The sequence below is a fragment of the Homo sapiens genome, chromosome 18, assembly GCF_000001405.40.
Source record: "Homo sapiens chromosome 18, GRCh38.p14 Primary Assembly".
NCBI classification, from domain to species: Eukaryota; Metazoa; Chordata; class Mammalia; order Primates; family Hominidae; genus Homo; species Homo sapiens.
The window spans coordinates 57421147-57994291 of NC_000018.10; the positions used below are offsets into that span (position 1 = coordinate 57421147).

General features: G+C 43.3%; 4 protein-coding genes, 5 long non-coding RNA genes and 5 pseudogenes across 30 annotated transcripts, besides 54 other annotated features; 8 read left to right on the forward strand and 6 right to left on the reverse strand.

Moving 5' to 3' along the window:
* Nucleotides 5259-5308: a silencer, noted in NCBI's record as "silent region_9477". NCBI's record gives its function as "represses an Ori minimal core promoter by ATAC-STARR-seq in GM12878 lymphoblastoid cells {active_cell/tissue: GM12878}" and the evidence as "EXISTENCE:reporter gene assay evidence [ECO:0000049][PMID:35858748]".
* Nucleotides 12954-13534: an enhancer, noted in NCBI's record as "H3K4me1 hESC enhancer chr18:55101332-55101912 (GRCh37/hg19 assembly coordinates)". NCBI's record gives its function as "activates a minimal SCP1, AML or CMV promoter by ChIP-STARR-seq in naive H9 embryonic stem cells {active_cell/tissue: H9 hESC(naive)}" and the evidence as "EXISTENCE:reporter gene assay evidence [ECO:0000049][PMID:30033119]".
* Nucleotides 13535-14114: an enhancer, noted in NCBI's record as "H3K4me1 hESC enhancer chr18:55101913-55102492 (GRCh37/hg19 assembly coordinates)". NCBI's record gives its function as "activates a minimal SCP1, AML or CMV promoter by ChIP-STARR-seq in naive H9 embryonic stem cells {active_cell/tissue: H9 hESC(naive)}" and the evidence as "EXISTENCE:reporter gene assay evidence [ECO:0000049][PMID:30033119]".
* Nucleotides 14108-14157: a silencer, noted in NCBI's record as "silent region_9478". NCBI's record gives its function as "represses an Ori minimal core promoter by ATAC-STARR-seq in GM12878 lymphoblastoid cells {active_cell/tissue: GM12878}" and the evidence as "EXISTENCE:reporter gene assay evidence [ECO:0000049][PMID:35858748]".
* Nucleotides 14228-70152, forward strand: ONECUT2 (one cut homeobox 2). 5 transcript variants are annotated; one of them, XM_047437947.1, is made up of 3 exons: nucleotides 14228-15798; nucleotides 46014-46074; nucleotides 55291-70152. In XM_047437947.1, the coding sequence occupies exons 1-3, from the start codon at nucleotides 14571-14573 to the stop codon at nucleotides 55364-55366; spliced, it is 1365 nt and encodes a 454-aa protein (XP_047293903.1). In that variant the 5' UTR covers nucleotides 14228-14570; the 3' UTR covers nucleotides 55367-70152. The 5 variants fall into 5 exon arrangements, with proteins under 5 accessions (XP_047293903.1, XP_047293902.1, NP_004843.2 ...); XM_047437946.1 differs by lacking the exon at nucleotides 55291-70152 and adding an exon at nucleotides 48613-51670; NM_004852.3 differs by lacking the exon at nucleotides 46014-46074.
* Nucleotides 16229-16984: an enhancer, noted in NCBI's record as "H3K4me1 hESC enhancer chr18:55104607-55105362 (GRCh37/hg19 assembly coordinates)". NCBI's record gives its function as "activates a minimal SCP1, AML or CMV promoter by ChIP-STARR-seq in naive H9 embryonic stem cells {active_cell/tissue: H9 hESC(naive)}" and the evidence as "EXISTENCE:reporter gene assay evidence [ECO:0000049][PMID:30033119]".
* Nucleotides 17741-18496: an enhancer, noted in NCBI's record as "H3K4me1 hESC enhancer chr18:55106119-55106874 (GRCh37/hg19 assembly coordinates)". NCBI's record gives its function as "activates a minimal SCP1, AML or CMV promoter by ChIP-STARR-seq in naive H9 embryonic stem cells {active_cell/tissue: H9 hESC(naive)}" and the evidence as "EXISTENCE:reporter gene assay evidence [ECO:0000049][PMID:30033119]".
* Nucleotides 24911-25205: an enhancer, noted in NCBI's record as "tiled region #10477; HepG2 Activating DNase matched - State 5:Enh". NCBI's record gives its function as "activates a minimal TATA promoter and a strong SV40 promoter by Sharpr-MPRA in HepG2 cells {active_cell/tissue: HepG2}" and the evidence as "EXISTENCE:reporter gene assay evidence [ECO:0000049][PMID:27701403]".
* Nucleotides 25004-25148: an enhancer, noted in NCBI's record as "145 bp enhancer 78 fragment used in the MPRA reporter construct; PK_construct_993". NCBI's record gives its function as "activates an SV40 promoter by MPRA in HepG2 cells {active_cell/tissue: HepG2}" and the evidence as "EXISTENCE:reporter gene assay evidence [ECO:0000049][PMID:23512712]".
* Nucleotides 25071-25082: a transcriptional cis regulatory region, noted in NCBI's record as "FOXA motif; MPRA enhancer 78 activity is reduced when this motif is scrambled". NCBI's record gives its function as "necessary for full MPRA enhancer 78 activity {active_cell/tissue: HepG2}" and the evidence as "EXISTENCE:site-directed mutagenesis evidence [ECO:0005528][PMID:23512712]".
* Nucleotides 46513-46682: an enhancer, noted in NCBI's record as "experimental_48194 CRE fragment used in MPRA reporter constructs". NCBI's record gives its function as "activates a minimal promoter by MPRAs in K562 erythroleukemia cells, with activity observed for the non-introgressed 18:55134976 variant allele {active_cell/tissue: K562}" and the evidence as "EXISTENCE:reporter gene assay evidence [ECO:0000049][PMID:34662402]".
* Nucleotides 46513-46785: a biological region, named in NCBI's record as "Neanderthal introgressed variant-containing enhancers experimental_48194 and experimental_48198".
* Nucleotides 46616-46785: an enhancer, noted in NCBI's record as "experimental_48198 CRE fragment used in MPRA reporter constructs". NCBI's record gives its function as "activates a minimal promoter by MPRAs in K562 erythroleukemia cells, with activity observed for both the introgressed and non-introgressed 18:55135079 variant alleles {active_cell/tissue: K562}" and the evidence as "EXISTENCE:reporter gene assay evidence [ECO:0000049][PMID:34662402]".
* Nucleotides 48096-48265: an enhancer, noted in NCBI's record as "experimental_48219 CRE fragment used in MPRA reporter constructs". NCBI's record gives its function as "activates a minimal promoter by MPRAs in K562 erythroleukemia cells, with activity observed for the non-introgressed 18:55136559 variant allele {active_cell/tissue: K562}" and the evidence as "EXISTENCE:reporter gene assay evidence [ECO:0000049][PMID:34662402]".
* Nucleotides 50371-50540: an enhancer, noted in NCBI's record as "experimental_48245 CRE fragment used in MPRA reporter constructs". NCBI's record gives its function as "activates a minimal promoter by MPRAs in K562 erythroleukemia cells, with activity observed for the non-introgressed 18:55138834 variant allele {active_cell/tissue: K562}" and the evidence as "EXISTENCE:reporter gene assay evidence [ECO:0000049][PMID:34662402]".
* Nucleotides 102313-102362: an enhancer, noted in NCBI's record as "active region_13369". NCBI's record gives its function as "activates an Ori minimal core promoter by ATAC-STARR-seq in GM12878 lymphoblastoid cells {active_cell/tissue: GM12878}" and the evidence as "EXISTENCE:reporter gene assay evidence [ECO:0000049][PMID:35858748]".
* On the reverse strand, nucleotides 123231-165556 carry FECH (ferrochelatase). Of its 6 annotated transcripts, NM_001371095.1 has the most exons (12): nucleotides 165408-165556; nucleotides 164718-164827; nucleotides 158927-159053; nucleotides 152100-152219; nucleotides 150246-150394; nucleotides 145301-145435; nucleotides 141728-141834; nucleotides 137999-138097; nucleotides 133699-133806; nucleotides 133114-133278; nucleotides 130169-130228; nucleotides 123231-129700 (listed from the first exon to the last, which is right to left on the reverse strand). In NM_001371095.1, the coding sequence occupies exons 4-12, from the start codon at nucleotides 152195-152197 to the stop codon at nucleotides 129566-129568; spliced, it is 1056 nt and encodes a 351-aa protein (NP_001358024.1). In that variant the 5' UTR covers nucleotides 152198-152219; nucleotides 158927-159053; nucleotides 164718-164827; nucleotides 165408-165556; the 3' UTR covers nucleotides 123231-129565. The 6 variants fall into 6 exon arrangements, with proteins under 6 accessions (NP_001358024.1, NP_000131.2, NP_001012533.1 ...); NM_000140.5 differs by lacking the exon at nucleotides 164718-164827; NM_001012515.4 differs by lacking the exon at nucleotides 164718-164827 and having other exon boundaries at nucleotides 158909-159053.
* Nucleotides 124381-124490: an enhancer, noted in NCBI's record as "active region_13370". NCBI's record gives its function as "activates an Ori minimal core promoter by ATAC-STARR-seq in GM12878 lymphoblastoid cells {active_cell/tissue: GM12878}" and the evidence as "EXISTENCE:reporter gene assay evidence [ECO:0000049][PMID:35858748]".
* Nucleotides 126238-126438: a silencer, noted in NCBI's record as "peak3163 fragment used in MPRA reporter construct". NCBI's record gives its function as "represses an SCP1 promoter by STARR-seq MPRAs in K562 erythroleukemia cells {active_cell/tissue: K562}" and the evidence as "EXISTENCE:reporter gene assay evidence [ECO:0000049][PMID:32103011]".
* Nucleotides 141704-141877: a silencer, noted in NCBI's record as "fragment chr18:55230082-55230255 (GRCh37/hg19 assembly coordinates)". NCBI's record gives its function as "represses an EF-1alpha promoter that drives an FKBP-Casp9 reporter gene in an ReSE screen in phorbol 12-myristate 13-acetate-treated (for megakaryocytic differentiation) K562 erythroleukemia cells {active_cell/tissue: K562(+PMA)}" and the evidence as "EXISTENCE:reporter gene assay evidence [ECO:0000049][PMID:32094911]".
* Nucleotides 159049-159098: an enhancer, noted in NCBI's record as "active region_13371". NCBI's record gives its function as "activates an Ori minimal core promoter by ATAC-STARR-seq in GM12878 lymphoblastoid cells {active_cell/tissue: GM12878}" and the evidence as "EXISTENCE:reporter gene assay evidence [ECO:0000049][PMID:35858748]".
* Nucleotides 160073-160132: an enhancer, noted in NCBI's record as "active region_13372". NCBI's record gives its function as "activates an Ori minimal core promoter by ATAC-STARR-seq in GM12878 lymphoblastoid cells {active_cell/tissue: GM12878}" and the evidence as "EXISTENCE:reporter gene assay evidence [ECO:0000049][PMID:35858748]".
* Nucleotides 160153-160332: an enhancer, noted in NCBI's record as "active region_13373". NCBI's record gives its function as "activates an Ori minimal core promoter by ATAC-STARR-seq in GM12878 lymphoblastoid cells {active_cell/tissue: GM12878}" and the evidence as "EXISTENCE:reporter gene assay evidence [ECO:0000049][PMID:35858748]".
* Nucleotides 165248-165297: a silencer, noted in NCBI's record as "silent region_9479". NCBI's record gives its function as "represses an Ori minimal core promoter by ATAC-STARR-seq in GM12878 lymphoblastoid cells {active_cell/tissue: GM12878}" and the evidence as "EXISTENCE:reporter gene assay evidence [ECO:0000049][PMID:35858748]".
* Nucleotides 165308-165367: a silencer, noted in NCBI's record as "silent region_9480". NCBI's record gives its function as "represses an Ori minimal core promoter by ATAC-STARR-seq in GM12878 lymphoblastoid cells {active_cell/tissue: GM12878}" and the evidence as "EXISTENCE:reporter gene assay evidence [ECO:0000049][PMID:35858748]".
* Nucleotides 165378-165737: a silencer, noted in NCBI's record as "silent region_9481". NCBI's record gives its function as "represses an Ori minimal core promoter by ATAC-STARR-seq in GM12878 lymphoblastoid cells {active_cell/tissue: GM12878}" and the evidence as "EXISTENCE:reporter gene assay evidence [ECO:0000049][PMID:35858748]".
* NARS1 (asparaginyl-tRNA synthetase 1) lies at nucleotides 179510-200690 on the reverse strand. Of its 2 annotated transcripts, none has more exons than XM_005266700.3 (14): nucleotides 200562-200690; nucleotides 199423-199502; nucleotides 194671-194829; nucleotides 194495-194584; nucleotides 192456-192534; nucleotides 190491-190561; nucleotides 188211-188297; nucleotides 186298-186519; nucleotides 185988-186187; nucleotides 185470-185605; nucleotides 184711-184824; nucleotides 181666-181797; nucleotides 181209-181340; nucleotides 179510-180637 (listed from the first exon to the last, which is right to left on the reverse strand). In XM_005266700.3, the coding sequence occupies exons 1-14, from the start codon at nucleotides 200569-200571 to the stop codon at nucleotides 180506-180508; spliced, it is 1644 nt and encodes a 547-aa protein (XP_005266757.1). In that variant the 5' UTR covers nucleotides 200572-200690; the 3' UTR covers nucleotides 179510-180505. The 2 variants fall into 2 exon arrangements, with proteins under 2 accessions (XP_005266757.1, NP_004530.1); NM_004539.4 differs by having other exon boundaries at nucleotides 199423-199505.
* Nucleotides 182731-183025: an enhancer, noted in NCBI's record as "tiled region #4588; K562 Activating DNase matched - State 5:Enh". NCBI's record gives its function as "activates a minimal TATA promoter and a strong SV40 promoter by Sharpr-MPRA in K562 cells {active_cell/tissue: K562}" and the evidence as "EXISTENCE:reporter gene assay evidence [ECO:0000049][PMID:27701403]".
* Nucleotides 200539-201243: an enhancer, noted in NCBI's record as "H3K27ac hESC enhancer chr18:55288917-55289621 (GRCh37/hg19 assembly coordinates)". NCBI's record gives its function as "activates a minimal SCP1, AML or CMV promoter by ChIP-STARR-seq in naive H9 embryonic stem cells {active_cell/tissue: H9 hESC(naive)}" and the evidence as "EXISTENCE:reporter gene assay evidence [ECO:0000049][PMID:30033119]".
* Nucleotides 200624-200963: an enhancer, noted in NCBI's record as "active region_13374". NCBI's record gives its function as "activates an Ori minimal core promoter by ATAC-STARR-seq in GM12878 lymphoblastoid cells {active_cell/tissue: GM12878}" and the evidence as "EXISTENCE:reporter gene assay evidence [ECO:0000049][PMID:35858748]".
* Nucleotides 208837-208886: an enhancer, noted in NCBI's record as "active region_13375". NCBI's record gives its function as "activates an Ori minimal core promoter by ATAC-STARR-seq in GM12878 lymphoblastoid cells {active_cell/tissue: GM12878}" and the evidence as "EXISTENCE:reporter gene assay evidence [ECO:0000049][PMID:35858748]".
* Nucleotides 208933-209433: an enhancer, noted in NCBI's record as "H3K27ac hESC enhancer chr18:55297311-55297811 (GRCh37/hg19 assembly coordinates)". NCBI's record gives its function as "activates a minimal SCP1, AML or CMV promoter by ChIP-STARR-seq in primed H9 embryonic stem cells {active_cell/tissue: H9 hESC(primed)}" and the evidence as "EXISTENCE:reporter gene assay evidence [ECO:0000049][PMID:30033119]".
* Nucleotides 208933-209446: a biological region, named in NCBI's record as "H3K27ac hESC enhancer GRCh37_chr18:55297311-55297811".
* Nucleotides 208957-209446: an enhancer, noted in NCBI's record as "active region_13376". NCBI's record gives its function as "activates an Ori minimal core promoter by ATAC-STARR-seq in GM12878 lymphoblastoid cells {active_cell/tissue: GM12878}" and the evidence as "EXISTENCE:reporter gene assay evidence [ECO:0000049][PMID:35858748]".
* ATP8B1-AS1 (ATP8B1 antisense RNA 1) lies at nucleotides 209185-248137 on the forward strand. The gene is made up of 3 exons (NR_164148.1): nucleotides 209185-209372; nucleotides 220413-220906; nucleotides 246860-248137. It is a non-coding gene; the product is annotated as an ATP8B1 antisense RNA 1 (long non-coding RNA).
* Nucleotides 211724-212572: an enhancer, noted in NCBI's record as "H3K27ac hESC enhancer chr18:55300102-55300950 (GRCh37/hg19 assembly coordinates)". NCBI's record gives its function as "activates a minimal SCP1, AML or CMV promoter by ChIP-STARR-seq in naive H9 embryonic stem cells {active_cell/tissue: H9 hESC(naive)}" and the evidence as "EXISTENCE:reporter gene assay evidence [ECO:0000049][PMID:30033119]".
* Nucleotides 222350-222861: an enhancer, noted in NCBI's record as "H3K27ac-H3K4me1 hESC enhancer chr18:55310728-55311239 (GRCh37/hg19 assembly coordinates)". NCBI's record gives its function as "activates a minimal SCP1, AML or CMV promoter by ChIP-STARR-seq in naive H9 embryonic stem cells {active_cell/tissue: H9 hESC(naive)}" and the evidence as "EXISTENCE:reporter gene assay evidence [ECO:0000049][PMID:30033119]".
* Nucleotides 222862-223372: an enhancer, noted in NCBI's record as "H3K27ac-H3K4me1 hESC enhancer chr18:55311240-55311750 (GRCh37/hg19 assembly coordinates)". NCBI's record gives its function as "activates a minimal SCP1, AML or CMV promoter by ChIP-STARR-seq in primed H9 embryonic stem cells {active_cell/tissue: H9 hESC(primed)}" and the evidence as "EXISTENCE:reporter gene assay evidence [ECO:0000049][PMID:30033119]".
* Nucleotides 225280-382169, reverse strand: ATP8B1 (ATPase phospholipid transporting 8B1). Of its 12 annotated transcripts, none has more exons than NM_005603.6 (28): nucleotides 381852-382169; nucleotides 310481-310683; nucleotides 285344-285441; nucleotides 283409-283522; nucleotides 280069-280167; nucleotides 279893-279954; nucleotides 276649-276721; nucleotides 276472-276542; nucleotides 274304-274386; nucleotides 274025-274183; nucleotides 273436-273524; nucleotides 270661-270851; nucleotides 267153-267361; nucleotides 263926-263969; nucleotides 262890-263046; nucleotides 253688-253876; nucleotides 250322-250434; nucleotides 248172-248336; nucleotides 247283-247394; nucleotides 245946-246021; nucleotides 241337-241469; nucleotides 240028-240316; nucleotides 234048-234271; nucleotides 232846-232929; nucleotides 231338-231583; nucleotides 230888-231026; nucleotides 229221-229351; nucleotides 225280-227566 (listed from the first exon to the last, which is right to left on the reverse strand). In NM_005603.6, the coding sequence occupies exons 2-28, from the start codon at nucleotides 310659-310661 to the stop codon at nucleotides 227342-227344; spliced, it is 3756 nt and encodes a 1251-aa protein (NP_005594.2). In that variant the 5' UTR covers nucleotides 310662-310683; nucleotides 381852-382169; the 3' UTR covers nucleotides 225280-227341. The 12 variants fall into 12 exon arrangements, with proteins under 12 accessions (NP_005594.2, NP_001361314.1, XP_047293499.1 ...); NM_001374385.1 differs by having other exon boundaries at nucleotides 310481-310686; XM_047437543.1 differs by lacking the exon at nucleotides 381852-382169 and adding an exon at nucleotides 380786-380878.
* Nucleotides 228638-228787: an enhancer, noted in NCBI's record as "active region_13377". NCBI's record gives its function as "activates an Ori minimal core promoter by ATAC-STARR-seq in GM12878 lymphoblastoid cells {active_cell/tissue: GM12878}" and the evidence as "EXISTENCE:reporter gene assay evidence [ECO:0000049][PMID:35858748]".
* Nucleotides 257476-257547, forward strand: TRG-TCC5-1 (tRNA-Gly (anticodon TCC) 5-1; annotated as a pseudogene).
* Nucleotides 257799-257870, forward strand: TRG-TCC6-1 (tRNA-Gly (anticodon TCC) 6-1; annotated as a pseudogene).
* Nucleotides 272541-273740: an enhancer, noted in NCBI's record as "CDK7 strongly-dependent group 2 enhancer chr18:55360919-55362118 (GRCh37/hg19 assembly coordinates)". NCBI's record gives its function as "activates an origin of replication core promoter dependent on BRD2, BRD4, P300/CBP, MED14 and CDK7 cofactors, with strong dependence on CDK7, by STARR-seq in HCT116 cells {active_cell/tissue: HCT116}" and the evidence as "EXISTENCE:reporter gene assay evidence [ECO:0000049][PMID:35650434]".
* Nucleotides 277698-277898: a silencer, noted in NCBI's record as "peak3164 fragment used in MPRA reporter construct". NCBI's record gives its function as "represses an SCP1 promoter by STARR-seq MPRAs in K562 erythroleukemia cells {active_cell/tissue: K562}" and the evidence as "EXISTENCE:reporter gene assay evidence [ECO:0000049][PMID:32103011]".
* Nucleotides 277875-278558: an enhancer, noted in NCBI's record as "H3K27ac hESC enhancer chr18:55366253-55366936 (GRCh37/hg19 assembly coordinates)". NCBI's record gives its function as "activates a minimal SCP1, AML or CMV promoter by ChIP-STARR-seq in primed H9 embryonic stem cells {active_cell/tissue: H9 hESC(primed)}" and the evidence as "EXISTENCE:reporter gene assay evidence [ECO:0000049][PMID:30033119]".
* Nucleotides 292009-292511: an enhancer, noted in NCBI's record as "H3K27ac-H3K4me1 hESC enhancer chr18:55380387-55380889 (GRCh37/hg19 assembly coordinates)". NCBI's record gives its function as "activates a minimal SCP1, AML or CMV promoter by ChIP-STARR-seq in naive H9 embryonic stem cells {active_cell/tissue: H9 hESC(naive)}" and the evidence as "EXISTENCE:reporter gene assay evidence [ECO:0000049][PMID:30033119]".
* Nucleotides 297814-298382: an enhancer, noted in NCBI's record as "H3K27ac-H3K4me1 hESC enhancer chr18:55386192-55386760 (GRCh37/hg19 assembly coordinates)". NCBI's record gives its function as "activates a minimal SCP1, AML or CMV promoter by ChIP-STARR-seq in primed H9 embryonic stem cells {active_cell/tissue: H9 hESC(primed)}" and the evidence as "EXISTENCE:reporter gene assay evidence [ECO:0000049][PMID:30033119]".
* Nucleotides 298383-298951: an enhancer, noted in NCBI's record as "H3K27ac-H3K4me1 hESC enhancer chr18:55386761-55387329 (GRCh37/hg19 assembly coordinates)". NCBI's record gives its function as "activates a minimal SCP1, AML or CMV promoter by ChIP-STARR-seq in naive H9 embryonic stem cells {active_cell/tissue: H9 hESC(naive)}" and the evidence as "EXISTENCE:reporter gene assay evidence [ECO:0000049][PMID:30033119]".
* Nucleotides 310686-317528, forward strand: LOC105372141 (uncharacterized). The gene is made up of 4 exons (XR_935524.3): nucleotides 310686-310877; nucleotides 312880-312950; nucleotides 314005-314446; nucleotides 316616-317528. It is a non-coding gene; the product is annotated as an uncharacterized LOC105372141 (long non-coding RNA).
* Nucleotides 316177-316678: an enhancer, noted in NCBI's record as "H3K27ac hESC enhancer chr18:55404555-55405056 (GRCh37/hg19 assembly coordinates)". NCBI's record gives its function as "activates a minimal SCP1, AML or CMV promoter by ChIP-STARR-seq in naive H9 embryonic stem cells {active_cell/tissue: H9 hESC(naive)}" and the evidence as "EXISTENCE:reporter gene assay evidence [ECO:0000049][PMID:30033119]".
* Nucleotides 316679-317178: an enhancer, noted in NCBI's record as "H3K27ac hESC enhancer chr18:55405057-55405556 (GRCh37/hg19 assembly coordinates)". NCBI's record gives its function as "activates a minimal SCP1, AML or CMV promoter by ChIP-STARR-seq in naive H9 embryonic stem cells {active_cell/tissue: H9 hESC(naive)}" and the evidence as "EXISTENCE:reporter gene assay evidence [ECO:0000049][PMID:30033119]".
* Nucleotides 334248-334348, forward strand: RNU6-742P (RNA, U6 small nuclear 742, pseudogene; annotated as a pseudogene).
* On the reverse strand, nucleotides 342574-343096 carry MRPS17P7 (mitochondrial ribosomal protein S17 pseudogene 7; annotated as a pseudogene).
* LOC124904310 (uncharacterized) lies at nucleotides 349946-366074 on the forward strand. Its single transcript, XR_007066388.1, has 2 exons — nucleotides 349946-350084; nucleotides 355278-366074. It is a non-coding gene; the product is annotated as an uncharacterized LOC124904310 (long non-coding RNA).
* Nucleotides 354679-355878: an enhancer, noted in NCBI's record as "P300/CBP strongly-dependent group 1 enhancer chr18:55443057-55444256 (GRCh37/hg19 assembly coordinates)". NCBI's record gives its function as "activates an origin of replication core promoter dependent on BRD2, BRD4, P300/CBP, MED14 and CDK7 cofactors, with strong dependence on P300/CBP, by STARR-seq in HCT116 cells {active_cell/tissue: HCT116}" and the evidence as "EXISTENCE:reporter gene assay evidence [ECO:0000049][PMID:35650434]".
* Nucleotides 381789-382426: an enhancer, noted in NCBI's record as "H3K27ac-H3K4me1 hESC enhancer chr18:55470167-55470804 (GRCh37/hg19 assembly coordinates)". NCBI's record gives its function as "activates a minimal SCP1, AML or CMV promoter by ChIP-STARR-seq in primed H9 embryonic stem cells {active_cell/tissue: H9 hESC(primed)}" and the evidence as "EXISTENCE:reporter gene assay evidence [ECO:0000049][PMID:30033119]".
* Nucleotides 395071-395365: an enhancer, noted in NCBI's record as "tiled region #4888; HepG2 Activating DNase unmatched - State 4:PromP, and K562 Activating DNase matched - State 8:EnhW". NCBI's record gives its function as "activates a minimal TATA promoter and a strong SV40 promoter by Sharpr-MPRA in HepG2 cells, with weaker activity in K562 cells {active_cell/tissue: HepG2 | K562}" and the evidence as "EXISTENCE:reporter gene assay evidence [ECO:0000049][PMID:27701403]".
* Nucleotides 401898-402098: a silencer, noted in NCBI's record as "peak3165 fragment used in MPRA reporter construct". NCBI's record gives its function as "represses an SCP1 promoter by STARR-seq MPRAs in K562 erythroleukemia cells {active_cell/tissue: K562}" and the evidence as "EXISTENCE:reporter gene assay evidence [ECO:0000049][PMID:32103011]".
* Nucleotides 411631-411925: a silencer, noted in NCBI's record as "tiled region #13131; HepG2 Repressive non-DNase unmatched - State 23:Low". NCBI's record gives its function as "represses a minimal TATA promoter and a strong SV40 promoter by Sharpr-MPRA in HepG2 cells {active_cell/tissue: HepG2}" and the evidence as "EXISTENCE:reporter gene assay evidence [ECO:0000049][PMID:27701403]".
* Nucleotides 412303-412502: an enhancer, noted in NCBI's record as "active region_13378". NCBI's record gives its function as "activates an Ori minimal core promoter by ATAC-STARR-seq in GM12878 lymphoblastoid cells {active_cell/tissue: GM12878}" and the evidence as "EXISTENCE:reporter gene assay evidence [ECO:0000049][PMID:35858748]".
* Nucleotides 412543-412632: an enhancer, noted in NCBI's record as "active region_13379". NCBI's record gives its function as "activates an Ori minimal core promoter by ATAC-STARR-seq in GM12878 lymphoblastoid cells {active_cell/tissue: GM12878}" and the evidence as "EXISTENCE:reporter gene assay evidence [ECO:0000049][PMID:35858748]".
* Nucleotides 412673-412722: an enhancer, noted in NCBI's record as "active region_13380". NCBI's record gives its function as "activates an Ori minimal core promoter by ATAC-STARR-seq in GM12878 lymphoblastoid cells {active_cell/tissue: GM12878}" and the evidence as "EXISTENCE:reporter gene assay evidence [ECO:0000049][PMID:35858748]".
* Nucleotides 417284-418091, forward strand: RSL24D1P11 (ribosomal L24 domain containing 1 pseudogene 11; annotated as a pseudogene).
* Nucleotides 435108-435665: an enhancer, noted in NCBI's record as "NANOG hESC enhancer chr18:55523486-55524043 (GRCh37/hg19 assembly coordinates)". NCBI's record gives its function as "activates a minimal SCP1, AML or CMV promoter by ChIP-STARR-seq in naive H9 embryonic stem cells {active_cell/tissue: H9 hESC(naive)}" and the evidence as "EXISTENCE:reporter gene assay evidence [ECO:0000049][PMID:30033119]".
* Nucleotides 473333-473834: an enhancer, noted in NCBI's record as "H3K27ac hESC enhancer chr18:55561711-55562212 (GRCh37/hg19 assembly coordinates)". NCBI's record gives its function as "activates a minimal SCP1, AML or CMV promoter by ChIP-STARR-seq in naive H9 embryonic stem cells {active_cell/tissue: H9 hESC(naive)}" and the evidence as "EXISTENCE:reporter gene assay evidence [ECO:0000049][PMID:30033119]".
* LOC105372140 (uncharacterized) lies at nucleotides 475087-480797 on the reverse strand. The gene is made up of 4 exons (XR_935521.2): nucleotides 480697-480797; nucleotides 478293-478702; nucleotides 475664-475815; nucleotides 475087-475226 (listed from the first exon to the last, which is right to left on the reverse strand). It is a non-coding gene; the product is annotated as an uncharacterized LOC105372140 (long non-coding RNA).
* Nucleotides 480678-480878: a silencer, noted in NCBI's record as "peak3167 fragment used in MPRA reporter construct". NCBI's record gives its function as "represses an SCP1 promoter by STARR-seq MPRAs in K562 erythroleukemia cells {active_cell/tissue: K562}" and the evidence as "EXISTENCE:reporter gene assay evidence [ECO:0000049][PMID:32103011]".
* LINC01897 (long intergenic non-protein coding RNA 1897) lies at nucleotides 540090-540481 on the reverse strand. The gene is made up of 2 exons (XR_007066389.1): nucleotides 540356-540481; nucleotides 540090-540260 (listed from the first exon to the last, which is right to left on the reverse strand). It is a non-coding gene; the product is annotated as a long intergenic non-protein coding RNA 1897 (long non-coding RNA).
* Between the last annotated feature and the right edge of the window lie 32664 nt (nucleotides 540482-573145).

Sequence of the window (573145 nt, forward strand, 5' to 3'; positions counted from 1 at the left end):
GGTAACAAGAGCACATAAAACTGATATCCACATGCAGATTAATGAAATTAGACTCTTATCTTTTACTACATACAAAAATCAACTCAGAGTGTATTAAAGATTTAAATTTAAGACCTGAAACTATGAAGCTTCTAGAAGAGAACACAGGGGAAAATCTCCATGACATAGGTCTGGGCAAGGGCTTTTTGGATAAGACCTCAAAGCACAATCAACAAAAGTAAAAACAGACAAGTGGGATTACGTGATACTAAAAAGCTTCTGCACAGCAAAGGAAACATCAATAGAGTGAAGAGACAACTAACAGAATGGAAGAAAGTATTTGTAAATCAGACATCTGATAAAGAGCTAATATCCAAAACATATAAGGAACTCAAACTACACAATAACAAGAAAATAAATAATCCTATTTAAAAATGGGCAAAAAACTTGAATAGACATTTCTCCAAAGAACACATACAAATGGCCAACAGATACATGAAAAAATGCTTGAAGCAAGCAAAAACTCTCTAAACATCAGAAAAATGCAAATTAAAACCACAATGATACATCACTTCACACCTGTTAGCTTGGCTATCAGCAAAAACATGGAAGAGAACAAGTGTTGCTGAGCATGTGGGGGGAAAGGGAACCCTTCTACACTCTTGGTAGTATTGTAAAGTAGTAAAGTAGTAGAGCCATTTTGAAAAAAATAGTACGGAGTTTCCTCAAAAAAACTAAATATAGAATTACCATGTGATCCAGCAATCTCACTACTGGTTATATACCCAAAGGAATTGAAATCAGTATGCTGTAGAGATGTCTGTACTCCCATGCTCACTGCAGCATTATTCACAATAGCTAAGATTTGGAAACAACCTTAGTGTTCATCAATGGGTGAATGGATTTTAAAATGTAGTATATATATGAAATGCAATACTATTCTCCTATTTCAAAAAAATAGAAAATCCTGTCATTTGAGGCAACACAGATGAACCTAGAGGATAATATGTTAAATGAAATAGGCCAGGCACAGAGGGACAAATACTATATAATCTCATTCATCTGTGGAAACTAAAAAAGTTGAACTCATAAGAGTAGAGAGCACAATATTATTCTTTTTAATGTCCAATTCAGCAAATCCTGGGATTCAACCAAAGAGATCATCTATTTCAACCTGCTGCCTAATTCAGCTGATTCCTACTAATAGCATCCTAGCCAGGTAGTCACTAAGCCTTTGCTAAACAGTCATATGAGTGAAGAATTCACTCCTTCATGGGGCAAGCTGCTGTCCTCTAGACAACTTTAATCACTGGAATCAAAATCAGCCCCTCTGTCACTTTTACCCTTTGGTCCTAACTCTGACTTAGAACAGGAAAAACTAACCTCTCTGCCGCGTGACAGCTATGCAAATATTTGAAGTGGCAGCCATGCACCACATTATTGGCCTCTTCTCTAGGCTAAACATTTGCTCTAACTCTTCCACATAAAGCATGATTTCCTCTTCCCTCACATCCTAATGACCCATGTAAGCTCTAATTTATTGATATCTATATTAAAATTAGGTACCTAGAGTTAGATTCATCTCCAGCCCAGAAGACAGGGAATTTGCTACCTTTCTTGTAAGTTGTATGCCATATTTCTTGTAATGCAGCCTAAAAATGCATTATCTTTTTTTCATGCCGCATAATACTGTTGAGCCATTTGCATTTATAGTAAATAAATGCTTCCTTCTTTCTCACATGCATTCTTGTCACAATCCAGGAACCTCCCTTGATTTCTATTTTTCAGCCTAAATAAAGGACTTTATATTGGTCCTTGTAAAATTACATGATGTTTATTGTAATTCTAACATGCATATTCCATTTTGAATCTTGATTTTGTCTTTCAATATGTTAGCTCGAGAATATTATATTAAGTGAAATAAGCACAGAAAGACAAATGCCGCATGCTCACTTACATGTGAAATCTAAAAAAGTCAAACTCATAGAAGCAGAAACTAGAATGATGGTTACCAGGGGCTGGGGAGTGGGAGTGGGGGAAGGGAGACACTGGTCAAAGGATACAAAATTTTAGTTAGACAGGAGAAATAAGCTATAGTGATCCACTATACAACATGGTGACTCCAGTTAATAACGTACATATTGTATACTTGAAAATCACTAAGAGAGTAGATTTTTTAATGTTCTTGACACAAAAAAAAAAATATGTTAGGTGGTACATATGATAATTAGCTCAATTTAGCCATTCTGCAATATAAACAAATTTCAAAACATCATGTTGTAAACCATAAACATATAAAATTTTTGTCAGTCAAAAATATAAATGAGAAAAAATTCTTTTCCTTCCTGAAATGTGTGTGTATATATATACACACATACATATATTGTGTATATATTACATATATAACATATATATATATACAAGATATATAACATATATATACAAGATATATAACATATATATACACACACAAAATCAATTTCCTACTATGGGTCTCACCCAGAAAGTTTACAAACACAGTATTAAAGTATGAGTGAGATTTGAAGTAGCACAGAGGAGAGGAGAAGACAAGGAAAAATCTTATCCCATTAAGGATGAATAAATTCCTATAAAACATAACTCCTTCACTGACCACCGTACTCACCCCACCCCAGCTACCCACCACTGTAAGCCATCCCAACATGCAGAAATCAATATTTTAAGTATATATATTTTTAAGTGATTGTTTGGTATTCCAAGGTATTACTCACTTTTAAAATTGGTCATATGAGGGCTCAGTTACAAGGCAAGTGACTCTGGTTTAATATGTGTTCATTTGATGGACACCCAGTTTTTTAAAAAACACCAGGAATACAAATACAAAATATCCAGGATTTCTGCTGTTTGCTTATATTGTGTAACAAAACTAATGTTAAACATGACCCTTGAAACTGTCCTGGCATCCTTCAGTCAGATACTATGATGAGTATGATGAGCCCATAGTAAATTTCACTATAGTTCCACTTGGAAGAAAATACTTTTTCCTAAGTTCTTAGATGGGAATAACTTAAAATCTCTTCAGAAGAAATACCCACTCAAAAATCTATAGTAAATTTTAAGAAGTCACGTAACTCTGAAGCGATTCTGGCTCAGTGATCACTTCAAATTGTGACTGTTTTTTTCCTCTCTCTCTGTTCTGTTTCTTTTGCCTTTCTTGGTCTGAAAATACAGAGAGGTACCAAAAACTCAGTACATAATTTGAAACTAAAAGCAACAAACCCATTCATTGAAGTATAATAGGTCATTTGGAAATAAAATTCATTTTTTAAAAAGAGAATCCTTTTTTGGAATCCATTTTTGGAATATGAAGTCAATCATTATAGCTTTATTCCATCAGAAATAGCTTTTTAAGGCTATAACTCCCAAACTATTTGGATTAAGAATTAAAATATCTAAAGAGCCCATAGGAAATTAACCCAATCATCATAAAGGTCCCATTTTAATAAAAGGGGATCCATATCAAATCAGACTTTACATGTGGAAGGGACCTTGAAGAGCATCTACAGAAGGAAATGCAGGCTGTCGGTCACACAGCTAGACAATAATAGGATTGGGACCAGAATGCAGGCCCTGCCTCTTGATCCAGGACTTGTTTTCACTGCACCCTTGACCTTAAGAGGGTGATGGAGTAGACCTAATTCCTCCTAAACCAGTCATTTATAACTTCCTCTGACCAACATCCAATCACGTCAAAAGAGAACAAGAAAAAACAAACAAACAAACAAACAAAAAACAGGTGGAAACTTAGTCCATTACTTTGAGATGGGATCTGACTGTTTTTTCTCTTTATACAGAAAATGGAGTTATCATCATCACCTCACTAAAATGTAAGGTCCATGAGAACAGGGACCACATCTAACTTATTCATGGTTCTCTTGCGAGCACTTATGTGGTGACATATTTTTGGGTGCTTTTTATTTATTTGTTTTTGTTTTTACTGACCACTATTCAAACACTCTATTTTGAGGTGACTCCCTAAAGTGTGCAGTACAGGTGAAATGCAGTGCTCCTTTCTCAGTCCCTGGCGGCCAGGACTCTAGTATATGCTCTAGGAGAGGTCACACCCTAATTGGCTCTTGTAGAAGTGACACGAAAACATAGGACAGTGTGGACGTTACTCTTGGCTGCGGCAGCAGCAGCAGAGACAAGTGGGTCAGCAGAGGCTTCCTAAACCAGTCTATTGCAGGGCATGATCTTGGCTTTGTTCCTATTCCTAGTCTCCCTTGGAACTAGGAATTGGTTCCTGCTTCACTCTCCTGCCTTCCTATCACTTCTTCCTCATTTATTCTTCCTGAATTATTTGGTTTCTTCCTCAGACGTTCTTTCCTACTTTTTTGTCTAAGGCAGCTTCTGTTGCTTGCAACCAAAAATTCTAATAGGCACATAGTAGGCACTCAAATAAGTCTTAAATGAAAATAAAATTAATGAATTATTATCATAATTTTTGTAGAACACTTCACAATTTCCAAGCACTCTCTCGTATCCTAATTACTGCACCTGGTCACTGTCTCATTTGTCTTCCAGTTAAGTTATAATATTTAACAAGGGCAAATCCTTCTTGATGCAAGAGTCAAGTTAAAGAAAATTTTAAAAATCTAAACCAGGCTTAGACGTGATTTTTTCCAAAGTATGCTACGCAATCTCATGGTATTAGGTACCACTATGAATGGTATCATTTAAGTAAAAAGGAAGCCCTAAAAAATGAAATTTAGAATACCAACTGGGGAGTAAAAGCTGGAAAGTATAGGGCATGAAATAAAGTTTAAAACTTTTTGAAGGAGGCTGGGTGTGGTGGCTCATGCCTGTAATCCCAGCACTTTGGGAGGCTGAGGTGGGTGGATCACCTGAGGTCAGGAGTTGGAGACCAGTCTGGCCAACATGGTGAAACCCCATCTCTACTAAAAATACAAAAATTAGCCAGGCATGGTGGCACGTGCCTGTAATCCCAGCTACTCAGGAGGCTAACGAACGGGAGGTGGAGGTTGCAGTGAGCCCAGATTGTACCACTGCACTCCAGTCTGGGCAACAGAGCGAGACACTGTCTCAAAAAAAAAAAAAAAAAACTTTTTTAAGGAAATTTGATATGCAAATAGTTGCACAGAAGAGATGTAGAAGTGATAACTGAAACTTCAAATATGAGCTGGCATTCGCCAGATGAAATAGCATCAAAGAGCTCTAGAAAAGAGCACTGAAACTTCAGATAGGAAGTTCACCCACCACTCTACCAGGTGCAGTGGGGTAGAAACGGTTCAGTGTAGAGGTCTAGAAATGAGCACTGAAACTTCAGATAGGAGCTGGCATTCACCAGGTACAGTGGAGGTAGAAGTGGTTCAGACGCTGAAGGAGCAACATCTACAAAGGCAAAAACTATGTCCCTTCAAAACACAAAGAATATTTGCTTTAATCATATGGCTCTAACCAAGGGGGGGAGGGTTGTGAATTCTTAAAAATATCTTCACCCACCCCATCTCACTTTACTAGAAATTGAAGTCAACCATAACCCACACCGTTCTCCAAGAATTAAATGGGAAATTTTATAATTACAAATGGTATTTCAAAACTTGATGTTTCAGAATTCCCTTAATAATTCCACTACCTTGTTATCAAATTATGTTGATAAGGTAAAGAATTTGACACAGGGCATCCTATTTGGTCTCTGTCAACACGAAGCCCCCAAACCAGGTTTCCTCAGTCTGATAGTTGGAAAACAGTTACAAAATCCATTAGTCCATCTCAGTAAGGGAGAGAGGAACAGCCATTTTGTGTGCAGTGACCTATCCTCAGCCCCATGGACTATGTAGCAGGAGATGTAGTGGCGAGGTTCCTTTTTTACTCTCTATATCTGATCTCCAAGGAGTCAGTGCTCAACTCTTTCCAGGATAAAGTCTGAAGAACACATTTCACCAATAAAAAAAGATAGTAAATACTTGAGTCGTTTCAGAGAGAGAAAAATATGAAACACTGAAGATGAAGCGCTTAAATCTTTAATGTTTTTGGACAACACAGTCTATATGTTTTCTGCATAATGTATCATTTCTTTAAACTATAGTATTAAAAATAATTTCAAATTGTAATGAAAAGTCATTTGGCTTTAAAACCACCCAGGAAGAGGATATAAAATGCGTATACCAAAAGACTATGATGCGGCTTCCAGTGTTTTTCTGATATAGATCATAATAATTTAAAAAGGCTTTTGTCAGGCTGTCTGAATACATCAAATACTTTCTCATTTCTGTGTCGGCTGTGAAGCTCTAACTATAGTGGCTTCTCTAGCAGGTATTCTCCGCACAACTGTGCCAAATCGTTCTGAGGACACCCAGATTCTCCTCCTTCTCAAAACAGACATTCCTGACTGGGTCCTAGGGCAGGGAGAGGGGCGTTGGACCCCTACTGCCCTCTGGGTTCTCCGAGCACCAGGACTTGTTGCTCCGGCGGGAACTCGCGCGGATCCACCGGCTCGGCACATCCTGCCTACAAGTAGGGCGGCGTGTGCTAGGAGCCGGGCCCCGGGCCGAGTCGTCCGTGCCGCAGCGGAGAGCTCCGACCGGCGCGGCCCCACCATCCGCTGACCTTCGCCCGGTCCGGCCTGGAGCCCGGCCGCGGCCTCCCTAGGCCTCTCTAGGCCGGGCGCCGGTTCAGCGAGGACCGGAAGCGCCCGCCGTCCGCCCTTCCGCCTCCAGGCCGCGGGCGCCAGGCCGGGGGCGGGCTGGGGACGCCCTGGGAGTGCCCCGGGGGCCGCCTTCTTCCCCGCAAGCCCGGAGCGGGCGTCGCTCCCGCCCCCGCCTCGTCTTCAGTTCCCCCGTCGCTTCCGCCGCCGTGGGTAGAACAGACCCGAGCTGGGAGCCAGGCCTGCGGCCCCTCGAACACTAGCCACATCTGGCCCGCCGGGCCTAGCACGGAGAGAGGCCCTGGGGCTTGGCGGCCGGGGCCGGGAGAGGTCGCGCGGCCAAGGACACCCGAGGGCCTGGGCTGCCTCCCCGCCCTTCCCCGCCCCTCCCCTCGGCCCTGGAATCAATAGTGGCCGCTGACTTTTCACGACAATTGCAGCTGTCTAATTCATCAGCGAATAATTAAATCAGAGGCCGCCGGGCCTGCCTGGAGTCGGAGACGAGGGGTCGCTCCTCTCAAATCCTGTCAAATTGGGGAGCCAGTGGGCAGCGCGGAGAGCGGACAGGCCTCGCCCTGCGCCGAGGCTGCGAGAGCCGCCTGGACCCGGCGCCATTCCGAGTGTAGGGGGAAGCAAGCCCCCAGGTGTGGGGAGCAAAAGGAAGGAGGAGGGCACAGGCGGGGGCCCCGCCGAGGCTGGACTCCCTCGTCAGCAGGGCCCTCCTGGCCGGTGCGTGGTCCGGGTGCCCGGCGTGGGGCAGCGGCCGTGGGGCCCACAGACACCATCCTCACGCAGACTTCGCGAATGTCGTGGAACTCCATCCTCGGGAGGCGCTTTGCCTTTGAGGAAGATGGAGAGGAGTCGGGAGAAGCGCCTAGAAACCGCATTGATTTAGACATCAATCCTGGCCGGCTCCCTCCGCCTGCCGAGCTGCGGGGCCGCGCCGCCCCGTCCCCGAGAAGCGGACCTAGGGTACGCCGGGCTCCGCCGAGCGGGCAAAGGGAGCGGCCTGCGCCGCCACCCCGCGCCCGCGGCCTCGACGCCGCAGCCGCCACGCCAACACCGATTCCTCGTGGCCAACAGGTTTCTCGCAGCCCTCCGAGTCGGCAGCGCCGCCCGCGTCCCTCTTCCAGCCGGGCCGGCGGGACGCCCTCAGAGCTTGTGCTCTCTCGAGGCCGCCGAGCCCACTGAGCCCGGCCGGGGCGCTGGTTCGCGTGGGCCGCGGGGAACAGGTCCCGCTTCTCCAACGACCACGGCCCCGGCGGCTGCGAAACGGCCACCTCCGACCCTTGAGTCCGCCAGAGTCGCTCTCCCTTTCACATTTGCAAGCAAAACAACATACGTAATAGTGACATCGAGGCACTTTTCCAAACTAAAATGATCCTAAAATAATCTGAATGTACTGTTACTTTTGATCGTGTTACCCCAAAAGATTAGCTCAGATTCACTTGGTTCTTTTATTTCTTTGGGAGATGATACTCGAGGAATCTGAAAAAATATACGATTTTTAAAAACGATATGATTCGCATACCTATTTCAACCCCTCGGTTGGTTTTGTTAGTTTCCAAATAGAAATATTGCCTTTTGAAATCGGAGATCATATTTCTCAAGTTTAAAATCTAGCCAAGTCTTTTTTTTTTTAATACTCCGTCTGAAATTTTTTTCCATGGTAGCTAGACAATTGAAATTATACACAAAGATTTTTTAACTCTCGGATTTTCATTGGAAGGGGACGTAAATAGTTTTTGTACTAATGCCTAAACAATATTGGATCTTCAATCAAAAAGTATTTTCAGGGCAAATAAATGATAGTTTTAAGAGGGTAATAAATAAAAGCAACACCCGTGCTTAGTGTCTCAGGGCAACTTGAAAACAGCTCCACTTTCAGGGAGTTAAATTTGTCCTTTTTACAATCAACTGCAACTTTTGCCTTCCTTTGGAAAGGACGACAAAAAGATTTCACGCACAACTTGACCGGAACAAAGGGACATCATGCCAGTTTTTCTTTTGTGGGGTGACAACTAGAAGAGAGGAAAAGTTTATTTTAACCATACTTGAGTTGTACTTTTGGAACCCTCCTTTAAAGAGAAAATGTGACGGCAGATCTTTCAACTTAAAAATCGAAGCTATGGGGCTTTGGGGCAGAAGGGACAGATAGCGCGAGCAAAACTGAAAGTCGGTGAGGGGAAATTTTGTCTTCGTTCTCAGACTAAGTTGCCTATTTAAAATGAAACTTTCTTCTAGAGCAAAATCTCCGTTCCCCTAAGAGCTGTGCTTCCCCCACCCCTTCCGCAAAAAGAAGCCCTTGGGTATTTGCAGGTTCGAATCCTCAACCTTCCCTCCTTTGAATTTCATTTTCCCAAAAGAGTAGAATTATTTCTCCCACCAGCTTCTGCAGCGTTAGCATCCGAAAAATCGGGTGGGTGGGGCGTTGCAGAAAGGGTCTGCAGTTGGCCCCGAATTCGGAGGAAGGAAAGTCCCTGGAAGGGACCGCAGTCCCAGCCCCCAGTCCTGGGGACCGGTCCGGATCAGAGGCCCGGCCACCCACTTCCACCCAAACTCCTCACGGGAGGGGGCTGTGGAAACCCTGAGAGGGCAGGGAGCTGGAGAAGCAAAGAAATGTACGTGTGTGTGTGTGTGTGTGTGTGTGTGTCAGGGAAGTAAGCGGTTCCCGAAGACACAAAACTTCAACAGTCCCCTATCTATATGGGTAGAGGAGGGCGATCAAGGTCGGCCGCCCTGGTGTTCTTTTAAACTAGACAGGTGGACGCGCTAGCAGCTTAGCTAGGCAGAGCTGGGATTCCGGTTTCCCCTGCAGACTGACACTCCCTGGAGCAGGTGCCAAAGCCCTTTGGGGTGGGGTCTCCTCCCCTTTCCCCTCTCTCAAGCCTGCCCACTCTCGGCGTCTGGACTTCGGAGGAAACTATAGTTTGCTTCCCGCAGCCCTACTCCCCCACCTTCTAATCCAGGTGCTGGGCTTGGGGCTCGGAGAGAACCTTCCCCCAGCACGCAGGGCTCCTGTCGCTTCTTTTTCCTTTCCCTAAGAGGCCGGACAAGGGTGAGAACAAGACTAACAACCCCATATCTCTCCCTGCCCTCACGCAAAGTATCTTTTGTCAACCAAAAAGTTAAGGGCAGTCCCCTGCCAGCTCTGCTAACCTGGCGTTTTGAATTTTAACAAGATTAACGAAGAAGAAGGAGACAAAAAAGGACGCGTTTGGCCTCACCACCCAGAAAAACAAACAAACAAAAACTTTCCAAGATCCAACTGGCAAATCTGAAAAGTGACGGTGAATTGTGACAGTGAATTTCTGAGCTGAGAGGCCAAAGAGAATTAGTGGGGCCCGGCTTCGGTTTTAGTTTTATTCTCCCTGGGCTCAGCCAGCCCGAGCTTTCAAACAGAAGAAACCTGAAGCTAATGAAGATCTCAAACAGAGCCACAATTCCGAGGGCCCCTTTTCCGCCACAAGCACCCACTGTCCATCTGCACGTGTAATCACAGAGACTTGCCCTGTCTTCATTACCAGGGGATCCGAGGAAAGGGGAGAAAATTCTCTGTCGTGAAAAGGAACCTTGTGTTATCACTACTATTATTTGTGTATAGCGACCTAAGAGTTTCCTTGTCCTCTTCAAATTCCCCTACAATATTGAAACAGCATTTGTTGCCCCATTCTTACAAACGTTTGAGGCCTTTCTGGAAAACCATTACCATTCAAAGGCTAGAAAATTGCTCTCCTTCCTTTTTTTTTTTTTTTTTTTTAAAAAAAAGGCAGGCGCAGCAGCAGCTATAACAGATAACAAAAACTTTCTACCGCATAATCCTCGCCCTCAGAATGACAAAGAAATGATATTGACTTACCCCCGAACGGATGATGTGTTTGATAAGGGAGGGAAATTTTTTTTTTTTTTTGAAGATTTCTGTTGAGGAGCTGCACAGACAGCTGCAATTCATGGGCGACGCTGATTGCCAGAAACGCTATGGATTGGCATGGGGTCTGCAGCTCACAGATCCCTGATCAATACCCCTACACTAACACGCCAGATGGTTTGGGGAAGGACAAAAATAAAATAGTCCAAATCAACCCACCATTATGTTTTTTTGTGTGTGTATTGCTCTGATAACCTAGTTGTAGCATAAATGTGTTCTACCCTGACACAAAACCTGACAAGATTTCGAGCATTGGGGTAGAAATTAGCAGCTCTCCTCTACCCTAGATTTGGGTCGTGGTTACTGTTGTATAGTAAAAACAAAGATATTGGGCCCCTTATGCAGATTGGGTTTACTTGTGGTCTGTTTATCTTTTTCCGTGAATAATTTATAAAGTATCTCTTTTAATTGAATGTTCACCTCTCTGTGTGTGTCTCTCTATACCTAAAAACAATTTTATTGTGGAAAACACATACGAAAAACTCCGATAGTAAATAGTTATTTTCCTGCAATTGCTAACTCAAGTTCAGAATGTTTTTCTTTTACAGTGCAATAGCCTATAATAGTCTTGTTGTCGAAGCTGCATTTTATTTTCATGCTTCTTTTGACCCATTTAAGTTTCTGATCTTCAAGAAAATTGGACCTGTGAATGTGGCATGCTAAGTGAATATCCAGGTCCTGATATAATGCTTGGTACAACTGTTTGTCCAGATTCTAATAGCCGTGAATTAGCACTTATCATACCACATTTCTATACAGTGTGTTTGTAAATCAAATGCTGGTGGGGAGGGGGGAGAAGAGGAGTGTAACTTCAAATTAAAAGAAAAAATTCCAAGTTGCAGAACTTCTTAAGGTTAAAGTATGGATGCTAAACAAGGGGCAGTTAGAAAGCCACTTTCCCTTATATTTTCTTAAAGAACTATAGAGAAAGAAACATCAAAAATATTTCAAAAAATACTTGAAAATCGTATTAGTATTGATACTCCAAAAATTGTCTTGAAGTAAAAAACAAATATTGTTCCTTTTTAGAAAGAAAGAGAAAAGGGCATCCAAACCTAATTCAGTAAAAATTAGGGTGCTCACTAAACAAGCACATCCATTTTCCTTTTAAATGGATTTTGGGTTGAAACATAAAACCTCAAACCACCATTATAAAAACAACGTGAAAAATCTGCTTTAATTCTAGTCCAATGAAATTATACACAAAGAAGCCAATACGATTTCATGATTTCCCTGAGATCGCCAATATTGATCGAGGGAAGGCGGAGGGATGGTGGGAGTGAGGGAGGAGGGAGGGAGGAAGGAAGGAAGCGAGGCAGCGAGAAAATGCAACTCACCTTTCTGCTCCCAGGCACACCGAAATATAATTCCCAAAAGCAGGTTTATCTCAGTGTCCTGGCAAATGAGTTTAACATTTTGAAAATTTATTTAAATGGCAATTTATATACCTAGGTTTCTGTATGGAGGAAGCATCAGCCTAGGGTAACTGGCCACTCCTTGAGACTGAAGCCAGCAGAGCAGCAGAGGCTACCTTAGCACTGGGGCATATCAGACCCACTACTTCCCAGTTCTGCTTCTCTCCTGCTGTATTTCAGTCCCTGTGCACTCATGGACCAAGAACAGGTTGCACTCTCGTGAACTTTTGCTCAACTCAGTATTATATTTCAAACATTAACTGACTCAAATCATCCCAAGTGTCCAGATGCCATATATAAGGTAGGGAGTGCGAAGAGAGACAGTAGGAGGGGGTGAGGAGGAGAGGAAAAACAGAGAAACCAAAATCTGAGTTATTTTACCTGGCTCCTGTTGTGACACTAGAGATGTGAGCAACCAGAAAAGTATGTCTGGCAAACCAGAGGATCTGCCGCTTTCTTACTCAGGCTTTGATAACACAGAGAAGACGCTATTTGAAAGAATAATTGGCAGCGTATTGGCCAGAGCTCAATGAAGTTGATCTATGAATAACGTCACTGTACATTCATGTGACAGGGTGGGGGTGGGGGTGTTGCTCTGAAGCAAGAAGAGAGAGGAGGGCGGCAGAAAAGGTCACTGAGACTAAGAACTGTTTTCCAAATGAATCAAACCTTTCTCTGGCACCAAGAAGGGACATACAGTATTCCGAGCTCTGCCCTTGTTTTCTTATCAAGTTTTCTCTAACAGCTGGAAGTGGTTGAAGGGGGCTGTCTTAAGGAGACCCCCTGCTCTTCTTTTGACAGCTGATCAAAAGAAAATAGGTCACGCTTCTCAAACTTATGTCCACCCTGTCCTTAATTACTGTCTCTTTAAACAAAGGCAACATCTGCGCAACCTCAGCTAGCTTGAATCTTCGGAGGCAAACAGAGCGCAACCTGCTTTGGAAGAATCTTGTTACGTTTAAGGCTTTATGCCGGGTGTTGGCCTCTCTGTCTTCAACTACCCCTCCACCCCGACTCGGACTGCAGAAATCTCCAACTCTCTGTCCCCCAGTTCCACTCCCACCTCCAGACCTGGGGTTGCCAAACAACGGAAATTCTAGGAAGACGTAGGTGCGGTTTTTAAAGCCTTGGCTTGTGAGCGTTCTCAGGCTGGCCGGGGCGCTGGTCTTTTCAGAAACAAGGTTTGAATATGCAGGTGTCAGCCAGGATTCCTTGTCGTCTGCCCACCGCCGTTTCTCTCCCGGGATTTGAGAGAAGCGGGAGTGTGTGTGTGTGTGTGTGTGTGTGTGTGTGCGCGTGTGTGTGTCTCGTGTTAGGAGAAAGGTCCGTGGTTGCCGTCTCAGCTGGTTTGCTTACTCTCTGCCCCCAGGAGAAGTTTGCTCACTTGGGACACCAGCGACCCTCCTCACCTCCACCTCACCGGTTCTACACTCTCCCCACTTCTTTCCAAGTCGCTGATGCAGAAAGCACTTGGTCACCTTGAAACGGCAGCTCCCGGAATTCTAGTTTTGTTTTGCAATCTAGCAGGGCTCTTCGGAAGCCTCATAACTGAGATTTATGGGCTCACCGGGTAATTAAATGATGTTATTGTGTTAACTTTGCATGCATTACTGCTGCCCGCGCCGCCCGTGGGCCGCCGGCCGGCCGCAGCTCGCTGGCGACGAGGGCACTACAGTTGCTCTGACCGCGTAGATTATGCATGTCCCGGCCTCGGGAATTTACCATGCATTAGAATACATTAGCGCCTGCATTTTAAAAGGCTAAACTATTGGCTCCCAGCTAGGGACTCTCGGTAAGTGGCTTGTTAGTGACGAGTGTTTGTCTATACTGGCACATAGCGGAGTCTTTTGCTCCCGGCTTACTCGCCTCCAGGAAAGCTTTGGGGTGAGGCGAAGGCGATTGAAGCAATGCCCCTTCCCCCAGATCGCAGCTGCTCAGGGGGGACACAGCACGGCATCTTTCACCGAATCTCTCTCGCTCGCTCGCACTCCAGCCTCCCTCTCCCCAGCGACCCCCCCACCTTCTCCTCCCTCCCTCTCCTTGACGTTTGATTCCAGTAGCAAAGGAGGTAAAAAAGGCACCGAGCCGTCAGCCAAACCTGAAAAGTGCGGCCCCGCCCCCTCCACAGCCACTGGTAGCTTCCCGTGGAAGGCCCGCCTCCCGGGGCAGCTGCGGCCTCGGAGTGGTTGCGCTTGGCGCCCGTCGGGCGTGGCCCCGCCCCAGGTCCGGGAGGGTAGGTTGGCTGCCCCGGCGAGCGGCAGAGCCCTTCTGGACAGCTCCCGCTCACCCAAACAGAAGACGTCGGCGCCGGAGCGGGCTCGGACATGGCGAGGCTGCGAGCCGGCCCGAGCGGCGGGGCCCGGTGATCCCTCCCTCCCTCCCCGTCCCCTCCCCTCTCCCGCACGCACGCCCCGTCCGCCCCCACCCCGCCCCCACCCCGGGCGAGCCCGCCCGCAGCCCGGGGCGCACACCCGCACGCGCACTCCTCTCCACTCACTCCCGCGCCCGCCCCCACTCCCGCAGCCGAGCCCCGCCACGCGCGCCTTGCCCGCCCGCCGGCCGCCCCCGCCGCCCCCGCCGCCCCCGGGCCCTGATGGACTGAATGAAGGCTGCCTACACCGCCTATCGATGCCTCACCAAAGACCTAGAAGGCTGCGCCATGAACCCGGAGCTGACAATGGAAAGTCTGGGCACTTTGCACGGGCCGGCCGGCGGCGGCAGTGGCGGGGGCGGCGGCGGGGGCGGCGGGGGCGGCGGCGGGGGCCCGGGCCATGAGCAGGAGCTGCTGGCCAGCCCCAGCCCCCACCACGCGGGCCGCGGCGCCGCTGGCTCGCTGCGGGGCCCTCCGCCGCCTCCAACCGCGCACCAGGAGCTGGGCACGGCGGCAGCGGCGGCAGCGGCGGCGTCGCGCTCGGCCATGGTCACCAGCATGGCCTCGATCCTGGACGGCGGCGACTACCGGCCCGAGCTCTCCATCCCGCTGCACCACGCCATGAGCATGTCCTGCGACTCGTCTCCGCCTGGCATGGGCATGAGCAACACCTACACCACGCTGACACCGCTCCAGCCGCTGCCACCCATCTCCACCGTGTCTGACAAGTTCCACCACCCTCACCCGCACCACCATCCGCACCACCACCACCACCACCACCACCAGCGCCTGTCCGGCAACGTCAGCGGCAGCTTCACCCTCATGCGCGACGAGCGCGGGCTCCCGGCCATGAACAACCTCTACAGTCCCTACAAGGAGATGCCCGGCATGAGCCAGAGCCTGTCCCCGCTGGCCGCCACGCCGCTGGGCAACGGGCTAGGCGGCCTCCACAACGCGCAGCAGAGTCTGCCCAACTACGGTCCGCCGGGCCACGACAAAATGCTCAGCCCCAACTTCGACGCGCACCACACTGCCATGCTGACCCGCGGTGAGCAACACCTGTCCCGCGGCCTGGGCACCCCACCTGCGGCCATGATGTCGCACCTGAACGGCCTGCACCACCCGGGCCACACTCAGTCTCACGGGCCGGTGCTGGCACCCAGTCGCGAGCGGCCACCCTCGTCCTCATCGGGCTCGCAGGTGGCCACGTCGGGCCAGCTGGAAGAAATCAACACCAAAGAGGTGGCCCAGCGCATCACAGCGGAGCTGAAGCGCTACAGTATCCCCCAGGCGATCTTTGCGCAGAGGGTGCTGTGCCGGTCTCAGGGGACTCTCTCCGACCTGCTCCGGAATCCAAAACCGTGGAGTAAACTCAAATCTGGCAGGGAGACCTTCCGCAGGATGTGGAAGTGGCTTCAGGAGCCCGAGTTCCAGCGCATGTCCGCCTTACGCCTGGCAGGTAAGGCCGGGGCTAGCCAGGGGCCAGGCTGCTGGGAAGAGGGCTCCGGGTCCGGTGCTTGTGGCCCAAGTCTGCGCGCCGAGTCACTTCTCTTGATTCTTTCCTTCTCTTTCCTATACACGTCCTCTTTCTTCTCGTTTTTATTTCTTCTTCCATTTTCTCTTTCTCTTCCGCTCTTCCCCTACTTTCCCTTCTCCCTTTTCTTTTTCTTTCTTACTCTCTCCTTGTCCCTGAGCTTTCATTGACCGACCCCCCCCCATTTCATTCGCCCTCCCCTCAATGTGCCAACCTTTGCCCTATTTCCGATCTTCCCAGGTACTGGGAGGCGGGATGGGGGTGTGCGTTTTCCTCTAGGAGCCCTGTCTTTCCAAGACCCACAGAAACCAGGACCTGCCCTTATTCAAAACCCCATGCACTTCAAGTCTCTTTTAGACAACACATTTCAATTTTCCGGGCTGACTAGTCTCCCTGTGCAGAGGCAGTTGAGAGGCTTTGCTCTGCAGAGGGAAAAGAGCTCTCTACTCTCCCACCCACCATATAGGCAAACTTATTTGGTCATTGGCTGAAGGCACAGCCTTGCCCCCGCGGGGAACCGGCGGCCAGGATACAACAGCGCTCCTGGAGCCCATCTCTGGCCTTGGCGTTGGCGCAGGGACTTTCTGACCGGGCTTGAGGGGCTCGGGCCAGCTCCAATGTCACTACCTACAGCGAGGGCAGGGTGTAAGGTTGAGAAGGTCACATTCACCGCTTTGGGAGGACGTGGGAGAAGAGACTGAGGTGGAAAGCGCTTTGCCTTGCTCACCGGCCGTCCTTGCCCCGGTCCCAGCGTTTGCTGGGATTTGCCAGGATTTGCCGGGGCTCCGGGAGACCCTGAGCACTCGCAGGAAGAGGTGCTGAGAAATTAAAAATTCAGGTTAGTTAATGCATCCCTGCCGCCGGCTGCAGGCTCCGCCTTTGCATTAAGCGGGCGCTGATTGTGCGCGCCTGGCGACCGCGGGGAGGACTGGCGGCCCGCGGGAGGGGACGGGTAGAGGCGCGGGTTACATTGTTCTGGAGCCGGCTCGGCTCTTTGTGCCTCCTCTAGCGGCCAAGCTGCGAGGTACAGCCCTCTATTGTTCTAGGAGCACAGAAACCTCCTGTGTGGGCGGCGGGTGCGCGAGCTAGAGGGAAAGATGCAGTAGTTACTGCGACTGGCACGCAGTTGCGCGCTTTTGTGCGCACGGACCCCGCGCGGTGTGCGTGGCGACTGCGCTGCCCCTAGGAGCAAGCCACGGGCCCAGAGGGGCAAAATGTCCAGGTCCCCCGCTGGGAAGGACACACTATACCCTATGGCAAGCCAGGGTGGGCGACTTCCCATGGATCGGGTGGAGGGGGGTATCTTTCAGGATCGGCGGGCGGTCTAGGGGAACAATTCGTGGTGGCGATGATTTGCATAGCGCGGGTCTTGGGATGCGCGCGGTTCCGAGCCAGCCTCGCACAGCTCGCTTCCGGAGCTGCGAGCTCAGGTTTCCACCCCCGATCCCCCGGGCTTTCCTCGCACCGCTGAGCCCAGCTTGTGGGGTGCACTCGACCAACGCCCGACAGGGCTGGGGAATGTGACAGGCAGCAGGTTCACCCGGGCTTGGGGAGGGGGAGTTTCCGCTTTGACAGCATTTTCCTTTGCCGTCTGCTGGTGGATTCCTATTCCCAGTCGGTAATCGCCCCGCAGTGTTGATCTAAGAAGGTAAAGAAAACTAGGTTTCCCTGCAAAGAGCCTCCCCCAAATCGGCGGACTCCGGATACTTTGAGTGGATTTAGAAATTTATGTAATCTTTCTCCTTTAGTTTATTTTTCATCCTCTCCTACAGTTTTCTCTGATTTGCTGTTGGTTCGGGGCAAGATAAAGCAGCCAGTAGAGAGCGATAATAATAGCGGCGGGAAATGAACTGGAGACTGGCTGACAGTTCTTAACATTTTGTCATAGATCCCCCCGAATGTCCCAGGCTGTCTCTGGTGGGTTTTAGTACCCGCCGGCTTCTTGGGCACCGGGGACCAGAAGGAACTTGGCAGCTGGTCTTAGGGGTACAGTTAAAGGCAGGATGACAGCTATTCTCCTGCTCATCTCAGAGCGCTGCCGCCCCCTCATGCCGGTCGCGCAAAGAACACAGCTTTTAAAAAACACGTGCCTTCTGCCCATATAGGTCTGAAAGTGATGAGGAAAGTAATGCTTCGCCTATTAGCGAGTTTCAGCTTTTAAAATGATCCCAAGCGTTGCTGAGATGAGAAAGCGTGGCATCCCGGGGGTCCTCAGCCCCACCCGCGCCCATGGTGCAAGTCTGCAGGGACAGGCCCGGGACAGCACTGCCCACGCTGCTAGATTTTCCGCAGAGGATCGCTGAAGCTGCCTTCGTGGGAGACAGAATGCCTCCTCCAGCGAGTGGAAAAGGCCTGCTGAGGACCCCGCTTTGCTCGAGCATTCAAATGTGTGTCTGTTTTATTACCCTGGGTTGAAAAGGGACAAGAGCTTTAGCCTTTTTATCTGGCCATTTTATCAGCAACTACAAGTGTGTTGAGTGGTTATTATTACATAGGAGGCTTTTCAGTTTGGGGTCAGTAGATCAGTCTCTTCAGACACTGATGCAGAAGCTGGGACTGGTAAGTAGGTATTATGTGCTCGGAGCGCTAGGGGACAGGAGCAAATGGAGAAGAAAAGCGGAGGCTTTCTCCGCCCGGAGTATCGATCGGAATCCCCGCCGGTACGCCGCAGAGGGCCCTCGCCGTTGGGCCCCGGGGGTTTAACAAGCCCAGCCGCTCCGCAGGCGGCTCGGCCGGACTCTCAGACCGGTGCCTGGAAGACACCGTCCCTGCCCCCCTCCCGCCAAACCTGCCTCTTCTCTTTCTCTCATAGGTTATAGGTTCCCTTTCTCTCTCATTTTGGCCCCGCCCCCGGGTCCTGCCAAACAGCCAAGCAGGCCGGGGTTTAGGGGGCTCAGAATGAAGAGGTCTGATTTGGCCAGCGCCGGCAAAGCTCACCCTTAGGCGAGGTCACAACAGAGGCAGGTCCTTCCTGCCCAGCCTGCCGGTGTAGTCACAGCCAAGGGTGGCACTTGAAAGGAAAAGGGAGAAAACTTCGGAGAAATTTAGATTGCCCCAACGTTAGATTTCAGAGAAATTGACTCCAAATGCACGGATTCGTTCGGAAAGGGCGGCTAAGTGGCAGGTGGTTGCAACCCCGCCCGGTCGGGCCTTCGCAGAGGTTCCCCAAGACCAGCCCTTGCAGGGCGGTTTTCAGCAACCTGACAAGAGGCGGCCAAGACAAATTTCTGCGGGTTCGAGCACACACTCTCGGGCGTTGGGCCCCAGAGACCTCTAAACCAAGCACAAACAAGAAGGGAGTGAGAGAACCCAGGCTAGAACTTGCACGGGCATCCCACTGAGGAAAAGCGAGGCCTCGGTGGCAGGCATGTTTTCTTCCGACGCCCGAAAATCGAGCCGAGCGCCCGACTACATTTACTGCAGAGGTTTCCGCCTCCAGTGAGCCCGGATCCCCCAGCGGCCTGCCCGGAGCTGGTCTCCAGTCCCCGCCGTAGTCCGACGCACGGCCCTCTCCTGGCAGCAAGCTCCCAGCGGCCAGTCTGAAGCCAATTCTGTTCAGGCGGCCGAGGGCCCTTAGCCAACCCACCATGATGTCGCCTGGGCCACCTGATGCCCGCAGCGGCGGGACACGGCCCGGGCAGTGCGCAGTGGCTCCTGCTAGGGGCACCGCGTGCGTGCTTGTCTCCCGCTGCGCCGGGGACGTCCTTGGGTGACACGGGCCGCTGGGCACCTCCCAAGCCGAGGAAACGGACCCCCTTCGCAGAGTCTCGCGCCCACCCCCCAACCTCCCACCTCGTTTCTCGCTGCTAGGGCTCCCGACTCAGCCCACCTCTCCTGGCGGTTTAGTTAGGGATCAGAGCTGGAGAGGCTGAACGCAACCCGTGCCAGTACGGAACAGACGATATGTTTGCCTGCTAGCTGCTTGGATGAATAATTGAAAAGTTCGCTGCAGTCTGTGCTTCGTCAAGTCCCGGGTGCCGGGAGAACACCTTCCCAACACGCATCAGGGTGGGCGGGAGCGGGCAGAGGAGGCGGGACCCGAGGGAGGAGAGTGAACCCGAGCAGGAGAAGCAGCCCAGGCAGCCAGGCGCCCTCGATGCGAGAGGCTGGGCATTTATTTTTATTCCAGGCTTTCCACTGTGTGGTTATGTCACTTTCTCAAACAAATGTGTATATGGAGGGAGATCGATGCTGATAATGTTTAGAAGATTAAAAGAGCATTAATGCTGGCAACAATAACGTAAACGTGTGGACCCAGATTTCATTGATCTGGAACTTGATCCGGCGCGTTTCCAGTAAGCCCGACGGCGCGCTCTTCCCAGCAGAGCGCTCACCAGCGCCACGGCCCCGCGGTTTTCCAGCGGTGCCGCTTCGCCAGCTCTGCGCGGGTTCTCCCGTCTGACCGCAGCTCCTCCCCCGCGAGGCCCCAGCCCGCCTTACTTCCCCGAGGTTTTCTCCTCCTCTCGCGGGGCTCTCTGCCCTCTGCACCCCCTCCCCCGACCTCTGCACCACCCGCCCCTGTGCGCACACACCGCTACTTGCGCTTCCGGCGATCCGCCTGGGCGGCTGGGTCCGCGAAGCCAATGCGCTGAACGGTGCCCGAGTCTTCCTAACTATCCTGTGCTTGGCCGTTGCCACTGGGCCCTGGTGACTAAGCCCAAGTTTGAAAATGACGTGGCTAAAGCTGCCTGCTAACGGCAGAGCTTAATCAGCCGCAGATCCCCTCCTATCCTCATCGGTTCTCGTACTAAAAAGGCTCACGCGCAGACTTTTTACGCAGGTGCATTCGTTGGACAATTAAACGTGGCCCTAGTAACAAAAGCCTGAGCTTCATCCCTCCGAGTAGCAGGCTCTGCGCTGGACTGGTCGGGTCTAACAGGGAGAATCTTGTGTCCTACCTTGGCTGGGACAGGAAGTAAGAGAAGCAAACTGGGGAACCCCTGCCCCACCCCTTCCCACCCCCTGGACGTCCTGGGCCGAGGCCCGGGTCACTGGCCCATCGCGGGTAAGGAGGTGTCCTGTGGAACACCTGCATTGACTGGAAAAGAAAGAACTTTAAAGCTCTTCCTTCCCGCTTGTGGGGGACACCACCACACCCTGCCAACCACTCCCCTGGCCAAATGGTGGCTTGTTTTTCCAGAAGGAGCACTAAGGTGAATTTTATGGAAAAAAAATAAAAGATCAGGGACCTAAGTGGGAGTAGGATGAGAACTAATTCTTCTGGGTTTTTTTTTTTTTTTTTTGAAATTATGAATCCCACCTGTTGAAGAAGGCTGAGCTTTTCCAACAGCGGGTATCAATCGGGAGGGAAAGCAGTGTTTTCCAGCCCTCTCCAAGAACAGTAATTAATAAGAGGAAGGAAAAGAGAGATGGGAAAGCAAATCGTGCATTGTTCTGCTTTGAGTTGAGGCAGAGGGTAGGCTGGTGTTTCTTCCTCATCTTCCCACTAGTGTTCTTCCTTAAAGAAGGGAGCTTTGGTACACCACCTTGGTTCCTAGTCAGAAAGTGCCCTACCGGACCCTTTTAAACTACAATGAGATAGCTGGGTAATCAGATATGTAACTAAGGAGGAGAGCAGGTGGTTTCCCTTTGGTCTGGCGGACAACTGGCTCCCTCCCCACAGCCCCCACTTGAAAGACTCCTAGGCCCTGGGAGGGGCGAGTGGGCCTTTAGAGGATAGAATCATAGACTCTCTCCTACTCCCATCTTAGAATTCCAAGATTGGGCAGGATTCCTGGTGAATGGTGAGGTCTGGGCAAAGGATAAACTGATTACCCCAGATTCTCTGTCCCTACAAGGCACCAGCAGCTGCTTCACTCTCCTTTTGAGCCAGGTCTGCCCTGAGGTAACAGTACCCTAGGCCAGTTTTACCATCCCAAGTGCCAGACTTCAGCCCTGAGGGAAGGAGAGCCAGCCTCTCCTGCTGTCTTCAAACCAAGGCTTCATTTTACAGTCACCCCCGATATGAGAGAGAGCCTCCCCACCAGGTTTTCTGGCCTTTAGACACTTCTCTTCAAAGAAGAGACCAGAGGAACAGGACTGAAAAACTCTCAGGAAGAAAGTCCTGGGCTCCACACTCCATGGCTAGTGGCTGGATTTGGCAGAAACTGTCTTCATGAAAAGTGGTATCATGGAGGGGGATCCCTGGAGCAAGGAAGACCTCAAGGGAGAAGCAGAGAGATTTAGTTTCTGGGTTCTTGCCAAAGGAAGGGAAATTAGGAGGGAATAAATAGAAATAATTGCCTGTATAAAGGGCCCTGGGGAGGAGGGTGAAGACAGAGGCACCCTAGGCCTTAAACTTCATCTAGACTCCCTGGGCTGTGCTGACTTCTGACCCTTTTAGGGACCTTTGTTTTTGCTGACTTGGGAAAAGTTGCTTCCTCCAGGGAGACAACTCTTCTTAGAGGGGAGAGTCCATAATGAGGAAGCCCTCTGGGGTGATTTATTTATGCTGTCAGGTATAGAGCTCCGTCAGGCTAACTCACCCTGTGGGGCCCTATCACCCCCTCTTATCACCCAGGCTTTTTCCCTAACCAACCTCTGTGCCTTTGGGGGAAAGGCTTTTTGATTTCCCAGTCTCATTCAAGGCAATGGCTGAAAAATGTGCATAGGTTTTTCTAGGGGCAGGTGGGGAAAAGGTAGGGACGTGGATTGTGTGACCCAGCCCATCTAATGCCTGACATGGTGCAGATGGGCAAGACTTGGAGGCAGGCTGTGGGCTGTGCAGATAGAGATAGCCTCACTTCGGGAGCAGGATTCCTAGAAGCTGTGGACGTTTATTATGAAAAACTGTCCCACACAAATTGTCCCAAAGGGCAGGGAGGCTCTGCATTCCACCTCGGCACCTCTTTCACCATTTGAGGACCCATTACTCTTCTGTAGAAAGCAGACTTTGTTTGGGTTGGAAGCACACCTCCAATGTAATTTAATCAGCATTGGACTTTGGCTCTTGTAATCAAATATACATATACTTTCTCCTGCAAGAAGAAAAATAATTTCTCTGTAACTGGTATTGACTTGAAGTCATGTAATCTCTGGAAAGCATCACATTTTTAAAGGGAAAGGTAAAATTAAGGGGAAAAGAACCCGCAGTGTTAGTGGTTTGCTTTGTCATACTAAGAAGAGCCAGTTACCACTTAAGAAAGGGCAGAAGAAGCATTCCTAGAGCATAAATACTTGTGCTGCTCCAATTGTAGATATTTCATTTACAGTTTTCTCTGTGCAATCAGCCTTGGAGATGGTTAAGGATAGGAAACTAGGTTGACTGGCTCACCAAATTCTAGAATGTGGGCTTTATTACTTATGTTGCATTGACATCCTTGAAGGAACCTGTTTGACGGCTCATTTTTCTGCCGTATTTGGAGAGGCCACAGGCAGCAGCAGCTCCTTGAGTTCCAGCAGGATCTGGGTGGGTAGCAAGCCTTTCCTTTTAAGGGTGATTGGCAGCCATTGGCAGCTTGCTTCCCACTCCACCCCAGTGCCCTTGAGCATGAAGCTGTGCCCTACTGCGTCCTCCTGGAGCAAGCTTGGAGTCCCCACCCCCCAGGGTGAGGTTCTGGGCTTTGCCCAAGTTGAGTCTGCTAGGGAATCTGTTGTAAACACAGATCCATTGATTTGCATTTGTCAGAGAGTAAAGTTAAACCAGTGAAAAGAGAAGCCCTTATCCTTTTATGCAGGGCCAGGGAAACCTTTCATATTGATCCTATTGATCCAACCTTTCCCTTTAAGGAAACCACATAGTTAAAGACCCTCGTTCAATAGATTTACCCTTCGTGCTTGTGATATTCCTTTAAGTGTTCTCATCTAGGATAGCTGGGCATTAAGCCCACACTCCAAACCAAACAAAAATGGGAAGGGGGGTGGGAAGAGAGGGGGTCAGGAGGCAGAATTGTGGGAAGTGAAATTAAATCAAACTGAAATGTGTAATGACCCAGTTGGGGATGTTTTTCTCATTCTTCTAAAATGACATGCAGGGATAAAGACAAAATAGATGCATTTGGCATCTTTTTTTTTATGAGAAAAGAAAATCTGTTTATATGCCTAGAGTAAAAATGTCTCAGGAACATCATTTTCTACTGTAAAATTATTTCAATTAAGCCACCAGTTTGCTTCATTAAGATTGGTTCACTTAAAAGCAGTGATGTTGCCACAATTATTTTGGTTCATTTGTAGCAAATCAGAAAAAGGATTCTCCCCAGAAATGCAATATTTTGGACTCTGTATATGAGCATAAACACTGAAGTCACTTGAAAAGAGAGAGGATTTGGAGTTTTTGTGTTCTGCTGGATGTGGGAAGCAACGGGTAGAACTTTTGTTGTGGAGCAGAGTAGACGCAATAGGAATTGCCAGATATTGCTCAGTATCCCTCTTGCTTGTAGATATGAAAATGTAAGTCTCATTTGCCTCCAGAACCATCGGCACAATCCATTTCATTTCTTCCCTGATCCTTTTTTCCTGTCTAAATAACATCCATTTGTGATTTTTTTCAACACGGTACATGACCTGTTTCTAATTGGCTATCTCTTGGGTTGTTTTTGTACATTCATGTTTGTTTTATGTGATTGAAAAATATTAATGATTTCGTAGGTGAGCTAATGTATTTATCTGCTGAGCGAGTTCAAAGGGCAGAGTTCAGCTATGGTTCAGGTTAATTGAACAGGAAGCAGTGAGCTCTCCAGGCTGTGTTGAACAAGGGATCAGTCCCTTAAAATATCACACTCAGCAAACACAATTTCACTGTCTTCATCCTAGAGTCTGATGTAAAAGGCTCAGATCAACTTGGATCACTTGTTTAAAAAACCAAAGCAAAGCACAGTAACTGCAGCAATACCCTGGAGTCCCCCTCGGGGAAGAAGAGTTTTCTCATTGGCTAATTGCTTTATTGGTAGCACTGACCTGCAGAGCAGCTGCAGGAGCCTGGATGAAGGCTTAGGCCTCAGAATAATGTGCTCCATTAGAACAGGGCAAGGCATTTTTTGTTTACTCAATTGGAGCTCCCTGCAAAGTGCCATTAACCCCGGCCCAACTGCTTGTGTGCTGCAAAAGCCAAAGGTCACGCCAGTCAGTCTGTAGGCATAGCAGCTCTGCCCTGGTAGGAAGGTTGGGGTCGCATCCTGCTGGCACTGCCCTCCCAGGGGCTCGGGCCAGCCCTCTGGGCCCTTTCCAGAGTTTTGACTAAAGCAAGCAATTGCACAACTTGTTTACATTTCCCAACTGCTGAATCATGTTTTGATGATTAAACAGTTTTGATCTGAGCACCATCAATCACACACATACAGAAAATCCCCCCACTGCCCCTCTATTTTCTATTTATGTTCTCTTCATTACTGTGCATTACAGTAAACAGAATTGTGCAAACGGTGCTTTTAGCAGGAATATAGTTCTGATAAGTGCTTGGATCAAGGGGAAGACAGACCTCCAAACATGGCTGGGGGGCTGTTTGGTGGAAGAAAGGTTTCAAGTGGAGTCGGGGAGCACAGTCAGGGCTTCCACCGCCAGCAGGTGAACTAGAGTGCCACCTGCCGGGAGTCTTCTAACTGCACTAAGCCCTGCACCTTCCACAAGGTCCAAGCCCCTTCCTTCACTTTGTTCCTAATATCCTTGTCCCCATTCCCCACCCTGCAGATCACTACCCATGCAAGCATTATCTTCCTAGAAGTAGCTTAAAGGGCTTTTTCCTGGTCCTTTGAAACTGTAACCTCTGCCTCTTCTAATTCATTGCCAAGGAGAAATCAACAGTTCTGCTGTCATAGGTGAGGTGATTTGCCCATCCTGCACATTGAGGTAATAGTCTCCTGCTTAGTTGGACTGTGCTTGGGGGAAGAGAAGCAAAGAAAGCAAAAAATAGCCGTGGGAGGGAAAACGAATGATTATGTGTGGAAGAAAAATGGCTCCGTTGATTGTGCCAGTGAGGGCTGTGCCAACTGTAAGGTGTTCTGCAAAGATAAAATATTGTACAAAGGAGAGAGGATGGGAGAGAATTAGCATCTACAGGGAGGACATCGAGAAAGAGATATGCCAAATCAGCAAACTCGAGTTTAGGCTTTGTGAAATCCCCTGGAAAGAGAAAAAGTGAACCAGCCGTTTTGCAATTGCAAAGAAGTGAGCCAGTGAGCTAGACTTCGAGCCAGACTGTGGAGCTGGCTGTAGCTCTGTGGGTGGCAGCTATTTCCACACTTGCTTCACATGGACCCCTGCCTGGAGCCCCTGGTAGCAGAGCGCCTGTGGGTGGGTTGCTGCCTCCACGCCCCGGCGCAGGCTTCAGCACCACGAACAGCGCCATGGAGGAACGCTGTTTGAGCGAATTGGAGATGGACCCTCTACTGCGGTTAAATCCAGGCAAGAGCCTGACCAGTATCTCCAGCTCTGTAGGTCTCAGCGCCCCAGTGCAGGGCCTCATATTTTCCTCTGGAGCCCTGTGGCTTTTCAGCTCTCTGTGTGAGATCAGCGATAATAAAGGGAAGAGGAGGCGGCATCTGGGTGAGAAGACAAAAGATGCTGAAAGACTTTCCCTCTGAAGAGGAAGAGCATTACCACCGCTGGGGGGCGGGGGATTGAACTATTTTTCTCCATGTTGCTGCCTTCTGCAGGCATGATTGCCACCCTCAACGGGATGTTTTAGATTTAGGATTTCCTTTCAAGTGTTACTGTCTGCCTGCCCCCACGCCCCACCCCCCAGGTATACACAAACGGATGCTTTTGTTTCCCCAGATGCATGCTCCTGATTTTTGAAAGCATGACTTTTATTATATTAAACAATATTCTCACATTATAGCAGCAGTAATGTCACAAGGAGAACCAACTGTGGAGCATCACCACCTTCGATAAATCTAGAAACTGGATTTGATTTCTTGAGAGTCTAGTGATGAGGCTCTTTTTAATGAAAACCTTGCCACTGCTTCTGTCCCTGACCCCCTACGAAGGGCCAGAGATGTTGAGTGACTTCCTCCAGGCCACACAGTGGAGTCATATGGCACTGGCCAGGGTGAGAACTGACAGTAGGCACTGACCCCTGACTCTGGCCTTTTTCAATCAGTTGCTTTGCTTTATTTCTGGTTTTATTCCAGAGAAAAGAGATAGGAGAGTCCTTTTGGTCAATGATTGAGCACAACTCACATCTCTTTGGGTTTCGAGTAAAATGGTCCTTGACTTCCCAAAGCTAATTAAAATGTAAAACTCTTGCTTTATTTCAAATAACTTTAGTTCAGACCTAATTTATTGCTAAGGTGGTTCTCAGGGAGGTAGAGCATTGGAATAGACAAGTGTGTCTCCTTTAAAAGTCAAGGGTATGATAAATGAGAATTTTTTTTCCCCTGTGACAATTTATCTTCAAGTTCCAGGTGGCCCTTTGTGTAAAAGGAGGGAAAATCCATCCCAAAACAAAACAAACCTGGTAGAGCATTCAAATTTGATGTTGAAAAAAATTGTTTCTGTGTGTCTAAATGCCCAAAATTTTGTTCTAAAAATGAGCAGGAACATATCTGAATCAGATATAAAAATGGGTGTTAAATGTATTTTGTAAGCTTTGACTAAAGAAGTTTCTTCCAGCTGTGTAGTCTTCGAATCTGTGGACGTGCCTTTCTCAGGAGTTGTTGGGTTCCACTGTCAAAACCTTTTCCAGTAAAACATGGATTTGGCAACAGTAAGTGTAGCCTTTTTGGCCTACTTTATATGCATCACTGCATCTTACTAAAATGAGGCATTACACTCTACAAGGACTTGTACTGAATGCATTTCCTTTGTAGTGAACTCAATATGCTTTTGAAAAGATATTTTACAGAACTGCCACATAAACAAGACCTTTTCTATTATCTGTTTTGACCCTAAATACTGAAAAGTGTGTGGAGTAAGATAATTTTATGCTTTTCTGAATCAGTGCCATAGATCCCCAAACCTAAAAGATGTAGGGGAAAAATTCGTCTTGGATGCAATTGCCTCCTAATGTATACCAGAGTTCATTTCTGTTCATGTTCAAGGGACAAGAGTGAATTCTGTATTCACTTTCAATGACTAACCCTTCTCATCCTTTCCTTCATTCTTCTGAAGAGGAAGAGGTGGACTTCCTGTTGAAGACCAAATCCTCTCCTGCCTTCTCAGGACCCCATGCTTCCTGTATATAGATGTCCCTGCTTTTGTGAAGTTTTCTCTGTCCTCCTAAATTGGGATCTCTTTGGACCATCCCTCCCTTTGCATTTAGAACATAGATAGGTATCGCCTGCTGACTTGTCAGTGTCAGCCCATTAGATTAAGATCCAGAAGAGGAGGTTAGATACAGCATACAGGAGGCAGCCAATAAATATCTGTGAATAAGTTAATAAATACTTTTCTTTTATATGACACTGTTTCTACCCATTGTATTTCCCCCATATTATTGTAGATGGCATCTGAGTAGGAATCATCAGCCCCAGCACATCATTTAGGAGAAGCATTTCACAATGTCAAGTTCTCATCAATGTCATTTTCCTCCCAAATTACGATATTATAACTATGTATTAATTTTAAGGGAATCTCAAAGTAGGATTGAGTCTTATCCAAATCTTCAGATTATCGCCAGTGGAGCAAGAGATGTGAAATGATCATCACTAGACTCTAGACTAAGGACCCATTTTGCCAATTGGCTCTAGTTACCCCAAAGTAACCCTCCCCAGTCAGTCAGTTCTCCTCGTTTTCCTGCTCAGGCATTGTCCTCACTGTCCTGTCCATGTCTTTGCACGTTCTGTTCCTTCTGCCTGGAATTCCTTATCTCATCAGTCCTTCTCCAGGTCCTATCATTCCTAGCCACCTCCGATCTGCCTCTGAAATCTTCCCAGCTAACTTTGGCCCATTCCTTTCTGTTTCTTTCTGAACTCGATTTGCAATCATTGCAAATGACAGAACAGCCTTGTTGGCTCTGGTCTTACACTGCTCTCTAGGTCTTTTCTGTGTCTCCCTTTCTTCCCCATGGCTCTGGAGGGGAGATAGCATATCTTTGAGCTCCCCATGGACTGCTGGTCCATGGCTGAACCCACACCAGGTATTCTTTTTTGAGTAAGTCATTTGGTGGCCTCCTGTCTATCTTTACAGAAGCCCCTATTCTCAACGAGAGAATAGGTTGGGTATGTTTACTTACATCTATCATTCTTTTCTAGCTTCTTCTCTCAAAAGGGGGTATTCTTTTCTTATTTTATTTTTTTGATCTGGAGCCGTACTTTGTCACCCAGGCTGGAGTGCAGTGGTGCGATCTCGGCTAACTGCAACATCCGTCTCCAGGGTTCAATTGATTATCCTGCCTCTGCCTCCTGAGTAGCTGGGATTACAGGCACCTGTCACTATGCCTGGCTAATTTGTGTATTTTTAGTAGAGATGGGGTTTCACCATGCTGGCCAGGCTGGTCTCAAACTCCTGACCTTAAGTGATCCACCTGCCTTGGCTTCCTAAAGTATTGGGATTACAGGCGTGAGCCACTGCACCCAACCTGAAAAAGGGGTATTGTTTTCTATAAATGCTTTGGTCATTGTTGGAAATATTGGCTACATAATTTAAAATGGATTTCTATGTTAATCTGAAATGAGACATAAGCTTAATATAGAGAAACAGGGCTTGTGATGTCTTCGTTAATAGCAAAGGTTGTTCTGCTTCATACAAGATGGAAAATTTTACCCACCTCAGGGCAATTGTGCCAGCAATTATATCAGCAAATCAGAGGGACTGCTTTCCTATTTTAAGTCATTTTAATTATCAGTAAACTAAACTTGCATCTAAACAGCCATTACTTGAGATACTGCAAGTGCTTAGGTTGTTAATAACGTAAAGTTACCTGTGAAGAAAAAAAACAGAGGTTAATATTTTTATCTTTTTATTTTATTTTAATTTTATATTTTATTATTTTCCTTTGATGAATCCATTGCTGCCTACACTGTACTGAACTAAGTAGTTGGGAGTGAAAATATATGAACTAGCCCTTGTCCCTTTTTGACTTTACTGTATATTTAAGATTTGAATGGATACATCCTCACTTACCTTTACATATCCATATGGAATTGAGTGAGAACAGAGTTTATTACTATGTCAACTTTAGTTGGAAACTGAAACTAAGATCATTTATTTGCTATACATCTTACGTGGAAATTATATATTAGCTCGTGATATTTCATCTTTTTTACAGTTATGTTTTGACGTTCATATTACATGAGTAACAAATTATGAAGACTAACCATTTATGAACAGAATTTAGTGTTAAATGAAAGCATTCCAGATTTTTATTTTCTGTTGCCTTGAATTGAATGCATTGCTGTGCTGCATGATAACTAGGTAAGCAATTGACCTGTGTGACTGTCATTTCTGTGCCTTGCATAACCAAACCAAGTTTCCTCTGACACTGAGGCAGAGACAGGCAGGGTTGCGCTGGGCAGGAAGCAGCTCTGAGGCCTCCCTGAAGGGCCTTAGACTCCCAATGGGGGAGTCAGAGGCCACCCTGTTCTCTGGCTACGGCACCATAGCCTAGACATGGGTGTCACCAAAGGCTATACACTTCTTTACCTCCTTTTCTGCCCTCTTCCTAAAGGAAGCATCTGGAACCAGAAGGAGTCCATATCGCTAGCCCCACTCCTCCCTAACCAGTTCTCCATCCCGAGCCTTAGATTCAGGCTTGCATAGGCAGATTCTGGAAAGTCCATTAAAAGGGCAGGATGTGGAGTAAATAGGTGATTGGATTGGAGGGTAAAGGGCGGAAAATTCACAGCAGAGACAGGTGGACTTTTCTAACTGGATAAGCTACACCAACTCATGAATCCAAGTATTCCACCCCTGGAAAGCAAGAGGTGAAAGCAAGTTGGTTCCATTGGTGAAAGCAAGTCACCTGCCTGAGCCCAGAGACAGGGTGGAAAGGCTCTACAAAGTTACATGGCAGGAAGCATGGGCACAGAAAAGGCAAGCATGAGGAATGGGGGGGGCGGTGTTGGTGTTTTTCTTTGTTTGTTTGTTTTGTTTTGTTTGCATTCTACCTCATGCCATGTATTTTAGCTCATTTATTCTTGGAAGCTGCCACTGCTATGGTGATACACAGACATCAAGGATGTCCAATAGTATAGGGCTAATTTTGGCAACACAGAAGATAAGTGTGGGGGTATTTCACATTCATAAGTAACAAACCTATGCCCACCTGGACAGGAACCACGCCTCTTTGTATTGAGACTGTTTGTGACATGCTTGATCTTCTCGACTAGATCATAGCAAGCAGGGACCCTGAGCTTTGTTCTCCTGCATCTTCCCTTTAGCCCCACCACAATGCCTAACACATAGTTTGCACTTAGTAAATATGCAAGGATAAATGATCCCCAGAATCCCACTGCTCTAGTGTCCCAATGGGAGATCCCCTCAAGACCCACCAGGTGATTGCTTGTAGCTCAACCTGTATTTTATTTTATTTTATTTTATTTTATTTTAGAGACAGAGTCTCACTCTGTAACACAGGCTGGAGTGCAGTAGTACAATCTTGGCTCACTGCAACCTCCACCTACTGGGTTCAAGCTACTCTCCTGCCTCAGCCTCCCAAGTAGGTGGGATTACAGGTGCCCACCACTATGCCCAGCTAATTTTCATATTTTTAGTAGAGATGGGGTTTTGCCATGTTGGCCAGGCTGGTCTCGAACTCCTGACCTCAGGTGATCCACTCACCTTGGCCTCCCAAAGTGCTGGGATTACAGGCGTGCGCCACCACGCCTGGCCTCAACCTGTATTGTAAAATAGGGTTTCACTTTAAACTTTTAAATTTTGTTCTACTACAATAATTACCAAATTCCAGGGGAGCAAAGGTCCAAGCCTGTTGCCTACAGAATTAAGGCATCCAATTCAGATCTCAATTATTTTGTGTTAAGAAAATCTAAACAAAGCAAACACTGCTTAGGGTTTACCAATGAATAAAGAAGCAAGTTGGAAGGGATATCAAAAAGATCAAAATGTTTGCGCATTTATAACTTTAACAATGTCTAAGTTTTTTTAAACTTAGGTTCTACATCTGGAGCATACTTTTTTAAAAATCATAAGCAGTGTTAAAAAATACTTGACAGTTTTGTCTTGATTCTTAATGTGGGTGTTAAGGGATGCCGTCCATTAGTGAGTACACCCCAGATCATGTGTTTATTGCATCCTCCTTCTTCCCTGCCTGTCCCCTAATGATCTGGTGCACAGAGGGCTACTTGAGCTGAGTTATATGGATCTCAGTTGCTGTCATTTGCACATACTTAATTCAGAGAGGTGATCACATTGATTTCCAAGACCCAATTTTTAAGACACTGTACTCACGTAGATATCTTAGCTGCTCTGACTATGTTGTCTGAAAAGGAAAACATTTTAAGCCTTTGGAAGCAATTTTGATGGACATTTCATTGTGTTCTATATTACTCACATAATTAAATTTCCTTCAAGTCAAAGTCTGTTTAAAATTAAATTGAGAAATATTTTTGAGTTCCATCAGGCAGATAACTTTGTTTAGCTAGATTTGTTCTGCATTCACATGAAATGGCGTCCTACGAATCAATACCCAGTGCTCACAGTTCCCCTGAATGTGAAGAAATGGCACCCTTAGTAGTTCTTGTGTTTTTATGCCTATGGTTTTGCAGGCTGGTTTATTCAGATTCTGAGCATTGTGAACTAAATTCATAACTTCTTTCATGCATTAGCCGGAGTCATAGGACTCTGATTTACAGACTCGCAGTCCAGCTCACAGCGGCTAGCTTTCTTTGGGTCATACCAGAGTTTCATCTGCATGGCCAAAGGGGTAGAATTCCAACTTGGGTTTGAAAGCAAATAGGATAAATTGTCAGAAGATGTATTCCTGTGTACATCTTTGGAAACAAGACATAGGAACAAACCCTTATTTTTCAACTCCACCCACCCTGCTACTGAGGACAGAAGAACAAGCCCTCCTCATCTTTTATCCTGCCTCTCCTTGAGACAGCCATTCCATTAAATTCTATGGCGAGGGAATCTATGGTGTTCGAGCTGTAATTGAAGAATTAGCATTCCATAAATGCTGCCTTAATTTTTTTAAAAAAATTGTTCCAAAGAACTGCTTTTTGTTGCATTGTTAATTAGCCTTTGAACATTTTTGAATTCATTATAACCTTCAAGGTCTGCCAAGGTCTTTAAGGTTTCTTCTTTATGGCTTTGCCTCTAAATAACAATAGGTACATTGTAAGGTTATTGTGAGCCTTAAGTAAGTTAATGCATACAGATGCTTAGAATAACTGGTAAATAGTAAATACTTGCTAAAATATCTGCCATTATTGATTGATTGATTAATTTTTTGTAACTTCTCCATATATCAGCAGGAAATTTGGCCTGAGTCACCAATGTTCCCATAGCTTTTATATATTAAGAATATTGCTTGGCATTGTCAATGACAGCATGAGCCAAACAGATCCAGTTTGTATCTGAGCCACCATTTACTAGCTCTGTGATGTCAGGCAGGGGACGACTCTTGAAGAGCCTCAGTTCCCTCCTCTGTAGGAGGAGGACAAGGTAGGTCCTGACGTTATCTAGTTGGTGTACAGATTAAATGAGACGCCATAAGGGTATATGGCACCTGGTACATTGCCTCCTATCTCCTCAGTTTTACAGCTAACATCCTATTACACATGGGCCACATCTGTACTTCAACATAAATTTTTTGTCATTTTCTCAGATGAGATTTAGGATGAGTGAGATTGCCAGACTCTACACTCATCACTGGGCATGCTGTTTGCAAACTGGCCAACCATGCAGCCGGACTATTTACTCCCCACCCCCAATGTCCTTTTAAGACTCCCTTAACAGTTATGGACATTTTGCTAAGCTCGTGCTTAGAACCCAGAAGTTGACTGTGCACACAGTAGGTTCTGACTGAATCCCTACAGGCTTAGATTGGAATACAGTCCATTTTGCAAGTGTGGTATGTATTGAGCAGACATTCTGTATTTGATGGAAGTTCACATATAAAAATGGCAACTGAGCCAACAAAACTCACATCATCTGTCTCTATAATGATCACAGGTTTGGGGGGCCTTATCAGAAAGTTATTTTTATAGACACCCCGGTGGTCATGAGATTTAAAATGCTAAGGAGAATGGCTTCCTCTTTAACCTCTTTTCTGTTTTTGATATGTCTGGGCCCTGCTTCTTTATCTTGTTCCCCAAATCCATTCACTTAGGTTCTGACTTGGCTCCCTGGAGAGCTCCTGTTTTGGTTCACACCATCATCTTTATTCCCAAATTAGGATCCTTAACAAGAAAAGAGAAAAGAAAGAAAACCTGTAGACATCCAGATGTTGCTTTTTCTGAAGTAACAACTTTATTTGATAATATTTTGAAGCCATGGGCCACCGAATTCTCAACATGCAAGTTTATTTAAACAGTCTCTAGTATCCTTTCCTGACCCCAAATTACTTTCAAGCATTAATTGTCCTAGTGGTTTCATGGCCATATTATTTCATATTCATTAGTGTTTTCATGAAAAATTATAACACTAATTAGAGTGGCTTCCAGTTAATTCACTTGGTGATTCATTACTCTCTCCTTCTTGGTGATCTGCATGTGGTCATCCTGGAGAAAGCATCCAAGGGTAATTGCAGCTCTATTCCCTGAGTGATTGCCTAATGCCATTAGTTCTGATCCACAGGAGCATCTCGGGAAGCTCTGATGGGGTCTGGTTACAGCTGCACCCTTGTCCTGCCCTTTGGATGCAGGGAGAAAGGGAAGCCTGCAGTGAGGACTGGTCCTCCGGAGGGGTCTAGGGAAACAGAGGGGAGGGACGTCTTAGGGAAAAGGAAGTAGGGGCAGGGGAGGGAGTTCAGGGATTTGAACATCACTTTAACATCTTCTAGAACTTGGGTAAGGACAGTATAGAGTAAAATCTGCCCTGAGAACTTGCACGTAGAGTAAGGAAGGTGGTTTCTCTTCAGTTTCAGCAGACTTGTGGCCAGGCACTGAGCTGGAGTTTGGAAACCCGGTTCCCTCTCAGAGCTCTGACATCCAGTTCTTCCAACTGAAAGTTTATTTGACCTCATTCCCATTAGGATGGCTGCTGTAAAGCAAAATGAAAACAAAAAATAACAAATGTTGGCAAGGATGTGGAAAAATTGGAACCTTGTGTGCTGTTGGTGGGACTGTAAGATGGTGTAGCCACTGTGGAAATAGTATGGCAGTTCCTCAGAAATTTAAAATGTGAGTTATCACATGACCCAGAAATACCACTTCTGAGTATACACTCCAAAAGAACTGAAAGCAGGGTCTGAAAGAGATATTTGTACACCCGTGTTCACTGCAGTGTTATTCACAACAGCCAAAAGGTGGAAGCAACCCAACAGTTCATCAAGAGGTGAATGGATAAACAAAATATGGAGTTTTCATACAGTGGAATATTATTTAGCCTTAAAAAGGAAGGAAAATCTGACATATACTATGGTCTGAATGAGTCTTGAGGATATTAAGCTAAGCTAAGTGAAATAAGCCAATCACCAAAAGACAAATACTATATGATTTCACTTATATGAAGTGTCTAGAATAGTCAAACTCATAGAAACGGAAAGTACAATGGTGCTTGCCAGGTGCCTGAGAGAGGGAAATGGAAACTTGTTTAATGAGTATAGAGTTTTAGTTCTGCAAGATATAAAAGTTCTGGAGATTGTACAAGAATGTGAATATACTTAACACTATGGAGCTATAACCTTAAAAGTAGTTAAGATGGTAAATTTTGTTGTGTATATTTTACCATAATTTCAAAGAAAGATTGTTTGTTATTTATATTGTATTGCTTGCTCAATTTTTAAAAAAAATTAAAAATAGAAAAACAAAAAGCCAGGTGCGGTGGCATGTACCTGCAGTCCCAGCTACTGGGGAAGCTGAGGTGGGAGGATTGCTTGAGCCTGAGTTCTGGACTGTAGTGCCCCAGGCCCATCAATGTCCTCACTAAGTTCACCATCAATACGGTGACTTCCTGGGAGTGGGGTATCACCAGGTTGGTGAGGGAAAAAACAACTACTGCCATGTTGCTTTCAGTTCTTTTGGAGTATATACTCATAAGTGGTATTTCTGGGTCATGTGATAATTCACACTTTAAATTTCCGAGGAACTGCCATACTATTTCCATAGTGGCTACATCATCTTACAGTCCCACCAACAGCACACAAGGTTCCAATTTTTCCACATCCTTGCCAACATTTGTTATTTTTTGTTTTCATTTTGTTTTGACAGCAGCCATCCTAATGGGAATGAGGTCAAATAAACTTTCAACTGGAAGAACTGGATGTCAGAGCTCTGAGGGGGAACCAGGTTTCCAAACTCCAGCTCAGTGCCTGGCCACAAGTCTGCTGAAACTGAAGAGAAACCACCTTCCCTACTCTATGTGCAAGTTCTCAAGGCAGATTTTACTCTATCCTGCCCTTACCCCAGGTTCTAGAAGATGTTAAAGTGATGTTCAAATTCCTGAACTCCCTCCCCTGCCCCTACTTCCTTTTCTCTAAGACGTCCCTCCCCTCTGCTTCCCTAGACCCCTCCGGAGGACCAGTGCTCACTGCAGGCTTCCCTTTCTCTCTGCATCCAAAGGTCAGTTGTGTTTGCTCAGTAGTGGGATACTGCCTGTGAATAGCCACTGTACTCCAGCAGCTTAAAACTCCATTTCTTAAAAACATTTTTTATCAAAAGTTCTGCCACTCCACTATTCACAATAGCAAAGACTTGGAACCAACCCAAATGTCCATCAGTGATAGACTGGATTAAGAAAATGTGACACATATACACCATGGAATACTATGCAGCCATAAAAAAGGATGAGTTCATGTCCTTTGCAGTGACATGGATGAAGCTGAAAACCATCATTCTCAGCCAACTATCGCAAGGACAGAAAAGCAAACGCTGCATGCTCTCACTCGTAGGTGGGAGTTGAACAATGAGAATACATGGACACAGGGCGGGGAACATCACACACTGGGGCCTGTTGTGGGGTAGGGGGCTGGGGGAGGGATAGCATTAGAAGAAATACCTAATGTAAAAGACGAGTTGATGGGTGCAGCAAACCAACATGGCACATGTATACGTATGCAACAAACCTGCACGTTGTGCACATGTACCCTAGAATTTAAAGTATAATAATAAAAAAAAGTTCTGCCACTCAAAGAGAACCACATTAATATTTTGCTTTTATTAAAATTATTTTTAATTATTTAAGCAATGCATTAAAACATTCTACTTATAAAAATCAAAACATTAATGATCAGAATAAAGTCCTCTTTGCCTATCTCCTTTAATACCAGTCTTCTTCATTACTTCCCAGCAGTAACCACTCTTCTGGCTACAAAGAGTGGGTCTGCCAATCCAGGCACTTCCAGTGCATTTATTTACCTACATATGTACTCATATAAATTGTATAAATAGGTAGAAAGACAGATAGATAGATCGATAGGTATCTTAGGTTTGCGTATTGTTTTCACATAAGTGGCATCACACTGCATGCATCATTCCAAAGCTCCTTCTTTCCTTTGATAGTATGCCTACCCAGCTTCTACATATAAATGAGGTTCTTGCAACCCACATTTATTGCATAGTGTCCTATGGCATGACTATTTTCATTTATTTAGCCATTTCTGTTTTGATGGGCAATTAGGCTGTTTACCATTTTTGGTTGTTTGCATTATTTGCTAAGCAGTGATGAGTGAACATCCTTGTACACACCTCCCTGTGTACCCATGGGAATGTTTCCTAGGGTGGACACCGAGAAGCAAAATGAGAGGTCATGGAGATGCACATACTGTAATTTTGATAGGCACTACCACACTGTCTTCGAAATTGGCTCCCCATCAGCAGTGGAGGAGAGAGCTCCTATTTCCCTGACACTTGCCAGAAGTTAATATATTAGCCATTTTACTTTTTTTTGCATAGTTGCTGGATTTAAAAATAACATTTTGTGGTTGCTTTATTTTGTTATATTTTTATGATTTCTAATGAACCTTGATATAATCATATACTTGCTGGTCATATATATTTCCTTTTCTGAGAATGTCCTGTTCATATCCTTGTTTGGCATTGTTTTTTATATATTCTGGATGCAAATTTTTGCTTTACAAATTACAAATGTGGTCTCAGTTCTCCAGTTAAAAGGCATAAAGTGATTGAATGGTTAAAGAAACAAGACCCATCTATATGTTGCCTTCAGGAAACCCACTTCACCCATAAAGACACACATCGACTGAAAGTGAAAGAGTAGAAAAAATATTTCATGCAATTGGAAACCAAAGAAGAGTGGGAGTAACTATACTTATATCAGATAAAATAGACTACAAATCAAAGACTGTGAACAAAGATGAGGAGGGTCACTACGTAATGAGAAAAGGGTCAATACAGCAAGGGGATATAACAATTATAAATATCTATGTGCCCAACACTAGAGCTCCCAGGTATATAAAGCAAACATTAATAGATCTAAAGGGAGGGATAGACTATAATATATTGAAAACATTTTATCCCATGGTATTATTTTGAAACTTAATAAGGCTTCTTTTAACTTTGATGTATCAAATTCATCTTTTTTATTATTTATTTTTTATGAGACAGAGTTTCACTCTTGTCGCCCAGGCTGAGTCCAATGGTGGTGCAATCTTGGCTCACTGCAACCTCTGCCTCTGGGTTCAAGCAATTCTCCTGCCTCAGCCTCCTGAGTAGCTGGGATTACAGGTGCTCTCCACCATGCCTGCCTAATTTTTGTATTTTTAGTAGAGATGGAGTTTCTCCATGTTGGTCAGGCTGGTCTCGAACTTCTGACCTCAGATGATCCACCCGCCTCAGCCTCCCAAAGTGCTGGGATTATAGGCGTGAGCCACCATGCCCGGCCCAAATAAATATTTTTGTTGCTCTTCCTTTACTTTATGTGTTTTGCTTCTTGGGTCATTTTTATTTATTTTATTTATTTTTTAGAGGCAGGATCTCACTCTGTTGCCTAGGCTGAGATGCAGAGCCCCAATCATAGCTCACTGCAACCTCGAACTCTTGGGCTCAAGCGATCCTCCTACAAAAGCTTCCCAAGCAGCTAGGACTACAGGTGCCTGCCACCTCATCCAGCTAATTTTATTTTATTTTTTTCATACAGATGGAGTCTTGCTATGTTACCCAGGCTAGTCTCAAACTCCTGAGCTCAAGCAATCCCCCCACCTCAGCCTGTGTGCTGGGGTTATAGGCGTGAGCCACCATGCCTGGCCTTGGGTCATTTTTAAACATTTGAATCTTTATTCTTTAATTTTTCTGAAGTTGCTTTTTATAAATTATGTGAAATTGGAATCTATTTTTTTAAAATCTCAAATGGATAGCCAACTAATCCAACAGTTTCTGAACAATTCATCTCTTCTCACTATTTGAAATGCAATACTTTCTTTATAATATATTATATTCCCTTATGTACTTGGGTCAGTTTCTGCACTCCATTCTGTTCCATGGATCTATTAAATTCTGTGTCAACGTCATACTATTTAAATTATTTTTGCTTTATGATATATCTTGAGCTCTAATAGGATATATATTTTCTCTCCTCATCTTCTGTTTCTACATCTTCTTAGCCTTCCTTGTATTTTCACTTTTCCATAGGAATTATAGAATCAGCTTGAATTTATATATTATTTTGATCTTCTCAATTATACATAGGGCACAGAGTTCTATTCATTCAAATCTTTTTTTTTTTTTTTTTTTTGAGATGGGGTCTCACTCTGTTGCTCAGGCCTGAGTGCAGTGGCACAATCACAGCTCACTGCAGCCTTGACCTCCCTAGCTCGGGTGATCCTCCTACCTCAGCCTCCTGAATAACTGGGACTACAGGCACACCCACCACACCTGGCTAATTTTTTTGTATTTTTTGTAGAGACAGGGTGTCACTCTCTTGCCCAGGCTGGTCTCAAATGCCTGAGTTCAAGTGATCCTCCCACCTCAGCCTCCCTGGCATTATGGCGTGAGCCACCACGCCTGGACCCCAAATCTTTATTTATGTCCTCAGCAAGTAAAAATAAGTTTTAGTTTTGGCCTTTTGATCTTTTGGTTAGAGTTATTTCTAGCTACTTGTTACTGTTGTGAAGGTTTTTTTCTGTTGCGTTTTGGTTTCATAGTTCTTTATACTCAAGTATCCTAACCACTATAGTTTAGTGTTGCTGTTTTTTTTTTAACTTCATATAAACAGACTCACTATATGTGTATTCCTTTGTGTCTGATTTCTTTTTTCCAACATTATCTTCATGCTGTTATGTGTTGCTGCATGTAGTAGCAGTCATTCCTTCTTTTTCATAACTCTATAATATTCCACTAAACTCATATGCCACAGTTAATCAATTCTCCTGTCAATGAGCATTTGGATTGTTTCCAGTTTTACTACAGAGCTGCTCTGAACATTCTTGTACATGTACATGCATCCTAATGTACTTAACCATACATTTCTGTGGGGTTTTCTTAATTTGAGTTTCTTCAGAAGCAAACCCTAAAACAAGAATTCAAGTATGGGTAGTTTATTTGAAAGGTGATTCCAGAAAACACTAGTAAAAGAGTGGAGAAGCAAGACAGGAAAGGGAAGAAGCCCAATAAGAGTCACTTCATGAAGCACATTAGTAGAGTGGGCAAATGGAGCTTAATCCTGCTGAGTAACTCTGTGAAACTCCAGAGAAAATATGCCTTAGAGTTGTTCCAGCTGAAGAACAAGGGTGCTGGGGTATTTATCTGGCAGCTCCAATTATTCCCTAATTGAGGAAATCTCCTGGACCCTTCCCCAGCCCTTCTGGCCTGCACTGCATGTGGGCAGGGCAGGCTCTGGCAGCCAGACAAAGCCCTCAGGCAAAGAGCTGAAGGTACTGGCAGTTAGAAGTTGGGCTGTCGTGCCCCGCAGTGGTGAAGGCCAGGAGAGTGTGGCAGCACATGACAGAGTCTGCTACAAGAGAGTCTTTCCATGAGCAGAATTTCTGGGTCATAGGGCACATATATATTCAACCATTGCAGATACTGCCAAACAGTCTTCCAATCTGTTGTCCCAGTTTGCCCTCCCACCAGCAGCCTAGGAGAACTCCCGCAAGGCTGTGTCCTTGCCAGCTCTTGGTATTGACTTTTACATTTAAGCCATTTTGATAGGTGTTTAATGTTGTCTAATTTGCAATTCCTGGATTACTGATAATTTTGAGCATCTTTTCATGTAATTTTTGAAAATTTGGATTTCTTCTGTGAAGTGCCTGTTCAAGTCTCTTGCCTGTTTTTCTATTGGAATGTTTGGCATTTCCTTATTGATTTCCAGAAGATTTTATATATTCTGGATTCAGGCCCTGTGGCAGACATATGTGTTTAAGATATCTGTGGCTCTCCTTTTTACTGTCATTCCTGTCTTTTGAAAAACAGAAGTTCTTAAATTTTTTTAAGAGACAGGGTCTCGCTCTGTTACCCAGGCTGGAGTATAGTGGTACGATCATAGCTCACTGCAGCTTTCACCTCCTGGGCTCAGGCAGTCCTCCTGCCTCAACCTTCCAAGTAGCTGGGACTACTATAGGCATGCACCACCACGCTGGCTAACTTCTTAAAATTGTTTTTTGTAGAGACAGGGTCTCACTTTGTTGCACAGGAGAAGTTCTTAATTTTAACGGGCCCCAATATATAACTATTTCTCTTTGGGCTAGTACTTTTTGAGTACTAAGAAATCTTTCCTGTGATTATGAAGAATTACCCTATGTTATTTTCTTTCTTTTTTTTTTTTTTTTTTTTTTTTTGAGACAGAGTTTTGCTCTTGTTGCCCAGGCTGGAGTGCAATGGCCCAATCTCGGCTCACTGGAACCTCTGCCTCCCAGGTTCAAGCGATTCTCCTGCCTCAGCCTTCCGAGTAGCTGGGACAACAGGCATCTGCCACCACGCCTGGCTAATTTTTGTATTTTTAGTAGACACGGAGTTTTACCATGTTGGCCAGGCTGGTCTCGAACTCCTGACCTCAAGTGATCTGCCCGCCTCGGCCTCCCAAAGTACTGGGATTACAGGCATAAGCCACTGTGCTCGGCCTACCCTATGTTATTTTCTAAAAACTTTATTGTTTTGCCATCCATACTAAGGTCTGTAATCCATGCAGAACTTATTTTTTGTGTATGACATGAGGTAGGGGTCAAGAATTACATTGTGACACAATGCCTATCCAGTTATTCCAACTCCATTACAGGAGAGAACACATGTTCCTCATGTTCTGCATATCCAACCTTGTCATTGAATCCAGTGTCCATATGTGTATGGATCTATTTCTGGGTTTCTGTCCTTTTCCACTGGTCTGGAGTTGTATGTCCTTGCTGCAGTATTACACCATCTATTGTAGCCTCATTAAAGATCTTGGTAGTTGAAACAGAAAGTTGTCCTACGTTGTTCTTCTTCATCTAGAATAGCTTAACTGTTCTTCGATTTTTTTGCATTCCCAGTTAAATTTCAGAGTCAGCTTGTCAAACTCAAACTTTCTTTCCTTTCCTCTTGAAAGGAAGGAAAGAAGGAAGGAAGAGAGGGAGAGAAATCTGCTGGGATTCTGATTAGAGATTGCATTGTACCTGTAGATCAATATGGAAAGAATTAAAACTCTTCACAATATTGAGTTTTCCAATCAATTTATTTAGGTATTCTTTAATTTCTCTAACAAAGTTTTGTAGTTTTCCCTGTCAATGTCTTGTATACCTATTGCTAGATCTATTCTATGTACACTCTTGATGTTTTGATCCTATTGTAAATGATATCATTTTCATTTACTGTTTGATGTGTTATGGAGAAATACAATTGATTTTGTCTACTGACTTGAGTCTTAGAATCTTACTAAATTCTCATACTAATTCTAACAGTTCATTGTGTATTCTCGTGGATTTTTAAGTACACACAATCAATATTGATTTTCTATGTTCATCTTGAAACTGGCCACCTTACTGAACTTTTTTATTAGTTCTAGTAATTTGCCTTTCAAAATCTTGAGTTTTCTAGGTTACAAAACCAAAAAAAAAAAAAAGTCCCTCATATTAACTTATAATTATGAGGATTCTGTTTCTGGCTGAAGACGCTGTTAAGTAAAAGAAGTATGGAGTCACACTACCTGAATTTGACTCCCAGCCTGTTATTTACTATGTAACTTTAAGTAATTTGCTTAATCCTCTGTACCTTGGTATCATTAATTATAAGCTGCCTCATAGGGTGGTTGTAATAATTAAATGAGTTTATACACGTAGAATTCTGCCTGTCAAATAATGAGCACTCAACTTATGTAAGCTTTTGCCATTTCATCAGTTTCCTAAATTCCTTTATAAATTTTCTTTCTAAATTTTCACTTCTTATTTATTTTTTCTTATTTTATTGTATTGGCTCCTTTTCCGATATAACATTGAATCATAGTGGTGCTTACACCCCTCATCTGAAATTTCAACACTTTGAAACATTTCTTTCTAGTATTTTTTTTGTTTTTTGTTTTTTTGTTTTTGTTTTTGTTTTTTTATATAGGCATGTTGTTTTGTTTTGCTTTTCATGTTTGACGTATCTGAAATTGTCTTTGACTGGACTTCCAAATCTGGTGGTAAACTATGCAAGACAGAGATACTTTTCCAAAGGAATGTCTTTTGTTCAAACTATATTATTCACATAAAGATGAAAAGTAATAACGAAACAATTTGTTTTTAAACATTGAGATTTGGTTGTGAATGGAGACACCGACCCTTTTTCCTTCCTGCAGATTCATTAGTGTAGTCTTAACAAAGAGGTGCTCTTCATTCATGTAATAAAACTTTTTAGGATGTTTGGAAGGAGCTCAGGGATATTCGTAGCCACATAGGGCTGTTGGCCAATTCTTTTTTAAGACAATATCACATTCTTGAGCTTTTAAGTTTGATTAAATTCTTAGTAAGCTAGAGTATGTCTTCAAGTTATTTTCATAGAAAATATTTTCATAGAAAATTTTCATAGAAGTTATTTTCATAGAAAGCCTATAGTTAGAATTTTTGAGTCATTAAATAACTAAGAATGCCTTTCTACGGGAAAGACCACCTGAACCACATAAAATTCTAGCATTACCGCCACAGTGTCAGTTTTGCTCTTAATTTCCTCCAATGCCACTACTGTATTTCTCATTTTCCTGCAAATTTTAAAAATCTTACTCCTCTTTTTTTGCGGGGGGCGGGGGTTGTTTGTTTGTTTTGAGACAGGGTTTCATTCTGTCACCCAGGCTGGAGTGCAGTGGCATGATTGTGGCTCACCACAGTCTCAACCCTCTGGGCTCAATTGTTCTCCCTGCTTCAGTCTCCTGAGTAGCTGGGACCACAGGTGCACACCACCCACGCCTGGCTAATTTTTGTAGTTTTTGTAGAGACAGGGTTTCGCCATGTTGCCCAGGCTGGTCGCAAATTCCTGGGCTTAAGCAATCCGCCCGCCTTGGCCTCCCAAAGTGCTGGGATTACAGGCATGAGCCACCTCATCCAGCCCATCTTTTGTCTTACTACTTTTTCATTACATATGGTTACTTACAAATTGCTATTTTCTTCTTAATAATTTTCTGTTCCTGTTTCATAAAAGCCACCTCTTTTTGCATCATATTGTTATATCAAATGATTCTCTAAAATGTTCTTTAAGTTTCTGGAAGATATTATCTGGTAAATTTTCTCTGGTTTTCAGATGAGGATCCCTTTTTGTCTTCTACTATTTTTTCAATTGTCTCTTTTTCCTGTTTATTCATTCTCAAATGAGAAGAGACCCATTCTGGCTTGCCATGGTCAATAGAAAGGGTGTATGTTTTGCTCATGACCTCTTTTCTGGATGTTAGTGCACTCATTCTCTAAGCCCTATACTAAATCGCCAGTTGATACACCTAACCAAGCTTCCATCTAATCAGCTTCCTTGTTGTGTGGCCCTGCTGAACTGATGTGCACTCATCTCCTGCATCCGATCCTGGGATGCTGAGAAGCTGATCAAATGGAATACACACGACAACCCCCGGTATACTGCACATCGAGGGCTCCTCTTGTACCTGTGCTCACCCTGAGTGCTCTGGAAACTACTTCTCCAAGGGAGTGATGTACCAGCCTTGGTGTCCCTCCTCCACCCTGCAGTTTTGTTTTGTTTTGTTTTGTTTTTTTGCCTAGTTGTTTTCTGAGAGTTGCAGTTCTTAATTGGCAGGTGGAAGGGAGTGGGGAGTACTCTGGCTCTTTCAAAAGGCAGCACCTACCAAGTAGATGGATGGCTGCTGAATTTAAATTTCTCAACAGTTGGAGGACTCAGATGTTATTTTTTCAATCCTGATGTCCCATTTCAACCCAGTTCCATTGGCCTTGGCCTTGTGTTTAGGTAAAAAATCTCCAGATCCCCCAAAACAGACTGACTGCAGTCCTGGTTTTTGGTGTGCTAAGTTTTGTGTTTCATTACAGGACTTCGAGATGATTTTAGCAGAAAGTTGAAGAAGCTGCCCCATGCTCTCCTAGCCATTTTAAGCCAGATGTTTGTATCTGGAATTAAATATTTGTTTTAGCAACTCACGACTTCCTGGATGGCTTACAGGAATGCAGCTTGGCAGCAGAGCTAAAGATCCCTCTTTGCCAGGCTTCTGCATAGGCAGAAGAGATGACTGGGAATTGTGATTTCAAAGGCTGAGTGCCCCAAACTATTTATTCTAATAGGAAGGTGGGAAATAAAAGCCCCACTGGACTAGACAGGAGGGAATATGGGTTCTCAGGGCTGTGTCACTGCATAGGTGACCCTAGCTGGGAGTTCTGATCTCTTATTTCTAAAAACAAGGTTAGACCAAGTGCTCTCTAAAATCCTGCCTTTCTAGGAGTCTGTGGTTTTAGCAGCTGACCTAGACCATCTGCTATTAGAAGCCTGTTCTTTGAGGCTACTCATGTTTGTTAGAGCCTCTGCTGGAGAGAAGCAGAAGTAAGAGGTACATCTCCACTCGGTGTACAGGCTCCAGTGTGCTTCCTACAGGCAGCACCTGCGGGCAGCTACAGGGGCCTGAACCTTCCCCTGGGAGATCTGCCCACCAGGGGCACTCTGGGCCTTTTTCAGGCCATGCCTCCATATAAGAAAGTCGTGAGACATCCAAGAGCCCTCATTTCCTGAGTCCCCTTCAGTGACTTTGTATTGAAAGTAAAAATAGAGACAGGAAATAAAACTTGTTTTTTTCAGAGAATGTCTTTGAAGCTTGGGAACACAGAATGGTCGCTGTGCGGTCTGCCTCCAGCCGACAGTAAGTGGACACTGGGGAGTTGCTCTAGCGCTTGTCAAGACCAGCTTCGACATCCAAGTGAAAGCAGAGGCGGCGGTGTGGAGAAAGAGCAGAGATTTGCCATTGATCATCCACATTTCCTTTGGTTTTTTTTTTGTTTGTTTGTTTGTTTGTTTTTTTTCCTAAGACAGAGCCTTGCTCTGTCACCCAGGCGGGAGCGCAATGGCGTGATCTTGGCTCACTGCAATCTCTGCCTCCCGGGTTGAAGTGATTCTCCTGCCTCGGCCTCCCGAGTATCTGGGATTACAGGCACACGCCACCACACTTGGCTAATTTTTTTTATTTTTAGTAGAGACAGGGTTTCACCATGTTATCCAGGATAGCCTCGATCTCCTGACCTCGTGATCCACCCGCCTCAGCCTCCCGAAGTGCTGGGATTACAGGCATGAGCCACCTCACCTGGCCTATCATCCACATTTTCTAGATGAGAGGAAGAATGTACTACAGGAAATCTCCCCAGGATCTGAGATTTGTCCTGTGTCAGAGGTGAAGCCCAAGACACGGCTCACACCGACATTCCAGGGCAGTGCCAAGCCTTCCCGGACTCCGGGCAGCTCGGAACTTGGGGACTTTGCCCCCACCCTCCAGCATCTCCAGAATGAGGGGAGTGTGTATGTGTGCATCGTGCATGGCCCCTCCTGCCTTCTTGTTCCTTCTCCCTCCTGTCTCCTTTTTCCTCTTGCTCCGCCATTCTCCCGCCCACAATATCTGCTCTAATAAGCCAGGCGGCAGTGCTCCAACTAGCCCATAGGTGGTTCACGCTGGAGTACCTTGTGCAGGATAATTTGCCAAATGGGTTAGAGGTCTGTCTTGCAAGGCCTGTGCATACATCCACAATTAGAAGGGAGTGAAAGGAGGAGGGGAACCTAACAACCAAGAATGGCTCCACATCCATTTGCACAGTGTCCACCCTGTCTCTGCCCTTGGCCTCCCAAATGGATGTTGGTCTGGACGTCACTGGCTCCGCTGCCTGTCTGTATTGGCATCTGGTACATGAAGACCAAGTTTCTGAGGAAAGCCAGCTCTCAACCTTGAAACAAAGCCATTAAGTTTCTCATCTGACTCAGATCAGGCACGTTTGGAGAAATGAGGGCCAAGTTAGAGTTTAGTTCTAGAGGTGGTTGGGGGCGGAGGGCAGGTTCATGGTACTGGCTCCATGGTCATCTGAACCTAAGTGGCCTTTGGTGATGCGTCAGAAATCACAATGAAGCAAGGAAACCTGCAAGGCATCTAACTGGGAACTATTTATAGTTTCCAAAATTTAGGGAGCACAAAATAATCCAATAATGATTTTAAGACAGACCCTCCCCATCCATCAAGGCCTGGCTCCTCCCAGGTGGGTGATCAGTGCTTCTGGCACCAGCTGGCCCTGAATGGCCAGTGGAGCTGCTTAGAGCCTGAGCCCCAAGTCTTGTGTGTTAGGCCCCCTGCTCCCAGGGTCTCTGTGGCAATGTGCTGGCACCTAATTATTTGCTGACCCTGAGAAGCATGCATTGCTGAGATTTACCAGCATTTATGGCTTACTGAATATCAAATATTTATTAGCAGAGTGTACAGTTATTCTATTTTCTTTCTTCCTTGTTTGAATTCAAGGAATCTTATTATTTTTACTTTAAAGGCTCTTGATCATGCAGATTAGTTCCAAAGGAAGGGTTCTCTACTGGACACCATCACCTCTCCCATAGTCTTGTCATTCTATCAGTACTGAAGGGCCACCAGTTCAGAGCAGGGAAGTGAAGGGGGGTTATTTCCATTCTTCTTACCTCAAACACCTGTAGGTTTCTCAGGGAACAAGCCCAGAGGTACAAATGTGAACCTACTTTTGTAATTGATTTTTCCAACATAACCCCAATTGACTGCCTTAGTTAATCTTTCCAACAGAACTGCAGGCCCTATGTCCTCCCGGGAGAGTGCCCTCCTTAGTGGAAAGGGTCACGCTCCCCACTTTGCACAAGCCTTCCTAGGAGGGAAGCTGCGAGCTCTTCAGCTGAAAAGCGAAAAGGCCTCTTCTGCAGGTGTACTTTTCAAACCTGTATCCTTGGAGGTTAAGTGTCTGCTGACAAATGCACACCCTGGATGGTCTCTCTCCCCACTCCCCACCCTTGCCCTGACAAGATCACATTGAACTATTCAGGGAAAGTATTTACTGAATGCAAGGAGAATAGAGCACTTCTGCATTATTTATTAGGGGCTAACAATACCCATCATATGTAGATGATATTGATACCCATCAATGTATTTGGACATAAATTAGTATGTTAGGAAACTCCAGTGGTCCAAAACCTTTTAGGATCTCTGACACGTATGTAAAAACACGTCGTAGTCTTACCTCTTATATGAGGCTGGGAATTGGCTATGAGACAACCTCACAAAGAAAACAAACATCTTTAACCTTTTATTTGCCATTAGCCCTCTGGGCAGTTCATCTACTATCGAGTAAGACTTGAAATCATGAACTCTTAACCTCTCCTTACACACCTTCTTTCTGCTTTCTCTAAGGAAGGAAGAATGTTCACATTTCCTGAGTGTCTACTCTGTGCCAAGTGTTACAGCAAGCCTTTTGATGTCCTGGAGTGCTGGACATTAGCATCCCCACTCTATAGGATCAGGAAACTAAGGCTCACAGTCCTGCAGCTGATAAGTGGCTGACAAGGAGTAGGAAACAGGGTCTTGGCTTCCATCTGAGCTTCTTACAGTACATTTGACTCACCCCTGGGCAGGAAGGCAAAGGTCATTCTTGGCTTCTGTATCAGTTACCTGTCACCACAATAATGCTGCAAAACACAGAACCACAGCATGGGTGATATAAAACAATAAACATCTATTTTTGCCCAGAAGCTTGTTTGTTGGCTGGGTGTGTCTGCTGATACAGGCCGTGCTTGGCTGATCTCAGCTGGACTCAAGTGTGCATCTTTAGTCAGCTGCTGGATCAGCTGGGGCTGTCCCGTCCAAGATGGCCTTGGCCAGGACAGCCCATCCAAGTTGAGTGGGGAGTTCCAGTTCTGGGGCAGCGAGGACTGGAAGATTCTGACCCGGTGTTGAGTTGCTCTTACTTCACAGGCTTCCCAGAAACTGTGGAGGCTGGGAAGGGGTTTTCCAAGATCAAATCCAGGATCCAGTGCTAATTGAGTCACCCTAAACAAACGTGTTTCCTTCTCCAAGAGTAAAATGGGAATCCATACCTCTGCCCCATCTTCCTTTCAGAGATGTTGTGAAAAGAAATTCCCAATGGGGGATCCAGACTTTGGCTTCCACTGGGACTCACCTCACTGTGCCTTCAGTTCCTTATGTGAAACTGACAACCCTGGACTGGACAAAACACTGAGGTTCTATGGCTCTGTGAGGAGGACCAAGCTAAGGGAGATAAAAGATGTTCAGGTGCCTTGAAGAGCTAACACCACTGCACCTGCGGAACTGGGTGTCAAGGTGACATGCGGTTCCAGGGTAATTCCCCAACCTGTATCTGCCTCCCTGAACCAACCAGATACTGTCCCCCTTACCTTACCCTCCACACCACACACACACAACCACACACACACACACACAACCGAGGTCAGTCTACCCTCTGTTCGGGAATGGGCCCTCCCCCATCTCTCTCCTTGCTTCCCCTCCCCACCAGCACAAAGGCCCTGGCTTCCAACACCCCATTACTGCTCAGCATCCAAATATCCAAAGACTTTTGTTACTAGAAGGAAAACGCACGATGCGTGACAAGCAGCCTTTCTGGCCGGGGAAGCTACTCTGTTACTGACCACGCAGTCGGTGGCAAGGTCCCTCCCCAAGCTGAGAGAGAAGGGAGAGCACAGGACACCACGGGGCCTTTTCTGTCCTCCATGATGTTCTCCAGTCTCACACAATCCCTCACCCTGTCCCGCCTCCCTTTGCATCCCCTCTGGATGGGAATCATCCCTGGCTTGATGAGCGTTGCTGCACGACTCTGACCACATACCTTTGTGCTGCCCATGGGTAGGCGATGGACAGGGCCAGGGCCGGTTAGTCTGGGTGTCAGAGGGCAGCTGAGCTCCTAGAACGCCCAGGAGCAGCCACTCTGGAGGCAAAGTAGACCTGGCCCACATGGAGTTGGGTTGGGATGGGGAAGGCATGGAGAAAGGGTCAGTTGTGGAGAGACATTCTCTCTCTCCAGGTTAGAGGTGGGGAAGATCAGCTATGGGGAGCAGCACATTCTTGGAAAGGCACTTTGTTTGTCCTGTGTCTGACCTCCTGAGGGGCAAAAATCCAGTGGCCACCAGGGAGAAGCAAGTTGGTGTCTGAAGATCTCAGAGAGGGCTTGTGCCCGAGGCCAGGGCTTCCCTTGTTTTACCCTGGGAACCCAGTGTTTTGAAAAATTTATCTACCAAGGAACCTATATTTTTAGGCAGTAGCTGTCTGCCATCCTTGTTAATCACAGATTATACACAGATGTGTACATGCCTGCCAGTACCAGGTCCTGGGCCACAGGACACAACCAGCATGACCAATCTGAGTCAATATTATTTCTTTCAAAAAGTGGGGAAAGGTAGCCTTATTGTAGGTAAACAAATGACTTCTCTTCGAGTCTTTGAAATGGAAGCGAGCGCTTGGCCTTCCATGTGGTCCTACATAGGACCTGCTTCCCTGTGAGAGGGAGGGAGCTCAAGAATGTCTGAGGGCTTTTGGGATCTACACCCACCTCCCCATCAGGCAGTGACACATCAGCTCCTGGCATGCCCTCCCTGCTTTCCTCCTAAAAGAGAGAGGAGAAGAATCAGATCCAAATGGTCTAGACAGGGCTGGGCTAACCTTGCACCTTCCGTGGCAGAACTGGCTTTGAGCAGTTGGAGTTCAGGAGACCCTGACCAGCATGTGACTGTGTCAAGACTGAATCCATCAATGCCACTGGAACACCTGCTGTTTCGTTGGGTTTCTATCGCATCCTTGGGTTGGAGGGAGCTATTGACACTTTCCTGGCTGTTCAAAAATGGGCACATGTGGACTATAGAGTGTAGTAATTGAACAGCACCAAAGCCGTTTGCACTCTGCTTGTGCCTGCAGGCACACCTGGCTCCACAGCCCGGGTCTGAGGATGCTGAGGTCACAGCCTCACACCAGCTCCCAGACGTCATTGGATCTGTCTCCTTTTTCTTAGGCTTTCAAGGCAGGTGTTCTCCCTCCTGTTTTTATTTTCCTTTAGCTCCTGACCAACTGCTTTTGTCAAAATCAACAGCTGGCAATTGCTAGCTATAAAAACCCTGGGCAACATATGGACATACTGCCTCATTATTTAGGGCATTTGGGCTTGCTGTACACTTCTAGACTGCAAGCTACAGCTTTGCATTTGTTGCTGTGGCATCTGGTGGCTTCCAAAGGCTGTTGGGAAGGCATAGGCAGGATGTATTGATCTGTTCTCTCTGTGCAGTTTGCTTCACGTTAAGTCTTTAATATTTTTATCTTAAATATGTGTGTGTATATATATATATAATTTTAAATATATGTATCTCACACAAAATATAATCCGACAAGCCAATGTGGACCTGTACCCAAACTGTCTAATCACCCTATTAAAAGCACAAATACAGCATTATCTGAAGAATAATCAATATTGGTATGAAAATTGAGAGCTATGTGGTTAATCCAAAGGAGCGTGAATTGACAGAGGACCTCAGCCAATGTTTGCAGAAGATATTTGCCTGGATTTTGTTATCAGGAGATTATCATGCATCACTATTTATTCAGAATCCTCCAGATGAAGGCTTGACACCAGTTGTCCCAGGGGTAGGGTCAGGGACGGTTGTCCAGGGACCTGAAGTGGCAGTAGGGGCAAGCATAGTGGTTTCTACATCTTAAAAGGGGCTGCAGAGGTTTATAGAAGCACAGATTCCAGAACCTTGCCCCACATGGTGAAAATCAGAATTTCTGGGGGTGGAGACCCAGAGGCTGCCCTGCAAAGAGGGCCCCTCTGATGTGCAGTTGGGTATGGGTGCCATTCCCTACAAGAGAAGTGTTTATTCTTTCTTTCCCTGGGTCTGCAGCAAACCTGGGATGCGGTGTCAGTGTCATCACATATACTCCAAGGTCTCCATGTATTTCCTTTTAAAATGAAAATCATTTTTCCTGATTTGCCTAGCTCAGAGTTACTGGGGTAATACAATGAGAAGGAGAGTATGAAGTGAAGAGGTACCTGTTATCTCACTTAAGCCTCTCTAGAATTGAACATTTTTATTTCCTTATTTAGATGAGGAAGACAGGCACAAAGAGGCTACGTAATTTGCAAGGCCCCAGGTCTTGGAGGTGTGGAAGCCCAGGTTTGAATCCAGAGCTTTCCATTGCATAACATGCTCCTCTGAGACTGTAGAAATCAGGCAGACCCTTGCAACTCAAACCGAGGCATGTGGACCAGCAGCATCAGCATCACCTGGGTGCTCATGAGAAATGCAGAATCCCAGGCCCTGTCCAGGCTGAACTGCATGAGAATCTGCGTTTTGATGAGCCCTCCAGGTGATTCCTATGCACCTTAAAGTTTAGCAGCACTGCTGTAGAGGACTTCAGATTGAGCAAGAGAGAGTAGACCTCAAAACAAGGTTCCCCTGCAAAGGCTATTTCTGTGTGTTACCACCACACAGGAATCATCAGAATCCAACAAAAATATGCAGTCTTCACAGGAATGAGCAAAGAAGAAATCATTACCGGTAAGCTGTTGGAAGGATGGCAGTGAGCAGTCTTAGCCCTTTCTGTCTGAGTTCCCACTGCAGGGGAAGCGCTCCTCATCCAAGAAAGCCAAAAGGCCCCAAAAGAATGAGTTTTAAGATGAAAACAAATTGTTTTTATGTGGATGTGTTGTGTGTGTTTAATTTTGAAGACAATATGAATACTTTTAGAAATGAGAGAAGGAAAAATCAGGAAGAAAGTTTAGCCAAGCTGATACAGCCTAGCAGCTTTCCCATTCAGGGGCTCTCCTCTTCCTGCCCTTTGAGAGTATCAGTGCATTTTGATTATTTCAGGAATGATTCATTTATATTACTTTATAGCACACAGCATCCAGCAGGGAGGGCAGCCAGTTAGGTAGAAGGAAATTCAGCTTCCAAGTATCTTTCCCGTAAGTGTTTGTCTTCAGGTTAAATCCTGTCTTAGTCTGTTAAGGCTCCAGTAACAACCACAACAACAAAATACCGTGACTTAGTGCTTATAAACAATAGAAGTTTATTTCTGACAGTTCTGGAGGCTGGGAAGTCTAAGATTAAGGTGCCAGCGGATTCAGCGTCAGGCGATAGTCTGTGTCCTGGTTCACAGAGAAGACTTTCTCACTGTGTCCTCCCGTGGTAGAAGGGGCAAGAGGTCTCTCTCAGGCTTATTTTATAAGGGCACTAACCCTATTCCTGAGGGCTCCAACTTTATGGCCCAATCACCTCCCAAAGGCCCCACCTCTTAGTACCATCACCTTGGATGTTAGGATTGTAACATATGAATTTTTGGGGGGACATAAACATTCAGACACCGTAGCAGACCGTCCACATAAGATGCTGCCTGCAGAACACATTGAACAGGAAATGCAGTGCCCGAAGGCCAGGAAACAAAATATACAAGCCAGTGCTTTGAGAAACATAGGAAAGCATCTGAGCAGCACCCTGGGTGCCAGTCTTGGGGGAATGTCAGTCCACTGCAAAGGGATTCTCAACCTCTGGCCAGAATATCCAGTAGGATGGATTCTGAGGGCGACTGCCCCATCTGGGCCTCTGCTCCTTCCTGGCCTTTCCCCAGTTTTTCCTGTTGAGGCCACACTGTCACCACACCCCTAGGGGAGCTGGGACTTATTTCAAGTGATTTTTTTTTTTTTTTTTTGAGATGGACTCTCACCCTGTCACCCAGGCTGGAGTGCAATGGCATGATCTCGACTCACTGCAACTTCCACCTCCTGGGTTCAAGCGATTCTCCTGCCTCAGCATCCCGAGTAGCTGGGATTACAGGTGCCCACCACCATGCCCAGCTATTTTTTTGTATCTTTAGTAAAGACAGGGTTTCACCATGTTGGCCAGGCTGGTCTCAAACTCCTGACCTCATGATACACCTGCCTTGGCCTCCCAAAGTGCTGGGATTACAGGTGTGAGCCACTGCACCTGGCCATTTCAAGTGATTATAACACACGTTCTCATGTTTTAGCATTATGATTTGTAATACTGTATTTAACCTTTACAGGTCACTTTTCTGAGACACCGAACCTGTCTGTGAAGTGTACAGATTCCCTGAAAGCGTCAAGAAGCCATTTGTCCTCATTGTCCCAAACATTCATTGTATCCATGGCTCCAAAAAGAATCAGTCAGGAATACTACAGAGGCCTGGTTGCTGCCTTCTAGGAACTTGTAGGCTAAGGGAGAGGTCGTGACACATAATGGCCTTGACTGCATATGTCAGCCCAGGCATGGATACTCACTTCTGCTAAATCAAAGAGACTCTGCATATACTAACATGTCTACAAGCCTGAAGTCCTATTGTAACATTGGGCTTCTTCCCCCACCCTCATCCCCTGTCTTGTACTAGCTTCCAATTTCAAACTAGCCAAATGAGAATTGGCTAAACCAATTTTTCTAGTCTTTCTCTCCCTTGGTCTTCTGTTTGTTTTGTTCTAATTTTTCAAAAGTCTGGACGAAAGGAATTTGGGTTGGGATGATACCATCATTCTGTCACTTCTAAATTCATTCTGTTAACAATTTTTAGAGTCACATGGGTAGAAGCTTTGATTCTGAAAAACTATGCACTTTTAAGTTTTGACTCCAGAAGGTAATTTCAACTCAGCTGTAAACAATTCGAGAGGGTGAATATGAAAGAGGAACTGCCTCACCAGGCTTCCCCCACCCTGGCGTCTGGAGTCCTCCCTGCCTTCGTGGCACCTGATTTCAGAGATAAAGAATTTCAAGGATATGCTAGAGCAGGGAGGATGTAAAAGGGAAAGACAACTGCAGTTAGCTCAAAACCAGACTGTGTGAAACAGCCCTGCTGCTTTGTCCTTTCTCCCATCCCCCACTCACTCACTGATGCCTTCCATCACCCGGAGATTACAGGGAAGGCTGGTTATTGACAGCTGGGCAGTTTGCACAATAAAGTTTAACGGTTTACATCTCTTTGTACAACTTTGTCAATGTTTTCCATGGATCACCTTCTCAGGTGAGCCCACTGACTCCTCTCCTTCTTCTCTTTCCCTTCAAGCGTGCAAACGCAAAGAGCAAGAACCAAACAAAGACAGGAACAATTCCCAGAAGAAGTCCCGCCTGGTGTTCACTGACCTCCAACGCCGAACACTCTTCGCCATCTTCAAGGAGAACAAACGCCCGTCAAAGGAGATGCAGATCACCATTTCCCAGCAGCTGGGCCTGGAGCTCACAACCGTCAGCAACTTCTTCATGAACGCCCGGCGCCGCAGCCTGGAGAAGTGGCAAGACGATCTGAGCACAGGGGGCTCCTCGTCCACCTCCAGCACGTGTACCAAAGCATGATGGAAGGACTCTCACTTGGGCACAAGTCACCTCCAAATGAGGACAACAGATACCAAAAGAAAACAAAGGAAAAAGACACCGGATTCCTAGCTGGGGCCCTTCACTGGTGATTTGAAAGCACAATTCTCTTGCAAAGAAACTTATATTCTAGCTGTAATCATAGGCCAGGTGTTCTTCTTTTGTTTTTAATGGCTATGGAGTCCAAGTGCAAGCTGAAAAATTAATCTCTTAGAACCAGACACTGTTCTCTGAGCATGCTAAGCATCCCAGAAACCCAAATGGGGCCTTCCTGGAGCGAGTTAATTCCAGTATGGTGTCAACCAAGCTCGGGATTGCTTAAAATATCATCCATCCCACTTCAGGTCCTGTCAGCTTCTTGCAGTCAGAGTTCCTATGAGTAACAATAGGAGTTTGGCCTATGTAAGGACTCTGAGTTTAGGCTTCCAAGATACAACAATAAGAGAAGAATCTAGCAACGAGAATGACCTCATTTGCTTTCCACATGCTTAGCCTCATTATACCATGTTATGTCCAAGTTCACAGCCACAACATCAGAATGGTAATTACTGAGCACAAGTTTTAAATATGGACGTTAAAAAAAAAAATCCAAGGACCTGTTTTTCCAACCCAGACATCTTTTCATTGAATGATTTAGAAAGCTTTAAGTTGATCCAGCTTACAATTTTTTTTTTCTTTACCTCCTGGAAATCTCATATGGTCTTGGATCCGTCAAAAAAACCAGTCAGTTCACTTGCGCTCAAAGTATCAAGCACAACAAAGATAAACAGAAGTGAGGAAGGTTCTGGGTTCACTACATCTGGATTTTCAAGACACCTATTGTGAAGTCATTAGGGAATTGATGAGAATATGGCTTCAAGCACATTTTGCAGTTTGCTACAAATTCTGTTGTACATAATGCAGACGCACACTCAGGAGGCCAATTTAACTGTTAACAGTGCATGGAGCGAATGCAGCATTTTAAAAGATCTAGGTTTTTTTAGGTCATTAATGTGTCCTTGGTTGATCAGTCATCTGGTCCCTCCTACTGTGTGTTATGACCACCACGTAATCCATTCTCGCTCTTTCTGATTTGGGGTTTTTCCTCATCCATCCCATTAGTAGGGATGTTTTCTGTGTTTTCTAGCAAGAAAAAAAAATCAATCAATCAAACCTGCATACATGTTACTCATGACTGTCATCTAGTCCTAAATCTCTTCTGTTGTTGAATCATCCTTGCAAAACAGCTGAATACATCTGGAGAAAACACAGCACACCAAAGAAGCAGAATACTGCAAACCAAAGACATTTATGACTTGTCATTTTCTAGCCTAAAAATACTGTGATTACTTTTAGAAATCAGAAAACCTCTGCAACTCCGAATGGCATTCAGCTCTTGCATTTGGCGCATCATCGGGCTGAGCGGACCAGCTACACCAAGGACATTAGCCAAGCCACCCAGAGGGGTGGCTTTGCCACACCAGTTGTCACCTTCCCATAGCAAGTGGAAGAGCGCCCACAGAACTCTGGGAGATTGCAAAGGTCACAATGTGCATATTTACCAGTGAATGGCCCCGGGTGGGGCCACGTGGGGGTGTTCAAAGCAAGCCAAACGCTGCAATCATTCTTTACAGACACTTGAGACTGACTTTTTTATGAATTACTTAGTCGAAACCAAAGAAACTTTTTCTGCACCTACTTCTGCAACAAACAAAACTGTCCCATTAAAATGAATAAATAAATCCGTAAATCAATGGAAATCACCACCAATAAGAAGGAAGCACGCCAGAAAATAAACGAAAACAAAAACAGGGAGACACACTGTGTTCAAACAGACCTCTTGGGACATTTTTTGGAAGCAGATTTTAAAGAAAGGGTTGAGACAAAGATAGAAATAAGGAAGAGCCTCAGTGGCTGCTGCTTCATTTGACAACTCACACGGTAATCTTAAAGCTGAAGATTGTCTTTAATTTGTGCCTATGCAGTTTTTCAAAAGAACACGGAACAGAGCAACAGAAACCTCAACAGCTACAATACCAAAGATGAGGATTTCTCACACCTTTTGTTTCAGTTCATTATCTCCTCTTGCCTGGCTAAAATACTAATAGCGCCATTGAACTGTATAAAGGTAATCAATTATGTTTCTCTGAGCAACAAAAGGAAAGGGCCATTTATTTGATTTTATTGTTTCATTTCAATTTTGTCTTATGGTTTTTTGCCCCAACATGGAATCTCTCAAAAGTTTCCATGGACTCCAAGTTTAAGATGTTGGGATATTGAACAGTTCTCTCTGCTCAGCAGAGGGTAGGGAATAACATTATCACTTGAATGTTCTTTGCTTAACCCTTAGACTTGGTTCCTTCTATGTTCAGAGTCTCATCATCAGGGGAAGGAAAGGGAGTGAGGGTCAGGGATAGGGGTCTTGGTGATGCATCCTCTCCCGAGCCACAGAACCAAAGAGTTTATAGAGGAATTTACAGCCTCGTTTTCATGTGATTGCTACATCCTAACAGGGCTTCATTTGGGGGTGGGGGGAAACATGTAAAAATAATTGCCAGTTTCTACTTTTCTATTAGCTTTTTAAAAATCAGCTGTAAAGTTGCATTTCTAAAGAAAGATATATATAATATATAAAATACATATATAGATCAACTTGACATTGGTGATAACCAAAATTATTGCTGTCCAAATTCATGTCTTGTTTTGGTCCAGTGCTTCATTTGCTAAGTATTCGGTTCAGAATTTTTCTCATTTCTCATGCCATTCCAGAGTTAATTTGCCACTGTGGATGATTTGAAGTATTCAGATCTCTATGGAAGTTTCTGGGACAGGTTTAAAGTCAAGATCAAGCATTTTAGCATTTAACCTGTTGATAAATGGATCCATGGTGTACATGAGTTTTATTTGTATTCGGAGTCATCTCTATTCTATCCCTCAGCCTCGATTAAGGTGGTGAGTGAAGTGCATCCAACAGACTCGGCCCAGAACTGGGTCCTGACAGTGGGGTGCTCATCTTCTGTAACTGTTGGGAAGGCTCGGTGGTCCATTTTCACCAGTTAAAGAATATGAGGCCAGCCCAGAAATCTGTTCTCCAGGAGCTGCCCTGTCCCATCTGGGTGTGCCAGACCCCCTCAGTGAGCAGGTCCACCAAAGGGACTTCTCACAGGGGAAGCCCAACTCCTGTTGCAATGGGTTGATAGATTTCCTCAGGGTGGTAATTACCAATTCGTATTTTGACAAGCCTATGTGCAACCACAGCTGGCACTGGGGTGGGCAGTGGTGTTGGGTGGGATGGGGGAGAGTGTCTCAATCCTGAAGAGAAAATATAAAGCAGGTTTTGGGGAGACTTCTGGAGTCCTGCCCCTAGAGAGCCCCATTGTTGTTCTTTGTGCCCCCTCCTCATTCCCCCTATGTGGGTCTCCCTATGCAGGAGCTGTGAGAGAATGTGACTCTCCACAATTTTTATAATTCATCCTTCCTAGGAGATTGTTCATTGGCTCTTCCCTTGTGTCCCTTTGTCCCTTGCTCATACTCCATGTTTCCTTTGTCAAAGGACTAAGAAAAGAGCATATTTCAGCAGAGGAGTGTTCCCATGTGGGTTGATTTCAACTTGGGTATTTCTAAAAGAGTCCTTGTGACATGTGTCCAGTGGAAATGGTTGCTCTTTTCCAGACTGGATTGAGGAATGGAGCCTGTTTGATTTGGTTAGTGATTCTTTGACATACTAATCTCAGCGTTTGGGTCTCCAGCATCCTCTGAAGATGTCTAGACTAGTAGAGGCTGCCTTTGTGACCTGACATTACAACATTGGTCAAACCAGTCCTCTGATAATCAGAAGAACATGTCATAATTGTTTAAAAAAAAAAAAAAGGCAAGAATTTCTCTCCAAGGAGCTTTAATAAATGTCTCATTCCAGATAATGTCATACCAGAGAAAAGTGCTTGCTTTTAGAAAATTATTTACATACATATATAAATATATATGTGTATCTATACAGTTATGTATCAAAATTTTAAGCCCTGCAGAATTTCAATTTGTTAGAAATCTAACAGAAAAAAATTTCTATATTGAAAGGTAATAGAATTTAACCCAGTGAGTTTACTCAAGGATTTTTAAATTTAAGTTAATAATTTCAGAGAAAATAACCATTTGGGTGTGGTTATAGTTTAGTATCCATTACCTCAATCCAAGGAAAATTCCAGGCATTCCTCAACCATCAGGAAAAGGTACAGTGTGAAGGAACAGTTCTCAGCCAAATTTCACATTCTTGAGGCAACAGAAATCAAAACACTCAGAGCCATTGAGTGGAAAAACAATTTACTTTATTCCTTTACACAAATAGGCTTGCATTGTTTTTGTTTTAATGTGATTTTGGTACTAGGGATATAATTATTTCATTCCAGGAAATAATAAAAAAAAACAGACAGAGCCAATACATTTCTTTTTTTAAAGGAAACAGCAACAACAATAAAAACTCAGCACCAATATTTAAAAGCTTTTCCAAAATGTAAAAGAAGTGTTTAGCTTGCACCATGCATAAAGGTGCAGGCTAGTTGAACCAGGAAGCATGGCACTTCCTCTGGAGAAATCCAGAAAGAGTTGCTTCTAAGCTCCCTTTTCCCCCTGCAGGCTCTTGGCAATTGTAGGCTTTAGCAAATCCAGAATAATTTTCAATTCAAGCTAAAATAAAATCAACATTTGGAATGTAAATCTGATACACACACACTTTTCTAAGTCAAACAACATATTTCAAAACCAAAAATAAATACCTTTTAGATAATCAGTTATTTTCTTTGTCTATACTGGGCACCCACCTACTAGTGCCAGTAAATTCAAGTTGAACAGATTTTTAAAATCACTATTATCTGGGTATGGGGGAAACTTCCCCACTTTTGAAAATGTTGGTAGAATTATAGGAATGTCTGTTTGATTATCATTACCAAAGTGTCATGACAGTATGCCTTTGTAGTGAACTCGGATTTTCAGGAGTTTGAATAGTTGGATATTTTAAAATCTAAGAAGAAAAGGCCTGTTTCCAATGTTGTTGAAGAATAATGAACTCTATTAAAAAGTGGAGAAAAAGATAATACATGTGGTCAAGGTTGACCACAAGGCCCAGGCACAACTACCTTGGCGATAATCTTCTAGATTCGTAACAGGTTAGAGCTGACTTTTTGTTTTTGTTGTTGCTGATGCTGTGTGATTCAGACTTCTCAGCCTAACCAGGAAGAGTAAGTGGAAATGGTAGATGAAGAAGGGGTAGAGCTGGTGTATCTATAACTTTCTGATATTTGTCTGCCAAACTTGATATATTAGTAATTTTTTTATCTTTAGCTAAGATCAAGTCACCCCTGAAACAACAGGAGATTCTAGTTTTAAAATAAGGCCACAAAAATCCTTACGGAATGAAGAATGGCACCCCAGTTGGTTGTATAAGTCTCATAAGATAATGATGTTGATTTTAAATATGGATGTCTCAATGCCTGTTTTCTATCAATGATTTGTTTGTTTCCAAGGTCGGGGAGGGAAAGAGGGGAGGGTTTATCTGTTTTAGAAAGTCTCAGAATACTTATAAAATACAGAAGTAGTTATTAAAATATATAGGACCTCACATAGGTAGATACAGAACTTACCATTGAGGCTGATGGGCTGTTGTGTGAATCACACAGGACCTTAAATGAGGCTCATTATTCTCACACACCAAAATGACTCTGACAGCCTGAAGCAGTTATTGCTAGAGCCCAAGCTTTCCTTGGAGGTTTTGGAGTTAGGTTGATTGGAAGTAACCAGCTAATACCTTTTCTAGTGGAGAAAAAGACATTGCTACCAGCTTGTTCATCCCATAGAAGTCTTCCACTCTGCTCCATTTTTAGCAGCAAGCATTTCATGTAGCATAAACCTTGGCAGATAAGTGTGCCTAAGGTTTATACAGTCTGTCCGCTTGGATGTATACAAATTTAGATACATATTTTAACATGTGTTCTCATAGATGACTTTATAACAACACACATTACCTATAGGTGTCTAGACTGTGTACATACAAGTGTGTACAGACAAGCTTCATACGTATATACTGTAATCCGTTACAACAAATAAATTTTAAATCATCGTTTAACATGTATGTGGTACTTCTACAGTGTACATTGTTTTCATTATTTATTGTAACATTGAAAACCACAGTGCAGGGAAAACAAAAGTATCCCAGCATCTTCATCCTGTACACTTGGAATTAATTTCATTTGGGCATATCCAAGATAAACTCAACTTTCAAGAAATCTTGTATATTATTTAATCATCTGTGTTAGGATGACACCTATGATTGATGACTTCGGTTGAATAGCTTTATTCTGGATTTTTCATAACTAAAGCTAAATCCAAAGACCTGAAAAAGGACAAAAAGAAAAAAAAAAAAAGAAAAAACAAAGAAAAAGAAGAAAAAATAATAAAGTCAAGCGCAAACTGATGGGGAGACAGTGGGCTCTGGTTTCCAGGATTGAGACAATGGTACTGCGGTCTTGGGGAGACTGCGTTAGCTAGTGGGGAGTGGTGATTTTTTTCATGCTTGTCACATCTAAATGGTCTTTAACATGAGAAAGTTTTAGAGGTTATAATTTCCTGCTTTGTTTTTATTTAGACTATCAAATGAAGTTATACATGTTGTCAGTCAAAAAATGAAGACACCCTCTGCCCCACCCCACAGAATGCTTTTTATCTTGTCTCTTTGGGTTATGACCCAACAAGCTAAGTACCATTAATGTAATTAACTTATTTAAATTAGTTCCTAGTACATAAATGTATAGGATTTGGGTAATTATTTAATCATCCTTCCTTAGTTTGATTCTACTCCTTGTACTTATTTATCAAAACCTAGACCAATGGTGCATCAGAGATGCAAAATTCTACTTGGAATACTCTTGAAGTTTAGTTTGCTTTATAAAGCAGTGAAATTCTGTTACAGACAGGGAAGAAATACAGGTTACAAAAAGAGAATTTGGGATATTCTTCCCTCTTAAATTAACTTTTAAAATAGTCTAAGTAACAATTTTTAAATTATTTAACTTAAGTTCGCAGCCCCACCTGGTACCAGGCGAACTTCACCTCTTAATTATTGTGGCCCTCGGAGCCTTCATATTGTAACTTATTTATTTAACTTATTCAGCATCTGTGAAAGGTGCACTGTATAGTTTATATTTTTAATTTAAAACAACAGAGAGCACTGCAGTTTGTTTGCTGTCAGAACAACAGAGCAAATTTTGTGGACAAGCAATGACTATTCAGCCTGAACCTGTGCATTCAGAAAACATAAGCTGAGACCCTGCTTCACCAGCCTGGATTTCGGGGCTTCTATACAGAAACTGGAAAAATAAATTTTAAAAAAATCGTAAACAAAAAGAGAGAAACCCTTACACTAGCTGCTTCCAAGAATGAACTCTGTGTGTATGTAAAGCAACAAAACAAAAAAGGAAAAAAACAAAAAGCAGAAAAAAGAAAAAAAAAATGAAAAACTTTCTATTTCTAGTGAGAACCAAAGAAGGCTACCTCACTGACTTTTTCCATTTGTAATTTTAATCGTGTTGATGACACCAAAGATACCAAAGATTTCTTTCTCTGTGCGGTCTGCATTTTGCTTGTGCTCTTTTATAATTTGAACGATTTTCTCTGACATATGGTATGTACAGCCACAGCTCAGATACCCCAAAGAAATAATTATCTATGCGACGGCGGCTGCTAATTTGGAAAGGGATATTTTCTGTGTTTCTCTTATATGTTTGCTGTCTGCTCGACATGTTCAAGATGCGAGTTCAGATGCTGCTGTAATTGGATTCCTTAAATTCTGATTACAAATTGAGGAAGGAAACTGGTTGGAAATGGCCTTCAGTCCTAGCCATGGCCTCTATCCCCGCTGGGACCTGTCACAGTAAAGACTGCCAATTACTGAACCACAGAAGCTCTGACCATTGAGTAGTTGAGCTGGAAGAGACCTTAGGAATCATTTAGTCCAAGCCCCGGTGGCCCAGAGGAATGAAATAGTTATCCAAATCAAATAACTCTTGAGAGTGAAAGCCCACACATGCCTCCTGGTTCCTGCCCCAGTGCTCCGCTTATTGTACAGTGCTACCTCTGCATGAGAGCGGTCCCACATTGACAAATAGGATGGTGGCAATCCTTTAGCAATGAGCAGGGACTGGGGTTTATCTCTTAACATTTTCAGCTGTAAAATTAGTCACAAGCATTTTCAGTGTCCCATTAGTACATAGTCACATATGGTCGGTTGCTTCGTGAAGGTGGCCTGTCTTGAAATACTAGGGCTCATACGGGATTTTTGCCCTAGGAAAAACATGTTGATCCCAATGATGTGATCACTTTTGAACCTTTCCATTACAAAGCATTGTATAGATAACTTTTTAATTCAGTAGGAGGAGAAAGTTCATTCTTGGCCTGTTGGCTTTGATTATTATGGGTACTTTAAAGTCAGTATTTATCAAGAAAGGGAACTTGACCACCATTGGCACATGTGACATTTAAGCTCTTCAGCCTTTTCCTTTTTAGTTGTAGGTGTTTACATTTCATTTCTAAGCCAACTCTGTATTTATGAGAGAAGTTTAAGCCTTACATCATTTGATACTAAAGGGTTATTTGTGGTAAATGAAAAATGACCCCAAAATTACAGAGGAATATGCCAGTTTAAGAAATGGCTACTTAAAGTTGCTTCTCTCTTTCCTTCTTACTCATGAAATTAATTGGTCTTCTTCAAGTTTCTTTAGATTCCATTAAATGATTAAATCACTATTAAGAGCCATTCATCAACGTGATTTGTGTGTTAGCCAATGAATCTGTCTCAGCTTTTGACCAAATGGGTTTTAGACAAATGCAAAGATCTGCCTCTAGTCCATATGGCTCTTTTTGAGTGCTAGTATTTTGCATTTCACATAATGTAGTTATTTTGAGCTTTTAAAGAGAGCATTTAGACAAAGAAGCAAAGAGAGGAAGGGACCAATCAACTCATCAGTTCCATGCATCAACAAAGCATAGCTAGTAGAGGAATATAAATGACAGATTGACAAACTGTAGGAAACACTGTTACTCTCTTTCTGAAGTTTTCAAGCACCATCCTATGTGAAAGTTCCCTCCTGTCCAAACAAGCTCAAGGCCCATCTTCTCCCTATACAAGGCAAACCTGTAAGGCCTTCCTTCCAAAGAGTACATTGCTTTGGTTTTCTTCCTAAATTCCTATTGGAATTAGAACTCTCAGAATCCCTGGGAGACAGAGCAAAGATGACTTAATTCATTGAGCAGCAGAGCTCCCTATAAGTGAACATCACCTTCCCCATCTTTCCTACTGCCACACCCATACGAGAGAGGATCTAGAAAGAGCGATGGCAGCCTGAACACAGAAAACATCCCCACTTGGCAGACCTCTCCTCAGCAATCCCCCCAGCCTCATGCTTCACTTGCAAAGTGTGACATAACCACGGGACGAGTGCCTTGCTTGAACCAAAGCAACGATTTAGCCAGTCTGGACCTCTCTGTGCTTTTTTTAATTCTTCCTGTGAATACCTCAGCTTCAACTGGGCCTCCATACAGTCAGTTGGTGGGCTTATTGTACTGTGGTGCTTTGCAATGCAACCCTGCAAAGAACAAGATTTGTACTAATACCAAAGGTTCTTTCTCTATGTCTCCTCCTCTGCCTCCCTCGTTCTTCCCTTTTTTCTAGTTCTTCACGGTTCCAAAGCTTTACTATGAACCTGGGCATGTTGGCAATGCAGACCGCGCAATTCCTTACCGAATTTTCTCAGATATACCTCATAGACAATAGTGTTTAGAGTAATGTTATTATAGCGTATGTAATAAATTATTCACTGTTTCTTTTGGTAACTGTGATTTAAAAAAAGAAAAAAGAAAAAAAAGCTTTATACGTTTTAGGTTGTGCTTTTGTAATAGATGAAAAAAGGTGCGCTTAAAAAGAAAATGTATGTTTTTTTCCCCCTTTGGATTTTATTTATGCTGGATTGGGGAAAGTTGCAGAATGAGCCCAAAGTTTACAGTTTCATATTTTGCTGAAGAAACAATCTGTGTTCATTTGCTCTGTTGAAAAGAATAATTATTTTCTACATTTGTGCCACTTGGTCTGAACAATTAATTGTTCCGTGTTAACAGTGTAGTATTATGATTAGCAACTGCCAATCAGTGCTATAATTTTATGCATGAGGCTAAAAATTTAGCAGTGTGATGCATTGTGGTCTTAATAGCAACATTTTTCATTTTGAACTAGATCTTCCCCTTTGGTTCAATGGACTTTATTTATGCATGGGCGCCTATTGTTTGTTAGCAGTTGTGGAACAGTTGTGTATACATTAAACTGTGAAAATGTACACAGTTCAGCCTCAGACGGTGGTAATATTGGTTTTATTGGGAGATGTGTCACCTCGAAAATACCCTTTACATCTGTTGGGATCTGAAAATGAGTCACATTGAATTGGGTTCCAGCTTTATAATGAGAAACGTTATTCCTAATTTTTGAGTTAGCCAATTTGCATTCCACAAATTGGGATCCTCATAACCCAAATATATCACCGTATGTGAGAGGGATTTGAAAGCGAGTATTGAAAAACTCACCTTTGCATATTTAATTTCCACCAAAAGGAGTTATTTTGGCTTTATGCTCATGAACTTAGACCTAACTGGCCATGTATATGTAGATGCAAATTCATCTAGCTGTGGCCCTCTTTGATCTCTGCTTGGGAATGGCTATTTTTGACTATGCGTGGTTTCTTCTCGTATTTTGTGATCAGGTCAGCTCCCAGTAGAAACTCAAATGGCATCAATATTACTAACTCTTCTCTGCCCACTTCTCTTTTGTCCACTCTCCTAGACATTCCCACCAACTGTTCCAGTGATTTGGGCAAAAATACGCAGCCATTTCCCAAAACTTCACATGTGCAGCTATCATGGCTGTCCCTCCCTAGACTTGGAGGTGACTCTCACTTAATTTTTACCTGCCCAACAATGTTCCATCTACCATCTAAAAGGTAATATAAGAAGAAGTTTTGAAACCCACTTTAGGAAAACCATCTTCTTTAAATCCTTCAATTATCTGAGGCCTCTATATGTCAAAACTATTTTTCAGTTGCAGGGGATTGGGCAAACTTGTTCTTTCTTATACTTGGGTTCAAAGACCCATTCTCCAGTTTCATATTTCCCAAACCAAAATGCTTGACATAAAGCCAAATCAACTGCCAAGCACACTTTATTTTGCATAGGAGTATGCAGCCTAGGGAACCTTGGTTGAAAAGCAGCAGTCTGCTATGCAAAATATTGGAAATCACTGACAGTGTAGCATTCATATTATCTGTCAATGAGGGTATATTGGGAACGTGCTCTCGTGAATAATAAAAAGCAACATATTTTTATTTGGCCTTATAAATTAGGTTGTGGTAATGTAAACTTTGATATATAGTCTTTTTATTTTTCTCTTATTAATCTGCCAAAGATGGGAACAGATACAAGAATTTTTCAAATTGGCTTTTGTAAGACAATTGATGATTGTAATAGTGTTTAATCTTCCAGAAAGCTTTATATGTTGTTCCACAATAAAATTGATATTTGTTTCAGCAAAGTTTTCCTGACACTCACAAACCCACAAACTGTTCCTCTTAATGCAGATATTGTAGAATCTACAAAGTTCAAATCCATTTTTGATCCAAAGAAAGTAGAGGAGTATTTGAGACATGAGTGTACCCAGCCCTTTTTTTAATCACAGGCAATGCATGGGTCTGGCTGGTTACACTTTGCCAAGAAGACTTGTCTTATGAAACCCAAGGTATATTTTGTTATGCCATTTTATGTCCTTTTCTTTTAACATTGTGGAAAGTGGTATGTTGAATCAAGTGTAAGCTGAGTTTTCCAGACAACTGAAGTAGCTACATCATGAATGTTATTTTGTTATTAAAGGGTTTTTACTCAGTGCTTTGTGCCAATGGATGTCCTTTTCCTTGGAGACACATAACTACAAAATTACCTCAGCTTGGCCTGGTTTTCTCTCCTGCCCTCTTGGGGAAACATGGGCCTGGCCTGGGAAAAGGCAGGTCATGGGCTGGAAGGTAGGTTTTGGTACTAGGAAGAAATCTCTGTATCTGTCAGCTTTAAAGAGAACTGGGCCAAAAATCTCTAACCTCACTCTCTCTGGACTCCAACACTTCCCTGCAATCCTTTGGTCTTGAGCATGTGCCAGCATGAAGGCAGACTCCAGTTCATACATGAAAGGCAAGAAAAAGAAAATAGTAACCTTGAATCTTCTGTGGGCCACCAGGCACTCACCTTTCCCCACCTTGCACACTATCCAGTCAAGGCTATTGCAGCCCATCTGGTGGCTTTACATGGGACATTACCAAAGGCTTCTTCCTCCATCCTGGGGTTGCAAAGGATCCAGGTCCCCTCCATCCAGTGGGGCTCTTCCACATCAGAAGTCCCCCTCCCACCATCCTCTGCATCCTGTTTAGCTATCCCATCTATACCTTTTGGAGATGATTATTTAGAAAACAAAGAAAGGTATGGAATGGGGTTTCCTATTGTTTGCTAGGTTATATTTTAGCAATTCTCAATTCTTTGATCTGGAAAAATACAAGAGGGAAAAGGAGACCCCACTATCTCCCTGTGCTTTGCTCCCATCTCAGGGGGCAGGGGCAGTGCACATTGCCTATGCTGTTGATCTGTCTTGGGCGACAGGCTGAATCACAGCTATTGCCCCAGCCAAAAACATGGCCCATCAATGCCTACTTTATCTCTGCTTGAAAATCCTATTCAAAAAGTTGTAGAGTTTGAGGTTTTTATCCCCCCATATCCTTTGCTTTGGTCCAGTTTGGCCTTTAGCATAAGAGTCAGCTTTATCTCTAGGAAAGTTTTTTCAGATTATGACAAGGAACCTGCCACCTGGGAAGAAAAGAGTCCGAAGACTAGCAATCGGATAGGTAGTCATACCATTAACAGATACTTCCTTGAAGGTAGAATATTATTTCCTTTCTTTACAGTTTTGTGTTACACAAGTCCAAGTGGTGCCAGCAAACTTCTTACCGTGAAATGTTGTAAAACACCTGGCATACTGAAATTTCTGAAACAAAAACACAAGCTCCACATTGATAACTTGATAAATAACCACTAAAGTTTAGATGCAGGGACTGAGATGATACAGGCAAAATCTTGGTGTTGGTTTCTCTTTTAATTCGTATCTTCGATCACCTAACCTTTCTCAATCCAAGAGCAGTTCAGTCTTTTCTCCCCAAGTCTAGGATGCCAAAGAGCATCATAGGAAAAGATAATTAGGGATTGACCAGCATTTCAATTAGTTCTCTTCTTCATCTTTGCATTTCTCAAAAGTGTTCTCCTGGACCAGAGGGAAAGAGCTGGTCCATTTTTTTTCATTCTTTCTATTCAAATTTTTCCACCCAGACAATACTTTATTAACACAGATACTGTAGATCCTTCCTTGGTCAGTGAATTATTACAAGAGGAGCTATCCTTCCACCAAAGTGAGTGAAAACAAGTTCCAGTATCTTTTCTTCCATCCAGTTTTGTTCTCAGAATCCAAGTCAGTCCTGGGTCTTTTCTCACTTTAGACCCTGGCCTCAGATGTGTTTATTCTTGCTATTTAAAAATACCTTTAAATTTCACATGCTGGCCTGCAGAACTTGCATCCTTTGTTCTATACTGTTGACTGCTTGATGGTATTGAAAGGTGACTATAATGAGGGAAGAAAGGAGGAGGTAAAGAGAGAAGAATTTGTCCCAGATCTGTTTAAAGTTTCAAAATTTAAAAAGGGACCCATTAAATTATGGGAAAATGGCTATAGAGTGTGAGCCTCCGTTGACCATATGCTCAAAGACCGTACTCTGCCACCTGCCTTCCAGGTAGCTATTCTAGAAACTCAGTCCTTTGTGGAAACCCAACTACCTTTTAAAAGTCTCTTTCCAGATTCCAAAAGGACAAGAGATCAGAGAGTCACATATACGCCTCTTGTTTTATTTTCTTGCTTTCACGGGTATTATTGCCAAGAAAATCGTAGGGAAAAACTTTAAACTTTTCTTTTCAGTTGATCCCTTTGACATCACCTCTCATGTTTAAAATCAGGAAAACACACCCCTAAAATTTGCACTCTCTTCCGTTTTGAAAAAGAAAACCCACACACAAATGCACACTATTACCGTCTTTCACCCTGCGCTATATTTCCAAAGTGTATTATAATCCAGATATTGCCCCATCTCAAACATGTTAAGTCAGACTGTGCTGAAAGACTTTCCAGGGACGGTCAACAGGGTATATGTTCAGTGGCTGCCCTGAAATCCTGGTGGGGATGAGGATCACGCTTCATCATCAAGGGGATGCCCATCCCCTGATAAGCTCCCAGTCCTTTTGGAAGATTTCTTTGAATGTTAATTGCATTTTCAGTTTTGCTCATTTCCCACCCCAATGTTTTGTCTGCAACATCGCTTACACTGGATTCTTTCTATTTTTATTCCTATCATTAAATGGTAGTGCTGTAAATTCTGCAATTAATGTTAAATAAACTGCTTTAATTCATTGACCATGGCTCAGTTGCCTTCTTTTTCTTTTCATGGAAGGAATTAAGCACTCTTCCCCCTACAGCACCCCATTGTGGTTTCATAAAAAAACAGTAAATTTGTTCTTAGTGAGACTACAATTTCTATCTCTGACAGTATGCAAGACACATCTTATAATCAACAAACCTGTTATCCTTGTTATAAATCACAAAAGATGAGAGATGCTCCATAAAAACTACCTTTTTTCTTAACCTGTTAACACTTTAGAGATAGCCTGTCCTAGACTTATCTTTGCACAGATTTTGTATGAGGTCACATATGGTGAGTCAAAAGAAGGATCATGTTATTGTCACCCTATGGAAGAATCAAGAAAAATAGACCAAAAAAAATAAGGCCTCATATGAAATCTAAACCCTGCAACAAATTAGTTGTATGGCTTTGAGCAAGTCATTTAAATCATCTGGGCTTCAGTTTCTCCACCTGTACAAGGTCAAGGTTAAACCTGGTTTTATCAAAAGTCCCTTCCATCTTTGCATTTGCCCCAGATTTTTGAAAATACTAACATTTTTATACAGATTTTATCTTGGCTTATTATTTTCTCTAAGTTAATGAGCTAATGAGTTTGTTTATTCGTTTTATTTTATTTTATTATTTTATTTTATTTTCTGAGATGGAGTCTCACTCTGTCACCCAGGCTGGAGTGCAGTGGCACAATGGCTCACTACAACCTCTGCCTCCTGGGTTCAAGCAATCCTCCCACCACCTCCGTCTCCAAGTAGCTAGAATTACAGGCATGCACCCAGCTTAATTTTTTTTTTTTTTAATTTTAGTACAAACGGAGTTTCACCATGTTGGCCAGGCTGGTCTCTAACTCCTGACCTCAAGTGATCTGCCCACCTCGGCCTCCTAAAGTGCTGGGATTACAGGCATGAGCCACCTCACCCAGCCCATCTATTCATTTTAAATTTAGATATCTGAGATTGGAGACTATTATTCTAAGTGATGTACCTCAGGAATGGAAAACCAAATATCGTATGTTCTCACTGATAGGTGGGAGCTAAGCTACGAGGATGCAAAGGCATAAGAATGATACAATAGACTTTGGGGACTTGGGGGGAAGAGTGGGAGGGGGGCAAGGGATAAAAGACTACGAATATGGTGCAGTGTATGCTCCTCAGGTGATGGGTGCACCAAAATCTCCCAAATCACCACTAAAGAACTTACTCATGTAACCAAATACCACCTGTACCCCAATAACTTATGGGAAAAAAATTTAGATATCCACAAGCTTCAAAGGAGTCCCATTGGGTTAACCCTTGGTCTAACTCACCTATAGCCCAGGCCATGAAGCACTGATTGCCTTCATCTAGACTGGTGGTTTTCAACCCTGGGTGCACATGAGAATCACCCAGAGAGCTTTTAAAATATACTGTACCTAAAGTCCATCCCAGACCAATTCATCCAATTCCACAAGTGTGGGCCTCAAACATTGGTGTAGCCATTAGCTTTTGCTAGAGTTAGTTTGTTAGTGGGAACAAACCACCCTAAAACATAGTGGCTTAAAAAGCAACTATTTTTAACTCATAATTCTGTTGGTTGTCAATTTGGGTTGGTCTCAGCTGGTTAGTTCTTCTGATTGGGCTGGGCTCACTCATGCATCTGTAGTCAGCTCCCCAGTTGGCTGGGGGCTGGCCAGTCTAGGATGGCCTTAGTTTAATCAACTGAGCTCTGCTCTCCTTTATCATCCAGCAGACTGGCCTGGGTAGGGTTCCAAGAGATCAAGTGAATCACACAAGGCCCCTTAAGACCAAAGCATGGAACTGGTATGATCACTTCTGCTGCATCCTCCTCACTGAAGGACACCATAGGTCCAGCCTCACAGGGGTAGGAGTGAAAAGAGATTCCACTTGTTGATGGGAAAAGCTGAAAAAGCACATTACCAACTGAGAAGTGAAAGACAGACTGTAGCCATTTTTTACAATCTACCACAATCTATATTTTTAAAAGCTCTCCCAGAGATTCTAATGTGCAGCCAAATTTGCAAAGCATTATTTCAAAGCCTAGTGTTTTTCTATTTTTTTCTCACAATTCAACACTTATCTGTGTTAACTCCCTCAAATGCCTTTATCGTGTTGCTTGAACTCATTGTATGAAAAAACAATTCACAACCTTCAAACTTGTAGAGTAGGTATCATTACAGGCTGAATTTATACAGATGAAAAAGTCTTCCACAAACCAGAGGGATTTAGACACTGGTTTTATTGGCAGGTGAACTCGCAGCCTCAGCTGCTGGTGGCTGCAACCACTCACTAAGCCATCCCATGTCCAGGGCTGGTGGGAAGCCCTGGGAAGGCAGGAGCCACACATGGAGTTCTTTCTGTTGGAGGAATCTTGGGCTGTCTCAGGCACATGCTGAGAATATTACTGGGCCTAGGCACCGCCTTGGGGTCCATCATGGAGATCTTGACTACAAAGCAGCATGGCCTCTGGTTCTAGGATGAAATCCCTGTTATCATAATGTGCTTTTGCACCATTCTTCCTCGAATGTCGTGTCCTTATTTATTCGCAGACCTTTGGACAGAAAGGAGCATCTTAAGAGAACAGTTGCATAAATAGTCTCAGCTTATGCCAATGCTAAACTAGATAATCACCAAAACCTCTTCCACCTCTGCTATTTCCTGTTTCTAATGATCCATCACTCTTACTCAGAGAAGGAAACAGTAGCTAAACCTGGCAAATTTCAATGCTAAGAATCTCTGGTCTCAGTTTAGCCACATCAGGATAGCCAAACTAAGAGAAATGTAAAAGTCTAGGTGGGGCCTTTGAATGAGAGATTAGGCTCATTGAAGGAAAATACTTCCACACTTTGGGAGCTCATTGGCATGAGCCCATTTTTTTAGCCTCTGGTTAAGGGCATTTGATGGTATGAAGTATCCTTTAGTCAAAATGCTTTAAGTTATTGGTAACTGCCCTTGCAAATCTATTCTCTCACTTTTGTCTTCTCCCTGGATTCTTCCCTCCTTAAGTGGGGCTAGAAGGGGGGAAATCACTTGCAAAAATAAAATTAAAAGGAAGAATAAATCCATGTGGACCCATTAAGCATGAGGAAGCATTGCTCAGTCCACAGTGGCTCACTGAGCACAATTATTTCTAGAATTAATGATGGTGGTTGCCAAACTTAGAGGCAGCCACTATGCTGTCACCTCCAGAATCCTCCTTCCTTGATCTGCACAACAATCATTTAGGGGACATAGGTAGGGCAGGGTGCAACAACCTCAGGACCAAGAGGCAGAATTAGCATTCAAACTCAGATGTCAGAGTTGACCCCGTGCAGCTGGTCACTCGGTGCTGCACCATGGAGACCTGGAAGTTAGTAGGGCATGCTTCCTCGGGTTGCAGTGATAGAGCATATATTACCAAGTCATTCCTGCTATGGAGCCATATCAGCTGTATTCCAAATAAGTCACACAGACAAAAAAAATGCCAGGAGTTCAGAAGAAATGGGGATCATGCCAAACGGGGCTAGTTCAAAAAGGGCTCTCTCATTTCATAAGATTTCCAAGTACTACAGTTTTATTACTAAATCTAATTGAGCATAACTCAATGCATGGCCAAGTGATCTCGGTTTGTGGGAGTAGATTACATTTCTGCCCCCACGTAGCTGCTCCCAGGTAACTAACCTAACTACCCCAGGTAGTATTTTCCTCAGATTATCAATATGTAAATGTCTGGCTCATGCCTCCAGTAGTACTTCTAGCTCTGATTTGAGAGAGAAACCAGCGGTTTGAGTCAGAAGATGTTAATTCATGTCCTAGGCCTACCTCTTACTGATATGTGGCTCTGGGAAAGTCATTTAAATTCCCATCTATAAATTGGGGATAAGAATATAAATTGTATCACTGTCCTGCCTGGTTCACAAAGTTGTGTGTATATATGAATATATCGCTATTAAAGACAACCAACATTTTATAAAAGAGAAATCTGAGGCTCAGGGAGGTTAGGATACTTGGCCGAGGTAACACAGTAGTGGAGCCAGAATTTGAGCCCAGGATCGTCAGCTTCAAAGCCCACCTGAAAGTGTCAACTAACATGAATTCCCCTAGTGACAGGAGAGAGCTGCATCATGGCACTGTAGCGAAGCATGCCACAAGACGTAAACTATTTCTTAACAATTAGCTTTGACAATGGAAGTGCAACTAGTAGAAGAATTTATAAACTTCCTCAGAAATAATGCCGCATATCTACAACTATCTGATCTGTGACAAACCTGAGAAAAACAAGCAATGGGGAAAGGATTCCCTGTTTAACAAAATGGTGCTGGGAAAACTGGCTAGCCATATGTAGAAAGCTGAAACTGGATCCCTTCCTTACACCTTATACAAAAATCAATTCAAGGTGGATTAAAGACTTAAACGTTAGACCTAAAACCATAAAAACCCTAGAAGAAAACCTAGGCATTACCATTTAGGACATAGGCATGGGCAAGGACTTCATGTCTAAAACACCAAAAGCAATGGCAACCAAAGCCAAAATTGACAAATGGGATCTAATTAAACTAAAGACCTTCTGCACAGCAAAAGAAACTACCATCAGAGTGAACAGGCAACCTACAAAATGGGAGAAAATTTTCGCAACCTACTCATCTGACAAAGGGCTAATATCCAGAATCTACAATGAACTCAAACAAATTTACAAGAAAAAAACAACCCCATCAAAAAGTGGGCAAAGGACATGAACAGACACTTCTCAAAAGAAGACATTTATGCAGCCAAAAAACACATGAAAAAATGCTCACCATCACTGGCCATCAGAGAAATGCAAATCAAAACCACAATGAGATACCATCTCACACCAGTTAGAATGGCAATCATTAAAAAGTCAGGAAACAACAGGTGCTGGAGAGGATGTGGAGAAATAGGAACACTTTTGCACTGTTGGTGGGACTGTAAACTAGTTCAACCATTGTGGAAGTCAATGTGGCGATTCCTCAGGGATCTAGAACTAGAAATACCATTTGACCCAGCCATCCCATTACTGGGTATATACCCAAAGGACTATAAATCATGCTGCTATAAAGACACATGCACACGTATGTTTATTGCGGCATTATTCACAATAGCAAAGACTTGGAACCAACCCAAATGTTCAACAATGATAGACTGGATTAAGAAAATGTGGCACATATACACCATGGAATACTATGCAGCCATAAAAAATGATGAGTTCACGTCCTTTGTAGGGACATGGATGAAATTGGAAATCATCATTCTCAGTAAACTATCGCAAGAACAAAAAACCAAACACCGCATATTCTTACTCATAGGTGGGAATTGAACAATGAGAACACATGGACACAGGAAGGGGAACATCACACTCTGGGGACTGTTGTGGGGTGGGGGGAGGGGGGAGGGATAGCACTGGGATATATACCTAATGCTAGATGATGAGTTAGTGGGTGCAGCGCACCAGCATGGCACATGTATACATATGTAACTAACCTGCACATTGTGCACATGTACCCTAAAACTTAAAGTATAATAATAATAAATTTTTTAAAAAAAGAATTTATAAACTTGCTTGTTTTGCCCTGAAATGACTATTCATAAAAATTGCCGTGAGCTGACTAAGCCAATTTGGTTATGCACAACATTTAGGTTCTTGTGGTAGCTAATGGTAGCCACCCAAAGGTTTTGAGATGGGCAAGAGTCAACTACTTCCCCACAACTTCTTGCCAGATTTTAAAGAAAGTGAGTCTGAAACCAAATGTTGCCACATATAGGTATTTACTTAACATGTTTTATTTAGAAAATCAGGCACAGAACCACACATACCACTCACGGTGGGAGTTCTGTGAAGTGTGAGATCTCTGTATTATTGGGAGTCCTAACCATACTCCAGATAGACCTAGGAACATTTTGGAGGCAGGCTTTCATTAGTCCTTGGGCAGCATCAGACGACAGGTAATATTCTAGACTGAGGACTGAACACAGGAACTTTTAGGGATCAAACCTCTCCTCTATTCCCTAAAGCAGGCTAAAGGTTTCACTGAAGTCTTATACTCTGTCCATGCAAGAGAACAGAGTTAGGGCTTCCCCAACCCACCTATCTCAAATACCTTTAATTTTACCAGTCACCAGAATCCATTTATAACATTTTCCATGATACAGTGATAGGCGACTGTCTTGTAGTAGACTGAGATGTGGATGGCTGAAGCACTGTTAGTGACCAGTCTGCAGTGAGAACACTCTGAAATAATGTTCACCAACTCCCTGTTCTTGGTTAGGATGATTTACTGCCTCCATATTGAACCTTGAACAAACAGACACATGAGTAACACCAAGCTGTCTGTGCCAAAGTTTATTAAAATAAGTCACAGTCATTGCAACAAAGAAGAAACATAGTCCCATCCTGTTGAAGACCATATGTTAATTTCAATATAATGACACTTTATGTGTGCATTTATTCATCTCATTTTTTCCTGCAGCCTATACTGCAGGTATTATTATTATTATTCCCATTGAATAATTAAATGGTAAAAGTTTAAATCATCTTCCACTGCCTCATGTAATAAGGACAGCTTACATGTGTAGATATTTACTCTGTGCTAGGTATTGTGCTAAACTTTTCACGATTTATCTCATCTTGTTCTATCTTGTGAGGCAAGTACTGTAATTATCCCCACAATACATATGAAGGAACTGCTCTTTAGAGAAATAAAGTAACTTGCTTCAGGTCACACACTAGACAGGCTGACTCCAAGCCTAAGCTATTATTAGCGTCGAGTTTTCCTTCAGCCAATGGCAGAGCTTATCCTCGTATTCACTGCTTAGGACTCTGACTCATGTGTTCTTTCAACAGAATTCTGATTGCTAAGCAGCTGAGATGGGTAGAAGTGAAGGTAACTAGTGCTAACGCCCTCCCAGCATCTCCAATATAAATGCATTCACAGCCGTGATGCTGTGGTTTATGGCTGCTCAGAACTTGCTCACATTTCCAAGTCTTCATTTCACCCTTGGAGAACTCCATTCAGGACATGTATGTAGAACTCCATGGAGCTTACAACCAATGATTTGGGATGTCCCAAACCACACAGAAGCATACAGAAGTGCAGGTGAGATATCACTGTGGGCTGTGCATATTCACAGGATTGCAAGAGCTGCCACATTGAAACCAGATAGAAAGAGCCTGGTATTGGCGTGAACTAGTGGCTACAAATACATCTCCTAACTGGGGCACTTTGGGTAACCTCACTTGAGCTTTAAATGGTCTCAAAAATCATCATTGCCATTGTTGTCATCATCATCTTCACCTTCACCACCCTGGCTGAATTTTTAGGAGACCAGTAAATAACACTCCTGCTTTCTCTTTCTGAGTTTAGATCGAATAGAAATAAGACACAAAAATGAGAGTCTTTTTAAAAATCAGCTTTATTGGTAAAGCTGATTCCCCCCAAGCTGAGCTTCCCCGCCTAAATCTGCAGTCCAATTCTTTCTTCACCCGTCACAGGGAGGCGGGAAGGAGTTACTCCAAAGAGCACTTCCAATAAACCTCCACATGTAAATTTTGGCTTCTCAGAGTCTGTTTCCCAGGGAACCTAACCTAAGACACCCATTTACATGCCTCCCTTTACTCCACCTCTTCCCAGAACTGGCCTATTCTACAATTAGAGACCTTCCTTTCCTAAGGAAAAATGTGCAAAATAAAATATCAACGTTCTCTAAGATCTGCTGTGAGAAGGTCAAATCAGAACAATGGACAGCCTCCAAAACCATCCTCCTTCCCATGCTTAATGACTGCCCACTGCTCCTCAGCTGCCTCCCTCTGGCTGGGCCTCTTCCTGCTCAGCATTCTAGAGCAGCCCCGCAGGCTCTCCTCTACCCACAGGGAAGAGCAGAACAGGAGACAGGAGGTCCTTGTTCCTTGATGGGCTGAAGAAGGATGTTCATGGTCCACTGTACCAATGAGGCAACTAGTATCCCTTCAGAGAAGCAGTTGCACCTTCCAAACCCAATCTGGCCATCTAGCTACTCAGGATTGAGCTATGCTCAGGCATTTCTTCCAGGGACAGCTTTCAAAAACCACAAGTCTAAGAACAAAGAATGAGTTTGTACCTCCTGCACGCACCATGGAAAACCTTACACACAGAGAGAATGGACAGTAGCCTTTATGGAATATGAGATAAAAGTGCTACCTGCTCTGACATTGTGTCTAAAACCCCACCAACACAGAGTACTGGGGGGAGGGGGCATTGTCCTCTTTGGGTATTCACTTTTGTTTATCTTTCCTTTAAAGTACATCTCTTACATTTATATATATATATATGCAACATTTTTTGTTGTCACAGCTGAAGAAGTGTTGCTGGCATCTAAAGGGTAGAGGCCAGGGATGCTACTAAATATCCTGTAATGCACAGGATGGCCACCCGCTACAAAGGTTCTCCACCCCCGAGTGTCAGTAGTCCAAGAATGAGACACTCTGCTCCATACCCATTTCCTTCTCTCATAGCAATGTTATCATTTCTTTTGTATGTGTTCACATAAAATCTGCATTGTAGGGTGCATGCATTTTCAATTTATGTAACTAGTATTATATTAGATTATCTCACGCTACCTTATGGTTTATACTGTTTTTGAGGTCTGTTTATATTACTGTGTGCACTCTAATGCATTGCTTCTGGGTTCTACATAGAAATCCACAGAATGCATCACCACATTGTTCCCATCCATCACCTCCAGAAAGGGATCCCCAGGTTGCCTCCTAGTCTCTACCATCATAAACTTTGCTACAGAGAACATCCTTGTGCATGTTCCAGTATGGCCCTGCATGAGAACATCTGTGGGGTAAATACCAGGAGTGGAATTGCTGGATATCAGGTAGATGTATTGTAAACTTGACCAGATATTGACAGACATCTCTCCAGAAAGACTCTCCCAGTCCATACTGAAACCAGCAGGCCATGACGCTTTGTAGGTCCCTCATTTAAAAGGTACTCTTCTTGAAAATGCACATAACCTATATTAAGATTAGCATATTAAATCATTATTACCTTCCAGATGAATCCATCAGACCATCTTCCTCACAGGAAGTAGCTTCAGTGGCCTGGGTGCCTAGGCTAGAAAGGCTTCAGGTAGGGGTTATAAGTAGAAAGAAAAGTGGGAGGACCCAAAGACAGACCCTCTTCTGCCCTCCGGGAAAATTTTCTTCCCTCCTGAATTCGCTGCCATCCGTTTTAATGGATTGTTTGTGTCTTCCATTATTAAACTTTCTTTTTAACTTTTATAACTTCAACTTGAAGGGTGTTTTCTTTTTCCATAAGCAGTCTCAGCCTAAATCAAGGGGAACAACCTAGAGAAACAGAAGCACGCAGGGTTCAGACTTCTGAGAGGCATTCATGCTCATCGCGGCACCGCTCCTGCTTCCTCAGTCATTCAGCTCGCCCACGGGATCAATAAAGCGATCAATAAAGCGATAGAACCACAAATAACACAGGCCTATCAGCAATATATTAGCAAAGAGTGTTTAAAAGCAACTTTTAAAGAAGATTCAATAACATTCGACTCCAAAGTTGGCCAACTCCAATGTCCTGAAGCTCAAGTTCATTCCTACCGAGTTAGCAAATGATGGACAACGAGCCTGACTGTCAGACAGATGGGCCTGGACTGCTGGGAAGGCCATCTGGGGATGCCAGAGGGGTTGGACCGACAACAGGGAGCCCCCTGGGAGGGTCTTATGCTCTTGATGGCAGTGCTTTTGAGGGCCAAATGTCCTCAGAGGTGGGTCAGGACAAAATCTTCTCTAGAATAAACAGCTCCTTCAGGTAACAAAAGGGATTTTGCAAAACCCCATTACTTTCTAATACTTTTTTTTTTGAGACATAGTGTCACTCTGTCGTCCAGGCTGCAGTGCAGTGGCACGATCTCAGCTCACTGCAACCTCCACCTTCTGGGTTCAAGTAGTTCCCCTGACTCAGCCTTCCAAATAGCTTGGACTATAGACATGTGCCAAGACGCCAGCTAATTTTTGTATTATTAGTAGAGATGGGGTTTCACCATGTTGGCCAGGATGGTCTCGAACTCCTGACCTCAAGTGATTCACCTGCTTCAGCCTCCCAAAGTGCTGGGATTTCAGGGTGTGAGCCATCGCGCCCAGCGTCTAATACATTTTTCACCTCAGAACAAGGAGTAGCTACTAGGAAATCCCTTTTTATCCACTCTCATGGGTCATTAGGCAACTGAGCTGAGCCCTGGGGTTCCCAATGAGCACCACCCCCCTGGGAGTTTCAGGCCAGAGACAGAACACCTGCTCTCTATGAGGTATTGGACTTGATGTTCAATCAGGCAAAAGGTAATATATATAAACTACTACAACTGGGCCTCACACACAGTGTGAGCTCTACAAGTGATTGCTATTCTTATTGTTGATCATCATAATTGTCATCATGATTATTAGATTCTGAGGATTCAAATGTACGTAAGACAAAGTCCTTTCTTTCAGGGAGTTTGTAGGTAAGTAGTGCAGAGACATATAAGAAACCATTAAAAAAATAAGCATGTAGAATAATAATTGAAAGTTACAATAAGGGCAGTGGAAGAAACAAAGGCCTGGAAGAGAGAATTGGGATGATTCAGGGAATTGTAAATGGGATTAAGCTGTAAAAAAGAGGAAATGCTGCTGGGCACAGTGGCTCATGCCTGTAATCCCAGCACTTTAAGCTGCCAAGGCAGGAGGATCGCTTGAACCCAGGAGTTCAAGGTTACAGAGTGAGATCCTGTAAGCAAAGCAAAGCAAAGAAAAGAAAAAAGAAAAGAAGCAAAGAAAAGGAAATGGAAAAGGAGAGGAGGAAAGGAGACGGGGAGGGAAGGGGAAAAGCTGGGTCCCGTGGCTTACACCTGTAATCTCAACACTTTGGGAGGCCAAGGCAAGCAGATCACTTAAGCCAAGGAACTCCAGACTAGCCTAGGCAGCATAGTGAGACCCCATCTCTATAAATAATATAAAAATTGTCTGGGCATGATGGCACATGCCTGTAGTCCAAGCTACTCGGGAGGGTGAGGTGGGAGGATTGCTTGAGTCCGGTAGGTCAAGACTTCAGTGAGCTGTGATCACACCACTGCACTCTAGCCTGGGTGACAGAGTGAGACCCTGTCTCGAAAAAAGTAAATAAATAAAAGAAGAAGAAATGAGGAAATGCTATGGCCTATGGTAGCTTTGGGCTCTGTCCACTTAGATCTTGAGTTCCCAGAATTTTCTTCCCTGATTAGTTGGGGGTTCATATGAACATAAGAGACATTTTGCACAAGAAACTGGAAATCAAAAGTAAATGAACTGGCTTTTTTTTTTTTTTTTTTTTTATCCTAGGAAGCACAGTGCAGGGCACCGGTGACTGGTGCTGTCACAGATTACACGTGCTGTCCCCGATCCCCTTGTTGGTGCAGGGCAGCAGTCCACCCCGCAGCTCCTGCCCTTGCTCCTCCTTTAGCTGCTCCAAATCCTGGGCTGGTGACAGCAGCTCCATGAAGGGTGCCAGCTTTTTCTGCAGCACCAGCATCGTGAAAGTTGACTGTCAGGAGGAGGCAGTGAGGGACGGATGTGGATTCCAGCTCATCCGCGGAGTTCCCACTCATTTTTCTTCCCCCCAGTTCACATTCTTAGATTGCTTGTGCTTTTGCTGCCACACCTAAGATCCCCTAATCCAAGATCATGAAGATTTACACCTATGTTTTCTTCGAAGAGTTTTATAGGTTTAGCCCTCACATGTACATGTTTGATCCACTTCAGTTTTTGTACATGTTATGAGGTAGAGGTCTAGCTGTTGCATATTTTCCCAGCACCATTTGTTGAAAAGACTGTTCTTTCCCCATGCATTGTCTTGGTAGCTGCACTATTTTACATTCCCACCAGTAACGCTGGAGGATTCCAATTTCTCCACATCTTTGCCAACATTTGATATTGTCTGTCTTTCTGATTATAGCCATCCTAAATGGGTGTGAAGCCATATCTCATTCTCATTTTCATTTGCACTTTCCTAGTGACTGATAATGTTGAGCATATTTTCATGTGGACATTGATTTTTAAAATAAACTTTATGTTTTAGAACAGTTTTAGGTTTGGCCAGGTGCGGTGGCTCACGCCTGTAATCCCAGCACTTTGGGAGGCCAAGGCAAGTGGATCACTTGAGGTCAGAAGTTCAAGACCAGCCTGGCCAGCATGGTGAAACCTCGTTTCTACCAAAAGTACGAAATAATTAGTTGGGCATGGTGGCACACACCTTTAATCCCAGCTACTCAGGAGGCTGAGGCAGGAGAATTGCTTGAACCTGGGAGGCAGAGGCTGCAGTGAGTCGAGATCCCACAATTGCACGCCAGCCTGGGCAACAGAGTGAGACTCTGTCAAAACAAACAAACAAACAAACAAACAAACAGTTTTAGGTTTACAGAAAAATTGCAAAGATAGTACTGAGAGTTCACACATACCCCATAACCACTTTCCACTATAATTAGCATCCCACATTAGGACAGTACATTTGTTACAATTAATGAACCAATAATGGCAGATTATTATTAATTAAAGTCCTTTTTTTTTCAGACAGATTTCCTTTGTTTTTACTTAATATCCTTTCCTGTTCATTCCATGTTATGTTTAGGCATCCTATCTCCTTAGGCCCCTCTAGGCTGAGACAGTTTTTCAGACTTGCCTTATTTGTGACACTCTGGGCAGTTTTGAGGAGTACCAGTCAGGTATTTCATAGACTGTACTCCTATTGGGATTTATCTGATGTTTTTCTCATGATTAGACTAAGGCTATGGGTCTGGGGGCAACCACGGAAGTAAAGTCCCATTCTTATCACATCATATCAGGGGCATACACTATTAACATGACTTACCATTGTTGATGTTGACCTAGTCACCTGGCTGAGGTAGTGCTTCTCTGTTTCCTCCACTGTGAAGTTACTCTTTCCCTACCCCCCTTCCATACTGTCCTTTTTGGAGGGAAGTCACTATGTGCAGCCCACATTTAAAGAGTGGGCTGTCTTTCTTCTTTTCCACTTTCTGTCCCACGTTTCCCATCTTTTCAAAATCTTCAGCTCAGCTCAATCCTAGACAGGGGCGAAGAGTTCATTTGCAGTGACACAGAGCTGCAAGCTGCTTCCCTTCCTCTCTTTGGCCTTGCCAAGCTTGGACTCAGGAGGAGCAGCCCCATCTTTGAGAAAAGTTACCTGTCTCTATATCTCCCGTTGCGATGGAGACAATAGTGTCAGAGTTCCTACAAAAGTCCCAATCTCAGCAGTTTGGTCCAGCATTCCCTAAATATGCTTCAATCCTCAACTCAGGAAGAAAAAGAAAAAGTTCATCAGATCATTAATGTGCATGCACACACACACACACACACACACACACACACACACACACACACACACACAAAGTGTGATGTAGAGCAGACCCTCCGCAAAATTCTGAAGCAGAAGGAATTTATCTTTGATGTCCTCTCTCTTGCCTTTTCAGGCTCTCCCTAGAGGTCCCCCATGAAAGCCCCCATCCTGGCCTGTTCTCCAGTAGCCCTGGATCTCTTTGCCTCTCCTCCTTCCTAAACTGGGAAACAATAACAAGCTAATTAGTAGCTGGGATTGCAAACTGTGTCCAGGACAGGCAGAGCGGGATGGAGACACCAAACTCTCTCTAGGGGAAGAAAGAGGCCAGGGAGTGTGGGTTGGCAAAAGCAATGATTTTTAATTCATTCACCTGTTATTTCTTGAGAACTTTGAAACTTTCCTACTTCTGTGCTTTCAACCTATAGAAAACGCAGTCATCATTGAACAGTGAAAAATTGATTCTGCTTCTAGGAGTTTCTATTTAGCCAGGGGATCTAGAGGCAGCTTTAGATTTACATTTCTATCACTCCCTTTCCAAGCCTGATTAAGGTAACCTGTGCTTCCCAATTGCCCCGTTATTTTTCATAGTGGTTACCTTTGGCTTCTCACATTCCCAATCCAACTCCATTTTGGAAATACTAGTCATTTCTCAAAAACTTAGGCAACTTTTTCCCTGTGTGAAGTTTTAGAAAAAGGTTTATTTTCCCCTCTAGGCTTATTTTACTTGGCTGAAGTCATTGGAGACAACATAGACTTTGCATTTTTATCAGGCCTCTTTCAAATGTGCTGGCACTGCAGTTGAATTCCAATGACTGCATTCAATGATTTGCAGTAGAGACTATCAAAAATGCCCACTTCCAAAGCTTTCCTGTTGAGAAAAGTCCAGACAGCACAGCATTTACTGTCTATTTATCCTCAAGATAAGTACTCTGTCGTCTTATTCTTTTCACAGATAATTATGAGCACTCTCATTTGGGCCCAACATTTATGTTAACAGCCAAAAACACACAAAAAGTTTAAGATAATCCACTTTCCTTCAGAAGCTCGTAATCCAATTGGGAGTCAAGGTACACACATAATATTGTTAAATAACATTCTAAAGTAGTGTGAATATGTCTGAAATAAGTACTCTAGGACTTACATATCTACAGTAGTCAACTTATGGGACAAGCCCTCATTCCAACAGTACTGCCATGGCTCAAAATGTGTACATTTGTTACAATTAATGAACCATCCAATTACAATTAATGAAAGATCCGATCAATGGACCTTTCATAGGGTTAACTCCAGTGCTCGTTTAACAATCACAAAAGAAAACCAGCTTGTCTATTTCAATGTTAGAGCTTGGTTTTGTGGTTGCTTTTAATATTATAGCTTCCTATTTGATCACCCACTTTCTAAAGCTTTGACTAGAAATGACTTTAAACTATAATCAAAATAATATCCATTCTCAAAGGAGTATTTTTCAACCTGTTTCATTCTCAATCCACCAGCCTCCTGCCATCTTGATTTCTATCCAGTCTAGAGCATGGAATTTAATCTCTAGTGACACTCTGCCCAAGCTCTTAACTCCTTTGCTTCTGTGGGCTTCCATTCCACACACATGGAAACACCCCAGCCTAGGATTCATTCCACTTTCTGCCTCCTTGGCTTTACACCCAGGTCCTCAGAAACTGGGAGTTCTCCTTGGCTTCTCTCTGTCCCTCATCCTTTACATGATTGGTGACAATTTCACTTGCTCAATATCTCTCAGATCTGCCTCTTTTTCTGTCCCTCTGCCACTGCCCCGTCTCAAGGACCCTCATCCATCATTTCAATATTGGATCTTTAAAAAGTGTCTTGACTGATCTTTTTGCCTACAGGATGGTCTCTCTCCAAATCAGTGTCGACACTGCAGTCAGATCACTTTTTCTAAATCATTAATCTGATTTTGTCACTTCCTAAAACAATTCCAATAGTTCTCCAATAAACATTTTAGGATAAAGTCCAAAGTCTTAGTGTGTCTCTCATGGCTTTTCTTGATCTGAAATCTGTCCATCAGCCTCACCTATTACCATCCAGCCTCCCACCCTAGAGCCACTGGCAGGTACCTACAGGCTCCATCCACTTGTTTGCCCCTAGCCCTTTATATACCCTCTTCCTTCTTTCTGGAATACTTTTCATTGGCTGATGAACTCCTACTCACCTTTTAAGGCCTATGTCTGGATTGAAGGTCTCTCCTATGCCCTTCCATGATCCTTCCAGTTGGGGATCTACCCCTTGACTTGCTATCGTCCTCATTGCACTGTGAGTTGCTCTGAAGTAAGTGCTGAATTTTACTCCTTTTCATATCCCCAGAATCTAGCATGATGTCTTCCACATAACTGTACTCAAAAGTGTTTGCTGCATAAGTAAAAGATTTGATGCCATGAGGACATTCAAAAGGAAAATAATAGCTAATACTTGTAGAGAACTCACTATGCACTAGGCACTGTCCCAGGCACTTTATGTGTAGTATATCTTCTTTTTTTTTTTTTCTGTTTGAGATGGAGTCTCGCTCTGTCACCCAGGCTGGAGTGCAATGGTGTAATTATAGCTCACTGCAACCTGTACCTCCCAAGTTCAAGCAATTCTCCTGTCTCAGCCTCCTGACTAACTGGGATAACAGGCATGTGCCGCCATGCCCGGCTAATTTTTGTATTTTTAGTAGAGACGAGATTTCACCATGTTGGCTAGGCTGGTCTCGAACTCCTGACCTCAAGTGATCTGCCCTTAGCCTCCCAAAGTGCTGGGATTACAGGTGTGAGCCACGGTGCCCAGCCGTATCTCATTTTAATTATTACAGGAAACTCTGAGAGAGGAACTATTGTTATCCTCCATTTCATAGATGGCTCACAAAGAGTTTAAGTAGCCTGTCCCAAGTCATAGTGGGCTGCAAGCTTTCAAAAGGCAATTCCAAGAGAAGAATTCCCAGGACCACCTTCTCTCCCTGGTAAGAGACTGCACCAATGACTGCATTATTGGTTACTGATGATGTCACGCTATTTGCAGCTCTTGCCATCAGGTACAAACAGCCCCTCAAGAGCACTGAAGTTATCATCTAAAATTACTTTTGCTGAATGATGCTTCCCAGGACCTCCATATGAGACAACAAAAGCAGCAAGGAAAGTTGAGAGTCGGGTAAAGATGATTCTTTCTAGAGTCAAGGTGACTAAGCCCCAGTTCATGACAGGCAATTTTCCGATTGATTCTTGCCTTTTGCTATATGAGCTGGATGATTGCCTCATCACAGAACCCTAAACTTACTTTGCTCAGGCTTCCTGAGCACAAGAATGGGGGGGTAGGAAAGGCTTTGTCACAGTAGGGAACTTTCCACACTTGCCAGAGAAGATCAACATGAGACAAAGGATGAGTATATATGTGCCACCTACCTTCTCACTCCCCTATGGTTATTTGATTTTCTGCAGATCTTAGAGCTCCAGAGAGCTGATTTTCTGACCATTCAAGATGCCAGGATGATTTACTTACAGGTAAGTTGATAAATTCATCCTCCTGCTCTATGTCTGTAACAGGACTCGACGGTGACTGTACGTCAATGTATAAAGTTCAACAAGGAATTTTATGAACGTCAACAGGTCTCACGGCTTCTGCCCCAAGATTTTTCCTGACTCTGTCTACTGCCTTCTGACCTCATTTCCCCTCCCTCCTCATCAAACTTTAGGACATTCATCTTCTAGCTGGTCTTGTTCCTTTCTCATCTTCCCTCCCTTCCCCTAAGACATTATCCATACTACAGCTAAAATTAAAATGACAAAGCACGGGTCTGATTATGGTGTTCCCTTGCTCTGAAAACCTGAAGTCTCTTCAGTTGGCTACAGAGTAGTGTAAACACCGTAAGTTGGCATCTTTCCTGCTTCCCAGCCTCCTATCCCACTTCCCTCTTTCTTGCTCCAGCCATGTGTCACCACTTACTTCTCCCCAAGAACTCCCATGCACTTTCCCAACTCCATGTTGGAAAATGCCTAGGAATATCCTTCTCTATCCCATCTGCCTGCTGAGGTACTCACTGTCAGTAAACGAAGACTAGGTAGTTCAGATAAATCCTTCCTCAGGAAATAATGAGGAAATCTGGATGAAATACAGAAATATTGTATTAAAAGCATCAACAACCTAATAAGATGGTGAAAAACTGCTAACCAAAGTGTGGGAGGGGCCAGGCACCTAGAGAGATAAACATCGCTTGGGGAAGCTTTCACCTGGGAGCCTGTACTGATGCAGAAGAGTTGAGATGCTGGGATGTGCTTTTGGCAGTCTCTCAAAAGTTAAGGGAACAAAAGATAGACTGGTGGCCTACCAATGGCTAGGATGCTTAAGGACTGCACCGCAGGCATTTAGATACCTGGAAGTAAATCAGTCCACATGCGGTCATCTGTTCAGCCAAGAAAGTGTCAAAACTTGAATGTGCATCAAGTTTGCTGCCCAAAACTGCTAGCATCCCCAAGGATTGTGGCAGAAACAAACAAACAAACATCTCTCCGGGGGAAGATAACATCATATGAGGTCATAAATATTTCTATAAACAGTCTTTCAAACACAATGCTCAGCACACAGTCAAAATAACCAAACTTCTCCAGGAGTGGGGCAAAACCAGAAACTAATATTAGTCTTTGATAACTCAAGGGTGCATATAGAGTAGCTTCTCATGAATAGAAAATAAGAATGGAATACTTCTTAACTAATAAGGAAAAAAAATGGAACAATAGTATTAATAAACCCAAAAGAAGGCAAGAAATTAAAAAAAAAAAGGGAACACAGAGCAGGGGGCACAAATTGAAGAGCTATTCATCATTCAAGGTGCAGCTCAGATATCCTCTTTTTCCCTAACAATCCCTTATCTCCTCCCACCAGTCCAGTGCTCTCTTCATACTTTATTTCAATTTCTACCATACCGTTTATCCCATTGTGCTGTAATTAATTGTTCAAGTGTTTACTTTCCCAGTTGTATTTTGCACACCTTGAAAGAAGGTGTTCTGCTTATTCATCTTTGTATCTTCAATGCATAGAACAGGGCTTGGCTCACAATACACATTCAACAAATACATATTGAAGTAAATTTAGTTGAAATGAACTAACTAAAAAAATACTGAGGTGTGATGCTGGTGGAGCTGTCAGTGATTGTTCCTGCCTGCAGAGAGGAGCACATGGCTCAAGGAGGCTATCACGTTACTTATTCCCCATATAGAGTATTAATACAAAGGCTTATGACCCAAGTGGTGCTAATCTTCCATAAAAATTAGGCTGGGCGCTGTGGCTTACGCCTGTAATCCCAGCACTTTGGGAGGCCGAGGCTGGCAGATCACCTGAGGTCAGAAGTTCGAGACCAGCCTGACCAACATGTAGAAACCCTGTCTCTACTAAATACAAAATTAGCCAGGCATGGTGGTGCATGCCTGTAATCCCAGCTACTTGGGAGGCTGAGGCAGGAGAATTGCTTGAACCCGGGAGGCAGAGGTTGCGGTGAGCTGAGATCGTGCCACTGCACTCCAGCCTGGGCAACAGGAGCGAGATTCCATCTCAAAAAAAAAAAAAAAAAAAAAAGAATTAATATACAGGCCAGGCACGGTGGCTCACACCTGTAATCCCAGCACTCTGGGAGGCCGAGGCAGGCGGATCACCTGAGATCAGGAGTTCGAGACCAGCCTGGCCAACATGGTGAAACCCCATCTCTGCTAAAAATACAAAATTAGCTGGGCATGGTAGCACACGCATGTAATCCCAGCTACTTGGGAGGCTGAGGCAGGAGAATCAGTTGAACCTGGGAGGTGGAGATTGCAGTGAGCTGAGATCATGCTATTGCACTCCAGCCTGGGCAACAGGAGCGAGATTCCATCTCAAAAAAAAAAAAAAAAAAGAATTAATATACAGGCCAGGCACGATGGCTCACACCTGTAATCCCAGCACTCTGGGAGGCCGAGGCAGGCGGATCACCTGAGATCAGGAGTTCCAGACCAGCCTGGCCAACATGGTGAAACCCCATCTCTGCTAAAAATACAAAATTAGCTGGGCATGGTAGCACACGCATGTAATCCCAGCTACTTGGGAGGCTGAGGCAGGAGAATCAGTTGAACCTGGGAGGTGGAGATTGCAGTGAGCTGAGATCATGCTATTGCACTCCAGCCTGGGCAACAAGAGCAAAACTCCATCTCAAAAAAAAAAAAAAAAAAAAGATTTAATATACAAAGAAAATAAGAGATAATTAGATTTCCTTTTGTATCACACACTATACAAGTATAAGCTTGGTGATTCCAGAAACCATCTTCCATCCCACATGGTGAAAGTCACGTGAAAGTGGGGCAGTGCACAAAGCAAAACAGAACCAGAGTTGGTGAGAGAGACAAATCCCTGAAAACATTGAACCCCTGGATTCAGCTATGACTGAACACATATCCACCTTGACTTCCTTGGCTAATAGCCGATAAACTCCTTCTGTTGCTTAAGCTAATTTGATTTGTGTTTCTGTGGCTTGGAACAAAAAAGAGTCCTGACAAATACAAGAGACTTCTATGAGAAATTCTACATATGAAGGCTCTTGCACTAGTTTGTATTGGGATCGGCAACAAGGTATAGATGGTCAGAAGACACTGGAACACTGATAGATCTGACTGTAAGGAACATAAAAACTCAGTAACTCTGATTTTTTAGCCAACAGATTAGAATTCATGCATCCATGTTCTCACTCATAGGTGGGAATTGAACAATGAGAACACATGGACACAGGAAGGGGAACATCACACTCTGGGGACAGTTGTGGGGTGGGGGGAGGGGGGAGGGATAGCATTAGGAGATATACCTAATGCTAAACAATGAGTTAATGGGTGCAGCACACCAGCATGGCACATGTATACATTTGTAACTAACCTACACATTGTGCACATGTACCCTAGAACTTAAAGTATAATAATAAAAAAAAAGAATTCATGCATCCAAATGTGTATTGATTCTTTCATAGTAGCTACCTTGGGAAACCAAATATTTATTCCAGCCATTTGACAAGAACTAAGTGAAAGGGCAAGAGTTTCTATGGAAAAGGCCCCCAAATTAGAAGGAGCATGAGGTTTAGAGGCAGGTGGAAACATGAGAATGGGAAGGGTCAATCCCAGGGAGAGGGGATCCAGGGACCATCCCACAAAGAGCAACGAGGTCTGGAACTAGCCAAGCGCTAGCAGCCAGCTCATTGTCCAAGGACTCTTGAGAAGTGGGGACCTGAGCCTCTGTTTTGAGTCTTGTAGACCTAGCTTTCTGGGGCCTACCATTCCCTGCAGAGGGCAAGGCCTGATGATGAGTGAGGTGGAGGAGCAAGGATGCCCCTTCTCATGGGAAAGCTCTGAGACATGCCCAGACACCGTGTCCCCTGAGTGCTCATGCTGCTGAGAATATGCAGAGCCCACGAACCAACACATTAAGGTGGATTTGCTTCGGACCAGAAGCATGAGTCCTGGACAGCCTAGAGAGCCCTTGAATTTCCTCCCTTCCCTGAAGAAATGAGTAAGGATGCTATAAATTTCCTTATTCCATTTTCAAAAGCCTCAGTGAAAATTTGCTTCCTCTCTGTGTCCATCTCTTTGACATGTATATACACAATGGCCCTGACAAGAAAAGTCCCTCTCTTGTATATAAGCTGCCATCTCTCTCCGCACCACCCCCCATGAATGATAATACAATATTTATTAAGGCTTAAATAGCACTGTTAAGTGCACATGTTGATTTAGAATGATGGAGTGTGTCAGCGTACAGAACAGGAACTCAGCCACAGACCAGGGACCCACAAAGGACAAGGAGATATATCATTAGCTAAAGACCCAAGCTAGCAAATGTCATCAGCAGAGACAAACAAGTCCTTAATTAGGGCTTCTTTATACCTACTGTTAACACCAATTTTTATAAGTGTATTTTCAAAAATAATATAACATTATATATGCAAAAGGTTAAAACATTTAAACTGTACACACTGGTATGAAATAAAAAGCAAACTCCCATCTGCTGTCTCCCACACAAGTCCTTTAGGAAACTCTTTTAAGCTTTTTTTTTAGTTCTTCTGATAAGTTACCACCATAATTCTAAACAATATGCATAGATTTCAATTTTTTGGCTTATCATGATTAGATAATATCAAGTCATTTGCACTATTTAATAGAGGAGGAATTTAGTTCACTTGCAATATTTTCAATCATCTCTCTCGATTTTGAGTTTCATTATATTATTGTATTTGGTTCTTCGAGTAGTGACCTTTTTATTTTTAAATAATATACATTATCCTTTATTTTTGTCCCATCTTCTTTCCACAATATCTCTTGTCTCATCCCAAAGTCAAATGAAGAAAGTTGCACCTACACTTGCCCTTCCCCTTCCTGCTCACAACTTGAATTCCCCTAGCTTGGGCATCACCTACACAGTGTCAATTGTTAGACGCACATTCTAGTCTATAACTGCCTTCTGTTTTGATTATAAAAATTGAAACTAGCAAGCATTTAGTTATAACTATGTAAATGTGATTATGTAATTATTGATCACTATAGAAAGAGTATGATCAGACCCACTGAAAAGGAAATATGATCATATATGTCGCTAGCTGACTCTCTCTCGAAGAATGTTCCCAGGAGAAGGTCAAATGGATTCTCTTTTCTTACATTCCATCAGTTGCTCAAAACCAGGCCACGTTTTTGGTGGTTTTATATTTGAACCAAAGCTTTCTTCTCTGGTTTTTCCATTATTTTTTTCTCTCTGGTTTTTCCATTTTTTTCCTTGGCATTTCAAATTGTGCTTCTTCTTTCTTGAATAGAGGGGGAAAAAAATACACCTGTTTCTTTCCCACTGGGATGAGATTTTCCAGCTTCTTCATTGTTCTGCCTGTTAACTGATCCCCATTCTATGCTTGAAGTTTCATTCAGAGTCTTCTGACTTCATATTCTGATTCGAGCCGTGTTTTTAGACCTGCTGTGGAAGTGTCCCCCGAGATTCCTTTCTGTTTCACACCTAGAAGCGTGGCACTGTTTCTTGGACCATGGCTGCTTCTTTCTCTCCTACATCTAGATGATTGGTAAATAAAGATCCTGAATTCATCCAGAATCCAGCATGGCTGGAAAAGTGTTTATTTCACCTTCATATTTGATTAACAGGTTGGCTGGATATTAAATTTTAGATTTAAGATCTTTTCTTCCTCCAATAAATTTAGACTATAATCTTTTGACCAGGCACTACGGCTCATGCCTGTAATCCCAGCGCTTTGGGAGGCTGAGGCAGGAGGATTGCTTGAGGCCAGGAGTTCCAGACTAGCCTGTGCAACATAGCCTGGGTCTCTATGTATTAGTTGGTTTTCATGCTGCAGATAAAGACATACCCAAGACTGGGCAATTTACCAAAGAAAGAGGTTTATTGGACTTACGGTTCCACGTGGCTGGGAAGGCCTCACAATCATGGTGGAAGGCGAGGAGGAGCAAGTCACATCTTATGTGGACAACAGCAGGAAAAGAGAGGGTTTGTGCAGAGAAACTCCCAGTTTTAAAACCATCAGATCTCGTGAGACCCATACACTGTCACAAGAAGAGCTTGGGAAAGACCCGCCAGGTCCCTCCCACAACATGTGGAAATTATAGGAACTACAAGATGAGATTTGGGTGGGGACACAGAGCCAAACAATATCACTCTACAATTTGAAAAAATTAATAAATAAATAAATACTATAATTTTCTGTCCTGTGTTTTGATGGGAAATCTGAAATCGATCATACCCTCATCCTTTTTTATGGATCATCTCTCTCTCTCTATCTCTCTCTCTCTTTTCCTGTCTTTCTCTCTCTCTGGATGCTGTTATAATGGCAATGTACAATAGAAACATAACGTGAGCAACATAAGTAATTTAAACTTTTCTAGTAGTCACATTAAAAAAGTAAAAAGAAACAAGTGAAATTAATTTTATAGTGTATTTTTATTTAACCCATTTCTGTATATCCAAAATAGTATTTCAACTTGTAATCACTATTTTTAAAGCTATTATTTAGATATTTCACATTACTTTTCTCATCCTAAGACTTTGAGATCCGTGGGTGTTTTACTCTTGCATCACATCTCAATGTGGACCAGCTGCATTCAAGCACTCGGTATCCACACATGACACCTGGCTACTCTGTTGGACAGGCCCAGTCCAGAATCGTCTCTTTATCTCTGTGGTGCGTTGCTTCACCTACAGATATGGGTCTGTTTTCATTTTCTTGCTCAGAAATCAGTGCACCTTTTGAATTTGTAATCTTGTGTTTTTCTTTAATTGTTAAGCTCACACTACTTCAATTTATGTGTTCATTTCCTCTTTCCTCCTGTTCTTTCTCTCATCACTTGAATGCTGAATCTCCTGGAATAATATTTTGTCTCTTAATTTTAACTTCATGCTTTTCATCTTTTCACCATTTTGCTCTGTGCTCTAAGAGATTTTATCAAATTCATCTTCAGTCATTTTATTATATTTTTTAATTTTGGCAATTATATCTTTAATTTCCAATTATTCTTTTTTGTCTTCTGGAGATTCTTTTTCATAGTAGCCTGCTCCTTTTTTTTCCTTCTACTTCTGGTTCCTTCTTAAACAAAAAATTTTTTGAGACAAGGTCTCCCTGTGTCACCCAGGCTGGAGTGCAGTGGCGTGATCACAGCTCACGGCAGTTTTGACCACCTAGGCTCAAGTAATCTTCCAATTTCAGCCTCCCTTGTAGCTGGGACTACAGGAATGCCCAAGAAATTTTTTTTTTTTTAGAGATAGGGTCTCACTGTGTTGCCCAGGCAGGTCTCAAACTCCTGGATTCAAGTGATTGTCCTGCCTCAGTCTCCCAAAGTTCTGGGATTACGTGTATGAGTCACTGCACCTGGCCAAAAAAATATTTTTCAATTTACACATAATAATTGTATGTATTTATGGGGTACATAGTGATGTTGCAATACAGTGATCAAATTAGAATAATTAGCATATCCATCATCTAAAACACTTAACATCTTTGTGTTGGGAATATTCAATATCATAGTAGCCTGTTCTTGTTTTATGGATGCAAGATCCTGGATCTCTCTGAGGAGTCTAGTAAGATTTTTAAAATTCTCTCCATTCCTGAAATACATTTTTTCATTGGGTTTTGTTGTTCATGTTAATGTTAGTCTTCTCTTGTGTGCAACTTGCTTCCTTCATTGTCTGTTGTCCTTGGGTTGGCAACATTGTCTACTATGCGTTCATCTGCATGAATGAAACACTAAGTTGACTAATATGGGAAGCCATGGTGGGCTTCCTCCAAGAAGGTATACATTTCCACACATGACCTCACCTCTTATCTGAATTGGGATGGTTGTGGTGGCTGACAGTCAACTCAGCTCTTGAGAGCTGGTACCTCCTTACACCCTTTTCCCCAACCCAGGGCCACAAATTTAAAAAGGCTTTATAGTAGGTGTATTAGTCAGTTTTCACACTGCTGTAAAGAAATACCCATGACTGGGTAATTTATAAAGGAAAAAGGTTTAATTGACTCACAGTTCCACATGGCTGAGGAGGCCTCACGAAACTTACAATCGTGGTAGAAGGCAAAGAGGAAGCAAGCGCCTTCTTCACAAGGTGGCAGGAGAGATATCGTTTGAAGGAGGAACTGTCAAACACTTATAAAAACATTAGATCTCATAAGAACTCACTCACTTCCATGAGAACAGCATGGAGGAGACTGCCCCCTTGATCCAGTCACCTCCCACCACGTCCCCCCATCGACACATGGGGATTACAGGGATTACAATTCAAGATGAGATTTGGATGGGGACACAGAGCCAAACCATATCAGTAGGGCACCAGCATCCACACAGGGAGCTCTAGCCTTCTCTAGGCAGCTCAGTTCATTCTTAGATACAGCTCCGTTGTGATTTATTAATTGAATCTCTTACAGAAACTAGAATCTCTGGGCTGTTGATGCTGTCCCTACTTTCATTCTTAGTGCCATTATGGATTTTTCATTTTTAGATGTCTTTACTGTCCTTTCACTGGGATTTTGTGTTCATCTGCCATCTTGCACTAACGGATCAATTACCTTTAAGGGAACTATTCTGCCTCCCCTAAAGCCATTGTTACCTATAAGATAATGAACAAGGTTTTGACTTTTGAATTTTATTTTCATGCTAGAATTTCTATTGCTACTTGTGTCCAAAGCACAGTGTTTTACACTGACAAATAGTGATCCATCTCAACAGAAATTTAAACAGAGCCCAGGTACATGGGTATGTTCCAATTTTCCTCTCCAGAGTTCTTTTTTTTTTTTTTTTTTTTTTTGAGACGGGGGTCTCACTTTGTCACCCATGCTGGAGTGCAGTGGTGTAACCTCGACTCACTATAACCTCCACCTTCCAGGTTCAAGCAATTCTCCTGCCTCAGCCTCCTGAGTAGCTGGAATTACAGGTGCTCACCACCACACCTGACTAATTTTTGTATTTTTAGTAGAGACGGGGTTTCACCATGTTGGCCAGGCTGGTCTCGAACTCCTGACCTCAAGTGATTCACCCACGTTGGCCTCCCAAAATGCTGGGATTACAGGCATGAGCCACCGTGCCCAGCCCAGAGTTCTTAAATTGAAACATTTTTTAATGAGATGTGTAGAGATATGGCCAACTCTTGTCTTCTCCCTTAATAATCAGTGGTTTCGTAGAATTGAGAAGTGAGGGTTGTTCTGTAATGTTCCATCTACAATAGAGTGGGAAAACGCTGGTCTAATGGTGAAGGGAAGTGGATTCCAGTATCTGCATAGTCACTCTCAGTTCTGGCGATGGCCCCCAACGCTGTGCCTCAGTCGCCTCATCTGTAAAGAGGGCATAAACACTCTTCTTGCATGTCTCATAGGGCTGATACGAAGAGGAAAAGAGCTGATGTGCTGACACATACTCAGTACTCACTGAGTATTCGTTCATCGATTAAACGAAGGGTTCAAGGCAGGGGTCTCTCATTAAGGCTGTGGCTGCTCTGTGGCTGAAGGCCATCAGAGATGATCAACCTCCTTGCCAGCAGCCAGCTTGGCATGCAGAGTGGATCAAGCTCTGCCATCTCTCCCAGAGGTCTTTCCAGGATGATTTTGGTGGTCACTGCAAAAGCAAAGATATACTAATCACCCTGATCTGACCACTGTACATTATATATATGACACCATCACTATGTATCCCATAAATATGTATAATTATTATGTGTCAATTAAAACTTTTTTTAGAGCAAAGATAGCCCTCTTCATGGCCTTCCCCAGCTTGCTGGCCACCGGCCTTGAGAAGCCAACGGTTTCTCATACGATGGAAGAGAAACAGGAACAGCTGCCTATGTTAATACACCAGGAAGGCCAGGGAGCCGATGGGAGGCTGGGGATTATGAAGGGCCTAATCTCATACTCTTCATGTAGACACGGGGGACCAAGTGGCTCTGAGAGGGAAAGGATGTGCTCAGTTAGTGACAGAGCCAAGACTAGAGTGTTTTGTACTTGTGTGTAATCATCACAGATGCCATCACCCAAGACCACACCTCACCCTAAAGCTCCATTTTGAAGCACTTCCTGGAGTGGGTATCTCTTCTTACCATTGCGAAGCTGGGTTTTGGGAAACCGCCCTAAACCCACCTCAAGCCCAAGAAGGCTTTGACCCCAAATCCATACAAACACCTGCTGGAACTCACAGTTGGAAGAGATCTCTTGGAGAGCATGTTCCACTTGCCCAGTCCCCAGGCCACTCTTTTTTACAGTGACCTCCAAAGCCTCTGGACCCAGCTGCCAGCTCCACTCCTGGCTCTGAGGTCCCCCCTGGCAGGAGCACACATGCCACAGCTTTGCACCAAATCCCCAAAGTGCCCAGCACATTCCAGGCTCCCACTGTCTCCAAGGGACCCTAGGGCCCTGGTAGAGGAGGGTAATGGCAGGAAGCCATAATATATTAAAACAGCAGATTAAAACAAACAAGAGCATTTTGGATCGTATTACACATCACTTTCCTCACATCTGACAACAGAAAAAAATCAAAGGCGGTAAAAGACAATCGTAGACCATAATGGTCCAATAACTTGGTGATAAAAGTGCTTGTGGGAGCAGCGTGGGCGTCGGCGGCTCCGGGTGCAGGAATCAAAGCCCTCTTCCAGATCCACAGTGGTGTATTCAGAGGCATTACTGCTTAAGTGCTCGTTTAAGACTTCCTCCAAAATGCAGCGCACTTGCTGGAGAATCATAATTAGGCCCCAACTGTGGGCCATATTCACACATTGTGCATCATTCTTAAAGATGACAGAAAAAAAATTACCCAGGGCTATGTGGCATGGATAGTAGATCTTTTACCATTGTCCTCCATGAAAGAAAAAAAAAAAACACTTAATAATCCCCTGCCTAGACTCATAGCTTTTTGAATACTGAGCAATATGACTTAGTTTTGTTTTCAAATGGAAAAAGGAAAGCTAAGAAAACAGAAGGCTGTGAGCAGTGGAACTCTGGGGTTTATTTTACAGCCTATAGATGTGGTCAAATCCATAGGAAAGTGGAGTGTAAAGGATCTTCCATTTATGAGGCACTGTCCAAACCAAAGTCAGACCAAAATTCCAGAAAAACCTCAGATTGCGTTAGGCAAGAGTATACCACCCCAGATCTGATTAAACATTTGGAACGTGTCAACTTCTGAAAAACACTTTCATTTATTTATTTATTTATTCATTTATTTTATTTTATTTTATTTATTTTTTCAGACAGGGTCTCACTCTGTTGCCCACCTGGAGTGCAGTGGCAGAATCTTGGCTCACTGCATCCTCTGCCTCCTGGGCTCAAGCAATCCTCCCACCTCAGCCTCCCAAGTAGCTGGGACTACAGGCGCAGAACATCACGCCCGGCTAATTGTTTTTTGTATTTTTTGTAGAGACAGGGTCTCACCATGTTGTCCAGACTGGTCTTGAACTCCTGGACTCAAGCAATCTACCCATTTACTTAGCATCCCAAAGTGCTGGAATTACAGAAGTGAGCCACCACACCCGGCTGTCATTTAATAGTCTGTATGCTGAAAAAAAATGCCACAAAAATGTGCAGCCATTTTTCCATATCTCCTCCCCATTTCCTTCCCTACCTTCTCAACCCAAGCCCATTTCCATCCCTATGTTTTGGCTCATGGGAAAGAGCTTTCTAGGAATTGAAAAACAAATCTGCCCATGACTCACATTCTCCATGCCAGCCTCAGTGCCTGGCTCACTGCTGCCTTTGCCCCCAGGGCAAAGGTTTCTTGGGAGAACTTCGTTCAGGTCAGGTCAGGTCAGCTCCCCAGGAAAACAGACCTAAACCTGAATTGAGGTCATCCTCCTCATTTTTAATCTGAACTTACCTACTGCTGTCATTTTTTCATCTGCTTTTTTCAACTGATCCCCTACCCCAAAAGTGGCATCTACTTATTGTTTTTTGTTGTTGTTTGGGGTTTTTCTTGTTTGTTTGTTTTCATTTTTGTTTTGAGAGGGAGTCTTACGGTGTCGCCCAGGCTGGAGTATAGTGGTGTAATCTTGACTCACTGCAACCTCCACCTTCCAGATTCAAGCAATCTTCCAACCTCAGCCTCCTGAGTAGCTGGGACTATAGGCGTGCACCATCACGCCCGGCTGATTTTTTGTGTTTTTGGTTGAGACAGGCTTTTGCCATGTTGCCTAGGCTGGTCTTGAACTTCTGAGCTCAAACTATCCACCCCCATCAGCCTCCCAAAATGCTAGGATTACAGGCATGAGCCACCATGCCCAACCTATTTATCTCATTCTATTCACATAGATTTATACATGTGATTTATAGATTTATCTAAAAATAAATAGTATATTTTCATGACAACGCTGGGTGGTCAGTGACAGATTGTTATTTTTCGCTTTACAGATTCTAAAATCTGCACTTTCATAAGAGCCTCATAGCTAATGAAGGAGGTATATTACAAGTCAGTGAGAAATGAATGAATTCTTTGAATGTGATTTGGAAGAAATTGGCTCTCTTGGTGGTGTAAACATCTAAATCCTTATCTCACATCATAAAATAAAATAAACTGACATATTAAAATTATAATACCTGAAAAACATGGAAAACCATAAGAAAATGTAGATAAGTATTTAATCCTTGCATTGAAAGAAGTTTCTAAGTATAAAATAATGAAGGAAGTCACAAGGGAAAGGACTAACAGACTACACAAATATTGTAAACATCTAGATGTCAAAAAATTAAAAGCAAACAATAAACTGAAAAAATATTAGCCACATACATGACAGGCAAAAGGTTAATATTCTTACTATACAAGGCATTCATACAAATCAATAAGAAAAAGAAACAGAAAAATGGGTAAAGATTATGAATAGATAATTTACAAAAGAGAAAATACAAATGTTTGGCTAATACACATAAGAAAGCTATTCAGCCACAAAAGGAATCCAAAAAATTAAAAATAAAGTCACCAGAGATAGCTTCCTGCTTATCAAATCAGAAAAAAATAGAAATATTAATAGTACTGGATGCTACAAAAGTGAAGTGAGAGAAGAATATAAATTATATGACCTTTCTGGAAGGCAGTTTGGGCAATGTCTATCAAGAACCTTGAAAACACTCGTGTTTTCTGACCTGGTAATTCCTTTTTAAGGACTTCATCCTAAAAAGTAATTAGAAATGTGGGCTAAGCTGTTTGTAAAAGATAATCCTTAGAGAGTGAGTTATACCAGCAAAATAGGTGAACAATGTCCCTCACCCAGAGAGTGGCTTAAATTATAGTGCATCTATATAATGAAATATCGCAAAGACATTAAAATTGAAAAATAATTTTAGTGGCAAGGAAAAATACCCATGCAATAGTGTTAAATGACAAATGCTGCCTGCAAAATAGTCTATAGTATCTCAAATATATAAATACATGCTTAGGAGAAAGAACTGTAAAGTAGTATCAACAGTGTTTACCAGTGAGTTGAAGAATAGTACATACTTTAAAAAATGCTTTTCTAATTTTTTACAATAACAGGTATTTATTTTATAATCAGAAAAATAGAACTGAGAAAACCCTCTTTTTATTTTTTAATACTGATATTCCATTTATGTTTTTAAATTTTTTATTTTAAAATATTTAACTAACAAAGATTGAATATATTCAAGGTGTACAATGTGATGATTTGATATACGTAGACATTGTATAATGATAACCACAATCGAATTAATTAATACATCAATTACCATCCATGCTGTCCATTAGATTTTCAGCACTTGGTCATCTTATAACTAAGGTTGAACCCTTTGACCCTGTCTCCCTGTTTTCTCCAGCCCCCACCCCCTGGCAACTGCTATTCTACTCTCTGCCTCAATGAGTTCAACTTTTTTAGGTTCCACAAATGCATGAGATCATACAGTATTTGTCCTTCCATATCTGGCTTATTTCACTTAGCACAGTGACCTCCGGGTTCATCCATGTTGCTGCAAACAAGCTTCTCTGTTTTCAATGAAAAAGTTTCAAAAAGGTAAACATCATAATGGAACTCCACATCTGGTCACATAAATCCATAACCACAGTTTTTTCTGCCCTGTGAATTTTTCATTTTACAGTAAGGACAAAACATACAAGTACGAAGCCCACAATACTTTAAAATCACTTCTGAGTTGGTCAATATACATAATTGTAAGTATATAGTTATTAGTAATCAATCCTAATTAGTGTTTCTGTGTTTTGCTTTGTCTATTTAATATGATTTAATATTTAAGTGCTCATGTGTCAGCATAGTCAACATGTGTAACTTGTTGACAGTGTGGCAATCACTGCTATGTGTTCACCAAACAATTCCCCTTCCACCCTGGGCTTATAGCAAGACTACATTTCCCAGCCTCCCTTGTAGTTAGATGTGGCCATGTGACTGGGTTCTGACTCCTAGAATGTGGGTAGAAGTAATGTTGCCTCCAGACCTCTGGATCTGGCTCATGAAACTTCCCTTGCAATCCTCTGTTCTCACTCTCTTCCCTCATGGATCTATCAGATACAGGGAGGAAATGGTGGAGCCACTAAACACAGAAGCCTAGGTCCCTGAGTGATGGCATACAGAAACCTCTCTCCCCAACAGACCCACATTGAGTTGCAATGTGTGTAAGAAATAAACTTTTATTGTGCTAAGCCACCAAGGTTTGTGGTTATTTGTTAAAGTAGTTGTCCTACCCTAAGCCCAAAGACTTAGCTACTATCCCATTGTCTTGACAGATCGTAGTGCTTAACCACTTTCCCTTCTTGGATATTTTCATTGTTTCTAAATGATGCCGTGATTATCTTTGAAAAAAATTATGGTTTTTCATTTGCTCCCTTTGGCTTATGCTTATGGAGTATATTTCCCAAAGTGGCATTACCAATGCATTATCTGAGGATAATGTTCATAGTTCTTGTTACACTACTACCAGACTGCTTTCAAGAAATATCGGAGCAAATGAGTGCAGCATCCCCAATACATGGTGTTTCCCACATCTCCAGCAACACTGGGTTTTATTATTTTTAGCTTTGTTTGCCAATGCTGTGGCACCAACTAGAAAGTGCTTCCAAGGTCATTTACACTTGCAATACTTAGTGAGAGTTCTTATACTATAGAGTATGTGGCAGATAACATTTTGATCTACGAACCTCACCCTACTTACTCACCCTTTGGTCTGCCCTCTGATATAGGCAGCCGCAGGGACGTTCACACGCCTCGCATTAGTGAAGTGATGACACTGCAAAATACAGTAAAAGGAATCAAGCTTTCACTTCTGCATTACAAAATAGGCTTCTGGAAACTCACAGCAGAGACCATAGTTTTAAGGGGGGAAGAAGCTTTCTGTATTTCAAAGCTTGGCTTTTGAGCATAAGAAGCCTCAGGCCTGAAAGACTCAAGGCATATGGTTCAGGCATAAATAATAGATTTGGAAGAATATGTGATCAGTCAGAGCCAGACAGCCCTGCCCCAGGCTGGATAAGGTTTCCCTGGACTGAGGCAGTGGAGAGGTAGAGAAGGAAGAAGAGGCTTAAATGGTGGGTCCTGAAGGCAGAAGGCTGCGACAGGAGCAGCAAGAGGCAGATGGACGCTGCATCCCCTACACTGCTCATGTCCACGTGGTACAGTGGAGAAGGCTGTATGCAAATGCCACTCATTCAGGAGGGGTTCCTGCACAGATGCTGTCTTGAGCACTGTGGATATGGCAGTGAATGAAAAAGACCAAGTCCTTGCTTCTGCAGAATGATGTTCTAATGGGGGAAATAGACGTCAACAAACAAATAAACAAATACGCAGGCAGACTTCGCTACAGTGCGCCTCACAGACATTGTGTATTTTACAAATTGAAGGTTTGTGGCAACCCTGCATGGATCACGTCTGTCTGGGACATCTTTCTGACAGCATGTGCTCACTTCATGATTCTGTGTCACCTTTTGGTAATTCTCGTAATACTTTGAGCTTTTTCATTATTATTATTGTGTCTGTTACAGTGATCTGTGATCAGTGATCTTTGCTGTTACTATTATAATTGTTTTTGGGTACCACCAACAGCACCCATACAAGATGGCAAACTTAACAGATGAATGTTATGTGTTCTGACTGTTTGGACTCCCTATGCCCTGAGACACACAAATATTGAAATTAGGCCAATGAATAGCCCTACAATGGGCTCTAAGTGTTCAAGTGAAAGTAAAAGTCACACAACTCTCACTTTAAATCAAAAGCTGTAAGTAATTAAACAGTGAGGAAGACACAGTGAAAGCCAAGACAGGCTGAAAGCAAAGCTTCTTGTGCCAGTTAGTCAAGTTGAAAATGCGAAGAAAAAGTTCTTGAAGAAAATTAAATGTGCCACTCCAGTGAACACACAGATGATAAGAAAGCGAAACAGCCTTATTACTGATGTAGAGAAAGTTGTAGTTGGTCTGGATAGAAGATCCAACCAGCCACAGCATTCCCTTAAACCAAAGCCTAATCCAGAACAAGGCCCTAAGTCTCTTCAATTCTATAAACACTGAGAGGAGAGGACAGGAGAGGAGAGGAGAGGAGTGGAGGAGGAGGAGGAGGAGGAGAAGAAGAAGAAGGAGAAGGAGGAAGAGGAGAGGAAGAGGAGAGGAAGAGGAAGGAGGAGGAGGAGTAAAGAAAGAAGAAAGAAGAAGGAAGAAGAAAAGAGGAAGAGAAGAGGAGTTGGAAGCTAGCAAAGTTTGGTTCAGGAGGTTTAAGGAAAGGAGCCATTTCCACAAACATCAGCACTTGAGGTAAAGCAGCAAGTGCTGATGGAGAAGCTGCGGCAAGTTATCCAGAAGATCTAAATAAGATTATTGATGAAGGCAGCCACACTAACAGATTTTCAATGTAGATGAAACATCCTTATGTTGGAAGAAGATGCCATCTAGGACTTTCATAGCTAGAGAGGATAAGTCAATGCCTGGCTTCAAGGCTTCAAAGGACAGACTGACTCTCGTTAGGGTCTAATGCAGTTGGTGACTTTAAGTTGAAGCCAATGCTCATTTTCCATTCTGAAAATCCTAGGCCCCTTAAGAATGATGCTAAATCTACTCTCCCTGTGCTCTGTAAATGAAGCAACAAAGCCTGGCTAATAGCACATCTGCTTATAGATGGTTTACTGAACATTTTAATCCCACTGTTGAGACCTACTGCTCAGAAACAAACAAACAAACAAAAACTCTTTCAAAATATTACTGCTCATTGACCATGCATCTAAGCACCCAAGAGCTCTGATGGAGATATACAAGAAGATTAATGTCATTTTCATGCCTGCTAACACAAAATCTATTCTGGGGCTCATGGATCAAGGAGTAATTTTGACCTTCAAGTTGTATTATTTAAGAAATACATTTTATAAGGCTATATAGGTGCCATAGTGATTCCTCTGATGGATCTGGGCAATGTGTGCAACTCACTTTATCATAATGTTTGCTTTATTGTGGAGGTCTAGAACTAAACCCACAATATCTCTGAGACATGCATATATATATATACACACACGCATATATATATACACACATATATATACACACATATATATATGTGTGTGTGTGTGTGTGCCTGTGTGTGATATATATATGTGTGTGTGTATGGTGTATGCATATATGTATATGATGTCAGTGGTGATAAGTGCTCTGAAGACAAATAAAACAGGACAGAGAGTGGTGGATGGTGGAATTATTTTAAATAAGGTGGTCAGAGAAGGCCTTTCTAAAAACATGATATGTGAGCAGTTGAAGTGGGAAGGGAGCCCTGAGCATATTTGGGCATAGAGCATTCCAAGAAGTAAGAACAGCGAGTGCAAAGGCCGAGACAGAAGTGTGTCTTGGCATCTGCCAGACCTATAAGAAGACCAGTGTGGCTGGAGCATGTGAGACAGAGGGAAGAAGACGGTGGAAGGGAGAAAGTCAGAGAGACAGCAGATAGACAGTGGATGGGCTGTCTGGACAGACAGGATGGAGGCAGTCTTGGTTAACACAGGGCCTCTCTCCTCCTTTCCCAGCATGGTGTCTAAGTCCCAGAAGGCACTGAGGGGTCAAGGCAATTAGAGTAGTGTGCCCAGGGGGACAGTGTTTGGATGTGGTTGATGGTCCTCAAGGCCTCCACCGCATCCTCCTGGCTCCGCACCACTAGCCTCTATGTTCACTTTCCACTCCCTACCTCTGGGCCTTTTCTAAGCCACAAGCAGACAGTTGGCTTTCCCCGTACCTTTGCTTGCAGGGTGCCGAGCAAAGTTCGGAGGAGAAGTTGGTTCCTGGATCCTGGCATCCCTTTTTCCCCTGCTTTGCATCTGTGATGGTTAATATTGTCAACTTGATTGGATTGAGAGATGCAAAGTACTGTTCCTGGGTATGTCTGTGAGGGTGTTGCCAAAGGAGATTAACATCTGAGTCAGTGGGATGGGAAAGGCAAACCCACCCTCAGTCTGGGTGGGCACCATCTAATCAGCTGCCAGCAAGGCTAGAATAAAACAGGCAGGAGAAGATGGAAGAGCAGATTTGCTGAGTCTTCCAGCCTTCATCTTTCTCCTGTGCCGGATGCTTCTTGCCCCCAAACATCAGACTCCAAGTTCTTCAGCTTTTGGATTATGGGACTTACACCAGTGGTTTGCCAGGGGCTCTCGGGCCTTTGGCCACAGACTGAAGGCTGCACCATCAGCCTGACTGAAGGCTGCACCATCAGCTTCCCTACCTTTGAGGTTTTGGGACTCAGACTGATCCACTGCTGGCTTCCTTGCTCCTCACCTTGCAGACAGCCTTTCATAGGACTTTACCATGTGATCTCATGAGTTGATTCTCCTTAATAAACTCCCTTTCAGATATATGCATATATCCTATTAGTTCTGTCCCTCAAAAGAACCCTGAGTAATGCAGCATCCTTGCTCCTACTTAAGGCCACACTACTGCTGGCTTGGCCCACCATCATGTATATGCACCAGTTTCAAAATCCCCACGCCTTCCTTGAGCTCAGGAATTCAGGCTGAAGTCAACTGATTATGTGAAGAAGTAACATGTACATTGAAATATGAGTTAAGGCCAGGCATGGTGGCTAATGCTTGTAATCCCAACACTTTAGGAGTTCGAGGCAGGAGGATCACTTGAAACCAGGAGTATGAGACTAGCCTGGGCAATATAGCAGGACCCCTTCTCAAAAAAAAAAAAAAATTGCCAGGTGTGGTAGCACATACCTGTGGTCTCAACTTCTGGGGAGGCTGAGGTGGGAGAATCACTCGAGTCCAGAAGGTTGAAGCTGCAGTGAGCCATGATTGTACCACTGCACTCCAGCCTGGGCAACAGAGTAAGATCCTGACTCTAAAAAAAATAAAAGAAAGAAAAGCAAGGAATGAAAGAAAACAAAAGAAAAGAAAAGAACCCTCCATGGAAGTTAGTTGCTAAGCAAGATAAATCTCTAGGTGAACATGGAAGAGGAGTTTTTCCTTTTAGCAGCTTCTTACCTATTTCTCCACTCTGGCAGGTGAGCGCGCGCGCGCACACACACACACACACACTCGCATGCACACCAACACACCCCTGCATGCTCCAGAAGCGCAAGGATCAGGAATCTGGTCCCAGCTATTGACAGATGGCCACTCCTGTTCTAAATGAACTGCCGGCCTCGGCCTCCCTTTCATCTCAAAGGCCATTTGCCATAACCTCATTCATCTGTGCAGACTGTCAAATTCTCTCTCCCAGACTTCTCCTGTGACCTTCATTTTATTCTCTGCTCATGCCTGAGTGTGGCAGCTGAACTGGATTGATTAAAGTTTTAGCACTGTCTTGTTTTAATTCAAGAGCTAAACTGAGCATTTAAATGAACTCGCAGCAGGACTGATTGGCAGGCTTCTGGAATCTGATTAACATTCCTCCTGAGGCACTCTTACCCTCCTTATCTCTGCTCTGTGTCCGGGTTGGTTTCTGGGTGAAATTCACTGTTGGTTTAAAATGACATCATTGGAGCAAGTGAGAGTAGACGAATGTTCACTTCCATCCATCCATCCATCACTGGAGACCCTGGGTTCATTAAGCGTGTGCCAGGCACAGTTTCCCTCTACATCCCATAATTCATCCATGGGTCTAATGAACCAAGATGGAGTTTGTCAGTTTGCCCCAGTTTGACTAGATGGGACAATTCTTTGGTGCTCAGAATCTTTTATCCTATAGAGAGAGACTGTGAGGGGAAGAGAGAGCAACTCTCAGCACAGTGACATAAATGTCAGTGCACATCCATTCATCATTTCTACCTACAAACACAGTGCCCACAAGAGCCGGGACACTGAACCCACACCCTTTCTTCTGCAGGTCTTGGTCTGATTGCTATTTTTCAGGGAATCACCTGGCCTCTCCATTCAGTTATCCCACTGTAATTGCCTGTGGTTGCTAAGACAGAGGAGGAAGCATGGGAGGACAGGCCTAGGCATCTATCACCCAGGGCTGGATCAGGCATATAACTTCATACCATGCCCCCTCTAAACTCTCAAGGGCCTTCTCATCCATCCATCCATCCATCCATCCATCCATCCACTCACCCATCTGTCCATCTGTCTGTCCATCCATCCATCCATCTATCCATTCATATATTTAATTCAGCAAGTATTTATCACTTGCCTTCTATGTAACAGGTACTGTGCCAGATGCTGGGATTTTTTAAAAACATACCCAGGAGGTTGTTCTTATTCAGGGATGGTGTGTTAGGCTGTTCTTGTATTACTATAAAAAAAATACCTGTGCTGGGTAAATTATAAAGAAAAGAGGTTTCATTGGCTCACGGTTCTGCAGACAGTACAGAAATCATGGCGCATACTGCCTGCTTCTGGTGATGGCCTCAGGAAGCTTCTACTCATGGCAGAAGGTGAAGAGAGAGCAGGCATCTCACAGGGTGAGAACACGAGCAAGAGAGCGAGTGGGGAGGTACCACACTATTTTAAACAACCAGATCTCACATGAATTCAGAGCCAGAACTCACTGGTCACCAAGGGGATGGCACTAAGCTGTTCATGAAGGACCCGCCCTCATGACCAAACACCTCCACCAGGCCCCACCTCCAACCCTGGGGATTACATTTCAGCAGGAGATTTGAAGGGGACAAATATTCAAACAATATCATACGGTAAGGCCAGCAGATTAGGAGATGACCACAACTGAAAAGATAGTTTGTTACTTACGGTTCCCAAGAGAAGGGGACACACCATGCCACACCATTCAGAGCCACACAGGGAGGCACCAGGTCGAGTCAGGAGGCAGGAGTGAGGGAAAAGCATGGGCAAAGTCTTTCCTTCATTTGTGGTTCTCAAGGGAAGGAACGGGCGAGGCAGGGTAAGCCACTGAGCAAGTTTAGGATTGGATAGGCTGAATAACGTCAGCAGGCTCTGGGCTATCAGGGTGGTCCCCAGTTGAATGGTATCTGGCCCTAGGGTGATTTTGGGCAGAAGGATAACGTCTAGGGTTTCCTAAGCCTGATGAAAGGAGCCAGTTTGGGGAATGGACTTGGGATGAGTTGGTTTGCATATCAAAGGCATCTTGCAGGCAAGTTGTTTGCTACCTGTAGGAAATAGCCAACCCTGGGAAGGGTAGTCCCTTCCTGGGTCCACAGGGCCCCAAGATGTCAAAGCATCCTAAAATACAGAAAACGAAAACGTGGTTAATACATGGGGTTTCAGAAAATGATGTCTGCCCTTAAAGACTTCACAGACTTCAAAACAAACAAGAGTTTCATAGCATATGGCACAAGCTGTGCCAGTCACCTTTGGGGATGTCTGCCCAGCCACAACCTTCCCATTCGTGGGAAATACACCCCAGATCTAAAGGGGTGGGCTCCTCAGTGGCCGGCCAGCTTTATAGTCCATGGCCCATGCCCCTGGCAGTGGCTAATTGGACCAAGATGGACACATGGTCCCAAGCTCAGCCAATCAGATTTCCTCTCCCACTAATTTGGGATTGCAATTCAGAGACCGGTACACCTGTGCTGGCGGGAACAGCAGCTGGTAAACACAGGAGCCAGGAGACAGTCTGACTTCACCGTATGTATATCTGTGATCTCCAACCCTGGGTGCACAGTGGAGTCACTGAGAGTTTTTAAGAAATACTGAGGCCAGAGTCCCAATTCAGACCACTTCAATCAGAATCTCTGAGGATGGGGCCCAGGTGTCCGAGCTCCTGTCCCAAGCCTGACTCACTCCTCACACCCACAAAAGTGAACTGTCCTGGGCCTGCGTCCCCCCTCCAGGAGCATCACCTCTGGCCCTGTCCCTTCATGCTGTGTAGAAGTGACAGGACTGTGCTATGATTGTTGTGGATATTCCACACACACATAGAGTCATGGAGCACAGCAACAGGGAGGGGGCATGCTTAAATTAACACATAACATTCGTGCATTTGCAGGGGGTGCATATGATCTTTTGTTGCATGTGCAGAATGTGTAATGATCAAGTCGGGATATTTAGAATCTCCATCACCTTGAGCACTTATCATTTCTACGTATTGGGAACATTTCAAGTCTGCTCCTTTAGCTATTTTGAAATATACAATTCATTGTTATTAATTACAATCACCCTACTCTGCTATTGCACATTAGAAATTATTCCTTCTGTCTAACTGCACATTTGTACCCATTAACCACTCTCTTCATCCCCTCCTCCCCCACATACACACAAACACTTCCCAGCCTCTGATAACTATAATTCTACTTCCTACCAGAGGGAGCATTTTTTTACCCAGACTGGAGTGCAGTGGCACTTTCTTAGCTCATTGCAGCCTCCAACTCCTGGGGCTAAGCAATGCTCCAGCCTCAGCCTCCTGAGTAGCTAGGACTACAGGCTCAAGCCACCATATCCAGCTAACTTTTTTTAAAAATGTTTTTGTAGAGACATGGTCTCAATATGTTGCCCAGGCTGGTCTCAAACTCCTGGCCTGAAAGCCATCTTCTGTATTTGTCCATTTTCACACTGCTGATAAAGACATCCCCAAGACTGGGAAGGAAAAGAGGTTTAATTGGCCTTACAGTTTCACATGGCTGGGGAGGCCTCAGAATCATGGCAGGAGGCAAAAGGTAATTCTTACATGGCAATGGCAAGAGAAAACGAGGAGGAAGCAAAAGTGGAAACCCCTGATAAACCCATCAGATCTCATGAGACGTATTCACTATCATGAGAATAGCATAGGAAAGACCAGCCCCATGATTCAGTTACCTCCCCCTGGGTCCCTCCCACAACATGTGGGAATTCTGGGAGATACAATTCAAGTTGAGATTTGGTGGGGACACAGCCAAACCATATCAGCCTCCCAAAGTGCTGGGATTACAAGTGTGAGCCACTGTGCCTGGTCCAGGGGGAGCGTGTTAAATCAGTCTCCCACTCAACTTCTGATAAAATGAATGTCCATCAAAAGAAGATGTGCAGTGCACCCAAGAAGTCAATACATCAATTAACCAAGAAATATTTTTAGGAAGAGAGATGAATAAGAGGAAAGACAAGGTTCCTGGCCTGGGGGAGCGTTTAGTTCAGCTGGAGAGGGCTTTAGATGTTGATGTAGATATGTACACATATAAATATGAATGCACGTGGCAGTCTACTTGATTAACATTAGTAAACCAAGCATGATACACACTGGAAGAACGGCACTCCATGCGATCAGAAAGGAAAGATTCCTCTGGGCTGGGCTAGTCCAGGAAGACTTCCTGAAGGTGGGGGCATTTAACCTGGTCTTGTGAAGAAAGGTGAGTTTCAAACAGGCCTATGGGCCAGGGTAACCAGCTCTGTAGGTGCTTGAAGGACAGCCATCCTCTGCACTTGGTGTGCAGAACAGGCCCCATCAGAAGGCGTTCTCAGCCACAGCCTCAGGCTGTGTCCTCCTCCTTCCCCACAGAGTTAATTTTTTATCACTCAAGCAAACCAGAGAAACTCAAAAGCTTGAACTAATAATGGTGGCCCAAGTCCAAGCATGGGTACGGACCCAGGTGAGGTCCTCTAACCTCTCAGAAAGCAGGTATCAGGAGACAAAGGGGGTGATTGGGTAACTAGGGGAGACAGGAGACCTGGACTCACCCCTGCACAGATGCTACCTTTCAAAGACACAGGTGCATCAAACACTGGAACCCAGATCCACTCACAGTCAAACTCTGCCCCTTCTTTAAAATAGCTGCTCTAGGGAGACAGAGATGGAGAAGAGCTTTGCACTCACTGCTCACTCTTCCCAGGAGCTAAGCCTAAATACTGAGGGCCTGGACTAAGAATAAAACTTAGTCATGGCTGGACGTGGTGACTCACACCTGTAATCGTAGCACTTTGGGAGACCAAAGTGAGGGGACCGCTTGAGGCCAGGAGTTCGAGACCAGCCTGGGCAGTATAGCGAAACGCTGTCTCTACAAAAAATAAAAATTCAAAAATTAGCCAGGTGTGGTAGTGCACTACTGGAGTCTCAGATATTTGGGAGGCTGAGGTGGGAGGATTGCTTGAGCCCAGGAGGTCAAGGTTGCAGCGAGTCATGGTAGCTCTGCTGTACTCCAGCCTGGGCAACAGAGTGAGACCCTGTCTCTTAAAAATAAAATAAAATAAAACCCAGTCATTCCAAAGCAAATGTCTTTCCTCTATTTCCATATTCACAAATCCCTCCCCAGCTCTAGAGGAACTAGCCACCCCGTGAGCCGTCTTCCCTCTGAGTCTCTTCTTCTTTCCCTCGGCTGATCCCTTCATCCTCCCATTCTGCCTCTCTCCATCTCCCTATCAGGACCCCTTATTCCTCAGCTGCAATCAACTCCCAAGTATTCGGCCTGCAATTCCTGAACTTCCACCTGGCACTGCTAAGCTTTCAAACCCACAACCTCGGGTCTGAGTTTCAGGCCAGGAGTGTCCCTTTCTCCTGCCCTTTGGGGGAGCTCGGATTTCTACCCATCCACTTTTAAAACATCCCTTCCCTCTACTCAGTTTGAGAATAACATCTGGGGACAGATGTGTCTGAATCATCCCGACTTGGGGCTTGGTTTCCCCCTCTGTGCAATAGAGAGTGGACTGTGCCCTCTCTCTAAGGATGACCGTCCGCACACACCCCATCCTGAGTATGAGCTTTTTCCAGGACGGCAGTTTATTTTCAGCTGTAGGCTTTCAGCGACACTGGCTTTGCTTCTTTCTGCTGCCGTGAAAGATTTTCCATGCCACTAGGGAGTATAAATGCTCCTCACATGCATTTTTGAAAGACCTCGGAAACCTCTGCATAAATCAGTAGAAGTTCATTTATGGTTTCAGAATATTCTGGCTAATTTATCTGGTGTCAAAGATCCTGAGCCTGAGCCTTCAGTTTCCAAACTGGGCCCTGTAGGGCTCTGCTGCATTTCCCTTGCATGTTTGTTTTGGCTGGCCCTGAAATTCGACCCGGCCACAAGGAGACCTTTATCATTATCCAAAGAGATCTTCCCCTTCCCAATGACACACTGTTCGGAGGTTTAACTCCGAGCCAGTGCTTCTTCCCCTTTTAAAAAACCAACAGCAAAGATAGAGCTCTTCCTTCCAAGCCACCAGGTCGCAGGTCTCAGATTTCAGCCTTGCCCTGATGTCCTTCCTGTGAGTTTGAACTCCGCTGTGCCAGCATGTAGGCCCTCCCAACACCCTCCTGCTGGCCTTACGCGGGCCAGGGCAGGCAGTGTACAGAAACAGGGACCCACTGATGGTGATGCAATGAAAAAAAATAACCTGGCAGTCAGCATGTTTGAGCTTTCTGGGGCTGTCTTACCAGAAATCGCTGTAGAAACATGTGGCTGACATTGTTAGCAATTAGCCCAGTGTCCAGCCCCAGAGGCGATTTTACATCCTTCCTGGCTATGGTTTGAGATTTCATTGTTTGATGCTCCCTGCATTTTGCTCTCTCAGTATTTCCTCTACCCTGAATCATGTGGCCAAGCCTTAAACTCCTGTCCTTTGAGGACAATCAGAATGACACCTTTAGTGTTTGTGCCTTATTTTATGGCCTCATGATCTTGTGCCCTTTGGAGTTCAAAGGTCACATCAGGCAGCAGGCCGGGAGGTTTTTGATGTGACCTTTGAACCCCAGAAAACAAAAGAATGGAGGCCCACAGAGACCATCCATCTAAAAAATGATCCTATAAAGAATGCAACTCAATCAGCCCAGAGCATGCAAATCACATAACATTTTTATGGAGCACCCTGCTAAATCCAAACTTACAGCCAGAAGAAGGGACACAAACCCCATGATCCCAATACATAAATCAAAGCTTGAGAAAAGCAAAGACATGAGTTTACAGCTGGCTAAGAATGGAAGGATTTGCAAAATGTGATTTATACATTTGTTTCCTCCCCTCCTCCCACCCAGTCTACACACAAACACACACTCACACACACGCTGGTCAATACCACAGCACCACAGGGAAATCCAGCATTTTCCTTTCCAAAGGTTTGCCCTGTGCTAAGTCTACCATGGACAGACATGGGAGAGCAACTGAAGGCCAAGAGCTTCCTCCCTGGCCACCAGAACCATCCTCAGAGACAGGCAGAAAGTCCATAGGGCAGGCAGCCAGATAAGGAAGATGAGGACTTGCCATACAGGTAAAAGGCTGGCCCCACAAAGAAGGCCACATTCTGTAGAACAGATGTCACCTCCCCTATGACACAGATTGTCCCTCAACAGTCCTTAATACCTGGCACACATGTCCCCAGGGCAAAGGTCAGACTAATTTCTGAATTGATGAGAAATACTGTTCAAATAGTTAGAGACTGAGCAGGAGGTGCTCCTGTTTCTCATGACTATTGAAGTTTTGGTTTTTTAAAAAAGAAATATTTAAGTGTGTTTCTAGATGTCTAGATAACATGCTGATGCTGGGTAATAGATCTTGAGAAGTCTGCCAAGTATGTCTGTAGTAGCAAATGTTCAGAGACCAGAACCGTGGAGTATGAAAAAGAGATCCCCTTTTAAATGAAGATTGGATTTGCAATTAAAATGCGTGTCTTCTTTCTTTTCTTTTCCATTTTTTTTTTTGTTTGTTTTTTGTTTGTTTGTTTGTTTTTTAAGACGAGATCTCACTGTGTCACTTAGGCTGGAGTATAGTGGCACAATCACGGCTCACTGCAGCCCCGACCTCCTGGGCTCATGTAGTCCTCCTGCCTCAGCCTCCCAAGTAGCTGGGACCACAGGTGCATGCCACCACATCCAGCTATTCTTTTTAATTTTTTTGTAGCAATGAGGTCTTACTTTGTTGCCCAGGCTAGTCCCGAACTCCTGGCCTGAAGTGACCCTCTTGCCTCAGCCTCCCAAAGTGCTGGGATTACAGGTGTGAGCCACTGTGCCCGGCCTTTGTGTCTTCTACAGTGAAACTGAAAAATTGTGTAGGTGCATCTAGATCTTCATCATGGATGTTGCATCTGGAAGAATCTCTGCTCTATCTCATCCAGGTTCCTCCTTTCTTTTTAACTTTGCACCAGATTCTAATGTCTCTGGGAGCTATGAATATATTTTTAACTCTGTCTGAACAGTACCACAGCTGTGTCTAATAAAACTATGCCTTCAACAGTGGCACCCCAAAGCAATTTCAGATGAAATAAGAATCCTAGAAAGGACCCTAGAAAGAAAAAATCCTGGCCTTAGAATTGGAAGACTAACTCTGTATGACCATGGTCAAGTCGCTTCACCTCTTTGAGCCCCCATTTCTGAAAGTTGAATGGTCCTGGTGCTTTCTGAGGGCCTGCTCTGCACAGGTCCTGCCCAGGTGTCGGGATAACCTCTATCCTGTCAGATTTAACACTGCATGACTTCTCTGTTTCCAGGACGTCTTACTTAGACACAAAAGAATGAACTAAACAGCTCCTCCTCTACCCCCGTTCTTTAACTCGGGGATTTCACCACCTGTTTCCTACTTAGGAGAGGCAAAATGTAACCCAGTGGACGAAGCCCCATTTTCCAAATGATTCCTAAGCAGCAAACATGATGTTGAAGTGTTCTGCAAAATTCTCCATGCAATTTTGGAAGCCCAGTCTAAGGAATATATATGACTGCTGCTTAAGCTGCTCAAAAATAAGTTTAACCAGGGTCTCAGAGTCTTTCTGGCCCAAGACTATTGTGGCTGGAAAGACTAGGAAATCATCCTGGCTAATCTCGACCTCTTTACACATTCCACACGTGCTCTGGACAGGGGCTAGGGGACACTCACCAGAGGTCACAGGGCTAATTAGGCACAGTCAGGACCAAAGCTCAAGCTCCTCCAGCGCCGGCGCACACTAACAGCTACCCCAGTGCACACTGGGCCGTGGCACTGGCTTCTTACCCATCTCTACAACAAAACTGTGGGTAGATGTTACTATTGCATGTCAGAGATGAGGTGCTAGAGTCCTGGGAGGTTCAGTTACTTGCTTAAATCTCACAGCTGATACATGAGGAGCCGGGATTGGGCTCAGGCTTTGTCTGATTCCGGGCCTGTACTTGTAAGCACCCACCTCAGCCCTGAGACCCCATCTCTATGCCACAGCGTGAAGCCTCACACACAGGAGATGATGAGTCCACAGAACCTGAGTGGGAACAGTCTCAGAGGAAGGGAAGAAGGGGGCATGCAGTGAGTTTAATGGTGCCCCCCTAAGAGATCCTAACACATCCTAACCCCCACAACCTCTGAATGGGACCTGTTTTGGAGAAGGCAACTTTGCAGATGTAATTAGTTTAAGTATATCTTGAAGAGATCATCGGGATTATCCAGGTGAGTCCTAACCCAAATGACAAGCATCCTTACAAAAAACAGAGGAGGAGCCGGGCACAGTGGTTCACACCTGTAATCCCAGCTACTTGAGAGGCCAAGGTGGGAAGATCGCTTGAGCCCAGGAGTGCAAGGCTGCAGTCAGCTATGATAAAAATTTAAAAATAAAATAAAAATAAAATCAGAAGAGAAGACACAGACACAGGAGAGAAGGCCATGTGAAGATGGAGGCAGAGATGGAGCCATGCAGCCACAAGCCAAAGTATGCCTGGAGCCACAAGAAGCTGGAAGACCCAAGGAAGATTCTTTCCTGGCCCTGCTGATGCCTTGACTTTAGGCTTTCTGGGCTCCAGCATTGTGAGAGAATAAATATCTCTTGTTCAAGCTTTGTAGGCCCGCATAGCATGAGAGTCGTTGGGTACTTAGGCTTCTGAGGCCAAGGCATTAGGTTCTGCAGAACTGAAATCTCCACACTTTGGTAAGAATGGGCGCTGAATAGCCCCCTGGCAAGTCAGCCCCAGCCCCAGCTGTGCTCTTTACCATTACAGAGCTCCTAAGAACAGAAGGCCTTTTGCCCATTGGAACCCAGTTCCTTACTCTTAGTAAGATTTGGCAATTGAGCCAAGACATATTCTAGCCTGAGTCAAATATCTAGATTGATAAATTGTCCAAGTCAGGTGTGTGTTGGGGAAAGATTCTTCAATGAAGGTTTCTTGTAGATCCTAACCCTCCCAAATACATGTTCAATGCAATTAGATTTTTAAAACTTCCATGATATGGTTAGGCTTTGGTCCCCTCCCAAATCTCATCTTGAATTGTAATCCCCATAATCCCCACAGTCCCCATGTGTCAAGGGACAGACCAGGTGAAGGTAATTGAATCATGGGGGCAGTTTCCCCCATGCTGTTCTCATGATAGTGAATGAGCTGTCATTCACTATCACGTGAATGGCTGGAGATGACCTGCTTGGGAGCTCAGGCCACCTCAGGCCACACCTGGCTACACTCCAGGCTGAAGAAACTGATAAGTTCCAAGCAAACCGAGGAAACTCCCCAAGCACAAGAGTCAGGAGCTCTTCCCCCTTCACTTGGCACTTCTCCTTCCTGCCATCTTGTGAAGAAGGTGCCTTCCTTCCACTTCACCTTATGGCATGATTGTAAGTTTCCTGAGGTCTCCCCAGCCATGTCGAACTGTGAGTCAATTAAACCTCTTTCCTTTATAAATTACCCAGTCTCAAGCAGTTCTTTATAGCAGTATGAAAAGAGACTAATGCATTCCATTTCAATGGACATTTTCAGAAACACACTTCTATGTAAAGCAAGTTCCGTAGTGCAGACTTCCTGCTTGTTCCCAATGGGTCCTTGGGTTATAAGACTACAAAGACAGAGGTGGCTGGGCTTCTTTATTGAAACTTGCTGGCTCTGAGACAGAACATTCCAGCAGGCAGACAGGAGATGAGGATGCTTCATCACTTCAGCACTGATGGACTGAATGCTTCTTCTCTGGATCACTGTATCCTAGAAGCCCAGTCTGAGGATGTGAATAGCAACATCTACCCACAGCTTTATTGTAAAGATGAATAGAGTTGATGTGTAAAAAGCCAGTTCTCTGGACTGGCGTGCACACACATGGAAGTAGCCATTATTACAGGCTGGGAATGGAGGAACATGTGCTTCAGTCTTGACTGTTCCTAATTAGCCGTGTGTACCTACTTTTCTCATCTATAAACTAGAACGAGCATCTGCCCTAACTAAGGGGCAGATTTTGAGGGAATGGCACAGACTACTTCTCAGGCTGTAAAATGGGGACATGAATGTTTTTAATTGTCATCCTTGACACATGATTCCAGTGTTTTCAAATATTTTCCTGGTAAAACAGAGGTCAGATCCTCCTTTGCTCATGCTGCTGTCAGAAGCCCAGACAGCACTGTTCTGGTGGCCAGAGATGACCTGCTTGGGAGCTCAGGCCACCTCAGGCCACACCTGGCTACACTCCAGGCTGAAGAAACTGGTAAGTTCCAAACACACCGAGGAACCTGCCCAAGCACGAGAGTCAGGAGCTCTGCGTTACATATGTCATATTTTTTCTATCTAGCCCATATTTAATAAACCCAATTTTTTAAAAAAGTAATTGAGTCTCAATCCTCAGAAGCAAATCTTGGAAATATGGAAATATTTGAAGACGCCTCCAAAGTAGATAAAAGAAAAATGGAGGGTTTCAAAAATAGCAGCTTATGCAAGATTTTTGATAAAATGAAATCCCCATAATATAAAATTCCCCATAATATAAAATTCCAGAATACATAGTAAGACCTCTGACAAGGAATAGAGTCAGACACTGCTTCCACCTATGAATCATGCCAAGAAATAACTACCTCTCATTGGGTGTTGAAAAATCCTTGTAAATATATAGTTTGGAAGAAATATAAAAGCCGTACTTTCCTCTGATTTCAGAATAAAGACTCTTCCTCCATCCTCTGACTCCCACAAACTTCGGGTGCACACACATGCACGTGTGCTTACACACGCACACACAAACATACACACACACACACACACAAAATGAACCAAGAAAGGAAGGAAAAGAGATCAGGAATGAGAGAGCCCACTAATGGATTGGCTTAAGTATAGAACAACATCCCATCACTGTTCTAGAAAATAATCAATCGAGCACTTAATTTTAAACATAAAAGTAAGCTGCCAGGAGACTGTTAATAGATAACCAAATGAATTAACAGTTGTAGGTGGGATTTGAAACCAGGTCAGATTTTCCACCAAGCTCCAGGCCCTATGCATACAAAGGGCCTCACCAGCTCGGGCACTTGATCTCACACTGTTTCAAAGTGGGATATCTCCTTTTAGCCAATATCCCTCCTCAGCGGGCTTGTCACTTCAGGGGATTGTTCTTTGTGCATCTTCCATAAATTTTATAACACCACTACTTTAAAATATTGATGGGCAACTTGGCCTTGGCCCAGGCCCACAGTGGGTTAGCATGGACATGAAAACCTTCAGGAGGGCAGAAACAGGAAGAACACATTCCCCGCTGCCTTTTCGTAAGGGACAATTGTGTAAGTGCGGTGGTTACCTGAGCTGGAGACCTGCCCAGCTTTGATGGATGGCTCTGCCCTCTGGGAGGCTGCTGAGAGCTGTTTGGGGACAGGAGGGCACTCAGGACACACACAGGCAATACTGAGGTACCTATAGACCTGCAAAGGGTAAGTAAAATCCACACATAATCCCCCAAGTTGTTCTAACCTGAAACTCAACTTTCTTAACACTCAGACTTTTTGCAAAGTTATTGATAAATAAGAAAAAATGGCTTTGTCATGTGTCTCTTCTTCCTATGCCCATCAATCCCATTCTTCCTATAACCCTATCAAGGCAAGTGACCAAAAAGTAAATGGTAGCAAGGAACAGAAAGAGCAGGACAGGCCGGGTGTGGTGGCTTACACTTGTAATCCAAGCACTTTGGGAAGCTGAGGTGGGAGGATCTCCTGAGCCCAGGAGTTTGAGTCCAGTCTGGGCAACATAGGGAGACATCATCTCTACAGACTCACACACACAGAATTAGCTGGCCATGGTGGTGCATCTGTAGTCCCAGTGATGTGGTTTGGATTTATGTCCCTACCCAAATCTCGTGTAGAATTGGAGGAGGGGCATGGTGGAAGGTAATTGGATAATGGGGGCAGATTTAACCTTGGTGATCTCGTGATAGTGAGTCCTCATAAGATCTGATGGTTTAAAAGTATATGGCACTTCTCTCTCATTCTCTCTCTCCTGCCACCATGTGAAGAAGGTCTTTGCTTCTCCTTCGCCTTCTGCTGTGATTCTAAGTTTCCTGAGGCCTTCCAGTCATGCTTCCTGTTAAGCCCGCAGAAACTGCAAGTCAATTAGACTTCTTTTGACTTTGACTACCCAGTCTCAAGTAGTTCTTTATAGCAGTGTGAAAACCAACTTATACACCTAGCTACTTGGGAAGCTGAGGCAGGAGGATCACTTAAGCCCAGGAGGTCAAGGTTGCAGAGAGCCAGGATTGTGTCACTGCATTCCAGCCTGAGTGACAGAGCAAGACCTTGTCTCAAAAAACAAAAACAAAACAGGACAAGAGAACTGATCCCCTAGATTCCTGCCATCACACTCTCTTCATAATACTCCCAGAAAAAAACTATAACACCACTAAGAACAATACAGCAATAGTGTGCTAACCAAATTAATACAAGTTAATAATGACTACCATTTATTGGGCCTTCAACACACATACACACACTCATGCACACACATATATCTCAGACACTGCACTGTACTAAACACATTACATATGTGATCTCATTTCATCCTTTAAAAAAAAATCTGCAAGAATAGCCTTTGACTCAGACAACACACTTCCAAGAACTTTTCCTATGGAAATGATCAAGGATATGTCCAAAGATTTTGTCTATAAGGATATTTGTCAAAATCATTGTTTAGTAATATGTCATGACAAATAAGACATGTCCATGAGATGTTAAATGAGCAATACAGAGTATAGAAGAAACATATGAGTATTTTTATAATTTTAAAGTATGCATAAAATATGTGGGGTTAGTTTCATCAAAGTGTCATAAGTTCATGCGTAATTTCCCCTTTTTTATGTATCTTACTTTCCACATTTTAAAATAAATTTTAGTAAGAAAAATATATTTTAAAATTATGACCTAGGTGCTATGTCCAAATATTCATAGGTGTTAATGAATAATAGCCCACTACAGATACAAAGCCCTTTCTAGTCTACATTCTGGTTTTACATGTTGTCTCAGATGATTCTCACACCATCTTTTCAGGTGGGCAGAGCAGATGGCTTATAATGCTAAAGATTTTTAAGCATACAAAAAATAATTAAAAGGCTGGGTGCAGTGTCTCATGCCTGTAATCCCAGCACTTTGGGAGACAGAGACAGGAGGATCACTTGAGGCCAGGAGTTCGAGACCAGCCTGGGTAACATAGCGAGACCCCATCTCTACAAAAAGAAAATTTAAAAATTAGCCTGGTGTGGTGGCATGCACCTGTAGTCCCAGCAACTCAGGAAACTGAAGCAGGAGGAGCCCAAGAGTTCTAGGCTGCAGTGAGTTAAGTTATGATGGCACCACTGCACACCAGCCTGGGCAACAAAAGGAGACCCCATCTGTTAAAAAAAAAAAAAAAAAGAGAGAGAGTAACACATCAAACCAACAGCCTTTCCCTGTGACCCACAGGCAGGCACACTCAGGCCTCTCTGAAAAGAGGCTGCCCTTGGCTGTGGTCCACGGGGTGTCTGCTCCAGGCTCCCAATGTTCATTGTGGGGGTGCTCCAACTGCCGTGAAAATAATCTGACTTATCACTCCTTGGGCTCCCCATACTCCCATTACTTCTTAGGTTCTGTAGGATTCTGCTCTGTTCACTGCAGGAAGGGAGCAAGGTGGGGGAACATTCCAGAATACATAGTAAGACCTCTGACAAGGGATAGAGTCAGCAATGTGCAGGAGCTGGCTCATGCTGGCTCAGGAAAGCCAATCTTTAACAACTCCTCCCAACTCTATGATCAGTAATGCCACGTTGGTAGCTTGGAGCCAGCAGCAGTGGTAGTATTTACACCATGAAAATCAGCAAATGCTACAAATCAGGGTTCCTTTTTCTCCCAGAGAGCCCGTTGTTAAACGTTTATCAGCACACCACTGGATGCAGTCTCAGAAAGAAAAATTCGTATATTCAAATGAAGGTTAATCCCTCCAGACCCCTGCTTTAATTAAGCAGGACTACAGCTCCACAGACTAAGCAGACTGTGAAGGTTGTTTTAAAATAACATATTATTCAGAAAACTGTTTATGTATTTACAAACCTTGCCAATTTGCCCACTCTCCATCCCTCCTTGAGGTCTCTTGTTTCCTTTTGCTGTGTTTCCCCCAGAGTCAAAGAAAGCCCACCTAATACAGTTCTTTTGTTTATAAACTTGATGGACCCAAACAATGTTTGAAACAGCCCAGCTCTGAGCAGGGACAGAAGAATGTCCTGCTCACCACGGCAGTGCCCAGTCTTGCCCCGAAGTCAGACTTCGCTGAGCCGAAAGCCTTGATAACGTGTTTGCCCCTGTCCTCCGGCTTCCCAGTCGTTGGGCCGTCTTCACTGGTGCTTCCTGAACAATCTCTACGCTGCACTTGAGGACGACTCAGCTGGGAGTGAAACATGATCAGGAGATAATTTGGCCCAGATGGCTCTAATGCAGGCAGGAGCATTTGGCTGTGCATATCCTTAGTCTAGGGGAACCCATTTAAATTTTTTTGAGAAGGGAATGTAACCAAGCAGCCACACAGCCTCAAAATGCTACCTCATGTTATACAGCTGCAATGAGATGTCTGATCACGCTCCTGGAGAGACATTCGGCTCTTAGGAAGGTAAAGCCAGGCTAGCCTTTGCTGCTGGATACCACCACGGCTCGGCTCGGTACTTGGCCTTTGGGGGATTCAGAAGGGATCAGGCATAAAACCTTGAATATATTCCTAGCTCCTGAGGATCAAGGGATTGCAGCAAAGGGTAATACCGCAACTGGAAACAGGAGAAAGCATCGCAGAAACACAGAGTGAACCAGGAGTTCGGAAGAGGCCCAGGGAGAGGCTTGCGGGACACAAAACGGTGAAGTGGCTGCACAGAGCAGCTGTCTTTATTTCTGTCGAGCTCTGAGGCATAGGAAGGGGTTAGAATTCACTATTTGACACAGTTTTCCTTTTCTGTCATGCAATTGACAGGAGAAAGATACAAATAAAAGAAGCTGCTTGTCTGCAGAGTGTAGCTTCGGGAAAAGATTAGTTTGCTTCAGGAAAAATAGGACCCATGCAACCCGAGGCTCTAGAGTATGACGGGGACACATTGGTGACAGAGTCTCACCAGTGTTAGTGAAAAGGTCGGCTGCCTTCAGGAGCCAGCTGGAGCTCTACAGCTGTGCACACAGGGTTCCATCTCATTCTCTCCAGCGTAGTCATGGACACTTTAACGTGGAGCCCTCCCAGAGGAACAGACGGGAAGAGACCACTTTGTTCCCCACTGCCTAATCTTGAGAATGAGCAATTCATGCTCCCCTAAAGTGGGTCCTTACCCACTGCTGCGTTGGTCTTCCCCTGTGACAAGTTTTCAGGGCCGGATGAGGTGACAAGTAAAACAAAATGTACTTTTCAGACAGACCTTTGTCATCGGAAAGCTTTTGTCCCTTTTAGCCCTCTGGCTGAAACTGTTGATTGGGAATCACTTTCCATGGATTCTGTTAGTACTACAGGCCCATGGGTTTTTGGTGGAGACAAATGGAATCTTACTAAAAAGACTTATACCCCTAGTCACTGTGGGGGTAACTTTTGCTCCAAATAGGCAGTGATTATAGAGAGAGCTGCCTCTCTATGTCGTGAATGTGGAGAATAATACAAGTATGCAATCCATAGATATCATTTCCACCATCCCAGAAAAGTTCCCTTTTAGGCAGCAGTGTGCTGGTAAATGGTGACTAACCAGCAATCTGAAAAACAGTCTATGCATATAATGTAGGTGTGAGAGTATGTTTACTATAAATTTTACTAATCTAAAAGATGTGGAATACACAATTTACAAATAATAATAAAATACACAATACACTTTCCTACAAATTCCATATAGTCAATTCATTCTCAGAGAATGCTTTTGTTGATGTTTACCAAGCTCTCGCATCTGCAGCCAACCTATGGTTGCAATTGATCAACAAGTATAGTTCACACATATCGACATTTTGTTTACATTCATGAGCAATGCAAATATGAAACAACTTCTTTGTATGCCAATACTTCACTTGGATAAGTTGAATAATAGTTTTCAAATAATGGAAGACTATTCAAGTGTTCAAGTGTTTGTGAAAATCACAGTGTAATGGCTACAGAAACAACTTATGTACTGTGTTATTAACGTTTTTCCCATCACTTTCTTAAGTCTAAATAATCAACGACAAAAAAAAGGGCGAAATAATTAGAAAGTAATGAATTTAGAATGTTACCTTTGTTTTTAATATAACTTAATTTGAAAGATATTATTTTAATGATTAACTTGAAATTTTAACAATTGGTTCACAAGCCAACATGCCATGTGCCTGTGCAATCAATTCCATGCCATATATACACTTTTTTTCAGATAAGGAAAAGGTAAAAATACAGAATACTACATGGATTATCAAGGTTAAATCTATTCTTTCTTAACATGACAGGAAAGTAAAGCTTTGACCCGCAGGGGAGACTGGAGAGGGGAAGTTGGCCTGTCTGTTCCCATTTCAGGAGCAGGCTAAGAGTGTGTTTCTGGAAACAAAACTGTCAGAGTGAAGGCTCACAAGAAATCAGAAACAGGACCCAGATCTCTACCCAAGGGCTTATAACAAAGGCTCAAAGCAGGCTTTTTTCCAAAAATGTTTTTAATTCCAACATCCATCTTAATGGCCTACTGTAGCCTAATTTAGCCAATAGCTGTTATTCTAAAAATGGAAGCTAATGATTCCAGCTAAAAACAACGAAGCCGGTACTATCACAGTATGTTGTAAGAAACTGATTATCATGGGGTGCATTTTTCACTTCCTTTTCTCTGAAGAAAGGCTTAGTAAGAGTCCCACATCAAAAGCAAAAGCATTTCTTTCTCTCACGGGACCCCAGAATAGGAGGAATGTGTTCTCTAGAGGCAACCACCTCCCAGAACTACTCTTTGGCAAGATGCATCAGACGCACGGAGCGATGGTCTGGCTGAAGGGCACCACCTGCTATTGCTCATCATATTCGTGCCATTCAACAAATATTAGCAGCATCAATTTACTTCTCTGAAGCACCTGCAGGTACCCACCACTTGGCTGAGTGCTATATAGCTCTACACACTTTATATTTTGCAAAATACGTGCATATGGAAAAGAAGCACAACATTTAAGGCAAAGATCAGATAATAGCCGTATTGCACAAGTGTCTAGCTGGAGAAAATTGACAAAAAAAATAGAAAGTTTGTAAAATGATCAAAATTTTAGATATGCAGGATAAATATGTTCTGGGGATCTAACATACAGCATGGCGAATGTAGTTAATAATACTTCAAGTACTGTAGACAGTTGTCCTTCTATATTGGCAGGGAATTGGTTCCAGGATCCCCCACAGATACTAAAAGTTATCCACACTCAGGTCTCCATTTTGCTATTAAAAATTGAGAAGCTGAATAATCTTAATTTAGGGCATTAGTTTCCGGGTGAGCTCAGAATTTTCTTATTCCAGCTTGTGACATCTCAATGAATTTCCCATTTCCACCTAACGTTAGGAGCCCTGTTCCTGGGCCACCTTCAGGATTCTGGCAGAAGGGGTTTCAGGTGAGGTGAGAAGGTTAAGAGGTGAATTGGAGGTTCTTGGCTGATGCACCTGTGCCTTCACGTGCCCCCGTGCGCACACATAGACGTTCGCTTACAGCTGCCAGCTTTAAATTCTGCCTTCCCGCTGTCGTTGGGCAAGGTGGTCCTTTGCCGCATCGACAGGAGCTCATACGGCAGAGCCCCTAGGAATGCAGGTGCCCCCAGTCATCTACACTCTGAGCAGGGGGCAGGTCTTGCTGCTCACTCCACTTGGGGTATGGCTGCAGCCTAATCTCTCACCCTTTGTGGGTAATAATAATATACTTTGGATAAGCACAATGGCATCACATTGAGCAAAGGATCTCTTTTACATGCCTTAAGTTATGGTTTCTTGAATTAAATATGGAATTTACTAGAAAGATTAGCCCACCTCTTGCATCAGCGTGACCTGGAGGTGAGACATGGAGTCAAAGGAGATTATTCCGGAACTTTAAGATTTATTGAGTAGGCCGGGGATGGTGGCTCACGCCTGTAATCCCAACACTTTCAGAGGCTGAGGCGGGTGGATCACGAGGTCAGGAATTAGAGACCAGCCTGACCAACATGGTCAGGCCCCATCTCTACTAAAAATACAAAAATTAGCCGGGCATGGTGGCACACGCCTGAGTAGCCCAGCTACTCCGGAGGCTGAGGCAGGATGATCCTTTGAACCCAAGAGGCGGAGGTTGCAGTGAGCCGAGATCGTGCCACTGTACTCCAGCTTGGGCAACAGAGCGAGACTCCATCTCAAAAAAAAAAAAAAAAAATTTAAGGAGTGCCCTGCCGGGTTTCAGACTTGCACAGTGGAGTGCAGTGGTGCATGGGGCCTGTAGCCCCTGTGTTTTGGCCAATTTCTCCCATTTGGAATGGGAACATTTACCAATGTCTGTACTCCCATTGTATCTTGGAAGTCACTAACTTGCTTTTAATGTTACAGGCTCACAGGCAGAAGGGACTTGCCTTGTCTTGGATGAGACTTTGAACTTGGACTTTTGGGTTAATGCTGGAATGAGTTAAGACTCTGGAGGACTGTTGTGAAGGCATGATTGGTTTTGAAATGTAAAAAGGACATGTGATTTGGGAGGGGCCAGGGTGGAATGATATGATTTGGCTCTGTTCCCCACCCAAATCTCATTTCAAATTGTAATCCCCATAATCCCCACGTGTTGAGGGAGGGACCTGGTGGAAGGAGATTGGAACATGGAGACAGTTCCCCCATGCTGTTCTTGTGACAGCCAGTTCTCACGAGATCTGATGGTTTTATAAGGGGGCTCTTCCCCTTTGCTTGCTCTCACTCACTGCCATGTAAGACATCTGCTTCCCCTTCTGCCATGATTGTCAATTTCCTAAGGCTTCCTCAGAAAGCCGAACCGAGTCAATTAAACCTCTTTCCTTTGTAAATGACCCAGTCTCTGTATTTCTTTTCTTTTTTTTGGTTTTGGGACAGGGTCTTCCTCTGTCACCCAGGCTGGAGTGCAGTGGTGCAATCACACCTCACTGCAACCTCAAACTGCTGGGCTCAAGCAATCCTACCACCTCAGCCTCCTAAGTAGCTGGAACTACAGGCATGTGACACTACACCCAGTTAATTTTTACTTTATTTTTTGTAGAGTCAGGGTCTCCCTATGTTGCCCAGGCTGGTCTTGAACTCTTGGGATCAAGCAATCCTCCAACCTTGGCCTTCCAAAGTATTGGAATTACACATGTAAGGCACGGCACCCAGCCTCACATTTAAAGGGCTTTTAATAATGAGTTCAGGGCCAGGTGCAGAGGCTCATCCTTGTAATCCCAGCACTTTGGGAGACTGAGGCAGGAGAATCCCTTGAGCCCAGGAGTTCAAGACCAGCCTGGACAACATGGCAAAACCCCATCTCTACAAAAAATATAAAAAAGTAGCCCAGCGTGGTGAAGCACTCCTGTAGTCCCAGCTACTTGGAGGCTGAGGTGGGAGGATCACTTGAGCCCAGGAGGTGGAAGTAGCAGTGAGCCGAGATCGCACCACTGCCCTCCAGCCTGGGTGACATAGCAAGACTCCATCTTAAAAAAAAAAAAAAACAAAACAAAACAATGAGTTCATTTCTCCTGATACGAAGCAAATTTTGAGTGCAAAAATTTATTGTGATTTTTAAAAAGTTAAGTAGTTCAAGAATGCATATTCTTTAGAAGAGCACTATACATGCAGGGACCTGGGCTTTATCATCACCCTGGCAAGCTAAACTGCCTCATCAACACTGTCCCTGCAAAAGTTTCTGTAGAAGTTGATTCATCAATTAAAAGCCAGATCCGTATATACACAGCTGAAGAAACTGCCAGCAGTTCATTGCTAATTACCAGGGCAAACATTTGTATTTCAAAGTTGACCAACAGGATGACAATTCTCAAAGCTCTAAAAAGATTTTGTCCTACCAAACACTAGCCTAATGTATGACCGTTACCCATCCGTGGTTAGTAACAATCAAAGGCAACACTTCTTACAGCAACAAATGCCATGAGCAGTGATCTCAATAAATTCCTCTTTGCCTGTCACTATAAAAGCCAGTCTGGTCCCAACTCAGTATCAAGGACATTATTCCAGACAGCACAGTACTGCTATCAATTCAGGTTTCCTTAGCAAATAAGTGCTTCAGATATACTCGCAAGGGCTCCTGAATTGGAGTTTTCTGCATCATCTCCATAAAAATATTTTTTCACCTCTAAAGTCATCAAAGAATTGAAGCAGGCCCTTGGGAAATATCCTTAAGGGGAGAGAGTGGCTCCAAAAATAACCTTCCTTCCAGCACCACACCACCAGCTCAGAGAATTCACTTCACGGTGGGACGGTCACTCAAAGTCTACTGTGAACCTCATCCCCAAAAAGGTAATGGCAAAGGCTAGAGGAAAATCCTAAACAATCACCTATGCCTTGTATCTTTCTCTAGAAACACAATCTACTAGTAGAAAAACCAATTTGAAATTTTAAAAATGTGGATGCTACTCATGAGGGCTGTCATCAACGTAGGAAAACTATTAACTCAAGTGGATGACATGTTTCTTTTCCTGTATTAAAAAAGCTCCTCACATTTAATAATTCTGATTTAGATCAGTTTTGATTTAACAGACAGCATGAATCAAACTTAGCTAAAACCTTAATGATGTTGTAATATTTATTAACATAGCCAATTCTCAATATAGAAGATTTATGAATCTCCTAATACTTCCACTTTATAAACTGGCTAAAAAAAAAAAAAAAAAGAAACGCTCTTTTGAAGAACAAAGTTTCAGGGCTTGGAGGAAAGAGAAAGTGATCTTTACAAATTCTTCATGGAACCACCGGGGATCTTTTAATCCATTTAAATACAAACATAGAAGATCAGACTCTGATCTGACATTATTTCTATATTTTTAGAAACACTTTTCACTCATAAATCCAAGGTGACAATGGCATTAAATGGCATTAAAAATATCTACAGGAAAGGACTACCACGAAATACAATATTATGATAACAGTTATTGCATTAAAGTGGTTACTTTTCTGTATTCTTCACATGTCCCATTGTATCACTATACATTTTTATAATAAAAAATCGTAAATTAAGAAAGAATTCAAGCAAAGTATTGTTGACTTTATAAAATAATTCTTAAAACAAATGTTCAGAAAGAAGGCATTCAACTAAGATAGAGAAGATGCTGGATGGAGAGGCTTGCAAGGTCCCGGGAGGAGCTCCAGGGTGAAGCTCATCACTAGCCTTTCCAGCAGCACTGTCCCTGGAGACCAGAAGCAGTGGGAGCCCCTTCCCTGTGGCACCACGGACTCCCACCAAGGCACGTATCATGAACACTGTACTTGTACACGTTTATTACCCTTGGGTGTATGGGGAATCTAAGAGCACCTCTGAAATCCATACTTGATTCCTTTTTACATTGAGGAAAGTGAGATTCACACACAAATACCAAGATGACCAATGAATGGTGGCCTCGCTGGCAAAAGCAGCCATTGCAGGTAACCAAATTGCCTCCCTAGCATTCTGTAACCCATGGGCTTAGGGAAAGATTAAGTAACATTTCTTTTTCAAATTCACTTCAAATACTCAACTGTGTTCATTTAAAAAACAGCAACTATATGCACGAGACTAAACAGATCTCATTCACACTGCCAGCCCACAGAGGGGACTCTCCGTACCCTTTCAGGAGGGTTTTGGGCAATAAAGCCAAAATCTGTACTTAAATAGGTGTGTCTCATAAGACAAATTTTTAACTCATTTATTAAAGGTCCTGATGGACATTCCAAACTAGTAACTTATACCTAGAGAGAGAAAATACAAATGCTTACTGTATAGTTATATAAAAATAGAAATCCATCAAGAGTCCAATCCTCAAGAAACCACACAATTTGTACCCAAAGGCTGTATATATATCAAGGAAGGATGACTTCCTTCCTTGATCTCTAAATAACACCCTCTCCACATCGGAGGTATCTGGAGGTTGGGCATTTGCCTAACGCCACGGGGTCCACCGGCGGGGGTCACAGCTGCTGGCTGGTGAAGAAGGATTTAGTCTCCCTGCAGACAGGATTGACACAGAGCGGACAGCTCAGGGTCAGCTGCTTGGAACACAGCTCGTTTGACTGGATGTGTGAATGCACCAAGTCGGCCAGGGCCTGGAAGATAGACAAGAGGCAAAGACGCATGAGAAGCACAGGGTCTGCTCGTCTGCCATGCCCCCTCCTCCAGCTGCCCAGGTCAGCGCTCTGGCTTGGGGTTTCTTTTCATCCGAGTGGTGAGCCCTTTGAACCAAATTCTACAGCATCTTCCTTTCCTGAGAATCCTCAGCTTACAGAAAGTTAAAACAGAGATTTCAGGAGATGAAAACCTCTTACCCTACCCACTAGGCCTTTTCTCTGGAAAGCAGGTTTTAAATCAGACATAGTTATAGGTGGGTAGAAATCAGAAAATTGGGGCTATCTGAAGGAAAAAAGACTGAGCAGATAAGGAATTCGATTTTATTTTTGTAATTAATTGGAACTCCAAATGTTCTAATATGTGAGAAAAACCAATATTCTGCAAGAGTTTCTCAGAGGATTACTCTCTGGTATGTTCTACTAAAACGATTGTAACACTGTAGATACCTTAGAGAACAATGGATTTCCATTAAGAGACTCAGCTCTTCTGATGTTTTCAACTCCACACTGAATCAAATGAGAAAAGGGAGGAAAAACACAGATATATTTTATTTTCCTTTTTTTTTCAAAGAAACTGCTACAAAAAAATAAATACACACAGATACACACACACAATTCAAAGTCTGACTTCAACTGTTCGCAGACTGCTCATTAATGAAAAATACTCATGGGGCAGGGCTGTATGTTGATTCTGTTATCATAAATTATTCCTCAATTCTTATGTCCTTCCCCTTCCCCATTACCTTCCTAAAGGTGGTTTGTTTGCAAATCCTTTTTGTGGTTACACTTGATGAAATTCTCAAGCAATTTAAATCTGTTTACCATTCTTTTTTTATTCTCTTTTGCTAGTGCATAATTTTACAGACTCTTCCTAAGTAGAATGTTACTGTAAATATAGTTTCATACTTGTTTTGATCCCAAGTGCCAAAATGAGGTAAATTAACTTATCGACTATAAAATATGTATTGGACCTACACTGGAACCAATTCAGAGTTGGGTTTTAAAATATATTCTTTTTTCTTTTTTTTTTTTTTGAGATGGAGTCTTGCTCTGTCACCCAGGCTGGAGTGCAGTGGCGCAATCTCGGCTCACTGCAACCTCTGCGTCCCGGGTTCAAGGGATCATCCTGCCTCAGCCTCTCAAGTAGCTGAGATTACAGGCATGCACCACCATGCCCAGCTAATTTTTGTATTTTTGGTAGTGGCAAGGTTTCACCATGTTGGCCAGGCTGGTCTCGAACTCCTGACCTCAAACGATCCACCCGCCTCAGCCTCCCGAAGTGCTGGGATTACAGGTGTGAGCCACCAAGTCTGGCCTGAAATATATTCTTATGGAGAAAAATCTAAAGGAAAACAATGGGAGGATTGTTTCTGTACCATCCCTGCTCCCGGCTCCAAAAATATCCACTGCCTAATAACTGAAAATGGTCTAATTATGATTTACTCAGGTAGTTAGGATTCTTCTCTTTCCCTTTTCTTTTGATAGCTTTTCAATTACTTGATCTTTTATTTTTTATTTATTTTATTTTATTTATTTATTTATTTATTTTTTGAGAGGCAGTCTCAGTCTGTTGCCCAGGCTGGAGTGCAGTAGTGCGATCTCAACTCATTGCAACCTCCACCTCCCAGATTCAAGTGATTTTCCTGCCTCAGGCTCCCAAGTAGCTGGGATTACAGGCACGTACCACCACGCTTAGCTAAGTTTTGTATTTTAGTAGAGATGGGGTTTCACCATGTTGGCCAGGCTGGACTCAAACTCCTGACCTCAGGTGATCCACCTGCCTCGGATTCCCAAAGTGCTGAGATTACAGGTGTGAACCACCACACCTGGCCTCAGCTACTTGATCTTTTAGATTAGCATTAACATCAGGAGACTGGCATGGGAAAAACGTTGAGATTCAGCAAACACATGGATCTCAACTGAAGAGGCTGTATTCTCAAACTTCATATAAAAGTCAGTTACAACAGAATAACCAGCGTTGGTAAAGGGCATTCTCCAACAATGTTGATGGGAGAGTCAGCGATACACTGACTAGAAAAATATATACCAACACTGAAATTCCATGTGCACCTGTAGTCCCAGCTACTCAGGTAGCTGAGGAGAGGATCACCTGAGCCTGGGATTTTGAGGCTAAAGGGAGCTATGATTGTGCCACTGCACCCCAGCCTGGTTGACAGAGCCAGATTTCATCTCTAAGCAAATTTATAAAATCATAATAAATTTAAAATAAAAAAATTGATTTCCAAACATATTGGTATAAACTATATTTTCACTGAAGTTTTAGCAAGTTCACAATTAGCCAAGCTCATAGTGAGATACAGAAGGCATCTTTAAACAAAATCCATAGACAATGCTGCAACCATTTCTTAGCCAATTACAACTTGCCTGCAAATCCTGTGTCAGAACCACTGACAAGAAACTTAGGTGCTCCCTAACTTCACCCATGTCTGATTGATGTCCAGCATGGAAATTCAAATTCCACGGGGATCAGGTGTTGGCTCAAGTTCTGCCCCCACCCACTCTCTACCCTGCCCTACACCTGCTGCCCAGTCCCAGAGAGGGTGAAGTCTCCTGCAGGATGGTCCTCCATCTATCATACTTGGGGTGACCAGGGCCAGAAACTCTGGCAGAGAGGGAGGAAAGGGTTTCTTGGGTCCCAACGCTTCCACACTTCCCATAAAAATAAAGCTATATATTGGAATAGGTTTTAGGCTGGCTCTCAAAAGCCAGGACATAGATGAACAATAGTTTTTCTCCTCCCTGAATGACAATTCACATCTATCTCATATTACAAGACACCAAAGATGGTATTTGTTATTTCAATAATCAGATTGATCACAACATAACAGCAAACAGCTAATTAAGTGAGTGCATAAAAGAGGTCAAGGAAATCACATCACACATTGCTTCCATGTTCATTTCACGCTCTTCTTTTAAATGACAATGACTCCTATATGCCTTGACACTCAACAAGAAGCCATGTAATAATAGCCCTGAGTAAAGGTCATGATTAGGCAAAGAAAAGAAATTATAAAACAATAAAATGTTTTCCTTTGGAATTAGTGAGAAGTACATTTCTTTTTTCTTAAAGAAATATAGTTGTTATTACTTTCGAGTAGCCCAGTAACTCAAACTAAACAAAATGATGTCAGCCACAGTGATCCCTGGGGCACCTGGTTTAAGGAAAGCACAGGTTTCCCCTCCCACTGCATGGAATTAACTCAATGTGTTGAGATTATTACTCAGATGAAGTATTATTCAGGAGAATGAGGACACCGTACATGCAAACAAATACAGTAAACAATATTTCTGAATGATACATTAGTTAGTTGCAGAAAAAATTTCCTTTTAAAACAAGTCATGATGGGAAAAAGGCAGATGGGTGCATTTACCTCCTTGGCTAAAACTTGAGAGTACTCGATGTCCAGCTCATACAGCGTTTCAATATGGTCACTGGTAAATGCTATCGGAACCAAGAGGATATTCTTCCTCCCCCTCTCACAAAGCCCTTTGATAGATTCGTCTGTTTGAGGACCCAACCAGGGCATTGGACCAACCTATGCGAAAGATAGACGAATGCGTAAGTGGACTATGCCTCCTGACGGTCTGTAGTACCCCTGTTTGCCCCCCTGGGCACACGCACTGCCCACTGCGGGCAAGAGCCACTCTTTACACCTGCTTGAATGGATTTTGATATTTTCACATGGAAACTTGAATCCTAGAAGTTGCCTCAATATAAATAAATAACAGTTTCTGTCATTGCAGCTAAAGGTAAAATATTAAACCAATGGAGCTCCACGAGTCACTTGATTTCCCCTTCTATCTTACTCGCTTGCAGAGTTCTTTCTGCCCATGGTGAGCAATCAGGTTATGGAAGAGCCTGACCATGTGTAAGAGCCAAATCTAACCATTTTATAACTCATAAAATAAATTTTACCAATAAGAGCTGGCCGCCCGCCAGTGTGGAAGCCACTTACCTTGGATTGCCACACCAGTCGGTAGGGGTTGCAGTACTCCAGCCTTTCCATGACTTTTTGGACAGTGGCGCTTACCTCCTGAGGATATGGGTCGCCTCTGTTGACCACCTGCAGCAGAGACACAATGGGTGTTCAGCCATTAACACTGGGAAGGCCCCGAGAGCCTCTGACTATGTGCTGACACAGTGTGAGCCCTGGAACAAAGCCCTCCCTTTCTGTCTCCTGCACCAATGATGATATGGTCTGAGTTCAATCACCAAACTTCCTTAGTTCCACTTCTTCATCAGCCAAAGAAAAACACCGCAGTCAATCATCTCTAAGGTCCCTAAGAGGGTGGAGAATTCCATGTTCCACGTTATTCATGGGGGACTCACAAGATCTAACTAAAGAGGATGGTTCTCTCTCCCTCATCCAATAGATGAAGAAGACACAGAAAAGCTGGGCAGGATGGGAACTTCTACCCTGGTGGTCATGTGTGTAGTTGATTTCACAACAGGAACTGAAACAGTGCTGCATGGACAATGTACAGAACTGCTGGATTTATGGTAAACCCTGGTGGAATTAGAGGAGGAAAGCAGCAGCACATCACTGCAGGTTACAGGCACCTCCAAGAGTGTGACCTGCACCTTCCACTTCCTCTCTCCCCACTCTTCCTGCAACAATGGACAACAGGCAAACACTTTGTGCACAGCAAATGTTTCATACATGATCCCTTGTTAATACCTTTGAAAATTTTCAATGCAAATTTTAATGCTTTAAATATTTACTGTGTACTGACTCCCTAGCCCTCACCTGGCTTTATTTTCTTCTATAACATATATTGCCTGCTAATCTACCATACCATTTTCATATGTATTATGTTTATTATCTTTTCTCCCTACTCTCTGCAAACAAAGATTTTTCTCTGTTTTCTTCATTCCCATATCCTATGATATGGCTGGAAACAGTGCCTGGAATATAGCAGGTGCTCAATAAATATTGGTGAAATGAAATATACTGATAGATGGGGCGCAGTGGCTCACGCCTGTAATCCCAGCACTTTGGGAGGCTGAGGTGGGCTGATCGCCTGAGGTCAGGAGTTCGAGACCAGCCTCACCAACATGGTGAAACCCTGTCTGTACTAAAAATACAAAAATGAGCCTGGTGTGGTGGCGCACACCTATAATTCCAGCTACTCAGGAGGCTGAGGCAGAAGAATCACTTGAACTCAGGAGGCGGAAGCTGCAGTGAGCCGAGATTGCACCAGTGCACTCCAGCCTGGGTGACAGAGCAAGACTCCATCTCGAAAACAAAAAATTATATATATATACTGACAAATTATTTTATGATTATTACTACTGGTCTGTTTAAAAGCCATGGGAGGCATAAATGTAGATGGAATGAAGGAAACACAAAGTTGCCATTAGGACAGCAATGTGGTAATTACTACAAACACGATCTACCCATGGATGCTAGGAAATAACAAAATCTCTGTATTGTCTTAAAGTATCTCCTCCAAGATATTTTTAATTACAAAGAGAAAAATAGTAATTTTAGGATGGATCAACACAGCAGACACACCCTTAAACAAGTGGCCAGGGATCACATCACCAGTAGAAAAGCACGCTGGCATCACAGACCCCCGGGTGTGAGGCACAGAGCAGGGCCCCGCACCCCTGTGGGTTCTTGCCAATGATGCATCACCGCAACCTAATCATGAGAAAACTTCAGACGAACCCAGATGGAGGGACGCACCAGAAAACAACTGACATCCTAAAAATGACTCCTCAGAAATATCAACGTGTGGTGGGGCGTGGCGCCTCACACCTACAATCTCAGCGCTTTGGGAGGCTGAGGTGGGTGGATCACCTGGGCCCAGGAGGTCGAGACCAGACTGGGCAACATGGTGAAACCCTGTCTCTTCAAAAAATACAAATATTAGCTGGGTGTGGTGGTGTGCACCTGTAGTCCCAGTCACTCGGGAGGCTGAGGTGAGAGGCTCACCCAAGTCTGGTAGGTCGAGGCTGCAGTGAGTCGTGACTGCACCACAGCACACCAGCCTGAGTGACAGAGTGAGACCCTGTCTCAAAAAAAAAAAAAAAAAAAAAAAAAAGTCAAGCTGATGAAAGACAAGCCAAGTATCAGGACTGTCACAGATTGGAGGATGCTGAGGAAACCCCACAGCCACACACAGTGTGGGACCCTGGACTGGGTCCTGGGAGAGAAAAAGGACATTTTTGGAAACACAAGTGGCATCCACATGAAGCCTGGAGTGCAGTTAATAGTATTGTACCAGCGCTGGTTTCTCAGCGTTGGTAACTGTACAGTGGTTGTGTAAGATGTTAACACTGGGAGAGGCTGAGTAGAGGGTATATGTACTCTTTTAACTCTGTACTCTTTTAATCAGTTTTCTGTAAGTCTAAAAATTTCTTCAAAATAAAGTTTAAAAAGTTGTCAGAAGGGAACGCAGGGGAAGAGAAGAGTGTGCTAGATCAGTGTTCTTTCTCAACTCTCCAATGTCCTCCCCATACCTGACTTATCCTTATGACACTGTGGCATTTCCCGGTCCCACAAGGACGCTCCAGCAGCCAAACCTGGAAGCAGCGTGCTCCGTCCCCAGGTGAAAGAATAAGGAAGTGAGGCCACGGTCAGAGGAGGCAAGGCAGCACCGGAATCCCCACATACAAAAATGGGTTTCAGCCAGGCACGGTGGCTCATGCCTGTGATCCCAGCACTTTGGGAGGCCAAGGTGAGTGGCTCACTTGAGGTTGAGACCAACCTGGGCAACATGGGGAAACCCCGTCTCTACTAAAAATACAAAAAATTAGCCAGGCGTGGTTGCGTGTGCCTGTGGTCCCAGGTACTCAAGAGGCTGTGGCAGGAGAATCGCTTGAACCCAGGAGGTGGAGGCTACGGTGAGCTGTGATCGCATCACTGCACTCCAGCCTGGGCAACAGAGCAAGACCCGTCTCAAAAAAAAAGCAAAGCAAATGTGTTTGCTCCAGGCTGGTTCAAGGGCTTCCCTTCTGGCATCTCAGGCGAGGTCTCACCTTACATAGGATGAAGTGGCAGGAGGATGGACATGTGAAAAGGATTGCATGACACCAGAAAAGGAAAAGCAAACCCATTAAAATAGGCAGGCTTCCAGAAGAGAGGAATTTATCTTCAGAGCCTCCTACCGTCCACACGAGGCCCAGCAGAGACGATGAGTGGAAAATCTGCAGAGGCTTGGCCCTAGTAGCCACCAGGGGGCGGTAAGGCCCAGTTACAAGAGTGGCCCAGACACTGAGGCTGACTCCATTCCCGACATTGTTAAAACCTCAATCACCCCTGTGAAGATGTAATTATCCACCTCTCTGGGTTGGAAAGCACTGGTTTTAGGATAGAATGCTAGTTCTGAGCAGATGAAACTGGTTGCTTATTCCAAGCGCTTCTATATATCATACAGTACACTAGCTTGATCATTCTTGTTTCCAACAATACAACAGCTATGGCACAGATTGTAGCATCTGGATGAATAGCCTAGTGTAATATGATGAACTAAGGAACAGCCAGATCCCAACTTGATCCTCTATATTCACTTGCAAAAATGTGGTCCTGAGTCTTAGCAAACTGCAATGGCTGCCTAACAAGTCCTGAGGACAAAAGCATGGGATTGAGAGCGCTTGTCTGAATGGAGACCCCCCCACTCAACACACAGAAACATCAAGCTGAGCTCTGCTGACAGGGCAGGCAAAAGCAGCCTTCTCTTAACTGTCCCACTTATTAGAAAGTCTTATATATATCTTCAAGTTATCATTTTAAAGAAAAGAGGAGCTGGGTGTGGTGGCTCACACCTGAAATCCCAGTACTTTGGGAGGCCTGGGCGGGTGGATCACCTAAGGTCAGGAGTTTGAGACCAGCCTGGCCAACATGGTGAAACCCAGTCTCTACTAAAAATACAAAAAATTAGCCAGGCATGGTGGTGGGTGCCTGTAATCCCAGCTACTTGGGAGGCTGAGGCAAGAGAACTGCTTGAGCCCATGAGGTGGAGGTTGCAGTGAGCCGAGACTGCACCATTGCACTCCAGCCTGGGTGACACAGCAAGACTCTGTTTCAAAAAAAAGAAAAGAGGAAAAGATCTATTTACAACATTATAATTTGAATTCATTGTTACGAGGTTTTAAGAAGTGAGGCTAGTTAGCACCAAGTCTGAGATTTGAGAATTCATTCTTGCACTGGGCTTAGGACATAATGGAAGCTGGACCCATTTTACACATTTAGAAAATGAAATCACCCAATCCTCTATCACTAGGTCATCCCAGAAAATGTTCTTACTTACAGACATGGGCAGTGAGTGAGCAGAAAACAGAATGACCACCTCGCTTCTCTTCTCAAGTGGAAAATGGTCCAGTTCCTTTAGAATATGATCTGCAAAGCACTGAGTGAGTAACAAGAAAGGAGGATAAAGAGGAAGGGAAGAAAGAAATGGAAGGAAAAAGAAAATAATTTTAAAATGAAGCCTACACCAAAAATCTCAGAGCAACCCTCAAAAATCCGAACTCTCTTTTTTAAAAAATTGCAAACAGTCCAGCCTCTCAGCATTGGTTTATCATCAAAATGGATCATAACAGTTTCAGGGGCCTAGGGAATTTGCTGGGAAACTTCTAAAGCTCGCTAATGGCTCACTGCAAATGCGCGCTGTGGATCTGCTTCCCCTCGGGAAGGACAGGGCACACTTCCAGATGGAAAGGAAACACAGATGGGAAGGAGTTGTTTTAAGACCTCTCATTTGCTCCGTTAGCAGGAAAACAGCTTACAGGGTCTTTCTAAAGCCTCCTTAGTTTGGCTTTCAGGCATACCACATTAAATACATTAGTCAGGAATAGTAGGGAAATAAGAAAATACTGCTCTATTTTTATAACAGTTTCTTCTGAGCCTCATATCCCCATCAAGTCAATTTTTATAAAAACCTTCACAACAACAGATGACAGGTGATACACACCCATTAAATTCACAGAGCCGGGAAAGATGTGGTAAACTTAGGGGCCCATTCAGTCACATCTGTGGAACTTGAGAAAGAACATGGTTCCTGCCTCCCCCTCCAAATCTCTGTCCACCAGACCAGGGAGCTCCCTTCGTCTAGCCGGCACTTTGATTCACGTCGATAGGTGCTGAAATACCAGAACTGAAGGGGCTTTCTTTCGTCTTATACTTTAATCATTCTCTGTCATTTAGCTTATAAAAAAATGCTACAAAAGACACAAATGGGTCAACTGACAAAATCAGAATATGAATGTAAATTAAGTAAAAGTTTAAATATTGACGTTAAATTTACTGAAGTTGAATGTTGTATTGTGGTTATGTAAGAGAATATTCCTGATTTTAGAAAACACACTTAAGTGTTTAGGTGTAGAGGATGGTGATATATGCATAACTTATTCTCAAATGGGTCAGAAAAAGAAATCATGTTTATACAAACACAGACACACACACATACATACACACACACGGGGCGTGTAAATGATAAAGCAAGTGGGATATACATGTTAATAACACATCAATAGGCCAGACGCAGTGGCTCACGCCAGTAATCCCAGCACTTTGGGAGGCCAAGGTTGGACGACTGCTGGAGCCCAGAAGTTCAAGACTAGCCTGAGCAACATGGAAAGACCTAATCTCCACAACATTTTTAAAAATTAGCAGGGTGTGATGGCACCTGCCTGTGGTCCCAGCTACTCAGCAGGCTGAGGCGGGAGGATCACCTGGGCCCAGAAGGTTAAGGTTGCAGTGAGCTATGATCGTTCCACTCAACTCCAGCCTGGGCAACAGAGTGAAACCCTGCCTCAAAATAATAATAATACAGTAATATAGGTAAAAGAGTAGATGAGAGTTCCTTATACTATTCTTAATCTTGTAACTTTTCTGCATATCTAAAATTATTTCTAAATGGTCCTTTGTAACTTTTTAAAAATTATAAAGGACAATTTATCAGAAACATGTAAATCTGCACTTGTTGGTATTTTGATACATCAGTGGTCAGTGAAAACTATGGGATAAGCAAACTATTCCCTAATAAATATTGAGATATTATTAATCTTTCCAGAACTCTCAAAATTTGGTAAATAAATATCCTAAGGCATAAAATGGTACCTAAAGTTAAGTTCCCTTTTCAGAATTTATAATGTAAATTCTCAGCAAATGTGACAGGATTAGATACAAACGAAACCAATATTTTCTGGTCTTTGCAGTGTTTGGAAACTAAAGATGCTCAGAAAGGATTATTTTTGGACCTCAGCCTAGATAAGGAGGCCCACTGCAAGGTTTATACAGGAGCCTAGAAGATAAATTTGCTCCAATTAACCCAACAGCTAAATAAATACCAATATTAGAGAAAACAGTAATAAAATGGCTATTTGGAGCAATTACTACCTATGCCAAGCAGAAATGTGGATTCAAAACAGAATTTGTAGTTTTAAACTATATTTTTCATTTTAGTTTAGGGTTTTGTTTTCTGGTTTCCAAAAATGTCATATCGTATCCAAAGCCTAGTGTTTTTCTTTTCTCGGCTTGCAAAGCTGCAAGTAAAAACACAAATCATATGGCTTGCAACAGCCTCTAAGCCATCTTCAAAACTGAGGCGCCATGGGCAAGGAGAAGTGCTATTTAAATCACCTAAAACCCATCTGCGGTATTTTCTACTCCCAACCTCTCTGCAGAATGAAAGAGGCACCGAGCCTCTCAGAGCCTTCAATCACACCATCTAGGAGGGCAGATAAATGCCTCTAAAATTCCCTTTCATTTTATGAACAGAGACTTCCTCAGTTAAGAGACCTTTCCATCGTTTTGCTTCCCTCCTTTTCAAAGGGCTGAATTTTAATGCAAATCTAATTACTCACTTGATCAGGGCAGGCAGATGCTGTGCAGATCCCTCCATTCCCTGCTACCACATGTCAATGCTGACCTGAAACCCCCCTCCTTTCCAATCGCAGGCCTCCCAAAGCAAAACCCAGGCTGCTGGTGCTTCAGGCAGTACTGGCTGGACCCAGCAACACAGCCATCAATGGTGCACACAGAGACCACAACTACACCCACCCCTAAGGGTAAGCTCCTTCTTTTCAGTTTTTACTTAAAATTGGATTTCAACCCAAGTGTTAACCCTTTACATGCCTAAGGAACACTGCTCTGGGGAGAGCTGGCCTGATTTCAATGATGTCTAGCACCATCTAGTGGTCACAGATTTAAATGACACCAGGCTTCTAAAGAAGTTGTTAGTAGGGTTTTTTGCCGGGAGTCAGAAAACGTTCAAGGAGTGAAAAATAAAATGGATCAAATCTAAATGACTTAATATTTCCCCTACCTAAAATAACTCAAAAGCAGAAACTTCTACTAGCAGAACAAAATTATATTTGCATAATTTAGGGCAATATTTTACCAATTGCCCTCCCATATTTGACAGGCAGAAAAGAATATGGTAACATCAGTTCAAAGCTATTAACTTTAGAACTGTAATTTTAACTTATTCTCCTAAAATCAAGCATCTGTTAATAAAAATATTATAAATATAAATTGCATAGAAGAAATATGAAATTTCTTTTAATATGTGAAACTTTCTCAATCGAAATGTTCAATTTATTTTCATGTCTCAGAACATGTAGATATATTACTTTTACATTATTAAAATCGTTTGACATTTTAAAGGATTTAGAAAGTAGAAAATTTAATTCGTTGGTCAGTCACTCAACCTACAAATGTAAGTTAGCTGAAACACCATGCACAATCTTTAATGCTCTTCTGGTCATAGGAAACACAAAACTCAAAATATCGTTTTGTTATGGTTTGGGACTAATAGCATTAATCTGAAGAAAGAAGAGTCTAGTCATTTTAATCTTTAAATGTATTTTCTCTTTTCATAATAAATCAAGAATATAATACTTTTATTTAATCCCAAACACACAATTTAAGCAAGGGAACAGTAAGGCTCAGAAGGACATCCACAAACCCAGAAGGGATGAGAAGCTGATTCACACTAGATGCTGGGGTGACAGGCAGCTGGCAAGCACTGGCTTACCTGGATGAGGAGGTGATGTGTGGGCCACCTGTCAATAGTGCTCCACTTCATCGTGGGCTTCCGTCCCACTTGATTATAGTATCTGTAAATGGCATTTAAGCTGCTGCCTGAAATATACAGAGACCACTTAGTAGATGCATTTTGATTATGGTGAAAATAAAAAACAGACTCGTAAAGGTAGTATATATAAGTTCAAAGCAGGTAACTGCTTCTTTACTGAATCAGTCTAATTACAATCATTTCAATACTCTAAAATGCATATAGATTTAACTACCCTGCAAATGAAGATCACTAAAAAGCAATCAATTTCAATGGACTTTCAAAGATTATTGATGTCAGTTCTAGTGAAAAACAAGATGGCCGTAAAGTTATGAAATATAAGCAGTCATATTTACAGGGACCAAGTCTTACAATTCAAAGTATGTCGGCCAGGCACGGTGGCTCACGCCTGTAATCCCAGCACTTTGGGAGGCCAAGGCTGGTGGATCACCTGAGGTTGGGAGTTTGACACCAGCCTGACCAACGTGGAGAAACCCTATCTCTACTAAAAAATACAAAATTAGCCAGGCATGGTGGTGCACCTGTAATCCCAGCTACTCAGGAGGCTGAGGTAGGAGAATCGCTTGAACCCAGGAGGTGGAGGTTATGGTGAGCTGAGATCGTGCCATTGCACTCCAGCCTGGGCAACAAGAGCGAAACTCCGTCCCAAAAAAAAAAAAAAAAAAAAAAAAGTATGTTATTTTTTTTCCAGTTACAAAGGTTATCAATCCCATTATAGGAAATGTATGCGATGGGGAAGAAAGGAAAAAAGAAACTGACCATTATCCCAGCATGCTAATTACAGTCATTGCTTTACTCTAATATGGTTCTTTTTTTCTTTATAGATGTTTTGTTTTACAAAGTTGTAATTTTTAATACATATGCAATTCTGCATGCTGAGTATTTTGAGCATCTTTACTTAATATTATGAAATAAATATTTTCCATGTTATGATAAAAGCTTTGTAACTATTGTTTGTTTGTGAGATGGAGTTTTGCTCTTGTTGCCCAGGCTGGAGTGCAGTGGCGCGATCTCAGCTTACCGCAACCTCCAACTCTTGGGTTCAAGTGATTCTCCTGCCTCAGCCTCCCAAGTAGCTGGGATTACAGGTATATGCCACTACGCCTGGCTAATTTTTTACTTTTAGTAGAGACGGGGTTTCTCCATGTTGGTCAGGCTGGTCTCAAACTCCCAACCTCAGGTGATCTGCCCGCCTGGGCCTCCCAAAGTGCTGGGATTACAGGGGTGAGCCACCGCGCCCAGCATAACTATTGTTATTAATGGCCTCATGATAAGGAGAGAAAATTATTGAAGTTTCTGTGAGTTCTCATTCCCTAGAATAAGCTAAATGGACACCAAATCCTTATAAGTAATCTAATAAACTTATATTTCTAAGAGAGAGATGGAAATCATGAAAACTCAAAGCCTAAAGGAAGGCAGATGGTGTCAACCCAATGTAACTTTTTCCTGTCTAGGGGAGTTAGCATTGGGGTCACACCTGAATCCTATGAAACCAAGTCTAACACACAGCCTCTTCCTCAGTCTTAACATAGGGCAAGTCCCAAAACATTTCCATGCTTTCCATCACCGATCCACTGGGCTCTCTAACTATAAGAACTATTAGTTAGGTTTCCAGTTGAAAATGGTAGTCAGGAGAGAGCATATCTTAAATCACATATACTCTCAGACTAAGACTCAACTTCCAAAAAGATAAACAGGTTCAATTTTGGTGAGTAGAATACAGTGAATCAGAAGAATTCAAAGGGACTCCATTCAAGGTTCAGAAACAATCTCTCCAGAAATCAAAAAGTTGTCACGACCATATTCACGTTACAGACCGCACTTCACAGGTGGATATCATTTTCATATGTGCAAGGGGGCATCTGGAAGCTACATTAGCTCTTTCAGGTTGTGTGGAAACATTCAACAAACAACCCAAAGAAGTCATTAAGGAGAAAATGTGACTGAGAAATGTGTTTGTGATAAAGACACACACTGGCTCTGCCACAATAGTGCCAGTCTAAAAGATACAACAGATAAACAGCATTTGAGTGGCCTCGAAGAATTAACGTACTTCGCAAAGCCTTCCACAACTTGGATAGACGGATGTACCTGTCCTTACATGAGATACATTCAAGAAAAACTAAGCATACAGTGAAGTTTTGCATACACTGTCACTTGGTAGAGCCAGCCCTGAAATAAAAACCATAGTCAATCTTCTGTCATGTAAATAACAATCTTCTTAATTTATCTAATTGTGAGAGCAGCCATTTACATATTGAGGTATATTTCTTAAAACAAGGCAAAAGTAGAGCTTAAAAATTCATAAAATCTGACTCCTTCTCCAGTAACATATGACCAGACATTTTGAAGTTGTAGTGGTGCATTTCCAAAAGAAAAATAATAATTCAGGCTGAGTGCGGTGGCTCACGCCTGTAATCCCAGTGCTTTAGGAGGCTGAGGTGGGTGGATCATTTGCGGCCAGGATTTTGAGACCAGCCTGGCCAACATGGTGAAACCCCATCTCTACCAAAAATACACAAATTAGCCGAGCGTGGTGGCACATGCCTGCAATCCCAGCTACTCAGGAGGCTGAGGCAGGAGAATCACTTGAACCCGGGAGATGGAGGTTGCAATGACAGAGCAAGATACCATCTCAGAAAAAAAAAAAAAAAGAAAGAAATGATAATTCAAACTCTTGAGGGTATCTTAGAACTCAGGCATTTTAATGGGTTCTCTGAACAAATATTTAAGGCACATAACAAGCTTTGACTTTTTCCAATAGCCTTTTGATTCTCCTTATGGTTATAGAAGTGATAAACATTAATATCCAAAAGCAATTTGGGACTAAGAATGTGCTGACTTCAATCCTTGCAATGGAATGCAAACAAATGTGTCTGTGGGTGACAGTAGCAGCTTTGCCTACAATGAATGATACAGAGATTGCCAAACACCAATTATTCCCCAGCTCCAGTTAAATATACAGAAAACGACAAGCAGTAACATTTTCCAAAATCAAGAAAACAGAAAATTCTGCAAAGGGAACCCCAAACTGGGCTTTAGTTTTACCAGCAACCAACTCATAACTGAAGCAAAACAACGACAACAGCAACAAAATATCAGTATTTCCCATGTTGTATGGGCATCTTTGCTTTCAAAATGAGAACAGTTACAATCTTTGCTACATCAGTAAGAAAATCTGGGTAGCCATAAAAAGGTTTATCACACAAACCCAGAAAGAGCCTTAAGGTTCATTACTGATCCATTACACAATGGCATTAAAGCACTGAACACTGACAGCCACTGCCTACCACCCACACCATTTGTAATTACCAGCCAAGTGGCCAATAATTCAAGGGACAGATGGACCATGAGATTTCAAATGGACTGACCTGAACTCTCGTGTTTAAAGAAGACAGGTTGAATTTGCCATTCAAATTGCAAATAATTCATCCTTCCCTTCAGTACTTAGACTCCTTGGTTATTTTTGCCAGCACCGTATCTACCTTTCCACTGTCAGAGAGATGCCCTTACCTGTGGTGGAGCAGCTGTACTGTGGATACTGTGTGAAAGCAATAGCCCTTTCTAGGCCATCTCTCTCCATCTCTTCAATTGCTTCTTCTGTTAAAGGATGGACGTACCGAAATCCAATATAGTATTTGTGAGGGGCTATTAGGAAGCACATGTGGAAAGGAGAAAGTGTTAATCCTTATATAGATTCCTCAGAGTCAACAAACATAATGCAATGCCCAGAACAAAGAACAGTTCATGTAATTTCCTATGGCACTGACGGTGAAGGCAAGTTTAGCATATTCCTTGGATCTTATCCACTCTTCAGCTGGTATGTGAACTTTTAATGATGACTTTCTAGGATCAGTACCCCACCCACACACCTTTACTGCACAGTGGTTTTTAAAACTCAAACTTCTCTTCCTAATTCTCTGTTCTTGGCTGGCATAAGAGAGCCTCAAGAGAAAGGAGGAAAAAACAACACTTATTCTAAAATATAACTTCCTCTTGCATACCAGATACTATGGTAGCCACTGGGCATTATTTTTTTAATCATTTAAACCTGATTTTCCAGATAAGGAAACAGAGACTCTGAAGGTTAACTGAACTACCCAAAGTCATACCTTGCAGGTGGTCGAGCTGGAATTAGAGCCTGGGTCTCCCAACCCATGCTTCTCACTCCTCCCAGGCCCCCCACCTCACCCTGCTCCTATTACCCAGTTCCCCGAACCCCCAGGCCACCTCGTTTATATAAAAAAATGCAAGAGCTCTTGCATACGTAAAAAAATTCATTGATAACAAATGATTAAAATGATTCTCCTCATTACACATATAAAACAGTGCTTACTTTGGAGGTGCCACATGGGATTGAAAGCCATTGTTCTTGGTACCTAAATGGCCCATGCCTGCTGTATATCCTCATGTTCTTTCCCTGTCCCTTCCCTGTCCTTTCACGAATACCCTCTTCTATCTTCTTTATCCTCCCGCATCTTCCTTTCTTGTAGTTCAAAAACATCCACACCACATAATTGTTTAAGCATGTATAAAGTCATAAAACTACAAGTTTCCTAAACTTACTTAGTCTTGTTTCCTTGCCTTTTCATAGGATTACACATAACTTACACTCAGGGATGATAGTGAGAATCACTACATGAGTGTCAGGTAATAAATAATAAGACCATGATAATGTTACTGTCCAAAGCATTAGCAGGGGCTGCAACTATGAATGTGACATAAATTGCCACAAGAAACATTTAGGTTAAAGTGAAGGAAAAGACGGGAGTTTATCTCATTTATACCTAGATATATACAAGGACGACATTCCTCCTAACTTGACCCAGAGAGCTAAGAGCCAGGGGAACACATTCCCAAGGGAGAAGCAGAATGCCATTAGGCGAGAGAAGCACATGTGTGCACAGAAAGGCTGGTCGGACTCAGTATTCTCTGGTTGGGTACTGCAAAAAAGAAGAAGGAAGTAAAACTAGATCATTTTTAGCGCTCTGTCCATTTTCCGGCCACCAATTTCGTGCTGCCTTGCATAAAATGGTCACTAGCAGTTAAAACATATCACAGGACATGATCCCATAAGCAAACTCCAAATGACTGATTGTTCAAAGATTATGTGCTTTGTGCTAAAAACCGCCAACTATTACAATACCATCAAATCCCTTGAAGCAACTCTTGGTGATTTGAGCTGAGGTTTAGCAAGCAAGTAGAAACTGCTTTCGATTCTACTTTGAAACAATACGATGATCAGAATGACATCCCCAGTGCTGCAGGTCAACCGGCTTCTCGCATTTTCTTTTCACCTGTCCAGTATCTGAAGGTTACGGTCTAAATGCCTAGGGTCTGGGAGTTCCTCAAATCATGCATACTAAGAGGTAGAAAGGCTGCCCTTGCAGATAAAGACAAGGGCAGGTGGCCACATTTTAAAGTGAGACAGAGTAAAATACCCTGGAAAGAACTGATAATGTTTTCTAAATGCTTTCTAAAGACAACCTGTAAACACATATTGGAGAAAAAGCAGCAAGGTACTCTCCAACTGGGCATATCCTGAGGAACCAACAAACAGTGTTCATGAAGGACCCGTGTCCATCAGGGTGGGTTTCACAATGCAGCTGGCTGTCCCTGGAAGGATGCAGGGATGAGAAGGAGCCTCTCCGATGTTAACCAGTGCCACATCTCGTGGGCAGATCTGGCCAGAGTGAGCCCAAAACACATCACTCACTGGCCTAGCTTACGTACCCTCAGAGCAGCTGTTCAATGAACAGTCTTCAGCAAGAACTACTAAAAGACAGAGAAACTAGATTTTTAAACAGCAAAAACTTCATTAATTTAGCATGTACAATAGTTCAAATGTCCGATTTGTACATGATTTTTTGAAAGAAAAGTTTGAAATATGTAGCAAATGCTTACTTTGTATCAGATCATGAACCCTGTGCCAATGATGAATTAAAAAGCTCACGTATATTGAACTTTTGTCATGTTAATGCCTCTCAGGATTATCGCATTTAATTTTCACAAGGATCTAAGAGTTGAGTTCTGTTACCATCCCCATTTTCTAGCTGAGGCTTAGTTAAGTAAGTAAACTGCCTGAACCAGAGCAGGGAAGCCAACACCATCAGAGAAAGGAACCCATACGCCTATCCACGCTGCATCCGGGAAAGAACAGAATTATTTCATGAGCATCCCTTACTTATAGCTTCACTAAAAGCAGTTACAAGCTAAACAGTTAAACTATAATTTGCAAAGCATATTTGAGATTTAGACTTTCCATCACATGATTACACTTCTCATCTATTTCTGTATCTATTCTCTACATTTCTGCAATGCAATGTAACTACATGAAACCATTTCCTGATATAACTCACTGTCTTAGTTAACTGGTCAATTCTATGAAACCAGTGCAAGTCTCAAAACGTCCACACTGGCTACCAAGCAACAACCACTTCCCTAAAAAACGACAGCATGAAACATGTTTATCTGTTTGCAATCATCACATTTTCTGGCCTAAAGAGAATTTTTCTTAATAGAAATAAATCAATAGACATAGTTCAAAAGTAAACTTTACAACTATATAGGAAAGAAAGGATCAGAAGGGAAGAGGAATGAGAAGGAGATGAAGAGGTACCCCAGCAGCCTCACCGGAGACAGGAGGTGGCGGGAAGGATGCCCTCCTGTCTGTATTGCTTTTTCAAGTCTGACAACTCTACCAGGGCTTTAACTCCTGGGCTCAAGCAATCCTTCTGCTTCAGCCTCCCAAACTGCTGGGGTGTGCCCCACCCCCATGCTCACTAGGGCTCTTTATAATGATGGGTACTACAGTAACATAAAAACAGGAAAAATGGGAACCTTTCTGCCTCCTCTTCCCACGAGAGACAGCATAGCAATTGCAAATCTGGTTCATAATAAAACCTTTTTTTTTTTTTTGAGACAGGGTCTCACTTTGTTTCCCAGGCTGGAATGCAATGGCATGATCATGGCTCACTGCAGCTTCAACCTCCCTGGCTCAAGCGATCCTTCCACCTCAGCCTCACAAATAGCTGGGCCTACAGGCGTGTGCCACCATGTCTGACTAGTTGTTGTTGCTGTTGTTGTTGTTGTTGTTGTCGTGTGTGTGTGTGTGTGTGTGTGTGTGTGTGTGTGTGTGTGTGTGTAGACAGAGTTTCACCATGTTGCTCAGGCTGGTCTCAAACTCCTGGGCTCAAGCGATCCACCTGCCTTGGCCTCCCAAAGTGCTGGGATTACAGGCGTGAGCCACCACACCAGGCCCACAAGAAACCTCTGATCATGATAAACTGTTAATGACTGGAGTTTGTTCTCTAGTAAGTAGGTGTGAATGGAGGGCTGACATTTTAAAGATGCACTGTGGCATGCACGGAGGAACTGCATAAGAAATGCCCTTGAGCCACAGCTTTAAGCAGGAAGCAAGCCGAATATGCAGAAGCACAGTTGAACAATTTTCGAAGTGAGGTGATCTGAGAAGGGGCCAGGGCCCTTTGTTACTTTGTGCCATGGGAACCAGTGGATTCTGAGAACAGCTGGAGTGGATGCTTGCTCAGTGATGTCAGAAAAGAGTGAAATGCTCCTTTTGGTCCTGCCTAGTGGAGCTGTTCTCCCTGAGGGTTCCCAGTGTCACACACCTATCCTGATCCCAAAGCTCTAAGATATATTTGCAATGAATGTAATTCATGTGTCCTAAGATGTACATTTTTTTGGTTTTAACATTTCTCATATCAGTTCAGTCTACAATAGATGTTGTCTTAAAATTAACCGGTAGTGCTTTTGTATCTTAGTATTATACAAAAACAGGGTGTCCTGCAATGAATTGTGTCTTCGATGTGTTTAATACAGCATTTTTACTTCATCCATGCATTTAGTGGTTCATTCTGCACACTATTATTCTGGATAGAGGTTCTCAGATGTGCACAATCCTCTTTTTGGTGCCACGTCCAACAAGGACCTTCAATACCTTACAATGGTGATATTCTGAGAGCTGAAAGCATCACTGCGAGTTGCTTACTGTCCTGTGGCTTCCATGATAGCTAGCTAATACTGCTCTAAATATTCTAATCAGCTATCCAACCAGAAAGAAAAGGCAATAATAGCAGCAGCCTCAATCCATTTCCCAAAGATTTCTTTCCAGTGTAATGATATATGCATCTTTCTTTCATGGTATGTTGCTTATGCCTTATACTCTAGCAATTTAACAAACATCTCGAACTTCCTTTTGAAACTCATGTCCCAAATCCTTAGCTTTTTTTTACTTGTAATGTAAGAAGTCATAGCAAAGGCTAAAGGTCAAGGGATAACGCCTGGAGACCTAAATTAAGTGACCATGTATTATGTAGAAACACCACAAATTGAGTTGCCAGTACATATGAAGCATTTAGCATCTACTACTCTTTTGAATTTCATAACTACTTCGAAAGAACTAATCTAGTTACATGTTAATGAAGAAACACCATACCTGTGTTGGGGGACAATTCATCCAGCAGCTTCACCATGCCCTCTCCCTGCTTGGAAGTCCATATCTTGATGGGGGATCCGCCTCCAATCCTGCGGTACTGCTCTTGAATCTTGGGGGTTCGGCGTTTGGCGATGAATGGTGCCAGCTTACTAAATCATTTAACATACAGGTAAGTGGATTTTATTCCAGCTTAGCAACCTGAGAAATGTTTTCTACTCAATAAAAAAGAAAAAAAGCAAAATTTTAGAGAGCCTAACAAGATTAAGCCTTTAAAACAGAAGCTTGAGGTCATTGACAATAGCCAGCTCTCTTGTTGTAGAATAAGGAGCTAAAGCTATACCCTCTCTGAGGAATACCCAGCTGTGCTCCACAAGCTGTTCCAGCAGCACACCTGAAGATTCAGGACACACAACACCCATGCAGAGAAACCTGGATGTGCGCTAGCTACTAGCGTAACACATTTTGATCCCACACCTAACGAGAACTAGGATATAAGACAAATGAAGTAGACATTTCTCTTAATTTAAAAAATAAAGTCTATTAATCTTATAGATACACTTGCATATAGGAGCAAAGATGTATGCACAAGAATGTTCACTGCAACACTGTAAACAAACTAATTGTCCACCATGAAGCATGGATTAAACAAATTAAGTTACAGCCATATGATGCAGTTCTAAATAGTAATCAAAAAATGAGCCAGACCTATATATCGATATAACGTTATGAAACAAGATACAGTGTTAAGTTTACACATTCACAACAGCAAAGACTTGGAACCAACCCAAATGTCCATCAATGATAGACTGGATTAAGAAAATGTGGAATACTAATGCAGCCATAAAAAGGGATGAGTTCATGTCCTTTGTAGGGACATGGATGAAGCTGGAAACCACCATTCTCAGCAAACTATCACAAGGACAAAAAACCAAACACCGCATGTTCTCACTCATAGGTGGGAATTGAACAATGAGAACACTTGGACACAGGAAGGGGAACATCACACACCAGGGCCTATCGTGGAGTGGGGGGAGAGGGGAGGGATAGCATTAGGAGATATACCTAATGTAAATGACGAGTTAATGGGTGCAGCACACCAACATGGCACATGTATACGTATGTAAAAAAAAAAAAAAAAAAAAAAAAGGAAAGTTTCAAATATAGTACATAAGTACCTTCACATTTGTGTAACGAAGTGGGGGGGGGGGTGTGCATGTGTGTATGTATGTATGTGCGCGTGTGTGTGTGTATGTATGTGTATGCTTGGATATGCACGGACTATTTCTGGATGTAACAGCGCTTTCCTCCAGGTGGATAACTGGGAGTGCAAGGTGAAAGGGACACTTGCCTTTTACTGTAATTACTTTTATACTATTTGTAGTTTTTATCCCATGCATGTACTAATTTTTCATAATAGAAATCTATTTTGAAAGAAAAAGGAGAGAAGGAAGAAGGGAAAGAAGGATGAAAGGAAAAGAAGGGCAGCAACAATCCATATTTATAGTACAAATGAATAATAATCATTGCTTCCCTGAGTGTTAATCAGCCGTTAAGTGACAAGTACAAATATATCTTTAAAAATCTTTAAAGGTACCTAGGCTATGTCAAGACAACTGCAATTTCCAGGGCTCTGGGGAGCAAAGGGCTCAAGGAGAATCCCCACTAACTTATTTGCTCTCTCCCCCTGCAATTTTCTGATATCATATCCTTCTGATATCCAACAGAAAACAATGCTGCTGTTTAACCATTACCAGATACGCATTAAAACTATTTACTGGTTTGAAACTACAGAATTGAGAGACACATGTCAATGTAGTGCCAAGGTTATAATTGAGGTGTTTATATATATCTCACTTCTGAATAGGAAGTGTCATGAGGTCTCGGTCCAAGAAGAGTCTCAGAAGGAAGTCGTGAACATCTCCAAGAGTTTCAGGGCCTCCCATGTTTAGCATTAATATTCCAGTTTTCGGCTTCCTATATAAAATAAAATACAACGGTTGATTTGTCACACTTCTTATTTTCTTCCAGGGTGGACTCTTGGTTCAGCCAGCAAACTCTAATCTGTTCCATACAAAGGTAAATACTATGGCTCTTTTCACTGCCGTCACACAGATACCTATTCGGGGACATCTGTGGCCTCCAGTTCCCCATGGTCCCAGCTCAGACTTGGACCTTTGTCTTTTGGCTTAATTCATGATATCAGTCTTCACTCCGCTAGAAATGTTTCCCTTTTAAAGTCTCGGCCTGAAGAGAGATCGAACCTTTAGGGACTGGGAGTCAAGGTAGAAATCTAAAATTGTCCTGCAGCTAAAGCACCTGTACATGTGAGTACCATATGAATACAGAGGTTACCTGACCTCTCCCAACTTCAAGTTTCCTCATCTGGAAAACATAGCACCCACCACCTACTCAAAATGCTGTTTTGAGAATTCAGTGGGTAACATCTTCAGTCACTTAGCACGTGCTGGCACATGGTAAGTTCTACTCTACACAGAGCAGGGTTCCCCCAAAATTTTAAACCTCCACAGTCTAATACCAGCCCATCCCCACTCTTGCATCTGCTCCTGTCTCTTTAGTCAATTATTAAATTAAATGACTACTGACTGAAATTAGTTTTTACATTTTATTTTTGAAATGGATTCTCACTCTGTCACCCAGGCTGGAGTGCAGTGGTGCAATCTCAGCTCGCTGCAACCTCCGCCTTCCAGGTTTAAGCAATTCTCCTGCCTCGGCCTCCCAAGTAGCTGGGATTACACGCACCCAGGCTAATTTTTGTATTTTTAGTAGAGATGGTGTTTCGCCATGTTGGCCAGGCTGGTCTCAAAATCCTGACGTCAGGAGCCTGCCTCGGCCTCCCAAAGTGCTGGGATTACAGGTGTGAGCCACCACACCAGGACTGACTTAAGTTATTGCTTGCTCCTCTGCTTCCTTCTCCAAGACCTCCCTCTATTCCTTCATCCATGGCTCCTGTTATGATAAACTTCTCCTCTCCATCCTGCATGTAAATTCACTGTGTAGATAATTCCTGCAAGAACCGGTGCTAACATTCAAATTAGTCCCAGGCTACAGAATCAACCCCTGAATAAGCAGGAAGAAGCAAAAAGAAAGCAGAGCTCCATAACAAGTTTTAGGTCAAGCAGCTTCTGGAAACTTAAAAAAACAAAGTGCTATGCAAAAATGTAAACCTAAAATCCAGATCAAGCTCCGGAGTCAACACAGCCCAAAGTGAGCCAGGCCAGGAGCTCCCCACTCCTAAGCCCCGCCAGAGGGCAAGGTGAAGTCGGAGCAGGACCAGGTGCCTCTGGCACGCTGGCAGGAGCCACCAGAAGACCTTGCGTGTCCCCATGAGCAGGTAGCCATGGGATGGCAATAACTGGGGAACTAAAGATCAAGGAGCATTTCTTCCATTCATTCATTCATCTTTTTTTCATATTTAAAAATTGAGATATAACTCACATACCACAAAATTCACCATAATCTGAACAATTCAGAGGTTTCTAATACATAAGGAAAGGCAGGAAACCATCACGACTATCTAACTCCAGGACATCTTTACCCCACAAAGAATCTTCGTATCCATTAAAGCCACTCCCTGTTCCCTCCCCTCTCACCCCTGGCAACCAGTAATCTACTTTCTGGGTCTATAGATTTGCCTATTCAGGACACTTCATAGAAATGGAATCACATGATTGTGTCTGGTTTTACTCAGCATAAAATGTTCATGATTGTGTCTGGTTTTACTCAGCATAAAATGTTCATGCTACGTGTCGTAGCATGAATCAGTACACTTCACTCCTCTTTATTGCTAAATAATATTTCATTATATGGTTATACCCTCTATTCACTTTCAATAAAGCAGCTGAAAAATAACCAGCCTGAAGTTTATCTAAACACCGTTATTATGAACGCTGAGGGGTCTACTTCCTGAATCTCCTACACCAGACTACCTCTGACCACTGCAGTGACTAAACCAATGCTGCTGAGACAGAGCCTGTATAGAGAAACATTCTTTATGTGCTCGAAAACTAAAGATACTATGATGACATCTTTTTTGTTTTTGTTTTTTTTTGAGACAGGGTCTCACTCTGTCACCCAGGCTGGAGTGCAGTTGCACAAACAAAGCTCACTGCATCCTCGACCTCCCGGGCTCAAGTGATCCTCCCGCTTCGGCCTCCTGAGTAGCTGGGACCACAGGCACATGCCTCCATGCCTGGCTACTTTTAAAATTTTTTATATAGACAGAGTCTCGCCATGTGGCCCCGACTGGTCTCAAACTCCTGGCTCAGGCTCCCAAAGTGCTGAGATTACAGGTGTGAGCCATTGCCCCAGGCTTATGGTGACATCTTAATGGGCAATTTTTAAACAATTATTAACAACATTTGGCAATAACGTAAGGCAGCAGGGTATGTCAAATGTAAACAGGTAGAAACTGTTTTCTTGATCAAACCTGTTGTATAAGTGGATGAGGTAAAAATCTGAATTCTCAACCTACTTTTTCAGAATACGAATCAATTCCTGGGGAAGGAGAAATATGGCATTACAATGAGATCAGGGATTTTCTCATTTAGACCCCATTATAAAGATTAACTAAGGTCCCTTTTCACATCAATGCCTTCAACCGGGGTTTTTCAACCTCAGCACTACTGACGTTTGGGGCTGGAGAGTCCTTTGTTGTAGAGGACGGCCCTGTGCAATGCAGGAGCCTTGGCAGCATACCTGGCCTCTACCTGTACACAATAATAGCACACACCCCACCCCAGTGTGACAACCAAAAATGTCTCCAGCCATTGCCAAATTTGTCCCAGGAGGCAAAAATGCCCCCTTCCCCCTATTGAGAATCACTGTCTTAGAGAAAGAGGGCTTAATCCCCTTCTAAAACAACCAAGCAACTGCACTGAAGATGTGGTTGTTATATAACTCTTCCATGCTCGAGTCCTACAACTGCATTAACGGGTGTGTTGAGTTTTCTTTCCTTGATATTTGAAAATTCCAGATGCATTATTTTGTGAAACTAATATTCGTTTAATCTTTCTACTTAGACCACTAGTCTTCTCCTGGGATCCTGTCTTTCACCTTCAAAATCTGTGACTCACAATAAATTAAGTGCATTTTCCCATGGATTGCTGCCAGTTAACAGATTACTGGTTAAAAAAACCTCAGGCTAAAAGACTTACCTAAGCCACAGACGGTATCAGTGTGCAAACGGGATTTAGAGCTGTTTTTCATCTATAACACCTGAGCTCAGAACAAGAGTGGCTTTAAAGGGGATGCTACTCTGCCCTGCTCATGGTTTTGCAAACGCATGTTGATCTTACACATGAAAGAGATGCACACGACTTGAAAATACCTAAATACACATGCACTTAATTCAAAACTGTGTTGTGCATGATGAATAGCGCATTAGTAAGCCCCAGTCTGACACCCCTCTATTCCAGAATGTGAAGTGAAAGCTTTAGTCAAGGGTCTCCATCTCCTCTCCCTCCAGACAGAACACACCTGAGACCAAGGTCTGAACGTTCATGTTCCGTTTGTTTGAATATAAAAGTGTATACAGCAAAATATATTTAAAACTTCTCACTTGGAAAGGTTTCAACATTTTGCCATTTTTATATCCCAGGACTCTCAAAATACAAGGTTTTTCCGTGAAATATTAAATGTACGTAACAGAAACTTAAGCTTGTCAATTAATAAACAATAATTCTATTCTACTCTATATGGTCAGCCTCAAGAAAAAGTAATACGATCCCAGCTCTTCATTAAACCTCTAAGACATGATTGGCCTGTGGGTCTATGATGCCTCTAGAACAGAATTTGGTGAACTATAGCCCATGCACTAAATCTGTATACACACATACACCCCTACTGCCTGTTTTTGTAAATAAAGTTTTACTGGAACACAGCTCCCCTCATTGTTTATGTAATATCTATGGCTGCTCTCACACTACAACAGCGGAGTTGAATAGCAGCAAAAGACAGAGTTTGGCCTACAAAGCCTGAAAAATTTACTACCTAACCCTTTACAGAACTAATGTCAACCCCTGGCCTAGTGTAGTGTCTACTCTAGTATTGCAGTCTAGTCCAGCCCAAGCATTAAGCAGCACAATGCCTTCATAATGACTGCCATCAGAAGAATCCACAAAGACACTCACTGCTTCACCATTTCTAATATTAAAAAACTAGAAATCACCTACGTGTCCCAGAATGTTGGTCAAGGTAGTTTATGACTTAATAAAATACTCTTCAGTTACTAAAATAATATAGACAAGTATTTATGATGATAAAGTAAATAAAAAGAGGGCATTATAAATATATGATGTACAGTACGGTCACATCTTGCTAAATACATACAGAGTGAATATTTAATAGTCATACAGACAAAATTGGCCTGGCTGGTCGCTCACACCTGTAATCCCAGCACTCTGGGAGGTTGAGGCAGGAGGACTGCTTGACCCCAAGAGTTCAAGACAAGCCTGAGCAACACAGTAAGACCTCGTCTCTATTTTTTTTTTAAGAAGACAGAGAGAGACAAAATATTGGGTGGTAAGATTATTCATAATGTTTTAAGGTTTTTTTTGTTGCCTATCCGTATTCTCTAAAATGATCCCATTTATTTTATATAAATATGATCTAAAGTTACTTAGTAGAATTTAAAGACTTTCATTTAATTTTAATAATATTAAGCCTACTTATATTAATGAGTTGCTGCTAGAAAAACACACAAATGAAATAATTTTTCTTCTAGGATTCCAAACTGAATCAGTTCTTCAGTTTCTATCAAATCCCAACCCTCAGTGCATATGGCTGAGGTGGGGAGAGGGGCTGGGAGGGGCAAGGAGAAATGGAATGGGCCCTGCTTGGCAGGCTGCCAGATGAAGAAGGTATCTAATGCCCATCCCCAACTAACCTCAGGTTACACAGCACTCAGTCATCATACCCATGATCATATAGCAAAAAACAATAAACACACAATAAGAAAATTTTGGTTCTGGCCAGGCACGGTGGCTCGTGGCTCATGGCTCATGCCTGTAATACCAGCACTTTGGGAAGCCATGGCAGAACTGCTGGAAGCCAAGAGTTCAAAACCAGCCTCGGCAGCAAAATGAGACCCCCATCTTTACAAGAAAAAAAATTTGTTTTAATTAGCTGGGTGTGGTGGTGTGCACCTGTAGTCCTAGCTACTTGGGAGGCTGAGACAGGAGGATCACTTAAGCCCAGGAGTTCAAGGATGCAGTGAGCCATGATCACACCACCGCACTCCAGCCTGGGTGACAGAGCTACACTCCTCAAAATAAAAACGGTGGCTCACGCCTGTAATCTCAGCACTTTGGGAGGCCAAGGTGGGTGGATCACTTGAAGTCAGGAGTTCGAGACCAGCCTGGCCAACATGGTGAAACCCCATCTCTACTAAAAATGCAAAATCAGCTGGGTGTGGTGGCATGCACCTGTAATCCCAGTTACTTGGGAGGCTGAGGCAGGAGAATGGCTTGAACTTGGGAGGTGTAGGTTGCAGTGAGCCAAGATCAAGTCACTGCACTCCAGCCTGGGTGAAAGAGCAAGACTCCCTCTCAAAAAAAAAATAAAATTACAGGCTCATGCCTGTAATCCCAGCACTTTGGAAGGCCAAGGCGGGCGGATCACTTGAAGTCAGGAGTTTGAGACCAGCCTGGCTAACATAGTGAATTCCCGTCTCTACTAAAAATACAAAAATTAGCCAGGCGTGGTGGTATGTGCCTGTAATCCCAGCTACTCGGGAGGCTGAGACATGAGAATTGCTTGAACCCGGGAGGTGGAGGCTGCAGTGAGCTGAGATTGTGCCACCACACTCCAGCCTGAGAGACAGAGTGAGACTCTCTCAAAAAAAAAAAAAAGATATATATATATATGTGTGTGTGTATATATGTGTGTGTGTGTGTGTGTGTGTGTATATATTCATACCTGTATAATTTTCATCAAACAATGTGTGATCTAGCAGAAAGGTCATGGAGTTAAATAGGTCCCAGCTACTTTCTCTCACTCTGCCTGATGTTAAAGGGTGCTGTTTCTATGTACTCATCTCGATAACTTCCCTTTATAGAGTCTTCTGTTGCCTCTGTACAGAGGAAGACTTGGGAGCGGTTGTGACTCCTGTTACTAAAGAGGACCCTTGCAACAATGCCATGCCTGCTGCCAGCCACCAGCAACAGAAGAGGTGAGGTATGAAACGTGTACTTCACTTCTTTAATAGATGATAAATCCTGTTACTTCTTTTATAATTACGTTCACTGTGTTAAGGGATGAAAAACAATACTCTAGCTTCCTATAGAAATTCTTGGTAGACCAGTTATTCGTTATCCTGTACAGAACATACATTTCATAGGCATAATTATGTTAGGTTCGTAAATACATTTCCAGCATATATAATTTGTGTTATGTGACATATTCCAGAACCAAATTCTTAACACAATTTGCAGACTGTTTGTACTCAACTCTGTGTCTTTTAACAATAGCCCTGTTGCAGGGAAGGATCCAGTGGGGAAGGAGGGTGTAAAATCTATGGTTTAACAGCTATTGAAAGGAAGCCAAGAAAATAGCTCCTTCCACACTGGCTTTTCCCAGCACCTTTCCTCCCAGGCAGCTTGTGTCTATTGGTGTCTGCATCGATAAAGAGAAATTCTTATTTGTACCTGATGTTAGACTCATACCTCTTCTGCGGTTGAACTTGAGGTTTTGCACCCTGGGCATGCTGGGCTGTTTCTGTGGTGACGGCCGCTGCAGCTGCACCTGACTTCCACCTCCATGGCTGACAGACCCTCCAGCTGCTGGATGCCACTGTGACAAAATTAAAGTGCTCGCATGAAATCTAGCTAGAAAGTAATTTCTTCTGAAGAGGTCCTCAGAGCATAATTCCTGACTTTAAAATTTAAAGAGATCCCATGGCAGAAATGATTTTCCTAGCATTTCTCTGCAGGCAGGTAAAGGAACTTAAGCCCTCTCCAAGGGGATGGGGTGGAGGATCGCTCCCCTAGGATGGCCGATGAGAGCCTGCAGAGAAGCATTTTAGAAACTACACACACCTCCTCTCCCCACCTCGGCTGCAGATTTTGATACAATCCCTCACAAGAACCCCTGCACGAGACCAACATGACTGACAGTAGCGTGCTGCTCCTGTGGAAGGAGAAGGGGCTGCAGAAAAGTGAAAAGCCGCCGATTTCGGGAGTGGCGAGTGGGCCAGTTTCCAAATAGCTGCAGTTCTCCTTTCTGCCTCCAAGCCTTCTTCGGAAAGCACTCGTGCTGAGAACCCAGTACTGCCCTTGAACCTTGACAAGGGGCCTCTGCTTCCCAGGGCCTGTTCTGGCCCTCCTCCCACTGCACCCCACCCCACGGGGTATGCAGTCTCTACCACCAAGGAGACATGCCACCCCAGGAGTCCACATCCCACGTGCCAGACCAGGCTCCCAGCGCCCCAGGATTCCCTGTCCCCCAAGCTCCACACCCACTCCCAGGGTCTGTGCAGGCATTTTTTCAGATCCATCCTCCTGAGGGAGGTTGTGCCATCAGTGGATCAAGTCTTGACCTGAATGGTGGCCAAGGGATAGATAGCTGTTTGCAGGGGCAAGAGTGGAACTGGGCATGAAGACCAGAGAGTCCATCCAGGCTGTCTGTGAGGCTCCCCACAAGGCCAGAAAGAGCCAGCGGCAAGAAGAGAAGCAGGAAAGCATGTCAGTCAGAGGCAACTCTCCAAAGGCCTCTACACTTCTGCAGGAACTCAGAGAGTTCAAGAGCTCATCCTTCCAGGTTGTGATCAAGGTCTATTTGTCAACATAGGAGGACAGAACATATTTCCCAGTTTGTTAGCTTGCTATATCCCACATACCATATATGTGCCTTCAAGTATACCCTTGTCCTGGGCCCCACAGGAGGTGGCAGTGGGTCTGAAGAACCCACCTGAATTGAGGAGATCATGTGCCATACTCAGCTGTCATATGAAGAGTACTGGTCCTTAAACAGCCAGTGAAATGAAACTGAAGCCATATAGGAAGTACTGAAGATGGCCATGTGAGACGGTGGTTACTGTGGTGCCTGGTGCTATGCACATGACCTCTTCCCCATTCTCAAACCAGCCGGTTAGAAACCAGCTTGCGATCAGTCTCCTTCTGCCCTCCTCCTCCTAAGAGGCAAAGGTGCCCTGAGGAGGAATTCAGGCTGTGGGTTAAGCAGCTCTGACTCTGAATTCAGCTCTGCCACTTACTAGCAATGTGACCTGGGGCCAGGTCTTCCTGAGCCTGAGTTTCCCCACCTGTAAAATGACACCTTGCTACAGGGATTCTTGAAAGGAGTAGAGCAGAGGAGTGAAGCGTTCTGCAGTGTCCACCATGTGATTAGTACTGGTGTTAGTTTCAATTGTCAGTTTCTAGAGGACGGGAACTATACCTGCTCTGATTTTATCACCTAGCATGTCTGTAAAATATAAGAGAATTATATCTCCAGGCCATTAGATTTCCAACCACCCAGATTGTACACATTCCTAGCACAGCCAATCATGTCAGCTTATGCTGAATAATCTTTACCAACTCAAAGTGGAAGTGCAAAGATTCCATAAAGAAGTTCAATTCCATCTGGTTTGAGTTGGTGTTTTAAAAAAAAAAAAATTCAATTCCAAGGCTCAAACCAACTCACATCTCCTTTTTTACTAAGTTTAATTCTGAACTTCATCGTGGGATTTAACCAGGTTCCTAATCATGCTGCAATGGCCCTAATTCCTTATGAGTGAGATTGTATCGGATTCCATGGGGCATGAGAATGAAACCTTGGCATTCCACAGTTTGACTGCTGGTACAAGTTTAGCATCCCAAATGTGAAAATCCAAAATCCAAAATGCTCCAAAACCTGAAACTTTTTGAGCACTGACATGACACTCAAAGAAAATGCTCATTGGAGCATTTTGAATTTTAGATTTTCAGATTTGGAATGCTCAATCTGTAAGTAAGTATATTCCAAAACCTAAAAAAAATCTGTCCAAAACACCTCTGGTCCCAAGCATTCAGGATAAGGGGTACTCAACCTGTAATAAAATGACATTTCCTCCTTCAAACCTAAAAAAAGGAAGGAGTGCCAGGTGTGGTGGCTCACACCTGTAATCCCAGCACTTTGGGAGGCAGAGGTGGGAGGATCGCTTGAGCCCAGACATTTGGGGGCAGCCTGGGCAACATAGCAAGACCCTCGTTTCTACACAAAATTTAAGGAGTTAAAAAAAAAAGAAAGGCCGGGCGCGGTGGTTCATGCCTGTAATCCCAGCACTTTGGGAGGCCGAGGCGGGTGGATCACGAGGTCAGGAGATCAAGACCATCCTGGCTAACACGGTGAAACCCCATCTCTACTAAAAATACAAAAAAAAAAAAAAAATTAGCCAGGCGTGGTGGCGGGTGCCTGTAGTTCCAGGCTGAGACAGGAGAATGACATGAACCCGGGAGGTGGAGCTTGCAGTGAGACGAGATCACACCACTGCACTCCAGCCTGGGTGACAGAGTGAGACTCCATCTCAAAAAAAAAAAAGAAGAAGGAAGCGGTGGGGAGGGACTAGATTTTCCAACTAGTAGATGAGGATTTCCTAATAAATTTGGGAGCTAGTAGCTTTTCAAGCTGCTTAACTATTACCATGTCTTACTTACAAAATTATTTTCTCCATGGTTCACCAGATTCTCAGAGAGGAGAATGATGTCGCTGCCAAGGGACCCTTTCCACTCAGGTTCGTTAATACACTCACCCTTCAAGGACTCATCCAAAACACTCCTCTCCCCTAATGATCTGAAGATTCTAGAAAAATGAAAAGCGTCTCCTACCAAACAATTAGCATTCGTCCAGGCTAAAGGAGTTTAAAGTAAACATTCAAAGGGCCAACTGAGACTCTGGAAAAGACTCAGCTCACAGCTGAAGAGAATCTGATGGCACGGGCAGCATTGCGTGGCGTAGAGAGTACGTGTTCGGAAACCAGAGAGATCTGAGCAGAAATCCCACACGGGACCAAGAGGCTGTATGGCTGGGCCTGGGCCACTCACTGAGATGCTGCGAGTCTCACTTTTCTCATCTGCAAAATAGTGATAAGGCTACTTCTGCAGGGCTGCTGTGAAGATAAGAGGGGAAAAATATGTCCAGCCCCAAGAGCAATGCCTTGCACACTGCATGTGGCTGAGCAAAGGGGTGAAGAATATCCAATAGTATAGACTTGCCCATTTATGAACTAAGACCAAGTAATTCTGCCCCTCCTCCTTACATGGATAACTGATCTACCTTTAGAAGGCCTACAAACAGGCCGGGCATGGGGGCTCACGCCTGTAATTCCAGCACTTTGGGAGGCCGAGGCGGGAGAACTGCTTGGGCCCAGGAGTTTGAGACTAGCCTAGGCCATGTGGAGAGACCCTATCTCTATTTTGTTTAATTAAAAAGAAAAAAAGAAGGCCTACAAACAATAAAAATGATCAAACCGACAGATAAGCAGCAAAACAGAAGATGACATAAGAAAACGAAACTTCACCGGGCACAGTGGCTCATGCCTGTAATCCTAGCACTTTGGGAGGCCGAGGCGGGCAGATCACAGGTCAGGAGATAGAGATCATCCTGGCTAACACAGTGAAACCCATCTCTACTAAAAACACAAAAAAATTAGCCGGGTGTGGTGGCACCTGCCTGTAGTCCCAGCTACTTGGGAGGCTGAGGCAGGATAATCCCTTGAACCTGGGAGGCGGAGGTTGCAGTGAGCCGAGATCATGCCACTGCACTCCAGCCTGTCGACAGAGCGAGACTCCGTCTCAAAAAAAAAAAAAAAAGAAAACAAAACTTCATAACTCCTGCAGTGGTGGACACCTGTAGTCCCAACTACTTGGAAGACTGAGGCAGGAGGCTCACTTGAGCTCAGGAGTTCAAGACCAGCCTAGGCAACAGAGTGAGACTCGGTCTCAAAAAAAAAAAAAAAAAAAACTCTCAAAAAACAAACTTCATAATTCCTGGACAAATCCAATAGGTGATCATTCAGAAGTATACCTATGACTTAAGAAGTTCCTAAGTTATGACTTCATGTTGTTGCAAAAAGAAATAAAGAAAAAGGAAAAACAGAAAAAAAAGTTCTTAAGTATCAACTGGTTCTTCAAAACCAAATTAATATTTTGGATCCTTGTGGGCGAGGCAGAAGAGGGTGGGGGGCGAGATACACAAGTATTGAAATCTATAATGGCACTTTTCTATCACATAGGAGATGAGGATTACTTCAAAAGTACTTATAAAATATGCACCGTTTTTAAAATTAACAAAAGAAATAAGGTTCTATATTATAACTATTAATAAACATAGTGGGTGCTTCAAAATATTGGTTAGTTGCTGATATGGAGCCAAAATGTTCTAATGTCTCTTATGTAAACCCTACAACTCTTTTATTATCCTAGAATTGTTTTTCTAATTACATAAGACAATATATGCTCAGTGAAAAAAAATGTTTGGGGGGCCAGGCACACTAGATCATGCCTGTAATCCCAGCTACCAGGGAGGCTGAGGCGGGAGGATCACTTGATCCCAGGATTTCAAGGCTGCAGTGAACTATGATGGCACCACCGTACACCAGCCTGAGCGACAGAGCAACACTCCATCTCTTAAAAAAACAAAAGAAACAAAACGTTTAAAGTTTGGAAAGAAAAAGGCACCAAGAAAAAAAATAATTCATATAGATAGCTAAACAGACAGATAATATATGGCCCACCCCCGGAAGCTTCTTATTAATTCTGTAATATGCTAAATACATAAAGTATAAAACTTTGCTTTTCCACTTTTACTTTCAGAACTCATTTTCGGAAATAATCCTCAGTGTTTTCTCACACAGAAGTTGATCTTTTCCTATCAACCAAAATGATGAAGTATTATAACTATGCCTTCAAATCAAAGTCTGTAACACAAATAAGACTCCAAATCTACTTCTGCTAGCGTTTCTGAATCTTTCCACTTTTAACCTAGACTACAAATAATTTAAAGTTTCACATATTGTTCCACGACCTCAAATCTAGGACCTGTCAGACTTTATTTGCCACAGGAAAGGTCAGTGAAAGAAAAGATTAGTTCAATACTTCTTTCAGCCCCACGACTGGCACTGTGCTGCCTCTTCTTAAAAAACAATGCCCTTTGTCCCCCAGCGCCCTTAGTGAGCTAGCCTCATTGTACACTGGGTCCTTAGTATTTTCCTAACAAAGGCACGTCTAATGAGATATGGAGGTTCAGAGGGGATTCCCTCCACTCCAAGTAGGTGTCAGACTGACGAACGTCTTAGAAAAATATGTCCGGTCTGTGTCCAGTCACCGTTCGGATGCATTGAATAAGCATCTTATTCGTGGCAGCCTTCTGCATGAATGGCTAGACATCTTGAGGATGCCTGTGTACTACTGTGTGCCAGGCAAGGTGCTCATGTTCAAGGCAAGCCTTAAAAAAAAAATTAGGATTTCAATGTACATTTACCAAAGCTCTGGCGAGGTTAGGTGCCTTGTTCAAGGTGTCACAGTTGGAAATGCTGTCCCAGCCAGGTGTGTGAGATCCACAGTCCCATCAGCTCATCCTGTGGTCACAACCTATTCACGGTTTGCATCAGAAACGTGGGAGGCTGTTCCTGGGTCTTACAAGTTCCCCAGATATCTCTAGAAAACGCTAGCCCAGGCTGCCCCACGGGGGGTCCCGCTGCTAAGGAGAAGTGGGCACAGAGGGACCAAGGACCATGGGCTTTCCTCAGCAGGGAGGGAACTGCAGGGCAGATGTCCATGGTGGTGATGATGAAGATGCCTTCCTTACTATCCTCTATGGCAGGCCCATAACATACCTTCCCTCGCGTAATCTTCTCAACAGCCTGGTTATTGCAGGTGACAATAACCAAGGCTCTGGGAAATTCCAGCCACTGCTCCAAGCCACCCAGCCGACCGATGGGACTTGAACCTGCGCCTCCTGGATCCGGGCGCCCTCCCCGCGGCCTCCCGAGCCCTGAGTGCTGCCCTCAGCCCTCCCTTCTCCGCGACGCCCCTCGCCCGGTTGCTCGCAGCACCCCCAAGGCCGCTCCCCGAATCCCCCGGGCGCGAGGGCCCGGGCGCCAGCTGCCCGCTCTGCCCACGCCTTCTCAGGGATCCTGGCCCTGGCGGCCGCCGCGACAGACCCACTTACGCGGATCGCGGAGCAGGACGCCCGCGGCGCGCAGGGCCGCAGCCATGTTTGCGCCGAGTGAACGCATTGCCTGGGCAGCCTCGGCCCGAGTCCGGGCTCCTCCCGCGGCGGCGCGCCCAGGTGTCCGCCCAGCAGTGGCCGAGCCGGGTAGCGATCCCCACGCGCGTCCCCAGCCCCCTGACCTCGCGCCCTCCCGGCGCGCCCGCTCATTCGCTGCCGGGCCGGGGCGGGCGAGGCCAGGCAGAGACACGCCCCTCGCGGAGAGCCCGCCCCAGCTGGGCGCCGCTCCCTGCGTGAAAATGGGCCCGGGGGCTGAGCTAGAAGCCCGCTCCCCACCACCATCGCAGGTCACTGCAAAACCTGCTGGACTCCTAGTTGCGTGCCCTGTTTGCATCTGCCAAACTAGCGAAGTCAGGATCCTCAGCCATGACTCAGCAAATAACTTTTTTCGACGTTTCCATTACTATTATTTAGATATAAGGATGCTTTTGCCTCAGTTCTCCAGTTTGCCTGCCTAGTCACAACACAAGTGTGCAGATCCTGTTTTGTTTTGCTTTATTTTCAGAATAGAAAAAGGGATTATTCAGTTTCTCTGCACCCTCTCTGTGTAGCAGAATTTGACAGGTGAAACTCACTGAAGAGCATTAGGAAAAGTGAAGGCCAGCCTGGCAAGTGCATTTCTTGGAGGGACGGTATGATGAGGTTTGTCTGTATCATATCCGCGCACCTTCCCAGTTTAGCCGCCCGTCCCGCCCCCAAGGTCGCACACTGAGATCACTGGGAGGAACAGGCGCCCATTTCATTCCTACACCTCCGTCAGCCCACCCTGCCTATATATGTTCAGTGCATTGTGGAGTAGGAAACCAGCCCTTGGTACAGAAAGGTCTCAGGCATCGGTATTCATTGAACAAATATTGAGCACCTACTATGTGCACTGGGAAAACAGTAGTGAAAAGAGTAGACGGGGGCTTACATGGGGTTAGGGGAGACACAGAAAATAATCACAACATGTAATACTTTGAATGATGGAGCCCTTCCACGGCCTCCCCTCTTCTTTTTCCCTCTCAGGACAAAAGAAGAATGAAGCAAGGTAAAAGAGATGGGGTAGGGTGGGGGAAGGGACTAATGCAATTTGAAGCAGGTGGGTCAGAGTCTCACACATTCGAGCAAAGGCCTTATACACATTTGAGCAAAGGGGGCAAGCCATATGGAACATTCAGGGAAGATGGAGTCTAGATTCAGCTGAAACCCAGTTTTCTGTAGCTTAAATATGTGCTACTGATGGAATTAGTTTATTTCTTATTAAAGTTGGTCCTCCTGATGGTTATAAGCCCAATGCAAAATGTCAAATTAAATGGATAGCCTTTCATATTACCTACATGATCTTCATATCCAAGCGGATGTCCTGAGAAAAGCACAGTAAAACCTGCTCCAGGTATCAACCCACCTTCCTTATATGTGTGGCTATTCTCTACCCTCATAAAAAAATTATAGTCTTCTTAAGTTGCCCTGTAAAGAGGTGATCTTCATGGATAACATACTTCTCTACCTACAGTCTGAACCCATTTTTGTTGTTGTTGTTGTTATTTGTTTGTTTTGTATTTCCAGTAGATACAGAGTTTTGCCATGTTGGCCAGACTGGTCTCGAACTTCTGACCTCAAGTGGTCCACCCACCTCGGCCTCCCAAAGTGCTGGGATTACAGGCGTGAGTCACCATGCGCGGCCTGAGCCCATTTCTTCTAAAGAAACTAAATTGAAAGGCTGCACACCTCGCAATGCTGTGCTGGCAGACATGTAGACAAGGCCAGAGAATAAAATGGCCGGGGGGGTTAGACGTCTGAGCTATGAAGGCTCTTCTTGTCCCCTCTGGGAGGCCCTGGAGAAAGTCATCCCCTCCATCCAGGGTGCTGGGCCCTCCTGCTGGGTAGAGATAAGGGGGCTTCTGGTCCCTCCCAGGCAAACGCTGATGATTAGTGACAAGGCATAAAGGTGCCAAGTCTCACCAGTACAAAATCAATGGCTGGCGTGGGTTAAATTTCTGTCCAGAAATGATTATGGAACTAGCAAGACATACTTTATTAAATATTTTAATGAATCAGCATCATTTCATTTCTTTTATTCGCATCTTGCACTTTCATTTTTACTGACTTCTTTTTTTATTTTTTATTTTTTCATTAATTAATTAATTTTTTTTGTTTTTTTTTTTTTTAGAGGGAGTCTCACCCTGTTGCCCAGGCTGGAGTGCAATGGCACGATCTCGGCTCACTGCAACCTCCGCCTACTGGGTTCAAGTGATTCTCCTGCCTCAGTCTCCCGAGTAGCTGGGATTACAGGTGCTTTACTGACTTTTAAAAACTCATTCAAAATTCCTCATGTATAAAACCTCCTGGTGCACATATTAAGAACTCATGGGTTATAACTGAAAACAGAACTTCATTCTTTTTCCCCAACAGAGAGTACCATAACAATTGTTATTCCTAATCTATGGCTTATTTCTTACAAACATTGAATATAACAGCTTTCCAATGAGTAAATTTTTATGTTCTTATGCAGTGAAAGCAGATAAAATGTGCTTTATGTTGGTCCTTTTCAAAACTGGTAGAAAACACAGTCCTTAATCCAGAAATTGTGAACTCTAAATACAGGCTTACCAGAAAAGCCCTTGAAAGGCTAAAGAAATTTGCGGAACCATATGATATACATAATATGAATTTTTTCTGACTTAACATATTTTTAACAAAATGACACACCAATTCCATTAGCAAACAGAAGGCTAAAAAGGCACAGTGTGTGGGCTAACGGAGATAAGGAGCACCCCAACCAGGAGGGAGAGGGTTTGTCTGGGGCCTGGTGAGTTCATTAGTGAATAAAGCACTCACCTGTCACAGACACCACTCTGAGTGCAGCCTGTGATCCTAAATAAAATGAATTTGTTGGTTTCAGCTCAGTGCTTCAGGGAAAGGGGTGGGAAATCTCTTCATTCATTATTTGCCATGATTGGCACCTCTGAGCTACACAAACTAAATTTAGATTATTCAACTCTGATTCCTTAATCAGAAAAATAACTGGGGAAGGGAGGAATCAGGAGGCATTCAGGGCAAGAGAAACAGTGGCTGCATGTAACAAATGGTAAGCTATAATGATTACTCAGAGAAATCTGATCAATTGTCCCTAGAATCATTTTACAACAAAGAGGCCACCAAATCCAGGCCAACATGCCATGCGTTTTGACTTGCCCCTCTTCACCACGCAGAGCCTTCAGCCCAATGGTGGTGACGGGTTTATTAATCCATCTGCCCATATTTCCTGACCATCTACCATGAGCAAAACATTAGGTCATGTAGAGGATAAAAGAGTGAAAAGGAAAACAAACAACATTCTCAAACAGCTCATTCGCTTATGAAACAAGCGTATGGGAGACTCCAGTCTATGTCAGGCACATGGCAGGCACTGGGTGTGCAGCAATGAACCGGACAGTCCCTAATTTCACGGAACGTACCTTCTAGAAGGCAAGGCAGACAATCGTTTTACAACAAAGATGAAAGACATACAACATATTGTCAGGTATGGCTAGGGACCAGAAGAAAGCTAAAGGAGGTGGAGGAAGGGAGAGAGGCCGCAACTGCCCAGGTCAGTAGTGCAGTCAGGACCAGCCTCTCTGCAAAGGTGGCATTTCAGCAGTGACCTGAAGGGAGTGAGGGCGTTGTCCGGGGAAGGGCTTGCAAGCAGAGAGGCCAGCAAGCGCTGGAACACATTTGAGGCTTGTATTCATTTCCTAGGGCTGCTGGAACAAAATACCACAAACCAGGCAGGCAAATGTGTTGTCGTCCAGTTTTGAAGGCTAGAAATGCAAAATCAGGGTGTCAGCAGGGCTGTGCTCCCTCTGAAACCTGTAAGGGAGAATCCTTCCTTGCCTTTTTTAGCTCATGGCGGTGGCAACAATCCTTGGCGTTCCTCAGCTTGTAGATGCAGCACTCCATCCTCTGCCTCCACAGTCACAGCCTGTCTTCTCCTCTTGGAAGGACGCCAGTCATTTTGGATTAAAGGCCTACTCTAATAACCTCATCTTAACCTGACTGCGTCTGCAAAGACCCTGTTTCCAAATAAGTTCATGTTTACAGGTACCTGGGGGCTAGGATGTCAACATGTCTGTTGGGGGAACACAACTCAGCCCCATAACAAGGCTGTCAAAGAACAGCAGGGAGGCCACATGGCTTGAGTAGGGGGGCGGCGAGAGGTAGGGGAACCAGGGCGGATTGATGTAGAACTTTGTAGGTAATGAAAAACTGTGTCTTCTGAGTGACCTCCATTCTTCACTTATACTGCATGACTAAATGTGCCCATTGTGGCTGGGTGCCGTGGCTCACGCCTGTAATCCCAGCACTTTGGGAGGCTGAGGCGGGCAGATCACCTGAGGTCGGGAGTTTGAGGCCAGCCTGAGCAACACAGAGAAACCCGTCTCTACTAAAAATACAAAATTAGCCGGGCATGGTGGCACATGCCTGTAAACCAGCTACTGAGGAGGCTGAGACAGGAGAATCGCTTGAACCTGGGAGGCGGAGGTTGTGGTAGGCCAAGATTGCACTGTTGCACTGCAGCCTGGGCGACATGAGCGAAACTCCATCTAAAAAAAAAAAAGTGCCCATTGTGATTTTTTTTTTTTTTTTTTTTAGCTCATTCATACTGGGTGTTTTTTCCAGGGTTCTCTGCTTCCTGGGTGGTGGAAGGGTCCCTAAGAGGCCTTTCTGATTTGCTTCTTCCAGGACCCAGGGGTCCCACCAGTCTTAGACCAAGTTTGTGTGAATATCTCAACTTGGTTGTCCTGTTCCCTGCAGTTGTATAAATTCACAGCCAGGGAGTAGGCATTCCCCAGAGCCCTGGGAAGATGGCAGGCTTCCTTGTGCTTCTCTGGGCTAGAGAGCCAATTTTCTGGATTACTTTTCACAGAAGTGCCGGGCCTCTGCGGCCCTGCTTCATGGAGGGGTCTGGTTCTAGCTCCACCTTCCTATGGCTGCATGGGCATTCTAGGAGCTGGGCACATGATGTGTTCACTGTGAAAACTCATGGAGTTGCATGCTTATGATGTATGCCTTTTTCTGTATAAATGTTATACTTTAATGAAACTTTTTTTTTTAAGGGGCCCCTTGGTGCCTTTATCTGGCTGGGCACTGGCTGGGCTCAATTCTCCCTGGAGCCCCCATTCCTAACCTAACAGCTCTGACTTTGAGATTCTCTCTAGCCCCTCCCCTCCAATTCTGATACCCAGAGATGTTCCTTTCTCACCTAGGATTTTGAGGGCAAATAGATGTATCTAGTAAATCTGTTTATAATGCGGTAACAAGAGGTGAGCAGAAGTTTCCCTGATAAAAGTGAGAGAGGGTTTCAGGCTAAGAAGATGAAGGAATGCTTTCCATCGAGGAGGTGTCTGAACTTACAATAAGAGGACTGAGATAGGCTGAATGTGCAGAGACAGCAAGAAGGTGGAAGAGCACATGAGAACCAGGAGCAAGACCTTCACTTGGCCATAGCACAGGGTATGGCGAGGACTAGGAGAAAAGGCTGGGGTCCCAGCCCGAATGCACTGAGGGCTTGGCCCTTCATAGGCCAGCAGAGGCATCAAGAGCCATGACAGTCAGGGAGGTGAGCAGCTGCTGTGGCAGAGAATACTGAGCAAACAGGGTGTGGGTCATAGGACGTAATAGGGGCCAGGCAAGGAGACCAAGCTGGACAGAGTGGCCACAGGTGAGGATTGAGGTGTGGAGCAGAGTGGCAATGGAAGTGAAGATGGCAGGGGAGCAAATGGTATGGAGAAGGCCAGGCCCAGTGGCTCACACCTGTAATCCTAGCACTTTGGAGGCTGAGGCGGGAGGATTACTTGAGCCCAGGAATTTAAGACCAGCTTGGGCAACATGGCAAAACCCCATCTCTACAAAAAATACAAAGATTAGCTGGGCATGGTGGTGTGCACCTGTAGTCCCAGCTACTCAGGAGGCTGAGGCAGGAGGATTGCTTAAGCCAGGGAGGCCAAGGCTGCAATGAGCAGTGATCACGCCACTTGCACTCCAGCCTGAGCAGCAGAGTGGGACCCTGTTTCAAAAAATATATTTAAAATTTTTTAATTAAAAATTTAATTTTTTTAAAAAAAGATATGGAGAAGTCGAGAGGACAGGCACAGGTTATGGCATCTTAAAGATAAGAAGCAGGCTGGAATCAAGTAACTCCAAGGTTTCTGGTCTTCATGAGGCCGAAAAAGAGAAGCACATTAGTTAGCAGCAGAGCTGGTCTGAGACAAAGCTGGGGGCTCTTTGTCATTGCTGTTCTCATTGTTTTGTTTCTAACCACATATATTTTATGCTGCAGGAAGTAGAAAAGACAAAGAGGTACAGCTAATTTTTTTTTTTTTTTTTAGACAGAGTTTCACTCTTGTTGCCCAGGCTGGAGGGCAATGGCACCATCTCGGCTCACTGCAACCTCCGCCTCCCAGGTTCAAGCAATTCTCCTACCTCAGCCTCCCGAGTAGCTGGGATTACAGGTGCCTCCCATCACACCCAGCTAATTTTTTGTATTTTTAATAGAGACAGGGTTTCACCACATTGGTCAGGCTGGTCTCAAACTCCTGACCTCAAGTGATCCACCCGCCTCAGCCTCCCAAAGTGCTGGGATTACAGACATGAACCACACTGTGCCTGGCCAAATTTTTTTAAAAAGTTTTAGTGGTCATTGATATAGCAATAGTGATTGAACCTAGCCATTCATTCATCATTTTTTCAGAGCCTGCTATGTGCCTTGCATAGCCCACCGCTGCCCACAAGCAGCTTATACACCAGCAGAGAAGCAGCTATCTAAACAAAGAGAAATAAAAGGTACAGAGGTCTGTTCTGGGTTCCATACAGCAGCGGGAGGCAAGGGGCAGGGCTGTCAGGACAGCCCCCAGGCAGAGGCTGCTGGTGCCCCGTATCATTTCCAGGAAGACGGGGCGGCTGCTGGGGGACAGGCCTTGCAGGTCAGGAGGGCAGCAAGCCCTGTGACAGCAAGATGGGTTCTGCAGCTGCTGGTTGGTCAGTGAGAAGGGACGATCTGAAGGATTTAGCGAGGTGAGTACTGAGTCCTGGAGGTGGGCAGGGGCCGGCTCACAGGGAGCCTGGTGAGCCAGGGTCAAGGTCTGGGCTGGGTCCTGTATGCCACAGACTAGAGTAGCTGCAACAAGGAAAGTTAAGACAGGCTTCTGGGTCACACTCACATTTAGCCCGCAGGAAAAGGAGTCACAATAACTGTAATGGCTTCCATTTATTAAGTGCCAGACATGGAATCGCTGCAACTGGCTTATAAAGAGGAGGTACCACCCTGTTTTACAGATGAGGAAAACAGAGTCACAGAGGTCCCCTGACTTGCCTGAATCCAGTTAGCAAGGGGCAGAGCCAGTATTTGGACCCAGGTATGTTTGGCTCCCAAGCCAGGGCTGGCTCCATACCTTCAGGGTGCATCTCACAAGAGAAAAAGGTGACAGAAAGCAGGGGTCAGGCCAGGCATGGTGGCTCACACCTGTAATCCCAGCACTTTGAGAGGCCGAGGCACACACCTGTAATCCCAGCCTTTGAGAGGCCGAGGCAGGCTTGAGGTCAGGAGTCCAAGACTAGCCTGGCCAATGTGGCAAAACCCCATTTCTACTAAAAATACAAAAATTAGCCTGGTGTGGTGGTGTATGCCTATAATCCCAGCTACTAGGGAGGCTGAGGCAGGAGAATCACTTGAACCCAGGAGGCAGAGGTTGTAGTGAGCCGAGATCACACCACTGCACTCCAGCCTGGGCAACAAAGCAAGACTCTGTCTCAAACAAAAAAAAGAAGGCAAGCAGGGGTCAGAGAGCGCCTATGGAGTTCTCACCACTCACCCAGGTGTTCCTGTCACCAATGTCACGGATTTGTTAGAGGCACTGAATTATGAATTCAAATTTGTGCGTGAACCTGAATGCACGAAGGAAATTCTTTTTTAACAGACATAGCCAGAGAATAATAGGTATCTACCCATTCCCATAACCCAGTTAAATTTCACTTATAACCTTTCAGAGTTACATACTGCTTTTTTCCCATTTACAGAGAATTCATCATTCTCCTTGCTATTTTTTCCTTCCTAATAGCTAATAACGGATCATTTCTTCCCTTTTGTTTATGCCCACTCCCTTTTGATTGGTCTTCAAATACAGAGTAATGACCTCTGGGTAAAGATGGGGCTTGAACACTAGGGTATAGTTTCACTCTCTCCCAAAAACCACACTGAAATGATGGTAGAGGTTTTGTTCATGACGGTGGTATTTTTTGTTTTTAAGCACAAACCTAAAAGAATGGGAAAAAAGAAAAAGGGAACCACCATGGAATTTTTAAAGTGGCAGCAGATGAATAAATACTTAATGTTTTAGCAGACCTGAGAAAACTGAATCCTAAGCTGGCCATCCGTATTAAACAAAAACCATCCAGATTACACTAGGGGGCTCAGGACTGGCAGTCGCAGGTACCACTGGAAGTAGGGATGAAAGGAGATGCTAGAATGAGATGGACGGAAAGTCTGTTAAAGCAGGCTGGGCACGATGGCTCACGCCTATAATCCTAGCACTTTGGGAGGCTGAGACAGGAGGATCCCTTGAGCCCAGGAGTTTGAGACCAGCCTGGGAAACACAGGGAGACCCTGTCTCAAAAAATAAATAAATAAATAAAATCAATAAAATAAAATTAAAAAAAGAGTCTGTTAAAGCAGCAGATTGCCTAGATTCCCACCCTGCAGTGGAGTGACTGCTCCCCCCAAACCCCTAAAGCTAACTAGATGTTTGGTTCCTGGAGAGGTAACAGAGGGCTATGGACTGCAGATCCCAAGCACAGCTGAGAGCAGGGCCACCACAGAAAACAGCTTAGTGAACTGTACTAACTGAAGGTGCAGAGACCCAGCCCTCTTCTTTTTCCCTCCACAGGAAACCCAACTAGCCTAAGAAGAAAGACCTAACAGACAATGGCATGGGCCTCCCCTGCTAATCCACCTAGGGCAGATAGCCTACAGTAAGGCTCACATCTATTCACATGCTTGGAGCATCCAATGGACATTTTAATCTCCTATCCTGAATTATCTCTGAATTTTCAGCAGATAACCAAGCAGCACCTGCCATCTCAAGAAAGCCTGTAACAGGAAAGCCAGAGACCAAACAAAGCAGGAAAAAAAAAAAAAAAAAAAAAAAAAAAAAAGCAACCCAACGTGGAGGAAACTGGAATGATACAGGAAGAAAACTAGAAAACTTAGATAAAAAACTAAAGACAGAACTTTCTGAAACCGGAATAAGAATTTTTTAAAATATATTTTTACTATGGTTAACAGAAATAAAATACTCAAAGGACTGGGGAAGAGTTGAGGAAAACGCCCCAAATTAGCAGCTTAATAAAAAAGATGGCCAGGCGCGGTGGCTCATGCCTGTATTCCCAGCACTTTGGGAGGCTGAGGCAGGTGGATCACTTGAGGTCAGGAGTTCAAGACCAGCCTGACGGACACGGTGAAACCCCATCTCTACTAAAAAATTATGAAAATTAGCTGGGCATGGTGCCATATGCCTGTAATCCCAGCTACTTGGGAGGCTGAGGCAGGAGAATTGCTTGAACCCGGAGGCAGAGGTTGCAGTGAGCTGAGATCACGCCATTGCACTGCACTCCAGCCTGGGCAACAACAGCAAAACTCTGTGTAAAAATAAAATAAAGTAAAATAAAATAAAATAAAAAGATAAGGGCCAGGTGTGGTGGCTCCACTATAATCCCAGCACTTTGGGAGGCCAAGCTGAGAGGATTGCTTCAAGCCTGGAATTCAAGACCTGCCTGGACAACATAGGGAGACCCCATCTCTACAGATAATTTTAAAAATTAGCTGAGTGAGCTGGCATGCACCTATAGTCCCAGCTACCCAGGAGGCTGAGGCAGGATCACTTGAGCCTGGGAGGTCGAGGCTGCAGTGAGCTATGATCATGCCACTACACTCCAGCTTCAGTGACAGAGTGATAACTTGTCTCAAAAAAAAAAAAAAAAAAAAAAAAGACAAGAAAATTGAAAAGAGGATTTCTAGTATCTAAATAGCAGTTGTAGAAAGAACAAAAAAACAGAGGGGAGACCTTCAATGAAACAATTTAAGAAATTTTTTCACAACTGAAGGGCATGACTTTCTGTATTGAAAGGGCCAATTAGAATGGATACTCTCAATAAATATCATCATGAAATATCAGACATTGAACTAAGCTTCCAGAATAGACAGGTCATATGTAAAGGACCATATATCAGAATGCTTAGGAATTCTCAATAACAACACCAGAAAACCAAACTTCAAAATTCTGAAGGAAAATGCTTTCTTTTTATTATTATTTTTAGAGACAGGGTCTCACACTGTCACCCAGGCTGGAGTGCAGTGACACAATCATGGCTCCCTACAGCCTCAAACTCCTCAGGGCAAAAGATCCTCCTGCCTCAGCCTCCCAAGTAGCTAGGATTACAGGTGTGTGCACCATCACACCCAACTAATATTTTAATTTTTTTGTAGCAACTGGGTCTCGCACCAGCCTTGCCAACATTGCAAAACCCCGTCTCTACTAAAAATACAAAAAATTAGCCAGGCGTGGTGGCTCCTGGCTGTAGTTCCAGCTACTTGGGAGGCTGAGACATGAGAATCACTTGAACCTGGGAGGCACAGGTTGCAGTGAGCCAAGATGGCGCCACTGCACTCCAGCCCGGGTGACAGAGTGAAACTCCATCTCAAAAAAAAAAAAAAAAGGCGGTCTCAAACACCTGGCCTCAAGCAATCCTCCCACCTTAGCCTCCCAAAGTGCTGGGATTATGGGCATGAGTCATCGCACCCAGCTGGAAAATGCTTTCTAACCCACAATTCTTTATGGAGAGTATGTGAAGATAGATTTAAAACATTTTTAGACAAGCAAGGTCTCAATGAATTTACCTTCCATGAACCCTTTCTCAAAAAACTACTGGACAGCCAGGTGCAGTGGCTCAGGCCTATAACCCCAGCACTTTGGGAGGCCGAGGCAGGCGGATCATCTGAGGTCAGGAGTTTGAGACCAGCCTGGGCAACATGGTGAAGCCCCGTCTCCACTAAAAACACAAATAATCTGGGCGTGGTGGCAGACGCCTGTAATCCCAGCTGCTTGGGAGGGTGAGGCAGAAGAATCGTTTGAACCCAGTTGGTGGAGGCTGCAGTGAGCCAAAATCATGCCACTGCACTCCAGCCTGGGCAACAGAGTGAGGCCTCAACTCAAAAAAAAAAAAAAAAAAAAAAAAAAAAACTGCTGGAGGATGTGCTCAACCAAAATGAGGATGTAAACTGAAAAAATCAGGAAACATAGAAAACAGGAAACAGGATGTCCAGTACAAAAAAAAAAGGTAAAGGGAACACACAGGATGGTAATGAAAGATCCCAAGATGACAACTATGTTCCTCGAGGGCAACTCGTTCAGATTAAAGCAGGCAAAGGCTCCAGAAGATGGGAAGAAGTAACTGATAGACAACCCAATATATCCAAACATCTTTTGTGATTGAATTATTAAAGAAAAAATAAGACAAATTTAGTATAGGGAAAATAAAAAGTTGGGCAGAAAGAGAAAACAACTATTGTGAACTATGCAGCCAACCAAAATTATAATTGAACTAAGTTGGAAATATGGCGACATGGTTTGAACGTTTGTCCCCTCCAGATCTCATGTTGAAATGCAATCTCCAGTGTTGGAGGGGGTGCCTGGTGGGAGGTGGTGGTCATGGGGAGGAATGGCTTGGTGCTCTTCATGAAGTGATACATGAGTTCTTGCACTGAGTTCACAGCAGATATGGTTGCTTAAAGGAGTGTGGCACCTCCCCCATCTCTTGCTCCCTCTCATCATGGGATATGCTGGCTTCCCCTTTGCCTTCTGTCATGATTGGAAGTTTCCTGAGGCCTCACCAGAAGCAGATAGCAACACCATGCTTCCTGTACAGTCTGCAGAACGGTAAGCCAAAATAAACCACTTTTCTTTGTAAATTACCCAGCTGCAGGTATTTTTTTATAGCAACCCCAAAACAGCTTAATACACTTGGGGAGATGAGAAGGGTGAACACGAATGGTGGGGATAGGAAAAGGAAGAAATGAAATCCTTATATGCCAGAGAAGGGCAATAAATAACGCCTAAAACTGAAAAATCAATAAAGTAATATAAGCATGTTATTTAGCAATTTGGAGGTAAATACTGAAAAAAAGCTAAAACTTTTGAACACCTTCATTTCTGTAAGTTGGGGTACTAAGACAAGTTTTATCCAATACAAACTTGATTTTGACTGTAGAAACTAGTCTTTGTCCCACAAACAAAGTTTATCAATATCTCTTCAAAGATGTTCTTCACCTGATCATCACATTGGTTATGATCCATAAGGCAGAAGGAAACTTTTCAGCATAAGAAACTGAGTCATTAACCAGCAATTTCCAAATACTAGAAATTGCAGTATTTGTATATCATGACATCCCTTTTTTCCCAGAAGGGCTGGATGAAATATACTTATTCTATGGCAATTCAAAATTCAAGCTTTGAAGTTTCTCAGCCCTCAGTGTTCCCATTTCAACTACAGAGATTAATACAAAATCAATAGAGAACCTACAGCAATAATAAGAGAGGCTTAAGGTTGAGTTTAGAAGTAGGAGGAAGCCACCTGGCGACTGTCAACCTCACTGTGCAACAACCTCCCCTGGGGAGCTTTTAAAAAATACCCTGGTCCCATTTCTGAAATTCAGATTCAACTGGCCTGGGGTAAGGCCCAAACACCATTATTTTTAAGGTCCCCAAATGATCCCACTGTGCTGCCAAGATTGCTTTTCACAGAGTTGAACTACTCTACGTATTAAGGACAACATTTTTAGGAACCATTACGAGGCAGCAAGGTGGCAGGGGCTGAACGGCAAGGTGGGAAACTGGGTCGCTTGAAATGGCTGAAGGACATTTAAGAGGGCAAGTTGATATTTAAGCAATTGAATTAGCCTCCTGTTTGTCTCCAAAACTGAGCAGGTCACACAAGTGCCAAAGGTGGAGGGGTTTTTGGTATGAAAAGCAGAGAGTTTCAGGGAGGAGAAAGTCACGTGATGGAAGTCCTGAGAGGGCAGGGGTGTTTGTGAGCTAGCCATGGGAATGCGGGATGGCATCTGTGACACCTGAATTAGGGTAGTAACTACACAGCGAAGGGAGTGAAGTCCACACGCGTGAGGTTTGCTGCTCACCGTGCTCAGTCTCTCGGCCTGAGGTCACCACCTTAACTCCCTTATCCATATCCTGGCTCTCCTTTAATATTTTAAAACTTTGACCTGTTTACACCATTAAAATTAAGGCTAACTGAGCCTAACCTCTTCACTTTAATTCTGATAAAATGAATTGCTTAGTTGAAGTCATCTACAGCTCATTCACACTCTTCCAAGTATTTTTTATTTAAAGATGCAGGCTGAATAGATTATAAATGCATCATTTCTTCCTTTGTTTTTTTTTTTTTTTTTGAGACAGTCTCGCTCTATAGCCCAGGCTGGAGTGCAATGGTGCAATCTTGGCTCACTGCAACCTCTGCCTCCGGGGTTCAAGCAATTCTCTTGCCTCAGCCTCCTGGGTAGCTGGGATTACAGGCACCTGCCATCATGCCTGGCTAACTTTTTTATTTTTGTAGAGATGGGGTTTTACCATGTTGCTCAGGCTGGTCTTGAACTCCTGACTTCAGATGATCTGCCCGCCTTGGTCTCCCAAAGTGGAGGGATTACAGGTGTGAGCCACTGCACCCAGCCTAAATGCCTCATTTTGACCTGTCATTTCACTTAATTGCAAAACAGGATAAAATCTAATGTGTCCAACAGTAACACAAAAAAGATTACAAAAAAGATTTAACCATGACCCACATATCTAACGTTAAAAAATCATTCGTTCTCATTACCATATAACGTTAGCAATATCTACTAAATTTAGTAGTACTTAATTTCACATATATACATCATAAAAAAGATAAAATAATTGCAAAAGCATGAACGAATGTGACAAAGAGATGTTTAGCTTTAAGAAAATTAAGCCAGCAAAGAGTTTTTACGGGTGTTCATTTATTGACTGCTGGGAATACAGCCTATTGAGAATACATGACATGCATTTGGTGGAGAAATCAACTAAATCTGAAATGAAGCCATTCAGTAAGCCTGCTGTGAGTTAATAAGGTAGCACAGATTAGATCTAAGGACATGGTGGGGGCAACTCAAACAGCCACTCACAATTGTTATTAAGATTCCAGCTACAATTTCTTTTGGAACTTATTTATTCTTAATTACTTAGGAATTACCAGGAAAGAGGGAAAATCAATCTGCCTCTTTACCTTAAATTAATGCTAAGAGGGATACTGTGAATCACTAAAAAACTCTCCCCAAAATTATGTTCTTACTTCAAATCCTTTAAGGCAATTCTATTTTTACAAATTCTTCAATTTCTATGCCTCAGGATTATTAGCAGCTAAGCAGAGTTAGAAAAGATTAATAACTGATACAAAAGGCTATTCATTTGATTCTAGTGTTTACTGCTGAATTATACTGTGTTCTAATATGAGCAGATTTTTATACGATATTGCCAATTTCTTCCCCCAAGATTTTTGTTTTAATTCATTGATGCAATAAAATAAATCAAAGAATTCAAGGTACACTTAAAAGGACAGAAAGATAAGTTACTGGAGTATCTTACACCATAATCTAAAATTGTTGAATTATACATACATATAACTTGAATAAAATGAATAACTTGGATAAAGTGAGTAAAATGCTGAAATGTATCCCTAACTACAGTTTCATGCCAGGTATTTTCCCCGAACTTTGTTTCCCGAACTTAAGAAAAAAATGGATATTTTTTCTTAAGATGACAACCTTAATATCACTTGATGTTCAGGTGATTTGAGATAGTTTTTATGGTAGTAGAAAGAAAAACAGAAAGAGAAACCCCAATGAAACAAAAAAAGGAAGATTCTGGCTTTTTGTTTTCTTTTTTAAAGAGCCTGTTCCTTTCATAATCTTTCCTCCACGCTTCTGGAGAAAATGGTTATGGCGTGCAACGCTGGACAAATCGAGGGTATAAGCACACGTCTCGGATGTGATACCTATTCAGAATCCACGTTAAGAATCGTTCCAAGCCCAAGCCATATCCTCCATGGGGACATGTACCGTATTTTCTCTGTTTAAAAAAAGAAAGAAAGAAAGAGGAGTAAATACTTAAGTTAAAACTTTCATCTAAGACAGTTAAAATTTTCCACCATGAAAGGAGTTAGCTCACTGTGGTTAAGAATTCAACTATGGCCAGATTCAGTGGCTCGTGCCTGTAATCCCAGCACTTAATCTCTATGCCTTCATGAACCATGCATAAAGAAATAATTTGGTATGAAAAAATCAACCAGGGAATAAGTACTACCCTGGAAAGAAGAGATTTTTAAAAACTTTTAAAATAAGTCAATGTCTATTTATAAGAGGAAAATGAAGAAGGGTACTAGATACTGGTAGGATCAATTTTTTAAAACTCAGTTGCAATCAACAAGCCGGCCGTTAAACAGGTTTTCAAATGAAATTAACATATAACTTGGCCAAAACAAAGCTGGCAATATTCACACACCACATTATAACCTGCAAACTGAATATAGCTCATTCAAATACCAAAGTACTACCCTGAATTCTCCCCTTTTAAAAATTTCAATATATACAGAACGATTACAGTGGAAAAAAATGTTGAGTACTTAAAAAATTGGTTTTACCTGATCCGTATACCAGTAATAGGGAGTGGGGTCAATCCCTTCCCTTTTATAACCTGCCAGTATTTCTTCACTATCAAAGATACGCATTGAGCCTCCCACAATCTCACCAACATTGGGCATCAACACGTCGACCTTTAAATATAAGTGAAAGAAGATACACAATTACTATCAAGCGATCAGACACAGCACTGCCCTAGAGTTTAAATGAAAATTACAATTAAGCTCCAAGGGCTAAAGGAGCCACTATGATCATGTAATATTCAAATGTTTACATTTCTCTAATTTAACAAAGCATGTCAACTTCAATCAGGGGAGGGTGAAAAAACCCAACGTCTTTAAATATTGTTATTCTAGATAGAGAATGAAATATTTGGCATGAGCTGTACCTGATTCCAGATGACAGTCCCCACCCCCTTAAAAAGCAAAATTATTAATACTCTTTGAAACAGAAACTGACAGATTCAGTAAGACGGGAATCCTCAGGACATCGCTGCATGTAGAAGGACTTGATCTCCACAGGAAATCGACACAGCAAGATTGGTTCATTAATGGTGTCTGTCATCAGTCTCTCAGGAGCTTCTGGGATATCCTGAGGTCAAACAAGACTTCATTAACATTTACAACTTGGATCGCAACAAGACAGAAGCAGCTCCTTCACCCTGTACCAGTCCTTCCTCCTATCAATTCAACAGAGTAGAGGATACACACCTACCCTTAACCCATACACATTTGTGTAAAGAATAATTTCTTTCAAAAAGAAATAAACATATTCTTAAAACTCAGTTATTTAATGAAGCATAAAAGATCTGTCTCCCTTTACAGCATATCTCAAGCACCATGCTGTTTGATGAAGGAAAATAAAAAAAAAAACAAAAACAAAAGCCAGCCCCAAGCTGTGACTAGACACAGCTCAGTATTTTTCTCAGTGGCCCGTTTTGTCTAGCTCTGAAGCAAATGAGGTCCACTTAGTCCCGTAAGGCATACGGTAATCATGAATGCTCCAGAACATCATTGATCTACACACAGAGTATATTACTAATGACACTTATCTTTAAACTCTCCTGTTATCTACCCTTCTTTCCTGTTGTAATCAATCAGTTATGCCTTCGATGACAGACACAATCATAAGACAAATAACCAATGTCAAACTGGTAAGTGTAAGCACACCTGGAATAGTTACCCAAACAATGTTAGATGATGACTTAAGCGCATCAGTTTCTCTCTCAAAACATCCTTCTATACCACACATAAATTAAAGTTAACACAGAAGTTAAAACTGACAACTCTCGTCCCAGTAAAAATGGATTGAGAGAACTGGAGAAGACTCATAGATTTGTTTAATGAAGAAGTGAAATGGAGGTAGCAATCACCTAGCACACCTGTTTTCAAGCTCCAGGCTCTGGAGCCCTTGCGTCCTCGGAGACGCCGAGAGGTAACAGGAGATGAGTGGGAGAGCTCTAGTCTCTCAGCTTGCATCTGCTTTACACAGCGGGGTTCTGCATAAGATTTAGTTAGGGGAAAACAGGTCTTATTTCATACCCCCCAAAGCCTGAGGGTCATGTATCCACTCTAGTGTCCTCATGTGTGTGGAACAGTAGCAATGTATAGTAAATGCTGACAGGCTCCCCCTGCCATTGTCCTGCCTAGGCATTTAGCTCCGGTAGTCCCCACAATCTTGCAAAACAGATGTTACTTCCAAGGTAGAGATAAGGAACCTGAGAGGGGGTCACTGGTCTTCAGTTACACAGCACAAAAGAAAAGAGGTGGGAGCTAAGCCCACCTGGGGGGCCTTCTGACTCCACAGCTTGTGTTCTTTCCACTCAACTACACTATTTTACTAAGTATTAGGAACACTAAAAGTATGCAAGTTCTCAATACAAAATTTTGTCATTATACATCATAAACTGAATTCATAGGCTGGGCACAGTGTGGCTCATGCCTATAATCTCAACACTCGGGAGGCCGAGGTGAGAGGACTGCTCGAGGCCAGGAGTTTGAGACCAGCCCAGTCAACACAGCAATACCTCCATCTCTTTAAAAAAAAAAAACCAAAAAACCAAACTGAATTCACAGAAACAAGAGTGCTTTACATAGACCCAGTATATTGTTTCACCTATTAATTCCTTCTAAAACCCAAAACTAGTTAGCAGCATCTACACACATTTCAACTGTAAAACAATTAGATGTGCAAATATTATGTAAGTAATGGTTAAATGCACAGGAAAGAGGGCCTAGCATAGTCTTGGAAACTTGAGCCAGATGCAGTGGCTCACGCCTGTAATCCCAATACTTTGGAAAGCTGGGGTGGGAGGACTGCTTGAGCCAAGGAGTTTGAGACCAGCCCGGGCAACATAGGGAGACGCCATCTCTACAAATAATAAAAAATTAGCTGGGCATGGTGGCTCACACCTGTAATCCCAGCACTTTTGGAGGCTGATGTAGGAGGAACACTTGAACTCTGGAGTTCAAGGTTGTAGCCAGCTATGATCGCACCAATGCATTCCAGCCTGGACGACAGATGGAGATGCTGTCCCAAATAAAGAAAATTTGCAACCCAAGTGCATGCTGGGAGAGTGGTTCTCAGGCAAAACCGAAATGCTAAGTTTACCTGGGGCACTAGGCTACCTTCTCCAAGACCTTCTCTCTTGGTTTTGCATTTTTAACCAATGGCTATCTTCTTTCTCGCCTTCCACATTAAGAAGTTTTAAATCACTGTTTTGGGGGAGGGGATGAACCTCTTTTTAAAAGCACAAGATACATTCTCCAGAAAAAAAAAAAAAATATATATATATATATATATCTATATACCAACATTTTGCATGTGATTTCAAAGGCTTCACAACCTTCTAAAGCACTCCTACCAGCCTAGAGAATGATAAAGAGAGCTTATAAGCTGTGGCCAAGGAAGAACAATGAAGGAAGAGGGAAGAGGCAAAGCATGAGACATGAAGGCAGCTTAGAAACTCACACTTGGCCAGAAGCGGTGGCTCACGCCTATAATCCCAGCACTTTGGGAGGCTGAGGTGGGCAGATCACGAGGTCAAGAGATCGAGACCATCCTGGCCAACATGGTGAAACCCTGTCTCTACTAAAAATAAAAAAATTAGCTGGGCATGGTGGTGTGCGCCTGTAGTCCCAGCTACTCGGGAGGCTGAGGCAGGAGAATCGCTTGAATCCAGGAGGCGGAGGTTGCAGTGAGCCGAGATCTGAGATCATGCCACTGCACTCCGTAGGCGACAGAGCGAGACTCCGTCTCAAAAAAAAAAAAAAAAAAGAAAAAAAAAGAAACTCACTTACGCTTACTGGGTGGTACAGAACAGGCACTGTCCTAAGGCTGACTCTGTTAACTCAGCGAATCTGCAGGCAACCCAAGAAGCAGGTCCTGCTGTTACCATTTATTTGAGGACAGGCAGATGCCACCCATGTTACTAGTTCATTAACCAGAAGAAGAGAATTGGAGCCCAATCCCACCTTGGAAACAATGAGAGAAAGGGATACATACTTCTCCAAATTCATAGAAAGTTCCATCTTCTTTCTTTACATCATGTTCTTTTAGCCAAACGATAGCATCTGAATAGTTCATCCGTTTGAAAGGCCGTTTGGGGGGCTGAAAGTTCTACAGAAGAAAGGAAAAATATAATGTGTATATATACATAAATATAAACATTAACACTAAAATTTCCATTAAAAAACTATTATAAAGTATTACTTCAGTGAGGTGTGGTGGCTCATGCCTGTAATCCCAGCATTTTGGGAGGCTGAGGTGGGCAGATCACTTGAGGTCAGGAGTTTGGGACCAGCCTGGCCAACACGGTAAAACCCCATCTCTACTAAAAATACAACAATTAGCTGGGGGTGGTGGTGGGCTCCTGTAGTCCCAGCTACTCAGGAGGCTGAGGCAGAATCGCTTGAAGCTGGGAGGCAGAGGTTGCAGTGAGCAGAGATCGCGCCACTGTACTTCAGCCTGGCGACAGAGTGAGACTCTGTCTCAAAAAAAAAATATATATATATATATATATATATATAACTTCAGACTAGAAAACTATGTAGACATTCCTAAAATGGAAAACATGAGCCTGTTATATAACTGAAAACATTATAAAATTATTGACAGTGACTAACATCAAATTCTAGTCTTCAAAATAATTAGTCACTTATTTCAGCTCACCAAGCCATCAAATCTACAAAAACTGAGGGTGAAGACTTCATTGTCTTCCAAAAAAGGACTGTGACTTTTTCTTTCCATAAACACTGCACCTACCGGGTTGAGCTCATGCACTATGCTCCCTGCAGGTGACTTCAATATTCGATCTACCACATCACAAACCAAGTCCTCCAACCGGTTCAGGAGGTCGTCAAAAGTCAGGAAAGGACACTCAGCTTCCACGTGAGTGTACCTGAAGAACGAGACAATAGCTCAGCACTGCTTTTCTCCTGCACTGGTTTTTTATCCAGCAAGGCTTTTAACATTGGGAAGCTGTCCATAAAATGCCAACAATGCTACCAATTCCCAACTTTGCAAATTAGCTGTGGACTCCCCTCTTCTCCACTGAGTAGCAATTTCTTGTTTGCTCCTTTATATATAAAAGATCAAGTCAAAGTGAAAAAAGAGAACTTAGCTACGATCTAAGGTGGCAAAACTTTGTTATATGTTCTTCCATTAACCACTTAATATATCAGTTGGTTTTTTTTAAAACATAAACATAATTTACCTACACTAAGATTTCTTCTCTAAAGATATTACCTAGAAAGAAATAAAACAAAAAGACAACTTCATACTCAGCCAGGTGCCTTCGTGTTCTGGACTGCTCTGCCCGGTATGACTGAGCAATACAAAAAACATCTCCCAGGGCTGGGAGGCAGGTCTCCAAGTACAACTGAGAGGATTGAGTCAAAAATGCCTCTTCCCCAAAATAGTCAAGCTTGAAGAGTGTGGCACCACCTTCTACTTGTGTTTGCACTAATGTTGGAGGAGTAACCTGTTCAAATGCAAAGAAGGAATAAATCAATGCTATCGTGAGCACCACTATTCAAGTTTCAAAACGGCAAAAAACATATTCTTTGCAAAAGCTGACGAATGCATACTTACTTCATAGTACCCCCTATCAAAGAAGTGATCTCTAAAGCACCTGGTGACCATGGATCGTGCTTTTAGGATTTTGGACATGTTTTCTCCTCGGATCATCATGTGTCTGTTGTTGAGCTGGACATCAACGTCAGACTCCTCATTGATCAGGTTGTCAGCTCCTCCAGCAGGGGCCAACCCAATTAGTTCCCAGAAGTCACAACTCAGCTCATGGCCACCTGGAGCCTGCATTTTTTAAAAGTGGGGTCCAGAGAAAGAGGGAAAAGGAAATAAAAAATTAACAGTATTGAGGATTTTAATTTATGTCAAAGTTTTGGTAAGCTGAGATTTTTAAGAACCTCCTAATTCTCAGCTTTAGTTTAGTTTTATATTGATATTTTTACCAATGTTCTTTCTGGATAAATACACACTCACATACACACAAATATCTTTTTTTTTTTTTTTTGAGACGGAGTCTCACTCTGTCGCCCAGGCTGGAGTGCAGTGACGCAATCTTGGCTCACAGCAACCTCCGCCTCCTGGGTTCAAGCGATTCTCCTACCTCAGCCTCCCGAGCAGCTGGGATTACAGGCGCCCACCACCACGTCTGGCTAATTTTTGTATATTTAGTAGAGACGGGGTTTCACCATGTTGGCAAAACTGGTCTCGATCTCCTGACCTCGTGATCCGCCCGCCTCGGCCTCCCAAAGTGCTGGGATTACAGGCATGAGCCACCATGCGCAGCCTGTGCGTTTCCATTTTTAAAAGATATTTGTGTCTGGGCACGGTGGCTCACTGAGGCGGGTGGATAACGAGGTCAGGAAATCAAGACCATCCTGGCCAACAAGGTGAAACCCCATCTCTACTAAAAATACAAAATATTAGCCAGGCATGGTGGCGCACGCCTATAGTCCCAGCTACTCAGGAGAATCGCTTGAACCTGGGAGGCAGAGGTTGTGGTGAGTGGAGATCGCACCACTGCATTCCAGCCTGCGCAACAAGAGCGAAACTCCGTCTCAAAAAAAAAAAAAAAAAAAAACAATAAAAACAGGCTCAAATTCTAATAAGAAATTCTCTGAACATATTTAGGTGGGTTGTTAAGTTTTTATTTCCATCTGGCTGAAAAGTAATTCATATATCTACAGCACAGTGGCTATATTATAGCCCATGAGGATGATTCAGGAATTCCGTAAGGCTGGAAATCATTGTATTCTTTTTATCACCTGAGTTGTACAATGTACATATTTCACTGGAAAAGGCATAGTGAATTTGACATGTACTTCACATTTATTGTATTTATATGCTGTGATGGTTAATATTAAGAGTCAACCTGATTGGAATGAAGGATACAAAGTATTTTCTGGGTGTATCTGGGTGTTGCCAGAGAAGATTAACATTTAAGTCAGTGGTCTGGGAGAGGCAGACCCACCCTCAATGTGGGTGGGCACCACCCAATCAGCTACCAGCCTGGCTAGAAAAAGCAAGAGGAAGAAGGTGGAAGAGCAGACTTGCTAGGTCTTCCAGCCTTCATCTTCCTCCGGTGCTGGATGCTTCCTGTCATTGAACATCAGACTCCAAGTTCCTCAGCTTTTGGACTCTTGGACTTACACCAGTTCTTTGACAGGGGCTCCTGGGCCTTTGGCCACAGACTGAAGGCTGCCCTGTCGGCTTCCCTACTTTTGAGGCTTTTGAACTTGGACTCAGCCACTACTGGCTTCCTTGCTCCACAGCTTGCAGATGGCCTATCGTGGGACTTCATCTTGTGATCTTGTGAGCCAATTCTCCTTAAAAACTCCCTTTCACATATACATCTATCCTACTAGTTCTGTCCCTCTGAAGAACCCTAATACATATGCCAAATGTACAAACAAAGACACTGGAAAACAAACCAATAAATAAACTATTCATTCACCCAGTGCGAAACTCAATCCACTCACCTGCTTGCCCTTTGGGGTAAGATTTAGCATTCCATACACTGCAACACTGCTCTCCGTGGACAAGAGAACTCCATTGTAGCACTGACACTATAAAAAGGTCAAAGCTCAAATTTAGTTATTCACATTGATTTAAAAATTCTACCATATAGAAAGTTAAAGGGATTGTTTACAAACAAGTTATCTGATCAAATACTAGTAAAATAAAGAGTGAGATGGCCACTGATTCTTAATATTAAAATAGATATTTTTGTGGAAGACAGAGGTTTATCTATATATAGACATATACATGTAAATATATACATATACATGTAAATACACATTTTACATACATGGATAAATGACACTGACCCACATCACTTAAAAATATCTGGACAGTTTATTTATTTATTTTTAAAAATCTAGACTATTAAAGTAACATACAGGTTAGGCACAGTGGTTCATGCCTGTAATCCCATGAAGGAGGCTAAGTTGAGAGGCTCACTGGAGCCCAGGAGTTCAAGACCAGCCTGGACAACAAAGGGAGAGATAAATAAAATAAAAATTGGCTGGGTGTGGTGGTTCTTGCCTATAGTCCTAACTACTCGGGAGGCTGAGGTGGGAGAATTGCTTGGGCCTGGGAAGTCGAGGCTGCAATGAGCTATGATGATGCCACTGTACTCTTTCTGAGAAACCCTGTGTCTCAAAACAACAAACAAACAAACAAAACCATACAGAGCCCATCTACACTATAATCACTTCTTACTAAAGTCATTAGGAAAAAACTGATGGGGAACTTTAAAAGGAAGAAGTCAGGCTGCCAACACCTGAACCCACTAGTCATAAAAAAGACAACTGGCCGGGCACGGCGGCTCACACCTGTAATCCCAGCACTTTCGGAGGCCGAGGCGGGTGGATCACCTGAGGTCAGGAGTTCAAGACCAGCCTGGCCAACATGGCAAAAACCTGTCTCTACTAAAAATACAAAAGTTAGCTGGGTATGGTGGCATGCACCTGTAGTCCCAGCTACTCGGGAGGCTGAAGCAAGAGAATCACTTGAATCTGGGAGGCAGAGGTTGCACTAAGCTGAGATCACGCCACTGCACTCCAGCATGGGTGACAGAGCGAGACTCTGTCTCAAATAAAAAAAAGAAAAAGACAACCACACCTTACATGCCTCTTGACGTGATGCAACTAAAAGAACACAGCTTTGCCCATGAAGTAGTTGTGCCAAAAAACTGAACCTAATCAGACCTAACCTCCAATTTATAAAAAATGCAGACACTAGAAGAACATGCTAAAGGACACCACAAGGATGCAAACAACCAAATCCATAATGTGAGAAGTTCCACAGGACAATCCACCAGGGTTTTCCCAAGAAATACATAGTAATGGGTGGGGAGAGGGGGCGGGTTGCAAAAGAAGAGAGAATGCAAAGAGAGCAGCAGAGTTATAAAGAAAATTTCAAAGTCATATCACTAAACGCAGCATGTTAGTCTTGTCAGAATCCTCGTTCAAATCAATCAACTATAAAAAGGCAGTACGAACTGATAACAAGAATCTGGATATTAGATGATATTTAGTAGTTGTATTAATTTGGTGGAGGGTGTGATAATAGTAGGTGACTATTATCTTTTTTTTTTTTTTTTTTTGAGACAAGGTTTCACTCTGTTGCCCAGGCTGGAAGGTGGTGGCATCATCTTGGCTCACTGCAACCTCTGCCTCCCTGGCTCAAGAGATCCTCCCACCTCAGCCTCCTGAGTAGCTGAGACTACAGATATGCACCACCACACCTGGCTAGTTTTTGTATTTTTTGTAGAGATAGGATTTCACCATGTTGCCAGGCTGGTCTCAAACTCCTGGGCTCAAGCAGTCTGCCCACTTCAGCCTCCCAAAGTGCCGAGATTACAGGCATGAGCCACCATGCCCAGCCACATTATTTTTCTTAGAGATGCATAAGCATGTGTAATTAAATAAAATGATATGATGTCTGAGGGGCAGTATCATACCAGGATTAGCCATATATAGGTGGTTACAGAAGCTGGGTGATGGGCATTTGATGATTTTTTATATGGTTCTATTTTGTAATGTGCTGGAAATTTTCCACAAAAGTTTTCTCCCTCTAGCCTTATTAAGGTATAATAAACAAATAAAAATTGCATGTTTATGGTATACAATGTGATGTTTTGATTCATTGACATTCACTGTCGACATAATAAATGTTTTAAATAAATGTATACAAAACAATAAAGGAATCTACTGAAAACATCTAATTTTCAGGCATAAATAAGAGAAAATATTTACCAACTCATCCGCCAAGACACACTGAAGATAACCTGTACCATCTCGCAACACCAGAAACATTAAATTCTTTCCTAAAAAATGAGAAATAATAATTTAGGCAGACTGTTCTCAAGGCATTAAATTTTATATATATATATAATTTTAAAGATAGGGTCTCACTTCGTCACCCAGGCTAGAGTGCAGTGGCACAATCACAGCTCGCTGCAGCCTCTACCTCCTGGGCTCAAGCAAACCTCTCACCTTACCCTCCCAGATAGCTGGGACTACAGGCACATGCCACCACACCTGGCTAATTATTTTGTAGTGACAAGGGTCTCACTGAGTTGCCCAGACTGGTCTCAAGCTCCTGGGCTCAAGCAATCCTCCTACCTCAGCCTCCCAAAGCGCTGATATTACAGGTGTGAGCCACTGCACCCAGCCATGACTTAATCTTATCTAAAGGAAACTCCAAGGTTAAACATTCAAGTTCAGACCTCCCACATGGCTCCCTGCCCCTGAAGTACCCACTGGTAATACCACTACTCAGTATTTGTAAAATATTTTATTTTCAATGTATTGGACTTTCAAATCCTACATGATCCCCAAGATCCACACAACCAGGGGAAAGCAGGACAGAAGGCAACATGAGTTAAGGGATTATGCCTTATCTACCCTTGAGTCCCCTGCAATGCCTGGGGTAGTACTGTGCACTCGGTGATACATAAATGTTCTTGAACAAAATCACTTTTTCTTATTTATGTCCTAAAGGTCCAATTACTGAAATCCGCTTAAAACATTTCATTTGTATTTTTGTCCCCTCCACCGTCGCTTTTTTTTCAGATGGAGTTTCACTTTTGTCGCCCAGGCTAGAGTGCAATGGCATGATCTCGGCTCACTGCAACCTCTGCCTCCCAGGTTCAAGTGCTTCTCCTGCCTCAGCCTCTAGAGTAGCTGGGATTACAGGTGCTCACAACCACACCCAGCTAATTTTTGTATTTTTATTAGAGAAGAGGTTTCACCATGTTGGCCAGGCTGGTCTTGAACTCCTGACCTCAGGCGATCCACCCGCCTTGGCCTCCCGAAGTACTGGGATTATAGGCGTGAGCCACCGCACCTGGCCTGTCCCACTTTTCAATGAAAGATTTGCTAATCCCTTACAATAAATAGTAAAAGTGACATGTTTATATATTATAAAATATATAATAAAAGGGGAAAGAGGAAACAAAATGTCAGAACCAAGGGAGAATGCAAATATACTGTTTATAAGAGTCAAAACTATGGCCAAGTTTCAGACTCAGATGTCAACCTCCTATAGTAACATCCCTTGATTTTCACTAAATAATTAAAACTCAACTTGACAAATATTTACTGGACGCATCTTCATCACTATAATTGCTAACCATTAAAAGAGCATTTAAAAATTTTTATACTTTCAATAGTCATTTTAAACAAGAACAAATTTAAGATATAAATCACTCTATCCTTTAAAGCCAGGTGAGGTGCTATGTGCCTGTAATCCCAGCTGCTCAGGAGGCTGAGGCAGGAGGATGGCTGGGGGGAGTTCAAGTCTAGCCAGCATACCAAAAAAAAAAAGAGGGCCGGGCGCAGCGGCTCATACCTGTAATCCCAGCACTTTGGGAGGCCAAGACAGTGGATCACCTGAGGCCAGGAGTTCCAGAGCAGACGGGCCAACATGGTGAAACACCGTCTCTACTAAAATTACAAAAATCAGCCAGGTGTGGTGGCAGGTACCTGTGATAACAGCTACTCAGGAGGCTGAGGCAGGAGAATTGCTTGAACCTGAGAGGCGGAGGTTGCAGTGAGCCGAGATAGCACCACTGCACTCCAGCCTGGGCAACAAAGTGAGACTGTGTCTAAGAAAAAAAGGGGGAGAGAAAAAAACCCCTGCAAATCTTTGTATGTTTTTCTTCATCTAAGAGCAGGGATATTTAAACATTAAAAAGAAGGAAAAGCTTTGCCATTTACCTTGCCTGCGCAGCCTGTGGACCCAGCCAAACACCTTTACTCTTTGGCCTCTATATCCTTCTAACGCACCAATCTTCACCTGTCAAATTGAAATAAACAACATTTGTTCAATAATGTCATTTATACACACCAACTTTTTCACTAATATTAGGCAGACGGTAGTAAGTGTTAAAAATCACAAATGGTGCAAAACTGGAGACAGCCCCTCTACTGCAGCTCAGAACCAAACGCATTTCACTGTATTGGCATGGTTTAAAACAAAACAAAAAAAAATCCAAGTCTTCTTTCTTAATGTAAAACTGATAATGAGAAACACCCAGAAGAATTTCAGATATTGCTAGATAAAATTAATTAATAAATGAATTCCTTTGTCATAAGTGGAGCACTTGCTTCCCACAACAGCAACAATCCCAGTCCACATGAAGCCTTTTCCATGACCCCACAGTTCTTCAATACCTTCCAGAACATGGTACTTAAAAGGCTAGCTTTTGTTTGGGGGATGAAGGAGAGAGGAGATGAGTAGAGGAAGGGGCTGTTGCATGTGGCCAAAAAACCCCAGCTCCATCACTAAGGAAATAATACAAAAATTCATCAGCAATAAGAACTACTGGAAATCTGGCTGGGCGTGGTGGCTCAAGCCTGTAATCCCAGCACTTTGGGAGGCTAAGGAGGGCAGATCACCTGAGGTCAGGAGTTTGAGACTAGTCTGGCCAACACGGTGAAACCCCATCTCTACTAAAAATACAAAAATTAGCCAGGCGTGGTGGCAGGCACCTGTAATCCCAGCTACTTGGGAGTCTGAGGCAGGAGGATCACTTGAACCCGGGAGGCGGAGGTTGCAATGAGCTGAGATCTCCCCACTGCACTCCAGCCTGGGTGACAAGAGTGAAACTCTGTCTCATAAATAAATAAATAATAAAATAAAATAAGAACTACTGGAAATCAAACCATTTTCATTCATAGTCCAGCAATCTATTTGGGTTCCAGAAAGAACAGAAGAAGAGTGAATCTAATTTCACAATTCACAAACTTTTACTCTATTTAAATAAAACATGAAAATCATAGATTTCAACCTCTTCATTTTATAAGCAAACTGACACTAGAGAGGGTTAAATCACTTGACCAACATCATGAAGCGTAGCCAGGCCTGGGTCCCCCATCTGCTGGCATTCAGTTGGGACAGAATTCATTCAACATGCATTTACTTAACTGTGTAATAAAATGAACCCCTAAAGAACTAGCCTCATAACTCTAAAACATTATTTCTCTATGTCCCTTCTGAAAGGAAAGTAGGCCAGGCATGGTGGCTCACGCCTGTATTCCCAGCACTTTGGGAGGCTGAGGTGGGAGGATCCCTTGAGCCCAGGAGTTTGAAACCAGCCCGGGCAATATGGGAGACTGTTTCTACAAAAATTAAAAATAAATAAAAGTTAGCCAGGTGTGGTGGTGCATGCCTGTGGTCCCCCCTACTTGGGAGGATCGTTAGAGCCCAGGAGGCAGAGGTTGCAGTGAGCAGAAACTGCACCACTGCACTCCAGCCTGAGCAACAGAGCAAGACCCTGTCTCAAAATAAATAAATTAAAATTTAAAATTAAGAAATAAAAAATAAAAGGAAAGTAGGCCGGGCGCAGTGGCTCACGCCTGTAATCCCAGCACTTTGGGAGGTCGAGGTGGGCAGATCACGAGATCGGGAGATCAAGACCATCCTGGCTAACACGGTGAAACCCCGTCTCTACCAAAAATACAAAACATTAGCCGGGCGTGGTGGCGGGCGCCTGTAGTCCCAGCTACTCGGGAGGCTGAGGCAGGAGAATGGCGTGAACCCGGGAGGCGGAGCTTGCAGTGAGCTGAGATTGAACCACTGCACTCCAGCCTGGGCGACAGAGCAAGACTCCGTCTCAAAAATAAATAAATAAATAAATAAATGGAAAGTAAAAACAAAATGTAAAGGAACAAACCATGTGACATGCCCCTCATACACAGAAATAATGATCTGATGTAGCCAAGTCCACGGTATTTGAAAAGATAAACAAACTTACACATTTTGGCTCTGGGAGACTTGGATCATTTTTAATGGTAATCTTCTTTGCTTCTTCCAGGTTCTTTTCTCTTCGTAAACTATCTTCTGCCTAATTTTAATGATGAAGCAGTTTGTTAACATGGTTGCCAGAGTTCTAACTTTAACAACGTTCACGATGGCAAGGTCAGGACTCACCTCTTTCTTTTCCCGGGATTCACTCTTCATTTGTTCCCTATGCCACATCTTTTTAATGTTCTTCAACTGTGATTTAGAAATAACATTCCACCTCTCATTTTCTTTTTGTGAATCTACGTAAATGGTAGGAAATGGTTCTTTCCCTACTGTCATCAAAGCCTTGGGTAGGGAGGAGAGAAAAGACAGTTCTTGAACATTGTACAATACTTAAAATCAAAATAACATCTCAAGTATAAGGCAACTGGAACAATCTAAGCATAAAGACCCCAACAGCCAAAAGCTGATATTGGCACAGTGACTGGTTGAACATTTAAGAAGCACACTGGTTGGCTGGGCGCGGTGGCTCACGCCTGTAATCCCAGCACTTTGGAAGGCCGAGGTGGGTGAGGTCAGGAGATCGAGACCATCCTGGCTAACATGGTGAAACCCCGTCTCTACTAAAAATACAAAAAAATTAGCCAGGTGTGGTGGCAGGCACCTGTAGTCCCAGCTACTCGGGAGGCTGAGGCAGGAGAATGGCGTGAACCTGGGAGGCGGAGCTTGCAGTGAGCCAAGATCGTGCCACTGCACTCCAGCCTGGGCAACAGAGCGAGACTCTGTCTCAAGAGAAAAAAAAAAAAAAAAAGAAGCACACTGGTTAAAGCTGAAGCTCTGAGGTCCTCTCACAAACAATTACAGCAAGTTCGGGTATACACGATACAGTTCCCCAGGAAAAGCAGACTATAAGCAACAGATCTTAAGTGGCTGTAGCAACCAGCACAGGTACAAGGACAACAGAAGAGACACCTGACAGCAAAACTCAACTGCAAGTGACATCTAAAAGGTTAGTTCTCTGTGAGAAATCAGAGAAGTGTCAGACATTTTTGAAACTTTCAACAAAACAATGGTTAAGAACACAAAAAGCGGCCGGGTGCAGTGGCTCAGGCCTGTAATCCCAGCATTCTGGGGGGCCGAGGAGGGAGGATCACCAGGTCAGGAGATCGAGACCATCCTGGCTAACACAGTGAAACCCTGTCTCTACTAAAAATACAAAAAATTAGCCGGGTGTGGTGGCGGGCGCCTGTAGAGCTTGCAGTGAGCTGAGATGGCACCACTGCACTCCAGCCTGGGCGACAGAGAGAGACTCTGTCTCAAAAAAAAAAAAAAAAAAAAAAAAAAAAGAGCACAAAAAGCTAAACTCATTTAATCTGAAAAACTCCCCCATGTAGAATACCTCTTTTCCCCAATGGGACATATCAAGCATTGCTGTGTTATATATCATTTGATAAAATGTATTGTTTGTAGTTTTTAAAAAATAGTTCAAAGTACATAAAAGATGAATATTTTAAAGCCTCAAATAATCTTTCAAAATCTCTTCCAAGTTATTGAATCAAACAAGAAATGCAGTGAATTATTCTCTGTTGCAAGATCTGCAGCCTGCAAAAACGGACTTTTTCTCAGTTCTACGACTGCTGCAGAGAAGGAGGGAATCTGAGGCCGGGCATGGTGGCTCACACCTGTAATCCCAGCACTTTGTGAGGCCGAGGTGGGCGGATCACGAGGTCAGGAGATCGAGACCATCCTGGCTAACATGGTGAAACCCCGTCTCCGCTAAAAATACAAAAAATTAGCCGGGTGTGGTGGCGGGCACCTGTAGTCCCAGCTACTCAGGAGGCTGAGGCAGGAGAATGGCGTGAACCTGGGAGGCGGAGCTTGCAGTGAGCCGAGATCGCACCACTGCACTCCAGCCTGGGTGACAAGAGCAAGACTCCGTCTCAAAAAAAAAAAAAAAAAAAAAATAGAGAAGGAAGGAATCTGGATCTTTTGAAAACATTCAAGGGCTGGGCGTGGTGGCTCACGCCTATAATCCTAGCACTTTGGGAGGCCGAGGTGGGCGGATCATGAGGTCAGGAGTTCGAGACCAGCCTGGCCAATATGATGAAACCCTGTCTCTACTAAAAATACAAAAATTGGCCAGGTGTGGTGGCACACGCCTGTGGTCCCAGCTACTCGGGAGGCTGAGGCAGAAGAATCTCTTGAATCCGGGAGGCAGAGGTTGCAGTGAGCTGAGATTGCACCACTGCACTCCAGCCTGGGTGACAGTGTGAGACTCCTTTTCAAAAAAAAAAAAAAGAAAAAAAAGAAAACATTCAATAGTTCATCCTTTTAACAACTAGACATTGTAAGAATACATGTAGGGGCCAGGCGCAGTGGCACACGCCTGTAATCCCAGCACTTTAGGAGGCCGAGGTGAGTGGATCACCTGAGCTCAAGAGTTCGAGACCAGCCTGGCCAACACGGTGAAACACCATCTCTACTAGAAATAAAAAAAAAAAAAAGAAATTAGCCAGGCATGGTGGCGAGTGCCTATAATCCCAGCTACTCAGGACGCTGAGGCAGGGAGAATTGCTTGAACCCAGAAGGCAGAGGTTGCAGTGAGCCGAGATCATGCCACTGCACTCCAGCCTGGGCAACAAGAACAAAACTCTGTCTCAAAAAAAAAAAAAAAAAGATAGCCATTGATGAAAATGCAAAACCAAGAGAGAAGGTCCCATGAATACATGTAGGTCGTTCGGAATTCACTTATTACCCGACAATCTGTACTGATCCCTCCTTTTGTATCATTGAAATTGAAAGAGCCAAACTATCAGTTCCCAAATCAGAATGCTACACTTTTGTTAACAGTGACATTCTGTTGTTAACAGTGACATTCTGCAAACGTTCATCTAAACGGTGTTGTCAGTTTTCAGGAGCTGCAAAACGAGGCACCCGATAATCCAGAAATGAAAGATTTCCCCTTAAGAGTGGTTAAAAAGTAAAACCCAGCCAGGAGTGGCGGCTCACACCTGTAGCCCCAGCACTTTGGGAGGCCAAGGCAGCAGGATTGCTTAAGCCCAGGAGTTTAAGACCAGCCTGGGAAACATAATGAGATCTCGTATCTACAAATAAGAAACAAATTAACCGCGTGTGGTGACATGCCCCTGTGGTCCGAGCTACTTGGAAGGCTGAGGTGGGAGGATCCCTTAAGCCCAGGAGGTTGAAGCTGCAGTGAGCCATGAATGCGCTACTGCACTCCAGCCTGGGCAACAAATTAAGATCCTGTCTCAGAAAAATAAATAAATAAGTTAAATTAAAAACAAGTACCCATGTATGACACACCAAAGTTTATAACCATATGGTATGACCTAAAAGAGAGGAGAATGCTCCCAGATTAGGACTTGATAGTAACTATAAATGTTGTAACACAGTTAACAAAAAAAGGGGATGCACAGAAAAAGGAGTGTCAAGGCACTGCTTTTCCTAATACAGTTCAAAGAAGGAACTTTTTTGTTGTTGTCGTCCAGGCTGCAGAGCAGTGATGCAATCACGGCTCACTGCAGCCTCAACCTCCTGGGCTCAAGTAATCCCCCTATCTCAGTCTCCCGAGTAGCTGGGGCCACAGGTGCATACCATACCACCATGCCTGGCTAATTTTTTTTTTTTTTTTTTTTTGGTAGTTGGCTGAGTGTGATGGCTCACTCCTATAAACCCAGCACTTTGGGAGGGTTAATATCCTGTCTCTATTTATTTTTTAAATTAAATTTATTAAAAAATTTTTAAGAAGTTAAATTTTTTGTAGAGATGAGGGTCTTATCATGTTGCCCAGGCTGTTCTCAAACTCCTGGGCTCAAGCAGTCCTCCAGCCTCAGCCTCCCAAAGTGCTGGGATTACAAACGTGAGGCACCAAAGCCCAGACCCAAGGAAGGAACTTTTAACCATCTTCCTTATGTGGCAGTTATAGCCAATGGATTCTAGCATATGAGTTCAACAGCTAAGTCCATGGTCTATTTTAAGAAGGTTGTCTTAGGCCACACTTTACTCTGATATAATCAACTACCTAACACCCATGTTGTGAGTCCAAGCCCTTTTTTTGTTTTTTCTTCTGAGACAGGGTCTCAGGCTAGAGTGCAGTGGCGCAATGGTGGCTCACTGCAACCTCCACCTTCCAGGCTAAAGAAATCCTCACCTCAGTCTCCGGAGTAGCTGGGACCACAGGCACGCACCACCATGCTGGGCTAATTTTTATGTTTTTTGTAGAGCCAGGATTTCACCAAGTTGCCCAAGCTGGTCTCAAACTCCTGCGCTGAAGCAATCCACCTGCCCCGGCCTCCCAAAGTGTTGAGATTATAGGCGTGAGCCACCACACCAGGCCTGAGTCCAAGCTCTTGACAAACCCCTTTGAGAATGAGCTAAACTCATTCAAGGATTCTAGATCCTGAGAAATAACAGCACTGTTAATTCATTAACAGAATGTTAATAAATTGGCATTCTAGCTTGAAGCTCCAGACTCATGAGTCAGCTCTGACAAATGAATCCATTCTTGGTGGTCTTGGAGTCAAATCTCAGGATCACACTCTGGATTGTGGTAAATTCACCAAAAGCCCTCTCAGGAGCCCCCTGGTCATGAGCTCACTGTAACTGAGGAAAGGTAACTTTTATCTTTACAAGAATTGAAAACCCAGCAATCTGACTCAATGGAGAGAAAAATTCCAAGAAGCAATGCCATGTGGTAAGAAAGAAGAGACCTTTTTTCAAAATGTTAAAAAGTAAGTTTAGACTTTGATCATCTAACAATCTTAAAGTCACATATCTGTATGCATTCCTTACTTTCCCTTTTCTGAAAATTCTCTTTGGAACCTAGTGTTTGAAATTAAGTTCTTGGCAAGTCACAAGAAAATTGACATAACTCATTAATAAATGCAGTCTCATTTTCCTAATGAGAAGAGACTCTACCTTTAGACCTGTTTTAAATGGTTTCTCCTTGGTTCCATCTCCCGTGGCATCGCTTCCCTCTCGGTCAGAGACGTACAGCTCTGCTGTTTGACAAAATGAGGGTAAGTTATGGTCTGGCCATTAACTATTAGTCACCTTACTACTTTATTCATTCCTTATCTTTGTAAACAGAACAAGCATCGATTAATAAAAATTGAGGTCCATAAGTAATTAATATCCTAGTTATTTCCCCACTCCATTTCAATAACATCCATCTCATAAAAACATTAGTTAATAATCCAGGTTTTCAAAATGAACTCTGATCATTTTAATTTGTGATATTTATTCTATCTAATTGGGCACCCAAAAATAAAATATGGGCTTTGAAGTTGATCAGACATACGCTGGAATGTTGGATTTTGTACCTTAAAAGGCAGGGTGACTCTGGAGAATTTACTTAACCTTTCTGAGCTTATTTCTTTACCTATAAAATAGGAAAAACAATCCCCATCTTGAAAGGCTGTGCTGAGGATGAAATAAAATAACACATACAAATCAGATATCCCAGTGCCAGTTTTTGTAGAGATGGCAAATAAACACCAGCTCCCTCTGGACTTTAAAGGAAACAGAAGCTCTGAGGTTAGAAAATTTCAGAAGGCCTCACAACTAGTAGGTCTGAACAGTTAACATCCATCCAGGTCTCTCTCTTTTTTTTTTTTTTTTTCCTACTGCACAGTATGGTCTCCCCGGAAACCTCAATAAAAAAATGAGGGTGGGAGAAAAACAACTAGAATCCTAAAGCCCCTTCCTGACGATCACTTTGAAGAACTGCAGGAGTAGGGGCTACCCTGTGTCTGAACCCGTCCCAGCGCCTGAGTCTCAGCGCAATCGGGAGGTTTCGCAGCGGGGCAGGGGAAGGGCCCGGAGCCACCGCCATCGCAGCCCGGGGGAACGACGGACTCGGGGAAGCCCGGCCTGGCCCTTCAAGTCCCGGGCCCAGCAAAGGCCAGCACCCTCCCTCCCTCCCTCCCTGCAATCGGTCCCCAAACATTCGCGGGGCGCCCACTCTGGTAGGCACTAAGGAAAGCGCCGAAACCCGACTGGAGCAGAGTTCCTGCCCCAGGCAGGGAACACCGCGCCATACACTGAGTCTCACCCACCTAGCACCATGCCTGCAGTGGCCCTGGTCACCTCCAAGGACACAGACTGCAACACCGACGCCGTCTTATGACTCCAACGTGCACCGGCGGTTTCCGCGATTCCGGCGTTGCATCAGAGAGCGTAGATCTGAGGGCGCCTGCGAGAATCGGCCGAGCGCCGCGGTTCCATTGGTTACGAGAGGTGGGCGAGCGGCGCCGGGGCCGCCATCTTTGGTGAGGGCAGAGGCAACTTCCGGATCCAGAGACGCCCCGCCCCACGCGTTTGTGCAGCTCGGAAGGCGCTGCCTGTCCCGGAGCTCCGCGGCCCTGGAGACCCTGGCACAGTGTCACTTTTGCACCCTTCCTTCCCCGCCTCCCCAACTTTCCTTTCTGAATCTTCCAATTCCGCCCCAGCTGGAGGCGTGCGGGTCCTCTTGCAAACCAGACCAAGGATGTCGCCCCGATCCCCAGATGGTGGAGGCTGGTTGAGTTCATGTCACCAGCAAACACCGCGCCAGCTGCGAGACGGGGTGCGCGGCGGTGGAGGGGACGCAGCGGGTTGCGTAAACTTCCTTTTTTTTTTTTTTTTTTTTGAGACGGAGTCTCGCTCTGTCACCCAGGCTGGAGTGCAGTGGCGCGATCTCGGCTCACCGCACCCTCCACCTCCCGGGTTCAAGCGATTCTTCTGCCTCAGCCTCCCGAGTAGCTGGGATTACAGGCCTGTGCCACCATGCCCAGCTAATTTTTGTATTTTTAGTAAAGACGGGGTTTCACCATCTTAGTCAAGCTGGTCTCGAACTCCTGACCTTGTGATCCGCCCACCTCGGCCTCCCAAAGTGCTGGGATTACAGGCGTGAGCCATCGCGCCCGGCCAGATGCGTTAACTTTCTAAACTCCGTGAGCCAGCGTCCCTCGGTGTTCAGGAGAGGAGCTATGGTATATGTTCATTTAAAATTGTAAGGATTACCGTTAGGAAGGCCATAATAATGTGGTGGAAAGAACGAGGGCTTCGGAATACAAACCTGGGTTCTGCCTTTTACTAACCGTGTGTCTTCAGATAAATTACCTAAACTGAATGAGCTTCATTCAGCGAGTTGGGACCGATTGCAGGGAGGGAGGGAGGGTCCTGGCCCTTGCTGGGCCCGGGACTTGAAGGGCCAGGCCGGGCTTCCCCGAGTCCGTTGTTCCCCGGGCTGCGATGGCGGTGGCTCCGGCCCCTGCCCCTGCCCCGCTGCGAAACATCCCGATTGCGCCGAGAGTCAGGCGCTGAGAGGGGTTTATCTGTGTCTTCAGATAAATTACCTAATCTGAATGAGCTTCAGTTTTTCTATTTGTGAAAGATGATATAAATTCACTGCCCGGGCATGTAAGAGGTGCTAATAAAGGGTCTGTCATCATTTTCAACTTTTTTTTACTTTTTTGGTGGGCTTTTTTTTTTTTTGGAGACTGGGTCTTCTCTGTTGCTCAGGCTGGAGTGCAGTGGTGCTATCATAGCTCACGGCAGCCTCGAACTCCTGGGCTCAAGTGAGCCTCCCACTTAAGCCTCCCAAGTAGCTGGGACTATAGGTGCACGCCACCACGCCTGGCTTATTTTATTTTTATTTTTGTGGAGATGGGGGAGGGGTCTCCCTGTGTCGCCCAGGCTGGTCTCCAACTTCTGGGATCAAGTGATCCTCCTGCCTCAGCCTCCCAAAGTGCTGGTCTTACAGGCGTGAGCTACCACGCCCAGCCCATTCTCAATTTAGTGGAATACCAGAGTTTGTCCCTGAAGCAAAAGAAAACCTTTTTTTTATGAGAGGTCCTCAAAAAAATAACTCTATATATAGGTTCAGGGCCCATCAAGAATATGAACCAAGTCCGGGCACAGTGGCTCATGATTGTTATCAATCCCAGCACCTTGGGAGGTTGAGGCGGGTGGATCACTTGAGGTCAGGAGTTGGAGACCAGTCTGGCCAACATGGTGAAACCCCGTGTCTACTCAAAATACAAAAATTAGCCGGGCGTGGTGGCACGCGCCAGTAATCCCGGTTACTCAGGAGGCTGAGGCAAGAAAATCACTTGAACCCAGGAGGCGGAGGTTGCAGTGAGCTGAGATCGTGCCACTGCACTCCAGTCTGGGTAACAGAGTGAGACTCCATCTCAAAAAAAAAAAAAAAAAAAAGTACCAAATACTATTCCTAAGGAATATTTCACCCAATTTTATGAACTTTCCCTTTTCCTCTTGGCTGAATGTTTTCTGTTGGCTCATGGATTAGTATCAATTGCTACAAAGCAAATTTTCCCAAACCTTAGCAGCTTAAAACCCCGAACATTTATTACCTTAGCAGTTTCTTTTGAGACAGTCTCAGTTCTGTCGCCCAGGCTGGAGTGCAGTGGCGCGATCTCAGCTCACTGCAACCTCCGCCTACCAGATTCAAGAGATTCTCCTGCCTCAGCCTCCCGAGGAGCTGGGATTACAGACGTGTGCCACTACGCCCAGCTAATTTTTGTATTTTGAGTAGACATGAGGTTTCACCATGTTGTCCAGGCTGGTCTTGAACTCCTGACCTCAAGTGATCTGCTTGCCTCGGCCTCCCAAAATGCTGGGATTACAGGCCTGAGCCACCATGCCAGGCCCTACCTTGCACAGTTTCTGATGGTCAGGAATAAGGTAGTGGGTTAGCTGGAGGTTCTGGCTCAGGTCTCTCATGAATCATGCTGAGGGCAGGGTCTGTAGTCATCCGAAGGCTTGGGTGGGTGGGGATCTGCCTCCAGGCTCACTCACAAGCTGTGGTCAGAAAACCTTTCCTTGCCAGGTGGGCTCCCGATAGAGCTGCTAATGACAGCCGCTGACTTCACCTAAAGCAAGTGATCAGAGAGAGAGAATATTAGTTACCTTTTATTTTATAATAAATTACCCCAAAACATCAAATGGCATTTGTTATCTCACATTTCTGTGGAATAGGTATCTGGGCACGGTTTAGCTGAGGACTCAGAGCTGAGTCCTTCCAGAGGCTGCAGTCAGCTTAAGTTGAGATTCTTAAGTCTCACCTGGAGTGGATCCCCTTCCACACACACTCAGGTGGGTGTTGGCCAGAGGTCTCCCTCAATTCTTTCCACACGGGCCTCTTGCTTGGCTAAAGCCAGCAACCAAGATGGAAGTTAGAACCTTTAGTTGCCTAATCTCACAAGGGATATATCCCAATACTTTTGCCATATTCGATTAATTAGGATCAAGTCACTTGGTCCAGCATACACTCAAAGGAAGGGTATTACACACTGGCATGGATGCCAGCAGCTGGGAATCATGGGCCATCTTAGAAAGCTCCCCACTGCAGTGACCAAAACTGAGGCTGCAGTGCCTTTTCTAACCTGACTTGTTAGGTGAAATGTCATTGTCTCTGCCATATTCTACTGGTCACACAGACCAGCCCTGGAGGTGAATGCCAGGAGGTGTTGCTCACTGGGTACCATCTTAGAGGCTGCCCACCATAGCCTGTCCAGATGAATTTCTCCACTTCATCCTGCTCCGCCCCAGAGGCTGACTCATGTGAACCACATCAATGGGCTCCCTCGTTCTCTGACTCCTGGTCAGCTGCAGCCAATGGGGAACACTTGTGGAAGAACAGAGGTGGGATGTGAGGTTGGGGTCCTTATTCCCGTAGCTCCTCATTGTAGGCTGGCTGCATCCTCACTTGAGGGCCACCGCTCCTGCCAGGTGGCACTGAGAGATTCATCTGAACTGCCCTTGGTGAATTTAGTTTCATCTGATCGTTAAAACTGAATTTACTGGCCAGGCACGGTGGCTCACCTTTGTAATCCCAGCACTTTGGGAGGCTGAGGCGGGCAGATCACTTGAGGCCAGGAGTTCGAGACCAGCCTAGGCAACATGGCAAAACCCCGTCTCTATTAAAAATACAAAAATTATCTGGGTGTGGTGGCATGCTCCTGTAATCTAGCTACTCAGGAAGCTGAGGCAGGAGAGTTGCTTGAACCTGGGAGGTGGAAGTTCCAGTGAGCCAAGATCAGGCCACTGCATTCCAGCCTTGGTGACAGAGTGAGATTCTGTCTCAAAGAAAAAAAAAAAAAAAGTGAATTTACAAAGCAACATTCTGTTGTGAAATAAAAAGTGTACATAGGACTGTGCAAGCAGGTTGTACAAGAGGGTCATTTAAATTCCTACCCCCGCCTCAGTCTACACCTATAGACTCATAGGATTTCTCTATGTCAAGTTAGTGCAGGATGGAAAAAATGGGCCTAGTGTTGACATCTGCATAATATGCTGGCACATGCCAGATATGAACAGCCATTCTACTCTAGCCTTACTTAGGAGAAACCCTAAAAAGACAGTGGGGAGGGTGGGCAAGGTGGCTCACACCTGTGATCCCAGCACTTTGGGAGGCCGAGGCGGGCTGATCACCTGAGGTCAGGAGTTTGAGACCAGCCTGGCCAACATGGCGAAACCCCATCTTTACTAAAAGTACAAAAATTAGCTGGGCATGGTGGCAGGCGCCTGTAATCCCAGCTACTCAGGGGGCTGAAGCAGGAGAATCGCTTGAACCCGGGAGGCGGAGGTTGTAGTGAGCCTAGATCACGCCAGTGCATTCCAGCCTGGGCGACAAGAAGGAGACTCCGTCACAAAAAAAAAAAAAGAAAGAAAGAAAAGAAAAAGAAAAAAAGAAAAAAAAGAAAAAAAAAGAAGTGGTGAAGGGAAGTCATCTCAGATGGTGGAACTCTGAGCACTGTGCCTGGTTTTCCACTTCTCAGCTAAGTAGGGATGGCCTGAAGGACCAGGCTGGCAATAGTGGCTCACGCCTGTAATCCCAGCACTTTGGGAGGCCTAGGCAAGTGGATCACCTGAGGTTGGAAGTTCAAGACCAGCCTGACCAACGAGGAGAAACTCCGTCTCTACTAATAATACAAAAATTAGCTGGGTGTGGTGGGGCATACCTGTAATCCCAGCTACTCAGGAGGCTGAGGCACAAGAATCGCTTGAACCTGGGAGGCAGAGGTTGCAGTGAGCCAAGATTGCACCATTGCACTCCGGCCTACACAACAAGAGCAAAACTCCATCTCAAAAAAAAAAACAAAAAACAAACAAAAAAAGGACTGATGGACACTGGCTCACGGGTTGGCCAGTTGATCAGGGACTAAGAAAGAACAAGATTAAAGATTAGGTACAGGAGGTCTGCTGGGGATGTGGATGGACCTTTTTGAATGGGCACTGAATGTGAAGACTTCTTGTCCTCTGCAAACATCTATCAGAAGGCATTTGGTATGGAGGAGGTCTCTGTCATCTCTGGATGTTGGACTTTTCCTCCCAAAACATCTCAGTTCTTGCTCAAAGAGCCCATATGTGAAGTGGCTATAGTAACAGGATAGAGGCTATGCATGTGTTCAACCTCATAAACTGCCCTTCATCCTGGCTGATCTTGCTGGCCACTGTCACTGTTAAGTACCCAACCTGCCAACAGCAGAAGCCAACTTTGAGAAACTGACAGGACACGATTCTTTTTTTTCCTTTTTTCTCTATTCTTCTCTTTTTTTTTTTTTTTTTTTTTTGAGACGGAGTCTTGCTCTGTTGCCCAGGGTGGAGTGCAGTGGCGTGATCTTGGCTCACTGCAACCTCTGCCTCCTGTGTTCAAGCAATTCTCCTGCCTCAGCCTCCTGAGTAGCTGGGACTATAGGCGCCCACCACCACACCCAGCTAATATTTGTACTTTTAGTAGAGACAGGATTTCACCATATTGGCCAGGCTGGTCTCTAATTCCTGACCTTGTGATCCCCCCACCTCGGCCTCCCAAAGTGCTGGGATTATAGACGTGAGCCACCGCACCTGGCCAGGACACGATTCTTTAGGGAGACCAGCTGGCCACTTGACGGCAAGTAAATTAGATCAGACTCCTGGAGGAGGCAGTAATATGCCTCCCAGGTATAGACTCAGTCCACACAGGGATGCGCCTTCTCTGCCTGCAGCACCCACATCTATGGACTTACAGAACGCTGCATGTGTCTTTATGGTATTCAGCATCTCTCACCCCAGGACACATTTTCAGTAAAGGAAGTGTGACAGTGAGCTCATACCTATGGAATTCAGTGGTCTAACCATGTTCTTTGTGTTAGATTATTATTTAAAATAATCAGACATGCTTCTGTGAACCCAGAAAATCAGAGACAGGTCTCAGTTAATTTAGAAAGTTTATTTTGCCAAGATTGAGGATGCATCCATGACACCGCCTCAGGAAGTCCTGACGACATGTGCCCAAGGTAGTCGGGCACAGCTTGCTTGTATACATTTTAGGGAGACACGAGACATCAATCAGTAGAAGAATTACATTGGTTAGGTCTGGGAAGGCAGGACAATTTGAAGCAAAGGCAGGAAGACTTGAAGCAGGGAGGGGGTTTCCAGGTCACAGATAAGTGAGACACAAATGGTTGCATTCTTTTGAGTTTCTGATTAGGCTTTCCAAAGGAGGCAAATAAGATGTGCATCTCTCTCAGTGAGCAGAGGGATAACTTTGAATAGAATGAGAGGCAGGTTTGTCTTAAGCAGTTTCCAGCTTGAGTTTTCCTTCGTAAAAAGGAAAATATTTTGGGGGTCCAAGATATTTTCCTTTCACACTCCCTTCTCCCATACAGAAGGAATATACTTCCCTGCTTCATTTCTGCTGGGCTTAGCCATGTGCATTTACTTTGGCCATAGGATATTGGCAGGTGTGATGCAAGCAAAGGTTTACAATGTGTTTGTGCAGTTGGACTTGTGTTCTTGCTTCTGCCATTGTTAGAGAAGCCGAGGCCTAGGAGGGCCAGAGTGACACCATTTTAAGTTGAGCTCCATCTTGAGACTCCTTGCCAGTCACAACCCATGGTCATAAGATGTTTACAGTTGAGAAAACAGCCTAAAGATACCTGCAAGGACACAATCCTGTAACAACAGAAAGACCAGATGTCCCAATACCCGTAATATATGCTTTCAAGATAATTATAGTTATGCTTTAATGTACTTATACACTAAAATGTCAAGGAGAGTTTTCTTTAAATCAATAAAATAATAAATTTTGTCATGCTGTCAGACCACATGCACAAAGACACAGCTTAGTTTAGCCTTTACATAGACAAAACCCCTATATATCAAATTTTTTTTTTTTTCAGACAGAGTCTCGCTCTGTCTCCCAGGCTGGAGTGCAGTGGCGCAATCTCGGCTCACTGCAAGCTCCACCTCCCGGGTTCACCCATTCTCCTGCCTCAGCCTCCCAAGTAGCTGGGACTACAGGCGCCCACCACCACAGCCGGCTAATTTTTTGTATTTTTAGTAAAGATGGGGGTTTCACCGTGTTAGCTAGGATGGTCTCGATCTCCTGACCTTGTGATCTGCCCACCTCGGCTTCCCAAAGTGCTGGGATTAGGCGTGAGCCACCGCGCCCGGCCTATATATGAAAAATTTAAAATGGCCAGGCGCAGTGGCCCAGCACTTTGGGAGGCGAGGCGGGTGGATCATCCTGAGGTCAGGAGTTTGAGACCAGCCTGGCCAACATGCGAAGCCCTGTCTCTACTAAAACTACAAAAATTCACCAGGCGTGGTGGCGGGCGCCTGTAATCCCAGCTACTCAGGAGGCTGAGGCAGGAGAATTGCTTGAACCCAGGAGGCAGAGGTTGCAGTGAACCGAGATTGTGCCATTGCACTCCAGCCTGGGCAATAGAGCAAGAGTCCATCTCAAAAAAAAAAAAAAAAGAAAAAGCTAAAACAAAGACGGGGCATTCCTTTGCTTGCTTCCTAAGGACGCCCTACTCTGTAATGGAGGCGCTTTCAATAAACTCTCACCGTACCCTGCAACTTGTCTTGAATTCCTTCCTGCGTGTAATTCAGGAGGCCTCTCTTGGGGTCTGGATCAAGACCGCTTTTTCTGTGAACAACCACCATGAGAAGAACACGCCCTGACTGACCCACTGGTCCAGGGAAGCTGAGACATGGAGAAGACAGGGACCCAATCTTCAGCTTGGAGACACGTCCAGCTGAACTCAGCCCACATCAGTGACCTGCAGATGCATAAGTGAGAATAAACGATTGTTGGGTTACGCCTCTGAGTTTGGGAGGCATTTTGTTACACCTCTTTAGTGTGGCAATAGTAGACTAATAATACATGCTCTATTATGCAGAAGTGTGTGGCTTAAAATAATAGTTGAATGACCAGGTGCGGTGGCTCAGGCCTGTAATCTCAACATTTTGGGAGGCCATGGTGGGAGGATCACATGAGGCCAGGAGTTCAAGACCAGCCCGGGCAACATAGTGGGACCCCCGTCTCCATAAAATTTTTAAAAAATTAGCCTGGCGTGGTGGGCGCACGCCTGTAGTCCCAGCTACTCGGGACGGCCAGAATGAACGGCATTATCGTCTGTCTCTTCATTCTGATTCTGGCCAGCAAGGGGTGGCCTCCCCCTGCGGTCCTTGCTGTTAGGTCCCTGCGCCCCCTCAGCTTTGCGCTGAAGGTCGCTTTACCGGACCCCACTTCGCCCTACCAGGCGCAGGATGAGCGTCTCTGTTCTTTTAATGTGGCGTCCCCCACAGGCCACCGTACCAGGCCGCCGGTCCGGGGTTAGGGCACTTGACGCCGGCGCCGCCATGTTGTCTCCGGGCCACTTCCGCGTTTCTGGCGCGTGGTCTTGCATTTCCTACTTGGTCCTGTTCGTGGCGCCGCGCCTCCGGGTGTTGGGGAGTCCGGGATGATGGGGAATCCGGGGCTCGCCCTAGTCGCGGGGACACCGCCTTCCAGGAGCTGTCCCCAGGCAAACTCACAGACATCTTCAAAGAGCCTTCTTGGACATTCTGCTTTTTGCTCCTCATAACAGGCTTCGGTAAGAGAACAGGCAAACATCACTGCGGGCGCCTCTAGGGCTCGTTTCCCTGTCCCAGTACCGGGAATCGGGGAGGGGTCCAAGCAGAGTTCACTTAGTTAACAAATCAGTGAAGCAGTTGGAAAATCTCAGTTATATTTTAAATGAGATCGAGGGCGGTGACTCACGCCTGTAATCTCAGCACTTTGGGAGGCCGAAGCGGAGGTGGAGGGTCGCTTGAGGCCAGGAGTTCGAGACCAGCCTGGGCAACGTGGTGAGCCACCCCCGCCCCCGCCCCTCTATAAAAAATACAAGAATTAGCCGGGCTTATTGGCATGGGATTGTGGTCCCAGCTACTTAGGAGGCTGAGGTGGGAGGTCGCTTGAGCCATGGAGGTCGAGGCTGCACTGAGCTGTGATCACGCCACTGCACTCCAGCCTGAGGCTACGGAGAGAGACCCTGTCTCTAATTAATAAATAAATTATAGATAGATGATAGATAGATGCAATAAAAAATAAAATTGGCTTGTAAACGGCAAACTAAAAGTGGAAATTATCATTACAATGAAAATATTAATTTGAGGAACCGAAAACTTAACTTTCCTTTTCCTGTAGTTAAGTTTAAGCACTTAGATTTGCTTCAGTGATTCCCAGGCTTCATGATTGCAAGCTGCTTGCTTGTAAGCACCTTGTCTCTCACTAAAAAAAATTACAGTTATTTTAAAGTCCCGCTGGATGCTCATTCTTTAAGGAGGGTGAACAATGGTAACTCCTGTACCGTTAGAGCTCTGAATGAAGCCAGATACGTTCCATAGATCACAGAACTCATTTTCTGGCTTGGTGAGCCTGGTCAAGTTTCTTAACCTTTCTGAGCCACAGATGTTTCAATTATAAAGTGATAATAACCCTTCACTGGGAAGGTTATTGTGAGGATAATATGAGATCAGCTATACCAAAATATGCCTAACATGTACTTGACATCCAGTAAGCTTTCTGAATTAGGATATAAATGGCATTAATGGTTAATCATTGTTATTCTTTTGTTCCATGATATGCATGAATAACAACTTGAAGCCTTCAAACTGCTGAGAGCTGCTTGGTGGACCTCGTCTCTCAATTTGCCCTTCCCACTAAACCTGTCTTCCCCCAACAGTGGGCTTTCTGGTCAGCATTTCAGAATGTCTCAAACCGTAGGTCCTTCCCACAGCCCCAAATCTCAGCAAATGACCAGTCTCTTGCTTCAAGCTATTAAATGGATGCTGTCTGACAGCCCTCCCTTGAAACCTGCAAACTCTCGTGCTTTGGCATCCATCCTTTCCCTCTAGTGCAATGCAAGTCACATCCTCCCTCTGGCTAACCTCTCCACCCATCTTCTGGATTCCCCACACCTCTCCAATCTAATCTTCACACTCCAGCCAGGGCGAACACTTACAAATATAAACACAGTCATTTCATTCTCTATCTAGCAACTTTCCATGGACTTCCTTTTGCTCTCAGGGTTCACCTCAACATCCTTACAGGCTTTCCAGGCTGTGTATGCTCTGGCTTACCACTGCTTCTTATTTTTTTTTTTATTATTTATTTATTTATTTATTTATTGATTGATCATTCTTGGGTGTTTCTCGCAGAGGGGGATTTGGCAGGGTCACAGGACAATAGTGGAGGGAAGGTCAGCAGATAAACAAGTGAACAAAGGTCTCTGGTTTTCCTAGGCAGAGGACCCTGCGGCCTTCCGCAGTGTTTGTGTCCCTGGGTACTTGAGATTAGGGAGTGGTGATGACTCTTAACGAGCATGCTGCCTTCAAGCGTCTGTTTAACAAAGCACATCTTGCACCGCCCTTAATCCATTTAACCCTGAGTGGACACAGCACATGTTTCAGGAGAGCACAGGGTTGGGGGTAAGGTCACAGATCAACAGGATCCCAAGGCAGAAGAATTTTTCTTAGTACAGAACAAAATGAAAAGTCTCCCATGTCTACCTCTTTCTACACAGACACGGCAACCATCCGATTTCTCAATCTTTTCCCCACCTTTCCCCCCTTTCTATTCCACAAAACCGCCATTGTCATCATGGCCCGTTCTCAATGAGCTGTTGGGTACACCTCCCAGACGGGGTGGTGGCCGGGCAGAGGGGCTCCTCACTTCCCATAGGGGCGGCCGGGCAGAGGCGCCCCTCACCTCCCAGACAGGGCGGCTGGCCGGGCGGAGGGCTGACCCCCCCACCTCCCTCCCGGACGGGGCGGCTGGCCGGGCAGAGGGGCTCCTCACTTCCCAGTAGGGGCGGCTGGGCAGAGGCGCCCCTCACCTCCCGGACGGGGTGGCTGGCCGGGCAGGGGGCTGACCCCCCCACCTCTCTCCCGGACGGGGCGGCTGGCCGGGCGGGGGGCTGACCCCCCCACCTCCCTCCCGGACGGGGCGGCTGGCCGGGCAGAGGAGCTCCTCACTTTCCAGTAGGGGCGGCCGGGCAGAGGCGCCCCTCACCTCCCGGATGGGGTGGCTGGCCGGGCAGGGGGCTGACCCCCCCACCTCCCTCCTGGACGGGGTGGCTGCCGGGCGGAGACGCTCCTCACTTCCCAGACGGGGTGGCTGCCGGGCGGAGGGGCTCCTCACTTCCCAGACGGGGTGGCTGCCCGGCGGAGGGGCTCCTCACTTCTCAGACGGGGCAGCTGCTGGGCAGAGGGGCTCCTCACTTCTCAGACAGGGCGGTTGCCAGGCAGAGGGTCTCCTCACTTCTCAGACGGGGCGGCCGGGCAGAGATGCTCCTCACATCCCGGACGGGGCGACAGGGCAGAGGCGCTCCCCACATCTCAGACGATGGGCGGCCGGGCAGAGACGCTCCTCACTTCCTAGATGGGATGGCAGCCGGGCAGAGACGCTCCTCACTTTCCAGACTGGGCAGCCAGGCAGAGGGGCTCCTCACATCCCAGACGATGGGCGGCCAGGCAGAGACGCTCCTCGCTTCCCAGACGGGGTGGCGGCCGGGCAGAGGCTGCAATCTCGGCACTTTGGGAGGCCAAGGCAGGCTGCTGGGAGGTGGAGGTTGTAGCGAGCCGAGATCACGCCACTGCACTCCAGCCTGGGCACCATTGAGCACTGAGTGAAGGAGACTCCGTCTGCAATCCCGGCACCTCGGGAGGCCGAGGCTGGCGGATCACTCGCGGTCAGGAGCTGGAGACCAGCCCGGCCAACACAGCGAAACCCCGTCTCCACCCAAAAAATACGAAAACCAGTCAGGCGTGGCGGCGCGCGCCTGCAATTGCAGGCACTCGGCAGGCTGAGGCAGGAGAATCAGGCAGGGAGGTTGCAGTGAGCCGAGATAGCAGCAGTACAGTCCAGCTTCGGCTCGGCATCAGAGGGAGACCGTGGAAAGAGGGGAGAGGGAGAGAGAGGGAGAGGGAGAGGGAGAGCTGCTTCTTATTTTTATTTATTTTATTTATTTATTATTATTATTTTTTTGAGACGGAGTTTTGCTCTTGTTGCCCAGGCTGGAGTGCAATGGAGCGATCTCAGCTCACCGCAACCTCCGCCTCCTAGCTTCAAGTGATTCTCCTGCCTCAGTCTCCCAAGTAGCTGGGACTACAGGCATGCGCCACCGTGCCCAGCTTATTTTGTATTTTTAGTAGAGACGGGGCTTCTCCATGTTGGTCAGGCTGGTCTTGAACTCTCGACCTCAGGTGATCTGCCTGCCTCGGCTTCCCAAAGTGCTGGGATTACAGGCGTGAACCACCACGCCCGACTATTTTTTATTTGTTCTTTTGAGACAGGGGTGATCCTCCCACCTCAGCCTCAAAAGTAGCTGGGACTTCAGGCACACACCATCACACCTGGCTAATTTTTTTTTTTTTTTTTTTTTGTAGAGACGGGGTTTGGGGGTTTTGCCTTGTTGCCCAGGTTGGTCTCGAACTCCTGGGCTCAAGGGATATGCCCACCTTAACCTCTCAAAGTGTTAGGATTACAGGTGTGAGCCACTGCGCCCAGCCCTATTGCTTTTTAAAGGTACAATTAACTTTAGCCCAGGCTAGCTTTTTCACTGAATTGATCTGGGTACGATGTGGGGTTTGGGATAGCTGTTCAGAAAGGTGAAGACAGAGTCAAAGAGAGAAAAACATTTTCTCTATAGAGGTGGGGAAACTTTCAGAGAGAATTAATTGTGTCCTCTAAAAGCAATGAAGTCCGCTTGGTTAGTTTGAAGAACGATCATGTATCAGTTTATAGGAATTGAGACTTTTTTTTTTTTTTTTGAGATGAAGTCTTTCTCTGTCCCCCAGGCTGGGGTGCAATGGCATGATCTCAGCTCACTGCACCCTCCACCTCCCAGGTTCAAGCAATTCTCCTGTCTCAGCCTCCCAAGTACCTGGGATTACAGGCGCCTGCCACCACGTCTGGCTAATTTTTGTATTTTTAGTAGAGATGGGGTTTCACCATGTTGGACAGGCTGGTCTTGAACTCCTGACCTCAAGTGATCCGCCTGCATTGGTCCCACAAAGTGCTGGGGTTACAGGCGTGAGCCACCATGCCCGGCCGGAGTTGAGGCTCCAAGGGGTCTCGGGGGGTCTCAGAAGCTCAGCTGATGATATCTTAATCAGGTTTGGGTTTTTTTTTTTTTCTGTTAGAACAGGTCATAAAAATACTTTCACCCCAAGCCACAAAATCCTATAAAATAGCTCAGTCTTTGACAAATACAGTGAATATAAAAGAGCTCTTTTGAGTTTCTATTTACTCAAGATGTTTGCAGTGATAAAATCTTGATATAAGTTTTCTAGAATCTTGAACTTTCAAAGCTCCTTTAGAAACAGTCCTTTGTGTTGTTTTTATTAAACTCTTCAATGAACACAAAGTTTTTATGTTGTTCACACAAAATTTAAATAAGGAAGCTGAAGGTAGGTGGGAACCCCCAAATGGATGGTAATAGAAAACCTCCTATAGCATTTCCATAGACTGGTTTATTCATTATGCAGCTTGGCTCAGCAGAACCATTTTATAATGAAACTGCAAGATGACTCCCAGTGGGCAAATCAACCTCTATTCTAAAGGTTGATTCTTGTCAACTGGGAGAATTGATTCCTGATGAGAAATGCTAGACTAAAAAACCCTCCCACATTCACTTCACAAGCCAGATCCAATATCTTTAATCCTCTTATGGAAAAGAAACAAGGAGACATTTCAGGGCTTACAACAGCCTTCCAGAATAATTGCAACAGTCTCACAGCATCAGGGGCCAAAGGAATATTGACATCTTTCCAACTGGAAATCCTAAACCGGTTATCTGGAGTGAGACAATCTATGTCTTAAACTTGGCCAGAGCACCTTGGATTTTTTTTTTTTTTTTTTTTTTTTTTTTTTTTTTGACGGAGTCTTGCTCTGTCCCCCAGGCTGGAGGGCAGTGATGTGATTTTGGCTCACTGCAACCTCCGCCTCCTGGGTTCAAGCGATTCTCCTGCCTCAGCCTCCCCGTAGCTGGGACTACAGGCATGCGCCACCATGCCTGGGTAATATTTTTGTACTTTTAGTAGAGACAGGGTTTCACCATGTTGATCAGGCTGGTCTCCAACTCCTGACCTCAAATGATCCACCCACCTCAGCCTCTCAGCGTGCTGGGATTACAGGCGTGAGCCACCGCGCCAGGCCAGCACCTTGGATTTTAACCACCATCCTAGATCAGGAAGTTTAAATTTCTCTCCATGTTAAAATTTTCCTTTCTCATATTGTTAATACATTACTATTTGATTAATACAAATTACTATTTGTTAATACAAATACATGCTATTTGATTCAGGTTTTGAAGCAAAATTCCTGATAATTTTAAAACTATGAGAGTTATTTCTTTCTATGCATCTTATTGCTGAGGTCATCTTAGCTGATCATTAATTGGACAATATAGTGGTAAATCCATACTGGTCTTTGACTCTGAAAACATTCTTTCAAATTCCATTGGTGCTTTCCACTGTTTTGACACGACTTTAAGATGTTATCCAGACTCTTCTGAGCGCAAAGAATATGTGTCTGCATATAAATGGCCTAACAAAACACACCACTCTGTCTATAGCCATGAACAGGAAGTCCCCATCTCTGGGCACTGCCAGTCACCCAAGAGGACAATGTGAAGAGCTGGGGTTGCTGCTCTAGGGAGAAGCTTGTGGGCTTGGGCGAGTTTCAGTTTGGGAGTCTTTGTGACTTAAGCAGGAAAAATATTAACTCAGATTACTCCCTTTGGCCTAAAAATCATTTCTATTTTTTATTGTTTAATTTTTGAAATAGAAAATGTATTCATATGGTTCAATATTTTTAAAGTATGAAAAGATAATTCAATATTTAAAAGTCTCACTCCTCATAACAACTGTAGTCTCTTTTTTTTTTTTTTTGAGACGGAGCCTCACTGTGTCACCCAGGCTGGAGTGCAGTGGCGTGATCTCGGCTCACTGCAACCTCTGCCTCCCGGGTTCAAGTGATTCTCTGCCTCAGCCTCCCGAGTAGCTGGGATTGCAGGCATCTGCCACCACGTCCGGCTAATTTTTATATTTTTAGTAGAGACGGGGTTTCACCATGTTGGCCAGGCTGGTCTCGAACTCCTGACCTCGTGATCCACCCGCCTCAGCCTCCCAAAGTACTGGGATTACAGGCGTGAGCCACCGCGCCTGCCCTACTAGTCTCTTTTATATCTAGAGATTCTTGTTGAAAATATGACTATATTCCTCTAAATCTACCTCCTTTATTCCTTCCCTTAAAACGGCCTTTTTTTTTTTTTTTAGGCATAAATAATATACAACAGCCTGGGCACTGTGGCTCATGCCTGTAATCCCAGCACTTTGGAAGGCTGAGGTGGGCAGATCGCCTAAGGTCAGGAGTTCAAGACCAGCCTGGCCAACACGGTAAAACCCCATCTCTACTGAAAATACGAAAATTAGCTGGGCATGGTGGCGCATGCCTGTAATCCTAGCTACTCAGGAGGCTGAGGCAGGAGAATCTCTTGAACCTGGGAGGCAGAGGTTGCAGTGAGCCAAGATTGTGCCCCTGCACTCCAGCCTGGGCAACAGAGACCGCATCTCAAAAGGAAAAAAATATATATGACAAAGTGTACACATTTAAAATGTGCAATTTGATATGTTTTAACATATGTGTATACCTGTGAAACCATCACCACAATTGGGGTTAGGGAAAAAATCCATCACCCCAAAAAGTTTTCTTTTTTTTTTTTGAGACAGAGTCTTGCTCTGTTGCCCAGGCTGGAGTGCAGTGGCCTGATCTTGGCTCACTGCAAGCTCCGCTTCCCAGGTTCATGCCATTCTCCTGCCTCAGCCTCCCGATTAGCTAGGACTACAGGCACCCACCACCATGCTCGGCTAATTTTTTGTATTTTTAGTAGAGACGGGGTTTCATCGTGTTAGCCAGATGGTCTCGATCTCCTGACCTCGTGATCCACCGGCCTCAGCCTCCCAAAGTGCTAGGATTACAGGCGTGAGCCACCGCGCCTGGCCTACCAAAAAGTTTTCTCATGTATTTCCCTAGTGACTAATGATGTTGAGCATCTTCTCATGTGCATTTTTGCTTTACCTGTATCTTCTCTGTTGAAGTATCTGTTCAGATCTTTTGTGAGGACAAGGTACGGGGTTCCAGGTAGGGATCCAAGTTCATTTTTTCGCATGTGGATATCAAATGTCCCGGCACCATTTATTGAGATGGCCATCCTTTCTCTACCTCATCGCTTTTGTAACCTTGTTCAATATCAGTTGTCCATTGATGTATGGATTTATTTATGGACTCTATTAGGTTCCATTGATCTATCTGCCCTCTTTAAGCCAATACTATGCTGTTTTGATTGCTATAGCTTTATAACAATTTTCTCTTTTTTGGCCCTAATTTCACATTTATTTTATTTTTAAAATTTTGACTTTTATTATAGACTAAAGGGTATATGTGCAGCTTTGTTGCATGGGTAAATCGCATGACTCTGAGGCTTGAGGTCCCAGCGATCCTGTCCCCCAGGCAGTCAGCATAGTACTTAACTAGTCGTTCTTCAGCCCATGCTGGTAACAACTTTCAAAATCAAGTAGTGTTCTTCCTCCAACTTTGTTTTTCTTCTGCAGAGTTATTTTGGCTATTTTAGGTCCTTTGCATTTCCAGATGAATTTTAGAATCAGCTTATCAATTTTTACCAAAAAAAGAATCTCATGGGATTTCAATTGGAATTGCATTGACTCTACACATCAATTTAATTGCCTCCTCTTGTTTCTTTTTTATATGAAAGGTTGTCCCCATACACACAGTTCTGCACCTGGCTCTTCACACTCCACAATGAATGGAGATCTTTCATTCTTCTCCCTTAGCTCCCATTATAGTTTCATTGTATCCTTTTGTTGGGATGGAACTTATTTCATTTAACTGTAGTGAAACTGATGGATTGCTAGCTTACTGCTGATATTTTGCTATTACAAACAGTGCTGCAGTATAATCACTGTACGTGTCATTTCCCTTGTGGGCAAATATATCTGCAGGATGAATTTGAGAAGTGTGATTGCCAGGTCAAAGGGAATATACATTTAACATTTTACTGGCAAGGGCCAGGTGCGGTGGCTCACGCCTGTAATCCCAGCATTTTGGGAGGCTGAGGCGAGCGGATCACAAGGTCAGGAGATTGAGACCATCCTGGCTAACACGGTGAAACCCCATCTCTACTAAAAAAATATACAAAAAATTAGCCGAGTGTGGTGGCACCCGCCTGTAGTCCCAGCTACTCGGGAGGCTGAGGCAGGAGAATAGCTTGAACCTGGGGGGCAGAGGTTGCAGTGAGCTGAGACTGCGCCACTGCACTCCAGCCTAGGTGACAGAGCTAAACTCCATCTCAAAAAAAAAAAATTAATGGTTATGGCTAAATCCTTTCCTAGAGTTTCATAATTTATATACTTTTCATTAATACATTAGAAGGCTTGTTTTGCCATAGCCTTAACAGTGCATTACCAAACTTTCTTGTTTTTGCCAAATTAATAGGTGAAGATGGCCTATCAAAATCATTTTGATTTTCACTTCTTTATTTCAGGTAAGTTTAAACATTGTTTCATGTGTTGAAGAGCCATTTGTATTTCTTTCTTTTTTTTTTTTTTTTTTTTGAGATGGAGTCTCGCTCTGTTGCCTGGGCTGGAGTGTAGTGGCGCAATCTCAGCTCACTGCAAGCTCCGCCTTCCGGGTTCACGCGATTCTCCTGCCTCAGCCTCCCGAGTAGCTGGGACTACAGGCACCCGCCACCACACCTTGACAGGGTTTCACCGTGTTAGCCAGGATGGTCTCGATTTCCTGACCTCGTGATCCGCCTGCCTCAGCCTCCCAAAGTGCTGGGATTACAGGCGTGAGCCACCGCGCCCAGCTGTATTTCTTTTTTTGAGACAGAGTCTGGCTCTGTTTCCCAGGCTGGAGTGCAGTGGTGCAATCTCAAATCACTGCAACCTCCGCCTCCTAGGTTCAAGTGATTCTCCTGCCTCAGCCTCCCTCGTAGCTGGCACTATAGTTATACACCCAGCTAATTTTTGTATTTTTAATGGAGACAGGGTTTCACCATGTTGGCCTGGCTGGTCTCAAACTCCTGGCCTCAAGTGATACGCCCACCCTGGCCTTCCAAAGTGCTGGGATTACAGGGATGAGCCACCGCACCCCGCCCCATTGTATTTCCTTTTTTCTGACTTTTTGTTTTCACAACCTTGGCTGCTATGGTCTGAAGGTTTGTGCCCCCTTAAAATTCATATGCTGAAATCCTAACCTCCAAGGTGATACTAGGAGGTGGAGACATTCAGAGGTGATTAAATCAGGAGGGATTATGTCTTTATAAAATAGTCCTGAAGGAGCTTGTTGGCCCCTTCCACCACGTAAAGACACAGTCAGAAGGCACCATTTGTGAACCAGAAAGCATTTCCTCAGTAGGCACCAAATCTGTCAGCCCCTTGACCTAAGAGTTCCTAGCTTCTGCCAGAACTGTGAGAAAAAATTTCTGTTGCTTATATAAACCACGCAGTTTGTGGTATTTTGTCATAGCAGCCTGAACTAAGACTCGCACACTTTTTCTCCATTTTGCCATCTTTGCTTATACCTTTTTTCTTTTTCTTTTTTTTTTTTTTGCCATAATGGAGGTTTTAAAAATATTTATGCATTTGAAATTACTAGCCTTTCCTTTGAGGCTTTAGATTTTTAGTCTTAATTAGAAAGTCTTTCCCCACTCCAGTATTTGAATTTCCTCGTGATTTTCTTCAAATACTTTGATGAGTTTTTTTTTCTTTTACATTGAAATCTCTTCATTATTTGGAGCCTATTCTACTACAGTGCATGATATCTAATTTGTTTCCCTGTTGTCTCAACACCAGTCCATCTTTCCCCCCACCCACCTTTGATGCCACTTTATATAGTAAATGTTCACGTGTTTGAGGCTATTTCTGGATTTTTCTGTTCTGTTCCATGGAATGTCTGTGTAATCATGCATCAGAACCACACTACTGAAACTGTTTTTCAAATTATAATATGGCGTAATATCTGGTAGGAGTGGTCTCACCTCATTGCTTAGTTTTCTGACATTAATTTTTCCATATGAACTTTAGAATCAGCCCATTACAGGAAACTGTTTGCATTTTTATGAGGATTATATGCCATTTTTAAGTTATTGTAGGAAGAATCAACCCTTTCTAGTGTGATTTTTTTTTCTTTTTTTCTTTGAGACAGAGTCTCACTTTGTCACCCAGGCTGGAGTGCAGTGATGCAATCTCAGTTTACCACAACCTCTGCCTCCTGGATTCAAATGATTCTCCTGCCTCAGCCTCCCGAGTAGCTGGGATGACAGGTGCATGCCACCACGCATGGCTAATTTTTGTATTTTTAGTAGAGATGGGGTTTCACCATGTTGGCCAGTCTAGTCTCCAACTCCTGACCTCCGGTGATCCGCCTGCCTCAGCCTCCCATAGTGCTGGGATTACAGGATTACACGGTGGTGCCCGGCCTCAGTTTTGACGACTTTCCCTGATGACTAATGATGTTGAGCATCTGTTCATATGCTTATTGACCATTTATATCTTTTTTTTTTTTTTAGATGGAGTTTCTCTCTTATTTTCCAGGCTGCAGTACAGTGGCGTGATCTCGGCTCACTGCAACCTCCACCTCCCAGGTTCAAGCGATTCTCCTGTCTTAGCCTCACGAGTAGCCGGGATTACAGGCACATGCCCCCATTCCCAGCTAATTTTTGTATTTTTAGTAGTGACGGGGTTTCATCATATTGGTCAGGCTGGTCTCAAACTCCTGACCTCAGGTGATCCGCCTCGGCCTCCCAAAGTGTTGGGATTACAGGCGTGAGCCACCCACTGTATCTCTTGTTCGGAGGAATATCTAATCAAGAAAATCATTTTTACTGTTTTTATTTTTTGGTTTGTTCGTTTTTTTCCTGTGAGATGGAGTTTCACTCTTGTTGCCCATCCTGGTGTACAATGGCGCGATCTCGGCTCACTTCAACCTCCGCCTCCCAGTGCGTCCGGAATTGGTGGGTTCTTGGTCTCACTGACTTCAAGAATGAAGCTGCGCACCCTCACGGTGAGTGTTACAGTTCTTAAAGGCGGCGTGTCCGGAGTTTGTTCCTTCTGATGTTCAGATGCGTTCGGAGTTTCTTCCTTCTGGTGGGTTCATGGTCTCGCTGGCTTCAGGAGTGAAGCTGCAGACCTTCGTGGTGAGTGTTACAGCTGTTAAGGTGGCGCGTCTGGAGTTGTTCGTTCCTTCCGGTGGGTTCGTGGTCTCGCTAGCTTCAGGAGTGAAGCTTCAGACCTTCACGGTGAGTGTTACAGCCGTTAAGGTGGCGCGTGTGGAGTTGTTCGTTCCTTCCGGTGGGTTCGTGGTCTCGCTAGCTTCAGGAGTGAAGCTTCAGACCTTCACGGTGAGTGTTACAGCCGTTAAGGTGGCGCGTGTGGAGTTGTTCGTTCCTTCCGGTGGGTTCGTGGTCTCGCTAGCTTCAGGAGTGAAGCTTCAGACCTTCACGGTGAGTGTTACAGCCGTTAAGGTGGCGCGTGTGGAGTTGTTCGTTCCTTCCGGTGGGTTCGTGGTCTCGCTAGCTTCAGGAGTGAAGCTTCAGACCTTCACGGTGAGTGTTACAGCCGTTAAGGTGGCGCGTCTGCAGTTGTTCGTTCCTTCCGGTGGGTTCGTGGTCTCGCTAGCTTCAGGAGTGAAGCTTCAGACCTTCACGGTGAGTGTTACAGCCGTGAAGGTGGCGCGTGTGGAGTTGTTCGTTCCTTCTGGTGGGTTCGTGGTCTCGCTAGCTTCAGGAGTGAAGCTTCAGACCTTCACGGTGAGTGTTACAGCCGTTAACGTGGCGCGTCTGGAGTTGTTCGTTCCTTCTGGTGGGTTTGTGGTCTCGCTAGCTTCAGGAGTGAAGCTTCAGACCTTCACGGTGAGTGTTACAGCTCATAGAGGCAGTGTGGACCCAAAGAGTGAGCAGTGACAAGATTTATTGCAAAGATGAAAGAACAAAGCTCCCACAGTGTGGAAGGGGACCCCAGTGGATTGCCTCCGCTGGCTCGGGCAGCCTGCTTTTATTCTCTTATCTGGCCCCACCCACATCCTGCTGATTGGTCCATTTTACAGAGAGCTGATTGGTCCATTTTACAGAGAGCTGATTGGTCTGTTTTGACAGGGTGCTGATTGGTGCGTTTACAATCCCTGAGCTAGACACAAAAGTTCTCCACATCCCCACTAGATTAGCTAGATACAGAGCGTCTACACAAAGGTTCTCCAAGTCCCCACCAGAGTAGCTAGATATAGAGTGTCGATTGGTGCATTCACAAACCCTGAGCTAGACACAGGGTGCTGATTGGTGTGTTTACAAACCTTAAGCTAGATACAGGGTGCCGATTGGTGTATTTACAATCCGTTAGCTAGACATAAAGGTTCTCCAAGTCCCCACCAGAGTAGCCAGATAGAGTGTGGATTGGTGCATTCACAAACCCTGAGCTAGACACAGGGTGCTGATTGGTGTGTTTACAAACCTTGAGCTAGATACAGAGCGCTGATTGGTGTATTTACAATCCCTTAGCTAGACATAAAGGTTCTCCAAGTCCCCACTAGACTCAGGAGCCCAGCTGGCTTCACCCAGTGGATCCTGCACCAGGGCCGCAGGTGGAGCTGCCTGCCAGTCCCGCACCCTGCACCTGCACTCCTCAGCCCTTGGGTGGTCGATGGGACTGGGCGCTGTGGAGCAGGGGGTGGTGCTGGTCAGGGAGGCTTGGGCCTCGCAGGAGCCCACCGTGTGGGGGAGGCTCAGGCATGGCAGGCTGCAGGTCCCGAGCCCTGCCCCGCGGGGAGGCAGCTAAGGCCCAGGGAGAAGTCAAGCATAGCAGCTGCTGGCCCAGGTGCTAAGCCCCTCACTGCCCGGGCTGGCGGGGCCCACTGGCTGCTGGAGCGTGGGGCCCGCGGACACCCACGCCTACCCAGAACTCACGCTGGCCCGCAAGCACCGCGTGCAGCCCGGGTTCCCGACCACGCCTCTCCCTCCACACCTTCCCGCAAGCTGAGGGAGCCGGCTCCGGCCTTGGCCAGCCCAGAAAGGGGCTCCCACAGTGCAGCGGTGGGCTGAAGGGCTCCTCAAGCACCGCCAGAGTAGGCGCCAAGGCCGAGGAGGCGCCGAGAGCGATCGAGGGCTGTGAGGGCTGCCAGCACGCTGTCACCTCTCACCGGGTTCAAGCGATTCTCCTGCCTCAGCCTCCCCAGTAGCTGGAATTACAGACGTGCGCCACCACACTCCGCTAATTTTTATTTTTAGTAGAGACGGATTTCTCCATGTTGGTCAGGCTGGTCTTGAACTCCCGGCCTCAGGTGATCTGCCCGCCTGGGCCTCCCAAAGTGCTGGGATTACAGGTATGAGCCACTGCACCCAGCCTTTACTGTATTTTTTAGCAGAAAGAAAATGATTGCATTACAGTGGTTATTTTTAAGGGCCCCAACCTCCACTTTGTCCTGAGATCTACGTTGTGTTGTTTTCAGTGTTTTAACAGGCCTTTTTATTTTTATAAATGCCCCAGAAGTTGTAGCGCAGCCCTAACTTTCTAGCAGGACTTTTAGAAGCTGACAATTTTCCTAAGTTTCATTCACATCACATGAAGGCAGCAATTGTTAAAATATATTTAGATTCCATTAGGGTACATTTTGCTATCACATTGAAGTCTCTCAAGAATCATTTTATTCCCATCAGATGTTGTTACTGAGCAGTTTCTAGTGCTGAACATGACTAAGAACCTTTAGGTGGTGCTCTTTGATTAAAAACATTTATCCCTCAAACAACTTAAATACAGTAGTATATTGCAGGAAAAAGTGACCTTTATTTTTTTAGGGATGATCTCCCAGGTCTGCTCAATTTTTCTGCCATTTCTATTGCAGAGGCTAATAATTTGCCCATCTCCTCCCAGCCCAAGCACCCCAAGACTGATACTTTTCTATCACCTGCTGCTAATTTTGCCTCCCAAAGAGTCTCCCATCTCGACGCAGAGAGAACCTTCTTAGTGGGGTCACAGCTTCCCTTGCGTCCAAGAGCTGTCTGTCCCACAGCCTGGTCAGACTCCCACAGCCTCGTCAGACTCCCACAGCCTCAAACCCCAGGTTTGCCACTCACTTCCTCACTCACTCCTCTTTGCTCATTTTTCTGCCAACGATTCGTCATGTATTTCTAGGACTATCTGCTCACTTCTCACCCCTTACTTTTTTTGTTTTGTTTTTTGAGACGGAGTCTCGCTGTCACCCAGGCTGGAGTGCAGTGTCACAATCTCAGCCCGCTGCAACCTCCACCTCCCAGGTTCAAGTGATTCTCCTGCCTCAGCTTCCCAAGTAGCTAGGATTACAGGTGTGCACCACCATGCCTGGCTGCTTTTTTTTATTCTTAGTAGAGATGGGGTTTCACCATGTTGGCCATGCTGGTCTCGAACTCCTAACCTCAGGTGACCCACCACCTTGGCCTCCCAAAGTGCTGGGATTACAGGTACAAGCCACCGTGCCCAGCCCCAGTCCTTACTTTTGGTTGAGGGTTACCTTTCCTTTCATTCTGGCTAAAGAGTTGAGGTCAGTTGGAAAAACCCAGACTCAATCTTCCTTTTTTTTTTTTTTTTTTTTGGAGAGAGTCTCACTCCATTGCCCAGGCTGGAGAACAGTAGCACAATCATGGCTCACTGCAACCTCTGCTTCCTGGGTTCCAGCAATTCTCCTGCCTCAGCTGCCAGAGTAGCTGGGATTACAGGTGTGCACCACCTCACCCGGCTAATTTTTGTATTTTTAGTAGAGACGGGGTTTCGCCATGTTGGCCAGACTGGTCTCAAACTCCTGGCCTCAAGTGACCCGCCCACCTCAGCCTCCTAAAGTGCTGGGATTATAGGCATGAGCCACCATGCCTGGCTGATCTCCCTAACTCTAAATCTTTACCCCTCTGTCTCTAAAGTCTGGCCACCTTTTTAATTCTTTTAGAGACAGAGTCTTGCTCTCACCCAGGCTTCAGTACAGTGGCATAATCGTAGCTCACTGCAGCCTCAAACTCCTGGGCTCAAGTGATCCTCCCACCTAAGCCTCCCAAGCAGCAGGGACTACAGGCACATGCCACTACACTGAGATGTTTTTTTTTGAAAAGACAGAGTCTTGCTATGTTGCCCAGGCTGGTCTCAAACTCCTGGCCTCAAGTGATTCTCCTGCCTCAGCCTTCCAAAGTACTGGGATTACAGGCGTGAGCCACAGTGCCCGGTCCTGATCACCTTTTCTCCATCACCTTTTCCCTAACACTTAGTTTCCCTTTCTCCATCACTTCTTCCCTAACACTTAGTTTCCCTGTCCCCGACTTTCTCACTACTAAAGGACCCCTACATTCCTCTAGAAACCTTGTGGGACTAGATTCTTCTGTCACATACCCTATTCTTAAAAATAACAACAACAACAAAAGCCAATTTAAATACTTTAGAAGATCATACTTTTCAAAGATTTTACTAAATCATTTTTTTAAACAAAATATACATTAAATCTCAGATTTACAGAATATAGAAATAATTTATCCAAAGAAATTTGCATTTAAAATTGTTAATATTGCACCCAACAGTATGTCTTTGACACATTTGCATTGTCAATCTTTCCCACAATTTGCAAAAACAGGAGAGAAATCTGAAACTAACAGAATTACACAAGCTAAGTTTTCTGTAAAAAAAGAAAAAACTTACAATTTTTTATTTACAAGTTAAGGAAAAGTTGTAAACGTTCAGGATTTTACTTCCACAGAATAAAAAGCCATACATTCTTTTATCATACCTAGAAAATGAACATATACACATTGTGATTACCTCATAGGAATTCAACAGGACTGATATTGTGAACATTCACAGCCCAATGGTAAAAAACAGAATTCTCGAACTATGGAAACTAGTGTGTGAAAGACACAGAATGAGAAAAATGTCTGGAAAAAAATTACTTTCTCCTCTTTGAGGAGTTTCCATAATTACCTAAAGTTATCTTCAAATTTAAAAGGACACACCATTCCCCAGTCTTAGGAATGTGGCTGCCAATAACCTTTTCTCTCGACATAAGACAAGTGAAAAAGAGTGAGGTCTTTGTTCAAGTCCCTGATAAAATACTTTGCATATAGGCAGGCACAAAAGTTTGCTTTCCAAAAGAAAGCTTTGCAAAATATTCTGCAATTTATTACTGATATCCTCAGTTTTTAAAAACCCCCTTTTTAAGCCCATAAATATTTATATGCTTTAAAAAATGAGAGTAGGGAATCAAATCATTTGGTACTATGGGAAGCTGCTAAAATAATATTTGATAGTAAAAGTATGTAATGTGCTATCTCACCTAGTAGTAAACTAAAAATAAACTGAAACTTTATGGAATCTGAAGTTATTTTCCTTGATTAAATAGAATTAATAAACCAATATGAGGAAACATGAAACCATGCAATCTACTATCAACTTTGAAAAAGTGATTGAACGAACCACTTAGCTTTCAGATGATGAACACTGATAAGTCATTTGTCATTACTATAAATTTTAAAATCTGTTAATAAGATGGCCTATAGGGAGGAAAAAGGGGCCTCTGGGAAATTATGCTGAAGATCACCGAAAGGAAAATGTAACTGTAATTTTATAATACAATACCATTTGAACTGAAATACAACATGCTTTGTAATTCTATTGCCCTGGATTGAGACTGGATTAAAACGTTCCCTTTCAACCATAATGTACATAACCAGTTGAATAATAGGACTTTTATTATTATTAAAAAATTTTTTTTGAGCTGGTGTCTCACTCTGTTGCTCAGGTTGGAGTGCAGTGCCACGATCTCGGCTCACTGGAACCTCCACCTCCCAGGTTCAAGCGATTTCCAGCTAATTTTTGTATTTTTAGTAGAGATGGGGTTTCACCATGTTGGCCGGGCTGGTCTCCTGACCTCAAGTGATCCACCTGCCTTGGCCTCCCAAAGTGCTAGGATGACAGGCATGAGCCACCATGCCCGGCCTATTTTTAAATTTTTCTTAAGACAGAGTCTTGCTCTGTCACCCAGGCTGGAGTGCAGTGGCGCAATCTCGGCTCACTGTAACCTCCATCTCCCAGGTTCAAGCGATTCTTCTGCTTCAGCTTCTCAAATAGGTGGGATTACGGGTGCCCACCACCAAGCCCGGCTAATTTTTAATTTATGGTAGAGACAGGGTTTCACCATGTTGGCTGGGCTGGTCTCGAACTCCTGGCCTCAGGTGATCTCCCCTCCTCAGCCTCCTAAAGTGCTGGGATTACAGACCTGAGCCACCACGCCCGGCCGAATAATAGGACTTTTAAAAGTCCTATTTCTTGGCTCTGCTATTGTTTAATAGTCCAACCCAAGGAGTTTGTTATAAAGATTATTTATTGTCTTCAATATCTTTGTGATGAATGCAATTCACACACACACACAAAGTCCTGAGAGTCTTTCATAAAAAAATAGACGTGCTTTGTGGCCGCATCCCAGCCTGGGGGTAAGGGATCAGCTGTCCCCGGTGCGCCTGTACTCCGCGGTGCCATCCGCCACGATGGCATCAAGCGGCGAGCGCTTCTTGCGGATGCTGCGCCCGGAGGAGATGAGGTCCGCGTAGCCCCGCTGGTGCGAGAAGGCGTAGGCCGAGCGCCGCGTTGACACGCCCCGGCGGAACACCTGCTGCCGTCGCTGCCACTGCTCCTCCGCCTTCAACCGCTTGCGATGCTTCTGGATCTGCAAGGGGGAGAGATGGGGAGGGATGAAAATAAGATCCACACCAGGGAGGAGGCCTGGCCAGACGGTTGACAGAAATGAACACTGATGAACTCCCCTGACACCTGCCCCATTTTGATGCAGGCAGTTCTGTCCCCACTTGTGTGTGTGTGTGTGTGTGTGTGTGTGTGTGTGTATGTGTGTCTATATCTTTTTTTTTGTTTTTGAGACAGTCTCGCTCTGTCACCCAGACTTGAGTGCAATGGCACGATCTTGGCTCACTGCAACCTCTGCCTCCCAGGTTCAAGCGATCCTCCTGCCTCAGCCTCCTGAGTAACTGGGGTTACAGGCACGCACTGCCACACCCGTCTAATTTTTGTATTTTTAGTGGAGACAGAATTTCACCATGTTGGCCAGGCTGGTCCTGACCTCAAGTGATCTGCCTGCCTCGGCCTCCAAAAGTTCTGGGATTACAGGCATGAACCACAGTGCTTGGCTATATCTATCTATCTATCTATCTATCTATCTATATCGACATATATATATGATGATATAAATCTATATCCATCTCTCTATATCTATACATAGATTGATTGATCAATCGATCTACCTACCTACCTACCTGGAGATATATATTGAAGCCAAGGGAAGGTTATTTAACTTTTCCAAGGTCACACAGCTAGAAAATGCAAAGCCAAGATTCCCACTCCTCTGAAGCTAGTGCCCTTTTCTAGTTCAGACCAGATGGGTACAGTCAAAGAGAAAATTCAGTAGGGCCTCTTTCCTGGGTTGTTACTGCATACTGTTGGCACTGCAAAAGGGAGACCCGAGGGATACTGAAGGTTGCCTCAGTAGCCTCTACTCTCTCCTTCTTTCTAATGGAAATTGATTGTATTCAGATTGCCCCCCCCAACCCCTCACAGCCACATTTCTCATGGGCGGTGGGCAGGTTGATTTCCCTTGCTAAACTAGTCCAGAATGGGCAAGTGACCTAATTTTGGCACGTGAGACCTGAGGGCACTGTACTGGGGCCCTTGGGTGAGAAGTTCCACGGCCCCTAAGGAGCTACAGAATAGGCTCTTATCTCCCCCCGACACTGATAGGTCAGGAAGTGATACCCAGAACTGCTCTGGCCATCTTCCAGCATCCATATGAAGCTAATAATGAAGGTTTCTGAGAGAAGAGATGGCAAGAACCAGCCCAATCCTTTCTTGACAACATTAAATTGCTCAATCAACTGGGCCTGAAGCCTACTAATGATTAATGATGACGCACTACTGTAGAGATGTTTTGAGTCACAGCTTTCTGTTCCTTGTAGCTCAAAGGATCCTGCTACAGAAGGTGACATTTTTCTTAAATAAAGAAAAAAAACCCAATCTGATTTGTATGACAAAATGTTAATACTGTAATTGTTAAACTGAGGAGATAGATATATGGGGCTCATTCTGTTCTCCCTTTTTTGTTTATGTTTGGTAATTTTTGTATTAAAAAGCAAGCACACTAAACTCCCAATTCCAAAAGACTTATTTGTGAGATAGAGTTAAAGAGAAGCAATCATGAAAAATCATTCTTACCAAACTTCCCATGAGCTTAGAATTTTGCAGGAAACGTGCTGTTGGGAAACGCTTTGGTTTCTGTGAGGGACAGAGTTGGGAAAGGACTATATTCTTTATACCTTATCACTTTCTGATGGCCAGATGGTCATTGACAGGAATCGAATGGCAACGACGGGTAGTAAGCACACAGCAACAGCCAGGATGATAGTTAACCAAATGTATGGCTGTCTCAGAGCGTTTGAAGCTGTGCCTGTAAAGAACATGGCAAATGCATCACTGTGGTTCTTTTTTCCTAAGAACATAGTTAATATTTCGCCAGGTGTGGTGGCTCATGCCTGTAATCCTAACACTTTGAGAGGCCAAGGTGGGTGGATTGCCAGAGCTCAGGAGTTCGAGACCAGCCTGGGCAACATGGTGAAACCCCGTCTCTACTAAAATACAAAAAATCAGCCGGGCATGGTGGTGTGCACCTGTAGTCCCAGCTACTCAGGAGACAGCAGAATTGCTTGAACCCGGAAGGCGGAAGTTGCAGTGAGCCGAAATTGTGCCACCGCACTCCAGCCTGGGTGATAAAGCAAAACTCTGTCTCAAAAATAAAAAATAAAATAAAAAAAAGAACATAGTTAATATTTCATAATCTATAAATAGATCATTTATGGTAAAGTTTTACAACTGGATTGGCCTCCCCAAAATATCCATTATGGCTCAAAGAACAGACATTTTAAAATCAGACTAAGCAAAGCAAAATTGGGAAGGTAAATTATTTGAAACAAGGCAAATTTACATAAGTGAGCAAATAAGGAAAAAAAGCACATTTGTTGACATTGCATTGATTAAAAATGCAAAGTTAGGTGATCAAGACTTCTGACTTTTTTTTGAGATAGGGTCTCACTCTGTTACCCACGTTGGAGTGCAGTGGCGTGATCATGGCTCACTGCAGCCTCAACCTCCTGGGCTCAGGTGTCCTCCTACCTTAGCCTCCTGAATAGCTGGGACTACAGGTGTGCGCCACCACGCTTGGCTAATTTTTGTATTTTTTGTAGAGATGGGGTTTCACCATGTTGCCCAGGCTGGTCTCAAACTCCTGAGCTCAAGTGATCCACCCATATTGGCCTCCCAAAGTGCTGGGATTACAGGCGTGAGCTACCACATCTAGCCCCAGTATTAGGTTTTATGGGAAAGAAAGAATAGGCTTTTATCCAGCCTTTTAAGTCTTAAGTTATCTAATTCAACACACGTACAGCGCTATTGTAAAGCTATTTTAATTTGTCTTCCTCCCATCATGTTATGCCCTTTCAACCCACCATCACCATTTAATTTCCAGACAAGACATTAATTTTCACTAGCAATAATAATTTGTATATATTTGTTTTGTTGTGCTTTGTTTTTTTTGTTTTTTTTTTGAGACAGGGTCCCGCTCTGTCACCTGGGCTAGAGTACAGCAGTGCCATCACGACTCACTGTAGCCTCAACGTCCCAGGTCAAGCAATCCTCCCACTTCAGCCTCTCCAGTAGCTAGAACTACAGGCATGTGCCACCATGCCTGGCTAATTTTTTTGTATTTTTTGTAGAGATGGGGTTTAGCCATGTTGTCCAGGCTGGTCTTGAACTGCTGGGCTCAAGCAATCCACTTGCCTCGGCCTCCCAAAATGCTGGGATTACAGGTGTGAGCCACTGTGCCCAGCCATTCCACCTTGTATATTTTATTACTTAACAGAAGTTATGTCAAAATCTAAACTAATGACATTTGTCTGTACATTTATTTTTGGAATTTGGAAATACCAACCTGTAAATTGAAATGCAGATGGAAAGAGAACATGTATTCCAGCACTATGAAAGTCAAACATGATGCCAAAATAAAGTGCAATGCTTCCAAAAATTGAAAAAGCATTCACAAAAGTCCAATAAGAAGTATCCAAGCCAATCTGTTGGGAAACCAGAGAAAAACAGAGCACTCATTTTGGGGAGTTAGCAAGAAATAAAGGATCTAACAATCCTGAAAACAGAATTCAGCAAGTTAGGCATGATGTGGCTTGAATACTGGACCAGAAACTAAACCATCCTTGACTCAGGCAAGAAATAGAAAATGTGCTTGGTATAAGAGATGAAAATAGCATTTATATTTTGTAAGTGGCACAGGTGCAGTGGGAGTCAGGTGGATGTGCATGCCACCCTATATACAGAAATATAAGTAGGTACCAATAGACACTGAATACGGCCAATGAAAGCCACGTACCTGGAAATTGACTGTTATTACAAGAGCAGAGGCAATGGTGACGGCAAAAGACTGGTAGTCGGAAGGTGCCTCTCCATCCTGCCCTACGGTTTGCAGATAAGCTCCAAGAGGTATGAAGAAGAGGATCATCGATGTTAGGACCCCATGCAACAAGCTTACAAAGAATCTCTTATAGTTGAATAGTAAGTCTCTTTGTCCCACTATGTATAACCCAGGGAATCGGAGGCTCAGTTTGTCACTCACATCCTTAAGGAGAAAACAAAATGATGGTATTTTATTCATCAGGTCAAAGCAGTCAGAGATATGTTATAATTAATATCTCACAAAAAGTTGCAGCCTGCTGTTAAATTTTAGGAAGGCAAAAACTGAACAAGATAATCGATCAATCCTGCAATATTTGTGGTGTGCAGAGCTCAACCTCATTGCTTAGACCACCATTACTTAATATTTAATTCAGAGAAGGGCTAGGTATAAGTTTATTACTTTGCTACTTATGGAAAGAAAACAAATTAGTAATGTCCAAAAATATGTAGGGAGGCTACTGTTTTTACCTCCTGAGTGAATATATATTGTTGCAAATCCTTTGGGAAAAAATTTTCTCATACAAGTTGATGAGTTAATTATAAATTATTACTTTTTAGTCTTTATAGTGCTTCTTTCTTTTTAAGAATTGGTATTAGATAAAAATATGCACTAGCTACATAAATTTTGGAAAGGATTTAAACTGACTTTAAAATGAGTAAATTATTATTGTGGAGACATATTGGACTCTCGGGTGCCTTTTTTTCCTTTTCTTTTCTTTTTTTTTTTTTTTTTTTGGAGACAGGGTCTCACTTTGTTGCCCAGCCCGGAGTGCAGTGGCACAAACACAACTCACTGCAGCTTCAACCTTCCAGGCTCAAGCGATCCTCCCACCTCATCCTGCCAAGTAGCTGGGACTTCACAGGTGTGCACTACCATGCCCACAATTTTTAAATTTTTCTGTAGAGATGGGGTCTCCCTATGTTGCCAGGGCTGGTCTCAAACTCCTGACCTGAAGCAATTTGCCTGCCTCAGCCTCCTAAAGTGCTGGGATTACAGGCATGATCCACCATGCCCTGCCTTCAGGTATCTTCATAGTAAGCTCTTACTGTCTAAAAGGAACATAACAAATATGTGTGCCAATGAATTCAACCCAGTCACAGAAATCCTCTTTTCTCTTTTTTTTTTTTTTTTTTTTTGTCTTAGAGATGGGGTCTCACTTTATTGCCCAGGCTAGACTTGAACACCTGGGCTCAAGTCATACTCCTGCATCAGCCTCCCGAGTAGCTGGGACTACAGAGAAATCCTCTTTCCTTATTACAAAACAAGAAGCACAGCCATGACCCTTGATGCCTGACAACAGAATTATAATAGGGTTTGATCAGAAAGAAGTAAACACCAGAAGAATGCATTGAAACGTTTGCTTGGGACTTCTCTAACGCATTCTCATCTGTCCAGAAGTGTCCCTGCTTGTGCGAGGCTCCTACCTGGTCGAGCAGCCCCATGAGGAGCACGGGCAGGCTGGTGTACAGCACGTTGTAGAGGGTGATGAACCAATCCTCGTATGCAGTCTGTGAGGGGATGACAGAGGCTCCATGTCACCAACAAAGACACATGCCAGCCTAGTTAGCACATACTCATCTGCTTCCTTTATTTAACATTTTGTTTGTTTGTTTGTTTTAATAGAGATGGGGGTCTTGCTATGTTGCCTAGGCTGGCCTCGAACTCCTGGCCTTAAGCGATCTCCCCATCTCAGCCTCCCAAAGTGTTGGGATTATAGGCAAAACTCTATGCACCTGGCCTGTTATCAATATTCTTTTTTTTTTTCTTCTGAGACAGAGTCTCACTCTGTCGCCCAGGCTGGAGTACAGTGGCGTGATCTTGGCTCACTGTACCTTCTGCCTCCCAGGTTCAAGTGATTCTTCTGCCTCAGCCTCCCAAGTAGCTGGGATTACAGGCACACGCCACCATGTCTGGCTAATTTTTGTGTATTTTGTTGAGACGGGGTTTCACCATGTTGGCCAGGTTGGTCTCCAACTCTTGACCTCAGGTGACCCGCCCACCTCGGCCTCCCAAAGTGCTGGGATTATAGGCGTGAGCCACTGCACCCAGCCCTGTTATCGCTACTCTTAATGTCAACATGAAAAAATAACCAAAGATAAAGATAAAAACATACAAGCAAATCCCCTCCTTTTTTTTTTTTTTTTTGAGACAAAGTCTTGCCCAGGTTGGAGTGCAATAGCGCAGTCTCGGCTCACCACAACCTCTGCCTCCCAGGTTCAAGCGATTCTCCTGCCTCAGCCTCCCGAGTAGCTGGGATTACAGGTGCCTGCCACCACACCCGGAAAATTTTTGTATTTTTAGTAGAGACCAGGTTTCACCATGTCGGCCAGACTGATCTCAAACTCCCGACTTCAGGCGATCCACCTGCCTCAGCCTCCCAAAGTGCTGGGATTACAGGCGTGAGCCACCATGCCTGGCCAAATCCCCTCCTTTCTAAGGTAAAATGTTTTTACAGCACCAGAAACATTTAGAGAAGTCATGATCATTCTTAATTATGCCCCAACTGTAAGGAGACACAGCCCCAAAACTACAAATATAGAAGAAATAAATTGTCTTTTCAGAACTAGATTTTTATTCATTTAAGAGCTCTACTTAGTAAATAACAATAATAACAACATTACATTACCTGCGCAGAGTAGCCATTGAAGAAGGAGTACCAGAAATGAACCAAAGTAAAGGCAAAGTTTTTGTAAAAGAAGTATCGTAGGAACTTGCACATCCTTATGTAAGACCATCGGCCATGCACCAGCAGTAGCCTCTGCAGATATCGGAACTGAGCAAAGGAATAGTCACTCGACATGACAGCTTGCATTCCTTCTTGTCCACTTATTCCAACGCCAATGTGGGCAGCTATGGGGCAGAGGGAGAAAACACTGTGGATCATAAACCGATTGTGAGGCAAAACATCAGTTGATAAAAATGGTTCCATAGCAAACAAAAAACAAAGACAGACATTGATGGAACAATAATACAGAAGCTCTTGCTCACCATCCCTCACCCCCAGCTCTTGAACTCAACTCAAAGTCTGAGTTACAAGTTGCTAAACAGAGCACACAGTAGGGCCTCCATAAATATCTGGGAAAGGATCTCATGTGGGTGACGAATTCCATTTGGATTATCTGCCAAGATCACAGCCATCCCTTCCATCCACAGGGTGAGCCCCAGGCACCCATGTGTACACTGTGTCCTTGCCTCTTTGGCAACAGCTGTGTCAGTCATGGGCAGATATGTAATTTGTGGTAGATACTACAAATCGGCTCCCCCAACTTCATTCCATCCTTGTTCTAATTAGAGAGGTGGGAAAGGAAATAAAAACCCTACATTTCCCAGACTCCCTTGCAGCTAGGCTCTTTGTGAATTAGGTTCCACTGTTTAGATCCACTTATGACTTGGAAGCAGAAGTGAATCAGAGCCCAGCATCGCTTCCTCTTTTGGGATTTCTGCAGCAGAGCTCATATCTACTTTCCAGCTACCTGGATGTTGACAGGCAACTATAAAGGCTTCTTAATTTGGAAGCTCTTTAGAGGAACCTCTTATCACTTACCAGAAGAGTAGAAGCTCTTCTGGTAAGTGACCCAGCCTAGACCCTGCTTCTGTAGACCATCCAGAGCTTTTGAAAGTACCTAGTCCCCTGTATGAATCTTTTCTTGCTTAAATACCAACTGGGGTCTGTTTCCTGTGCTAAACCCTGACTGACAGAAAACCCAAGCTGAGCCAGTCTCTCTCTTGATATTCTGGAATTAGAAGTCAGTTATTTTGTGTCTAGAATTTTAAGGTCTAAATTCTTGAGGTAAGAAATAGTTATATTTCTTTCTCTCTCTTTTTTTTTTTTTTTTGAGATGAAGTCTCACTCTGTCACCCAGGCTGCAGTGCAATGGCGCAGTCTTGGCTCACTGCAACCTCTGCCTCCTGGGTTCAAGCGATACTCTTGCCTCAGCCTCTCGAGTAGCTGGGATTACAGATGTGCGCCACCACACCCAGCTAATTTTTGTAGAGACGGGGTTTCACCATGTTGTCCAGGCAGGCCTTGAACTCCTGAACTCAGGTGATCCACCTGCCTTGGCCTCCCAAAGTGCTAGGATTACACACATGAACAACTGTGCCTGGCCGAAATAGATATATTTCTTCCTGAAGATTTCTAAGGGGCAGAGAAATAAAGTAGTGGGGAGAGAGGGGTGGGGAGGAGGGAGAGAATGGAGGGAGAGAATGGGGGGAGAGAAGAGTGGGGAGAGAAGAGTGGGGAGAGAAGGGAGGGAGGGGAGAGAGAGAAGGAGGGGAAGAAGGAGGAAAGGGAGAGAGAAGGGGAGAGAGACAGACAGACACGGGGTTCCTGGTGCAAATCTATGTCCTTGTTCCAGTATCTTCCTGAGGCCTGGCTTCTTCTTGGACAACAGGAGGTGTTTAAATAAATTTACTTTTTTCTTTTTTTTCTTTTAAGTTACAGGATACCTGTGCAGAACGTGCAGGTTTGTTACATGGGTATACGTGTGCCATGGTGGTTTGCTGCACCTATTGACCCATCCTCTAGGTTCCCTCCCCTCGTCTCCCACTCCTCAAATTTAATTTTTTCTTAAGCTAGCTTTGGTTGTTCTCCAATACTTGTAATCAAAAGAGTTTTAACCAAGAAACTATTAAACTTTCAAAGTCTTATTCATGGCCCTCTGGGACCTTAAGACATTTTTTTTTTCTTTACGGGGGAAGGTTTCCAGAATATATAAAATTAAAGTCACAATTTTATTTATGCTTCCAATAGTCATAAATAACACTTTCAAATTAGAGAATGATTAGTTTTGTCTGGGTCTTAAAAGTAACGAATGTGAAGATAGACAAGATCATTTAGAAAAGATATGTTGGAGAACACAACCTATCATTGCTCAGACCCTGAAAAGTGGCTGCAATGCTGCGGCGTTCCAACTAAAAAGAAGCTTCAAAAATCCTGCCCTAGTTACAGAACACAAGGTCTGGCAAATTCAAAACATAACTGTAGTGATGTATCCAAACCTACGTTTTCAGTAACACTTCTAAAAAAACAGAACAAACTGCATCTCATATAATATTTATGTTCTCTTTGAAAACACACAAATATTTCCTATGACCAGCATGGTTGCCAAACTTGCTCTTTCCTGCCAAACCATGGCCTTTTCTTTCCTGAACAAGCCACTGAGGAAAATGCTGAGATTCTCTTGGCTTATGTGGCTGAGGAAGAGGAAGCCCTGCCCCAGGCCCTGGTATCCAGTCCTCAACCTTCCCGCTGAGCAGACCAAGGACAAATGTGAAATGAACACTGTCATAGTTCCCAGGGCAACCAAAAGCACTGAACAGATACACTATAAGGTAACATTGGTCTTTTTTGTAAAATTTAAGTACAGGCATTTAGAGTTTCCTGAAATCTCAAATGCGGTGTTAGGTGCCTCACTGGTAGACATTCTTTTATCATTCCTTAACAAAAAGAATATTTCCTCGCTACAGCAATAATCCCTCTTGCCTTTTTTTTTTTGAGATGGAGTCTTTTTCTGTCGCCCAGGCTGGAGTGCAGTGGTGCGATCTTGGCTCAATGCAACCTCTGCCTCCTGGGTTCCAGTGACTCTCCTGCCTCAGGCTCCCGAGTGGCTGGGATTACAGGTGCCCGCCACCCCCATGCCCGGCTAATTTTTGTACTTTTAGTGGAGATGGGGTTTCATCATGTTGGCCAGGCTGGTCTCGAACTCCCAACCTCAGGTGATCTGCCTGCCTTGGCCTCCCAAAGTGCTGGGATTACAGGCATGAGCCACCATGCCCCACCTTGCCTTTATCTCTCTCCTGCTTCACGTACATTCTCAGGGTCTAAGACCAAGAAGAGACAACATCCACCCAGCTGGTATGAGATATCTTCAGGTAGGATAGAGGGAGAAGGCAGCCTATGATAGTCCTTGGATCCTTGCTAGGGGCAGAAACATGGTGGGTCATGATTCCTTCACTTCTTCCAGACTACACTGCTAAACGTGAATGTTAGCAAATGCTCAGATTATTTTTTGACACTTGAATAATTTCACTCGACTACTTTATGACCAACAATTTCTTTGTGTGTGTGTGTGTGTGTGTGTGTGTGTGTGTGTGTGTGTTCTTTTTTGTTGTTGGAGAAAGGGTCTTGCTCTGTCACCCAGGGTGGAGTGCAGTGGCACAAACATGGCTCACTGTAGTCTCAACTTCTCAGGCTCAAGTAATCCTTCCGTCTCAGCCTCCCACGTAGCTGGGACTACCGGTGTGTGCCCCATACTTGGCTAAACTTTCTGTATATTGTTATTGATGTGGTTGGAAGAAATGACAGCTTTTACAAAGTACATAAAGGCACTAATACTACTTGTATAACTTCTAAGGAGACCCCTAAAGTTTCCTATATTTTTATCCCAAAGGGATGCTCTATAACTTATATATAAAAGTACCTGGGGCCAGGTGAGGTGGCTCATGCCTGTAATCCTAGCACTTTGGGAGACTGAGGCAGGCAGACTGATTGAGCCCAGGAGTTCAAGACCAGCCTGAGCAACATGGCAAATTCCCAACTCTACAAAAAATACAAAAATTAGCTGGGCATGGTGGCTCATGCCTGTAGTCCCAGCTACTTGGGAGGCTGAGGTGGGAGGATTGTTTGAGGCCAGGAGGTGGAGGTTGCAGTAAGCCAAGGTCATGCCACTGCACCCCAGCCTGGGCCACAGAGGGAGACCTTGTTTTTTTTTTAAATGCACCTGGCATATAACAGTGCTTAATAAAAATTTTAAGACAACTTAAGAAAAACAAGCCCCTCTAAGATTATCTACATTGACTTTGTGCAATCCCTCTCATTATGTATTGGTGAACTCAGAGGAACAAAATGTTTCAAGTCTAAGTCACATAATCAGTTGATAAATCTCCAAAGCAAACCCGTCCCCTCCCATTATCTAGAAGGCTACTTTATAACTGAATAAAAATCATGTTTGACTTGTCCTTTTGGCACGGCTAGTTACGTTAAAGGTACGTAATGGAAAATAAACTAGAGCTGGCTGGCTATGGAGGAAAGAGATAGATCTAACTCCGAGCAAGCAATACCATTCGCATGGTAGGGCAAGCACATGCAAAAAAAAAAAAAAAAACAGTGTGGATGAATTAAACTGCTAGTGACCACAGACATACGCACTGATAAAGAAGGCAAGATGACATACGTCATACAGCTGACTCCTGTTGAGGAAGATAAAGTTGGAATATTCTTAGTATACATCAAGGAGGAGGAGGAGACTAAGAAAAGAAAGAGACAGACTCATGAGTCACAAAATAGACTGAAAAGTCTAGTTATATATAATGCATTTAAGCAACCCAGCATCACAGGAACATGCAATTACCTATGTACAGTCAGGTAATACTTCAGCTCAGTGATAATAATACGACAGAGCTGGAGGTGACATTAGGGATTATTTTCTTTTCCGATGAGAAAACTGAAACCTGAGCATAAGCCCAAGGTGACACCGGATTTTGGCAATAGGATGAGGATGAATATCCAGGTCATTAGTTTGAGTATTTTTAATACAAGATACTCCCTTATAGTGACAGAGGGAGGAAAAAGGAACAGAATTCAGACATAGAGATGAGGGCTGTGGGTGTGCTTCTGCAGGCTTTAATACCAGCACAACTGTATTTCTGCATGGCAGGACTCAATATTTTAATTGTGTGGACTTAAATTCTAGCATCCAGAAAAAGGCAGCCTTCTAGGGAGGTGAGGAGGATGATGAGAGCACGTGGAAGCTTTTCTTCAGTGCTAAACATGTTACTCTAAACTCACACCAGGTGACCCAATGATGAAGTTCCCACAGATTTACCAAAGGTAGGAAGAAAGTCCCAGAAAGAAATGCTTAGATGAAGGAGAATGATATTGTCAAAGCAAGCACCAGCCAGAGTTCAATAATTTATGTCTTACAAAACTTATTAAATATCAGGGTTTTTTGTTTTGTTTTGTTTTTTTGAGATGGAGTCTCACTCTGTCGTCCAGGCTGGAGTGCAGTGGCACGATCTCAGCTCACTGTAACCTCCGCCTCCTGGGTTCAAGTGATTTTCCTGCCTCAGCCTCCCGAGTAGCTGGGATTACAGGTGTGCACCACCACACCTGGCTAATTTTTGTATTTTTAATAGAGACGGGGTTTCAGCATCTTGATCAGGCTGGTCTCGAACTCCTGACCTTGTGATCCACCTGCCTCGGCTTCCCAAAATGCTGGGATTATAGGCGTGAGCCACTGTGCCCAGCCAATATCAGGGCTTTTAATAAACCCAAAATATGGGAAGAGAACCAGTAAGAGAGAAAAAAATACACAACATCTATATAAAAGAATAAAAATATAAGGATAAATTTCCCCCCATAGACCTTATTTTCCTCTTCGCATCCTTCAGAAGCCCTGTCAGTGATACTCTTTCCTCCTGATGGGCTGTGGGCTTTCTGGGGGTAGGGTCACAGGCGTTGTCATGGTTAAGTGACTTTATGAAACATCTGCTCTATGAAAACCTAAGCTGTAAAATCTAAAAAAAGAAAATCCACCCCCTACACATTCCAGCCATTTCTCCTCTCTAGCACGTTGGGCCTCACTGGCCGTGGGTGCATGACTCACTTTTGATCATGTTCACGTCATTGGCCCCATCTCCGATGGCCAGCGTGATGGCTTTCTTGTACCTCTTCACCAGGTCCACCACCATGGCCTTCTGCTTGGGGGTGACGCGGCAGCAGATGACTGCGCTGCACTCGCAGGCCAGGTCCACAAAGTTTTTCTGCCGCTGCTCTTTCTTAGCTTCTAGCCTCCTTTTACTTTGGGTCCGCATCCGTCTTTCTTCTTCTGTTCTTGGGAACTTCAGCTTCAGAATCTTATTTCTCTTGGTCTTTTTCTCGAGAAGAATTTCATTCTGTGAAATCAGAGAGGGAAAAGGTTACATTCACTTTAGTTTTACCCCAGGAGTACCATTCCCAAGATTTAAATTATGTGAAGGATAATTTTTGGATTATGTCACTGATTATATTTGACAAATAAATTTGATTTTATAACCAAAACATGTATATATATGTGTGCGTGTGTATGTATATACACACGCACACATATATGTATGTGTGTATGTATATACACACACACACACACACACATATATATATATATATATTTTTTTTTTTTTTTTTTTTGAGATGGAGTCTCACTCTGTTGCCAGGCTGGAATGCAGTGGCACGATCTCGGCTCACTGTAACCTCTGCCTTCCAGGTTCAAGCAATTTCCCTGCCTCAGCCTCCCGAGTAGCCGGGACTACAGGTGTGCACCACCACGCCTGGCTAATTATTTTTTTTGTATTTTAGTAGAGACGGGGTTTCACCATATTGGCCAGGATGGTCTCCATCTCCTGACCTTGTGATCTGCCCGCCTTGGCCTCCCAAAGTGCTGGGAGCACAGGCGTGAGCCACTGTGCTCAGCTATATATATATTTTTCAATGGAGATGGGGTCTTGCTGTATAGCCTGGGTTGAAGTGCAGTGGCTATTCATTCACAAGTGTGATCATTGCATGCTGCAGCCTCGAACACCTAAGCTCAAACCACCCTCCTGCTTCAACCTCCAGAGGAGCTGGGACTACAGGCGCATGCCACCACATCCAGCTTATAAAATATATATGCAACAAAAATTTAGAAAATCTAACAATCTATAAAGAAGAAAATGAAAAAACCCATTAATTAGTAAACCAAGATAACCACTTTTACCTCTTTGGTATACATCCTTTCATATATCATATATTATTAAGTCTCAAACTTGGAAAAACCACACTTTCATGTATAGGCTAAGAGACTTTTAGGTTGGCAGTTAACATGTGAAAGCATCTAAAAGTGGCTCCAAATGAACTTCTTTCTTTTGAGTTAAAGGCACAGATACACTAATGATACGTACCAACCAAGAACCAGTGATGATTAAGGCACGGTTTCCACCGGGTGGAAAAAAAGATTCCTGCACAGGAGGTGCAAACTTTGCGTAGACGCCACCTCTATTCCTCTGGTTTTCCATCCTTGCATGAAGAAGAGAACTAGGGGAAACCAAATTTCAGTGTTTAAAGTGTAAGACCCTAAATAGGCCCTTGACTCTGAGATAACTTTGACTTAAAAAAAATTGTGACAAAAAAACAAAGTTTACCATCTTACCTATTTTTGTTTCTTTATTTTATTTTCATTATAATTTTTTTGAGAGAGGGTCTCACTCTGTCACCCAGGCTGGAGAGCAGTGGCATGATCATGGATCACTGCAGCCTTGACCTCCCAGCCTCAAGTGATTCTCCTGCCTCAGCCTCCTGAGTTGCTGGGACTATAGGCACACGCTATCACGCCTGGCTAATTTTTGTATTTTTTGTAGCAATAGGGTTTTGCCATATCCCGGGCTTTGACCATTTTTAAGTGTACAACTTAGTAGTGTTAACTATAGTCACATTGTTATCCAACCAATCTCTAGAACTTTTTCATCTTGCAAAACGGAAACTCTATACCTATTAAACAATAACACCTCACCTCACTCGCCCTCCAGTCCCTGGTAACTTCCAGTTAACTTTCTGTTTGAATGAATTTGAGCACTCTAGATACCTCATATATGTGAAATCAAACAGTATTTGTCTTTCTGTGACTGGTTTATTTCACTTAGCTTAATGTCTTCAAGGTTCATCTATATAATATATGTCATAATTTCCTTCCTTTTTAAAGTTGAATATATTCCATTATGTGGAAGCACCACATTCTGTTTATCCATTCACTCACTGATGGGCACCTGGGTTGCGTCCATCTCTTGGCTGCTGTGAACAGTGTTGCTGTGAACATGGGTGTGCATGTATCTCTTTGAGATCCTGCTTTCAATTATTTTGTGGATATACCCAGAAGTGGGATTGTTGCATCATATGGTAATCCTTTTTGAAATTTTTTGAAACATCACCATACTGTTTTGCATAGTGGCTGCACCATTTTATATATTTCATCAACAACACACAAAGGTTCCTTCAACAATGATTGTTATTTTCTATTGTGTTTTGTTTTTGATAGTAGCCATCCTAAAGGGTGTGAGGTGTTATCTTGCTTTGGTTTTGATTTATCTTCCCCTAATGATTAGTGATGATGAGCCTCCTTTCACATGTTTATCAGCCATTTGCATGTCCTCTTTGGAAAAATGTCTACTCAAAGTGCTTTGCCCATTTTTTTTTTTTTTTTTTTTTTTTGAGGCAGAGTCTCGCTCTGTCACCAGGCTGGAGTGCAGTGGTGTTATCTCAGCTCACTGCAACATCCACCTCCTAGGTTCAAGCTATTCTTCCACCTCAGCCTCCCAAGTAGCTGGGACTACAGACGGGCACCACCATGCCCAGCTAATTTTTGTATTTTTAGTAGAGACAGGGTTTCACCATGTTGGCCAGGATGGTCTCAATCTCTTGACTTCATGATCCACCCGCCTCAGCCCCCCACAGTGCTGGGATTACAGGCATGAGCCACCACGCCTGGCCAGCCCTTTTTTTTTTTTTTTTTTAACTGAGCGACATGTAATTTTACTATGTCTCGATTCATCCACCATGGGGGTACCATGTAATTCATCATTTTTCAAAGACAGTCAAAGGAAGATACAGTTGAAAATGTATACACAGCAACAGAAGAAAGGCAATCTTAGGCCAGGCACTGTGGCTCACACCTGTAATCCCAGCACTTTGGGAGGCTGAGACGGGCAGATCAGTCGAGGTCAGGAGTTCGCAGCCAGACTGGCCAACATAGTGAAACTCTGTCTCTACTAAAAATACAAAAATTACCCAGGCGTGGTGGCGGTGCCTGTAATCCCAGTTACTTGGGAGGCTGAGGCATGAGGATCACTTGAACCCAGGAGGCGGAGGTTGCAATGAGCCAAGATTGCACCACTGCACTCCAGCCTGGGTGACAGAGTCTTTCTAAGAAAAAAAAAAAAAAAAAAAAGGAAAGGCAATCTTGATCTGAATTAGAATACTGGCTATTGTTTGTTAGGAATAAACTTATTTTCATATAAACAAAACTATATCTGTGTTTGAGAAATTCTCAGTGCTTTATATCAACAAATTAAATGTTTGTGTTAAAATGATATATGTGACAAGGCTACGTGTAACACTTTCATGTGATAGAAAAATGAGTCATGAAATTTTGGAGTGGAAGGGACCTTAAATATCTTGTCCAATCTCTTCATGTTACAAATAAGGAAATCAAGCCAGAGGAAGGTGATGTGATTTGCCTGCTGCAGGTTGATAGGAAAACTAGAATGAGGACTCAGTTATCTTGTAACTTCTGGCTCAGGACTCTTACTATTACATACAAAAAGCCATTGTTCTTCTCCTTCCAAAGAAGGCTTCTCAGCCTTTGCACTCTTGATGTCTTGGGCCTAATAATCCTTTATTTTGTGTGGCCATCCCTTGCACTGGAGGATGTTTAGCAACATCCCTGGCCTCTACCCACTAGAAGCCAGGAGCACTTCTCTGCAGCTGAAACAAGCAAGTGTCTCTGGACAGTGCCAAAGGGTCCCTGGAAGGCAAACTCACTCCCCACGGAGAATCACTGCACTAGAGGATTAAGTATCTAGTATCCCTTTTCCACATCAATTTAATTCTCATTTTCAAGTTAAAAGTGAGTGACTAAGACAAATCATTGAAAGGCCGTAAGAGAAAAAAAATGAAGATACCTTCTATTCAAATCATTTTATAGGAATCATCAATTTAAGAGCCACCTGGGAAGATGATTCCTCTCTCTATAAAGGTAAACTCAGCTAAGGGCATGGTCACAACATTTGCTACTTGCATACATTTTATCTTTTACTTTAGCTTCGGGACCAATTTTTAAGACTTTCAAAAGAGAGACCAGAAATTTTTTTACAGCCCCATCTACAAAAAATAAACAAAGCCATATAGTAATTAATCAGATTACTTGAAGCCCAAAACTACTAAAGTAAACTCATTAAGCATTAAGCATTTATTTGTCTGTTGCTACTTTTTTTTTTTGAGACGGAGTCTTGCTCTGTCACCCAGGCAGGAGTGTAGTGGCACTATCTTGGCTCACTGCAACCTCTGCCTCCCAGGTTCAAGCAATTCTCCTGCCTCAGTCTCCCGAGTAGCTGGGATTCCAGGCACATGCCACCATGCCTGGCTAATTTTTGTATTTTTAGTAGAGACGGGGTTTCATCATATCAGTCAGGCTGTTCTCAAAATCCTGACCTCGTGATCCACCCGCCTCGGCCTCCCAATGTGCTGGTATTACAAGCATGAGCCACCGTGCCCAGCCTGTTGCTACTTTTTTAAAACCTAAAAGCACAAAGGGGCATGGCTTATGTACCTCTATTTGGGCACATAAACTAAATCAGTTCTAAATGGAACTGATTTAGATCATAAGGCTACTGATTTTGTCTAATTTGACGGAATACCTAATATACTAGAACAACTAGAAAATGCTTTATCACCATCATTAGAAATAAGACTAATATTGACCATCAATTCCCTCATCACTTTATCACACCTGGCAAATGTGTATGTTAACAGTTTAATCTGACCTCATGCTGGCCTGAGAGAAGCTCTGTAGGGAAAAATCTTGAGGAACTGTCAGGCCATCAGTAAACACATCACAGTAACTGTGTGCAGCATATTTATAGCTTCAGAACAAGACAGGGCTTTTTCATCATACATTTCCAGGTCTGCTGCGACTCTGATTCAAAGCTAACAAACGTTTCAGCATATGCTAACATTTGAATTATCAGGCCTGCCCCACCTAGACTAGATTACAGGGGACCTACATGATGTAACCCACCCACACATTTCCTTCCCGCAAAAGTTTTGGGTTTTTTTTTTCCTTTCTTCTATTTCCCTTTCAAAAGTAAAAGTTCCTAGAAAAAGCAAAATAGGACTATAATTCATATTAATTTGCTAGCGATATTACAGGCTTTTTACGGAATTTTTAGTAGGTGAACCGAGTTTTTTTTTTTTTTTTAATGAGACAGAGTTTCACTCTTGTCACCTAGGCTGGAGTACAGTGGCGTGATCTTGGCTCACTGCAACCTCTGCCTCCTGGGTTCAAGTGATTCTCCTGCCTCAGCCTCCCGAGTAGCTGAGATAACAGGCACCGGGCACCACACCCAGCTAATTTTTGTAGTTTTAGTAGAGACGGGGTTTCACCATGTTGGCCAGGCTGCTCTAGAACTCCTGACTTCAGGTGATCCACCCGCCTCGGCCTCCCAAAGGGCTGGGATTACAGGCATGAGCCACTGCGCCTGGCCTGAGCTGAGAAGGAATGGAGAAAAATGGCCTCTGAAGGGCCCCAAGTTTCCCTAAAAGTAAAATCTGCTCAAATTTAGGCTGCACCTTGATTACTTGGAACTGCCTGTTGTTGTCTTGCCTCATTTAAACATGAGGAAACTGCCCCAAGTGACACATCGTAACCCCTATTTCTTCATATCTGCTATCTTCTACAGACAGTCTTGCATTTGCAAAGATGAGCTATTACGTAATTTCATACTGCAGGCTTTTACTCACTTAATATCCTCCCCATAGCAGATGGTGGTGTCTTCAGTCAGAAGTTCACAAGCAAATCCTATATTTTCAGCAGTTTCTACAATAGAATAAAATTAAGTCAAATGTCATTCCTGCTGTTTTTATTTTATTTTATTTTGTTTTTTGAGACAGCATCTCACTCCCACTGCCTAGGCTGGAGTGCAGTGGCACAATCTCTGCTCACTACAGCCTCAACCTCCAGGATTCAAGTGATCTGCCCATCTCAGCACCACCCGCAGCCCCCAAGTAGCTGGGACTACGCAACTCGCTGCCAAGCCACCAAACAATTTGTGTTTTTTCTAGAGATGGGGTTTTGTCATGTTTGCCAGGCTCATTCTTACTGTTGAACTGAATAATTGATTTTACCTAGTAATGATATTTTTTAGTTCATGAACATAACCAGATTCACACAAACACACTATTTTTCTATAGCAATCTGTAGGAATCACATGCAGAAGAAAAATCCTTTTCTCCATAATAAAACAAGTGAAAGTCAAAGTCTAATTTGAAATGTTTTCAATAATAAAATGTGCTATATTATCAAACATATAAACTGGTTATTTAGTAAACCAATGTTCATTAAATTACTAAACACTCTCAGTTCCTGGTTCAATTACTCTGTTATTGGCGGGGGGCGGGGGCAGAGGGAAGCATAATAATTTCCACCAACCCTTACGTGAAGATTTTTTTTCCTTTTAAATTACCACCCAATTTGGCATTTATTTAAGGTCAGGGCTGTGCTTCCCATAACTTTGCAGAGTGTGTAACCCGTTGACGATTTCAGCGCAAGAGACATTATTTGATTTCTTGTGGAAGGCTTACAAAGTAAAGTATCAATACCAAACAAGTGCTTGTTGAGTTCTAAAGTTAAAAAATTAAAATCGTTCTTTCCTTAGGTATACAATTTTATTGCCAAGCAATAAAATTGGCAAGAAAACCAAAGTTATTGTTCAGTACTTTGTATTGTTCTACTCTGTGCCCACCAAATGTCAAAGCACTGGAAGGACAGAGGGACAAGAGGGATGGCCCTTTCAGGACGGGAACCCACGTCTGGCTGGAGAGATAAGACCAATTATAATCAGCAAGACATGGCCAGGAGCTAAATTATAAGGAAGAAACTGCTACTGAGGGGGATCAGGAAAGGATGCAGAAGAATGTGCTGGAAAAACAGAGGAGGGTTTCTCAGAAAAAGCATCTTCCGTCCAAAGAAACAGTGTTTGTACAGGATGAAAAGTCTGAGGAGGTCATCTTGGGCAAAGGAAACGGCAGCTATAAATATTTGTGAATTAACAGATATGCTTCCCTGCACAATGAATTACCCTTTTTGTCTCCAGTAAGCACCCAGATCTTAATGTCAGCTTTTGCAAGTTTTGAAATGGTTTCTGGAACTCCATCCTGTAGCTTGTCTTCAATAGCTGTAGCTCCCAGGAGCTAGAATGTATATTAAAAAAAAAAAAAAAAGGAATTAGCAAACAAACCAAAAGTTTTCTGTAATTACAGGTTGCCAACCTGTAAAAAGAAGGGCTAATTATACATCCTGGTTGCTGCTCTCCTGGGGCCAATGGCCAGTGTTAACAGGGAAGGCTGCCATGTTTCACAATTACTGCAAACCAACACACCTAAAAACTTTTTCCCTAAAGGATGAACTATTTAATTTACCAAGACAAAAATGCAAGTACAAAATCAAGGATGTTAAAAATACACTTTTCTTGTGTATTTGTGGCTTTATACTGACATAAACCGTAAACCAGTTGCAATACTAGCTATTTGTTGAATATTTTCCACTTATCTAAACCCTACAAAAACTATGTATTAAATTTGGAAAACTTTTAGAAACAATATATTTTTCTTATTTCAAGATTTTGCAGAATATGAATTGTTTCGGTAATTCCCCCAATGTAATAAGTATTAGATGCAGGTTTGTTATTGTTTAAAAATTATAATAAATTTTAATAAGTGATATACAAATTATGGAATTAAATTAGAACTTCTCCTAATGTATTTTGTCTTTTGGTTTCTCATAATGGCAACTTCTGTTCTGCTCCTATTTTGGTGAATAAAAGAAATAACCTTCTTCCATTGTGCCAGTGTCAAATGCTGAAGTTACAATTATCTCTTAAGCATGAGATCAAATATTCAATAAAACTTAATAAAAATTTCAATTCTGCTTAGAATATCAAAGAAAAAGTTATTAAGGCTAAAACTCACAATTAAGTCTTTTTCAATCTCCTCATATACTTTATCCAGAGCTTCGTCCCGGTTGGTGGAGGCCACACTGGCAGCCATAAACTTTTTATTCCATTCTGTAAATTCTTTTTCTTCAATTTCCTTGTAGCAAAGGCATAGGGTTCTAAGAGTTTCATTTGCAAAGATCTGTTTTATTTAAAAAAATAAATCCACCAATGCAAAGAATAGTTAATTTATGTAATTCAGGATCAAGTCTGAAATTTTACTTTGAAGTAATATACTAACAGAATTTAAAAAGAGATCATTAAACATGACAGATTCTGTACAAATACACTTTAGAGAGGGGATTAAATGTCACTTTTTTTTTTTTTGAGACAAGGTCTGGCTTTATCATCCAGGCTGGGATGCAGTGATGCAATCCCGGCTCACTGCAACCTCTGCCTTCCAGGCTGAAGCCATCCTCTCACCTCAGCCTCCCAAGTAGCTGGGACTACAGGTGTGCACCACCACGCCTGGTAATTTTTGTACTTTTTTTTGTAGAGATGGGGTTTCATCATGCTGGTCTTGAACTCACGAGCTCATGTGATCTGCCCAACTCAGCCTCCCAGCGTGCTGGGATTACAGGCATGAGCCACTGCACCCAGCCTAAACATCACTTTATAATAGACTTTGCTTTTCTAAACTTCTATAGGGTCCAGGACTGCACTTCCAGTTTCCAAAGGGAAAAGCTTACCTTTCTTCTAAATCTTCTATTACCTTTCTCATTTTCTCATTTTCTCTTTTTCTCTTCATGACTAGGAAAATATCAGACCAAGGGAGCTGCCTTGGGGTGTAATGACATAAGCACGAACCTGACAACTTTATAACTTGTTCCAACAAACTGTGATACAAGTCCAATCACCTATGAACTCTCCACTAAGCATTATTCCCTCAAACCAATTCTAAAATACACAAGCCATTGTTAAAGCTGAGGTCAAAGCTTTTAATGGAAAAGAGTATCTGGCAATTTTCCCATGATGAACGATTCAAACATTTTCTTTTTTTTTCTTTTTCTTTTTCTTTTTTTTTTTTTTGAGATGAAGTCTCACTCTATCGCCCAGGCTTGAGTGCAGTGGTGCGATCTCGGTTCACTGCAACCTCTGCCTCCCTGGTTCACGCCATTCTCCTGCCTCAGCCTCCTGAGTAGCTGGGATTACAGGCGGGTGCCACTGCATCTGGCTAATCTTTGTATTTTTGGTAGAGACGGGGTTTCACCATGTTGGCCAGGATGGTCTCGATCTGTTAACCTCGTGATCTGCCACCTCACCCTCCCAAAGTACTGGGATTACAGGCGTGAGCTACTGCACCCAGCCTGATTTAAACATTTTAAACAGTTTCAACATGAACCAGTAAACATCTCATTACTTTATAGTCACATCTTTTTTATTTTGACCAAGTTTTGCTCTTGTCGCCCAGGCTGGAGTGCAATGGTACGATCTCGGCTCACTCTACCCCCTCCCTCTGGGGTTCAAGCGATTCTCCTGCCTCAGCTTCCCAAGTAGCTGGGATTACAGGTGCCCACCACCACACCCAGTTAATTTTTTTGTATTTTTAGTGGAGACGGGGTTTCACCACGTTGGCCAGGCTGGTCTTGAACTCCTGACCTCAGGTGATACACCCGCCTTGGCCTCCCAAAGTGCTGGGACTACAGGCATGAGACACCAAATACTCAATCAGTTGAACCGCTTCTGCCATCTTGGCTAGACAAGATGTGACCTATAGTCAGCTCTGTCATCCTGTCACATATGAATGCTTTCCTTCCTTTGCACTACAACTTGAAGTTAGTGGAGGTCTTGGGGACCACACACATAGTAAGACTACAACCTAGTATGGTTATGTAGCTTGCTCAAGGCCACTGGAAGAGAGCTAAGCCATTCCCCTGCCTCAGTCCTATAGACCTTGAAGACCCACATGCTGGGAGAGGGCACCATGGTGATATCCCAGGAAGTCAGTGGCAGGGGCAGAACTGGGACCCAGGTGGCTGTATTCCTACTTTACTGCTCTTTCCACCCCAACTATTGCAAAGCAAAGGGAGGGTCAGCAGTTAACATACAGCTTTCATGCAAACTTAACAGACAGCATCAGAGAGTAAGTTCAGAATCCCTTGCAGAAAGAATAAAAGTGAAACTTACATCCAGGGCATCCTGTGTTTCTTGCTTAGTAGGATTCATTCGATGTAACCGTTCATAAATAACAGTGTCAGCACCTTTACAGTAAAGCTTGATATTGCCTTCTGGGGTTCTTACTGGTAGTAAAAGAAGGAAATAAACACAACAAAGTTTGATTTTTTATATATATATTTTTTGAGACAGGGTCTTGCTCTGTTGTCCAGGCTGGAGTGCAGCAGTTCAGTATCGGCTCACTGTAGCCTCGACCCCCCAGGCTCAAGCAATCCTCCCATCTCAGCCTCCCGAGTAGCTGGGACTACAGGTGCATGCCACCATGCCTGGCTAATTTTTATTTTTATAGACATTGGAGGTCTCACTATGTTACCCAGGCTGGTCTTGAACTCCTGGGCTCAAGCAATCCTCCTGCCTCAGCCTCCCAAAATGCTGGGATTACAGATGTGAGTTACCACACCCAGCTAAGTTTGATTTTTTAATAGAAAACTACATTTATAAAGTTAATTTGAAATGTTACTATCTCATAATTCACTGTTAGCTTAAAACCATCAGTTCCTCTAGAAAAGTGTTGCCTTCAACAAAACTGGTAAGTCATTATCTACATTGAATGTAATAGTGAAATAAATATAAAAAGATTCCTTCACAGTCAGCTCTGTTTTTTATAACCTCAGTTATTCTTCCAACAAATATTTACTGACTCCCTACCATGTGCTATGCCATGTTCTAGTTACTTTCTTTTGTAGACTTTTTCTCCATCCAACCAACAGGTAGTTTCTCACCTATGAACTCACAACACTTACTGCTTTTAATACTTCGACCACAACACCACTCCTAATGACCATTTTTTTTGGGTTTTTTGATTAATGCAATAATTGTAATACATCCCTCACTGTTAACCAGATTTTAAATCAAGGTAGATGGCAAGCATGATAATCAGTCTAGATCTGTGTAAGGGACACAGAAAGCGTTCAGTAAGTGTGCCTAAGGAGGGTGTAATAGTTAAACCTGTATATTTTTATTGGTTAAAAATTCAATCATAGTGGAGAAGGCTTGTAGATACCACCTTAACCAAGTGATCAAAGTTAACATCCCCATTAATGAGACAAACCAATAATATATACCTTCTGGCTAGGCAGGGTGGCTCACGCCTGTAATCCCAGCACTCTGGGAGGCCAAGGCGGGCCAGTCACCTGAGGTCGGCAGTTGGAGACCAGCCTGACCAACATGGAGAAACCTTGTTTCTACTAAAAATACAAAATTAACCAGGCATGGTGGCACATGCCTGTAATCCCAGCTACTCAGAAGGCTGAGGCAGGAGAATCACTTGAACCAGGGAGGTAGAGGTTGCAGTGAGCCGAGATAGCACCATTGCACTTCAGCCTGGGCAGCAAGAGTGAAACTCTGTCTCAAAAAAAAAAAAAAAAAAAGTATATATATATATATATATATATATATATATATATATATATATATAACATGTATATACACATATATACATACATATATCTACATATATACACACATATATAAATACATGTATATATAAATATACATATATAAATATATGTATATATATATAAATATAAATGTGTGTGTGTGTATACACCTTCTGATGTGATACTTAAAGAAAAGCACAGCATCACTTACGGACTCTTCCTGCCAACAATGTGTAACCTAGCTCTAATCATGAGGGAACATCAGACAAACGCAAATGGAGGGATAGCCTATAAAATAACCAGCCTGTGCTTTTTAAAAATATCAATGGATGAAAGATCAAAAAGAGATTGAACCGTCCTTGACTCAGAGTCATGATCACCTAATATAACCTGTGATCTTAGATTGGATCCTGGACCAGAAAAACAAAGAATGAACCTCCCTGGTAAAATCTGATAAAGTCTATTGATTAGATAATATTGTACTGTGTTAAATTTTCTGGTTCTGAACATTGCACTGTATATATAAGTGAGTGCTTCTGTTCTTAGGAAATACCTACTATGGTATATAGTACAGTATTTAGGGGAAAGGGACATTAGGCCTGCAATTTATTCTCTTTTTTATATTTTTATTTTCTTTTTTTATCATGTAATCTTGCTCCTTCTAACGCAATTTACTCTCAAATGGTTCAGAAAACAATAACCTGTATGTATGTGTGTGTACATATATATGTGTGTATATATATAGGTATATATAATGAAATTACATATATATAATTAGATATATATTAGATCTATATATAGAGATATGTAAATGAAATTTCATTATGTTAACAATTGGTGGATATGGAAGAGTATGAGGGCTCTTTAAACCATTCTTGTAACTTTTCTATAAGTTTGAGATTATTTCAAATTACGAATTTAAAGCAGTTCAGTGGTAGGAAGTGATTTTCATCTTCACTTGGTGGTCTGTTATGTGCCTGCATTGCAGATATGATTTTGATTCATAAGCATAGCTTTGCTTTTCTCAGAAATCTTTTCCTGCTGAGTCCTCCCTTCCCTGCCATCAAGTACAGAAGAGAGCACTCAGAGGTGCTCAAAAAATAAAAGAGCATGTGTTGTTTAAAATAAAAGACTGCTACAAATGTCTACCTGCTGCTTCAGAAATGTTCCACCTGCTGCCCCAGATTCAGCATCTGGCAGCCCACGTGGTTAAAGAATGTCAGCAGCTGTAATCCCAGCTACTCAGGAGGCTGAGGCAGGAGACTCGCTTGAACCTGGGAGGCGGAGGTTGCAGTGACCTGAGATCGCACCACTGCACTCCTGGGTGACGGAGCAAGACTCCATCTCAAAAAAAAAAAAAAAAAGAAAAGAAAAGAAAAAAAAGAGAGGGATTAAAAAAGAACGTCAGCAGCATTTGCAAGATTCAGAGATACTGTGGCTACCCCTTTGAGTAGGGAACACAGTGAAGAATGAAGAAAACAATACCAGTTTCTTTTTTTTTTTTTTTTGAGACGGAGTCTTGCTTTATCGCCCAGGCTGGAATGCAGTGGCGCGATGTCGGCTCACTGCAAGCTCTGCCTCCCGGGTTCACGCCATTCTCCTGTCTCAGCCTCCCGAGTGGCTGGGACTACAGGTGCCAGCCACCACGCCCGGCTAATTTTTTTTGTATTTTTAGTAGAGACGGGGTTTCACCGTGTTAGCCAGGATGGTCTCGATCTCCTGACCTCGTGATCCACCCGCCTCGGCCTCCCAAAGTGCTGGGATTACAGGCGTGAGCCACCACGCCCAGCCAACAATACCAGTTTCAGTAAAGCTGCAGAAATCTCCCAGGAGCCAAGTAGCTCTTTCACTGGCTGCTTTATCCTGATGCCACTCAATACAATGGGCACAAGCAACATCTAAATGAGCGATTCATAGACAGACTCTGAGGGGGACTTACCAATGATAGACATTCGCTTCCGGTCACTGTTGAAGTCCAAAATGGCAAGAACATTGTAAGTCCTTTCAGTGCCCAGTTCACTGATGGTGATGGTGTTCTGGGTCCTGGCGAGGAAGGCAAAGCCAAAGTTCCTGGCAGCGTTTACCAGGGCACCTTCATCGGGAGAGGCTGCCTGGTAGTTGAGCTGACCTAACAAGGAAGCGAGAGAAATCCCAGAAAAGCTGTAAAAACAAATGCAGAGCTCATTGTTGAGGCCTCTGCTGAGGCTCCTGTGGGGGTCAGATGGGCTGCAAAGCCCAAAACATCCCCAGGAAAACGAGTCATTGACTTGGAAGGGTTATGCCAAGATTAAAACTTCTTTGTTTTATCTTGACTTATAAACAGTAATATAAACTAAAAAAGAAACATTGGTGGAGAATGAGGGAAAATTCCCATAATCCCACCATCCACAGGAGAAACAACAGGTGTTGACATTTTATCATTCCCTCCAGTGCCTTTTAAAATGTCTGTATCTGAAATTGTTTCTATCAAGCTGAATATACATTTACATCCTGATTATTTTAATGCTGTATCTGAGCATATTGCCATCCCTTTTTAAATTCTTTATAAACATTTGAACAAATGTAAATATGTTATCATTTTCCCATTACAGACACTTAATTTCCAAATTTTTTTACTCTCAAAAAGTCACACTTTAATAACCCTTTTGTATGTGTGTAAAGATTTTTCTGTTTCTTTTTTCTTTTTAGAGACAGAGGTCTCCCTATGTTGTCCAGGCTGCTCTTGATCTCCGGGGCCCAAGTGATCCTTCTGCCTCAGCCTAATGAGTCGCTAGGGCTACAGGCTCATGTCACCTCACCTGGCTTATTCTCTTTCTTTCTTGTTTTTCTGAAACAGGGTCTCACCGTGTTGCCCAGGTTGCAGTGCAGTGGCACGATCATGGCTCACTGAAGCCTCAATCTCCCCAGGCTCAGTGATCCTCCTACCTCATCTTCCCATGTAGCTGGGATTACTGGTACACGCCACCACACCTGGCTAATTTTTTGTATTTTTTGTAGAGACGGGGTTTCACCATGTTGCTCAGGCTGGTCTCAAACTCCTGGACTCAAGTGATTCGCCTGCCTCAGTCCCTAAAGTGTTCGGATTACAGGCATGAGCCACTGCCCCTGGGCCCCTGGCTTATTTTCTAAGAGCAGATTCCTATTAGGAAAATACTGAGCCAGAGAACACTGATAATTTTAAAACTCATTGGTATACAATACTAATTTGTTTTCCAAGAAGGTTGTACCAGTTTATCTTCCCTCTAAAAAAGTATGTTTTCTTTCTTTCTTTCTTTTTTGTTTTTTTGAGACAGTCTTACTCTGGCACCAAGGCTGGAGTGCAGTGGCACCATCTCAGCTCACTGCAGCCTTGATCGCTTCAGGCGCAAGTGATCCTCCCACCTCAGCTTCCTGAGTAGTTGGGACTATAGGCGCACATCACCACGCCCAGCTAATGTTTGTATTTTTTGTAGAGACAGGATCTCACCATGTTGCCCAGGCTATTTTTTCTTTACCATAGCTATATTCTCCTTATTAAAAAAAAAAAGAAAAAAAAACCACACAGGCTGGGTGCAGTGGCTCACGCCTGTAATCCCAGCAATTTGGGAGGCTGAGGCAGGTAGATCATGAGGTCAGGAGATGGAGACCATCCTGGCTAACACAGTGAAACTCTGTCTCTACTAAAAACACAGAAAATTAGCCAGGCATGGTGGCACGTGCCTATAGTTCCAGCTACTCGGGAGGCTGAGGCAGGAGAATCACTTGAACCCAGAAGGTGGAGGTTGCAGTGAGCCGAGATCTCGCCACTGCACTCCACCCTGGTGACAGACCGAGACTCCATTTCAAAAAAAAAAAAAAAAAAAAAGAAAGAAAGAAAAGTTGAAACAAACCAACCAACCTTAGTTTGATCACTATCCGATATCTTAATGTTTAAAAGTTAAATAATGGAAAATTGTCTTCTATTCACAACTACATTTCAACAATAAGAATAAGCTAGGTTCAGTGGCACGTGCCTATAATTGCAACTATTCAGGAGGCTGAGGCAGGAGGATCACTTGAGCCCAGGAGTGTGAGGTTACAGTGAGCTTTGATATTCCACTGCACTCCAGCCTGGCTGACAGAGCAAGATGCAGTCTCTTTTAGGAAAAAAGAAAAAACCAATAAGAAGAGGAATAAATCTCACAGCCAGATACACAAAAGAGTACATATGCTACATGATTCCACTGAAATAAGCCAAAAAACTGACAGAGCTAACCTGTGTTATTCGTAGTCAGGAAAGTACTTTTCTTGTAATCACTGGAAAGGAATGTAAAGGGAATTCTAGGGGGATTGATAATGTTCTTTTTTAAAAATCTGGGTGCTCATTACAAGAGTATTGGTTTGTGAAAATTCATTGAGTTATATACTTATGATACGTACATATCTCTGTATACACATGTTGTACTTCAATAAAAAGTTTAAAAAATACTCTGCCTACCCAAGATCTTCTATTTTTCTACTCTAGTTATTTTGTCTCAAAATAGAAGGAAAAGCATTTCCGTGGCCAGATGACTTTGGACAGAAAGAGCATTTAGTTTTCCAAAATACTTTGACCAGGATGAAGGCCACAGATGCATGAGCAGCCTCACTTGGAATGGTTGGTGCTCTGGGGTAACGGTGGCAGAGAGAGCTAAACACACCTTCCTTCCTTCCTTCACAATTGGCTCAGAGGATTCACTTTTTAAGTCAATATTAATCACTTCCTAATTAATAATTAAAGATGACACTTAGGGTCTCTCTGTATTTGTTCACTCAGAAAGTCATTCACTAGAAGCTATAAACGCACTTCCTAAATCCGGCCATCTAGCAATCATATACAAATGCTAGAGGGCAAACTATTTAACCAGAGACAAATCAGCAGCGGTGAGAACAAAGCCTTTCCCTTCGGCAACTTAAGTTGGCACAGCGATATATGGCATAATATTGACAGCAAACGCATTTCCAGCAGAGAAAAGGAACAAAATAATAAAAAGTGGTAAAGTTCCCACAAGTAAGACACTCATATCTAGAGCAAACACCTTGATATTTTTATCATTAAAGAAAAAAAAATGTTTTCCATTACCTTCTGATAATGGAATCACAGAATTGCAGACTAACAGAGATGGGAAGAACGTCAGTGACTTGGTCCAAATTCCAACCTTATGACTGCTGGAAGACACTTGGACTAAAAAACTATGCAGCCATAAAAAGGAACAAAATCATGTCCTTTGTCACAATAGAGATTAGGCCATTATCCTAAGCAAATTAACTCAGGAACAGAAGACCACATACCTACCACATGTTCTCACTTAACATTGGGTACTCATGGACATAAAGACTGCAAAAATAGATAGTGGGGACTTCAAGAGAAAGGAGGGAGGGAGGGCAACAAGTGTTGAAAAACTTACTATTAGGGCAGGGCACGGTGGCTCACACCTGTAATCCCAGCACTTTGGGAGGCTGAGGCGGGTGGATCACAAGGTCAGGAGTTTGAGACCGGCCTGGCCAACATAGTGAAACCCCGTCTCTACTAAAAATGTAAAAAATTAGCCACGTGTGGTGGTATGCACCTGTAATCCCAGCTACTTGGGAGGCTGAGGCAGGAGAATCGCATAAACCCGGGAGGCAGAGGTTGCAGTGAACCGAGATCACACCATTGCACTCCAGCCCAGGCGATAGTTCGAGATTCTATCTCAAAAAAAAAAAAAGAAGAGAAAAGAAAAGAGTGTGGTGTTGATGGTATAGTGGTGAGCATAGCTGCCTTCCAAGCAATTGACCCGACTTCGATTCCCAGCCAATGCAGCAGGCTGACCTTTTGTCCTGGCTAACATGGTGAAACCCTGTCTCTACTAAAAATACAAAAAAAATTAGCCAGGCATGGTGGCGGGTGCCTGTAGTCCCAGCTACTTGGGAGGCTGAGGCAGGAGAATCGCATAAACCCGGGAGGCAGAGGTTGCAGTGAACCGAGATCACACCATTGCACTCCAGCCCAGGCGATAGTTCGAGATTCTATCTCAAAAAAAAAAAAAAAGAAGAGAAAAGAAAAGAGTGTGGTGTTGATGGTATAGTGGTGAGCATAGCTGCCTTCCAAGCAATTGACCCGACTTCAATTCCCAGCCAACGCAGCAGGCTGACCTTTCGTCCTGGCTAACATGGTGAAACCCTGTCTCTACTAAAAATACAAAAAAAATTAGCCAGGCATGGTGGCGGGTGCCTGTAGTCCCAGCTACTTGGGAGGCTGAGGCAGGAGAATGCATGAACCCGGGAGGCAGAGCTTGCAGTGAGCCGAGATCGCGCCACTGCTCTCCAGCCTGGGCAACAGAGCAAGACTCTGTCTCAAAAAAAAAAAAGAATAAAAAAGAAAAGAAAAACTAACTATTAAGTTCTGTGTTCACTACCTGGATGATGGGATCAATTGTACCCCAAACTTCAGGATCATGCAATATACCCATGTAACAAACATGCACATGTATCCCCTGAACCTAAAATAAAAATTGAAGGTGTAAAAACAAACTAAAAAAACAAACAAAAACAAAGCAACCTTCCTAAGAAAACTCTTTATTTATGGCACATTTAGAGGCAACCAGAAAGACCTTCTTTTTCTTTCACACACTAATTTGTGGCTCATGAAATTGATGTAATCAAAGAAAGATGCTCAAACCACAAATCCCACCTCTCAGTTCTCATCAACCTGATTCCCTAGCTTCAGGGTAATGGTGGCAGAGAAAGCTAAATGCACCTTTCTTCTCTCCTTCACAACTGCCTCAGCTGATTCACTCTAATTTCTTTTTGAGATGGAGTCTCACTTTGTCGCCCAGGCTGGAGCGCAGTGGCAAAATCTCGGCTCACAGCAACCTCCGCCTCGCGGGTTCAAGCAATTCTCCTGTCTCAGCCTCCCAAGTAGCTGGGACTACAGGTGCCCGCCACCACGCCCAGCTAATTTTTGTATGTTTAGTAGAGGTGGGGTTTCACAATATTGGTCAGGCTGGTCTTGAACTCCTGACCTCAGGTGATCCGCCTACCTCAGACTCCCAAAGTGCTGGGATTACAGGCGTGAATCACTGCACCCGGCTCACTCTAATTAAGTGACAATAAACTACCTGGCCAGGCATGGTGGCTCACACCTGTAATCCCAGTGCTTTGGGAGGCTGAGGCGGGTGGATCACCTGAGGTTAGGAGTTCAAGACAAGCCTGGCCAACATGGCAAAACTCCATCTCTACTAAAAATACAAAAAGTTAGCCAGGGTTTGGTGTGGGCGCCTGTAATCCCAGCTACTCGGGAGGCTGAGGCAGGAGAATCACCTGAACCTGGGAGGCAGAGGTTGCAGTGAGCCAAGATTGCGGCACTGTACTCCAACCTGGGCAACAGGAGCGAGACTCAGTCTCAAAAAAAAAAAAAAAAAAAAAAAAAGACTGGGTGTGGTGGCTCACACCTGTAATCCCAGCACCTTTGGGAGGTCAAGGCTGGAGGATTACTTGAGGTCGGGAGTTTAAGACCAGCCTGACCAACATGGAGAAACCCCATCTCTATTAAAAATGCAAAATTAGCTGGGTGTGGTGGGGCATGCCTGTAATCCCAGCTACTCGGAGGCTGAGGCAGGAGAATTGATTAAACCCGGGAGACGGAGGTTGCAGTGAGCCGAGATCATGCCATTGCACTCCAGCCTGGGCAATAAGAGTGAAACTTGGTCTCAAAAACAAAACAAAACAAAACAAAACAAAACAAAAAAAAAACCACACACGCTCACAAAAACAAGCCCTAGCTCTCAGATGTCTTTTTCTCCTCAATCCTCTCACCCCCTTTAAATGATTTGCCAAGTGTCTCCCACATCCATGGCTTTGTTATCCTTCCCAAAGACCCCATACTAATGCAAACCTTCAGCCTCTGTGCCAATCTCCAGTGCCTACCTGCTCCAGACTCTCACACCCGTGATGCGCAAAACTCCTGAAACAAGCTCTCTGATCATTAACTCAGAACCTCCAGGTGAAGTGAAGGCTTCCAAGCCTTCCACATTCTGCTCTCACATGACCTCTGTGCAGGCGGGAGTCTGCAATGGCCTCAAGGTTCCCATCCCAGTGCTGTACATTCACTTTCTCCCATTTACTCAATCAAGCACTAATCTAGGTACTGCTGTGAAGGGAATTTGCAGATGTGCGATCCTAATCAGCTGACCTTAAAATAGATTATCCAGGTGTTCCTGACTGAATTAGATGAGCTTAGGACAGAACTCTTCTTGGGGAGAGACTTGGAGCAGCATGAAAAAGGTTCAATTTAAGGGAGATTCTCCACCGCTGGCTTTGAAGGTGAAGTGGACCAGCTGGCAGGGAATGAGGACAGTCTCTAGGAGTGGAGGGCAACCCAGTTGATAAAGAATAAAGAAATGGGGACTTCAGTTCTACAACCACAGAGAACTGAATCCTGCTGCAACCACACGTGAACGTGGAAAAAGACACTGAGCTCCAGATGAGAACATGGCCCAAACTTGATTTTAGTCAGATGCTGAGCGGTGAACCCAGTCATGCCATGCTCAGAATTCTGCCCTACAGAACCGTAAGCTAATGAACAGGTGTTTTCAGTAGCTGAGTTACACTAATTCACTACAGAGTAGCAGAAAACAAATGCATGTGGCAGGGTGTGGTGGCTCACGCGTGTAATCCCAGCACTTTGGGAGGTTGAGGTGGGCAGATCACCTGAAATCAGGAGTTGGAGACCAGCCTGGCCAACATGGTGAAGCCCCATCTCTACTAAAAATACAAAAATTAGCTGGGCGTGGTGGTGGGCCCCTGTAGTCCCAGCTACTCAGGAGGCTGAGGCACGAGAATTGCTTGAACCTGGGAGGTGGAGGTTGCAGTGAGCCGAGATCATGCCATTGCACTCCAGCCTGGGTGACAAGAGCAAGACTGTCTCAAAAACACAAAACAAAACTTGAAGGTGTAGTCCCCAAGGTCCCTTTCAAGGGATCCTTTCCTGGTACTTTATGGTTAAAAGCCGAAAGCAATTTCTTTCTCTAAGCTCCTGCACTAGAAGCCAACATGTCTCTATTCGTACAACCCTTGACCTCAGCTGACAGTGGACAAAGAGCTGCGGTATGTCAGGCTGGAGGGACTTTGTGTTATTTTTTTTTTTTTTTGAGATGGAGTCTTGCACTGTTGCCCAGGCTGTAGTGCAGTGGCGTGATCTTGGCTCACTGCAACCTCTGCCTGCCAGGTTCAAGCGATTCTCCTGTCTCAGCCTCCCAAGTAGCTGGGATTATAGGCACATGCCACCATGCTTGGCTAATGTTTTGTATTTTTAGTAGAGATGGGGTTTCACCATGTTGGCCAGGCTGGTTTTGAACTCCTGACCTCATGATCTGCCCGCCTCGGCCTCCCAAAGTGCTGGGATTACAGGTGTAAGCCACCGCGCCCAGCCCTGCTGGAAGGAACTTTGTACATCCAACCTTCTTACTACAACACCGAGGAAGGTGGTTCTCAGAGAGGGACCCAGACTGGGCTGACTCATCTCTAGCATGTAGTCCAGGGCTCTTCCCATAATATCCCACTGGGGAAAGATAGAATAGGGACCACAGGATGAATTTACATTTGCCTAAGTTGGCCAGTTAGCCCTTAAAATCCTATCACGTACCCAGAGAAGAGTACAATAATTGTGCTTATGAGTCAAAACCAAAGAGAACCAGGTGACTTTGTAATATCATACTTTATGCTTATTGCCTGGGTAAAATTGGCTTGGTGAGTCAAATAGACTTAGACCTCTGCTTCCATGATTCAGGACCTGGTATCGCCCCTTTCTATCCTTCCCCACATCATCTGCTGATAAACCCTTCCATGTATCCACCCTAATCTGAACTCTGTTACCTTGCTTCATTGCAATATTAGATTCATCCTTGGAAAATGGGTTTCTTTGAAACTTGCTGAAAGGTATCATGTACAGCTTCTATACATTTAGGTGTTTTTTGTTTTTTTTTGAGATAGGGTCTCACTCCATCACCGAAGCTGGAGGGTAATGGTGAGACTATGGCTCACTGCAGCCTTGACCTCCTGGGCTCAAGCGATCCCCACCTGAGTAGCTGGGACTACAGGCATGTCCCATCACACCTGGCTAATTTTTTGTATTTTTTGGTGAGATGGAGTTTTGCCATGTTGCTCAGGCTGGTCTTGAACTCTTGAGCTCAAGCAATCCATTCACCTCGACCTTCCAAATGCTGGGATTACAGGTGTGAGCCACCAAGCGTTGGCCTACACATTTAGTTTTTATGCATATTCCTTCTCTGGAAATTTCATACCTGCTACATATGAAACATTAAGGTTGAGAAAAGAGAGGGACTTATGTATGCCGCACTGACTGAAGTAAAAAGTGGAAGATGTAGTGAAGTGGATGAAGTGAGGGAATGAAGTGAAGGCAGACTACGCTTTATTACAGAAACACCAAAAGAACTCCTTTTGCTCTTTCTATAAAGTGCATGTGTGTCTATATAATTTATCATTATGTCCATTTGTGATAAAATGACTAGCTTTCCTTGATACAGGACAAACTTGCTGTGACAAAGCTGGCACAAACTGCATCGAAGGATTCTGCAAAGGAACCTACAAGCCATTCTGGCTTGTTCCCATGAAATTCACATTAATTATGCTCCTTTAAATGGAAAAAGGCACCTTAAAGAGATCCAGGCTGAGGCTCATATTATTTCAAACCCAAACTATAACAGAATCTAGTAAATAAGAGCATATATCTGAAATTATTTGGTAGAAAAGATTAGTCAAGTTCAAAGTCCATTTCTGATACAGATAAAGCTTGACTTTTCACTCTCAGTCAATGCTCAGTAATAAATGTGCTAAGAAAAGTTAGTTTCTTCTATCATAGTTCAAGTACCAATCATTTCTTTCAACAAGATTTCATTTGCAAAGTGAAAAAAATACACCTGGAGCTATAGCTATGAATAAGTGTAAATTTTCAGGGACAAGAAGCTTGTTTCCTACTTTGCTCTTCCATAAACCATCTAGTGGTAAGTGCTGAGAAATATTCACTGCATTCTAATATGAGACAGATTTGTGTACTACTTGACATGCATTTGAGCCATAAGCAGGAGTTACCTGGAAACAAAAAACCTGGTCTCTAATGCCTGAGATGCCAGAGAAACACTCACCATCAGTCCTATCCACCATGACTGTGTGGCAAACTGCGAGCAAGAAGAAGAACTGTCGTACTTCTGGCTCTTTCCCTGACTGGATTTGCTCAATAAGATAGTGGTCATAAAATGCAAGCTTCCCATCAGCATATGTATTCCAGCTAAAATCAACTTGCTGAAAGAAATGGAGAAAAACAAAATATGATTTTATAAAATATTTTTGACTTAACAAATGACATGAACTTTTCTTCAAAGGCAAGGTTTCAATTATGCAAAAACCACCTTAGGATTTTAGCACATTCTTAAATGTCAAGAGGCTCACAACTGTCTTAAATAAAAAGCTCCCCCCCTTTTTTTTTTTGGAAACATATATGACCATATATGGGTCTCACTCTGTCACCCGGGCTGGAGTGCAGTGGCTTGATCTCAGTTCTCTGCAACCTCCACCTCCTGGGCTCAAGCAATCCTTCTGAGTAGATGGGCCTACGGGCATGCACCACCATACCTGGCTAATTTTTGTATTTTTTTGTAGAGATGGGGTTTCTCTGGTCTCAAACTCCTTGACTCAATTGATCTGCCAAACTTAGCCTCCCAAAGTGCTGGGATTACAGGCATGAGCCACCATGCCTAGTCAAAAGGTACTTTGTGGTGGACTAAACTATGTTCCCCCAAAAGATATGTTGAAATTCTAACCTCTGGTACCTATGAATGTGACCTTATTTAGAAACAGGGTCTTTACAGATGTAATCAAGATAAAATGAGGTCATACTCAATTAGGGTAGGTCCTAATCCAATGATTGGTATCCTTATTAGAAGGGGAAATGTGGACAGAGACACACAGACACACGGGGGACACCACGTGACAACAAAGGCAGAGACACAGAGTTGTGTTTCCAAGTCTCCAAGCCAAGGAACACCAAGGACTGTGGGCAACCACCAGGAGCAGGGAAGAGGCAACGAAAGAGTCTTCCCTAGACCTTCAAAGGAAGCATGGCCCTGCTGGGACCCTGACATCCCCAGCATCCCAAACGATTCTTCGGCTTAAAGGTCTTACCTCTATTTTGTTGTGGTTGTGTTGAGAGGCATCCCGATGGTCCCCTGAGAAACAAACAGGACAAAACAAATTGATTCTACACCTATGTCCAGAGGCCCCTCCTTACCTGGCTTTGCTTATATAGTGATGGTGGTAAGACCATATACGGCCTGGACAGGCTAAAATATTTATTATCTGGCACTTTACAGAAAACGTTAGATGACCCCTGGTCTAGATATTCAAATACCAGTGGCTGTCCCTCTCCACTACCTTCTCCTAGGGGCCTGAATCATATCCTTTGAAATGCTTTACCTCTCCCAAGTCAGAAGGACTCACATATGTGAGCCACGTCCTCAGCCCCTCAGTGCCCTACCATCTTCACTGATACTTCTTATGAGAAAAGGCACTCACGGTGCCTACAAGTAGGAAGTATATATGCATGTCCCTATATCATTTTAAACAATTGTGCTATTAAGTATATTTAAAATAGCACTCTATTTGAATCTAGTATTAGCCTTAATATTATCTCTAAATTTACATAAAATTAAATTTCTAAATGTTTCAGAAAATTAGAACTGAAATCAACTTTTAAAACAATTGGCTGGGTGTGGTGGCTCACACCTGTAATCCCAGCACTTTGGGAGGCTGAGATGGGCTGATCACCTGAGGTCAGGAGTTCAAGACCAGCTTGGCTAGCATGGTGAAACTCCATCTCTATTAAAAATACAAAATTAGCTGGGAATGGTGGTTCATACCTGTAGTCCCAGCTACTCGGGAGGCTGAGGCAGAAGAATCACTTGAACCCGGAAGGTGGAGGTTTCAGTGAGCCAAGATCGTGCCACTGCACTCCAGCCTGGGCGACAGAGTGAGACTCTGTCTCAAAAAAACAAAAACAAAACCAAAAACACAATTGTAGGCCGGGTGTGGTGGCTCACGCCTGTAACCCCAGCACTTTGGGAGGCTGAGGCAGATGGATCACTTGAGGTCAGGGGTTCGATACCAGTCTGGTCAACATGGTGAAACCCCATCTCTACAAAAAAGCAACAACAACAACAACAAAAATTAGCCAGGCATGGTGGTGTGTGCCTGTAATCCCAGCTACCCAGGAAGCTGAGGGAGGAGAATCATGTGAACCTGGGAGGCGGAGGGGTTGCAGTGAGCTGAGATCGCACCACTGCACTCCAGCCTGGTGACAGAGTGAGACACTGTCTCAAAAACAAAAACAACAAAGAAAACAAACAATTGTAGTGAAATACACATAATAAAATTTACCATATTAACCGATTTTTTGTTTGATTTTTTTGAGTCAGGGTTTCACTCTGTCACCCAGGCTGGAGTGCAGTGGTGCAAACCCAGCCCACAACAGCCTCGACGTACCCAGGCTCAGGTGATCCTACCTCAGCCTCTCAAGTAACTGGAACTACAGGCACACACAATTTTGCTCACTGCAACCTCCACCTCCCGGGTTCAAGCGATTCTCCTGCCTCAGCCTCCTGAATAGCTGGGACTAGAGGCATCCACCACCACGCCCAGGTAATTTTTGTACTTTTAGTAGAGATGGGGTTTCATCATATTGGCCAGGCTGGTCTCGAACTCCTGAGCTTGTGATCCACCCACGTAGGCCTCCCAGAGTGCTGGGATTACAGGCATGAGCCACTGTGCCCGGCCAGAGATGGGGTTTTGTCATGTTGCCCAGGCTGGTCTCAAAGTCCTGGGCTCAAGGGATGTGCCTGACTCAGCCTCCCAAGGTGCTGGGATTGCAGGCGTGAGCCACTGCACACCAGTCAACCAATTTTTGTTGTTGCTATTTTGAGACAGGGTCTTGCTCTGTTAGCCATGCTGGAGTGCTGTGGTGTGATCTTGGCTCACTGTAGCCTTCAACTCCCAGGCTTAAGGGATCTTCCTGCCTCAGTCTCCCAAGTAGCTGGAACTATAGGCATGCAGCACCATACTCTGCTAATTTTTAAAAATTTTTGCTTTGTTACCCAAGCTGGTCTAGAATTCTGGGCCTCAAGCAATCCTCCCACCTTGACCTCCCAAAGTGTTGTTATTATAGGCATGAGACACTGCACCCAGCCCATTTTAACCACTTTTAAGCATACAGTTCAGTGGCATCAAGTATATTCACACTGTTGTGCAGCTGTTTCATCTTGCAAAATTGAAACTCTGTACCCATTAAACAGTAACTCCCAATTCCCCTGACTCCAGCCCCTGGTAACCATCATTCTGCTTTGTCTCTATAAATCTGATTATTCTAAGTACTTCATATAAGTAGAATTATACAACATTTGTCCTTTTGTGACTGGCTTACTTCACTTAGCATAATGTCCTTAACCCATTTATGCCTAGTGTTCCATTATTGGAACGCTAAGCATGTGGGAGTTATTTATATCCTACTGCTCAAGGTCATCACCAAGTTCTGATTGCAAAAATTCAAAAAATTGCAACCTCTGGCATAAACGAGTTCAGGTTCATCTGTGTTGTAGCATGTGTCAAATTTTCCTTCCTTTCTTAGACTGAATAATATTTCATTGTGCGTATCCACATTTTATTTATCCATTCATCCATTGATGAACGCTTGGGTTGCTTCTATCTTTTGGCTATTGTGAATAATGCTGCTATGAACATAGGTGTACAAATATCTCTTTGAGCCCCTGTTTCAGTTCTTTTGAGTATATAACCTGAAGTGGAATTGCTAGATCATATAGTAATGAGACTTCTAATTTTTTTTTTTTTTTTTTTTTTTTTTAGACAGAGTCTTGCTCTCTCACCAGGCTGGAGTGCAGTGGTGTGATCTCAGCTCACTGCAACCTCTGCCTCCCGGGTTCAAGCAATTCTCCTGCCTCAGTCTCCCGAGTAGCTGGGATTATAGCTGTGCGCCACCACCACACCTGGTTAATTTTTGTATTATTAGTAGAGACGGGGTTTTGCCATGTTGGCAAGGCTGGTCTCAAATCCCTGACCTCTTGGGATCTGCCCACTTCACCCTCCCAAAGTGCTGGGATTACAGGCCTGAGCCACCACGCCTGGCTGTGAGCCCACTTCTGGCCACTGTCCTCTCCCACGCATGTGTCCCCAGTGCTGTCCATGGTGCTCCTCTGGTGCTTAGCTGGAGAATGGCCCTAGCAGCAGGACTCTGCATCGAGAGGGCACCAGCAATGCCAGGAGACAGGCTATAGTCCAAGTAATGACCTGCACACGGCAGGCAGCCCCACTCACCCAGAAAATGAGTGACGGCTTCCACTTACCATATATCTGCCCGTTGATACAGCACTTTTTAAAGGTCATGATATTTTGTGTGAGTGTCCCCGTCTTATCAGAGAAGATATAATGGATCTGCCCGAGCTGTTCATTGAGTGTGGTGGTTCTAGCTTTTGCGGGTGTGTCCTTCTCAGCATAGTACATTTGCAGGTCCCAGTTGATGAAGTGACTCTGTCCAAGACGAATCACTTCCACGCTAGGAAGACAGAAGATTATTTTCCGTAGAGAGCTCGGATACGAGTGGCAAGTAGTAGAGATTTTATTCTCATTGTACAGACGAGAGCAAGCTGCTTATTTACTGCTATGGTCTGAATGTTAGAATCCCCCTCCAAATTCATATGTTGAAACCCAATCCCCAATTCAACAGTATTGAGGTGGGGCCTTTAGAAGGTCATTAGGTCATGAGGGCTCCACCCTTATGAATGGGATTAGTGCCCTTATTAAAGTGGCTCAAAGGAGCTTGCTTGCCCCTTCTGCCATGCGAGGACATAGCTAGAAGGCACCGGCTGTGCCTATAAAGCAGAAAGTGAGCCTTTGCCAGACCCTGAATCTGCCGATGCTTTGATTTGAGACTTCCCAGCCTCCAGAACTCTGAGCAATAAATTTCGAAGGTCTTTTGTTATATCAGCCCAAACTAAGCCCTCTACAAGGAGACAAGCCCATGCACTCAGCCTCTGGTTTCTCCTAACCACATGCATCATTCTCAGGCTTCAGGGTCAAGCTGATTTTAGACAAGTAATTTCCACTCAAAATTGCTCAGTGAGATTTCCCACTCACTCCTGGGCACATTTAGCCAAGGCACCCATGTTCAGAATACACAGCCCAGCAGAATGGAAGACACAGCAACACTGCAGACAGAGCAGTGGACACAGCAAGCTTGACTCTTCCCCCATTCCCCATAGCACCCAGGGGCACTGGAATGGCCATGTTCACCTTTGCCCTAAGTGGTAGGGCAGAGGGAGTGAGAGTACCCTAGGGTACAGACTCCACTGTGCTCTCAAACAGGGCAAAAGGCTTTTGGCAAATACCCCAAATCATGATCCCTAAATTATGATAAGGTTATAGAATATCCAAAATAAGATATTATAAAAGGATCATCTGAATTTTAAAACTATAAGGGACATTACCTATCTCAGTTATAAGGAAGCTGTTTACATAGCCAGCAATTGTTAGGTGGGCCAAGGAAGTCCTTAACAAGTTAAACAGATGGAAAAATGATGCTCTCCCCACTTCTCTCCCTTCCGTAAGTATTTCCTAAGTGCCTACTATGTACCAGATACCATTCTAGGTGCAGGGGACATGTCTGTAAACAAAACAAAGTCCTTTCTCTTAAGGAGGTTACTTTCTAGTAGAGACAGACAAATAAATTAATAAAGAGAGGCTCTATCAGAGGTGAAAGTTCTCTGCAGAAAATCAAAGCAGGGGGCCAGGTGTGGTGGCTCACGCCTGTAATTCCAACACTTTGGGAGGCCGAGGTGGGCGGATCATGAGGTCAGGAGTTCAAGACCAGCCTGACCAACATGGTGAAACCCCGTCTCTACTAAAAATACAAAAATTAGCCAGGCATAGTGGCATGTACTTGTAATTCCAGCCACTAAGGAGGCTGAGGCAGGGGACTCACTTGAACCCAGCAGGTGGAGGTTGCAGTGAGCTGAGATCGCGCGACTGCACTCCAGCCTGGGAAACAGAGCAAGACTCTGTCTCAAAACAAAACAAACAAACAACAAACAAACAAACAAAAATCAAAGCAAAGCAAGGTAAGGAGATATGAAGATCTCCAGGAAGGAGAAGTGGTCAGAAACAGAATGAGTCAGGAAAGGTCAGGGTAATAAGGTGTTGTCTGAGTAAAGGCCTTTGTAGTGAAAGGGGAGCAGATAGATACCTATGTAAGGAATGCCCCTGGCAGAGAAAAGAGCAGGGACAAAGGCCCTGTGCAGGAAGAATATCAAGGGGCCAGAGTGGCAGAAGCCCAGGGAGGTGGGCTGAGGTGCAGAAGGTACGGGCGGAGTGGAAGGCTGAGCACCAGATCACACTTGGGGCCCTGGGGTTGGGTTTATTCTGAATGAGGTTTGAAGTCAAAGCAGAGATACTATCTGGAAGAACTTGCTCCAGCATGTTTTCAAAGGACCTTTATCTCCAAGAAAAAAGAAATCGTATTTGTCACATGACATACCTTTATATAAAATTATGTATACAGTTTCTTTTATAATACACATTGATGGTTTTAGGCAAAATTATCTATGTAATAGTTCCCTTGACAAAGGTAACACTCAACTCGGTTTTTCTCAAAGTAGCTGTGGAACAGATGGCTGCCCCAGGGCTTTCCTTCATGTTAAAAGAACAACAGTAACTACATGTAATCAAATTAAAAATAAAGCAAATGCACATATAATGACACTAAAATAAAATAAATGCCTCTAATTATAGGTGTGTATGTGATTCCTATGTCTCTGGGCTATTCTTTATCAGAACTAAGAATGAACTCTGGCTGCTGGGTTTATTCCAAAGCACTATCCCTCCCAAAAAGGTCTCAAAGTCAGTTTGGCCAAGGGCAGTGAACTTTCATATTAAAAAGAGAAAAAGGCCGGGTGTGGTGGCTCATGCCTGTAATCCCAGCACTTTGGGAGGTGAGGTGGGCAGATCACCTGAGGTCAGGAGTTGAAGACCAGCCTGGCCAACTTGGTGAAACCTGTCTCTACTAAAAATACAAAAAAGTAGCCAGACATGGTGATGGGCACCCGTGATCCCAGCTACTCAGGAGGCTGAGGCAGGAGAACTGCTTGGATCCAGGAGGCAGAGGTTGCAGTGAGCCTAGATCATGCCATTGCATTCCTGCCTGGGCAACAAGAGTGAAACTCCATCTCAAAAAAAAAAAAAAAAAAAGTAAAAGTAAAAAATGAAGAAGTATCACCAAATCAGCTGCTTACCACTTATCGGAGATATGCCCCTGACTTTGTTGTTGTGGTTGAGATTTGAGATGAAAAAGAGAACATTTTGAGAGGTTGATGAAGGACAGGGAGTTTCTTTCCTACTAGGAGGTAGTGGCCGGAAAGCACAAGTTCTCCACCTTGGGTGTGGCAGATGATAATAAAGGCTCAGATAAGAGGTGAGGACCACTTCCAAAAGGGAAAACTAAGTTTTTCCATCACCTGCTAAATCTTCCCCTCCTCCCAGTCCCTTTCTGAAGTCTGGGCTTTGGAACCCGGTGAGAAGGGAACCTTACTAATAAGACAATGACTACAGGAGTAGCAATCGATCTTTGAAATTCCCTACCCTTATCTGCAAACAGGATGAGATAAAAGGTGCCTGGCACAGAGTGGATACTCAAATGTTAATTTCCTTTTCCTCTCTTACCCTCAATTCTGAAATGAACGTGATTTTCTTACCTGTTCTTTGTGACCTTTGAAACAGTGATCACTAGAAATGAAGGCACTATGTTGGGAGAAGGTACAACATTCTTCCATTAAAGCAAAATGCCAGAGAGGACAGCCTTACCTGACATAGAGAGAGATGGGTACCATGGTGTTGAGAACAATGATATAGCCCCAGAAAATGAGGAATCCACGGTAGGAGGGTGTATCGTCTTCTCCATCATAGAGGTACCAAGAGGAATTGCCCACCTGTGCTTCCCAATAAGCATGGCCGATGGCAAGACCAGCAGAAAGCAGAATAAGAACAACAAAGATCTAGAAGACAGAAAACATTTAAATGCATTCTGAAGATGGATTTCCAACCTCTTGCATTTCCTAGATGCTAATTAACCTTACTCAATACTTCATATGATTGAGAATTTAGTAGTCTGAAAAATAATATATGTCAAATAAAAACAGCACTATCATAACGCTTTGAAAGTCTATTTGATTGCTGCAATTGACTGATGTATCCTACATCTCCCATAGAAGGTAAGGTTTTGTTCCCAAAATTATCTCTCCAAAGAGAAGGTGGTGTCTTATATTCAAATCCTTGAAGAATCTTATATTACAGGGCATTCTCTCAATTACGTTTACTTTGAACAATAACATACTGTTTGGGGAAGATATCTTACTTAGCATGAAACAACTTCCAACAAGGCTGAACTGGAAAACTGGAATGCTTATAGAAGATATTCAACAGATTTTTTTTTTTTTTTTTTTTTTTTTTTTTAGACAGCGTCTCACTGTATCACCCAGGCTGGAGTGCAGTGGTGCCATTGTGGCTCACTACAACCTCCACCTCCCTGGTTCAAACAATTCTTATGCTTCAGCCTCCTGAGTAGCTGGGATTACAGGCACGCGCCACCAAGGCCGGCTAATTTTTGTCTTTTTAGTAGAGACGAGTTTCACCATGTTGGCCAGGCTGGTCTCGAACTCTTGTCCTCAAGTGATCTGCATGCCTCAGTCTCCCAAACTGCTGGGATTACAGGTGGCCCTCACCCAGCCAGAATTTTTTTTTCAGGGCAAGAAAATTTCACCTATATTTGGGCGATTATTCCTTAAGGTGTAATGTCATAAGTATTGCATGACATTGTAAAATAAGATCACTTAAGAAGCAATATGATAAGTATTATGTTGTAGAAGTTATGAGCATATATTTATGGAAGGAATAAAAAGTCAACCATCCTAGTGGTACTTGGAGATTCGCAAGTGGGAATAAAATTTCCAGAGACAAATTTAAATTTCTGGACATGGAGTCCAAAAGTGCTATATCTCACAACTTTGTCGTGGAAAGAGCAGAGTGCCAAACAGGCTCTTTGAGAGTGGATAACCACAACCATGACACCAAAGATGAATGTGAAAAGTTCAAATACAATTTTCATGAAATGAGAAAGCAGGGGAAAATGTTTCTTAAATTATTATTTTTATGTGATTTTAAACATGTATATGCAATCAAAGAATAAGTTTTAGAAGTATGCATTCAAATTGAATTAAATACTTGAAAAAATTTTTCATTGGGAAATAGAAGGAGTGCTTAATATTTGGGGTCACCACGTGGGCAGAAAAGAGCAAACATAGCAGGTCTGAGACTGCTTCCTCCGAAGGCCGGCTTGCAAGGTTCGCCCTGGGCTGGTATCTGGTAACTTAGATGTTTGGAGGATTTCCCAGTTATTTTTTATTCTCTGATAAGAATAGCTCATGGGCCGGGTGCAGTGGCTCATGCTTGTAATCCAAGCACTTTGGGAGGCCGAGGCAGGCAGATCACTTGAGGTCAGGGGTTCGAGACCAGCCTGGCCAACATGGTGAAACCCCGTCTCTACTAAAAATACAAAAATTAGCCAGGTGTGGTGGCAGGTGCCTGTAATCCCAGCTACTTGGGAGGCTGAGGCAGGAGAATCACTTGAACCTGGGAGACGGAGATTGCAGTGAGCCAAGATCATGCCATTGTACTCCAGCCTGGGCAACAAGAGTGAAACTCAATCTCAAAAAAAAACAAATAATAATAATAATAAAAAAACTCATGATGCCTAACTGTGCAAACAGCATGGTTTATGCTGACCATCTGCATTCTTTTGGGGAGTCTAGAGTTTTTTTGTTAAAAACCTTTGACACTGAGTCTCTCATGAGCTTCCCTGGTATAGACAACATTTCACATGTGGTGTCATTAATTGCTGCTGGGAGAATTAAGTGCCTATTGTGTGTGTGGTTTGGTGGGGAGTGGGGGCAGGACGGCCGACTTTTGGAAGCTTGTGCCTGGTTTCCTTTGCACTTTGCTCCATGAGTCTTTGGTGATCTTGCTCTGTGTCCTTTTGTTGTAATGACTCACAGCTGTGAATACGACTATGTGCTGAGGCCTATGAGTCCTTCCAGTGAATCATCAAACCTGGGAGTGGTCTTGAGTGTCCTCGACATACTTTATTTTTAGCCTTGCCTTGTATTTGGAGCTATACAGTATATGTTGGGGGTGCTGGGGGAGGCTTGCTTCTAAGAGAACTGCCTCTATGGGAAAGTAACAGCAATGAAATCAACCCTACATTGACTTCAGGAGTCCAGCTTCACTAATTTATCTAGGGCTTCCTGGTTTTCCAGTTCCCGTCATCAAAGCACTCAGGGCACCCTACAACCGAAATTTCCCTTCCCAAGGGAATTCTCCTGTTAAAAGTGTGGCATTTCTGAGAAAAAGTAAGGCATTTCTGGAAAAAAAAATCCCTTCTTCCTGCATTTGAAGCTTGGAGTGCCCAATAATTTTTCTATTCCACCTAAAGAGGTAAGATTTTGTATTAGAAAAACATACGATAATATTAGTGCAAAAGACAGCAATCTAGATGAGAGATCTACTGAGATGAAAAATAAATACCGTGTAAACCATGTAGTTCATCAAGTAATCAATTTTAGTTCTTTTAAATCTGGTTTTCCCACTATTCTTCATTATTTTAGTGTCAGCACCTGAAAATGGAAAATTCAATGTAGTCATCAGTTGGGAAAAATCAATTCACTAGCTCACCAATAAAATTACTCTTCTTGGCCAGGCATGGTGGCTTACGCCTGTAATCCCAGCAGTTTTGGAGGCTGAGTTGGGCGGATCACCTGAGGTCAGGGGTTCGAGGCCAGCCTGGCCAACATGGCAAAACCCTGTCTCTACTAAAAATACAAAAATTATCTGGGCATGGTGGCACATGCCTATAATCCCAACTACTCTGGAGCCTGAGACAGGAGAATCACTTGAACCCAGGAGACAGAGGTTGCAGTGAGCTGAGATTATGCCACTGCACTCCAGCCTGGGCTACAGAGTGAGACTCTGTCTCAAAAAAAAAAAAAAAAAAAAAAAAAAGCTCATGATGCTATTACTCTTCTTTTGGTTTTGATGGACAAAGGACAGAAAAGCAATCCCCTCTAAGTCTTTAAAGATCATAGCTGATTAATTTCCCAAGAAACTCTGAACGTACCTGCAAAAATGACTAAGCCGTGGCAGAAATCGGTGTTCCTAATTACACAGCCACGTAACAAAATTTTATCAGCATCCAAAGGAAAACTTGTGTTTCTCCAAAATAGTGTTCCTGTAAACTTATCTAGTCTGTTATTGGGTTCTTCACATTCAATAAAACCTTTTAAAAATATAAGATTCACATAATTAATCACATACAAAAGTCTTTCTGGTTTTAATCAATAGGAATTGAACCAAGCAACTAAAATTTAAAGCAAAGTAAGACATGTTTGGTACAAACCATCAAATGTAGCCAATGTATCTTCTCTTTGGAGGTACTGGTCTGTGATTTCAAGTGACATCTTAAATTTTAAATTGGTTTCTCTAAAGGAATGGGGAAAAAATGAATTAAATGAACAAATTTTTGAGTTCAAAGTGGAAGTTAATCATCCAAAGTTACATTAGCCATACCTGGACATGAAGCCTAAATAATTAGCTGTTTCTATTTTCAAACTCTGTTCACCTTGGAACTTCAGGTTTGGAAAAGGTTATCCCCTGAAGTCGAGAAAATTTCTGACCTTGGGAAATGTTGGTTCCCTTCACTGTTTGTTGTTGTGAAGGTTAGGACAGAGGTACCCACAAACATCCTTCTCATTAACTTTAACTTTACCATCAGCTAGGACTACCAAAGTGCTGTTTGAAAATGTAGTGTCTAATATTTAATCACATTAAAATGATTCTATAACACATATTTGTTACAGAAATTCTGTTTCGCCTCTGTCAAATTCTTTTCCAGAGTGAATAACTGGATCACATGTTTTTGAAAGACAATTTTATTTGGAAAAGGAAGTCTTAGCTTTACTCCCAACTGCCCCACCATAGTGCAAGGTAAGGTCGTGGGTGGGCACAAGGGCAGGCCGGGGCAGGTGCTCTCAAGGGTGAGGCTGCCGTCTCACGACTGAAGGCTTTATATAGGATTCACGAATACTCAGGAATTTTCCCTAGGGAAGTTCATTCTCAACCTCACCATTCTGTTCTGGCAGGGCATGTTAGGATCTTATGTCTTTGTAAAGCTTTAGAATCTCTCATGGAAATAATAGCAGTTTTATAGTTGAGAATAAACAGTCGGGCGCCGCGGCTCACGCATGTAATGGCAGCACTTTGGGAGGCAGAGGCAGGCAGATCACTTGAGGTCAGGAGTTTGAGACCAACCTGACAACAGAAAGCTCTATCAGGCAACTGCCCATAATCCAATTTGGGTATAGCCTCGGGGCCTTAAAGAGAATGCAGTGTCTTTGTCAGTTAAGCCTTTACAATTAAGAAGTGGTTAATTGGTTTTTAACCAATTAGCCTGTACAATTAAGAAGTGGTTAATTGGCTTTAAGTATTTTTTTCCGCCAAAAAAAAAAAAAAAGTGTGATAGATTTCCAACAGTCAATTGCCTGATCTATGAAGCAATGACAGCCCTAGTTTTCAGTCTCATGATTTCCGCTCTCTGTAAAGCAGTGTATGCACATCTGGAGCGTGAGGCGCGAGGAGCAGAGGGAGCAATGTCCCGACTCTACCACTTACTGTGTGACCTTGGGCGGGCTGCTGCACCTCCCTGGGCCTCCGATTCCTCATGGGTAATACAGACGAATAATATTCGTCTCACATGGTCGTTTAGAGGATTAAATGAGCTAATATGTAAAGTGCCGGCAACCTCGTGAGCACTCAATAAATGCCTTGAAAACTGGTCAGAAAACTGGTCAAAAACAGAACTTCATTCTCTTTTAAATGATAGCATAGTAACCAAAACCAACACAAGGAGAATTCAAAATTGCCTCCTGGGGCCAGCTGCTGTGGCTCACCCCTGTAATCCCAGCAATTTGGCAGGCCAAGGTGGGCAGATCACTTGAGATCAGGAGTTCGAGACCAGCCTGGCTAACATGGTGAAACCCCATCTCTACTAAAAATGCAAAAATTAGCTGGGTGTGGGGGCTGGAGCCTGTAATCTCAGTTACTCAAGAGGCTGAGGCAGGAGAATTGTTTGAACCCAGGGGGTGTGGAGGTTGCAGTGAGCTGAGATAGCACCACTACACTCCAGCCTGGGCGACAGAGTGAGACTCTGTCTCAAAAATAAATAAATAAATTGCCTATTGGTAAAGACTTTAAAAATCTGTTCCTTTCTCTGACACAGATAATAACCTCGATATTATTCATATCTGTCTGGACGCTGCTCAGCAGTTGATAAAGGGCTCAGACACATATGCTCCTGTCTGATCCTTTTACCTTCCCTGAGAGGTGGAGAAACGCAGGTAGTAAGAGCTCCACTTCACAGAGGCGCAAAGGTGAGATCAGTAGGGACAGCAGCAGGTGGCAGAGGCAAGGCCAGATATCAAGCCGTCTGGTCCACAATGCCCCGATTTCAGTGGAATGAATGTGCCTTCAAAGGCCAGCTTTAAATCAGGCCCATCGAGACACACTTACCCATCCAGTTCTGCTGTTTCCACATAGCAGAGGCTGTTAGGCTCAGAGCTAGACAGCAGGAGAATGTCAGCCTGTCCAAAACAAAACACACAAATAACACCGAGACCCTGAGGGAAAAGCCGAGCACAGGGGCTGGGGGAGAACAAGGAACAAGAGAAGCAGAATTTGTTCACTTACTGGAACAAAATCATTTTTTTTCAGACGAATGACGTCTCCAACTTGAATTTCTTTCCACTTAGCAACTTTGAACCTAAGGATTAAAAATAATGAGGATTTATTGACATTTTAAGTTACAGGCAAGGGAATTACTATTCTTTCTGGATGTTATAGATTCTGGAAAATATGCAAGTCACAGAGAAAATGCTAAAATTTTGCTCTTTAATGGATGTAAACATATTAAAGGGGGGCATGAAAATTGTATTGACCTCTGAAGGAAGCAATGATGAATGACTTTGATACATTCTTTTCATCTAGGTCATGTAAGGAAGAGTTTATGGGGGCCACTTATGTGCGTGGCAGGGAAATACTTGCCACCCCCTTTTGTTTTTGCTTATGTCCAACTTGCCTCCCTGCTGTGTTCCTTCTCAGTGACCCATCACTTGCTCCATGCTGGTCCCAGGACAGAAGCACCTACATTATGGCACCCACCTGGGCCTCCCAGAGTCTTCGTGGGGCTTCAGAGCTTGCCTACTCTCTGCTGTTTAAATTATCTTTATTATTTATTTATTAATTTTTTTTTTCATTGAGACAGAGTCTTGCTCTGTTGCCCAGGCTGGAGTGCAGTGGCACGATCTCAGCTCACTGCAACTTCTGCCTCCTGGGGTTCAAGAGATCCTCCTGCCTCAGCCTCCCGAGTAGCTGGGACTACAGGCACGTGCCTTCACGCCTGACTAATTTTTTAGAGATGAGTTTTTACCATATTGGCCAGGCTGGTCTCGAACTCCTGACCTCAGGTGATCCACCCACCTCGGCCTCCCAAAGTGCTGGGATTATAGGCATGAGCCACCTCACCTGGCCGGTTAACTTCTTAATTGTAAAGGCTTAACTGACAAAGACACTGTATTCCCTTTAAGGCCCTGAGGCTACACTCAAATTGGATTATGGTCAGTTGTCTGATGGAGCTTTGTGTTGTCACCACAACTTGTGTTTACACAGCCCCTTCAGCCTCCCTAGGGCATCATTTTCAGGGCTTTGCTCACGTCTTGACATCTTTCCCCACATTCCCTCGCTAAAGTGAATTTTCCCTTCCCTGTACTGTCAGAGCATTTTGTTTTTATCTTTTTTATTCTGATATGGATTTTATTAGAATGATGTGTGTAGGTGTCTCATCTTCTGTCTTGAACTATAAATTTCTCAAGGATACTGTCCTGCCTCCAACATGCAGAAAGTACTCCATAAGTGTTTGTTAAATTAACGTAGTCAACTGTGACGAAAGCACCAACTCAGGGATCAGTAATGAGTTGTTTTTTGAGCAGGAGGCTTCAGGCAGAACTGCAAATTCAAGTGCTAAAAATAGTAACTAAGGCCTCATTCCAAGACTTTTTATGTGTCAACACTGAGGAAAGTAACCTGACTTACAGCCGTACTTCCACTCTAATGCAAATATAGACTATACCAAGCTATAAATATGTTTAGATGGCTTTTTTTCCTTTGCAAATAAGAAAATTATGTTCCAAAGTTACCTTTCAAGTGTCAAAAGACAAAATCACAACAATTTAAAGATCTTAATTGGCTTTATTTACAATTCTAGGATTAGGAAACACTTCATTCAGTAAAATAGAATAAGTGTCCCAATGAGCCTAGCAGAGGAGGTTGTTGTTGTTAAGACAGGAGTCTCGGCCGGGCCCGGTGGCTCACGCCTGTAATCCCAGCACTTTGGGAGGCCGAGGTGAGTGGATCATGAGGTCAGGAGATTAAGACCACGGTGAAACCCCATCTCTACTAAAAATACAAAAAATTAGCCAGGTGCAGTGGCGGGCGCCTGTAGTCCCAGCTACTCGGGAAGCTGAGGCAGGATGCTGTGAACCCGGGAGGCGGAGCTTGCAGTGAGCGGAGATCGCGCCACTGCACTCCAGCCTGGGCGACAGAGCGAGACTCCGTCTCAAAAAAATAAAAAAAAAGACAGGAGTCTCACTAAGTTTTCCAGGCTGGCCTCGAACTCCTGGCCTCAAGTGATCCTCCTGCCTCGGCCTCCCAAAGTGCTGAGATTACAGGCGTGAGCCACCGTGCCTGGCCAACCCATATGTTTAGCCTGTACCATACCTACCTACACTGGTAAAGAGGAGCTCTGGGTTGCCTTGAATTTGGAAGTCTAGGGTGCATGTCTGGCAGGGCCATGGCCTGAGCAGCCCCTGCAGTGGGGTCACACCTATAGGAACTTGAGCATTAGCAGGGTAGAGCACAGGGGGCCTCCTCAGAGGAAACTGGAACATCGGATAGAAGAATCTAACAGAATTGCCTCCAATATTTCAGTATTCAGAATTGCCTTCCAGTAGCCCTGCTAAGAAGGTGCTGGCCTATCCATTTGTCATTTCGGACTTACATGCAAATTTCTATTTTAAAATTTCAGAAATACTGAAATGTAAAACATCTACAATTTCGTCAATTGAAAGATAAGCCAAATTTTTTTTTTAATGCTGGAGTTAAGAATTGTATACTAAATTCATTAGGGGAACTGGGGCATAAACATATATTTAAAAAGTATTTTAAATCTCCAAGTCATTTTTGGCCATAAATGAATGGCAGATAAACACATAGTGATTAGACGACTGCCTCCAGTGAAATTAAGTTTATTATTTATAGCAGGTTCATTACGTCCACTGGGTATATCATTTGTATATGTGAAAATCTTTAAAACAATATTATAGTTTAAAACTTTTAAAAGTGTTGATATGTTAAAAATTTTAATGAATATTTCCTATGGAATTTAGTACTCAAAATAGTCATCTTTTTATCTATTTTTATCACTATCCTTATTAGATTTATTACAACAGGGGTACATACTCATTAAAAAGATAATTTAAGGCCAGGCATGGTGGCTTACACCTGTAATCCCAACACTTTGGGAGATCAAGGAGGATAACTTGAGGTCAGGAGTTTGAGACCAGCCTGGCCAACATGGTGAAACCCCATCTCTACTAAAAGTACAAAATTAGCTGAGCATGGTGGTGCACGCCTGTAATCCCATCTACTCGGAGGCTGAGGCAGGAAAATTGCTTGAACCTGGGAGGTGGAAGTTGCAGTGAGCCGAGATAACGCTACTGCACTCCAGCCTGGGCGACAGAGCGAGACTCTATCTCGAAAAAAATAAACAGTTAATGTACTAATAGCCTTCTACATTGTAATAATTATCTCTGAATGTGTTTCTAGGCAGAGTTATGCATTACATCCTTGAAACTCAGTTACTAATTAGACACAGTACCTGCCATCCTTAATGACTTCACACGTCCTATTGTTGATTTCCTTATCCATTTTATGGCGAGCCTTGAGAAGGAAGATGGGGAAATGCTGTTTTAAACATCTCAATAGAGAAGGAAGGCACGAGAACTTAAAGTCAACTCAAAGCAATGAGTAGAACGTTGTATGAGAAATCCTCACCACATCGTCCACCAGGTCTTTGATTGCAGTGACGCCCAGCACCACAAGCAGGGGCACTAGTGTGGTGTACCAAGCCAGGGTAGAGATTTGAGGAACTGCCTAAAAGAATAAAAGGGCTTATGTGTGTGTCCATGAAGGCATATCAAGCTTACAGGTAACTTATTGCTAATTCTAAGCTTGCTAATTCCAAGTCTCATCACCGTCATCACATAAGTCTACATCCTGCAGAGTATATAGGAAAGGCTCTTCAAGCATTTGGACAACCTCCTTCTAGTGGTTCTCTCTAGCTTCTGGATACCTGGAACAGAGCCTAGAGGGCAGTGGCTCCTGAAATTATCTCATTGCAAACTTAACTGGACACCAAGGAAGTTTTGTATTATGATACCTAAAAAAGAGTTGCTCTAAATCTTTTGTGAAAATCATATTTAACTGGGGGTGAGGGGGTAGGAGTGGCAAGGGAGAAGTCTCGTCTTAACTTTTTTTTTCTTTTTTTTTTTTTGAGACAGAGTCTCCCTCTGTCACCCAGGCTGGAGTGCAGTGGCACAATTTTGGCTCAATGCAACCTCCGCCTCCCAGGCTCAAGCGATTCTCCTGCTTCAGCCTCCTGAGTAGCTGGGATTACAGGTGTGTGCCACCACCCCCGGCTAATTTTTTTGTATTTTTAGTAGAGATGGGTTTTCACCATGTTGGCCAGGCTGGTCTCGAACTCCTGACCTCAGGCAATCCTCCTGCCTCAGCCTCCCAAAGTGCCGGGATTACAGGTGTGAGCCACCGTGCCTGGCCAAAGTCATCTTAACTTTTAAGGAATGCATGCATAGTAGGTTCTATACTGCAGGTTTCTCAGTCAGTGGTTTCTGAGGATCCCATGCTGAAGGCAATGATGGCAAGAGGTACTAGCTGCCTCTGAAAGTGAGGGATTAGGGAGAGCATCTCTGAGGGCATTAGAAGAAAGTGCTTCCTTCATGATCATCACTATTGGCCTATCCAAGAAAGTGAGCTGGCCTTCCTCCATCAAGACAGCCTCTAAGTTTGAACAAAGATTGGGATGCAAGTTTAATAAAGTTATTTCATAACCATCCTCCTGATCACTGGGCTGTATAATGTAGTGGTTAAAATGACAGGCTTTGGAGTCAACTCCTAGATCCAAGTCTTGGTCAGCTCTATCATTTATGGCTTATGGGACTTTGAGCAAGTTACTTTAGCTTACTAGGCCTCAGCTTTTCTCTGCAAAATGGAGGTCATGCCAGGCCTGACCTTCTAGACTAGAAGAATTAAGTGTAGTGACAACACAAGTTAAGAAGCTGCCTACGGCTATTACTGTTACCCTAATTTGGATTGCTGACCTTAAGAGAAGATAACTGCGCCAGGCACGGTAGCTCATGCTTGTAATCCCAACACTTTGGGAGGCCGAGGTGGGCGGATCACCTGAGGTTGGAAGTTCGAGACCAGCCTGACCAACATAGAGAAACGCCGTCTCTACTAAAAATACAAAATTAGCCAGGTGTGGTGGCGCATGCCTGTAATCCCAGCTACTCAGGAGGCTGAGGCAGGAGAATAGCTTGAACCTGGGAGGCAGAGGTTTTGGTGAGCTGAGATCACGCCATTGCACTCCAGCCTTGATAACAGGAGCGAAACTCCATCTCAAAAAAAAAAAAAAAAGAGAGAGAGAAGATAACTGGGGTGCAGTTAGAAGACAAAAAGATCCTTCTTCCCACATCACAGTGAATATGTGAAACTCCTCTTCCCTGCTAGAAGGAAGTAAGGGAAAATGGTCTACTTCCTACAGAGCAGCACCTTGGAGTTTGCAGTGCTAACCTCTACACACACCTTTCTAAGCATCTCCTTTGATAACAGGGCCATCCTTTACTATCTGACTTGAAGGTCTTACAGTTTCCTAAATCATTGCCTATCCATTTCTCCTTACCATCGTCTCTTCTTTTTCTCTCCTCTCCACGCATCCTCCATCCCCACCTAGACACACATTCTACCCCATTTTCATAAAACCTTAAAGGGTCAATCCCAGCAGGTATAACTTTTCCAAATCCAATGCTTGCCGTAAAGAATCTGATAAAGTGCCGGGCGCAGTGGCTCATGCTTGTAATCCCAGCACTTGGGGAGGCTGAGGCGGGTGGATCACCTGAATTCAGGAGTTTGAGACCAGCCTGGTCAACATGGTGAAACCCTGTCTCTACTAAAAATACAAAAATTAGCTGGGCGTGGTGGCTGGCAACTGTGATCCCAGCTACTCAGGGGGCTGAGGCAGGAGAATCGCTTGAACCCAAGAGAAGGAGGAGGAGGTTGCAGTGAGCCAAGATGGTGCCACTGCACTCCAGCCTGGACGACAAGAGCGAAACACGGTCTCAAAAAAAAAAAAAAAAAGAATCTGAAAAAACCAGGTGGATATTCTGAGCTTAAGCTATGTAATCCGCACGGCAGACACTAAAGGTTGATTCTGGCGCTAACTAGTGTGTGTAGAGTTCCCTCGGTTACAGCAACAGTTCTTGCACAGCTAAACTCATGCTCTCTGGATAACTGGATGCTTTGCCACAATTAGGAAAAAAAATTTTTAAGTAGGCCTTTTAAAATGTAAAAACAGTTCACAAAAATAACTTACTGAAATTTATGACCAAAATTTTAATAAAAAATCAATGATCTTTTTGGGGGGGAAATTCAGCATCTAACTACAATGATAAAAGACAAGCACAAAATAGCTTTAATTTTAAGGTGCAAATAATTTTACAAAGTAAGGATTTTATTTTATTTTTTTTTAAGATGGAGTTTAGCTCTTGTTGTCCAAGCTGGAGTGCAATGGTGTGATCTCGGCTCACTGCAACCTCCGCCTCCTGGGTTCAAGCGATTCTCTTGCCTCAGTCTCCCGAGTAGCTGGGATTATAGGCATGCACCATCACGCCTGGCTAATTTTTTGTATTTTTAGTAGAAACGGGGTTTAACCATGTTAGCCAGGGTGGTCTGGAACTCCTCACCCGAGGTGATCCACCCGCCTCGGCCTCCCAAAGTGCTGGGATTATAGGCGTGGGCCACTGAGCCTGGCTGGATTTTAGTTTTATTCACTTCAGGGATACCAATTTTAACACCCATATCAGTATAACATGAAATTTTTTAAAATACAGAATTAGAATAATATTTCCATTTGCTCCCTTTCCCTGTTCATATAACACTGATTGAGCTGGTTCTGTGTATGAGGCACTGTTCCTTTATGTACAGAACCCTGATGCTAATATAAAACACTTTCAAGATTATTCACATTATATGTGTCTACAGCTTAAATGTTATCGAGTCACTATAATTCAAACAGATTTAAGATAGCAAAGGGCATTACCTGTAAGATAAGAAGAGCCAGGAAATATAAATTGGCTGCTCTCTTAAACTGCTCAAACAGATTCATTGGTATAAAGGTAAATGCGTTGTACTTGTATGTTTTAATTGCATTATTCTGTTGGAAAAAATAAGAGTCATTCTAAATGATGCTGTATTTATCACAATGTATACACATCTGCAAAAGTCACAAGTCCCACAGCTTACAGTGACAAAGGAACATCATCTGTCAGAAAGATATTGAGGATTTTGTCTGGGTGCGGTGGCTTATGCCTGCAATCCCAGCGCTTTGGGAGACCGAGGTGGGTGGATCACCTGAGCCTAGGAGTTTGAGACCAGCCTAGCCAACATGGTGAAACCCCACCTCTACTAAAAATACAAAAATTAGCCAGGCGTGGTGGCCTGCACCTGTAATCCCAGATACTTGGGAGGCTGAGGCAGGAGAATCGCTTGAACCAGGGAGGCAGAAGTTGCAGATCGCCCCACTGCACTCCAGCCTGAGTGACAGAGTGAGACTCTGCCTTAAAAAAGAAAAGAAGAAAGAAAGATACTGATATTTCTTTTAAGCTTTTAATTCTAGCCAAGCAGCCAAGCCTCAAAATGACTACTTGGAGTCTTATGACAGAGGCAGTAACAAGAAACAGACATCAGACTGTGACCAAATAAATCCTGCTGTCAGATTCCTTGACCCATTAGAGACTGTTAGAAAACAGGGTAAAGGTAGACAACAACATGGCCAAAGCCAGGAAAAGTGAGGCTTTTATTTAAGTGAGGAGACAGAGCCTACTATGTAAGAAAGAGCAAAAGGTACTGTAGTGGGTTGCATTGTGTCCTGCAAAAGATATGTTCAGGTCTTAACACTAATATCTATGAATGGGATCTTATTTGGAAATAGGATCTTCGCAGAGATAATCAAGATGAAGTCATACGTGATTAGGACAGGCTCTAATTTAATGAGGTGCTTATTCGGACTGGGGTCCCTATAAGAGGAAAGTTGCACACAGACACACACAGGAAGAGTGCCCCTTGAAGATGGAAGCAGAGATTGGGGTGACTTCATCTGTAAGCCAAGGAACTCCAAGGATTGCCAGTGGCCACCAGAAGCCAGGGGAGAGGCAGGGAACAGATTCTCCTGCAGAGGCTCCAGAAGGAGCCAACCCTGCCAACACCAAGATTTCAGACTTCTGATCCCTGCATCAGGAGAGAGTAAACTTCTGTTGTTTTAAGCCATCCAGTTGTGGTACTCTGCTATGGAAGCCCTTGGCATTAAAACACACATCTTACAACATTTAAGCCCACACTTAATATTTATTATTATTATTATTATTGAGACAGAGTCTCACTCCTGTCACCCAAGCTGGAGTGCAATGGCACAATTTCAGCTCACTGAAACCTCTGCCTCCTGGGCTCAAGCGATTCTCTTGGCTCAGCCTCCCAAGTAGCTGAGACTGTGGGCACATGCCACCACTCCAGGCTAATTTTTGTATTTCGCATTTAATCTTTAAGCATTCTTTATCACATTCCAAAGGTAATAAGCATTTTTGAGTCAAAAATATGTTTAAAATCTCTAAATCCATTCCAGGCAGAGAAGGGGAAGATAAGTTCTTAAGAGATTCCTTTCAAACTCATTACTTTCAAACAGGAGGCTTCTGTGCCATCATTGTATATTCTTTCATAAAACATTTCTAAGAGAGCTTAAAATTTAAAAAAGAGAGAGAAAATTTCAATCTACATAATTCTGTTTTGTTTCAAGTCACCCGCTACCCACCCCAAAGGTAAACATCAATAAAAATGACATTCTATAGAAACAATGATGATTATCAGTAGCCCCAGGCAGGTGGTTACGTGGAAGGCAGGTGTAGCATGAAGGTAGTAAGCATGCCAGCTACTGGAAAAAACTGCATTTTAATGAAAACAATTCAGAAAGTTAACAACTCACCGCATATTTACTCTCCTTAATACACAAGAATTTTGTGTTCATAAAGTGAGGTTGTTCGTGGTACTTGCGATCGTTTGCTTTGACTTGCCATGTACATTCTTTAAAAAAAAGGGAGAAAAGTTCGTAAGTAGCAAATTAACATGTTGTTATGAGTTGAATTGTGTCTTCCCCAGATTCAAATGTTGAAGTCCTAAACCTCCATCCCTCAGAATGTGACCTTATTTGGAAACTGCTCATTGCAGATGTAATCAAATTAAAGTGAAGTCATTAGAGAGGACCCTAATTCAACATGACTGATACCTTTACAAAAAGGGAAATTTGGACACAGAGATAGATGGAAGACGATGCGAAGTCACAGGGAGAAAATGGCCATCTGCAAGCCAAGGAGAGAAGCCTAGAACAGATCTCTCCCTTGTAGCTCTCAGAAGGAATCGATCCTGCTGACATCTTGATGCCTCGAGGAAGGCATAAGCATGCTGCTGCTATGAAAGCTGGAGGCAAGCATGCTATAAATCAGGAAGAAAATGAGGAAGCAGGCCGGGCGCGGTGGCTCACGCCTGTAATCCCAGCACTTTGGGAGGCCAAGGCGGGTGAATCACGAGGTCAGGAGTTCAAGACCAGCCTGGCCAAGGTGGTGAAACCCCGTCTCTACTAAAAATAGCCAGGTGCAGTGGCGGGCACCTGTAATCCCAGCTTCTCAGGAGGCTGAGGCAGGAAAATTGTTTGAACCCGGGAGGTGGAGGTTGCAGTGAGCTGAGATTGCGCCACTGCACTCTAGCCTGGGCGACAGAGCAAGACTCCATCTCAAAAAAACAAACAGAAAAGAAAAGAAAAGAGAATGAGGAAGCACCTCTTTGGCACCAAGTTCTCCATGAACATGCATGCTGGATGAAGCTCCCTTGAGTGACGCACATAATGGAGAGAACTAGGTGTTGATGAATCCCCACCAAATTGGCAGAGAAGAGAAATTAACAATGAGTGTGGCACAACTATTTTTGGAGATGGGAATATATTAAAAGACACTTGAAAGTAAAAAATTACAAAAATATCAGTCTTAACAACTATAATAATAAAGATTGTGTGATCTCGGCTCACTGCAACCTCTGCCTCCCGGGTTCAAGTGATTCTTCTGCCTCAGCCTCCTGAGTAGCTGGGATTACAGGTGCCTGCCACCACACCCGGCTAATTTTTGTATTTTTAGTAGAGACGGGGTTTCACCATATTGGCCAGTCTGGTCTTGAACTTCTGACCTGGTGATCCACCAGCCTTGGCCTCCCAAAGTCCTGGGATTACAGGCGTGAGCCACTGTGCCTGGCAAAATGATGTATTTTCTAGACTCCTACTCCAAAGGAAATATAGACAATATGGCAAGAGTAACAAGTGTAGGCCGAGCATGGTGGCTCATGCCTGTAATCCTAGCACTTTGGGAGGCCGAGGTGGATGGATCACTTGAGGTCAGGAGTTCAAAACCAGCCTGGCCAACATGGTGAAACCCCGTCTCTACTAAAAACACAAAAAAGTAATGGGGCATGGTGGTGCATGCCTGTAATCCCAGCTACTCAGGAGGCTGAGGCAGGAGAATCTCTTGAACCTGGGAGGCAGAGGTTGCAGTGAGCCGAGATAGTGCCACTGCACTCCAGCCTGGGCGACAGACGGAAACTCTGTCTCAAAAAAAAAAAAAAAAAAAAAAAGTAACAAGTGTAGACTATTGAGGAATGCAAATAATTAACCTGATTGCTTTTTTAAAGCCACAATATCACTATTGAACATTTTTCTCGCATCATTTTGGCTGCCTTTCATCGGGTAATCATAACAGTTGTGTTATTACAAATGAAAATGTTCCTGGTATCTTTGTAGCTCAAGTGCAATCTTATCAAAAGGGAAAATAAAAATGGAAATATAAAGCCACTCATAAGCACTGTAATCACATAGGCAATCAGAACAGCTCATTCCACTCAAAAAGGCGTTCTCAAAGTAGGTAGATAAGACCTTACATAAGGTACTCTTGAATCCATTCTATTTGGTGGTAATTTGCAAATGCATGTGCTTTTAATGGTTTACTTTAGCACACAGATGACTTGTGACACATCCCCACCACCAGGGTTCTAGAACACTGTTCAGAACCACTGTTACGCATTTCAGGAAGGCTGAGAAGAAAAACAGACAAGATTTCTCAAGAAGACAGAAAAGGCCAATAAGGGATTTTTAAAAAGTCAATTTTAGAAATAACTCAAGTGGAAAGAAGAAACTGCCCTGTTAAGGAGCTGGACATAATGATCTTTCCCAGTCCACTTCTGGTCCATCCCCCTTGTGGCTCTATAAATTTGCTTCATAATTAAGCCACCAGCTGGTGGTGGCTCTGTCTGGTCCCAGCACTATACCCTCATCCCTGGCCAATTTTGATTTGGATGATTCAGACAGAGAGGGTGGCATCAGACCTCGAGTAGGTGCAGTGAGGGGTTACCAGAAATGACCTTGATCTCTTAATTTTACACTTCTGCCAATACTGTGGGGAGCCTGGAGAAAGTAACCAGTATGTCTTTGTCTGCAATTGAACCGCAAACACGTTTTTACTCAATTTTAGAAATCTGACTGCAGTCAAGTAATCAATAACCCTATTTCCAGTTAAAGATCCTTGTTTGGCCTAATTCAGACAAATCAGGGGACAAACAAATTGATGTCTACTCTTTATTCATCTATGAGTTTAGGCTAATTGCTTGAGCTGTATTTCAATGAGATACCATGAAAATATGAAAACAGAGCTCCATGGACAGACACACTTGCAGAAGACAGCACCTTGCAACCCTCTCTTGGAAGTTCGGTGGATTTGCTTGTACATTAAAGGCTGTGAGAAGTCCTGTAGTAAATAAACTGATTTTATTTTATAAGTTAAATGTTTAAAATGCTTTAATATTTAAAATAGCTTTTCCAAAATTAATATAATCATAGGCACTTTTTAAAAAATCACAGAACACTTATTAACATCAGTTAAGAAGTGCTGCACTGATACACATGCCTTTAGGAAGGGCAGCAAAACAGCACGTGGAGGAATTGACCTTTTTGAGCAAATATTTATTTTAAGTGTCTGCTTGGAACAGAGAACTTTACTGGACACTTGAACTACAAAGATAATTTACAGAAAGAGTAAGCATCTTGCCCCATTTTCTTTTTTTGTCCTTTTTTCTTTCTTTTTTCATTTTTTTTTTGTTTGAGACAGTCTTGTTCTGTCATCCAGGGTGGAGTGCAGTGGTGCGATCTCAGCTCACTGCAGCCTCTGCCTCCCAGGTTCAAGCAGTTCTCCTATCTCAGCCTCCCGAGTAGCTGGGACTACAGGTGCACACCACCACGCCCGGCTAATTTTTGTATTTTTAGTAGAGACAGGGTTTCACCATATTGATCAGGCTGTTCTCAAACTCCTAACCTCAGGTGGTCCACCTGCCTCGACCTCCCAAAGTGCTGGGATTACAGGCTTGAGTCACCATGCCTGGCCACTTTTTCTTTTCTTTTCTTTTTTTTTTTTTTTAAGAGACGGAGTCTCACTATGTTGCCCAGTGCCTAGGCTGGCCTCAAATTCCTGGGCTCAAGTGATCCTCCTGCCTCAGCCTTCAGAGTAGCTGGGATTACAGGCATGCACCACACTGTGCCTGGCTCATCTCATTTTCTAGAATGGATATATTGACAAAGAAAAGAGAAGAAATAAGAAATGCAAAAAATGCACCTTCACCATATGGCCCTTTAGCTAAAAGCTACAAAGCTAACAAGGGTGTGCCATCAGAACTATCCATGTACATGTACAGAGATGATTTTAACAGCTGCCATGTGACATGTGGCTTAAAGTCACCCTGAGTCTACTAAATGGTTGTGTTGTCAATATATCTAAATATGGCTACGTGCTCTCCAGAGTGTTCCCATGATCACCACGTCCTTTGATCAGTGCCATCTGGAAGAGCAGATGAGTGCAGCCCTCCTCTCATCCTCTCTGTGCTGGCTCCGAACGCTTGCTTACAGACCCACCAACAACCAAGAAGCTGCACTGGTTGGTACACACTGCAGCAAACAAGGAAAACAAGTAGATAAAAAGTCCAACATCAAAAAGAAAAAAAAACCATAGAAACAATTGAAGAGAGAATGGCTAAAGGACATGAAAAGACAGTTCATACAAAGGGAAATTCAATGCTGTTCTCGCTGAGGCTGGAGTCCAATGATGCGATCTCAGCTCACTGCAACTTCCGTCTCCTGGGTTCAAGAGATTCTCCTGCCTCACTCTCCTGAGTAGCTGGGGTTACAGGCGCCCACCATCATGCCCGGCTAATTTTTGTATTTTTAGTAGAGACCGGGTTTCATCATGTTGGCCAGACTGGTCTTGAACTCCTGACCTCAGGTGATCTGCCCACCTCGGCCTCCCAAAGTGCCGGGATAATGGGCATGAGCCACTGTACCTGGCCTCAAATGGCTCTTAAACCTGTGAGAAGATATTTGGGTTCCTAAAAGAGAAATGCAATTCTTCACTGAGATAGTAGTTTTTATCCTATAATAGCAAAACATTGGCACATGGTAATGCTTGGGATGACATTCTAGGTTCAAAAGAGAGCAGAGAAACAGACACTCTGAGGTAGCCTTTATGGAGAGTAATTTGGCCAGATCTCAAAATTTAACACACACATGCACTGACCAAATAATCACACTTCTAGGAAATATCCCCCATGTACCTACTGCAGGGATTTTCAATGCAGCCCTATTTATCAGAACGACTAGAAACAACCCAAATGCCTACTGGGAACAGCCAGTTAAACACGATTACAATGATAGCCTATGCAGTCAGCAAAAAAAGAATGAGGTGACCCCATAAATATGGTAGGAATTACCTCCAAATTACACTGTTAAGAGACAAAAGCAGAAGGGTATCTACCATCTTGTGCTTTCAGCTGTGTGATGCATAGAATTCATACACAATATGAATGCATATATGTACACACACGTGCACATCTGTTTCTGCATATGTGTATGGGTATATGAGGAAGCAAGTTTGCAAGCATTCTTTGCGCATACAAACGTGTATCTCTCTGGAAGGACATATTTTGAGAAACTGGTAACCGTAATTTCTTTTTGTCATTTTTTTAAAAGACAAAGTCTCACTGTGGCACCTGGGCTGGAGTGCAGTGGCATGCTCATAGCTCACTGCAGCCTCTGAACTCCTGGGCTCAAGTGATCCTCCCACCTCAACTTCTGGAGTAGCTGAGACTAAAGTGCACGCCATCGTACCTAATTTTTAAATTTTTTTGTAAAGATGAGGTCTTGCTTTGCAGACCAGGCTGGTCTTGAACTGCTGCCCACAAGCTATCCTCCTGCCTTGGCCTCCCAGAGTGCCGGGATTACAGGTGTGAGCCACCGTGCCCAGACCAGCAGTATTTTTTTTGGAAAGGAAACTGCATGACTGAGGGACAGGAGAGGCAGGAAGGAAAACTTCATTTTCATTCTGGACCCTTTTCTAATTGGATCATTTACATGTATTACTGTTTTAAAGCAATGTTTGTGATTCCTCTCCTTCCCTCTATTGGCATATATATATATATATATATGGCGAATATGGAGAGGAGCAAGGTGGCCAAATAGAAGCTCGCACGAATTGTAATTCCCATAGGAACATCAAATTTAACAACTATCTACAAACAAAAAAGCACCTTTATAAAAACCAAAAAATCAGGCACTCACAGTACCTGGTTTTAACTTTATATTGCTGAAAAAGGACTGAAGAGGGTAGGAAAAATAGTCTTGAATTGCCAATGCCACCCCTCCCCCAGCCCCAGCACCAGATGTGTGGCATGGAGAGAAAATCTGTACGCTTGGGAGAGGGACAGTGCAGCGATTGTGAGGCTTTGCACTGAACTCAGTGCTGCCCTGTTACAGACAGTAGAAAGCAAAAGCAGGCTGAACTCAGCTGATGCCAGACCATAGAGGGAGCATTTAGACCAGCCCTAGCCAGAGGGGAATCTCCTGTACCTTGGTCAGAACTTGAATTCTGGCAAACCTCGTCACCGAGGGCCAAAGTGCCCTGGGGCTCTAAATAAAATTGAAAGGCAGTGTAGGCCCCATGAACTACAACTCTTAGGCAAGTCCTAGTGCTGAGCTGGACTTGGAGCCAGTTGACTTAGCAGGCACATGACCTACTGAGACACCAGCCAGAGCAGCTAGTGGAATGCTTGCTCGGCCCCTCCCCGCCAACCTCACTGCTCCAAAAGAGACCTCTTCCTTCTGCTTGAGGAGATGAGAGGGAGGAGTAAAGAGAACTTTGTCTTGCATCTTGGATACCAGCTCAGCCACAGTAGGATAGGGCACCAGGCAGGGTCATGAGGCTGTTTCAGGCCCTAGTTCCCAGACAACATTTCTAGACAATCCTGGATCAGAAGGGAGCCTGCTGCCTTGCAGGGCAAGGACCCAGCTCTGGCAGGATCCATCACCTGCTGATGAAAGAGCCCTTGAGCCCTGAATAAACAGTAGTGATACCCAGTTAATATCCAAGGCTGTGGGCCTTAATTGAGGCTAAGATATTCTGGCTTTAGTTGTGACCCAGCACATTCCCAGCTGTGGTGGCCATGGTGAGAGATTCCTTCCGCTTGAGAAAAGCAGAAGGAAAATTAAAGGGTGCTTTGTCTTGCTCTTGATCTTTCTCTTTCTTTCTTTCTTTCTTTCTTTCTTTCTTTCTTTCTTTCCTTCCTTCCTTCCTTCCTTCCTTCCTTCCTTCCTTCCTTCCTTCTTTCTTTCTTTCTTTCTTTCTCTTTCTTTCTTTCTTTTTTCTTTCTCTCTCTCTCTCTTTCTTTCTTTTCAGAGATAGAGTCTTGCTATTTTGCCCAGGCTGGAGTGCAATGGTGTCATCTCAGCTCACTGCAACCTGTGCCTCCTGGGTTCAAGCAATTCTCATGCCTCAGCCTCCTGAGTAGCTGGGATTACAGGCATGTACCACCATGCCCAGCTAATTTTTAAAAATTTTTTATTTTATTTTATTTTATTTTATTTTATTTGAGATGGTTTCTCACTCTGTCACCCAGGATGGAGTGCAGTGGTGCGATCTCAGCTCACTGCAACCTCCACCTACCGGGTTCAAGCAATTCTCCTGCCTCAGCCTCCCGAGTAGCTGGGATTAGAGGTGTGTGCCACCATGCTTGGCTAATTTTGTATTTTTAGTAGAGATGGGGTTGCACCATGTTGGTCAGGCCAGTCTTGAACTCCTGACCTCAAGTGTTCCACCCACCTTGACCTCCCAACATGCTGGGATTACAGGAGTGAGCCACCGCGCCCGGCCTAATTTTTTTTATTTTTAGTAGAGACAGGGTTTCGCCATGTTGGCCAGGCTGGTCTCTAACTCCTGGCCTCAAGTGATCTGCCCGCCTCAGCCTCCCAAAGTGCTGGGATTACAGGCATGAGACACTGCGCCCAGCCTGCCTTGCACTTGCTACCACCTTGGCCACAGTGGGGTAAAGCAACAAATAGAGACCCCTCTTGGGGTCCCTGAGTCTAGGCCTTAGGTTCTTGGATGACATCTCTGGACTTGCTTTTTGCCAGAGGGGAGCTCACTGCCCTGAAGGGTGACTGAAAGGATTTACCACAAGCTGACTGAAGAGGCCATAGGCCTTTACCGAACATCAGCAGTAACCTGGCAGCACTCCTCATAGGCCTGTGGTGGTGGTGGACATGGGGAGAGGCCCCTGAGCCTGTGGAAAGGGCAGAATAGTGGAAAGGACTGGCTAATGGTTTGAGTGCCAGCTCAGCCACAGTAGAATAGATAGGACACCAAGCAGATTTCTAAGGTTTTGGACTCCAGTCCATGGCTCCCAGATGGCATCTCTGGATCTGGCTGCAGCCTGGGGGAACTCACTGGCTTGAAGCTAGCCTGGCTGGCTTCACAACAGGGCATTGAGGGAACATAGGCAGCCAGATCATGGTTACAGTGGGCCATGGCGAGACCCAGTGTGGTGCCAGCTTCATGTCTGACCCAGTACATTCTCAGTGGTGATGGCCATATTGGTGCTTGTATCTCCACCCCCCTAGCTCTGGGTGGCCCAGAACAGAGGGAGAGAGAGAAGGAGAAAGGGAGAGGAGGGAGGGGGGAAGGGGGAGAGAGAAAGAGCAAAAAAAGAGAGAGAGAGAGATTGATTCTGTTTGGGAGAAAGTAAGCAACAAGAACAAGAGTGTGGGCTTGATAATCCAGATAATTCTTCCAGATAGTCTGCAAGAAATGCAGCGTTATTGAGCTTGGGATGCCCCCTAATGCAGATATGGGTTCAATCATAATATCCAAGTTCTTTTGAATACCTGGAAATCCTTCCCAAGAAGGATGGGTATAAACAAGCCCAGACTGTGAGAGCTACAATAAATATCTAACTCTTCAATGCCCAGACATTGATGAACATCCACAAGCATCAAGAACATCCAGGAAAACATGACTTCACCAAACAAACTAAATAAGACACCAGGGGCCAAACCTGCAGAAACAAAACTATATGACCTTTCAGACAGAAAATTCAAAATTGCCATTTTGAGGAAACTCAAAGAAATTCAAGATAGCACAGAGAAGACATTCAGAACTCTATCAGATAAACTTAACAAAGAGGAAACTCAAAGAAATTCAAGACAACACAGAAAAAGTTTAGAATTCTATCAGATAAATGTAACAGAGATTGAAATAATTAAAAAGAGTCAAGCTGAAATTCCGGAGTTGAAAAATGCAACCGACATACTGAAGAATGCATCAGAGACTTTTAATACCAGGATTGAATAAGTGGAACAAAGAATTAGTGAGCTGGAAGGTAAGCTATTGGAAAATATGGTCAGAGGAGACAGAAGAAAAAAGAATAAAAAAGAAAGAAGTACACCTACAAGATCTAGAAAATAGACTTAAAAAAGCAAATCTAAGAGTTATTGGCATTAAAGTGGAGGTAGAGAAAGAGACAGGGGTAGAAAGTTTATTCAAAGGATAATAACAGAGAACTTCCCAAACCTAGAGGAAGATATCAATATCCAAGAACAAGAAGGTTGTAGAACACCAAGCAGATTAACCCAAAGAAGACTACCTCAGGCATTTAGTAATCAAATTCCTAAAAGTCAAGGATAAAAGGAAGGATCCTAAAAGCAGCAAAAGAAAAGAAACAAATAAAATACAATGGCACTCCAATACGTCTGGCAGCAGACTTTTCAGTGGAAACCTTATAGGCCAGGAGAGAGTGGCATGACATATTTAAAGTGCTGAAGGAAAATATATTCAAGCATAAAGGAGAAATGAAGACCTTCCCAGACAAACAAAAGCTGAGGGATTTCATCAACACTAGACCTGTCCTACAGGAAATGCTAAACAGAGTACATTAATCAGAAAGTAAACGATGTTAGTGAGCAATAAGAAATCACCTGAAGGCACAAAACTCACTGGTAACAGTTAAGTATACAGAAAAACCCAGAATAGTATAACACTGTGACTGTGACATGTAAACTACTCTTCAGTAAAATGACTAAAAGATTAACTGATAAAAAATAGTGACTAGAACAACTTTTCAAGACATAGTACAATAAGATATAAATAGAAACAATAAAAAGTTAAAAAGCAGAGGGAGGAAGTTAAAGTGTAGAGTTTATTAGTTTTCTTTTAGCTTAAAATAATGAGTTATTAGACAGTACTTACAAGCCTCATGGTAACCTCAAATCAAAAAACATACAATGGATATATACAAAATAAAAAGCAGGAAATTAAAGCACACCACAAGAGAAAACCACCTTCACTAAAAGGCAGAAGGGAAGGGAGGAAAGAAGGAAGAGAAGACCACAAAGCCACCGGAAAACATAACAAAATGGCAAGAGTAAGTCCTTACTTATCAATATAACATCGAATGTAAATGGGCTAAACTGTCAATCAAAAGATATAGAGTGGCTGAATAGATTTAAAAAAAAAAAAGACCCAGTGATCTGTTGCCTACAACAGACACTCCACCTGGACTGAAAATGAAGGGATTGAAGAAGATATTCCATGCCAATGGAAAGCAAAAAAGAACAGGATACCTATATTTATATCAGACAAAATAGATTTCAAGACAAAACTATAAGAAGAGACAAAGTCACTATATAATGATAAAGAGGTCAGTTCAGCAAGAGGATATAATAGTTTTAAATATTTATCCACCTTACACTGGAGCACCCAGATATATAAAGCAAATATTACTAGAGCTAAAGAGAGTGATAGACCCCAGTAAAATAATAGCTGGAGACATCAACACTACACTTTCAGCACTGGACAGATCTTCCAGACAGAAAATCAACAAAGAAACATGGGACTTAATCTGCACTATAGACCAAATAGATATTTATAAAATATTTCATACAACAGCTGTAGAATACACATTCTTTTCCTCAGCACGTGGATCATTCTCAAAGACAGAACGTATATTAAGTCACAGAACGAGTCTTAAAACATTCAAATAAATTGAAATAATATCAAACATCTGACTGACCACAATGAGTAAAACTAGAAATCAATAATAAGAGGAATTTTGGAAACTATACAAAAACATGGAAATTAAACAATATGTTCCTAAATGACCAGTGGGTCAATGAAGAAATTAAACAGGAAACTGAAAAATTTCTTCAAACAAATGATAATGGAAACATGATAAACCAAAACCTGTGGGACACAGTGAAAGCAGTACTAGGAGGGAAGTTTATAGCTATACGTGCCTACATCAAAAAATAAGAAAAACTTCAAACAACCTGATGATGCATCTAAAAGAACTAGAGCCAGGTGCAGTGGCTCACGCCTGTAATCCCAACACTTTGGGAGGCCGAGGTGGGCAGATCATGAGGTCAGGAGATCGAGACCATCCTGGCTAACACACTGAAACCCCATTGCTACTAAAAAAATACAAAAAACTTAGGTGGGCACAGTGGCGGGCACCTGTAGTCCCAGCTGCTGGGGAGGCTGAGGCAGGAGAATGGCATGAACCCGGGAGGCGGAGCTTGCAGTAAGCCGAGATCACACCACTGCACTCCAACCTGGGTAACAGAGCAAGACTCTGTCTCAAAAAAAAAAAAAAAAAAAAAAAAAAAAAAAAAAAAAAAAAGAACTAGAAAAGCAAGAGCAAACCAAACCCAAAGTTACTAGAAGAAAAGAAATAATAAAGATCAAAGCAGAGATAAATGACATTGAAACAAAGAAAACAATACAAAAGATCAATGAAACAAAAACGGTTTTTTGTTTTGGTTTGGTTTGGTTTGGTTTTTTTTTGGAGACAGAGTCTCACTCTGTTGCCCAGGCTGGAGTGCAGTGGTGCGATCTTGGCTCACTGCAACCTCCGCCTCCCAGGTTCAAGCAATTCTTGTGCCTCAGTCTCCTGAGTAGCTAGGAGTAGCCAGGACTATAGGCATGTGCCACCACACCTGGCTAATTTTTGTAGTTTTAGTAGAGACAGGGTTCCACTGTGTTGGCCAGGCTGGTCTCAAACTCCTGCCCTCAAGTGATCCACCTACCTCAGCCTCCCAAAGTGCTGGGATTACAGGTGTGAGCCACTGTGCCTGGCCAAGAAGTTAGTTTCTTGAAAAGATAAACAAAATTGACAAACCTTTAGCTGGACTAACTAAAAAAAAAAAAAAAAAAAAAAAGCAAAAAAAGAGAGACCCAAATAAATAAAATCAGAGCTGAAAAAGAAGACATTACAACTGTTACCACAGAAATTCAAAGATCATTAGTGGCTACTATGAGCAACTATTTGCCAATAAATTGGAAAATGTAGAAAAAAATGGATAAATTCCTAGATACATAAAACCTACCAAGATTGAATCATAAAGAAATCCAAAACCCAAACAGATGAATAACAAGTAATGAGATCAAAGCCATAATAAAAAGTCTCTCAGCAAAGAAAATCCCAGGACCCAATGGCTTCACTACTGAATACTACCAAGCATTTAAAGAAGAACTAATACCAATCCTACTCAATCTATTCTAAAATAAACAGGAGGAAATACTTCCAAACTCATTCTACAAGGCCAGTATTACCCTGATGCCAAAACCAGACAAAGACACATCAAAAAACAAAAACAAAAACAAAAAGACCTATAGGCCAATATCATTGATGAATGTTGATGCAAAAATCCTCAACAAAATACTAGAAAATTGAATTCAACAACACATTAAAAAGATCATTCATCATGATCAAGTGGGATTTATCCCAGAAATGCAAAGATTGTTCAACATACACAAATCAATTAATGTGATATGTCATGTCAACAGAATGAAGGGCAAAAACCATATGATCATTTCAATTGATGCTGAAAAAGAATTTGATACAATTCAACATCACTTCATGATAAAAAAAATCCTCAAAAAACTGGGTACAGAACAACATACCTCAGTATAATAAAAGCCATATATGACAGACCCATAGCTAGTATCAAACTGAATGGGGAAAAACTAAAAGCCTTTCCTCTTAGATCTGGAACATGTCAAGGATGCCTACTTTCACCAGAAGTCCTAGCTAGAGCAATCGGACAAGAGAAAGAAATAAACGGCATCCAAATTGGAAAGGAATAAGTCAAATTATCCTTGTTTGCGGATGATATGATCTCATATTTGGAAAAACCTAAAGACTCCACCAAAAAACTATCAGAACTGGTAAACAAATTCTGTAAGGTTGCAAGATACAAAATCAACATACAGAAATCAGTAGCCTTTCTGTATGCCAACAGCAAACAATCTGAAAAAGAAATCAAGAAAATAATCCCATTGGGAGGAGCCAAGATGGCCGAATAGGAACAGCTCCGGTCTACAGCTCCCAGCGTGAGAGACACAGAAGACCGGTGATTTCTCCATTTCCATCTGAGGTACCGGGTTCATCTCACTAGGGAGTGCCAGACAGTGGGCGCAGGCCAGTGGGTGCGCGCACTGTGCGCGAGCCGAAGCAAGGCGAGGCATTGCCTCACCTGGGAAGCGCAAGGGGTCAGGGAGTTCCCTTTCCGAGTCAAAGAAAGGGGTGACGGACGCACCTGGAAAATCGGGTCACTCCCACCCGAATATTGCGCTTTTCAGACCGGCTTGAAAAACGGCGCACCTAGAGACTATATCCCACACCTGGCTCGGAGGGTCCTACGCCCACGGAATCTCACTGATTGCTAGCACAGCAGTCTGAGATCAAACTGCAAGGCGGCAGCGAGGCTGGGGGAGAGGTGCCCGCCATTGCCCAGGCTTGCTTAGGTAAACAAAGCAGCCGGGAAGCTCGAACTGGGTGGAGCCCACCACAGCTCAGAGGCCTGCCTGCCACTGTAGGCTCCACCTCTGGGGGCAGGGTACAGACAGCAGTAACCTCTGCAGACTTAAATGTCCCTGTCTGACAGCTTTGAAGAGAGCAGTGGTTCTCCCAGCACGCAGCTGGAGATCTGAGAACCAACAGACTGCCTCTTCAAGTGGGTCCCTGACCCCTGACCCCCGAGCAGCCTAACTGGGAGGCACCCCCCAGCAGGGGCACACTGACACCTCACACGGCAGGGTATTCCAACAGACCTGCAGCTGAGGGTCCTGTCTGTTAGAAGGAAAACTAACAAACAGAAAGGACATCCACACAGAAAACCCATCTGTACATCACCATCATCAAAGACCAAAAGTAGATAAAACCACAAAGATGGGGAAAAAACAGAACAGAAAAACTGGAAACTCTAAAACGCAGAGCGTCTCTCCTCCTCCAAAGGAACGCAGTTCCTCACCAGCAACAGAACAAAGCTGGATGGAGAATGACTTTGACGAGCTGAGAGAAGAAGGCTTCAGACGATCAAATTACTCTGAGCTACGGGAGGACATTCAAACCAAAGGCAAAGAAGTTGAAAACTTTGAAAAAAATTTAGAAGAATGTATAACTAGAATAACCAATACAGAGAAGTGCTTAAAGGAGCTGATGGAGCTGAAAACCAAGGCTCGAGAACTACGTGAAGAATGCAGAAGCCTCAGGAGCCGATGCGATCAACTGGAAGAAAGGGTATCAGCAATGGAAGATGAAATGAATGAAATGAAGCGAGAAGGGAACTTTAGAGAAAAAAGAATAAAAAGAAATGAGCAAAGCCTCCAAGAAATATGGGACTATGTGAAAAGACCAAATCTACGTCTGATTGGTGTACCTGAAAGTGATGGGGAGAATGGAACCAAGTTGGAAAACACTCTGCAGGATATTATCCAGGAGAACTTCCCCAATCTAGCAAGGCAGGCCAACGTTCAGATTCAGGAAATACAGAGAACGCCACAAAGATACTCCTCGAGAAGAGCAACTCCAAGACACATAATTGTCAGATTCACCAAAGTTGAAATGAAAGAAAAAATGTTAAGGGCACCCAGAGAGAAAGGTTGGGTTACCCTCAAAGGGAAGCCCATCAGACTAACAGCGGATCTCTCGGCAGAAACCCTACAAGCCAGAAGAGAGTGGGGGCCAGTATTCAACATTCTTAAAGAAAAGAATTTTCAACCCAGAATTTCATATCCAGCCAAACTAAGCTTCATAAGTGAAGGAGAAATCAAATACTTTACAGACAAGCAAATGCTGAGAGATTTTGTCACCACCAGGCCTGCCCTAAAAGAGCTCCTGAAGGAAGCACTAAACATGGAAAGGAACAACCGGTACCAGCCGCTGCAAAATCATGCCAAAATGTAAAGACCATTGAGACTAGGAAGAAACTGCATCAACTAACGAGCAAAATCACCAGCTAACATCATAATGACAGGATCAAATTCACACATAACAATATTCACTTTAAATGTAAATGGACTAAATTCTCCAATTAAAAGACACAGACTGGCAAATTGGATAAAGAGTCAAGACCCATCAGTGTGCTGTATTCAGGAAACCCATCTCACGTGCAGAGACACACACAGGCTCAAAATAAAAGGATGGAGGAAGATCTACCAAGCAAATGGAAAACAAAAAAAGGCAGGGGTTGCAATCCTAGTCTCTGATAAAACAGACTTTAAACCAACAAAGATCAAAAGAGACAAAGAAGGCCATTACATAATGGTAAAGGGATCAATTCGACAAGAAGAGCTAACTCTCCTAAATATATATGCACCCAATACAGGAGCACCCAGATTCATAAAGCAAATCCTGAGTGACCTACAAAGAGACTTAGACTCCCACACATTAATAATGGGAGACTTTAACACCCCACTGTCAACATTAGACAGATCAACGAGACAGAAAGTCAACAAGGATACCCAGGAATTGAACTCAGCTCTGCACCAAGCGGACCTAATAGACATCTACAGAACTCTCCACCCCAAATCAACAGAATATACATTTTTTTCAGCACCACACCACACCTATTCCAAAATTGACCACATAGTTGGAAGTAAAGCTCTCCTCAGCAAATGTAAAAGAACAGAAATTATAACAAACTATCTCTCAGACCACAGTGCAATCAAACTAGAACTCAGGATTAAGAATCTCACTCAAAGCCGCTCAACTACGTGGAAACTGAACAACCTGCTCCTGAATGACTACTGGGTACATAACGAAATGAAGGCAGAAATAAAGATGTTCTTTGAAACCAACGAGAACAAAGACACAACATACCAGAATCTCTGGGACGCATTCAAAGCAGTGTGTAGAGGGAAATTTATAGCACTAAATGCCCACAAGAGAAAGCAGGAAAGATCCAAAATTGACACCCTAACATCACAATTAAAAGAAGTAGAAAAGCAAGAGCAAACACATTCAAAAGTTAGCAGAAGGCAAGAAATAACTAAAATCAGAGCAGAACTGAAGGAAATAGAGACACAAAAAACCCTTCAAAAAATCAGTGAATCCAGGAGCTGGTTTTTTGAAAGGATCAACAAAATTGATAGACCGCTAGCAAGATTAATAAAGAAAAAAAGAGAGAAGAATCAAATAGACACAATAAAAAATGATAAAGGGGATATCACCACCGATCCCACAGAAATACAAACTACCATCAGAGAATACTACAAACACCTCTACGCAAATAAACTAGAAAATCTAGAAGAAATGGATAAATTCCTGGACACATACACTCTCCCAAGACTAAACCAGGAAGAAGTTGAATCTCTGAATAGACCAATAACAGGATCTGAAATTGTGGCAATAATCAATAGTTTACCAACCAAAAAGAGTCCAGGACCAGATGGATTCACAGCCGAATTCTACCAGAGGTACAAGGAGGAACTGGTACCATTCCTTCTGAAACTATTCCAATCAATAGAAAAAGAGGGAATCCTCCCTAACTCATTTTATGAGGCCAGCATCATTCTGATACCAAAGCCGGGCAGAGACACAACCAAAAAAGAGAATTTTAGACCAATATCCTTGATGAACATTGATGCAAAAATCCTCAATAAAATACTGGCAAACCGAATCCAGCAACACATCAAAAAGCTTATCCACCATGATCAAGTGGGCTTCATCCCTGGGATGCAAGGCTGGTTCAATATACGCAAATCGATAAATGTAATCCAGCATATAAACAGAGCCAAAGACAAAAACCACATGATTATCTCAATAGATGCAGAAAAAGCCTTTGACAAAATTCAACAACCCTTCATGCTAAAAACTCTCAGTAAATTAGGTATTGATGGGACGTATTTCAAAATAATAAGAGCTATCTATGACAAACCCACAGCCAATATCATACTGAATGGGGAAAAACTGGAAGCATTCCCTTTGAAAACTGGCACAAGTCAGGGATGCCCTCTCTCACCACTCCTATTCAACATAGTGTTGGAAGTTCTGGCCCGGGCAATTAGGCAGGAGAAGGAAATAAAGGGTATTCAGTTAGGAAAAGAGGAAGTCAAATTGTCTCTGTTTGCAGATGACATGATTGTATATCTAGAAAACCCCATTGTCTCAGCCCAAAATCTCCTTAAGCTGATAAGCAACTTCAGCAAAGTCTCAGGATACAAAATCAATGTACAAAAATCACAAGCATTCTTATACACCAACAACAGACAAACAGAGAGCCAAATCATGAGTGAACTCCCATTCACAATTGCTTCAAAGAGAATAAAATACCTAGGAATCCAACTTACAAGGGATGTGAAGGACCTCTTCAAGGAGAACTACAAACCACTGCTCAAGGAAATAAAAGAGGATACAAACAAATGGAAGAACATTCCATGCTCATGGGTAGGAAGAATCAATATCGTGAAAATGGCCATACTGCCCAAGGTAATTTACAGATTCAATGCCATCCCCATCAAGCTACCAATGACTTTCTTCACAGAATTGGAAAAAACTACTTTAAAGTTCATATGGAACCAAAAAAGAGCCCGGATTGCCAAGTCAATCCTAAGCCAAAAGAACAAAGCTGGAGGCATCACACTACCTGACTTCAAACTATACTACAAGGCTACAGTAACCAAAACAGCATGGTACTGGTACCAAAACAGAAATATAGATCAATGGAACAGAACAGAGCCCTCAGAAATAATGCCGCATACCTAGAACTATCTGACCTTTGACAAACCTGAGAAAAACAAGCAATGGGGAAAGGATTCCCTATTTAATAAATGGTGCTGGGAAAACTGGCTAGCCATATGTAGGAAACTGAAACTGGATCCCTTCCCTACACCTTATACAAAAATCAATTCAAGATGGATTAAAGATTTAAACGTTAGACCTAAAACCATAAAAACCCTAGAAGAAAACCTAGGCATTACCATTCAGGACATAGGCATGGGCAAGGACTTCATGTCCAAAACACCAAAAGCAATGGCAACAAAAGACAAAATTGACAAATGGGATCTAATTAAACTAAAGAGCTTCTGCACAGCAAAAGAAACTACCATCAGAGTGAACAGGCAACCTACAAAATGGGAGAAAATTTTCGCAACCTACTCATCTGACAAAGGGCTAATATCCAGAATCTACAATGAACTCAAACAAATTTACAAGAAAAAAACAAACAACCCCATCAAAAAGTGGGCGAAGGACATGAACAGACACTAATCAAAAGAAGACATTTATGCAGCCAAAAAACACATGAAAAAATGCTCATCATCACTGGCCATCAGAGAAATGCAAATCAAAACCACTGTGAGATACCATCTCACACCAGTTAGAATGGCAATCATTAAAAAGCCAGGAAACAACAGGTGCTGGAGAGGATGTGGAGAAATAGGAACACTTTTACACTGTTGGTGGGACTGTAAACTAGTTCAACCATTGTGGAAGTCAGTGTGGCGATTCCTCAGGGATCTAGAACTAGAAATACCATTTGACCCAGCCATCCCATTACTGGGTATACACCCAAATGACTATAAATCATGCTGCTATAAAGACACATGCACACGTATGTTTATTGCGGCATTATTCACAATAGCAAAGACTTGGAACCAACCCAAATGTCCAACAATGATAGACTGGATTAAGAAAATGTGGCACATATACACCATGGAATACTATGCAGCCATAAAAAAGGATGAGTTCATGTCCTTTGTAGGGACATGGATGAAATTGGAAATCATCATTCTCAGTAAACTATCGCAAGAACAAAAAACCAAACACCGCATATTCTCACTCATAGGTGGGAATTGAACAATGAGATCACATGGACACAGGAAGGGGAATATCACACTCTGGGGACTGTGGTGGGGTGGGGGGAGGGGGGAGGGATAGCATTGGGAGATATACCTAATGCTAGATGATGAGTTAGTGGGTGCAGCGCACCAGCATGGCACATGTATACATATGTAACTAACCTGCACAATGTGCACATGTACCCTAAAACTTAAAGTATAATAAAAAAAAAAGAAAAAAAATAATCCCATTTATAATAGCTATGAATAAAATAGCTAAGAATTAAGTTTACCAAAGAAGTAAAAGATCTCTGCAATCAAAACTATAAATTGATTGCAATGATGCAAGAAACTAAAGAGGACACCAGAAAAATGGAATGATATTCCATGCTCATGGATTGGAATATTGTTAAAATGTCCACACTGCCCAAAGCAATCTACAGATTCAATGCAATCTCTATGAAAATACCAATGACTGTCTTCACAGAAATAGAAAAAAAATCCTAAAATTTGTATGGGAACCACAGAAGACCCAGAAAAGCCACAGCTAATCTAAGCCAAAAGAACAGAACTGTAGGAATCACACTACCTGACTTCAAATTATATGACAGAGCTATAATAACCAAAACAACGTGGTATTGGCATAAAAACAGACACACAGATCAATGGAACAGAAAAGAGAACTCAGAGATAAATTCATACATCCTTAGTAAACTTGTTTTCAACAAAGGTGCCAAGAACATACATTGGGGAAAGGCAGTCTCTTCAATAAATGATGCAAGGAAAAACTGCATATTTATATGTAGATGAATGAAAGTAGACCCCATCTCTTGTCATATGCAAAAATTGAATCAAAATGGATTACAGACTTAAATCTAAGACCTCAAACTATGAAACTACTCCAAGAAAACCCTGGGGAAGTCTGAGCATGGTGGCTCACGCCTGTAATTCCAGCACTTTGGGAAGCCAAGGTGGGTGGATCACAAGGTCAAGAGATGGAGACCATCCTGGCCAACATGGTGAAACCCTGTCTCTACTAAAATACAAAAAGTTAGCCGAGCATGGTGGTACATACCTGTAGTCCCAGCTACTCGGGAGGCTGAGGCAAGGGAATTGCTTGAACTCAAGAAGTTGAGGTTGCAGTGAGCCAAGATTGTGCCACTGCACTTCAGCCTGGTGACAGAGCAAGACTCTGCCTCAAACAAAAACAAACAACAACAACAAAAAAACCACTTGGGAAACTCTCCAGGACACTAAACTGGGCAAAGATTTCTTGAGTAATACTTCACAAGCACAGGCAACCAAAGCAAAAACGGACAAATGAGATCACAAGTTAAAAAGCTTCTGTAAAGCAAAGGAAACAATCAACAAAGTAAAGAGACAACAGAATGGGAGAAAATATTCAGGCCACTGAATTCATTTTAAATGATAGATTCTTCCCCTTGCCTCATCCCAGAACCACTCTGTATCTTCAGGGGCTGGGTCCAGGCACCTAGAGAGTTTGTAAAAATTCCACAAGAGGTTCTGATGTACAGGCAGGACTGAGAACCCCCAGTTAGTGCAAAGGAGAGTGTCTTCCTATGGTGACTTCTATCATTAAAAATCTACTTCTGAACTTGGGCTGCAAAGTAGCAGGAAGAAAACCACCAGCTGAGTTAGGTTTCCATGAGCAAGAGATTCTTACCCAAGGTTCAATCATAAATTACATGACTTGAAAGCAAATTCTCTAAAATGAGCATGTTGCCCAAGATCTTAAAAATAAATAGAATAGGCCGGGCACAGTGGTTCATGCCTGTAATCCCAGCACTTTGGGAGGCCAGGGTGGGCGAATCACCTTAGGTCAGGAGTTCAAGACAAGCCTGGCCAACATGGCAAAATTCCGTCCTTACTAAAAATACAAAAATTAGCTGGGCGTGATGGCGGGCGCCGGTAATCCCAGCTACTCGGGAGGCTGAGGCAGGAGAATCACTTGAACCCGGGAGGCGGAGGTTGCAGTGAGCTGAGATCACGCCACTTCACTCCAGCCTGGGCAACAAGAGCGAGATTCTGTCAAATAAATAAATAAACAAATAAATAAAAAGAATAAAATAAAATGAGATGGCACAGTATCACCACCCTTCCCCATCAGTAATCACTCAGTGCAGGAATACCCCTCACCCTGCGGCTTTACAAGCATCAATTACTCTGGTGTTTTTAGGCTGTGGAGGTGGATGGTAATTTACAACCGATCAGAGAAAGAAAGAAAATAAGTAGCCAGAGTAGACTCCCATATGTGGTATGTGCCGAAAATGGAAAATTCATCTTATTAAGTGGAACAGCTCCCTCAGCACTTTTCACAGATTCCCTAGGATATCCTACGATTGATACGTTTCAATGAGCCATCTTTATCTGTGTTTTGGTTCCAACTAAATATTAATTCATAGATGCGCTAAAGACCCCACATTCTTAATTCCAGATTATTTTATGAAGATATCACTTTAAGGCCGGGTGTGGTAGCTCACGCCTATAATCCCAGCACTTTGGGAGGCTGAGGCTGGTGGATCACAAGTTCAGGAGATCGAGACCATCCTGGCCAACATGGTGAAACTCTGTCTCTACTAAAAATACAAAAATTAGCCAGGCGTGGTAGCATACGCCTGTAATCCCAGCTACTTGGGAGGCTGAGGCAGGAGAATCGCTTGAACCCAGGAGCGGGGTTGCAGTGAGCCGATATCGCGCCTCTGCTCTCCAGTCTGGGCGACAGAGAGAGACTCCATCTCAAAACAAAAACAAACAAACAAACAACAAGAAAACTCCAAAAATACAAAAACTAGTGTTTCCCAGAACACATGCTGAGAAGTGTGTTCATCAGGAAACGACAGAGCTCATCCCATAGCACTGAAAACATTCCCGCTCATTTCTGAGAATCTTTGCTGAATCTTTACACAAAGGGTAAAGTTACTCCACTCGAACCTGTGGGCTTATCTTTCTCCATGGCACATTCTAACAGCATGTTTGTGCCTGTCCTTCCTTCTCACAAAACACAATAAAGGTCCTTCTAGTGAAAAGTACTCTGAATGGGTCTCTCAAAGCACTTGTTTAACAGGAAAGCTTAGTTGGGCTAGAGGATTTCCTTTCTTTAAAAAAAAAAGAAAGCAACTTTCTGTGCTACAACCCTCATTAAAGAAACTAGCGCAGTTCAGGCTGCTTAGGCAGTGTTTTGCTAGAATGGGTGCTGGTCCCTGGTGTTAGTCTGGTGGTACCTCGCAGGGTGACTCATGTTCTGATGTCTTAAAGAACTGATTCTCTGAAGGAAATTATTCAGGATGTGAAATGTCAAGAAAGACAGATGATGATTAAAAAAAGAAAGAGAAGTCAGGGTGACACTGACCTTAACTGGGAAATTGCACAAATGAGAATATAGTGGGAAAGGAAAGAGGGATGAAGAGGGCAAAGAGAGGAAGGGAGGAAAGAAGGAGAGCAGACTGGCTGTGAGGGAGGCAGGGCACATGGGAAATGGGAGGAAAGAGGTCTGGCATTTACTGAACATCATCTGTGTGCTTGGGAAGGGCGCAGAGAGGTATTAGAATAAGAATTTTTGTAAAAAGTCACAGGCAAAGTCATTTGATATGGGTTTTGAGAAGCGAGAACCACCCAAATCCCCTAGGAATATAAATCACCCTTGGAAAACATGACTAAGATTCAAGACTGAGCATTTTTTTTTTTTTTTTGAGATGGAGTCTCACTTTGTCACCCAGGATGGCGTGTAGTGGTGGGATCTTGGTTCACTGCAACCTCCATTTCCCAGGTTCAAGCGATTCTCCTGCCTCAGCCTCCCGAGTAGCTGGGATTATAGGTGTGCACCACCATGCCGGGCTAATTTTTGTATTTTTAATAGAGATGGGGTTTCACTATGTTGGCCAGGCTGGTCTCGAACTCCTGACCTCAGGCGATTCAACTTCCTTGGCCTCCCAAAGTGCTGGGATTACAGGCATGAGTCGCCGCACCCGGCCAAGACTGAGCTCTTTTAATGCCCATATACCGAGGGTAGAAATCTACAAAACATATGACCTGCAAACTGAATGATCAGGAAAGGATCCTAACCACCAGAATGGGCAGGCAGAGTTGTAAAAAAACAGGGGATGAGAGTTTCCACCCACTACATGCGTCTCTGACATTTCTGCAGGCACCCAATCCCGGTCCCTTTGCTGTGTCTCGGACTACACGTCTGATGGCGTGCCACCAAGCACCAAGAGCAAAGTTGACCCTGGACCCCATGGAGCCAATTCTCCTGCCACCCCATCAGATATCTACATTTGGTAGAGATTCCAAAATTGTGATAGGAGACTAAGCAGTGCAATTAGCGGGGAAAGGAATGAGGAAGAAGCATGTTTTATTCACTGTTTGGGCAATCAACTAGAACTTCCTTGTAACTTGTCTGGCTGCTTCAGCTTTAGCTAGTTCACCAATATCCAGTCTGGACCTGTTATGACAGAGGCCACCTTCCTGTTCAGATTGGTGGGAATTCCATTTTCTTTCTTTCTTTTTTTTTTTTTTTTTTGAGTTGGAGTTTCACTCTTGTTGCCCAGGCTGGAGTGCAATGGCACCATCTCAGCTCACTGCCACCTCTGCCTGCCGGGTTCTAGTGATTCTCCTGCCTCAGCCTCCCAAATAGCTGGGACTACAGGCACTTGCCACCACGCCTGGCTAATTTTTGTATTTTTAGTAGAGACGGGGTTTCACCATGTTGGTCTGGCTGGTCTTGAACTCCTGACCTCAGGTGATCCACTCACCTCAGTCTCCCAAAGTGCTGGGATTGCAGGCGTGAGCCACTGTGCCCGGCAGGGAATTTCACTTTAATTTTGGTCAAGTATCATGAGTTTAGTACCTTCTGATTCAAGGCAGAAGGCACTTAAGCTCAATCCTCAACAGCTTGAAATCAAAACCAGAAACCCACTCTAAGAGGTAATCCATCTAAATGTTTGCTATGGAAAGGTAGCGGACACACAACATACAGGAGTCAATGGCCTCCCCACATTTGGGTGAGATGGGGCTCGCGGGGTGCATGCACTCCCCACACTGAGAATCTCCCCACAGGCAGATTCTGTGACCAGAACAGGAAGAATCATTGCAGAAATGGGATTTCATGCATATCACATCTTCTACAGGTTAAAATTATTAGAAAAAAATAGCTCATCCAGATAGCAGAACCCAAGAAAGAGAAACTAGAGGGGGGGTTTGGCATGGGGGAAAAAGAGGCTTCTAGAAAGCCTTCAAGGGCAGAATGGCAGTAACAGAGACCTCGGGAAAACCAGCTAAAATCCGAGGCTTCTCTGACTAAGGCTGCAGGGAGGCGTGTCTGGAGCGCTGAAACCAGAACACTATGATAATGATTTCTGTGAATGTGATGCTAAGGTTGTTCGGCTAGAATTTTAGGGAACACCATGGAGGAAATATTTTCAGCCTGATATCAAATCTGGGGTCCAGAGAGAAAAGTCTCAGCTTGCTCATGGAGAAGAGCTACAAGAGAAGCCCACATCTGTTTGCCAGGGTGGGAGAACCAGCAGGAGATGAAATAGAAAAGCCACAAAAGAAAAGGCATCATGGTAAAAGCAAGCCATGTTCTACTGCCTTCAGTGATGTACTGTCTGCGGTCACTTACACTCAACATTGGCAGAGACCACGTGGTCCACAAAGCCTAAAATGTTTACTTGCTGGCCCTTTACAGAAAAAGTTTGCTGGCCTTGGTCTAGACCCTGCCTCTGATGCTGGCCTGACCCTGGGCAGACCATATACATATATATATATATATATATATATATATATATACACACACACACACACACACATACACAAGGATGGTTATTTATATAACTCATACCGCCAATTTAACAATACTAATAGTTAACATCTAAGACTGATTGATATGTATCCTTTAAAAATTTCTGGGTGCAGTAACATGCAGATTCTTGCCCGCATAACTCCATTTTAAGAATATATACACTGGCTACGCATCGTAGCTCATGCCTGTAATTCCAGGAGTTTGAGAGGTTGAGGTGGGCAGATCCCTTGAGCTCAGGAGTTTGAGACGAGCCTGGGCAACATAGTGAAATACCATCTACACACACAAACACACACACAAATACAAAAATTAGTTGGACATACTGGTGCATGCCTGTAGTCCAGCTACTCAGGAGGCTGAGGTAGGAGGATCACTTGAGTCCAGGAGGTCAAGGCTGCAGTGAGCCGAGTTCACACCACTGGACTCCAGCTGGGGAGACACAGTGAGACCCTGCCTCAAAATATATATATATATATATATATATATATATATATATATATATATATATATATATATATATATATATACACACACTAACAAAGACCTTAATGTATTTTCTCTGCAGAACTTGTCAGATATGCTCTCCCAGCCCTTCTTACTAAGGACAATGGGTACTTGTCCAAGCCCATCCACCATTCTGTCAGTCGCATCCTAAGAAGAGATCAGAGAAGATTCTCTCCTAGACCACGCAAAATAGACCGATCATCTTTGGCACGTGTGGCCATGACCCACATGAGGATTTATAAGCGACCTAGTCACCGGGACTTCATGTGGTTACCTTTTCTGAATGGCTCCCGGTTCTCCTCTGCTTCCCTGTTGACTCGGTTTTGTTCTGGTTCAACAGCAGACCCCTGGTCATCAAGTTCATCTTCTGTTTCATCATCACTGTAGGGAACCACTTCGTCATTAGGCTGAGAATCCTCGTCAAATGTCGTTTCTGAGTCTCTTTCTGTACTCATTCTGCTGGCAAATTGGAACTACCTGCTTAAAAGGAAAGAGAAACCAGAGTGAATTATGACTCTTGCCCAGTTTTTGGTTGAATACTGCCTGCATGCTGCTACAATGCCCCTTTTACAGAACATTGTCTAACATGTAAATATTCTGGAATAGTACCCCCAAATTCAACTTGACATGAAGACAAGAACAAAACCATTCAGTACTGATTAAATGCTTGGGTAAGATTTTTTTAAAAAATATGGAGCTGCAAACCTTTTATTTTTAAACAAGGGTATATATATATATGTATGTGTATATATATATGTATATATGTATATATATGTGTATATGTATATATGTGTATATATGTATATATATGTATATATGTATATATGTGTATATATGTATATATGTGTATATATGTATATATGTGTATATATGTATATATGTGTATATATATGTATATATGTATATATGTGTATATATGTATATATGTGTATATATGTATATATATGTGTATATATGTGTGTATATATGTGTATATATGTGTGTATATATATGTATATATGTGTATATATATGTATATATATATTCAAGGCAATATTTCAAATTAGGGGGTCTCAATGAAATAAATTTAGTGGGTAACAATCAACATTAAAATAAAATGAAACAGGCTATAAAATATCAGATTACAGCACATATAATAAGTACTGCTTGATAAAATAGTTGTACACATTCACACATTTATTTGCATTGTGGGTGTTAGTGGAGTTGAATTTCTTTTTTTTCTTTTTTTGAGATAGAGTCTCCCTCTGTCACCCAGGCTGGAGTGCAATGGCACGATCTCGGCTCACTGTCACCTCCGCCTCCTGTGTTCAAGTGATTCTCCTGCCTCAACCTCCCAAGTAGCTGGGATTACAGGCACACACCACCACGCCCGGCTAATTTTTGTATTTTTAGTAGAGACGGGGTTTCACTGTGTTAGCCAGGATGGTCTCGAACTCCTGACCTCAAGTCATCCACCCGCCTCGGCTTCCCAAAGTGCTGGGATTACAGGCCCGCGCCCGGCCGGAGTTGAATTTCTTACTGTGGATTGCTGGCAAAGTTGACAAACCACTGCTCTAAGATATCTGGTTTCTGCTAACACTAACGTCCTGAGCCTTTGTTCTGATACAACATTTTTAATATAACCTTAGATCTTCCAAGTTTACTGACTTCCCAGGAACACTCCCTAGCCTTTCTATCTTCCTAACTACCACTGCCCACTCTGTATCTGGAATTTGTGTTTGAGCATCTACCGCATAAGATGACCCCATACAAGTGAGAAGAACAACCTTAGTTAGATTTATTTTAGGAAAATATTTACACAAATACCTCAGGTTACAGACACACAGCCTGGCATTTACATAAGCATCACAGTGCCGTGTAGTCAGTATTGTTAATGACAGCAGCTCGCATTTATTTTGTGTTAACTGCATGCCAAGCCTTGCACTAAGCACTTTATAGACATGTGCTCTTTGAAACTTCCCACACCACCATGGTGAATAACAGTATTATTGTTATTCCTACCCAGCAGAGGAGAAAAATCAAAACACTGGAGTGCTAAATAATTTGCACAATGATTATTAAAAATTTAAGGCAGCCACGCACGGTGGCTCACACCTGTAATCCCAGCACTTTGGGAGGCCGAGGTGGGCGGATCACGAGGTCAGGAGATCGAGACCATCCTGGCTAACACAGTGAAACCCCGTTTCTACTAAAAATATAAAAAATTAGCCAGACGTGGTAGCGGGCACCTGTAGTCCCAGCTGCTCGGGAGGCTGAGGCAGGAGAATGGCGTGAACCCGGGAGGCGGAGCTTGCAGTGAGCTGAGATTGCGCCACTGCACTCCAGCCCGGGCGACAGAGCGAGACTCCATCTCAAAAAAAAAAAAAAAAAAAAAAAATGTAAGGCAAAAACAACTGCTTCACAAGGAGAGGTCTATGCTCTATTTTTGTACTATGGTTTATGATATATTTTGAGTGAAAATTGCCTCAAGTAGAACTATGTAGCTGATTGCAAGTTTTGCACCAAATCTTAGATCTCTAAAATAATTTTTACATTCACAAATGGACACTTAGGAAATTTTCAAATATTTATATGAGGATTTTTACCAAGTATTATGTAAAACAGTAAAAGCCAAAAGCAAGCTGGGTTACAATTGTCGACTGTGTAAATAAATTGTGGCATCTCATATTATAGGATAATGTGCAACAATCTAGATGATCCAAAGAGTATTTGATGACATTGCATTAATGACCTTAAGTTAATAGGTAAGTTATAAAGCCATATGTATAGAATACACCCAGTTATTCACACACACACTTGTTCATTTTCCAAAATTTCAACAATTGACATACATTATTTTATTATTATTATCTTTTGAGACAGAGTATCGCTCTGTCACCCAGGCTAGAGTGCAGTGGTGCAATCTCGGCTCACTGCAACCTCTGCCTCCCAGATTCAAGCAATTCTCCTGCCTCAGCCTCCTGAGTAGCTGGGATTACAGGCATGTACCACCATGTCTGGCTAATTTTTGTATTTTTAGTAGAGATGGGGTTTCACCATGTTGGCCAGGCTGGGACATACATTATTTTAAGTGAGATGATGCATGCAAAATGCTCAACTCAGTACCTAGCCTGCAATAAGTATTCAATGAACATTAACTGTTAATTTTTCATATACTTCTTGGCGATTTGTATGTTTCCTTTTGAAAAATGTCTATTCATGTCCTTTGCCCACTTTTTAATGGTATTATTATTATTTTAAAATATTGCTGGCATTCATTATTACAAAGAACAACTTAGATTCTACTGCATGATGCTGTACTGTGGCACAGTTCTAAAGAGCCCTATAGTCATGGATGCAAAGTTCCTAGCACTACTGGTCCTCAGCACCTCAGGCCATTATCTTATGGCTTCACAGAATATTCATTCCCCAAATCCATAGTCTTTACCTCTGGCCTTAGCTTTTCAGTAGCAAGCACAAGCATTCCTGGTGAGAGACAGGGCTAGCTGGATTTCCTAGGCCGACTATGAATCCCTAAGTCTAGCTGGGAAGGTGACTGCATCCACCTTTAAACAGGAGGCTTGCAACTGAGCTCACACCTGACCAATCAGAGAGCTCACTAAATGCTAATTAGGCAAAAACAGGAGGTAAAGAAATAGCCAATCATCTATTGCCTGATGAACTCATCTATTGCCTGATGAGGGACAAGGATCGGGATATAAACCCAGGCATTGGAGCCAGCAAGGGCAACCCCCTTTGGGTCCCCTCCTTGTATGGGAGCTCTGTTTTCACTCTATTTCACTCTATTAAATCTTGCAGCTGCACCCTTCTGGTTACCGCTAGAACTGAGCTTTCGCTCGCCGTCCACCACTGCTGTTTTGCTGCCGTCGCAGACCCGCCGCTGACTTCCATCCCTCCAATCCAGCAGGGCGCCCGCTGTGCTCCTGATCCAGGGAAGCACCCGTTGCCACTCCTGATCGCGCTAAAGGCTTGCCATTGTTCCTGCATGGCTAAGTGCCTGGTTTCGTCCTAATCAAGCTGAACACTAGTCACTGGGTTCCACGGTTCTCTTCCGTGACCCACGACTTCTAATAGAGCTATAACACTCACCGCACGGCCCAAGATTCCATTCCTTGGAATCCGTGAGGCCAAGAACCCCAGGTCAGAGAACACGAGGCTTGCCACCATCTTGGAAGTGGCCTGCCGCCATTTTGGAAGTGGCCCACCACCATCTTGGGAGCTCTGGGAGCAAGGACCCCTGGTAACACTGGCAGTACTTATACTTTCATTGGTTATACTTATAATTCCCTGGTTATATTTATACTTTCCTGGCAGTACGTATACTTTCATGGTTTATACTATTTTAAAATTATTTTTTATTAAATGGAGCCAAATTTTTTAAAAGTCATCTTTTCCACTAAATTGGCATCACCATGTTAAATCTAAATTTCCCTACTAAGTCTTTATTTTACTTTATTTTATTTTACTTTAAGTTCTAGGATACATGTGCAGAACATGCAGGTTTGTTACATAGGTATACATGTGCCATGGTGGTTTGCTGCACCCATCAACCTGTCATCTAGGTTTTAAGCCCTGCATGCATTAGGTATTTGTCCTAATACTCTCCCATTCCTTGCCCCCCCCACCCCCACCCCCAACAGGCCCCAGTGTGTGATGTTCCCCTCCCTGTGTTCATGTGTTCTCATTGTTCAGCTCCTGCTTATGAGTGAGAACATGTGGTGTTTAGTTTTCTGTTCCTGTGTTAGTTTGCTGAGAAAGATGGCTTCCAGCTTCATCCATGTCCATGGAAAGACCACGATCTCATTCTTTTTTATGGCTGCAGGGATTATTTGTTTTTGAGTTGTTTGAGTTCCTTGTATATTTCTGGATACTAGTCCTTAGTTAGATGAATGGTTTGCAAATATTTTCTCCTATTCAGCAGGAAACACTGTTGATTGCTTCCCTTGCTGAGTAGAAGCTTTTTAGTTTAATATAGTCCTATTTGTCTATTTTTGTTGTTGTTGTTGCCTGTGCTTTTGAGGTCTTAGCCATAAAATCTTTGCCTAGACCAATGTCCTAAAACATTTTCCCTATGTTTTCTTCTAGTATAAAGTTTTACTAGTTTTTTTTTTTTTTTTTTTTTTTTGAGAGAAGGGTTTCACTCTGTCACTCAGGCTAGAGTGTAGTAGGACAATCATAGCTCATTGCAGCATTGAACTCTTGGGCTCAAGGAATCTTCCTACCTCAGCATCCCAAGTAACTGGGACTACCAGTGCATGCCACCATGCCTATTTTTTTTTTTTTTTTTTTGTAGCGATGGGATCTCACTGCATTGTCCAAACTGGTCTTGAATTCCTGGGTCAAGTGATCCTCCAGGCTTGGGCTCCCAAAGTGCTAGGATTATAGGTGTGGTCCCATTTAAGTCTTTAATCCATCTTGAGTTGACTTTTGTGTATGGTGAGAGACAGGGGCCCAGTTTCATTCTTTAGCATGTGGGGATTTATTTCTGGGTTCCCTATTCTGTTCCATTGGTTTATGTGTCTGTTTTTAGCCCATATTATGTTTTGGTTACTACAGCCTTGTTATATATATATGTATCAAGGTGACTGTGAAGGTACTATATGGAAACATTTTTTATTGTTGTAAAATATATGTACATAAAATTTACCATTTTAGCCATTTTGTTTTGTTTTTCTCATTGCAGCCTCCTGGGCTCAAGCAATTCTCCCACCTCAGCCTCCTGAGTAGTTGAGACTATAGGTATAAGCCACTACATCTGACTAATTTTTGTGTTTTTAGAAGAGACAGGGTTTTGCCATATTGCCTAGGCTGGTCTCAAACTTCTGGGCTCAAGTAATCTACCTGCCTCAGCCTCCCAAAGTGCTGGGATTACAAGCATGAGCCACCACGCCAGGCTTTGTTTCTCCCTACTTTTATTTTTTTTTTAATTTCTTAAAGCTGTACCATTGGAGAATTTTAACTTTTTGTTTGTTGGTTGGTTTTCTTTCTCTTATTATTGTTATTTTTTTTTTGCATCTCAGATGACACAAACCACTGTTTGTTTCCTGAGACATGGTTTCACTCTGCCACCGAGGCTGCAGTGCAGTGGCATGATCCTAGCTCACTACACTCTCAAATCTGAGGGCTCCAGCAATCCTCCTACCCTGCTCCCCAGCCTCCCTAGTAACTAGGACTAGAAGCATGAGCCACCATGCCTGGCTTTTTTTTTCTTTCTTTTCTTTCTTTCTTTTTTTTAAAGAGATAGGCTCTCCCTATGTTCCTCAGGCTGGTCTCAAACTCCGGGCCCCAAGCAATCCTCCCACCTCAGCTTCCTTTTAGCCCTTTTCAAGTGTAGGGTTCTGTGGCATTAAGTGCATTTATACAAACATTTTGTAAGTTATCCTTTTCATCATTGCTTCCAAACTGCCAGGCATCTGGATATTAAGACTGTCTCCAGCCCTTTGAGGTTGAGAGAGGAAGCAAGCACGGAGGAATGGATTTGACAACCCACATGTCCGTGACTCAAAGCAAGCAAGGCCTTGCACAACCAACTCGCCACCCACACAATCTGCACAGTCTCAGTGAGAAAGCAGGAGCAGGGAGCTCTCCGCTGAGAGTGAAGAAATGTCCTCAACTCGACTTCTCTGCAGTGTGCATGTGTGTGAAACACAGACACACACGGGAGGAATTTGGCTCTGTCATTTTAGTGTACCAAAGAAAAAAAAACAGGGAGAAATCACTTGTTTGAAGCCCTAAATGACATAAGGAAGATTTTCCCAGATCTAAATAATGATCCCTAAGGTCAGGTGCTGTGTATGGTATGGATTTGGAAACTTCATAATGTCTCTGACCACCACTCCAGGACACTGCAGACAGGTGTGCATTTACTCAGCATCCAGTAAACACCTGCAAGGTGCAGAGTACTACACTAGGCACAGGGAACAGAGCTACTGACTGACTGCCAGAGTTTCGAAGAATACAGATAAGTCAACTATTAAAGCTAGGAAACAGACCGGATGCGGTGGCTCACGCCTGTAATCCCAGCACTTTGGAAGACCGAGGCGGGTGGATCAACTGAGGTCAAGAGTTCAAGACCAGCCTGCCAACATGGTGAAACTCCGTCCCTATTAATAATACAAAAAAATTAGCTGGGCATGGTGGCACATGCCTGTAATCCCAGCTATTCGGGAGGCTGAGGCAGGAGAATTGCTTGAACCCAGGAGGCTGCAGTGAGCTGAGATCGCGCCATTGCACTCCAGCCTGGGCAACAAGAGCGAAACTCTGCCTCCAATAAATAAATAAATAAAATAAAATAAAATAAAATAAAGCCATAAAACAGTAAAGCCAGTCGTTTTTGCCTCAAATACTCCTCCAATTCATCACCTCCTCTCTATCTCCATGGCCACCATCATCTCTCCCTGGAAATGCTGCGAGATCCCTCTAACTAGACTTTCCACAATTAACTTCCACATGACCACCAAAGGCATGCCATTCTCCTGCTTACACCCTTCCTGGGTGTTATGGATTGAATTATGGCCCCCGAAGTCATATGTTGAAGCCATAACACCCCTCAATGTGACTACATGGAGAGAGGTCCTTTAAGGAGGTAGTTAAGGTTAAATAAGGTCATCAGATGGGGCCCTAATCCAATAGGACTTGTGTATTTTATTTTTATTATTTTTTAGACTCAGTTTCGCTCTGTTGCCCAGGCTAGAGTGCAGTGGCATGATCTCAGCTCACTGCAACCTCCACCTCCCTGCTTCAAGCGATTCTCCTGCCTCAGCCTCTCAAGTAGCTGGGATTACAGGTGCCCGCCATGACACTCAGCTAATTTTTTTGTATTTTCAGTAGAGACAGGGTTTCTCCTTGTTGGTCAGGCTGGTCTCGAACTTCTGACCTCAGGTGATCCGCTCACCTTGGCCTCCCAAAGTGCTAGGATTACAGGCATGAGCCACCATGCCTGGCCAATTTCTTATTCGTTAGGTCTCAACTTCAGTGTCCTCTTCCACTCATGGTATTGAGCAGGATTCTGCCCTCCTCTTCCTGCTACCACTGGCCCCCTTGAGCACCTACATTTCTGTTTCCTTCCTAACACTTATCATGATTTGTAAACATGCATTTGCTTTCATTTATCTGCCTTTCCCACCAGACCATAAACTCTACAAGAACAGATTGGTCTGTGAATACTCAGTGCCTACTACACAGTTGACACTGAAAGATCTGGGGAAAGAGCAAATCAACTTTCAATAAAGTCTTCAAGGGCTCAGAGAGTTGTCTTACACCAAAGTTCTTTACCACCTTTACACAGGTCACACCTACCACATGGTAACAGATTCACAAAGTCATTGGACTAGGGATGAAAGATTGAGGGCAATGATGGGAGAAAACAGCAACAGTTAAGGTCAGAAGTCATACAAGATGAAACTTTTTAGGAGTCTGAGTCATTTGAGGCCATCCAAAAACCATTGTCCAAGATTTTACCATGTACGCAAAACCAAACCAGCCCTCTAGTAGGGTACTGAAGATATCAAAGGTGAGGACCAATCTTTCTTGTCCATCACTAGCACCTACCAGAGTCTGGCATATAGGAGGCTCGTTTGTTTCTGTACTTAGGAGGCTTATAGTCTAGACAAGAATTGGCAAATTGCAGCCCATGGGCCAAATTCGGCCCACTACCTATTTTTTTAGATAAAGTTTTATTAGAATGCACCCTTACTCATTACTGACATACCGGCTATGGTAGTTTTGTTTTTTGTTTTGTTTGTTTGTTTGTTTTGAGATGGAGTTTTGCTCTTGTTGCCCAGACTGGAGTTCAATGGCGCGATCTCAGCTCACTGCAACCTTCGTCTCCTGGGTTAAAGCAATTATCCTGTCTCAGCCTCCTAAGATGCTGAGATTACAGGTGTAAGCCACCACGCCTGGTCCTTCATCATTTTTTTTTAATGGCTTTTAAAGTTCACAAGAAGAAAGACTATTTCCGAAATCTGTTTTTCCTCATTTTGTTTATTATTATTATTAAAGACAATGCTGTAAAATATTTAACATATCGTAATATATAATAAGTATGAATTATATTTCTATATGTTCTATGCTATACGTGTTTCTTATTATATGTTCCATACTAAATATAAATTACTACTCTAAGATGGCCCCCAGTGATCCCACCTTTTGGTGTTCACATCTTTAATTTCCTGTGAGTGTGGCATACACATGAGGTGGTTTGCTTCTTTTTTCTTCCTTTTTTTTTTTTTTTTTGGTTGTTGATTCAAGTTCTTGCTCTGTCACCTAGGCTGGAGTACACTGGGGTGATCAAGCTCACTGCAGCCTCAATCTCCCAGGCTCAAGTGATCCTCCTGCCTCAGCCTCCTAAGTAGCTGAGACTAAAGGTGTGCACCATCACACCCAGCTAATTTTTTTGGTTTTTAGTAGAGATGAGGTCTTGCTAGTTTGCTCAGGATGCTCTTGAACTCCTGAGGTCAAGCAATCCTCCCTCCTTGGCCTCACAAAATACTGGGATTACAGGCATGAGCTACCATATCCAGCCCCTTTTCCTTCTTTCTTCTTCTTCATTTTCTTTTTTTTAAAATAAGCCTGAGTTCCTGAACCTTGCTGCTTTATTTTTTGAGATGGAGTCTTGCTCTGTTGCCCAGGCTGGAGTACAGTGGCGCGATCTTGGCTCACTGCAACCTCCACTTCCCTGGTTCAAGCAATTCTCCTGCCTCAGCCTCCCAAGTCACGGGGATTACAGGCGTGCACCACCATGCCAGGCTAATTTTTTGTATTTTTAGTAGAGACAGGGTTTCACCATGCTGGCCAGGCTGGTCTTGAACTTCTGATCTTGGGATCCACCCACCTTGGCCTCCCCAAGTGCTGGGATTACAGGCATGAGCCACTGTGCCCAGCTTGAACCTTGCTTCTAACCAATAGAATATGGCGCAGGTAATGGGATGTCACTTCCATGATTAGGTTATAAAAAACCATGACTTCTTGTTGCCAGCCAACTCTTTCCCCTTCCTTGCTTTGGTGAAGCAGCTGCCCTATGGAGAGGCTCACATGGCAAGATGTGAAGTTAGCATTGACCAACAGCCAGCAGGGACTGGAGCCCTCAGTCCAATAGTCCTTAAGGAATGCAGTGAATTTTGCAATCACTACATGAACTTGAAAGCAGATCCTTCCTCAGTCCTGCCTTCAGATGAGACATCAGCTGGGCTGGCACCTTAATTGTAGCCTTGTGAGAAATCCTAATACGGAGAACCCAGTTAAGCTGTGCTCAGACACTTGATTCATGGAAACTGTGAGATAATAAATGCGTGTTGGTTTAAGCTGTTAAGTTTTGGAGTAGCTTGTTACACAGCAATCGACAACCAATACACATACCATTAGTCACAAGCAGTAATTCTAGGGTCAGGCACTCAATGTAGCCACTATTATTTCCAAGTTATTCCAAAGAGCCCCCATCTAAAAGGTAGCAGAAATCTTCTCTATTTTCCTAGTTAGTCCAGACACATGCCACACCCTGTTTGGAGTCTGCCCAGTATTCTTTTATTTACTTATTTGAGACAGAGTCTCACTCTGTCACCCAGGCTGGAGTCCAGTGGTGTGATCTCAGCTCACTGCAACCTCTGCCTCCCAGGTTCAAATGATTCTCCTGCCTCAGCCTTTCCAGTAGCTGGGACTACAAGTGCATGCCACCACACCTGGCTAATTTTTGTATTTTTAGTAGAGACAGGGTTTTACCTTGTTGGCCAGGCTGGTCTTGAACTCCTAACCTCAAGTGATCCACCCACCTCGGCCTCCCAAAGTGCTGGGATTATAGGCATGAGCCACCACGCCTGGCCAATGCTCAGTATTCTTGAAAGTAAAATGACAAACTTGATGACAGTTGTAATTAGATAAAGAATCTCATGAAGCAATAGTAATAAAATGTATCTAAGATCTGCATTAAATTTAAACTTTATACTGTTATAGAAACAGCGTAATTACAGTTCCCAGCAGGAACAGGATTACATTTTTTATTTCCTCCCAAGGCAGGACCTAAAAAATCTAGAAGCCTGGGATAAATAACATAAAACTAAGGTATCAACAGTATCACTGTGGTGGGGACAATTCAGCCAGGATCTTTACATATGATAGAAAAGGCTTCTCTGAGTCCACAGCTTCACCCCCTATTCCTCAGAAAATCCGCCCCAGAGCCCTTTCTCACAAAGGAAGATTGGCTGCCTGGGTGTGGTGGCTCACACCTGTAATCCCAGCACTTTGGGAAGCTGAGGCAGGAGGATCATTTGAGGCCAGGAGTTCAAGACGAGTCTGGGCAATATGGCAAGACCCCATCTCTACAAATAATAATTTAAAGAATTAGCTGGGCACCTGTAGTCCCAGCTACTTGGGAGGCTGAGGCAGAAGGATCGCTTGAGCCCAGGAGCTCAAGGCTGCAGTGAGTTAGGATCTTGCCACTTAACTTCAGGCTAGGTGACAGAGCAAGACCCCATCTCTATAAAAAAAAAAAAAACAAAACAGACTGGTTCTTGTTTCATTCTGTACAACTTCAATGCGGTCATTAGAAAAGGTACAGGGGAAATCTCAAAACCTTGACATTTCAGAGATGAGCAGCTTTTTCATTCCCCTGGCTAAGGTTCAAAGGATTTCTTAGTCCAGCATTGCCATGGGCTCACAGCATTTCCTAGTAATATTATATTTCTTCTTATCCATAAAAGGCAGCCCCTTCCAGGACAAAGGATTTTTCATACAGATTGTCTCATGCAATTGTCATGGAATTATGCTGAGGCATGTCGCCAGGCAATGTCATTACCTTCTTACTAATGAAAAAACTGAGGTGGTTTCAAAGCTTGCCCAGGGTGATTTAGCTCCTAGCTATTCAGGCCCTTTCCACACATATCCCAGCTCTGTGCTCTCTGTGGTACAGTGAACGCATCGTAGATTCAGATTGGAATTCAAGCTCTGCCCAGGAAGCATCAGAGCCTGCTCTCCACTCCCAACATCACCTACTTCCCTCCCTTCCCCACACCTACTAACAACATCATTAGTCACAAGAAAACCCTAAGCAAAGGAAGAATTTGACAAGCAAAAAATATCAAACTTTGAGGTCTACAGGCAGATCTATCCTACACCAGTGAATTCTAAAATGTAAAATGCTTCCCAATGTATGCCGCTGAAGAGTGAAGTGAGAGCAATCATTATTTCCTAGACGGTTTTTGAGCTGGGCAACCTGGGAGTCACAGAGGTGAGCAAGAACTTGGGGTGGGTGGGAGAGAGATATTAAGGAACTAAAAAAACCTCAGAGGCAGGAAAATGCAATGGAAAGGCCCAGCACCGGCGCAGGTGGGAGATCTGGGGGAAAGAGCAGAGCTGGGGAAAGGTAGTTTTGGAGTCACCTCCAAAAGTAAGGCAGCTCATGCAGCCTTGAGAAGGCTTTATTCCAGGGAGTTAGAGGGCCCATGGAAGGTGTCTGCAAAGGAAAGAAATCTGATCTGCACAGCACTCATCTGACAGGGGGAAGGGTGACTGGGAAGGTGAGAGCCTGGGAGGGAGACTGTTCAAAAGTCACCCTGGAAACAGCATCTCCTTGTCACAGTTTCTTCACCTGGAACACCAAGTGGTTCTACCTTATTACCTCCACCATCACACTCAGCAACAACACTCAGTGCATGAATCTAGCCACAGCAAGAAGAAATACAGGCCTGGGCCGAACGCGGTGGCTCACACCTGTAATCCTAACATTTTGAGAGGCCAAGGTGGGCTGACTGCCTGAGGTCCGGAGTTTGAGACCAGCCTGGCCAAGACAGTGAAACCCCATCTCTACTAAAAATACAAAAATTAGCCAGGCATGGTGGTGTGTGCCTGTAGTCCCAGCTACTTGGGAGGCTGAGGCAGGAGAATCGCTTGAACCCGGGAGGTAGAGGTTGCAGTGAGCCAAGATGGCACCACTCCAGCCTGGGTGACAGAGTGAGACTGTCTCAAAAAAAAAAAAAAAAAAGAAAGAAATACAGGCCTGAACTAGGGTGGTGGCAGCCAGAAAAATGTGCTTAAAATGAAGGCAGGGTGGGGCTGCCATTCTTTTGTCTAGAAAATGAAGGAAAAAAAAAGTAAATAAAAGACTGGGGCTGGTTCCCATAGGATAAGAATGCTGTCATTTCCCCAGATGTTTATTTTGGAGACTCGGCCTCAATCCACAATGTACTTTTATAGTAAATAATGAAAGTTACCAGGAGAAAACCCTGGTTATTTTTACGTTCAAGCGTCATCCTTAGTTGTTAGGGACAATGGCCTCATTTTTACCCCATTACTATTGACTCTATAATTAGGCTTTAAAGTTATATTCATGTTTAAATAATACAAAGTCATAGGAGCTTTATAATTGACAGCTACCTGGAAGCAAACCCTTCAGGGTAAAATAAGTCTGTCAAGCTGAATTAATTTTAATGTTAGAAGAGTCACCAAGCTATTAATACAAAGACTGCACTCCCGAAAGACATACAAAACATCATAGCTTTCTGGAACAAAATATAAACTTTGAAACTTTTGATCTACAGAGAGACAACTTATATTCCCCATCCAGACTCACTAGGAATGGCTTATTTGAATGAAAAGGCAGTAGAAGAGGCAGATAAGTAAATAGAAATAATAAACACATAAAATGATACAATAAAAGATTACTCTTACTAGCAATCAAAGAATGACAAGTTGATGAAAACATAGACACCATTTTATGCCTATTCAGTTGACACTATTCAATGTTTTCAATGTCAGCAGTGGAGATGAATGAATCCTCACCCACCTTGCTGCTGGCCTTGAAATTAGTATATGTATTACTGATGGCCACGCTTTATGTACCCAAAACACTAAAGATATATTTGAAGCAATCACCTCATTTACAGAGCCTTTTCCAACAGGAATACTTCAATGAAAGGACTCTTACTGAAACAAATTTTTTTTTTTTTGAGACAGTGTCTTGCTCTGTCACCCAGGCTGTAGTGCAGTGGGGAGATCTCGGCTCACTGCAACCTCCGCCTCCCGGGCTCAAGCAATTCTCCTGCCTCAGCTTCCCAAGTAGCTGGGATTATAGGCATGCACCACCATGCTCGAGTAATTTTTGTATTTATAGTAAAGACAGGGTTTCACCATGTTGGCAAGGCTGGTCTTGAACTCCTGACCTCAGGCGATCTGCCTGCCTCAGCCTCCCAAAGTGCTGGGATTACAAGAGTGAGCCACTGCACCTGGCCACAAAATTTTTGATTGGCGTCATTAGTTATAAAAAGCAGGAATGGAAACCACATGAGTGTCCAACAAGATCTCATGGTTTTACAATTTTTTTTTTTTTTTTCTGACGCAGGGCCTTGCACTGTCATCCAGGCTGGAGTTAAGTGGCATGATCATGACTCACTGCAGCCTCAACCTCCTGGGCTTCAGTGATCCTCCCACCTCAGCCTCCCAAGTAGCTGGGACCACAGGCAAATGACACCACAACTGGCTAATATTTTGAGAAAATTTTTGTAAAGACGAGGTTTCACTACATTGCCCAGGCTGATCCCAAACTCCTGGCCTCAAGCAATCCTCCCACCTCAACCTCCCAAGGTGTTGGGATGATATGCATGAGCCACCACGCCTGACCTAAACATTTTTATGTTTTAGTATAGCTATTAAAAATAACAGCTATTTTTAATAACACTATCAGATGAAACGTAGGAAATGTTTTACAGTATTAACCGTGGGGGTGAGGCAGAAATCAGAATTGTGTTCTATAACTGCAGCTTTGTAAATAATATGATTGTTTTTAGAACTAACATTTGCACTGAAAGATACATAATTCTCTGTGTGTTTTTCCTTCCAAAATAATCTGCAATTAATAATAGCTATCCACTCCCTATATCCAAACACTGCTGAGCAATTGCTCATATACTGGGTACATTTCATGCAATTTTTACAGCACACACAAAAGGAAGGGCTTATCCTCATTTTGTGGGCTTGAAGAGGTTAGGTGGCATACTTCTCCAGGGTCACATATTGAGGTTTCAACCAGGTCTGTTTGTCCCCAAATCTCTTACGATTTGTCCTGGTGCTGTTCAAAGGGGGAGAAAAGTTGGATCAGGCCATTAGGATTATGCCCACTGATGCTTACTTTTTTTTTTTTTTTTTTTTTTTTGAGACAGAGTCTCACTCTGTCTCCCAGGCTGGAGTGCAGTGGTGTGATCTCTGCTCACTACAACCTCCGCCTCCCTGGTTCAGGCAATTCTCTCCTGCCTCAGCCTCCTGAGTAGCTGGAATTACAGGTCTATGTCACCAAGCCCAGCTAATTTTTGTATTTTTAGTAGAGACAGGGTTTTACCATATTGGCCAGCCTGGTCTCAAACTCCTGACCTCAAGTGTTGCACCTGCCTTGACCTCCCAAAGTGCTAGGATTGTAGGTGTGAGCCACCACTGTGCCCAGCCACTGATACTTTCTTAATATCATTCTGTCTCTTTGCAAATGATTACAAAAACAAAAATGGTAGCATGGAAGTGGGTTCATGGAATCCACTGTGCATGGTGCATGGAAGTGAGCTCAGAAGGGATGGTTTGCATGTCAAGGCAGAAGAGTTGAAACTTGCCACATTTTGTCCCTTGTATTATACCTTTCTGGTGTGTTAGTAAACAGAAGATTCCATCTCCCTCCTAAGGATGGTGAGCTGCATGAAATGTAGTCTGGGTCCACCATTTCCTCCAAGAGCCCTTGCTGATCCTCAGCAAAGATCCCCAACCATTACTTAGCACTAAGGACAATGGACCTTGAGTGCCTTGGAGAGGGGCCAGAGACAAAGATAGCTTGAAAAGTCAGTGGCCCAGGCCGGGCGTGGTGGCTCATACCTGTAATCCCAGCACTTTGGGAAGCCGAGGTGGGTGGATCACCTAAGGTCAGGAGTTCAAGACCAGCCTGGCCAACATGGTGAAACCCCATCTCTACTAAAAATACAAAAATTAGCCAGGCGTGGTGGCAGGCACCTGCAATCCCAGCTACTTGGGAGGCTAAGGCAGGAGAATTGCTTGAACCCGGGAGGTGGAGGTTGCAGTGAGCTGAGACCCCACCACTGCACTCCAGTCTGGGTGACAAGAGCAAAACTCTATCTCAAAAAAAAAAAAAAAAGAGAAAGAAAGAAAAGTCAGTGGCTCTCCTTAGTGATCTGTATCCAAAGCTGTGGCTTCAGCTGCAAATACAAACAGATGCTCTTAAAATTCCCACATGGCTCCTTTTCATTTGTAAATCTGTCTCAAATTTCCAAATATTTATATGTAAACATGTTCCAAAGCTTAAACAGACACTAAGGTGATTGGCACATTAAGTATGATTAGGGCACTTACTTGGTATCTTTTCTAGATACTATCATGGTTTCCTGAACATCTAAGACTGGTCGACAGAGCCTTACCTCTCATTCCATCTGAAGGTTAACACCTTTACAAATTCTGGGTCTGAGATATTTAATCACTGTCTCTTATGCTGTATTTCAAGTCAGCTTAGAGTACTCAACTTAGATTACAAACTCTTCCAAGGCAGCAGAGTTCATATCCTAAGTTTTGGACCAAGATTCTACTGCAAACATATGGTTAATATTTTATAGGTCCCTTGGAAATACTTGCATTTGGCTTGAAATATCTACAGAGCTTCCTACCAACAGTCAGCAATTCTATCTGTTCTGGCTTTCAGAGTTTGAACAGGTCAAATATAAGGAGTGTGTCCAAGCTTCTCCTACAAATCTGATCAGTTTAAGCACCCATGGTAAGACTTCTGATGTAAGGCTTCTGAAACTCCCCATGTTTTCCTAGGATGATGGTGGCGTGCGTTTACAGAGAGCTAACTATGTGTTCTATGCATCAGGCTCTCCACTATGTATTCGCATTAGCTTACTTTGTTTGAGGATCAAATTATTATCCCCATTCTACAAATAAAGAAACTGTAACTGAGAGGTTAAGTTCTTTGCCCAAGGACATATAAGGGGTAACCAGAATAAAATCCCTTGGAGACATGCTGCCACAAGCCAAGGAACTTCCAGAAACTAGGAGAGAATCCTGAAACAGATCCTTCCCCAGCACCCTCACAGGGAAGATGGCCGTGCAAAACCTTGATCTTGAACTTCTGGCTTCCAGATTTGTGAGACAATAAGCTTCTGTTCTTTAAGCTGCTCTGTGTGTGGTACCTTGTTACAGCAGCCCCAGCTAACTAATATATGGCTTGAATGTGTAGCTTTAACATCGGAGAGGGCCTTTCAAATTCCTTAATTCCAACAAACAGAGGACTCCACAGTCAGGTACTGCAAATTTGTTACTTAATGTCTTTAAATTCTGAATCCACCTTTGCCAAGACTATGTGCACAAAAGGAAAAACTGTGGTTACCTTTTGTAACAAGTTATATAAATAAGAACTAAATGACCATGTTTTCTTTTCTCTCTTCTAATTACCCAAAGGTTAACATGCTATTTTAAAGTTTAATTTAATTTAATTTTGCAGCTTACCCAGGTTTAACAGTTATTTGCAGAGAATAATCAGAAGGAACTGCAACTGGTGTTTAATGCAAATAAGGCCAGGCTGCTGAACTAGGGATGACTCATGCAGGCCTTGTGCAAACATCTAGTCTGATTTGCATTTAAGAGAAAAGGTACACCTATAGAAGTATCCAACATGTATTAAAACATCTTCAAAATGTTTTGGAGTTTTAAAGAAGTGCCCATTAAAGATGCTTTCTGCTCCACCTCTTAAAAAAAGCATGGCCCCAGGAAAAATGATAATGTATTCTAGAACTTTTTTCTGCTGTGATATTTTCTCCTCCCAATCAATGTTTGCTTCCCCTTTAAAATCTCTGTGTACTTTCATGGGTGCAGTAGCACATGGTGATGAGGGCTTGGGTTTGATTGAGCAATGCTCACCCCATCTCCAGCCCCTACCCCACAAAGGCAAGTAGTACAGAGAATATATATACTTATGATTCTGACATAAAATAAAATGTAAAGCCAATCAAAATGTTTGCATATTTTTTGCTTTTCCACATTCCCCTTCTCCATAGACCTAGACTTCAATCAACCTGCATCTCCTATAAAGAGAAAATGACTCTCTTGAATGCAACTGGACTCCAATGAAAACAATCCTCTTTAACTCTCTTGTTATCATAATACTATTTATAACTTTTACTCAATTAATGTTATTATAAGCTCTTATATATTCAACATGTTACCAACCTGAAAACTTACCCCCGAATTAACCTGATTTAGGTGAAGACACCCTATAGAACTCTGAGTTGAGTCAGGAAGATTGATCCATTATTTAGGAAACAGAGCTCACTGTCATTGTCCCCTGTAGGTCTAGGGAGGAAGCAGGCTCTGGCTGAATTGTCTAGAGGATTCTCTCCCTTCCAGCAACCAATCTCCTTCCCACCCCATCTCCACTCTTGTGAGCAAACCTTCAGCTGTCCATCAATAAATCATGCCAGGGATAAATTCCCAACAATAGCAAATCTAACTGGCCTCAACTTGCTATTTTAACACTTTGATCCTAACTTCCGAGAGCTCTTTTTAAAAAGAAAGGAAAAAAATGGAATTAGTGTAAGAATAGAGAGAAGAGCATTAAGGATAAACTAGGGGTTTAGTGCCGGGTGCAGTGGCTCACACCTGTAATCCCAGCACTTTGGGAGGCCAAGTTTGGTGGATCACTTGAGGTCAGGAATTTGAGACCAGCCTGGCCAACATCATGAATCCCCGTCTCTACCAAGAATATGAAAATTATCCAGGCATGGTGGCGTGAGCCTGTAATCCCAGCTACTCAGAAGGCTGAAGTACAAAAATCGCTTGAACCTGGGAGGTGGAGGTTGCAGTGAGCCGAGACTGTGCCACTGCACTTTAGCCTGGGCAACAGAGTGAGATTCCATCTCAAAAAAAGAAAAAGAATAAACTAGGGGTTTAAATAGTCCCTAAATCAGCAATCAGAAATAAATCAAGAGTACCTGCACACTGCACAACTCAAAGAAAATTACTGAAAAGCCTTTAAATGTCACATGGATTTGAACTTTACTATTAGATATCTGGAGCTAATTAAAATATTTTCAAAGCATGTTTTAAAAGTGCTCTGAATAGACTGTGCTCTGGATTTACATGATGCCATCCTTTCAAATATTTCGGAGTTGTGACATAGGCTCTTCTACAATATTCATCAATGAAAAACTGAGCTACACTCAAGAGCAAAAGCTGGTGTTTGGGCCACAAAACGGTCACCTCCAAGTGCTCCGCAGCTAGGCCTGCCTTATATATCAGTTCCTAGGCTCATTCTGGCTATTGCCCTACCCATCCTCAGAGTCCAACCTACTCTTTTCCTCCTTCATCTTAACAGACGTGTCTACAGTGAATTTGTGTCTTAGTTTTCCAAAGCTTAAACCTCAGGTACAGAAAACAATGTTGCACTAACCATGACAGCTAACTTTGTGCATGTTTGCATGTGTCACATGAGTATTTAAATATTATCAATGTTTGGCTGGGCACGGTGGCTCATGCCTGTAATCTGAACACTTTGGGAGGCCAAGGCGGGTGGATCGCTTGAGACCAGGACTTCGAGACCAGCCTGGCCAACATGGTGAAACTCTGTCTCTAGTAAAAATACAGAAAATTAGCCGGGCGTGGTGGCGCACACCTGCTATAATCCCAGCCACTTGGGATTCCGAGGCACAAGAATTGCTTGAGCCCAGGAGGCAGAGGTTGCAGTGAGGAGAGACTGTGCCACTGGACCCCAGCCTGGGTAACAGAGCAAGACTATCTCAAAAAATAAAATAGAATAAGAAAATAAATCTTATCAATGCTTGTTATGGCTTAAACATTAGTAATTTAGGCTATCAATAAGGAATGTTGGGCTAGGCTTGTGGCTCACACCTGTAACCCAGTACTTTGGGAGGCTGAGGCAGGAGGATCACATGAGCTCAGGAGACCAGGCTGGGCAGTATGGTGAAACCACAGCTGTACAAAATATATATATATATACTAAATTTAGCAGGGCATGGTGGTGTAGCTGTAGTCCCAGTTACTTGGGCAGCTGAGGGAGGAGTATCACTTGATCCTGAGAGGCAGAGGTTGCAGTAAGCCAAGATGCTGTCTTGAAAAAAAAAAAAAGGGAATTTATTTTGCTGTCTGGACCAAACACAAAATACAATTACACTCACCATACTCTGAAATCAGAATCAATGACTCTCAAGAAACAGCTTCCATAGGTCAAATGGGGATCTACAAGGCTTCCAGATTATCTTCAAAATCTGTTGATAGACATTTCTGTTGTGCTTCATTATAGAAATTACTAGATTTTCACATATGCGTTAGAACTTGGAGAGGCTCTATCTGCTCTGACTGTGCCCATTGCAGGCCCCACCCTAGCTCCAGCCACCTTCTGCTCCCTCACAAGTACACTCACAAGGGCAGCTAGGCAGCTTCATTCCTTTTCCAGGTCCTCAAATCCCGATGTAATGTCTTTATCATTTGTACTTTAACAACTTACTGCCTGAACCATTCTTTGCATTATGGCTTGTATTGTGGTTGTTTTTGTTTCTAACAGAGTAAAAATCCAAAGGTGCAGGCAAGGCATGGTGGCTCATGCCTATAATCCCAGCACTTTGGAGGGCCGAGGTGGGCAGATTGCTTGAGCTCAGGAGTTCAAGACCAGCCTGGGCAACATGGCGAAACCCTATCTCTACAAAAAAATACAAAAATTAGCTGGGAATTATGGTGCGTGCCTGTGGTCCCAGCTACTTGAGAGGCTGAGGTGGGAGGATCGTTTGAGCCCAGGAAGCAGAGGTTGCAGTGAGCCATGACTGCACCACGGCACTCCAGCCTGGGCAATAGAGTGAGACCCTGTCTCAAATAATAATAATAATAATGATAATAATAATAATAATAAATGATAATCTAAAGGTGCAAGATCATGGCCTATTCCTCTTATTTCTCAAGTGGGGCAGAATCAAGAAATGGTTAAGGGCTCCTGTCTGAGGTTAGACAGATAGGGGATGAAATCCCAGCTCTAAGGCCTGCTACCTGCAGAAGCTTGGGAAAAATATTCTTAGTAAGCTCCTACTTCTCCATTTATAACATGAAGATAATGGTTACCTTACAGGGTCCTTGTGAAGCTTAATCTTGATCCCATGTAAAGCCCTTAGTAGCATGCACAGTATGTGGCCCCAGATATCCACTGAGTGAGGCATTCCAGTGATTCATTTCATCAGAAATTCAGTAACACACACAGATATAATTCTTATATTTCCCCCTTCGATAAAGCTTAGTTTAGTTTATTATTAACCATCGTAAACCTGAAACATCAGGGAACTGAAGTTTTCAAGTGAAAAACAGAGTAGGAAAACAATAAAAACTTTTATAATTGCACTTCACAGCTTGCAAAAGCTTTTCAGATACCATTAACATACTTATCTCTAAAACATCATTGAAAAGTAGATTATTTTCATTTTATTCTCTGCAATAGCTCCATTGCCCAGAACAGCATGTAACACACAGTAGAACTTTCATAAAGAACTACCAAATGTAGAATCAAGCTCAGAGTTCAAGGCTGTATCCAGGTTCTCAGAAATGACAAGATGTAGAGGAACCAGAACCAGATCTTAGCATTTGAATCCAAATCCTGCATCCTTTCTCCTCAATCACACTGTCTCCGGCCCCCAGGGTAAGGTTCCACAGAACTGTAATTATTTAAGACATTCTATATTTTCTAGATGACAATAACTTCAAGATAAGAGAGTAGAGTGCTTAAAAAACCCCGATTAAAGAAAAAAAAGATCTCTCTTGTGTCAACAAGGGAAGAGAGAACCAGTAATATAACTACTTGGATACAGATTTTTGCTTTCCTCAAAGTATACTCAGCAAACCACCTTGATCATGGTATGAACAAGTGAAACAAACCACATTTCAAAACCAGGTTGAATGAAAAGATGCATTGGCTGAGCTTACTTGGAAATAATATGGAAAGAGAGGAAGTGGACAGATCTATAGATAAAAACAACATTGGCCTTGGCCATGAACAAGGGGGTTCATTTTACTATTTCTACATGTGTTTGAAATCTTTCTAAATTAAAACAAGGCAACAACAACACAACAAAAACTCTCCTTCACATAAACCAATGTATTAACATGAGGTCACCACTGTGTAAAGCACATGTGTACTAATCACCAACACAGGCTCTGAAGGGAACACATGCTTTATGCAGCCATTGGCTCCATCTTGAAAACTCAGATATTAAATAATCTTTTCATAGACAGTTAAGAGGAGATTATTTTAAAAAATGAAATACAGGCCGGGCACAGTGGCTCACGCCTGTAATCCCAGCGCTTTGGGAGGCTGAGGCGGGCAGATCACCTAAGGTCAGGAGTTCATGACCAGCCTGGTCAACATGGTGAAACCCCATCTCTACTAAAAATACAAAAATTAGCTGGGCTTGGTGGTGCACTTCTGTAGTCCCAGCTACTTGGGAGGCTGAGGCAGGAGAATTGCTTGAACCTGGGAGGCGGAGGTTGCAGTGAGCTGAGATCATGCCACTACATACCACCCTGGGCTACAGACAGAACAAGACTCTGTCTCAAAAAAAAAAAAAAAAAGAAAGAAAGAAAAGAAAAAAAAAAAGATACATCTGAATATTTAATAAAGTGAAAATGTTATAGAAAACTATAATGTTTTATGAGTCAGGGCCACTCCATTTGCATTGGACTTGAGGAGGCATATTTCTTCTTTGGTTAAACAGGAATATTTAGCATTTACTTGTTCTTTTTGTGCATTACAATTTTTTTCTTTTAAGAATCAGTTTCAGCCTGGCACAGGGGCTCATGCCTGTAATCCTAGCACTTTGGGAGCCTGAGGCAGGTGGATCATTTGAAGTCAAGAGTTCGAGACCAGTCTGGTCAACGTGGTAAAACCCCGTCTCTACTAAAAATACAAAACTTAGCCAGGCATGGTGGCACATGCCTGTAATCCCAGCTACTCAGGAGGCTGAGGCAGGAGAATTGCTTGAACCTGGGAGGCGGAGGTTGCAGTATGCCAAGATCACACCACTGCACTCCAGCTTGGGTGACAGAGTGAGACTCTGTCTAACAAAAAAATATATATATATATATATTATGAAGTAATATTGCTGTTCCTCAGTTTATCATCTGTAAAATGAGTAAAAACAATAGCAGCTGCCTTTTACAGCTGCTGTGAGGATAAAATGATTCAATATATGGAAAGCTCTGGAATAGGGCTTGACCCAAAGGAAGGCTCAGTAAATATTAGCTGTTGTTTTTCTTATGTGAGATAATTAAATACTAGGAGAAGAAACACATCACCAAATTGACACTTCAGGGACAGCTGAGAAGTTACTACAGCCCACGCCGGGGCTCAAATTTACTTTCGTGTGTTGAATCATTAATAGCAAGGGAAATACCTAACTCGTAACCTACTGTCTCAGGCCACAGGAAAATGTCACCCTAGTAGTGAGAGAGATATTAAATATTTTACTCTACCAGCTGCTCAGAGCAAAGCAGCCTGGGGTGTATCCATTACTGCCTTTTTCAGATCTCCTGAAAGATGTCACAAACCCCAAACTCTGGAATTTAGAATATAATATGAACAAGGCAACTTAGAGTTGGTATCTTTGCATAGTGAGTAAATGTGGAATTTTTCAGAATGATAAAGTGGTTTTGTTTATGGTGTTTGTTTTTTTAAGAAATAGAAATTGTCTTTACATCTGACACCTCTGCCACAATATCCAGTGTATATCTTGCCAATAAGAGACACATTACACCAGCCAGCCTAAAATAGTCTCAGGTTGTTTACCAACAATGTGTAATTGTGCATTGGAGAACCCGGGGCTGAAAGTATTCATATATTCATGTTACACTCCCATCAGATTTGCCTTATTAAATGGTTCTAATGCTAGCATCCTACATAAATGGCAAAATTCATGCATTATATAATAACATCAACATTTGGGAAGGGAAAGATTATAACAGACACTGAATCTCTTAATTTTTTCTCTACCAAGATAAAAAAAAAAAATCCTGGACATGTGCTTGCTTCGGCAGCACATATACTAAAATTGGAATGATATAGAGAAGATTAGCATGGCCTTTGCACAAGGATGACACACAAATTCATGAAGCATTCCATTTGTAAAAATTAAAAAAAAAATTAAAAGCCTTGATAAAATGTCCTGCGGATTTGACAGTTTCACATTGACGCTTAATCAAGTTAATTCTTGATTATTTGTGTGTTTACTGACTGATGTAGTTATTATCCATGAATCCCAGGCTCTGGTCAGCTGCCTGGCTTCACATAAGTTTACACAGGCAAACTCCCAAAGGGAGCTTTTAACTTTTAACTGTTTAAAAAGCGGTTAGAGGTGATCAATATTCTAATTGTTTCCAGGCCTTGAAAACAGAGAATCCTATATTCTCTCCTGTTCTCTACAGAGTCACAGCAGTGCAATTCCAATTCAATCCAATCCCCAGCCATAACATAATTAACGGCGCAGCACTGCCAGGGACAGACAGATGAAGAGGGCTTGCACGCGCCCAGACACCAGGCTCACTGCTGAACCATTTGAGCTTAAGTTACATATAGTTCATTATCCCCCTTTACCCCTAAATACTTCAGGGGTAGTCTCTCACATTCTCTTACATAACCATAGTAGAATTATCAACTTCAGACAATTTAACATTAACATTCACAGTTATCTAATAGTCTGATTTCGTCATTGACCCAATGATGTCAGTTATAGTATTATTTTTCCTCTAGCACAGGATCCAGTCTAGAATCAGGTGTTACTTTAGGTAGCCATGTCCTTTAATCTGAAACATTTCCACAACATATATATATATATATATACACACACACACACACACACACACACATATATACACACACACATATATATATATGAAATATTTACACAACATATATATGTGTGTGTGTATGTATATATATATATATTTGAGACTGAGTTTATCTCTGTCACCCAGGCTGGAGTGCAGTGGCATGGTCTTGGCTTACTGCAACCTCCGCCTCCCGGGTTCAAGCGATTCTTGTGCTTCAGCCTCCCAAGTAGCTGGGATTACAGGCGCCTGCCACCATGCCCAGCTAATTTTTATATTTTTAGTAGAGACACGGTTTTACCATGTTGGCCAGGCTGGTCTCGAACTCCTGACCTCAGGTGATCTGCCCACCTTGGCCTCCCAAAGTGAGATTACAGGCGTGAGCCACTGTGCCCGGCCTCCACAACCTGTATTTGTCATTTACAACACTGACATTAAAAGAATATGGTATTCCTTCTCTCTCTCTCTCTCTCTTTTTAAAACTGAACCTCCCACTTTTGGGCTTTCTCTGTCATTTCCTCGTGATTTAATTCAAGGTCTCTGTTCTTGCTGGAACATCACATAGGTGATGCTGCGTCCTTTCAGATGTGACATCTGGAGGCACGTGAGGTCTCTGCCCCTTGTCGGTGATTGCATTTTGATTTTATACTTTGGTCATGTGGTCAACGTGTTGTTTGATTTCTCCACTGTATGTATTTTTTGAACTTGTAATTTGTGGGGAGACACTTTTAAGACATCGCAAATGTCCCGTTCCTTATCACAATTTCCTCCTAAACGTGACACTCATGGATGATTCTCCCCTGATCCAGTCTCTACTACAATGGCCATGAAAGGATGATTTCACAGCACCCATCCCCTCCACGCATATTGGTGAGCCTGAGCATGCCGCTGTAAGCATAGCCTCCCTACTTTCCACTTATTAGTTAGTAATCAATATGGATGTGTAAATTCCTATTTTTTCTCCAATGGCATATAATTCCTTACTGTCCATAATTATTTTGGTGTCCACATGGTCCCTGGTTTGGCCAATCAAAGCACTTTCAAGCTAGCACTGTGTCCTTGTGACAGGCTCCCATCATTCTTTCAGCATGTCCATACCTTGTGACAATAACAAGATGTTCCAGGCTCAAGTTGTACCTCTCCTGCCCCAGCCTGTAATCAGCCATTTCTCCCAGTACCCCTGGTTCCTTTGAATGGGAAATGATAATAGAGACCAAGATCTTGGCACTTGATGTGCTTGTTACTAGCGGGGTGACTTTGCTTCTTGGTCCTGGTCCTTTGATGGATAGAGCTAAGTAAAAAATGTATACACACACACACATACATATACACTTATGCACACACGCATGTACATGGGAATACTTATACATGCATGTATTTCAGAAATCAGTTCATACCTATTCTTCTGATTCCAATTGATTCCCACAATGTTCTTTTCCCCCATCTCCCATTTCCTTTCTATATGTTCCTTCTTTCTCAGTGAGAACCCTGGCTCTCCAAAACAATAACTCATTTGCTCAATGCTAAAATACATCTAAAACTGTTTCAGAGTTGCTTTGCCAGTATCACTACATAAAGTATATCGTAAGAGTTTAAAATTTCTTTGCGAGTTTCCCTCACCACCCAACTTTAGACAAGATGGAGCATATCTCATAGAATACTGTGTTCGTAGCTCCCTGGATTATTTCTTTTTCTCCCCTCTTCACTGTGGTTATGGAATTCATTTGAAATACAACTGGGTTTCTTCATTTCATGTTGCTCTCAGTTTTAGGATTTCCCCTATCCCTATTATATATATACTTATATTTAAATATAACTTAAAAAAATAGGGATGGGGGTCTCACCGTGTAGCTCAGACTGGTCTTAGGCGGGAGGATCATTTGGTCCTCAGCTCAAACGATCCTCCCACCTCAGTCTCCCGAAGTGCTGAGATTATAAGCATGAGCCACCAAGTCTGGCCCCATCCTTGATTTAAATTTATTTTTGAATATGTAGGACATTAACAGGCTCCCCAAAGCCAAAACTATGCAAAAGGGTGTCTTAGACAAGTAACCCTCCTCACATATCCCCTTCTCCTTGTTCCCACCCACCCTTTGTTGGTAATCGACTTTACTGTTTTCTGTTTATCCGTCCTGTGTGTTTTACAAAGATAAGAAGATAGGCCAGGCGCGGTGCCTCACGCCTGTAATCCTAGCACTTTGGGAGGCTGAGGCGGGTGGATCACCTGAGGTCAGGAGTTCGAGACCAGCCTGACCAACATGGAGAAACCCCGTCTCTACTAAAAAAAAAAAAATACAAAATTAGCCAGGCACAGTGGTGCATGCCTGTAATCCCAGCTACTTGGGAGGCTGAGGCAGGAGAATTGCTTGAACTCGGGAGGCAGAGGTTGTGGTGAGCCAAGATCGTGCTATTGCACTCCAGCCTGGGCAACAAGAGCAAAACTCTGTCTCAAAAAAAAAAAAAAAAAAAAAGATAGTTGTATTTTTCCTTATGTTTCCTTTTTTCTTTTACAAAAGTAGAAAATATATGTTCTTTTGCACTTAGCTTTTTTCACTTAGCAATATCTCCTATAATCACTAGAAGTCACTTCTCAGGCAACTGTTTGCAAGTAGAGAAATATTTATGTCTTATGTCTATGTATAAATCATTTTCCTGGAAAACTTAAAAGAAATCCATAGGCCGGGCATGGTAGCTCACGCCTGTAATCCCAGCACTTTGGGAGGTTGAGGCGGGAGGATCACAAGGTCAAGAGATCAAGACTATCCTGGCCAACATGGTGAAACCCCATCTCTACTAAAAATACAAAAATTATCCGGGCGTGGTGGCACGCCCCTGTAGTCCCAGCTACTTGGGAGGCTGAGGCAGGAGAATCGCTTGAACCCGGGAGGTGGAGGTTGCAATGAGCTGAGATTGTGCCACTGCACTCCAGCCTGGGCGACAGAACGAGATTCCATCTCAAAAAAAAAAAAAAAAAAAAAAAAAAAGAAATCCATAGATCCCACGATGGCTTGCTTCCCTTTCTTTCTCTGTTTTCCAAGACAGAAGTCCTCATCTACCACCCTAGGTCCTTAAAGTCTAGCTTTCCTTTAAAGACTCAACTTTAACCTAAGGGTAGCATATTACTGCAGTGAATTTATCAACCTCTAGGCGAGATATTTACAACTCCAGGGACCTTCCCTAAGCAAAATTTCAATCTAAGGTGATAGCTCCAATAGCAGCAACCAAGTAAATATTCATTGAGAATTTTTAAAAAATCACCTTGTGAACCTTTAATCCCTAACAGATAATCTGGTAACTCATGGCAAGTGGTCATCAAAGAAACCAGGAAGGGCCGGGCACGGTGGCTCACGCCTGTAATCCCAGCACTTCGGGAGGCTGAGGCGGGCGGATCACGAGGTCAGGAGATGGAGATCATCCTGGCTAACACAATGAAACCCCATCTCTACTAAAAATAAAAAAAAAAGAATTAGCCGGGCTTGGTGGCGGGCGCCTGTAGTCCCAGCTACTCTACTCGGGAGGCTGAGGCAGGAGAACGGCATGAACCCGGGAGGCGGAGCTTTCGGTGAGCAAAAATTGCGCCACTGCACTCCAGCCTGGGAGACAGAGCGAGACTCCGTCTCGGGAAAGAAAAAAAAAAAAAAAGGTATTTGGATGACTCAGAATAGGCCACCATCGCTGTTGGGAAACTCCTAGTCCTGCCCTGTGCAAACCAACTGCAGCTTAATTGTCTCTGACTGGCAATTGCTACCACCCTCCTACCATTCCCATCATGTAGGAGAGCTGCTAGGAGGTCCACTCACTTTGTCACTAGCACCCAAATTCAAAGGCACTAGAAAGAAGCTATCACTCCAAACCCTCTACATACCAGCAAGAAGGAGGTTGGTGCTGCAGTACCTGGATATTCCAAATTGGCCAATCTCTCCCAATCTCTCCAATATACAAAGATCGGGGGGAAAAAATGACTAAAAATTATCCTCCCACATAGTGATTTTAATTCCCGGTAGAAATGTAAGTGGAAGGAAGCCAAAGATGAATTCAGTACAATAATATCATGATTAACAAAGTCTTGGGATGAACATTTCATCAACACAATCACTCTGGGATAATGCCTGGGTGGATGAGATACTTGAGTAGCTTCTGCTTCTACATGTCCTAGAACCAGCAGAGGGAAAGGGCCTGTCCCTAAGACCCCTCCAGCTGGGAACAGAGCCTGCAGCCCCAGAGATGCCTGAGGAACCCCCTCTGTGGCCAGCCTATCTCCACCTTCGTCTTTGCTCTTCCACCTTCCCCAAACTGAACATGGTTTGTTTTAAGGGAAAGAGCAGCTAGTGGCTTCCACAAGATCCAGCCCAAAAGTAATGCACATTCTGGCACTTAACCCGAATCTCCTGCAACCTCTTCTCATCTTCATGAAGCTTCTGACAAGGAAATGTGGCTATACTATATCCTCCTCTTTGTTCACCAAGGTAATAAGGAAGATACTTTTTATTTTTTTATTTAAGATGGAGTTGGCCGGGCGCAGTGGCTCACGCCCATAATCCCAGCACCTTGGGAGGCCGAGGTGGGTGGATCATGAGGTCAGGAGCTGGAGACCAGCCTGACTACCATGGTGAAACCCCGTCTCTACTAAAAATACAAAAATTAGCCAGGCATGATGGCGCGCACCTGTAGTCCCAGCTACTCCAGAGGCTGAGGCAGGAGAATCGCTTGAACCCAGGAGGCAGAGGTTGCAGTGAGCCGAGATCGCACCACCGCCCTCCAGCCTGGGCAACAGAGCGAGACTCTGTCTCAAATAAAATAAAATAAAATAAAATAACATAAAATAACATAAAATAAAATAAATAAAATAAAATAACATAAAATAACATAAAATAAAATAAATAAAATAAAATAAAATAAAAAATAAAATAAAATATAAAATAAAATAAAATAAAATAAAATAAAATAAAATAAAGAAGCCCTGAACTCATAGCCTCAAGCAATCCTTCCACCTTGGCCTCCCAAAGTGCTGGGATTATAGGCGTGAGCCATTGCACCCAGACTGTGTTGTTGTTGCTATCAGGGCAACTGTGATATTTATCTTAAGAAAGTTTTAGATTCAAATGCAGTGGCCTCTCTGAAGATTCTTGAGATAAGACAAAGAGTGGGAGAGAACTATTCTCTACTCTAGCATGGCACCACGAGCAGTACGGCCTTAGCAAGTCACATCCTCACCTGGGCTCAGGTTATCATCTGTCAGTGAGGGTTCTTGACCAGATCAATGATTCTAAGATGTGGCCACACATCAGAATCCCACAGTGTGCTTTTAACAGCAATAGTTTGTTGAACCTGAACCCAATCTACTGAACCTGGAATGGGGAACAGGTAAAGTCTGTCCCTGCATTTCTCCAGAAGATGGCTGAGGTCCTTTCTGGCACTAAATCTCCTAATTCTATAGGTTTTTTTCTTTTCCTATTTTTTTTTTTAATGGACTAGGCCAGGTACAGTGGCTCACGTCTGTAATCCCAGCACTTTGGGAGGCTGAGGCGGGCGGATCACAAGGTCAAAAGATTGAGACCTTTCTGGCCAACATGGTGAAACCCCATCTCTAAAAATACAAAAATTAGCTGGGCATGGTGGTACACACCTGTAGTCCAAGCTGCTCGGGAGGCTGAGGCAGGAAAATCACTTGAACCTGGGAGGTGGAGGTTGCAGTGAGCCGAGATTGCGCCACTGCACTCCAGCCTGGTGACAGAGCAAGACTGTTAAAAAAAAAAAAAAAAAAAAAAAGGATTATTACTGAATAGTTTTAGGTTTACGGAAAAATGGAGTGGCAATCCCCACATATCCTTTCAGCCCCGTGCCTTAGTGTACGCTGTTCACATCTTGCATTAGAGTGGCACATTTGTTACAACTGATGAGCCAATAATGAGATACACACACACACACATATATATATATATATTTTTTTTTTCTTTTGAGACAGGGTCTCACTCTGTTACCCAGGCTGTAGTGCAGTAATGTGATCTCGGCTCACTGCAACCCCCATTTCCCAGGTTCAAGCGATTCTCCTGCCTCAGCCTCCTGAGTAACTGGGACTACAGGTGCCCGCCAACACGCCTGGCTAATTTTTGTATTTTCAGTAGAGACAGGGTTTCACCATGTTGGCCAGGCTGGTCTTGAACTCCTGACCTCAAGTGATCTGCCCGCGTCAGCCCCCCGAAGTGCTGAGATTACAGGTGTGAGCCAATGTGCCCGGCCCCAGTAATGACATATTGTAACTAAAGTCCCTAGTTTACATGAAGTCCACAGTTCACTAGGGTTCACTCTTTGTTGTGTGGGGTTTGGCAAATGTATAGTGACACACATGGTACCTAGTTGAAAGAATGCCCTCTTGCATTAAGTCTTACTCTCAAGAGTGGAACACACAGTAAAGGCAGAAGAGGAGAGCAATAGGCTGCTTATATCCCGTGATCCTCAAGTGATGACAAATCGAAGATATTTACAGTGAACAGTGGTGCATGTGCCCAGCACCATAAACATGAACCTACTTACTTTTTTGCTTTTTCATTGTTCCTTTTTAACACTTGGAATATCTTTCCTACAGCAATACTCTCTGTTACTTAAACTACCAAACCCATTATCTCCTGATGAAGCAATGTGCTTCCCAAACGTAGTAATTCAAGGCTGTGTCTTTACAGCCTTGAACAATCTTTTAAAAATCTGAGACATAGCAACCAGATGTTGATAGAGATTACTTCTCTTGATCCAAAGATAACTGGCACTTGGAGTTCTAAGAAAGTCAGGAGTTCAAAGAATGAGAATCTAAGTGAGGGAAAATGAACTCCTTGAACACACGTTTTTTGCACTGTTATCAAGTCATTTCTTAGGATTGATTGTCAGAATGAAATGGTTGTTAAAAAATTGTACTCTAGGCCGGGCGCGGTGGCTCATGCCTGTAATCCCAGCACTTTGGGAAGCCGAAGCGGGCAGATCACCTGAGGTCAAGGTTCGAGACCAGCCTGACCAACATGGAGAGGCCCTGTCTCTACTAAAAATACAAAATCAGCCGGGCTTGGTGGCACGTGCCTATAATCCCAGCTACTAGGGAGGCTAAGGCAGGAGATTCGCTTGAACCTGGGAGGCGGAGATTGCGGTGAGCCGAGATCGTGCCACAGCACTCCAGCCTGGGCAAGAAGAGCGAAACCCCATCTCAAAAGAAAAAAAAAAAATTGTACTCTAAAGATAGAGCTCTGTTTCCACAAATTGTATCAGAAACGAGAGGTAACATTTCAACATTTAAGCTTTCATATGCATTTATTTTTCAAATTCCAACAAACATTTTCAAGTTTGTTAGAACTAAACAGAACCTACTAGAATCAATTCTATTGATGTCATTTCTTTTAACATAGCAACTTATCACACAATAAGTACTCAATGTCTGGGTTTTAATTGACCAAGTAAGTAAATTGAAGAAAGTTTGGAAAACTTTCTCTTCCTCTGACACAATTCTTCACTGTTCTTTTTTTTGGGGGGCGGGGGGATGAAGCTTTGAAAAATTTATTTTTGCATAACATAAACATGTCAATCTTTCCCTTTAGCTCCTTCCACTCCTCCTTCAGTGTGCCGAAGAGATACTGAGTTCTTCCAGATTTTTGCTTAGCTGGGTAGTTTCTAAACTCAACAGACTCTCCAGGTAGGTAGTTCCTGCACGGGGCTTTCCTGTCACTGGATCTATGACTTTTCCAACTTTGAAAATGATCTTGGCCTGTTCATGTTTCACATGCTTCGTTCATGGGACAGGTAAAGCTCTGAGAAGCACGATATCCCCAGCTGTGCACTGCCGAAGGCCATCGTGAACAAAGGAGGTTTTCCACTTATTATAATACTTTAATAAATAGGGATCCAGAACAAGCCCGGTCACTCTCGCTTTAGCAGTCTTTTGTATTTTTGTCCCAATCACCTTCCCCACGATCCATCTGGCATGGACAGATGAACGAACGACGGACATGATGTGGCTTTGGTCACCTCCGCCATGACTGTGCAGCCACCTGCCCCAGGGAGCCTGCCTTCCTTCCTTCCTTCTTTCCTTCCTTCCTTCCTTCTTTCTTTCTTCTTTTCTTCCTTCCTTCTTTCTTTCTTTCTTTTTCTTTCTTTCTTTCTTTTTCTTTCTTTCTCTCCCTCTTTCTTTCTTTCTTTCTCTTTTTCTCTCTTTCTCTCTTTCTTTCTTTCTCTCTTTCTCTCTTTCTTTCTTTCTTTCATACCGAGTCTTGCTCTGTAGCCCAGGCTGGAGTGCAGTGGTGTGATCTCGGCTCACTGCAACCTCTGCCTCCTGGGTTCAAGTGTTTCTCCTGCCTCAGCCTCCTCAGTAGCTGTGATTACAAGCTCCTGCCACCACACCCGGCTAATTTTTGTATTTTTAGTAGAGATGGGGTTTTACCATGTTAGGCAGGCTGGTCTCAAACTCCTGGCCTCAAGTGATCCACCTGCCTCAGCCTCCCAAAATGCTAGGATTACAGGTGTGAGACACTGTGCCCAGCCTGACACTATTCTTGAATTAACTTTTCACTTTCAGTTGTCAAAAAAAAAAAAAAAAAAAAAAACAGAAAATAAGTGTTGGTGAGGCTGCAGAGGAGTTGAAACACTTTTGCACTGCCAGTGGGAATATAAAACGGTGTAGCCACTGTGGAAAACAGCATAATGGTTCCTCAAAAAATAAACATAGAATTACCATAGGATCTAGCAATCTCACTTCTGGGTATATACCCAAAAGAATTGAAGGCAGGAATCCGAGCAGATATTTATACAGTAGACCCATGTTCACAACAGTGATATTCACAAAAGCAAAGAGGTAGAAACAATCCAAATGCTATCTGATAACTGGATACACAAAATGTGGTATAGAGACAAGGAACTATCATTTGGCCTTAAAAAGGAAATCCTGGCACATGCATAAAGACATGCTAAGTAAAATAAACCAGTCACAGAAGGACACATGATGTATGATTTCACTTACATTAGGAATGCAGAGTAGGCAAATTCAGAGACAGAAAGCAGGATGATGGTTGCCAAAGGTTGGGAGGAAGGGGAGTTGTTTAATGAGTGCAGAGCTTCAGTTGGAGAAGAACTTCTGGAGGTGGATGGCGGTGATGGCTGCACAACCATGTGAATGCCCTTAAAGACACTGAAGTGTATAATTAAAAATGGTTGGGTCGGGTGCAGTGGCTCATGCCTTTAATCCCAGCACTTTGGGAGGTCAAGGCAGGCGGATCACAAGGTCAGGAGTTCGAGACCAGCCTGGTCAATATGGTGAAACCGCGTCTCTACTAAAAATACAAAAAATTAGCCAGACATAGTGGCGGGCACCTGTAGTCCCAGCTACTTAGGAGGTTAAGGCAGGAAAATTGCTTGAACCCAGGAGGTGGAGGTTGCAGTAAGCCAAGATCGCGCCACTGCACTCTAGCCTGGGTGACAGAGTGAGACTCTGTCTCAAAAGAAAAAAAAAAAAAAAGGTTAAGGTCAAGCGCATTGGCTCACACCTGTAATCCGAGCACTTTGGGAAGCTGACTGGATCATCTGAGGGCAGGAGTTAGAGACCAGTCTGGCCAACATGGTGAAACCCCGTCTTTACTAAAAATACAAAAATTAGCCGGGCATGGTGGCAGGTGCCTGTAATCTCAGCTACTCAGGAGGCTGAGGCAGGAGAATCGCTCGAACCCCGGAGGCAGAGGTTGCAGTGAGCTGAGATCATGCTATTGCACTCCAGCTGGGGCAACAAAGCAAGACTCTGTCTCAAAAAGAAAAAAAAAAATGTTAAGATGGTAGATTGTATGTTGTGTATATTTTATCACAATAATTTTTTTTTCTTTTCTTTTCTTTTTTTGAGACAGAGTTTTGCTCTTGTTGCCCAGGCTGGAGTGCAATGGTGCCATCTTGGCTCACTGCAACCTCTGCCTCCCAGATTCAAGTGATTCTCCTGCCTCAGCCTCCCAAGTAGCTGGGATTACAGGTGCCTGCCACCACGCCTGGCTGATTTTTTGTATTTTTAGTAAAGACACGGTTTCACCATATTGGCCAGGCTGGTCTCGAACTCCTGACCTCAGGTGATCCACAGGCAGGAGCCACCGAGCCCAGATAACAATAAATTTTTTTTAAGTACTCAGTTGTTCTTTATCTCCTTTGGAGAAAGGAGAAGAGATTTAAACTGATTTCAACTAAAAAATTTCCTGATCAGACAAGTTGCCAAAAGAATAACTGGAATTTCTTCTCTGACTGTGTTTCTCAAGTATCTAGCCAGGCAGTGTGCTAAAAGCTAGGGACAGTGGGAAACCAAAAATCACACATCCTACCTTAATGGGGCTAAGAGTTCAGCCCAATGGCTCTGAAACTTTAGCACATATGAAAATCCTCTGGTGGGCTTGTTGAGCACAAATTGCTAGCACCTACACTCAGGATTTCTGACTCAGGGGGACTGGGCTGGGGTCCAAGACTCTTCATTTCCATCAAGCTCCCGGGTGATGCCAGTGCTGCCGGTACAGGGACCACCCTTTAAGAAGCTCTAGGGCAGGAGGAGGGACTTGTAGGTAAAGAAGCAGTTTCAATCAAGTGTGCTGTGATGGGAATCCACCCAGTATACATACTAGGTAATGCATCCACCTGTCCTAGGAGAGGTCAAGAAAGCCTTTCCTAGAGGAGGTGTTGCAGAAATTGAGGTCTAACCTGAGACCTACAGGACATGTAGGAGTCAGACAGGTGCATGAAAGGGACAGAGCATTTCAGGTGGAGAGTGTCCGATTTGCACAGGTCTAGAGGTAAGAACAGCCTGTTCTTGAAATTGCAAATCTTTCCATGTCATGGGCAGTCAGAGAGTGATGGGGAAAGTAATGAATAAGGAAGAGAGAGGTGAGGTCTATCAAAAAGGACGTTGGAATCCTACAGTTTATCCACAGGATAAAAGGAAGCCAACCTCAGGCAGGCTTGCAGCATTCAAGAATTGAAGCTCTAAGAACTAAGGTGAGCTCATCAGCTCCGGGAGAAGGCATAGGTCCAGTAGAGTCGCAGACTAAGCAGGTGGGGAAGGGGGCAGTTGTACATGCCCCTCTAATTCTCGCATCATCTCACACAACCCAAGCTCCATTTCCTCAGAAAGCCTTCTGCTGCTCAGGTAAGAAAAACCCAAGGCCATTGTGCCATCCAGTACAGTGGCCACGAGCCATGTGTGGCTATTAAATTAGCTAAAATTAGAAGCCAGATCAGCAGTTGCACTAGCCTCATTTCAAGTGTTCAACAGCCACCTGTGACTAGGGGCTAGAAACAGGAACGCTTTTGGGCCAGGCTCGGTGGCTCATGCCTGTAATGCCAGCACTTGGGGAGGGCGAGGTGGGTGGATCACCTAAGGTCAGGAGTTCGAGACCAGCCTCGCTAACATGGTGAAACCTTGTTTCTACTAAAATAACAAAAAATTAACCAGGCTTGGTGGTGCGCGCCTGTAATCTCAGCTACTCAGGAGGCTGAGGCAGGAGAATCGCTTGAACCCAGGAGGCAGAGGTTGCAGTGAGCCAAGATCGTGCCATTGCACTCCAGCTTGGGCAACGAGAGCAAAACTCCATCTAAAAAAAAAAAAAGCAGAACACTTTCATCATCCCAGAAAGTTCCCTAAGCCAGCACTGGTCCAGGAAATGAAGTATAAGCAGGATTAGATCTAAGACTTGCCAGGCATTTTGGTTTTACTGCCTGAAGCCAGCAAGCAACTGGTTTGGGTCTTCACTCATGAAAACACACACACATACAAATATATACACAGAGAGCTCTAAATTGATTTTTAAAAAATCTATAGGGTATAAAGCAAGACAATTAACAATTATACATTATATACAGTCTACAAATATCCTAGATATCACTTTTATAATGAGATATAAGGAATTCTGGCTGGGAGCAGTGGCTCACGCCTGTAATCCCAGCATTTTGGGAGGCTGAGGCAGGCAGATCACCTGCAGTCAGGAGTTCGAGACCAGCCTTGCCAACATAGTGAAACCCCATCTCTACTAAGAGATACAAAAATTAGCCAGGTGTGGTGGGGGGCACCTGTAGTCCCAGCTACTGGGGAGGCTGAGGCAGGAAAATTGCTTGAACCCAGGAGGCGGAGGTTGCAGTGAGCAAAGATCATGCCACTGTACTCCAGCCTGGGCAACAGAGTGAGACCCTGTCTCAAAAAAAAAAAAAAAAAAAAAAAAGAAAAGAAAAGAAAAGAAAAAAAAGAATTTTCTTAAGCTACTAAGAAGAATCCTAGAATCATACCTATTCTCCAAAGCCATCTGTAAATCCTAAAAATAACCAGTCAAGGGAATTGAGGGAGGAAAACATAGTCCAGATTAGAATTCTAAAAGGCCATTTTTACTGTTTACATGCCAAAAAAAAAAAAAAAAAGCTAAGCTTTTAAAGCTTTCTCTATTGTGTATTTTACCAAAGTCAGTATGAAGGATTCAAAATATTACATAGCTAATCCTTACTCCAAGTTCTAAAAATAAAATGCAAGAGACGGTTGCATGCCAAGTTGGTAACAAATCCCTATGCCAAGGATAGAAGTGGAAATTGATGCAAGGAGGAAATGAGTTATGCTGTAAAATGAAACACACACCCAAGAGAAAGGCTTAACCCTTGGGCTGACCATAGCAGCAAACACTGTAACCAGTTAAAAAGTCCAAGAAGCCAGAGGTAGATGATAATTCTACAAATTCAGAGATGTTCTTGTTTTCCCAGCTGCTCCACAAGGACTTTACCAGCCTAGATAAACAGAGCCCGCCTTCCACTTTCCATGAAGGATCAGGTGGGCAGCTTCCCAGTGAGTAAGGTGGGTGGCTGAGTATCCTTATCTTGATGGTGAGTGACAGGTGGCTTTGGGAAGTGTACTCAGACAGGACAGCTTCCTTGCTCAACCGTGGTCTGACCCAGGCATATTAAGGGGAGGACCAGCTCAGAAAGAAAGCAGAGCCAAGTGTATGCATTGCGCAAAACCTCTGATGGCCAGGAAGGCCTGGCCGCCATTCCCTAGAGCCACGCATTCTGCCTGCCCCACGACTCTTCCATCCTCAGAGCCGTATTTCCTCCTGGGCCTGCCCTGCCAGATCTGATTGGCTCCCTTCTCCCTGCTCTGCTATTAAATGCCTTCCTTGGGTTCAAATAAAGCTAGTTTCTCTAGAGCCTTTCTAGGTATGCCCGTGCGCCTTCCCACTCCAAACCCACTGTGAATGGAAGACCATTCATTCACCAATTCCTCATTTAGTTAAAAATCAAGACCCACCAGCAAGAAACTCAGTGCAAGGCTCCTTGGAGGTGCTGGGGTAAAGCAAGAAACTGCTAGTACTTCATTAAGCCAGTAGGCAACTGGTTTGAGCCTTAATTCATGAAAACACACACACTTCACTCTAAATTGATTTTTAAAATATCATAAATGCCATCGGACTATCTCAAATGGCAAGAAACGGCCAAAGATGACTCCAGAGTAGATAATTGAAATGGATGTGGGGAAAGTAAGCTCATTCAGGAGCACTGAGCCTGGGGCATCCCAAATGCACAGCAAATAGTAGATCTGATCGAAGAACTTTTATTTGTAATTCTGATTTCATAATGTATTAATGATAGCACCAGCTAGCATTTATTGAGCCAATGCTATGTGTCAAGTACCATACCAAACATTTAACACACACAAATGCATTTAAATATACAAGGATCCAATAAGGTAGGTCCTGTTATTCCCCTTGTATAAATGAAGACACTGAGGTCAAGAAACTTGTCCATGGTCTCACAAGTGTGCGGTAGAGTCCAGATTAAAACCCAGCCAGCCCAGCATCCTGCTCATAAAACCCTCATGCTGAGAACTGCTGAACTGCATTTTTTTTTTTTTTTTTTTGAGACAGAGTCTCACTCTCTCACTCAGGCTGAAGTGCAGTGGTGCGATCTCAGCTCACTGCAACCTCTGCCTCCCAGGTTCAAGCGATTCTCCTGCCTCAGCCTCCTGAGTAGCTGGGACTACAGGTGCATGCCACCATGCCCAGCTAATGAGAACTGCTTTTTCTTGCACTCAGGCAGAAGTGCCTCAGCCTAGCAAGCTTCCCTAGGTGCCCACCCACCCCAGCTGCCAATGGGAACCGCAGTCCAATATTTCACATTTCGGTTAGATGTCTCAAAATTTGTTTAGCACTTTCCAGAGCAGTCCACAAAATGCCACTTGCCTTGACAGGCCTGTGTTCTATATGCAATGGCACCACAGAATTTAGTTACCATCCACTTTGCCTCCATCCAGTTTGGGATCTTCCTCACTCCGTGAGACACAAGGCTCCTTTCTCCTGCCTCCAGCCGGCCCACCCTCAGAACAGGGTACCCCTGGAGCCAAATTGTTGAGGCAGGAGCTCCAGATGGGTAGAAATGGGATAGAGGAGAAGGAGAGGCTGAGACAGGGACTTTGAGATGCACTGCAAGCCAGCCAGTGGGGAGGCTACCCCTTGGGGGCAAACCACACGCAGGGGACAGGTATACTGGGGCTTGCCTACTGCGGCAGATCGCAAGTTCATGGCAATATACCTGTAGGTGAAAACATGTCAACATGCCCCAATGTTAAGGACAGAACAGCAAAGGGACAGTCAGATACGAGTTAAAGTCACCGTTCTTCTAGAAACATGGATGTGAATTTTGTTTGTTTTGTTCTGTAACAGAGTCTCGCTCTGTCGCCCAGGCTGGAGTGCAGTGGCACGATCTCGGCTCACTGCAACTTCTGCCTCCTAGGTTCAAGCGATTCTCCTGCCTCAGCTTCCTGATAGCTGGGATTACAGGCACGTGCCACCACACCTAGCTAATTTTTGTATTTTTAGTAGAGACAGGGTTTCACCATGTTGGTCAGGCTGGTTTTGAACTCCTTTTCAAGTGATCTGCCCACCTCAGCCTCCCAAAGTGCTGGAATTACAGGCGTGAGCCATTGCACCCTGCCTGGACTTGAATTTTTGTCAGAAAGAGATTTGCAATTAATGCTGATTGCAACTGATGGCAGAATTAAGATGGTAAGTCTTATATCACAACCACCTCCTAAAATCAAAATGGAGCTGTTTCTGTAGGAGTCAGACTACCTCCTTTAGAGGATATGGGAGTAGTCCATCACTCATTCAGACAGTTTTATTAAGCGTGATATAGTCTACCTCTCTCAGCACTGGGCGTGGTGCATCTCCTATTGTTAGGCAATTCCCTTACTTCCTGATCCTTCAATTCACTTACTTCCTGATCCTTCAATTCACTTTCTTTATAATTACGAAATGGTCTGAGATAACCAGGTTCCCCTTGCTCAAGCTTCCAAAAATCAGGCTGACAAGTTACATTTGGACATCTGCTCTTCAAAAGCCAAAGGCAGAGTTTTCTGTTAAATAATGAGCTGTCCAAGCATATTTTGATTCATTCAGGCCACATACAGCAGCAGGAGTTTCTGGGTGGTGCCTCAGGTCTAAATTTTACTGTAATCCTACAGGTTAGAAATCAATGAGCTGATCAGAACATATCCAGTTTCCAAAGATATGAGTGGCACCATCAATATAAATTAGTTCTCCAGTAATGTCAAAGGGCACACTTAGCAGTGCTGTCAGAACAACCAGAAAAACCACATTCAAAAGGGAACACAGCCTAAGGCACACAACTCATGATAAATACCTGGGAAAAAACCAGTTAGCTCTGCCTTTAGCTGTTCCCACCCCAATTTTCACGATTAAAACTACAATCGACATACTAATTAGTCGGCAGACATCTCTATAATGTTTATACTCCTAAAAAACATGTTATGTTGGTTAACTGAACCTATACAATACTTAGAAATCTCCCTAAAGTTATCCTAAAAACAAAACAAAAACAAAAACTTTGCAAGCTTTCTGAGTTCAAACCTGTAATTTTGTTACCTATCAGTGCTTTATAAAAGAGCTAAGATAATTATAAGGAACAAGCCTCCTAAAATGTAAAATTCCATTGTTCCTCTACTACCCGCCCATCAGTGGCAAATAAACACCTTACCATGACATTCACTGTGAGTATTGCTAGCGGGAGAAGTGGAGGAGAAAGCAGTCAATTATACCTGATGATCAGGGATGGAGAGAGACAGGAGGGATGCTGAGTTGGCCTTGAAGGTCAAGTCCCAAGCTGGGCCACTATCTGATTGGGAGATAGAAAGTGAGAGGAGAAAGGCATTTCTGGAAAGAAATCCCTGGGGGCAAATATTCTGCAGCACTGAAGGCACACAGGATTAGTTCAGTTACTAAAGTGCGGGTAGACAGGGGAGGAAGAAGAAGAGAGTTGGAAGAGGAGACTGGAAAGCAGACTGAGGCAAGGCTGGGAAGGCCTTGGGTGCTAGCGGCATTTGGAATTTGTGTGCTAAGCAGGGAGAGGCCATCTGAGTTCTCCCATGCATTGAGTAAACAACACGTCCCGACCTCGTGGCAGGTATTCAGTCAGCTGCTGGTGAGCAACGTGGCTCCTGTCCCTATGAAGCTTAAAGTCTAAGGTAAGGCAGACCCTAGGAATTCGGCGCACAGAAGCCTCTCTGCTGTGATGGAGAAGTAACAGGGACGATGAGGACATAGAGCAGGGAAGGGGGCCTAGGAAGCTATTCTGGAAGAAGTGAGTTGGTTCCTGAAGTTGAAGCACCTGCAGAGGTGAGGAGGTGGGGAGCAGAAGTGCAGGATCCATCTGTGCAAAGAGGCTGGGGCCTCAACAACATGAACTGTTTTAATCAGATTTGCATTTTAGAAATGATAACCCTAGGCCTGGAGCGGTGGCTCATGCCTGTAATTCCAACACTACGGGAGGCAGAGGCTCTACTAACAAATCTCTACTAAAAATACAAAAATTAGCTGGGTGTGGTGGTGCATGCCTGTAATTCCAGCTACTCAGGAGGCTGAAGCAGGAAAATCTCTTAACACAGGAGGCAGAGGACGCAGTGAGCCAAGATCACACCATTGCACTCCAGCCTGGGTGACAGAGCGAGACTCTGTCTTAAAAAAAAAAAAAAAAAGAAAAGAAAGAAATGATAACCCTGACCAAGGACTCCAGGAAAAGATGGTGTTAATCTGTGGCCAAGACAAGAGTGCAGAAAGTCCTTACTGTCCTCTGGCAACAGGGGCCAAAGGCGGAGGCTAATAAGGTGGTGCAGACAGAAAGGGTGGGATTTCTGGCAGAACTTTCAGAGGCAGAGGCAGCATTTTACAACTCACTTCATCCGGGCAGGGGGTCTGGGAGGAAAAACATTGAAAAAGGTGCCCAGTTTCTAGCCTTAGCAACTGCTGCAGGCAGCTGAACTCTGCAAGGGTTCTTATTTGGCCCTGACATTCTATACGCACTTATTAGCATTTTATTCAAGAAGAGGGTGGTTCCCCCAAATGTTTCCATATTTAGCCAAAGGAAGCTAAATTTCAAACTTCAAGTGTCTACTCAAACCTAAGACTGAACCCCTCAATTTCCCTCATAACTCCATTATCCCCCAGGCTTCCTCACGTCAGTAAAAGGCAACCCCATCTCCCAGGTGCTCATGCCAAACACCTAGAGTCATGCTGGAGTCTCATCTTCCCTCCTACCCTGCTCCCTATTCATCCGTAAGCCCTAGGCTCTGCCTTCCAAATGTTTCCAGAACCTAAAACCTCTCCTCACCTCCCTGCAAGCTGCTTGGCTGAAGCTCTGTTCTCCCTCACCCGGATTAGAGGTAGCCCCAGACAGCATGCCCTTCAGTCTAGCTCCAACATGGAGGGCAGGCTGATTCTTTCCAAAGGTAATCAGATGGAGTTACTCCTCGGCTCGAAACTCTGCAGTGGGTTCTCACTTCTCTCAGAGTAAAACCCAAAATCTACCTGCTCTCTTTCCCTCTCATCTACAGCCACCCTGCTGTCTCCCTGGTCCTGGAGCTTGGGGCCACACAGTGTCTGTTCCTGTACCTGGAATGCTCTTCCCCCGTAGCCACAAGGCTTAGCCCCTCACCTTACTGTCCTAGCTCTAATGTCACCTTTTTAGGAGCCCAATCAATCACCACCATATTTAAACCCCAGCCTTGCCAGTCCCCCTTCTTTACATTGTTGTCCATAGCACTTCTCATCTGCTATCAGACTTTAAAATTTATTAGGCTGGGCACAGTGGCTCATGCCTATAATCCCAGCACTTTGGGAGGCCAAGGCAGGTGGAACACCTGAGGTCAGGAGTCTGAGACCAGCCTGGCCAACATGGCGAAGCCCCGTCTCTACAAAAATACAAAAATTAGCTGGACATGATGGTGTGTGCCTGTAATCCCAGCTACATGGTAGGCTGGGGCAGGAGAACTGCTTGAACCTGGAGGCGGAGGTTGCAGTGAGCTGAGATTGTGCCATTGCACTCCAGCCTGGGCGACAGAGTGTGAGACTCCATCTCAAAAATAAATAAAATTTATTTATTAATAATCTCTTCTAACCGGAATGTACACTCCCAGAGCAAAGGGATTTTTGCTTATTTTGTTTAGCTACATCCCCAGCACCCAGAATACAGTACAATGTACGGTAACTATCTTACAGATGTTTGTTGACTGAATGAAAAGTCACCTATTAATAAGGCTCCCTGAGTCACCTGGACAAAATAGTAAGCCCTCACCTCTTTTGCCCTTCATGCTTATTTATTTTTCCTTGCATATATCATCAACGTGTGATAAATGTTAATACCACATATTAGTGTGTTTATTCTCTTCTCCACACAAGAATGCCAACTCCATAGGGGCAGGAATCTTGTCTCTTTTCTCTTTGTTGTATGATGAACACCCAGGACAGAGCCTGGCACAGAGGAGATGAGAAAGAGAAGGAAGGAGAGACAGAGGTCAGGTGTGGTGGCTCATGCCTGTAATCCCAACACTTTGGGAGGCCAAGAGGGGTGCACTGCTTGAGCCTGGAGAGTTCGAGACCAGCTTGGGCAACATGGTGAAACCCCGTCTCTACAAAAAGTACAAAAATAGTAGTTGGGCGTGGTGGCATGTGCCTGTAGTCCCAGCTACTTGAAAAGCTGAGTCGGGAGGATTGCTTGAGCCCAGGGGTCAAGGCTGCAGTGAGCAATGATCATGTCATTGCAGTCCAGCCTGGGTGACAGATGGAGACCCTGTCTCAAAAAAAGAAAAGAGAAAGAGAAGGAAGGAGGGGGAGAGAGACGAAAGAAAGAAAAAGAAAGGAGGAGGGAAGGAGGAAGGAGAGGGGCGGAATGGAGGGAAAAGGAGAAGGAAAGACAGAAGAAGGAAGAGAGGGAGGAAGGGAGAAGGGAGGAAAGAGAAAGAAGGAGACAGGGAGTGCGGAAAGAAATAGAAAGGAGGAAGGAATTCTAACTCCATATTATCAAGGTCACAGATGAGTAGCCTAAAATAAAAAATTGGTTGTTCTACCTAGAGCAAGAGATTCTGTCAGGATTCTGTCAGAGAGCAGTGAAACAACTGGCCATGTTTTTTTTTTTTTTTTTTTGAAATGGAGTTTCGCTCTTGTTGCCCAGGCTGGAGTGCAATGGTGCATTCTCAGCTCACTGCAACCTCCACCTCCTGGGTTCAAGCAATTCTCCTGCCTCAGCCTCCCAAGTAGCTGAGATTACAGACATGTGCCACCACACCCGGCTAATTTTGCATTTTTAGTAGAGACGGCGTTTCTCCATATTGATCAGGCTGGTCTCAAACTCCCGACCTCAGGTGATCCGCCTGCCTTGGCCTCCCAAAGTGCTGGGATTACAGGCGTGAGCTGCTGCGCCCAGCCTAGGCATTTCTTTAAAATCTATCCATTCATGTGCTCCATTAGTCAAAATAAAAGGCAATATCTAGTAATGATGCCAGGATAAGGAGTAGGCTACATTGGATTCTAATCAAAGGAGGCATGAGTCACTGAAAAACCATCATCATTTGTTGGCTGCTTTCTTCTATAGTTTCTGAACAATAAATAAGAAGGATTGGCCAATCTTGTTACTTGGCATAATAAACCAGGTAAGCATACTTGATGATTCAATTCCATTTGGAACCGATACTACACGTTAAGGAAACAAAACTAACATTGGCATTCAGCTGAGTTCTGTCCAACGACCCTTTGCCTCCACTGTGTCTTGTTGGGCATGCTGCTATAATTTTAAAGGTAATGACTGTAATAGTACCACCTCGCATTCATGTGAGTTCACGTGAATTAGGCTTCTACCACTCTTGAAAGTAATTTTAATTATCTCGTTTAATGACCTTCACCTTGCAGGAAAGAAACAGAGACATGAAGAGGTTAAGACAAGTGACGGAGGTCTCAGGGCCAGGCAGGGAAAGAGTGACTTGTTTTGGAGGGTGGGAGCCCACCCACACAATCAACCACAGTCACCCAGATCTGCCCACTGAGGTGAGAGAAAGGAGGGGAAATAAAACAGCAAGCCCTTTTCTTTCCTCCTCATATCTGTTCTCAGGACTCATTTCCTGTCTAACTCAGAGTCACCTTAGATCCTTAAAAGTGACTGGAACCAAGTCACTAAAAAAAAAAAAAAAGAAAGAAAAAAGCAATTATTTTTCACAATGTGAAGCCTTCTTTGGGAGAAGTTGGCTAGAAAATAATAGGAGAAAAGGCTGGAACAACTGTCTAGGACATTTCCTAATATGTTATTTTCACCCCCCTTCCCTCAAAGGTCAACAAGATACTCCACTGTGGAAGCTTCTTCAAAAGCAGTTCATCTGGATGTCTTCAATACTCCAGATGGCTTCTCTAAGTCCTACTCCAGGCCGATCGTTATGCAATCTGTTATCTTCCTTTCCAACTGTTTTCTCAGGCTTTTTTTTTTTTTTTTAAATAGGGTATCACTGTCGCCCAGGCTGGAGTACGGTGGTGTGATCACAGCTCACTGCAGCCTTGACCTCTTGGGCTCAAGTGATTCCTCCCACCTCAGCCTCCCATGTAGCTGGGACTATAGGCATGTGCCACCACACCCAGCTGATTTTTACATTTTTTGTAGAGATGGGATTTCGCTATGTTTCCCAGGCTAGTCTTGAACTTTTGGGTTCAAGCAATCTGCCCGGCTCAGCATCTGAAAGTGCTGGAATTACAGGTGTGAGCCACAGTGCCTAGCCAGGCTAATTTCTTATCTATTGAAAGCTGGAATCCAATGCAGGAATCCAATGCAGAAACTATGTAAGATTTCAATCTGTTATATATCTACCATCTTCCTGAGACAGGCCATTGAAAGTCAAATTCCACTGTCATTTGTTCCAGGGGAAAAAAGAAACATGAATATATATGTTTGTAAACACAAAGATGATTTCTAAAAAGATAACCAATAAACTGGTGATGGCCCGTGCCTTTGGGTAGGAGAGTTGGGTAACTGGGTTAAAAGGAGGCAGGAAAACTGACACTTTATTTTTTATTTATTTATTTATTTTGAGACAGGGTCTCACTCTGTTGCCCAAGCTGGAGTGCACCGGTGGGATCTCGGCTCACTGCAACCTCCGCCTCCCAGGCTGAAGTGATCCTCCCACCTCGGCTTCTCAAGTAGCTGGGATTACAGGCATGTGCCACCATGCCCAGCTAATTTTTTGTAGTTTTTGTACAGACAGGGTTTTGCCGTGTTGGCCAAGCTGGTTTCGAACTTCTGGGCTCAAGCGATCCTCCTACCTTGGCTTCCCAAAGTTCTGGGATTACAGGCGTGAGCCACCTTATCTGGCCAAGGCTGACACTTAATACCCTTTTGTACCTTTCGAAGGTTGTACCATTTGCATGTATTACTTATTCCAAAAATTAAATGAAAAAACAAATAATAGGTGGAACAAAACTGAAGCTTGGAAACTGTGGGAGCCCTTTATCAGGAAATAACAAACATGATGGTATCACATCTTGACTTTCCAGTGATGGTCAACAACAGAAGCATTTACCAGATAGTGAGCTCCCCACATGCAAGCGGCAACTTTAATTGTACCTTAAATCTTTGCCCTTGTATTAGTTATCTGTTGCTGCCTAACAAAATACCCCCAAATTTAGCAGTTTGAACCACAAGTATTTATAATCTCAGTTTCTTTTTCTTTTTCTTTTTTTTTTTTTTTGAGACGGAGTCTCGCTCTGTCGCCCAGGCTGGAGTGCAGTGGTGCGATCTCGGCTCACTGCAAGCTCCGCCTTCCAGGTTCACGCCATTCTCCTGCCTCAGTCTCGGGAGCAGCTGGGACTACAGGCGCCCGCCGCTACGCCCGGCTAATTTTTTGTATTTTTTTTTTAATAGAGACGGGGTTTCACCATGTTAGCCAGGATGGTCTTGAGCTCCTGACCTCGTGATCCGCCCGCCTCGCCCTCCCAAAGTGCTGGGATTACAGGCATGAGCCACCGCGCCCGGCCTATAATCTCAGTTTCAATGGATCAAGAATCTGGGTATGGCTCAGGGTCTCCTCCCAAGGCTGCAGTCAAGGTGTGAGCCAGAGCTGCAGTCACCTAAAGGTCGGCCTGGGGATGATCCACCTCCAAGCTCACTCACAGGGCTGTTGGCAGGATTCCATCCTCTTGGGCTGTTGGCCAGAGGCCAGCTCCAGTTCTTTGCCATGAATGTCTCTCCATGGGGCAGCTGGCTTCTCTTACAGTAAGTGAGAGCATGAGAGAGCATCAGCAAGAGGGAAGTGGGGTGTTTCTGTGCCCCAGCCTCAGAAGTGACATCCCATCACTGTGGCCATATTTTATTCACTAGAAGGGCATCACCAGGTCTAACCCCTGCTCAAGGGAGAGGATTTCCCAGAAACAGAAGAAATCACAAATTACACTTCACAAGAATCCTGAGATATTTTAGAAAGGTTCCAAATTTGGCCAAAAGTAGCTTAAGAAGGCTTTTATGGACCAAGCATAAGAAGTTTAGCAGGGCTGGGTGTAATGGCTCACACTTGTAATTCCAGAACTTTGGGAGGCTGAGGTGGGCAGATTGTTTGAGCCCAGGAGTTCGAGACCAGCCCAGGCAACATAGCAAAACCCCATCTCTACAAAAAATGCAAAAATTAGCTGGGCATGTGCTTGTGGTCCCAGCTACTCGGGAGGCTGAAGTGAGAGGATTGCTTGAGCCTGGGAGGTCGAGGCTACAGTGAGCTGTTACTGCACCACTGCACTCCAGCCTGGGCGACAGAGTGATACCCTCCCTCAGAAAAAAAAAAGGAAGAAGAAGAAGGAGAAGGAGAAGAAGAAAGAAGTGTAGCAGCAGAGAGAAATTACTTCACTCAAACCAGCATTGAGAGAGGCAGAGAATTAGGAGCACTCACAGGCAGAGCTGAAAGGCTCCCAGAAGGGGCAAAAATAAAATGTAAAATTAACCTTTGAAATCCAAAGTTGGTATCAGGTATAGCCTAATGTTCACTTTTTAATTTTAGCAACACCGAACATGGTATTTCTACCTTATTTTTAGTATAATTATCCATTCTTAACTTGTGTAATGAAAGAAAAAATAGGGGCGGGCATGGCGGCTCACGCCTGTAATCCCAGCACTTTGGGAGGCCGAGGCGGGTAGGTCACGAGGTCAGCACTTCGAGACCAGCCCAACCAACATGGTGAAACCCCGTCTCTACTAAAAACACAAAAAAATTAGCTGGGCGTGGTGGCGGGTGCCTGTAATCCCAGTGACTTGGGAGGCTGAGGCAGAATTGCTTGAAAACTGGAAGACAGAGGTTGCAGTGAGCCGAGATTTCCCACTGCACTCCAGCCTGGGAAATAAGAGCAAAACTCCGTCTCAAAAAAAAAAAAAAGAGAAAGAAAGAAAAAATAACAAAAATAACATAGGTAAATTAACAGTTATAATATTAAACAGTCTCTTTTGGCTAAACCTGTTATAAATCACCACGGCATATAAATGTTAGAGCTTAGATGCTGAATAAACCAACTGGCCTTGAAGCCCACATTTCTAATTCTCATAACAGATTTATTATGAATCTCAAATTTCACAAATTTGTCTGTCTGTGTAAAATTGTTTTGGAAGATGTCAATAAATGTAGAGGAATGTTTAAAATCTGAAGTTGGAAAAAGGTAAAGCAAACATTAGTTTTTAATCTTTTGCTCACTTGAGTAAATCCTTGAAAGGATTAAAAAATATCCAACTTGTGAAATTTGTTTAAAGTCCTTTTAAAATAAAAATGCATAAATGTATAATTACTCTAAACCTAACTGAAGACTTTATAGAATTCACCCAATTTGAAAACAGGTCTTCTGGCCTGTTTCCCAAGTCATTATGCACAGCTGTGGGAAACATCCTGTTGTATGTTTACATATATTAACAGCTTCAGGAATTTCACAATTAAAACTATGGTGGGCTGGTTTCCAATTCAGGCAGCTGGGTGAGGGGGTGTGGAGAGCAGGCAAACCAGAAATAAAAACAAGCTTCTTGAAAGATGGGGGAAAGGAAATCGTAACTACTTAGTAATCAGGAGTCCATATAGTTTGCCAGTTCTACTAAACGCTGGAGGGATTTCATTTAAACCCTAAGAAATACACTTGTTCAATCATTTTGCAGCCTTCAAAATCTCTCAGTTGGCTTCAACCAAGAGGTTGCCTGATGGAGGTAATATTGTACACGATATGTAAAAAACTTTTATTTTTTTCTGTGGACAGTTTCACCCCAACAGAAGGAAGCTGTGGTTTCACCTTTCTCTCTTTTGTTTTTCCAGCATGCCTGCCCCTCGTCCTGACATAACTGATTAGGAAATGATTTCTAAATGGTCAAGAGTCCAGCCTCGATAGCCACTTCTCTGATTCCAACAGAATTTCTACAGAAGACAATTTCCTTGTCTCAGCAAGGTATGTATGATATATGTGGCCTGGCCAGGCCGGCTGCTCAAACAGAGCTGTGTTTGGGTCAGCCCACTGTTTAAAATGTTAAAATCAGACATGAAGACCATTCACATAACCACTGCTGGTCAGATATGAGTCATCTCCAAGAACACCAAAAAAGGAAGCATTAAATGCTGATTGGTCTCCTTCAAAATCACTTGGGAAACTCCAGAAAGGGAAGGGATAAAACACAGGAACTTCTACTTCTTCAAAGTCTCCCGAGGTGATTTTTAATACTCAGAAGTTGGGACTGAGTTCCTGATCTAGGTTGAAGTGTAATGTGAATTCCATTCTTGCCAGTAGGTGCGTTATTTTAATCATTATCTTTATTCTTGAGACTGTTTCACTCCATCTGGAGACAGCTTTGTTGAGTTTTGGCAACACTGCAGAGTTGTTAAAATCATAAAACAGAACCACCTGTTTTTGAGCTATATGGGTTATTAGAAAAAATATCCAAAATTCTTTATTTTTACAAGAGGAATCCAGAGCTCAGAAAGATTAGGGGAGGTGTGAGTGCTGAACTTGTATTTAGTCTCCCTGGGCCTCAGTGTCCCCATCTGTAAAGTGAAAATTAATATATTCATTAATTGATCAGTTATTGAATGCCTACTAGGTTGTGGACTCCAGGGATGAAGAAGATACGTGATCTCTCACTATAACTTAAATCCTAACACAGACTGTTACAGTTCAATATGGGAAACATAGGTGGGTGCAGTGGCTCGCACCAGTAATTCCAGTACTTTGGGAGGCCGAGATGGGAGGATAGCTTGATGTTGATGCCAGGAGTTTGAGACCAGCCTGAACAACATAAGGATACCCCTGTCTCTACAAAAGAAGAAATTTTAATTAGCCAGGCATAGTGGCACACACCTGTAGTCCTAGCCACTCAGGAGGCTGAGGCTGGAGGATGGCCTGAGTCCAGAAGTTTAAAGCTGCAGTGAGCTGTGTATGATCAGGCCACTGCACTCCAACCTGGGCAACAGAGCGAGAACCCATCTCTAAAAACCAGTAATAATAATATTTAAAATACAGTAAATGCCAGGAGAAGACAATATGCTCAGGTTGCAGTGGGAGCTTGGCAAAACCATACCTAACCCAGCCTGGGAAGCACATGGGAGGCCTCTGCCATAGGGCAGAAAGCTGCTGCAGTGAAATCCATTTAATTGGAGAATGGAGCAGAAAGGGCAGAAGATGCAAAGAAGCCCTGCTGTCTATAGAATTTGCGAAAATAAGATGAAGCAATAGTTTGCCAGCAGCAAATAACTACACAGATATGAGCTATGAAATTAAGTAAGACTCATCAAGGCCACCCACAGCTGCTGCGTTGCAGACGCCAATCCAGCATCCTTACGTTACACCATTCATTTATTTCAATCATTTTCCCCATAGGTTTATATCTAGACATTTCCATAAACCCAAGTAAATTTTTTATTATGCGTGTAGGCATCCTATAAAGAGTAGACTCTTACATTGTCTACTTTCCAAGCCATTCTCTGTCTTGACTACGCATGAGAGAATCAGCCAGGTTTATCCCAGACTGGCTAATAAGACTCTGGCAAGGAGAACTCAGGCATCAATGTTTTTGATGCTTCCCAGGTGAACTTGAGAATCTCATTTATCAAAAAGTCAAGAATGAATGGTGCGCACACACACAGACAAAAAATTCTTCAGTCACCTCTGGTTTATGCATTTTTAGAAAGGCTCCAGATAATATGAAATCTATTTGTTTGAGCCTTGACTATAATATGATTCTTTTAGGAAAACAGATTTACTGTCTAAATGATACCTGGCTCAGATTAATTCTAGTTTGTCTCTTTTTTTTTTTTTTTTTTTTTTTTTTTGAGACAGAGTCTCACTCTTGTTGCCTAGGCTAAAGTGCAATGGTGCAATCCTGGCTCACTGCAAACTCGCCTCCTGGGTTCAAGCAATTCTCGTGGCTCAACCTCCCGAGTAGCTGGGATTACAGGCACCCACCACCATGCCCAGCTAATTTTTTTATTTTTAGTAGCGACAGGGTTTCACCATGTTGGTCTGGCTGGTCTCAAACTCCTGAGCTCAAGTGATCTGCCTGCCTCAGCCTCCCAAAGTGCTGGGATTACAGGCGTGAGCCACGGTGCCCGGCCTAGTTTGTCTTTTCTAAAGATGCACTGGCTGAAGGGAGGCGGGGACGTTCCTAGAAGTATGATGGGTGACAGAGAACACACTATTCAGGTTAAGAATGCTCTACAGAGAGACTATAAAGTAGAAACTGTAAAGATTACAGGGGAAAGAGGGCATCTGATGGAACGCAGGCATGGATAAGATAATATTTATATATCTTTATGTTTAACAAAAGTTCTAACATGCTTACTGTGGTCCTTTGAAACTGATGACAGGCACACAACAGGGTGGACACATATGGTTTAACAAACAAGTCTTTTTTATGTATTTATTTCCTTTAATAATATAGAAAGACTGTGGGGAATAAGAACTTTAAAAATATCGAATATGCCTGGTAGATGCTGCCTTAAGTGAAGCAAGACTCCTGATATTCACAAGAAGAGACAATATAAAAGGAAATTGAAGACCGGGCATAGTGGCTCATACCTGCAATCCCAGCAATTTGGGAGGCCAAGGCAGGTGGATCACTTGAGGTCAGGAGTTCAAAACCAGCCTGGCCAACATAGTGAAACCCTATCTCCACTAAAAATACAAAAATTAGCCAGGCATGGTGGCACGCGCTTGTAATCCCAGCTACTCAGGTGGCTGAGGCAGGAAAATTGCTTGAACTGGGAGGCAGAGGTTGCAGTGAGCTGAGATCGCGCCACTGAACTCCAGCCTGGGTGGCAGAGTGAGACCCCGTCTTAAAAAAAAAATAAAAATAATAAAGGAAATTAAGCATTGAAGAAAACACAGAAGCCGTCTCCTCTACCATACATCGAAGGGCGCATGGTGACAGAGCTGTTGTCATTTCAACAGTATTTCTGGGCTTCCCCTGTTCTCTACATCCTTGCTACTTGAAAAAGAAAGAGTGAGCAGAGGACATAACTCAGGAGGGACTCCTACTTTAATTTTTACTGGGGTGGGCAGAGACTACGCTGAAGAAATGACATTTGGGCCAAAAGGCAAAAGATAAGGAGCCTTTCAGAGGAAGAGCTTTTCAAGCGAGAAAGCAGCAAATCTGAAGTTCCTGGGACAGGAAGGGACTCGTCATGCTTCAGAAACTGAAGGAGAAAAAGAATGGAATTTGCAGGGGGAAGCCGGGGTCAGGGCGGGCTGGGCATAGAGAGCTGTGGAGAGAAGGTAGCTGTTGTTAAAACCACAGCATGAGCTACTGCAAGGGTTGGCAGGATCTGAGTGGGTGCTCTGGTTTGGAAGGGGCAGGGTAGAAGTGTAGCCCTCATGTAAGAAGGCTACTGGAATGGTCCAGGAGAGGGAGGATGACAGCTTGAACCTCGCGGATGGCAGCGGAGATAGAGGTTATCAGGTGGAGTCAAGGTCTTCCAGAGGTAGAAGCAACAGGCCTTGGAGACGGATTGGAAATGAAAGCAGGGTGCAGTCTGGAAGAGAAAGGGGTCAGAGATCAAGTCCAGGCTTAAGCCAGAAGGCTTAAGCACCAGCTAGAGGGGTATCATCTTCTCAACTGATGTCAGAGTTCAATGCTCGAGGTGCTGTGTTTAGGGGCATGCAGGAGAGTATTATGAAACGTGCAGGAGAGTATTATGAAACGTGCCTATGACTAAGTCCTGCGAAACCGTAGCATTTTAAGAGGACTCCTACCCGTGGTTTAGGGTAGAATTCCTCAGCCTCAACCCTAGTGACGTTTTGGGTAAGATACTTCTTTGTTGTAGAGGCTGAGCTGCATATTGTAGGATATTTAGAAGTATCCCTGGCCTTGACCACTGGACGCTTGTAGCATCCTGAATTGTGACAACTTAAAATGTTCCCCAGGGAGCAAAAGTCACATCTGGTTGACTAAGTTAAGTATACTTTTACAAAGTCTTTAATAAACTGGTGCCGGTCTTCTGTCTCAAAAAGTTCACGGGCAGGCCAGAGTAAGAGCTTCACAAATCATTTCAATTTTCTCATGTTCCGGCTTTGTTGACAAGCACCTAAAATTGACTTTAAAAAACCAGACCTAGTATTAAGGTGGATGCTGCCTCATCGAATTAGAAAACAATTGGAGTTATACTAACCCCAAAATACACAAGATCTTGAAAAATCTTTATCCTTTGTCTTTTGACAACAACATAAACCCAAAATAGAGCAGTGAGTGGATATAGGTGTTAGCTGGATTTTCCCCTGTATGTAAATATTTCATAGCTCAGAGTTATGGGATGGTGTTTATTTCAAATAACATTTGTAAAAATATCTCTAACCCAAACCAAAATGCCATAAGAGTCCTTTTTTTCCTAAGTAGATGCTTAAAACAAATTCCCGATATTTTTGTTGCATTTCCAAAGTATGGCAGTAAGTATCAAAAGTTAGTGCAAAAATCTTTAAATATCTATTTTTGTTGTTGTTGTTGTTTTGTCTCGTTCTGTTTTGTTTTTTTGAGACGGAGTCTCGCTCTGTTGCCCAGGCTGGAGTGCAGTGGTGCAATCTCAGCTCTCTGCAAGCTCCACCTCCAGGGTTCAAGTGACTCTCCTGCCTCAGCCTCCTGAGTAGCTGGGATTACAGGCGCGTGCCACCATGCCCAGCTAATTTTTGTATTTTTAGTAGAGATGGGGTTTCACCATGTTGGCCAGTCTGGTCTCAAACTCCTCACCTCAAGTGATCCACATGCCTCAGCCTCCCAAAGTGTTGGGATTACAGGCATGAGCCACCGTACCTGGCCGTAAGTATCTATTTGTGTTTGTGACTATTATACTAAGTTATGAAGTCCAAGAAAGAACTTGGTTATTCTCCTCTGGCAGCTTAGTGAAGGAGTAAAAGCCATAAAATTCACTTAATTAGGCCACGGTGGATTCTTTTCATTGTAGAGTCACTATAAAAACAGCCAACAATTATTGGTTCGATGTTGTTCAATGGCCTTCTCTCTCATAAAACATGTGTCTAATAACGGCAGCTAATGCTAGTACCTATCAGTGTGGAAAGGCATGTTTCTGACTTTACTATTTAATGTGTAATTATAGAACAGGTGCTACAATTTAAGAACTGCGCTGGGGGCTGAGCTACAACATGAGTCTTGCCAAGGTGCTATTCTCACCAAGGTGGCCACTAGTGTAAACACAGACAAATAGACCAGCAATGACAATATAGCTCAGGGATGCCACACCCCTAGGCCCACATCTGTCCTGCTTCTCACCTGCTCAAGGTGACAGGACTAAGGAATCCTAACACACCTTTGCTGCCGTGGCTGGACATCACTTCAGAATCCAGCTCGTCAAAAGCCTCTCAGCCAGGGATTCTCAATCTGGAGCAGGCATCAGAATCACCTGGAAGTTTTATTAGGACACTGATTGCTGGGTCTTAACCCCAGAGCTTCTGAGTCAGTGACTCTAGAGTGCAGCCCCCAGTCATGCTGATGTTGCTGGTCCAGGGACCATACTTTGAAAACCAGTGTCTAGGCAACCACCACTGATCAAGCCACATCTGATATAAAAGCTAGCTACCATCTCCGAGATGGTACCACCTATGCTAAGATGAGAATGTACAGGGAACCACTAGAACAAAGGAAGAGTCCCTCACTTTGGTCTGGGAAAGACAAGGAATCAGGAAATCTTCCAGGAGGAGGTAGCACCTCAAGTGATCCACCCATCTCGGCCTCCCAAAGTGCTGGGATTACAGGCGTGAGCCACTGTGCCCAGCCAAGCCCCTTTATTTCAAAAACACAATGTGTTCTTCCAATGGTTCATGAAAACTAGAAACACAAAAAAATGTTAAAGGGTGTTTTTAAAAATTAAGGTTTGCTTGAAAGAGATACTCTTATCTTTTTTACGTCTAGTAAGGGGTATTGAAATACAGCAGATATGGAGAACAACATCGACTTGGAACAGAAGAATGACCCCTAACAACTTAGAGCTTAGACAAATTTGAGAGTTTACAAAGACTGCCAGACAGGATGTTATGTTAGAAATACATTTAAGCGATATTAAAATAAGTATTCAAATACAAAATTTTGAAGACAGGAAACTTCATAATATTCATGTTAAATTCTCAGGATCCTCTGGACCGGAAATCATTGTATAATGCCTAAGATATCGTGGCAAACAAAATTTTACAAGCAAATAAAATGTACTTTAGTTCTCACAACGGTCACCAATCTTTATATACCCTTAGTCCTCTGCCAAGTGCAATTAAAGCCACTTTATGCTTACTGATTTCCTTATGACACACACACAAGAACCTAAAAGACAACATAAATTCGTCTGATAAAAAGTGAGCCTAAAAGCTCCATCTAGAGCACTGCGAGAGGAGCTCCATCTAGAGCACTGCGGGAGGAGCTCCATCTAGAACACTGCGGGAGGAGCTCCATCTAGAACACTGCGGGAGGAGCTCCATCTAGAACACTGCGGGAGGAGCTCCATCTAGAACAATGCGGGTGGAGCTCCATCTAGGACACTGTGGGTGGAGCTCCATCTAGAACACTGTGGGTGGGGAGTGTTGGCTCCGCTATACCATTTCCTCTTGTAATTTTGGCTTCTTTGTCATGAGCTTCTTTTTCAAAGTTGGCTTTTAGAGCCCATTGGTTACTGATATTTACTGATTTTCAGTTTTTAAAAAGTCTATTCCTTTAAAAATGCTCTAAAGTTTGTCAAACCTCAGGGGTTAGATACCTTTTTGAATGTCAGTAGTTTTTCTGAAGGTTTAACATCTATCAAAATAGAGAAAAAACACCTTTAAAATAAATAGGCCTCATTTAAAATTTTATACATCTTCTAAAGGGACCTATATAGTATCCATTGTGTAGACATGACAGTACTGGATAAAAGTGAATATTAGTCCCAGCCACTTGGGAGGCTGAGGCGGGAGGATCCCTTGAGCCCAGGAGTTTGAGGCTGCAGTGAGCCATAATTTGACACTGCACTCCAGCCTGGGCAACAGAGCGAGATCCATCTATAAAACAAGACAAACTGAATACGGAATGAACAAAATAAAACCTATTGTCTATCCCTGCTACTGAAACACATATATTTTATTGTCATCTGGACCTACAAAGCTTGAAATGATTTACAACCTGTACATTTTAAAAATTGGAAGCTTATGACAAATGAGATCACAGAGAGGCATGGAATTACAATGAGAGGGTATCCTATAAAACATCAGGTCCATCATTTGAAGCACGAAAAAATCGGAGCTTAGAAAATTAACTGGCCGTGCATGGTGGCTCCCAGCACTTTGGGAGGCCAAGGCGGGAGGATCACATGAGGCCAGGAGTTTGAGATCAGCTTGGCCAACATGGTGAAACCCCATCTCTACTAAAAATACAAACAATTAGTCGGGCGTGGTGGTGCCCATCTGTAATCCCAGCTACTTGGGAGGCTGGGGCATGAGAATCGCTTGAACCCAGGAGGCAGAGGTCCTGGTGAGCCGTGATTGTGCCACTGCACTCCAGCCTGGGTGACAGAGTGAGACTCTTATCTCAAAAAAAAAAAAGAAAGAAAGGAAAAGAAAAGAAAATTAACTGCTCATCACTGAACTGAAAGTTAGGAAAAGAGTACCCTAACCCAGTTCCTGGCACCACCCACTCCCCCAAACCCTGCTTCCCTTGTGTTTCTCATCTGTCCCATGGGGATAATTCCTGTCTTGCCAACTCCCAAATGAGGAGATTTTAAAACTATAAAGTGCTTTAAAAATGTAAAGAATTGCTATTATTAGCTGAGGTCAGCCAGCCCATTCAGTGACTCACCAGAGCTGACATCTCCTGGGCTTGTTTCCCAAAACCAGGCTGCTGTTTATTACAAATCATAGATATTAAAGATGGAAAAAATATCACAACACAGCCCTTTTAGGAGAATAGGAAAATAAATCCTCCTTCCACTCCCACCCCCAAATAAAACAAAATGCTTGGCAGATCCAGGAGTTTCTATAAGGAGCTTGAATATACAGGAAGTCCACAAATTACAAATGATTTTGTGTTCCAAGAGTTCATTTCTGGGTGGGTTACCAGATGAAATATAGGACACAGAGTTATATCTGACATTAACATAAAGAACACATCATTTTTAGTGTAAGTCAGTCCCAAACATTGCATAGGACACACTTATACTAAAAAAAATTACTCATCATTTATCTGAGATTCAAACTGAACTGTGTCCTGTATTTTTATTTGTTAAATTTGGCAACCCTATCTCTGAGTCATTTGGATCGATTTTCCAACCTTCGGCTGTGAGGTCTCGGAAAGAACCCTCGCCTTGTGAGTCTGGAAACACGACTGCAATTTCTGGTTTTGTCAATTACTAGTTCTGAGACTTCAGGCAAGTTATAATTCCTTTGCTTGCAAAAAGAGACCAGGAAATTAATACACCACGGGACTAAGTGGGTCAATATAACATGTGGAAATACAGTACATTGAGCACAAAAGCAGCACCACTTTGTTATACTACCCTACACACATGAAAAGAGTGATTTGGTTTTTAAGTCAGGCCACACAAGCCAATTTTAAAAGTCGGTTTTCCACAAGAAATTCCCTGGCTTTAGCAAGTTCCTATACCATACAAAGCGCCCCTTTCCCACATCTGAGAACGTTTTGAGCCATGTATGGTGGTCTTGTCCACTAGGCAACCCTGTATCAGCCCTCCACCCTGTCATCTTTGTCCATAAAGCACGGCTTGTGACTTTGCACAAATGCTTTTTTTTGCTCACATGTACATACTTTGTTGCCAAAAAATAGTGGATTATTTTACATAAATTAGTGCAAACTAAAAGGCTGATACCAATGATAGGAAGCACTGGCTTCCGAAGCGTTTCCAGCATCCCCAAACAGCTCCTTAAACCCAATCCTATGTTGCAATTCCCAAAACTGTGTCTCCAACCTAGACTTCTGAATCACCAATGCTTGACCCCCGACCACACCTAGGTGTCCCAGCAACTCAAACTAAACATGATCAAAGCTACATTCATCTTCTAAAACTACTCCTTGGTCTCAGTGATGCCATCACCTTTAGTCGCTTATGTTAGAAATTTGAGAATTGTCAACAATTCTCTTCTTTTACATCTTCAAATCCAACCCATCACCAAGACCAGGATTCCCCTTGTGAAGTGCGGCTCCTACCTTCCAGTTCTCATCCCCACTCCCATCATCGGGCCCAAACCCCCATCCTCTCTCTCTCATGGACACTGCAGCAGCCTCCCAGATTTCCTCTCCTTGCTTCTGGCCTCATTCCCTGCCCCCACCCCCATCCCCCACCAACAACCAACCCATTCCCCATATCGCAGTCTCTGGATTATCAAACAAAACCAGGAATCAAATCACATCACGCCGCTGCTTAAAAATGTTAGTGACTTCCTATCAGGTTCTCTGCAGTTTGGTGCCTGCCTCCCTTATCCCATGGTAGCCCCAGCATCATGTCACACCCAGTATTCTGGCCTCTCACAATTCCTAGAGCACAGCACTAAGCTCTCACCCACCCCAGGGCCTTTGCACATGCGGTTCCCATTGACTGGACCACTCTTCCCCTGACTGGTACTTTCTTATCCTCTAGGTCTCAACTTAAGTATAACCTCCTTCAAGAGACCCCACTCCCTGGGCCATTTTTTAAATTATGGTAAAATGGACAAAGCATAAAATTTACCATTTTAACTACTTTTATTTTATTTATTTTTTTGAGACAGAGTCTTGCTCTGTTGCCTAGGCTGAAGTGCAGTGGTGCGATCTCCACTCACTGCAACCTTTGCCTCCTTGGTTCAAGCAATTCTCCTGCCTCAGTCTCCCGAGTAGCTGGGATTACAGGCACGCACCACCACACCTGGCTAATTTTTGTATTTTTTAGTAGAGATGGGGTTTCACCATGTTGGCCAGGCTGGTGTCGAGCTCCTGACCTTAGGCAATTTGTCCATCTTGGCCTCCCAAAGTGCTGGGATTACAGGCATGAGCCACCGCGTCCGGCCTTATTGCCTTCTAAGTGATATTAAGTGCATCCACATGATTCTGCAATTGCTACCACCACCCATCCCTAGAAATTTTTCATCTTCCCAAACTGAAACTCAGGGTCCATTAAAAACTAACTCTCCATTCCCCACTGGCTCCAGCCCCTGGCAACCACTGCTCAGTTTTCTGTCTCTGAACTTGACTATTCTGGGCACTTCATATAAGTGGAATCACAAAATATTTGTTTGTCCTTTTGCATCTCATTTATTTCATTTAGCATAATGTCTTCAAAGTTCATCCATGTAGCATGTATTAAAATTTCCTTCCTTTTTTCTTTTTCTTTTCTTTTCTTTTTTTTTTTTTTTTTGAGGCAGAGTTTCACTCTGCTGTCCATGGTGGAGTGCAGTGGTACAATTTTGGCTCACTGTAAACTCCGCCTCCTGAGTTCAAGCGATTCTTGTGTCATAGCCTCCCGAGTAGCTAGGATTACAGGTGCCCACCACTGCACCTTTTTGTATTTTTAGTAGAGACGGGGGTTCACCATGTTGGCCAGGCTGGTCTTGAACTTCCGGCCTCAAGTTATCCCCCAGCCTCGGCCTCCCAAAATGCTGGGATTACAGGCATAAGCCACCGTGCTCAGCGAAAATTTCCTTCCTTCGTAAGGCTGAGAAACATCCTAATCATATGGGTACACCAATTTTGTTTATTCATTCATTCGTCGGTGGATGCCTGGGTTACTCCTAGGCCATTTTAAAGTAGGTCTTCATTATTCTCTTAGAAATATCTTATTTTTCTTTAAGGCCTTTATCACAGATTATAATTCTAATATCAAGTTGTTTCATATCTCTTTTGTTCAATATTTTGTTTAGTCTCTATCTCTCATCACACTCTCAACAACCCCATAAGCTCCCTGAGGGGAAGGGCATGTCTGCTTTGCTCCTCACTGTGTTTACTGCCAGCACCTGGCAACGTAGTGGGTATTTAATAAGTAATTGTTGAATCACTGAATGAAAGAAAATCACTAGGCCACCTGAAGGCCCCTTGTCTTTAGAGTCACTGTGGACCATGTAATCAATTGTGAAGGTGAGCCAATGCATACTTACATCCACACACACATATTTGTAGCTCTCTGGGCACAAAACATTCCTTTTATAACATGTCAGTCTATTTGCAACTAGCACACATTTCCATGGCCTGTGCTTTTTTTGAAGGATGTATTACGTGCACCAGTAGCTAGTGTGTTTGGCAATATAAAGAAATTAAGTATTGACAAATAATACAATAAGGATGAAATTTTATTAATTTTTTTTTTTTACAATTAAAAAGAATTGAGACAGGGTCTTGCCACGTTGCCCAGGCTGTTCTCGAACTCCTGAGCTCAAGTAATCTGCCCACCTCAGCCTCCCAAAGCGCTGGGATTACAGGTGTGAGCCACCACACCCGACCGTAATATACATGAAAAACATCATGCTAAGTGTAAAAAGATGATCACAAAAGACCACATATCATACGATTCCATTTACATAAAATGCCCGGAATCGGCAAACCCACAGAAGCAGAGGGTAGATGAGAGGCTGCCAGGGGCTGCGGGGACAAGGCGATAAACCAGGCAGAGCTAAAAGGTACAGGATTTCTGTTAGGGGTGATGAAAAGGTTCTGACGTAGATTGTGGCAACAGTTGCACAGCTATGTAAATATACTAAGAACCATTGAATTGTATATTTTAAAAGGCTGAACTGTATGGTACATGACTTAGATCTCAATATAGTTGTTTAAAACAAAAAAATCCATGTGTATGGAGATGGGGAGTGGCTGGAAAAAGCTTAACCTCCCAATTAGGCAAAAGACAAACAGGATAGGGAGGGGGACTAGGGGCTTGTGAGTGGCAATAGCTGCAGCAGCAGCCCTGGCAGGACAGCCTGTGGGTTACAGACCGCCCTCCTGTCAATGAAGTCAAGTCCTCTGCTTCCTGAAAACCGCCTCTTTTTTCTAACAATGTTCTTTCCCCCAAACTAGGAAGACAGGCTGATGGTAAACACAAAGTTCTCTGAACCAAAGCCTTATATGTATGTTTCTGAGGAGGCTCTTTATAACCTAGTTGCAAGCAATCTGAACACAGCCCAGCGAATTTCCAGCTTTTGAAACTCAGATTTCCTTTTGCGACCCAGGTTCTGCTGAGAAAGTTATCTTTGGCTCCTCTCTCTCTCACACCCCACATCCCATCTGTTCGGAAGTCCTGTTGGCATTTCGATCTATCAAAATAAAAGTTGCACGTATGCCTGTGTCCGATCCCATTCTCTCTGTGTCCTTTCTCCTCTGTCTTTCTCAAGAATCTGACATCTCAGCCCCACAGCTACCATCCTGGCGGACACTACCACCCTGGGAAAAGCTTCCACCCTCACTTGCCTGGCTTTGCCTCCTGCTTGAACTCCCGGATTGGGAGCCTTCTGCCTGGACTGGTCTTCACACAGATCACACCACTCCAAGGAGCAATGTCCTGCACTGAGCCATCTTCCAAGAAATCAAAGCCAAAGTCTTTACATAGCCTGGCAAGCCCTGCAAGACCTGGCTCCCCTTCCTCTCTGCCCTTACCTCCTTCTTCTCCTTCCCTCCCCCACTTACTCTTTGGAGGAACAGCTAGATAAGCCAAGCACTCTTACCCTAGGGCTTCTGCAGCAAGTTATCTGTCCCCTCTGCCTGGGACACTCTTTCCCCAAAACTTCCTGTGCCACCCTCTCTCCTCCTGAGTGTTTGCTCAAATATGACCTTCTCAAGGAGGTTCCACTGGCCACTCTATTTACAATGGCAGCTTGCACCCTTGCCCTCCCATTCTCTCGGTCCCAGTGACCTCAAAGATTCAGGGCATGTTAGCTGCTACTTACATCACCATTCACAGCCTAAGGTTCTCAAATTGACTTTTAAGAATTTTCATGTTGTTCTACAGAAGGAGAGAAAGCCTAAGACTGATAACAAAAGTCTAAATGCTCTTAATGCAGCTGAACTAGACAAATAAAGTATCAGATCGCCAAGAGATTAACCATGTTAACCCCAGTATTCTTTTTGTGGCTGTGGTTGGCATTAAATAGGAAAGTGGGTGGACACGTAGGGATAGTAGTATTTTTGGTTGGCTTCAAGCTTTGATGAGTTTTTGTGTGTTTTGTTTTGTTTTACTTTAAAAACCTGCTTTTTAAACACGTAAATCCTTATTTGGCTAATTTTCAGGGCACAGTGTGAGTATAAACTCATATGAGAGTCTATTGTTCTCTAGAAACTACAGATTAAGGTGTCTTTAACAGACTGATGTCTAATTATTACATAAAGGCATCTGATTTTTATACCAGGACACCTATAAGCACATTATTATAGAGGTGGAACATTTGATAACTCTGCCATGCTACAGTCTGTAACTGACCTTTTGCCTTGCCATGGATTCTACCCTAAGGGGAAAAACAACCTGACATTAAAAAAAAAAAAAAAAAAAAAAGTCAATTCTATGGAATGTCATCTCTGGAAGGTGGCTGTGGTTAGCAGAGATGGCCAGATAGTAGGGCCACAACCCTGGGGCTTTTACACCCACCCTGACACAGAGGAAAGAGTCACCCATAGCACAGACCAGTTGGATGATAGAATGGCATATGACGGTCATGGTGGTGCGTGCCTGTAATCCCAGCTACTTGGGAGGCTGAGGCAGGAGAATCACTTGAACCTGGGAGGCGGAGGTTGAGGTTGCAGTGAGCTGAGATTGCACCATTGCACTCCAGCCTGGGCGACAGAGCGAAACTCCGCCTCAAAAAGAAAGAAAGAAAGAAAGAAAGAAAGAAAGAATGGCATATGACTGCCAGCTCAGTGAGAGCAGCTGCAGGTGAAAAGGAGAGGCACGTGCTGCCTTCAGGTGTCTTCAACAACACCCTCCTCCCACATTCCCTGCATTCTTATTTCCATGCTACTCTGGAGGAAAGCATGGTAATAAATACTATAATACGTGGCCCTGCCCATCTTATTTATGAAGGATACATTTTACCAAACTGAATAAGGGGGGCTCAAAAACTGACATGAACAAACAGATATGTGTATGCCCAGGTCCATGGCAGCATTAGTCACAATAGCCAGAGGTGGGCCAGGCATGGTGACTCACACCTGTCATCTCAACACTAGGAGGCCAAGGCAGGAGGCTAGCTTGAGCCCTGGAGTTCAGCCTGGGCGACATATCGAGACACACAGACACACACACACACATTTTTTTTTTCTTTTATTAGCTGGGTGTGGTGGTGAGTGTCTGTAGTCCCAGACATTTGGGAGGCTGAAGCGGGAGGATGGCTTGAGCCCAGGAGTTCAAAGCTGCAGTAAGCTATGATCACACCACTGCACTCCAGCCTGGGCAACAGAGTGAGACCTTGTCTTAAAAAAAATTTTTTTAATTGAAAAAATTACAGTAGCCAGAGGTGAAAACTACCCAAATATCTATCACAGATGAATGGGTAAACAAAATGTGGTATGTGCATACAATGGAATATTATTCAGCCCTAAAAAAGGAAGGAAATTCTGACTTGTGCTACAACATAGATGAACCTTAAGGACATTACACTAGTGAAATAAGCTAGTCATAAAAGGGCAAATATTGCATGATTCCACTTAACCTGAGGTACTGTAGAATAGTCAAATTCATGGAGAAAGCAGAATAGAGGTTACAGGGACCAGGAAATAGGAAGAAGGGGGTAGTTACTCTTTCATGGGCATAGTTTCTATTTGAGATGATAAAAAGTTCTGAAGGTGGATGGTGGTGATGGTTGCACAACAATGTGAATGTACCTAATGCCACTGAACTGTGCACTGAAAAAGGATCAAGATGGTCAATGTTATGTATATTTTACATTTAAAAAAAAAAAGTCAGGCGCAGTGGCTCACACCTGTAATCCCAACACTTTGGGAGGCTAAGGTGGGCAGATCACTTGAGGTCAGGAGTTCAAGATCAGCCTGGCCAACATGGTGAAACCCTGTCTCTACTAAAAATACAAAAATTAGCCAAGCCTGGTGGCCATGCCTGTAATCCCAGCTACTCAGGAGGCTGAGGCAGGAGAATCACTTGAACCCAGGAGGCAGAGGTTGCAGAGAGCTGAGATCGCACCACTGCATTCCAGCCTGCATGACAGAGCGAGACCCCATCTCAAAAAATAAAAAAATTTAAAAACTCCCATGAAATAAACTTCTACACCAAGAAGACAAGATCATAAGGAACCTCTCCTCCTCTCAAAGTTGTACTGGTACAAATCAGAGCACAGATTTTCTTTTAATTCTTACAATCTTTGTAGCCTGATGAACTTCACACACTTGGAGTCCTTACTGTAACAAAAGTTCTGGAGGTTGCTGGGTGCAGTGGCACATGCCTGTATTCCCAACTACTCGGGAGACTAAGGCGAGAATCACTTGAGCTTAGGAGTTCGAGACCAGCCTGGGTAATATCTTGAGACCCTGCCTCTAAATGAAAAAAACAAAAACAACAACAAAAAACTGGAGGTTGATACAGCAGCTACTAGTGCCTGACTTAGAGGACTCACACTTTAATTTTTCAATATAAAGATAGGGGCATTATTTCCCAGCATGAAATGTACAAAACCTACCCATCTCCCCAAGTGAGTAAATATTTAAACCACCCAAGCCAAAGGGTTACCTATGCTGTTGTTTGTTTGTTTGTTTGTTTGTTTTTGAGACAGAGTCTCGCTCTGTCACCAGGCTAGAGTGCAGTGGTGCAATCTCAGCTCACTGCAACCTCCGCCTCCCGGATTCAAGCGATTCTCCTGCCTCAGCCTCTGGAGTAGCTGAGACTACAGGCGTGTGCCACCAGGGTTTCACCATGTTGGCCAGGATGGTCTCGATCTCTTGACCTCATGATCTGCCTGCCTTGTCTTCCCAAAGTGCTGGGATTACAGGTGTTAGCTATGTTCTTATAGAAAATGTTAAGTGTTCCTTCTGGATCTACAGATCATGCACAGAAATCTCAGAGGATCATGTCAGTAACTCACTAAGTTCCAGGAAGAGAAAATAAGGATGTGTACATGAATCACACCACACTCTATAAAATAAATAGTGCATCCAATCCATGGAAGCTTCCCTGAACAGCAAGAATATACATTCTGATACTAAGTGAAGGACAGTATTTGGTGCCTGAGGGTTTCCAAAGAGGATTTTCTAGTGCAACTCAATTTCAATAAAGGTTAGAAAACTGTTTTCAAAAGCCACCTGCACTAAATCAAACAAACCGCAACTCCAGTAGAACAAAAGCCACTCAGCAACAAAGTAACAAAGCCATAAATGACAGCCCTGTCAATAAAGACCAAGCTACTAGCCAAAGGTCAGGCTCCACAGTACTCATTGCAGAAGTGCCAGGCTTCTCAATCACGCTGTGGGGGATGGTGGCCTTCGCCACTGAAAGGCTGCCCAGGAACAGAGGTGACCCTCCCCTCCAGGAGTCAATGTCAGACTGAGAGCTGGTTTCCCACTCCATCCCCACCACAGCTTCCAGGCCCATTTGTCACCTATTAAATGCAAATATACTAGATTGAAAGACTGATAAAGAACACAGATCTTCAGAGTGGAAGTGGCCTGGGCTATCCCCCAGGACCTAAAGAAACCATCCCTCCATGCAAAGAGGGACAAGGTCCCAAGCAGGAAGAGAGCAGACACCTGATCTGCTTTCTTTCTTTCTTTTTTTTTTTTTTTTTTTTTTGAGATGGAGTCTCACTCTGTCGCCCAGGCTGGAGTACAATGGCAAGGTCTCAGCTCACTACAACCTCACCTCCCAGGCTCAAGCAATTCTCCTGCCTCAGCCTCCTGAGTAGCTGGGACTACGGGCGCATGCCACCACACCTGGCTAATTTTTGTATTTTTAATAAAGATGAGGTTTCACTATGTGGGCAGGCTGGTCTTGAACTCCTGATCTCGTGATCCACCCGCCTTGGTTTCCCAAAGTGTTGGGATTACAGGCATGAGCCACCACGCCAGGCCTCTGATCTGCTTTCTCACCAAAGAAGAAACCCAACTCAGGCCCTCTGTGAACCCCACAGACTTCCATGAAGCAGAGAGGTAATTCCCCCAGCATAGTCTAAAGATGAATGAATGAAAGGAGCTATACCAAGGTTCTCTGTCATTAGCAACGCCTACCCAGGATCCACAACTAAGAAAACCACACAGGGAGCAATGAGCCTTTCAAGAAGCCACAGGGTTCAGAAACTGTTGAGTTTTAAACAGGTAGTAATTAAAAAACAAAACAAACAAACAAAAAAACCAGGAGTGTGGGTCAGAAATGGTGGTTCACACCTATAATCCCAGCATATTGGGAGGCCCAGGCAGGAGAACTGCTTGAGCCTAAGCGTTCAGGAGAAGCCTGGGCAACATAGTGAGACCCTGTCTCTACAAAAAAAAAAATAGAAAAAAGAAAAAAAGAAAAAAAATAGCTGGGTACTATGGCACACCTGTGGTCCCAGCCACTTGAGAGCCTGAGGTGGGAGAATCACCTGAGCCCAAGAGGTCAAGGTTGCAGCAAGCCATGTTCATGCCTCTCCCCTCCAGCCTGGGTGACAGAGCAAGACCCTGTCTAAAATAAATAAATAAATAAAGTTAAAAATAGAAAAACAGGAGCGTGGAGGATGAGGGAGAGAAAAGACCAACTGATGTGATGGGTAAAGGGGGCTCAGGAGCATTCCACGGGCTTCTACTGTGCAGGAAGAGGTAGCAGGTGAGACAGCAACCAGGCCCCCTCACGAGTTCTCCTGCAAGGTTAAGAGGCAAATGAGCACTCTGGTCCTCTGAGCCACCAGGGCTTAAGAACAACAGTGTAGATCGGAGACTTAGAACCTTGCCCCTGCTCTGGGGAACTCTATCTTTCCAGTGCCTGGTGCAAATGGGCACTGATGTTTGCTAAATAAATACTAACTTGTAGAATGATTCCTGTTTCCTACATAGCCCAGGAGAAAGGCAATGGCTGGGTGAGTGATATTTACAAAGTCATAGCAACAACACAACAATGTATTAACGACTACCTTTTACTGAACTGTGTGCTAAGTCCTCTACCTAAGCTATCTCATTTGGAACTCATCACACAGCCTTGTGAGGCCATACTATTATTATCCCATTTACAGATGAGGAAACTGAAGCCTAGAGAGGCAAGGTAACTTGCCCTAGGTTATGCACCTAGGAAGCTATGAGGCCTGCGTTCCAACCCAGGTCAAAAGACTCCAAGGCTGGCAACCTCTGTTTCACTGCTGCCTCTGGACTGCTTGCAGGGACCAGTTATGAAACATATTTCTCATTGTGGAAGGGTTGGGCAACAATTTATTTAAAAGTGCAGTGCATTTATAAGTATCAAAGAAAGTACCAATATGGCCTTAAAGATTCAGATGATAAAAAGTTATCTGTTTTTTAAGAAAATGAGGCCGGGTGCGGTGGCTCACGCCTATAATCCCAGCACTTTGGGAGGCCACTTTGGTGGATTGCTTGAGGCCAGGAGTTTGAGACTAGCCTGGCCAACATGGTGAAACCCGTCTCTACTAAAAATACAAAAATTAGCTGAGCATGGTGGCACACGCCTGTGATCTCAGTTACTCGGGAGGCTGAGACACGAGAATTGCTTGAACCAGCGAAGAGGAGGTTGCAGTGAGATTACACCACTTGCACTCCAGTCTGGGCGACAGAGCAAGACTCTGTCTCAAAAAAAAAAAAAAAAAGAAAATGAGAAACAAGACTAATATATACATATACACACGTATATAGACATGCTCATATCTATATACATACATGCACATATATATGCTTTCAGAATCTTCCTAAACAATACCAGGTCTTCAGTGATAGAGGACCTCAAAAGATCTTAGATTAGGTATTACTTTTAGCTGGGCATGGGAATGGGGATTCAGGAGTAACTTGGTTAACAAAATGAAAAATATAACCTGTCTTCTTTTTATGGTATTAACACTCTTCTGGCAGCAAATTAATTTTTTACTTAATAAGAAACAAAAAACCTACAGGCATGAATACAATTAATCTAACTGAATGTCAACAGACCTGAAAACTCACAAGATACCTAAAGACACCACTAAGAAAAACTTTCCAGGAGACTAAACTAGAACCAAGTGTACAAATAAACTCTAAAATTAAGTGCTTAAGCAATTTAAAAGGCATCTCTTTTTAGAGAGATTTGGGACATAAATTGTTCTGGGGCCAGGCACAGTGGCTCACACCTGTAATCCCAGCACTTTGGGAGGCCAAGGCAGGAGGATTGCTTGAGGCCAGGAGTTTTAGATCAGCCTGGGCAACATAACAAGGCCCTGTCTCTATGTATTTTATTTATAAAAAATTTTAAAAAACAACTTGTTCTGGTACCTAAAAAGCAAGTTCCTCTGCATTCATGAGTGCATCGGTTTCTTTTTCAGTAACCGACACTAAAGAGCAAAGGTAACTAGGAAAAATCTCTCTGGAGTTGTTAGAATTACCTGCATTCTGTGAATGTTGCTTATAAAAAACTAAAATGGAATTTTAATTCATAAGGCAATAAAATCTTAAAAATATACCAGATACCTGCAATAATAGTATTTTTAGATATCAATCTAATAAAGAAAGTAAGAAACCAACATTCAAACACTGACTATATATAAAGAACATTCATATGTTCTCTGATTTAATTCTTTCAACAATCCAAAGAGATTGATAATATCTTTTCCCCTCAACAGAGCAGCAAACAGAGGTTCAGAAAACAAGAATTCATTTAAGGTTATACAATTAATAAGGAAAAGAACTGAAATCTGTGGGCATTTTTATATTTTCCACTACTCCTTGCTTCAAAAGGATGGAAAAGAAAGAGGAAAGAGGAATGGACGGAAGGAAAGGAAAAGAACATTCTACAGCCAGATCTGGTAGTGACTCCATTAGCACTAAGATCCCCTAGACTGAAAATCAGATTAAACATAAAATCAGTCCTGAACTTGCCTTACCACCGAAGACTTCTTTTTGCGAAGCCATTTGCTGTACCACATTATTATTTTTAAACTTCTATTGAACAAAAAACAAAACAAAACCTCTCCCAGTTCTATCACTAGGATGTAATAACATGTGCACACAGGTGTGTGTGTTCCTTAAAATCCATAAGGAAAACTTGAAAGCAGCCAGAGCTGACCTCACACAGGTGGCATCTGTGTTGGACAGTAATAACCAAAAGAGTCTTGCTCGGCCCTTAATAACCCACGCAAAGAATCACTAAAAGTTACTAAAATACAGCCACTGGAAAACGACGAATGAACAAAGTGGTTAATGTTCCTTCCCAAAATTATAGCAAGGAAAACTCCACCACCTAATGAAAATCATTAAGAGAATTCAGAGGAGTTAACTGCAGGCAGGCGTGACTTCTCCCCCAGAAAGTAATCAGCTAATAAGCATTAATCATCTTGTGCACAGTCTGCGCATTTATAATAGGGTTTAATAAAGCCTTCAACAACAGGCCCAGAATTAATGAACGGCATCTTAGGTCTAACACAAAAGTATTCCTTAGCGGACGAAAATTAGCGCTTCTACTTCACATTTGCTGTCGTGTCCCCCATATATACGGGCTCGTATTCACTATCCCTGGAGGCTTTATCACGCGTGGTTTTTTTTAGCTTTTGTTCCTGAAAGCAGTTAACCTTCATCGATAACCTACCGTGTGCCGGGTGATCTCCAAACATCCCACTAGTTTTTTCTTTTTTTAGTTTCCCATGGGTAGTGGCAAAATTTTGAAGGCAATGCAACCAGGAAGATGGGAGCGAATATTTTCTCACGCCAACAGGGAGGCCAGTTTCCGGGAGAGGAACTCGGCGGCGTCTGGAGCTACCCAGGAAGAGCTTGCAGCCCCCAAGGGCAGCGCGTGCAGGCCAAGGGGGTCGGGTAGGGTTGAGCGGGTACTCACCGGGCAGAAGCGCGGCCCAAGTCCTCCTTACTTCTGCGTGTCAATCCCCCTTCCCCAATTTGCATCCTTACTGCAATCCAGTCTCCCCCGTACAACCGTCACGGATCTGCGCTCCGAGCACCGCCCCCCCCCGCAACCAGCCACCAACCCCCGGCAGGGACCACAGGCACACGCCTCCGTCGGAAAAGTTGGGCAGACACTTCAGAACTTTTCTTTCACTTTGGGGAGAAGGAGGGAGTTGGAGAAGTGGGGGCGAGGGGTGTTAAAGCACTGGGCCATTCTCTGCAACATCTCCCCGCGCCCCCCAACAAGTTGCCCCTCCTCGTGCACACAGCGAGGTGACAGCGCAGGGCACCAAACTGCTGAGGGAAGGAGATGCCTGCAGCCATCTCAGCGGGGCTGGCGGACGCGACCCGACAGTCACCGGAAAAACAGTGGTGTCGGTCTTCCCCATCACCTCCCCTCCCCATCCCACAATAAAGCGCACGGAAGATGTCTGGGAGTACCTGGCCCTGCCACAGGAGCTGGGGAGGAGAGCGATCTCACCCCCTCCATCCCTCCCGGCAGGTGGGCCGCGGTCAGATACGTTTGGCCCGCAAGTCCTTTTCGGACACGTTGGCATCTGCTCCCAAAGAGCGCCCCAGCAGGACCCGGTCACCGGGGTCTTCCAGAGGGGCGGTAGCCACCGCACAGGAGCCAGCGGCATCCCCCAAGGAGCCGCAAGCCCTACCTGGCTTAACCCCCGGACATGTGTGTCGCTACCGATCGAAGAACCCAAACACCCCGAGATTTCCCTCCTCTAGGCAGGTGAAAACCCCACGGAACTCTCCGCAGCGCTGCCTGCCCAGCCGGCCGTGTCTCGCCGTCCCCGAGGCCTCGGGGGCTCCCAGCACCTCCACCCAAATCCCACCTGTGCGGGCTCGGGAGTCCGAGGGCGCTGACAGCTGCTGCCGCCGCATCCCGGATCTCCAAAGTGCGGCGGGAGCGGCCAGGGAACCTGCAGGACACCGCCGGGCCAAGGGGCTTGGGAAGGTCTGGGGGCCCCCGGCGCCGCACCCCTGCTTACCTGGCGTTCGCTGGGCCCCGGCTGGGGCATCCGCCTGGTGCGCGCCGCTCGGAGCGCTCGCTGCGCACCTGGCCGCTGCCGCCGCCCGCCCGGCCCCAGCCCTGGCCGCCGCGCTAGCGCTGCATGGCGCACGGGGGCTGGCCGGGGGCCCGGGGAAGCGTGTCTAGTTGGCGGCGGCACCTCCGGCTCTCGCGGCTCGCTAGTGGCTCCCCCGCCTTTCCCCGCCCCGCGTCCGTGCACCCTTCCTCTGCAGCCGCCCTTTTGCCTCCGCTCCGCCGGACCGGCCAAACTGGTTTCTCCGCTCGGGGAGGTGCCTCTGGTTTCCCTCCAGCAGCCGCGGCCGCCGAGCCTCGCTGGGGCTGGGGCTGGGGCTGGAGGCGGGCTCGGCCTTCTCCCCTCCCTTTTTCCCTCCCTAGGGCGGAGAGGGGCTGGACTGCAAGCCCCGGGGCGGCCCGAGGCGGCCCAGGTCCAGCTCCTGCCCCACGCCCTCCGTGCGTCCTGGAGTCAGGTGGGCACCCCTTTCAGTCTTCCGAGCCCAGCCTACGAGCCCTTGCCTCGCCCAGCCTGAGACCCAGTTGCTGCGGCTGCTCTTAGCTCCCCGGGGGCCGCACTCGCCACCACACCTCTCCAGCCCAGCGTCACTTTCCCGCTGCCCTTGGCTGGCTTGGCCGTCACCCCGGGTCGAGGACTGAGCCAGCCTGGAAAGCTGGCGGGGCCGCGGCGCGCCCGGGACCTGAGCTCCCTCGGTAAGGGGAGCTGTGTCCTCTTGATGCCAAGTCATGTTTGGGGACCGGTCACCGAATGCGCGTCAAAGTTCGCCGCGTGGAGGGTGAAGAAAGAGGCTGCGCCTCAAGACTTCCAGAAACGTATCCTGTGATTGCAGCCAGCAGGCTTTCTGCCGAGTCCAAACGCTATCGAGTTTTTTTGGGTTTGGAGTCAAAAGGAGTTAAGGTGCGGCCCGTGAACCACGCGGTGTAGGTGGAAATTTTGGACTCAGCGCCTCGTTGCTGGCTGGTGTCTGAGCGGGTGAATCGTGCCTCCCTGGCAGTATAGACATTACCCTCCTTCTTGAGTAGACTTTTGCCGCTCCCCGACTATGGACCGAGTCGTTGGGATAAGAATGGAGGAAAATCAAAGATCAGAGTTTGCTTAAAATGCAGTAGGGGAGCCAGGACTCCCACACGATTCCCAGTCACCTAGAGGCTCACATCTATGCCCAAGAGTCCAGACTCCCAACTGGGTCATCACAGAGGCTTCCTACAGGAGGCCGTGCTTGATGGGACTCAAAGATCCACAGCTTTAAGGATCAGAGTTGTGTAGAGAGGGTATTCAACGGGTGGCCAACTGGTAGAATCTTGTCTGATACCAACCCCGAGGCTGCTCTAGGCTTCTTTTTCATGAGTCAAACTTGATCTCTGACTAGGTGCTGGTCAGTCACTCAATCTATCCAGGCCTCAGTTTCCTCATTTGTAAAATGAGATTGGACCAGATGGTCTCTTCCAGCACTTATATTCTGAAGCTAACGACAGAACAAAGGTACCGATGCAAGAGAACATAGGGCCTGTTGGTGACACTGGTTGATCTAAGACATTTAGACTTGTTTTTGGTAGCACCTGCAAACCGTTGACAATTTAGGACCGAGCATGAGCATGATCAAGGTTGTGTTTTAGGGAAAATAATAGGGAGATAGTCTAGAGAGGATAAAACTGAAGATGGGAGAATCACTTGAGAGGCTGGGACAGCGACATACGGAGGAGTTGCCAGGGGAAGTAAAAAGGAGGAAATTCAAGGGACACCACAGAAGAGAGATAGGGCACGAAGTGGCCACAACCTGCAACTGACTGGGAGAGGGGAGCAATGGAAGGTGAGCCAGGTTCTCAAGACTGGGTTATGGCATGCAAGGAGCAGCAGACTCCAAAGGAGGGAAGCCGTTTAGGAAGACTCTGCCCCTATCTGGATAAATGCCAGCAAACCTAGGAATCAAGAGGGGATTCCAGACTAAAGGGGGCACCCCCTCCTTGCAGATCCACTACCAAGTGCTCAACCTGTCCAAGAAAATGTTACATAGAAGAGACTAAACAAGGACGCATCCAATCTACACCTGTACCTAGATCTGATCAATACCATTCTGATGTCTGCATTTATTTACTTGTTTATTTATTTATAGAGACAGGGTTGGGTTTCACTATGTTGCCCAGGCTTGTCTTGAACTCCCCAGTTCAAGCGGTCCACCTGCCTCAGCCCCCCAAGGTGCTGGGATTACAGTCATGAGCCACCACCTGTACTAAAAATACAAAAATTAGCCAAGCATGGTGGCGGGCGCCTGTGGTCCCAGCTACTCAAGAGGCTGAAGCAGGAGAATCAATTGAACCTGGGAGACTGAGGTGGCAGGCAGTGAGCCGAGACTGTGCCACTGCGCTTCAGCCTGGGCAACAGAGCGAGGCTCTGTCTCAAAATAAAATAATATTCTTTCATTCAACAAAGATTTGAGTGTGAGTGCCTACTGTGTGTCAGGCAGTTTTCTAGTTGCTTGGGTACATCTATGAGCCAATCAAATATCTTTTTTTTTTTTTTTTTTTAGACAGAGGCTCGCTCTGTTGCACAGGCTGGAGTGCAGTGGTGTGATCTCGGCTCACTGCAACCTCCACCTCCTGGGTTCCAGCAATTCTCCTGCCGCAGCCTCCCGAGTAGCTGGGGTTACAGGCACAGCCACCAGGCCAGGCTAATTTTTGTATTTTTAGTAGAGACAGGTTTCACCATGTTGGTCAGGCTGGTCGTGAACTCGTGACCTCATGATCCACCCACCTCAGCCTCCCAAAGTGCTGGGATTATAGGCGTGAGCCACTGCACTCGGCAAGTATCTTAAAAGGTGGCAAATGCTTTGAAAAAATAGAACAGGCTGGACTGGGAGAAGGCCCCTGAAGGAGCTGCCTTTTGGAGTGCTGTAAAAGTTATATTTCTTGATCTGAATGATAATTATACGAGTAGACGCATATGCAAGAATTCATTGACCTGTATGCTTAAGATTTATACATTAAAAAATAATAGACCAGGCACGATGGCTCACACCTGTAATCCCAGCACTTTGGGAGATCAAGGCAGGTGGATCATGAGGTCAGGAGTTCAAGATCAGCATGGCCAAGATGGTGAAACCCTGTCTCTACTAAAAATACAAAAAATTAGCCAGGCGTGATGGTGGGCATCTGTAATCCCAGCTACTGAGGAGGCTGAGGCAGATAATTGCTTGAACCCTGAAGGCAGAGGTTGCAGTGAGCTGAGATTGCCCCACTGCACTCCAGCCTGGGCAACAGAGCGAATAATAATACTACTACTAATAATAATTGAGCAGGATTAAGAGATTAGGATTTGGAGGATGAGTCACAATTTTAAATAATGTGGTCAGGGTAGGCTTCTTGAAAAGCTGCATTTGAAAAATGACTTGCAAGAAGGTAGAGTTTCATCTTTGATGAGACAAATCCTTTGAAAACCCATTTTGCATGGAACCCACCAGATGGAGGCATGTTAAAACCTTATCCTAGGCGCAGTGCCTCACGCCTATAATCCCAGCACTTTGCGAGGCTGAGGCCAGTGGATTGCTCGAGCCTAGGAGTTCGAGACCAGCCTGGGAAACATGGTGAAATCCCATCTCTACAAAAAATACAAAATAAAATTAGCTGGGTGTGGTGGCCCGCACCTGTAGTCCCAGCTACTCAGGAGGCTGGGGTGGGAGGATCCTTTGAGCCCAGGAAGTGAAGGCTGCAGTGAGCTGTGATTGCACCACTGCACTCAAGCCTGGGTGACAGGGCAAGACACTGTCTCCAAAAAAAAAATTAAAAAAAAAAACAAAACCAAAACAAAACACCCACACCCACACAACTCCACAACCTTATCCTAGAACACTTCCCCTATGTAAGTCTTCCTCATCTTAGGAAGGAGGTTCTCAGAGTGCATCAGCTGGTGTTGCTGATGAAGGAATTAGCTCACCTGGAAACCGACCTTGTCCTTTCTGAAAGAACCATGCCAAATTTTGGGGTGCCTTGTCAGGGCAATCACTGGAAGTGTCTCACATGCAACAATTTTAAAATGCATCTTACATGAGTCACTGAGAGATGACTTCTTTGTCCTGGCAGAGCCCTGATTCCACCAGCCTTGGCAGCCCTTTCTCAGCATTCTCAGATGGGATTGAATAAACACTCTGGTTTTATTTAGAAGTCACTCTCATTTAGTAACCAACGAGCTGCTGGGGGAAATCACGAAATGTAACAGAAATGGCCATTTCTTTTTATGTTTTATTTTTTATTATTTTTTTGAGACAGGGTCTCACTCTGGCACCCAGGCCAGAGTGCAGTGGTGACCATTGCTCACTGCAGCCATTGTGCCCAGAAATAGCCATTTCTAAAAGAGGGTAACAATGATTTTCAACTTTTGTAGTTCATAATTTCCTCTGTTTCTTTTTTCCCCCCTTTTCTTGGCAGCAGTCTTATGTACATTTGCATGATGTGGGTAGGAAAGCCAGGGAGGTTGCCAAGAGAGCTAGCTCAGTTTTACTGAAAATTTATTTCCTGGAATTTTTTTTTTTACAAGATAAGATAAGTGATAAAAGATATGTTTAAATGGAGGTGATACTGCTTGTATTCAGTTCTTTGCTAAGCCCAGTGGTCGTTTAAGCTAAAGCATTTAATGCCAATGGAAAGACTCATGCTGCACTAGGTGCTATTGTAACCCATGCTTGGCAGTCAAGATTAACTCAGTTGAAAGTTCTTCACAGTCATTATCCAGACCAGATCCAGAATTTTAAATCTGATAAGACACCTCTTATGTGAATCTGTCCTAGCAATAAGTGACATTAGAATTTTCAAATATCTGCCCCACATCCTTCGAAATGGCTTTTAAAACAACAAATACAGATGATATATTCTATTTTCTCTGGCACAATGAGTTTTCCAACATTCCTTCTAAGTTACAAGGCTTTCCACTTCCTTTACTACTTAATGACTTCTTTTTTTCTGACTAACATTTTAAAATAAGAAATTAGATTGCAAAAGAAATATTAAACATCAAGTAACTAAATGTGTCTCAATGATTTTGGCAATCACACAGACTTAACATGCATAAAATGTTACAGGAGGAATTATTCATGTTATTAAAATTCACTTCCCTTTCTTTTGTATTCATAAGCATGCAAATGTGTAGGATTGTCTACCATTCTTTTCTACAAGGAAGAGATTTTAATAAACCACTTACTGTATTTCTCTATGGAAATGTAATAAACATTACCTGATGTTGATAATGTAACACCAGTTAAACTTAATGAGTAAAATTAATACAGACAGTTCATGAATAATTTTCCAAAATAACTTGCGATTGTTGTTAGTATATGTCGCCATGTGTTCCTGTAGTTGTAGGAAGTTTGTATGTATTATCTTAGGCTCTGTTCTCATCATTTTCCATTGTGTCATGAAAACACATTTACCTTTTGGACTTTATCCCTCTTCCTTCCTGACCTGCACCCTAAATGTGGCTAATTCCAGGTTGCTGTGAATAGAAGTTTACTAGATTTTTTTTTTTTTTTTGAGACAGTCTCACTCTGTCGACAGGCTGGAGTGCAGTGGCGCGATCTCAGCTTGCTGCAATCTCCACCTCCCAGGCTCAAGTGATTCTCCTGCCTCAGCCTCCCAAGTAGCTGGGATTACAGGCACGCACAACTACGCCCAGCTAGTTTTTGTATTTTTTTGTAGAGATGGGGTTTCACCATGTTGGCCAGGCTGGTCTCGAACTCCTGACCTGAAGTGGTCTGCCCTCCTCAGCCTCCCAAAGTGTTGAGATTACAGGCATGAGCCACTGCTCCTGGCTGAAATTTACTAGATTCTGAAGAGCACGTGCTACTCCTCCTGTTTGAAATGCCCTACCTCATGTGCCTGATCTCATCATCCTTCACATCTCAGTTCCCAAGTGGCTTCCTCTGGGAAAGCTTTGCCCTAGTCTCCCTCAAACTAACTAAAGCTTCTAACATTTAGTTGGTTCTTGCTGTTTCCACAGCATTTTGCAGCTGACTTCTAGGGAAAGCTTCCCATTGTATTTTCACTGTTTACCTGTCTTGTTCCTCACTGCACTGTGAGCCCATTGAGACATAAAACTGAGTCTTATTCTTCTTGATCTCTTTTGGCATACAGCATTAAATAGAGCATTCCAGGTGCTTATTAATTCTTATAGAATGAATGAATGGTTGGCATGGTCATAATTCTCAATAGTTGCATAGTATTTTCTCCTGCTGATGATTTCTTTAATCACTTGCTATTCTTGGATGTTTATGCATTTACCAAATTGGTTTCCAGAAATATCTCATTTATCACAACCCACCACTATGTTAAGGGCTTCTGAAGGTCATATTTCTATCTGGTTCCTGTTATTTTGCAGGCTGTAATCTGTCCCTCTGTATTTCATTCTAGAAACAGTGTGCCTCAGTATACAAAAAATTTTTGTCTTGTTAGAACTAGGATATGAGTAAGCCTTTGTTGCTATCACTGGATGATAAAAAGAAGGTTATTCAAATTCTTCCATAAAATCACAGGAGTGTACCTTGTGTATGAACACAGCCTTCTGTGTTTTCCTAAATTTCCAGTGAGCGTGAGTGGTTGTCCCTCCCAGTTAAAGAAAAGCAAATTAAATGCAAAATAAAACAATGAGAAACAATTTTGTACTTATCACATTAGCAAAGTTTTTTTTTTTTAAGTCTGGTGTTGCAAACACTGGCAACATTTAGGAGGAAACAGGCACTCATACACTGTAGGTAGGGGTACAAATTGTGCAACTTCTTTGAAAGGAAATTCAGAACTATATCAAAATTTTAAGATACATGCCATGTGCCCCAAGAATTTATGTCTAGGAATTTATCTTAGAGATACACTTGAACATTTTATACAAGGGTAAATGTACACATATATTCATGGCTGCATGCCTTTTCTGCAAAAGACCAAAAGTGACCTCAGTGTCCATTCACAGAGGTTACTTCCATACAATAAAATACTAATCTGCCATTTTTAAAAAAATTAAGGAATTCTAGTTTATTTCTGTATACATAAATAAAATTCATGTGTATAATGTTTATAGGTTTCCATTTGTGTAACATATAATATAATGTAATAAATAATATAATGTATAATCTAAATTATAATGTATATTATGTATACAATATAATGTATACATAATCTAAATTATAATGTATATTATGTATACAATATAATGTATATTGTATGCATATAATATAATGTATATGTATATAATGTAATATGTAACTGTTATATATTCTCATATGTGTAATATATGCTAATATATGTCATATATTACACATACATATATGTATATATAGACTGAAAATATACACAAGAAGTTGGTAATGGTGCTCATCTCTATGATGGGAGACTAATTTTCACATATATGTTTGTATAGTTGAAACTATTTTATTGTATTTTTCCCTGCTTTTCTTGACTGTAGAAACTTTGTTTTTTTAACATATTTCTGGATGATTTTTTAATTTAATTTTTTTGGCAAAAAATACGCATACAAACACACATATATATATTTTAAACTCAAATAGTACTGCAAAGTTTCTAAGGGAAGACAACAGTCTTGTCATTCCCCTCTTTTCTCAGGCTCAAATGCTACTCTCCAGAAGCACTCATTTTAAATTTTAGTTGTTCTTACATTCACTTTCTTTTGTTTTCTTTTTTTTTGAGACGGAGTCTCGCTCTTTTGTCCAGGCTGGAGTGCAGTGGCGTGATCTTGGCTCACTGCAAGCTCCACCTCCCAGGTTCAAGCGATTCTCCTGCCTCAGCCTCTGGAGTAGCTTGGACTACAGGAGCCCGTCACCGCGCCTGGCTAATTTTTGTATTTTTAGTAGAGACGGGTTTTCACCATCTTAGTCAGGCTGGTCTCAAACTCCTGACCTGTGATCCACCTGCCTTGGCCTCCCAAAGTGCTGGGAATACAGGCGTGGGCCACCGCGCCGCGGCACATTTCATTTTCTTTCCCGGCCTCCCCCAGATGGAGTCTCGCTGTGTTACCCAAGCAGGAGTGTACAGTGGCGTGATCTCAGTCCACTGCAACTTCCGTCCACCAGGTTCAAGCAATTCTCCTGCCTCAGCCTCCTGAGCAGCTGGGATTACAGGCGACCACCACCATGCCCAGCTAATTTTTATATTTTTTAGTAGAGGCGGTGTTTCACCATGTTGGCCAGGCTCATTCACTTTCATATTACTAATAACAAGCTTGTTTGGCCATGTCTTGATGTTTTCCCCTTTTAGACATTATCTACTGAATTCCTATCAGAGAGGCAGATTTAACTGGCTTACACATCCCACTCCTGACACCCTCCCATACAAACTCTTGCTCTTACTCCAATCTCAAATCATAATTAGATTGCAACTTATAGCCAAATCAATTTTCAGTGGACACCTTATTATGACTATGGAAATACTGTTTGCAGTTAAGCCATGCAGTATAGTAACATTGCACTTCCTTTCTCATAAAGTTTTTTGGATTTGTGTTGAGTTAATAATTGCCTTTCCCCCTCATTTACTTTGTCTTCCATGTGCCTATCATTAATTCAGTTCCAAAATGTCTCACATAACCATAAAGCACCTCTCAGTATGGCCAGACACAAAATTCAACTGTTTGCATTTTTTTCCCATGAGACATTCCCGGCTGTGGACTCTGTCCTCTTGCTTTACGATGAAATGATCACTGTCATCATCCTGAGAATTCCTTTTTTGTTGTACTTGCTAGTTCTGGTGGAGCACATCTGAAAAAGAGAACACTAGAGAAAACTTTTTTGAGGCCTAAGGTATCACCTAGGATGCCTTCAATTATAAATAATAGCATTCTGGAATACAAATAGGATTTTTATTACTATTATTAGGTCATCTCTAACTCTCTGAATAGTTAGCAGCTCAATGATGTCATCAGGACCCAGGCACTTTTTGTACCCTTGCTGTGCCTTCATCACAACAATGATGATGTGTCCGCTTTATGTCACAGGTGGCTACAGCAGCTGGCTAATTTCATTTGTCAGAAACTGAGTCATACCTTAGCTGCACGGAAGTCTCAGAAAATGAATATATATCATTTACATCTTCTATTGTGAGAACAGGTCTCAAGTCAATAGGAAAGAAGGGATTGGGGGAATAGCTGTTGGATAGGCAACCCACAGGGTCTGCACATCATGTGTATTTAAAAATGTGTTTAGTCTGCATTCATAGTTTAGCTGGGTATAGCATTCTAGGTTGGAATGCATTTTTTTTCCTTAGAATTTTGAAGGCCTTGTTTCAATATATCCTAGATTCCAGTGTTGCTGTCAGATGCTTGATATTATTCTGATTCTCAATCCTTTGTATGTAACCAGCTTTCCACTTTCTGGAAGCTTTTCCTCTGATTCTAAAATATCACTGTAGTGTGCCTTAGTGTAGGCATGCATTCCTTTTTCTTTTTCTCTTTTTTTTTTTTTAAGATGGAGTTTCACCCTTGTCACCCAGGCTGGAGTGCAGTGGCACAATCTCAGCTTACTGCAACCTCTGCCTCCCAGGTTCAAGTGGTTCTCCTGCCTCAGCCTCCCGAGTAGCTGGGACTACATGCACACACCACCATGCCCGGCTATTTTTTGCATTTTTAGTAGAGATGGGGTTTCACCATATTGGCCAAGCTGGTCTTGAACTCCTGACCTCAGGTGATCTGCTCGCCTTGGCCTCCCAAAGTGATGGGATTATAGGCGTGAGCCACCGTGCCCGGCCTACTTTCTCAATCAAAAAGTAATGCAGTTTTTTAGGATGCATTTTTTTAAAAACAGCAACAAAAATATTTGAATTTGGATTATCTTTCTCAGTTACACTTACTTTTATCCAACTGCAATTGACCTGGGGTAAGCTTGGCAACAATGAAACATCTTTTCCAGGCTATTCCCTTTGGAGTCTTTCTTGTTCTCTGGATCCCTAGACTTCTCTTCCCACCACTTGATGCCTTGCCCAACCTATCCTCTTCACATTTTCTTTACAATTAAAACTGACCTAAAACCATTGCTTACCTTTTAGAGCTAACGTAGCTAATCTAATAAATTAATTCACAAAATACAATGATGAACCCTCCTTACACAAAACATATAGGCATTTAATCACAATCTTCAATATTTTTATCCCAAATGAAAGAGTAAAAGGTGGGAATTTCACAGCGGTTGATGATGATTAACTGATCCATATTTTCTGTCCTTCAAATCATATTCCCTAATCCAGTTCCTAACAGTTCTGAAACAATGCAGAAGAAAATCTTGGCTTTTTAAGGAATGCTTCATTGGATAGCAATTTAAAAATGCACTTGTATTCAAATCTAAACAATCCATGACATCTGTGGGGCACCTGATCAAGAATTGCTCACATTCCATCTTGTGAGTCAAAGCACAGGATTGCTGTGCTTCTCTGAGTCCCAGCACTGAAGACCTACACAGGCATCTTTCCTATGACTCACCTAAAATACTTAATTTCTCAAAGATGTAGACAATCAAATGCTGGCAGGTGATTCTGTAGGCTAAACTGTCTGGTCCTCAGCTGTGCTGAGTGACAGTGATATGCATAATGGTAGTTTTTAAACTTTTTTATACTGAACTTTCAGTTGTTGTTTTCTTTAACTCTAACACCTCAAAACAGGAGAGTCATGTGTAAAACAGGAGGGACTGGGGCAGCTGACATGATTGGCACAATGGATGGCCCCTGTGTCAGGTTTACCATAAAGCTAATGATACTTAAACTTCAGGGACTCTCCAAAGTCTTATGCCTCATTTTACATTATTAATTTGGTAAAAAAAAATTTTTTTTGAGACAGAATCTCACTCTGTTGCCCAGGGTGGAGTGCGGTAGTGTGATCTTGGCTCACTGCAACCTCCACCTCCTGGGTTGTAGTGATTCTCCTGCCTCAGTCTCCCAAGTATCTTGGACTACAGGCACAAGCCACCATGCCTGGCTAATTTATTTTAGTAGAGACAGGGTTTCACCATGTTGGCCAGGCTGGTCTCAAACTCCGGACCTCAGGTGATCCATCCACCTTGGCCTCCCAAAGTGCTGGGATTACAGGCATGAGCCACCACGCCTGGTCAAATTTTGTAATTTTTTTTTTCTTAAAGAACTCTCCTCTTCCTCAGTTGTATAAACTTCAGGCCCCATGAAACCTGGTTTCACACCTGATAGGACCCAGAGCTTCACCCCTCCTTCCTCTCCTCTTCAGCCCTCTCCAAGGAGCCCTAGTCCTCTGTGGAACAAAAATAAAAGACAACCTGTGACTGGGCACAGTGGCTCATGCCTACAGTCCCAGCACTTTTGGAGGCTCAGGCAGGAGGATCACTTGAGGTCAGGAGTTCAAGAGCAGCCTGGGCAACATAGTGATACCCTGTCTGTACAAAAAAAATTTAATTGGGCATGGTGGCATGTGCCTGTAGTAGTCCCAGCTATTTGGGAGGTTGAAGCAGGAGGATTGCTTGAGCCTAAAAGGTCAAGTCTGCAATGGGCTTTGATGGTGCCACTAGCCTGGGCAACAGAGTAAGACACTGTCAAAAGGAAAGGGAAGGAGAGGGGAGGGGAGGGGAGAGGAAAGGAAGGGAGGGAAGGGGGAAAGGAAAGAAAGGAGAAAGAAAGAAAACAACAACTTGTAACAATTCCTGGACTAGGAATCAGGAGAGAGGGTCTGACACCTGTGCTTGCTACTAGCCCTTTGTGGTCCTCAGTCAGGTCACTTGGCCTTTTTCAGACTCCGTTTCATCATCTGTAAAATGGGTGTGTTTGACCTGATGATCGCCAAGCTCCCTTTGAAAACTAAGTCTTTGATTCTAAGTCTACTGGGGACACTTTCTACATTCCCTTACAATAGCCTCTATTCATGGGTTTGTCTTTCCCCACTGAGGTGCTGGAAAAACTCACCCTCTGATTTTCTGGGTCCTGCCAAGACTTAGCCCAGCCCCTCCCTCTTCAAGCAATGACGTCCGTGATGGTGATAGGACTGCTGTCTCTCCTCTCCCCACAATTCACTGTCTCCACTCCTGCTAGATGAAAGAGGAATGACAGGGTGCAGTTCTATGTGTTAACCCTTCTCAGAATACCTTCATTTAAAATAGAAATTAATATTTCATCTCAATGGCATAACTCTTTAGTGGTGAAATTTTAGGCAGCAGTTGCAGTCAAGTCTGAGGAAGAGAGATCGTCTTGAGCTCTTGCAGCAGGCAGTGTTTAGACCCCCTCAAGCCACAAGGGGACACTGCCCATTATTCTAGAACCAAAAGACTGACCCAGTTAAAAGGCACAGGAGCCCTGTCAACGTGGGTGCAAGGAGACTTTCACTTGGAATATCATTTACACTCACACAGCAGTGGAAGTTAATTGCATGGTGGAGGATGGGGACTTCACCTGCTTCACCATCCATACTCCACTTTCCCCCAGTCACAGATCCTGATATTATTTGGGGGCAGCAGCATGCCCAGCTAAAGGACCATGTGTCCCAGTCTCCCTTCAGCGTCATGTGGTCATGTGATAAGGTTCTGACCCATGAGGTGTAGGCAGAATGTTACATGAGACTTCCAAAAACTCCCTGAAAGTCCAGAAACACACCCTTTTCTTTAGTCTTCAAGTCAGAGATGTGATGATGATGGCTGCTAAGTGGTTGCCATCTTGGATCTGAGGGGACTTTGCAGATGGAAGTCATTTACTGAGGAGGGTGGACCAGAAACATAAAAAGAGCGTGGCTCCCTGATGACATCGTGGTGCCACTTCCTCAGCCCAGACCACCCCCACTCTGGACTTATTTTTAGTAAGAAAATAAAATCTTTATGTGTTTAAGCCACTAGCTCTCAGTTCACTGTCACTCATAGCTGAATATATTCCTGGCTGAAATAAATGAGAAGACTAAACTTTCCACCTTTTAAAGAAAGAATATAGTGAGTAAAAAACAGGGTAAGATCTAGGAGAGATGCAAATAACCTTAAAACTCAACCTTCCTCAGCAGAAGGATATAATATATATATAATATATATAACATAAAACATAACATATATGTTACACATATAACATATATGTTACACATATAACATATATGTTACATATATCATATATTTATATATATAACAAGGATACATTCATTTAAAGCCCGAATCTCAAAAGTTCAGACAATGTATTGAAAGGGAAAATAAAACAAAAGCACTTTAGTATGAGCATTGGCGATTCCTGTTGGTCCCCCACAGGGTAGAAGATGAGAGGTTGGTCAGTCAGGAAGTGTCACCTCTGTGCACAACCTGGAGTTGTTTTGGAAGGAGGAGAGACGCCCAGAGCTTGAGCAATGCAAGCGTGATCCCTGCTCTAGGGAAGCGTGAGGTCATCTGCACATGCTCATTCATGCTCGCTTTGCTCCCCGCAGTAGGGACTCCTAGCACCTCCCTCAGACCCATCTTTGTTTTGGCTGCTGTGGCCATAAGATCTGCACAAGCCTCTGTCACAGTGCTGAGGATAGAACTGGTGAGCAAGCCCCAGTGCTGGCCCTGGAGGAGATGAGAGCTCAGTGAGCCGAGAGCAAGGAAACAAGCCATCAATCCCTGGTAGGACAAGTGTTCACAAGGGGGAAGGCCCGTGAGAAGACTGAGGAGGGGCCCTGACTCATTTTTGGAAGTCCCAGGAGGCTTCTTGGAGAAGGTGACCTTCTCCAAGAATAGAGACCTGGAGGATGAGCAGGAGTTTCTGTCCTCCCCTTAGTCACTGTTCAGTGGCAGCTGCTGTCACATGACAGTTCTTTGCCCCAGATCCATAGAGTGAAGTAGGTAGCAATGAGGTAGTTAGAAGAATACACTGCTGGGCTGGGCATGTTGGTGCACGCCTATAATCTCAGCACTTTGGGAGGCCAAGGCAGGCAGATCACCTGAGGTTGGGAGTTCGAGACCAGCCTGGCCAATATGGCGAAACCCCATCTCTACTAAAAAATACAAAAACAGTCAGCCAGGCATGGTGGCACATGCCTATAATCCCAGCTACTCGGGAGGCTGAGGCAGGAGAATCACTTGAAGCTGGGAGGTGGGGGTCAGAGTGAGCCAAGATCACGCCATTGCCCTCCAGCCTGGGTGACAGAGCGAGACTCTGTCTCAAAAAAAAGAATTAGTTAATTAATTAATTAATTAATTTAAAAAAAAAGAATACACTGTCCTCTCTTTTCCTTTCCTGGAAGTCTGAAGACAGAACCATCTCATTTGCTCTGGAAGGAGTCAGGGCCAACATCAGGGAGTGGGATTAAGGGCCAGGGAGGATGCTGAGTTAGGAAATACCCACCTCACCACCCTGGGGGTCAGGCCCACTGGACTATTCAGGCAGTGAGCAGCAGTACCCATGACCATGAGCCTTCTTCTCACACTCTTCTCCCCATGTGACTTATTTTGGTAACAGTTTCATTGAGATATAATTTATTCCTTCCCGTAGGACATAGCTAAAAAAAGAGAGAAAGAGGTAATTTATATACCACACAATTCACCTATCTAAAATGTGCAATTCAATGGATTTTAGTATATTCGTAGGGTTGCTCAATGATCACCACAATCAATTTTAAAACATTTTCATCGCTTCAGGAGGAAACCCCATACCCTTTGGCTGTCACCCCTCAATTTCCCCAACCCTGGCAACCACTGATTTCCTTTATCTCAATAGTTTTTGCCTATTCTTAACATCTCATAGAAATGGAATCACTTACATGGTCCTTTGTCACTGTCACTGATGTCTTCCACGCAGCAGAATGTTTTTGGGGCTCATTCAAGCTGTGCACACTCCTTCATTCCTGGTTATAGCCAAATTATACACACACCACTTTTCCTGTGTCTCAGACTGATGTCTGGGTCAGTCATCAATCCTATTCGTCAATTTATTCTCCAAATGCGTCTAGAGCAAATACCATGTGAAACCCATGGTTTTATGGCCCCCAAAGCTCCCAATCCATCTTCTTGTCTCCATCTCTATCATCACCATCCCGGTCTGCCACCGTCTGTCTCTGGGACCAAGGAGCTTTCCAAAAGTGAAATGTTAGCCTTCAACAGTGACTGCCCGCCCCCAAGGACTTCCCGTGATCTTAGAATAAAGACAAAGCTACCTGGCATGGCTATCAACACTCTGCCCAGTCTGGCACTTCCCTCCACTCTGTTTCAACTTCTCTCTTTTGGCTTCAGCTATCCTGTCTTCTCTCAAACACTGTCACTTGCCACCTTGAGGCCTTGGCCTGGAACAGGCCTTATCGCTCACCTGGTTAAGGCCAGTTTACCTTCCAGGCTGCAGGTCAGTGGTCTCTTCCAGGAGAAACCTTTGCCAAAGGAGCCTCATCATAGCTCTCATAATTCTCATATCACTCTGTTCCTTTCCCACTCTGTCTCCCTTCTACACTGGAAGCTCTTTGAGGGTGGGCATTGTCTACTTATGCTCATCATTGGTTTCCCTCTACCTAACAGTGCCTGGATTAGAAATACAGAAAGGACATCCATACCAACATTTATAGTGTGCCCTGTAACCAGACACTTTTATTGATTAATTTTTTTAGTTTTTTAAAATTTTATTTTAAATTCCAGGATACATGTGCAGGACGTGCAGGTTTGTTACATAGGTAAATGTGTGCCATGGTGGTTTGCTGCACCTGTTAACGCATCACTTAGGTATTAAGCCCAGCATGCATTCGCTATTTACCATGATGATCTCCTTCCTCCTGCCCCCCCACCCCAAGCCCCAGCACTGCTGCCCCACCACCAGGCCCTGGTGTGTGTTGTTCCCCTCTGTGTCCATGTGTTCTCTTTATTCAGCTCCCACTTATAAGTGAGAACACCCAGTGTTTGGTTTTCTGTTCCTGCGTTAGTTTGCTGAGGATAATGGCTTCCAGCTCCATCCATGTCCCTGCAAAGGACATGATCTCGTTCCTTTTTATGGCTGCATAGTATTCCATGGTGTATATGTACCACATTTTCTTTATCCAGTCTATCATTGATGGGCATTTGGGTTGATTCCATGTCTTTGCTATTGTGAATAGTGCTGCAGTGAACATATGCACACATGTATCTTTATAATAGAATGATTTATATTCCTTTTGGTATATACCCAGTAATGGGATTGCTGGGTCAAATGGTATTTCTAGTTCTAAGTCTTTGAGGACTCACCACACTGTCTTCCACAATGGTTGAACTAATTTACTTCCCCACCAAGAATACAAAAGTGTTCCTATCTCTCCACAGCCTCGCCAGCATCTGTTGTTTCTTGATTTGTTAACAATTACCATTCTGACTGGTGTGAGATGGTATCTCATTGTGGTTTTCTTTTGCGTTTCTCTAATGGTCAGTGATGTTGAGCTGTTTTTCATGTGTTTGTTGGTTGCATAAATGTCTTTTTTTGAAAATTGACCAGACACTTTTATAAAGACTATCTTGTGTCATCGTTATGATAATCCTATGTGGAAGTTATCTTCAGCTTCATTTTACCAATGAGATAAATGAAACTGTGGTAGTATAAATAAATAACTTGTCTAAAGATACTGAGTAGCAGAGGAAGCATTCCATCCCAGACCCATTGAATTCTCAGATCTAAGATCCTGCCAGGCTGTTTCTGGAATACAGAGCAGAAAATTCCCTCCTGTTCAAGCGCTAACTAGATAAGTCCTTCTTCACAAATGCCAAGTAAGCACAGAAAAAGAGCAACAGGGAAAAAGTTTATGCTCCAAGGAAGAAGTCAACCCCAGACTGCAGGGATCGTGGTGAGATTGTATCAGGATTGGACCTTGGGGAAAGCTTCCTTATATTTGAGACTCATAAAAAAAAAAAAAAAACTCCCCACAGGTGGTCAGTTTGGTTCTTACTGGCTTGCTGGAAGTAAGTTCTCATGTTTCTAAATGCAGACCGGGTATTTCCTTTGGAATGTTCTCACATTGTTTTATTTTTGGGTGTCAACCTTTTCATTTTAGTCCAGCAAAGAACTCCTTGTTCGTTTCCTTTGGGGGATTTATTTTTCCTCCTTTTTCTGAGGCGGCAGTACCTCTACCAGGAAAAACTGATTACCAGTGCTGTCCCCAGAGTTGTCACTGAGGTGTTTCCACCGAAAGCTTCTCTGTCACTTTGAGGTCACCTGAGAGCATGAGAGCCAGGCTCACTGGTGACCTCATCCCTCTGGCCCTATTCCAGCAGCTTAGCTTTGAGCTTCATCATCACAGTGCAGCAGCTGACTACTTGCTAACTAACGTGTTATGCCATTGATAACCAGGAACTTCCTGACTGACGTTGAACGGGAAAAGGATGGCGGATCAGAACCCCTAGAAGGAGGTCATCTTCATATTACAAAGGACAGCCCATTTAGGGAAGTGACTTTGGTGTTGTTTAATAGATTCCCTTTGCTCTGAAGCACCCTGGGTATGTTCTTTTATAATCAAAACAGCTGATCACTTTTCTTACAGAGATAAATTTGCTCAAAAATAATGCATCTATGTATACAATGAAATATTATTCAGCCTTAAACAGGTAGGAAATTCTGACATGTGAATGAACCTTGAGAACATGATGCTAAGTAAAACAAGCCAGTCGCAAAAGGATAAATACTGTACAATTCCACTTTTGTGAGGTCCCTAGAATAGTTAAATTCATAGAGACAGAATGTAGAATGGTGTTTGCCAGAGGCTAGAGCAGAGGCCCCCAGCCCCCAGGCCACAGACCAGTACCAGTCTCACTCACATTACTGCCTGAGCTCCGCCTCCTGTCAGATCAGCTGCAGCATTAGATTCTCACAGGACCACAAACCCTACTGTGAACTGCACAGGCAAGGGATCTAGGTTGTTCACTCCTTATGAGAGTGATGATCTGTCACTGTCTCCCATCACCCCCAGATGGGACCATCTAGTTGCAGGAAAACAAGCTCAGGGCTCCCACTGATTCTACATTATGGTGAGCTGTATAATTATTTCATTATATATTACAATGTAATAATAATAGAAACAAAGTGCACAATAAATGTAATGCACTTGAATCATCCCAAAACCATCCCCCACCCTGGTTTGTGGAAAAATTGTCCTCCACAAAACCAGTCCTTGGTGCCAAAAAGACTGGGGACTGCTGGGCTAGAGAGAGGGGTTAGAGGGAGTTCGTGTTTAATGGGGACAGAGTTGTTGTTTGGGAAGATGAAAAATTTCTGGAGGTGGATGGTGGTGATGGTTGCACAATCATGATTGTACTTAATGTCATTGAACTGTATACTTAAAAATGGTTAAGATGAGGCCCAGTGCAGTGGCTCACACCTGTAATCCCAGCACTTTGGGAGGCCAAGGCGAATGGATCACCTGAGGTCAGGAGTTCGAGACCAGCCTGGCCAACATGATGAAACCTCGTCTCTACTAAAAATATAAAAATTAGCTGGGTGTAGTGGTGGGCGCCTGTAATCCCAGCTACTTGGGAGACTGAGGCAGGAGCTTGAACCTGGGAAGTGGAGATTGCAGTGAGCCAAGACTGCACCATTGCACTCCACCCTGGGCAACAAGAGCAAAACTCCATCTCAAATTAAAAAATAATAATAATAATGGTTGTGATGGTAAATTTTGTGTTGTGTATATTTTCCCACAATAAAAAAATAATGTGCTGAAGATGCTTCTCAAAGTCTTGCCTGCTATCCTGCTACTTGTTCATCAATTGCAATTTGGCCTGCCACCTACCTTCTTGAGGCTTGTTCCTCAAAGTATGGTCCCTGGACCAGGAGCAGCAGCAGTTGGAAGCTTGTTAGACATGCGGCATCTTGGCCAGATGCGGGGGCTCATGGCTGCAATCCCAGCACTTTGGGAGGTCGAGGCTGGCAGACTGCTTGAGCTCAGGAGTTCAAGACTAGCCTGGGCAACACAGCGAAACCCCATCTCTACAACAAATATATATATATATATAAAAATTAGCCAGATGTGGTGGCATGTGCCTGTAATCCCAGCTACTTAGGAGGCTGAGGTGGGAAGATGGCTTGAGAGCAGGAGGCAGAGATTGCAGTGAGCTGAGATCAAGCCACTGCACTCCAACCTGGGAGACAGAGCCAGACGCTGTCTCAAAAGAAGGAAGGAAGGAAGGAAAGAAAGAAAGAAATGCAAATGACTTAGGCCAGGTGTGGTGGCTCATGCCACTAATTCCAGCACTTTGGGAGGCCAAGGTGGGAAGAGCATTTGAGGCCAGGAGTTTGAGACCAGCATGGTCAACATGGTGAAATGTTGTCTCTACTAAAAATATCAAAATTAGCTAGATGCGGTGATGCACACCTATAATCCCAGCTACTCAGGAGGCTGAGGCATGAGAATCACTTAAACCCTGGAGGCAGAAGTTGCAGTGAGTCAAGATTGTGCCACGGCCCTCCAGCCTGGGTGATAGAGCAATACTCTGCCTCAAAAAAAAAAAAAATGAAAATGATTTATATGCAGGTTAAGGTTTGTGGAGGGCTGTTCTGGATCAGTGGTGGGCAAGTCTGCAGGCACACTGGAATCACCTGTGGAGTTTTAAAATTACTGATTTGATTGGTTTAGTGTGGCCAGGCATCAGGATTTACAACTGCTCACATTAGAATTCAAGTAATTCTAGTGTGCAGCCAAGGTTGGGATCAACAGATCTGGATTATCTTTTCTTCTAACCCTTCAGTGTTTTCACACTTTTCTCATCTCAGTGAACACTTATTTCCTGGGGCATCATTTCTGCTTGATTCTTTTTAATCATTTCAATTCCTTTGTTAAATTTATCTGATAAGATTCTGAATTCATTCTCTGTGTGATCTTGAATTTCTTTGAGTTTCTTCAAAACAGCTATTTTCAATTATCCGTCTGAAAGGTCACATATTTCTGTCTCTCCAAGATTAGCCCCGGTGCCTTATTTAGTTTGTTTGGTGAGGTCACTTTTTCCTGGATGGTCTTGATGCTTGTGTATGTTTGTTGGTGTCTAGGCATAGAAGAGTTAGATATTTATTGTAGTCTTTGCAGTTTGGGTTTCTTTATATTCATCATTCTTAGGAAGGCTTTACAGGTATTCTAAAGGACTTGGGTGTTGTGATCTACATTTGTGGTCACTGCAGCTGTATCTGCATTAGGTGCTACCCCAAGCCCAGTAACACTACGGTTCTTGCAGAGTTATAGAAGCCTTGGTGTCTTGGATAAGATCCAGAAGAATTCTCTAGATTACCAGACAAAGACTCTTGTTCTCTGCCCTTATTTTCTCCCAAACAAACAGTCTGTCTCTCTGTGCTGAGCTGCTTGGAGCTAGGGGAGGGGTGACACAAGCACCCCTGTGGCCACCACCACTGGGACGGTACTGGGTCAGATCAAAAGCCAGCACAGAACTGGGTCTTGCCCAAGGCTTGCTGTAACCACGACCTACGTTCGCTCAAGGCCCTAGAGTTCTCTAATCAGCTGATGGTGAAGCCAGCCAGCCTTGTATCATTCCCTTCGGGGTGGCAAATCCCCTGAGTGGGTCCAGAGATGCTATCCAGGAGCTAGGGCCTGGAGTTGGAAACCTTAGGAATCTATCTGGTGCTCTATTCTACTGCAGCTAAGCTAGCACTGAAACCACAAAAAAAATAAAAATAAAAAAAAAATAAAAAAGCTCTTCCCACTCTTCCCTCCCCTTTCCCCAGGCAGAGGAGTCTCTCCCCGTGTCCACCACTCACCACTCCCACAGGTGCATAGGGAAGGTGACTGACTGCCAGGACACCACCAATGTGCCCTTAAGGCCCAAGGGCTCTTCAGTCAGCTTGTGGTGAATGCTGCCAGGCCTGGGACTCACCCTTCAGGGCAGTGGGCTTCTCTCTGGGCCAGGTTAGGTCCAGAAGTGCAGTCCAAGAGCCACGGCCTGGAATTGAGGACCCCCAGAGGCTGCCTGGTGCTCTTCTCCACTGTGGCAGGCCTGATACCTAAGCTGCAGGACCAAGTCCCCTTTATTCTTCTTTTCTCAAGCAGAAGGAGTCTCTCCTCAGAGCCACTACAGCTGGGAATATGCTGCGTCACATCTGAAGCCAGCACATCTCAGAGTTTCTCACCCGGGGCCCACAGCATATCCTACCTGGCTACCACTGCTGATTATTCAGGGCTCAAGGGCTCTTTAGTCAGCAGGTGATGGATCCTGCCAGGACTGGGTCCTCCCCTTCAAGGCAGCGGATTCCCTTCTGGCCCAGGTGTGTCTAGAAATGTCATCCAGGAGCTAGTGCCTGGAATAGGGGCCTCCCGACTCTGCCCAGTGCCCTATCCTGCAGCTGAGCTCGTATCCAAGGTGCAAAACAAAGTCATCTTTACTCTTCCCTCTCCTCTATTCAAGCAGAAGGAAGGAGTCACTTTCATTGCTGCAAGCTGTGCTGCCTGGGATTGGGGGAGTACTCCCTTAGCACCCGTGACTAGTGTCTCACTAGGTTGTGTGCCCCCACAGTACCCTGGCTCCAAGCCCAGCGCAGCACTAGGACTTGCCTGGGATTTGCAGCCTTTGTGGCCTAGACAGCCTTTTAAGTTTATTTAGGACCCCAGGGCCATTTAGCCCATGGTGGCAAGGCTTACCAAAACTCAAATTCCAGCCACTGGTATGGGCAATGTCCCTCTGGCTAAGGCTGGTTTAAATGCTCCCTCCATAGGCACCAGCTGAGTTCTGCCCTGTGCTGGCAGCACTGAGTTCTAATGCAAAGCCCCAGCCTCTGCACTCCTCTTCCCACAAGCACACAGTTTCTCTCTCTGCACTAAGTAGCCACTACTAGAGGATGGGAGAGGGGTGGCATCAGAGATTCAAGACTTTCCTTTCTACCCTCTTCAGTGCCTCTGTCAGTGATATGAATTTAAAACTACGTATTGTGATTGCTAACCTGATTTTTGGTTCTTATGAAGGTGCTCTTTAGTGTAGATAGTTGGCAAATGTGGCGTTCCTATGAACAGAACAATTGCTGGAGGCTTCTCTTCGGCCATCTTGCTCTGCATCCCTCCTTGGGGCTTGCTTGCTTCCTTCCTTCCTTCCTTCCTTCCTTCCTTCCTTCCTTCCTTCCTTCCTTCTTTCTTTCTTTTGATGGAGTCTCACTCTGTTGCCAGGCTGAAATGCAGTGGCGCAATCTCAGATCACCACAACCTCCGACTCCCTGGTTCAAGCGATTCTCCTGCCTCAGCCTCCCAAGTAGCTGGGATTACAGGCACGTGCCATCATGCCCAGCTAATTTTTGTATTTTTAGTAGAGACAGGGTTTCACCATGTTGGCCAGGCTGGTCTCGAACTCCTGACTTCAAGGGATCCGCCCGTCTCGGCCTCCCAGAGTGTTGCGATTACAAGCGTGAGCCACCACACCTTGCCATTAGCCACCGCGCCTGGCCAGTTCTGTTTGAAAAGTCTGAAGTTTTGTTTGAAAAGTCTCAGCTAGGAGTGGTGGCTCATGCCTATAATCCCAGAAATTTGGGAGACCAAAGCGAGAGGATCGCTTGAATCCGAGAGTTCCAGACCAGCCTGGGCAACATGGTGAGATCCCATCTCTTAAAATAAAATAAAATAAAATAAATAGCCAGGTGTGGTAGCAAGTGCCTGTAGTCCCAGCTATTTGGGAGGCTGAAGTGGAAGAATCACTTGAGCCCAGGTGATCAAGGCTGCAGTGAGCTGTGATCATGCTACTGCACTCCAGCCTGGGTGTCAGAGAGAGACTGTGTCTCAAAAAAGAAAAGTCTCATCCTCTTGGTTTTTTTCATAATCTAAATGCATGCAAGAGAGAGACTTCTTGTGACCTCATTAATTGAGCCCCTCATCAGGGCATGAAAACATTTATATTGATTCGTTTTCTAGATAACTAAAACTTACCACTTTTGTGACAAAAAAAAAAGTTCAAAATTGTGATCATTTGGATGAAAATATCTAAAATGGGCCTGGCGTGGTGGCTCACGCCTGTAATCCCAGCACTTTGGGAGGCCCAGGTGGGTGGGTCACCTGAGATCAGGAGTTTGAGACAAGCCTGGCCAACAGGATGAAACCCCATCTCTACTAAAAATACAAAAATTAGCTGGACGTGGTGGTGGGTGCCTGTAATCCCAGCTACTTGGAAGTCTGAGGCAGGAGAATCGCTTGAACCCAGGAAGTGGAGGTTGCAGTGAGCCAAAATAATGCCACTGCACTCCAGCCTGGGAGACAGTGAGACTCTATCTCAAAAAAAAAAAAAAAGGAAAATATCTAAAATTTATTTGTGTGTCCCCAATTCTCAATAGCAGGTCCATGGCTCATTCAATGGCTCATTCAATTATTAGTGAGTATGCTTAGGTGTCAGGATTCCTGGGACTCAGAAAATCAGGACAAGTGCTGTGATCACAGAGCTGTATCAACAGTGCTAATTAATAGAGAATATTTGGTAACAGACATGTTTAATATTAGATAAGGAGACTGCATCTGGACACTGAGGAAATCCTGGGCAACTTTAGCCAAGTGAACTCATTCACCTCACTTGTTATGCCTGAGAACTGAGTCCTTTCTCCATGAAAACAAATACAGACCATCTACCATGCGACAGCAACTGCTGAGGATCTAGAAGTATAATGGTGAATGAGGAGGCTCCTATTCCCACTGAGCTGCACCCTAGTCTAAGAGATGGGCAAGAAACAAATGACCAAACAGGCAGAGGTTTATAATCTGAGGTGTTAGTAAAAGCCATGAAGAGAAATAAAGCAGGATCGAGAGCTACTATTTTAAATCAGTGCTTCTCAAATTACCCGAGGTGAGGACCAGTTTTTCTTTTTTCAATCTGTTTTGGACTTTTTTTTTTTTTTTTTTTTTGAGAGATGAAGTCTCACTCTGTCGCCCAGGCTTGAGTGCGATGGTGCAATCTTGGCTCACTGCATCCTCCGCCTCCCTGGTCCAAGCAATTCTCTTGTCTCAGCTTCCCAAGTAGCTGGGACGACAGGTATGCACAGCCATGCCCAGCTAATTTTTGTATTTTTTAGTAGAGATGGGGTTTCACCATGTTGGCCAGGCTGGTTTTGAACTCCTGACCTCTGGGTACAGAGCATAATATGGTTCTAAACTATTTCTGTTTGGCTTTAAAATCATTTATAACAGAGAAACCAAAATCGCAAGGTGATAGAAATAGAAGAAGAAATTTTGAAGCATTGGATTAAGCCCAGGATATTAATTTTTTCACTTTTCTGCAAAAGGAAGCAAGTGATGCTGTATTTTCAAAATGTATCTTTAATCATTCGTCAGTAGGCAGTCCCAACAATTTCTCCTGTAAAATTACAGGTCAATTTAAGCTATTTTGTGATGGAAAAAATAGATTCCAGATCTAAGAATTTCCTATTTGTGTATCTTCTTTTGATGGAAAACAAAATTCAAAACATTTTGTCAAATTCATAAGACATGTGGTGGTAAGTTTTGACAGATGTGCAATATCAAGATTATCACCTATTTTATTGATAATTATGGAACATGTATGACAATCTATAATCATAGCATCTGAAGGAACAGTACTGGCAAGTTTCTAACTTCTACTTTTTCCTTTTAATCTTTTGAAAAATATATTGTACTCCTTCCTTGCATGGAAATATTAAGATTACTCAAAATACTGATGATATCAAACAAATCAGCAAGATTGTTTTTACATTATTTACATCTTTAAAAAGGTGGAACCAAGGCTGGGTGCAGTGGCTCACATCTGTAATCCAAGCACTTTGGGGGGCCGAGGCGAGAGGATCACTTGAGGTCAGGAGTTCGATACCAGCCTGGCCGACATGGTGAAACCCCATCTCTACCAAAAATACAAATTAGCTGGGCATGGTGCTGTGCGCCTGTAATCCCAGCCACTGGGGAAGTGAGTCAGGAGAATTGCCGGAACCTGGGAGTTGGAGGTTGTAGTGATCCGAGATCGCACCACTGCACTCCAGCCTGGAGACAGAGTGAGACTCCGTCTCAAAAAAAAGGTGGAATCAACCTATTTTTTAATCTTTCAGAGGCGCAGAGTTTGTTTCACAGTTCAAACATTCTTGATGGATGGCCTCCTTTTGACAAACATCGTACCTCAACATGCAGTGTTACATATAATCAGCTTTCATATTGTTACATAAATATAATTATCTTAATTTTAACACATTAGCTTTTATTTAATTCACAATTCTTACTATAATGCTCATCACATTGACTTTTTTTTTGTAGTAAGATGTTATGGAGGAAGCAGTATGTTGGTTTATATTCCAGTGTAAAATCCTTAATCTGTGTATCTATTCTAGAAAGCTTTCCTGTCATTGCGGCTACACCATCAGAACTCACCCAGACAGGAAGCTTAAAGTGCAAACTACACTTAAACCAATATAATCCTTCAGAGTTTTAAACAGCTCAGAGCTACTTGTGTCCATAGGCAATTAAGTTGAAAGAAATAATTATTTATTTGATAGCATCATCTTCAAATCACACATATACTTTAAAAACTGCCATTGGCAGCCATATGTGGTGGCTCACTCCTGTAATCCCCTCATTTTGGGAGGCCAAGGCAGGTAGATTGCTTGCGCCCAGGAGTTTGAGACCAGCCTGGACCACATGGCGAAACCCTGTTTCTACAAGAAAAAACAAAAAATACAAAAAATTAGCCAGGTGTGGTGGCACACACCTTAGCCCTGGTTACTCAGGAGGCTGAGGTGGGAGAAGTTGAGGCTGCAGTGAGCCATGAGTGCATTGCTGCATTCCAGCCTGGGCAACAGAGCAAGACCCTGTCTCAAAAAAAAAAAAAAAAAAAAAAAGACTGCCATTGGCAATATGTGTACATTAGTCAAGTTGCAAAGAAAATACTAGCTTAATTTATTCAGTTGGTTGGTTTCTGTAGTTCCTGAATACACTGAGCTATAATATCATAGGAAAATGGTACCTGAGCTACCTTCTCTGTCAAAGATTTACCCATTTCCAAATAAAATTTTTTTTTTTTTTTTTTTTGAGACAGAGTCTTGCTGTCGCCCAGGCTGGAGTGCAGTGGCACGATATTGGCTCACTGCTATCTCTGCCTCCCAGGTTCAAGCAATTCTCCTGCCTCAGCCTCCCAAGTAGTTGGGATTACATGCGCCCACCACCACACCCAGCTAATTTTTGTATTTTTAGTAGACACGGGGTTTCACCATGTTAGCTGAGCTGGTCTCAAACTCCTGACCTCAAGTGATCCGCCCACCTCAGCCTCCCAAAGTGCTGAGATTACAGGCATGAGCCACCGAGCCCGGCCTCAAACATCCTTTCTTCAATCTTTTACTAATGTCTCAGCAACTGTACTTTTCAATCTTAGCAACCCAAAGTGCTGCTTCATAAGATACCTGCAAATTACTAATGTTTGTAAATGAAATATCAAGTGACTGCTTCCATCAGCTTTTTAATTTGTTAGTCTTTCCTTAAGAGGATTTTTTTTTCGTTTTAAAAAGAGATGAGGTCTCATTATGTTTCCCAGGCTGCTCTCAAACTCCTGCGTTCAGGTGATCCTCCCGCTTCTGCCTCCCAAAGTGCTAGGATCACAGGAGTGAGCCACCGCACCCAGCAAAAGGATTATTTTGGTATTGAACTTTTCACGCTTTCTATGTAAATGCTGCTTAAGTTTTGATGGTTTCAAAGCATAATTAGCCAGTACAGCTCTATAAATAACACATCATAGTTTTTAGCAATTTGCCATCAATGATCGCTACAAACCCAACATTAATACATAAGTGAATATATATCTGAGTAAATTAGTATATATGATTTTGCTTTTATGCTATTGGAAATAACATCTGTTGTTACTATTTGGTTGACTATCACTGCTATTTTTGGAAAAAAACAAGTCTTTTCTTGACAAAAATAGTCCAGTAAATCTTGTGTCACCATCAGTAAATTAAGGTAAAAAATACAGAAAACCAGGCACAGTGGCTCACACCTGTAGTCCCAACACTTTGGGAGGCCGAGACGGGCGGATCACCTGATGCCAGGAGTTTGAGACCAGCCTGCTCAACATGGCGAAACCCCGTCTCTACTAAAAACACAAAAATTAGCCGGGCGTGGTGGCCTGTGCCCGTAATCCCAGCTACTCGGGAGGCTGAGGCAGGAGAATCACTTGAACCAGGGAGTCGGAGGTTGCAGTTAGCCAAGATTGTGCCACTGCACTCCAGCCTGGACGAGAGTGAGATTTCATCTCAAAAAAAAAAAAAAAAAGCAAAAACAAAATACAGAATACAAAATTGTCTTTACAACTAATAATGCTAAACTATAAATTGAAAGGCAAGCCTAATTAAGGGCTAAAATTACGATAATGTAATAAATTATGAAAATGTATGTGTGGTCCTAACATGCACGACTAGGATGTAGTGCACTCTACATGACTCAGCACCTGAATTCAAAGCCCCCCAAACTCATCTATACCCCGGTCAGTGAGACAAGTCACTGTCTTGGATATTGCAGCAAATTCTAGATGTGCACCTTCAAAATTTCTGGGCTCAACTCATGGCCAAATGGCAGCAAACTGTTCACAGACAAACTCCGGTCTGTTTGCCTCACTTGGAGTAGCACCGTTTTAAAATGGCAGGGATTGAATCTTGATAGAGGTGACATTTGAGCAGAAACTTGAAAGAAGGGAGGCTACCCGTCTTATTCATATTTGGGGGAAGGCAGTGTAGGTAGTAGGGCCAGCAGGTGTAAACTTCTTCCTCAGGCAGAAACATGCTTGTGTGCTTTAGAAGTAGCCACCGGGGCAGCGTGGTGGCCGCAGAGTGGAGAAGGGGCAGGGCCACGTGGGATGAGGTTGGAGACAGTGGGCAGGGGCTAGATGACACTGGCTTTGTAGTCAAGATAACAACTTTTGGGCCAGGCGCGGTGGCTCACGCCTGTAATCCCAGCACATTGGGAGGCCAAGGTGGGTGGATCACCTGAGGTCAGGAGTTCGAAACCAGCCTGCCCAACATGGTGAAACCCTGTCTCTACTAAAAATACAAAAATTAGCCGGGCATGGTGGCACATGCCTGTAATCCCAGCTACTTGGGAGGCCAAGCCACGAGAATCGCTTGAACCCAGGAGGCAGAGGTTGCAGTGAACCGAGATAGTGCCATTGCACTCTAGCCTGGGCAACAGAGTGAGACTCTCTCTCAAAAACAACAAAAAAACCCCTTTTGATTTTGCTCGGAGTGGGGGATTTGAGATGGGGAGTGACATGTTCAGGTAAGTAATTTACTCCCAAATTAAACTTCCCAGGATTACCCACAATTCCCCTGCATATGGCAAATCTTGCAGTAGATCAGGAGGGTCTAGGGTCAAGAGGATGAAGCAAACGCCACTGAAGCGGCTACGTTGTCTGGGGTATAAACCCGGGGTTCGGCCGGGCATGGTGGCTCACACCTGTAATCCCAGCACTTTGGGAGGCCAAAGCGAGTGGATCACCTAAGGTTGGGAGTTTGAGACCAGCCTGACCAACATGGAGAAACTCCGTCTCTACTAAAAATACAAAATTAGCCTGGTGTGGCGGCGCATGCCTGTATTCCCAGCTACTTGTGAGGCTGAGGCAAGAGAATCACTTGAACTTGGAAGGCTGAGGCTGCGGTGAGCCGAGATTGCACCATTGAACTCCAACCTGGGAAACAAGAGCGAAATTCCATCTCAAACAAAACAAAACAAAACAAAAAAACCCGGGGTTCATTGTCGGGTACCAGAGTAATTTAGGACACAGACACACAGGAGGAGTTTAGGGGTGGAGGTTTAACAGTTAGAAGAGAAGAGAAAGAAAAACAGCTTCCTCTTAAAGGAAGTGTGTCTGGAGTTGGTTCCTGCCAGTGGGTTTGTGGTCTCGCTGACTTCAAGAATGGAGCCATGGACCTTTGCAGTGTTAGAACTCTTGAAGATGGCACGGACCCAAAGAGTGAACAGCAGCAAGATTTATTGTGAAGAGCTAAAGAACAAAGCATCCACAGCGTTGATGGGGACCCGAGGCGGGTTACTGCTGCTGGCTGGGGGGTGGCCAGCTTTTATTCCCTTATTTGTCCCCTCCCATGTTCTGTTTCTGTCCTGTCAGAGTGCCCTTTTTTCAATCCTCCCCGCGATTGCCTACTTTTAGACTCCTGCCGATGGTTGCATTTTACAGAGCACTGATTGGTGCATTTTACAATCCTCTTGCTCACTACAGAGTGCTGATTGGTGCATTTTTACAGAGCACTGATTGGTGTATTTTACAATCCTCTTACTAGCTACAGAATGCTGATTGGTGCATTTTACAATCCTCTTCTAAGACAGAAAAGTTCTCCAAGTCCCCACTCGACCCAGGAAGTCCAGCTGGCTTCACCTCTCAGAAGGAGTCTCTGAGCAGAAAGGACCAGCTGGTGGAGAACGCACCGAGTTTTATAGTCCAGTTTGAGGAGGTGTTGTCTGATTTACTAGGCCTCACAGATTGGTTCCATCATGTATGACATTTACAAAGCTCTCTGGGAAGGCTTGTCGCCCTACCCTAATCTTCTTATGCAAATGGACTTTCCAGTTGATGGGGGCCATATTATCTGCTTCTTACCGTACACGTGGCTGGCAGAGAAGGCAAGATGGAGCCACCATCTTGAAAAGGTCTAGTCCTTAGTTCCTGCTGGCATTCATCTGTGCAGCAAGCTGCCAGCTTGCTTGTCTATGTCTGCAGCTCAACTTTTATCAGCTGCTCTTTGTTAGAAAATTATTTGGGGCTGCTTTTCATTAAAAGGAAAGCCCTACCAAGGACTCCCATGCCCTTGCTATCTCCCTAAGTAATTCCTTTTTACCTCCTATATCACCACAAGCCAGCTTTCCTGGGAGTCCCCTAGTTTCTCTCCAGGCCCTAGGTCACTTCCTATCACCACTGAATCTGTCAGCATCTTTTTGGTGCACTCAGGCCTCCTGGCTCTCCTCCTCAGTATAGCCTTGAATTAATCACCAACTTATCACATAGTGAACAGATGTAGCCTTTTCCAAATCACTCAGGGTCTTCATTCTGAACCCAAATCACCACTCTGTGCTTTAAAATATCTCTCCCTTGCAGTTTGGTGTGGGTGTAGGACTACATTCTGGCCAATGGAGCTTGAGCAGAAGTGATACATGCAACTTTCAAGTCATGCCCCGTGCCCGTTCTTTTCTTTCTGCAGGAGGGAATACAGATGAATTGGCAGGATCAGGAGCAGCCATGTTGCACCAAGAGAAGATGAAAAAAGCATATGTTGCAGATTGCAAAGTAACTAGGTAAGCATTTGAGTCCCTAAAACTATTCCTGGTATGACTGGTAGCGGCATACTAGCTTGGACTTTTTTGTGTCAGAGAAATAAACCTTCATCTCACTTAAATCAGTATTATTTGGGGCCACTCTCTCTGTAGTAGGAGTGAAACTAGTATCCTAACTAATTTAACTGTCAAAAGAAAAAAAAATATGAGGCGAGAAAATAAGGAATCAAGAAACAAAAGTCAAGTTTTACTCACTTCATAGCTTGGCTCAAAAGCAACTTTAAATATGTGAGAAATGCAACAAATGATAATCATGCATACAGAGAAATTCCTCAAGTGACAAATGCTTTTACTTTCATTTCCTTTCTTGAAAATTGACAGAGTAAGATTCAGATGCATGTACTGACACTCACGTCAGTAACATCGGCTCAGGTTAGACTTTGGTCGTCTTATCCTTCGACTACCTAAGGGACTCATGGCCAGTATATTTTACAACCCCCAGTGCCAGTTACTGAATTCTCACCTGAGAATGAATTCCCTAAGTCTGTAATGTTTCATCATCTTGCAACACAGATAAGCCTGTGTTTAGAGCAGGCTTTTCCATATGAGTCCCTCCTCTTTCACACTGGGGCTGAGTAGAAGGTGATTGACCTGCCTGAGACTTTATCAGTTTGGAGTTCATGTTCCATGTGGTGTTGGAGGGAGCAATGGAGGCTGTGAAATCAGACATCCTGCTTTTTGACAGGGTTGTTTGATGACTCACCCAAGCCATTTTTTATTCTCGGTGCATATTCTAGTTTCCCTTCTCCCGACAGTAGCCTGATGCACCTGTGCTTGCACTGTCCTTAAGCCTGTTGCTATTGTTATGTGGTGTCACTGAGCCCAACACTGCGTGCGTGTGTGTGTGTGTGTGTGTGTGTGTGTGTGTTGAAAGGGGTAGGAAAGTGAGGATGATTTTCAACCATTAAACCCTTAAGGGGCCATCTTCTGAAGCCTGGCATCATCATTTTTGTTCTCAAGAACATTTAAGTCAAAAATAACAAGGTTCCTTTTGCTCATCTTCAAATTATTTTACTTGTTTGATCCAACTGCTAACTAGAAGGTGAATTCTTTCTGCTGTCATTTCATAATTCTAGTGTATTAAAAAGAGATGGGGGCTGGGCACGGTGGCTCATGCCTGTAATCCCAGCACTTTGGGAGGTCAAGGTGGGAGGATCACTTGAGGCCAGGAGTTCAAGACCAGCCTGAGCAACATAGCAAGGCCTCCTACAAAAAATTTTAAAAATTAGCTGGGCATGGTGACACCCACCTGTAGTCCCAGCTGCTTGGGAGGCTGAGGCAGGAGGATTGCTTGAGCCCAGGAGTTTAAGGTTGCAATGAGCTTCAAGTTTTTATACCTTCAATCATACCATTTGTGGCTTAGGAACCCCTAATATATTACATGGAGGGTAATGTAGACACCAAGAAAATGATTGAAAACAATTTATGCCTAAATACATTTGTATTCTTCTTTAGAGAAACCTAGTAGACAAACTAAAAGCTACTAAGCAAATAAATCAAGGTACTGTATTTTACAAAATGACTCAATTTATGCATCATTTAAAGAGTGTGGATCCCTTGGGAACTTTAAACATGGTTGCATTAGTTAAACAGTTGCTTCATTCAGATCCCTCTAGGAACTTGGGCAGCACAAGGGAAGGGGGGCCTCTGTTCCTACTGTGTGGTCCTGGTGATCTGTGTAGGTATCTTCTTTTACCGGGTTAAGTGATAAAAACGGTGTCTTGTGCTCTTTTATCCAAGTCCAAGGAGCATCTTTGTGGGTGTGGGGTTGCAATTATACCTTTCCTCCCTGGGCTGAATCCACAAAGAAGAAGAGAAAAATAACATTTCTGGAGACCTGGCCAAGCCCTGGAATAAAATGGTTGCCTGAGAGAAACTGCAAGTTTGGGAGGCGGGGACTCTTTTCATTGTAACCAAGAGTGGAGTCCTCCATTTCTTTTTCTTTTTTCTTTTTCTTTTTTTTTTTTTTTTTTTTTTTTTGAGACGGAGTCTCACTCTGTCGCCTAGGCTGGAGTGCAATGGCTCAATCTCGGCTCTCTGCAACGTCTGCCTCCTGGGTTCAAGCTATTCTCCTGCCTCAGCCTCTCAAGTAGCTGGGATTACAGGCGCTTGCCACCAGGCCCAGCTAATTTTTTGTATTTTTAGTAGAGATAAGGTTTCACCATGTTGGCCAGGCTGGTCTCGAACTCTTGACATCAGGTGACCCACCCACCTTGGCCTCCCAAAGTGCTGGGATTACAGGTGTGAGCCACCGCGCCCGGCCTCCTCCATTTCTTTTACTTTCCTTTAGTCAATAATGGAGACAGTGAAGGCATAAAAGTGTTCATGCTAAAGACCATTTTGAAAATCCAGCCACTTCCTGTCTGTTACACTCCAGCTGCCTATGTCCTCATCGTGTAATGGGAGGGTCACTCTAGAAGAGGAATGGGCCACCGACTGTCTAATGTGACCATCCTCCTGCTGAACTTGGGGAAAATGTCACTTTTTGCTCTGAACCCAGACCTAACCTCTGGATCTTGCTCTATGCCATGCTCCAGAAAGCCACCACTATCAATGTGAGTTGCCACAAAAATTCAATTTTTTGTTTAATAGACTTAGGATCTTCAGTGAAACTTATGGCCATCCCCAGTGGTCACTTCCATCTCTAACATCTCACGACTTTATGAAAATAAAACAACCAGCTATCATCAGGGAGAGAACACAGAGTTAGGAGTTAGTGGATAAGGGTGAGGGTCATGGGTGAGTTACTTCCCTTCTCAAGCCCCCTACTCTCTCCTTCAGATCTACATGTTACTGTCTCAGGCCAGGTTCCCTGACCATCCTGTTTGCAGTGACAACTGTTGCCCCCCACCTCTAAGTACTCCCTACCCCACTTCCCGTTTTATATCTGATCATTAGCATTTGTGATGGTTAATTTTATGTTTCATCTTGACTGGGTCATGGGGTTCCCAGATACTTGGCAAAACGTCATTTCCAATTCTGTCTATGAGTGGATCACCCTCCTCAATGGGCTGTTGAGGGCTTTAAGGCAGAGGAAGGGAGAATTTGGCCTTTTTTTTTTGGAGACAGAGTCTCACTCTGTCACCCGGGCTGGAGTGCAGTGGTGCGATCTTAACTCACTGCAACCTCTGCCTCCCAGGTTCAAGCGATTCTCCCGCCTCAGCCTCCCAAATAGCTGGGATTACAGGCACATGCCACCATGCCCAGCTAATTTTTGTATTTTTAGTAGAGATGGGGTTTCACCATATTGGCCAGGCTGGTCTCAAACTCCTGAGCTCAAGTGATCCACTTGCCTCGGCCCCCTAAAGTGCTGGGATTACAGGCGTGAGCCACCTCGCCCAGCCCTGAATTTGGTCCTTCTTTTCTGCCAGATGACTTGAGCTGGAATATCACTCTCTCCTTCCCTCAGACTGCAGTTTACATCATCAGCTCCCCTGGTTCTCAGGCCTTTGGACTCAGATTGAATGATACCCCTGGCTTTCCCCAGCTGCCAGCTTGCAGATGGCAGATGGTGGGACTTCTCGGCCTCCACAATCACATAAGCCAATTCCTTATGATAACTCTCCTTCTCTTTCTCTCCTCTCCCCTCTCTATTTTGAGCTGATTATTTTGGGAAACTGCAACCACAGGAGAAGCTCTGAAAACAGAGTGGAAGTTACCTTATCATCCACATTACCCCAGGAGGACAGGATGACTCTAAGTCACTGGAGACAGTTATCCTTTATTGATGGAGAAGGCACTGACTTAAATCTCCATAACAAATCTTACTCTTATTTGCCAGTTTTTCCTGAGCATAATCAACTTTCCCTACACCCTTCTTTTTGTTTCAGCAGACATGGCATTTAAGTGTGAGTTCAAAGCCACCTCTTTGAAATTTACCAATTTCTCTGGGTATCTCCCTGTATACTACACGAGGTATACATGTTAATAATCTTCTGTTTATTTGTCTCTTTTTAATCTGTTTTTTGTTACAGTGGCCCATCCCAACTAAGAATTATGAAAGATTGAGAGAAAATTATCTATTTCCCTACATTTATAGTAATGTAAATAGCATAGCCACTCTGGAAAATATCAGTTTCTTAAAAAGCTAAACACTTGGCCAGGCACAGTGGCTCACATCTGTAATCCTAACACCTTGGGAGGCCAAGGCGGGCAGATCACCTGAGGTCAGGGGTTTGAGACCAGGCTGGCCAACATGTCAAAACCCCGTCACTACTAAAAAATACAAAAATTAGCTGGGAGTGATGGCAGGCGCCAATAATCCCAGCCATTCAGGAGGCTGAGGCAGGAGAATGGCTTGAACCTCGGAGGCGGAGGTTGCAGGGGGCAAAGATCGCGTCACTGCACTTCAGCCTGGGCGGCAGAGCAAGACTCTGTCTCAAAAAAAAAAAAAAAAAAAATAGGCCAGGCACAGTGGCTCAAGCCTGTAATCCCAGCACTTTGGGAGGCCGAGGTGGGCAGATCACGAGGTCAGGAGATCGAGACCATCCTGGCTAACACGGTGAAACCCCCTCTCTACTAAAAATACAAAAAATCAGCCGGGCGCAGTGGCAGGCGCCTATAGTCCCAGCTACTTGGGAGGCTGAGGCAGGAGAATGGCATGAACCCGGGAGGCGGAGCTTGCAGTGAGCCGAGATTGCGCCACTGCACTCCAGCCTAGGCGACAGAGCGAGACTCCGTCTCAAAAGAAAAAAAAAAATTCTGATCCCCGAATGCTCAGGGAGACTGATTTGAGTAATAATGAAACTCTGGTCTCCCACACAGACAGCTCTGCATGAATGACTCTTTCTCTGTAGAAATTCCCCTATCTTGATAAAACAGCTCTGTCTAGGCAGTGAGCAGGGTGAACCCGCTGGGCAGTTACAGCATGAGGCAGCCTTGTAGTGATGGCACAGTTGTGTATCTCGATTGTGTTGGTGGTTACAGGAAGCTACACTCGTAATAAGATTGTATAGAAGTACACACGTGTGTGCTTATAAAAACAATGAAATCTGAATCAGCTCTGTGGAGCATTTCAATGTCAATTTCCTGATTTTGATTTTGTACTGTAATTATTCAAGATGTTACCACCACTGAAGGAGGCTAGGTATAGGGTACACTGGGCCTCCCTGTACACTTTCTTTGAACCTTCTGGTGACTCTATCATTATTTCAAAATGAAAAGTCAAAAAAGAAATTGTAGTTGGGCTCTCAAGCTTAGCGTGTGGTCAGTGGGGAACCACACGGGTTCAACATGCGCATCGAGAAGTGTTATTTCTGTTCGGGGCCCATCTACCCTGGCTATGACATGTTGTTCATCCACAACGATTGCAAAGTGTTCGGATTTTGTAAATCTAAATGTCATAAACACTTTAAAAAGAAGTGCAATCCTCGCAAAGTTAGGCGGACCAAACCATTCCAGAAAGCAGCTGGTAAAGAGCTTACAGTAGATAATTCATTTGAATTTGACAAACATAGAAATGAACTTATCAAATACCAGCGAGAGCTATGGAATAAAACTATTGATGCAATGAAGAGAGTTGAAGAGATCAAACAGAAACACCAAGCTAAATTTATAATGAACAGATTGAAGAAAAATAAAGAGCTACAGAAAGTTCAGGATATCAAAGAAGTCAAGCAAAGCATCCATCTTACCCAAGCCCGTCTTGCAGGCAAAGGGAAGGAGTTGGAAGAGAAAATGGTACAGCAGTTACAACAGGATGTGGACATGAAGATGCTTCTTAAACATTTCTGTAACCATTTATTTTATGGACATTTGAAAATGCCCTTTGGAGACTTGGAACTGCTAAATTATTAGTTTATTTTTTACATAAGTTCATTTAAATGAAAAGTGATTAAAATATATCTCTCCTACACTGCCATCTACAAAACACAAGATATTACGGATGTTAGATTGCATCTCAGTATTAAATCTTCACTGATATGTGTACTTATGTAAATCACGAAAATTCTACTTATAACTGTAGAAGTGAATTGTGGACGTAAAATGGTTATGTCATCTGGATAATGGACTAGACAGCATTTGTATAATCACTAATGGCAAAAAATCATGGCTAGTGATGTATAAAATAAAATATTCTTTGCAGTAAAATATTCACTTTATTAATGTTATAGAAGGGGGGAGACAACAAGGAACTAACAATTTGTATGACGGTGTCAAATATTTTGATTTTAGTATTTCCTGTTTTGGTTTATTTGCATCTTAGAAGAGCATAATGACATTGTTTGATGAAGCCTAATTATGCTGGACTGTTTCAACTTGGTTTAACCTTTCTGATAGGTAGTTGTGGATGTTTGGGATGAGAACTGAATAATCTTTGCCTGGAGTGACACTACACTCTAGAATTTCCACTTTGGAGAATACTCAGTTCTAACTTCTGATTCCTGGTAGAAAAAACTTTATTTTTCTAGCCTAGCAATGATCTAGAAGCAGAGGAATCCTAGTGCCTTTTAAAAGTTATTATGTGGTTTTCTGTTAAAAAGCTCCTGTTTTTGGAAAGTAGAATTTATGGATACAACATCTGCTCATTATTTGCACATAAAATAAAACCATTTAAAAAGAAAAAAATTATAGTTGGACATAAAACAATGTTTAAATTTAAAATTACCTCAGGATATAGACATGCATGGAACTAATATTTTATACATAATCTTAACTTGCTTTTGTCAGTGTATCTACTTGTAAATGTGTCTCACCATTCGGTTCCCTGTGTTCTGTTGCTGAATATGGTGTTATAGCACTTCTGGTATGATAGCCGTGGACTGTTCTCTGATTTTCTCCATTTTTTGCTAATGATGTGTAACTATGACATGTGGACAGTACCCGGATTGCCTGGTTTGATCACTATGGCTACTTATGTAAGCATCTCATGGCAAATCTTGTCAGAGCACATATAGATTCTGTGAATCTGCATGGTCAGAGTAAGCTTGCTCTCTTTGGGTGGCTGGAGGGTTATGAATATTTTTCACAACTGTCACTTCCTGAACTTGACCTTTGGTATACTTTCCAGATTTGCTAATGCATCTGCTATGCTTGAGGCATGGCTTTAAAATAATATAACTTTTTCGGCCAGGTGCGGTGGCTCATGCCTCTAATCCCAGCACTTTGGGAGGCTGAGACAGGCGGATCACTTGAGGTCAGGACTTCAACACCAGCCTGGCCAACATGGCGAAACCCTGTCTCTACAAAAAATACAAAAATTAGCCTGGCATGGTGGTGCATGCCTGTAATCCCAGCTACTCGGGAGGCTGAGGCACGAGAATTACTTGAACCCGGGAGATCATGCCACTTCACTCCAGCCTGGGCAACAGAGCAAGACTGTCTCAAAAAAAAAAAAAAAAAATTGGGCCAGGTGCAGTGGCTCACGCCTATAATCTCAACAGTTTGGTGGACTGAGGCAGCTGGTTCATTTGAGCTCAGGAGTTGGAGATCAGCCTGACCAACATGGGTGAAACCCCGTCTCTACTAAAAATACAAAAATTAGCCAGGCGTGGTGGTGCATGCCTATAATCCCAACTACTTGGGAGGCTGAGGCACGAGAATCTCTTGAACCCAGGAGGCGAAGGTTGCAGTGAGCTGAGATCGCACCACTAAACTTCAGCCTGGGTGACAGAGTGAGACTCCATCTCAAAAAAAATTTATATATATATATATAAAGATTATATATATAAAATATTATGTATATAATATATATATAACTTTCTCAAAGCAAACGATACCATTTTGATCTCCTATTATGTACTAGTTGTTACATATGTTATCTTATTTAGAACTTATACTAATCTAGTGAAATATGTGTTTCTTTCCTTGTAGAACATAAACAAGAGAAATTATTTATCTGAATAAATGTTGTTCCTAAGCACCGTTATTCCAGCAATGCTGTTGTGCTTCACAGCCCTGTTAAACGTGTCTTTTAGGCTTGTTTTCTGACTCTGTAGCACATCCTTTTGACTGCACTCAGTTGTGGAAAATTTTGATCTTTTTAAGTGTAGGCATCTGTAGTCCCAGCTATTTGGGAAGCTCTGCTGGGAGGATCCCTTGAGCCCAGGAGGTAGAGGGTACAGTGAGCTATGATCGTGCCATTGCACTCCAGCCTGGGTGACAGAGCATGACCCTGTCTCAACAGCGTCTCAACAAAACAACAACAACAACGAAACCAAACCAGCCAACCAAACAAAAATAATAAAGTTTAGAATTTGTCTACCTACTTACCTACCTACCTGTATCTATCATCAAAAGTAATTCAGCACAAATTAAAATAAGGAAGTATTTTTAACTTACAGGTTATAGAATGCATTTCCAATGCCACCAAAGATGCAGAGAACCCTCTGTATTGCTGGAGAAAGTGTGAATTGCTACTACTTTTTGGAAAGCATGTTGACAATATATTATGTCCACAGCCTTTAAAAATGTTCACACCTTTTAATGAGTCATTCTACTTTTAGGCATGTATGATATATTTTGAAAACTTTGTAACAATTGACATCCACTGCAGCCACAGTCTAATGGAGGGAAACGGAAACCCAGTCCACCACCTACACAATCTATTCCAACCCCAATTTACCATAAGGTTTTACTTCTGTTATGACTTTTTGCATGCATTTTTTTTAACACGTTGGCTTTCTTGGGAGGGTAAAGTTTTTTCAAGAACTAAGTGTATTTTCAAGAACCCAGCACATAATAGATGCTCTGAATAAATTTTATTCACCAATTTTATTCACTGGCTTACCACGAGCCAGTCCTGTACAGACATTAATTTATTTCAAGACAACCCTATAAAGTAGGCTTTTCTTTCATATTTTATAGGTGAGGAAACTTGAGGCAGAGAGAGAATAAGTAATTAGCCCAAGGTCATACAGCTAGTAAGAAGTGGGGTAAGGTGGGAAGCCAGGCAACCTCTCCTGAGCTCTAGGCTCTTAACTGCCTCTCCAGTGTGAGCAGACAGTCACAAAATGTGCCAGGACTGCACCAGTTGATATACATGTTAATTAAATAAACATGAACCCAGGACGACACTGATAAATAATCATGAGAAAATTAGAGCATTCTCTTAGTGAAACATTATATAATCATTGACATCATGCTTTCAAAACTTACACATTAGTCTGGATAAATGTTTTTAACACTAAGCAAAAATCAGGAGACAGAAGTGTATGTGCAGCATGGTTATACCTAACACAAAATGACTGGAAAGAAACACATCAAAAGTGTCAAGAAGCTGCAAATCAGATGGGCATTCATTCATCTCTCCTTTTCACTGTTAATTTCCATTTTCCTTTAATCAGCCTATTAGTTTGCTACTGCTGCTGTAACAAAGTTCCACAAACTGGGTGACTTAAAACAACAGAAATTTATTCTCTCACAGGAGCCCAGAAATCTGAAATTGAAGTTTGGATAGGATTGGTTCCTTCTGGAGGCTGTTGGGGAGAATCTGTTCTTGCCTCTCTTAGCTTCTGGTGGTGGCTGTCATCCTTGGGGTTTCCTGGCTTGTAGTTGTGTTCCTGCAATCTCTGCTGCTGTCTTCACACGCCCTTCTTCCCTGAGCATCTTCATATGGCCTTCTTGTAAGGAGTAAGTCATTGGATTTGGGTTCAAATCTAACCCAGTATAACCTCATCTTAACTCATTATTCTGCAAAGATCCTTTCACCAAATAAGGTCACATTCCGAGGTTCTGGGTACACATAAATTTTGAGGGGATACTACTTACCCCAGTATAATGAGCAATTTTTTTCTATTATTTTATATTGGAAAAATGTAAACATTAAGAAAATAGAAGCTTGAGCCTAACTTCTATGAAGTTAGGTGGATGATTAAACAGAATCAGAATAGTTGTAACTAAGTGATGGTACAGCTAAAACACTTTTTCCAACATGGTCACAGACATAAAGCAGCATGGCAGCTTAGTACAAATACTAGATCTAGAAACTTCAGCCTGGGTTAGATTCCTGCCTCCCCACCTGCCTTGTGTGCCTTTGGGTGAAGGGCTCAAACATTCTGAAACTTGTCTTCCACTCCTGTACAGAAAGAAAGCTATGGGTATTTTAGACTTCAACTGTTTCTAGCCAGACAACTGGACCTTCCAAGAGGTCCAGCATAAATCATTTCCATGGGGAAGTAAACTTTTTCCTGTCTTTTTCCTCTCACTGGGGCTGGAGAGATGGGAGAAAGGAGTAAAAAATATTTTAAAGCCTTGCATGTTCCCCTGGGAGGCCAGGGTGCAAGAAGAGCTCATGAATGGATATTTGGCTGAGGTGTGACCTGGAGTGTTTTGCATAATGAAGCAAGGCTGGTTGAGCTGGCAGAGATCCAAGGAAGGGGGCTGGAGGGATGAGGGAGTCTGTAATGGGAGTGAGGAGCAGGAGGTCACAGCCACGTGGCAGAAGCCTTGCAGCCTGTGGAGGAAAGCCCACCTAGGGGTGAAGGTTTGCCAAGAAATTCTCAGGACTGAAGGAGAAGGTGCGCACTGTTCAGCATTAGGCTGTTTGCCCAGGAGTGCCATCGCATTCCCCAGTGTGAGAACGGCCACCTCTTGGTCGTTTTCTCAACCTTTGGTGAACACTTATGACATCGTGGGGAGAGATGGAGAAAAGGACTTTGTGTTCTCATCTGGGGCGTCATGCTGGGGCACCCGAACACAGAACCCATGAGTGAGCCTTGAAGGGGCCAACTGAGCCAGAGGAGGTTGGAAGAGCTGCGCCACTCCTGTCCCACTGCAGGTGGGATAGAGTTCCCGCTAATTTCATTTACATTTGTACCTCAAAGCACGAAGTGGTTTAGCTGACTTCTGCTCTTCATGAAGGGCCCAGCTCACATCCTTTAGTAATAATTCAAACATTCTGACTTGCACTGGGCAGCATGTTTATCATAAATGCAAGGACTGCTACTTTGGTGTAGGAAATTATTTAAACGTGTAAACTCTCATATACCAATTTGCAAATCAAACTCTTTTCAAGGCTTTATTTCAATGTCGTTGTTAGCTTTTTTGACTTTTCTCATTTTCCCACTAGTTTGCTTGATTGCACATTATAGAAAATTCACCATTCTCATTCATTCTGATCCCACATTTAGACTTCTCTTTCAAGGACTTGAAAGAATTTATAAATATTTGCAATACAGGATGCAAATTAATCCTTATACACACTTGGAAGGTACCCTGCAATATCTTTCCCCATCTATCACTCACCCACTGTTTATTGCCCTCTGAACAATGTCCAGCCTAGTTCCTTTCTTATTTCGTTACATACATAAAATTGCTTCCCATCCACAATCTCTCCTTAGAAATGCTGCCCTTTGGCCGGGCACGATGGCTCATGCCTGTAATCCCTGTGCTTTGGGAGGCCAAGTAGGGCCGATCACCTGAGTTCAGGAGTTCGAGACCAGCCTGACCAACATAGAGAAACCCCATCTCTACAAAAAATACAAAATTACCCAGGCATGGTGGCGCATGCCTGTAATCCCAGCTACTCGGGAGGCTGAGGCAGGGGAATCACTTGAAACCAGGAGGCAGAGGTTGTGGTGAGCCGAGATCGTGCCATTGTACTCCAGCCTGGGAAACAAGAGTGAAACTCCATCTCAAAAAAAAAAAAGAAAAAGAAAAAGAAAAAAAAAGAAATGCCGCCCTTCCCACAGCTACCCTACTTACCACGTTACTGCAGACTGCACCACCAGTGAATGTGACCCAAGTTGCAGTAAATGAAATATCTCCCAGAAATTTGGAGTTGGGACATAGGGACTGAGCAACTTATCATCTCTGAAGGACCAGACTGGAGAGAAAGGGGAGAGAGACAGAGAGAGAGAGAGAGAGAGAGAGAGAGAGAGAGAGAGAAACTGCCTGGAGTTGCTACTCCCAGTTCTCAAGTTCAGTTGGGTTTCTTAAGATTTATCTCTTTATAATAAATCTCCCTTTACATGAATTAGCATGAGTGGGTTTTAGTTAATTAATTATACTAATTTTTTTTTTTTTTGAGACGGAGTTTCACTCTTGTTGCCCAGACTGGAGTGCAATGGCACGATCTCGCCTCACTGCAACCTCCACCTCCCGGGTTCAAGCAAATTCTCCTACCTCAGCCTCCCAAGTAGCTGGGATTATAGGCATGCGCCACCATGCCCAGCTAATTTTTGTATTTTTAGTAGAGATGGGGTTCCATCATGTTGGCCAGGCTGGTCTCAAACTCCTGACATCATGTGATCCACCCGCTTTGGCCTCCCAAAGCGCTGGGATTATAGGCGTGAGCCACTGCGTCCGGCCAACCAAATAATTCTTCAGTCAGATTTTCAGAGTGAGTCTTCAAAACAAAGTTTATAAAATCAGTGAGTACATATTAACCATATTAGGAGCTAATCTCATTCATTTTTCTTTCCTTTTCTATTTCCTCTTTTAAAAATGTGAAATGTATCATCCATACAGAAGAGTGAGCAAAATTTACATATATGGTTTAAAGCAGCCCCTGGTTGAAACCATACGTATGTGTTTTATGCACTCTTCTAGGCCTGATGGTAAATATTTTTAGCTTTGCAGGATATATAGTCTCTGCCAAAACTGCTCTAGACTGCTATTACAGCATGGAAGCAGCTATACGAAATACGTAATGGATGAACATGGCTGTGTTCCAACAGAACTTTATTTATAAAAACAGATACTGGGCTGATTTGGCCCACAGGTCATAATTTGCTGATCCCTGGCTTGAGGAAAAATTTTAAAGCAAAGGTCTGTATAACCACCACTCAAGTTAAGACATAGACACAGACACATCCCTGTGTGTCCCTCCTAGATGAGAACACTTCAGTCCTCTCTAGACTGGGCCCCTATCCTGACACTTGGGATGAACATTTTCTTGAGTCTTTTTATAACTTTGCCGTGTATGTATGCATTTCTAAACAGTATAGCTTATTTTGCCTTATTTTTTGAAAAGAGAACCGTATTTAATGCATGCATCCTTTTTTCTCCTCCTCTTCCTTCTTGGCTTGCTTTTTTATGTTTGTGAAATTCACACACAAGTAGCTGTAATTTGCCTTATTACTGTACAGTTTTTCATTGTATATAAGACACCAGAATGTTTGTTTGTTTCTTAAATATATTCCACTGCTGATTAAAATTTGGGCTGTTTTCAGTTGGGGAGCAATAATGAACAATGTAGCCATGAATGTTTCAAATGTCCTCTGAAACCTAAAACCTATTAGTCACCACCTTGTTATTTGGCAGAATATAGAAGCTAACAGATAAGGGAGCCTTGGTGACACAGTGAATAAAGATTAGCCCCCAGCCATTCAGAGCAGAGAGGAGAGGGTGGAGAGTAACTCTCAAGGGCAGTCCAAGAATATGCAGCACTCATGTCTCAACGACTTTCAAAGGATTGAAAGAAGTCACAGCATCTTCTCTCACCAAATGCAATTTAATAGAAATCAACAATAAATTTATATAGAAAATTCTCAGGCTGGGCGCGATGGCTTATGCCTGTAATCCCAGCACTTTGGGAGGCCAAGGCAGGCAGATCACTTGAGGTCAGGAGTTCGAGACCAGCCTGGCCAACATGGTGAAACCCTGTCTCTACTAAAAATACAAAATTAGCTGGGTGTGGTGGTGCTCACCTGTAGTCCCAGCTACCCAGGAGACCGAGGCAGGAGAACTGCTTGAACCTGGGAGGCAGAGGTTGCAGTGAGCCAAAATTGTGCCATTTTACTCCAGCCTGGGCAACAGAGCGAGACTACATCTCAAAAAAGAAAAAAAAGAGAGAGAAAATTCTCATGGCTGGGCATGGTGGCTCACATCTGTAATCCCAGCACTTTGGGAGGCCGAGGCAGGTGGATCACTTGAGCCCAGGAGTTCAAGACCAGCCTAGGCAACATGGTGAAAACCCATCTCTATTTAAAATTTTTAAAAAAGAAGGAGAAAATTCTCATATGTTCAAAAATCAAGAAATTGTTTTAAGAACCCCACAGATTAAAGAATAAGTCCTACTGAAAATTTAAAAAAAATTTTTGAATGGTAATGAAATACCACATATTTAAATTTGGGGGTACAACTGAAGTAGAAAATAGATGAAAATTTGTAGCTTCATATTTGCATGTAATACACAGTTTAAAATAGACTAAGATAGTGTATTAGTTTGTTTTCATGCTGCTGATAAAGACATACCTGAGACTGGGCAATTTACGAAAGAAAGAGGTTGATTGGACTTACAGTTCCACATGGCTGGGGAGGCCTCAAGATCATGGCAGAAGGCAAGGAGGAGCAAGTCACATCTTATGTGGATGGCAGCAGGCAAAGAGAGAGCTTATGCAGGGAAACTCTCATTTTTAAAACCATCAGATCTTGTGAGACCCATTCACTATCATGAGAACAGCACGAGAAAGTCCCGTCCTCATAATTCAATCATCTCTCACTGGGTCCCTCCCACAACAAGTGGGAATTATGGGAGCTACAAGATGAGATTTGGATGGGGTCACAGAGCCAAACCATATCAGACAGAAATGATGAAAGGCTGAAAATTAATGAGCTGAGTATCTATCTAAAGAACTTAAAGAGCCACAAAATAAGCCCAAAGAATATAAAATAAGTAAATATATAGTAGTAATAAGAAAGTAAGTAGAAAGTAAGTAGTAGAAAGATAAGAATAGAAAACAATGAAATAGAAAACAAATATACTGCTGGGTGCGGTGGCTCACGCCTGTAATCCCAACACTTTGGGAGGCTGAAGGCCAGGAGTTCAAGACCAGCCTGGACAACATAGAGAGACCTCACCTCTATTTAAAAAAAAAAAAAAAAAAATTAGCCTGGTGTGGTGGCATGTGCCTGTAGTCCCAGCTATTTGGGAGGCTGAGGCGAGAGGATTGCTTGAGCCCAGGAGGTGGAGGCTGCAGTGAGCCATGATTGTGCCACTGCACTCCAGCCGAAGTGACAGAGGGAGATCCTCTCTCGAAAAGAAAAGAAAACAAGCATGCAATAGAGAGGAATGACACAATCATAAGGTGATTCCTTCATGAGAATAATAAGATGGCAAAACTCTGGAAAGAGAGTGAGAACACATATAATGTTATGAACGAAGAAAGAACATTACAAGCCAGGCACAGTGGCTCACGCCTGCAATCCCAGTACGTTGGGAAGCCAAAGTGGGCAGATTGCTTGAGGCCAGGAGTTTGAGACAAGCCTGAGCAACATAGCAAGACTCCATCTCTACAAAAAAAATACAAAAATTAGGTGGGTATTGTGGCATGCACCTGTGGTCCTAGCTACTTGGGAGGCTGAGGTGGAAGGATTGCTTAAGCCCAGGAGGTTAAGGCTGCAGTGAGCCATGATCACACCACTGCATTCCAGCCTGGGTGACTGAGCAAGATTCTATCTCAAAAAAAAAAAAAAAAAGAAAAAGGAAAAGGAACATTACTTAAGCGCCACAGACATTAAAAAGATATGAGTAAGTTGTGAACAACTTTTTGCCAGTTCATTTGAAAAATTAAGTTAAATGGACAATTTCATATAGACATATATTATATAGGAATCTCTATCATAATAAGTGAGTACAAAGTGAGTAATTGTAATGCTCAGATCTGGGGAGGATGGAATCTCAGGGAGGGGAGCTGCATTTCCACTGATATTTGGTGATCTAGGAGCGGGTGCCTGAGAGGCTGATCAATGCTTTTGGACAACCTTGCAGGGATTGCAGGGAGAGGTGCACTGGCATCCTGGAGTCCAGGGCTGCCAAGAAGGTAAGGCCCCGATGAGCAACTTTTGCTTTGTGTTAGAACCCTGAAGGGCTACACGCTATGAATAGGGGTGAACTAGAATATAACACACTATTGTTGGGACTGCAGCTCAACCTCAAATCTTCCCAGTCTCTCAAATTGGATTGCTAGTGTTCCAGGCTCCTGGCAGGGGCAAATTTCTCTAGAGAAAGATGGCATCAACCTAGGCATCAAATTATTTCTAAAAATAATTTTGCAAATATAAAGTCCAGCACAGAATAAAAAACAACAAGGCAGCCAGGCACAGTGGCTCATGCCTGTAATCCCAGCGCTTTGGGGGGCCGAGGCAGGTGATCACTTGATGTCAGGAGTTCGAGACCAGCCTGGCCAACATGGTGAAACCCTGCCTCTATTAAAAATACAAAAAATAGGCGTGCTGGCGCAGGCTTATAATCCCAGTTACTCGAGAGACTGAGGCAGGCGAATTGCTTAAACCTGGGAGGTGGAGATTGCAGTGAGCCAAGATCCCACCACTGCACTCCAGCCTGGGCTACAGAGTGAGACTCCATCTAAAAAAAGAAAATAAAAGAGAAGAAAAAAGACAGCCAGGCCACATGTGGAGACAAAATACTATATGAGCAAAAAAGAGCAGAACTAGCAAAAATTGAAACAGACCTAAAGGAACTCCAGATACTGGAGTTAGCAGACAAGACTTGCTTATGATATTCAAGATTAAAAGCAAGACATAATTTCAGCAGAGATCTGAAAACTACAAAAAAGACCCACTACAAGAAAGGATTATTTCAGGCTAATCTCACTCATGAAAATAGTTGTAAAAATCCTATGCAAAATATTTACAAATAGAATCCAACAATATGCAAATAGGCAATAAGTAATGATCAAGTTGGGTGTTTTTTTTTCCCCAGGAAAAGAAGATTTATTTAGCACTCAAAAATCAACCATTGTAATTATCTACATTACCAGAACAGAGGAGAAAAAAATGTAAAATCACGTCAAAAGATGTAGAAAAAAATTTGATTACATTCGGTATCCATTCGGTATCCATTTGTCATCAATGGAAAAAATAAAAAGAAACTTCCTTATCTGATAATGAGCATCTACAAAAAGCCTATTGTGAACACCATAATTAATAGTTAAATGTTGAAAATTTTCTTTTGATTTGGGGAATAGGGCAAGTATGTTGGCTAAGTCCTCTTGGAAGCAGACGTCAAGATGGATTTAGAAGTGCAATGGATTTATTGGAGGCAATTCCCATGAAAGCTCAAGAGGGGAGGCAGCAAGAGAGGGCAGAGAAAGCTTCAGACCTAAATGCTGATCTGACCCCTGTGCAAGGAGAAGGGAAGGAAGAGGATAAGGTAGGAAGAACAGCAAATTACACTGCAGCTCTGAGAATATCTTGACTAGCCGAATGGGGAGCTGTGGCTCAAAGATTTCCCATGGAGGAGTCCCACACCGGCCAAAAAGATGAGTCCTTGCATCACTGCCAAGCCCATTAATTGATTGAAGGCTGCTCTGGAAATCTATGGCCCAGCTCAAAAGCTGAAGAAGATGCTGAAGGTGCCTGCAGCCAGAAGCTGTGAGCCAACTGCACTCTCCAAGGCAGGTTTTTTTTTTTTTTTTTTTTTTTTGAGATGGAGTCTCACTCTCACCCAGGCTGGAGTGCAGTGGCATGATCTCGACTCACTGCAACCTGCACCTCCCAGGTTCAAGCAATTCTTCTGCCTCAGCCTCTCTAGTAGCTGGGACTACAGGCGTGTGCTACCACGCATGGCTAATTTTTGTATTTTTTGTAGAAATGGGGTTTCACCATGTTGGCCAGGCTGGTCTCAAACTCCTGAGCTCAGGTGATCCAACTGCCCCAGCTTCCCAAAATGCTGGAATTACAGGCATGAGCCACCGCACCTGGCTTCTGTTTTGAAGGAAGATATGAGAGACTCACCTCCACATCTGCCACAAGAATATTCAATATCACCACTTCTATTCAATATTGTACTAGAGGTCCCAGTCAGGGAATAAAGAATAGAAAAATACAGAGAATAAATTTAGAAATTTAGAAAGAAACACTACTGATGTTATTTGAAGATTTAGAAAGAAATGTATACATTTAGAAACTCTACTGACGTTATTTGAAAGTTATATGGCTGTGTATATACAATATTCTAAAGGAATATATAAATAAGCATTTAGAATAAGTGAGTTAAGCAATTTTGTTGCATATAATGTCTACGTAAAAAGGCAACTGTGGCCTAGTGCAGTGGCTCACGCCTGTAATCCCAGCACTTTGGGAGGCCAACGTGGGAGGATCACAAGGTCAGGAGTTCGAGACGAGCCTGACCAACATGGTGAAACCCTGTCTCTACTAAAAATAAAAAAATTAACCGGGCATGGTGCCACACACCTGTAATCCCAGCTACTCAGGAGGCTGAGGCAGGAGAATCGCTTGAACCTGGGAGGCGGAGGTTGCAGTGAGCCAAGATGGCACCACTGCACTCCAGCCTGGGCAACAGAGTGAGACTCCGTCAAAAAAAAAAGTCACTTGCATCCTTAAATAGCAGTAGCATAGAAAAATAAGGTATCAGGCCAAGTGCACTGGTTCATGCCTATAATTCCAGCACTTTGGGAGGTTGAGGCAGGAGGATGGCTTGACCCCAGGAGATCAAGACCAACCTAAGCTAGGCAACATAGGTAAGACCCTGTCTCAACAAAAAATAAAAATATCGACCAGGCATGGTGGCACATGCCTGTAGTCCCAGCTACTTAGAAGGCTGAGGTGGAAGGATTGCTTGAGCCCAGGAGGTCGAGGTTGAAATAAGCCATGCTGGTACCACTTCACTCCAGCCTTGGTGACAGAGAGAGACCCTGTCTAAAACAAACAAACAAAAATCAGGTTTCAAGAAATACAATTTAAAAATGATGCGCAAGAGCTTTACACAGAGAACTGTAATGCATTATTAAGAGAAATACACACACCCACTCCCGCAAATAAAAGAAGAAACAAACCATGTTCACAAATTGTTAGAATAAATATTGCAAAAATGTCACTTCTCTGTATTGATCTATGGATTCTATTTACATTTTACAATTTTTTTTTTAGAGACAAGGTGATTTAAAATTAAACAGGTTGTACACATTTTCATGTTTCTTAGCTACTGGATATCACCTTTTATAAAGCGCATGTTCCAATTGCTTGCCTATTTTTCCCTTTATTGTCTGTCTTTTTCTTATTGAATTACAGAAGTTCTATGTATCTTCCAAGTACAAGTCCAAGTCCTTCTCACTATGTGTATTACAAATATCTTTTTCCAGTTTGTGGCTTGTTTTTCACTCTCTTAAGGAAAGATTTTAACTTTTTTCTTTATGTTAAATGCATTGTGTGTCTTGTTGAAGTAATCCTTCCCTATTCCAAGAACATGAGGGTATTATCTTTTATTATCCTCTACAAACTTTATTGTTTCACCTTGCACATTTAAGTCTATGATCAACCTGTTATTAATTTTAGCATACGGTGTGAGGTAAGGTCAAGTTTTATTTTCTTTATATGAGGGTTCAATGTAAACTGGGTATTCTGGGTCAGGTGTGGTGGCTCACACCTGTAATCCCAGCACTTTGGGAGGCTGAGGCGAGTGGATTACTTGAGGTCAGGAGTTCAAGACCAGCCTCGCCAACAGGGTGAAACCCCGTGTCTACAATAATACAAAAATTAGCCTGGCGTGGTGGCACGTGCCTATAATCCCAGCTGCTTGGGAGGCTGAGGCAGGAGAATTGCTTGAACCCAGGAGTTGGAGGTTGCAGTGAGCTGAGATAGCGCCATTGCACTCTGGCCTGGGCAACAGAGTGAGATCTATATCTATGTCTATATCTATATCTATGGCATTCTGTATATGAATGTTGTAATAAGTTCTCTTATCTAGTAAAGTGTGTCTGTCCACTTTATTCCTCAAGAATACCTTGGCTATTCTTGGTCCTTCACATTTCCATATAAAATTTTAGAACCAGTTTATTAAATTCCACTAAGTAAGAGAAAGAAAAAAAAACCTGTTGGAGTTTTTATGAGAATTATATTGGGTGTGGTAGCCTGTGCCTATACTCCTAGCTATTTGGGAGGCTGAGGCAGGAGGATTGCTTGAGCCCAGGAGGTTGAGGCTGCAGTGAGCCATGATCATGCCACTGCACTCCAACCTGGGTGATAGGGAGGTCAAGGCTACAGTGAGCTGTGATTGCCCCACTGCACTCCAGCCTAGAGTGAGTGCCAGAGTGAGAACCGGTCTCAAAAAACAAATTAAAAAAAGTAAAACAACTAAAAAGAATACAACATCACTTGCATAGTAGTCCTTCCATTTTTGCACTACCTGAGCTTAGTCATGAGGAAACATCAGACAAACAGGAATTGGGAGATATTTACAAAGGAACTGTATTTTTCTCAAACGCCCGTATGATGAAAGATAAATAAAAGCTGAGGAATTGTGCCATTATAAAGAAGACTAAAGACACATTAGAATAAAATGCATTGAGTGATCCTGGATTGGATTTCATACCAGAAAACATAAAAATTGCTATAGAGGACATTTTTGAGACAATTGGTAAAATTCAAATACGATCTATACATTGGATAATAGTGTTGTTTCAATGTTAAATTTCCTGATTTTGGTAACTGTACTGTGGTTATATAAATAAATGTCCTTGTTCTTGGGAAATAAACATACCTAATCATTTAGGATTAAGGAACCTGATGTCTGAAATTTAGCCTTAAATGTTCAGAAATATAGAATACGTAATATGAATTACATAAAATAAATATAGATTTATAGATAGATAAAACAAATGAGGCAAATGTTTTTCATAGAGTAGATTGTTTAAAGACACTGTACTAGGCTTTAATGTAACGTATAAATTAACATTGATTTATGCAAAACAAGGCTGTGAAAGCCCACACAGCTTAGCTGTTCAATATACCTGATCTCAGGTATATGAAAGAAAGAAGGCAGACCTCCCTCACTTCCTTTGCAAATTTCCATAGGCCCTTTCTATGGCAGGATACCAACTGCCTTCTTAGACATTCTAGAGGTCCAGAGGTCTCTCCCAATTCATTAGTCTCACTGTGAATTGTAGAAAGCATATTACAGAGGGTCAATAAACTTTGGCCAATGGTAGTGATATTTGTAAGCAATAAAAGAAGGTTGGGTTGATCAGTCCGTTATAGAAATCATATTTGATAACAGTAATCTTGCTTTGTAAATCTGGCTTAATAGTTTCGAGCCACAATTTAAGGCTGTTCATTTATATCATCACCTGAAGTTTAGAAGATACCATGGCCCACATAAAGGTAATCATTAATATCATCTTTCTGTACATGTTCTTGTCAGAGCCTGCCACGTCCATGTCCCATTTAGCCTTCAAACTCACAGATGCAGATTCTCTTTCTCAGCTGAAGCACAAGGAAAAACAGTTCAGAGTTATATTTTAAACTAATGGTCTATTGACTCCTAGTACCAGTTAATAGGCTGGGCTATCTCTACTTTTGCTGGAGAATAAAATAGTATGAAGTTAACTATAATATTTTCTTCTTACAGCAACAACAAAATTCTGTAAGAAAGATCATTCCCACCCAATATGGTGCTCTTTAAATGGTCCACAGCTTAAAATGTATATGAGGTCATATACGCTTATATTTGCCTAAAGAAATTCTGGAGAATAGACCCAAAACTAATAAATAAAAGTAATTAATTACCTGTGAGGGCTGGAGAGATGAAAATTCTAGAGATAAAGGATTTTAAAAAGTATTCCCTGGAAGACATTTTCTATTTTTAAATTCATGAGCTATGTGAATATGTTAACGATTGAGAAAGAAAAATCCCCAGCTATCTAGGCAGACTTCCCAAAGAGGCACCTTTGACTTTGGAATCATTTAGCTGTAGTTTTCTGCCCTGAAAGCCTCTTTTGTTATCCCCGGTCCATCCTGCAGGTGTGGTTGATAACAGATGTCAAAGAATAGGTGAAATTTTATGAGGTTAAGTGCAAATAATGAATATGACCCTCTTTGCGGTTCTTCCTCAATCTTCTATTCAAACATAAACTCAGTTCATGAAGAATGAAGTTTGTGGCATTGCTCAAGAAAGGCAGGATTCAATAAAATCTTTTTAGGGCCAAATGGAATTTTTTCAACTTTAATGATTTTTTCTTTAATTATGTTAAAGGAAGCTCCAGAATCTCTTTTAAAAAAGTATTTGTAGCCTGGGCAACATGGCAAAACCCCATCTCTACAAAGAATATAAAATATTATCCAGCAGTGGTAGCATGCACCTGTAGTCCCAGTTACCCAGGAGGCTGAGGTGGGAGGATCATCTGAGCCCAGGAGGTCAAGGCTGCAGTGAGCCACTGCACTCCAGTCTGGGCGAGAGCGTGAGACCTATCTCAAAAAAGAAATCAAACTATTTTTTGTATCGTTTTGCTGATTACAATGGTAAAATATGTTTGTTGTAGAAACTTTGGAATACATAAAAATTAAAGAGGACTAGTTCGTTAATACATAAGTCATAGTTTAACAGGGTCTAAGTTAGCCTTCCATACTTTGCCCATTTACAAAGTAAGGCATAAATTTCAATTCTTTTGTAATGTGATGGTTTATGTTTTCTTTAGATAGGATGTGATGTACCAAGCTGAGTGTTGGGAGGAACTACAGCCTCTCTTTTGAAATGGAAGATCCTCGGCCCAAGCTATAAACATGTTAGTCCAAAATTCATCTGGAATTTTGTTGTTTGGGATGCAAAACACAATATTCCCATAGAAACAATATAAAAATTATGGCTAGATTCTAAGGCAAGGCAACAGATGTCCATGGAATCCAGCGACTCAGAGCACCAACTGTCCAACTGTGCTTCATTTTCACAGAAAAAGGGAGGCTAGAACATGTCTTTACCTCAAAAAAAGCAAAAACAAAGTTTATGCAAAAAGTATTTTGTTATACTGATATGATAAATATTTAATGAGACAAATTTTTATCAATTATTTACCTAAAGTGACTTTATTTCTTATTTACTCCATTACTAGCAGGTTTATAAGCTTTTCCTCTCGCCTTTATTCACAATTTCTATTCTGCCTTTACTATTTTTAATGGTTTCCCCATTCCCCAGTTAACTCCTTGGCAAAGACAGAGGATGAGTGAAAAGCTTGTGGCCTGTAGACTAGATATCAGAATTGATCCACAGGAAAGAACCTCTTTTCAGAAGCCATCTTTACCTTGGGGTTTGATAAAGAACATAAAAGCCTCAATTGGTGCTATTTAATATTTGTTCCGAGACCGGTATTTGCATTTAGGGTGAAATGACTTGATGCACATTGTTTACAGCTAACTCTGAAGTTCAGGGGAAGGGGAATAATCCACTGAGTCAGAAGGCAAATATACCAGACTGATCATGAGTAAAACAAAGCCCTGGTGATCAGCTCTTCCTCTTATTCACTATCTGTATCTAGTGAAAATGGTCGCATATTTTCAAGTGGATTTTTAAAAGCTATTCTCAATGCTTTTAAAGGTTTTACAACCTCAGGGGAACAATGCATGCAATTGAACCACACAATAAACAGTAAACACCAATTGCCCCCCACAATGAAAAGCTAATGGTCTTTGAGAATACTCTACAACAGAATCCACTTAGCAGCTACTAGTCTCCTGCTAATGGTCAATTCACTTTCGGCAATAAGAACCCAGGCAAACGGCCTCATAAATTTTAAAGAACAAAGGGTACAATAAATGGACTGCAAATCGCCGCATTCTCTGTAAGCAGCACTCTAAGGAGTGAAATTTCCAATTGCTAATGGCCAGTATATTGGACAAGTGGAGATTTTCCTACTGAGGGACCAGAGAAGATGACAAAATATAATGGTTTTCACAAAGAGGACTAGAAGCTGGGGAAATTAAGTCCTTGGGTCTGTAGCACAGTTTGAGCTGTGAAAGTCGTTATGACCAGAAGATTGTCTAGCCTTCTCTGCGGTAGCCTGGGAAGCTGCTATCAGATTGCTTGCTGTTTGCTTTAATAGTGTATCGAGACCAGAAGCACACACACTGCTAGAACCAAAAATCCTGGATAGATTTAACAAAATCCACCAACCTTTCAGGGAGGATACATAAAAACATCCTTTTTTGCATTTTGATCTTGTGGGTACTTCAGAAATGCCATTTGATTCATGATGGTAAGTAGCCTAAACGAATGCAATGATATGTGAATTGATTAAATTCTGTATCAAAAGGGATCTCTAAGAAAGGAATAATAAGAACAGGAAAGTGGAAATATTGTGGAAACATTTTTGCAATAGACTGAATACGTTTTCCCAAAATTCTTTCCTGCCTGCCTGCCTGCCTGCCTGCCTGCCTTCCTTCCTTCCTTCCTTCCTTCCTTCCTTCCTTCCTTCCTTCCTTCCTTCCTTCCTTCCTGTCAGGCCTCTGAGCCCAAGCTAAGCCATCATATCCCCTGTGACCTGCACATACACATCCAGATAGCCGGTTCCTGCCTTAACTGATGACATTCCACCACAAAAGAAGTGAAAATGGCCTGTTCCTGCCTTAACTGATGACATTATCTTGTGAAAGTCCTTCTCCTGGCTCATCCTGGCTCAAAAGCTCCCCTACTGAGCACCTTGTGACCCCCACCCCTGCCCGCCAGAGAACAACCCCCTTTGACTGTAATTTTCCTTTACCTACCCAAATCCTATAAAATGGCCCCACCCCTATCTCCCTTCGCGGACTCAGCCCACCTGCACCCAGGTGAAATAAACAGCCTTGTTGCTCACACGAAGCCTGTTTGGTGGTCTCTTCACACGGACGTGCATGAAACTTCCTTCCTTCCTTCTTTCTTTCTTTCTTTTTTTGACAGTGTCTCACTCTATTGCCCAGGCCGGAGTGCAGTGGCATGACCTTGGCTCACTGCAACCTCTGCCTCCTGAGTTCAAGCAATTCTCATGCCTCAGCCTTCCTAGTAGCTGGGATTACAGGCACCTGCCACCGTGCCCAGCTAATTTTGTATTTTTAGTAGAGATGGGGTTTTACCATGTTGGCCAGGCTGCTCTCAAACTCCTGATCTCAGGCGATCCGCTTGCCTCAGCCTCCCAAAGTGCTGGGATTACAGACCACCATGGCCAGCCTGCCCCCAAATTCATATGTTGAAATCCTTCCCCCTAAGGTGATAAGATTAGGAGATGGGGCCTTTGGGAGGTGATTAGTTCATGAGGGTAGACCCCTCATGAATAGTATTAGTGCCCTTATTATAAAAGGGATCCCAGAGAACTCTCTTGCTTTCTCTCTACCATATGAAGATATAATGAAAAGACTGCAGTCTGTTACCCAGAAGAGCACTCATCAGAACCCAGTCACGCTGGCACCTTGATGTTGAACTTCCAGACTCCAAAACTATGAGAAATAAATGTCTGCTGTTTATCAACCACCCTGTTTATAGTACTTTGTTATAGTAGCCTGAATTGACTAAGACAATTATGGAGCTTGAAAGAACTGTGAGCTCCTCTTATGGTCAAAGGAGCTGAAACTTAGGCTTTGTCCTGAAATTTCCCTCTTTTTTTCCCCCTGAATCATTAATTATTAATTTTCCCTTTCTTTGATCCTCGGTTAAAAAAAAATCCTCTCTTAACCCTATATTCTGCTCCAGCTGTGTCTCATTTTTCTGTTGTCCTTTATATCAAAACTCTCCCCAAAGACTTGTTATGCTTTGTCTTGACTTCCTCTCCTTTTATCTCTCTTGAACCTGCTTCACTCAGACATCTGACCCAAAACTCCACCAAAATCGCCCTTGTCAAATCCACTAGGCAATCTTCAGTCTTCATTTTATTGGCAAGTCAAGAGCATTTCAACCATTGGATCACTGCCTGTTTCCTGAACTGCTTTCTTCACTTGGCTTTCATGATAGCTAATACAGAGTCCAGGTAGATGGCAAGTGCTTTGGTTTGAAAGTATCCCCTGGAAGATGGAGTGTTGCAAACTTCATTGCCACTGTGGTAATGTTAAAAGGTGGGGCTTTCTCGAGGTGATTGGGTCATGAGGGTGGAGCCCTCATGGTGGATTAATGCCATTATTGTGGGTGTTTGGCCCCCTTTTCCTTTCTGTCTCTCTCACACTCTTCCTCTCTCACTCTCACCCTTTCTCACCCTTCCATCTTCTGCCCTGCCAAGGGACGACTCTTCAGATGCCAGTACCACAGTCTTGGACTTACCAGCTTCCAAAACTGTGAGACACAAATTTCTTTTAAAAGTAAATTACCCAGTCTTGAGTATTCTAAGACAACCACTAATGACTCCTGCTTCCTTTTCCATTAAGAAGAGCTCTTTTTGGGGTATAGCAGCAATAGGTCTTGCATTTCCCAAACCTGTTTCTCCCTAGGTAGGGGTAACAGAATTTGAAGTGAGGTGGTTAAGAAGTGTCTTCTTTACTCTTCCCCATCTGGCTCCAAGTGGATGCCCAGGGTGACTTTGGAAGCCTCTGTTAGCCTGGGTACCTGAATAACTGTGTGGAGCAGAGCCCCTTGTGGTGTGTCAGATGAACTTCAGATGTACAGCACAGCATCAGTTTCTCCTGCTCATTGATGAGCATCTGCTTCAGTCTTCCTTATTGGCAAACCAGCTGTCTTTGCTTCTCAGTCCACATAGTAGGCAGCCTACAAGGTAGCTAACTGTAGCACCTGGGGTCACATGTTTCAGCCCCAAAACATTTAATGACTGACTGAATTCCTAATTCTCAGAAAAGAATCTGCTTGGTCCACATAAGTTCAGGTGTCTACCTCTGGTCCAACCAGCTATGACCAGGGAGATGTCCCTGAAATATCATCTTGGTGGTTGGAGATCTGCTCTGTGACCTTGTGCATCAGAACATGGGGAGAGGTTTCAGGAGAGTTTCTGTGTGAGTGGGAAAACTATTAAGTGCCTACTCTACATCCCAATATTTCACTGTTTTTCCCTTTCTCTAGCCCCATCTCCCATCCCTCCACGCTCCACCCCATCCACTCTAAATACTCTTTTACTTTCTTGAATCCTCTTGGTATGTCCTGCAACTCCAGTAGTCTTCTCTGGTCAAGTTTGCATATTTTCCTATATTCAGTGCCTCAGAGTCAGATCTTGGAATCCTCTGACATCTCCAGACCACTTGTTTTCTGTCCTTGTATAAAGTCATCAGCTCCTTTGAGGTCTACATCATTTGGCTATGCCTTTCTCTCTCTTCTCTTTCTGCTATCTAACCACCTCCCAGGTATCCATTTTCATGCATCAAATATTTTACCACCTGTCTCAAAGTTTCCTCTTCAATTTCAGCTCCTGTTCTCTTCCGGGTGACTTCAGCTTTCACATGGCAGGTACATCCCACACCTTGCATTCTCCATGTTTTGAACGCCTCTACTTTATGACCTTCTTGTCCTCTCCATTTTAGTCTACCACATCCATGGCCACACTTAAACTTTATTCTCATCTGAAATTGTACCTTGGAAATCTTGAACATCCCAGTCTCTAATGACAGGTTTCTGATTTTGAAATTCTTGCCCTTGGTTCCTCTCGACAGAACTGTTTTCGGTTTTGCTCTGCTCCACTCTTGATTTCTTTCCTTACCCACTTTAGACTCCATGAACTATCATTTCAACCACTCTCTTTTTCAATACCCTCAGCTCCCTTTCCCCTTCTTCCATTTTACCAGCTTTGAAAATCCCCAAATCTGGATGAATACAAGAAGCTGTCCTCTTCCCACCAACCCAAATATATGACTTTATAGCAGATTTTTTGCCTACTTAATACCCCACAGAGGCTCTCTAATGCCTCAGGATAATGTTCCAATTTAACATGGCAGCAAAGCTCCTGAAGACCTGGCCTCTATTTATGGCTCCAACTTCGTCCCTCACTTCGTTTTCTCCACTCCAACTGTACTGAGCTCTCTCCTGTATCTTCCACACCCAAATCTCTGCACTGGCTTTCATACCTACCTGGAAATCTTTTCTCCCAGCTAATGCTAAGTCTTCCTTCAGTTCTTAACATACACATAATTTTCTCCTTAGTCTTTCTCCTGAGGTTTCTATAACTCTTTCTCAAAAATCTGCCTTTAGTCGCAGTCTCTGCATCATAGAGCTTGTCACTTTTATGCAATGGTTTGGTTTTTTCATAGACTCTTGAGGAACAAAGAGGCACGGTACCTTGTCTGTTCATCATATTCACATTTCCAGCACAGATTCTGGATCAAAGTAATTTTTTTTTTCAGGGTCTCACTCTATCACCCAGGCTGGAGTGCAGTGGCGTGATCTCAGCTCCCTCTGCCCCCCAGGCTCCACCCCCTGGGCTCAAGCGATTCTCTCTCCTCAGCCTCCTGAGTAGCTGGGATTACAGGCATGCACCACAACACCCAGCTAATTTTTGTATTTGTAGTAGAGATGGGGTTTTGCCATGCTGGCCAGATTGTTCTCGAACTCCTGACTTCAAGTGATCCACTCACCTTGGCCTCCCAAAGTGCTGGGATTACAGGTGTGAACCACTGCACCCAGCCCAAAGTGAGTCTTTTTTTTTTTTTTTTTGAGATGGAATCTCGCTCTATTGCCCAGGCTGGAGTGCAATGGCATGATCTTGGCTCACTGCAACCTCTGCCTCCCAGGTTCAAGCAATTCTCCTGCCTCAGCCTCCCGAGTAGCTGGGATTACAGGCATGCACCACCATGCCTGGCTAATTTTGTATTTTTTGTAGAGGTGGGGTTTCTCCATGTTAGCCAGGATGGTCTTGATCTCCTGACCTCGTGATCCACCCACCTTGGCCTCCCAGAGTGCTGGGATTACAGGTGTGAGCCACTGCGCCTGGCCTCCAAAGTAAGTCTTAATGAATATTACATAGTATTCAAATGAATGAATGGGTGTAGAAGGTAGGAAGATAAGGTTCCCTCAATGTTTTTTAAAGCAATATCTGACATTGAAAAAATTGTACATTATTATTTTTTATTTTCTCTTTCCTTTTTTTTTTTTTTTTTTTTTTAATGCAGTCTTACTCTATCACCCAGCCTGGAGTGCAGTGGTGTGATCTCAGCTCACTGCATTCTCAACCTTCCAGGTTCAAGTGATCCTCCCACCTCAGCCTCCCAAGTAGCTGGGTCTACTGGTGTGCACCATCATGCCTGGCTAATTTTTTTTCTTTTTGTCTTTTTAGAAACAGGGGTTTCACCATGTGGTCCAGGCTGGTCTGAAACTCCAGAGCTCAAGTGATCTGCCTGCCTCAGCCTCCCAAAGTGCTGGGATTACAGGCATGAGCCACTGCACCCGGCCATTATTTTCTTCTTCTTTTTTTTTTTTTGAGACAGAGGTTCGCTTTTGTCACCCAGGCTGGAGTGCAATGGTGCGATCTTGGCTCACTGCAACTTCTGCCTCCCAGGTTTAAGCGAATCTCCTGCCTCAGCCTCCCAAGTAGCTGGGATTACAGGTGCTTGTCACCATGCCCAGCTAATTTTTGTATTTTTAGTAGAGACGGGGTTTCACCATGTTGGTCAGGCTGTTGTTGAACTCCTGATCTCCAGTGATCCGCCTGCCTCAGCCTCCCAAAGTGCTGGGATTACAGGCATGGGCCACTGCACCTGGCCCATTATTTTCTTAATATTTATGTTTTGCTTCCTTTCAGTAGAACAGACACACAAGAAGTAATTCTTAGAAAAATGCTGATGAGCACCTGGAGGCTCTGATGTCCACACTAGATGCCTTAGAAAAAAGAACTATAGCCATTGCTATTCCCATCATTGTGCTGCACAGAGGAATGTAGGTATCCCTGGGCTTTACATGTAAGGGCAAACAGGACGTGATAACCCTCCAGGATGTGTTTGAGAAGGGACATGTGCCTTGTGGAGCCAAGCACTCCTTCCTATGCTCCCTCCAACAAGTTTAAGAAATATTTATTTATTTATTTATTTTTTGAGACGGAGTCTTGCTCTGTCACCCAGGCTGGAGTGCAATCGTACAATCTCGGCTCAGTGCAAGCTCTGCCTCCCAGGTTAAATTCTCCTGCCTCAGCCTCCCGAGTAGCTGGGATTACAGGTGCCCACCACCACGCCTGGCTAATTTTTTGTATTTTTTTTAGTAGAGATGGGGGTTTCACTATGTTGGCCAGGTTGGTCTCGAACTCCTGACCTCATGATCCACCCGCCTCAGCCTCCCAAAGTGCTGGGATTACAGGCGTGAGCCACCGCACCTGGCCTTATTGATTTATTAATTTGTTGAGCACAGGCGAGTTGGACGCTAAGAATATCAACATAGAAAAAGCACAGAACCTGCTTCATGGGACTTATTGACTAGAAACAGATGATCAGATGAGAAAATAGGCAATTACAACATGATGTCATGTGCTGTGATAGAGGTAAGCACAGGCTTCCATGGGTGCCAAGGAGGAATCTCTAACCCAGCCTGCAATGGTAAGGGAAAGTTCCCCAGACGTAATGGCACCAGAACTTAGTCTTGAAAGAACAGGAATTACAGAGGAGAAGTGGAGATGGTTGAGGGCATTCCCATCAAAAACCCAGAGAGGGCCGAATGTGGTGGCACCTATATTTTAGGGTATATCATATATGATAAGTTGTAAAGAAAAGCAAGAGAATGATTAGCATAAAATTTAGAGTAGCAGCCTCTTTTTTTTTTTTTTTTTTTTGTAGAGATAAGAGTCTTGCTATGTTATCCAGGCTGGTCTCAAACTCCTGGCTTCAAGTGATCCTCCTGCCTTGGCCTCCCAAAGTGCTGGGATCACAGGTATAAGCCATTGCACCTGGCCCAGTTACTATTTTTAAAGTAAGAAGTTGGTAGAAAACTGGTACAACTTAGGACTTCCATTTCCTGGTGACAATTGTCCTTATCACCTCATAGGTCTTTGAGGAAGGTTAGATGTGATCAACAATGATGTCCTGTTCTGACTAAACGTTAATTGTCTAGCTTCAGAGGCAGAGCCTGAGTTAGGTCCCTTTCTCTGTGGTCATGAGAACCTGACTCAGTGACGTTGACTCACAGAATGTGAGCTTCATCACTAGCTCTTATCACCTTGGGTCTAGAGGGTCAGAAATGGAAGCTCTCCTGCAAAGGGGGGCATTGAGAGTTCAAGTTTCTCACTAGTCCAGGCAGGAGTGGGTACATGTTTACTGCAGAACAGAGTAGGTGTGACCTGGCATAACAGCCTAGGGGTCTTCAAAGAAAGCTGGGTCTTATCTTATCTCGCTAGAGGAAAGCCAGTCTGAGTAAGGGGGTGGAAGAGCGGTGGACCATCTAGGGATCCAACAAAGTCGCATTTCAAAGCCGGATGTGATGCCAGGCACAGTGGCTCACGCCTGTTAATCCCAGCACTTTGGGAGGCCAGGATGAGCAGATCACTTGAGGTCAGGAGTTTGAGACCAGCCTGCCCAACATGGCAAAACCCCATCTCTACTAAAAATACAAAAATTAGCCAGGCATGGTGGCTGGTGCCTGTAACCCCAGCTACTTGGGAGGGTGAGGCAGAAGAATCATTTGAACCCCAGAAGAAGAGGTGGGGGTTGCAGTGAGCCAAGATCGCGCCACTGTTCTCCAGCCTAGGGGACAAAGTGAGACTTTGTCTCAAAAAATAAATAAATAAAAAATAAAAAAGCTGAATGTGTTTTGGCAGGGTCTAATCACTCATTCCTCTAAGAGGCATCAGAGGCCCATTATCAAGACAGGTGGAAAGTGCTTTGAAACATGTTTAATAAATTACTTATCCAGCACTTAGCTAGTCCCTGCTACATGCCAAGGCTCTTTACAAATATTAGCCCGTGTAATCCTCATAACAAACCTATGAGGTGGGTAATATTATTATCCTCATTTCAAGAGGAAGGTATTTGCCTGAGGGGATACAGTGAATATGGGAGATGGAACGTGGGCCCAGAAGCCCAGCTCCAGATCCAGGTTCATCACCACCATGCTGAGCTGCCTGGTTGGTCTCTAGAAGCTCTCACAATACCTGTGGCTGACCCACAGCTCCAGTTTGCATGGGCAGAGGGAAAGGATTAGCCCAGCTTCCTGGGCCAGTGTGTAGGTGCTGGCTTGTCTTTGTAGAATTTAACTATTGGCTAGGAGCCAATGGCAGGATTTGCATGACCCAAAGACCAGCCCAAAATGAATGACGCTGGTGGCCTTTGTGCTAGGAGGACTGTCTCGCCTTCTTAGTACAGACTTTCTACAACAGCGCTGGGGACAAAATCACAGGAAAGTACAAGAAGCAGGGTGGAAACGTGCATTCAAATGATAAACTGGCTGAAGGATCTAGTGAGTCTGCTAGAAGAGCAAGGGTCAAGAACAGCTTGCAGCCTTGACCATCGTGGGCAAGTCTTTCCATGTCCTCGCCTGTGAAATGAAAAGTTACACCAGGAGTTCCCAAGCATGGCTCTGCCTCTGAATTCCCTGGAGAGAGAGAGGAAAAAATATAGGCTTCTCATCCCAACCTGTGCAATTCTGACTTATATAGAAAACTAGACACAATTCTGGAGTAGTTTATTCCCCAATGATTCTAGATTATCAAGTTTTTAGCATGTAGGAGGCTCATAAGAAATATAGAGTTCTGCATTACTGTGAGGTTTGGCTTCATTTCAGAATTTAAAAGAGCAGGACACGGTGGCTCACAACTGTAATCCCAACACTTTGGGAGGCCAAGGCAGGCAGATCGCTAGAGTTCAGGAGTTTGAGGCCAACCTGGGCAATATATCATAACCTCGCCTCTACTAAAAAAAATTAAAAACTAGCTGATTTTGGTGGCTGACGCTTATGGTCCCAGCTACCCAAGAGACTGAGGTGGAAGGACGGCTTGAGCCTGGGAGGTTGAGGCTGCAATAAGCTGTGATCTCACCACTGCACTCTAACATGGGCAACAGAGCAAGGCCCTATCTAAAAAAAAAAAAGAAAAAAGAAAAAGAAAAAGAATTCCTACCAAAATGCCAAAAACTCCAATATGTATAGGAGTCGACGTGACAAAGTTGGTTAGGGACAAATAAAAACCTAGATCCCCCTTCTCTTATAAAAATAAATGATTTAAAATTTTATTTTTTATTTTTTGTATTTTTTTGAGACAGAGTCTTGCTCTGTCGCCCAGGCTGGAGTGCAGTGGTGGAATCTCGGCTCACTGCAACCTCTGCCTCCTGGGTTCCGGTGATTCCCCCGCCTCAGCCTCCCAAGTAGCTGGGATGCCCCTGCCATCCCATCTGGCTAATTTTTTTTGTATTTTTAGTAGAGACAGGATTTCACCATGTTGGCCAGGCTGGTCTTGAACTCCTGACCTCAGGTGATCCACCTGCCTTGGCTTCCCAAAGTGCTGGGATTACAGGCATGAGCCACTGTGCCTGGCCCTGATTTAAAATTTTCAATGTGAAGGAAAAGCCCTTAGAGCAGACAGGATGCCAGACACTGCATCCCCGTCTTTGAACTCTATAACAACTCTGTGTTATGTTCAGCCTCTTCCCATTGTATAGGTGAAAAGTGAAATTCGGAAAAAATGACTATTTGCTAATGATCGCAAAGCTCATAAAGTTCTGCCAGACACTGGATTTATACATTTCCATAAAAGCTATCCATGTGTTCATTCAGGTATTTGCTTATTTGCAAATAAATAAATATTCGTTTATTCAGCAAATATTTACTGAGTCCTATGCTTTTCTTAACACTGAGAACACAAAAATATACAGACTGCACTATATACAAGTATAAGGATATCACATGTACCCCCCAAATATAGACAACTATTATTTATCAATTTAAAAAATTTAGGCAGAATAAAATATTCATGCCAAATAATAAGTTTAGCCTCTTAATCCATCCTTCCTTCCCTTTCTTGCTTGCTTTCTTGCTTTCTTTTATTTCTTTTTATTTATTTATTTATTTTTGAGACAGTTTCGCTCTGTCACCCAGGCTGGAGTGCAGTGGCATGATCTCTGCTTATGTAACCTCTGCCTCCCGGGTTCAAGCAATTCTCCTGTCTCAGCCTCCCAAGTAGCTGGGACTACAGGTGCCCACCACCATGCTCAGCTAATTTTTGTATTTTTAATAGAGACGGGGTTTCATATATTGGCCAGGCTGGTGTTAAACTCCTGACCTTGTGATCCACCCACCTCGGCCTCCCAAAGTGCTGGGATTACAGGTGTGAGCCACAGTGCTCGGCCTATTTCTTTTTTTTTGAGACAGGGTCTCACTCCATTGCCCAGGCTGGAGTGTAGTGGCGCATACTCTGCTCACTGCAACCTCCGCCTCCTGGGCTCAAGCAATCCTCCCACCTCAGCCTCCTGAGTAGCTGGGACTACAGGCTTGTTCCACCATTCCCGGCTAATTTTTGCATTTTTTGTAGAGACAGGGTTTCTCCATGTTGGCCAGGCTGGTCTCAAACTATTGGCCTCAAGCGATCCACCTGCCTCAGCCTCCCAAAGTGCTCGGACTACAGGTGTGAGCCACCATGCCTGGCTAGCTCATTTCAAAATATTCCCAGTCTTTCCAAAATTAGGAAGCCCTGAGGGGTATAGAAAAGATCCAAACTCCCCACAAATTAACTTTGATAAATCCTTGACTGTCTACTACTAATAATCTTATTTTTGCTAAGAACATCTTTTCTCAGTCCACAACCAGAAAACATTCCTTTGACAACTTTTATGGCTATTAATATTGAAGGAAATATTGAAAAAGAGTCCTAGAATAAGTAAAATTCAGTTTTAAGAAAAAGAGAGAGGCAATTATAACGGACATTCATGCTTCATAAAACTTTTCTTTTATTATTATTATTATTATTATTATTATTACTATTATTATTATTTTTGCGACAGAGTCTTGCTCTGTCGCCCAGGCTGTAATGAAAGCATCACAATCTTGGCTCACTGCAAACTCTACCTGCAGGGTTCAAGTGATGATGGTGCTTCAGCCTCCTAAGTAGCTGGAATTTACAGGTGTGTGCCTCCACGCCAGGCTAATTTTTATGTTTTTAGTAGAGACAGGGTTTCACTGTGTTGGCCAGGCTGGTCTCGAACTCCTGACCTCAAGTGATCCCCCTGCCTCCGCCTCCCAAAGTGCTGGGATTACGGGCGTGAGCCACTGTGCCTGTCCCCAGCACAAAAAGTTCTGATAGCTCCATGTTCCTTTATAATCTTGAACGATAATACATAATTTTACAAAACTGTCATTAGTGTGCATACAATTTGGTGATATTTTAAATGAAACACATTTTCACCAGCAGTTTTCTAAGGTGTGGCAGAATACGCAAGTGTTTTGCTTTTGATACTATACAATGTTGTTGGGCACAATCACTTAAAAAACATACTGACCCATGAAGTTTAGCTCTTGGAGTTTCCTTAGAGAATATTCGGACCAAATGTACTATTGTGTGCTTGAGGAAGCTGAAGACTAGAACTTGCCCACACCTCTTGTGGGGCTCATTCCCTGCACACTGCTTCTGAAGAGAGCATGAGAGCCTGGTGAGTTTGACTTCCCTGAACTAGGCCTGAAGCTAAAGGTATGGTATGGAGACAAGGTAAGGAATTTCAGTGGTGAGAGTTCCAGGATCATCCATGCTGTGGCTCTGCAGCTCTTGCTGCAAATTCCCAGTTCATTTAGATAAGAAAACAGGAGTGGAACAGGTGAGATGTCCACACAGGGTCAGGATCCATGGCAGAAGCAGAATATCTTTGTGCACCTTTTCCTGGGTGCCCTTCAAGGTATGTAACAGTTGTTAGATGAAGGGAGAAGTTCTTCGTTGGTCAGGAACTTCATTCTCTCTAACCTCAACTGTATCTGAAGACTCTCAACATCATGGAATTGTAGTTAGAGGAGATGTTGGAATCATGGCGGGAGGAGCAGGTAGCTCTGTGGTTTCCAAAAGCCACTGTAGAGGATCAATCAGCAGGTTTGGGGTGGAGCCCCAGAATCTAGAGTCTAACTTTCAAAAGCTCTTTAAGTGATTCTGATGAGAAACTGGTTAGGAAAACAGTGAAGTAGACCACCCTCTCACCTAGGCAGGGAGTCACTTCCATTCAGTGGAAAGCCCATGAGGATGTGAGGAGGACTTAAATATTTCCAATGACAGAGAACTCAAGTTTCTGAAACTTACTCCCAGTGGGAATTCCCCCACCCCATATGAAAAAAAAAAAATTTCCTTTCATTCCAGTTTATCTATGGCCAGTAGTTGTTTGAAAGGAATTTATACCTCTGCAAAGAAGTCACTAAAAACTGTCTTACAAATACTAAAATCTACTCCTTGAATCAATTTAGCAAAATGCTTTGACCTGATAACTCCATTTTTGGGATATTATCCTAAGGAAATAATCAAAAATATTTTTAAAAAGAAATCCTTTATGAACAGTTTTGTTTATTGCACCATTATTCATACTAGAGCAAAGAACAACAATGACAGCTCAATTAGAGACCTGTTAGGTAATTGGAGAATGGTTAAATAATCTTTGGCATGTCAACTCAATGAAATATTGTGTGACCACTTAAAAGGATTTGACAGAGTTTGAAACTATGTGAAAAATTGCTTCTGTTACCCTAAGTGAGCCATGATTGCATCACTGCACTCCATCCTGAGTGGCAGAGCAAGACCCTGTTTCAAAAAATAAATAAATAAAATAAAATACAATAATTAAAAAGCAAGACATAAATTTGAGACCAGGTCCAGTGGCTCACACCTGCAATCCCAGCACTTTGGGAGCTGAGGTAGGAGGATCATTTGAGGCCAGGAGTTCAAGACCAGCCTGGGAAACATACTAAGACCCCCTCACCGTCTCTATTTAAAAAAAAAAAAAAAACAAAAAAAAAAACGGGTGTGGTGGTTTATGCCTATAGTCCCAGCTACTCAGGAGGCTGAGATGGGAGGATTGCTTGAGACCAAGAGTTACAGGTTACAGTGAGCTCTGGTTGCACCACTGCACTCCAGCCTGGGTGACAAAGTGAGACTCTGTCTCATAAAGAAACTTTAAAAATCACCAAGATGATGAGACTTTAATAGAACTTTAGAGTATTCCATTTAGAAATGATGTCCTAGCTGGGCACAGTGGCTCACGCCTATAATCCCAGCACTTTGGGAGGCAGAGGCGGGCAGATCCAGAGGTCAGGAGTTTGATACCAGCCTGGCCAACATGGTGAAACCCCATCTCTACTAAAAATACAAAAATTAGCAGGGCATGGTGGCACACGCCTATAATCCCAGCTACTCAAGAGGCTGAGGCAGGAGTATTGCTTGAACCTGGGAGGCAGAGGTTGCAGTGAGCCGAGATCGCGCCACTGCACTCCATCCTGGGCGACAGAGTGAGACTCTGTTTCAAAAAAAAAAAACAAAAAACCAGAAATGATGTCCTAGACAATACATGTACACTGAGATGAGAAAATCATGAAAATGCCAAAGTGTTAGAAGAGAAGATAATCTAGATCAGTGGATCCTGATTTGACTGCCCATTGGAATTACCTGGTGAGTGGTTATAAATCTTGATGCCTGGCCACACCTAAACAATCAAATCCATAGAAATTTTTAAATAAAAAAAAAATTTGAACAAAACATATGATAGAAATTTTGTAAAATAAATACAACTCCATAAAGGAAGGAAGTTCTTCCTTCCTTTCTTTCAATTTCTTTCCTTTGAAAAGAAATCAAAATATAAAAGTGGTTGATTTGAATGACAGGGATGTAGGCAATTAATTTTTATCTTCAAGGGCTTTTTTCCCAAGTTTATTTGCTAACCATTGCTCAGATAATAAAAATTATATAACAAGCAGTTAATAAAATGTTTCATTGGCTCAGTATTGCCATGTAGAAAAATTCCAACTTTAATAAAATATACCTTAATTTATTATTTAATTAAGGGTGTGGTATGAGCCCTTCCAGTGACCAGCTTCCGCTGAAACTCACATCCTACCCTCTCAACCTTGCTGATCTGCTCTCTGTGCTTTCTTGCTCCTCTCGTTTCTTTTGTTTTGTTTTGTGTGTTTTGTTGTTGTTGTTGTTGTTGTTTTGCTTGTTTTTTTTTTTTTTTTTTTGAGACAGAGTCTCGCTCTGTTGCCCAGGCTGGAGTGCAGTGGTGCCATCTCAGCTCACTGCAACCTCCGCCTCCCGGGTTAAGCAACTCTTGTGCCTCAGCCTCCCGAGTAGCTGAGACTATAGGCACCTGCCATGACACCCAGCTAATTTAAAAAATATCTTTAGTAAAGACAAGATTTTGCCATGTTGGCCAGGCTGGTCTCGAACTCCTGGCCTCAAGTGATCCACCTGCCTCGGCCTCTCAAAGTGCTGGGATTACAGGTGTGAGCCCCCATGCCTGGCCAGGAACATTGTTAAAAGCCCAGCTTACAGAGCCCAGGATCACAGAGCCAGCCTAAGATTGAAGCTAGACCAGGGCAACAGAGAACCCCTTCCTAACCCCCACCATGAGCCTAACAGCATGTACCAAGCAATAATAGTCTACAACTAGGGGAAGGACAAAGGCAAGCAGAAAGGTCCTCTCTGTGGCTCAGTTGGCAGAGATAGCTACAAGATGAAGGTGGGGCAAGAATATCCCCTCACCTCCCACCTGAATCACAACACAAGCGAGGAGAATTTGAAGCTGGTTTGTGCACTGAAGGAAACCATAGCAACAACAAACCCAAACCTACTCAACTCCTGACTAGACTGATTCAACCCTCCACATTAATGACCTGTCATAAAAGGTGTGCCCATTTCAGACATAAATACCACTTACTTCAGTGTCTACTGTCCTACAAATGATGCCAGGTATTCAATACAAAGTTATGACATATCAAGGAAACATTAAAAACAAAAAGCAACAAACAAAATCCCAAGAGATAAAGCAATCAATAGCAAGAGATTGATCTATGAGCAACATTTTGAAACTATCAAGCAAGGAATTAAAAATAATTAGGATTAATGGATTAAAATATCTGATAATTAAAAATGAACAACAAACATGAACCGATGGGTAATTTCAGCAAAGAGATGGAAATTATAAGAAAGTCAAGAAGGAACATCTTCAAAACAGCAAACAAGGAACTCCAAAAATTCACTACTCCATTAAAGCAATGAGAACATTGTCAAAATAAACTTTTACAACTGTGAAAATTAACTAAAGGCTTGCAACATGCTGAGAACTGAAAATATTGAGAAGCACTTATTTAAGAAAAATGGCTGAGGCTGGGTGCGATGGCTCACGCCTGTAATCCCAGCAGTTTGGGAGGCCAAGGTAGGTGGTTTACTTGAGGCCAGGAGTTTAAGACCAGCTTGGCCAACATGGTGAAACTCAGTCTCTACTAAAAATACAAAAAAGAAAGAGAAGGAAGGAAGGAAAGAAGGAAGGAAGGAAGGGAGGGAAGAGAGAGAGAAAGAAAGAAAGAGAGAAAGAGAGAGAGAAAGAAAGAAAAGAAAAGAAAGGAAAAGAAAAGAAAAGAAAAAAGAAAAGAAAAGAATAGTCGGGCATGGTGGTGCACTCCTATAATCCCAGCTACTTGGGTGGCTGAGGCAGGAGAATAGCTTGAACCTGGGAGGTGCAGGTTGCAGGGACTCGAGATCACATCACTGCACTCAGTGCAATGAGATGTCTGTTTTGGTACCAGTCTGTGCACTACACAAGGCAATGAGATGACATTCAAAATGTTAAAAGAAAGATTGTCAACCAAGAATTCTATATCAGCAAACCTTCAAAAAACAAAGGAGTAATTAAGACATTTACAGATGAACAAAAACTGAGAGAAGTCATCTTTAGCAGACTTGCCCTACAAGAAATTCTGAAAGGAATCCTTCAGCATAAAATGAGAGAACCCTACATGTTAAATCCACATGAAGAAATAAAAAGTATGGTAAAGGTAACTACATAGGTAAATGTAAAAGACAGCAGAAAAGTGTTTTTATTTGTAACCCCTTTCTTTTCCTCTCTTATTTAAAAGACAACTGCATACAGTAATAATTATAAAACTATGTTGATTTGTAATGATTATGAACCAACTATAAACCAACTATGTTGGTTTATAATGTATAGTTAGTATGACAAAAATCGCACAAAAGTGGTATGAGAGAATGAAGTTATATTGCAGCAAAATGTTTGTATACTGTTGAAATTAAGTTGGTATTAATCCAAACTATATTATTTTAAATTAATATATTAATTGTATTCCACAGGGAAACCACCAAAACAATAACTAAAAACATATAGTAAAAGAAACAAAGGGATTAAAATTGTATACTAGATAATAGCCATTAAACAAAAGAAAGCAGTAATGTAGGAATAGGAAATAAAAAATATATAAGACATAGAAAAAGAATAGCAAAATGGCACACAAATTTAAGAATGAAAGACTAAACGTTTTCCCCTTAAGACTAGGAATAACACCAGGATGTCCACTCTCAACACTTCTATTTAACATTGTACTGAAGTTTCTAGTCAGGGCATTTGGTCAAGAAAAATAAATAAAGGAACCTAGATTACAAAGGAAATAAAATGATCTCTATTTACAGATAATAAGATTTTGTATATAGAAAATCCTAAGAAACCTAAAAAAGAACTTATTAGAACTAATAAACAGTTAAGCAGGGTTACAAGATACAGGGTCAATACACAAAAAGAAAATATATTGCTATACATTAATAATAAATAACTCAAAAAAATAAAACTAAGGAAACAATTTAATTTACAATAGCATCAAAAAAGAATAATATACTTAGTGATAAATTTAACAAAAGAAGTGCATAACTTGGACATTGAAAACTGTAACACGTCATAGAAAGAAATTAAAGAAGGCCTAAATAAATGGAAAGAAACCCATATTTGTGGATTGAAAGACTCAATATTGTTAAGACGGCAATCCTCCCTAAATTGATCTACAGATTCAATGCAATGCCTTTCAAAATTCCAGTTGGCTGTTTTTTTCTTTTCCTTGCAGAAAATGACAAGCTGAGTCTAAGATTCATATGAAAATGTGATATGGTTAGGCTTTGTGTCCCCACCCAAATCTTATCTTGAATTGTAATCCCCATAATCCCCACGTGTCAAGGGAGAGACCAGGTGGCAGTAACTGAATCATGGGAGTGGCTTCTCCCCTGCTATTCTTGTGATAGTGAATGAGTTCTCACAAGATTTGATGGTTTTATAATGAGCTCTTCCCCCTTCACTCAGCACTTCTCCTTGCTGCTGCTTTGTGAAGATGTCTTGCTTCCCCTTTGCCTCATGCCATTATTATGAGTTTCTTGAGGCCTCCCCAGCCATGCAGAACTGTGAGTCAATGAAAACTCCTTCCTTTGTATGGGTTCATGTCCTTTGTAGGGAAATGGATGAAGCTGGAAACCATCATTCTCAGCAAACTATAGCAAGGACAAAAAACCAAACACCGCATGTTCTCACTCATAGGTGGGAATTGAACAATGAGAACTCTTGGACACAGGAAGGGGAACATCACACACCAGGGCCTGTCATGAGGTGGGGAGAGTGGGGAGGGATAGCATTAGGAGATATACCTAATGTAAATGACGAGTTAATGGGTGCAGCACACCAACATGGCACATGTATACATATGTAACAAACCTGCACGTTGTGCACATGTACCCTAGAACTTAAAGTATATAAAAAAAAACAAAAAACCTCTTTCCTTTGTAAATTACCCAGTCCCCAGTCTCAGGCAGTTCTTCGTAGCAGTGTGAAAATGGACTAATAAAAAATGCAAAGGATCCAGAATAGCCAAAGCAATCTTGAAAAAGAAACAAAGTTGGAAAACTCACACCTTCAGATTTCAAAGCTTACAAAGTTACAGTTATCAAGACAGTGTGGTACTAGCATAAGGATAGGCATATGGGTCAATGGAATAGAGTTGAGAATTCATAAGCAAATTCATATTTATTTATTTATTGAGATGGAGTTTCATTCTTGTCACCCAGGCTGGAGTGCAATGGTGTGATCTCAGCTCACTGCAACCTCTGCCTCCCAGGTTCAAGCTATTCTCCTGCCTCAGCCTCCCAGGTAGCTGGGATTACAGGGACCCACGACCAAGCCTGGCTAATTGTTGTATTTTTAGTAGAAACAGAGTTTCACCATGTTGGCCAGGCTGGTTTCAAACTCCTGACTTCAGGTGATCCACCTGCCTTGGCCTCCCAAAGTGCTGGGATTACAGGTGAGAGCCAGCATGCCTGGCCAAATTCATACATTTATGAATTTGATTTGTACCAAGACAATCCAGTGGGAAAAGAATAGGCTTTTAACAAATGGTGTTGGGACAACTGGCTATCCACATGCAAAAAGAATCAAGTTGGACTTCTTCCTTATGCCATTTTAAATAAACTCAAAATGAAGCATAGACCTAAATAAAAGAGCTGAAACTACAAAACCTTTTGAAGAAAACAGGTATGAATATTTGTAACCTTGAATTAGGTAATTGCTTCTTAGCTATGACACCTGAAGCATAAGCAACCATGGAAAAAGAAGGACTGCTAGTTTATTTTCTCATTGATTTGTGGGGGGGTCCATGTATCTAGGGAAACAATCCTTTTCTCAGTTTTAGGAATTGCAAATATCTTCGACCGTTCTGTTATCTCTCATTAATTTTGTCCATGATTATCCTTTTTTGATCTTAAATATTTATCTTTGCCTTGTGGCTTATGCTCTTAAAGTTTTGCTAAAAGTGTCTTTTTTCATCCTTAGGTGACAAATATATTTTTCTATATTTCCTTCTGTTAAGTTGGCGGTTTTATCTTTCATGTTCAAGCCAATAATCCATCTAAAATCCACCTTTTCATGTATTTTCATTTAGGGATCCAGATTCATTTTTCTCCATACAGTGAATTTGTTTCCCTCAAAGTGTATACCATATAATCATTTCCCCATTGTTGTATGGACCCCTCTTTATCATAAATTAAGTTTCAATATGTAAATAGGTCTATTCCTGAGTTCCTATACTGTTCCATAGATCTATGTTTGTTCTTACAACAATATTTTAAAAAAATTAATAAGGCTATTAGAAAAGTAGGACTAGAAGGACATTTTCTTTTTCTTTTTTTAATTTTATTTATTTATTTATTTATTTATTTTGAGATGGAGTCTCGCTCTGTCGCCCAGGCTGGAGTGAAGTGGAGTGATCTCGGCCTACTGCAACCTCCACCTCCCAGGGTCAAGCAATTATCTGCCTCAGCCTCCCGAGTAGCTGGACTTACAGGCATGCACCACCAAACCTGGCTAATTTTTTTGTACTATTAGTAGAGATGGGGTTTCACCATGTTTTCCAGGTTGGTCTCGAACTCCTGACTTCAGGTGATCCACCCGTCTCGGTCTTGCAAAGTGTTGGGATTACAGACGTGAGTCATTGTTCCCGGCCAGCTACACTTATTTCAAAACAAAAAAGGTAGCTTTTTTTAAGTCCATGAGCAGCAGAATCAATATCAAGTAGAATGGTGACAGCCTGCCCTTCAAGACATATTTATTTATTCTTGCTAGAAATGAGTATATAAGTTGCTATGGTGATGGTTGTCAACTGGACCACAGAGCTGGACTGGACCTTCAATGGGGTGAAAAGTAGGTAACCCCTGCTGCCTGTGAGAGGTAAGACATCCAGCATCTCATCAAACTGATGCTAAAGAAAGATTTTCTGCTCCCTGTAACATAAAAGGATTTTACTGCATGGGTATATCAGTAAGTGCATTTAGGTCAACAAACAGTTCTACTCAACAACCACACAATATGTAGAGCTTGCTCAAGCAAATTGTGTGATAACCATGTGCTTTTATAGACAATGTAAGTCATTGCTACATATTATTTGTAATGATTGTTGGCTTGTTTAGTGCGGTTCCAGGTCTTTTAATCCCTTCACATATGACCCCAAATTTGAGAAGTCTGTCAGATATCCAAGTGGTGATATCTGGTGGACAGTAGGATGTCAGTCTGGTGCTTGCCAGAGAGGAAACTATGAGTTTGACCGTGGTCAATTCTATATCTTCCTGGGACTGGAAGAGATCACTTAGAGGAGGAGTGTGGATATAGAGAAGGAGAAGGATGAAGACAAAAGTCCTCAAGAACATCAATATTTAGAGGTTGAGGAGCCAAAGAGGAATTAGTCAAGGAAAAAAGGCCAGTGTGGTGGGAGGAGAGTCACAGGGCCTGAAAGTGTTTTGAGAATGAAGGAGAACTCAAGTGTGTCTATCGCTGCTGGCAGATCTAGTTAGGTGAAGATGGAGAACTGTCTTTGACATGGGTCACCCTGTAGTATGATAATAACTCTAAGAAGTGCCATTTTGATTGAATGGTGGACACTGCAAAAGCTCAGTTGGAGAGGGTTCAAGAGCCCATGGGAGGTGGAAAGTGGGCAGGCAAAAGAGGGAGTGGCTGGAGTGAATCAAGAGAGAATACTTTTTAAAGACATATGAAATCAAATCATGTTTATTTGCCAATGGGAATAATTTGGTTGAGGGGACAATCAATATGGCATGAATGAAGGGGATATTTGCAAGGGCAGAGTTCTTGAGAGCAGAAGGAGATTGAAACTCAAAGCACAAGTGGAGGAGTGGCCTTCATCCCTACCAAGAGAGAAGGTGGATTTTGCAGGTACAAGCCCAGGTAAGGTGATAGATGCGATGGTAGGGATGGAATGGTTCTTTTTTGACTGTCCACCTTTCTATGATATATTGGGCAATGCTGTTGGCTGAGATGGGTGGTGGGGGGGGCAGGTGAGGGTGATAAACATGATTAGATTTCATATGTCTTTAAGGAAGTGTGGAATAAGCATCCCAGAAAGTAAGAGGGGAATGTTTTCAGGAATTGTAAGTGGAGTGACAGACATTCCTAGGTGTCATGTGAGAGTTGTGGTCATAATTTTGAAGTAAACCAAGTTGGATTGGTTTGTATGATTTTTTAAAAGTATTCATCTGTTTAGGTGTGGGTAGAGTCAAGAAACAGTAGAGCTAGATCAGGGTTTGGTGTTTCCTAGGTGTATCAATTAGGATGTTTTTCATTGTGAGTAACAGAAAACCTCTCTCAAGCCACCTTCAACAATAAGAAAATGAATTATTGAACTTAAAAGAAGGTTCAGACGTAGGTCAAGCTCCAGGGTTGTTGATTCAGTGGCCCCGTGAGTTCATCAAGGACTCAGGTTCTTTTTCCCTCTACTTGGCTGTCTATGGAATTGGCTGCTTCTCGTGGCTTGCACCCTGCTCTTGTGATGCAGTGGCTGGGGGCAGTCAGTCTACCTCTACCCGCTTCCTCATTCATGTGGAGCAAAAGAGAGGGAAACCCTCTCATGCTCTCACCAGCCAGGGAAGACAGGGCATTTCCTTCAGGCATTAACAGTTACCATGGGAATGCCATGTGCTGGTGGCTTCAGTCTGGTCCTCCTGAATCAGTCATTGGCAAGCACCAAGGGATTTCTAGGATGGATTTAGACCAGTGGTTCTCAAAGTGTGATTTTTGGACCGGCAGCATCCGCCTCACCTGGGAACTTGTTTGTTTAAAATTCAAATTCTTGGGCCTCACTCTAGATCTATTATATCAGAAATTCTGGGGGGTGGGGCCCTACAGTCAGTATTTTAACAAGCCCCCCAAGCAATTCTGATGCACGGCAAAGCTTGAGAACTAATGGCTTAGGATAAGACAGTGAATGCCATGAACAAAATGAGGGATCTTTGAGGAAGGAGGATATGGCAATAAACATCTACTAGTGGCTACTAGACCAGGTGGGCACCTGAGAGAAGGCTCACAGAGTTCAGGGTGCCTGCGATGCAGACATTCTAGGGAAGGGCTCCAAAACAAGGGTTAGAAGAAAAATGAAGACACAGAGGAACAATGGATCCGGTAAAAGTGGTGAAATTAGTAGACTGGTGATCACAATGAAGCTGGAGAATTGCAATGAGTTAGCAGGATAGAAGACGTGATGGCCACACAGATGAACTCACAGAACTCCAACTGCATGTCTGAACCAAGGTCACACTGACTATTCACTGCTCTCAGCCAACAAATGAGGGTGGCAAGAATGCTAAGGCCTAAGCTTCATTCAGGGCCACACGCTCTTCAGATGGTTGACTTTGGCTCAAGGACCACCACCAACTCCCCATCACCTGACTTTGGTGAGCCTTCTTTAGACTGCATGTTCTGTTTCTTTGTTTGTTTGTTTTTGGAAACAGAGTCTCACTCTGTCACCCAGACTGAAGTGCAGTGGCATGATCTCTGCTCACTACAACCTCTACCTCCCAGCTTCAAGCAATTCTTCTGCCTCAGCCTCCTGCTGGGATTACAGGCATCCTCCACCACACCAAGTTACATTTTGTATTTTTAGTAGAGATGGGGTTTCACCATGTTGGCCAGGCTGGTCTCAAACTCCTGACCTCAGGTGATCTGCCTCCCAAAGTGCTGGATTACAGGTGTGAGCCCCCATGCCCGGCCCTGCATGGTGTTCTAAGAATCTTCCATCCAACCTTCTCTCTCATTCTCCTTCACTCATGGTTAGACTTGTATCACAGTTCAGCAGCACTGCCATATTTACCCAACTCCGTCCCTAATTTTTTTCTCACAGAGGCACTTCCCCTTTTAATATTTTTGGCATCTGCTTCTTGGGAGAATGTAGACTAATATGGAAGTTTCCTGAGTAGAGTTTGAAAATGAGATTGTGTGTCAGGTACTGTGCTATGCATGGAGTATGGTAGGGTGGTCTCTGCCTTGCTAGAGCACCACTGAGGAATACAGATGTATAACCAGTCACTGCAGGACAGCATAGTAAGGCATCATGGGGCAGTCCCAGCTGCTGGAGTTGACGTGGGCATGCTTAGGGATGGTGGAAAGATGATGATACTGTTGGTAGGGTGGATATCCTGCCAACTGATAGCACACCCATTAGTTTAGGGAAAGACCTGGTGTTCAGTTGCTAGCCTCTCAAAGAGTTGTCCCCACAAACACGTGTGTAAGTATAGCTCAATGACTACACTGAAAGGATATAGTCTCAATGAATGTCATTGGTTCCTACAGGCATGATAAGACAATTTCTATCATTATTCCTGATATGGTTTGGCTGTGTCCCCACCCAAATCTCCAACTGTAGCTCCCATAATCCCCACGTGTCACAGGAGGGACCCAGTGGGAGGTAATTGAATCATGAGGGCAGTTTTTTCCCATGCTGTTCTCATGATAGTGAATAAGTCTCATGAGATCTGATGGTTTTATAAAGGGAAGTTTCCCTGCACATGCTCTCTCTTTTGCCTGCCACCATGTAAGATGTGACTTTGCTCCTTTCCCTTCCACCATGATTGTGAGGGCTCGTCAACCACATGGAACTGTGAGCCCATTAAACCTCTTTTTCTTTATAAATTACGCAGTCTCAGGTATATCTTTATTAGCAGCATGAGAACAGACTGATACAATTTCCTTTCCCATGGCCTTCAGAAAATAGATGGATGACTTCACGGATGTTGAGGAGAGAGGCAAATACTTTATAACGGTTTGCTTTTTGTGACAAAGTCTTTGTTTTCTGCCTGCCTTTCTCTAACATTTCCCCTAGTGACTGTCAACCCACAATGAGTGGTTCTTTCCCTACTGACTGCACTAGGTAGTTGTGAGGGACCATGAGATAAAGCCCCAAGCTCCCTTAACAACAGTAAGCTGCTCTCCCATGCAGAGTCCTTATTCCATCTCCAACTCAGGCCTGGCTACAGGCACCTGAGGAAAGGAGTGTGCTCCAGTCTCCTGGGCTCCACACACTTCCATTCTGAAGGGAATGTTGGGTCCCTTTTGGATTTTTATCCTGAAATTCAAGATCCATGAATGGATTCGAGGGAGGCTAAATCTCCTGGAATTATGTGTACATTTCTTCACACAATTTTTTTGTATACAATTTGCAACACAGTTTTTTTTTGTCATTTTTGTATGTTTATGACATGTTAGGGGCATAAAAAGGGATGGGGTCCATAGTTTTTTATTATTTCTCAAGTTTGTGACCTCAAAAAATATTGAGTCAGTCTTTTTTTTTTTTTTTCAGATGAGTCTTGCTCTGTTGCCCAGGCTGGAGTGCAGTGGCACAACCTTGGTTCACTGCAACCTCTGCCTGCTGGGTTCAAGCAATTCTCCTGCCTCAGCCTCCTGAGTACCTGGCATTACAGGCACCCACCACCATTCCCGGCTAATTTTTTTTGTATTTTTAGTAGAGACAGGGTTTCACTGTGTTGGTCAGACTGGTTTTGAACTCCTGACCTCAAGTGATCCACCCACCTCGGCCTCCCAAAGTGCTAGGATTACAGATGTGAGCCACCCCACCCGGCCCAGTCACTTTTTTTTTTTAAGAGAAAAATACTCAAGCCTTTATAGGGTGTCTAGATGAAAAACTGCCTTTAAAGGGTATCTGTTGTTGTAGTTATCCATTTTAATTTTAATATTATTATTCTACTTTATTTTATATTTTAGTTTAGACAGGGGCACACTCTGTCACCCAGGCTGGAGTGCAGTGGTGCCATCATGGCTCACTGCAGCCTCAACCTCCCAGGCAGAAGTGATCCTCCCATATCAGCCTCCCAAGTAGCTGGGACCACAGGTGTACACCATCATGCCCAGCTAATTTTTAAATTATTTTCTGTAGAGATGGAATCTCCCTATGTTTCCCAGGCTGGTACGCCTCCATTTTAGATTAAAAGAAAGGTCCCTTTTTCTTTGTGGTGATATAAGAAATACTGTATTATGGAATTTTGTGGGATAATAATAAAAGGGGGCTGGTATATGGAACAAAAGGAAATTAATTTTGTACCTTAATAAATCTATGTCATAAGAGAATTTTAACCTCCATAGAACACTGTCTTGGAAACCGAAAACTAAAAAGAAGAAAAACATCATAATTTTTCTTTTTTAAAAATTCTCTTTTCTTTCTTTGTTCTTTTTTTCCTTCCTTCCTCACTCCCTCCCTCTCTCTTTCTTTCTGGTTAATCTTAGGCCTAGTTATTTCCAGATTAACAGGCAAAAGTCTTCATTAGAGTTATAGTTACAACATGAAAATTACAGGACAAACTTAACTGTGTTACAAAAATGCCAAACGCAGATGGAAGTGTGCAATTCTTGTCTGTCTGAACTTTCCCTCATTCACCACGAGAGGGAGCGCCACACCACAGGGACAGCTCCCTTCACTGCCTGCATAGCTGTCTTAATGGTCTGCTATGTCGTGAACATTTTGCAACGTATGCACAGAGGTCAGCAAAATCATGGAAGAACAGGGCCTTGCTGATTGGTATACATGTCATGAGGGGCCCCAGCAGACCTCAGCTCTGTGTTCAGGTCAAGAAGCTGCAGGTGACCCGAGACACAGCAGCTCCTAACCACGCCCTGATGTGCAGCCTGCGTGCTGCTGCGGGGCAGGTCCTGAGGCCTCCATCAACTCATCTTTTCTAGAATGACAAAGTGAAACTCAGTTCCTTCCTCTACAGGTGACAAAGCAGGTAGAGTAATCGATGAGCTAATAAGTGAGTAGACATGCTAAAGCATTTATGAGATCTATTATGATCTCCTGTGAATGATAGGAAAGATGCTATAGATGAGAAGCTGACATCAGGTTCAGTTATTTTTATTCACAATTTTCTATCACCAGCTCTGTGCTGGTGATTGTATTTGAAGTGTATGGTCTCAGGTATTGATGACAGCTGGAGGGAGATCCTTGGAGGCTGGCCTTCAGGCTCTTTTGGTTTTTATTGTTTTTAATTGTGGTCAAATATACATAAAAATAACCCCTTTTAAACGTGCAGCTCTGTGGCACTGTGTACATTCACGTTATTGTGCAACCATCACTACAGTTTATCTACAAACCCTTTTCATCTTCTCAGATGGAAACACGGTACCCATAAACCAACAACTCCCCATTCTCCTCTCCTCCCAGTCCTTGGTAACTTCTGTTCTACTTTGTGTCTCTGACTCTATGAATTTACCTTTTCTATTCTAGGTACCCCTTATAAAGGGAATCATGCAATATTTGTCTTTTTAAATCTGGGGGATTTCACTCAGCATGTCTTCAAGATTCATCCATGTGGCATATATCAAAATGTCACTCCTAAATGTGGTATATATGTAAGGAGTTATTATTTATATTGTATATATTCCACACAATGGGATATTAGCCATAAAAAAAAGAAATCCTGTCCTTTGCAGCCACATTGAAGGAACTGGAGGTCATTATGTTCAGTGAAATAAGCCAAGCACAGAAAAGCAAGTGTGGCATGTTCTTACACATATATGGGAACTAAAAATCCTGGATGTCATAAAGACAGAGAGTAGATTGGTGGTTACCAAATGCTGGAAAGAGTAGGAGAAAGATGGGGATGAAGAGAAGTTGATTAATTGGTACGAATGTTTAGTTAAATAGAAGAAGTAAGGCTTAGTGTTCAATAGAGCAGTAGGGTGATGATACTTAACAATAATCTGTTGTATATTTCAAAATAGCTGTAAGAGAATAATTCAAGTGTTCCTAGCATAAAGAAAAGATAAGGCCTGTTGCAGTGGCTCACGCCTGTAATCCCAGCACTTTGGGAGGCCGAGGCAGGCAGATCACGAGGTCAAGAGATCGAGGCCATCCTGGCTAACACGGTGAAACCCCGTCTCTACTAAAAATACAAAAAAATTAGCTGGGCCTGGTGGCCGGTGCCTGTAGTCCCAGCTACTCGGGAGGCTGAGGTAGAAGAATGGCATGAACCCGGGAGGTGGAGCTTGCAGTGAGCCAAGATTGCCACTGCACTCCAGCCTAGGTGACAGAACGAGACTCCATCTCAAAAAAAAAAAAAAAAAAAAAGAAAAGATAAATATTTAAAGTGGTGAATGTGCCAATTACCCTGATTTGATCTTTACACATTATATGACTGCATATAATGTGTATATATAATATATAATGTATATAGACATGTACTCCAAAAATATGTACATCTATTATGTATCCATAAACTTAAAAAAAAGTCTCTGTTGTTTAAGCAAAAAAAAAAAATGGTTGTTCATTTTTAAGGCGAATAGTATTCCACTGTATGTATGTCTTAATGTGTTTAGTGTTATAACAGAATACCTGATTCTGGGTAATTTATTCTAAAAAGAGGTTTATTTAGCTCATAGTTCTACAGATCAGGAAGTTCAAGGGCATGGTGCTGATTTTTGGTGATGGCTTCCATGCTGTGTTATAACATGGCAGAAGGTCAAAGCGGGAGCAGGTGTGTTCAATATCACAAGAGCAGTGATATCACTTTATAAGAACTCCCAGGCCGGGCACAGTGGCTCACGCCTGTAATCTCAGCACTTTGCGAGGCTGAAGCATGAGGTCAGGAGTTCAAGAGCAGCCTGGCCAATATGGTGAAACCCTATCTCTACTAAAAATACAAAAAAACAAAAATTAGCCAGGCATGGTGGCACACACCTGTAGTCCCAGCTATTCAGGAGGCTAAGGCAGGAGGATCGCTTGGAGGTTGCAGTGAGCCGAGATCGCACCATTGCACTCCAGCCTAGGTGACAGAGCAAGACTCCATCTAAAAAAAAAAAAAAAAAAAAGAACTCCCACTTCCAGGAGCTAATCCATTCCTGAGCAGGTGAGAGCTCTCTCTCATACCTGTGAGTGAGACAACATTAATCTATTCGTGACGATGGGGACCCATGAACCAAACACCTCCCACTAGGCTCCACCTCCCAACACTGCCATGTTGGGAATCAAATTTCAACATGAGTTTTAGGTAGGGATAAATCACATCAAAATCATAGCAGTATACACCACATTTTGTTTATCCATTCATTCTTTGATGGACATTTGGGTTGCTTCTGGCTTTTGGCTATTGTGAGTAATGCTGCAAAGAATATTAATATACAAATATCTGTTCCAGTCCCTGCTTTCAATTCTTTTGGGTGTATACCCAGAAATATAGCACCTGATAATTCTGTGTTGAATTTTTTTGAGAAACTACCATACTGTTTTCCTCAGTGACTGCACCATTCTGCATTCCCACTAGCAATGCACAAGGGTTCTAATTTTTCCACATCCTTGCCAACACTTATTGTTTTCTTATTTTCTCTTTTTCAGAATAGCCATCCTACTGGGTGTGAAATAGCCATCCTAATGGGTGTGATTTGTCTTGTTCAACAGTTTTATCAGTGATTTAGATGGAAACAAAGAAAAGTTGCTTATCTGATTTGTTGAGCAAAGGAAGGTAGAAGCCGATGTGTTATATGACAGAACTGTGAACCAAAATAAAGTTGCTCACTTACACAGGGGTTGACAAACTATAGCCTATGGGAGAATCTGGCTCGCTGCCTGTTTTTATAAACGAAGTTTTATTGGAACATATCTACCTTCATTTGTTCATGGATGTCTATGGCTGCTTTGCGCTGTAATGGAAGAATTGGTTACTTGAGACAGAGACTGCATGACCTATAAAGCCTAAAACATTTATTATTTGGCCCTTTTCAGAAAAAGTTTGTTGACTTCTGGATTATATGTCTTTTAAAATTCTATTTATTTATTTTTTATTTTATTTTATTTTATTTATCTATTTGAGATGGAGTCTCGCTCTGTTACCCAGGCTGGAGTGCAGTGGCACGATCTCAGCTCACTGCCACCTCTGCCTCCCAGGTTCAAGCAATTCTCCTGCCTCAGCCTCCCAAGTAGATGAGACTACAGGTCACCACCACGCCTACCTAATTTTTGTATTTTTAGTAGAAACGGGGTTTCACCATGTTGGCCAGGCTGGTCTCTAACTCCTGACCTCAGGTGATCCACCCATCTCGGCCTCCCAAAGTGCTAGAATTACAGGCATGAGCCAACATGCTCAGTCTGGGTTATATGAAAGAGACAAATTTAACCAGAAAATATTTAATCTCTATAAGTATAAAATATTTGTATGTAAGTAATTAAAACAACAAAGAATTGGGAACTAGCTGGGCGCAGTGGCTCACGCCTATAATCGTAGCATTTTGGAAGGCTGAGGGAGGAGGATTGCTTGAGCTCAGAAGTTTGAGACCAGCCTGGGCAACGTATTGAGACCTCATCTCTAAAAAAAAAAAAGAGAGTCAATGGCTTTCTATCATGTAAAAAGAGACATGGTGTTTTGTTTTGTTTTTTAACAGTAGACTAAATATGACTCAATATTGACTTTAGTGTTGATTGTAATTTTATACCACATTAACAGGAATAAGCATCTATAACAGTGATTCTCAACTTTGGCTGCACATGGAAATCACCTAGAAGATTTAAAAATACTGATGTCAAATCCCTGGGGAATCTGATGTAAACGGGCTGGGTGTGGCCTGGGTATCAGAGATTTTAAAGCTTCTCAAGTGATTCAGTGTGCAGTTGTGACATTCCCCCTCTGCTGGACTCAGGCCCAGTCTCACCTACAGCTTCATTCCATATGTCCCATTTTATTTATTTTTTATTTTTATTTTTTGAGACAGGGTCTCACACTGTTGCCCAGGCTGGAGTGCAGTGGTGCAATCATAGCTCACTATAGCCTTGACTTCCAGGGCCCACACCTCAGCCTCCCGAGTAGCTGAGACCACAGGTGTGCGCCACCATGCCTGGCTAATTTTTTTGAATTTTTGTAGAGATGAGATCTCACTATGTTGCCCAAGCTGATCTTGAACTCCTGGTCTCGAGCAACCCTCTTGCCTTGGTTTCCCAAAGTGCTGGGATTATAGGCGTGAACCACCATGCATGGCTGTGTCCCATTTTAAAGGAAATAAAGACAAGCTGGTTCCTTTTCAAGGAGGAGGAGTCAGAATTGTTGGGGGGGAAAAAACAGGAATTCATTTTTATAAGAGGAACAATTGCAGAAAGTACAAGTGTGAGGATCCTGGAGTGAGATGTTTCTAGCTGGCATTCTGCGTTTGAGGGCTGCCTCATAGAAGAGGGGCCTGACTGCTTTTGTATGACATGACCCAAGGATACAAGCTGGGAGCGGGGAGTAGAACTGCCCCGCTATTATTATGACTTTTCTTTGAAAACAGTACGATCCAAAGAGGGATAGTGCCAGAGGGTCCACCCATCCCCCAGATCACCAACAGGGGTACCATGGAGCAGGTCCGGGAGTGGAACACCTGATAGTAATGGTCAAGATAGCCCAATCCCAATGGTGCGTATCTATTGGTGCTTTCTCATGCCAGGCACCATGCCCAGACACTGCGTTTTCTGACTTGTGAGTTCACACCATTTCCACGGGGAGGGGGCTATGATTTTTCCAGGTCATATTTGAGGAAGCAGAGGTTCTGAGGCTTGTCCTGGTTCATGTGTGGTGGCAGAGCTAGGACCCATTTGCAAGAATTAAATCTGTCCACAGAGAATGCATATTGCCAACACTGAGGGATTTATGAAGAAGGAACTTTTGCTTCCAAATTGTTTGATGAATGGTTTTCCAGCCTGGGCTCCTCTGATTCTAGAAAATACAATGTGTAAATAACTGAAAATATGAGGCTGAGTTTTCACAAAAATGAGGTTGTATTGAAACCAAATCCTCCAGCAGTGACCTATGCAGATGAGAGGTGGGATTCAAAGCAGTCTCCTTAGAAAACTTGATCCTTAGAATCTGGCATGTCAGGGCTCCAAGGAAGGCAAGGGATGATCTAGTCCACACCCATCTCCCAATTTACAGATGAAGAAACAAGTCCAGAAAGGGTCTGGAGACTTGTCCTGGACTACGTATTTAATATTTAGAAAATGGTGTTCTTCCTTTTGCTGCCTTAATCAAACAGTCCTACCCTTACTCAAAACAGTGCTGGGGCTCGGCTCATCTCAGAGTCCATGCGGCAGGAACCGGAGAGAATCAATCCCTTCACTTAGTGGTACATTTTGACTTTGATTCAAAACAACATTACTGAGCACTCCGCACTCGTTTCATGTTCCAGTCTTAACTCTGAATGACTTGTGACTATCTGCAACAATTAAATCAGCCCAGAAAGAATGCAGATTGTCACCACTGAGGGATTGACAAAGAAAGAACTTTTGCTTCCAAATTGCTTGAAAAGTAATTTCCAAAGAAGAGTTGCCAAGGAGCTGTTGTGCACATCAGTGTCACGGACAGGGCATTCCTGCCCACCAGCCCAGGGCAACTTCACTGGAGAGTCCAGCAGGCCCTGCTGGGTGCATTCTGGTATGCGTGCCACAAATCAGCCACTGAATAGCTTTCACAGAAGCTGCCCCCCAAGAGAGAAGCTCTCCTCTGGGAAGAAGCTGCCAGGCTGGGGTGACATTTCTCAGCACCCCACCCCCATCTACCCACTCAGATCTTGCATCTAGGTTTCCAGCAGTGTAACCAATGAGTAGAAGGGCTGCACGTGACTTCTGGGGCAAAGGTAAGTAGGAGAAAGGTGCACCTTCTCTTCTCCTGCTCATTTCCCATCAAGGAGCTGCATGCAAATACCTCCTATGCCCCAGGGAGCGAGTGCCACAAGAGGGAAAGAACCTGGGTCAGAACCAGTTTTATACTTTAGCTGAACAAGAAATAAACTTTTATCTCTTAAACCTTTGAACTATGGAGGTTTTACAGCAGGTAGCATAGCCCTAATGTGGCCGCCCAAGTCAGATTTTACCAAAACCTAAACAGAGACACAGGCTAACATGGTGCCTGCTACACTAACAGCATTCAATAAATGTGTTGGTGAGTAAATAAATGAATCTCAAGGATGTGATTAATGGTTTATTTAGTCAAAAGGAAGTTAAAGAATGCTAATAAATGACTTTTCGGTTGCAGAGTGTATTTTGCTACATGCTGACCCCTGGTTTTCCCAGCTGCACTCAGGAATAAATGAGGGGAAATTAATTGTAATTTCTATGAAGAGACAGCCACACCCAGGAATGGATTTCTGAATCAAATAAGGTCATTTTAATGCATGGAGAGCTCAGAAAACAGAGTAAGGAGCTCCTCTATTAGGTGAATTTAGGGTTCTTTGCTGGCTTGTGGGTGTGGACATAGAGCCATGTCCATATACTGTGTCATTGCCTTGAAATGCTGTCTCCTGTACATCAGAGCTGGAAGTGGTCATACAGCACCTGGCCTGTTCTTCATGTCACAGATGAGTATGCCAAAGCCTGGGAAATGGACAACTCGCCCAGGGTCCCTTGGTCATCAGCAGGCCCACACTCTAGGCAGGATGGTGTGGATTAAGGGTGGGGACAGTGGAACCCAGTTGCTAAGCTGGATTTTTTTCTAGGTCACTTTGCAAGCCAGGGGTCTTCAGCCAGTGACACACCACTTGGGCCTCACTCAACCACGCTACCTGCTACAGGAGATGGGACCATCTCCAGATGGGACCACCCATTTGGCCCACCTGGGCTGAGTGTGGCTTGCACACTGGTTCCCAAGTTCCTGTCCCATGCCCAAGAAGAATGAGGATGCACTGACAATTAAAAAGAGAGCAAAGTGGGGAGTTTTATTGAGTGATGAAACAGCTTTCAGCAGAAAGGGGATGTGGGAGTGGTCCCCCTACCCAAAGGCAGGAATGTCCCCCCTAATATGGCTAAGTCTGGGGCTTTTATGGGTTCAGAATAGGGGAAGGGCAGGCTGTAGGTAGTATTGAAAAAGGCAATATTCGATTGGTTAAAAGTCATCATTCAGAAAGAATAAATTGGGAAAGGGTGGGCAAACAGGAACAGAAGTTCTCACTCTGGGACGTGGGTTTCATCCAGTCTTTCAACCTTCAGGCTGTTTTTGGCTTGAAGGTGGGGTTTCACCGGGGACCCTCCCCTATCTGCCAAGGCATTTGGCTGCCTCCTGTCACTGTCAGTTGCCTGGAATCAAATCCTATCTCTGCTTCTTGCAAATTACTTAACTCCCCTACACTTGTTTCCTTACCTTTAAAATGGGGATAATTGGAATAGTTCCTACTTCATGGCCATGTCATGAAGATTAAATGAGTTAATATATTTAAGGTGCTCAGGATGGGACCTGGTGTGTAATAAGTACCATGTAAGTGTTAGTGGTTGTGGTTACATTATAGTGATTATTATTAATGAATTCAAATTGCCCCTTTCCTGTGTCACCGTTCTTAAGCTTCAGAATAAAGATATTAAACATCATAGAAAATGGAAAGCCACAGTGAATCAGAGGATGCCAGGAACTCTTATACCAAGTTGTCAGAACACACAGCCTAAGAAACCAGAATTTGTTATAAAATAAAGTGTGAATTGATATTTGGCACACATGGAGTTATTCATTAAGAGTAGAGAATTCAGGCCTTATTCATGTCTCAGGAATGGGCTAAGGACAGTATAAGTGCACCATTGTTCTTAACTGTAGAAAGGAAAAGAAAATATGAGTGTAAAATTAATCCTGGATGAGAGAGAATGGAATATGAGAAGCAGCCCAGAAAACAAACATGGTCAGATATTGCTTTTCTCTGGTAAGATTCCAAAGACATTGATTGTTGTGGATTTAATATTACAAAGAAGTTTATCAGGTTTGGGGAATCCTAGAATGTCAGGCTTTTAGAGAACTGCCTAGAACTCAAGAGGGCTTCATTGAACCAAGCACATATATCCTCTCAAGTTCTCCTGCCCCAACCTTCATTCGATGGCAGATCTCCTTAATATATCCACAGCAGATGGTTGGCTGACTTGTGCTTGGATGCTCTCCTAATGGGAGGCTCAGGGCACCACGGGCCACCCACTGGTTACCAGACAGCTCTAACTGTTAGAGAATTCTTTCCTAGACTGGGCCAGTAATCTGCTTTACTGAATATTGGCCGATTATCCCTACATTTATCTTTTGGTGTAAAAGAAAATAAATCTTGCTTTCTCCTTCTTGATGGTGGAGACTGGCATTAGAACTTCTGGTAGATTGCTGGTCCTGACATTAACTGAGCTATGAGACCTCAAACAAGTTGCTTAAGCTCTCAATGCCTTGCCTTGCTTTACTTTACCTTATTTTCATAAGAGGCTTGTGAAGGTTCAGGTGAATAAGCATGATGTAGATAAAACATGGAGGAGAAAGCCTGTTACTATTTATCCAATAGATGATGGTTAAAATTATCACTATGTGAATTCAGCTCTTGGGACTCCCAAAGCCTTCTCTAAGCTAAATATCCCATTTCCTCTATGATATGGTTTGGCTGTGTCCCCACCCAAATCTCACTTTGAACTGTAGTTCCCACAATTCCTACATCTCATGGGAGGGACCCAGTGGGAGGTAATTGAATCATGGGGGCAGGTCTTTCCCTTATTGTTCTCATGATAGTGAATAAGTCTCACGAGATCTGATGGTTTTATAAAGAGGAATTCCCCTGCACATGGTCTATTGCCTGCCACCATGTAAGACATGACTCTGCTCCTCATTCACCTTCCACCATGATTATGAGGACTCCCCAGCCACGTGGAACTGTGAGTCAATTAAACCTCTTTCCTTTATAGATTACCCAGTCTCGGGTATGTCTTTATTGTGAGAACAGACTAATGCACTCCAGCTGTTCCTACCTGGCCTGGTGGCCAACCCCCACCCCATTCTGGTTGCTCTCTTGGATTGCTTAATTGAAGGTTTCACTTCTCCCTCCACTTGTCCCATCATCATCAGTCCTTGTCCAATAAAAAGAGACCCTCAATGAAGGGGGACTCAAGTCAGAACAGGTGCAGCTGGCTCCTGAAGGAGTGAAAAGATTCTAACTTTAGGGGCTGAGACATTCTAGTGGGGAGGAGGCCTTTGGGGTGCCCCAGGAAGAAGTCAGGTCAAGGCATGAACCCACAGGTGGCTGCTCCAGGGTTGTGGTGTGTGGGCAGAGAGAAAGCTAAAGGGGAGATTTCAGCTTTTCTCCCAGAATGTTCAAGCCATCTCCAAGGAGCAAGAAACCAGTCAGGATTCAGTGAAGATCTGTCCACAAATAAGAAACTATGACATTGGAAGGTACTTGCTTTATCTTGTGACCCTCAAGTCCCTGAGCTCAGTTAACGGGGTGCAAGAGGTAGCCTCTTGCTAAATTAGGTTTATTTATCACCCTTGATCTGGGCACTGCAATATCACAAAAACTGCCTAAATTCATGCCCCATTAGTAACATGCTAATGATGTTATTACTCACTTACTGAGTTTGTGGTCGCTAAAACCTTTAGATTTTTTTTTCATGAGAACCACCTGCAAAGTTTTTTCCATGCTGCATGTGTATAGCTGACTTTGGAAATCAAATAGGGAAATTTATAAGCTGCCAGCACAGTGTCTAGCTTGTTGTAAGCACTAAAAGAATGGTAGCTATTTTATTAGCAGTAGTGGTATTAATATTATCCTTGTTAGGTTTCATTTCCCTGGTTTCAGCAGCTTTGCTCATTGAGGTTATTTTGAGTACCAATTCTGTTTCTCTCTCTCTCTCCCCACCCCCCTCTCTCCTCCCAGCCTCCAGCTAGGCTCCAGTTTGACCAGGGTGCTATCTGAGTCTATCTTGGGGCTTAACTTAATGATAGAATCTGATACAGCCTGAGACACAGAGCATGCACAATTAGAAGCAGTGCTACCACTTCACTCCTTCTTTTCATCCAGAAACAGATCCCTCATCAATGTCCAAAATTTTACAATGAGAAAATTTCTTCCCTGGCTTTAGCATTGTCCTTCTCTCTATTATTCAAATGTAAAATACAAATGTCTGTGGAGGAACTACTTATTAACCACCTAGGAACTTAGACGGAATTAGTTGATAAATATGAGGATCCTGGGTTATGGAGAGACAGTGGAAGTAGAAGGAGGTGTGACATCATAACAAAATTATATGTATATATATATTTTTTGGTCTCTGTCTCTGGTTCCTGGCATAGAGTTCCTAAAACCTGTAAATTCCTGAGCAATGGGGGTGCTAGGTATATCTTTTGTTCTACTATTTTTTTTTTTTTTTTGAGACAGAGTTTTGCTCTGTTGCCCAGGTTGGAGTGCAATGGCACGATCTCAACTCACTGCAACCTCCACCTCACAGGTTCAAGCGATTCTCCCGCCTCAGCCTCCCGAGTAGCTGGGATTACAGGCACCTGCCATCATGCCCAGCTGCTTTTTGTATTTTTGTAGAGACGGGGTTTCACCATGTTGGCCAGGCTGGTCTTGAACTCCTGACCTCAGGTGATCCTCTAGCCTTGGCCTCCGAAAGTGCTGGGATTACAGGTGTGAGCCACCATGCCCGGCCTACTATTTGGCTTTTAACCCTGTCTCCTGACACAGAGCTTCTAGTCCTTGAGGTTTCCTGGGTGATGAGAGCATCTTTTGTTCTAATGAGGTGACTCCTGGTGGCTCCTGGATGGCAGCTGGTCACTAGAAAGACGATACCATGATTAGAAGCATAGAACTTTCAGCCTCATGCCCCCATTTTCTGGGAAGGAGCAAGGGGCTGGAGATGGAGTTGAGTACATAATTGGTCATGTCTATGTGAGAAAGCCTCCCTAAAAATCCCTGAACAACACAGTTCAGAGAGCCTCCAGGTTGCTGAACAGGTGGAGGTGCTGGGAGATTGGTGCACCCCAGAAGGCATGGAAGCTGCATGCCCCTTCTCCCCTATACCTTGCTCTAGGTGTCTCTTCTATCTGGCTTTTCCTGAGTTGAGTTGTATACTTTTGTAATAAACTGGTAATCAAGTAACAAAGTGTTTCCCTGAAGTCTGTAAGACAATCTAGAAAATTATCAAACCCAAGGAGGTGGTTGGGGTCAGAAGCACAGGTGACAACTTGGACTTGCCATTGGCGTCTGAAGAGGGGCCTGTTTTGTGGGACTGAGCTCCTAACCTGTGGGGTCTGCACTGATTTCAGGCAGATAGTGTCAGAATTGAATTGTAGGACACCCAGTTGGTGTCTGCAGAGAACTGGAAAATTGCCTGGTGTGGGAAAAACCCATATACATCTGGTGCCAAACAGAGAGTGTTATGAGTGAGTGTAGAAGGAAAAGCAGTGGCTGGGTGCATGGCTCACGCCTGTAATCCCAGCACCTTGGGAGGCTGAGGCGGGTGGATCACGAGGTCAGGAGTTCAAGACCAGCCTGGCCAAGATGGTGAAACTCTGTCTCTACTAAAACAAAAATTGGCCAGGCGTCGTGATGGGCACCTGTAATCCCAGCTACTTGGGAGGTGGAGGCAGAGAATTGCTTGAACTCAGGAGGCAGAGGTTGCATTGAGCTGAGATCATGCCACTGCACTCCAGCCTAGGTGACAGAGCAAGACTCCATCTCAAAAAAAAAAAAAGAAGGAAAAGCAGTGAGTTTTCCCATACACAGTGTAAAAGGAGATAAACCTGTGAAGAAAGGGATGAACAGGCCAAGCACAGACTTTATTTACATCCCACACTTGTCTTGAGAAGTTTTCATGAAGCTACACACCAAGAGAATGGTAGCTATTTTATTATTGGTATTATTATCCTTGTTAGGTTTCATTTTCCTGGTTTCACCAATTTAGTTTGTTGAGGTTATTTTGCCCTTGCAGAGAAGGGCAAAATTTTACACACAGAGATTGTAGTGAGTTGAATGGTGGCACCCACCCCAAAATATATACCCACATCCTAATCCCTGGAAGCTGTGGATGGGACCTTACTTGGAAAAAGGATCTTTGTAGATGTAAGTAAATTAAGGATCCTGAAATGAGACCATCCTGGATCATCCAAGTGAGCATAAATCCAACAACAAGTGTCTTTTTTTTTTTTTTTTTTTTTTGAGACAAGTTCTTACTCTGTTGTCCAGGCTGAAGGGCAGTGGCACGATCACAGCTCACTCCAGCCTCGACCTCCTGGGCTCAGGTGATCCTCTACTTCAGCCTCCTGGGTAGCTGGGACTATAGGCCCACACCACCACGCCATGGCTAATTTTTGTATTTTTAGTAGAGGTGGGGTCTTGCCGTGTTGCCCGGGCTGGTCTTGAACTCCTGTGCTCAAGGGATCCTCCCGCCTTGGTCTCCCAAAGTGCTGGGATTATCAACGTGATCTGCCCGCCTGACCTTAACAAGTGTCTTTTTAAGAGAAAAGCAGAGGGAGGTTTGAGACGGAGAGGAGAAGCCAAGTGAAGGTGGAGACAGAGTTTAGGGCGATGCAGGGAGGAAAGCCAAGGACTGCCTGGAGCCGCCACCAGAAGCTGGGAGAGGCCAGGAAGGATTCTCCCCTAGCACTCCCAGAGGATGCAGGGCCTTGCTGACACCTTGATGTGGAACTTCTGGCCTCCAGGGAGAATAAACTTTTAAGTCACCAAATTGGTTTGTGATAATTTGTTACAGCAGCCACAGAAACTAACACAGAGGGTATTTTCCTCCTCACAGTCTGAAGGACCTGCCCAGGGGAAGAAGTAAACCACCTCTTACCTTTCCGACCATCTCAGAACCACGAGGAAATAGGAAGTGAGGCCTGGTATGCAGAGGGACGACTCAAACAGGTGATTAAGGAATTAACCAGTCACTTGTTGGAGGATAATGCCTCAGTGAGCAAGAGGCATCCCGAGTTCATAGCAGACAAGGACGCCTGACAGCTCTGGTGGTCCCTGACAAGTCTGACACCCACGGAGAAGCCTGAGGGGACGAAGCTGGCCTGGGTGATGGGCGCCATGTTGGATCCCAGGGAGGCAGGAAGGCACCAGGCAACGCCCCTGACTGGGAGTCATCCCAGGCCAGCGTCTTCCTGTTTGCTCAGGAAGAAACATTCATTTTCTCTGGCCTCAGCCTCCTAAACTGAAAAAAATAATGTTGTTCCACTCTAAGAATACTGCTGCGGGCTAATTTATTCATGGCTGTGACACACATAGCTTTCTTTAAAATAAAGTCCCTGGTGTCATTTTTAATAGGGTCATAAATGCAACTCGAAGAAACTGTCTTTTTGCATCTACCTGTGATTGTTTCTTTGTATCAGTCAGGGTAGTCTGGGTTATTCTGTGGTAACAGGCAGTGCCCAAATCTCACTGTTTTAAAACAATGAAGGTTGTTGTAGGCTGAACTGTGTCTTCAGATGTGGTCACATTCTGAGGTGCATATGGATTTTTGAGGGGACACAGTTTTTTAAGGGGACATTGGTCATTGAGGGAACACAGATCTTTAAGAGGTAATTAAATTCAAATGAGGTCATTAGGGTGGGCTTTTATCCAATATGACTGGTGTTCTTAGAGGAGAAAATGTGGACACAGACACAGAGGGAAGACGATATGAAGATAAAAGGAGACAGTGCCCATCTGTAAGTCAAGGAGAGAGGCCTGGAATGGATCCTTCCCTCATAGCCCTAAGAAGGAACCAATGCTATGGACACTTTGACCTCAGACTTCTAACTTCTACAACTGCCGAGACAAGCAATTTCTGTTGCTTAAGCCACCCAATCTGTGGTACTTAGTTACAGCAGCCCTAGCAAACCAGTTGGCTTAGAATGGGTGTATTAATCCATTCTCACACTGCTCTAAAGAAATACCTGAGACTGGGTAATTAATAAAGAAAAGAGGTTTAATTGGCTCATAGTTCTGCAAGCTGTACAGGAAGCATAGCGGCTTCTGCTTCTGTAGAGGCCTCAGGAAGCTTCCAATCATGGCAGAAGGCGAAGGGGAAGCAGGCACTTCACACGGCTGGAGCAAGAGAAAGAGATAGAGAAGGGGGAGGTGATACACACTTTCAAACGACCAGATCTCATGAGAACTCACTATGGCAAGAACAGCACCAAGGGGGAATCTGCCCTCATGATCCAATCACCTCCCACCAGGCCCCACCTCCAACACTGGGGATAGCAATTTGACATGAAATTTGGGCAGCAACACGGATCAAGCCATATCTATGAGGAATAGAGATTTTTGCACTTTTCAGTCATTGCTTTCTCCCTGGTTCCCAGAACAGGATTATGTTCTAGACACTTAAGAAATATTTGCTAAATTATGTTGAGTTAATCTTATAATAACATAATTAAGGTCAACTTTGGCTATCTGTGTGATGTTAGTTTCTTCAAAATAATGTCTTCAAATAATTTCTCTGAAATAATAATTGCCGATGTGGGAGAAGCTGTACTTACTTGTGTCACTGAGTCCTCAGTGCAATTGCCTGGAGCTGAAAGTGGTGTCCTGGCCCTGGCCCTGTCGTGTAGCAGAAGATCTATGCTCTTGGAGATGCTGTGATATAAATCAACTCAAGCTAGTTTAGAGAATGGAAGGATTTCTTTTTCCCCTAAGGAGTTAACAACAAAGTCATGGTAAGTGTAGGGGGTCCTTCTGGGCCACAGAAACAACTAGAAGCAGAGATATTTATTTTATTTTATTTTATTTTATTTTGAGACAGAGTCTTGATCTGCCACCCAGGCTGGAGTGCATTGGCGTGATCTCAGCTCACTGCAACCTCTGCCTCCTGGGCTCAAGTGATTCTCCTGCCTCAGCCCTCTGAGTAGCTGAGATTACAGGCATCTGCCATCATGCCCAGCTAATTTTTGTATCTTTAGTAGAGAAGGGGTTTCATCATGTTGTTCAGGCTGGTCTCAAACTCCTGACTTCAAGTGATCTGCCTGCCTCAGCCTCCCAAAGTGCTGGAATTACAGGCGTGAGCCACCGTGTCTGGCCTAGAATCAGGGATTAAAATAGCACCACAAATCTCTCTCTCTCTATCTATCTATCTATCTATCTATCTATCTATCTATCTATCTATCTATCTATCTATCTGTCTGTCTATATCTATCTATCTATATCTATCTGTCTGTCTATCTATCTATCTATCTATCTATCTATCTATCTATCTATCTCTGTCTGAATTCTATATGTGCTTCTTTCTTCATAGCAACTTCTTTCTTTCCTACTGTGTCGTGCTGCACAGTGGCGTCCTCTATATGGCTGGGACCTGGCTATTGGATTCTTTCCTTAGCTCCAACTTGGGTGCTACCTGGAGAAACATTTTGATTGGTCTCCCTTGGGATGGGTGCTCTCTCTGGTCCCATCAACTGTAGCCTGATGACCATGTACTCTTGCCCAGTGTAGTCGGGTGTTTACTCTGGCTTTATTAGCTGTGGTCAAGGGGACAGTCTATAGCATAGACATGGCCACCAGTCACCATTGTTTTAATATTCATTGAAAGAAAAGCTAGAAACCCATCACTATTTATGCAGACTCTTCCTTTTTCTTGGGTTCCTGTTCCTGCTTCATAGTTGATTCCTTTGTCACTCATCACAGCCTGCACTCAGGAATTAACCATGTTGTACTTTATACTGATCCCTGCTAAGGAATCTCTCAAACTCTCAGAAATGCCCAATTCTGTGACAAAGCCAGACCACCCTCTACAGGTCGGGGCTTGTGCCCACCACAGGCTAAACAGTCTAGGTTTGGCCAAGAGCAGGGTTTGAAGAAAGAGGCATATCACAGCTGGGCACTCAGTAGGTGTCAGTACATTGTGTTGAATGAAAGGTTCTGAGCCAGAGTCCTGAAGCAGGCACCTGGGCAGGCACGATCACAGGGCTCTCACCTCTCTAGCTGGGACCTGGGCCTGAGCTCAGTCCCCGTGATGGCCCTTGGTGAACTTTCTCAACATATCCCTTTCTTCTCCTTTGGTGACTTCCCATGGCTGAATTCTACCTTTACTGTGTACAGGGTTGCTGTCTATCTCAAGCCCCTCCCTGCCACCTATCATAAGCTCCATAAGGGCAGGCAGTCTTTTTCACACCGCATGCCTGTCATCTAGCTCACTGCCTGGCATATAGTAGGTAGTTGAATACATGAATAGGGTAATGGGTGATCAGGGCCTGGAGGAAGGTAGCAGGGGAATCTGTACTAGACCCAGAGTCAGGAAAGGCATCCCCAAGAAATGGCATTAAAGCTAGGGTGAGAATAGCCTGGGAGGAGGATAAGCACAGAGCTCCAGGGACTCTCCTCTCTCCTTCTCTGCCCAGGGACCTGCTGCAAGCTGGCAGCACAGACACAGCCAGTGGGGAACAGCTTGCAGCAGGCCCCTGGACAGGGAAGGAAATTAGTGGCAGAGCCAGGCCTAGACTTTGACTCTCCACACTCGCTGTCACAGCCAGAAGAGTCCCTGGTTTGGTTCCATTCCAGAAGGATTATAGTAGGTTGATGCTTTCTTGAACTCCAATGTGGTTAAAATCATCACCAAACACTTGGGCCCAGTCAGAGGACTCCAACTGTTTGATATTCCATAGACTCTCAAGAGGAAACCATAATTGCCTATTAGTCATTTTGCAGCTGGTACCAAATTACGAAAGACAGCACACTCGTGTGTGTGTGTGTGTGTGAGAGAGAGAGAGAGAGTCAAAAAGTGGATACTAAGATAATGCAGAATGGCTTAGAATAGTTGAGAAAATAAACACGTAAAAAGATTAGTAAATAAGAAAACCATTGAGTCATTTATTTGAATTATATAATTGATTCAGAATAGATTAAACACCACAAATGGATAGAGCTGATGCTCTTAAAACCCAAAAGAAAACACTTTATCCATAGTGTTGGCAGTGTTGGTTCAGTGTTAATCCAAATACGATATGAAGCTACCCAAATTCGAATTAAAGGGTTCTTAGTACAGCAAACGCCAGGACAGAATAACAAGAATCCACCATCCACCCAAAGCTAAAAAAATGCTGTGCATGCATGACTGAAACCCTTCTTTCCCAAGTGGAAACACCAACGCATTAACAAATATTTAATGGGACTTACCATGTGCGAGGTACTCAGAGAAGCTTCCAAACTTAGCAACCCCTTTTGTGGCTGTCCTGAGAGATCCTTTCACATTTACTAATTGCACCTCAGATCCATTTGTTGATGAAAAGCACCATGCAGCTGGAGATCTTTTATCAAGATTTTACATCCCCTCCCTCTTGCTATTTGGCTTTCTTTTCCAACGGCATCCAAAAATGGGGCATGAGCTCATGTTCCCCTGTGCTGCCCCTTGTTCACTTCTTCCCTCTTTCCTACCACCATTCAAGGGGCAGGTTTAGGTGATCTGGCTACAGATTGTTCAGCCCAGTTGGACCCCTTTAAGAGTTCTTCTCACCTTTTTACACCGTTGGTGGGAAAGTAAATTAGTTCAACCATTGTGGAAGACAGTGTGGTGATTCCTCAAAGACCTAGAACCGGAAAAATACAATTTGACCCAGCAATCCCATTACTGGGTATATACCAAAAGAAATATAAATCATTCTATTACAAAGATACATGCACACATGTGTTCATTACAGCACTATTCACAATAGCAAAGACATGGAATCAACCCAAATGCCCATCAGTGACAGACTGGATAAAGAAAATGTGGTACATATACACCATGGAATACTATGTGGCCATGAAAAGGAAAAAGATCATGTCCTTTGCAGGGACATGGATGGAGCTGGAAGCCATTATCCTCAGCAAACTAACGCAGGAACAGAAAACCAAACACTGCATATTCTCACTTATAAGTAGGAGCTGAACAGTGAGAACACATGGACACGGGGACGGAAACAACGCACACTGGGGCCTCTCAGTGGGTGGGAGAACATTAGGAAAAATGGCTGATGCACGCTGGACTTAATACCTAGGTAATGGGTTGATAGGTGCAGCAAACCACCATGGCACACGTTTGCCTATATAACAAGCTTGCCCGTGGACCCCAGAAATTAAAATAAAATAAAAATTTTTTAAAAAAGAGTTGTCCTCTGCCTGAGCAACATAGGAGACCCCATCTCTAAAACACATTTCAAAAATTAGCTGGGCATGGTGGCATGCACCTGTAGTCTCAGCAACTCAGGAATCTGAGGCAGGAGGATTGCTTAAGCCTGGGAGTTTGAGGTCACAGTGAGCTTTGATTGCACCACTGCACGCCATCCTGGGCAACAGAGTGAGACCCTGTCTCTAAAAAAAAAAAAAAAAAAAAAAAAAAAAAGTTGTCAAGCCGGGCATGTTGGCTTTCGCCTATAATCCTAGCACTTTAGGAGGCCAAGGTGAGTGGATCACCTGAGGTCAGGAGTTCGAGACCAGCCTGGCCAACACGGTGAAACCGCATCTCTACTAAAAATACAAAAATTAGCCGGGTGTGGTGGCACACGCCTGTAATCCCAGGCTACTCAGGAGGCTGAGGAAGGAGAATCGCTGGAACCTGGGAAACAGAGGTTACAGTGAGCCAAGATCGTGCCACTGTACTCCAGCCTGGGTGACAGAGCAAGACTCCGTCTCAAAAAAAAAAAGTTGTCTTGTGGCCTAGAAAGTTGTCCCTCCACTACACAGAGTCCCTGGAGGACATCTAGGACTCAAGGACTCCCTTACCATAAAATGACACATCTGCACAGAGCAGTAATTTGATGAATGAGTCTCTGTGACTCCCCTGTAGACTCACAGCATTGCTTCTCAGGCCAAGTTCTGGAACATATCATCCTATTCCCCCATCCATACTGCCCTCTGACAACAAGTATCTGAAATATTTTGGCCTAGATTCCTATCTCAGGCAGACACCTAGAATTTTAGAAAACATCAAGTTGAGTATTGTTGTTAGAGGTGGCACTAGACATTTAGCAACCCAGAAGCCAAACCCACAAGGGAAAGGTGTGACCAGGGACCACGCAGTGGACAAGTTTCAGTGACTGATGGAAAGCTCGTTATAACCAAATGACATCTCTTCACCAGGTGTAGTGGACTGAATAATGGCTTTCAAAGATATCAGGTCCTAATCTCTGAAACCTGTAAATATTACATCATTTGGAAAAAATATCTTTGCAGATGAGATTACATTAATTATACTGAGATGAGGGAGATTATCTGGATTAGCCAGGCCCTCAATGCAATCACATTTATCCCTGAAAGAGAAGACCGAGGTAGATTTTACACACACACACACACACACACACACACACACACACACACAGAGGAGAGGGTGATATGAAGATGGAGGCAGAGATTAGAGTGATGTGTCCACAAGTCAAGGAATGCTTGCAGCTCCTAGAAACCAAAGGAGGCAAGAACAGATTCTCTCTGGAACCTCCAGAGACAGCATGGCCCTGCCAACCCTTGATTGTGGCCCAGTGATAATGATTTCAGACTGCTGCCTTCTGGAATTGAAAGGGAATAAATTTTTGTTGTTTTAACTCACCTGGTTTGTGGTGCTTTGTTAGGGCAGGCACAGGAAACTAACACACCAGGTACAGAACATAAAGAGAGGCGTCATGTGTGAGAGACATGCCTTTCTCATTTGGCCTTTCCCAGAATTAGGTGTGGCTGGTAAATCTCAGTGCTTGATGTCGGATATTGATTGCATAAGACATGCGAGAATGACGTGAGAGGCTTTATAAATCCAATGAGTCAACCAGGGACGGGTGGTTGGCTGTGGAGACGTCTAGGTAAGCTGCGACCATGACCGGGTTAAGCTAACACTTCTGTGAGAACACGTGCTTCATACAAACAGTCCAGACAGACCTAGAAGATGTGATCTCCTAGGTCTACAAACTCCTACAAAGCAGGAGACCACTGAGATATTAGGTTGGTGCAAAAGTAATTACAGTTACTGCCATTTAAAAGTTATGGCAAAATCACAATTACTTTTGCACCAATCTAATGTAATCACAGAGCTGCAACAGAGGTTAGTGCTCACTTCCTTCTGCCCATCTGTGTGACAAAGTCCCAGGGTTACACAGCCAGCCAGGAGGGAGCCTCCCCTGGCACCCATGAGTCTCATGACTCCTAGTTTCCTGTTGGCTTTCTTTCTGGCTCTGCCTATCTGCTATGGACCTGTCATTCATGCAAATTGGGTGCCTCTGTTTCTCGGGAGCTGTGTAGAGCCTAGACAAGTTCAAATCATCCCAAAGGACTTAGAGTAGGTCGGAATCAACATAATCAATGCCCCTGACACTGCCCCTCCACATGCCCTACAGGAGTTGGGAGCGCGCACCTCCACCCTATATTGTTGTCTCCAAATTCTTCTCTCCCTTCCCTTCTCTCTTCTTCCCTGAGGTCAGCCTCACATTCTGCAGGTCTAGCGAAAGGGTGTCTCACCTCAATCATGAGAAAGAGGAGTCCCAGCTCCAGGAGAAGCAGGAGCAGCCCAGGAAGGGGCTTCTCAGACCCTGAGAACTGAGCCATGGAGTGGCCATGTGCTGTTTTAGAACACAGCTGACAGGACACCTTGGCTCTTCTTCACCAGAGACTAAAATCAAGAGAAGCATCAGAAGTTTTGGAGTTCTCACTGTTCTTGCCCCAGGGCCACAGAGCTTCAGCTACCTGCTCCTCCCACAAGATCCAGATAACTCTCAGCCACCCTAGAGGAGTCCTTATTCTTCTAGGCCCCCAAGGGTTCTCAAGCCTAGACACATTAAAAATACCTGAGTATTTTTAAATAATCCCAATGCCTGAGTCCCTCTCCTACAGACTCTGATTTATTTGGTCTGGAGTGGGGCCCAGGAATCCATATATTTTTGAAAAATCACTCCAGGATATTCTCTCTCTCTCTTTTTTTTTTTGTACTTTATTTATTATTTATTTATTTATTTATTTATTTCCAGAGAGGGTCTCGCTCTGTCACCCAGGCTGGAGTGCAGTGGCGTGATCTTGGCTCACTGCAACCTCCACCTCTGATGTTCAAGCGATTCTCCTGCCTCAGTCTCCCGAGTAGCTGGGATTACAGGTGCCTGCAACTATGGCCAGCTAATTTTTTTGTATTTTTGGTAGATACGGGGTTTCGCCATGTTGGCCAGGCTGGTCTCGAACTCCTGACCCCAAGTGATCTATCCACCTCAGCCTCCCAAAGTGCTGGGATTACAGGCCACTCCAGGAGATTCTAATGTGCAAGCAAGATTGAGAACTCTTGAGCTGCCTGGCCTTCAGACTTTTTATTTTGCATCCCCTCTCAGCAAATCATGAAAAGCCTTGTCCCCTGGCATCACAGCTTAAATAAGTTAAAGTAGTTGCATGGAATATTATTTCTGACCTATTATACATAACTATGAACATTTTTAAACAAAGCCATTTTAAATGTATTAATAAACATATCCAATGATATCTAAACATCATAGTGATTTGATATCTATTATCCATTTGAAAATACATAAACAAGCCGGGTGCGGTGGCTCATGCCTGTGCTTCCAGCACTTTGGGAGGCTGAGGCAAGTGGATTACTTGAGGTCAGGAGTTCGAGACCAGCCTGGCCAACATGGTGAAACCGCATCTCTATTAAAAATACAAAAATTAGCTGGGCATGGTGGCGGGTGCCTGTAATCCCAAATACTTGGGAGGCTGAGGCAGGAGAATCGTTTGAACCCAGGGGACGTTTGAACCCAGGTTGCAGTGAGCCGAGATCAGGCCACTGTGTTCCAGCCTGGGTGACAGAGCGAGACTTCATCTCAAAAAAAAAAAAAAGAAAGAAAGAAAAAATACATAAACAAGCTCCTTTATAGTAGTCTAAAATTTTACACTACTTTTTTTTCTCCTTGAGCTCATATTTTCATTGCCTTTCCCTAATGTATTTTTCTAATGTAATATATTTTTATACTCCAATGCCTGTTGATCATCCTGTTTTATTTCTCTGCCACAAAAATATCTACATAAATTGAAAATTTTATACATAAGACTTTTATTCTGCATTCTTAAGCCCTAAGTGTTAAAATATTTCTTCTTGGTTATCATGAATGTCACTAGTAGTACCCATTAATCAGCATTATATAAAAATATCACGTTATTAAACATGAATACAATTTTTAAATAGGAAAGGTAAAATTGCATTTTAAATGAATTTCTCAGTGAGCTAGATGAGTATTTGTTCGTGTTTTCCAATGAGCTCATGTATGTGGGAATGAATGAGACAGAGTTAGCAACAGTTTTATTTTCATCCTTAGTTTTATAGATTCAGGTGCTGGTAAACATTGGCTTACACAAATAAGTAGGAGGAAAGAGAAAAATTTCTCTTATATTAGTAGCACTCAATTCTCTAAGCTCCTTCCAAGGTATCTGCCAAAAATCATATTTTCCATCTGTCAGTTGACAGCTCAATTAAGTACTCCTTCAATTTTGCTCAAGGCAAGGAACTAGAAACCATTTGACTTGCAGAAGGATTTGTTACTCAGTCATTAGAACCACTAATTTCTCTTACTCTCTAGGAAGTACACCAAAAAGCTTTACCAAGACTTACCAAGTGATTCTTAATTATAAGTTTCTTTGGAAGCATATTTTCATACCTGGTATATTCAGAAAAGGTTGAAAAGCCTGAAATATCATTAATTTCAATTCTTGTTTATCAACGTAATTTAAAAATCTATACTTTTTAAACTACGTGCTTTGTGGGCTCGCCCCACCCTGCCCCCCAGTTTCAGTCATTCAACATACAGAAAATGTCTGCCGTGTAATCAAAATAGCAAGGCCAGGTCTCACTGTCAAAACAGGCTTACTTTCTGTTAGAAAATGTCCAGCTTTGCCAGGCACAGTTGCTCATCTCTGTAGTCCCAGCACTTTGGGAGGTTGAAGTGAGCTGATTGTTTGAGCCCAGGAGTTTGAGACCAGCCTGGGCAACATAGTAAGACCCCATTTCTTTCTTTCTTTCTTTCTTTTTTTTTTTTTGAGACAGAATCTTGCTGTGTCACTCAGGCTGGTGTGCAGTGGCACAATCTTGGTTCACTGCAAGTTCCACTTCCTGGGTTCAAGCAATTCTCCTGCCTCTGCCTCCAAGTAGCTAGGATTACAGGCACCTGCCACCACACCCAGCTAATTTTTGTATTTTTAGTAGGGACGGGGTTTCACCATGTTGGCCAGTCTGGTCTCCAACTCCTGACCTCGTGATCTGCCCACCTCGGCCTCCCAATTTCTACAAAAATAACATTTAGCCAGGTGTGGTGGTGTGTGCTTGTAGTCCCAGCTACTCAGGAGGCTGAGGTGGGAGGATCCCTTGAGCCCAGGAGGTCAAGGCTGTAGTGAGCTGAGATCTTGCCACTGCACTCCAGCCTGGGTGACAAAGTGAGACCCTGTCTCAAAAAAGAAAAAAAAAATGTTCAACTTTATTTTTTAATGCAAATCTTTCTGTTGACTTGCGTCCTCCATGATGGCATCCTTGCATTCCTGACTGAGACATGGACAGCTGGGCCATGGAGCTCCACCCACCATGAATGTCTGGGTGACAATGTAATGGGGTCCAGGTGAAGAAAGGCTCAGCTCTGTCAGGGCATCTGCTTTGTGCCCATGGGCTCCACCTTAGGAGGGCTGCCATCTTTGACAGCCAGGGCAGGGGGTGGCTTATGGTGGAAGAAGGGACCCGTGTTTGGGTGGGTTCTCCAAGAAACAGACCCACGATGAGCTTACACATGCAGAGACTTGGCATGCAAAGATTTTGTTAGAGGAATCAAGGATGAGAGAAAGCAAAGGTGGGGTGGTGGTGCTGAGGAAGGCCGGGACCGGTCAGATGGCAGTGTGAGTGCGAGGCTGCATGAAGGAGAGAGGGTGGAAGCATCCCAGGCTGCTGTGCACCCTCAGGAAGTTTCAGCAAGGCCACCAGGGAATTCGCGAGTCAAGTCTGGCCATCGGAGGAGTCCCGAGTCTCCCAGGAGCAGATCTGCCTCAGTTTCCCAGTCGCATTCAGTGGTTGGCTGAGAGCAGCTCACGGTGATGGAATCATGCACATTTGTGCCAGTGGATTTCAGAAGGCAGGAACTGGGGCCCCTGAGTCAATTTAGCCCCCTGGAGCTGGAATTCTGTGAGGAGCCTTCTCATGGCCACTCCAGGAAATGTTTGAATGAAACTTGTCACCACTTCTGCCACCCTGGTCTTTAACAGATGTGAAACAAGAGCATGACGACATGGACAAAACACCGTGGTTTGTCCATTAGCCACAATGTACTTAAGATGGAACCAATCATGGGCTCGTAGTATCTTGATTAAAGAAGGCTAATGCCAATGTTTCACATTGTTATTGTTTGGCACCTGGGATGTTTTTAACACCCCTGGGGCAATGTTCATACTCAGACGCTGGAGAGGTGAAAGGGATCTCTTCATTTTGCACGGTGGGACAGGAGAGATTATAAATGGGCAGAAGGGAAAGGACTCCTTGTACATAAACTAGGACATCCCTGTGTAGAGGTTCCCATGGACATCCCCGAGGGGCAGTGTCAGTTTGGGTCAGTCTACTTCTTAAGAAGCAGACACTAAGATGGAATTAGACACGCAAGAGATTGATTGACTGGGGGACACATCTGTGAAAGGTAAAGAGAACGCCTTCAGAGTACAGCTCAGACCTGATACCTGTGGGAGGAGTGAGGGGAGGAAGGAGGCCTGGGGAGGAGCAATCTCAGGGAAGCCCAGCAGATGGAGATCTTCAAGGCAAAGGAGCATTCACTCTGCTCAGTGATGGACTGGGAGCAGCTTGAGGAGTGCAGTGGGGGTGCTGGGGGCTCCCTGTGAGGGCTGAAACAGATCAGAATATGCAGAACGCAGTGCACCAGTTTCTCTCTATGCGGCAGGTTGCCTTGAAGGGAGATCAGAGCAGCGTACTTTGTAGCTGCACAGTATTCCCTCTTGGGGACATCTCTTTCCTCCCATTGCCTCCTTCTCCCTCTCCCCACACTGTGTAGCTCCTTAGTCTCTTCTCCTTCAGGCCTCAGCATCCCCTCTCCCTGGTCTGTCCGACTCTCCCCCACCTCAGTCTCCATTTGTGTCATGAAAAATCTATGGGCCCCATCCAGGTGCACAAAAGTCACAGCCAGGCTCTCTCCTGCCCACTCTGCTGTGGAGGTGGAGGGGAGAGCCCTGAGCCCTGAGGATGGAGGCATGGAGAAAAGAAATTAGGATGGTCTTGACTCAAAGTGACAGCTCACTTTTCTTTTCTCTTTCTGATTTTCCTTTGTCAGCCTTGGACATCTGAAAATAAACTGGTCCTCTGGCACCATGAGGGTTAATCTCTGCCATTAACTTCCCCTGGCCTGCAAGAGATGTCCTTCCTGCAGGCACAACAGTGGGACAACATGTTGCTAATAGAGAGTCAGTAACCTGAATTGCATTACAAAACAGCTCCGGTAAATTAGCCTTGGGAAGTGCCCTGCCCACTTGCTGGGTATATTTTTGCTTGTATGTAGCAGGCAGAAGAGGGAAGGGCTGTCCAGCTCCCAAGCAACTCCCGAAACTCTGTCTTCCATTCGGAAGGCTGGACTTTGCATCACTCAACTTTGTTTCTTTTCACACATTCCCGATTCTAACCCTAAATAGATTTAATACAAAATAAACCCCACCCCAGATTAAAATAGTATATTATTTGTGCTTTATATGAGTCTCAGAAATTACTTTCAATAATCTCTGTATAAAGTTTTAAAACCCTAAACTAGAGTTAAACTTGTGGAAAAGAAAGGAAGAAGTGAATGGTTAACACCAATTCACAGTAGGTATTTTACTTTGTAATAATACTGCTGAATTTCTTTCTTTACAAAAAAAAGCATGCATTTATAATCCTTGATGATCACAACAACCCCTTGATAATAAAATTAAGTTTATGACATGCATTACTGAAAACTTTAAAATGAGGCATCTAGAGCCCAGAGTGATTAAGCAACTTACTCAAGGTCACACAGGAAGTGATTAGGAAAGCTGGAACAACTCTTTGGCCTTTTGGATCAGACCTCTATGCTGAAAAAGAATCCTGAGTTTCAAGTCTGGAAGATGAGGAAGGAAGCCGTGATGTTTGGAGACAGAGTGTGCCTTCTATAGCTCAAGATAAAATTCTGTTATAGGAAGAAGCTCAGATTTCTTAAATACCAAGATTTGATCCCAAGTCAATGACCAATAAAAGCTTATTATCTGCAACCATGTCAGACTCTGGCCCAAGAGTTTAATCTTTCTAATCACATATTCTATACATTATTCGAGAAAGAAAGGTCCGGAAAAGCATCCCTAAAGACTCAAATATTCCAAGGAGCAAAAAATATAGATAAGACAAAGCTCCAAAGACTCCTAACAGTGGAAATAGCTGTCAGATGTTATAGAGAAGGGAGCTGATGGGTTCCCACATGCTATTAACAAACCATGAAGAAGTCCCTTAGCCTTTGGACCTGGAGTTCTCAACCCTGGCTGCACATTAGAATCACCTGGGAAGCTTCTGAAACTCCCAATACCCAAGACATACCCAGGACCATTTATATCAGAATCTTCCAGCGATGGAAGCCTGGTGTTGGGAAGTCTTTAAGGCTCCCCAGCTGACTCCAATGTGTAGCCAAGGTTAAGAACCATGGCTCTAGGACCTAACACATAAGTTGAATGAATAGACGGATGAATGAATATCAGCAACAGAATTGAAAAAAGAAGAAACAATTAAGAAACTAAATTTGATGTTATTTACTCAGATGGAAGACCCTGAGGTCCTCACTCAAAATGCGTATGCTGTTCACGCAGAAGCAGTTCTATGAAGTTTGGATGTCAAGATTCTCAGCTCACAACAGGGATGAGAAGAGAAGATGGTTCTCTGTGGAGCAGAGTCACCAACAATAGCAGGAAGGACAAATGTGACAGCCTGAAAGACAAGTAAGAAATGCAAATCCTACTTCTATGGTTGAATGTGTCCCCCTAAATTCATGTGTTGGCAACTGAATCCCCAATGCTAGTTTTGAGAGGTGGGTGGTGTTAATCACCTTTAAGAGGTGATTAGGTCATGAGGCTCTGCCCTTATAAATGGATTAATGTCGTTAGGGTGGGAGAGGGTTAGTTATCGCAAGAGTGGGTTCCTGATAAAAAAGGATGAATTTGGCATCCTTCCCCTTTCTCTTTCTCACATGTACTCTATTGTCCTTCCACCTTCCACCATGGGATGACCAGTAAGGCCCTCACTAGATTGTAGCCACCTTGACCTGGGACTTCCCAGCCTCCAGAATGTAAGAGATAAATCTTTGTTCTTTATAAATTACCGAGTCTTTGGTATTCTATTATAACAACACAGACTAAGACACCTATAAAGCAGGAGACAGAACTCAGCGAAGAGTTGTCTGGGGCCCTTTAATACCAGGGTAAACTGACCTGCCCAGCCCAGTTTCCCTGGAGGCGTCATTGTATTAGCAGAACAGTGCAGTTAATTGGTGTTCGGGTGCCTGAGTCACCCAGCGGAGGCGAAGTTCTGTTCTCTCTACACTGTGTAAGAACTCACAGGAGGATGGGCAGAGCACTCGACTTCCTCAGCACTGGCTATCACAGACTGCCCTTACTAGAACTGCGTCTGTTTTTGAAAGCCTGGGTGGGTTTAATAGTTGGTAAAAGCAGCATGTTAAAGTTGGCAGCAGAAACTGCCTCCTAAGAGAATCACTTCCTAAGAGGGGAATATGAAATTTCTCATTGAGGCAGGCTGTCCCCTTCTGTCCCTTTGTCAGGGAAAGCCTCTCTCTGGGGGAAAGCAAAGGTGGAGCTGGGGTGCATAGACCTCTGTGGAGAGAAAACCTGAATTTGGCAAAGTGGTCCTCTTACAGATTTCTTAGTCTGAGGAGTTAAGCTTTTTCTTGGTTTTGCAAATTCAGTGTCTCTTTTGGCAGACATTTGTTATTAGAAGAGATCTGTACTTTCTCAGCAGGGAGTGACATTGCTCTGTGTCCTTAAGATATTGCCTGTTCTAGGGAGTTGGGTATGTTCTCCAACAAGCTGGAGACCTAGATCTGTATTTCCGTGGGAACAGGAGGCCTCTGCAGACTTGAACTTGACCTCACACTAAAGGAAAGCCTGTGCGAAGGAAGAGGACAATCTTAGAGGCAGTCATTTAAGTCTGAGTGCCCCAGAACACAGGGATGTTGGGTGGCTACTTTCTGGTGCCATTTCATTTGTCCCACTCAAGGCCATAATGCAAGCTTGGGGAGGAGGAACTCCCCTGAGAAAAGAGACCATCCCTGCTGATAATCCTACTAACCTGATTCTAGGTCAGTAAATGAAAACTTGAAAGGTGAATTTCAGACTGGAGAAGGCAGCGGGGAAAGGGACTCAAGTCCGTTTTTCTCGGACCAATGGCAGTGTATGGTAATGTGGGGCTAGCCCTGACATCGGGAAGACAGTTAAGAGCCAAACATGGTGAGGAACTCTGGGGCTGGGTCAAGGCTGGGTCAAGGCTGGAAGCTCAGAGCCACATCTATTTGGAAGTATCAGCTGTTCTTTGGGTTGTATTTTCTTTTTTCTGTCCCCTGAACAATATATCAAGGAAGTTTGGCTGCAAGTAACTGCCTGGTCCCTGAGATGCTTTGGGGAGAATGGGGAAGGCAGGTCTGGAAGGGAGCACAAAAGATGGCAAGAGAGTTGCTATGAGCAGGGGTCACCAGCAGAGGGCAGAGGGCAGAGGTGCCCAACGGAGCAGAGAGTGCTCAATGGCCATGGGCGGCAAAGGGTGCAGTGGGGTCGCAGTCAAAATGCAGGCTGAGGGGGACCTGGGCATGTGGGCAACGGCATCATGGCGCTCACAGAACTCTTTAGAGGATACACTGAAGGGCACCAATCCCTGACAATTAGCAAGTCAGGATCGAAGCCAACATAATTCGAGTATTTCATGGAAACAATATCTAACTACAAACAGCTGGGTCTTCAACAGGTGGGAAACACTGGGAATTGAAGACTTGTGTTCAGAAATTCTATCTACCAGCTCCCAGCCATGGGACTTCAGGCAGTTCCCCTGCGCCACCCAGTCTCGGTGCCTCATACGACAAACAGGTGCCTGACATTTACCCTACAGACCTCTTGAGGTTGTTGTTTTAAGTAGCAAAGGCAATAAAGCTCACGTATATTTTGTAAATGGTAAAATACTTTGCAGACTTAACACACTATTTTATCTTGGAAAGTTTTTCCAACTGAAATGATGAACCAGGTTAAACATTTTTTGACTTTTACCTGTGATCCTAACAGGCACTCTGGGGGATTCTATCTGGCAAGTGTGGGAAACACAGCTGGCATCTCTCCTGGTCCACTGGCCTCCCATGGGGGGAAGGACAGTCCCTAGGAAGCAGCCCATGGATATAGGGAGGAGGTGTGGGGTGGCACACTCATCTCTGACTTACAGGAAAAACAGAAACTTTCTCTAAAGCAAATAAAATGCAGAAAATGCAGCTCAGCATATAACCAAGATAACCAAGCAGAGAAAAATATTTAAGTCACAAATTGGCAGTTTAAGGAGTATCAGCATTCTGAGGGAAAATTCAGGAGACAGCTGATGAATCCACAAGTTCTTACTCAATTAACTTTAATTGGCTAGTATCTGATAGGCAGCTGTTTTAGGCAGGGCATGATGGAAGTTATAATGTTAAACAGAAATAGATGTCAGCTTTGCCCTTAGGGAACCATATATATATATATTTGTTTTTGTTTTTGTTTTTGTTTTAAGAGACTGGTCTTGCTCCGTCATCCAGGCTGGAGTGCAATGGCATCATTATAGCTCACTGCAGCCTCGAACTTGTGGGCTCAAGCACACTGCAGCCTCGAACTTGTGGGCTCAAGCAATCTTCCTACCTCAGCCTCCCAAGTAGCTGTGACTACAGGTGTGTACCATCACCCCCAATTAATTTTTAAAATTTTTGTAGAGACAGAGTCTTGCTATGTTGCCCAGATTGGTCTCGAACTCCTGGCCTCAAATGATCCTCCTGCCTCAGCCTCCCAAAGCACTGGGATTACAGGAGGAGCTGCAATTTTTGAGAGAGAAAAATTGACATGTGCAAGAGCAGCAACAGGCCAAACATGAGCCATGAGATCCTACACCTATACCATCCAATATGGGAGCAGGCCATGAGCCACATATGGGCAGTGAACTCTAGAAATTCAGGCCACTTTGAGAGGTGCTGCACATGTAAAATACACTCCAGAGTCCAAAAGCTTGGTACAAAAAAAGAGAATGTAAAATGTCTCATTAATCAATTTCACACTGATTACATGTTGGAGTGATATTTTTAGTATATTGGGTTAGATAAAAAATATTAGTAAGTTTTTTTTAAAAAATGCTTTTCATTAAACATCAGTTATCTGATACATTTATTTATGTGGGATCCTCCTACCCAAATAAGCTTTAATTAGATGTTGTTGTGCTCCTGTTAAATTCAATTCTGTGGAGTTTAGCACCACTGCCAAGAGCCTCCTTCTTAGCACGTCTCTTCTTCCTCTTTAGCGGCAGTTCTCAAAATGTAGTTAGAAGGCAGAGACTCTGTTTTCACCTGAATTTAATCTAAATCTGATTCCAATCAAGATCCAGATAAAATGCTTGTTACTTATCTCAGCAGCTAGTTTCCCAGATTCAGGGAGTAACATAAAACACCTGCCTAGCAATAGCAGAATTCTAATGTTTTGAATGCCTTGGGCCAGGGACACTTTTGTCACTATTCAGTTTCAGCCATCAATGAAAACTCCTTCTTCTTAGCTACCTGGTATGGACGGTTGACTAACTGGTTGAAAAACAGTCAACAGTCTGGTTAGCGTCTTTGAAGCTTCCTGAGGATGTGTACCACTCAGTCATACCTTCACCGTGCTTACAAGAGCATCTGTTGTGTATGTAGTGGCTGCCCCACAAGTAGTTGTATTGATAAATTCTAAATGTTGCTATTCTTTTTTTTTTTTTTTAAAGAGTCTCCTTTTTTTTTTTTTTTTTTTTTTTTTTTTTTTTTTTTTTGAGATGGAGTCTTGCTCTGTCGCCCAGGCTGGAGTGCAGTGGCGTGATCTTGGCTCACTGCAAGCTCCGCCTCCTGGGTTCACGCCATTCTCCTGGCTCAACCTCCCAAGTAGCTGGGACTACAGGCGCCCGCCACCAAGCCCGGCTAATTTTTTGTATTTTTAGTAGAGACGGGGTTTCACCGTGTTAGCCAGGATGGTCTCGATCTCCTGACCTCGTGATCGCCCGCCTCAGCCTCCCAAAGTGCTGGGATTACAGGCGTGAGCCACCGCGCCCGGCCTAAACGTTGCTATTCTTTAGAAAGGCTAAAGTCCAGCCCCTGAAAGAAGCCTGGAGGCTAATGTTTTCTCTTTCAAATGGTTAGTGATGAAAACTGAACCCTTTGGAGATTCTGATTTTATTCTGCTTATAAAAGCTAAACTTGAACTTCACTGGATAGGGTGGATTGTATGCAGGTCCTGATAAAATCCCTACACAATTTCCCTCCCTTCTAGGCTGACCTGCCGTGCCTGCAGCCCACAAGCCACCCCCTTCTTTTCCCACGCATGGCCCAAAGCTACGAGCTCTCAGAGTTTTTCCTTCTTGCAGCACGAGATGACACAAAGATAGGTTCTGGCAGTTGCAGGTACGTTCACCTCAGCAATTCTAGAAAATGCCTTGTAATTACTAAGCAGAAAGCACACAATCTGAGGGGGCTGGAGAACTAAGTCTTCACATAACAAAATCTGCTTCTATATGGCATTTTATATCTTCCAGTGTGATGGGGAAATGGGAACGCTTTGAACAGCTGACCAGATGAATTTTAAACAAGAATTGGTAAAAATTGGACTATTAGAGATTTTGAGCATTTTCTTGTGGATTTATTGGCCATTTGTGCATCTTTGTGAAGTGTCTGTTGAGGTTTTTTTCTGCCATTTTAAATTGGGTTGTTTGTCTTTTTATTGTTGGCATGTATGCATTCTTTAAAAATTGAGATGTAATTAAAGCCTAAAAGCATTCTTTATATATTTTAGATACAAGTCATTTGCGAAATATATGTGTTCCAAGCATTTTTTTCCCAGCCAGTGGTTTGTCATCTCTTTTCATGAGCTGAAATTTTACATTTTGATAAAATCCAATTTTTTTTATGGTTAGTGCTTTTTGTGTTCTGTCCAAGGACTCTGCCCACCCCAAGGTCATGAAGTTATTATGCTTTATTTGAGTAATTTTGTGGCTGTGGTTATTACATTTAGGTGTATGATCTATTTTGAATTAACTTTGATAAATGGAGTGAGATAGGGATTGGAGCTCATTTTTTTCCACACATATATCCAGTTGTTCCAGCAATATTGTTAAAAAGACTTTCCTTTCCCCATTGAATTAGCACCAACAACTGGAAATAATCCAAATGTCCAGATATAGGTAAATGGATAAACACATTTTAGTCTATTCAGTGGAATAATGGAATAATAAAATACATTCCATCATTGGATTCTAATTCCAGTAATAGAATACATTCATGGAACAATGAAATATATTCAGCAAATTTTTTTAAAAAGCAAACTATAAATACATGCAACAAGCTGAATGAATCTCAAAGACATTATTTGAATGAAAGGAGCTAAAAGCAAAAGAGTTCTTACTGTATGCTTCTACATACATGAAATTCTAAAACAGACACAACTGATTCTATAGTAACAGAAAGAAAATCAGCAGTTTCCCGGTTGAGGGTAGGGATGGAAACTTTTCTGGCACGATGAAAATGTTCTATATCTTGTTTTGAGTGTTGGTTACATGGACATTTACAATTGTCAAAGTTTATTTGTCTGAAACATCTAAGGGCTACACGTTTCACTGTGTGTTAATTACACCTCCATTTAAAATATATTAAAGAAAAAAAAGGATTAGAATGTGAACCTTCCTGGACTGTACCTTACAATAAATAGCGAAATTCCTCTCTCTCCGCAGATGCCTTGCTGTTGGAGGCTGGGAAAGGAAGATGAAATGTGCAGAGCCCTTGACTTCTCCCTTTTCTTAAGACTGTGGGATAAATTTTTCAAAACATTGGCTAGGAGACTTGCATTCAAAACCAGCTGAGTAAATAATGGGGCTTTGGTGAGTTGTTTTTTCCCTTCTGTGTTTGGAAATTTGAGCCTGGTGTATCTTTTTCAAGCACATCTCATTTAGAGGATAATTTACATTTGCACAAAATCATGGCTACAGCCCATCTGCTCAACGATTATGTAAGATCCAACACTCATTAGAGTGTGACATGCATTGATCTTAGTGAGCATATGAACTTGTGTGCTTGGGATTCAAGTTCTTCTAAAATAACTTCCAGCACCAACCAGCTACCATAGCCTGTTGTTTCTGACATTTTCCTTGGAACATGACAGTTAATATCCATTTGAAAGAAACTAAATTATTGGGGGGCTTTAAATTCCTAATGGCTATAGCAGATTTTCTGGTAGAGTTAAGCAAGATTGAGTTGGCAGTTGTGAAAGGGCGGAGGCTAGAAGGAGAGCTGTTTGTTTTTTGTACCTGATGGTTTTATCACCAAAGAGTATTTGTAATAATGAAACAGCTGGAGCAGTAACATGATTCATATTAATATATGCATGTAAATGGGTTAGGAATGGAATTAACATAATTTCTGTGCTCTGGTTTTCCCTTAGAAGTGGAGACTACTGGTTTATTTACAGTCTGCAATGAGCACAGCCAGGCAGTTCTGCTGCTGGACAGATGGCAGGGAAGGCCAGGCCATGTGCTGTGGATCAGGGGGTGAATGTGAACATGACGGTGGATGGCACAGCTCTGCAAAGGGGCTGGCCAGAAGCAGAGAGCAGATGAAAACAAAGGTTCCTTTTGTCTCCCAGAGTTCTTAGCCCTTCCCATTTAGTCCCTTTGTCCTAGTTCCTCCTGCCAGGGCTTTGCAGAGAAGGGGAGTGGGGAGATACAGGGAGAGGCCAGGACCAGGGGTTCCAAGGCAGAACCTCGTGGGAGGAAGTGACCAGAGGAGGGGCTGCAGTCACTAGACTCAGGGCACTGGCAGGAAGCAGGAACTGTGACCAGGTGAGAAGGTGGGCTCAGAGACACTGGAGAGGAAGGACAGGTCGAGGAAATGGTCCACAGGCCAGTCAGCCTCTCAAAGCTGAGGGAGGCAGGCAGTGAGAGGGCCCAGGAAACACCCTGCTATCAGGACAGAAATCTGGCCGGGGGACAGGAAGTTGAGTGTGACGCACCAGGAGACTTTGAAGCCTGTGATACCAAGAGGAAATCCTAGGCCATTTAGCAAAGAACAGAATTTGGCCCCACGACACAGAGGCCCTTGGGAGGAAAGTGAATGCCTAAATAGAAAACAGGCCTGGGGAGGCCACTATAGGGTGGTCTTCTGTATTTTTTCCCTCTCCGTTTTCCATTATAATTCATCTCCTTCCAAGGCCAGGTTCACTCCCACGATAAGAGAGGCAAAGCCCCTGGTCAGAAGGGAAGAAGCCTCCATCCCCAGCCCATGTCTGTCTGTCTCATTTGTGTGTGTGTGTGTCTTGGGGGGAAGTGAATGGAGAAAGATACCGGAAGTATTACAGTGATGGTTGTCCCCCATGTGGGAACATGGAGTAAGAGGGAAAGTCATTTGAGGAACTGCCCAGCTGTTCTCCACCATGGCTGCACCATTTACATTCCCACTAGCAATGTATAAGAGTTACAATTTATCCCCATCCTCACCAATACTTTTTATTTTCTGTCTTTTTCATCTTAGCTATCCTCATGAGTGTAAAATTGTGAGTTTAATTTATATTTTTCTAATGACTAATGATGCTGAGCATCTTTTCATGTGCTTACAGGCTATTTATATATCTTCTTAGAAGAAATGTCTGTTTAAATCCCTTGCTCATTTTTAAATTGTTTTTTAAAAATTGTTAAATTGTAAGAATTCCATGTATATTCTGGATACAAATTCCTAGTCAGTAGACAATGTGCAAATATTTTCTTCCATTCTGTGGGGTGTCCTTTCACTTTCTTGGTAGTGTTCTTTGAAGCACACACATTTTTAATTTTGAAGGAGTCCAACTTAACTATTTTTCTTTGGTTGCTTGTGCTTTAGGCATCACATCTAAGAAACCATTGGCTACTCCAAGGTCATGAAGATTTATGCTCATGTTTTCTTCTAAGTGTTTTATAGTTTTATCTTTTACATACAGGTCTATGATCCATTTTGTGTTAATTTTTGTATACAGCGTGAGATGGAGTTGAAAATTCATTCTTTAGCATGTGGTTATGCAGTTGTCCTAGCACCATTTGTTGCAAAGACTCTTCTTTCTCCATTGAATTGTCTTTGTGACCTTGTCAAAAATTAATTAACCATAAATATAAAGATTTGTTTCTGGACTCTCAATCCTATTCCATTGATCTATATATCTATCCTTAGGCCAGTATCTTCCAGAGGCAAAAGATCATCAGGGTGGCTTTTAGCAGTGGGAATCCCAGAAGAGCCCACAAGGCACCCAATAGACACAGTCGTTTCAGAGAGTGCAAAGCCAGCTCACATGGTACCAGTGAAGGACCCTACAGGTGCTAGAGGATTTCTGGATGCACCATGAAAAGGGGACAGGACCCTTAGAGGGGAATAGAGTAGACTTTTTTCTTTACTCCCCATTACCAACAAGGTGGGGGCAAGCCTTTGCACTCAGCAGTAACTTGAGCACATGAGTTTTGCCCTAGACATTCTAAAGTGTTGTTTAGTGACATAGAGGATATGTATAGGACTTGATTACAGTTTTGCTTTGACTCTGGCCATAAGTACTTTTCTGGCTACATCTTACTCTTGCACTTGTCCTGCCTTGTCTTCCCAGCAGATCTCAGACTCTCTATGCCTGCCTCTCCCTGGCTCCATGTTGCACTGGGGTCCACAGTTCAGCTCAGCCAGGGTGTGTGATGGCCAACTCTCCTCATGCCTCCAGCCCTCCCTTGACCATCTCCACTCTGATATTCCCAGAGGCACTGGTTTCCTGGGGCTGCTGTTAGAAATTACCACAAACTTAGTGCCTTAAAACAACACAAATTTATTCTCTCACAGTTCTGGAAGTCAGAGTTTGAAATTAGTTTTATTGGATGAAAGTCAAAGTGTTGGTAGGGCTGGTTCCTTCTGGAAGCTCTAAGGGAGAATCTATTTCCTTGCCTTTTTTACTTCTAGATGCCACCTACATCCCTTGGCTCAGGTCCCCTTCCTCCATATTCAAAGCGGCCATGAAGCATCTTGCTTCTATAGTTGTATGTCTTCTGTCTTATATGGTCAAATCTCCCTCTGCCCTCCTCTTGTAAGGACACTTATGATTACATTTAAGACTTGGATAATCCAGGATGATGTCTTGATCTCCAGCTCAACTTAATCACACCTGCAAAGTCCCTTTGCTATATAAGGTAACACTCACAGCTTCTGGGGACTAGGACAACAGGGCATTAGTCAGCTTTCCACACCAGGTGGGATGCGTGCAGCTGTACTGGCTAATCAGAGCTGATGCCTGTTCTGACTGGTTGGGTTCTGTGCCAGGTGTCTATATTTTACTTCGCTCTGAGCAGTTATCAAATATTTTGAATATGATCCTTGTTGTCAGCCTTCTTTGTTAAAGAGATGAGTAGACATGAATCTGTAGAAGCCTGGGGAAACAAAGTGTGAAACCGATTGGTGTCCTCCTGTAAAAAAGGCAAGCGTGAGTCAAGAAAAGGAAAATCATACAATAGAAAAGTCCAGGGACAGGTCAGTCATATGGATCTGAAATATCTGAGATGGTTAAGAGAAAAGCCACAGAAAAGTGAAGAGCAAAGTGTCTTGGCCTGCTGAGCGGGTAATAAACAACAGAGAGCTTCCTGCAGTTTCAATTTAACCTGAATCCCACGTGGAGAGACAGCCTGGAGCCAACCAAGAAGGGCTTGTTTCTGTGCAAGAAAGATATGGTAGAGCCTAGGGCCAGCCTGGAAGCTGGACTCCGGATGAGACTGAACAGAATGAGCTAGAACTGAGATGCAAATGTAGGACATTTATTTCCCACACAGGTCCCTGAACCTGTACAGCAACTCCTGCCTTCCTTTGGTGGCATTGCCTCCCAGAGAGTAATCACTGGATCCATCAGTCACACAGAATCATTCCGGAGAATGGAGGTTCTGGGCCTCTTCCCATAATCATCAGACTCTCCAGGGGTGGGATTCTGGAATCTACATTTTAATAAGAACAGATAATTCTTAACATGCTAAAGTTCCCAGGCAGGAGCACTTTAACTGTTATATTTAGGAGACTTAGGAGCATAATCTTTTCATAGGATTCTGTACAAATGGTTTGGAGTCAGCCATGAATGCAAGTGAAATAGTCATAACCGTCATGGGGAGAGACCCCATAGTCATGTGAGACGTGAAGGTTTCTACCGCACTGGCCAACTGTGATTGATTGATGGTGGATACCTGGATCATGGTGTTGAGATAAATGATGAGGCTTTGCCTGAGCTGGGACAGGAAGAGAGCAGCAATTAATTAGTAATGTCTGCCATGGCTATAGGTTGGAGATGGTGGTTGGTGGTGAACAAGTGCCTCCTATCTGCCATTTTCTCCTAGAAAGACCTCACTGTACCTTCTCATTTTATGATGAGATGAAATGTACATACAAAACACTGGATAGAAACATACATGTACAGTTTGAAGAACAAAAATAAAACAATTCTTTAAAAATTGTCTCTAGTGAGCTGGTTCCAACATCTCCTTGGGTAACACGTTGCATTGTCTCACAACTTGCTTAATGTCTAATTTAAATAAATCCCTTTTGGCACAGTTTAAGTCCAGTCCCTTTCATTCTATCCTCAGAGAAAAACAGAACAGCTGCTCCTGCTCTCCTATTCAATATGCTTCCCTATTTTAAAGAATTCAGTTCTTCAGAAAAAAATTAATGAGACTCTTCTATTTTAATGAGTTACTTGTTTGGTGGATTGGCACTTTTCCTCCCCCAAGCTCAACATTCTTGGTTACAGAAATGAATTAGAATAGAACATTGAGAGTAGAAGGAATTTAGATGTCATTCAATTCTCTGTTTTCACAGATGGGACAAGAGGCCCAGGGAAATGGAGGACCTGACTTGCTCACACAGCAGAATCAGAACTAAGACCCAACCATCCTACCTTTCAGCTGAGAGTAACTTCTACCAGATCACGATATTTGGATACGCAGTGTGTTTTGAAGTTGGAGAAGAAATCCAAGACCAAACACGTATTGAGGTTTATTTTCCATCACCTCAGTGGCTTCCATTCTCCAGCTTCTGAGTCTTTTTGTTTGTTTTTGTTTTTTTGAGACATGGTCTCACTTTGTCACCAAGGCTGAAGTGCAGTGGTGCGATCTCCACTCACTGTAGCCTTGACCTCCCAGGTTCAAGTGATCCTCCTGCATCGGCCCCCCAAGTAGCATGGACTACAGGCACATGCCACCATGCCTGGCTAATTTTTGTATTTTTAGTAGAGATGAGGTTTCACCATGTTGCCTAGGCTGTTCTTGAACTCCTGGACTCGAACGATCTGCTTGTTTTGGTCTCTTAAAGTGCTAGGATTACAGGCATGAGCCACTGTGCTGGGCCTGGCTTCTGAGACTTTTTGCCAGAGGGCTTCAGACCCACACCTGGGGCAGGCCAAAAGCACTGGGGGCTTCATTCCCCAGGAGCAATGCTTAAGGAGTGTGGGTCGGGAATGGGTGGATAAATGCTCCTGATTCTTCACCGCTTCCTTGATGTCGTGATTCTGGGGTATGTGTTCCCTGGTGACTCAGAGGCTCCTCAGCAGATCTGATCCCCAGTTGCCCACCCCAGTGACTCTCTCGTTAATGTACCCTTCATGAACTTCCCTCCTGCCCTCTATCCTTTCCCTACTTCCTCATTATGCTTTCTGAGATTATCTCCCAAATAAATTATTTATACCCCCATCCTTCCTTCCGGACCTTCTTTTGGGGAAATGAGAACATTTCCATACTTATAAGACCATACTTATAAGAAAAGAGCATACCAGGAAGCTCGACCAGAGCTGTGAAGCCGGAAGTTTGCCTGCGAATGGATTTCCAATGCTGTAATCCTCAGGATCAGCTTTGCCACTCACAGAGCCAAGTACAAAGTGAAAATGGGGAGTCCCTGGTTGGGAAAGCACTAAGACTTTCAAGATGATGACAGCAGAGCATTAAACCATGGGCAGAGGCCAGGCATGAGGGCTCACGCCTGTTATCCCAGGACTTTGGGAGGCTGAAGCGGGCAGATGACTTGAGGCTAGGAGTTTGAGACCAGCCTGACCAACATGGTGAAACCCCGTCTCTACTAAAAATACAAAAAATTAGCCGGTCGTGGTGGCATGTGCTTGTAGTCCCAGCTACTGGGAGGCTGAAGCAGGAGAACTGCTTGAACCAGGGAGGCGGGGGTTTCAGTGAGCCAAGATCACACCACTACACACCAGCCTGGGTGACAGAGCAAGACTCTCTTTCAAAACAAACAAAAAAACAAACCCACAGCAGTGCTCTCCTGAGTATGCAGCCTGCAGCGTGAGTGACTACACAGGTTGCACAGCCATGAAGCTGGCCCCGCTAATCTCTCTGTAAGAATTACTGTAACACTGATGACACCATTTGCTGAGTCATTACTGTGTGCCAGGCAATGTGTTGGACTCTAGATTGCATCATGAATACTGTAGGGGAGGAAAAGATTTTTTTCCTCGCTCACCACAAGGTTTATGGCTGAGGCCTTTATAACAAGACAGATTAAACCATACACATTTGTTTAGTATAAGTTTCACATGACACAGAAGCCTTTAAAACTGAAGACCCAGCCGGGTATCCTGGTGTATGCCTGTGGTCCCAGCTAGTTGGGAGGCTGAGGTGAGAGGACCCTTTGAGCCTGGGAGGTCGAGGCTGCAGTGAGCCGAGATCGCACACCTGCACTCCAGTCTGGGTGACAGAGTGAGACCCTCAGTCAAAAAAATAAAAGAAAAAAAAAAGAAAAGAAAAGTCATCAGTACCCAATGATAGTCACTGTAAATATTGTGTTTCCTTTCAGTCTTTGTTGTTGTTGTTGTTACTGTGTACTCTTTTACATCTACCTTTATCAAAGCTAAGATGATAGGCAGCCTTTTTCATTTAACAGCAGTGTTAAATTAGTATATTCCCATTTTATTGAAGTTTTTTGAAGACCTTTTCAAATAGCAGCTTATTATGCAACGTGTGAACAGTAATTTAACAATTCTCCCATTCAGAGATGTGTAAATTTGTTTCTGTTTTTTCAATTTATCAATAATTTACTGGCACAGCCTTGCACCCCTGCTGCAGTGTAAGACAGTACCCTGTGACCTTGTCTCTTTTAGCATTGGTATAAAATTTTAAAAATTTTTTTGGATAATTTTATAAGCAATTTATAATTTATAATTTTTATTTATTTATTTTGAGAAAGGGTTTCACTCCTGTCACCCAGGCTGGAGTGCAGAGGTAAGATCACAGCTCACTGCAGCCTCCACCTCCTGGGACCAAGTGATCCTCCCACCTCGGCCTCCTGAGTAATTGAAACCACCTGGTGTGTACCACCTCACCAGGCTAATTTTTCTTTTTTGATTTTTTTGTAGAGATGAAGTCTCGCTATGTTGCTCAGGCTGGTCTTAAACTCCTGGACTCAAGCGACCCTCCCACCTCAGCCTCCCAAAGTGCTAGGATTACAGGTGGAAGCCACCTTGCCTTGCCTGAAGGCAATTTTTTAAAGGCATGTCTCAGAGAGGAGTTTTGAGTAATGGCCTAATGTGTTGGAACTGAGAGTATGTAACTTCACCAGGTGGCTATTTTAAAGAAAACCACAGACACCTGGATATAAAAGTTTTGAAATATGGATTTTTAAAAACCCATCTATGACTTTGCCATCATCCCCGTAGTTAATACTGTAAATGATCAATGACAGAAGAAATCAGGATGTTATGAGCAGGATCTTCAGTGTTTGTAAGGAAACCTGCAGGATGTGTGGCTGGGCTGAACTGTGCCCAAGCACACTTTGTTCAGTGCAGTTTAGAAATGGCTTGTGATGGTTGGGTACTGTGTTGCCTTTGCTTTATGAACACTTTAGAAAGCTTTGCACTGTGTGGTAATAAGTAGGTTTTTCTTCTTTTTCTCTTTCTTTCTTTCTTTTCTTTTTTTCTTTTTTCTTTTTTTTCTTTTTTTTTTTTTTGCAGTTGCATTTTGTTGTTGTTGTTCCCTCATTTGTTTTTGTTATCTTGCATCCAAATACCCTTCCTCCTCAGCAGCAATGTTGAAATATCAGGCAAGTAGGTGTTACACCCCATGATGTGAGGAGAAGGGAGGCAGAGGTTCCCTCTCACTACTCCTTGGTGATGAGAGATGAGCTTAGACCTGGCCAATCGTGTTCTCCACCCGGGACTCTGACTCTCAAGAAGTGATACAAAGATACAGTGAAGATTGACCCCTGCCAAGGCAGCAGGTGTTCAGTGGCCCGTGGGGGAACGTCTGGGGGTGGGGCTGTGAGGCAGTGGCAGTGGCCTAGCAGATGGTCCCTCTCTGTGGATTTTGGCAGTGTTCTTGGCTGCTGGTGCTCCTTTTATTCTCAACCCATTTCCAAGCCATGCTCTTCAATGTTCCCATTAATTTCATACACCCTTTCCATACATCGTGTTTCCTACTTCAGTTTGCCAGAGTTGACTTGTGTTTGTTGTCACCAAGAAACCCGGACTCTGCTCCTTGTCAATTATGGTGTTTATTTTAATTTGTTTCTAAAACTAAGTATGAAGAATTGGTCAGGACCTGTATTTCTTTTTGTGTGTGTGTGAGACAGAGTCTCACTCTGTTGCCCAGGCTGGAGTGCAGTGGTACAATCTCAGCTCACTGCAACCTCCACCTCCCAGGTTCAAGTGATTCTCGTGCCTCAGCCTCCTGAGTAGCTGGGACTACAGGTTTGTGCCATCATGCCCCATTAATTTTTGTATTTTTAGTAGAGACGGGGTTTTGCCATTTTGGCCAGGCTGGTCTCGAACGCCTGACCTCAGGTGATCTACTCAGCCTCCCAAAGTGCTGGGATTACAGGTGTGAGCCACCGCGCCCAGCTGCAAATACCATTTTTATGGGAAAATAAGATGGGCCCCAAAGCACCTTGTTAAGGATCATAATCTGGCATAAACACAGCCCATTTGTGAACTGGAAGCACTTGTCTTCACTGCCTTTTGTCAATACTAAATCCCATTGTGTCTTCATGTTTTTTTACACAGCCCACATTTCGAGATTTACTCTTTAAAAAAAACCCAAACCTTGTGACATCTTTGTGTCCACATCCTTTGCCAAGAACTCTATGCTCATGTTCTTCACTTCTATAAACTTAGCTTCCTGACTCCGCTACCAGACCCTCGCCCAGGACTTTGAACATAGAACTCCTATTCTTTCCAGCCCATGATGATTTCTCAGAGAAACCATCAAATGCAGAACTGATCTCCTTCCACCAAGTGTCCTCCCCATCTGCATGCCAGGTCTTAGGCCTGACCTTGTCAGCCATGAACTAGTTTTGCCCAAGCCTAGCACAGCAGCATTGACCAAAGAGTCCTTTGTGTTCCAGAGCTTACAAGTCTATTACCAACCAAATATAGATGTTTCCTGTGTCCTCCAGGGAAAAGTTCTCCAAGTATTGCTTTTACACTAGGGTATATCTGGAAGAGCAAACATGCAAGAACAAAACATTCAGGAATATTCTGAAAAAAGGGTAATGGAAAGGACTTGCCCTACTAGCAATTACAATTTATTAGAAAGCAAACTCATATAAAAATATGGGTATTGTGGTAATAAACAGGCCAATGGAATAGAGCTTCAGAATGGGAATTAGAACCAGGAGGGAAAGATATCTTCTTTAATACATGGCATCAATGGACAGTTAACTAGCTATTTGGAGAAAAAATTTCAGCGGGCTCCAACATGGGAGGGTGATATGCTTGATGTAAAGATGCCAACAAATGTAGCCAAGGATATAAAGTTTCTTTAATGGCAGGGGATACTGAAAAGTGTCTGAAAATCATGCCCACACAAAGTGGATTGAGGGCGCCCAGGTGGAGGCTCCCAGGCCCCTGCACGTCCCATGAGAACACAGGTGCCTGGAATACCAATCTCCTAGTAAGAGAAGCGTGCACCCGCCTGTTCTTGGGGGACTTTGTGCCCTACCTGGACTCTCCTACCTGTTCTGGAGACCCTGGCTATGTGCCTAGTATTCATCAGGTCTAAGCAACTTGTTCAAAACAGCTCCAGGACTTTCTTAAATGTTTGCTGCAAGGCAAGGTAAATTGAAGCTCAACTTCTCAGGATGTGACTGTCTTCTGGCAGGACCAGGCCTCAGGCCTGCTGGAGAGTGCTTCCTCTATTCTCCTATCTCACCCCTTATATCAGAATATCTTCCAGCCAGACCAAAGATTTATATATATATAATGAATATTGGCAATAATAGTACTAATGTAGAGAAAGCTCTGAGAAAAGCATGAGTAACACTTCTGAAAAATGGGCAAAGGATATGAAAAATTCAAAGAGGGCAAAATACAAGTGCGAGTACATGCATGAAGAGATACTGTCATTCTCAAATGATTATGTAAATGCATTTCTAAACAGTGACTCAGCATGTTTCAATGATTAGATTGGCAAAGATTAAAAACATTGAGAATCTACAATGTTAGTGAGAGTGTGGTATGTAGAAATTCTTATTTACTTTTGGAGAATGTTAGTAAAGTTATCTTGAAGAGGAATTTGGTTGAAACTATCAGAAGTTTCAGGGTACATTGCTGGTAGGAATTAAAAAATGGTACAACCATTTTGGGAACTAGATACTTTCTTATAAAGTTAAATATACACCTACTGTATGAACCAACCAGTCATTACACTTATAGGTGCTCAAGGTCCATGGAAACAAATATCCACACAATACCATGTACAAAGATATTTGTAGCAGCTTTATTCACTGTAGCTTAAAACTGAAAACAACCCAGAAATCTGTCCACCAAAAAATGCATAAACAAATTGTGGCCTACCTATACTGTCCATTCCATCCACCGGATACTACTCATCAGTGAAAATGAAGGAAGTACTAATATGTACAACAACACATGAATCTCAAGGGAAGCCAGAAGCCAGAGCCCATGCTGGGTGTAGAACTCTTCTTTATAGAAGATCTAGAAAATGGGCCAGGCACACTGGCTCATACCTGTAATCCCAGTGCTTTAGGAGACCAGCCTGGGCAACATAGCAAGACCTCATCTCCACTATAAACTTAAAAAATTTAGCCAGGTGATTTGGCATGCACCTGTAGTCCCAGCTACTTGGGAGACTGAGGCGGGAGGATGGCTTGAGCCCAGGAAGTTAAGGCTACAGTGAGCCGTAATTGCACCACTGCACTCCAGCTTGGGCAACAGAGCAAGACCCTGCCTCATAAAAATAAAAATAAAAATCTAGAAAATGTAGGCCAATGTATAGTGGCAGAAAGCAGATCAGTGTTTGCCTGGAGCAGGATATAAATGGGGGGATAGACTACGAATGGAAAAGAAGAATGGAAATATTCTGTATGTTGATAATGCTAGTGGCCTTACAGGTGTATATATTAATATATATTCACAAATGTGTATACATAAACACAGGTATTATATATATGTTAAGACTCATTAAATTGTACATTTTATATAGGCCCATTTCTGTAAATTATATCTCAACAAAATTGATTTTATAATTACATCAAAAAGATACCTGTATTGCTATGTTTATTGCAGCACTGTTCACAATAGCAAAGAGATGGAATCAACCTAAGTGTCGATCAATGGATGATTGGATAAAGAAAATATGGTGCATATACACCCTGGAATACTACTCAGCCATAAAAAAGAATGAAATCATGTATTTTACAGCAACATGTGTGGAACTGAAGGCCATTATCTTACATGAAATATCTCAGAAATGGAAAGTCAAATACCACATGTTCTCACATATAAGTGGGAGCTAAATAATGTGTATATATGGACACAGAGTTTGGAATAATAGACATTGGAGACTTGAAAGGGTGGGAGGGTGGGAGGGGGTGAGGGATGAGAAATTACATAATGAATACAATGTAAATACACTATTCAGGTGATGGTTACACTAGAAGCCCAGATTTTACCACTATGCAATATATCCAGGTAACAAAATTGCACTTGTACCCCTCAATCTATACAAAATTTTTAAAAATGGAAAAAAATGATTTAAAAAGTTAAAGAATGCATTCTCTTTGATCCAGCGATTCCACTTCCAGGAATTTACCGTACATAGATATTCACACAACTGTGCAAATATGCAGGCATAAGGGTGTGCATTGCATGATAGTTTGTAGTTGTGCAACCATTGAAAATGGCCAAACTATCCACCAAGAGGGCAGTAGATAAACAACCAAAGGTGAAAGAGCTGCTATAGCCTGTCCTGTAAACTCCAAGAGGGCTGTGTCTCCAGACCTCACACAGTGCTGGGCATACTTTATGCAGGGATGTGGAAAGGGAGTCAAGGTATATTAGGTAAAAAAAAAAAATCAACTTTTAACTTTTAGGAATAGATGAACCCACTAGAATGGAACTATTTATGTTAGAGCCAGAATTAATTTGGTGTCTTTAGGATTATGTGAGAAGACTGAGGGTCTTGTAGGAAGACTTTGTTCTTGGGTGAGGCTGAGACATCCCTGGGAGAGTTGAAACAGGATGAGCTGCTGTTTGCTGCAGGGAGATCAAAGGAAGAGTTCAGATGCAGACAAGTGAGGGCTAAGTGTCCCGCCATAGAGGGGTTTAGTCCACTGCAGTGCCCTGTGACAGGGGCCTCAGAGAACCACAGCAACACAGGGCTGTCAGAAAGGGAAAAGGGTCCATGCCCTACTCACTGGGACCTGGGACCTGTGCAGGTGGAGCCAAACAAGGTTGGTTCAGGTGAAGGCAATGAGCACCAGGGGTTTGGCCTGCTTGGTTCCTATCCAGGTTGTCATCGGCTCCAGCAGGTCTCATCCAAGGGGCAGACCTCCAAGACCTCAGCATTTCAGCAGCAGTCGGAGAGGTGGGAAAGAGCAAAGGAAGCAAAAGCAGAACTAACATGCTGGATGAAGGAATCCATTTCCCAAGTCCCCAGGGTCAGAATGTCTTCATCTCTTGAGGGATAGATTCCCTGCAACAGAAACAGGACTGGGGCCAGACTCATCTCCCCTCTCTCCATCTCCCCTCTCTCCATCTCCCCTCTCTTCCCCATCTCCTCTTGATGGGAAAGGCCCAGGCTGAGTGCAGAGCAAGCAACGAATCATTGCATGATGAGGAAGGATGGTGCAGTCTCTTCCAGGCCTCGTGCTCTGGGCTTCCAGGCCTGGTCCTATAGTCATGAGGCTCTGGAACCGGGGAGGGGAGGAAGTCTGTATTTCAAAGTCCTCTGTGCCCTTCCTTTGCATGGAAGGTGACGGTTTGTGTTGTTGGGATCAAGTTGACATCACTAGGAAGGTGTCCTTAGTCATAAGGGTCATGGAGAAGCAGTAACACGTGCCACTGGATTAATGGTCTTGGTGCTGGAAGACAGTCCAGAAATTTTTTGGAAGGAAAAGTAGAAAAGTGATATCAAGCCAATGCTTATCCTTGGTCTGTGACTTTCAGAGATTTCCAGGAGCTGCTGTTTCTTGATTTGAGTTCTAGAGGCTGCTCTGGCCTGTAGGTAGGACAGACACTGTAATTTGACCCCAGAGACCATGGGATGTTCCTAAAAGTAGTTATCCTTGGCTGGAGCACTAACTGGTGTCAGGAGAGCTGGCAAACTTCTTGGATGGTGTACTACGTTGAATAGTGACTCCCTCAAAATTCACGTTCATCTAGAACCTCAGAATGTGACTTTATTTGGAAACATCTTTGCAGATGTGGTCAAGTTAAGGTAACATCATATTGGATTAGTGTGGGCCCTAAAGCCAAGGTCTGGTGTCCTTATGAGGAAAGAGAGATTTGGAGACACAAACACAGAGACACACAGAGAAGGCAACGGGACAACAGAGGCAGAGATTGGAGTGATGTGTCTGCAAGACAAGGAAGTCCATGGATGGTTCGTTCCAGCAGACATTGAAAGGGGCAAGGAAGGATCCATTCCAAGTGTCTTAAGAGAGTGCCTGGACTGGTTGGCCCCTTGAGTTCAGATTTCTAGCCTTCAGAACAGTGAGGAAATATGGCTGGGTGTGGTGGCTCACTCTTGCAATCCCAGCACTTTGGGAGGCTGAGGTGGGTGTATCACTTCAGGCCAGGAGTACAAGACCAGCCTGGCCAACATGGTGAAACTCTGTCTCTACTAAAAATACAAAAATTAGCCGGGCATGGTGGTGCACACCTGTAATCCCAGCTACTCAGGAGGCTGAGGCACAAGAATCACTTGAATCCGGGAGACAGAGACTGCAGTTAAGCGCCACTGCACTCCAGCCTGGGTGACAGAGCAAGACTCTGTCTCAAAAAAAAAAAAAAAAAGAAAAGAAAGAAAAGAAAAAGGAAAATAAACTAAACTGCTGTTATTTTAAGCCACCCACCTTCTTGTGCCACTTAATGGCAAACCAAGGAAACGAATATATAATACATAATACTACTAATATATAATTCTGATACTACTAATTCTAATATATAATGATAACCTTAGTTCTTGTGGAAGGAGGTATGAAGGAGTACATCACATTATTTTCAAGGGCAAACAGTGGTGGAAAAAAAGCTGAATTTTAAGTTACTAAATTTAGAGAATTAGTAGGAATTTGCATCACACGAGGGTGTCTTTTACTGTCAGATCAGCAATTAGAGCAGAGGCTTGGATCTGGTAGACTTGGGGTCAGGTGCCAGCTCCCTCACTTACCGTCTGTGTGACCTTGGGGACACTGCTTCTCTGGGGGTCAGTTTTCTCATCTTTAAACCTAGAACAATAATAGTTTCATCTCAAAGTGTTGCTGCGAGAATTATATAAAACCAAGGTGTGGCGCATCATGGAGGGGTCTGGCCCCTCAAAAATGCTTACACGTAGCGTTGCTATTATTGTTTTTAAGTTACAGACACAATGATTTTTTTTTTCAATAAACTTGATTCAGTTGGCACACATGCACACAAAATACATAGATCTTGACCAGGCCAGCATGTGGACACAGTCTTTCCAGAGCTCGTGAGATGACAAATCTCTTTATTGGGGTATTAATGTCAGGTCCAGGAGATTCAATATTCAATCCACTCATCAAGGTCGTCTGTGTAGACAGCCATTCACTACCTATAGACGCTCCTCAAGAAACAGATGCTTTCTGGTTTTCTGCCAAGAATGTCAACATCAGATTACTCCTAAGTATCACTCATTTCCACGTGAATTAGACAGAACAGTGTTAAGTGGTTTGGAGCCACAGCTGGCTCTCAATACTGCTTCAACTCACACTCTGAGAAGAACGACAGTTGACTGAGCCAGCTTCCACACCTCTCAAGAGAGTTTGCTGTTTTATTCCAAGGGGCAGTAACAGGAACATTTCTGCTTGCTGCGGCCCCTAAATGTGCAGCATTCTTTAGACCATTATATGGTGCTTTCCCCTTCTCAGCGTTCAGAAACGTTGAGAAGGAAAGAGCCTCATCCTATTTTTTAGCTTCTTGGAGGTTGCAGTTGCTTATCTTTTTTCTCCACTGGGATATATTTTTCTCTTGCCCATTTTTTATGCTGAATTTTCTAAACTCCTTTATAATGCTTTTGCTGGTGAGTTACCTTTGGAATGAATCAAGTACTTTCACTTTCTCTATCCAGAAGGGTGGTTCACATTTGCTACCAGTCTATTGGGAAGATCTGGGCTCAGGACACCCCCCACAGATTACTGCAATACTTTCCAAACATGTGCATTTATCCTGTAACCACCGATTACTGTAACACTTTCTAAAGATTTGCATTTATCCTGTACCTATATATAACTTAAGGTCTGCTTACACTCTGAAGACTATAAATAGATTCCCACCTGTTGGGCTGGTTTCCAGGAAAGATGCAGGGCCCAGGCACCTAGTTCTCTCATTGGTTAAAATGTAAGTATTAGTACCTTCTTTCTTCTTCTTTTTTTTTTTTTTTTTTGAGAAGAGGTCTCGCCTTGTCACCCAGGCTGGAGTGCATGGTGTGATCATAGCTCACTGCAGCATTGGACTCCTGGGCTCAAGCGATCCTCCTACGTCAGTCTCCTAAGTAGCTGGAACTATAGGCACCTGCCACCACGCCCATCTAATTGTTTTATGTTTTTGTTTGTTTGTTTTTTGTTTTTGTAGTGATGGGGTCTTGCTATATTGCCTAGGCTGGTCTTGAACTCCTGGGCTCAAGTGATCTCACCTCGGCCTCCCAAAGTGCTGAGATTATAGTTGTGAGTCACCATGTCCAGTCCCCTTCTCCCTCTTTCTTTTCTTCTTAATTAAAAGTAATTTACATGACAGCAATTCTTGTACACACTACCCAGATTTAATGTGTTAACACTTCACCTTATTGCTTCAAACATTGTAGATACAACTTAAGAACCCCTGCCCTCCTCTTTCTTGTACCCTCAGAGGTAATTATCATCATTTATATTTTCCCAGAAATGTTTTTGTATTTTTGCTCCACTTAATGGCTGAGGGGCTGGGGAAATGGTATTATATTCATTGCCATTTCCTTCTTTCCATTTCTTTTGGGGACTCTGTGCTTTTTGAATGAAAGGAAATACAAAGGGACTTCACAAAGTTCATGGAAAAATGGAATTAAAAGCTAAAAGTAAAAAAATATATAAACTTTATTTCTCAACATTTGCTCCATCAAGTTGAAGACACTTGTAAGCGATGATACTAACCATTTAGTTCGTCCCTAAAAAACTGAGGGTCAGTGCCAGGCATGGTGGGTCCTGCCTGTAATTCCAGTACTTTGGAAGGCTGAGGCAATATTGCTTGAAGCCAGGACTTCAAGACCAACCTGAACTACATAGCAAGACCCCCATCTCTAAAAACAATAAAATAAATAGCCAGATGAGTTGGTGCGTACCTATAGTCCCAGCTACTTGGGAAGCTAAGACAGGAAGATCACTTGAGCCTAGGAGTTTGAGGGTGCAGTGAGCTATGATCATGTCACTGCTCTCCAGCCTGGGTGATAGAGTGAGACTTCATCTCAAAAAAAAAAAAAAAAAAAAAAAAAACTGAGGGAATTTAAGCATGTCAGTATAGTCTTTTTTACATTAGTAATTGAAGAAAAATGGTTGTCTTTTAACAAAAAAGGCAGAAGAAGCCAAATCAGGACAGTAAGGTGGATGCCTAATGGTTTCCCACCAAAACTCTCACAAAATTATCTTTGTTTGATGAGAGGAATGAACAGGAGCACTGTCATGATGGGGAAGGGCTCTCTGGTGAAGCTCTCCCAGGTGTTTTTCTGCTAAAGCTTTGGCTAACCTTCTCAAAACATCTCCTAACAAGCAGATGTCATCATTCTTTGGCCCTCCAGAAAGTCAACAGGAGAAATGGCTTGAGCATTCCAAGAAACTCTTGCTGTGACATTTGCTTTTGATGGATCCATTTTGGCTTTGACTGGGCCACTTCCACCTCTTGGTAGCCATTGGTTTGACTGTGCTTTATCTTCAGGATTGTACTGACAAAGCCATGTTTCATCTCTTGCTACAATTCTTCAAATAAATGCTTCAGGATCTGGATCTCACTCATTTCATATGTCCATTGAGAGCTCTGCCCTTGTCTGCGGCTGATCTGGGCACAATGGTTTTTGGCACTTATGGAATAGAAAGTTAGCTCAACTTTAACTTTTCAGTCATAATTGTGTAAGCTGAACCAGTCCAGATATCTGTGGTGTTGGCTATTGTTTGTACTCTTAATCATCAATCCTCTTCAATTAGGGCATGAACAAGATGAATTTTTTCCTTGCAAATTGATGTGGATGGCCTGCCACTATGGACTTCATCTTCAATATTGTCTCATCCCTTCCTAAAGTGAGTTATCCATTTGTAAACTGCTGATTTCTTCAGGACGCTGTCCCCATACACTTCTCATAAAGCATCAGTGATTTCACCATTCTTCCACCCAAGCTCCACCATAAACTCAATGTTTATTCTTGCTTCAATTATAGCAGGATTCATGTTGCTGTGATAGGAACTCTTTTCAAACTGATGCGCCTCAAACCAGATCCTGTCCAGCCATGTTACAACAAGTTAGTGTGTGTTTATTTTGGTGCAAAAAAAAAATTGAAATCCATGCATTGCTTTTTCAGAATACACATTTTCTATGAACTTCTTAAAGACCCCCTATGGACCCTGAGAGTCAGTTATTCAAGATGTGGCTTATTAGGGTCTCTGATCAAGTTGCAAATAGTCTAAATTTAATTTAAAAAGAAACAACAACTTGGGTTATAGTTGAAGGGTCCTTTTGACGGGTCCGTCGAGCCCCCAAGTATTGCCCATTTTGCTTAAGGTCAAAGACTGAATTTATAACCCTAAATTAGCCTCTGAAAGGAGAGTGAAGTCAATTTAAGCCCACAAGATTTTTCCAGTGTGAATTGTTTGCTCAATGCTGGTTCAAGTGCCTAGGGGGGATACAAGAAAATGGCAAAGTGCCACGTAAAAATTTTTTTTTTTTTTTTGAGACAGAGTCTCGCTCTGTGCCCAAGCTAGAGTGCAGTGGCGAGATCTCGGCTCACTGCAAGCTCCACCTCCCGGGTTCACACGATTCTCCTGCCTCAGCCTCCCGAGTAGCTGGGACTGCAGGCGCCCGCCACCACACCTGGCTAATTTTTTTTTTTTTTGTATTTTTAGTAGAGATGGGGTTTCACCGTGTTAGCCAGGATGGTCTCGATCTCTTGACCTCATGACCCACCCGCCTTGGCCTCCCAAAGTGCTGGGATTACAAGCGTAAGCCACCGCGCCCAGCCTAAAAAAAATTTTTTTTTATTACTTTATTTTACATTCCAGGGTACATGTGCAGGATGGGCAGGTTTGTTACATAGGTAAATGTGTGTGGCATGGTGGTGTGCTGCACCTATCGACCCATCACCTAAGTATTAAGCCCAGCATGCATTAGCTATTTTCCTGATGCTCTTCCTCCCCTTAACCCCTCCCAGTCCCCAGAGTGTGCTGTTCCCCTCCCTGTGTCCATGTATTCTCATTGTTCAGCTCCCACTTGCAAGTGAGAACATGTGATGTTTGGTTTTCTGTTCCTGCATTAGTTTACTGAGGATAATGGCTTCCAGCTCCATCCATGTCCCTGCAAAGGACATAATCTCATTCCTTTTTATGGCTGTATAGTATTCCATGGTGAATATTTACCACATTTTCTTTATCCAGTCTATCATTAAATGGGCATTTGGGTATTTGCTCTTGTGAATAGTGCTGCAGTGAACATGCATGTATCTTTATAATAGAATTATTCATATTCCTTTGGGTATATACCCAGTAATGGGATTGCTGGGTCAAACGTTATTATTTCTGGTTCTAGGTCTTTAAGGAATTGCCACACTCTCTTCCACAATGGTTGAACTAATTTACATTACCACCAACAGTGTAAAAGTGCTCCTATTTCTCTGCAGCCTCACCAGCATCTGTTGTTTCTTGACTTTTTAAAAATTGCCATTCTGACTGGCATGAGATGGTATCTCATTGTGGTTTTGATTTGCATTTCTCTAATGATCAGTGATGTTGAGCTTTTTTTCATGTTTCTTGGGCGCATGAATGTCTTCTTTCGAGAAGTGTCTGTTCATATCCTTTGCCCGCTTTTTAATGGGTTGGGTTTTTTTTCTTAAAAATTTGTTTAAGCTCCTTGTAGACTCTACATATTAGACCTTTGTCACATGGATAGTTTGCAAAAATTTTCTCCCATTCTGTAGGTTGTCTGTTCACTCTGATGATACTTTATTTTGCTGAAAGCACCAGTTTTCGGAGGATTGACATATCAATTAAAATGAAAATATTTTTAAAAGAGAATAATAAGAGATAGACCATAATCAAACTTGAAATTGCATGGGGGAATATCTGAGAGCCAAAGGAAGTAAGAAAAGAGTGAATTGGGGTGACATCAGGATACGAGAGAATAACGGCAGAGCAGAAATGCGGCAAAGTGAGAGGAAGACAGTAAAGAATGATGAAAGTCATCCTCTAGGCTGGGTTTCACTTTTCTAAAAACTTTCCTTTGAATAATTCACACAGCACTCGACAGAGTGTCATTTTCGTTTTTAGACCACTTAATAAATATCGATTGTAATGGCAGAAAATGTAATTAAAAATTAAAATGCTATTATTCTTGAGATACTGAGCCTGGCTTCCAAATATTATTTGGTAAAATGTTCTCACAGTCTTGGACACAACTTCAGCATGACAGAGTGAAGCCTTCAATATCACTTGAATAAATGCTGAACAGAATTGTAAAGTAGAGTCACTAAAAGAACAAATTTCTCTCCATAGTGCATTTGCTTCTTTTACATGTATACTTTCAAGTAGGTATCAGAAGCCATCTTTTATATTTTAAAAGGCTCTCCTAGGAAATTTTCAGAAGAATCCAAATATCAACATATCCTCTAATTTTAATTCTTCCCCATTAGCAGCTTCTTTTGCTGTGATGGAAGCAAAGTTTTATGTATAGCTATTTTTTGTTTATGTTCTCAATTTGACTGTAAAGTAAATTTCAGTAAATTCGATATTTTTTATTACTTCTCTTGATGAAATTGGAGGAGCATTTATTTGGGAAAATGCTATCAATATATAGATTTGCAAACTTTATGTGTAGCATGACAAGCTAAGGAGCTACAGGCTGTTGCAAGCCAATGTCTTTTAAATTAGCATTTTATTTATTTATTTATTTATTTATTTGAGACAAGGTCGCACTCTGTCACCCAGGCTGGCATGCAGTGGCGCCATCTTGGCTCACTGTAACCTTGACATTCTGGGCTCAAACGATCCTCACACCTCAGCCTCCCAGCTGGCTGGGACTACAGGCATGCACCATCATGCCTGACTAATTTTTTAAATTTTTTGTAGAGATGGGATTTCGCCATGTTGCCTAGGTTGGTCTCAAACTCCTGGGCTCAAGTGACCCGCCCACCCCAGCCTCCCAAAGTGCTGGGATTACAGATGTGAGCCACCAAATTTTTTTTTGTATTAAAAATGATACATGGTGATTCTAGAAAAATTGACAATGTGGAAGTTTTTTAAAAAGAAAACAGAAATCACCCACAATGAATATGGATAACCACTGGTAGCATTTTAGTTTATTTCCTTTTAGTTCTTCCTATTATATATGTAAATTTTTAATAAAATTGGGATCCTATTGCAGGTGCAGCTTTGTTTCCTGCTTTTTCCACTTTTTATTATGTCCTAATCATTACCTATATTATTAAATATTATTTAGAAGTGTGATTTTTCAGTGTCTGTATAATATTTTCTAGTATGGACTTATAATTAATTTAAATATAACTGTATTATTGGATATTTAGGTTGTTCCTAACTATTTACTAAACAGATAAGGCGTTTCCTTTACATAAATATCTTTGCAGCACCTCTGAATATTTCTATAACATACATGTCTAGAAGTGGGATTATAGAGGCAGACACTGTGGACATTTTAAAGACTTGTTAAACCAAATTTAGCCTAATGCTGCTTCCTTATATGTTTTAAGTTCCACCTAAAGGTTCTTCTGTACCTCGTGAACTATAACCTAAGTGGAGTTATAAACAAACTGTAGCCTACTCTTGTGTCAATCACTGAGTTTTGGCTAATGAAATGTGGCCAACTGTTCAAAACGTGTTCAAATACAGCAAATGCCAATCTGTAACTAATCTGGCTGTTTCTGTACCTCACTTCTGCCTTCTGAACATCATTTTCTTTTTTCTGTTCATAAATCTTCTTCCACCACGTGGCTGTGCAGGGGTCTCTGAGCCTCCTCTAGCTCGGGAGACTGCCTGATTCATGAATTGTTCTTTGCTCAATTAAACTGTTTTACATTTAATTCAGCTAAAGCTTTTCTTTTAACATACTCTTAACAGTTATGGCCAAATTGAATTCTATACAAGATGTCCTAATTGACTTTCCTACCAGCAGTTGATAAGGTGTCTATTTTACTGCACCCTTGCCATCAACACATATGATTTTTAAAATATTTTTCAAGCCAGAGCCTCGAGATGGATCCAAGAATCAGAGCTTCAGAGATTCAGTGCCCATATCAGTGGGTCCAAATGAGGTTGTGAAGGGCACCTGAGAGAGCAAAACAGGCTGCAGACACAGAAAGATTTGAAATCATTCCCACAGGTACTATAATATCCCGCATGTCCACTGAGTTGTTTCATGGGCCAGCAGGCTGATGTGTGCCTAGGTGTGCTGGGCTAGCCTAAAGGTGCAGAGCAGAGGTAGGCGCCTGTAGGAAAACAGCCTGCTGCATAGCAAGAGTGACGCCATCTTGAAGCGAAAGCACCATAATGACCCATGTTTGACTCCAGCACACCAAGGCGTTCCTGCGGCTAGGTCAAGAAACAATACCTGTAGCATAGATAACTCCTCACGAAGATGCTTATCTCACTTCCCCAGTGGTCTTAATTTTCGCAGGAGGATCTGAGACATGACCAGCTGCATGCTTTGCCCTAAAAACTTGCCATGGAAAGAATACTTCTTGGAGGGCCAGGGCAGGGATCCACTCTCTCAGGGCCACCAGAGACATGGCTTCTACCATAAGTCCCTATTAAGTGTTTCTTTCGAAAAAAGTGGATTTATCGGCCTCCTTCTTTGGCCTCCTTCTTCAGCCTCCCAGCTCCCTCAGCCTTTTGGAGTAGGTTTGCACAGACCTGCTCCCTGCAGAACAGCACCACAGGCGTCTTTCTGACAGCTCTGCCTGATTTCTCTTTCCTCTTCCTTTTCTATAGGTCCTGTTGGCACAACCTACTGACAACCCTACAACAACCAAGGGCCTAGTCTCCCTTCTGTTTTAAGCCCATCAAGCAAGAACAAAAGGGATATAAACACTTCCTGTTCCATTGGAAGTAAGCCTGGAATGAAGTCCCAATTCCATGCCGAGGAACCAGTGAGCCCCAAAATAAAGCGATGTCTCCATATCACATCTTGAATCACCTCCATTTCCAACCAGATTCAGAATCCAATGCTCAGGGATAAGGGAGAGCGTCCAGTAGTTTCCACTGGCCTCCCTTCCGTTTCTCCCTTATTGTCTGTCCCTCCACCAGGGGTATGGCCTATACCAGCTTGTGAAGAGCTGGTGGCTAAACGTTCAGGAATTTTCAGAGGCGATTGTTAAATATAGTTATTAAACAATTAAATGATGTAACCCTTCCACTACATAAACTATATTAAAACAAAGGTAATAAATACCCAAAACTCACCACTTTGTGATCTTACTGCACTTTACTGTCATTGACATCTGTCAAATCTGTACGGGGGAAATACGTAATGCTGTGCTACTGTTCAACTCCAAGTTCAGTGATGTCAGGGTGGTAGCTTGAAATCGATGGAAGTGAAAGTATTTACACTGTAGAAATTGGCCAATGATATAAAATGGGCCTTGATTTACTGTTTTGTTGATTGTGTAGACTTAAGAAAATGATAAAATGTCAAGAATGTGGATTAAAATTAAAAGTGTAGCACAAATGCAGCTGTTCCATTCTGAATAGCATTAAAAATTTGAGGAAATAATATTCCAGTATTGAAAACTATTATCTAATTCGGGAAAGCGGTTGCTCCTGTCATGATGAATTAGTGACATTCCAACATTCATCTTCATTGTTTCACTTTCATCTTACATGTTAAAGTACATGAAAACATCAACCAACATTCATATCTTAACCACACTCATCCGTCAATGATATGAGCAACTTCTTTACCGAATTGGAAAGTTATTAAGCATTTATTCATAGTCTGATTTTATGACACTGTTGTCGATGACAGAATTATTATAACTGATAGTGGATTTTGAGGAAGTTGCAAGTCAGAGTAATATAGACGTATAAATTGAAAACTAAGGTAAATATGTTAGCTTGAAAATTTTTTCTATAATTACATAAAGAAATTAACAAAATTTTACATTAATGCTCACTCAGTCTTGTGACTTTTACTGATGTAACATACAATTATTTTTTAGATTCAGATCCCTAAAATGCCAAAATGATAGAGTGATCTTGTGGTAAAGCTGAAAGAGATTTCAGTTTAATGAATATAATGTATATGAGAGTGCGAAAGTCTAATGGTAGATCACATATTCAATTTAATGAAAGCAATTTATTGGGGAAATAGGTATCAGATTGGGATACAACTCCACTTACTCCCTTTTCAAATGATCATTGACACAACCATAGGTTGACTATGGATATAAGAATTTGACAAAAAGAGCAAAACTTTCTGTGAGGATCAAATGGCTATATGGAATTTATAATAAAGAGCATTGTATATGTTACTATTACTTGTAAACTGTCTGATACACACTCTTTTTTAAAATTTTTTTTTATTTTTTTGAGACAGAGTCTCACTCTGTCACCCAGGCTGGAGTGCAATGGCGTGATCTCAGCTCATTGCAGCATTCTCCTCCTGGGTTCAAGTGGTTCTCATGCCTCAGCCTCCTGAATAGCTGGGATTACAGGCATGAGCCACCAAGCTCGGCTAAGTTTTTGTATTTTTAGTAAAGATGGGGTTTTGCTATGTTGGCCAGGCTGGTCTCGAACTCCTGTCCTCAAGTGATCCACGTGCCTCGACCTCCCAAAGTGCTGGGATTACAGGCGTGAGCCACTGCACCTGGCCTACACATCCTTTATATCAGAAAAATGTATAACAAACACATATACTTTTTTCCAGAGAGCTGGCTGTTAAACATTTACCGGCACCCCACAGCTCCCCATCCACCTTCACCTTACGTTGACTGCCCTATCAGTTTGAATTTCTGTCTAGGTTCCCTCTCCTCAGTTCTGATCACATTTCATATTCCAGGCCATTGCCTTTACAGCAACACTTCAATGTCAATGCGATTGCACTTGGCAAAAGATCATGTGCATGTCTTGGCTCTGCACAGCATCCTTCCCCGGGCTTGACTAGGCTGCAGTGACCCCCAGGTCTCTGGCTGAGTTCCTATCACTACAGAGAGCTCTTCCAAGACTCAGCCATTGCTTCCAAGTGTTGGGCTCTAGAATTTTTGACTAAATTTTAAAATAGTTGTACAAATGTCATATCATATTTTTTCCCCAGAAGGAGCTGCCAACTGTATATTCTCTAGCCTTGGGAAATCTTACGTTTGATGCTTTAAATTTTTGAGAATGCTGAGTTCTGAACAGTGCATGATGAATTTGCCTTATATGAGTGTTTTTGAGATTGAGCAGAGTCTGCTTAGCCCACATATGCAAATACATGCTGGTGTGAAGTGGTAATTTATAAGACCGTTTTTTTGTTCCACTGGGCCAATATGGCTTTGTCAAATTATTCCAACTGTGAAGTCTCATGGGTCATGGTAAGAAATAATTTCTCTACTGACCACAGTTGAGAAATCCTAAAGAAATGAGGAAGATGGGCAGGAATAATCAGAGTTATCTCAATAGCCTCCTCCTCTGCATTAAATTTAGCAAAGATCATTGCTTTAGACAACCCAACCCTCTTTATTTGATTCTTTTTACACGGATTGATTTCCAAGATCATACATCCTCATGCTCAGCCCCAGAAAACTGATTGCATTGGTGTTTTTAGAATTAATTTATGGGCCTCTAGGGGCCTTCAACACTGTCTCCTTTGCTCAGGTAACACAGGAACTGGCTGAGATTTTGCAGCAGACAGATGTTGTCTGGAACGTAAAACAAAATGCCTATGCTACCAAACAAACGCAAGGTTTGAACAAACAGAACATACATTATTTTTACCATATGCATAGCAAGGGGGAACGAGGTAGCTTCGTCTAGCTTTGGGACCAGAAGCATTTTATTTTTTATTTTTATTTTCATTTTTATTTTTTTGAGACAGAGTCTTACTCTGTCGTCTAGGCTGGAGTGCAGTGGTGCGATCTCGGCTCACTGCAACCTCCCCTCCTGGGTTCAAGCAATTCTCCCTGCCTCAGCCTCCTGAGTAGCTGGGATTATAGGCATGCGCCACCATGCCTGGATAATTTTTGTATTTTTAGTAGAGACGGGCTTTCGCCATGTTGGCCAGGCTGATCTCGAACTCCTGACCTTAGGTGATCCACCTGCCTCAGCCTCCCAAAGTGTTGGGATAACAGATGTGAACCACTGTGCCCAGCCAGCATTTTATTTTTGTTTGAAATTACTATATTAGCTCAGAATCATTTACTTTTTAAGAATAGTGTATATGAATCACCTTAGAGATCAATTTGGAGCATAATTGAACATTTTGAATACATTTATGCCCCTTAGAGATACTTGGTAGATACAAATTTAACTTCCTTTTTCCCTCAATCTAAAACTTCATAGAGAACCTGAAGACCAGAAGGAGGGTAAAGTGTTGCTAATTTTTATCTTGTCTTAGTAATTGAATTAAGATGAACAAATCTCAAAATGCACCACAAGCTGTAAGATAAATACCTAGGAGAATAGAGTTTCAAAAAGAGAATTCTTGCAACAGCGTCGTTAAGAAAATTAGCCTGATTGTAAATATTACCTATTGAATCCGTCCTTATGTAACTTTGTTAATCACACAAACAGCCACACATCCATATTCAGAAGCTAAAAAGAGAAAACAGCATATGGCTGACAAAAGGCGTGTACCCAGTGCAAGATTTTTCAAAGAGCACGTTCCCAGCAAACACAATGTCCTGCTAGCAGTTCCAAAAGGCTTAAAGTAAGGCATCCTGGGGTCCAGGGCCAGGGAGCTGCAGGGATGGGCCCTCCACCTGCCTTGGCTGTCCAGGGTGGGAGGCCACTGGCCTCTTTCCAACTTGCCCTGAATTCTTGCATCTTCCCTGGTTGCTCAGCTCCACTCAGCGTAGAGGTGGCTAACCCCAGGACCTGCTGACACTTGTCAAATACGTCACTACCTATTATTCATTCTCATAAGGGAGAAATTTCCAGCACTTATTGCAGGGATAGGAAGTTAACAAACTGGCAGGTGAATGAACCTGCTGATTACGTGCTAAAAATCAGTATTTTTTGTTCCTCTTCTCGCATTTCTCATCTTATACTGACATGATACAAGGGTATGTCAGGGAATGGGTTTTCCGCCACTTCTCTGCCAGTTACAAACTGTGATTCAGAACCTGTCCCCTACACATATGAGAGCTTAGTTTCCTCTTTTGTGAAATGAAGAGGCAGGATTAAAGGATCCCTGGGGACCATCACAGCTCTAACAACTCAGGAACTGGGGCTGCACTTCACACCTTAGAGGAGAATTCCTTTAGGGGGATTAAAAGCAGCCCAGACATGTGGTCTCTACAGTAAGAACAATGAAAATGCTTATTTCAGAACCCAAACCCCCCTCCTGATGAATTGTCACTCTCCTGTCAGGCCAGCACACAGCATTTTCATAGGGCTCCTTCCTCCTTAGAGCACCTTCACTCCCTCATCCAATTACCTTTGCTTCATATCTAAGTTCAATTAAAATAATTAAAGCAGCTAGCAGATAGTTGATGGGGAGGAAAGACATGGACAATTTCCTGGAAGAATTCTTTAAGGGGCAATATAAAAGACCAAGGACTGTGAAAAGTAGAATTTTTCTTACTGGAATTCCCCCGTCTGGGAGCCCATGCACTTCCCAGATGTTTCCCATGATTTTTATGGGTGCCACAAGGAAATTAACCAAGCAAGAATGCCCAGTTACTTCTCTATGCAAACGAAGAGCAGCTCATGCAAAAATAGCCATACCCCACTGTTCCAGTTATCTATGGCTGCCTAGAAAGCTAACCCAAAATATACTGGCTTCCAACAGCAACCTTTTATTTTATTTCCCAATTACGTGTATCAAGAATTCAGTCTGAGTGTGGCTGGGCGATTTGTCCATTCTACACGTCAGCCACAGAGGTCATTTAGTAACTGCTGGATGAACTGGTCTGGAGACCCCAAGATAGCTCATCCTGTGTGTCTGCTGCCTTGCCAGGGATGGCTGAAAGGCTGAGCTCACCTGGAGCACCCGGGCTCTGGTGGCTTAACTCTAATAGTCAAATCCTATTTGAATTTTCTCTTTGCTACTTACCCCAACCTCTCCCTCCTTCTCCTCATTTTTCTTTTTGTATTTATAATGAATATTATGATGTCTATCCTAGTCTGCTTGGGCTGTATAACAAAAGTAGTATACCATGGGGGATGTAAGAGCAAACATCTATTTCTCACAGTACTGGTGGTTGAGAAGTCCAAGATCAAGGTGCCAGCAGATTCGGTGTTTAATTTGAGCTTACCTCCAGATTTGCATCCTCACATATTTCAGAGAAAGGTCATCTCTCTAGTCTCTTCTTTATAAGGGCACTAATGTCATCAGAAGACTCTGCTCTTATGCCCAAAGGCCCCAGCTCCTAATACCATCACACTGGGGATTAGGCTCCAACATGTGAATGAGGGGCAGATGGTACAAACATTCAGGCCACAGCAGGTGTTCTTTTTATCACAAAGTACTACATGCTTACTGTAGAGAATTAAAAATAAAGAAAATACAAGGAAGAAAATGACTCATACTGCCACAATCTAGAAATAACCACAAGTAACGTCTTTCCATTCTTTCTTCTGTGTCATGTACTTAGATTTCAAGTTTAGATGATATTTAGTTCATGTCTTGCTTTTAAAATAAACAATCAATGACTATTTTCTTAAGTGATCAAATATCCCTTGCAAACACTGTCATTACTATTATTATTATTATTTTGAGATAGGATCTTGCTGTGCCACCCAGGCTGGAGTGCAGTGGCACCAGCATGGCTCACCACAGCCTTGAACTCCTGGACTCAAGTGTTTTCTCCACCTCAGCCTCCTGAGTAGCTGGAACTTTATAGGTGCATGTCACCATGCCCAATTAGTTATTTAAATTTTTACTAGAGACAAGGTCTTGCTACATTGCTGGTGCTGAACTCCTGGACTGGTGCTGAACTCCTGGACTCAAGCGATCCTCCTGCCTCAACCTCCCAAAATGCTGGGATTACAGGCATGAGCCATCATGCCCAGCTGCAAATGTTATTTTTTAATGCTCACATACTACTTCATTACATGGAATGCCATAATTTATTTATCAATTTCCTAATTGTAGTACACTTAGATTGTTTTCAAGTTCTGGCTTGGGTAAGTAATACTCTGAACACTTACACATCAACTTTTGTTCGCATTTTAAATTATTTCTTTAAGGGAGATTCTGACAAGTAGAATTCCTGGATGAATCCTCTCACCTTGAAAGTCTTCCTTCCTTTGACTTGTGAGTCACTTTTCCTCCAGGATCCCATTATCTCAGATAAATGCTTCCTAACATAAGCCTTCATGTTTTCTTCTGCATATGGCTGGTTGTTAAAGCCATGGAACCTGGTAAGATGTGCCAAGAGGGTTTAAAACTCTAAAAAAGGCAAGAAAAAGATGGTTTTCAAATGGCAAAAATGTGTTTATAATAAACCCAAAGAAGTAAATACAAAAGTTAGTAAAGACTAAAAGTTCAATAAAATGTCTGGTTATGAGAGCTATCTCCAAATTTCAGTTCCATACCAAAAAAAAGAAAATATAATTAAAATATGATGATGTTTTTAAAAGCAGGCAAAAATATAAAATGCTTGGGAACTGACCTAATGCAACTGGAGCAAAGTACCATGTTCCTTAAAGGAGAGAGAAATACAGTAAACATGATAATTCTCTCCAGTTACATGTCAGAGTTTTAACACTATTCCAGTTAAAATTCTAATCGCTTACTTTATCGAACTTAATATAATAAATCTAAAATTCATTCAGAAAAATAAGGAGAATATTGATGCAAAGAACAGTGAGATACAACTAGCTTTACCTGAAATTGATTTTATTATAATACTGAAGTTGGCAAAATGATATGATTGGTGAACATTTTGTAAGTAATGGAAGTACTTGCAAAGAAAAGCTCTCGGGGGTCATTTTTAACAAACTCAGATCTGGAGAGAGCCTATTCTATTTGTCCCTCTTAAATAAGAAAACATGTTATTTCATGATCTGGAAAGTTCTGGATATTGTCATACCTCTGGGTCCTGGGGAGGCATAGCTACTCACTTTCAGGCAAGTGGGGTATATACAAAATGGATAAAAACCTTCCTGTGGACCTTCCCTCTGGTGGTGGGAAATCCTGTTTAACTCAGGTAGCAGCATCTAAAGCAGTGTTGGTGACTAGCTCAGTGTTCGAGGCTTTGAGTTCCAAGACAAAGTGGCCGCTATCCCCCAGGAAAAGGTGGAGATTAGCAAAGAGGTTGTAGAACATTTCTTAGGAGCTCAGGAAGGTAGAAAACAGGGATCTGTCTGTGGATAACAAGGTGGGCCTCAGAGGAAAGTCATGCAACTGGAGTTCAAGTTTACAATGTTTCTACATTATGCCTCTTAAGAGATTTCAGGGGTAACCATGAACCTCAAGGACAGCTCTGGTGGTAGAGCTATGGCTGGAAGAGGAGCTGGCCATCACTAACCAAGACCGTCAAAGAAGCCACAGGCCTACCGGTTGTCTTCCTGGAGAATTTGAGGGCAGGTGAGTGCCAGGTTTTTGGGAACCAGGTTGGATCACACCTAGGTTGATCCCAGCAATAACCTGTGCCTACCAGAGGGCAGAACATCACTCTTTACCTATTTTCTTTACTGTTTCAAAAGGGAGAGAAAAGGGGAGAAAACACACTCTATACCCTTCCCCATCACAACAGACATCTTTAAAAAAGGAACAGCTTCACCTGTAAGCATAGCACATATTTTAGGAGACCTACATTTCTTCACGTGTCAGATGCATTCTTAACACTGTGTGTGCAAACACATTTTTATAAGAGGGCATTTTCTTTTAAATACACACAGAAGAGCTGACTATATAAGGGAACGCTATGGTGAAACCATTTGTAAAGCAAATAATCACTTCCTGAATAAATCTGTCTCTAAGTCTGGATTTTCATATTTTATATCAGATTTGACTAAAGGAAGTGCTCTCTACAAATGTATCCTCTGTCCAAATTAGAATTTATCTGTATCCATGCAACCTTCAGAATATAATTTCCATAATAAGTCACCAAATGCACATGACAGTCCAACTCCATCAATAACTTTACCTCTTTTTTGCCTTTTATTCATACTTTAGAATATACAGGTATCTGTCTTGGTTAGTCCAGGCTGCTATAACAAAGTACCACAGTCTGGGTGGCTTATAAACAACAGAAAATTATTTCTTACAGTGCCAGAGGCTAGGAAGTCCAAAACCAGGTGCCAGCATGGTTGGTTTCTTGTGACAGCCACTTTTCAAGTTACAGACTGCCAATTTCTTGTTGGATCCTCACGTGGCAAGAAAGAGAGTTAACAGAGCTCTCGGGGGTCATTTTCATAAGGGCACTAATCCCATTCATGAGGGTTTTACCCTCATGTCCTAATCACCTCCCAAAGGCCCCACCTCCTAATACCATCACCTTGGCAGTCAGGACTTCAACATATGAGTTATAGGAATGCAAGCATTCGGTCTATAGTAATATCTTATTATACAGAGAGTTATGTTTTGCTTCTTTGTAAAACCTTAGGACTTCATCCACAAAAGAAGGATGCAAATGGCCATTAATATGTGAAAAGAAGCTCAGTCTCACTAGTAATCAGAAAATGCAAATTAGCCAAAACCATGTACGAGTTTTACTCATCATACTAGCAAGATATTCATAATATCAAATATTGAACAAGCTATGCAGAAAATGTATAAATTGTAACAGACTTTTTTGAAGGACAGTTTGACAGTATTGGTAAATGTTTTAAATACACATACCTTCTGACCCAGCAATTTCACTTCTATGAATTTTCCCTACAAACATGCTTGTGCAGGTGCACAAAGATGCAAGTATAAGCTTGCTCATTCTGGCACAGTTTGCAAAAACAAAAAAGCTGGGCAACAAATATGTCTCATAGTAGAAAACTGGTTAAGGAAATAATGTCCAGGCTGGGCACGGTGGCTCATGCTTGCAATCCCAGCACTTTGGTAGGCCGAGGTGGGCGTATCACTTGAGGCCAGAAGTTTGAGACCAGCCTGCCCAACATGACAAAACCCTATCTCTACTAAAAACACAAAAATTAGCTGGGCATGGTGGCACATGCCTGTAGTCCCAGCTACTTGAGAGGCTGAGGCACAAGAATCACTTGAACCCGGGAGGCAGAGGTTGCAGTGAGCCAAGATTATGCCACTGCACTGCAGCCTGGGTGACAGAGTGAGCCTCTGTCTCAAATAATAATAATAATAAATTATATCCATGCTACAGAATACTATCCAAAAGTTATAAAGAACATGATAAAGGCAAATGTACTGATATGCCAAGATTTTCAGGACACAGTTTTTTTTAAAAAGCAGGTTGCAAAGCAATGTTTACAGTCTATCTGGTTTATCAAAAAAAATGAAAAATCAAAACACTAAAATTATATAAGAAATACAGGCGGGGCGCAGTGGCTCACGCCTGTAATCCTAGCACTTTGAGAGGCTGAGGCCAGTGGATCACTTGAAGTCAGGAGTTCGAGACCAGCCTGGCCAACATGGCAAAACCCCATCTCTACTAAAAATACAAAAATTAACCAGGTGTGGTGGCATGTGCCTGTAATCCCAGCAACTCAGGAGGCTGAGGCATGAGAATCACTTGAACCTGGGAGGTGAAGGTTGCAGTGAGCTGAGATCATGCCACTGCATTCTAACCTGGGCAACAGAGTGAGACTCCATCTCAAAAAAAAAAAAATTAAAAAAAAAAAGAAATACAGGTGATAGACAGATAGATTTAGTTAAATGTAAACACATATTAAGAGGCTGATAGGAATATGTCTTAAAATGCTAAGTGGTTAATCTTTGAAGACTGAGTGGAATGAAAGAAGTAGAACTATACTTTTTAATTCCATCTTTTATATTGCTTGATTTCTCATAAAGGGCCTATATTTATGTCACAGTATATAATTGCATAAATTTTAATTTATACAAAATTTAGGACATTTGTTATATAATATGTAAAAGGGGAAAAATCACTACTAAAATACATGCTTAGTGATATACATACTAGGTGGAAAATACTAGAAACCCTCTCCTTGCACCTGATTCTTTCTCATTATTGTAGGAAAGCTAATCTTCAGTTCTGGGAACCTTGCAGGAATTCTGTGCACTAAAGTTCCCAGGGAAAGAGAATGCTCTTTTTCATCTTTACTGTTCCACTACCTTAAGAAAAATGAGCCCCAGAGGATTGTACTCTTGCATACCTGGGGAGGCTTCCTGCCAACTGAGCAGGGTTTCCAGGTAAGAAAGGGCATTGGCTGGATGTAGGAGAGGGCAGAGAGCTTGTCTCTACTAGAACCCTCAAATGGTGTTGGGGAAACTGTTCAGTAGGCTGGACATGGGTTAAAGAGAGAATCATTGGCTTTTTTACTTCTTCATCCCCCTTTCCAATTTCCTTCCTACTTTGCAGTCCATCGATTTCCAACTTCTCCCTGTTCTTTCCCATGCCCAGTTTTCTCACAAACTCAAAGTGAAAGCCTTGCCCAGCCAAGCCTTGTGCTCGAGGACCTACCTTCCCCACCCTCCCCTCCATCATTTTTCTTCCCTCATTTACTACTAGTGTAAAGGGATTTCCTATAAGGGTGCTCTAGCTAATCTAACAAGCCAATTCATGCTTAGATGTACTGATTTGAGCAGAGACAGCCTCCCATACCTCCACCTCCATATTTACTTAAGAATCACCTTTGGCTGCCCATCAACGGTAGATTGAATAAAGAAAATGTGGTACATATACAACATGGAATACTATGCAGCCATAAAAAGAACAAAATCATGTTCTTTGCAGCAACATGAATACAGCTGAAGGACATTATCCTAAGAGAATTAATGTAGAAGAAGAAAACCTGGCTGGACATGGTGGCTCAAGCCTGTAATCCCAGCACTGTGGGAGGCCAAGGCAGGCAGATCACTTGAGGTCAGGAGTTCGAGACTAGCCTGGCCGACTTGGTGAAACCCCTTCTCTACTAAAAATACAAAAATTAGCCAGTTGTGGTGGCACACATCTGTAATCCCAGCTACTAGGGAGGCTGAGGAAGGAGAATCGCTTGAACCCGGGAGGTGGAGGTTGCAGTGAGCCAAGATTGCGCAACTGCACTCCACTTGGGTGACAGAGTGAGGCTCTATCTCAAAAACAAACAAACAAAAAAGAAACAGGAAACCAAATATTGCATGTTCTCACTTATAAGTGGGAGGTAAACATTGGGTACACATGGGCATAAATATGGGAACGATAGACCCTGGGGACTACCAGAGGGAGGAAAGAAAGGCGGGTGGGGGAAAAGGTTGAAAAACTATTAGATACTATGCTCCCTACCTGGGCAATGGGATCAACCGTACCCTAAACTTCAGCATCATGCAATATACCCATGTAACAAACCTGCACATGCACCCTCGAATCTAAAATAAATTGAAATTATTAAAAAAAAAAAAGACAGCCTTGGCATTAAGGTATTAGAAACATGGAGAGTGAGAATCTAAAGCAATAGACCTGCCCCACATGCTGGAATTGGGGTGTTCTCTGGGATGACCTGGCTATCCCTGAGATCCTATCAGAGAAGGAGAGAATCTGCTCCACCTTTCAAGTCATGTGATAGCAGAAAGACCACTTTCCAAGGACCAAACTCACAACCAAGTTCCTACATTTCAAGGTCAAGTCTTTTTTCTTGGGGCATATCAGTCTCATCACTTCTTCAATGAAGAGGATTAGGCCAGATAATCACTTCTAGCTCTGATGTCCCATCATTTTATTATTTTTTTTTAATCTGTTTTCTTCCTGACAGCATAGGAAGGATCATTTAGCCATTAGACCATTTAGCATAGGAAAGACCATTTGCTGTGGGAGGGAGTATAGTGTAATGGTTAACTACCTAGGTTCAAATCCCATGCCTTCCCTTACTAGCTATGTGTCTTGGGCAGGTTCTTTGACCTCTCTGAATTTCAGCTGCCCCATCTATATAATGCAGCTGAGAAAGTCATCCACTTCCTGAAACTGTGGAGAGCTGAAAGACAGAAGGAACGTATCGCAGCATCTAGAACCAAAGAAAATCTCTGTGCTCTTGGATACAGCAGTAAGGATACACATCTCAGGGTTGAATCACTTTAAATAGTTATACTTAGATAATATTTCACCACTTATAAAAGTAGGCACACAAGCCCAAGTTCATTAGATTCCTTAAATAACACTTTGAGGATGTGGGCAGGCATGAGCATCTCCATGACATGAGTAAGATAACCAAAGCCTAGGGTGTTAGCTAGGGTCAAATACTGGGAGGTTGTGAAGCCAGAACACAGAAATGTCATTCATTGTTCATTTATTCAAAACATGTGAGGGCCCGCTTTCTGTTGGACACTGTGCTACGTATAGGAGTAGAAAGATGAGTAAGGCCAGGTTAGAGGAGGAGGTAACAGTTTCCCATGGCAGAGCTACAAGGGTAAGCCTGTTACAGTGCAAGAGCTAGACTTTGGAGTCACCTGTCCCCTACCTGAATCCTGGATCCAGCACTTAGTAGGGTATTACTGGGGCAAGTTACTAACAGCTCACTGCCTCAGTTTCCCCATCTTTAAGGTGCAGACATGATGTTTACTTGAGGCTCAGCAATGCAGGAGTGTTGTGAGACAATTTTTCTTGCTGACATGCAAAAGTACTTCCCAACAATATCATCGTGATGAATTCACCATCGTCCAGGTTAGAGTCTTCAGCATGGAAATCTTCAATCCCTGGTTTTCTCGGTAGCGTGAGGTCCAGTTCTTAGGGGAGTCCTTATAATTAGCCAATCCTATGGAGACTGATGGTGAACTTCCTTGGTAACTCATAATTCATGATGACAAATAAAATGACTTATGTCTAAAAATACTCAAGTCATGATGAAGAGTGCATGGTCCGTGACAGGCAAACCAAAACTAAAAACAAATGAGCTACGGGAACTGAGTGCTTAATGGCATCAGATCTTTTTACTAAATATGTTTATTTCCACAACAGAGAAGTTGCTTCCCAGTGGCACACCCAGATGCTTCATGGAAGGGCACACCTCTGGGGTGGTGCTGGGTTCAGACTGGCATGGTATCCACACTTCTCCTGATGCTAGCTTTCTCTAGGCCCTCTGTTAGCTCGTCCCGCTTCTGATGGACACATTTTTTTTTCCCTTTGCTATGTCAACACCATCACTATGATCTCATCCATCAGGTATATTACTAAGCAAGAAAAGAGGCTCTGTCTTCTAAACAATTCAAATAAGACCTGGTACCTCTTCCACACAACAGTTCCTTAGGTGTTTCTGCAAACTCTAAGAGTGCCTTCAGATGACACCCTTTCCCCATCACCCCCCTAGGAGGCAGAAACACCAAACAGAAGCTACCAAAGTGGCCAGACATGGTCCAAAGCTTTCACAGCTGGGAGTTCTGAGAGTTGGAGCAGAGACTTTGCAGCCAGGGGAGATGATATATTAACATATATCTGAGTATTGATATATTTGAATTTTTCAAATCCCAGAACGTAAAGGGTCCACTATGAATTTGCGTTCCCTCTTCCATGTATAAAACCAGATCTGCCCAAGATAATATTTATTTTCACACATCATTTGGAAGTATCTGTTTCATTTCATTATCTATGTTGAATGAAAAGGTTATGTCATTTGGACTTGAGCCTGAGCAGAGAGTGCCCTGTCATTATAAGGCTGTAAAAACAACCTCCTCTTCCTCCTCTCCACGCTGTGTTCCCTGGACATCTACCTGTTCCAGGTTTAAGTTCTGGGCTAGGTCAGTGACGTCTGAGAAGAGAGACTTCAGGGTGCCTCTTGCCCTCTTGTTAAGCAGAGCATGGTATAAATACCTCAGCAGCATTCTGGACTAAAGCTCTGTCAAAACAACTGCTACTGAGTCGTTTAATTTGTGGAAAGGAAATCTTATTTGGAAAAATAAAGTTCTTAGTTCCTTGCAACATTCTTACACTGCGGTAGGGCTCAGAATGCTGGAGAAAGCACTTCGAGACCTGAAACCCAGCCCTGTTATTAGTAATTCATTTGCTTTAGGACATGTGGGAGAAAATGCATTCCTTGGCTTTTGGGTCCAGGTAGGCAGCTCTGCCAGCAACAACTTGGAAACACTTTGGAGCTGAGTGCTTTGTGGGCTGCGGCAGCGTGGTAAGGAGGCTGCCCTCCTGCCGAAGCTGCGAGGGCAGTTGGAAAGGCGCTTATTTTGTCTGGTAAAAGCAAATTTCCAGGCTTAGCTAAGCATGTTGTGCAACCTAGCCCCACTGAATGCCTATGGGAATGCTCTAAGATGCCCAGTGAGCATTTCTTTATGCAACAGTGCATTTTCATTTTCAACGTAAGACTCTTTTGAGCCCAGTTCTTGTATCTAAAGGTCTTATGGTGTCAGGGCCACGAGATTGTGTGGGGCCTATGGGTCACAGGTTAAAATCTAGAGTGGGTTCCTGTGCATTCTCAGTATATTCTATGCCAGACTATGGAAATGAACCCTCTACAACAGGAGACACCATTACTCAGTAAATGCACATGTAAAATAATCAGATAATCCGTGAGTCATCAATATTTATTCAATTGTTAGTGGTAATAGAGAAGAACAATACCATAACTCACCTATTTTGGACACTTAGGTATCCAACAAACACTTTTCATTAGTCGATTATTATACAAATCAGTGGCTGATAATAGAAATTCACTCATCATTTATCTTTAGGCTAGGATTGCATGATGTGATAGCCTCCCACAGTTCACGTGCCTTCTTTTTTTTGAGACAAAGTTTCACTCTGTTGCCCAGGCTGGAGTGCAATGGCACAATCTTGGCTCACTGCAACCTCTGCCTCCTGGGTTCTCCTGCCTCAGCCTCCCGAGTAGCTGGGATTACAGGCAAGTGCCACCATGCCTGGCTAATTTTTTGTATTTTTAGTGCAGATGGGATTTCACCATGTTGGCCAGGCTGGTCTCAAACTCCTGACCTCAAGTGATCCACCTGCTTCAGCCTCCCAAAATGTTGGGATTACAGGCATGAGCCACCGTGCCCTGCTGGTATGCTCTTTTAAAAAAAAAATTTTTATTTTTAATTTTTGCAGGTACATGGTAGGTGTATATATTTATGGGGTGCATAGATGTTTTGATACAGGCATGCAATGCATAATAACCTCATCATGGAAGATGGGGCATACATCCCCTCAAGCATTTATCCTTTGTGTTGTCCAGGCTGGAGTGCAGTGGCGTGATCTTGGCTCACTGCAACCTCCGCCTCCCAGGTTCAGGCGATTCTCCTGCCTCAGCCTCCTGAGTAGCTGGGATTACAGGCGTGTGCCACCAGGCCTGGCTAACTTTTTGTATTTCTAGTAGAGACAGGGTTTCACCGTGTTAGCCAGGATAGTCTCTATCTCCTGACTTCATGATCTGCCTGCCTTGGCCTCCCGAAGTGCTGGGATTACAGGCATGAGCCACTGCACCCGGCTGGTGTGCCCTTTTAAAAAATATTTTGCTCAGGCTGTTGCTGAATGAGCTTGCATTTCTCAGGATGGTACACACAAATTAATAGCATAGAAAAGTGGCCAGGAAGTGTGCTGCATCTGAAGAGGAATCGAGTTTGAGAGTAACCCTTCTACAGCACGTGTTGTACAAAGTCCTCATGGCTCCACCCGCGGGATGCTCAGAGAGCCCTTCTCTGCACAACATTTCTTACACTGCCTTCCTGCCAATACCCCAGGGCACAAGCACCTGGTTTTTTCACCCATTCAGCTTGCATTATTGTAGCACTTTGATTCCAAAACACAAAAAAAGTCTTTCATATATTTCTTTTTATTGATTCCCCCAACAAGCAAGTAAAAGATGTGAAGTCACATATCACTTTCCATCAAGAGACAGTGGTCACTGATTAGTGGATCAGTCCAAGGCCAGTGCTGTTCACGTGTCTATCCGTGCTCCCCTTGAAGGGCAGGATTGAAATCATGCTCCTCTAGTTTTTAGACATCTAGCCAGAGGAGGGAAGAGTGCCCAGAACCTTAACATTCAACTCAGAATTCACCAGGACCATGGGAAGCCCAAGCCCTTCCAGGAAGATTCCCTGAGCCCTTTGACCTCCCTGATGTCTCCCTTTCGTGGTCTCCTACTGCACTTAGTGCTCTGCACCCCTTCTCAGATGGTGACTTCAGTCTCATCCTGTCCTGTAACGTTTTCATGAGTGTTTGTCTTCATTCAGCCATGGGATACAATGTTATATTGGGTGGTCAGCCCTTTTTGAAGGGTTAACATTGGACTGAACCTTCAGTGATTAATATCACCAATTGGGATCCTTAGGAAACAGACTCTGGAATGAAGATTAGCACACAGGAGGTTCTCAGGGAGTGCTTGTGGGATCAGCGCCCATGGAATGGAGAGGAAGGAAGTGGCATTGGGCAGAGGGAGAAGCTGAGCTATGAAGGCCTCAGCCGACCCCGCAGGGGGCTCTGGAGCTGAGATAGCTTTTTAGAGTTGCCCTGAGTTGGGGCAAGGGGACAGGCACCTGCTCATGAGATAATCAGTCATTGGATGGTGGCTCCTCCAAAAAGGAAGCATGACCTTGGGAGGGGCATCTCTCTTTGGCAGAGGCAATGCCAGAAGGCGGCTCACAGCTGAGGGCTATCTGCCGGCAACACTTTGAGCACCTAGGGGAACAAGTTCTTCATTTCTGCAGAGGAATCTCAGCACTGTGATATAGCAACCATAGCAACGAAACACAAACATAGAAAGGAAAAGTATTCCAGGTAGAGGAAACAGCAAATACAAAAGCCCTATGTTGGGACAAAAGGAACTTTCTATCCACCCTCTGAAGGTTTGCTCTCTGAAATAGACTTGATTTTAGACAGACGAACAGGAGAAAAGGCATACAAATTTATTAACATGCAAGTGCACATAAGCCACACAACGTGTGAAACTCAAAGAATGGCCAGATGGTTGAAGTTTAAATATCTTCTTCATAGGGGAGAGGGAAGGGAGGATATAGGCAATTTTAGAGGAAGAGCAAATGATTTTTAGGGGAGATGAATGGGCTTGAATAATAGGCAATAGCGTGGGCTCTGGCTATGGAGTCTACTCTAGTCCTTCTTCCTGCAAAGATATCCGGTTGATGAGATATCTGGGGAAGGAATTCCCAATAATTGGATATCTTCTGGAGGATCTGGCATTTAGGTAGATAGGGGAACTTTAGGGAGACCCTCCTCTCCCCACCATATTTGCTGCTTCCCAGATGCACTCAATTTGAAGTCCAAAGTGGCATATTTGACACATTTTGGGGTATCTATTTTTTTCTTTTTTTTTTTCATTTAGGAAGAGGGTCTTGCTCTGTTGCCCAGGCTGGAGTGCAGTGGCCCCATAACAACTCACTGCAGCTTCAAATTCCCAGGCTCAAGCAATCCTCCCATCTCAGCCTCCCAAAGTGCTGGGATTACAGGCATGAGCCACTGCACCTGGCCTGGGGTATCATTTTCTAAACCCCAACAGTACAACAAGAGTTAGCTTGGCATGTGCAAGCAATGGGAAGAAAAAATACAAATCCATCACTAGGAATGTCACAAAAGACAGGGAGCGAAGAGAAGGCAGGAGCTGATTGTCCATGAGTTCAGTATTTATTCTAGTAGCAGTGGGGAGTTTTTTGAGGGTTTTAAGCAGAAGAGTAACAGGATTTATTTATACTTTCAAAGATTGCCCTGGCTGCTGTATGTGGGCCATAGGGGTGAGTGTACAGCGGGGAGACAGCAGGGCACAGTTGTAGCAGTCAGGGTATGAGGCTACAGTAACTTGGATGAGGGTTATGGCGGTGAAGCTGATGAGGAGTGGCTGAATTCAGGATTTATCTTAGGGGATAGAGCCAATAGGACTTGCTGATAGGTCGAATGTAGGATATGAGAGGGAAAGAGAACTAAAGATGACTCCTAGGTTTGTAGCCTGCCCAACTGGGGAGCTGGCTGGAGCATTAGCTAAGATGGGGAAAACTGGGAAAGAAAGAGTTAGGGTGTGGGTATGTGTGGAACGGAAGGAAGATAGAGGGGCAAAGAAGGGCTCAGGATTGTTTTGAATATGGTAAGTCTGAGATTCCTGTCTTAGTTTTTGTTCCCAGAGAAAAATTCTGAGATAAGAGTTTGAATGCAAGTTTATTTCGATAGTTTATTGCATTTATTGTTATGCAAACAATATTGCAATAAACTTGGATCCTTGGAGGCGAGCCAAGGAAACACAGATTGGGTGATGTGGAAGTAAGACAGGGAAGAGAGGGCAGGCAACAAGGGGTGAGTTTATTTAAAAAGACACCAGTGTATATACCAGTGGAGCTTAATACTGCTGGAGAACTCTGGGAAACAGTACAGAGCATGTGCCTAACAGTGGTTCCCTGGGAAAGGTAAGGAGGCTGGGGTAATTATCAACCACTCCCGTCAGTGCTCTGGGATTAATTGATTCCTTGGGGTGATTGATTCCTTGGCACTTGTGCCATGTAGGCTGGAGCACAGCAGGCTCTGACAGCCAGAGGACATCCCAGGCAAAGAGGCAGGGGCTGGCAACTGGAAGCCAGGCTGGTGGGCACTGAGATGGCAAGGGCTGAAGGGATACTGGTGGGCAAGAAGAGTTTCATAGTCAAGGCCTGATTAGGACACCAGATAACACAAGGAGAGGGGCTGGTATTCGGGGAGGTCAAGTGCAAGGGCCAGTATCACAGTTCAGTCTGGAGTCACAAAGAGAAGACAAGCAGTAGGTGAGGCAGCAGTTAGATCAGAATGACGCCCATGGACAGAGCTTATGGGCACTGGCACATCTTTTGAAGACCCTGAGTCAATATTAAGAGTGGACATCTCCAGTTCTAGAATCTCAGTGGATTGATTGAGATTGGGTGCATCATCCAAGGATGTCAGAGTTGCTTCTGCGGGGAACTTGCCTAAAGACTGATTAGGTGACTTTTCAAGGCTGCCTACAAACCTGAGCTTCTATGAGTTCCTCTTTTACAAATGCAGAAATCGTGGTGCAAGAAAGATAAGAAAAACCCTTAGACTCTAAAAGTGTGCTGATGCCCCTAGCTAAAGAACACTGCACACATGAAAGCTCATCGCAGTGACTTTTTCCACAAAGGAGGTGTGAATATTTTATCAATATTCATGAAAAATAATTTTGTAAGGTAAGCATGTCAAAATATGTCAAACCCGAAGGTCACATTTTCCAGAATTCTTTTTGTCCCATATTATGTTTCAATGCAGCATCATCTTTCTGTCCAGCATAAGTGCCCCAGGCAATGGTAATCATTTCATTACTTAATTGAAGTCCTAATTATATTAGGATCTATTGTCAAATGTGGTCCTGTCTTCATTACAACACTTCATTACAACAACCATAAGTAAATGGAAGTGTTGGACTTTTCCTGTAAGAATAGTTGAATTTAACTTCTCAATCTTGCTCTCTTTCTTTCTTTCTCTCTTTCTTTCTTTTTTTTGAGATACAGTCTTGCTCTGTCGCCTAGGCTGGGATGCAGTGGCGTTATCTCAGCTCACTGCAACCTCTGCCTCCTGGATTAAAGTGATTCTCCTGCCTCAGCCTTCTGAGTAGCTGGGACTACAGGCATGTGCCACCACACCTGGCTAATTTTTGTGTTTTTAGTAGAGACGGGGCTTTTCCATGTTGGCCAGGCTGATCTTGAACTCCTGAGGTCAGGCGATCTGCCCACATTGGCCTCCCAAAGCGTTGGGATTACAGGTGTGAGCCACCGTGCTCGGCCAAACTTCTCAATGTTTCATTTCCCACCCCAGCTCATCCTACCTTTCTGAGCTGGTAACCAAATTCAAGGCATGAAGTTTTTTTAACCAAAAAGAGCAAAACCTTTGTAATTTAAATATAATCAGCCTCCCATTTGGGAGATACTCTGCAAACATCTTCATGACACTCTGGGACAGCTGCTATTGTCCTCTTGGCTGCAATCCCTACATTAAAAATTCATGTTTGTGTCCTTTCTCGGTTGTTTGGCTTAGCTTTACTCTTAAAAAGTGTTTATGGGCCAGGCACGGTGGCTCATGCCTATAATCCCAGCAGCTTGGGAGGCCAAGGCAGGAGGACCACTTGAGCCCAGGAGTTTGAGACCAGCCTGGGCAATATAGTGAGACCCTATATCTACAAAAAAAATTAAAAATAATTAGCTAGGCATGGTGGTGTATGCATGTAATCTAACTACTTGGGAGGCTGAGGCAGGAGACTCACTTGAGCTCAGGAGGTGAGGCTACAGTGAACTATGATCATGCCACTGCACTCCAGCCTGGGCAACAGAGAAAGACCCTGTCTTTGAAAGAAAAAAAAAAGTGTTTATGATCCTCCCCAAATAGACTCCATCCTTTTATTTCTCACTGAACTCCCAGACAGAGGTTCTTAACCTGAAGCTCATGAGTCCTGTGAATTTATAAAACAGCTCCAAAGACGCCACAGATACCTCGAAATTATAGAAAATTTGATCTAGCTTTGCATTTGAGCCTCTCCAGGGTAAAAATCTTTCTACAGCTTCTAAAAGGAATAGGTAACCTAAAACCAGGCAAAACAAAACAAACAAACAAAAAACACCCCAAAACTTTGCTGTTTTAAAATCCCCATTTTAAAAAAAGATTATGTAAAAATAATTTTTCTTTTTTCATTTTGTTTTCATCTTTAAACCAGCTCTCCAGAGCCTCAGCCAGGCTGCCTCATCATCGAATCATTCTGAAATATCTTCCACAAACCTTCCCCTTGTATTCATACCAAATAGCTCTCAGCTATACTCCAAACCCATGCAATGAGGTAGAAAATTACTTCCCTCCCCCTCCGATTCTTAAAGTGGTTAATTTTTTTTTCCTGGAATGGACATTATTAATATTTCAAATTTGTTCTCATTGCTTTATAAACTGTAACCATGGATCCAGCTCTAATAAAGATGTCCCAGTGAGTTAATCATGCTAGGGAACAGAAAAACTCAGGGACATTCAGAATCACAGCCAGAAGGGGGCAATCCTTCTCACATCATACCTAAGACTGCAGCTCCTGTCAGGCTGCGTGTTCATGTGTAAGGCACCACAGGCCCCGTGGTGCCAGCTCACCAGCTCATCTTGGTGCCAGCTCACCAGGTCACGTGCTGACTTTACCAGTACATGTATGCTAATTAGTTATCATCCAATTGTTTGCCTTCCTAAAGGAATGAGGGCATCATCTCCTAGAATTTGTCTTCTAAGCTCTTCTCTTGACCCCGGAAAGAAATAGTGGACTTCATTGTTTTAGGGTGTTTCATTTTTGGAACACGAATTGCAGATGGGTTCGTGGTTGGCCGAGAGGAGCCAGGCCGAGAAGTTTGGCTATTTTGTCAAAGGCAATGAGAAGCCACTGAAGGTTTTAAGCAGAAAAGAATTACAGATTTGCATTTGAGAAGTATCAGTTTGGAGAATAAATTAGGGAGGCGTAAGATTTGGAGGCACAGAAGCCAGGTGGAAGGCTGTTTTTCAGGCTAGAAAAGTGGTAGTCTGTTGTAGGTTATATGCAATAGATTTGGAGAGAATGGGTTAGATGCAGGGATGTTTATGAAATGGGAATTGACTGGCTTACTCTGGAGGGGATGGGAAGGGAGGCAGAAAGGAGTCACAGATGACATCTTTATTTGTAGATTGGGTTGGAGTAGATGGTGGTGTCAATTAATGAGATAGGAAACCTAGAGAAGGAGTAGTTTATTTATGGGGGAAAAAAGATATGAGGAATTGAACTTGGGACATGCTGATCTGGAGGTGCCTACAAACCATTCAAGAAAAAGTGTCCTACAGACAATTGGAGATGCAAAGCTTGGAGCTAGGGGAGAGGTCTGGGCTAGAAACACAGGCCCATTCCCTCCATGGAGATGGTAACTGACACCATGAGAGTGAAGATTACCCAGGGGTAGGGATGATGAAGACAGAACAGGGTCCGGGAGGGAACGCTGAGGAAGACCAATATGAAGACATGGATGAACAAAGAGGGGACTAGAAAGAAGTCAGCAGGGGGACTGGAAAGAAGTCAGTAGAAAGATGTGTTATCACACAGGTGAGCCTTGAGGACATTACACTAAGTGAAAAGCCAGTCACAAAAGGACAAATACTGTATAAGTCCACTCATAGGAGACATCTAGAATAGTCAAACTCACAGAAAGTAGACACCAGTTGCGGTGGCTCATGCCTGTAATCCCAGCACTTTGGGAGATCAAGGTTGAGAATCACTTGAGGCCAAGAGTTCAAGACCAGCCTAGGCAACATAGTGAGACCCCCATCTCTGCCAAAAAAAAAAAACTAAAAACCTTAGCCAGGTGTAGTAGTGCATGCCTGTAGTCTCAGCTACTCAGGAAGCTGAGGCAGAAGGATTGCTTGAGGCAGGAGGATTGTTCGAGGTTGCAGTGAGCTGTGATCACACCACTGCACTTCAGCATGAGCAACAGAGGGAGACCCAGTCTTGGAAAAAAGAAACAGAAAGTAGAATGGTGGCTGCCAGAGGCAGGGGGCAGCAGGGAATGGGGAATTGTGGTTTAACAGGTATTGAGTTTCAATTTTGCAAGATAAAAAGAGTTCTGGAGACACATGGTGGTGATGGGTTATGGCCACACAGCAGTGGGGATGTACGGAATGCCACTGGTCTGTGCACTTAAAGATGGTTATGATAATAAGTTTTATGTTTTGTGTATTTTACAACCTTTTAAAAATAAAAAGTGTGTGCTATTGTGGGAGCCAAGATAACAGAGCATTTGGGGGGATGCAGTGTAGTCAGGAAGCATGCCAAAAGCCAAGTATGATTAGAACTAAAACATGTTTATTTATTAATACTTTACCAACGTGGTGACCACTAATGTTCTTTTTAAAAGTAGTTTTCTAGGCATGGGGGGCACAGAAGTCAGGTTTCTATGGATTAAAGACTAGAGGGTTTCCAGTCAAGTTGGCCTTGGAAGTTCAGGTCCTCCTCTTTGCTGCAATATAACAAAACATAAAAACATATAAAAACACATGAAAATATAAAAACAAAACAAAAATATAAAAATAGGCCAGTATAAATAGCACATACACACTTGCTGCAATAAAGCCAAGCTACAAAGGGTTTCCTGACTGCTCTTAAATATTCTCAACAGCATTATGGGGCAGTATTTCCTTGTCCTCAATACAAGACCTGGGCCTGTGGTGAAGTCAACTGTGAAAGGGGAGTGAGGGGAAATGAGAGAGGGAGAGGGAGAGGGAGAGAGAGAGAGAGAGAGAGAGAGAGAGGGAGAAATAAGCCAAAATTCTAAAACATACAAAAACAATTAAGAAAGGCATCCAACAAAATCAACAGTCAAAAGATAAATTCATTCTACATGATTGCAGTAATAAAATATTAAACTATTTAATATATATATATATTTAAGATCTACAGAGTAATAAATGAAGAACTTACATACCTAATAGAAATTTTATCAGGCAATAAAGGGAATAATGAAGAGAATTGTGAAAAGAAATAACAAGAAATATTTGAGGAGAAGATGGCTGAGAATGTTCCATCACCACAAATATGTCCTTAGATCAAAAGTATTCTCCCCATGCCAGAAGGTTAAATAAAAATAAAACCACACCTAGAAATAACATAATGAAACAGCTGAATAAAAATTCCAGAGAGAAAATCTTAGAAGCTACCAGAGAGAAATAGCAGTCAGATTAGCTAAAAGGGAATAGGAATTAAACAGCCCCATATATTTCTCATCAGCAATAACAGAAGCTAGAAGACCATGAGGTGGTATCTTCACAGTGTTGAGGGTAATATAAATGATTTTTCAAGTTATTATTCAAGAAGGAAGACAAAACTAAGACAGCAGGAATGCACCAGCCACCAATATTCCCTATTAAAGGAGACACGTCAGCAGAGAATAATGTGAACCCAAAACAACAGTGTGGGACACAACACACAATTGTGTAGACAGACATCAATAAAATAGTTCAGAAAATCATTGTTTTAAAAATTATCTTTCAGGTTTTAAAAAGGTGGAATTAAAACTCTAGAAACAATTACAAATATGTATGAGAAGGTTCACAGCAGTTTTATTCATAGTGGCTAAAACCCAGAAACAAGACAGGTGTAATATTAATAGGTGAATGGAAAAATAACTTGTGATATATTCATACAATAAAATATTACTTAGCAAAAAGTACACAAAAAGACTGATAGGTGAATTAATATGAACAAATTTTGCAGAAATGCTGAATGAAAAAGCCAGACCCAAAAGTGCACATCAATACTCCATTATTTCATTTATACAAAGTTCAAGAACAGACAAAATGAATTCATGGTGTCAACACAGGGGTTATACTTAGAAGGGAAATATTTGTTGGGATGGATTACAGGAAGTCTGTGGAGTAATGTAAATGTTGTATATCCTGGATTACAGGAAATCTGTGGAATAATGTAAATGTTGTATATCCTTTTATTTTTATTTTATTTTTTTCTTTTTGGGAGACAGGGTCTCATTTAGGATGGAGAGCAGTGGCACGATCACAGCTTACTGCAACCTCGATCTCCTGAGTTCAAGCGACTCTCTGGCTTCAGCCTCCCAAGTAGTTGGGACTACAGGCATGCACCACATCATCTGGCTAATTATTATTATTTTTAAATTTTTTGTAGAGACAGGGTCTTGCTATGTTGCCCAGGCTGGCTTCAAACTCTTGGACTCAAGTGATCCTCCCACTTTGGCCTTCCAACTTGCTGGGATTACAGGCGTGCCCAGCCTATACCTTGATTTTTACAATTCATTGAGCTATATGCTGAATATTTATGCGCTTTATTTTATGTAAATTGTAGCTGACTTTTTAAAAAACCTGCCAGCATTATAAAAATTGTGGGAGAAATAATGGGTACAGTCAGTAAAAGTTGTACAATTGATCATTTTAAACTCATGATCCCTAATAACCAAATAGTGGGAAGTAATTATAATGAAAGAGATGATGTAAGGAGCAGAAGAAAATGCAAACAAACAAATAAAACAAACCTTTCACTTTCATTCATATCTTCAGAAGATAAGAAAGGATGTTGTGTATATGAAGCAAGGTCAGGGACGCTAAACATAAGGAACATTTTGAAAACAACAAAAAAAGAATTGTTAGAAATTAAAAATATAATTTTAAAAACTTCAAGCAAAGTATTGGAGAATAAAATAAAAGTCATTTCCTGGAAATCAGAAAAAAAAGGACAAAGACAAAAATAGGGAAAAATGTAACAAAATTAGAGGATCCATTTAAGAGATCTAACATCTGAATTAGGCATTCTTAACCTGGGGTCCCCAGACTCCTAAAAGGTCTGTGGAATGAGTTCGTTCATAAACCCATATGGTAAAATAATACATCTTTATTTTCCCTAACCTCTAACAAATATACAACATTTCCTCTTTTAAATGTCCAGGCAGCCATGTGTGGCAGCTCATGCTTATAATACCAACACTTTGGGAGGCTGAGGTGGAAGGATCCCTTGAGCCCAGGAGTTCAAGACCACCCTGGGCAACATAGCAAGACCTCATCTCTACAAAACATAAAAACATTAGTCAGGCGTGGTGCTGTCCTTGTAGTCCCAGGTACTTGGGAGCCTGAGGCGGAAGGGTCACTTGAGCCCAGGAGTTCAAGGCTGCAGTGAGCTAAAATGCCACCACTGCACTTCAGCCTGGGAGACAGAACAAGACCCTGTCTCTAAACAATAAATAAAAATAAGTAAGCTGGGCGCGGTGGGTCATGCGTGTAATCCCAGCACATTGGGAGGCCAAGGTGTGTAGATCACTTGAGGTCAGAAGTTTGAAACCAGCCTGGCCAACGTGGTGAAACCCCATCTCTACTAAAAATAAGCCAGGTTTGGTGGCATATGCCAGTAATCCCAGCTACTTGGGAGACTGAGGCAGAAGAATCACTTGAACCCGGGGCAGGGGAGGTTGCAGTGAACCGAGATCTCACCATTGCACTCCAGCCTAGGCGACAGAATGAGACTCCATCTTAAAAAACAAAAACAAACAAACAAACAAAACAGTAAGTAAATATGTAAGCAACAAAGCACAACTTTACTGCAACTTTGTCACCAATAGAAATCATAGGTATTTTACAATCCTATTGCGGTTGTTACAGATATCTTAAAATTAGTTTGCATTCAACTTTATTTAAAAATGGTAGTTTATTAAATTTGCTATTGTCTTATTATTTAAAAACATATATAACTCTATAATGAATTTATTTCTTTTTTATTTTTATTTTTAAAAATTTATTTCTTAATGTTGTGTCAACTGTACCTCAAAAGAAAGTGTTTGTCTTTGTAATCCTATGCATTTTATTTTGTGCATCTAAGAATATTATTGTGAGAAGGGGCTCATGATACAAAAACAAGAGTATTTGATCTGAAAAATATAAGTTCCAGAAGGAAAGTAAGCTATCAGAGACAACTAATTTAAAAAATGGAAGAAGAAAAATATTTTTAGACTGAAGAATATGAATTTCCAGATTGAATGGGGCTGCCCTGTGCTCAGCACAATAAATGAGAAAGATCCACTTCAAGAGCTAGAATAGTGAACTTGCAGTACCTGTGTGATCAAGTAAAGACCCCAGAAATCTTCCAAAGAGGAAACAAAGTGATATATAAAGCACTGGGAAACATGAGGCCATCAGACTTCTCCTCAGCAGTACTGGAAGTCAGAAGACAATGAAGCAAAGCCTCTGAAATTCTAAAGGAAATCATTCCCAATTCAGAATTTTATATGCAGCCAAATTATCTATCTTAATTGATAGTGAGTGTTGTTAACAGAAAAACTTCAGCAGAATAAAATTTAAAAGAGTTTAATTGAGCAAAGAACAATTCGCAAATTGGGCAGCCTCCGGAGCCAGGGTGGGCTCAGAGACTCCAGCACAGCCACGTAGTGGAAGAGGATTTATAGACAGAAAAAAGGAAAGTGAATTACAGAAAACGGAAGTGAGGTACAGAAACAGCCAAGCTGGTTACAGCTCTATGTTTGTCTTACTTGAACACAGTTTGAATAGTTGGCCACAGTTGATTGGCCAAAACTCAGTGATTGGCACAAGAGTAGATTACAGTCTGTTTATACTTACAGTTAGGCTATAGATCACCACGTATGGAGAAACCTTTAGGCTGAATTTAAAATACGTAAGAAGGCAGTTTTAGTCTAAACTTGATTTAACACTGTAGAATAAAAAAATTTCAGATAATCCAGGAGTCAGGAAATATGTCTCTTGTGAAAACATTGAAGCTTCTGCCCCAGCAAAATGAAAGAAGAAATCACCAAAGTGCAGACATGGGATTCAGCAAATGGGTAATCCAACATGGGGAAGAAGAGAAACAAATTCCCGGGGTTATGGTGAAGGTTTGTCCCAGATCAACATCTCTACAGCAGACCTAGAGCGCAGGCAAGAGGATGGAGGATGTGTACAAAACAAATGCAAATGATCATTTATTTGATGTGTTTCAACATATTGGGAGATTTCATCCCTGGCAGAAATTTGAGGATAAACAGCTACTTTTAAAATAAAACAAGGCTGGGTGTGGTGGCTCATGCCTGTAATCCCAGCACTTTGGGAGGCCGAGGCAGGTGGATCACAAGGTCAGGAGGAGTTCAAGACCAGCCTGGCCAAGATGGTGAAACCCTGTCTCTACTAAAAATACTAAAATTAGCTGGGCTTGGTGGCAGGTGCCTGTAATCCCAGGTACTCAGGAGGCTGAGGCAGAGAATTACTTGAACCCAGGAGGTGGAGGTTGCAGTGAGCCAAGATCACTCCACTGCACTCCAGCCTGAGCGACAGAGTGAGACTCCATCTCTAAATAAATAAATAAATCAAACAAACCAAAAAAAAAAATGAGAAAAAATTGAAAGTTGTAGTTTTAAAAATAATTTAGAAATATGGAGGTTAAATACCCAAAGAAAAAGCTAGAAGAGTGATTGATTATTACCTTTGGGAGAATGGAATAGAACAAGATTTCTCAACTTTGCTGCTATCAATATTTTAAAGTGGATAAATCTTTGTAGTGGGGGGGCTGTCCTATCTTTGGCCTCTGTCAATTATATGGCAGTATGTCCCCTACTCCCAGTCGTGACAATCAAAAATGTCTCCAGACATTACAAATGTCCGGGCAGGGGATTGGGGAAGGCAAAATCACCCCTGGTTGAGAACTATTAGAAAAGGAGATAAGGAAGAGGAGTGTTTTGGTTATAAGCCTACTTGATTCTTTAAGTTATGTTCATGTACCACTGTGATAAAACTAAAAATTAAATTTAAAGTTAATAGGATTCACAGAGATTAATGGTAATTGATTAGAAAATATAATTTTAAGATAATGCTGTTGACAATAGCAACAAAACTGTAAGGTACCTCGGAATAAATCTCAAACAAAAATGAACAAGACCATAATGAAAAGAATTATGCCCATCATTAACTGAAACAAGAAAGCCTGAATCAGTGAAGATGTGGTTTGTTCATGTATGAGACAACAGAACTTCATAAAGAAGGATACTCTTCCAAACTCAATTGTATATTAAATTGAGTTCTAATAATAATTTCCACAGGATTTTTGCTGGATTTGACAAGCCAAATTTAAAAATTCATAAGAAAGAGAAAAGCGTCAGGAATATAGAACTAATGAAAGAGAATAGAGAGATGATTTCACTCATATGGGGAACTTGGTCAGCAGCAGAGATGGAATTACAAATCCTTAGAGAACGGATGGCCTGTTCAATAAATGGCCTGGGAGAATCAGCTATCCATATGAAAAAGTAAAGTGGGGTCCCTATCACATACAGAAATCAATTCCAGCTATATTAAAAGCCTAAATCTGAAAAGCAAACTGTAGATAAAGATACAGGAGAATACCTTAAGAGACAAAAACACCCAGCCTGGCCAACATGGTGGAACCCCATGTCTACTAAAAATACAAAAATTAGCTGGGCAAGGTGGCACATGCCTGTAGTCCCAGATACTCAGGAGGCTGAGGCACGAGAATCGCTTGAACCCAGGAGGCTAAGGTTGTGGTGAGCTGAGATCGCACCACCGCACTCCAGCCTGGGTGACAGAGTGAGACTCAGTCTCAAAAAAAAAAAAAAAGAAAAGAAAAGAAAAAAGAAACAAAAACACAAATTTTAATGGAAAATATCTATAAATTTGACTACTTTGAAATTAAAATTTCTTATAACCAAGGACACCAAACATAACATAGAAAAGACAAGGTGCAGCCAGGAGAGGTGGCTCACGCCTGTAATTCCAGCACTTTGGGAGGCTGAGGCAGGCGGATCACCTGAGGTCAGGAGTTCGAGACCAGTCTGGCCAACATGGTGAAACCTTGTCTCTACTAAAAAAAAGAAAAACAAAATACAAAAATTAGCTGGGCATGGTGGCGGGCGCCTGTAATCCCAACTACTCCAGAGGCTGAGGCAGGGGAATCGCTTGAACCCAGGAGGCAGAGGTTGCAGTGAGCTGAGACTGAGTCACTACACTCAGTCTGGGCGACAGAGTGAGACTAGTCTGAGAAAAAAGAAAAAGAAAAGACAAGGTGCTCTGAAAGAAGACACCTGAATGCACAGAAGTGACACAGGGTTAGTATTCAGGGTATTTAAGAACTTTTACCCATCAATAAGATAAGGATAAACTTAATTGAAAAGAAGGTAAAGGAGTAAGCAAGTAATTCTAAAAAGGGGAAATGTACGTAGTCAGTAAGCATAAGGAATGGTGCTTATTCTCATTGGTCAACAGGAAAAAGCAAATTAAAATACCAATAATCTACCATTTCATACTTATCAGAGCCTTGATTTTGTTCTGATATTAATTATCTCCCCTAGTCTCAGATAAATCATGGTTCTGGGAAAGATTTTCTCATGCTAAAAAAAAAAAAAGATATCTAGGCTGGGGTTTCATGCTAAAAAAACATGAATAAATAAATAAATAAGATATCCAGGCCGGGCTCAGTGGCTCATGCCTATTATCCCAGCACTTTGGAAGGCTGAGGCGGGTGGATCACCTGAAGTCAGGAGTTCGAGACCAGCCTGGCCAACATGGTGAAACCCTGTCTCTACTAAAAATACAAAAATTAGCCGGGTGTCGTGGTGGGCACCTGTAATCCCAGCTACTCGGGAGGCTGAGGTGGGAGAATTGCTTGAGCCTGGGAGGCGGAGGTTGCAGTGAGCCAAGATTGTGCCACTGTACTCCAGCCCAGGCAACAGAGCAAGACTCCCTCTAAAAAAAAACAACAAAACAAAACGCACAGATATCTAGTGATATGGTATGGCTCTGTGTTCCTGCCCAAATCTCATGTCAAATTGTGTTCCCCAGTGTTGGAGGTGGGGCCTGGTGGGAGGTGACTGGATCATGGGGGCAGATTTCCCCCTTGCTGTTCTCGTGAGAGTGAGTGAGTTCTCACAAGATCTGGTTGTTTAAAAGTGTGTAGCACCTCCTTGCTTTCTCTTTCCCTCCTGCTCCAGCTGTGTAGGATGTGCCAGCTTCCCCTCAACTTCCGGAATGATTGTAAGTTTCCTGAGGCCTCCCCAGTCATGCTTCCTGGTGGGCCTGTGGAATCATGAGCCAATTAAACCTCTTTTCTCCAAAAATTGTCCAGTCTCAGGTATTTCTGTATAGCAGTGCAAGAGCAAACTAATACGTACAGGGATGTAACAGTTTTATATATGTTCAGGTCTCACAGTGTTGCCTGGAACTATGGCAGCCATCTTATGAGTGTGGGTGGAGTGGGTTTGAAGTGAAGACACTGACGATGAGATAGAAGAACTGTGGAAGAAACGTGGTCCTTAATGACATCGTTCAGCTTCGGAATTAACCAGCCCTGGGACTGCCCAACAAGACTGCATGTGTTGCAGGTGTGTGTATGTGTGTGTGAGAGAGAGAGAGAGAAAGAGAGAAACAAGAAACAATTTCCTCTTTGTTGAAGACATTTTGAGTTGGGTTTTCTAATACCACAAGGCATTATTTAAAGCAACATTTCTTTTTCTTTTTTTTTTTTTTTTTTTTTTATTTTCTGAGACAGAGTCTCGCTCTGTCGCCCAGGCTGGAGTGCAGTGGCGCGATCTCCGCTCACTGCAAGCTCCGCCTCCTGGGTTCGCGCCATTCTCCTGCCTCAGCCTCCCGAGTAGATGGGACTACAGGCGCCCGCCGCCACGCCCGGCTAATTTTTTGTATTTTTAGTAGAGACGGGGTTTCACTGTGTTAGCCAGGATGGTCTCGATCTTCTGAACTTGTGATCCGCCCACCTCGGCCTCCCAAAGTGCTGGGATTACAGGCATGAGCCACCGCGCCCAGCCCCCTAAATCAACATTTCTAATACCACACGTCAACGTTTAAATCATCCTAAGTGTCCCTGATGCTACACTGTGAACTGCTCAAGATAAGGAAAGTACCTTGTTCATCATTATTCTCTGCACTTCACACGGTGCTCAGCAGATGCTAAAAAATTATTTACTGAATAAAGGAGAGAATGCTCAGACTGGCTCTAGAAAATATTGTAAAGTAAGTGAATTTTCTTGGTATTTCTTTCTTGGTCCCCTCTTCTCCTTCATCACTCCACACCCACATCCTCCCACCACAACCACAAGGGCCCCGCAAATTCTTCTCATGCAAAATGACAAGAGAAAAAAATCTTCCTTCTTTCTCTATGCCCCTTATTAAAAACACACCTCTTTTATTCCCATTCCCTTAGCCCCATTCATTGCAAAGTTAATATTGCTAATTTAATTACACCAAAATTAATTTCTTAGATTCCCTGTGAGATCACATTTCCATTTTTACAGCTACCTGCAAAACCCCTCAACCAAACAAGAAGCCCATGATGGGCAGATGGAGCTCAATGGCAAAGTGAGTGGGTGAGATGTTGAGGGGTTTCAGGGTCTTCTTCTAGCACCTCCTAGCATCCACCATAGAGGCAATCTTGCCTCTCACTGGCCGCCTTCCTATAGAACCCATCCCAGCTGAAGCTCATGAACCAGGGAGTGACACAGGCATCTCCACCAGATCCAGGTGGAGGAGGGAGTAGGCAGCACTCACACTGCACCCGGGGGTGGAACAGTAGTGTGTGAAGAGAGGAACATGAAATTCATTATTCACCGGAACTGGGCCAGCATTTGAACTGTGGCTAGCCTGTTGCCCAACTCCAGGTGGCGCCACTCACGGGGAGTTTTATTTCCAGAAAAGCCCTTCCCAGAAAACAGGGCATGTACGGTGCCCCCTGGAGTTGTGTGAGGATACCCTACTAGTTTGGATTCAACAAACAATTGAGATGAGCATGGTGGCCTAGAGACGATCTCTCTTCTGTTGGTGAGTGGGCGAACTCTCCAGAACCTTCCAATGCGGCCTCTTGCTCAACAGTCTTTTTGTGGTGAGGCAGTAGAGAAATGAAAGCCATACAGGTGGAGAGCAGAGACCGGAGGCAGGAAACATCCCTTTAAGGCGGTGTTCTCAGCCTGGCTGCATACTGGAATCACCTGGGAAGCCTTCAAAAATACTGGTGCCTGCATGTGATGTAATTGGTCTGGGGTGGGGTTGGGGGCAGCCTGGCCAGCCAGGATCTTGACACACTCTCAGGTGCACCAGTGAGCGGCTAGCATTACCTCCACTGTTCCAAGTCTGCTTTAGCAGGCACCACAACTCCCACCTACCCCAAACCTTGTCTTGCACCAGAAGTGTTTTTACTGTCACCTGAGTTTATGCTTTTTAATACTTCATGCTCATTAGTGAATCTAGTAGCTAATGAGCACTCCTGTAGCACAAGTTAATGCTGTTTGTCCATTTTTTGATAGGAAGAAACCCAGCACTGAGAATGTAGGTGTTTATGTTTGAGATTTACAGCGTGCCTTTCTTCTTTGGTGGTTATTTTGATTCTTAAAGTGAAAATGTTCTTTCTGCCTATTCCCTGAGGACAGAGCAAGAAGATAAGAATTTGAGTACTGTAAAATGATATGGTAAACACTGAAAAGGACTTTGAAAGTTGAAATTGTTAAACATTGAAATGGATTATCTTAGGAAAGTGTGGATCTTATTTTGTAGGGACCTTTATTTGGTATAGTTTAAGTTGTGCATATTTAAGGCAAGAGAATTAACAAAACAATCGCGTAGATTTTTCCAAATCTGTGACTTGAAGGATGCTACATACAGCTTCCACTGCCCTTCGCGTTTCTCTCCGAAACACATTTAGTAAGCAGAAGTCCGTATGCACGTGTGTGTGTATTCATATAGGCCTGGATGTGCTTTTAATCCCGCAAGTATAGCCATCTACAGTGAATTCAGCATCTTTTCATCAGGATGATGCCTTTACATCATGGGTGTCCAACCTTTTATATTTCAAAACAGATTGACAAAATCCTAGCAGGGCACAGTGGTTCATACCTGTAATCCCAGCACTTTGGGAGGCCGAGGCAGGCAGCTCACTTGAGCTCAGGAGTTCGAGACTAGCCTGGGCAACATGGCAAAACAGTCTCTATCAAAAATACAAAAAATTAGCTGGGCATGGTGGCATGTGCCTATGGTCCCAGCTACTCGGGAGGCTGAGGTGGAAGGATCGCTTGAGCCTGGGAGGTGGAGGTTGCAGTGAGCAGAGATCGTGCAACTGCACTTCAGCCTGGGTGACAGAGTGAGACCCCATCTCAAGGAAAAAAAAAAAAGGAAAAGAAAAACAACCAAAATCTTGTACAAACTGCACACAACAGATACATTTGAGTTAATTTTTATGTATAATAAAGGCAACCAGTAAATAGATTAAGGCTGGTTTGATGAACATAAAACACCTTAGCTTTTGCTTCGAAAATAGTGACAAACTTACTAAAAGTTGCAAAAAGTAAAATAGCATAGAGAATTCTGGTATATCCTTTACTCAGATTTGCCTATTGTAAACATTTTACTCACTTGCTTTAGCATTTGTGTGCACTGCGTGTGTGTGTCTTTCTCTATACACACAAACAGTATTTTTCGAAGGATTTGTAACTAGGTTACATATGTCATGACTGTTTACCCCTAAATACTTCAGTGTGTATTTCCTAAAGGTACAGATATTTTATTATGTGACTATAGTACAGTCACTAACTTGATAAATTTACATTGATTTAATAGTCTACCATCCTTGTTCCAATTCTGTCAGTTAACCTAATATGTCCTTTATGACATTTCCCCCCTCCACTATAGGATCCATTCTGGAGCCAGTTATTTCATTTCATTTTTATGTCTCTTCAGCCTCCTTTAGTCTGGAGCATTTCCATAGTTTGTCTGTCTCTTATGCCATTAACATCTTTAAAGAATACGGTCCTCCCTCTGCCTCTCTCTTTCTTTTTTTTTGTTAAAAAAAGAACATTCAATTTTTATTTTATTATTTAGTTAATTTATGTATTATTATTTATTTATTTTGAGATAGGATATTGCTCTCTCCCAGGCTGGAGCACAGTGGCATGAACATGGCTTACTGTAGCCATGACCTTCCCGGCTCAAGTGATCCTCCCACCTCGGCCTCCCAAGTCACTGGGACTGCAGGCATGTTCCACCACACCCAGCTACTTTTTCTGTTTTCTGTAGAGATGGGGTCTCAGTATGTTGCCCAGGCTGATTTCAAACTCCTGGGCTCAAGTGATCCTCTTGCCTCAGTCTCCCAAAGTGCTGGGATTACAGGTGCAAGCCACCAAGCCCGGCTGACTTTTTTTCTGCAATAGGACAGTCTTCATTGTGTGTTTGTCTGATGTTTGCTTCAGTGTGAAGAGATTAAGGTTCTGCACCCTCAGCCAGAATGCACAGGTGCTGTGGGGTCCTTCTCAGAGCATCACATCTCGAGGTACATCTGATGCCCTCATCGGATGCCTGTCTGCCCCTTGTTGGGAATGTTAATTTTGAGCACTCGGTCTAGGTGTTGCCTAATTTTTCCATTATAGAATGACTGCTTTCTTCCTCCCCTTGTAACTAAGATGCTATCTCTGGGGAGAAACTTTAAGACTGTACAAACACTCTGCTCCTCATCAAAATGTCCACCTAGACTTAGCATCCATTCATGATTCTCGCCTGTTCCAATTTTTACCTAATGTTTGCAAAGTGAGGATGTTTTAGCTTCAGCACCCTTTCCACACTTATCAGTTCATCTGTAGCCCTGGTAAACAAGACAGCCCTCCCTCATCTCCTCTCTGTCTCCCTATCTATCTATCTATCTATCTATCTATCTATCTATCTATCTATCTATCTATCTAAATTCATGAATTCCTGTTTTTAAATCGTTTGTACATGGTTTTCATGCTAAATCATTTTGGTGCTCAGATTGTACCAGCTTTGGCTAGGGGAGCCCCTTCAAGGTGGCTCACATGTCCCCCTGCTCTGCCCCATCCTTGATTGGAGCATTTCCTTACATTCTGGCCTAGAGGACTATCCCAGGCCAGTACTGCCCTTAAACCCAGGCGAGCTCCTGGTCCAGCATCTCAGGACACTGAGTGCTTTAAAACCACCATCCTCATAATTTTCAAAGTCCTCCTCTGGCTCCTGGCACTCACCAGGGCCAGCAGTATCACCTGGCTAGGGTGCCCTGTCTCCCCTTTGGGGTACTTCTCCGACTTCACTCTCTCCTCTCCTTATTTCTTTCATGGGGTCACTCAAGATTGGGCTACCAGAATGTGCTGACACGCTTATTTGGGGTGATTCTCATTCATTTGGACCCATGATTCATTCAGAGCTTTGGGCTATCTGCTGTCTTGGCTCTCGCACTTGAGTCCCTGTGTGCCTCGGGATCAGGACCCAACCGTCCGTGTTCTGCTCTACAGCACGTGGGCCTCACCATTTCAGCCAAGGGCTGGTGAGACCCTTGCTCTGTTCTCAGAGTTGGCCAAACTGCAAGGCCTAGGGGAAAAGTCTTAAAAGGCTGCCCTCACTTCTGACACTATTTGCAAGTTTAGGGTGTCCTAAAACCACCCTCAGTTCTAATGATTCACTAAAAGGGCTCACTGAACTTATTGAAAGCTGTTATACTTGGTCGTGGTTTATAAAGAGGAAAAGGCACAGATTATCATCAGCCAAGGGGAGCGACATGCAGGCATCATCTGGGAGGGGTTTGAATGCAGAGCCCTGGCTGTCCTCTCCCCATGGAGTCATGGACAGTGCTGCCTTCCCTTGGCCACAGTGTGTGCCAATACAGACTGAGGATTTCCAGCCATGGAGGCTCGCCCTGAGCCTTGGGTGCCCACAGCTTTTACTGGGGCTTGTGCCTGTAAGACTGACCTTTAGTCTCCAACTTTTCCCAGAGGTCAGGCTAATACGTTTAGTCTACTTTTAGTCTCTAGTCCCTCCAGAGGTTAGGACTGATATGGAGAGGCCCAAAGTCTCTCTCATAAATTACATATTTGGACTGTCTGGCAGTCAAAGCACCCAGGCAAACACAAATACTCCCTTCTGGCAGGACGTACCAGGGTTATCCTGGATATCACTTCCCAGTAGCTGACGGCAAAGGCCAGATCTCAACTTGGGTAAGGTAAATTCTCCTTCCATTCTGTCCTCTCTTGCCCTCTGGTAAGTCTGAAGCTATCATAGAAGAGAGATCAGCATTTCCTGCCTAAGTGACACTGCCCTTCTCACACCACCCATGAGCCTCTCATGTTTCCTTCGTGCTGTTGGTGGTCTCTGCAAGGCAAGGGTGTAGCCAATACTGAAAGAGTGCAAAGTCCAGGAATGCAGTGATTCAGGCCTAAGGAGGTCAAGAAAAGACATGGTTGGAAGACACGCCATTCTACTTTTAGGCTATAAAATTCAGATGGTAAATTTAACATGTGCAGAATGCAAGTAGTAGTTTACATTTTTCTGCATCCTTTAGGCATTTGAGAACATCATCAACAAAGCACAGAACAACATTTGATTGAGTCACCAGAAGCCAGCATTCACAGGTGGCTCAGTGGATGATACAACATCCAATGTGAGTAAATGGTACCAGGGAACTGCAGAGGCAAGAGCTCTATCGTTTCAATACTAACAGGATATGAAGAACCATGGCATTATGAGTAGCAAGAGTTGCTCCCTTTTCTCTGATACAAATTTAGCCAGGGATGGCACTTTTGACAATAAAGAACCCGAAGAGACAGTGCCTGGACCCTAGGAAGGATCTTCATGGGTACAGTTTGAACAATGAACGTAGGTAGGAAGCTCTTCTCTATCAGTCTAAAGACATTGCTATCCCTTACCTGATCTCATGAATTTTGCAATACATTTTTAATCAAATATTTTATATGGACAGAGAGTTTACAGAAACTATTTGTCTGGTGTCCCACACATGTGGGGGTAGCTGCATTCTTGACCCATCTTGTACCCCAGTCCTGCAATCAGGCTTTTCTCCATGAAGCCTGGTTCGTGCTATCAGAGACCAAGCTCTAGGTATTAGGTGAACTTGGTGAACACAAAACTTTGAACTTAGGAGTCATAGGTAATATGACCACATGATCATTGTGGTCTTATATCATTGTCTGTAATGAATAATTGTCATTTTGGGCAGTCTAGCATGTGACCTTCTCTTCCTCCTGCTAGTACTCCAGCTGCTGTGGGGTATCCCTGTTGTGTACAGTCAGAGGGAAGTGGTGACTCTATCACTATGGGAATGAACGGGGCTACATGCTCCTTCTCCTTACTCTAACAGACTGTCTAACAGACTCTCCTCACTCTAACAGCCACAGCCAGTTGGAAGCTTTCCCCTAGGAATTTCAGTGTTGAGCCAGTATCACAGAAATGTGGGTAACAGGAGGTGAACCCAGTGGCAATCGTGTGCAGTAGAATTGTTGCTTGTGTTCCTACTGCCTCACCCTCTGAGCCCTTTTGGTTTCTGACCATTTCCCAAGATTCTTTTCATCTATTACCTGTTGATTTTCTAAGCCCCCAGTATTAATGCAATAAATGTCCAAAATCTTTTTGTGTAAGACAGTACTGGTTTTGTTCCTTAAAACAATGAATCCTATCTGAATCAGCATAGTATTTATTTCTGGGTTTTGGTTTTGGTTTTAGTTTTGGTTCTGTCTTTGCTTGTTTGGTATCAAGAATATCTCTATTCACTTAGTTAAATGTTCGCAAGTGGTAATAATTTAACAGCTTGTCTTGCAATCTCAGGATGTACTTCAAGTCCTCCCGAAGCTTAAGAGTAGAGTTACAGGAAATTTCCATTTCAAAGTCAAAGCATGTAGAGTATCTACCAACAGCTCAGAATCCTTAACTGGTGATTGTTTAATTTTGAGGGTGTTAATAAACAGCTTTCCCAGCCACTTAAAATTTTTTCTGTTTTTAGAAAATACTTTCCAAATACATCTTATAACAATATGAAATGTTCAGTGGCATAAATAAAAATAAGTTCAAAAATCTCATTGCTCATTTCTGACACATGTATTCAAAGTTTCAAAACAGCCAAGTTTATTTTGCTTTGCAAAAGAAACTTTAATTAAGTTAATTTAAAGCAAAAGAAGTTTTAAACAAAGTGAAGGGATAAACTTCATGTCATTTTCCTCATTGGTGCATTATCTGCATTTATAAGCATAGTAATAAAGAGACTGAGGTCAGCACCAAACAGATTAGCCTTTTGGCACAGGTAACACATTGCAGTCTCCATTATTATGTACATTTGTATGCGTCGCATTGTCGTGTATATAAGTATGTGTTTTTACAGTTCTAAAAAATAGTTATTAAAAAAATGGAAAAGGCCGGGTGCGGTGGTTCACACCTGTAATCCCAGCACTTTGGGAGACCGAGGCGGGCAGATCACCTGAGGTCAAGAGTTTGAGACCAGCCTGGCCAACTTGGTGAAACCCTGTCTCTACTAAAAATACAAAAATTAGCCAGGCATGGTTGTGGGTGCCTGTAATCCCAGCTACTCAGGAGGCTGAGGCAGGAGAATCACTTGAGCCTGGGAGGCAGAGGTTGCAGTGAGCAGAGATTGCGCCATTGCACTCCAGCCTGGGTGACAAGAGTGAAACTCCGTCTCAAAAAAAAAAAAAAAAAAAAGGCAGAAAACCAAACTAACAACAACCAAAAAAACAAATAAAATTAAATTAAAATTAAAATAAATTATAAAATGGAAAAAATAATATTTGAATTATTGGCCTCTATGCAGAATCCTTAAAAATCTGCTGGAAACCACATCCCTGCTGGTAATGTTCTGCTTCTCCTGTTTAATTTTTAAAATTGTGCTATTCTAGGCTTGGAGAAAGTCCCACTTCCTTGCTGACATCTTCTCTATGCCCAGGCTAGAGGGAACCTTCTCTCTTTAATAATCTCTTAAAGTGATTATTTTCCTTTCATGGCAGAAAAAGAGGCAAGACATGCCCTTCTTTGACTGTTCATCATTTTGACTTGTGATGTATTTATTTTAGTTTATTGTCAACTATGTATAAGCCTTGTTTTCCCAAATTAAAATGCATTTTATGCTCCTCAAAGGCGTGAGCCAGACCCTATACAAATATTTGCCACTTGATCAGTATCAAATTCTACTTTTGCCCTTCAGACCCATTTTTATCTACTTAGTACTGTGTTTTCCAAACATGTCACCTGCTACCTTTTACCAATTTTGCCTTATCTTCATACCACGTGTGCTATTTTTACTAGACACCTTTTTATTGCAAATAAACTCATTTTTTAATCTAAATTAATTCCTTTAAAAGGAAGCTTTCAATAAATGGAAAACCAGTATTGTTTGCCACAAATGGAAAGTAACATAAAAATAAATATATTAAATACATTAAAAAAATAAGCACAACAACACTGTTACTTATTGGCCTTTATAAAGCCAGCTACTATTGCCTTTGGGTTTTGAGCCTAAGGAAAAAAGGGAGATCAGAGAGTGTTACAGAAATTCTTCCTTAGCTAATCAGAGAGGTTTGGAAAGAGCGTTCGAAAGGGAATACCTTTCTTTCTCAGCATGGGATTCAATGTTATCTGCATTATCCATACCTAACTCAGACCGCCCTGGTATTATGGGTGGCAGATACTCGATGAAAAGCACTCATAGAATATGAGCTCTCGGAGCCTGAGAAACATGTCCTGTACTCAGCATTCTTGCTCTGTGCATCTACACAACTCATTCTCCAAGAGCTTCCCTGCTCTCCCTTGCATATCTCTTCATGATCTGGGCCTTATTTTTCTTTTCTTTTCTTTTTTTTTTTCTCAGCTCACTGCAACCTCCAACTCCCTGGTTCAAGCCATTCTCCTGCCTCAGCCTCCCGAGTAGGTGAGACTACACGTGCACACCAACATGCCCGGCTAATTTTTGTATTTTTAGTAGAAATGGGGTTTCACCATGTCGGCCAGGATGGTCTCCATCTCCTGACCTTGTGATCCACCCACCTCGGCCTCCCAAAGTGCTAGGATTACAGGCGTGGGCCACTGTACCCAGTCACTTCTCTTATCTATAAAATAAGAGAATTCTACTGGATGCCTTTTCCAGTGGCTTCCAGCCCTGACCTTATCAGGGTCTGTAATCACAAGATCACTGGGGTTAAGCATTCCAGACCCCTGTTTACCACTAACCATCCAGCATTAGATCACTTGCCAGTGTTCACCACGGAAGCTGGATTGGTGGCTCATTCTTCTAATCCCAGCTACTCAGGAGGCTGAGGCAGGAGGATCACTTGATCCTAGGAGTTTGAAGCTGCAGTGAGCTATGATCATAAATGTCACCCTCCAGCCTGGGTAACAGAAACAGTATTCAGCACTGGCTCACTCATCTTCACCGTGGAAGATGACACTACCCTGTCCCTTCCCAAAGGACCAAAGTTAAGCACTGGAAAGATCCTTTTTCCTTATGACAGGCAAAGTGCTCAGGGAATATAGTGGGGTTTGAGCTTGGTTCTACCCCCAGAATTGCCACTGTTCTCCCAAGTGCCAATGACTTCTGATACTCTGCACATTTAATTTCCATAAAGGGAAGGGAATCACAGACAAGCTAAATGTATTTTAGCGTGTAATCCCAGTTTAAGTTAGTTAAACGGCAACTGAGCTATAAAATTTGCTGAAATCATTTTTTATATATATATATATATATATATATATATATTTTTTTTTTTTTTTAGACAGATTCTCACTCTGTTGCTCAGGTTGGAGTGCAGTGGCACGATCACAGCTCACTGCCACCTCCACCTACCATGCTCAAGTGATCCTCCCACCTCAGCCTCCTGAGTAGCTGGGACTACAGGTGAGTGCCACCAATTCCAGCTAGTTTGTCTTTTTCTGTATTTTTTGTAGCAACAGGGTTTCACCATGTTGCCCAGGTTGATCTTGAACTCCTGGAACTCCTGGGCTCAAGAGATTTGTCGGCCTTGGCCTGCCAAAGTGCTAGCATTACAGGTGAGAGCCACCACACCTGTCCACCAGAAATAATTTTTTAAAAACAGAATGTCAGGGACCAGTAGGACGAGTGGGAGTAAGAATAGGCGGATTGTATTGCTGCGGGTCCTCCCCACTTCCGGCAACATGAACTTCTTGAAGTGCCAGCTTCCTTATCCTTCCTTGAGGGATTTGGGCTTTGCTAGATTTTCATTTTCTCTCCTAGCAATTACCTTAAATATTTACAGAAACTCTTGGATCTGAGAAAAAAACTTAGGAATCAAATTTGTATTTGGTCTTGAAACCACTAAGTAATACAAAATGCAAATAGGAGTTAAGATTTGGAAACTGGCCTTTATAGAGCAGTTCAAAAAAGTCTTATGGGATTTACATTTTAAAAATGAGAATTTCTTATAAAATGAGAGAATAGTTGGGCACAGTGGCTCACACCTATCATCCCAGCACTTTGGGAAGCCAAAGGGGGGAGGATCACTTGAGCCCAGGTGTTCAAGACCAGCCTAAGCAACATAGACCCTGTCTCTATAATTTAAAAAAAAAAAAAAAAGAAAAATGAGAGAACATATACTTCTTCAACATGATTCATATTAATATATAAAGTTATCATTTTAATGTAATGTTATCTCCAAACAAATATCTCATATTTCATTCCAAGCAATATTAATAAGAATGTTTGCCTGCAAATATATATTGAAAAACCATTGACTGACAAAATATTGACAACACATAATACTTAATTAAGCCTGTAAGCTTGTTTGAGAATGTGTCATATTTCAAAACTGAACAGTTAGGCCAAGTCACCTGGTGAGTCTTTTGTTTCTTTAAAATTCAGCCATGATACAAGGGTTACCTACAGAATTTAGAGACAAACTCCAAAACTAACATGCTCATCATCCTAGGAACATTGTCATGTTTCAGCAAGAAGCAAACCCCTGGAACTCTTACACTAAACAAGCTTCTGGTGACAGGTGAAGCTGGGGTTTCTCTTTAGCCACTCCTACCATTATGGGACCTGCAAGTCCAGGCTTGTACTGGCGAATCTCATGTTACAATCACTATTCAAGAAGGTGGTTAGAAAAGAGCAGAGGGTATGGTTTTATCTAAGTAAAATTTATTCCTGCACAGGAACAAGCTCAGGTCCACCTAAGAAATGAAACAGCCATTTTTTTTCAACAGACTTCTTTTTTGTGTGAACTCAAACTAAGACAATCCTCTGTTCTTTCTTGTAGCCATCAAGCCAATTAATTAGAGCCAAAAAACTGATAAGAACTCTGTGTACTTTCTCTCCACTTGAAGGAAACCATACAAAAATATGTACAATCTCGTTCACTCAGACCAGCGTTGGGTAGAAATTTCTTTGCTCTATCTATACCAACAAGGTTTGCTAAGCAAACTAATAAGGTAAACAGCACAGAGGAAGGGGAGGGGGAAGAAATATTAACTACTAAGAGAAGCAACTTTTAACCACTTTAAAGCACGTTCAAACAATCTACTTCCTTAAGAAATCATTAGCACACCAATGTCTTTGTTCATTAAAGGAGATGAATTATGGAATTATTATTCTAATTACTAAAGAACTCTTCCCTTTACCAAAAATTTATGCAAAGTTCCTAGAGAGACATGACATTTGAATGGAATTCAAGTTATCAACTTTGAGCTACACACAATGGATGATGAATCTAGTTTAGATACTGAGTGACAGGCTCATGCATTTTAGATGAGATGGCAAATTGCCATTCGGGATATTAAAAAGCTTCTAGAAATGATACAATGTCTGGGATTTCCTTCAAAGTAATCTGGTGGGAAGGAGAGGTGGAAAGAAGGGGATATTTAAAGATAAATAAGATTGGCCATGAGTTGATCAACACTGAAGCTGATGATGAATACTTGAGGGCTCATTATACTATACTCTATATTTCTAAAAATTGTCCACAAGAAAACATTTAGAAATTTAGAAATGAAAGAATGAAAGAAAGAAAGAAAGAAAAAGAAAAGAAGGAAGGAAGAAAGCAAAAGAAAGAAAGAAAGAAAAAGAAAGAAAGAAAGAAAGAGAAAGAAAGAAAGAAAAAGAAAGAAAGAGACTGAGAACCATGGCTCACGCCCGTAATCCCAGCACTTTGGGAAGCCAAGGTGGGAGGATCCCTTGAAGCCAAGAGTTTGAGACCAGCCTCAGCAATGTAGTGAGACCCTGTCTCTATCAAAAAAATAAATAAATAAAATTAAAAATTAGGCCAGTGTGGTGGTGTGCACCTTTAGTGCCAGCTAGTTGGGAGGCGAGGTAGAAGGATCACTTTTCCAGGCTGCAGTGAGCTGTGATTGTGCTATTGCTCTTCAGCCTGGGTGACAGAGCAAGACCTTGTCTCTAAAAAGGAAAGGAAAGAAAATAATCCACAGACGGCAAATAGACAAGTGGTCAGGAAACTGGTAGGGATTGCAGGGATGCAGACAGTGCTATGGCTGAAGGGAAAGCTCGGGGAAGAGGGAGTAGAAGGCCAGCAGGGCAGGTGTGGGCCTGTCTGGGGTCCTCTCCTTGTGTTGTGGCTTGCATTTTTGTCCCTCCATAGCAGCAGGAAGGAACAGAAAATGCCTGCCAGAGCCTGCCCTGGGTCCAATTCTGATGAAGGCAAAAGCTGCCTGCAGTGCTCCGAATATGCTCAGCCTCTGCCTCTACCTCCCCACCAGCAAGGCCGTGTTTTCCTCCACGCACACCTCGAGCACACCGCTTTATCAAACCCCATTCAGAAACACTCTGTGTTCCCAGCACTGATGTTTTTTAAAAATGGTGACAGTGACTTCCTCATTTGCATTTCGTGTTTATGACCTTCTCCTGTTGGCTTGACATATAGACGTGGGGCAGGGCAGGAGTGCAGATTAGAGCAGTGCTGATATTACAATGAGAGAGCAAAGACAGAAGAAGAGATCGCGTTCAGCTTCTGGCATTTAAAAGAGGATTTTGCCCAGGGATCTAGTGTGACAAGCCAGCTTTGTTGAGATTTAAAAGCTATGTAATCATGATTCACAGTTTCTTTTTATCTCCTCCCAGAGACTACCAAGAGCCAGGCCTGGCCACCTGCACTGTGGAGTTTTAGGTTAGAGATGGCCCCATCCAGCCCAGGGGAATGCAGGAGAACAAGGGAGCCAGGCGAATGCAGAGGGGAAGGCAGGCGCTCAGCTTCTCATCTTCCCTCCCTGCCCCCTCAAGGAGTCAGTTGGAGGCAGCTTTGGAAATACCTACAAATGTGCTAAAAAGCTGGAAGGCAGAGAGGCATCTGTCCTGCCTCCTGTCCATGGCTCTAGGCTGCCTCTCTCCACCAAGCTGGAGGTAGCTCCATCAAAGTGGAAGCAGCAGTACAATAGGACTAAGCCGATGGAGGAAGGATGGCGTTCCACGTGGTGAACCTGGAAGGTCCCACCTGAATCTGAGGCTTTAGGGAACTGAGAAGACAGCTGGCATGAGGCTCAGTGGCTGGCCATAGGCCTTGCAATGGCCAGGGGTGAGGGGACCTCCTAGCCAAGGGCAGGTGGAGGAGGCAGCAGAAACTCAGCCAGGTCCATGGTGAAGGTAAAAGGAGAAGTTAGGCTTGGCTGAAGCATAGGCATCAAGCAACCAGCCTGGATGAAGCTGAGACAGCAGTGGGTCAGTTCCTAGAGCTGTGATGGCCAGCAGACAGGCAGAAGCAGGGGAGCAAGGAGCAGAGGCTGGGGGAGTTGGGGGGTTCCACCCAGATCCACCTCCTTTCCCCAGCACCTCAAGGGTTTCTGATCCAAACACGAAGTACCTTCCTGGAAAGAAAAAGAAGGGAGAGGGAGGAGAGCAAGGGGGATGGAAGAGAAGACAAAGGAGGAAAGGGAAATGGAAGAGAGAAAGGAATGTTTCTGTGATGCTCATCATTTTTATATAAAGAAGCTGTTACAATTATTGCATCATACTTAGATCAACAGATTAATCTGGAGCTGTTAATATTTTTTGTTATGCAGTAAGTGGGTCTCTTGAGGAAGGCCGTACATTTTACATTTTATCTGAACATCCGGGTGTAGCATCAGTGACTGGGATCCTGCACATAGATTTTCTGTGAATTTGACTGCAGTTGTTGCCCCTTGCAGACATTTCAGCTTTATAACTGAGGAAAGAACAGCTGTGACCACTGGGGCCCCAGACACCCTGCTCTTGCTAACTATCTCCTCTGGGGTGCAGGGTGCTGTGTCTCACAGTTACAGCCCCCCAGGAATAGACTGACTACCCACCACACATGCCACTGATGCGACTCTAGCATCCGCTTTGTCTGGATCTCACCTACTGCCCCTTCATCCTCAATGGATCTAAAGGCTCCCCTTACCATGACCATGTCACAGCTAACATGGACTGCCACCTGCAAAGTGTCAGTCATAGGACCAAATGCTTTGCAACATCATCGTCATCATCATCACCATCATCATCATCATTTTTAATCCTCACATTTACCTTAGATACCAATAATATCAACATTTTCCAAATGGGGAAATTAAGGCTTAGAGAGTTTAAACAGCTTGACCCCAAGTAGGAAGTGACAGAGCTGGGCTTTGAATCCAGGTCATTCAGCTTTAGATCCCATAAATGTTAGCAGCTTCCACAGGCTATGCTGCCACTAGGCAATTTGGGGCTTAGGTCGGCCAGTGGCTCTGTCTTCCTGTGCTTGGAACCCGGGCTCGGGCAGCCCCTTTGTCCAGGAACGTGACCTGCTGCCCACCCAGCTGCTCTCTTGTCCCACAGCACTCGTTGTAGAGGTCCCTGCACGGCCTTCCATGATACCCCTTCTTCTTCACCTCACATGCATCACTCAGACCTCTGACATCACCTCCTTGTTGGTAGAGCTTTCTGTGACTCCTTATGGCAGCAAGTCATTCCCTCCTGCATGTTCCCTTGCCACTGAGCCTGTAGGCAGTGCATTTCCCATGGAAACATAATGGCATATTTATAGGCCAGTCACCTGAGCTGAACTAGGAGCTCCTCGCAGACAGGTGAATGCCATCTTCATCTGTGAGTTTCTAGACTGGAGAGGATGCGGCAGAGACCATGGGCTGCTTTGCTTAAGGCTCATCCAACCCCTGACCAGCTTGTCTTTCAGTACAGCAGAGGCCAAGAAGCAGAAAATGACAGGTGAAGCCAGGTCCCATGTGTAGTTTAGTTCCTGCCAATCAAAAGCATTCATGCGAGACTGATTACAGACTGAGCTATGAAGGGCAAAAGGCAAGGGCCAAGGCATTCATTTTGCTGGAGTGGATCTTGGTTTTTAAACTGTCACAGCAATCTCCTCAGTCAGACAGATCTATATAGTGTGTAGTCTATTTATATTTGTAATGAAAAAAAAAGAATAAATGTAACAAAACTGCCCTCTTAAAGGTTGTTTGTTAATAACCTCCAAGACTCAATTTCAATTTCCATCCACTTGGTCTGTTAACCATGACTCTCTCACTTTTTCAAAGATACCAGGCTTTGCATTGCCTCATATTTAGATCAGAAATTCTTTTAAATTTGTCAAGGATTCCAGCTGTTAGAAAGAGAGTGGGAAATAGCAATGGAGAAAGACAATGTAATCAAAAGGAAGGATTACTGCTGGGCAGCAAAATCCAAAAATGTCCACTGAAAGGTTGGGCATTGTTGCTCATGCCTGTAATCCCAGCATTTCAGAGGCCGAGGTGGGAGGATCACTTGAGGCCAGAAGTTTGAGACCAGCATGGGCAACATAGGGAGACATTGTCTCTACAACAAAAGCTAAAGAGCTAGCTGGACATAGTGGCACACGCCTGTAGTCCCAGCTACATGGGAGGCTGAGACAGAAGGATTGCTTGAGCCCAACAGGTCAAGACTACAGTGAGCTATGATCTTGCCACTTGCATTCCAGCCTGGAAGACTGAATGATATCAAGAAAGAAAGAAAAGAAAAAGAAAAAGAAAAAGAAAAAGAAATCAACTGAATCCCTCAAATCAAACCAAAGAGGCAGGAATCCAGGCTTGCATGCAGCACTCGGCCTTATCTTTTACTTGTATATTCTTTATTACGTATCTCTCCACTTCTAGGATTCTGCGCACCTACAATATCTCTGATGTACCAGAAAACTGTAAAATGCACAGGAAAGCCCCTTTGGGGAGCAGAGTGAAGAGTGAGTAGGAAGTCCTGGTAGAATTTTACCAGCGAGGCAAAGGGAGGCTCAGTGATTGATTGGAGATCTAGTGAGCTGGCAGCCAAACCTCAGGCAAGTCTCCTGACACCTGCTCCATTGTTCCTTTACTGTGTTCTTTATAATTGACTTCTCAGTAAGAGTTGACAATGGCCATAGCAGGTACCCTAGAACCAAAAAGCTGAGTCTCATGAAATCCTGCCCAGCTCCAGGGGCAGTCAGATGGGGACTGGGAATGATAGAGGATGGAAAGTTTTTCATCTCAAGGGTTTTGGTGCATCGTGATGGGCAGTGGTGCGGAGGACGCATCAACAGTTGAACGAAACTTTGTTTAAGAATTGTGTAGGCTGAAAGTGATTGGTGCTTGACAGTGCTTTACCCACTGCTAAAAACAAAGTCTTAATTTTGAGGTGGTGCCAACAGTTTGCTCCACTAGGATGGCAGGGAGCTTCCTTCGGTTTAAATATTTACATTGCATTTTCAGCACCACTCTCAGCCTTACTGTAGCAGGCAACCACTTAGTGGGTGTTTGAAGATGACAATGCCCCACGCTCAGCCCTTCTTTAGCGTTAATGGACAAGAGCAAGCTGTATGTCTTCTTAAATAAAACAGCAGCCTTTTGTGACCTCCCTTTTCTCAGGCAACACCAACTCAATTATTCACTCAGAACTGCAAGGAACACTTCAGACGTTACTCAAGCATTCATCATCCACCCCCACCCCCACAAATCATATAAAGGGAAAATAATCAAAGACATTTAAATAATCACAATTTTTAAAAGTATAAAGCAGAACAGACAGTTTTATTTTAGATCTTAAGTGAAAGTGGATTAAGGTTTTCCTTAGAAAACATTTATTGGAGAATTTCAGATGAATTTCAGTTTTGCCGCCTGGTGTCGAATCCTGCTTTTTAAACCTTGTCTCTGCAGAGTCACCCCTTTTTCTCCAGTCCCACTCTCACTGCTGTTGGTCTGACCCTGTATGTCTGTGATTGGATAGACAGCAACTGTCCCTAGGAAAGGCATAGCATGGGAAAGTGTGGATGTCTCAGTGTCCCTCCTGAGATTCACTCTATGACAATGACTGCATAGCCACCATCATGGCCAAACCACACCCATCCTGCAACACCCAGCCTCTTCCCAGGCCCTCCCGTTAGCACTTGGTGCTACCCATTCTCCGTTCATGGCTTCCCCATTGCCTGGGTCTTTGCTCCAAGGTCTTTGCTTTTCTCACCAAGGGCTTTGCTTTTCTTAGGTGCATCCACATTTTAAAAGCAGGATTCTTATCCAAAGGAATAAAAGGGAACTATCCAGAAATGTATTGAATTATAGAAGTAATGAGTTGGTATAAAAACAAAAGTTCAAATGTTGTAAGAGCTCTTGTATAAAAATAAAATGCCCTCCTCCCTTTGCCCCTCCCAGTCTCACTCCTTAGGCAGCTATTAATACTTTTGACCATTCTTTTTTTTTTGACCTGCCCCTGGAGCTGGGCAGAATTTCATGAGACTCAGCTTTTTGGTTCTGGGGCACCTGCTATGGCCATTGTCAACTCTTACTGAGAAGTCAGTTATAAAGAACACAGTAAAGGAACAATGGTGTTCCTTTGCAGGTGTCAGGAGACTTGTCTGAGGTTTGGCTGCCAACTCACTAGATCTCCAAACAATCACTGAGCCTCCCTTTATACATATCCCTCATACAATATCATAATTGTATAATATAAATACAAGTAATAACTCTAAATAATATGATATGCCCTATTTCTTGATTTCTCTCTTTAAATAGTATCTATCCACTTTTTACCATGAAACTGAAGAGTTTGGTTCATCTTCTCCCTTTTCCCTCCCTCGTCAAATTTTTGTTTATTATATTTTTATCTCTTGGTCCTTCTATGAGTCAACTATAAAAATAAATAAAGACCAATCACATGAGAAAAGCAAAGGCTATTTATTCTGAGCTTGCTGTAGCAAGGGAGTCAGCCACCCACCGTCACTTACATTTTGGCAGAGACTCAAAGGCAGGCAGAGGAGTAGGAAAGCTTTAGATTAGAGAACAAGGAAGGCTTCAGCTATGGTCGGATTGAAGGCTGCTGGCATGCGGAAGCTATAGGTGGACTAAGTAGAAGTAGGGTATCCTATGTGATTAGTTAGGGGTGCGTATTTGGCTTCCTCTGGTTGGTCCTAAGTTGGAAGCAGGGATAAAAATTTAGGAAGCTGTCAGTTATTAAACAAGTCCTGGCCATTTGGGGCTGACTTAGGCTGGCTGGATTGTTTATGGTAGAAAAGGGCATTGGTTTCCTGGGCAGGTTGCTGCCGATCGTGGGTCAAAGTTCATCTACATATATATGGCCTGGCCATTGCCTGCTTGGCTATTCAGTCTCTCACGACTTCATAACTTTAAACAATAGAGTTAAACTTCTATTTCGTGATCTTCCAAATGTAAACAGTGTTTCTTTCTCCCCATTCTGTAAGATACCCACCCCCACCACCAGCTAATCTCCCTCCCTCTACCTCCCAGCTTCTTCCAGCTATACCATTATTTTTATATATGAAAAGTTGTAATCATACTATCCCTTTGGCATGTGTAAATATTCCATGATGTGTCTATAGGTCAATTTTGAAAATCAAGAGCCAGTAAGCAGCATTTACAATATCATAATTGTATACTATAAATATAAGTAATAACAATTTTTTAAATTTTATTTTATTTTAAGTTCTGGGACACATGTGCAGGATGTGTGGGTTTGTTACGTAGGTAAATGTTTCACGGTGGCTTGCTGCACCTGCCAACCCATCACCTAGGCATTAAGCCCCGCATGTGTTAGTAATAAGATAATTAAATGATATAAGTATGATTTACTAGTTGAAAAAAGTAATGAGATTTCATCCATAATTGAACTTAGTGAAAGAAATTTTATATCTGTAAGCCTGTACCACTGGAAGCATAATATTTTAAACATCAATGTAAAGTTGGTTCTCCTTTATTATACATTTTTTTTTCTCAAAGGCCTACATGTCAGATAAACTTTCTTGGTCTTGAATATCTGAAAATGTCAGCGTTTCTATTTCACATCTGATTGATAGTCTGGCTGGATACTTAATTCTAAGTTCCAGGTGTAGGACTTTGAAGACATTGCTTGGTTGACATCTACTATCCAACATTGTGGATCAAGTCATCTGATATCAATCTCATTTTCATTTTTTTATAAGTAATTCATGTTTTTCTTTCTAGAAGCTCTCAGGATTGTCTTTTTATCCTGTTGTTCTAGAATTTCAAGTGGATGTATCCTATGGGCTAAATATTTGTGTCCACCCACCTCACCCCAAGTTCATATGTGGAAACCCTAATGCCCAATGGGACACAATTTGGACATAGTATTTGGGAGGTAATTAGGTCTTTCAGGTTAAGTCCTCCTTAGGGGATTAAGGCCCTTATTAGAAAAGACATCGGAGAGCTTGCTCCCCTGCTCTCTGCCGTCTGCCATGTGAGGAATCAGCGAGAAGGCAGCTGTCTATGAACTAGAAGGAAGACCTTCACCAGGAGCTGACCATGCTGGCACCCTAAGCTCAGACTTCATGAACTGTGAGAAATACATGTTTGTTTTTTAAGCCACCCAGTCTTTGGTATTCAATTATAGCATCCCAAATTGGCAAAGACAAGGTGTCTAGAAAATTATTTTGGATAAAGCCCTGAAATCCTCCCACCAGTTATTCCACCTGTGACTGAGGTTGGCTCTCTCACCAGCATTGCTATAATCTCTTCCCCTCAGACAAGGAATCTTCAGGTATTAATTGGCAAGCTTGTCTTCCAACCCCACGCTTCGACTATGCCAATCCTATTTTAAGTAACTCTTTGAGAGACAGCTTGTTATATCAGAAGGAGAACCCCATGTGATCTCGAGGGAAGGTTATTCAACCTCCCAAAACCTCAATTTTATTATCCATTGGATCAGCGGTCCCCAACCTTTTTGGCACCAGGGAGTGGTTTTGCGGAAGACGATTTTTCCACCGATGGGATGGCGAGGGAATGATGGTTCATGGATGAAACTGTTCCAACTCAGATCATCAGGCATTAGTTAGATTCTCATGAGGAGCACATAACCTAGATTCCTCACATGTGCAGTTCACAATAGAGTTCGAGCTCCTGAGACTCTAATGCTGCTGCTGATCTCTCAGGAGGCAGAGCTCAGGCAGTAATGCTCACTCACCCCACTGCTCACCTCCTGCTATGCAGACAGGTTCGTAACGGACCACGGGCCAGTACTGGTCCATGGCTCAGGGGCTGGGACTCCTGTGTTAGATGGACATAACAGTACTACCTCTTAAGATGTTTGTGAAGCATAAATTAGAGTAAAATGTGAATACAACTCACCTGCCACAAATGATAGGAGTTATTAGGAGCTAACGAAGTGAGACAACATATATATATATAATGATTGTAACTGTGGCGTGTGTGTGTGTGTGTGTAATAAATGTTTGTAAACTACCATCATATAATCATTCCCCAAAACAATGTACTTATAAGAAGAAAACCTGGCCTTGTCCCTACATAAATGGAAGAAAACAAATACAGCATTTTTAAAGTGTAGAAGAAGCTTATTAGAGTGGTTTTCAAAAACATAAATGAGGCCAGGCATGGTGGCTCATGCTTGAAATCCCAGCATTTTGGGAGGCCAAGTTGGGAGGATTGCTTGAGCCCAGGAGGTCAAGGCGGCAGTGAGCCATGATAGCACCACCGCACTCCAGCCTGGGTAATGAAGCAAGACTGTCTCAAACACACACACAAACACACACACAGACACATGAAGATTGTGGAGCTCCAAAGTAGATATAAATGGACAACAGAACCACATACAGGCTAAGCCACAGAAACTACTATCTGGGCCAAGTGTGAGCAGGTAGTGTCTGGGAGGGTGTGTGGACCCTCTCTGGGAAAAAACAAGTGCAAGAAGATGAGGGAATGGGGCGTTGAGAAAGAAAGTGACCTGGGAGAGCAATAACAACTTCTAAGCTGACAACAGCTAAGATAGGGAACATAGCATGTTTGTGTATGCACGTGTGTGTGTGTTTATCAGTATGTCATAGGCCATGTCAAGGAAGGAGAGAAAGAAAATAGCAATAAAAGTAGAATGCAGTAAAATAAATGATGGCAGATAAAATATGAAATAGATTTGGTGTTTTTGAAACATCATCAACAAAAAAAAATGACTAGTAGCCTCTAAACATTTTGTGTAAAGGAACATTTTCAGGCCAGGCACAGTGGTCCAAGCCTGTAATCTCAACACTTTGAGAGGCTGAGGTGGGCAGATCACCTCAGGTCAGGAGTTCGAGACCAACCTGGCCAACATGGTGAAACCCCATCTCTACTAAAAATACAAAATTAGCCAGGCATGGTGGCACATGCCTGTAATCCTAGCTGCTTGGGAGGCTGAGGCAGGAGAATCGCTTGAATCTGGGAGGTGGAGTTTACAATGAACCAAGATCGCACCACTGCACTCCAGCCTGGGCAACAGAGTGAGACTGTCAAAAAAAAAAAAGAAAAAAGGAACATTTTCAGCATATACAGAATTATAGAGAACAGTTCACCACATATATTCACCGCTCAGCTTCAAAAACTATCAACTCATGTCCTGTGTCAGCCATCATCCAATATTTGGTCTTTTGTGACTGGTTTCTTTTACTTAATTTAATGTTATTGAGGTTCATCCATATCGTAGCCTGTATCTGCATTTTATTCCATTTTAATTGGTGAATAGTATTCCATTGTATGGAGCTACCAAATTCTGTTTATCCATTCATCACTTGATAGATCTTTGGGCTGTGCCTGGTGTTTGGCTATTATGAATAATGCTGCTATGCACATTCATGTCTAAGTCTTTCCTGTGGACATATGTTTTCATTTCTCTTGGGTGGATTTTTTGGGTGGATTCTTGGGTAGATTTGTTGAGTATGTTTGTGTTTAACATTTCAACAAGCTGTCATGCTGTTTTCCAAAGTGACTGTACTCTTCAATATTCCTGCCAGCCATCTATGAGGGTTGTAGTTTCTCTCTGCGCACTTTGCATTCTCTCTTTTATTGTAGCCATCCTAGAGCGTGCAAAGTGGTATCTCAATGTGGTTTTAACTTTCATGTTTCTAATAACCAATGATGTTGAGCATATCTTAATGTGCTGATTAGCCATTCCTAGGCTGTCCTTGGTGAAATGTTCACTCAAGGATTTGGGCCATTTTTAATTGAGTTGATTGTCTTCTTATTGAGTTATGGAAGTTCTTTTTAGACTCTTGATACAAGTCCTTTATCAGATATATGATGTGCAAATATTTTCTCCCAGCCAGTGGTCCATTTTCTTCATATTTTTTGAAGTCAAAGTTTTTAAATTAATTCAACTTCAATTTATCAATTTTTTTATGGCTCATGCTTTTAATGCTGAATCCAAGGATCCTTTGCCTAAAGCAAGGTCACAAAGATTTCCTATGCTTTTTTCTAGAATTTTTTACTTTTAGCTTTTACGTTTTGGGCTATTATCCTTTGTGTATGATGGAGGTACTTTTTTGTCGTTGTTGTTGGCATATGGATATATAATTGTGCCATTTGCTGAAAAGAAATCCCATGGAAATGTTTTGACACCTTTGTCAAAAATCAATCAACCATAAATGCCATGAATGCAAGGATTTATTTCCAGACTCTAATCTGTTTCATTGACCTATTTGTCTGTCTTTACATAAATACCACACTGTCTTAATTAACAGGGCTTTGTAGTAACTTTTGAAATGGGGCAGTATGGCTGGGCACGGTGGGTCAAGCCTGTAATCCCAGCACTTTGGGAGGCCGAGGCGGGCAGATCATGAGGTCAGGAGTTCGAGATCAGCCTGGCCAATATGGTGAAACCCTGTCTCTACTAAAAATACAAAAATTAGCCAGGCGTGGTGGCAGAAACCTGTAATCTCAGCTACTCGGGAGGCTGAGGCAGGAGAATTGTTTGAACCCGGGAGGCAGAGGTTGCAATGAGCCGAGATCGCGCCATTGCACTCCAGCCTGGGCGACAGAGCAAGATTCTGACTCAAAAAAAAAGAAAAAAGAAATGGAGTACTAGAAGTCCTCTAATATTTTTTTTTCCAAAATTGTTTTGTGATAAAGTGATCATTTATACCAGAATTTCAACTTGCTTTTAAAACGTGGATGCCTTCTCTGAGACAAGCACTGTGTCTATCATGATTGTAATTCAGTCTATTACCTCAGGCAGAGACATGCATGTTCACAAATAGCACAGCCCTGGTTCAGCCCTAAATTTCAATTGCACACAAGTCATACATACAAGATGCCATGGCAGACAGGGCTAAGAACAACTCAATTTGCTGGAGTTCATTTCAGGAGACTTCACGTAGGAGATGGTGGCTGAGAGGGGCCTTGAAAAATGGGTCAGCTTCATTAAGATGAGCTGAAGAAACTGATCCAGGGCTGGGAAGGAAATGGGTAGAGGTAGCAGGGCTTGAAAGCAGATCAGAGAGGGGTAATTTTGGAGAAGTGGCTAGAGGGAGAACGCAAGGCTGGAAAAGTGAGGTGTGCACCTCAGGCTCAGAAACCTCAGGCAATATTTGGAGCAGCTGAGGGAAGCAGGGGCCCAAGGGGGTAAAAAGGCAGCCAGGCCATTTTCCTGCTCTATGCAAAGGATACAGTCTTGCCAGGTGCAGTGGCTCATGCTTATAATCCCAGCACTTTGGAAGACTGAGGTGGGAGGATTGCTTGAGCCCAGGAGTTCAAGACCAGCCTGGGCAACGTAGTAAGACTCCATCTCTAAAAAAAATACGAAAATTCGCCAGGTATGGTGGCACACGCCTGTAGTCCCAGCTACTCGGGAGGCTGAGGCAGGAGGATCTCTTGAGCCCAGGAGTTGGAGGCTGCAGCGAGCTATGATCGCCTCACTGTACTCCAGCCTGGGTGACAGGGTGAGACACTGTCAAACAAAACAAAACAAAACAAAACCCACAGTCTTTCCCCGAATCCTGTTCAATCCTCTCAAAGAACACTCTATTCTGGTAGGAAAGGTACGAGGAGGGAGCGTGAGCCACCCACACAAATCTTCTGCTCCTACAGGAAGAATAAATAAAACCCTACCGATGTGAGTCGCCAATACCATCTTCAGCCATAAATGACGAAGCATTTTTATTGTTCTTTACCCTGTATGCTTGAAACCTGGCAGGTCTGAGGATTAACATGAGCCACTGTCCTGCCGGAGCAGAGGATGATCTTTGCACCACCCTGGCAACTCCTATTAAAGGCTCAAAGCTTATGCCCTTTTCTTGCTCCTTTTCCAAGTTGGCTGGGTGTTTTTAAAAACTTGCCTTTGCCTCTAGAGCCTTCCTATCAGCCACTGGTATGG

Bases quoted from the DNA above. Each gene is read 5' to 3' on its own strand.
- ONECUT2 (NM_004852.3), top strand. From the start codon at position 14,571: ATGAAGGCTGCCTACACCGCCTATCGATGCCTCACCAAAGACCTAGAA. The intron at 15,799-55,290 runs GTAAGGCCGGGG...TTTCCCTTCAAG, and splicing joins GTCCGCCTTACGCCTGGCAG to CGTGCAAACGCAAAGAGCAA.
- FECH (NM_001012515.4), bottom strand. From the start codon at position 165,474: ATGCGTTCACTCGGCGCAAACATGGCTGCGGCCCTGCGCGCCGCGGGC. The intron at 133,279-133,698 runs GTAAGTGGCTTC...TCTTTCGCATAG, and splicing joins GACTGGTGTGGCAATCCAAG to GTTGGTCCAATGCCCTGGTT. The intron at 129,701-130,168 runs GTATCTACAGTG...TCTATCTTCCAG, and splicing joins GAAATCCATTGTTCTCTAAG to GCCCTGGCCGACTTGGTGCA.
- NARS1 (NM_004539.4), bottom strand. The intron at 194,830-199,422 runs GTAGAGTCTCTT...TCCCTACCCAAG, and splicing joins CATTTAAAACAGGTCTAAAG to GCTTTGATGACAGTAGGGAA. The intron at 180,638-181,208 runs GTAAAACCAATT...TTTTTTAAACAG, and splicing joins ATTACTGGTATACGGATCAG to AGAAAATACGGTACATGTCC.
- ATP8B1 (NM_005603.6), bottom strand. From the start codon at position 310,661: ATGAGTACAGAAAGAGACTCAGAAACGACATTTGACGAGGATTCTCAG. The intron at 240,317-241,336 runs GTACGTATCATT...CTGATTTCACAG, and splicing joins TCATCACTGGTTCTTGGTTG to AATGAAATTCTTCTCGAGAA. The intron at 234,272-240,027 runs GTGAGTCATGCA...TCTGCCCCATAG, and splicing joins TGACGTGAACATGATCAAAA to CTGCCCACATTGGCGTTGGA.